The sequence below is a fragment of the Dermacentor variabilis genome, chromosome 11 (assembly GCF_050947875.1).
Source record: "Dermacentor variabilis isolate Ectoservices chromosome 11, ASM5094787v1, whole genome shotgun sequence".
NCBI lineage: Eukaryota > Metazoa > Arthropoda > Arachnida > Ixodida > Ixodidae > Dermacentor > Dermacentor variabilis.
In genome coordinates, this window is record NC_134578.1 from 79,592,572 (window position 1) to 80,080,158 (window position 487,587).

The following is a 487,587-nucleotide window of genomic DNA, read 5'->3' on the forward strand; positions in this document are numbered from 1 at the left end:
ATATTAAAGAATGGTGTCGAAACTGAAGGTTTCTTGGAAATTGGAATGCCCCAGAACCACCAGACGTATTCGTCATGACTAATGCTAAGAACAACATATTGACGCAGCGTTGAAAGCGCCGCGAAATTGGTGTTTTCGTAATATATTCGCAATTAATAAAATCAGGTCGTAGCACCTGTGAACAATTGCGTTTCTATAGTGTACGCGCATTGCTTCTTCTTCTTCAACAATATTTTCCCACATTTTGGGACATATACTGCAAGCATCAGTAAAAGTTATTTCAATTTAGGAATAGCGCACCAACAACGTCACTCGAGACTGTTCTTTTTTTTTTCATTTTACAATGATCGCAAAAAAGTAAGCAAGGATAAGGAGGGGGATAATTAGGCCACAATCCCAACTGACATTGTCATCTTTATGCAAACAGGGTCACTTGCTGTGTATTCTAACGCTACGAGATGTATTAGCATTTTCAACCCTTAACATACATGAGGATGGAAACTGCACTCCCGTAAGTAGGAACAATTTTTTTCTGTCACACAAAGATTGCTGCTTTTCAGAAGGTTTATAGGATAGCTCGACAATTTGACTGAATATTTGTAACAGAGTCTCAATTCGCCAGCAAATAGGGAACAGAGCGATCACACGATTCTGGACTGTTCCTTGCTGACGCAGTAGGAATGACATTCTTTACTGCATCCAGGCATTATTCAGCGGCCGTATTAACTGCCACGGGTATGCAAATAGTCATCTCTAAAACCGTGTCAAACACGACTACAATGTCGACAATGTCGATTAGAATTTGATTAACCTCTGCTTGAATCATTAGGAACAACAACACAACACGAGGACGCTGCGTACTGAGATATAATTGCATGCAGAATTGACTGCAGAGTAGTCGAGGTGCTAATTCATTAATATGCACTGAAATAAATTTCCATGTAGCAGTGACTATAGTATCAAGGCTGTAAGTTTGTCCCAATCTCTTAGAAATTCGGCAAGCATTAACGCACATATGTCTAGTGTCCTACGCGTATTGCACGTTTCATTTACCGTTGTCTCACATGTCGTATAGACTATAGATTATAGAATATAGATTATAGACTTACAGATTATACTATAGACTGCATAGATATATCCCTTACCTGTATAGATTCAGAGTCTGCATATATAAGGTAATATCATTATTTTACGTACAATTTGGCAATTGTACGTGGGTGGGCAGATTGTTCTAGAGAAACTGGCCACCCTGTATACGCAATGCCTCGCGACCTCGAGCGTACCGGAATCTTGGAAGAACGCTAACATAATCCTAATCCATAAGAAAGGGGACGCCAAAGACTTGAAAAATTATAGACCAATCAGCTTACTGTCAGTTGCCTACAAACTATTTGCTATGGTAATCGCAAATAGAATCAGGAACACCTTAAGCTTCTCTCAAGCAAAGGACCAGGCAGGATTCCGTAAAGGCTACTCAACAATAGACCATATTCACACTATCAATCAGGTGATAGAGAAATGTGCGGAATACAACTAACCCTTATATATAGCTTTCATTGATTACGAGAACGCGTTTGATTCTGTCGAAACGTCAGCAGTCATGGAGGCATTAAGTAATCAGGGTGTAGACGAGTCGTATTTCAATATACAGAAAGATATCTGCAGCAGCTCCACAGCCACCGTAGTCCTCCATAAAGAAAGCAAAGAAATTCCAATAAAGACAGGCATCAGGCCGGGACATACGATCTCTCCAATGCTATTCACAGCGTGTTTACAGAAGGTATTGAGACCTGGATTGGGAAGAATTGGGGATAAATGTTAATGCAGAATACATTAGTAACTTGCGATTCGCTGATGATATTGCCTGCTTAGTAACTCAGCAGACCAATTGCAATGTATGCTCACTGACCTGGAGAGTCAAAGCAGAAGAGTGGGCCTAAAAATTAATCTACAGAAAACTAAAGTAATGTTTATCAGTCTCCGAAGAGAACAGCAATTTACAATAGGTAGCGAAGCACTGGGAGTGGTAAGGGAATACATGTACTTAGGGCAGGTAGTGACCGCGGATCCGGATCATGAGGCGGAAATAATCAGAAGAATAAGAATGGGCTGGGGTGCGCTTGGCAGGCATTCTCAGATCATTAGCAGCAGGTTGCCATTATCCCTCAAGAGAAAAGTGTATAATAGCTATGTCTTACCAGTACTCACCGACGGGGCAGAAACCTGGAGGCTTACGAAAAGGGTTCTACTTAAACTGAGGATGACGCAACGAGCTATGGAAAGAAGAATGATGGTTGTCACGTTAAGGTATAAGAAAAGAGCAGATTGGGTGAGGGAACAAACGGGATGTAATGACATCTTAGTTGAAATAAACAAAAAGAAATGGGCATGGCGAAGACATGTAATGAAGAGGGAAGATAACCGATGGTCATTAAGGGTTACGGACTGGATTCCAAGGGAAGGGAAGCGTAGCAGGGGGCGGCAGAAAGTTAGGTGGGCGGATGAGATTAAGAAGTTTGCAGGGACGACGCGGCCATAATTAGTGCATGACCGGGTTGTTGGAGAAGTATGGGAGAGTCTTCTGCCCTGATGTATAACCAGGCTGATGATTATGATGATGATGATCATGGCACAAGGACGTTTTGGTGTAAAACGATAGCTGCAACAACATGAAAATTCTGATTTTGAGAAGGGCGCCATCCAAGGGCAGAAATAATTTACCAAGATTCATTCAAATGCAATTCATTCTTGCCATGAATATGATTACGGGATCATGCAGAAATGCTTATGCGACAGAATACTTGTGTACTGAATTGCAAACTTCGTCAATTACAAAGCATGGAAAATGAGCGTCCTCTACGCAGGACTTTAGGCAGATTGTGTGCTGCTTCAAGGTCCTATCAAAAAGAGACTAACGTATTCACGAATTCGTGTCCATCACGCAACTTAATTTGTTAGTTGTTGTTGGAAAGGAAGATACTGCTTGACCAGGCTTTGGGAAGCACAGCTCCATAAAAGCTGTTGATATTGGTAGTCACGAGCCCTCAGTAAAAATTATCCTATGATTGCAACTGATGAGAAAAGCAGCCATGAAAAGCCCACGGGCAACAACTAATTGTTGGATAGCATTTTTCTGCTTGAATCAGCAGATAAAACTTAGCTATGCAGCAATGATGACAAAGCCGTCTCCGACTTCACAATAAAATGTTTAAAAGATCACAAAGGGAACGCATGCGTGATATGAACGTGGTTTCCTAGCGCCTTGTCCTGTCAGGTCACTTATTGAATAGGCAAGCCTGACTGACATAGATATAATAAAAAAAAGTTTCCTATATGGACTGGTCACTTCACCTGTACCTAACGCCAACTCAAGGCAGACCAGAATAATCGATGTTTCGGCAGTAGATAAAATAAGATGCAGAGCTTTCAGGCACTCTCGCTTCTTTTCTAGGCATCCCTAGGCTGATGCTTTATTAGAGAAACTTTTTGCTGAAGTAATTTTCAAAGTATGGGCGACAAACATTTCATTACCAATTTGATTGTGATTCTGATGTAATCGTATATCCTTACAAACGCTGCAGTAGAGATGCAGTCGCGTCTAACGCTCTGGGTGGTGAACCTAAGCATTTCGAAATGATATACCGGATAGAAAAGAATTGACATGTCAACTTGATGACCTGAAGCGGTTTATAGTCACCCGATATAAACTGAAGAAGATGGAGGCAAGAGGCCACTAGACCATCGCAATATACTACACTGCTGTGTCAGCATTAGGAGATGTTGTTCGCAACTTACCTACCTGCTTGATGCGCTGGAATGTGTTCTACCACTACAGGGTAGAATTAAATAAAGGTGGCCTTCTCACATTACAAAGGCCTATAGCAGTCGTCTAGGAAAAAGCGTATATCTATAAGGTATTTCATGCAAAGAGCCAACAGTATTTCTCGAAAACACGAAATTGGATCAGGCTTATTAGGCTCTAGTGTGATTCTGTAGGACAAAGAATTTGTTCTCACTTGCATTTGAACACTACCATGCGTTGTGAGAAATGTGAAATGAGAGTTCAAATGAAATATTAAAAATTCAATCACAATCTCTTTTCACGGGTGCATTTGGCTAGGGCCCTAAATGGAAGATTACTCAAAATCGGCAGTTAATAAATTATCAGTAATTAGCTGATGCAACATTCTGAAGCTACTGAATATCTTTTTATCCAATACTATTTTCAAACTTTTAACTTGACGAAGTTTAGGCATATATGGGTTTAAACTAAACAAAACGTTTAGCTCAAAGACCGCTTCAAAAGAAAAGCCGATGTACCAGTGTACTAAAAAATTCGATTAATAAACGAAACATTTTACTAAAATACCGGATTGGCGGCATAGGAATCACGCTAATAATTAGCATTAGCATCACCTCGACATAAATGCTGAGCCCGCAGCAGTGTAAAAGCTTCGGCTACGTGTTCCACGCTTGTAGGCCAAGAATAGAAACTTAATCTTCTCTTCGAAAATCTTGGCATCTTCGAGATATTTATGGCCGTTGCTGCGCGAAAACTATCCCGTATACATTTGGTGTTCCTAATACTATTTTATTTGGGCATTAATCTGAACGAAATTTGTTTAAATCGTTACTCGAAATTGCTAGACATTCCCGCACCTCCGTTCGCTGGACCAAGAAAGCGTGCAGGAGCAGCATACCCTGAGTTTGTTTCTGTTGGAACCTCTAAAAGAAAACTACCAAAGAATAGCTAACGACGACGTGACACTAGTGTGTCTCTTACAGGAGCCCTTACCTTTGTTAGCAGAGAGCCTTGTTGATTAATTTTACTAAGACTTGGTTTCCGTGGGTGGAGACGGGCATGACGCTGCATATTTTGCGAAAAGTACCAGTCAATAAGGCCAAACAGGCTAAATTTCCGGAAATGCAGAAAGCAGTCTTTCCGACAAAAGTGGGGCCGTGTGACGTCCAGAGCAAATTGCTTTGGCCTTTGGCAAGATTCAGCTGTTCAGCTTTTATCGATATATTTAGTCAGCTCATTATTATCTCCAATGGCCCTAGACAGAATGGGTAACATTGAATGGTTTTCTGATAGATGGATTCTGCTTGCTGACTAGGCCTATAAAGCGTATTTTGTTTTTTTTAAGTTTTATAAACACTGTAATGTTGACAGCCTCATCCTAAATATTACTACACACATCAGAAACAAACATGAACGAGCCCAATAGCATTTTCACAAATCTCACTTGTTTACATCGCTATTAAAAGTGTCCGTTCTCGTCACTCTTTATTTGTACGCGCAAATTGTACGAAAATACCTATGGCGATATGTGTAAAATGTTAATATAACCTTAACCGCTGATAGAAAACATCAGGTCACGTCATTAGTAATTCTAATGGGTGACAATAAAATTTTTGCGAGAAGCTGCCAGAAAGGTAGGCGCCACCTCCAATCTTTTCCCACTGGAGTTTGGCAGTTGTCGAGTATGCGAGACTTGTGGCATACTTAAAGCGCTCAAAAAGGATGCGATGAGATCATAGAGTGCGCAGGACACGACGCTAGAAGGACTCAAAACTACCGTCATCTCTTAGGTTCTCCTTGATTTTGTCCACCATGCTCCTGGGCTATTCAATTATGTCTCAAGCAATAATTTTCCCTTGAGGAACTGAAAAATGCCGAAAATGCGTCCTTTTGGACAAGATACCATTGACGTTACGGTCACTGGTAGAAAAATATGAGGACATGCTCATAGAAAAATTATAAAAACGTTATATGAGCCAGGGTGTCATTACGTTTTATGTAAAAAATGTCAGTATTGGCAGCTTTTTAAAATTATTAGCGGCAGCCGTATGTAACCTATAACTCGCCAACTTACCACCAAAGCACAAAGCACTTGCAGAATGCAGTGAAAGCAAAAATAAAAACGAGTTTGGTATTAAACGTGTGAAATGAATTTCTGAGCATATAATGGACATCGAAGAACAGAAATGCACACTAGCAAGTTAAGTAAATTATACTACAAACAGGTGGTGACGCAGCAGGACAACTACACTTTTTCAACTAAATGTGTTTCTCTATGTCTCTCTACTTTTCATTTCTGCTCATGCCTTTTGTGCTGCTTGGCTCTGCCTCGCTGCCACAGCTTCCGGCTTTCTCAGTGTAAGAGCTGACCGGCTAAAGTGAAGAAAAGTGTTGTAGAAAGAATGTCTTAATCTGGAGGGAACGGTTCGAGAAGGACTGAACTTTTAAGTACTTAGCAGTAAAGCCGACAACACATCAACTTTACGCTGAAGGAGACCCTCGGTAGAATTTCAGAAATATTCGCGATCGGATGAACGGTACAGTTCACCAGACGTTTAAGAGCGTAAGCGAATCACACTGTAACTTTGTCGAGCTATACAAAAACAATTTCATTTTTGTATAGCAAAAACATGCGATGCAAAAAATCCACATGTCCAGCTACATATCCATTTTCAGATAGAACATTTCTCCCGACAATAAAAATACCAAACACTTGTCCCTTCCGATATTATTGTTTGTTACGTTAGGCAATGCAGTGTACAATATTCAAGGTCGTCGAATGCGCAATCGCAGTCATTGTTCTCTTGCGTGCAAAAGAAACCGGGCAGACGGGCCACTCACTTATACACTGCGCACATCTTTGCAGCGCCAACGCAATCACGCGCAACATGACGTATAGCATATGAATTTCATTGCCTAAACTTGGTTAAAACAATGCTATTGTTGTTTGTCCTATCTGGATGTGTTATTACTATCGCAGCGCAAACATTTTCTTTGTATGCGCAAAATGGCTCCAAGACAAGCAAGATAGATGGATGGCAAGTCAGTAAGAAAGTTCGTAAATTATTTCATGTTTATTTTTTGAGTTTTGACAATGTCATTTGCTATGCGGAACGTGCTGCACTTGCTTATCTTGTTTATTTAAAGTATCACCCGTATGACATGTTTTCAAATGTCAAAGTTTCATTCAAAAACCAAATAATTTTTTTTTACACAGCTATACTAAACATTAAACATTCAGCAGCTTCGGGAAGTGAATGTGCATAAGGAAGTGCTGCATGAATGGCTAGTGTTATAGGCGCCCTCAATAAAGCAGTACTGTTTATCAATGGCTACAACATATTTGCGGCAAAATTCTTCTACACATTTGTTTCTTTTTCCTCGCGTACAGATCAATGCTCTGATACACGCAGACGTTTCTTAAGGCAAAGTGCGCGGGAAATCAGGCTCCATGAGTGTTTAATCGTGCAATATTTCAACAGTTCATTCAGTTGTTTAGTATAGGGAGGATAGGTGGGGTCAGTCTTAAATTTAGCTTGCTGTGATATCAGTAGTACCCAAGAGAGCTCCCAAATTTATTGTCATATAGCAATTGATCAATGATCTATGATCTTATTAAGTGCTAGCTAAGAAATAAACAAAGAGAATGTGAGAGGGCTCTGGAGTTCTTTAAATAGGTTTCTGAAAAGTTGACAGTCTCCCGTAAGCTTAATCCTGCTAATGGCGGTATGTGGGCTATTTAATGGCATGCGCGGTAATTACTGTGAAACGTACTACGCAGTAAGGTTGAAGCAGTGTGCATGTAATCTAGAGAGTACAGGTAATAATTGCGGGAAGCCTAAACTGTACAGCGGGAGCGGCTTCCCTCCACCCCATGGACGAATTCAAGGTGCAGAGTGCCCTCTCCGCCCTCCTTCATGCTGTAATTGACACATATTGCATTAGGTGATCACATTTTACATAAGAAGTAGTGGAAGGCATTGCACGTTTTGCTATTACAACGTTCAGTCGAGACCGGTTATTTCGTTTTGCTATGCTTACACTCGCGTTTTTCTAACTGCAGACACCAAGATAATTTGTTAGTTTCTTGTGGCAAGAATCGCTAGGCAGGTTGGCTTTTGGTGGCATAGTTGATGGTGCCTGATGCATTTATCGTCGTATTGCATGCGCATAAAGAAAGCAAACTAACGCGTGTTAACACGGAGAGAAAGTCCGCGATGCCTTACCCTCTGGTCTAGAACAGTACGTAAGGTGGGGTGCGTTATGCGCATAAATAAATATTAGTTTCCTAATACCGCTGCCTGATATTCATCTGAGTATCGGGGGAATTTGGGCGTCATAGGTGTATACCGGTTGCGATGCTTAGTATGACAATGCTGCCTCGATCATATCCCTCCCATAGCGTAGCATTAAGAGCCGAGAATCTTTTACCGACGCGTTTGCGTTCACCGAATTCTTTATGCTAATACGCCAACTCTAGAAGAGCGGTAGATGATAAGCAGCTCCATTTGTTCACGTTTGCTGGAGAAAGAGTTGGAGAAAGAGAAAACACGCTTTATAAAATGTCACTCTAGTTCACGAGAATGCTCAGAGGTATCAGAGGTGAGATGTTTATGCTTCCACAATCTTCCTTTTGCAAACAAGCATACAGCGCCTCATCAAACATTTATTAAGACGGATCGCCTTCTTATGAAGTCTGTAAACATGTGGATTAGTCATATTTTGATTAAAAGGGAACCACGTGTGTTTCCATTCTCTGTCTTTATTGCCAACGTTCCACTTCTCTCAACTTTTGACATTAAACGTTGGTACAGATGACTCGTAGGCTGAACGTGGCAGTCGAAAAGCCGTGTACTGCCGTATATGCGTAAAGCAAACAGACTGAAGTAGTATGCTTATATTATTCTTATATGTTGACATTGTCGCCATCGCTAGAGTGACATCAGCTCCAAGACCTGAAGAATGTATGTGCGGATCAAATCGAATGGATGGATGGAAGGTGCGTATGAAGCGATATTCTTTAAAAAATATGTAATTTTACAGCAATAGCACAAAGAACCGCTGTATTTCAAATATTGGGCTTGTAGCATGCACTTAGCGGCATGTTGAGAGGCTGCTCGCGCATGCACTAACACTGATTTATTCATAGCATTTCGCAGCATTTTGTATTGAAATATAGCACATATGTCGCCACTAACACGTTCCCACAATGCCAAGCTGCGTGAACGAATAAGTTTGCTTTTTCCGTGGCAATCTCAACTTCTCATATAGAAGACAGGCGAATGTGTGCTTCAGTGCCATCACTTTGGTTGCGCACAGAAAAAAGAAATGTCTATAATGAATCAATCATGACATATTGACGGCGTCAAAACGGTTAATCCTAGTTATTCATCAGGAAACATTTAGAAGGTAGGCACCGTTTCTCTCGCATATATCAAATCTAGATCAATATTTAGTGCTGACAGACATTGCAGGCAAAGAACTGGAGATATAATACTTAATCACAAACTAATTTCAAAGAACGTCTCAATCTTTCAGAAGAAATTATATGCGTAGAATCACGCGCCGTCAAAAATTTTCACGGGCAAATAATCATATTCGTCGGGTTATTAGATTAACGCAGATATCGTAACAGGCGCGGCATCAATTTTTTCAGATCGCGGAAAGTAGAAAATATTCATACAATGAGGTAAACTGCGTATGCACATTTGGGAGAAAAGACATCCACAATTTTTGCGTAACAGAATGATACTCCTATAGTTCGTTCTTGCTTAAGGTCCTGAAAATTTCCTTCCAGAATGCTTTATAAGAATTTTTACAAAATGTATCGCAGATGACTTAATCTAAGCCAATAGCTTGAAAGGACTGCAAAAATAAATGGACAGAGCGGCAATAATTCAGGACTATAATGCTGACGTGGATAATCGTGCTTTAGGCGCCAGCAAAAGTCGTCGCTGACATATTCCGGTAGTGGCTGTGACAGCGTCACCACAGCAGTTGCACCTGTACGATGATGGTTTTGTGATGATGATGGAATAACGACTATGAGGATAATAAAGATATGGCGACTTCAGAGGCATGATAAAAACTTTAATAGCAAAAACGAAGTCACGGCAGAGTACCGATGATGCAGGCGCGACGGTTGCACGACGAAGATTGGATAACAACGACTGCGCACCTGCGCTTTTTCTACTCTTGTTTGCTGCAAGAAACTAGAAGGCACCCTTCACACTTCAATTTAAATTTAAGCTGATCGCATGCTTTCTAGCAATAGGTTTAAGTGAAACTGTGATGAGCCGCCAACAAGAAAGGGTGATTTGAACGGAGGCACTCAGCGCACTTCGCCAACATCAGTTCATTCTGTGAAAACACAAAAAGCCGCCACAAGCCACCAAATATTCCAAATATTAAGACGCCATGAAAGTTTCAAGAGAAAAGATATGCGCCTTAAAATTCTAGTTATAGTCCCATGAGTGTGCCCCGGCACTCATTTTCTCGAGGACAGGCAGGCTTTGCTTCGGTGCATTTCACTCGGTCGAAAAATCCACCCAGCGATCTCGGACGCCTGCCGATGAACCAGAGAAATTCATTTGTTTTCAATCTCCCTGTAAACCAAAAGGGCACCGAAAGAGGCTCTCAGACGTCATGTTGCCTGTGGCATTTAAAGAATCCTTTCAATTTTTATGAAACTCTACAGAGATAGCCGCGTCTTGTGACAGAAAAAAAAATACGGCATAACTCATCTCACGAAGTCTGTCTTCGGCAATGTGATTATCAAGCGACCTACGTAGTGAAAAGCCATATTTAGCCTGAGTACTAGTAATTAAAGGCGGTATGACAACGACAGCATGACAACAACGATGTGCTAATTATTAAATGATGGCGAAGGTACAATGGAGGCAGCGTAACGATGATGACTTGAGGAAAACGAAATGACAGTGATTGCATGATACGGTGACGGCGACTGTATGACGACAAATAGATGACGAAGCTGGAAGGAAGGTGATGAAATAAATTCAACGACAGGACTACTACGCTATGACAACGCCAGCATAATCGGGATACAACGACGACAGCTTGATTACGATAACATGACGAATGCAGATTGACGTTGATGATTAGAAGTCAGTAGGACGATGATGGCAAGACGATATACGATGGCGTTACTAAAGTGATGATGATGAGAAAACCATAGCGTGAATAAAACAACATGGTGACGCTGGTGTGACGTCAGCTATGACAAGACGACATAGGATGGTGTTACTAAAGTGTTGATGACGAGAAAACGACAGCGTGAAGACTACAGCATTATGACAATGGTGTGACGTCGACTATGTGACGATGATGGTACGACGAAAATTAAAGGTTGGAGTTGGAATTAAAACAACAGAACGCCTGCAACGCCATCGCGACGAACGTAAGACAACGGCAGCATGATCACGCATTTCATGATGAGTGAATGACAAAGACAGTACGACGACGACGCAACGTTGACGCTGGTATGACCTCGGTACGAGTCATACAACATACAACATCATCAACAACATCATACAACATCATCAATCATCATACAACAAATGTATGATGATAATTGTGTGACGGCTGTATCACGAATACTACATGACGACGATGGTGTGACGGCGACAGCATAACGAGAGCTCGATCACGTAGATATGACGACGATGGAACAAGCGTGACGGCATCATAAGGGTGGTGTGGCAACGCATGCGTGATGCTGATGGTGAGTTGACACCGGCAACACGAGAGTCGGCTGGCAAAGCTAGAATGACGTGGTTGAATGAACCCAAGGACATCATGACCATGAGAAAATACCCAATGTTACAAGATATTAGCCAACTTGGGCAATTTGGTCTGCGTACGAGGCGCGACCACGATGGAATGACAAGAGTTCAAACACGGAACTGCAATAATGACGATGATGGATGGATGGATGGAAGGGTGCATGGATGGGCGGACGAATGGATGGATGGATGGATAGATATCTTTATTGAACGTAAGGATGACTTCATTTGCAAGAGTGGTTCCTTCATCATGCGAATCCATGCACCGTCTTGGCTGAGGCCAGCCACCCTCTCAACCAACATGATCTGTTCCGAGAGGAGCGAGCTGGAGAACAGCGTCTCCCACTGATCTTGGCGGTGGAGTAGGCGGTGGAGGAAGGAAGTCATTAGGCAAGAAAGGTGAGGCGTGCAGACAGGACCCAAGAGAAGAGAAGTGGACAACACGAACGCCGACTATCAACTGAAGGGAGCACTGAGGCGACAAAAAGAACGAAGACACAAAAGACATCTGCGCAAGCTTTGGAATAGTATCACCACGCGTCAGTTGGGTACATGTGCCGGTCTATGTGAGAGATAGCTGTTAAGGCACTTAATCAGTTCCTTATGTAAAGTAATCGAAGGCTGACTCATGCACACACTTCCACCATTATAGATGTGCCATGCATCTACCATAGGACGCATATCTTGATTCTTGTACCTGTACAGAATCGTGCATTCATCTATTTCTTGCGTGCAGTTACAATCTTGGCAATGTAGGGAAAGAGTAGAAGGCCATCCACCGGTTAAAGGCCTTTTATGTTCCATTAACTTCCCATTTATAAACCGCCCCGTATGCCCTACCTAGAACTGGCCACAGCTAAAGGGAACTTTATAAACCACACCTATACGACAGTCAGTAAAACTGTTGTTCTTATTGTGCTTCACTGGACAAATATCTGTTCTTTTTCTGCTATTTACCTGCTCCTTTTTCCTCTGCACAGCAGTGCATATTTTACCTAGCTTATTGGTAGCAGTGAAAGCAACATTAACATCATATCTACTTGCAACTTTTTTGAGTCTGTGCGATATTGACGGAATGTACGGAATAGCCACTACTCTTATTGCTATTATTGCTTTCTGTAATCACGTCCGTTCCCCTCGAAACTGACTTCTTTAGAAACCGACGTCACATCAGGGAAGGGCATTGTGCCGATCCTCACTCTCTTGCATGCGTAATCATGCGAAAGACAATTCAGCTTTGGAGTCGGATATCTCGGAGCACAGATACGTTAGAACAATTCCTCCAACTGATACAGTGTAGAAACAAGGCTGTCTCTAAATTTTCAATACAAACATACTCACTTAGTGCAGTCAACAAAAAATTAATTATTCGATTTTAGGTAATGGGGCTACAGACAGCGACAATTACCATCTCACTTTGTGTCCTCCTTTTCACATACCTTCTTAGATGGTCTTAGATGGCACGGATGGTCTTCGCGTGCCTCCCAGTGCCTAATTTTAAGGAAACCATCAAACTTAATTTTGAACAGCCGGTATAACACGTTGCCATACGTGGCCGCTTTTGGCCAATAGATGACATGATACAAGAAGGGTGTTTGGATCAGCGCGCTGCTTGCTAATGTTATTATGCAAACTTCTTGATGCAGTTTAATAAACTGGATGAAGTATGCGAAAATTCACTTTCGAATTTATATCATAATTACTTCCGGAAGAAACCGGCTATCGTCTGCTCACGCGCGGTTGCGGCCGCCCGCGTAGAGAAGATTCATTGACCACCCTACTTATCTTTGTCGTGCGTGTATTGTCTCGCTAATGTCAACTATAGTCTTAAGCACCCAACTAGGGTCGAGCCGCGCGAAACTTAAGGTCGGACCCCACACACGCTTGCCCGCGCGCTCTGACTCTTAGAAGCTCCTGGTTAGACGCGTTGGCAGCCTTCGCTTCGTATGGAGATATCGGTAGAGCTTCAAAATGCGAGAGATAGATGTAGCTACTTCCCGCCGGTCACGTCGGTGCAGGACGAAACCGGTCCACACCGCGTAGCAGGGTCAAATGGAAGCATATTAACTTAAGCACGCACTCTAACCAGGTCGTACACGAAGCAAACGCTGTGCATACGCACTACAGTTGCACGTAGCTGCGGTCGGAACCGACGCGACGGGGCCGCTCGCGGAGCGCACAGCGGCTGGCTGAGAAGAACCGCCTTTGGTGCGTCGTAGGCGCCAAAATCGGAAGTAGTGGCTGCATCGGGAACATGGAAAATCAAATTTGAACTCCGTGTAATGGGGGCGTTCAGTGGGCGGAGCTTGATGGTTACGCCCCGCTCCGCCGTAGCCTTCGCAGCGCAAGGCATTAAAGAAGGTGCGGAAAACACTGCGAACGGGATGTTTGATTGTCAAATAACTACGCTTCGCTGAACGCATTGAAGTACATATTGCGCCGGAATATTTCTGGAATAGGCTATTTTAACTTGAAAGTAATCTCTCGACTTAGATTAATTGCTTTAGGTCCCTTGAAGGGCTGGCTTGGGCTTACGCATCAGGGTCAAGTGATTTGATAAAAATAGCCGATAATATAGTGCGGAGACGTTTATACTTCTCTTAAGACCGGAAAGTCAAGGTGTTTAGATCCCGCATTTGTACAAGCCCTCTAAACGAACAAGTGTTTCTACAAAGGAAATTGCGTAGAGTTTCTATTCTTCGATGTAATGATAATGATCCGCAAAACTACTTTGGGAATCTCCAGTGCCCCTACCTGATTGCAAGAAATTGCGGAGGACGGTTTCTTTCCCACACACTATGCATTGACAAGGCGTTCCCAATAGCGCAATGCAGTTTGCCGTCCAAGACATATACTTCTACATCTAGACCATTGCGGTTTGAACAGCTGACATTTCAAGCGAATCTAAACTTGATAGGCGCCCACCATTTCCGTCACTACATACAATACCTGAAGAATACCTGAAGAGAGCGTGATTTTTGAGTTTTAACAGTTGGTAAACGAAACCGACGCACCATGGGACTTATTAGAAATATTCTTATTAATTTCTTAAGAAAAATATTACGAAACGAGAACTTCTAATGACCCTATTTCTGCAAGAGAATAGTTAACGCGCATGCCTTGAGAGGGCGAGTTTACTTAGCCACGGCAGATGACCCGTCTGCGTGACGTCGTCTCTGGATGTCTATGGAAAGGAACCAAAATGTGCAATACTTTATTTTACATGTACCCGAAGATGTGTGAGCGTTTTACGCCGGCATGAAGGTGACGGATGTACTGTAGATGTGAAATAATACAGAGAGCAGTACATTGTAGCGCTAAATCGGTTCCTTCATTTCCTTATGGCGTTGTTTCTTTTACGGCGAGATAACCTAGAATCTCCAAAAAAGATGCCATTATCCGTAATATAATTGCGCAATTATTAACACTTATCTTTCTTATATCACGACAGTTTTTCTCACGACGATTGATATACATGTTGAAGAGAACTTACCCAGGACCAGGAGGGTTTCTACAATCACTCTGTGTTCAAGCTCCATTCTCACCTTCTCTTGATGCGTCCGAACACTCGTTAAACAGGACTTTTACTTACCGTAATATAAGCTCCACATACAAACTCAAAATCAAGGGCAGCCTTACGGATGCATCTTACTGGTAAGGCACTCCATAAATCCTTTTTCCAAGCGTACTCGATACACAAAACAGATATTCTCTCGCATGTGTGTTTCCTTTTATTCAACCATACAGACACTCGACACGCATTGCTGCAGTCGTCGCTGGCGTGATGTTCGGCATAAAGTCAAAGGGCGGTAACAACGTCGCGGCTCGTCTCATGCTGCATGTGCGATTGAAAGCGTGCGTGGGGGAGCCGACAAAATAGAGAGTTTTAGCTCAGCGGGTTTACGTTTCGCTCCGCTCGCGGTCTCCACCATTGCGCCAGCGGAGCGGCTCGCGAAAAAAGAATTTTCGCCCGGCGGATCACTCACCCGCTCGAGCGGAGAGAGCGGGGCGCTCTGCTTCCCCACCTAGTGGTCGGAATAGGAGTTACTGAGAAATGAATTTGAATGACGCTTGCTTTTATAATGCAAGAAATGTTGAATAAAGATATATTACGTGTTCTCAGTACATTATTTGTTAATAATATACTGAGTACTAATGTACGGGTCAGCGCCGCAGTCGCCGTCATCGATGCAGAACTGCCGGCGTTCATGTTCGCGGCTGCCATCTTCCATTTCCCGTACACGCCCGCGCGCGCTTACGCACGCTCGCGCGCTGCGTATACCCTCCGCTGCGGAGTGCTTTCCAGCGGGCGTAAACGCTGCTCCGTAAAACCGCTGGCCGCCTCAGCGTTGTGCGCATGCGCAGTCGTGTCTCCGCTCGCCCGCTCCGCTCCGCTGGCCGTAAACCCGCTGGGCTAAAACTCTAATGCTGGCTTAATATCCTCGCGCACACGAGACAGGAAAGAGGGAAGACAGCGTACCGTCTACTATCGCACGCAAGGCACTAGAAGAGAAGGGGGGAGGGGAACGGGTGCGTTTTACTCCGGTGGCTGCGGCGTATGGTGCTGCCGCTTACCGTCGCCTGGGCTCTTATCTTGAAAGCGATCTGCTAGGGGGACAGGGTGCTGACAGCTTCGTGTGCGCTGTGTTTTCACCGCTTAGCTCGCTTTGAAGCGAGCGCCAGTTACTGCGGTCATCGAGTAAGATGCGCTTATGCTTGATTGTGCAAGCATGACACCATGCTTGTTAATTTAGTTAGCAATTATAAGTGAGCACTGCCGATAAAACTACTATTCTTAATTCGTGTAGCTGTCCACTAATTTGCTCTACAAATTGTTGGTTCGCCTTCCGGAGAAAGGTGCGACTTTTTTTTCACTTCATCTTTGTCTCTCACAAAACCGCACTCCCTTACAGCCGCCATCGGACACCCCGTTTGTCTCAAACAAAAATGGCGCAATCGAACTAAAATAATCCTTACAAAATCCAGTCCCGTGCTTTTAGTCGAATAGTCGAACTTAACGAAATTCTGGATTGCGTAAAAAGTATGAGGTTGCGATATTCAGGTATCGCAGAGAGTACGTGAAAAATTTAACCTTTTAAATACGATCGGAAGTTTCACGAAAACCTCACAAAAATAGCCCCCCATTTTGCACTTTAGCTTTTAAAAAGAAGAGCACGGTTACCGCTCGCCGAAAGTGACGTATGACATAGAACTCGCTGCTCCAGGGAATGGCATGGGAAAAAGAAAGTGATATCATATACTCAGCGGTTTTCATTACACTGACACGTCCCCAAAGAGCCGCTTCCACCATGATGCGCAATTAGGGTAACGGCAATCTGTGGCCTGGCTTCCCCTTGTTTACATATCACCACGCATAAATGCTTCTCGCTGCACAGATCATGATCATAGTGTGGCGCGCCTTCGTCCGCATAGTGCTAGCACGGGGACAACAAGGCTTACCCATAAAACACAATGTGTAAATTCAATATTCGTGTAACTTGGCACTCAGATTTATTCTTGAGCTCTGTGATATAAATCTCCAGTATAAGTGTATCGTTCAGTTTAGAAATACACCTATGACACCAATGTAGGGACTGTAATAGTCCAACCCTTGTTCATAAATTCACGATACGGCGAAGTGTACAAAAGAAAATTTTCCCCTGAACTGTAATAAATTTCCTAGGCTATTTTCAAGATAAATGTACTGCGCATACGCAGTCGACCTACGGAGAAGTTCTGGAGCATTAACTAAGGTGAATAAAATTTCCGGCTATAGTGGCTCTGTGAAATGTCAATGAATAAAATGTATCTTAAATTCATTATGCTTAAGTGCAACATTTATATATAAAGAAGTGCAGTAGCGTAAATTTTTCCAGGAAATTCTCCAAATTTCAGCCCTGATATAACATCAATGGCACGCTTATCGACATACAGTCGGAATACAAGTATGAAGGAGTCTATTTCACCGAATCACTCACTTTAGCTAAAATGATTGACACTGTCATAGCAAAAGCTAGTAGGATGTTACATTTTATTCGCAGAGATTTTAAACAGGCAACACACGAAGTTTAAGAAACTTTGTACTTCTCACATGTGAGATCAATACTTGATTAAGCTTGTGTTATATGGAATCCCTATCAGGAACCTCATTAATAGATTGGAAAAACTACAGAACCAAGTAGTAAGGTTTGTTTGTAATAATTACAGCCCGCACTCTAGCGTTTCCGAAATGAAGGCCACATTAGGATGGGATCTGTTACATATGCGTAGGCAGAAGTTAAGGCTCAAACTATTGCACCAAATATGTAACAGTCAGACAGGTATTAATCGCTGTAACTATATTATGGAACCAGATTACATATCTACTTGCTGTGATAACAACAAAAAGATTTCAGCCTTTAACTGCAGAACAAACACTTTTTACGACTTTTTTTCCAAATAAATTTGACAACGAAACAGTTTATCAAATGATTTAGTAAATGTGTCAAATAACGAACTATTCTATTCGGTGCTGTGACGGCGCTCTTGAGAAACAATTGTATGTGTTATATAACTGGAAACCTGTTTGTTTCACACTACTTGTATGCCTTTCTCTAAATGCTACTCTAGTGCTTCTGTTTGTGAGTATATCTGTCCAAGAGCTTTTCTGTATTACTGGTTATATTTTGTTCCCCCCTACGTAATATCTCTATGGCGATGTAGGTACTCTGTAAATAAGTAAGTAAGTTTGACGCTGAGGCAGGAGTATAATTGCAAAGCTGTTCGGCTCACTTTGTTCATAACGATGAAGAGGAAGCTACAGAAATTATAAGATGCTTAGTTGGCTTTTTTTTATTTTCCAGGGCAATTGCAAAGTTTCATTTGAGGTTTTACGCCAATCACGAAGTGGGCGCCTCTTCACGGAAGAAACAGTCGCTCATTTATGTAAATTCGAACCGGTTGTGGAGTAAGTGCAAATATTGTCATTGTTGAAATCTTTTTCTCCAACTTCAATTGTTGTATTGAATTCGTGCAATATATACACCGCTTTTTTATATATCCGATCTGCGCTTTTACTCACAACCTACTGATGTGTCTAGTCAATTTTTATATCTTAGTCTTTTCATACTGAGCGCGCTCGCTCCACTGAAGACACCTCAGCTTTCTTGACGACACAGGCCTCACAATTTCTTGGTAAACCGTGGAGTATATTGACAGTGCACAAAACAACGAATTTAGGCGCATGTGGTTTGTCTTCTTGGTGGTTAGTACAATGCGGAACTCAAATTAAACCCCCTTTATGCATATGTGTAGTTTCTTTCTGCTTGCTTGCCTGCAATATTTTACTCTGCCTCCTAGTGTATATGTTGCGCTAATAGCAGTTGTAAGAATACCGCGGAACAGACTTTTCATTATATTAGCGCGTGTATTTTGCTCGATAACAGACAACGTTCTTTTTTTTTCATGGGAACAAGGTCAGTATATTAAACTGAATGCCCGCTATTATGAGTAGCTTGGACGTTAGGGCACCCTACGTCCGTGCTATGTTTCGGTAGACCACGTGTACGAACCACATCCGGCGTGAGCTCAGTTAAGACACAATATTTTCAACTAAACTCGCTTTACATTTAGGATGAATATTATTAGTACTCAGGGGAGAAATACATCTAAGTGTAAGAGTGTTTTCCACGAAGCATCCTAGCATATGTCTTTTTAAAGCCGATTTTCATCATTATATATTATCAGATACCTAAGATTTGTGTAAACAATAACCAGGATGTTGTCGCAGAAAGGTTAGATAACCGGTGGAGGATTATGGTTAGAGAATGCGTGCCAAGAAAAGGGAAGCGCAGTCGAGAACTGCAGAAGACTAGGTGGGGAGATGAAATTAGGATATTTGCAGCCGCTAGTTGGAATCGGTTGGCGCGCTATAGGGGTAACTGGAGATTGCAAGGAGCGGTCTTCGTCCTGCTGTGAACATAAAATAGGATGATGATGATGGTTTTGTCGCATAAAGTGCTGTGAAGACGTGTGGTAGTTCGGAGAGACAATCAAAAATAAGGTATAACGAATAGCGTAAATGTACTCAAAAAGAGTATAAAGTAAATATTCCTATTTTACAGAAAAAACGAAACATTACCAAAAAAATATGGGGTTTTACGTGCCAAAATCACTTTCTAATTATGAGGCACGCCGTAGTGGGGGACTCCGGAAATTCGGACCACCTGGGGTTCTTTAACGTGCACCTATACCTACGAACACGGGTGTTCTCGCATTTCGCACCCATCGGAACGCTGCCACCATGGCCGGGATTCAATCCCGCGACCTCGTGCTTAGCAGCCCAACACCATAGGCATTAGGCAACCACGGCAAGTAAAAAAAAAGTAGACATTAAAAACGCCCTTGGCATCGCAGCTCCATAAATATGGCGCGAACCCTGAAGACCGCAGTCTTATATCGAAGTATAGGAGGGTGTTTACCTTTGCGCTTGTATGTTCAATAGCATGACAAAATAAGGCTGACAAGATTACTCCTACCTGGTGTCATACCTTAGGTGCATACGGATATACTTTGATGGCACCGCACTGGAAATTTCTCTACTGTGATCGACACTGTGCTATTGTACGAGTTCTCCCCCAAACATCCGATATGAATGGTAAGAGCACCATCTTTGTCATTCCTACTCTCAGCTCACAGGGCTCCCTTACGGTGCATTAAGTAAATCCTACAAAAACCTTGTACCATTTTCTGTCGCCTCAATATCTGAATGACTCTATTGATGATGTTTGGTTTTTTTCATCGTTGGAAATATTTATTGAGTTGCCAGCTTTGGCGATATATTGACATATGTCGCGTTTTGCTTGGTTATGTGTTATAGTTGGCGTTCAACGGAGACTAACACTACAAGTGTTTGCGTAAAAAGTATGAACACCAGATGCCTAATTAACCCACAGCGCAGTTTACTCTTCATCCAAAACAATAATTCATCTATAAAGCAGGGTCCCTTGGAGTGAGGGTCACGCGGAGTTTTGCGCATGCTGTTGCGTTTTGACAAACAAACAAACATACAATAAATGAGAGAGCACCAGAGACTATATTTAACCATGTTATTGCCTCTGTTTCTGTTCATGTTCGCTCTGTATTCTTTTTTCTTAAAAGCGAACCTTTGTTTTCCTCTTCGTTCAGCTTTTCTACTGCTGCTTCTGCTGATGCTACTGTCGCTACTGTTACGCAGTTCAAAGAGTACGTATACGTGGCAGTAGCGCCGCAGAGAGGAAAGATAGCGTGAGAAACTCCGCTGGACCTTTCCGTCGCGGTGCATGTGCACAATACCCTCTGGAGATTCCTAGATGTCGCCAGAAACCCTCCTAAGTGATGTCCTATTCGTCCTCCCCCGATAAAGCATTGCAGCAACTGCAGTGATTACCTTTCGACTAACGAGCAACAGTCCAGAAGGAACGTAGAAGAAATAGTAGAGCGTACGTAGGGAGAGAAGGCAGAGAAGGGGTGGAACCGACGCTGTCACGAAACCATTGAATGATAGCCTTGCTACTATTTGCTCACAATTCCCACACTGGGGAAAAAGGCGACGTGAAAAGGCCAAGAAACGCTTCGAGGGCACTCTGTTTCGGGATTCACGTGCAACAGAACCAAGTTTACGCGACCAGCAAACGTAGATTCTTGCGTAGGGAGATGTAGGGCCACATTTCGAAGCCTGTTGGATGATTAAATTGTCTTCGCAAGTCGTCTTGCGGTAGGTGTTTGTTTGTGAGGTTCTCTGCAGGTTACAGGGCGGTTTATAGTGATTTTGTTTCGTCCTTAAATAAAATATTTATTGAGGCTCTATGATACTCAAAAAAAGAGTCCTCCGGTTGTGCGAAAGAAAATGTGGTTAGAAGAAAGAAATTGATGCAACGCTACCACAGAGCCGTCTATTTTCATTTCAAGAATACATACAATTATTGATTTCATAATGGCTAATCTCATACATGTAGACGGCACAGGGACAACACTGCGGAGGACTTCCTCTAGGGCAGCTCTTCGCCCTTCTCGAGAATGGCGCTGCCCGCAAACTTCCTCGTGTTGTACTGTAACCACCATACTTGTGTAGTATCGGTCCAAGATGCTCTTTCACGCGACAGGAACTAACGACCATGGTAAGCAAGTAACCTACCATCGAAAGTTGATAAGGCAGACACGTGAAAGAAACGTCGCAGGCTCGCGGCTATGCGATCAGCACAAAGCTATCCAAAGTCCCCACACAATACGGGCCAAAACCCGATCCAGCTTGGTCTAATAAAAGCACCCGTTACCCAAAGCTCTTCAGGCTCACTGCTCTAGAACTGCCACAGTTATCCAAGTAGGAAGATACCGGCAACGCCCCGAAAGAAGACCCGGGGCCCATCGCTTGGCGCTGGTAGCGTTGACAACTAAATGGTCCGCTTCCCACTCCACCGAGTAAGTAAAGAATTCAATAGAGTAGTGGTATTTCACTGGTGGCACGAGGACCCCGCCGAAGCCAGGCCGTAGCCCGTGATCTCCCACTTATGCTACACTTCTCGTGTCTCTTCACAAAGTCAGACTAGAGTCAACCTCAACAGGGTCTTTCCCCGCTGATTTTGCCAAGTGCATTCGCTTGGCAGCGGTTTCAGTAGATAGTAGGTGGGGACGGTGGGAATCTTGTTAATCCATTCATGCGCGTCACTAACTAGAATGCGAGGAACTTGGCTATTACCTTTCTTTCCGCCTCTGATGGTCGAGGTGTGCTAGCCGGGCTCTGAGGGTGACTTTTCATTTTCAGGATGAACCTGAAAGAAGTTCGGCTCGAGGTTTCTCGGCTTCAACGCACAGAATACACCAAGTGTCTACGCACTGGTAGAGACCTAGCTTTTAACATGTCGCTGTCTGTCAGCCCCTCGTCAACTCCAGTGCAGTGTTCACCAATTTCAAGCGTCTGCATTCAGGTGTTGGTTGGGCTGCATAGACCGCAGGGATGCCCCCCAGGTGAGACATGGGTCCTACGTCATGCAGCGCCGTTTCCCATGGGTGAAGCTGACCCTGTTGCTCGGGCGCAGCCACAGCCACCATGCAACCTTCCCAAACTCCTCTCGCAGCAGCACCATCACAGTACTACCACTCGCAATTTCGCCCCCCCCCCCCCCACTGAACATTCCGCAATGTAGAGTCCTCCATTTCTCTGACAGACAAACCCAGTTCTGCGTACCATGGCACGTCCCCGGCACCGGGGAAAGCATGAGGGGGTAAGCGACCCGCGCAGTTTTACCGAGCGCCCTTTCACGTAAGATCCAGCATACCTTTCGCCCTCCTGCACCTGCAGCCCCCCGATTCCAAGGCCAAAGCTCCCCACATAGCGGTGCGAGCATCGCGAGTGACCCGCACGTTGCCCGTGACGCACCCCTTGGAGGTGGGAGAGCTCTCTCAATTACCACAAAAGTGCCACAGTTACTCCTTTTCTTTATCCGTGCATTTCTGAACTTCTTCACGTTCACATTCAGAACACTGGACAGAAATCACATTGCACCAGCACCGTCAACGGCCCTCGCGATGCTTTGTTTTAATTGGACAGTCGGATTCCCCGGTCCGTGCCAGTTCTGAGTTGGCTGTTTTTCGCGGGCTGAAGCAAAAACCTCAGGCGCGAAGCGCAGGGAAAATACACAGACGTGGTTTTCACAGGAAGATGCTGAAGCTAATCCGGGCTCGGCCGCACCGCTTTTTACGGCGGCGAACCTCGCCAAGTCCCGGTGCAGCGCCGTTGCTGCTTCTGGACCCCAGCCCGACCAGCTCAGCACTCAGAGCCAATCCTTTTCCCTAGTTTGCAGATCCGTTTTGCCGACTTCTCTTACCTACATTGGTATATCGACTAGAGGCTGTTTACCTTGGAGACCTGCCGCGGATGTGGGTACGGTCCTGCAAGAATATCACACTCCCTCACTCGGATTTTCAAGCGCCGACAGGAGCGTACCGGACAGCGCAAGAGCCTCCCTGCTCTACGGAACTACCGTCCCTATCTAGAGGTGAAACCATTCTAGGGACTCGATCTCGTTACAGAGCAAAGAAAACTCTTCCCGGGGCTACCATCAGTGTCTCCGAGCTGGTTTGCGTTGCCGCACTGGGTCCCGAAGGACCGATCTCCGTAGCCGGGTTCGGGACTGTTAACCCGATTCCCTGTTGGTTGCAGCGGGGCCCTGGAGATGCTTGGAATAGAGCGGAATGAGTACAGCAAACGTGCACGTATTTTCATTATGAAAAAGGCTTCACATACGAATGTCAGCAAACGCTCTCTGTATAAGTGTACCTTACAAGAGGGGTGAAACGATGGCAACACGATCCCATGCGCCAAGCTGGCGGAGTTTGCTTTATAAACCCTCTACTTATGCCTTATCTGCAACCCTCCTTCTCCTATGTATCTCGAAGTATCTTAAATATGCACGCCTTGTTGGTGCCGGAGCGATTATAGAACGAATTTTCTACCGCTGCCATCCCAACAGCTCATCTGACTGCAAGGTCGCAGCCTTCCTAGATGCTACCACTGCATGCGTGGCAGCGTTCGCCGCCAGCACACAGGAGGACATGGAAAAGCACCTTTATTATGTGTTAGCCTTCCCCCTGGTGGTCGAGAAGTTTGTAGCTTCCCCAGTGCTGCACGGAAGTACTGAAACAGAGTATAGACTCAACAGTGGTTGCGGACAAACTTGATATATTCAGCATAACGGTACGGTGCGATATGTTTCTTCTACTTCTCAAAAAATTAAACGCACGCAAATTTGTCAGGCGGACAACTGACGCACGGCGTGGAGACACAAATCAACAATAAAGCACCGTAACACCTACACGACACTGCGAAGGCTGGCGCACTTTAAATAAACACTTGAGTGCCCGACTGCGCGCGCGGCCGTGTAAAGTGCGCAGTTGTTGGCGGAATCCCTTTAGCCCCTCCCCCCCCCCCCAACCTCCCACACTCCACGCGAGGTTGAGCACCGAACATCAGTTCCCCTTGCGACCCGTAGCGAAATGCGCAGATGCTGCCGAGACACAACGCCGACCCCCCCCCCCTCTCTCTCTCTCTCTTGGCCTTTGAGCGACGGAAGAGGTCTATTCTCCGCTTTCTGCCTTCGCGCGTGATGGATGGAGCCGCGACCGCTGGCTCTCTCTATGTGCATTCACTCGCAAATACAGCATATGACACGTGCCGATGGTGTTATCGCCCCTGCACTTTACACGCAACATCACGGAGATGGCGACGCCGGCGGAAAAAATTCGTCTGTGTGTCCATATATTTGTTATCACCATAAAAGTGGCAGCTGCAAACGATTACTGCAAATGTGTCTGTGAAAATGGCTGCACCAAGATTTACTTCCCCTTTTGCGTGAGCTAGCCTCTTACACCTTGAATAGTTAAAAAGAAATAAGGCGCAGCGTACTATTAGGCAGTGATACCAACTCCAACACTCAGTATTTTTGATGCAATGGCGACGCACAGAAATCAACTTCTGATTGCAAATCAACAAGCGTGTGCTGTTCAATTATATCAGGAGTAAAAGGATGGGAGAATTTAGTTTCTGTGCAAGTAAATGAAAGATTTTGATGGTTTATCAGAAGCTGGCGTTCAGTACATTACCTAGCCAACCGTAGGCTTAAGAAGGATGTTGATTTTTGTAAGATGATGTTGGACAAACTCAAATTCTATTTTTAAAGCTTAAATCAGTTTAAAGTGATAGTCTTTAAATGAAATAATAATAGGAGTACTTATAGAGGAATAAAGTAACCTAATATATTTCACTGCGCATCTCTGAGCTACTCAGCTGCTTACAAAAAGAACTTGTGAACAACCATCTCAGGTACCTGAATGCTCTACTTAGTACGAAAACCAAAAGGAAAAAAGATTGCTGGAACTATTCGGATAACTACAGCTAGAAAAAAGGTAGTATTGATTCGCAAGCATATGAAGCCATATGATTCTTTCTCATCAATTTCTCACTCAGCGGCAGCTTTAACAGCAGCCCCAGCCTATGCTTTTATGTCCAATAAAAATGAAGGCCTCTTCCGACAATCGTCAAATATATCTGCCTTGCATTTCCTGGCGTCTGCTTTGACGGCAGGTTTCTGGTCTGTTCACACCACCAGGTTTTCTCCTATACTCGACTACACATTTGTTCTATTTCCATCCATTCTGTTGGTACCGAAAAGCCTATGATGTGATGTGGTGGCCCAATATGGCTATGCAATACATGGCCTATCCCATTACTTTGTCCTTTCGAATATCAACTTAATTATCGGCTGTCCCCGCTTTCCGTGGAACACACGCATTTGTATTCTTCTCCTTTAGTGCTAAGTTGGTCAATTTTCTTATATCGTCCGTAACCTAGTTCTTCTTTTCAAGTTCCTTTAATAGCCTTCATGTTTCTACCCCTTATGAGAGTGCCGGTAGAGTACAATGATTTTAGATTTTTCTGCAGTGGAGGTAATCCCTCTACTAAGGACATGACAATGACTGCCATTTACGCTCCTATCAATTTTTTGCTTCTGTAAGCTTTATTTCATAATCAGAATCCTCTCTGACACGTTGTCCTAGCTAAATGTACTAGCGCACATATTTTACATGCTGACTCTCAATAATGAATTCTTGAGACATGGCCGCTATATTGAACAGCACCTCATCGTCCTGATTATTAATGTTCAACGCTAGTCCTAGCCCTGTCGGCTGAGGTCCTCACTCATTTGTGAGAAGTCATATGAACAGTTGCTGAACAGGTCGTTAGTACCTGCAACACAGCGGAGTGGTGACATATTCGTCGTTAAAGCTCAGTCATATTCCTTAAATCTCAATCAATCAGGTTTAATACTTGTTCATATGCTTTCAATGGCATAGAAGACGTGCTCATTTTTTATGGGTATTTTCGCGTTCATTTTGGAGAATGAGGGCATGTCTAAGTCTTCGTAAAGATTTCTAAGATCTTTGATGCACTCTTCCTGTACTCCTTGACTACACAGTCCTTGGAAAACGGCTGTCATTTTTAATTAGGGAATGCCTTTCCTTTATAAATGAAAGGCAAAAATGGCAATAAAATTTTACTGCGCCAAATTCGCACTCGATTCCTAATACTGATGTGCTCCACTCTTCAATAATGCTTCTTGAAATCAACCTGTTTCCTTAGCCGCCTGAAGTCATGTTTTGCCCTTATAGGGAGGCGTGGGACAGTGGGAGTGGTAGAGCATCGGGACTAGATGCTTTTCCTGTTGAGGTGGAATCCTCGTCCAATGCATCATAGTCTGAGGCTTAAACTTCTGCCTCAAACCGGAAAATATTACTGAATTGTCGAGATCAAGTGTGGCTACGTTCGCGCAGGGGCAACGCAATGGGAAGCCCCACTGACTTTCACTTACCCTGTCGCCGAAACAGGAATTGCCCTCCCCTTCCTCCTTCCGGTGCGATATCTCGCAGCTGCATCTCGCACAACATGCCAGATAAAAATGACGTCTCAATGTCATCAGGTAGACCTTTCGGCTTTAGCGTAGGGAACAAAGCGATCCAAAGAAAATAAAATCATCGTTAATCGAATTTGTAATCAGTTATTCGTTTCGGAAAACATCAGACATTTTTTTCATTTATATTCCTTCATCAAACGTGTCCCTACTCCTGTTTGTACCAAGTTTTTCCTATATATGTAAGGCCGCTCGACTTCTACTACAGAAATCTTTTTCCTGTAAGCAGTCTGGTACCACGGAACGACTGTCAAGTTCATAAGTGCCTTTCTATCGCGCACTACTACGAGTTGACCAGAAATTACTACCAAAAATAGCATTAATTCGTTGTATACGCGAGTCACTGATACTCTTCCTCCGAAAAGTTTTTTTAATGCTTGTCTAGTTCACATGCGAGATTTTTCGGCTATCACAATTTCCTTAAATTATATTATAAGATTATAATATAATAAATCATATGTCTTTTTTAAAACATGATGCTTGAATGTAATGCTTGAATCATAGATGCTAAGTTGTCTATCGTTACCCATGGTTAAACAAGTATTAGGATCTTTTAGTATAAACACGCATGGAGCATGTTATTCTACTTACTCTTCAAACACCTACACTTCTCTCTCATGCTATAGACTGCGTCACAGAGGAAGATAATAAATACCAGCCATTTGAATTTAGCGCCTCTGCCTAAGCTTCCTTCACAACAGACAGCATTGAACTCTGAGCGTGCTGATGACAACTCCATAACTGAGTTACTCGCATGCTCTTTTGATGAGTTCTTGAATTGCGCAAACCATCTCTCTCCTAACGTGTTAGTGGACCGTTTTTGTTCAATTGTCAATCAATGTGTAACTGGTTACATTCCAACCAAGTGTGTAAAACGCAATGCCAAGCACCCTTGGTACACACGTGAAATTATAGACCTAATTCGTCGCATCAGGCGTCACCGCAAACAACCCTATGCAAACAATCCAATGAAAGCTTCAGTATTCTCCACACTTAAAAAGAACTTAAAATCTGCTATGTGAAATGCGAAAAGTTTCTATTTTATTAGCACTTTGTCATACTTCATTAAAAACAAGCCATCAAAGTTCTGGTGAACCATCAGTCCACAAGTCAGAGCCCTCCTTCTTTCATTATGGCGAATCAACCATGCTCAGATAATCTTAGCATTACTGACACCTTTAATATTTACTTTAAATCAGTGTTCACCTGTGATGATGGACGCACCCCCACCGTTTGCACTGTTGTTTCGTCATCACATTTTCCTAGTATGGTCATCACTTCAGCTGGTGTACATAATCTTATACTCAAGATCGATACCATGAAAAGTACTGGGCCAGACAATATACCAGATATGTTTTACGGTGATATTCTGAATGGAGCTCTTGGCACTTTTCCCTAATATTTCAAAATCTGTAGAATCATTTACTGTTCCAATACTCTGGAAATGTGCTAAGGTTGTTCCCATTCACAAAGACAGTAATAAGCATGAAATGTCTAACTACAGACCGATTTCTTTAATATCAACATCTTGCAAACTATTGGAACACATTATTCATAAATATATCATTGAGTACTTATCTGAACTTAATGTTCTTTCGCATGCTCAACATGGCTTTCGTTCTGAATTCTCGACGGTAACACAAATTCTTGAATTATCTCAAGATATTGCATCTCCGCTTAACCTTAGAGGACAGCTTGATGCCATTTTCATTGATTAGAGTAAAGCTTTTGACATAGTGTGTCGTAAAAAGCTTCTCATTAAACTCAAGGCAATAATGGCTGATTATAAACTACTAGGTTGGATACAGGAGTACCTAAGTACTAGAACCCAGTTGGTTGCATTTAACCATGCTCAAACATCTCCTGTCCATTTTGCATCCGGTGTACCACAGGGGTCTGTCTTAGGTCCTTTGCTGTTTGTTGTCTATGTAAATCACGTCATTGAAGCAATTGCGGGAACTTCTGTCAAAATAACACTATATGCTGATTACTGCATCTTTTATTCTACTATAAGTAGTAATCATGATCAGTTGGAGCTGAACGAATTCTTCGATCGTTTTTCCGAATGGAGCAGAACATGGCAAATGTCACTTAATTTTAGGAAAACCGCATCAATTACCTTTTCGAAAAAAAAAACAAACATTACAATTTACATATTTTTATGAAGCGCACAAGCTTTCAATGGTCCACATGTTCAAATACATTGGTGTTATTTTCGCCCCTGATATGAAATGGCATGCTCATATTAACTCTATAACCAACAAGGCGTTGAGAAAATTGGGTTTTCTTAAAAGAAACTTACGAGATGCAACTAAAGAATGCAAATTAACGGCATACAGATCACTAATACGGCGTCTACTTGAATACACGTAGGTAGTGTGGTCGCCACATCTTTCCAAAGACATAGACATGATTGAGCCTATACAGAAAAAGGCCATAAGGTTGACATATAATCGTTATGACCGCCTTTTCTCACCGACATCATATGCTAATAAGCTGCTAGTAATGCCTCTGGCCCATAGACGTATTTGTGACCGTGTTGTTCTCCTACATAAAATTGCTCGTGGAAAAACTGACGTGCATGCACCTCTTGTTTTCACTAACCCTTCATCTCGGCCCACCATAAGAAGTCATCGTCTTAACATTGTTTCTTTGAATGCATCGATTGATTGAGTGGTTTTCCTTTTTTCTACATACAACGGTGATGTGGAATGGCCTTGAGGGGTCCTTGCGCGCGTTATCGAGTGATGAATTTGCCAACCTATTACCTAATTATTTTCAATAATGAACTAGCTCTTCCTAATATTGTTTTTATATTGTTTCTTTCCTTTTTACCACTAAAGTGTATTCTTCAATAGATTGACATATGTATGCACTCACTCCTGCAATTTCTTGCTATGCAAGATGGCAGTATACGTAAATAAAGAAATAATAAATTATGATAAAGATTCATAAAAACTGCTATTCCGGAAATACCGTCGATCAACAACATAGGGCATGCGATTGAAGCAGGCAGCCACTAATAATGTCTCATGAGTCATGAACTGAGGCCAACTGTGTTTAAAAGAACATCCTTCAAAAACACCAGTAAAAGAGCTACGTAAAATTATACAACGAATGTTTATGTTCTTGCCTGTACCCTGGCTAGTATTTTTGAAGTCTTCAAGTACTCCCCAACTGCTTCGCGCCCCCAGTACATTACCTAATGAATCCCTGTATTTTGTACAATTTTTTCTTTGCTAGAGCGCAGTAGACACTCAGCGGTGTCTCTGCTTAAGAAATCTTTCGCCGTACTTGCCGGTGATATTCTTGTAATGGGTGATGTATCAAGAAATTAGGAGAAACTCAGAACAGCGTGTGGCCTCTCTCCTATTTATCCTCTTCCCTTGAACAAGCACTTTTCGTTGAAATGGCACATGAACTCAGAGTAGGAACCATGGTTGTTAAGCTAGATTTAACTTTCCATGGTAGAGCACCACACGCACGAAAAACTAAAATCTCTAAATGTGGGGACAAACCAAACAGACCGTTGGACAAGCGAGCCGTTTCGAAAGGCAATCGGGAAAGAATGCTAGTGGTTTCATGCGCAGGGTACGTCGCCGCAAACTCCCCTCCGCCTTCAATTGGCGGTGTGCGCCGCTACAGAATGTACCAAGAAATAATAAATGAAGCAACTGATAAATTGACAGGCCTATCACTCACACGTGACTAACAAAAAGATTGCCGGGAAACGCTTGGCATTTCGTGTCAAGCAAGTGTCAAAACAGAGCAAAGGTTTACTTGCTCTGTTTTGACAAAGGTTCACTTGCTTTGTTACGATAGACAGAAGCGCCGTACTTCGGTCTCTCGTCCCTTTTCGTACGCTAAAAACGTAAATGTTGCGGAATACCAACCTGCCTAAACCTACACTCTTTCAAGAGCAAAGGTTAGCCTGTGAATGCAAATTATGAGAAACCTGAGGTGGCCAACGGGCGGCGTGGTTGAATAGTACCCCTTTTCATGACGCCATTGGGGCAGCCTCATCTTTATTGAACATCACCCATGTACACACATCCACCTATTCAGTAGGTATACATAAAATGCCCAAGTGAGCACGTAAACTGCATTACTTCGTCAGAAGGTGCATACGCTCTACAACTTGTATTTCAATGTTGGCCTGAACTGTGTACAAGGACAGTGCTCTTACTATTTAAGGGGTATGACAAATAGAAGAACACACAACACGCAGAACAGAAATCCACATGTACCTTTCGTGCCAGATTTTATTACCTCTATCTAATTCCTCTGCATACCGCCTCCTCACCGCCTCCTCGCCCCCTCCCCCCAAAAGAAAACAAACAAGAAAGCCTTCCCACGAGAGACACGGGCTCAGCCTCGAGTGTGACCTCTCCCTCCTCCACAAGCTCCGTATTGTGAACAAATTTTTTCTGAAAAGCATACGGACTCGGATAATGGTCACCGTTGATGTAGAGTGGCCACATGAAGGAGGATACCACATGACCCAACTGCGTGGAAAGGCAAAACACACCAATTTGTACATTTTGTGATTGACTTCTCCAGACACAGGACCCATTTGGGAGCGCTTAAAGTTAGCAGCGACCGACATGCTTAGTTCAGCAAGTGGAGCCAAGATTGACGGTCAATACAGAGTCCTACACGACTTCCTGATGTAAAGATTATTATTTGCTTCTTCAACTGTGCTTAACTGAAGGCAGCCCTTCTAGGAAGTATAAAAAGATTCTGTTACTCTTTATGGACACTTGCTCAGTTCTTGATTTGTCACGTTAACGCTAATAATACGTTAATGCTCAAACAACTGCCGATTGAATAAGTAATGTTTTTCTCAATGACGACTAATCTTCTTTTCTCTTGGTTTTCGTGTGCAGCAGCGTTATACAAGGATGGCCGCCAGCAAAAGCCGCACTGCGAAATGTGGGCACGTGTGGGAAAGCGTAGGACTAAAAAGGACATTGCGGATTCGCAGAAACTGAACTCCTGCGAATCATTTTTCATGAAGAACTGTAACGTTAGAACGGTATATATCGTCTACACAGCAAAAATGTGCAACCAAGTAAAATGTTGATCTGATATCATTAGTCAACTGTCGAAATGTATGTGTTTTGATGTACATTTGACGCATACTTGAATATATGATACAAGTATAGATTGCTTACCCACAATTTAACAGGTAGGGCGCCATTTCATCTGCACCAAAACTATGTTCAGACTGAATATTCAAGAGATATATTATTTCTGCATAGGTCAGCATCTGTGAAATGGCATATTAGACTAGACCAAGCCTATATATGGATAATTTCATCAGAGACAGCCAGAACCTCCTAGCTGTACTGTGGCGTGAGAGTACAAAGGCACTCCGGGCAGCGTCTGCAACGCTTTCATCCGGGGATTCACGCGTAAGTACCATATCCCAAGGGCATTATCGAGACACGCAGGTCTTTGCCTGCCGAAAGAACTGAAAGAACTATAGCGGCTGTTTCGCTTATCTCGAGCCAACATTTAAATATGCATTACGATATTGCAACCACCTCAGCAGTCTTCGCGGTCCTCTTGAGCAACAAAGTGAGTTTCGTATTAGGGTAATGTATTATTACCGAGAATATTATTCTTTAACGAAAAAGTTGTACAGCCTTTTCAGAAATATCCAAATAAAGTATTTCCACGTTGACAGCTACTGCGGTGTTACACTTCGGAGGCTACGAAGAAAGCGCGTGAGATTTGAAAAAGGCCCACGCGACTTGGCGTTTACGTGCAGTAAAATTAGCGCCCTCAAATAAGTTACAAAGGAATGGTCGATGCGACGCGCCGACCGAAGCCATGCACAGGCCTTGAGAAAGCGATGTAGATAGCATGCAAATGTCTTCGTTTTCAAGTTTGAAGAAGTATCTAGTCTGCATAAGTAATGAAGTAAGTGGAGTCATGGGATGTTACACAAATTACGCTTTGCAATTCCCGAAGATCTGTCAGCGCCTTTGTTTCTTACAGGCAAAGTAAAAAGGCAGGGGTTTTCGGCTGCACTTGGTGGGAATCGCATGCATATTTATTTATGCTTTGCTCAAGTTAGGTGAAAAATCCTGCACATACGTCGCCTCAAGGGTCATGCTGATGTTAAGGCTTATCAACTTGAAATTAGAAGCATATGAAATAAACGCAAGGGGTGGCAAGCTATGTTGAGAGGGGGCGCATACGGTTCTTCAGTAAGTGTTCATGTCGGCATAGGTTATCAATCTACAAGAAACAGCCACCGTAACCTGTACACGAATATCAAATATGTGCTATCGCCATTTATCACCAGTAACGTTTCCTCCTATCCTGAAGACACTCCCCAATATTTGGAATGCCGCAACTCGTTCCTACCCTTCAGCAATATTTTTTGTTAACTTTGCCTTTCCTTAGGTACAGTTGTATGCAATTTCGCGGCAAAAATGTGCACTGAGTGCAATTGAACCCACATAGAACGAATATCACTGATAACACCCATGGTTTCCCAGCGTGTTATCGCCTTTTATTGTTTTTTTGGTTTCCTGTAACAACATCTTGCCATATTTTATCTGAGTAGAAATACAAAATAAAACAATGAACGGTAAGGTAAATACTACAGCATTTTATTTAGAGTCTCGTACCACGAAAGCATGGCGTTAACTGCTAGGTGCTGTTTTTTTCCCCGAGCAAAAAATAAAGTGACAGCATGCATAAAGTCAGCTGGTGTTTCACTACAACGTTTTTTGGAAGTCTCCCGGAGGCGGCTGTCTAAAAATAAGACGACACCATTCTCGGAACCTAAGTTCATGGCACCGTTGTCGCAGACCTTTAGTATTGACATGTACACAAAAGCCCCAATGTTCTTTCCGAAGGCAACTGGATTAGAATAGTGCTTGTGAGTGAATGTTTGTCGTGGTTGAACAATCATCTGAGGACACGCGCTCAATGACCCTGCTTCTCACGTTCTTCCTGCTTAATTTTTTTATTTCCCACTATCGCAGCGTCTATACGTATCGAGTAGCGAACCGGGCAAGACCTTTAGTTATTTTTAACTGGTGAACGCGATCAAACTAATCTGCCGAGGATGTCGATGCCGTCCTTGACGAAGATAAGTTCTCCTATACAAACGTTGACCAGCCTTTCTGAGAAGCCTTATCCCTGTTTACAACGCTTACCCCATCCTTGTGACTTCCTTTTGTGCGTGCTAGCCTACGTCTACTTTGTACGTGTTATGTTTTACGCCAGAGCCTTACACACGGTATACATGGGCCACCAGGACTAGCGTAAAACCCTGGAGCAGCATTACGGATTGTCCGGTCCAGCTGCGTCGCCTACGCTAGCATGGGGGGCCGCACGATCTGAGGAGCATTGACGGACTCCCTGATTGCGTCTAATGCTTCGTGAATGTCACTGAACGTCACCCTCATACGGGCCGCCACTTATTCTGTAATTTGTTACACCCATACACAAATGAATAAAAGTTCACTTAAAGCCTGCACGGAACACAGTGTGCTTATATTTTATTCCTTTATTGAGCATGAAATGATCAAAATCAAAACAAAAGAACATAAAACTGAATACTTTGCAACAATTTTCCTGATGGTTATGGCTTTGACCATCAGAAGATCTCACAAGAAGTACACGAACTTTGAAAAAGGAATGACGCATTCAAACACGCGAAGCTTACTTGAGAAATCTTACACTTTTTCTCTAGAATGCCAAACGTCGGCGAGAAATTACATTTGCATTATCGTTCCGCATCATTGTCGCCTTCGTCTTCTATTGCACAATTAATACAAAAGGCTGGCCTAAAAAGCTTACTAGCCACGTTACTAGACAAAACGATAAATTTGAAAGTGGTTTTTTATCACAACCAGTGAAACAACTGGAGAAACGCGAAAAGAAACACCAACCAGAACTGAAAATTTAATGATGTTTCGGCTCCCCATACGGCAGCCTTGCTGACATTCGAAACGTCATTAAATTTTCAATTCTATGATCGGTGTATCTTTTCAGCTTTCTTCAATGTATTTGCCCTGCCAGAGGGCTTGCACGTCCCACTTTGGATTTCACCACTAAAACTATGCAACACCATTGCCCGAATATGCATGTAAAGGCTACCTACTCTAATGCCAGACTGCATGCAAAAATGCGAAAGCAATAATAGTTTTCACAGATTCCGGTGTTATATGAACTATGAACGCCGACATTTCAAAAGAATTGGCATGCTTTGTAACGGTTGCATATTATCTATTGTGATAAGAAGTTTCTTCGTTTTAGTTCAGATTCATGCTATAAGTAAGTCTAAAATATCTTAATTTACTGATATATACTGATTACAGATGTTGGTAATAAACTTCGTTCATCGAGCTTCATCTCCACTTTGCGACGAAAAACAGTAGTTGCGATGTTCCAACTTAAAAACGAAGCAAATCGTTGCATGAACTATATTTTTTTGCGCACTACCAGCAGGACAGCTACAAGAAAACACTTCGTAGTATTGTTTGGGGTTCTGGTGAATGACAAGCGTCTTTTTTGTATTCCATACTCTACACACTTTTGCTTCCGTCAATCTAAGAACCACATATGATATTTCCGTCGCCTGCTGTCGTATCCCGATTGGCTTAAATTCAAGAAAAGTCGGCATTCCTATCAGCCAATGTTTCTTTTTTAGATGTTGACTGTCCGTCGCTTCATAGGCAGAACAAATTTCTCCTTCCCATTCGTCGTGTGCATCGTCAAGCCAACAACATATCACGCTCATGTATTCTCTTGCGGCTATTTTTCGATAGCCATCTTTTCTTGTTTCAAACTAATTCAAATTCTTTCCAGAAATTAAATCACCGTTACAAAAGACATTGAAAATGAGCCCTCTCTTTATTGAACGTGAGCGTCTTTAAACTTTACGTGTTTTCTCTAAGGCGACATTTTAAAAGGGCACTTTGCTCGCTAACATTTCATAAATGCCTTCGAATGTCATCATTACATGCTCTGTTTTGCAAGGTCTTTGTAAACATCAACAGCTTTAGAGCTGCGACTTCAAAAGCAAATAAAGCATTTTGTGGCCTTTAACCTTTTATTATCGAAAGTTGCCTACAGGGAACATACCATGAAACATCTGCTTGCTGAGTTTCGGTGTTGAGTGCGAAATTTCTTTCTATATGCCTTCGTCCAACCGCTAACTGGCAGCTAGCGTCACTTGTTGTTTGGTTTATAGCAGGAACGCTGGAAGAGGAGAAAGAAGTTTGGCAAGAGGCTAGCTTTATATTGAAAGCGCGCACTCAAAAGGCAGATCGATGCAAGATCTCCTGATTCAGTGGTATCACACGCATGATATAAAGCAAGCAAAATGTTGGCCTACAGTTCCGATGTGACGGCTGAAGTATACGATAATCGAAAACGAAGTGACACGTTGCTTGAGCTATAGGCCACTTCAAGTTTTCTTTCTGTTGTTTTCCTACACATCCTGAATAAACTTCCGGAAAACATTTCTTTTTGTTTTCGTTCATTATGCTTTTTTGTGTATTTCGCACATTTGGAAAAAAATAGGCATTCTTTAGCGTAAATATATGGGCCGTTATTAAAGGGTTCACCCTGAATGGAAGTAGCATGTGTAGTCTATTTGACGACGCTTACCTCAATACGACTGTTAAATAAAATGATAGCACATAGCTTATTATACTTTCTTTGCCTATATGCCACCCCATAGTTTAGCTCAGGCTAGTCAATCACTCGCTTGTCGGGTTCTCGACGAACAGATTCCGCCTCATTTTAAGAAATAAAAAGGGCAACCAGGGCTGAGATTTAAACCTCGCACTGCGGGTGCGGAATATTGTTGATCTAATAATTAGACCACAAACACTTCTCTTTCCGTTTATTTCCAAGTTTCTGTAAGACATGAAGTGAATGACATATCGTAAAATCAATACAGTGAAGATTATATAATAGGCAACACATACGGGTACTGCCTAATCGCGACCTGTATCGGTCAGCAATAGCCAAGGAAAACACTGCAGGTTATTACGTCTGCACACAATGATCACTTGAAAATACACACGAGCTGGTATTCTACAAGGACTGCAGTAGAAGCCCGCCATACGAGAGTTGTACATAAAGTAAAGGCCAGTGTTCATTATAGGGTCAAATGCTGTTCTATCTTGATTATCTATTGCAAAATACGTGCTACGCTGAGGATTACAAGGCCTTTCTTTTGTGCGATGTAATACTTCCGAGAAATGAACCCCTTATCCTCAATGCAGAGAAACGGGATTTACTGCTTCTCGTCGTTTACGAATGAAGCATTGAGAACCCCGTGTCATAAAACAGCACCGTCCTTCTAAGAAAGTGGACACACGAAGCGTTCCTGCGTGCCATTTGAAGAAGAAAGTGGTGATACCTGACGGCACCTGCATTCTTTTTATCTGTTTTAGCACGTGCCGCTCAGGGATAGGGAGTACATTATATATTACGTCGTTATATGGCTTTTTTTCGCAGCCACAGATAGGTATACGGACGAAAATATTGCGCTCAAGAAAGCACCACTTCACACCATTCATTAGCTAGCAAATAGTCTTTCTTGCCAAAATTATGACAATTTCTTAAAATCAGTGCGTCAAGTAGGTCTTGGGCAATTGTTACCAGAATTTATTGTTTGCACACAGAGTATGCCTGGGGCGATTTGACATTAGGCAACCGGAGCACAAGGCTTCTCTCGTATAAACGCCAACTAAATTTTTGACAAGGTGACCACGTGCTGCTGATGATGGTGATGTCCATACTGCGGGCGCATACCCACGGCTGGCGATTGTCGAAAAATGGGGTGGTGTGTGTCGCGCCATCACCTAACTCCTAGGAATCACCGCCACCTCTTTACAATTATTATGCTTTCCTACAATGGCACATTGATACAATGATAGACTGATCATGAATTGTGTATTGGTGTTTTGAATGATGGAGATGATTTGCATGCAGCAACATATAACTCAGAAGCAGGTCGTACAAATGATAATTAGCTTATTTAGCTTATGACCGTACTTTGATGACTATGATTTCCATGCTCTGGCGCGAACCCACGACGAAAGCAATGCAGGATCGACAAGGAACCATGTCCGCCGGGTAATTGTGATGCTGATGTCAGTAATATGGCATATACCCAAAACAGAGGATCGGTCAAGAAAGGTGCCTGCGTGTTCGTAGTGATGATGATTTCTATACTATGGCACGCACCGACAGCGGTGGATGGTCTTTGAAGTGGGCTCTTCGCCGCGTGTTGATTATGTTTATCATTTTTATAATCTGGCACGTATTCAAGAATAAGAATGGGCTGGAGTGCGTTTGGCAGGCAGTCCCAAATCATGAACAGCAGGTTGCCGTTATCCCTCAAGAGAAAAGTATATAATAGCTGTGTCTTACCAGTACTCACCTACGGGGCAGAAACCTGGAGGCTTACGAAAAGGGTTCTACTCAAATTGAGGGCGACACAACGAGCTATGGAAAGAAGAATGATAGGTGTAACGTTAAGGGATAAGAAAAGAGCAGATTGGGTGAGGGAACAAACGCGAGTTAATGACATCTTAGTTGAAATCAAGAAAAAGAAATGGGCATGGGCAGGACATGTAATGAGGAGGGAAGATAACCGATGGTCATTAAGGCTTACGGACTGGATCCCAAGGGAAGGGAAGCGTAGCAGGGGGCGGCAGAAAGTTAGGTGGGCGGATGAGATTAAGAAGTTTGCAGGGACGGCATGGCCACAATTAGTACATGACCGGGGTTGTTGGAGAAGTATGGGAGAGGCCTTTGCCCTGCAGTGGGCATAACCAGGCTGATGATGATGATGATGATGACGTATTCACTGCGGAAGATAGGGCATGAACCGCCTCCGCGCGCTCATAATGATGGGGATGACTTCCATACATAGTCAATACCAACAACGGGCGTTTGGTCAACAAACAGTTTGGCCCATTTAAAATAAGTACGAAGAAATGAGGACATATGAGCTAACATATGATTCGACAAATTGCGTAGCACGAGGGAGAGAGAGTGCATCCGGGCTCTCCCCAACTTTCTTTAATGACAAAGGCGAACGAGCTAAAGAAGCCAACTCATGGCATCTTATCAAACACTTCACGAAAGCTTCATAGATCCAAAGATCTGCACTGAATCTGCCTATTTTTTAACCTTTACCGTATGTTGTGACAAATAATGACTCTCGAACAGGGAGTTGCTACCTAAACACAGCTGTTTGATCACCATGTGAGCCCTCTCAGGTTTTCATGTGGGAGCTTTAAAGTCCTCTTAACAATCTGAAACTCAATGACACTTCAAGGCTGAGCGTGCGGCCACACAGAAGCAGAATTAGTAGATGCTTTCACCTGTACAATATTGAGCTCGGCTACCGTTGCATTTTCTTCGCACCATTTATTTGGTGACTGGAAGCAGGTTTAGACTAATGAAATAGGGTAAACATGCAAGACAATGACAAATTTTTTGAATATCATGGACATCGTGTACTATCAATGCACAGTAACTATGGAAACTAGGGACTAAGAAAAAATACGCCCACAGTGATTAGCTATGCACTACCATGGGGAGGTATGACAAAAATGTTTAGTGCTTTGTGTACGTTTCAATTTTCCTTTTCTCATATATGGCGTAGCATATATTCTGACTGAATATTTCACATCGAAACCGTACAAAGCACCGTGACATGCCCAAAAACGAGGTGCCGCACTATGAAACTCAGGAAATGACGCATTCATCGATGAGCGAAACATTAGGCTAGTATGGCCTAAACTCTAATAAAATACAATTTCACCATATTTCACATCATTTCCTTCCGCACTTAACTTCCCTCCAGAAGAGCCCATATTCCTGATCGTATGAAACTTTCGATTGAAATGGTCTTTGGATTCTCCTACAGATATCTATTAAGCCTAATGCGTTAAAAACTGTTGAATATTTGTCTGTAAAAAGCAAGTTGTATACAGCTCTTTATGTTGAAAATGAACTTAAATTTTTGTATAATTGGTACAATAACAGCGTGGTGATGCTGGATGGTACGAATGGCTTTCTTACAGACTAACTGAAATGTGTACTGACTTCTCAATGCAGTCTTAGTATGCCAATTTTTTTTTCGCAGCAGTTAACGGACACAACGAAAGAAGTATTTATTGCTATTGAGTAACCGTTTTGCTAGGCTCTAAAAGGTTTTAGGTATTTTGGAATAAACGAACATTTCATATAACGATGTATAAATCAGGTGTTATTGACTTCTTTGAATTGGAATTCACTGCAAATAACACGTTCCTTTTACCCACGAGTGTGATTCGCGTTTTGATAAAGCGTTTTTTCACATGCTAAGTAAACGAGTAGAGAGGCTAATATCGGCAATGTTGCACTTTATTTGGTGACTATGGTATAAAATCAGCATTTTTTGACATCTTCTGTGTCGCCTTAGAGCGCTATATCTACCAGCTGAAAATAGACTCTGGATTTTGTAGCACTTTTCTATTATAGAATTTGATGCAATTGGCTCCCGAATGTCTTTATGATAAGCAAGAATGTCTCAAAGCATTTGCTGTATTGTTAGTCCTCTAAACTGCAAGTTTCGCATGCTATTCGGAACGAATTATGAGCAGTAAAAATTATCACCACTCAAAAGGGATTACGAGTCCACCATCTACGTTCAATAACCTACAGATATTGAATGATGGCAACTGTGCATTGAAAAACAATTCGGTCCCATAGAGACTGTGCCAGTCTTGGGGCGTATCTTTGCGATCGATGGTACAACTATACCATGCATTACTTATGGGTGTCCTTAAATACCGCCTGCCTGTGATGTGTAGCACCAGTAAAGCGAACCTTCGCACACTGCAGAGTATACAAGCTCCAGCTTCTACAGACGCGGTCCGGGCTCCCTAAGTGTGCATCCATAGCAGCCAGAATCACCATACCGGGCGAGCACACTATAGCAACGTACGCTGCAGTCGACTCTCTAAGAGCGCATATTCTACATCTCGCAAGGACACCCTATCACCATCTTGCTTGCCTGCCAACAACTATGCCGGAAACAAGTTTTAACCATCTCCTGGCTACTCACGGCGCATTGCCACGATCGAATTACATCCCAACAGCGTGGCCTTCGTTGCCACTGTGCTCTCTGTATCCACCTCGTGTATGTCTTAGCATTGCAAGCATCAAGAAGGCATAAATATCGTCAACATCAATAAAGCATTCAGCAATATTGCTACTACATGAAGTCTAAAGTGACAGATTACATATTTGCACCGATCGGTTGGTAAGGCACTCCTGTTCAGCAGCTACAGTGTGTCCCTTTAAAATCTACAGTGATAACATTCAGAATATCGCACTTGACATCGATGATGGCCGTCGAACTTGCAGCTGCCGAACTTGCAGATCAAGCAGGAAACGCTCCTGAAATTGTCCATCTCCTGGGACTCGAAGGCCGCATTTTCGAGTTTGCTGTCTGCATTACGCCGAGGACCTCACGAACGACTTGTCACGGACCCGCTAGAAAATTGCCATCGCGTCGTTGGAAGACGACGTGACATTGTATTTCTATGATTGGGAAGCCACTGTGGTATCCTTGGAAACGAGCAAGCCGCTCAGACGCTCGATCTTCACATAACAGTGGCGGTTGCGTCGCTATGGCGATGTCAAGAATGGACGCAGTGTGAAAGCTTCATGCGCTTGCTCGTGAGCTTATGGTGGCCCAATGGAATTCGGCAGACTCTAAAAACCAGTGACTTTGTTACCGGGATTATCATCTGAACGTCCACCTTTCACAAGGCTAAATACGCTGTGAGGTACCTCTCATTTGTCGTCTGTGGCTTGGCGAAGGCTTTACTAATGCGTACTTCTACCTCATCGCCATGGCCAGCCAAAAGTCCAGAATGTGAACTTTGCGGTTGAAAAGAGAAGACAGCGCACCGTCTGTGTGTATGTTGCAAAAAGAGATTACAAAAAGTAATCTCTCAGTACACCGCTCGACAAGACTGACAACCATCCCCTTATGGAAGCCAGAATTCTTGAAACCTGGTCTCAGCCGACGTCGGCCCGAATGTCTTTAGTAGTGCAAGTGTGTTTTTTGAAAGAGACGGGACTCTTGAAAAACTACAGAATGTGCGAACCGCTGCAGTCCTTTTTCAATCATTTCTTTTCATATCATTTTTGCCCCTTGCTCTGTCCCCCTGTGCAGAGTAGCCAACCGGACACTTCATCTCGTTAACGACTGTACCTTTCACCTCTTGTCTTCTCTCGCTTCTCCAGCTACTTGCGATGATGGAAACAGATCACCTTGTCTAAATATTATTGCTCAAATGACATTCTTTTTTCTTACCACAGTGTCACGATCCACCCGGGTTCGTGAACAAGGGCGGGCTGGAGGCACCCTCCGATAGACGGACGCTCCGCAGCGCGGTGGTGCTGAAAGATGACTGACCGCAGAGCAGCCGTGCTCGTCGGTGTTTATTGCGGTGCGGTGACCAAGGTTGCCTGCCTAGCTTAGCAGGCCATCGAGCCTGGCGGCGAACGAACATTATGCCTGAGGGAGCGTCACATGCTTGCCACATCCCCTTACCCCCAGTTTCTTGATAAATGAAAAAACAAACGTCCATGTACAAAATACGAGGCTCTGCGTCCACCCTAGCTGGGTCGACGATGCCTGCTATCCAGGCGAGTAACGGTCCGGTGGCCTCCAACGTCAAGTAATCCACCTGGGCACCGGTGTTGACGGGTCGGGTGTGGCAACGCCGGGTGCTGCCTGAGCCAGCCTCTTCCATCCGGAGGGTCCGTAGTGGTCGGCCTTGTGAGTCGTGGCGGGCTCGACACCGGTCCAACGGGTGCCGCACCACTGGCTACGGTTGCCGCATCCGACGTGGGTGGTGCTCCGCTGGAAGCGACTGGTGCTGACGCTAGTCCTCCTGCGGGCTGGAACTCAGAAGTGGCAGTCGAGGATGCTGGCCAGGTCCCGAGGCGAGGCCTGACGTGGTCGGCGTGTCTGTGCCACATGGCCCCATCTGGCATGCGGACGAGCAGCGATGAGGCGCTGGCAGGAAACACCACCTGTCCAGCAGACCAGGGTCAGGCAGGGCGGAAGTTCCTGGCCAAAACTAGAGCTCCCGACTCTGGCAAAGGCCGGGGACGGCATCCTTGGTCAGCAGCCAGCTTCTGCTTCAGCTGCTTCAAGAGCACTGTGGATCGGAGGTCCGGATGCAAGACATCCAAGGGTGTCTTGACCATCCGACCCAGCAGGAGCTCACAGGGGGCACGGCCAGTGACATCGTAAGGCGTGGTCCGGTACTGAAATAGTATCCGGGAAATCTGCGTCCGGAGACCCCAAGTCTGGCTCTTCTTGAGCTTGTTTTTGATGGTTTGCACCACCCACTCTGCTGCCACATTTGAAGCAGGGCGGTATGGCGGAACCATCATCGGGCGGATTCCGTTTTTTGTCAGCCAGGCCAGGTACTCTGTGCTAGCCAAGGCAGGACCATTGTCGGACACGATGACATCCGGCAACCCCTGGACGGCGAAGATCTGTCGTAGCGCTGCAATGGTAGCGCCTACTGATGGAGTGGTAACAGGTAGAACCTCCACCCACTTCGAAAAGGCGTCCACCACCACCAGGAAGTAATGGCCCTTGAAGGGTCCCCCAAGATCCACATGCAGGCGGGACCAGGGTCTCTGTGGGAATGGCCAGGGGGTGATTTCGACACGACGCGAGGCTCGCTCATGCTCCTGGCAGATTTGCCGGCTCTGCACCAAGTGAGCGATGTCCTGGTCCAGGCCAGGCCACCGAACATGGGACCGGGCCACCATCTTGGTCTTTTCTACGCCAGGATAACCCGCGTGCAGCAACTTCAGGACGCTGGATCAGAGACTTTGTAGGATCACCACCCTGGAGCCCCACAGTAGGCAGCCCTGCTGCAAGCTCAGCTCAGCGGTTTTGTGGTTATAGGCCTGCTGCACCAATTCCTCGCCACGGGACACCGCCTTCACGACCTGAGACAAGACTGGGTCCCGGCTGGTCGCTAGAGATACCGCAGATCTGGAGAGCACCTCCAGGTACGCCTGTTCCAGCATGAACACTTCAGCAGGTTCTGGCACAGTATCAGGCACCTCTGGCAGGGGCTGGGGGCTCAGGGCATCAGCAGGTCCCAGGTCCTTTCCTGGACGGTAAACCAGCTGGTAACTGTAAGCTGCCAGCCTCAAGACCCAGCGTACCACTCGAGGTGATGCCTGCACAGGAATTGCCTTGTCCGGCCCCAGCAGCCCCAACAGCGGCTTGTGGTCTGTGACCGCCTCTAACTTACGGCCCCACAGATACTGATGAAAGCGTTCGACACCGCACATGAGGGCCAAACCGTCCTTGTCCAGCTGGCTGTAACGTTGCTCTGCAGCATGGACCCGTCAAGAAGCAAGCGACACAGGACGTTCCTGGCCATCTTTGTCCCGGTGTGCCAGGACGGCTACCACACCGTACGGCGACGCATCTACAGTAAGGACAACAGGCTTGGCAGGATCGAAACGCACCAGCACTGGAGCCTTGGTGATTAGCCCCTTGCTGCGCTGGAAGGACCGGCCCTGCTCCGTCTTCCAGAGCCATTGTTGACCATCTCGAAGTAGAAGATGGAGCGGCTGTTGATGCTGTGACAGATTCGGCAGAAAACTCCTGTAGAAGTTTATGAGGCCAGGTACCTCTGAAGCTCCTTCTTGTTCTGGGTCTTAGATGCCTTGAGCACAGCATCAACTTTGCGCGGAGCCGGGGCTAGGCCTGCCTGGGAAATGACATGTCCCAAGTACTCAACGCTCGCGGCTAGGAAAACACACTTTTCCAGCTTGAGCTTGTGCCGGCGTTCTGTAGCCGTGCCAGGACATTGTGCATGTTCTGCAGTTGGTCCCCGTCGTCACTGCCAGTAACCACGAAGTCGTCCAAGTACACCGCCACGTGTCTCATGCCCCTGAAGAGGTTGTCCATCTCCCTCTGGAATATGGCTGGGGCCGAGGCCACGCCAAACGGTAAGCGCGTGTACTGAAAGAGTCCTAAAGTTGTCGATATTGTGAAATACTTCCGGTAGGCATCCTGGAGCACCAGCTGCTGGTAAGCATCTCTGAGCTCGAGCTTGGTCACCTTCTGTCCACCGGACAATGCTGACCAGAGATCTTCAATCCGGAGCGGCGGGTACCTCTTGACGGTAGCGACGGGGTTGATGGTAACCTTGAAATACCCGCAGATCCTGACACTGCCGTCTCGCTTTGGGACTGGTACGATGGGAGCCGCCCATTCAGATGTCTTGACAAGTACCAGGATGCCATCTCGCTGTAACCGTTGCTGCTCATGGGTGACCCCGTCCTTCAGGGCGAGCGGCAGTGGGCGAGGCTTGAAGAAACGTGGCCGAGCTCCCTCAGGTACATAGGTGCCAGCCATCGTGCCGGCGAATGTGCCCTCCCCTGGCTGGAACAGGGACATAAACTCGGTCAGTAGGCTGGGGACGTCTTGCACCACATGCAGGCTGCCTTCCGGGTACTCTGGCAGACGAACGCCCAGTGCATGAATCCAGTTTCGGCCCAGCAGCGTCTGCGACGACCCCTTCGTTAAGTAAATGGGAAGGGTTGCCTCCCTGTCGCCAAAACGAACGCTGACCTGTGCCTGACCCTGGACCTGGGAGAGTTGCCCGGAGTAGCTGCGCAGCATCACGCCGAAGCCTCGACGGAAACGCCGGGGAAAGTATGCTTGAAGAGTTTCCCCGCCATTACTGACACGCTGGCCCCTGTGTCCATCTCCATGGAAATGGCATGCCCGCAGATTTCGACGGTCAGCATGTACGGCGGTACAGACGACGGTACAAAGCCTGTGTGCAACATGTCAAAAATCGGCGGGTTCTCGGCAACGACGTGGAGCCTGACCGCGAACGAACTTGAGCCTGCTGCCGCACGTCCCCGCCGCATACCCTTGCGACGGCTACCCTGGCCGCGGGCTTTTGTGGTACGTAGGTTTCAATCAGGCTGCTGTCTGCTGTTCGTCCTCCCCCTTCGGCTATACCCGTGCGAGGTGCCCAGTTTTCCCGCACTTAAAGCATTGTGCTTGAGAGAACGGGCACTGTGAGGGGGAGTGGGCACTACCACAGCGACGTGGAGTCGTTGTGGTGCTGCCCTTTGTCGCCAACTCGGTGACCACCGCTTCTGCCGACGGTGAGCTAGTCGCACGGGAAATCTCGCAGGCGTCCTTGGCAGCAGCATACATTGCCAGCGCTGCCTTCACGGCGTCGTACAGCTAGGGGACGGGAAGCTCCAGGAGTCACGTTTACATGGCGGGGTTGTTGAGGCCGCAGACGAAACAGTCTCGGAGCAGCGAGTCCAGCTGGTCCCCAAAAACGCAGGCACTCGCTAACTCTCGTAGCGCAGCCACGAACTACCCAAGTGTATCTCCTTCCCAGCGGCTCCGGTTGTTGAAGCGGAAACGCTCCATTAATGTGGACGGTGCTGGGTTAAAATGCGTGCGCACTATGGCGAGCAGCTCACCCAGCGTCTTAACGTGCGGCGTGGCTGGCTTGAGAAGGTCGAACAAGAGGCTGAAGATGCGGGTCCCGCAGCTGGCCAGGAAAATGTCCCAGTGTTTGGCCTCGGGTGTGTCGTTTGCCCGGAAGAACACGTGGACTTGCTCCTCGTAAATTTGCCATGCGGACCTATCTCCCTCGAACGGCTCGAGCCTTCCGTACAGCGGCATGGCAGCAGCAACGAGGGGCGGTGTTTCGCCGCTCGCGGCAACGTGGGACGATCCGTGGGTACTCGTTCCACCCTCGTCGCCAGTGTCACGATCCACCCGGGTTCGTGAACAAGGGAGGGCTCGAGGCACCCTCCGATAGACGGACGCTCCGAAGCGCGGTGGTGCTGAACGATGACTGACCGCCGAGCAGTCGTGCTCGGCATTGTTTATTGCGGTGCGATGACCAATGTTGCCTCCCGACCTTAGCAGGCCACCGAGCCTGGCGGCGAACGAACATTATACCTGAGGGGGCATCACATGCTTGCTACACACAGTTGTTTACATATATATCAATATCATTTATTCATCTGGTAAATATTTGTGCTAAACGTAATTGACATTTTCCAAGAACATTTTCTATGACTTCATCGCTAAAGTGACTTTACCCCGGCCCGACTAATGCACAATGTTCAATTGAAGTTTTACTGTTATTTCGGCTTTTACTCTTTTGCAATATTCGACGTCTTGTGGGTAGAGGTGAAGGGGACATAAGAAAACTTGCTACGTCTTGTGAGTCGTCTTTAATTAGGGCTCTCTGTGCGTCACCACAGTGCTCGTCGATGACTGCACTTACGCGTGAGTACCCAATAAAAGCATTGCAAAAGCTGCAGCCACTACCGTTTTAAATGCGCAATACAGTCCAGAGAGGAGATAGTGGAACCTGAGAGAGAAGGTGGAAAAGGGAGACATAGAATGTGTAGAGCCCCCGCAGTCATGAAACAACTGAAAACTAGTGACTAATTGCTCTTTGGACATCGCACACATGTAGGCAACAATGAAAGATGCAAGCAAAAAGCATGCTTAGTTTGCACATGCTTCAATGAAGAAAATGACTCTACTAGACATGGGTACATTTGCGGACAAATTTGAAAGAACTGAATTCAAAGGGCGGTACGCTACGTTTACACCCATGCAGAGAATGTAGAGAATTGCAAGGACATTGACGTCGCACGTGAGGCTGCAAAGTCTCATTAATGTCCCGCATCGTCACGACGGCACTACGTAAGCAGTGGTCCACTCAGTCAACACTTCTGTGAAGAATCAGAGCTCGATGTAAGGCGATGAGAGCGCTAGACTTCCCGCAGGCTACAAAAAATGACGCCCATAACACACATTAAACAGACATTTCTTTTGTGTTCTCTGTACGACGATGGAAACACTATCGGTGGACACAAGGTGGCATTAAAGATCACCTGAGGGCAACAATCCCAGCCAACTGCCGTCAATCACCGCAAGCAACACAAATAGATTCGCCTACATCCATTCCCACAGTGCGCGGAATCATCGTAGTTTGCAGGGGATTTACAGATAACACATGGTTATTACAGCAACGTAGCACATCACTGCCCCCAATCTTCCCAAGTTCTGTGGAGTGGCTAGTAGGCTGAACAGTGTCAGCATATTGGGCCAAATTAGCTACAGAATATGCAGCTATTATATTAAACGATCCCAATATAAAGCTTCTGGAAGTGTACTATACAATATATATTTCAGCAATTTTAGAGGCCCACTAACTTAACTAAACTATTCCAGAAAAGCGCATCGCTGTACAGGCGTGTGCACGTCCTGCGAGTTCGAATATCTCTTTGATGACAGTTTCGGTTGCTTAAACTAGCAGTGTAAAATATGATTGAACAGGAAACGTGACTCTTGTGAAGTATTTACGTTTTTTCCCATACCAAATAGCACATATTGAAAAACAGGTCGTAAACGAAACGTGCCTTTCAAAGTGCTATAAGAGATAAAAAGCACGAAAAGTGGCCAACCACTAATACAAGACATTTATTTTTAAGATGTGCAACTTCCCGAATTCATTAGTTACCTGCCAGACGTATTTCTTCAAAACTGTTCGCCACACTTACTTAATGAATGAATTATGTGGTGTTAGGTGCTAAAACCATGATTTCATTATGAGGCTCGCCGTAGTGGGGGACACCGGAGTAATTTTTACTACCAGTGGATCAATAACGTGCCCCCAATGAACGGGAAATTGACAAATTTGCATTTGCACCCCCGCGAAATACGGCCGACGGGGCCAGGGTTTGATCCCGCGACGTCGCGCTTATCAGCACAGCACCCCAGTCGCTAAGCCAATGCAGTGGGTGCGTTTACTTCTTATGCCATATGTACAACTCTTACCAAAGTTCTTTTCAATGCCCTCACTGCAGTTCAAATCGCTCATAAAATGCAAGATGCATTCTTTAAATACTTAGATTGTCTCTACATGAAAAGAGTCAGAGACCAGTAATCTTGCTGGTGGAACTGGTATGTGACATAGAAATTGAGTAATTGAGGCTGGTTAACTTTCGTGAGCATGAATATTGTTTCGTATAAATATATATTGGGAAAAGTCGTGTATTTACAGGATGTGCACCCAGACGCAAAGTAGAGGGCCACCACAACAAAGGTGGCGGAAGGACAAACATCGCCTTGTTATCATTTTGGTCTACGGGTGGGCGCAAAAATGGCCTGAACTCACTGTCCTCTGGGTGGTATATGTGCCTAAAACGAGATGACGAACGGCGATGATAACGACATTGCCTTGTATTGTAGACTATTCTGTTGAAGTGAAACGGATTGGATTGTCTCCACGCGCGCGTCATAAATTGGATCGCACTATCCGGAAATTGTCCACTGAGGGCAGGAATGCAGAACAAAACTGCTGACCATCAGCGACTTACAAAACAGTCTGGATGGATGCCAGCGTTCACCATGTCGCTGCATCAGACGGCTAATAATCGATACTGCCAGACAAGAATTTTCCTAAGGCACACATGCACTAGCGGCTTTGGTTACTGGCTGCAGAAGACGCAGTAGGTTTTTGGTGCTGCCATTCCCCTGGTCTTCGCAAGACAACGTGTGGGTGGCATTGGGCAGCCGCTTGAACTGCTGCGTGACAGGATGGCTTTTCAAGTTTTGAAAGCGTCATCATTCTTTTCATTCATACCAAAGGTGAAGCTGTCATTAAAGATCAGAGATTTAGAGGTGTCAATATCGACGCATTAAAAGTATGGTTGACTTTCTCTGCTTGCGAAAATTTATCCTGAACCCGCTGACACAAGTTTAATACATCTTGAATACACGTGACCTCCGGTTTAGTAGACTGTTATGCCCGGCCCCAAAGCTCTCTGTCTCTCTCTCTCTCTCTTCGAACCGCTGGCGCCCAAAGGGTTATTTGAATTGCTACTGGAGGTTTTGCCGGCAGGTGGTCAAGCAGGCTAATTCCTAACCGCGTCTGAAACGAAATACGTGTGGTTACCTTGAAATGTGAAATTACGTCAGCGAGCTGATTTGTCCGATTTGTCTGGTACATCGTATTTCCTCGCTCGTAATCTACCAGCCATTCATGGACGCCTATAGTGTCGGGGTTAAAGGAGTGCCAGTTATCTCAGAGCTTGACCGACACAAGCGGCGTTATAGTCATCATCATCATCAGCCTGGTCACGCCCATTGCAGAGCAAAGGCCTCTCCAATACTTCTCCAAAAACCCCGGTCATGTACTAATTGTGGCCATGTCATCCCTGCAAACTTCTAAATCTCATCCGCCCACCTAACTTTCTGCCACCCCAAGCTACGCTTCCCTTCCCTTGGCATCCAGTCCATAACCCTTAATGACCATCGGTTATCTTCCCTCCTCATTACATGTCCTGCCCATGCCCATTTCTTTTTCTTCATTTCAACTAAGATGTCATTAACTCGCGATTGTTCCCTCACCCAATCTTCTCTTTTCTTATTCCTTAACGTTACACCCATGATTATTCTTGCCATAGCTCGTTGCGTCGTCCTCAATTTAAGTAGAACCCTTTTCGTAAGCCTCCAGGTTGCTGCCCCGTAGGTGAGTACTGGTAAGACACAGCTATTATACACTTTTCTCTTGAGGGATAATGGCAACCTGCTGTTCATTATCGGAGAATGTCTGACAAACGCACCCCAGCCCATTCTTATTCTTCTGAATATTTCCGTCTCATGATCCGGATCCGCCGTCACTACCTGCCCTAAGTAGATGTATTCCCTTACCACTTCCAGTGCCACGCTACCTATTGTAAATTGCTGTTCTCTTCCGAGACTGTGAAACATTGCTTTAGTTTTCTGCAGATTAACCTTTAAACCCACTCTTCTGCTTTGCCTCTCCAGGTCAGTGAGCATGCACTGCAATTGGTCCCCTGAGTTACTAAGCAAGGCAATATCATTAGCGAATCGCAAGTTACTAAGGTATTCTCCATTAACTTTTATCCCCTATTCTTCCCAATCCAGGTCTCTAAATACCTCCTGTAAACACGCTGTGAATAGCATTGGAGAGATCGTATCTCCCTGCCTGACGCCTTTCTGTATTGGGATTTTGTTGCTTTCTTTATGGAGGACTACGGCAGCTGTGGAGGCGCTATATATATATTTCAATATTTTTACATACGGCTCGTCTACACCCTGATTCCGTAATGCCTCCATGACTGCTGAGGTTTCGACAGAATCGAACGCTTTCTGGTAATCAATGAAAGCTATATATAAGGGTTGGTTATATTCCGCATATTTCCTTATCACCTGATTGATAGTGTGAATATGGTCTATTGTTGAGTAGCCTTTACGGAATCCTGCCTCGTCCTTTGCTTGACGGAAGTCTAACGTGTTCCTGATTCTACTGGCGATTAACTTAGTAAATAGTTTGTAGGCAACTGACAGCAAGCTGATCGGTCTATAATTTTTCAAGTTTTTGGCATCCCCTTTCATATGGATTAGGATTATGTTAGCGTTCTTCCAAGATTCCGGTACGCTCGAGGTCGTGAGGCATTGCGTATACAGGGTGGCCAGTTTCTCTAGAACAATCTGCCCACCATCCTTCAACAAATCTGCTGTTACCTGATCCTCCCCAGCTGCCTTCCCCCTTTGCATAGCTCATAGCGTTATAGTACCCGAGGCTGAAGCAATCGGTCTTTCAGTGAATTCCGCTGCAATGTATCGCGCTGTACCATGCATAACCATCAATTTGATACTGGAAGTGCGCCAACACGCAGTCTATTTACAAAGAGGCAGCAAGCCGGCCATAACAAAAAGGTGGCGGACTGATAGAGGTTGCCTCGTCCTCTTTGTTAGTCACTGTACATTACAACGAGATGTTACACACCTCCAGATTATCTGGCTCATAAAAATATAAACGTACAACAACTACCGCAATATTGCTTTGTCAATTAGTGTAAGCAAGATCAGTGTGCTATCATGGACAGGAAGTTACTCGCAGGTTTGAATCTTCAAAATTTACTGTAAAATACTGTAGGATAGGATAGGAAAAAGTTAGGACCAAAAGTTTGCCGATAGTTACGATACGCCCCAATGCGAAATTGGAGCCTAGCCCTGTAGTGTTTTCATTTCGCGATATATTGTCTAGCGCTGACAGTCTGTCTCGTAAGGTACATTGCGAGCGGATCCAAGTGTGGCGCGACTTCCTCGCTAATCGGAATATCGCGAGAGGCAGCCAGTGTGTGACACGTGAGCACGACTCACAGCAGCCCCCACAGACAGACCTCCGCTCATGCGACGATTTGTCCTCATATATAGTATCAGTGGTGGGACTCGCCGCATGCCATCGGTCATCACTGCAGAGCCCATTTTACTTGGCACTACGCTCTTATTCTTACACCTTCGCCATACCCTCCTCCTCCGCTTTCCTCCTCGCGCTCTCTTCGCTACTGCGATCTTTCATCACCCGCTACACTGGGCGTTCGCTCTTCCTTCGCTGTGCTCGTTCGCTCGTTTACGCTGAGGCACGACGTCGACGTGAAACGCAGGAACGGGCGCCTAAGAGTTGCGCGCTAAAGTTACCACCTCAAAATGTTGAGATGGTCATTTAACATTTGGTCAGTCTAAGCTTGTTCTTTCAAGTTAAAATCCTTCAAATGTTGCTTTACATTGCTCTGAAGGCGAGTGTAGCCATGTGTGTATGTACTATGGTATCTTCCCTTCTCGTTTAGGTTATATCCATTGTTATATTCCGCTGTTGGCGGAATAAAACTTTAATATCTGGCCTTCACTTCTTTACCCTGCCAAACTTTTAAAACAACCACACTACTTGTGAAGATTGACTACATATTAAAGGCCGACTGCGATAAAGCTTTCGGTGGCGTAAAAAGGCACCGTTTCACATAATTTAGCTCGGCGGTAGCCGTTGTGCAATATCTCACGCTTGAAATACTAGGGGTTGCGTCACAAAACGCTCTCATATATCGATGTTTTGCAGGCCAAAATTTTAAAAAATAAGGCCGCCGTTGGCATTCCCCGAAATCGACGTAGCGCTTGCACCGTAGAAAACTATCACCAGTGTTGGTACTATTCCCGTGTATCAGCACATAGACCTTGCACGTCCGCTGGCAAAAGTTATTTTACCGCTAGCTGGTTCGTGTGCTGCGTCCACGCCGTTGCGCGTCAGCAATGCTCTTTTATGCAAAACATTCTTCAGCGAGTCAAGCCGGTTTTATGAATCTGGCTGTCTCCGTTCAACGAGCAGAGACTCGATGCGTTCTGTCTCCGCTCGGAGACGAGGAGCACATTGAGGTTACCAAACTCAGGAACCTTAGCTGACTTAAAGAGAGCGAATAGCTACCACCTTCTTTAGTAAAGAATGACAAGTAGCTTAGGGTAGGAGCAAAGTGTGCCTGCTTTAGCCATTCTGCTGCGGCGACACTGCCTTCCGGCATCGTTTGACCAACAGATATCGCACGGGTCAGTGAAAATGCTCTCGAAATGCAGCCTGTGCGGCTTCATCAACTGCAGTCAATATGCTTTGTCCACGTTGGCTGGTCTGCGTCGCGCATGCCTCGTGTGGCGTGTTGCACGCTTGCGTCCTGAAAGATGAGAAAGGAAAGATGCGTTCTGCGTTCTTCGCAGCGTTGTGTACTGCACAGCCATCGCTCGGGTTCGAATGCGTGTTCTAGCACCCGACGGCAATCACAAGCGCCAGCATTCTTGTGAAAGTTCAAATCACATGTGAGACAACGACAAAGCTCGTCGAGAGAGACATCCATCAACCAGCAAATGTTGAGCGTGTGGTAAGCTAGGGCCTAGATATCTAGGCGCAACTGAGAGATTACCGGTCACGTACGATTATGGAATATTTGCCACATCTGAATCACTACTGCTACAATGTACAGTACGCCGTACTACTGCTTACCACCAGGTGCCGGCGTCGTCCCCTTAAGCGCTATTTAAAGCCTGCTAATGAGAAAATATAACGGAAATCTACCCTGCAGGTTTGTCAAGATTGCTTTGATATTATATGTTATGCATTTGTAGCTCATTTATCCCGAGTGAAAGTTCATCGCAGTTAGCATTCAAATAAACTGGCAGTCCTTTATAGCCAATGGCATGGGAGGTCTTGTCTTACATTGTGAAACGCTGATGAATACTTGCACAGAGAACTAGCATGACACACACACAGGCAACTAGCCATACTTCAAGAAGGCAATGCTGTTGCATGTTTAATGGTTCATGTGAATTTCGCGAGTTCTAATAAAGCGCTAAAGTGGAGCTTTGACAAAGATAAATAAGGTCATTCAAATATTTCGTTTGGCAACCCTAGTTCTTTTCCTTTCCTGTTTTTTTTTTTTTGCCGTCTGGATTGTAATGTCACGAAAGGGTAGGAGACCACAATGAAAGTGAGACGGTGATATTTCCCATCGTCACGAATTGTTTGCACCTGTGACATACAAGCTTGGCGTCGGCCGCGTACGTTGGTTTTCAGAATCACAATTGCCTGGATCATAAAGCTTCTACTTGCCGCCTCATCGTCGAAGTTGGTTTTAGTGGCAAGAAGATATATTTGTGTGTACGATAAACGATGCTACTTGTAATGGTGATCCTTATTGATAGGCTCTTTAATAAGGTAACGGTAGCATCGAAATTAGAGAACGAAAATCTCTGCTTTCAGGGAAAAATGGATGGATTCTCGGTGAGTAGTCTACCACTAATTATACATTTCAGACATTTGCTACACGGTATTCGTCTAGGTAAGGGCCTCATAAGTAATTGCAGCTGTATGAACTGATCAGTGTGTAAACATTTGGCTTCTGTTTTTTTTCTCAGTTTTCTTTTTCAGTGACTAAAATTCCCACGCAGAAAAGAGATTAAAGATGTGGTTACAGTGTTAAAGTTTCTTTTCAAAACCCACACGCGCAGCGCTGCTTCACAAATTTATTCTATTAATTAAGCAAATACGGCTGGGATAATTGCTCATGGAAGCAGCATCTGTTAAACGACTAAGTAAATGTTCTTAGATGAATTAGTAGAGTTTATGGCAGTAAAAGTTAGTCGAAGGGCAACACGACAAAATTATGGCTGAGCAAAGTGTGGTGTCTGGTTCCGGATAGTAAAACCTAGGCTAGTCGTTCATTACAGCTTTACCTCAAGTTTGCGCAATAAACTCTGGCTGTCAACAGTCGTACCACCGGCAAAAGTTACCGCAACACATCACGCAGGCGCATCAATTTTTGCTAATTTAATCAGGAATAATGGTTCAAGATCTCATAATAATACCACAGCCCCTGTGTACACCTAAAAATAACTACAAAACAATGGTTAGCAGGGCGTTTTCCGAATTGATCAAATGCCCCCTTTCTCAAAATTAGCCTCTTTTGCACCGTCAACTTCCCCTAATGCATTTATCTGCAAAATGTTTCACCGCGAAATTCCACTGCAGCTGTAGACGATCCCTGTTGCCTTTTATACAAAGTCCAGGATAGATTGGTTGGTTTCTTCGCGTAACATCGTAAGGCAATATCCAAGCATTTTATTTATCACCAACGTAGACCATAGTATTGGGCTAAAACTACAATAGTGGCCTCGCAGTCTGGGGGTATACTAAGAATGTAATGGGGGGCCACTGAGAACGTATTTGTGCTTTTTGGCATTTTTTAAGAGGCCGCTCTGCCATGTTCGGACTTACTGCTTCAGCATAAAGGTGTCTGCACAAGGCTGAAAAGTTCCGCGATGCCTCGATGGACCGCAGCCGTCGTGGCGCTACACACAAGCATTTGAGATTTAGCGCCGCTGAAACATGCCCACCATGCACCGAAACGTTGGTTGCTCTCACACCACTGGCCACTGGTCGGTGGTAAAGATTTACAGAGTATGGGTGACGAAGACCCATCCTAAACATTGAGAGAGATTCATTGAAAATGCTGGCCAATGTATACCACACATCACCAGGAGGCGCAATAAAAGCGCCGTCATAGTAATATCTGTATACCTGCAGGAATGTCATAAAAAAGAGAGCATTACGCAGCCATTAGTGCGACTTGACAAAAAAGGATCAATGCTTGCGAAAATTCTATCCAAAGCAAAGTGTGCGTTTTTTGCACGCGTGTGTTGCACGGCGCCCGAAGGAAAGATATGAAACTAGGATTGCCATTTCTTGAATAGTTTTTCTCGGTGTTTGGGTTAGCATCATGCTTGATATATGACGATATGAAGACATGCTGCATGTAGAGTGCAGCAGTAATTTCCCGCAGGAAGCAATACGATCTTTTTCTTTCCTCTTCCAGTTCTTTTCAGAAAACTTGACATATGTTATGTTAAACAGAACCTACGATGTCCCCGGAGGGCTGAATACCTCTATGTGTGTAATGGCTCCTTTTCCACCAGTGAAAGATGACGACCTACACAAAATGAGAAAGACTTTTACTTACCGAAATCTCAGCACCACGCACAAACTTGAGTTCGAAGAACCACAGAAGGATATTTTTTTATGGTGAGTCTATCATTGCAGCCCGCAAACTCTCCCCGATACGCTGTTCATTTAGTTTTCACATCTCCCCTCTTTATCAATGTGTCTTCCTGATTGTGTGCCACTCGTTGTACGTAAGCTGCTTTTCCAACCAAGAGCCGCCAAACTGGAAACAAAAAGGAGAACAATTTTCCCTTCCGCATCATGAGTGTCCGGCTCTGTTTTCGGCTTAATGGCGAGTCCATTAAGACATGGTGGGCTAGTTGGTTAATCATGATAAAATATGGCAGCGAGCTTTGAAACAGGGCCGGAACACAGGCAGACAACCCAGAGTGAAAGCAGTACCTTTTACATCGCTCGTGTTTGTTCCCTGTGCGCTACGTGCTTGCTTCCAAGTGCGCTGCCATATTCCTTCATGAATCTAAAATTATCCGCAGATACAGAGCGTGTCTTAGCTTTCCCGCTACAATCTTTGATAGAGGCTAGTCAAGTGCAAACCAAGTGTAGGCCTACTTTAAGGAGCCTCAGGCCATTTTCCTATTGCACCATATTAAATATATCGTCGTGAGGGCACATTCTCATTCTTAAATGTTTGTGCTCCTATAAAGACAAACTGAAAACTGCATAACTACTACACCTTCAACTTTTGTTTCTGCAGCGATGTACATGTTGTAGCCAGACGCCGCAAAAAGTGAATATAAAAAAATCGGCGCTTAGCAACGAGAACATGCTTTTGGCGGCAGTCATTTTATTCGACGTATTTGAAGCACGCTGGCGTCGTTACGTACCTGAGCTGCAGTTGACGGGTCGAAATGGCGCCGAATAGGTGGAAACGCGAGAGCATGACGCAGCGTAGCAAACACGGAGTCACTTGCAAGGGACCAGGAGGAGAGGTCAGCGTCACCGCGTAGAAGCTGTGTCAATGACGCCATGATCGATGCGAAACTCCAAACAAAGCACCGAAAATATGAGCATAGGCCCCACAAAGCTTCGACGTTCTTTTATGGTCTTAGGCTTCGGAAAATCAGTGACTGCTCGAAGTTTTGCCGGATCGGGTAAAACGCCGGGCTTGGACACAACGTGGCCTAAGATGGTCAGCTCTCGCGCAGCGAAGCGACACTTTTTGAGGTTGAGTTGGATGTCCGAGTTCGCTAGACAGGTCAAAACATGTCTGAGACTAAGCAGGTGAGTCGGAAAAGAAGGCGAGAAAACCACGACATCGTCGAGGTAATAGACACATAGATCACTTGAGACCACGCAGCGTGTTCTCCATGAGTCGTCCAAACGTGGCAGGGTCGTTACAAAGCCCGAAAGGATTCACGCTAGATTCATATAAGCCATCAGGCGTAAGAAATGCGGTAAGAAATGCGGCACTTGCCAGTACTTTGAACGCAAGTCGAGAGACGAGAATAATTCTGCTCCCTGAAGACTGTCGAGGGCATCGCCGATGCCCGGCAAATGATATGTGTATATGCGTGTTACCTTAATAAACCGACCGTAGTCGGCGCAAAAGCGAACAGACCAGTCCTTCTTGCGAACGACAACGACAGGAGATGGCCAGGGATTGTGTGCTGGTTGAATAACGCCCCGCCGCAGCGTATCGTCGACTTGGGCGTTAATGACAAGACGCTTTTCGGCAGAGACGCGGTATGGTCGTTGACATAACGGCTGATGTGAACCGGTGTCAATCTAGTGCTGCATTTCCGATGTGCCGCCCAGTTGAGGTTGCGGACCGTCAAATGAGCTTCTAAAGTGGTGCAGCATATCAAGAAGATCGGCGCGTTCGGCAGCTGTGAGGGCATCGGCTATGGCACTCAAGAATATGTCCCTCGATGGCTCCTCAAGTGCCGAAATCGCAGATGGTTAGTTGGCCGCAGTCGACGTCAAGAGAGTGTTCAGAGATATTAACCAAAGCCGAAGAGTCGAGGTGTTCCACGAAGCCAAGCCATTCACCGATGAGCGACGTAATAGGCGCACAGAGGGGATTGTAGAAGTATATACTGCTGCAGCTGCCGGCGATGTCAGGTGTTGCGAACCGTAGTGGTAGAGCTTTGGGACTCATGAAGACGTCGGACGGCGTGAAGAGGACCGCTACATAAGCGATGACATCGCAGGATACGGGTACGAGGGAGACGGAGCCAAGCGAACATCTGTGTCCCCGCTCACGCCAAATTAGGGCGATCACGATCTTCGTGCAGTGCTGCATCACAACGAGGGAAAAATTCAACTTCGACACATGTGCACTCGATAAGAAGTCCCGTCCGAGGATGACATCATGCGAGCAGGCGGGAAGAACAATGTGCACAATGATATGATGTGAATAAGCACACGTGCATGCAGGTGGCGTGTCGAGTGACGTGCTGCGCGCTTGCCGTACGAAGTGACAGTCCAGAAAGCGGAGTGGTCACCATGCGAAGTGAGCGGCACTGTTTGGCGGCTATCACAGAAATGACTACACCGGTATCCATAACAGCGAATGCAGGAGCACCTTATGCAGAAATTTCGACCACGTTAGCAGGACAGGCGCGAGACCGCGAGTTCATGACTTGGCGATAAACAGTTAACAAGCGTGTGTAATTCGAGATGCATGCCTCTAAATTCAATCAGCACCCAATTTGAAAGTCAATCTTGAATTTACTTGGCAGATTGTCTTCAAGCAACAAGCACAAGACAAAATGCCTCAAATGTCATCAATTTTTTAGGCGTAATGAAAACAAGGCACATGAAAAACACTGCTGGAAACCCAAGGAAAAATATTTACAGGCTCGTTTTAAGGAAACAAAACGAAGGCATCTCTAGCATAAAACAATGCCTATTCAAATGTTTTCGGACTGAAAAAACGTCGGAGTCGGCCAGCGAGCCATAATCGCATTTTATGGGAGTTCGTAAAACAGTTGGTATTGCCGAAATGGCGACTACAATGTGTGTCCTTGAATAAATGCGGGTGTACAAGTTTCTTCGAGTGCTCGCCCTCGTCAGATGTACCACAGGGAAGGCGCTTTTCTCTGATCACATATGACGACACGATGACACGTTTTTACTAAATGACCAGCCGTGACGTCAAAATGAAGGTTCTTCTGGCTGAAGCGTTCCTTCTCAACTTTTGAATTTCGATTCGGTATCTCGCGAAATCGCAACAGGCTAGAAGCCCTCAAGTAATACAAGAGGGAAAATACGTTCAAAACTGATCTGAAATATCTTCCTTCAGTATGCAGCCATGTGATGTAACTATTAATCAAGCATAAACAATTTAGCTGTTCGTTGTGTTCATCGATGAATGTAGGGAAAAAACATCTCTACGTGAGACATTTAGACTATAGGCCATCTACATCGGAGCCAATGCTTATATATTTTTGCACACGAATGCGTTTTATTATACACACGAGAGCTTTGACAGCTAATCCCTTCAATCCTACCGCACCTTAGAAAATTGCGCGTTTTTTAAACTCTACGTTTCTATTTTGCTTTCTGATCAGCGCCATAATAAGACGTTTCTGGTCATTGGCTTGGGAGAAAATGGCTTTGGTCTGAAGTATCAAAGAAGAAGAAACTTCTTTTTTTAACTCTATCCGCTGAGTATTACCTCAAGTAGGTGCATGAAAGACAGTTTAACATCAAACTTTTAAATTGAAGTCACGAATGCCTAATTCAAAAGTGATCCGCGGTTTATTCTTGATCGTTCTATGTGCAAAATAATATGTATGCTATAATTTTCGTCTTTTTAAGCGCTGGTAATATGAATGATGCAAATGAAATTGATACTTTGTTTTTCAGGCCAGTCGCCAAGTTTGATATGCAGTTTTATAATGCTTCTGCTTCGTTCGATTTGCAAAAAAGTTTGGACACAGATGAGCGCTTCAACTACGTGAATTCGACTTTAGCATACCGTAAGTATATTTTGAGCCTACTATAGTTGGATGTCAGGAGAGGTTGGAAGGTTTCATCGTGGTCATGTCGCAATGCTCTCTGAAAGGTGGGTGTTCGTATCATCCAACTTCCTCCTGCCTGAGATGTTGAAGCGTACCGAAGGGATGATAACTCTCGATGACGGATGAATAACTTGATCTTATTCTACATTTTTGCAGCAATTAGTGCATAAAGTAAAAAGTAGGAAAAAAATTAATCGCGCTCGAGGGAGCTACTGCAGCGAAACGGGCTCTCGGTCCCGAAAAGCCTCAGGAATGCCTTCCTCACACAACCACACTTTGAAGCTCCTTTTCGCTGTTGGAGTGAAAACCGGCTTTTCTTGTTCTCGAGCCACGCGCCAATGAACGCGAAAACGATTTCTCGTGAAAATGCAGTAATCTTGACTCCTCAAAGTTTACGGGCATTGTGTTATAAGAAAAACTTCAAACAGAGGTAAACTGACAAAAATACGCGTTGCAATAGGCTTCCGACGAATAGCTGACGAATGTCGGCTGCATGTTCAGGGCTGTCTTCGACGTCCCATCGAACAGTTCGGCCGGATCAATTTCTTTGCCTCCTACAGCGTACTCGATGCCTGGGCTCGAGGAAGCTCGGTGAGGTAGGCAAGCGACCCGCAACAAGGAAGCGCCGTCGTCGAGACGCACTCCTTGCCCTTATGTTAGCGCGGAATCCCGGTTCGGTCAAAATAAGAGGGCTTACTATCGCGAAACTTTTGCTCGCGGGGGTTTGCCGCTGCTAAAAATCGTGTACCGGATGAGTTAGGGGAGTTCCTCAGCAAGTTTGGTGGCCACGGGTGGTCCGGTTGCGGTGAAAGCGTCGAAAAGGTGCGGAGCCATTGTGAGGTGCGATCGCCCTCCTCGGCAGCCCAAACCGGACTTCCTGTGAAGCATAAGCTACAAAGCCCAACGTCAGGGTGTACGACATCCTGCTCGTTCTCAAAACGGCGGCACCGGATTTGCCGATGCGGTGAGCTCTTGCCGTGGTGGCTACTTCTTTTTGAGGTCTCCACAGTATGGTGGCTCAGCGACTGAGGCGTGAAACGCATCGTGGTGTGGCTGTGGTTGCACAACACTTGCTGGTGGGCATTCCGCTTGCAGAAAAGCGGGAGGTTGCAACTGCAAAAACATAGATGGTGCGAAGAATATATACATATTGTACAGAGCATGATGGACGTACGGATGTTGAAGATCTTTGTTGAAACTTGTGGCACAACTCAAATTTCATTGATGAAGTTCACTTCTGTAGTTCCCGCAAAGCGAATAGAGCAGGAAACCAGTGCGCTTTTGATCAACAGAACGAGTACTAAAGGAGGAAGGAGGCATCTCAGGTGAAAAGCTGCCTTCAAAATGAGGATTAGTGTACACAGAGTCAGATAATTAATCTGAAGTGAAGGCGCTAAAATGACGGAGGACAAAGACGAAACACACATACACACAGGGCGCCTATGGGCGCCTGCATAGGGTCGTGTGTAGCTCCAATCCCGAGTGACTAATTTTTAGCTCGTGCTGGCAGAACCATTTCTAGCAGTCTCGAGGGTAGTAGCGTAGTCAAAGTTTTTAGATTTCTTGACGACTTCCTAATTTTGGTAGATAAAAATTGCAGCGACGCCGACTTGGTCGTTAGTCAAACATTGACAACCTTCAGGCAGACTTTATCCCCCATTGAAGTGACCCACGAACTTTCGGTAGATTCTTGCATCAGGTTTTTAGATCTGAGATTGTTTTTAGCAAGTAACCACGTCTGTTGGCAGTATGAACCTCGGCCTACTAAACCTCTGCTACATTTTAGTTCCTCTCACTCTAAGCTAGTAATACGCAGCATTGCTAACATGTGCCTGCTGAATGTTTTTAAGAAGTCCTGTCCACATCGAGCTGCGGGGAGTTTTCTTAAGCAGATTGACCGCCTGGAAGAGGCAGGCTACCCGCAACCAGTTTTAGTGTCCGTAGCGAAAACAATCCTGATGAAGTCGCGAAACCGCCAACCGGACCACGAGTCACCCCGCGGAAAAGAAAAAGTTGCTGTCATACCTTACATACACCGCATGTCGCATAATTTGAAAAAGATTGCAAAGCGAGCTAACGTAAATGTCGAGTTTTCTGCCCCGTGCAAGCTCTCTAAGCTCTGTAGGATGACAAACCCTTATTCCCGCAAGGCACCGGCCTGTGCTACTAAACACGATAACAAATACGTAGAATGTCAGGCAGGAGTTGTTTATGAGATTCCTTTAGATTGTGGTAGAAAGTACGTGGGCCAAACAGAGCAGTGCCTGAATTACAGGCTGAGGCAACACAATAACAAAGTGAACAAAGGGAGGGAGGGCCACCTGGCAATTCATTGTAGAAATTGCAAATGTAAGCCAGAGTTCCACGCCTGCGCTGTGGTTGCCAGAAGCGATAACAAATGGGTTACATTATTAATTGAGGCCAAAAGGATCATTGAAGCAGCTGATAACTGCGTAAGTGTTGCATCCATATCACTGTCATGGAAATAACTGCTTTACCTGAACGGGAATGCGCCCTGAGAAACTGTGATAGCGCTCGTAGTATAAATCAGTGGCGTTTTTTTCCTAATTAAACATTGTTGGAAAAGGTGCCCTGTGTGTATGTGTGTTTCTTCTTTGTCCTCAGTCACTTTAGCGCCTTCACTTCAGATCATGCTTAACCAACACGCCCAACTATCCATCCTAACGTCAGATAATTAAGTTCCGTATACTTCGTATACTTAGCAGCAAAAAACGTTTGTGCAATTTACGCGGTACTGAATGTTCACGAGAAATTGTTGACCCGCATTTATTAAACACACCCAAAATAAATATGTGAGCTATATTTACGTTACATTGCACCATACTGAGATCAATTTTTTGCGACGATGACAGGTAAGCGCGTCCGCATTAAATCGAGATTTCAATTCGTCCAGCTTCCTGTTCGGCGCTGACAGGTTGTTCATTGGGCATGCATATGTAAAGCGGCTCATATTTAGGTCCCTGTATACATGACGCCTATTTTGAGAAGCGTCTTCGTGTTTTTGAATTGAACAATGGATTCCAAGCTGTATTTCTTTTTAACTTTAATATGCTATCTTGTTTGCTTGTGTTTTGCTTGAACCGCCATATCGTTGCTATGTGCTATACAAAAAGCAAAGGCTTCGGCACGGGTTTAAACTTGGAATGCCAAGCTGACCCACTTCCGTCAGTGCATCGAAAGAAATGCGATCCACTGGCACCTCATGAAGGTATACGGCAATGGCAGCCCATGGTATAGCGCTAGAAAAGGAATGCTGGTCCACTCGCCGAGACCAGCCAAAACGTTATTTTTTATATTTGTTATGCAATACTTACCCAAAAAATAACAATCCTTCGAGAACTATTATAACAAGGAGAAACTACTCGGCCGCCTTGCCTGCATGCAAAATCACCTCATCAACCATTAACTTAAAAATGGTGTTTCTTCTTGGGTGGAGGTCTTTCCCTCGGCGTTGTGCTTCGCATGTCGCTCGATTGAATGCTCTAACCAAGCCCGTCGCGCGATGATTCATTCGGGCGAGACAAATTCCACCTTCCGTTGTCGGGGTTAAACATGTGTATAGAGATAGGGCGGTGCATTTTTTGGCAAATATAAACATGCATCAAACATTACCACTATGTGCACCACTCAGGTCTATACTTAACAATTCGGGAAAGTTGGAGGGTGAACCAAAGTTTCATTGATACAGTCCAATGCATTTCACAGTAGGGGGTAGATTGCAGCTACACTTGATACCTGCATCAGGGACGAATTATTAATCACAATCAAACTTCCGTTCTTCAATGGCTTGCGCATGTGCATTCTTCCAGACAAATAATGTGTGACGACTTTGCGTCGCGTACTTCTATAGCTTCAGACGGGCCAATTCTCCCAGGCTTAAAAGCTCATTTGCTTTTTCGCGTAAGCGGTGTTGCTCTTGATTAAAAACACAATGCTCTTTTTTAAAAGCAGAAAGGCGTGGCCACAATGACCGGCACATTACAAGTTAAGAAACCACTATGTTATTTCACTCCCAAAAACACGTCTCTTTCTCGGAAGACGGCGGCAGCACACTGCGCTTCATCCGATGTAGGCATGGCCCTACGCGGTCAGGAAGTGAACGACGTAGGCAATAATCAAACACAGTGTCGCTTTAGTTGCCGGGGTTCGGCCGTCTTCACGGAACAGATGAACTAAGGCGTTGCGCATAAATACGTATATGGCAAAAGAAAAAGCAATTGAACCTCAGCATGGCTGTTAAACGGCAAAAAATTTACCAAAGTTAAACAGGGGGAAGGCAGGTTCGCCTATCATTTCTAATCTGTATGTTTAGTGCCGTGAGTTCTGGGATTATTAAAGATCCCCGTACATTAACCTTTTTGTCCGCAAAATAGTTTGTTGCATTCTCATTGTCCTCATACTAAATAGCTCGTTTTTTATCGCATCGTTTATGCCACAACGACAGAACAGCTGTTCGGACATCACAAATATCCGCCTGCTTCACCCCGAATGATTTTCTTGTTGCTGATGTGTCATTTGATTGTATAACCTAGGAAGAGTATTGTTCACGAATTATGCTCGTTGCATTTTGTTAAAACATATGTACAGGACTCTTCTATAAATCCTACCTTTATTACATGTGTTGCTCTATGAAATCGCTCTTACAACCATACCATGGTGCAATTTTCATCACGTTTCACATCTGCACTGATGATTTGTCACCGGTCCAAGCTCCTTACCGCAAAAATCTTAATGAACAACTACACACGTGACACTTTCTTTGCCAGTAGGCTAAGCAGGCCTCAGCACAACAGAAAAGTTATTCATCCAGGCCCCCTAACCCACAGAAGACAAAGATTTCAGGTTTATGCCCACACCCAACATAGGTTTCAGAATCAACAAAGTCGTTGTAGCAGAGAAATCCTGCCTGGTATACCCAATACGAAAGAGCAAAATACAGAACCGTTTATTAGACTCCTGGCAGAGCCCTATTGAGAGATAGTCTCCTACAAGTATCGAATCTGCAAGCTTTTAAACACAGTAAGAAATAAATTATTAGGTACCTTAACCACTCGGGAAATTTTGGCTACCGTGCTGCCATTAAACACTGCTTCCGGCCATAACGGCCTTTCAGCTAAAAGGCTACGACATTTACCAGCCATTGTTCTCCTCGTAGTCTTGAATGTGTTCATGTGCCTCAAGCCTCCCAGTTATCCTGAGCAGTGCCAGAACAATTTTTTTAATTCATGAGAGCGGAAGCCTCCAAACCAGGGGAGTCTTGTCCAATAAGCAATCTTCCAATTCTGCTAAAACTCCTACATAAATATGCGCCAACCCAAGCCTACGAGCCTACGAGAATTTTACTACTGCCAAAGAGCATTCATCCCGGTGATCGGCTGTGCAGAGGATATAGTTCTTTTGTCAACCGTAATAGATGAATCAATACGTACACAGCAGCCTCTGTATATGGCATCAGTCGATGTGGCTATGACATTCGATTCAGTTTCTTTCGAGGCTACCAGACATCTCTTGTATTAAAGGGCTTCTCTTGCGACTTCATAACCGACATCAGAGATTCCCATAAGATGGCGACGACCGCTCTCCATTTTGAAGAGCAATCCTGATTAGCTCATCCGGACAGTGATATTCACCAAGGTTGCCCGCTTTTCACCCTCATTTTTAACGCGGGCATCGACAAGTGGCTGCAGAGGTCCACTTGTTGAACTGAATTCTAAAGTTACGATTTAGTTCCAGACTTCATGGCCTTCGCCAATGACCTCATCATAATGACCTCAACCCCCCAGGCTCTCCAAGTATGTCTATACAGGGTAGAAGACTTTCTCTCTAGTAAGGTTCTGACCATAAATACAAAGAAAAGCTTTTTGCTTAGTTCGGAGACTTCCAGCAGAGATAAGACAAACAAAATTCTAGCCCGCAAACGTTCCATATCGGCGCCAATGAAATCCCAGCCTCTACATACACATCGACCCGGAGATACTTAGGGGCTCCCTTCAAGAACACAGGACGATTTGCTGTCCCAGTTCATAAAGAAGTTAATGAAATACTACAGCGCGTACCTAAAGCAGCTTGAAAATAGAAGCAAAGATTATTTATCTTGAGACAATACCATTTCCAAGCCTTTATCACCACCTGGTGATGGGTCCAATCACCGCGAAATTTCTAAAAATGAATTCTTCTGTTTGTGCAGCCACATGTGGGTGGTTAGCCCTTCTTCATAATGGGGCACTTGGTCGGCTTTATACAGAGATATACCAATGCGGATTGGGCATCCCATGCTTAAGAGCAATGATCTCAGGTTTACGACTTTCGATGGAGGCGAAATGCGAAAACACCCGTGTACTTAGATTTAGGTGCACGTTAAAGATCCCCAGATGGTCGAAATTTCCGGAGTCCTCCACTACGGCGCGCCTCATAATCAGAAAGTGGTTTTGGCACATAAAAACCCATAATTTAATTTTTTAATTTTTTTCAGGTTTACGACACCGTCGATATTGTGCTTTGGCAGATTCTTCCATCGATTCGTGCAGGGATGCCTCCAGAATGAAGCTAACTAGGGCTTCTATAGCACATGCTAAATGACTTTGTGAATAAAAGAACGTGCCGATAATAACATGTAAACAAAACAAGAGATTCTGGTACGCAAGCTACTACAACAATGCTGACGGGCATGCTGCGGAGTGTGTGGCGACGCTTCTGGTTCATGTGATTGGATCCGTGAGGGTACTACCTTCCTCAGGGGTAAGGAGTTTATTGATTTGCTAACGGTTCGCTTGAATTCATTTGCCAACCTCAGAAAATCTAAACGATGCCGTGAAGTTGACATACAGCGCCGGACACGGTATAACACCTCCAAAAGCCACGGCCACATACTTCGTGGCTGCCACAGAGCAAACCACGGACGAATAACGCGACATGATATTATAGTTCTATTTGCAAGCAAAAGATTGGAGGAAGCTGGTTGGAAGGTAAATGTAGAACCCCGTTACAAAACGGACTTGGGCACTAGGGTCTCGGACCTGGCTCTTTAAAGGGAGAGCAGATCCGTGATTCTGGATGCCCAGGTTGTAGGCACACGGATCTCGCTTTCTGATAAACATGCAGCCAAGTACTCCTTATACAATCACCCCTACTTAATTCAATATCTGCAGCGCAAGAATGGCCTCATTTGCTAGCTTCTATTACGCTAAATTTTAGTATTGTATGGGCTAAAGGAAGTTTTAGATCCCTCATTGACTTAGGTCTCAACAGGAATGACACTAAAATAATAACGATACGTTGCCTTGAGGGGGGATTCCAGTGCTTCCGTGCGCGCCACCTTGTGACGACTGTCATTTGATGGGTGAATAAAGCGCTCGTGCTTTGTCGCCTCTACTCCTCTAGGCTGCCATACAGCATTGGGTAGCACTTCCCTTCATCGGTTCTCATTTCTTGAGGGGGTTCCTGTTAGTTGGAAGGTGCCCCGTTTCCAATCACTGGATCCCTCCTACCAGGGCTGGCCTTGCTTCTTACCGACAAGCCACCTTATCGACCGGCCTTAACGGCCTTACCTACGGCCTTACCGAGAAGCTACCAAAAGTAAAAATATAGCCAAAGGTAACGTCATCTAATTTGCGCAGTTTAGGGGGCAGTCATCAGTTACGTTTAAACATTTCTAAGTATAGGCCCAAGGTGGTTATAATAAAAGAGTATTTTGAAGCGCTTCCTCGAATTTATGCAGCTAAGCGAAGAAACGTTGAATAAAGAAGCTCCTCTTTTTCAAAACAGCTTGTTCCTGGACAATTTGGGGTTTATGTTTACCATAAACGTTGTTATTGGCCCAAAGTACGAAGCATAATGTATGACAACAGGACGCCGCGAAGCGCTGACAATCGACTATCCCTTGACAATAGGGGCACTTTGTTTTCAAGACGAAAGCCGTAAGTAGCTCATACGCCCGATCACCTTGGAAGCTCGACGCGTGGTGCAGAAAGTCATGTGAGCTCGCTTCGCGTAGACACGGGCTCGTGCCACGCTCGTGCGCTCGTCCTCGTGTTCTACAGCTGGCTCCGATGCCACTTATCATGCAAAAAAGGCAAAATTATTAGGATAGAGTTAATTCATGCCGTCGAACCCACGACGTTCGGTGGGAGTCGATCCTTTGAGCATTTGTTTAAGTTGAACCCACGACAATTGGTGTTAAGGAGAAGTTAATGGAGCCACTGTAAACAATACAGAGTTAACTAAGGCACTCGAAGCCACGACATTTGATGGGAGGAAACAAGTAATAAGAATTACCAACGCATTAGAATGAAACTGTCAAGTAATTTATTTGATGTCTCTTGAGCCCGCAGCCTTTCGCCTTCACCTTTTTTGGCATACGCTCAAGTGACTGTCAATTTTTTCCCTATTGCCTTGCTTCACGGTTCATAATTAGAGTCAATAACTTGCATAGGAACGTTCCTGTAAGGGGGCATACGTCACATTCTAACGCTCTTTGAAAGGGAAGCTGACACCGAAAACGACTGCCAATGACGTCAGTATTCTCACCCTGCATTTCGTCCCGCTAACCCAGTCAAGAGTAGCTCGGCTCCATAAGGCGGTGCTTTGGGTGGCATCACAATGTGTAGAAGACTGTGGTACGCCAATCCGGACACCAGAACTGTCATTGCGATATTAATAATATGGACAGTCCCGGCGCATTACTGCCGTCGCCGTTGGCGTCGCCGTCGTTGTGCGGTTCCGTATGAGATAAAGCGTGTGTGCGCGAGCCGGCGAACACGGTTCAATCTGGCGTGCGCGAGCGAGAACTGCGGCCCCCTGATGCGACGCGCGAGGCAGGGGGAGAGTTGTGAGAGCAATGGCGTTCTTCTCCGGCCGCTGCTATGGTGCTTAGATGTCCTCCTCGGCCGACGCTCCTTGCAGAGTGGAGACAACAGCATGTCTACTACGGCGTTTGCCACGCGAATCACGGAGGCCGTAGTAGACGCATTGGTGGACGCCGTAGGAATGCGTTGCCGGCGCTCGTGTACCTTGAACGCGGTCTGCGACGTGGCCAAAGTGCGCGCTCGCGCGGGCCTCATCTTCAAAGCCATATCCGATGTTTCCACATCACGTGTAGTGCCGGTAGCTTCGTATGCGCTCTGCTTTCGACGTTTTGTACGCATTGAAGCGACAGACGCATGGAAGTCAATTGGCTCACGGCGGTTGCCGCGGTTCCTAACTCCAGTGCTTTGACAGACAGTTTCCGCTGTCATCGAGCAATGTGTGTTCATTCTTACCTGCGCGTCCGTGACACCATGCTGGTTGATTTAGTTAAAGAACGTTGACAGGCTTGTTGATTTGAATCCATGATAGATTATGTAAGCGCCACTGAACAAGGATGTAGAAAGAAGAAGACACACAAACACAGCGCTGTCTCTGTGTGTCTGTATCTTTGTATGTCCTCGTTGAGTCATATTCCATCATCGTTCTTTTAGTTAGTTAGCGAATGTTTACAAGTTCATTCGACCTATAAAACTGCTATCTTTACTTCATACAGCTATCTACTAATTTGTTATCGCAATCGGTGCTCCGCGTTTCCGGTGTAGCTGCGATTTTTTTTTATTTCCCCTCCATTTAATGTCCCTTGTGCAGTTCTGAACTTGAGGAGCTCACTTACAAACAATGTCTCTAAATATTGTATCATGCATATATGTAGAGTTTCCCATAATTTAGCCTTTCTTTAGGATATATCTTTCCGCAATTTGAAGGATGCTGTATTCTTATCACCTCGTGTGTTGGTTCTAGGTACGATGTGATCAAAGCGAAAGCATCGGGAATACTGCGAAGCTAGGCGAGTTAGGCAACTAGGGCTCTATTTTCGGACGGTTGTTAGCCTAATTTTTAATGCAATTAGCACTTTTTTGCTTACTTTAGGCACTATGAGCCTATCTATTCTTGTCTATCTATTTTACTTCTTACGTGGTCCCAGTGGAACCAATTGTCTGCTAACTAATGCCAATAGCTATTTGCTCATGGTTTTGATGACGTCGTGGTATTTCTAGTGTCCACATTCTAGCTTCGTCAACCGACTTTTGCGATGCCATCGCCGTCCCACCTGTTACGCAGTCTAATAGGCCCAAGTTGTATAGTAGTTTGGCTAAAAGCGTCATGCCATCGTCGCCACTCCATCTTCCTCATACAGTAGCCATGCAGTGGTCGTCGTTGCGGCGCCATCGTGGTCGTTCTATTGCCGTCATTCTAGCTTCGTCGTTGTATCCCCGACATGCCAACGTCGTCAAAACGTCGTCGTGACAACATTGTCATTATACCGTTGTCCTCAGCCCCTCGTCTCGCTAGTATCGCCTTGGTGCCGTTGTATTGCCATAGTCGTCACAGCGTCATCGTCACATGGTAGTCGTCACATATTGGTTGTCATAACATCGTCATGGTGGCCGTGGTCGTTTTGCCATTGCAACTCTAACTTCGTTATCCGACTGTCGGCATCGTTATTGTGTCAGCTTCGATAACTTCGTTATCGTGATGTCGGCTTCCCGCCATATTCGTCACACAGCCGTCGTTATCACGCTGTAGTGTTACAATAATCATCACTTCAGGACCCTTATTTCATTGCCGCCGAAGACGTCGTGTCCATTCTTTGTTCCACTGATATCACTCCTCTTTCGTTGTTCTACCGTAATAATGCTGTCAATATTCATTCGTGATTATGCCTTCCACAATCAATCGTGATGACAGTCGTAGTCTTGTATGCGCTGTCATAACGTCGTCTTCGCGCCATTATTGCCGTTCTAGTGTCATTTATTACGGTTGCTGTACTGGCTGTCGTCCTATCGTTGTTCTCGCACCATCACCGTCATAGACTTTGTGACACAGCTGCCATCTCGTCATCGTCGTCATGCACTCGGCGACATACACTTATCCTCAAGCTATCGTCGGCACGCTGTGGTTCCTATGCTATCGCCATCATTTCAGAACTATAATTTCGTTGATGTCACGCCATGGTAATCAGGTTGCATTTGTTGTTCAATGCGTGGCATTTCTTCGTATTCCTTCGTCAACACAGCGTCTTCGTCATACATTCCTCCTCATGTTGGCATGTATACAGCCGGCCTTACAAGCGAGTTTCATAGCAAAGTTGGACGGCACTGGAAGCAGTGTATGTTGCATACAGCCAAAGCCATGAAAGTCCCAGAATGGCTACAGCACATTCACAATAAACTTGTCTTCAGCAATACTCTGTATTACTGCATCGCTTGAATGCTAATAGAATTACCGTTGGCGGTCATAGGGAAATGTGTTCTGCCTGAATAAATTGAATGCCTCATTACAAACTTGGTGTGACCCGCGCATACACAATAGTTAAATTGTTGACTCTCGTACGTAACCTTCTTTGTCGCTCCCAACAACGCTTTTGATAGCCTTCATAGTTGCCACAGAATGAAGCCTTACGATTGGGTAATAAAGAAAAAAAGATGTCGATAAAACATTTACCAAATCAATAAATATATGCCAAGTTCAGCGAGAAGGGAAATATAAACTGGGAATAAGCTAACATCAGACCGATGCATAGTGTCTGTAGAAACAACACCGTATGCCAGTCTACGACCAGAAAATCTCACGCATGTGGGGCGCAAGACTAGTGGTGTTGTCTCGTCGTACTCAGATTCGTCGCTGTCCTGACAGATTAGGTACGCTGCTAAGAACGGGTGGTGTCTTTCAGGCTGATATACTGCACTTTAAACTAAAACATTTTTTTTCATATTTATAGTGTATCAAATCCTCTGTGTCGGCGAGGTCGTTTCATTTCGGAAAATGTATTGATTTATTCGTAATAGCTCACAGGTCCACTAAAGGGTATTGAGTAAGGCCGGTTACAGTGTGTACAGAAAAGAAAAAAAAATTTGCATCACAAACAAGAAAAAAGTTACAAGAGAAAGGTTACAAGTAGTATAATAGAACATCATTATACAGTGTTATCAAAGAGTCTATTCAGGTTATCACGAATAGTTTGGCGGTTAGATATGAATGCGACGTGGTTCGCAAGACTGTTTCAATGTGAAATAGCGCGAGCCCGTGATGATGAGTGAAATGCCTGAGTTTTATCGTGTATGTGCATGAAACTGAGCGTTTTGTGAAGCCGCCATCACGTGCGCACAGGTGCATCAATTGGCAGACTGTGAGATGTATTGACATAAATCTACCTGTGAAATAGACAGAGGAGAGGTATCATGCGGCGAGTTTCTAACGACTGAAGTTAAATTTCTTTTTTTTTACCAAAGTGATGCTAGACAGTTAGTCACACTCACGGGAGATCAATCTGGCTACTCTATTCTCAACAGATTGCAACATGCTGATAAGGTACTCCTGATATGGTGACCATATGAATGAAGCAGATTTTAGTTGTGGATGAACCTACGTTAAATATGCTTATTTTCGTATATTAGAAGGTGTGTTGCGCAAATTTATACGCAGGTAACCGAGGGCTTTAGGAGCTTTAGAACACATTACTGATATGTGTGTGCTCTGGAAAGAAAATCTGTAAGGCGGACGTCAAGATAGTTATATGATGTGGGATTACAAATTATAGCATGATTAATTAAATAGTGAAACGCCATTAGTGTTAGTGCATTGGGGACTAAACAAAGTTACCTTCCATTTAGAGGTGTTAAGGGACATCTGCCCTGTCTTGCAGGAGCTATAAATGAGATCAAAGTTTTTTTGGAGAGTAGAATATTCATTGAAACATCTAATGGTGCGATAGATGATGCTGTCGTCAGCAAACAAGCTAATTGAAAATGATAGATTGTAGGGTAAGTAAATAATGTATATTAAGAAAAGTAATGTATTGAGGACGCTAACTAGAGGGGCACTAGACATGGCGTAGCAAAGGTTAGATGAAAAGTTATTCACTACTGTAAATTGCTGACGCATAGACAGGAATTCTCAAACCAAGATAGTGGTAATGAATCTAAACAAAGGGCAGAAAACGTTAAAATGAAACTGCAATGAGGTACAGTATCGTAAGCTTTACAAAAATCTTGAAAGAGGCAGTCAATCTGGTCATTTGTGTTCATGTTAAAGTAAAGGAATGTCGTTCATTCAAATACCTCTGAGTCGCATGCTTAGCGTTTGCTGTAACTATGCTGATTAAATAAGAAAAACGTTGCTTGATTCAAGGTTAGAGTATATATATAGAAAGCCATAACCTCCTCAAGTAGTTTGCAGCATATGCATGTGAGTGAAAAAAGGTCAATAATTATCAGGTGAATACCTCTCACCAGATACAAAAGGGGAATGACATTAGCTATCTTCCTGTCCTTAGGTAGTGCACCAAGTGATAACGAATGGGTGAAAATGAGACAGAGAATTCGACTAGAAATATCTTTAATAATCTTTAGTATTTGCCTGTGTACGAAACCTATGTATGCGTTTGTATTGCAGCTCAGCCCTTGAGTTACCACTGTTTCTATAGAAAGTGCATCTACTCAAAGCAAAAAGGAATTTCATGTGTCATTCTCTCTTTAGGGAAAGCTTCGCTTATCCATCTTCGACATGCCTCAAGAGAAATTTATGTTAATGTGTGCATAATATGTCTATTCTGTATTAATTCATCTATACAGAGGCATTTGGATATGATCTCGAGCCCCCCGATTGGATGTTTTGGTACTGTGACCAAAATTGCGCCGTTGTAAAAGTCATGTCTGAGTCCTCCAGTGAAGCTGGTAAGTTCCAAATTAGGCCGCATTTTTTCGTTGTATGCTGTGGTAAGGTTCCTAGAATTTGGGCAATAACAAACGAATAGTTTTTGTGTAGCCATTTGTCACATCTAAGAGGTAATAATTACTGCTAAATTATCAATCGTAGTGGCACTTGAAAATCTTGACGGCAAATATCTACTTATGCTTGCAAATCATAAGGTGTTAACACGTGAAGCTTCTGAAGCAATTAAACTTGATAATTGATTTTGCACTTCGAAACAAGTAAACTGTTATTTAAATATGCACGTTACCAGCACACCTCACTGCTCTCAATAGCAGATGCAGACCGTACACAACTTCGATACAGCAGCAATGAGGAACGTATCGGAAGGCAATATTTTAATTTAACAATGGGCGCTTTGTCGCAGGGTTGTACCATTCTGACCGTATTTCAATCTTCTGAATTTAAAATAACGTAACCACTAGTGGCAGCATCAGCTCTAACCTTCTACATTGTTTCCAAAGCCCCATTCAAACTCTCCATGCGATCACACGAAGTAACTTTGGCTTAGTGAAAAAGTGAAAAGCATTGTCTGCTGTGGCAGGTTTTACAGCGAAGTTGTCTATGGCTATGATAACGGGATTTCTTCGCGGCTTAACGTCGATAGAAAACTATCACCACGTGTGGCTCATACCCCCAAAAGCAATGGCTCGTACCCCCGTAAGGCAGAGGCTACAAGCGTAGATAGATAGATAGATAGATAAACGTTATTAAAATAATAATAAAAAAACAGCTAATGGTCGGGGCCCTTAGTCCAGGGCTCCGCTGGCTCTTTCCATCTTCTCAGCTCTCTTTATCAGCTTGAGCTGGTCGTCGAGGGGCGAGCTGGAACGCAGTGCCTCCCATTGCTCCCTCGTGGTGTTCGTGTCTGGGTGTTCTATGTTGTGTAGTGCGCACTCCCACGTAATGTGGTATAGGGTTGGTGTGGCCCCACACCATGGGCATTCGTCCCTGTAGGCTGTGGGGTGTATCCTATGTAATATGTGTAAGTTCGTGTAAGTGACTGTCTGGAGCCTACGCCAGGCAGCGGCATCTGCTGTGTTTAGATTTCGATGGGGGGTGGATATCGCAAGCGACGCCCTCTGTGGTAGTTCACGATGGCTGAATACTCGAGGGCGACAGGGTCCAGGTCTTCTGCAGCTGGCGTGTTGAGTGCTCGGTTATGTACGAATCCTCGAGCTGCTCTGTCGGCCTGCAGGTTGCCCGTGATGCCAGTGTGGCCCGGTATCCAGATGACGCTTTGTGTGGTGAAGTCCTCAGGGTCCTCCTTGAGTATTCCGGCTAGGACTTGTGCAGCAGGCCTTCCAATTCTTCCCTGTAGGAAGTTGCGGCAGGCCTGCTGGGAATCCGTGAGGATCGTCAGTGGTTGGTTTGCGTGTAGGCCCTCGCGGATGGCTAACGCGATGGCCAGCTCTTCGGCTTCCGTAATCGTGCAGGGGCGGCTCGATGTAGCGGAGGTAACGTGGCCTCGGTAGTCGCATGCCACTGCAACTGCGCCCTTGTTAGTCGTGCCATACATGGCAGCGTCCGTAAAACGGGCCGTGGTATTGAATCTGAACGCTTTCTCCATGTACTGGGCCCTTCCTCTCCTCCTGCCGGAGTGTAGGTTAGGGTCCATGTTCCGTGGTATCGGGGCAACGTGAAACCTGTCCTGGACGTGACGAGGTATGGAACAGGGTTCTTGGGTTCCTGTTGTTATTGCTGGGAACCCCAAGGTTTGTAGGACCTGCCGGTCCGTGCGAGTCCGCGCACATCTCTGTTGTTGCAAGACGTAATGGGCTTCTGCCAGTTCGCTGAGGGTGTTGTGCAACCCTAGCGCCAATAATTTTTCAGTCGATGTACCCATCGGCAGGCGGAGAGCGGTCTTCAATGCCATCCTTAAAAGTGTGTCGGCCTGCTTCGTCTCGGACTGTGTGAGGTGGTAGTAAGGCAGGCTGTATGTGATTCTGCTCACCACCAGGCTACTGACCAGTCGCAGGGTGTCGCTTTCCTTCATGCCTCTGTTCTTCGATGTTACGCGGGAGATCATGCGTGGTATCGCCTTCACACTGGTTTTGAGGAGTGTAAGGGTGTGTGTGGCCCGCTGGTTGGGCTGCAGCCACATGCCCAGCACCCTCAGCAATGGCTTCTCTGGTATGAGGCCCCGTTGAAGCGTACCTCGAGTCTTCTTGTTGGGTCTGTGGGGACTGTGTGGTTACCCCGGCCTCACCAGACTCGTAGGAGCTCAGATTTCTCGGGGGAGCATTGTAGTCCCCGTTGGCTCACGTATTCCTGGATGATATTTGCTGCAGTTTGCAGCCGTTCTTCTTTTTCAACGAGGGACCCTGTTCTGGTCCAGAGTGTTATATCATCTGCGTAGATTGCGTGCCGAAGACCTGCTACGTCCTGCAGTTTGCTTGCGAGACCGATCATGGCGACGCTGAACAGCGTGGGAGAGATGACAGCACCTTGTGGTGTGCCCTTGTTGGGAGGATGGTACACTGGAGTCTGGATCTCTCCCATCTTCAGCTCCGCCGTGTGGTGGCTCAGGAAGCTCTGAACATACTTGTACGTTCGCTCGCCGCAGTTGGTGTTGGCCAGCCCTTCTAGGATTCCTTGGTGGCTGACGTTGTCGAAAGCCCCTTTGATGTCGGTTGCTAGGAGGACGTGTTCGCCGCTGCGGGAAACGTTACTGAGGACTTCTTCCTTGATTTGGAGTAGCACATCTTGTGTGGACAGGCCTGCGCGGAAACCGAACATGGTGTCCGGCAGGTGTTTGTTATCTTCCAAGTGTCTCTGTAGTCTCGCGTTTATAACTTTTTCGTACACCTTGCCAACGCAGGACGTGAGCGATATGGGCCTAAGGTTTTCAATTGCCAATTTCTTGCCCGGTTTGGGGATCATGATCTTTCGTGCGTGTTTCCACATCGTCGGCACCGTACCTTGTTCCCAGTGTTGGTTGACAAAGGCCGTGAGCGCGGAGATAGACTTGTCGCTCAGGTTTCTGTTCATCGAATTTGTGATCTGGTCCGTGCCCGCCGCTGTGTTACCGGTGGTGGCTGCGATGACCGCTCCCATTTCGTTTTCGGTGATAGGTTCGTCCATTAGCGGGTTGGGTTGTCCTGTGTAGGGTGTTCTACATGCTTGTGTGGGAGTGGGATCTCCATAGCACTTGGTCTTGATGGCATCGATGAGGTCTTGTTGGCTACCTGGGTAGGTGTGTAGTAACCGTTACAGAGCCCTGTGTCCTTCTCCTTTGGTTTGGTGGGGTCCAGGATGGCTTTGAGGATGTGCCACGTCTTGGCCGTGTCCAGCGTGCCACCGAAGGAGTCACAGAATCTATACCAGTTCGCGGAGGCGAGTTGCATGGCATATTCTTCTACTTCCGCTGTTATTTGTGCTATGCGCGTCTTCAGTTTCCTGTTATATGTCTGTTTTTTCCAGCGGCGGGTAAGGCCCCGTTTGGCATCCCACAGGTGTAGTAAGTGGGGATCCACCTCTGGGGTCTCTTCCGTTCTGGCGATTTCCTTTGTGTGGTGTTGTTTATGTCGACGGAGGTTGTCGCACCAGTCTTCCAGGTTCGTGATTGTGTCGGCGTCCTGTTCTTGGGCTTCCCTGATTTTTCGCCAGTCAGTGAGTTTAGCTGTGCCGATCTGCCTGCGTAGGCGTCCAGTCTGTAGTGTTATGTTTACTATGTAGTGATCGCTGCCTAGGTTTTCGAGTGTGTTGAGCCATTCGGCTCGCGTGGTTTGAGTGATGAAGGCGAGGTCGGGAGTAGTGTCGCGTGTTACGCTGTTCCCTTCCCTCGTCGGTATGTTCGGGTCTGGGATGAGTGTGAGGTGACACTGTTCAATTAGTGTTTGTAGCTGGAGACCTTTCCAATCCTGCCTCTGGTATCCCCACAGCGTGTTCTGAGCGTTGAAGTCGCCTATGATTTCCAGTGGACTGTCTTTAGCGACGCGGAGGCTGTCCCCAAAGAGTTTACCTATGTTTTCCCGCATTTGGCTGGGGGGGGGGGCAATAAATGTTGAGAACGAAGGCGCTGTTTCTGGTTGCCTTTGTATATTATTTCGAGAAGTACATGTAGTACTTCGACGTCGTCTATGGGTTTGTGTTGTATGGTTGTGATGTTTCTGTCTACTAGTGTGGCTACCTTCCACTTGTCTTGACTTGTGTGGTATTCTTCGTAGCCATGTAGTGTTGGTCGGGTACCGGGCTCTTGTAGGGCTGTGACCCCAGGTGGCTTCGAGGAATGAGCGATAAATTGTGTCAGCAGCCCTTTCTTCCTCCGGTACCCACGGCAGTTCCATTGCCAAATTTATAAGTTTTCTTTGACTTGCCTGTATGGCCTAGGCATTGTTGGACGTTGTGGTCGGTGATGTTACAATTTGGTTCGGTGCTGCTACAGGTGTGGCCTTGTAAAGGTTCTGTCGTAGCGTCTTACGTAGTTTTATGGAGTGAAGCTGGTTCCTAAGCTTGCTGTCTACAGTGGCTTCCATGTGTTTTATTGCTGCATCTGTGCGTTGTATTGCAGTCTGTGTGATTTGTTCCAATTGGGTGCATGTAGCGTCCGTGAAGGCTTGCATCTGGGTGCGGATGGCATCGACACGGGTTTGTAGGTCAATGACGTCCTTGTGTGGAGCCATCTCTTGTGGTATTTGTGTGAGCTGTAACACTTGTTGTTTGAGTTGTCTGTTTTCTTGTGTGAGTGTTTGTATCTGTGCGCGCATGGCCGCGAGTTCCTGTTCCAAGTTTACAGATGGTGGCGTCTGTGGTTTTTTATACGAAGGGGAGGCTACTGATGCCCAGCTTACCTCGTGTTCTTTGGTGGTAGTCCGCTTGAGCGAGGCCTCCTTGGTCTTTCGGTTGTGTTGCTGGGGCCCCTTGCCTTTGAGTGCCGCGGTCGCTGGTGCTGCCTGCTGTCCTTGTTTGGGCATCGACCGGGATGGCCGTCTGGGCGACCGAAAGTGAGACCGGGGGCGAGAGCAGGAGCGGGACCTGGACCTCGGGTTGGAACCCTACCGGGATCCGTAGATGCTCGGAGACTCCGAGTAGTCGAAGTCGGAGTCTTCCCGCTCGGAGCTGAACCATCGCGGGCAAAGGTCAGCCGCCTTGGTCGACTGAGTGACCGGGCGGGGCTGTCGTTGGGTTTTGGGTGTAGTGGTGGAGGCAGGCTTCCAACTGGGTGGAATGCGCTTGAGCTTGTTGTTTCACCCTGTTGCGGCCGTGAGATGGGCCCCTCCGCACAGGGCGCACTTCGGAACACAAGTGTGTTCAGCGTCTGGGTTAATGTTGTTGCAAACGTTGCACGCACAAACCGTTGGGTTGGGACAGACGTCTGGTCGGTGTCCGGTGATTCTACAGATGGAGCAGAACTGCCTTGTCGGCTGGTAGTCTCGGCAAGGCATCTCCCCTCCGTAATAGTACAAAAATCTAGGCACCTGGGGTCCCTCGAAGTGGAGTAGGGCTGTCTGGGATTGTCCGAGCATGCGGGCCCCCACGATGCGGACTCCGTGTGTGCGGACCCGAAGATTCGCCATAAGCTCTTTTTCGCCGGTGCCTGCGTCGATGCCGTGTACGACACCTTTAAGCAGGCCCTCGGGTGTTGATAGATACACCTTCACAGGATGTGATCGTCCGTGAAAGGTGAGGCTTATAATTTTCATGAGGGCGACCGCCGTGGCCTCGTGAGGGGTACTCACGATGATGATGTTCGAGCCGTGTCGCAGGCGGACGATGAAGTCATCCCCCTTGCAGGTCGGCGCACCTCCGGTGGCTTGTACGATCGCCTTGGCCACTTGGTGGGTCTGTAGTTTTCGAACGATAAGGCCCGGGGTCGGTCGTATAATGATTTTCATGTCAGTGCGCGGTAGTGGAGGTGCGCGTCGGCGAGGCCTGCTCCTTGCAGCCGCGTCTTCAGAAATAGGTGTTCCGGCACCGCGCTCTTCGCAGGTAGCTTGCGACGTGGCTTTCGCGGCGGCAGCTTGCGCCTGGGTTAGAGCTAGCCCTAACGGTGTAGTTTTCGATGGCGGGGTTTGCCCGACTGGGTCTTGCTCACCAGTGGATTGTTGTTTTTGTAGACGGCGTTTCCGATGGAGGGAAACGACCGTTTGCCACTGGGATTCTTGATTGTGGAGCTGCTCCGAGAGGACGGGAGACGGCCCGGGCAAGGCCTCGTCAGGCAGGGGTCTCGGGTGACTCTCGGATACAACTTGCATGGTTTGGGTTTCGGTGGGTTGGTGGGCAATGGTGCCTGGGTTTCCCACGATCGTAGCGTTCCATGCTGGGTCGCCCCCACAGCTCACTGTAGACACGGTGGCTGCTTGCGGGTCTCCGAGCTCCCGCGCGCCAGCGTTCGGCGTTAGGGCTAACCCTACCGTCGGCGTGGCCGAACGAATAGGGATCTCGTTGGTCTTAAAACTGCGGCTCACCGAAGTTCGGCTCCGTTGAATCCCCTTGATGTTTACAAATATTCCGCTGATACCGGTGGTACCAGGAGGTTTTGGGCGCTTGGCAAATTTGAAATCACAGAGCCGATGCAAAGCACGTCTGCACGCTTCGAGCTTCTTCCAGGCTACAAGCACTAAGCAAAGTTAAGCAAACAGTGCATACATTGTTTGTAATCACGCATACCACAAACAGAGCATCACACATTTCAATGAAGAACAAGCCGAAAACAAGCATCCGAACCACATAACTGACAATAAGGCACTCCTGCGCCTGCATGCAATGCGAAGCACCAAGCATTCATCGCATAGTTTTTCCGCTGTACATTACTGTTGCACAGGCTGCCACGGCGACGGCAGCTTGATTGCAGCATACGACGCAGGGAGTGACCTAATGCACTTTCGTAGTTAAAAGAAGAACGCGCCTACAAACTGATTTGTGTTGTAACAGTGCTATGGGAAGGTCACGTATAGCAAGGACTCCTTAAGAGCAGCGTGCATAAGAGGCGCGGCGAATTTATCTTCTGTCTGATTCATTCTTTGTAGGTGCGCGAAGTAGCGGCGCAAGCAAGGTCACAGGCTGCCAAAACGTCTTAGGCTAATCATGAGGTAGCGTACCCGTGAATGAGACCTCTTGAATAATTTCAACCTACGTCACAATGGGTAATCCTTCTAGTATCGTTCACAGCTTCGCTGTCCAAGCAAATGCACAGGGTGTATTGGAGACCTTTTTTTATTAACTAGATGGCTGTCCTGAGGCGACGAGCTCGCAAGACAGAGTAGGATTTTGTATGGGCGCGTTTGCGCAATGAAAGTGTAGAAGTGGCGGAGAAGACTGCATACGGCGTTTGGCATTGGTCCGACTCCCATGGCTTAGCTGGCGGTGACTGGTCGACGATTGAAGGCATCGTAGAATGGGGTGTTAAAAACCCACGAATACGAATCATCTAAGAAAATTTGGCAGAAATATGTGATATACCTCTTGAAAGGGGAGCTTGCAAACAGTCAACGCAAAACTTTAATTGCACAAAAAAGTCAATTATCGTTGTCAGCTCAGACTACACAGCACCGGAGCGATTAGTGGACAGGATACTTCTATTATAGAATGCGGCATTCTACGGCCATTGATAATAAAAAGTGCACGTTTGTTCGGCATTTTTAGTGCGCGAATGTCAATTTTACGTGTCCCTCTTCTAGGTTTTTATGAGGACACGTGACAGAAAGGTATAAAGGTGGTGCGCCGAAACCATTTTTGTCAATTCCCAAGGTTGATAGGAACAAAGGTGTGGAATCTCAAATAATATTTTCCCGTTGTCCCGCATAATCATTAAAAAATTACTGCGCGCACATTAACTTGTCTGAGGTTTATTTAGCGGATTTCGTGACGTCTAATGATAGACAGATGATGTGGCCGCGGCTCCACAAATGTATCACTTATCGCGGAGAGCTAGCGAAGGAAATAGTATAGAAAGATAGTGGAATAGATTTACGTTATTGCGCCCGTCGTCTACCAGCAAGGGCCGGTTATGCCGGTGATATTGCGACTGTGTTTCGCAGATAATAATTCATACTTTCACTTGATCACAAAAAGATGTACTTTAGACCAACGTTGAGGCTTCTATATTATATTAGGTTAAATTTATCTAGAATTTACAGGGCAAGCTAATTCGTGGACGCAACCACAGCCGGTCACGTGAAACGTCAGTCGCAAGATGCTCAGTCTGTGTGGGCACGAGAGCACAGAAACAACGTAATCAAATACAAAAGTGGCATCTTTTCATTCACCAACAAGTTTACATGTCTAACATAGTGGCGGTCCCGTGGTGTAATTTTGTAATTATGCTCGCTCTCTAAGCATAATGTACCCGCCGTAGGCGAAGGTTGTGGGCTCTGATTGGCATTCCTCTTTCTCTCTGCACGGATTCTGCAGGCCATTTCATAATCCTTACGTGCGGAATGTGGTTGTGCCATAGCAGAGAGACCGTCAAATTTCTGCAAACGATTGCCCACTTCTAAGCTTTATAAATCTTGATAAACACAGGTCCTAGTTTGATGAATGCGCCTATTATGACAAAGTAATGACCTAACCACAACGACGATTGACAGCAGACGCGCGGCCAAGTTGGTAGCAATGCGACCAGGCGCGATAGTTGCTCCAAAAGCGACCATATCGGTTCAGTCGCTCGCTGCTTCATTCTTCAATCGCGTGGCCGCAGTTCCAAGACTGCTGAACCAATCAAACGCACGAGAACAGGATGTCTGTATACGGTGATACTTAATTTAAATGGTGACGCAATTGTGAGAGGATGCCGACTGGCCGGTCGCACACGCCGGCGTGAACATCGGTCGCCTTCAGTCGCGTTTTGGTCTCAAGTCGCAAATGCTCACGCAACCTCCTCAGTTCCCTGAGCGATTATGTGTAGGCTGCCTTATGCGCGACCTATTGCGCTCAGATCGACAAATATACTGCCCAGATATGCCTCTCTAAACACTCAACGAGAGGCTAATTTTAACTGTGATTGCGTCATGCGTTAGTGGCACCGATGCACTCTGTGCACCCAAAACCTTAATGGTGGCGTAATGAGTTATTTCCTCCACACATCGATACTAATAAAAATTGCATGGGCAGTACGGTTTCCCAGATATAAGCAGTAGTTGTACTGCGAGTTTCTTTACATGTCATGAGAAGCCAACAATGGCGCCAAGAAAAACATAAGGAAAATTCCTTGTACTTACTAAGTGAATTAAAGAAATGATAAACTAATGGCAGTGAAAGTCCATGAAAAAACAACTTGCGGAAGTCGGGAACGATCCCACGCCTTGGCATTACGCGTCCGATGCCCGTGTAATGCGATATCGAGCGGTGATTGCTTAAGTCAATCACCACTCGATATCCATGCACGCTCCCCGAGAGGGTACACCAAGACACCAGGAAGGGGCCTCTCCAAAGAAATGGTTCGCAGAAACACACGGCAACGATCCGTCTAAGAACCAGGTGGGCCAGAACGTCGACGCCGTATCCAAGCACCCAGATGGTGGCACTGGCGCGTTCTATTGACCCGATACGTGCACGTGGGCTGTCTTATCCTTCACCGTCTCTGGAGGCGATATGCGTGCCGCTGTAAATGCCTTCTGTTGTCCTTCTACCCTGATGTTACGCGCTGATGATTATTTCAACGCCGACTAAACATCCTTTTGAAACATTTAGGATATGCACCGACAATAACCTCCGCCTCTTTCAGTGTACCGACGACGCTTTCATAACAGATGTAGTTTAATTTCAACACATATTCACGGGATCAATGGTGGCGTCTTTCAGATGCTACTCGAAAAGTCCTAGCACTGTGTTAAGGTGAAGACGAATTGCAGAAGCAAAGCGTTTTGACCCGCCCGCATTAGAAAGAAGCTTTAGCTCGATGGTATTTGTCAACATTGTTCCATCCGTTGTCCGGAAGTTCTAATTTCTTCAATATACGATGACACCAAGATTTTCATGTATCCGCAGTTTTGATGACTGTCAAATTTCTTAGTCCGCCTTGTTATCGTTTGCACAATGGTGCAATGAAGATGGCCGCAGCCTGAACGCTTTCAAGACCAAAACCTAGTACTTTTACTCGAATTACCAAAAGCGCTATCTTTTCTCGTGATTTCGATTATTGTTCGCTGAGTAGGGTTGTTGAAGTAAATTTTGGTCTACTACAATTGACCCGTCAAGCCTTTCATCTCATACTGAACATAATGCTAGGCGTGGTCTGCGCTCTCTTTTGCTTGCAGTCTCTCACCCGAAATAATATTACTGACTCATTTCTTAGTTCTGTATCCGTCGATATGTCTTCCCGAACTTGAATATGAATCGGTGGTGGAGAATGATGCAATAGCGATGCCACGGTGATAAAATTGAAAGAGTTCACAAAACGGCCGCAGCAATTTGCTGCCATTGTTATGGCTCTGGCATTGGATAACCTTGTAGCTGCTTCAACTTTATTCTCACTACTGTCTTTCACCTGCCGGGGTATTGGCACAGCTTTTTTTCTTTTTGCATAAGCTTCTGCAAGGAAACACGATTTGATCTCTGCTACTTAATTATGTCGCGCTTTGCACAGCGCCGAAAGTCATAAGCGCGCAGCGACCATTCTCCATTCCGGCTTGTTGGAGCAAATATCCTACTGTGTGTAAAATTCAAAAACTCTACAATAAGTATTTCGCTGATCTTGGTACATTTCGTCAGTTGCTCTCGTAGTTATTTCCACAGCTTCGCATTGTCGTCCGCATTGTTTCAACTTGCCTTGCCATATGTCAAATGTTTTAGCTGCTTTGTTTTCTCCTCGTACACTTATATATCTTGGTATATCGCAAATAACATGTATTTTACGGAAAAGCCATCCTATCTTTTTTTTTCAATTTCCCTTACACTTGTATCCTTAGCACTTCAGTTTTCTTTATTGCACATGCTCACTAATTTTCTATTGACACTCGGTTTACCTTGGGTTTATGGATGGTTGAGAATTTGTTTCAACAACTTTCTACGTCGGTGGTTGTGTGCCATGATTAAGCCCAAATGACTTTGCTTCGCATGTGTCTTTTCCTTCTTCCTTTATATATATTTTTAAGCGGTACTATGTGTTTTCGCTATATTACCTGTGCGCGAGTATGAAAAACTTGGGTTTCTTGTAGGGCGCATAATACAAAGACTGGATTGAATAACTTATTTTGACGCTCACGCATTCTTCTTGTTTTGCTTCTTCTTTCATTTGTGAATTTACCATGGCTGCTTTTTAATTTAAACTGTTCGTTTTCAGAATTGCCGTTTTTCTTTCAGATATTTTTTCCCTGGATTGCTGCGTGTATGATAAATTTTTACCTTTTACGCATGCGGCAACACTCAGCCTTTTAGGTTGTTCATGGGCAGGTTAAATCATCAATTGTTTAATTGTGTGCTATTACTTCATTAATAATAATAATAATAATAATAATATTAATAATAATAATAATAATAATAACTATTATTATTATTATTATTATTATTCATTTCTACGGTTGTGCTGCGCCATTTCTGGACAGATCAATTTAAGCAACCGCCCACCTCCCCGCGACCGCTGCGCAAAGAAAAGCGCTTCGTTGTGCCGCGCGTATATACTAGATACGGAGCAGCAAGACGCTGCGTGTATGTCCCCAAGATAATTAATAATTTGTCAGACGACTATTTTCTGTGGACTCTCGGTCTAAATTGAAAAGTCTATTGCACATGTTGTAATACAGATGTATGTACTTATTTCCTTTTGTTTGTCGCAGTTTAGTTGTGATGACTCTATGCTTTTGTTTCGATGCCTTGAAAACCTGATCTTCGTTTATCACGCTCATTTGTTTCCCTTTTTCTTTGTTGGTTTTAAATTTGTGTATGTATACTGCAACCACATCGCCTAGCTGACGATGCCGGGCCACGTCACACAAGTCACCATTGGCTTAGATGGGCCCGTTTTGCTGTACTGATTTTTTTTTGGTGCTTAATAAAGATTATTATTATTATTATTATTCATTTGTGTATATATACATTCTTTTCAATGCTCTGTATTCTTGTTCGTTAAGAGAGCGGCTTCATTTAGATGCCAAGATGTATATAAACAATCAAACATTATTTTGGTGATAAACAACCCAATATTATAATGTGTGAAGCCTAGGCTCTGTAGTAAATTACATTTCCGCCGACAATCAGTGGTGCCAGAATTACCTGTTTATGAGGATATTACTTAACTTCAGACTTACTGTCTTTTTTTTTTACTTCAGATCCAACTCACAAGGAAAACGCCGAGCGCAAGCCGCACTGTGAATTGTGGATCAGAGTACCAATGGGTGCAACTTCGCATGACATAGAGCGTTCACAAAACTGGACGAGCTGCACTGAGTTTCTCAAAAGTGAATGCAACGACGAGCAGATTTATCCAGTGTACAGTAGTGAAATGTGCAGCCGAACAAGGAAACATGCGCAATAAACAAATTTGAAACATTGCTTACTGTTTAATCCTCTACCAATGAAAGTGATAAATAAATGTACTGAAGCGGAAAACATAACACCGCACCATATAAAAAAACTATACTTTGTCACGCCGACACGTAGTCAAAGTTATTTGATTATTCGACATATAACCTCACCACAATGTATGTGACCCTGTTGCGATTAGCAGAGTACTAAACAGGACCATGACGCACAAAACCGTATAGGCCACCGATCGAAGGAAACGCAAATGGAAGCAAATAAGTCCCTGCCTCAGAAATCCCGTTTTATGCTTGATGAGATTTCTTATGTCACGATATTTCTGCGTAACGCGATAGTAGTGCTGGATACGCTGCCAGTTGTACCAACTGAGCAACGACACCCGTGAAATCGTTGATTGAGACTAGCGTAAGGTGACCGAGTGCAAGGCGCGTTGCCGTTATGCTTCATCGACAAAAAGTTGGTTATCTAATACAAGGCTCCAGAACGCTACACTCCAGTGTCACAGTGCCACCAGCTAGACGGCCAGCATTCGGCGCACTTTGGCGCGATTGGCATGGGAATAAAACGTGCTCTGTCTCACACCAGAACCGCTTACGCATAGTGCCTCGCTCCCTGCTTGGACGGCCGAAAGCATGAGGGCTACGGTGCAGCTGCAGTTACATGAAGAAAACTGAGTCTGCACCTTAGCTAAAAAAGCGCTCGATTGCAGTGTGGCTCTGTGTGTTGACGTTCAGTCTTTCACGGTAATACCTTTTTTTAGCCAGTGGCTCGCGCTCTTCCGTATTGTGTCGATACTCCGATACTCGATGCCACAGACCGCCTGACCAGTTGGGAAATTGTGTCACCGAGAGACATTTTTGTCAAACTAAGACGACACCAAGTTGTCGCAGTGTGGCAGGCAATCGTGCCAATGACACTGACATGAGTCTGCCAGCAATAATAAAATTAGTGTCGCACCTCCACGCGCTTAATGCTGCAATTGTCCTTCTATTTATTTTTTTTTCTATATAAAACTGCATCGAAACGTACTTCGCAAGTTTAAACGCACCGTTTCTGGAACAATCTGGAAAATAACGATAATAAGGAATAAATGATCAGAATGAGTACAACGAACAACTGCAGTTTTCCGTTTTGCCACATCTTGCAAATTGAGCAAGCTAGTCGTCATACCGCCTTCGTCGTTCCACCGACGTAAATTTTTCTTCGTCATTGTATTTTAATCGCACTGTCGTTCTTCAACCGGGATTATGCCGCCAATCTCGCGCCTCATAGTCAGACAGTCGTTACCAGGCCTCAATTGTCAGGCCATCGTCGTCCTAATGCTGTCGTAGTCGCGCCATCATCGTCACTCCAGCTTCATCATCCGGCTCCCGTCAGGCCGTCATCGTCACGGCATCGTTGTCATACAGGTTTCGTGAAGCAGTCGTTGTCACGCAATCGTCATCATACCCATGTCGCTTTTCATAGCGTTGTCGGCATGCCGCCTCAGTCATTCCATTGTTATCATTGTAACTTTGACATCTGACTCGTTATGCTGTCGTCGTCGTAACGTTACCATCATGCTGTCTTTATCACTCTATTGTTTCACCATCGTTATCACGTCACTATCGTCATCCCATTGTCGTCATGCAGTAGTCGTCAAGCCACCTTCGTCAAACAATGAACGCCATTCCTTGTTCGTTATTCTGTCGTTACCAGGCTATCGCAATTCAATGACGATTAGATCGGTCTTATCCTGCCATCCTCGTCCCTCGTCACCGTCACAAAGACGCCATCAAGCGTCCGTTGTCATGTCTTTGTCGGCATGCTATCTTGGTCGAGTCATCGTCATCATTTTAGAGTCTTCATCCAGCTGCCATCATACAGCCGTCGTTGTCACGTTGTCGTTGTTATAACATCGCCATAATTAAGGAATCGACATCTCATTGACGTGGTGCTGTCGCCGTTATATGCCTCCGTGATTCGATCGATATCGTTCCTTCTTCATCATTCTATCCTCACCGCATGGGCGTCATGCAGTCGTCATAACGCCGCCGAGCTCGTGGGCGACCTTGGCAAGCTTATCCCACATCGAAGTAGGACGATATCAGAGTACGTTGCACTTAGCCTAAGGTACGCAAGCGTGAATTAGCATCACCCGTGATAAATGAAGGTCAGTTTAGGAATGTGGTCTGTCATTACATTGCTCGATGGCGATTCGTATTAGTGTCGACATTCACCGTGAGATGGCTATCGTAATATTTTTGTCGTAGCATTTTGGGTAATGACTCATCACCTACACCGCCTTTGTTTTCTCACTGACGCCCTTGCCATACAGTGGCTTCAGGGCTTCTACTCTGGACGCGTACCCGGACGTCAGTATCTTGTTCCACTGCCACAGCTGTATAAACCCGTACCTCAGGTACAACGTGCATCCCTCAAAACAAAAAAATACGGATTACTGGTTGAAATGCAGCAAAAGGTAGCTGCTATCTTTTGAACTTATATTATCTCTTTGTTTAAATTTATTACTAATTTTATTTCAACAATTCGCAACTGCGTTCAATGTCGCGTTGCCTGCTGTTTATTAATATTTGGCACCGAGCACGCCACTGTACGCCGTCGCTGAGAGAAAACTGTTCTGAAAGTTTTCTTCAAGCCCGCCACGATGAAGGGCTTAACTTCTGAGCCAAATAACAAATTTTGTTGAACTTTTCTGTCATCATGAACACAATAAATTTTAAACTTCATCACGTTAGCCAAAAGAAACAACAACAGTTGTCGTCATATTGAACAGCTCAGGTTTTGCAACTTTGTCGGCCACGCGGATTGACTCGTCAGGGAACAACTTAAATGTGCCCCATGGGGTTGGGCGTCTCAACCGTTCGTAGGACACGCCGTACTCTGAAGCATATGTCGTGCGATCTTGGCCGAAGGGCTCTGTGCGTGCACAAGGCCGCTGAAACGCCAGTGCGCTTCCGAAGGCAAGGCTCCCGTAAGAACGCTCGTGAAATGATTTGCTCTCGTTCCCTAGTTAAATGGCACAACAACAAGAACAAATCATTCCACGAGCATTCTTACGGCAGCATTTGCCTTTGATCTGTGGGTGCGCGCACAAGGACTGTCCGTGTCGTCTTTTGTTTTTCTCCCCGTTTGCTTCCACACGCGTGAAGTCGCTGACGCACTGCCACCGTGACTAAACTACCTGTCTTTCGTTCGTTGTCTTTCTCGATCCCTTCACAAGGTAAGACGCGCGAAAGCCAAATGCTTGCGTTTGTATCGTCATCCCCCTAACGAATTCCTTACTGATCGCGTGAAATGCCTTTCCATTGAATAAGACAAGCAAGATAGGCACGCATTCTATCGAATTACACATTTTCCCGAGGCGTCCGCTATTGGCGTTAGCCACAGTGGTGCATGCCATTTGGTGAGAAATTTCGTTTTGCTTCAAAAGTTATTGATGAGCTTATTCGACATTACCCCTTGATTTTGATATTTTTTTATAATCCCGCAAGAATTAGAGATCTTATTTCACCTGCCTTCAAGTAATCATGTATATTTATTTTTTTTACCTTTTAATTCTTTCTTTTCCTCTATATAGTAGACCGACTGCAAAAACTGTGTTCTCTACTTTCAGTTTTTTCTACTTTTAACTAAATATTGATAATAAATAATGGGAACTATCAATCGTTTCCGTCTGGATATTCTTATACCGCGCGCTCTTCGCCAATCTCGCACTGTGGGTATGTGTCATTCCAGGATGTCATCATCATCCTCTCACTCAACCAAGCCGTTTACCTACGAGCGCAGGCGTTCACCAATCCCGCGCTTATCCTAGCTGGCTGTTCGACTTCCTGGCCTAGACCCACCCGCCCAGCCGACGTCCCCAAAGTAGCCGCTCGGTAAATACCTGAGTGAGTACTCGATTAACGCCTTTATCGCCGGCTATCCTCGCGAAAATGCACGCAGGTCGTACGACCCTGCGTTGTCCGTTGCCTGCATTTGCATAGCGTTCACGCGGCCGTACCTTCACTTCACCAATCTGTTTCAGCAGCCACTTGAACGTCACAGCTCACAGTGCATACAGGAGCCAATCCTCAGCCCCGTAATAATTTGTTGACGTTAGCGCACTTTTGCTGGCTTAACGACTTCTTTTTAGTAAGAAGGTTGTGGATAAAATTACGTCCGCGATAGCCCCTGAAGTTTGGTACTGCAACGCTAGACAAGACTCGACAGTTCTCCAAGGCTGTAACCGATTCGCTAGAGCTATAAGCACAAAACCGACTATGTTGCGTCTGTGGCTGGTTGAATTAGTTGCCAGCACGATTCAGTATAACTCACAACTTATGTAAAAAAAGAAAGCGTTTGCTATCTGCAACCTCCAACGCGCTACCCTTCACAACCGAAAGTATCGTCATCGCCTCTTAGTGTCACGCGCAGCCGTGGCAGGATAACGGCGTCACGCAGAGCCTTTGCACATTTCTTGCTTTGTGGCTCATGCAGGTACCTTTCTACGCATTCCCCTTTTTCATGCGAAAGTGCACACACCCGTCACGTGGAGAAAACTTATGGATCGCTTGATCGATTGAAAATATCTTTATTTGCTGAAAATACGTAGAACTAGTGGGTGGACCGCCTAGTCCGGTAGTCCACTGGTCATTGCTGCTGCGCTGGCGCTCCGCACCAGCCAGTGCTGACGGTCAGGATCATCGCTGACGAGACGGCGTCATGCAGGAATTACTAGAATAATTAAAACCTTAACGGACCTAGTGCTCAATGGATATCGTGTTGCGTCGCCGTTGCTCAAGGTCATGCGTTCACTTTCGGACCCGGCGTTCGCACTGGGAGGAGTGTGGAATGCAAACGCACTCCTGTGTTTATGTTTGGCGGTACGTTTTAAAACACCAGGTGGTTAAAATCGTGCCGGATTATCTCGCTGTGCACGGTGCGCAACTCATAATGAGACGGCGGCGCTCGCACGTAGAATCCCGGTATTTTTTCATGAGCTTCGCGAAATCCAGTCAAATCTCGGCATTTAGCGTCCCCAAGCAACGTGTCGGGTATGAGTGATGAAGCTGCTCGATCGCTACAGATTCACTTTGACCAACCGAGATTCTTTAACATGCAACTTAATATAAGCATTACTAGCATATTCAAATTCATCCTCTACGGAAGCGTAGGCGTAGCGTCCGAGAATCGAAACAGTTACGCTGTACAAGGACAGCTGGGTTCGTATGAAAGTTTCCTCTCGTCAGTACTTGCCGGACATTCACAACGAATAATCCAAGGTAGTAGCGCAACTTCTGGCTGTTAGCGACATGTAAATTTGCATGTATGGGTTAGCAAAAGCATTTTGTTTGCGGAACTGAAGCATTCGATTCCCTGGAAAGCGTTTTCTAGTCGCGACGCCGATGAACAGATGAGGTAAATTTGGACCTGCAGGCTCCTGGCAGCCTTTTTCAGAGCGCGAGCGCTTGGCGCTGCGTAACCGAGTTCGGAAAGTTGAGTCTCCCAGAAAATAGTTGCTACCAGTTAGGCCTTTACAGGTGTATGAAAACGACACACTCAAAGAGATTTTCTAGAAATTTCAGCGACGTGGTTTCACAACCATAAATTATTGGATGATTCTGGAGTCACAATTTCTCGGATACTGAAATTACCAGTCTGTCTACAAAACTCGAGTATTGTACAGTCAGCCACAATAATTTACGGAACTTAAGATCTAGGAAAAAGCAGAATATAAGCGCAGCCTCGGAACGCAGCCAAGTATACCCATTTACAGCCTCTACCAGTATATGTGAACATTGTGATGTTCGGTTTACTGACTACTGTTACAGAGTGCTCAGAAATCAAACATTTTCTGAGATGCCATGGCCCATAACCTTTTACGGTTGATTGAATCACGGAACTGGAAGAGGCCGAAATCATCATAAATAAGTATTTTGATAGTAATAATAAAATCGTCAGCGTTACATATGTTTATCCGAAGAGACGTGATTTATTGAACTCCGATGCCCACTTAGTCACAGCGCCAGTATGTTTACAAATGAGAAAGGGCCCTATGTTCTTCACGTTCCTCATGTCCTTCTTATCTGGTCATGAGCACCAGAACCACATTGCCACACAACCACAAAGGCGAGTGAGAATTTTCTCGCAATTGCAAGTTAGAAATCAGCCATAAATGGGAGGCCTCGCTGCAGTCGCGATACTTCAGCTGTTGGCAGGCTGCCGTAGGTTAAGGCCCAAAAGCAATGCCCGGCACCTACAGATCATTTCTGGCGTGTTGAGTTCATCGAGCAAACTTTGAAAGAATTCACGTTCTAGGTTTGCGGTACGTACATCGAGATTGTATTCCCTACGCGGGCATACGTACTCTTTAAGATAGGATTTCCAGGCCAAGGATCTCAGGCGCAAGACTCAAATTTCGGCACTGGGTGCGCTATCCTCATTATGTGAGCGTCCGTCCACACTAGTCGTAAAAGCGCGCGCGGAACGGCCGAGGTGGAAAAACATGCCATTCATTTGAATGTTTGCATTTGCACGCGTGTTTGCCGCAGCGGCATACGATATACCGCGTGTCTCAGCGACGACTCTCACGATTTTTTTTTAAATTGCCTGTGGCAGACAGCATAATCCCAGTCCTTGAGCTAGCCTACTTCAAAAAGGCGTACATCACTTGCCGAATAAAGCGAAGTGCGTAATCTACTAATTACCATAAATTCACAAATTCAGTTTCTTGTTAATTACCTTACGGCACGTATTGCAATTTACAAATTCCAGCACGTGAGACTACAAGGCATATCCAGTAAAAATAATTGTGCGGATCGCACAATTTACGAGATATGCGCCGCCAGACCTGCGGTAAGATGTATCGTTGTTAGAATGAATTTCTTAGCAAAATGTCTTTTTATGAGTTGAACCACGAAAGTAACCGGACCGCCAATGTATTTTCTCACAAAGTTCGGGAATTCATATATCGAGTCGGGTGTGCTTATGAGAAGTCGTTTCAAGTGAATCCACCCTGCGACCTGGCCGGCTAGAATTTGTCCATTGCGATATGTGCCATAAGGTAACTAGTTAAACACTTAACTAGCAAATTTCTTGCTAATTAGTCGATTTTGCATGCAAATATTATTCGAATATATACACGCGCTTTATTAAGTATATTACTGCTCAACAACAAGATGGTACGCTGCGCGGAAGTAGCCATGTACAACTTGTCTCACCCTTCTTTTTGCTTGATAATTTTAAGGAGGTATTTCATGAATTAGCCATGAAATAAACAAGGCGGGCATGTTGTTGCCTCGAAACATCGTAGCGAACTTCTAAGATGTGTCTACAAATATTAGCGGTAAAGGTCTACGTATATTTTATCGCGTCAACTTTTATAGGTTCATTCCAATAGGCGTTTCCAATAGGTGTTTTTAGCGATGTTGTTCGTCGCCACCGATGTCCGTCGCAGCTATAGCAAGAAACGAATTTTTAAAAAATACCCAGGTCACGAGGGCATCAAACCTGGGCCCACTTGGCGGGGAAAAGCCACTCCACCACTAAGCCACGCCAGCGCTTGCTAGCTTGCACCTGAAACACACGCTATCAACGCATCCTAGTGGGCGAGGAGACAGGCGATGTGACCTGTGCGCCCCATAGCATCGACACATGCAAACATTGCATTACAGTTGCGTTGTAATTCACCAGGTGTCCCGACATGTAGCAGTTGCATGCAGCAGTTCCTTCCTGCGTGTAAGCTGGACTTGGGTAACGCAAGCAGGCAAGGGGACAATTTGTCACCGCACTGGTTGCCAATGAGCCAACATCATTGCCATCAACAGCGTCGTATCGCGCCACGGGTGAACGGATGTTACGTGTGCGCCGCGTAGTCTGTGTTCACTCTTCGGTACACGTTATGTCGCCCCTTCTCAAGGTACGAGCCGCTGCTGAAGAAGCGAACCGTAGAGCTACGTGCCCGGCTGCAACCAGGCAGCGTAGGGCTCAGAATACCGCTGTGCAGAGGGTGGGACAAGCCGCAGCTCGGTATTGACGCCGGTCCTACAGTTAAAGTCATTCTTTTGAAAACGATGCGAAGTGACTACGCCTCGAAGACGCGCTGCCGAAAATGGTGCTTCAATGGAGCCGCTCCTTCAACTTACGCTGTGACTGTGCTACATGCGCCGGGAAGGCCTGCGACTTTTTTTTTCACATGCGCGATAAGAAAAGAAATAGGAAAAGAAACACGGAATGGCTTGCGTCTTCCACGAAAGCCGCAAAATGGGTCAGGCGTCTCTAAGATACTATAGTCAGGCGTCAGGCCTCAAGGACACGTCTTGCCACGGAGGTGCTTGTTTCATGCGCGACATATGTATATGTATTTCAGCGACATGCCAAGTAGGGTGAGTTGCGTACTAATTATCTTACCATGTGGGGGAAGCAGCGCACAGAACAAGACAAATCCGAGAGAACACAAGCAAGTGAGTGTTGTGTTTCTTTGTGTACTCTCCTATTTGTTCTGTTCAATGGTGTTCTATGCGCCGCTTCACCCGCACGATATGATGTTATACATGTATTCTGATTTGAAAATACCGTCGAAGTCGTTACGGATGACACCTCCGTGTTAGAAGCGGGACTGTATGAACGCCCATGTTCCAGTGTAGCACAGCTCACTGGGAGAGAGAATCTTGAGGCCTACCCTTGACAGCTACAGCGAGCGAATTCATGCGTCGCGCTCAGGGTTTGTTTTACACACTTGAGTGGTTTGCGTTATAGTTCAGTAATATATACTTTCTTGGGCTGTGTAGCGAAAAAACTGGACCGCACTGTAACTGAATAAACTAAGCGGCAGCTTATATCTCGCGCCTCTTGCGAGTGAGGGTGCGGTTGAATAATGGTGCACTGAAAGATACGGATATCCAAATTTTTTTCCTGTGGTGTTGGCAAAAGAAATGAGCAATAATCTCAAAACAAAGAATGCAACACACGATCTCATCTATTTCTTACTCTCTCTCTTTAAAAGTACCTCTAATTAATGGCGTCTATGTGGAATACCACAAAAGTTTGTTTGTTAATACATCGTAGAGTAGCGGAGCGGCTGAGCTTTTGGCAATTCCATTCACTGGAACACCAACGCTACACACTTCAAACTCCTCTGTCAGTTGGTAAAGCCAAATACTTCTCTACAGCTTCGACTACTAGCAAACATCATTGTACTCCTAACGTTCCGTCTGCCATTTAACGAAACAGTTCTTTCTGCCAAGATTCCGTCAACGTTGTCATTCACAGATGCTTGCCGTTGTCGCTAATAATGATTTGAGCTTCCGTTATTCAGCCATTTCTACTCGGAGTCACTGTAACTTTGCAGCTTTTTTTTTTTTCTTCACATGGAATCAACAGCGAAGGTCCTGATCGTCGTGAGAGCGGCGCTTCTTCGGCACTGGTGTCGGCTAGTTCTGACCTGCCTCTGTAGTCCAGTTTTCGTCTCTTCCCAAGGACTCGAGCCTCAACCTAAGAACCGCAAACATGAGTAAGTGTGGCTTGCATCCGAGCCATATGATTGGAATGAATGAATCAATCAAATGATAAATGAATTTCATTGACAGCTCAGATGTGGTGGAGCATCAGGACAGAGAGCTCTCTTTGACAAAGCCGGACGGCCTTCGAAGCCCCAAGTTTAACGACAGAAAATACACCAACACAGTAGAGGTAGACCAAGTGCACAGAAGGATACACCAACCTCAGTAAACAAATGGAAATGCTACTGTGTACAAGACTACAGAAACAGAAATAAAGTACGCATTGTAGCACGGGTATAACAAACTGAGAAACGTGGCTAAATTTGACCTCATCGAGGATGATGAATATTTACGACTGCTCTAAATATAATATAAAGAAGTGGGAGATGCTGACGCAGCATTTCGTTGTCATTGTTGGGTACGCGGTGCATGACAATGCACAAAATATATAGGTTTTCGTACGGCAAGCAATTGCCGCTCTTTCCTGAAGAGCGTCAAATAGTGTATTACTTCTGATTTATGCTGCATGGCTTCTCAAACAATGTGCAGCAAAAGCACCTGCGATGACTCAGCAAACCGATTTTTGCCGAGCAGCTGATTTTATATTTCAGTGCTCAAACATATAGAAATACATAGGCTGGGAACTAAGGGAATTACTGTCCGAAGGAAGCCCTGAATAACGATGTTTTATTATTTATTTTTGTTCAACGTGCCTGTCAACAGGTATCGCCATTCTACCCCCAGAAAAGAAGATAAGTAGTACTGTGTACGGAAAGAACATGTGGTTAATTATTAAGAAGACAGTTAAATTTCATTCAAGAGTTGTAAACCTGAAGAAAGAGTTGAGGCGCTCGTCAGCGCTTCTTCAAATACGCAAAGCTATCGTGACATGTGGAGCTCACTGATTGGAAGACTGGCCCGAATAAAGCAATCTCTTACTTTCAGAGCTACGTCACCGCCGAGCAAAATGCTTTCTGCACATTGCAACATTTGTTTTTGTCATGTCATGAACGTAATTACATAAGCCATGGCCATAAGCTGTGTAGATCTGTGACAAAAGTGCTTCACTCTTTGCTGGTTCAGAACTTGTCATTATACTAGGTCAAATACCTTCCACTGCCTTTATGCTGAAGGTATTAACAAGCCAAAGCTAAAATAAAAATAAGACATCGGCATTGAACTCTGGCTCAGTATATAAGGCTGAAGAGATGTGTGGCCGACTGCACATATCCTAAATACTAGACCTCTTCCCTTGCCCCGTTCCCAGGAAGTTGATAAAACAAATATGCAAAAGATCTGTACAGATGCCACAGAAGAACGTGGCGATATCTGGGCTGCTGTCCTGTCACAAAAAATCGCAATCATAGCTTCGTACTGTCAAAATTCGTGTATGCGTACCGGCTCCTCCTCTTGTCACTTAAGCTCGTCAGATTTCTTTTTCCGATGACCTGCGCACCTTTCTCTATATCTTTCAACCAATATCATGCAACCGCAGGTAGGCATGTTAATTTTTCTCGCCTTCTATAATCGGCGGCACACTAAGGTCAAATAGTTCCAGCTTCACTCGGAAAGTTCAAAATTCAAATAAATAGAAACAAATGCCGTATTTTATCCTTCGTTTCTTTTTCCAGCTGAGATGTCGCAGGTGTCGGGTAAGTACAGTTGATTTTCAGGACTCATTCTGTCACATAATTCTAGAAAAAAATTACGCTCTCCCAAAATATTCACTTAAAAGTTCTGAGCGCAAATGAAAATAAAGAAAGATTAACGAGAAGAGCTACGATTCGTTAAACACTGTTCTCAACAAATTTAATTTACCAAGTTACATAGTAGCGTAACCAAAGTATGTCTCGCAGGGCGCGCACTCCAGCACGTTTCAACCGTCCAAGAAAACTCAGATCATTCGTCCGTGGCGAATTTAGATTTATTTCCGAAGTTCTCGTGTGCAAAACTTCGGTGCATGTTACTTGAGTCAGCGCTATACTTTCCTGTGTTGCTCATTGTTCATCAAAAAAAAATGTGTACTTTCTGTACTATTCATGCCTAACGACCGTTTTTGTGTGAACCGCCTCGGTGGAGGAAGCAATGTTCGTGCACGAACTATGGTGCAAATTCGTCGCCCTCCGACAGTAGGGGGAAGCGTATCACCCACTGTCGCTTGAGCAAGGTACCGCTTCGCATAGTCAGTCGTCAGAGAACATCGTATATACTATATTCTAACGCACATTATTATGCGGGAAGGAAATCGCTGCAAGATGACGTTCGCCGTATAAACAAATAAGAAACTAAAACTGTCGTAAGTGTCGCGCAGACCCCTACGTCAGGGATTTCGCCTGCGGGGTAGTGCAGTGCGACCAAACACGGACATGGCACTTTGTCACAACATTCAAAGACGACGAAGAGAAGGTGAATAACGGTTTCTTTCGCGCCATTTAGGCAGCTGTAGCACCTGTAGCTTTGATATTCTGCGCTGTAAAAATGCCTACACTCTTAAGCGTGTGTTCTTGTCACACTGACAACACCCTTACCGCTAGGGCCTTAAGTATTTTTAAAAGCTGAAAACACAGCTCTAATGAGACGTGCGATTACGAAAGACGCCGCGGAAAACTATGTGACCATTCTTACAGCCCTGGGCGCACCAAAATGTATGACAAGAAAATTCCGCAAGGAGAGTTATGAAACTCTCCTGTCGGACATCTCTGTACGCCTAAGACTGTCAGAATGAGTACATAGTTTTCAACTATGCCTTTTGTCGTCGCACGTCTAGTTAGAGTTCCGTTATCGCCCTCTATATATTTTTGTAAAGCCCTAACGCTAAGCGTGTAAACATTTGTACAGTTTCACGCAAATAGTTTTAAACTAGCGTCCATTTTCAAAAAATATCTTAGTTGTACGCCGCTTCAGTCGCCGCCAATCTCCACACACGCGCGCACACACACACATACACAAGCATATATATATATATATATATATATATATATATATATATATATATATATATATATATATATATATATATATATATATATATATATATATATAGCATTTTTCTATAGCATAGGTGTAACGCAACACGTTTAGAGTGTAGTTCGTATTCAAGAAAAAAGTCGATTGTGCTTTGCATTTGTGCTTTCTCATTGATTTGTCCCCAGAAATGTCCGTGGCGACAGAAAGTCCGAAAGAAAGTAAGCATTTATCTTTCACCACTACGTGAACTCCCCTTCGTTTTATACGCAATCGAGATAAGGTGTCGTAACACATGGTGTATTGAAAACAGCTGCGATGTCGTCATGACTTCCTGTGTTGGAAAGAACGCTAAACGATGGCTGTATTAGAAAACAAGCTGCAGGATACCTTTGAAACGAGGTGAACGCCTAATTTTAGAGAGCTTAGATATAAACCAACCTATGTTCAGAATTCGACGTTTTAAGTACGAGCGCGCGCGTAACAAAACACCCGCAAAAAAAACGAAACGACAAAGAAAGACTGCAAACATGTATCAGATTGCATATTAACATCCCAGTTTCCGACTTTGCTGTTTCCTAAAAACAGGTGTTGAAAAACTTCATTTGCATGGAACTGAACAGACAACAAAGCGTTCCCGGCACATGACACACCCGTTTGAAACATTACTCGCATGTGACGCTTTGATCGACTTGACGATGGTTTCAGAGTGCATCTCTAAAGCTGGAACCGCATCGTGCGTGTTTTCGCCCGCGGAAACGCGACGCTCGGCGTACGCCCTCGCCACCGTTGACGCGTCCGCACCCGTATGCCCTCGGCGGGTACGCGAGGGCCTTGCCGCGTTCGCCGGTTGTACCGCTGAGCTGTTCTGTCAAGATGCGCGTAGAGCAACGCCATCTGCTGGTGTTAAGGCAACTAATGCATGACCTATAGCTCGTCTTGGGCTCGCGCTACGCCATGGCTACGCTGTCGTTAGATTTAGCACTGCGCCATGACGATACGTACGCCGCACGCGAGCTCTTTGTGGAACGTAGCAGCGCTTGTCACGCCAAAGCGTGGAGTACTAGGAAATGTCTACGTACGTAAGCGGGCGAGCGTCGTTAGGCGCTGGGCGCGTCGGCCGCGTCCGCCGGTGAGGTGGTGAGGGATCTAGTTTTCTGGCGAGGTTTTTTGGTGAAACTTGGTGAGGGATCTAGTTATTTTGGGGGGGACGCTATGGAAACATACGCTTAAGGTTTGTGAGCGCTTCTGGTCTGAGATTGACGCTGGAAAAATAAAAAAAATATGAGGTTTTACGTGCCACAACCTCTTTCCGATTATGAGGCACGCCGTAGTGGGGGACTCCGGTAATTTGGACCACCTGGGGTTCTTTAACGCGCACCTAAATCTAAGTACACGGGTGTTTTCGCATTTCGCCCCCATTGAAATGCGGCAGCCGTGGCCGGGATTCGATCCCACCACCTCGTGCTCAGCAGCTCAACACCATAGCCACTGAGCAACCACGGCGGGTGCTGGAAAATAACTCCTCTAATAACGCCCACCGAAATTTTCACACTAGCCAGAGCGTTGAGTACCATTGTGGCTCCCAGTAGGATCTGCGCGGTTAGGTGAGTGCCTGCACCACATTAAATAATCTCGGAGGTGACGTACCGGCACCTTGCACCCAGCCTCACAGCTAACCACATGTGTCCGCGTCGTCCGCAAATGTGCAATGTGATATCTGAAAGCCTCGGCAGTAACATATGGGGCAAAATTAAAGAGTTTACTAGGGAAGGTTGGGAAGAAGGTAACTGCGCAATTATTGATGGAGCGAAAACTCCAAGGCGTAAGGCTAACAAACAAGACGATAGTGGCTTCGATTAGCAAGAAAACTGGAATAGCCAACAGATAGTTGATATTACGAGAGAAAATGGAGGTGGACTGGTTATGTAATGCGTAATCTAGATAACCGACGGTGCATCAGAGTTACAATATAGGCTCCAAAGGAAGTAAATTGCCGTCTACGACGGTCGTAAATTAGGTAGGATGATAACATTATGAAATTTGCCGGCACAACTTGTAACGAGCTAGAGCAAGGAGGTGGAGGTTGGAGAATGCCGGAAAAGGCCTTTGTCCTGAACGCTACATAAATGTAGGCTGGTGATAATGAAGATGACGATAAGAAAGTTACACAATTTTCACCCATTAATCTGCGCGTAGAGTGATTCAATAACGTATACTATTCGTTTAAAACCAATTTACATGAGGCGGAACTTTGTGTGCGGTTGGCCTTTAAATATCAGCGATGTGCCGACAAAGCACGCAAGGAAGCTGTTTTGGTCGGTGCCATCTATCATGTGTCCCAGTTAACTTCAGCGAAGCTGTTAAACAAAAAGAACAATTTAAAAGATTTGGTGCTAGATGCAATTATAAGATTACAGTGCTTGGTCAGCCGAAGACTTACGACGAAATAAGGTAGGTCTTAAAATCTTATCTTGCAGTGTGTTTCTTTATCTTTGTTTTTCATTGAACAGCTTCGCTAAAGTTACCTGATCATTTTCAAGATTTACGGAATCTTAATTTATCACCTGTGGTAGACAGCATAAGTCTTGTCCTTGTGCTTGATTATTCGAACAGGCGACCATTGTTAGCACGAGAAATTGAAACGCACATTTCACTAATTAACGCAAATTCAGTACATAACTTCGTAATAAATTACTTTTTGGCACACATTGGAAGTTACGGATTGCAGCCGGTGAACGAACAAAGCGTTTTCAGTTTAACTTCCAGGATGGCACCATTTCCAATACATTATTTCTCAAAATTGTCGGACGTAATACTAGGGTGTTCGAGCTGCTCTTTTGCTTCCATGCATAAAAGATCGTTTCCTTGAAAAAGTGGAACAACAGTGCATTATTACGACAATTTTGACGGCGCATATTTTCTGACTGGTGACCTTCTGAATATTCATTAGACGTGGTTACGCCTTGCAATCTCACGGGCTCAAATTCGTAAATTGTCATATGTACCATGAAGTAATTAGGGAGGTATTAGGGAATTCGTGCTCGTTAGTTATATATGAGTTTCGATTTCACGTGCAAGTAAGTTCCACCTCTCTGAATAACCCCACTCAGGGACTACATTTATTTGTTGTTCTTTTCAACGTGGCGTAGAACAAAAAAGAAATTGATCACCCACTGTATGTATATTGCTGCTATTCCATAGAAGTCACATTTTCGCAATATGTCAGCACATCGTAACATACGCTGCGCAATGGCACCTCCATAAGAGGTACTAATACCACGCGGAACCATAAATATCGTTCCCGAAGTACTTCCCCTGGTTTCTGTGAAGTGTTTCGAAGGCTATATGCCAAAATTTTACAAAGCAGCAGCTCCCCTAAAGAACACAACGTGAAAAGGTGGGTGACATCAGTCCTGTGCTAGGATGCCCTACGTCGTATCACATCTTTTGTGATATACCGTGTTTCAGAAAATGCGTTCGAAACTCTCTTTGTGTGTGGCTGCTAACAAAAGTAGCGTTTTGGAAGAAAAGTTAATGCTCTGTCTCACGGGTCTCCATAGCAAGGGCTTCGAATTCAGCAGCTTCGGAGCCCTCAGGTAGCAAGTGCGGGCTTATTGACCAGTTGCCTTCAAAGAAAAGTTTTACATACCACGTAACGCATGTGGTAAATAGGACGTTCGGCATCCACTGCCACAGTCGTGAGAGGTGGCGCTGGCTAACACTCCCACGGTTAGTTCTAGTACACAGATATAAATACCCTATAAAGTGGATAGGACAGCAAAACCGCGGTAGTTCAATTGAGGAGAGCAACGCACGCGTAAATACGAAAACGTGGGTTCGTATCCCACTTGCGGGCAGTCGTTGTTCTATTTATTTATCATTTATTTATTGCAACTAACAACTACAAGTAATCGAACCTACGCTGCGCTTTGTGTCCTTGTTTGTTGTTGGCCTTATAAATATATATAAACGAATGATGGCTGTAAGGTTAAGGGATAAGAAGAGAGCAGATTGGCTAAGGGAACAAGCGCGATGTAATAACATCTTAGGTGACATCAAAAAAAAAAAGAAATGGTCATGGGCAGGGCATGTAATGAGGAGGGAAGATAACCGATGGTCATTAAGGGTTACGGACTGGATTCCAAGGGAAGGGACGCGTATCCTGGGGGCGGATGAGATTAAGAAGTTTGCAGGGACAACATGGCCGCAATTAGCACATGACCGGGGTAGTTGGAGAAGTAGGGCACAGGCCTTTGCCCTGCAGTGGGCGTAGCCAGGCTGATATATATATATATATATATATATATATATATATATATATATATATATATATATATATATATATATATATACTACTTCTCCAACTACCCCAGTCATGTGCTAATTGCGGCCATGTTGTCCCTGCAAACTTCTTAATCTCATCCGCCCCCCGGAGACGCTTCCCTTCCCTTGGAATCCAGTCCGTAACCCTTAATGACCATCGGTTATCTTCCCTCCCCATTACATGCCCTGCCCATGACCATTTCTTTATTTTTGATGTCACCTAAGATGTTAATATATATATATATATATATATTATCTCTTCATTTCTTGCAGCATTCGCTTTGCTCTTACAACGGTTGATTTTGTGACTACTCCTTTCTATGTTCTTTTTTGCAGGCGAGAAGTAAGTAACGAATTTTTGTTTGCTTGCATAACAATTGTTGGGGTCAATACGATTCAGGCGCGCCGCAATAGAGAACTCTAGGCTAACTTTGACCGCCAGGGGATCTTTAACCTGCCCCCTGTGCTCGGGACGTGGGCATTTGCGTTCTTATTTATTTTTATTTCGCCTACCACCCAAAGGCGGCCGCCGCAGCAGGTACGTGGTCACGTGACCTCGTGCTTTGAAGCGCCACCCCATAGCCGCTAGGCCACTGCGGTGCATCTATAACAGATGTTCTGTGCGCCCATTTAAACGCGCTGGATACGGCGCGTGTTCCAAGTATGGCGTGTGCGCTGCGTCATATGTTTTAGTGACATTGCGCAAAAAACTATAACAAAGAGTTTATAGCCGAGTTCTTGCTAAGAGCACAAGTAACGCGACAAGAGCATGAGTGGTGCACGTATACACTACTTGAGCAGGACGGCGATCCTCTGCCAAAGACAACTTTCTCTGTTTTTTGCACAAAAGTCTGTCTGAGCTCTCGACGTCTGTGACGTAGACGTAGCGCAATGCAGCGAAGTGCGGGAAGCAAGTAGCATGGCTATTAGAGAGAAACGCTACAATGAAACGCGCAGTCTACCAGCCCGATTTTATTGATTTAGGAACGGCACGTGCACGCACACACGCATATATATATATATATATATATATATATATATATATATATATGCACGTGCCGTTCTTAATTCAATAAAGTCCGGCTGGTAGACTGCGCGTTTCATTGTAGCGTTTCTCTCTAATAGCCATGCTACTTGCTTCCCGCATTTCACTGCATTGCACTGCGTCTACGTCACAGACGTCGGCCAACATTCCCCTATCACTATTCCGATGCAGGATACATGATATCACCAGTGCACTGCACCGATGCGGTGATGCAGTCTCTATTTTGTGATAACGCCTTTCTGTCGCTTCCGTTCAACTTCAAATCATCCTTTCTTTTTGAGGGAGAGCAAGACCTTCTACATCGTCAGCGTTATCCTGATCCTTCTGCTCCTGGGTGGCATCGTCTATCATCTTGCAGGTCGATGTGAGTTTCGCCTTTAACGTTTCTGTATTGTGTGGTTGCATGCGCCTAATTTCCGCGAAAGTAAATGCAGGGAGTGAAAATCCTTTGGCAGGAAATGCTCAGAAGCTTTATCGCTGCGAGGGTGAAAGCAATGAAAAATCGAGGCGATGGTTAAACTGGGTATACTGCACTTTGCGCGCGCGAGATGTCAACCGTCGTGTGAGTAAAATAAAGGCTGAAGTTGTTTAACAAAACCATTCAATAAGAATCGCCGTTTTTATGTAACTGCTTCAAATTAGTGATGTAACTTGGAAGCGCTCCCACTTGGGCCTCTTGGTACGGATCGATTTCCCAAAGTAAGAACACCACCGACCCTTACAAAAAAAAAAATATCTTATCTCCAGTAATTCCAGTTTTGTGTTGGTTTTGGTGTTTTTTGCCAACTTTCATCCATACTGTTACTTCAGCTTCTTTTTCAATACGCATTATTTCGAGCGAGCATTAGTTACAAGTTGGCGTTTGTGGTGCCTGCTCTACTGGGTGGTTGCTTAATGTGCTACTTTTATTTCACCATGAATTTGCATCTCACAGTTACTTTCTTCCCTTGAGCGGTACTGCAAATAATTTCTGCTTTCTTTCGGGCAGCCAAATCTGCTAAAACTAAATGTTCTTTTTGAAGGCATCCCAATGCTAGGTTACGAAAGACTGCGTAGTTGCTTGCGAGAGGAAAGGGGGTTAACTGAGGGGCCCGATTTTTATTAGTCATATCATAGGAAGGCAACAAACACTGACACCAAGGAGAATATAGGGGAAATCACTTGTGCTTAATGAATGAAATAAAAAAAACGGTAAATTAACGGAAGTGAAAGTGGATGAAAAAACAAGTTGCCGCATGTGGGGAACGATCCTAAAACCATCGCATCCCACAACGCTGCGAAGGTTCTGGGATCATTCCTCACCCGCGGCAAGTTGTTTCTTAATCCACTTTTATTTCCATTAATTTATCGTTTCTTTATTTCATTTATTAAGCACAAGTAATTTCCCCTACGCTCTCCTTGGTGCCAGTGTTTGTTGGCTTCTTAGATATGCGTAGTTACTTGTGGCAAGACAGGAGAGGAAACGATGTTCCACAAGGAAGAGGTCGACCGCGCGGTGTTATATATAATTTGCTCAAACGACAGTACAAGTACGTTTGTGTGCCTAGCCCGATCAGAATGCGGCACTTCGTCTCCGGGAGTCCAATTCGCACCCTCGTGCTGAGCAACCGAATGCATGGCGGCGGCGTCACCACTAATGGCGTTAAAGGAAAGTCAGAGACACTTACACCGTTGAAATAGCGCACGTGCTCATATCTATGTACATATGCATCGCTCGAGCAATACATTTTAGTATTCAAATCTACCATTACTCTCAATCTCCAATGAGTGACATGTTTTTTTTTTATTTCTACAGATCTCGCAGCAGGTTCGTGGCCGCCTCAATATCAATAAGTCAGTCAGTCAGTCAATCAATCAATCAATCAATCAATCAATCAATCAATCAATCATATAATCAATCAATGGATGAATAAATACATAACTAAATAAATAAATAAACTTTATTTCAAATTTGTTCCTGTTGCAAAAACGCGGCAAAATGTTTGGACAGGAACAAAAATCTACAGCGCACTAGTTTGACGAGGATGAAGGGGCCCCTACACTCATAAAAACACTTCGACAGTGTAGGTTCAGCTTTAACAGTAGTCACGTTATGGTATCGGGACGTAAATGCTTCGTCCACAATGACGGTGGACGAAGAGGGAACCCACACAGACTCACATGGCGCCACAACGGTGGACCGTCGCGTGAAGTCAAGGCGCGACCGTCATTGTCGCGCCTTCGCTTCAGATGCCCTTAACCAAGACGCCCCACTATCAATCCTAATGACAAACAGAGCAACGTTTATTTTGTTGTCGCCGTGCTTAACTTCAAGAAGACGCGCTGCTCACATAAGTATTTACTCACCGCACGAGCAAAGAATATTTTGCTAAACGATATTTTGCTACGTTAATCATGGGTCGCGCCTATACCGTGCATTGAACGATGTCATAAGAAGGGACACAAAGTTGATCGCTTGTTGAAAATGATGTAACGAAAACTTGTTATAGCACCATCAGTTGCATCTTGGCAACCTTACTATACAGGCACCTTGTTTTGATGTCGTTGTGTAGAGGAAGAAGTGGTGGCGTCCTTGCCGCACTGCTTTTAACGCAATTGGAGCACCATTTAGCCTCGCGCGAGAGGCGTAGCACGTTCAGAGAGCACGTAGCAAGGCACTACGCTTGTCCATTAGAGCAAGAATTGTCATGTTATCAAACTGCATCTCATGAGGCAATATAAGGTCGAAAAGTGTGCGATATGACGTAAATAAAAATTGACGCTGGCTCGGCTGCCGTTTCTTAATTAAAGGACGTTAGCTTGCAAATTTCGATTTCTTTTTTTTTCGACTTGGCTGCCTGAACATTTCGAATTTTCAAGTAGGCAATCTGCGCCACTTGTATAAGTGCACCTGAAAAAGCGGACGAATGCTATCTTTCACCGACAATTAAACATAATTTTCCCAGTAGTAAAAAAAAAACAATGCACTTAGTGTATTTTCAGGTGAGATGAATTTATGAAATCTGCTAGCACCAGATAGTGTCAGGTGGAATAAGAGCGGTGTAACTGAAGATTGCTAGAGAGAGCACTGCGCCCGACAGGGGCGAGATTTTGATGACGTGGTCGAGCAGTGCCCTCATCTGTACTCATATCATCACGTGAACCAGATGTTAGGTGGAAGCTGCCGCCACATAGCATAGATACGTTACCAGCGTCATGCCCTCCAACGAGTTCATATTCAATAAAGGGAAAGGCCGCAGTACATCCTGTACCAAGTGGTCTTGTTCTTTTTTTTTTTTTGCTTACCTCATTTAGCTATGCACCACAGTCTGAAGACGCACGTGTCCCACTTCGCGCAAAGTTGCGTATTCTGGCTCCTGTTTCGTCATTTCGCGCTCCTGCTATGTTCGCACGGTTGGTATCAGCTCATGTAAAGTTACCATCTCGCACTTTGTTCTAGGAAAAACCCGGCGCGGCTTCGACTCGCATTGTCCGTTTCAGAAGGCACCACTTACGCTCGGGTAGCGAAAACCTTCGATGAAAGAGCTGTTTCCAAATTAAGTATTTCGTTATACCGAATGCTTACCGTGCATTCCAGCGAGTCACGCGCAATCCGGCTCATCTGATGGCAGTGACGATGGCGAGGACTATGACAGTGGCAAGAACGGACCGTCCTCCGGCGGCGGCGTCGTCATTGTGGAAAAGACGACTGTGGCTCCGACTAAGCCTTTCCGACGCCACAAGACACCCCAGGTGATCACGACGTCGCCGCAACCGGACACAATAAGCGGTAAGCATCGCCGCCCCCACAAACTGCGTAAACTCCCTTTGCAGACGCTGTTGCTTCATTCGTGGGCGGAGTCCTAGTGTTCCTGTTTCGCGTAGCGTCGAAGCCAATCTTCCTTGAGGACTATGGGCACGAACTGCACAGCGTAAGGGGGGCGAATGTTGTAACAATGCATTAACTTTGCATTCTTTAGGCCCTCCTTTTTTGGCCCCGACGCGCCCTCATCGCCACTATCAGGTCGGTCGGTGGGATGCTTTGTGTAGGAATAGGAAAAGAAGAACGGAACATGGAATGCACTGTTAAAAAAACAGCTTCAGGATTATACTCGAATCGCGTCTCCGTGAGCTTATGTCGCATCGAGCTGAGAACAAAAAAAAACTATCGAAAAAAAAACTTGGTGCAACACTTTCACACTCTACGCGTGCGAATCTTACCGAAGCACGACTTCGGCAGGCGTCATGCAATCATTCATTTTTGCTCGATGCTATTATTTTCTTATAAATGACCTTTCGGAAACAGCCGATCTTTGAATGTAGCAAGTGTAGACTACTGGCGAAGACCGAAGTATTGTAATACAATCATCGCATTGTGCACTAACCTCCATAAAAACTTCACTTTGGCCTAGTTGGTGTTTACTACATATCACATTGACAATGGAATGCCTGCTCCTGCAAACCACGTTTGGCGGCGATGAAAATTCTAGGGAGAAGCCAGGACCACACTGCATGCGAACTGATGGAGGCATATCATAGGAAGACAGAAAGGCCAATATTGTGTTAGTGATACTTCCATCAGGCTGTTTCAATCCGGGATGAATTTTTTTGACAAGTTGTTGTCCCACTAGGCTGATGAGTGGTCTTGTCGCTGCGGTCTGCACAAGCTATTTATGTCTATACATTTTCTGGCGTTCTCACCCGTACTCTTGGAACAAAGGAACGATAACTCAGTGCAAACCATCACAAGGGCAGTTAGTGCACCTTTCATAGACTAACGCCTGCTAGCCGAGTTGCTATACACAAAACATGCCGATGGGCACGCGACAAATGGCGAAAGTCCGACTCACCGCGACCGGATAGCGAGCGAATATGTTCGTCCCATGCTGGACACCAACGCCTGGTCGTTCGCGCGTACGGTCACGCGAACGGTGGCGCGTTCGAACGAGGCCTCGCGAGAAGGTCTCGCAGAAGCATGGATTGGCGCACGCGCGGAACGTCCGCGCCACTTGCCGACTTCAAGCCAATGAGGAAGAGCCTTCTCCTCTCCGCGCCCAAGTAACCTCGCTGTTAGGCGGCGTTAGCCAAGCCACACTCGCGCCATCTCTCACAATGCGCTTCCGCCACACCGACTGCCGCGGGCACCAAGCCACGCGGCAAAGCCGAATTGCAGGAGCCGGGAGCTATGCGGTAAAAAAACATATCAGGGGACGCGTGAGAGTCACGCAATTTCCACGTGGTGCCGCGTATAAATTAGCTGAAAGTTACCGCCCGTGTCGTCGCCCTGTCCTCGTCTTTATTAGCGGTCACTATGCAACGCAGCACACTAAACTCCCCTGGCTTACTTTCGGCGCGTGAGAAGGTGTGACTGTTTTTTTTTCTTTCTTTTAATGTGGCGGTTAACTACCCAATGGGCAACTCGGCAGAATGAGGAGTCGCCTTCTTCCTTAGGGTTGGTGCAACAAAAGCTCGCGAGACTTCCGTGTGCTGACGACATAGTGCTACTAGCTGACAATGCAAGAGATTTACGGACACTCGGGAATATGTGTGGCAACGCGGCGACAAATCCAGCCCTTAAGTTTACCACGGACAAATCAAGAATTGATATCTTCAATGATTGCGCGAGTGCTGTCATTTCAATCGCAAGTCACACCCATTGCCACCAATATAAGTACTTCGGCGTATGCATAAACGAGGAAACAACTTACTCAAGCACCCCCCAAGGGGAAGCGGAATGCAGCAGAAATGAAATATAGAGCACTTCGAGGCCACAATATATAGGAGGCGGCGCGTGGAATTTGAAAAGTAGTAACGGTGTGCTCAAAATTGGATATCTTTTCGGATTGCTCGGGCCCGACTCCGATACCGCCTGTTCAAATACATGTAAAAAGCACAAATGGTTTTCTGAGACAATCACCGGGCCTATTTTAATGATATATGTTGCATTCGAGAGAGGAAGATATATTCTAGTGAATACTACAAACGATCTTTTCGTTAAGTGCCTGAATTTCTTAAAAGTAATTTTCAAAAAATTGGTCCGCTTGAAAAAAAAAGTAGAAGCACGAAGTTTAGATTGTTAAAACAGTTGCACCCCTTGAACTGCATATTTAACCGCCGTTGTTGCTTACTGGCTGTGCGGCGGCCGCATTTCCATGGGGGCGAAATGCGAAAACACCCGTGTACTTAGATTTAGGCGCACGTTAAAGAACCCCAGGTGGTCGAAATTTCCGGAGTCCTCCACTACGGCGTGCCTCATAATCAGAAAGTGGTTTTGGCACGTAAAACCCCAAATATTATTATTATTATGCTTACTGGCTGTGGTGTTGGGCTGCTAAGCACGAGGTCGCGGGATCGAATCCCGGCCACGGCGGCCGAATTTCAAACGGGGCGAAATGCGAAAACACCCATGTACTTAGATTTAGGTTGCCGTTGAAGAACCTCGGGTGGTCCGAATTTCCGGAGTACCCACTATGGCGTGCGTCGTAATCATATTGTGGTCTTAGCACGTAAAACCGAGTATTTCATGAAAAGTGTATATTTGTCCCAAATAAAAATTGTCATCTACCTTGATTGCATCTCCTTTCTTCAAAACGCTGCGCTCGCTATTTTCTCTCGGGAATGATATATGTTACGCTGATAATGCGCATGTCGTTCGTGACTTGGAAGTACCGGGCTCGAGCCGTTAAAGAAAGGATATGCAGGCAGTACAGATGACGATTACTGTTGTGGGACTAGACACGCCTCAAAGGGCGCAAACTTTTTTTAAGAGTGTACAATTTTGTAACTCTACACACAGAACAGATATCGCAGTTCTGTAAGCTGTCTCCAGGAGAGCATCTAAAGCGGAGAAATTTCACATGTCAGATTATATTTTACGGGAATGTTTTACATTGTTTGCAAGGCTTTTGCGAAATACCTGCACACAATCTAGTGGTCCTTACGAGCGCCATGTAAAATATAATAATTTTGTCCGCTTCAGATGCACAATTGTAAATGCAGAGTTGTAAACGTTAAAGTGCCATTTTCTTAAAATTTGCGATGTCAGCCTAGTTTTATGAAACATTTGACGACCTAAGTATAATATTCGAAACCAATGGTCAGTATATTTTAACTTTTACTTTTGGATGCAACAAACCTTACTAAATTTGGTGCAGTGGTTGCGGAGAAAAAAGGATTTCTCCTTTCTCATGTACTTCGTGGGAGCGCCCGAGCTAAACATTCCTCTTATGGAAATATCGGTAGGCCAGCTCACTTTGGGAGCCCACCGTAAAAGCACAAACGAGGCAGTGCAGCGTGACCTATGTCGGGCCTCGTTTGAAGTCAGAGACGCGCTGAGCAAAATTTGTTTAAAGAAAGTCTCAAGAACATGGATCAAAATACCTTCGCGGCCAAAGTGCACAAATACATGTACCAGAAAAGAGTCGACACACAATGCAGGAAGAGTTCAAGAATACTGGCAACCAAGTACAGGGTGATTGAAAGTGTAGACACGCAGGAGTCATCATAAATAAAGTGAGAGAAACGTACACAGTGGATTGGATGCCAAAAAAATGGAAACAAGAAGGATCATGGTGATATGCAAGAAAATGAATCAAGAAATTAGAAAAGAAAATCACTACGATAACACCAAGGGAAGTGCCTTGCTATTTGAGGCTCGAACTGGTTCCCTAGATGAGGCATGTGTATGCTGCAAGTAAAAACCGGAGACCACTCAGCACATCCTAATGTAATTCGAAGAGATTCACGAAGTAAGACCCGTACGTAACGCACACATTCCAGAAGCGTTTGTAATTAAAGTGGATGGAAGCATCAACCGGCCAGTAGTCGAAATAACCAAGACACATTTAGAGTATTAGCAGGAAAAAAGCAGGGAAGAGATTTATACGACCGGACAGGGGGGAAAGCAGCGGTACCAGGCAGATAGGCAAGTTTTGCGGAATATAAAAAAGGTTAGAAGGATGTATACAAAAATGTTAGAAACAAAACCATGCATAGCATATCTGAGTAACTAAATCAGGTTACGTGACTATTTATCACCTGCTGTTTCAAAGGGGATGTCAGTAAATAATCATCGTCAGTCTAACGGCTAAGAGCCGAAAGGCACTGCGATTAAGCTTCCGAGTGTTGTCATGACTGCTATGTATATACATGAAGGCACGCGTGAAGGCGTGCCTTCACGCGTCCTAGAATTATTCCTGAAGTTTCTTTGCACCATAGACACGACAGAGTGGCTCCGAGTCTGCGAACTCAAAACAACGTCCCAAAAGACAAATAGTTGTAACTTCAATGCAGTGAGAATTCACGCCAGTTTGTAATTTTCCACAAAACACAAGTAACAGCACAAGGCACCAGACAAGCCTCCTGTGTCTTGTTTGTCGTCCGTCTCCTTCTTGTATCCTGTGTATTCTGATCTAACCTGTTTATCATTCTATGCAGTTGTAACTTGATTTCGGGCGTGGCACAATACAAAGCAAATGGTGTGCAACCAGCAGTCACCCCATAGTTGTTCACTTTCTTTCCTTGAACCAAGTGCGTTTTCCAGAAACCCAAGCTCCATGCCTCACAAAATGCACCTCTAGACTAGCTGCGAACCAATGTGGAATAAACATATGCTAGCTATTTGATTGGAGCTTCGTCCAACATCCCCAAAGGACACGCACCAGCGTAAGTGGATATTAAAGCATTTCTGTTATGTATATGAGGATTGGCGACACTTTCATAACTCATGAACAGTTAACAAGAAGTTTCGGATGAGCGTTTATAATTCCTTAATCTTAAATTATTTTCCCATCGAAAGAATAACGAAGATATCGCTTAAAATGCACTGAACAATTTAGATAAAGCAAATAGATCATTCCTTTACACAACACATATGAATATTACTATTGAGGCTCGTCACCGTTGAATCGCGTGGAGGCTGCGATAAAGACACGGGAGTTCAAAACTCGACTGGGTGTACGAGGCGCGCTACAGGTGATTCAGCTGTGCTAATGGGCTGAATGCCCCGAACTACGCAGGACAATCAGAATATCTTATTACGCTTTGCATGTGAAGAACATTAATTGTTGTATGAATAAAGCATTTCTCAGCATATTCATCCTCACAATATTGCACCTTTGCATGGTACACGTCCAATTATCTTATAAAAACGCTTTCAGTTTTATATTCATACCACTCCTCCGTAGCGGTTGTCAGCAGTTTGAATCCACCTAACTGCTTCGTTTTTAATTTTCTGCATAATTAGGAATAGAAACGTTGCTATGGGCCAGATAGTGTGCAACTAACTAGATTTACTAGAGATAGATATAACTAACCCGATACATAGATAAGTAGGTATTGTAGGGTAAATTTTCAAGTTCTTTGTAGAACATTCACGAATGAAAGTCTTGCCAGAACAAGATTTGTTCATCGAAGCGTAGCGTCCTGCAAGATCAGCCATCTAGTAGGTCATTCTTTTTGTTTTTTTTTTTGTTTTTTTTCGTTTTCTTTCTTTTTTTATGCCACGAGCACTTAGAAAAAATCATCTGCAGATCTCGCAATGTGGAAATTGATGTAAGGGAAGCTTTGTATGCTGTTTGCTTTGATTATTGAAAATTAGTGGTGATTTTGGTGGCGAATGTGATACGTTTTAAGCGTTTAACCCAACACGATAGTGGTGAGTTGATGGTACGCGTTGCGTTGCGTGCACCACTGCTGTTTGTCTGCATAGCCCACAGAACACACAAGGAGACCTGTTTGGTTGAGGCGTTGTTGTGTGTTATGGTTCACAATCTCTGAGAGGGTTGAGCATTATCATTGCCCCAAATGGAATATCGCATCGTGGCAGAAGTGTACAGAAAAACATTTGCTCAACCACTGCTGTTCAGCTAGAGTACTGCTCTTGCACGTTCGGCTGCTGGAAAGGAGCTTTCGGACGTTTGAAATACGGACGCGGTATAACAGCAGGCTTAAGCACGAAGGAAGGAAGTAAAGATTTTGTGCCGCTGCGGAGATGGCCGAGCCAGAGAGCTACTCGAGGCGTACCATATTAGAAAGAAGGGACAAGACTGTGTCAGTGACACCTTAGTTTATTTACACAACAGTGAGATGAGGTTTATTGACGAGCGTAGGTAGGTCGCGCTTTGCATATACAAGGTTTTTCTTTTCTTTTACCTTTTCTTTTTTCGCGCACGCGCAGTGGTGTATGTGGGGGGTGTACGTATATGTGGTCTTTGTGGAATAAACATTAGTTGCAAGTCTGCGCCCGTCCTTGTCCCATGCTGTCCATGTGGTCCGCTGTTCGCGCAGTTAAACAATGTTCGCTAATATGTACCAACTCGCCCAACAACAAATTCTTCTAAAATGCTTAAGCACCCCGGCTACCGGCAAAGACGCCAGCTCCAAGCTTAGGGCTAACGACGACTGTAATGTTTACGCTATCACTGCCCAGCACGCGACCTACACAGCCTACCACCTGCATTATTATCGCATACGAAAGCAAGCACATGACGTGCCATACGCCCGAACTGCTAAACGCTGCCGCGGCGGCGCCGGATGGGATGCGCGGAGGTCAGCTTCATCTAAGGGTGTTGCGAAAACCCCGCTGCGTGTGCAAGCTAGACCACAACAGCAGCAGCAGCGCTCAGAAAGTCGGGAGAAGAGTCGCTTAACGTTCCCCTTGCTAGCTCTTGCACTAAGAACATTTTACCAACATATTGTGAACATCTATAGAAAACGACTGATGTCGAGTACATCAACCGGCAGAAGGTTCTTTACGATCCATATATTGGACATCACTTTTATCCGTTGCCATTGGATCTCGATGTCTTACTGGCCATACCGGATGTGTTAACTGCATAAGCTTGCTTTGTTTCTCTGTCCCAGTGGTGCAGTTAGCTTTCTTATCGAGCTATAACATGGGCGAGAATACCGATGAGCCTACTTACATTGCTTATCATTTTTCCCGTGACCCCTTTTTCATCTGGTACCCACTGTCGAAGTCGCTCCCACGTGTCTCAGGACCTTCTTGAGTGCTGACGCCGATTCCTTCTCTTGTATATGATGTCACCGAGACTTGAGCCATCAGATTGCATGCGCGGCGCGAATAATGATGTAGATTCCGTAAGATACGCGAGAAGAGGCGATTATGCTAGAATCCATGCCAAGTCAGTATCCCGCCTCGCACCGGCATCATGATTACCGTCGGCGCCGTACCAACCCGTGAAATGGATGCCATATTGCCGAAGGCGCCCAACACCTTCTTGGGGAATCGTGAATTTTTGCAAAGGAAAAGCCCAGGCAATGGTGACGATCTTCAGCCTTGCAAATAAACTACATAAGAAGGGTAGGAATATCACACATATGCAAGAAACTACAGTAGTCTACGCTGCATTTGTTGAACCCGTATTCCACCGAGACTACTACAATGGTCCGTTTTCCTAAACCAGCTGTTGGTATTAAAACTAGTCGTCGCAAGCATAGGCAACAACATCTCTATGCTGTCTTCCAGCACTCTACATTACTTCTCGTCGTCATCAAGAATTCGACTAAAACTGGTTGCTAAGCATCGTACCATAAAAGAAGAATGTCATGGATAAATCCGTGAGTGCTTCTACCACGTTTCGGCACGAGAACGTGAAACTATAAAGCAAAAATTCGATGAAAAGGCGCGCGACGAAATCCCACCGTCGGAAAGCCCCTGAACAAAATTGCGAGAAATGACGTATACACTCTTCGACGGAGAGATGGCGCCTCGGACCTGCTCTGTTATGCAAAGTATTTTTACAGGGGAGCTGCTAGAAACTCGCTATGTGTGTCTTGACGTTCGCAGCTAGCAGAGGGAGGGAGAGTGGAAAGAGTGAAAGCAGAGTATAAAAAGAGCATCGCGCAGCACAACGAGGCAGTGAGGGTGGGCGAAGCCTAGCGGGAGGAAGGAAAGGCGCGCACGCGAGCTAGGAACGCGGCCGGATGCGTGCCCTCTCCTGTTGCCCACGAGGCAGGGGGATCAGGCGAGGGAGCAGGGGACTTCTTTTCCGGTGGCTGCTAGGGTGGCTCGATGTCCTCCTCGCCCACCGCTCCACACAGAGTCGAGACAATCGCGGCGTCTACTAGGGCGTTGCCCACGCCAATCCCGGACGCTATGGTAGACGCCTTTGGCGGTCGCCGTAGGGAAGCGCTGCCGGCGCTCGTGTGTATTGTGTGCGGTTTATCACTACCTTACCAGCCTTCCCCAAGCTCCACTAGTCTCTGATGTTTGCGATAGCAGAGTCACGTATACTTTTTCTTCGATGGATCTCAAAAGTGGCTACTGGCAAAATGAAGTCGATGAGAAAGATCGAGATAAAAACACCGTAACCACTCCAGATGGGCTGTTGAAGTACAAAGTCAGGCCATTCTGACTTGACTCGGCACCTGCAATGTTCCCGCGCGATGAACTTTTCATCACCATGATCACCTTAGGTGGTTTCAGACAGCATTAGATGCAAGCAAGTCATTCGGACTCACTCTGAAACCGGAAACTTGTCGCTTAGCTTACCGAGAGCTACTGTTCCTCGACGACTTGAGCATCTAGTCTGGTGCACAGCCGGCCCTCAAAAGACAGCTGCACTCACAAAGTTCCAGAAGATCGTCGACAAAGAAGCAGTGTACCGCTGCCACAGCCTGTGTGTATAGTACAGGCGCTTTATTGAAGACTTCGCTCGTGGTTGAGTCCTTGATCCACCTCGCAATGTCAGACGTCGAGTTCAATCGGAGGAACTCCGTCACTCAAATCATTCCAAGAGCTCAAACGACGCCTACCGGCACCACTAGTTCTCGCTCACTTCGGCGTAAACGCCGTTTCTATAATTGACACTGACGCAACTAGCGTAGGACTCGGCGCGGGGCTTGTCCAGAAATAACAGGGACTTGAAAGAGTCACAACATACGCTAGGCGGTCGCTGTGGAAGCACAAAGGCATGATTCTACGAAGGAAAAAGAATGCCTTGCTATGGCATAGTGCACAGAAATTTCCAATATGCAAGTACGGTGGGCCATTCGAGGTCGGAAGCGACAACTAGCCTTGCGTTGGTTGTACTTCAGGCCGCCTGAGCAGTAATGCCTTAGAATGCCAGAGTTTGACATCACCGCGACCTGCAAGTCAGCGCAGAAGCGCACTCAGTCAGGCCGGCTTCCTCCCGCGCGCACCTAATGACTCACGGCCGCAAGAGGACCAGGACGATGACTCTTTCCCAGGGACAATAAGTACCCACCATTGCGCCGAACAGGAGCGATCTGACCGGGAGCTCAGGATCCTTGTCGAGTTTTGAGAAGGCAAGAGTGACGTTGCGCGTTTTGTTTTAATGCCCATTTTGTCTTCGTTTTCCATGGAAATCAGTATCTTCGTCAAGAACTTGTCAGCAGTCCACGCCACCTACATCCTATTTGTGCCATCAGCACTGTCGTCAGAGTTTCCGCATGCCTTGCATAGTCGTCCAACTGCATGTTACCTTGGGTTTCCCAGTAGGCGGACGATAATGCGAGAAAGTACTACCGGTGATGCCTTGCCACCGATGTCACCCATCATTCCAACACTTGCCGAGCCTGTGAGCCACGAAAGGCACTCCCAAAACGGCGGGACGACTGCTACAACCTATGAACCTCATAGCCAACCGTTCCAGCATGAATAAAGGTGTTTTGGCGCCCCTTTATGGGTTGACGTGAACTTCAGCGAAGAAGTAGATAGTCTGGGCTGCCGACTAACTTAGCCGCTATTGCCAAATGAATGCCCTGCCGACAGGTATTGCAGCGGAGCCGGCGAATTTATTCGTTTAGAACATCCTGGTGCATTACCCTTACAAAATGGTTTATAGGAAGTCTATAGACAATCTATAGACATTGTCCGTGAACTCTATAGACTGCCTATAGACATTTCTTTAGACGAGTCTATAGACAGTCTATAGACTTATTACCATACACTTTTTCTGAACTAGTCATAAAAGCCTGTGTATAGACTATCTACAGAAAGTCTATAGACAGTCTGTTGACTTATGACCATACACTTTCTATAGATTAGTCTATAAGAAGTCTAGGTCTATAGACTGTCTATAGATTAATGAAAACACCTTTGCACACAAATGTCTGCAGAATGTCTATAGACAAAAGTGTTTAGGCTTATACAGTTCTACTTTTGTCGACTGATGTAAAGAGAACGTCTATAGATAAATATATATAGACTATATGGAAAAATGTCTATAAACTGCCTATAGACAGTCTATAGACTTATGGCCATACACTTTTGATAGACTTGTCTATAAAATGTCTGAGCCTACAGACACTCTATATAGACTGTCTTTAGACTAATAAATATTCACGTTTTTGGACTGAAGTCTACGAAATGTCTATAGATGAATGTCTATAGATAGTTTTAAGACACTTTCTTCAAGACATTTTATAGACTTCAGTCTAAAAAAATAGAATGCTATAGAGCAGTTCTATTATTGTAGACCAAATTCCATTAAATGTCTGTAAGCAAATGTCTATAGACTATCTATAGACATTTGTCTATAGACATTCCATAGACTTCAGTCTACAAAAATAGAACTGTATACAGCAGTTCTACTTCTGTAGACTGAAAACTATAAGATGTCTATAGACTATCGATATACATTTGTCTATAGACATTCCATACACTTCAATCTACAAAAATAGAACTGTATAAAGCAGTTCTACTTTTGTAGACTGCAATCTATAAAATGTCTGTAGAATATAGATATTTGTCGATAGACATTCCATAGACTTCAGTCTACAAAAATAGAGCTATTTAAAGTTGTACTTTTGATGACTGAAGTCGACAAAATGTCTATCAGCAAATGTCTGTGGACTGTCTATAGATATTTGCCTATAGACATTCTATAGACTTCCGTATACAAAGGTAGAACTGTATAGTCCTGTACTTTCCTCTATAGACATTCTGCCGACATTTGTCTACAAACATGACTTTTCGTTAATCTGTAAACAGTTTATAGAGTGTCTATAGACAAACGTTTTTAGACTAGTCTAGAAAAAGTGTAAGGTCATAAGTCCATACTTTCTGTAGACAATTCCTGCAGATCAGTCTGTAGCTATTCCATAGAATTTATCCTTACATTCTTTGTTGATTATTGTCAATACAGGGTGTCGGAACTAAAATAAATTCAGTGGACCTGTTCAGCGAAGAATAATGTAAGAGAAGACGATGGGGGGGGGGGGGCAGTAAGATCCGAATTTAAGACTTAAGGTGTACAGCCGTCAGATATCTGACCTGTAGGTCTTTTTATAATAGTATATATTCCACATCTTGCGCCCTGTTCTTTGTAAATCTTGTATTTTCATCGCCCAGATTCTCTAAAATAGCCAGGATCGACACTCTATATACTAGCTATATAAACCATACATTTTGCCAAATACGTTTCAATTATATATATATACATATATATATATATATGAGTTCTCGCTGCTGTGGTAGTTAATGAGCAGTCTATTGGAAATGTCTACAAATATGTACGGCATCCAGCATGCATATGGGAGCATTTCCAGGGAACTGTACATAGAAAATCATGCATGCGGATGGAAGCAATCGAAAAATCTCAAATGCATGTAGCCGTGAATCTTTATGAGTATTTTATTTTTATGAGTATTATGAGTATTTTATCAGTACTTTTACGAATATTTATGAGTATTTATGAGCACGAGTATTTGTGCACGAGCTCATTTAGGAAATATTACAGTCGCGCGCAATGCATCCCGTTAAACTAAATCTGCTAGCTATCTGCTATATACAAGTTAGTTTACATTTCAGTTTACATATGGCGACCAAAACATGTGAATGTACATTATGTGTGTTCACGTGTTGCATCTTATCTCCGCTTATGCATTGATGTCGATAGCTTAATGCGCCTGAACCAGCTGCACTTTAATATGTAGCATAAACAAAGAAAAAAAGCAATTGCACTAGTGCAGAATCATGCAATGCAAAAAGAAAACGAGTGCATCGGCACTGAACTAACTCTTTTTATTGCGCGATATAATAATTTTCCTAATATGCGGGTCGTACGCTATGATTGAAACAGACTATTTACAGATTTACAGACAACTTCCCCTTTGCAAGAAAGGCCGCCAGGTTGGCCTTGACCTTCGTGTCATATGTTCTAAAGATGCTACAAGTGTAGGCTGCATATAAGTAGATTCAACAATATTAGGCAAAAATAAAAATTGTGTATTCTTTGTACGCTGATTAAGCACCTTCATATATTTACGCAAGCCATTTAGAACAATACTCAATGCGGTTTAAGTATGAGTAATAGCTGCTTGTGAATAGAAATTAGCACTATTATCGAACGTTTCATTTTATGGCATGATGAACAACTAAACAGTCACAACTGCTGCTGATGCTACAGCAACAGTATGTTCCTTTTAAGACAAGTTCATATACGATACATCATTGTAATTATCCCAAATGATCTCTAAATGAATTGTTGAAACAAAGTTAGCGAGTTGGATTGTTGGCGCATTTTTTGGCTGGTAATTAAATATTCCCGCCCAGAGGGATACACTCAGAAAAGTGACTGGCGTATTCACAGTATCATGCCAAAAATTGTAATTTATTTTCCTTAATACCCAAATAAATGTATTTCTCATACTCTTCACTGAATGGGTCATTGGCCATAACTTCAGCAGAAGGCAGATGGATTGTCTGTATTGATATGGTCTCTTAGTTTCTTACAGGTAATCATGCCTCTTGGGCATGCTAACATGTCTGCAAGTTAGGTATACCACAAGAGCACCCGAAATACCACGCGAGCACTTTGTGTCATGGCATGAGATATGCACCTCCTAGGTAACAAAACTGAAACTATACTTCGAATGAATTCTATCACAGTAAATTATTTAAGGTGCTCTCCGACATGAAAAACATTTGTAGGCTTTCGAGGTTCAGGACTTTAAGTTAACGCAAAAAAACTAAGAAGTGCTATGTCAGTAGGCTTGACTTCAATTTTTTTTCAATAAATGGGACCAATTTGCTTCAACTCTTTATGAGTTGAAACATGTTAAAATATATTTAACAGAAAGATTCTTTGGAAACTTTTTGTGACATATAACAAGACAGCATACCTATTTGGTCATTTTAAAATTCCACAATCTATTTCCAAGCCTTCCCTGGCTGATTTAATGAAAATTTCTTTGCAATGTCTGACACCCGCAGCTTAAGTGCAATAAAAATATTGTGGTTTAATGCTTGCCAAGCACTGCCAGTCCATAATATTTAGCCGAAACCAATAACACGTCAGTCTGTTGACATTCGGTATTAGATTCAACTGAATTAAATCCCTTGGTTAATAAAGCTGACAAGGGCTTGGGCAAGTTCGAAATTGATGGCCACACGAATACAACGCGGAAGACAAGGACACAGAGACTCACGTAAAGCAGATCCAACAATGTGAGGGAGAACTATTCAATGAATTATTTTTACGGTTCAATAGTAGTTTTCTATATAATTTGCTCTCATCGCTTATGTCTATAGTTAACATGGTTTACCTCTGACTAAAGGCTACATCGCAATATGAATCAGTACCATTAAGATGTGTCGTTATATTGCAATGTGATCAGCAGTTATACAACCGTAATGGTCGCCGGTGCTAGCAACGGTATGTTTCGCTTCAAGACAGGCTCATGTGACACATAGTGTACATATAAAAATAAAAGAAATGCGAGAATCCCAAACAATTTCTATAGTGATAATTGCTGAAACAAAGATACCCGGATGGACTGTGCACATTTTTACGTTGTTAATGCAATATCGCCGTGCCGAACGAACATGCTCAGCATATATAGTGGCTGAATTTCCTAGGTATACTTTACTAGGAAATCTAAGCACCAACTTGCCCAAGAAGAAGTCCATTTGGGATATTGGCTGAAGTTTTTAACAATCGCGTTAAGAATTGCAATTTATTTCCACTTAGAACAGTCTGAAACGTATCTTTTCTCATAATTCGAGATGAATACGTTTGCCATGTTTTCTGTAGAATACACATGAATGGGGGCGTATTGATAATCTTACTTATCAGCTAAAACATGTTACAATCTCTTAGGTGTGTTGATAGGGGTAAAACAAAAGCAATGTCTGCTAAATTATTTGAATAATCTGTGCGGTACCTACTAAGAAAAGACCACCATATGGATAATCGGGCTTTTTTTTTTCTTTTGTACAGCCCATGTAGTATACAGTCTGTCCTAGGCGACGGCACGAAATGCAACAGTAATGAAAACCGGAACACGTATTACGCATGACAAGGGCTTCAAACCATGCACGATTGGCACAATGCGAATCTGCACAAGCAGGTGCTTAGTGATTAGGAACATGTAAACTGCATAACTCCGAAGCATCGAAATGCGCTTAATGCTTTTCAAATAGCCCGAGAGATAACTTCTGCTGCTAAACTGTTTATATAACACACACAAAAAAGATCTTCCAACTACCGTTAAACGCAATGCCTTCAGTTTGAAACGTCTAAAGGTGCTTCCCCGAGCGACTAAATTATTGTTCTTTAACTTTTTCGGCTAAGTTGCGAAGTTGCGAGTGACTGAGCTTATTGAAGGTTTCCTGCTACAAAAGCTTTTGTGGTTTCATATATTTAGATTGGGGTGAATCTAGATATTTCTTCAAGTCTCGTGTTTTGCTTCTGGTAACTTACTAAAATTATTTAGACTGGTTGCCAGGAACTTTAAATATACTGCTACTTTTAAACTATACGAAAACGGCAGCGCACACTCCTGAGGCGTGCCCCGCTAACACGGCCTTTCATACGAGTACGCTGGCAGTTATTCAACTATACGTCTCTGTTTGAAAATTCTTGGTGCTAACACAATTTCGAGATAAATACGTAAACCGTGTCACGAGAATTCCACTGCACATGCGACGCAGCAGTCATCGCGGCCGGATGGAACGCCACAAATTGAAATCTACCCCACTGGCTGCTCAACACACACAATCTGCTTAGTGGCAGCTGAGTATCAAGGTAAAACATGGTGTACGTTCTTTTTTACGCACATCAACTATGACGTTAAAATCAAGAATCGTGAGCGATCGTTTGGGGTAAAACATTCCGCATAGTAGAAGCGAGAACCAGAGCGCGTTATCAAATCATGAAAACGACAAACAGATACTATGCCCGAGTCGCCTGCGCTACATGCAACCGGCTTGCGCTACGAAATGCGCTCACCGAATCATGAGCTATTGCCGGAAAACATCTTTGCTAAAACTTACCGTTCAGTGTAGTTGACGTGTGATGCCACAAAGAAGATACGCATACACAGACACTAAGGTTCAGGCAGACACGGCAGACCACAACAAGCGTTTCCGTTCCTGGCGCACTTTTTGAGAATGCAAATTGACGCGGACAGATGGCGCATTGCCATTGCGCATGCGCAGGAGCTGCGCACGCCCAGGGCGTGCGGAGCTCCTGCGCGCCTTTTCTTTTTCCAATTTTTGTATTTCTCTTCCTCTGGGCGCCGTGTGCACGGAACGGGTGGCTTTTCTTTTTTCATGGATGAAGGAAATGCGCTGGCAAGTTCTATTACAAAAGCAAGGTTTGGGTAGGGGCAAGTTAATGTCGCAGTATATATATGTTTGTTTCTGAAAATAAAAATCAGATGGAAGTCAGCGCTTGTCGCAGTCGTCCTTTTTTTGTCCCTCGTCTATGCATACGCTGTAAGTGACGATTGATACCATGTATTACAAACGCTGTGGACTATTGTGTGAAACTGGAACGCACACAGGGATGAATGCGCTGTTTCTAAAAGTCGTTACAGGGACCTTCAGGCGCTTGCATTATCGCCAGCGACGATGAGTAATACTGCGAATTTGTAGCACACCTTCCATCGTACCGCGAAATGTGATACCCGCACAGTGGGGGCAAACTCCCCGGTTTCGGTGGTAGTAGAGTCACTGGAAAAAATTTCAGAGTACCGCATTCGTTTTTCCCGCGCCGCCGATGCGTTCACTGGCCCAACCGTACCACGTGACTTTTGTGTGCCATATACCTTCCAAGCACCGGGCGGGCTGGCTGAGTTATATAGCGCAGGCAGCGCAGGTTCCCTACGTTTTTTTGTGTGTGTGTTCCCATTGTCGCGCTCGCGTTTGACTGCAAGGAAATCATGCTTATCTGCTGCGCCTTCGAATGCAGCAACCGAACTGCTGTGTCTAGAAATACTTTTTTCGAGATTCCGACAGAGAAAAATGACCGAGAGCGTTGTTCTGCATGGTTACACAGAACCGGCCGGGAGAACTTCAAGCTTACAAAAAACACGCGCAGGTGCGAGGTGAAAGTACACCATGCTTGTGCTTTTCGGCACTGTTTTAGAAGATATTTAAGCGAAGTGCAGGCGGTGTTACCGATGCTACGAAAATAGGAGTTCATTGCAGGGGTCGTTCGCGTCTTGCACGCTTGACGCGGGTACACGTGTACGCGTTTGTTGCTCAACACACACGGTTAATCCGTGCTCGTGGGACGCGAAGGCACACTTGTCGCGCGAGAATTCCGCGTCCTCACGTGCACCAGGTACTCGCATGATTTCTCCGCGCACGTGAGCGTGCTCTCGCCTCGAGTCACTCGACCCATATGGCACTTGTTTTTCGCAGATCGTGACGATCGCAGTCAATAAAAACATGGTCAATGCGAGGCCTATGATACTTCCTTTTTTTCACTCATCCTTTGCTCATTTATACATACGCATTTCGAGCTTTAAACCAACGGCCAGGTGGTATTCATAACACACGCTTCAAATTTTGAGCTTATATGCCGAGCACATGCAATTAATTACCTGAAGTCAGCATACATATTATGTTTTATGTTGAAATGCTACGGTGCATACCCAAATAATGTTGTGCTTGACGCATAACAAGAAATACAAAACAGAACACCCAGTAGCTTTAGTTTGACTCTGTCACTATGCATGCTACATAAACCGCTCTAAAAGCACAAGAATTTTTACATTGCCTATGTAACTTAGAAAAAAGAAGTGCTGCGTCACCAGCGGGCGTTCCTGCTTTTTTTGTACACAGGCAGCACATCTTGGCAGTCTAATAAAACAGTCATAAATAAGTTGAGATGTCACTGATGCAGCCGAGATATGAGGACAATGCGAAAGATATCTGAGAATCGGACTACACACAACGCGCACACCACATGCGCGACGTCGGCTCATCGCAAACTCACAATGTCCGCGTTGTTAGCCACAAACATGACGAGTGTTTGTGGTTAGGAGGTTGATGGTTGTTTGAAATTCGCTTGTAGCTAAAGTTGGCGTTCATAACATCTATTATCACTATTGAATCGGCGCTTTTCTTTCTTTATTCTACTGCCGCAAAAGTCGTGCTACGACAGCTGTGAATACGGTCTTCGGATTGTCGACAGCGACTACGTAGATCATGTAATGTGGTCAACAAAAGCGGAGGTACGCGCTGTGTATACTAAAGTCTACAAATAGGCTCTGCAACAATCTCAGCAGTATACAACTTCAGTGGCTTATAACAAACGCAGCTCCATATTATCCACTGCTACCTGCGCATGGTGATAGCGTACACGGGTTGGGCCGAGATTAACGACTTTCGTCTATTGTCAATCTATAGACGCCATGTAAACCTGAAGCAATCAGAATTTTACAGTATCGGCTGTTCTCTACTTCAGCTCACGCCTTACCACAATCGGTATACGAGCTGTTCGCACAAGTTAACAGGACCTTTGGTTACGCCCCACGCAATGGCCTTCACCGGCGGTGATTTAGGAAACCGTGGAAAATAATTCGAATTCCAGAGTATACGGGGTGTTTCGCTTAATTTGAGCCAGATTTTAAGATATGTAAATTCTACGTAGCTGCAAAGAACTGAGGTAATGTTGTTTGCCGTCGCTTCCAGATACTCATATTATCTTCTTGCGTTCCACCTGATTAGAGAATTAGTGTTAATTAATTTCTAAATTATTATAATTATATGAAAACTCTCAATGGTAATATTGAAGGGCAACATGAGAACCTCCCGATACAGATTTCTGTTGCTGAACACGTGCATTATAGAAGTGTTTTTCCGAGTGTGAAGAAGCCCGCGATTACACGCAATGTGCCTGGAGCGGCCGGTCGCGCAGCAATATATATGTATATATCATCATCATCATCCTGGTTACGCCCACTCCAGGCCAAAGGCCTCTCCCATACTTCTCCAACTCCCCCTGTCATGTACTAATCGTGGCCATGTTCTCCCTGCAAACTTCTTTATCTCATCCACCCACCTAACTTTATGCCGCCCCCTCCTGCGCTTCCCTTCCCTTGGAATTCGCTCCGTAACTCTTTATGGCCATCGGTTATCTTCCCTCCTCATTAGATGTCCTGCCCATGCCCCCATTTCTTTTTCTTGATTTCAACTAAGATGTCATTAACTCGCAATTGTTCCCTCCCCCAATCCGCTCTTTACTTATCCCTTAACGCCACACGCATCATTCTTCTTTCCATAGCTCGTTGCGTCGTCCTCAATTTAAGTAGAACGCTTTTCGTAAGCCTCCAGTTTTCTGCCCCGTACGTGAGTACTGGTAAGACAGAGCTGTTATGCATTTTCTCTTGAGGGATAACGGCAACCTGCTGTTCATGGAAACTGGTAAATTCCTTTTCTCCGGTGTAGAGTTGCAAGCCAGAGCAAGTTATAGCTCAGGCCGACCTCTCTGCCTTTCTGTAAATTTTTCTTTCTCTGCTGTTGATAAGATCATTGTAGCGTGTCAGGCGATCCTTACCGGTGGGGGCAGCCTCCCCTTCTCCCGCGCGGTTAACTAGGCCTCGCGCTAGGGAGTGAGTAACCTCGTTGAGGTTGGGGAGGTGCGGGTGGACGGTGCCTACATGAGCCGGGAACCAGACGAGGGTAACCTGATGGTCGGTTGAGCGGGGCGCTTGTTGCAAGATGCGCAAGGCTTGTGAAGTCCTTCTACTTAGAGCGTAGAACCTTCCGCGGCCCACACAACAAACTATCCCAAGCGCAGGCTACAACTCTCCGCCTGCTACAAACCAATACTTACCCCTCGTTACAACTTTATAACAAGATCTACCCAGACATTTACCCCAATCCCACGTGCCATATCTGCAAGACACAGCCAGCCACACTTCCACACATGCTTTGGGACTGTACACACCAATACCCCGACACTAACCCTACGACCCTCTCGTCGAGATGGCACGCTGCCCTGCGTAGCCCAAACCTTGACGACCAACTCTGGGCGACTCAGCAGGCCTGCGAGGCAGCGAAGAGGCAACACCTCGACGTCCCCACGTGGGAGGCCTAGGCCCAGCCACCATCTCTTGCTGGTTTCAATAAAGTTTATTCAGTCAGTCTGCTGTTCATGGTCTGAGAATTCCTTCCAAACGCACCCCAGCCCACTCTTATTCTTCTGATTATTTCAGTCTCATGATCCGGATCCAAGGTCACCACCTGCCCTAAGTAGATGTATTCCCTTACCACTTCCATGCCTCGCTACCTATCGTAAACTGCTGCTCTCTTCCCCGAGACTGTTAAACATTACTTTAGTTTTCTGGAGATTAACTTTAGACCTACTTTTCTGCTTTGCCTCTCCAGGTGATTGAGCACACACACGCACACACACACACACACACACACACATATATATATATATATGTGTGTGTGTGTGTGTGTGTGTGTGTGTGTGTGTGTGTGTGTGTGTGTGTGTGTGTGTGTGTGTGTGTGTGTGTGTGTGTGTGTGTGTGTGTGTGTGTGTGCACGTGAATGTGTGCATGTACGTGTTTTTAAAGAACTACATAGACTGGGAATAAACAAGAAATATCCATCTGATCGACACTCGTCGAGACACAGTCTCAAGGCCAAGAGTGAACAATAAATAGGGAACGCATCGACTTTTGCCTATAGGTAATCTATAAGGGGAACTAGACAAAAAAGAAGCAACCCCCTTATCGACTTCTTTTTATAGACTGCGAGTAGACAACAAGAAATAAAAACCTGATCGACTTTCCTCTACAGAAAGTCTATAGACAAATAATAGGCAAAAATAAATACAGACTGTATCGACTTTTGTCTATAGGTGTTTATAGAGGGAAGAAGATAAAAAAGAAACAAACACCATATGAACTTTTTTCTATAGACAGTCTGTAAACTGAAAATAAACAAAAAGAAATAGAAACCTTATTGACTTTTCTCTATAGAAAGTCTAAGAGAAATAAGTAGAGACTATATCGACTTTAGTCTATAGGTAGTCTATAGAGGGAAAGTAGACGAAAATGAAACAAACACTTTATCGACTTTTTCTATACCCCCTCTATAGACTGCGAATAGACAAAAAATAGAAATATTATCGACTGTCGTCCATAGAAAGGCTACAGACAAATAATGGACAAAAATCAATAGAGATTGTATTGACTTTCGTCTATAGGTAGTCTATAGAGGGGAAGTAGGCAAAAAAAAGAAAAGAACACCATATCGACTTTTTTCTATAGACTTTCTATAGACTGCGAATAAAGAAAAATAAGCACTTTATCGACTTTAGCCTATAGACAGTCTATAGACTTTTCATCGCCAAAAATTCAAATCTATAAAAAGGCAACGTCGTCTATAAGAAGTCTATAGACTTTCTATACACACTCTAAAGTCGTTTCTGTAAGGCTATGGCGCCCCGGAACTCCTTGTCACTGACAGAGGAACGACATTGTCAGTACCTAGCGTATGTCGCCGTTGCTTCGCATCTTTTCCGTGCGCTTGCTCTACTACGTGCTGGCAGCGTCAACCAATACGTCTTACCGTTTCCTCTTGCAGAAATCCCCCACCAGCCTAGACCACCCCGCCAGGCACGCGACACGTCGGTTCCCGACACTATTTTCTGCACCGTGTCCTACCGGGCCCTGTACGAGTACCAATATCCCCCCGACGGACTGTGCACGCACCTCGTCTACTCGGAACTTGTGATCTACGGCGGCCAAATTAAGAGCCGGCTCGAACCGCTGGACGTAGGCCTGAGCTCCTTCAAGTCGCACGCCCAAAGTGCGCAAAAGACCCGGCACGGCGCCTCCTTCAGTTACGAGTGAGAGATGCTCCAGTAGCTCAATTAGGAGCACTGCGAATAGCTCGCGCTCATCAGAAAGCAGTCGACACACACTGCAATATGCTGTTGCTCGCAGTAATATTGCCGCAATGTTCTACACGGTGTTCGTTAAGAGGAAGCTTTAGCTCGAGTGCTCCTATCTAAATACATGTAAAAGGAGAATTCGTTTTTCTCGGCACCCACTGCACCAAATTTGACGAGGTTTGTTGCATTTAAAAGACAAACTTAAAATCTAGTGACTGTTGGTTTCGAATTTTTTAGTTATGTCGTCAATTTTTTATTAAAAATTGGCAAAAATCGAACATTTTTAAAAAACGAAACTATCAAGTTTACAACTCTGTAACTCAACCACTAAAAATGATAATACAATTCTGAGAATTGCATATTATAGTACATCTAAAGCGGACAAAACTGATATGCTACACATGAATATAAAAAATTTAATCATAGGAAAATACAACTTTTGCAAAACCGTTGTAACCAACGTAACAAATTCACGTAAGATGTAAAATGACATATTGAATTTGTCCGCTTTGAATGATCTAATAGATGCCGTTTACAGAACCGCGATATCAGTTCTTGATGCAGAGCTATGAATTTGTAAACTTCGTGCTTCTATTTCTTTCAAACGGTCAAATATTTGAAAATAGTTTTAAGAAAATTCAAGCCCTAAATCGAAATTCGGCTTCCAACAGTCACTAGAATTTAACTTTCTCTTTCAAATGCAACAAATTTCATCAAAATCACTCCAGGGGTTATCTCATAAAAACGTTTTTGCGTTTTACATGTATTTGAATAGGCCGCGTCGGAGTTGAGCCCGAGCTAAAGCTTCCTCTTAAGGTTGCTGCATAAATCCTTCACTCAGACGTATAGCAACGGATGAAATTGAAAGCGCGTTGTGTGGAACGTCCAAGGAAAAAGCGACAGAACATCTAATGACTTACAATCTCGTGTAAGGTATCGTAGATATTGTACTTGGAAAGCTTGTGGTCCTTTGCAGTTAAGGTCTCACGGCTTAAGGTCCAACAGTTACATAAGAACGAAGTGAACTATAACAGCGCGATATCTCATGTTTCGAAACTCAGAACTTCGCAATATTTCTAAGGAAATAACTGGCGTTATCTAGGGAAATCTGAAAAGGAAGCCATTTTCATGTGATGTGACTCCTGTAATTGTAAACGCTTAAATAATCAATGAGAAAGAAAGGCCCCTAATAATTTTATTTACAGCGGTACATAGAAACAGAGCCACACTGCTGACTCAAGGCGCAGGTGTCTTTGAATTGGTGCTTACACGGTTTCATTCAGCTGACAAAGACAATCACTTGATCCGAGTGACTGACGTATTGCGACGATGTCAAAGGCTCATCCACGCATCTCAGTGTCCAAGTACAGACCATAATAATGGGTAAACTGCATAGAAGAATGGTCCACAGCGCGACCCAAAACACATTGTGAAAGCATAGTCAGCCAGAAAAAAATTCTAAACGCTAGTCTCTATCTTGTCGAACATTTTGGCGACCGTTGGTGGTCATCGTAAGTCATTTATGCAGGAATAAGTGCTTTAGCTCGTCAATTTAGCTCGCCAGAAATGTCTTGCGTAGCGATGTTACGGACATGCGTGACGGTGCGCAGGGCACTATAACACTTCCATACGCCGCAATCGCCCGTTGTGCGCGCATACTGCTCTGCAAAGCTTTTAATTTGCGAGTGGTCAATGCAGACTCGCGGGGTGGCAAGCTGCTTGCAGAGAGAAGGGCTTGGATTACTTCCGCGAAGGAGACAATTCAGTAATTAAGTATTGGCTAAGAGGTGAAAACAGGAGAAGGCCACATTATTAAAAGAATCTAAAAGATAGCTTATAGAGTCTGAAGTACGAACCAAGCCTTAATCTCAAAAAGTAAACGATTCGTCTCTGGCTTAGCCTTCAGACGGCATGTTGACGAATGACGCCACGTTGGGATGAACAGCGAAAAACCTCGTTGCTCTAGAAAAAGTCCCAGGACGTGCACACTTAATTTCATACTTCGGCTCACGTCTGCACTTAGCACAGTGAATAGCCATAATTTTGCCTTTCTTTTTCTCTCGCAGCGCGTTGGTATGATCCCGTAGTGGGCATTTGACACAAAGCCCCGTTTGCTCGATGTAAGACTTCCCCCATCAAAATGGCACCTCCTACACCACTCTTGTATTCTTAGAAATAAGTCACCGTGAATTGCCCTTGAGGAATGTCGATTTCAGCCTAAAGGCGAACTATCGATTGCGATAGCACATTAGCACACCGCCATAGGAAGTCGGCGTAGTGCTTTTAGTATCAACGTGTAAACATTCACTTGCTAACTACATTAACGAGCGTGGTGTCAGCACGCACAGCAAACGTGAATACGTCACACTCGATAACCGCGGACGCTCGCTGTCAGAACACTAGCGGGAGGAAGTACGGTAGCAGCAGCGAGTGAACTGACATTCGTGCAGTCTATCGCTTCAACGCCAACCCAGCACCAAGGATGCACATCACGCACACAGCTACTAGCCATCGACGCACCTGGACTCTGCCCTCAACACACTTCACTTTCAAGATATGGCCTCACGACCACCCGCATCCGCCGCATTCGCAGTTGTAGCTGGAGTAGAACGCCACCCCTCCTCCCTCCCTCTCCTCCCCACGGTGTCTCGCAAAGTTGGCTGCCTCGCGCACTGCGAAGCACGGGCCGCCGCTTCCTCCCCCCTTTCCTCCCTTTCGCGTAAGCAAGATTGGGCCGCGATTGTCGGCTCCCCTCGCGCTCTTTCACGCGCACATACAGCGTAGGGCGCGTGGCGACCACGTTGTCGCCCTTCGACTTTTTGCCGAACATCGCGGTGGCGGCGACACTGACGGCAGAAATGCGCCTGGAGTGTTCATATAATCGCTCTTTGAACAAAACGTCCTGTCACATGATCTTCAGTTTTGTTTTAGGGCAAAGCTGTTAAAGGCTAGCTCCCCCTAAAGCAGCTTGATAATTTGAAAGCAGCGACACTCTCCTGCCCGCTGCGCTTTCCTCAATTCTCCTCACCCGCCGGCCGCGTAAGCTGCGCTCGACCAGTGGGTGCACACGTACGCTTCACGCACGCTTTATCTCCTAGGCTCCCGTGGACGGGCCGCAGCAGTCTATCGAGGTGCGTTATTTTGGGCCAGTTCCGTGCCCTTGTGGTGTTGAAAATTTGGAGACATGCTGATAAAAGCATCGATAATGCTGAAGGCAAAGTTTGTGAGGAGGTAGGTAATTCTTTAAAGCCATGTGAACGGGTTATACTGGTGTAAAAGCAGCTCTGAGGCAAGTTCTCCACTCCAGACAATTTTTCTGCCCCTTCATGAGATGCTTTACTTTGTGCATGTGATCCAGATTGCTTTTGGCCCATCCCTCTGCGTGTAGCTTGTTAAGCGACAGCCTTATATCTCTGTTTCAAGGTCGCGTTGCGAGGTATAGAAAATATGACGTGACTCAAGGATGGCCGGAAGCGAACCAAACCATGTCGAGCCGTGTATCACAGATGATTACTGTTTAGCAAAGTTAATTAATGCTTGATTAGATATGATATTGTTACGTGTAGATAGACACAGACGGAAGAGTCTATTTACAGGCTATTTACACTGGACTGAAGCCAGAGCACCAGGCCGACATTCGCTCGCGCAAAGGGCCCAGACCCACTTCGTCATAGTTCTCGCGGCGGCTCGTCTCTTGAGTATCTCCCGATAATATCGTAATAATATTACCATAGATTAGGGTATTAAGGAGGATCAAGGTGTATCAAATTGGATTAAGGTCGATGACCTTGAATTAGTGTTGATGTAGGTGGAATAAACTGCTTTAAGAACGATTAGAGTGGATTAAGGGATTGAAGGAGAATTATGGTGGATTAAGCAGGTTTAAGGTCGATAACGGAGGATGAAGGTGGATTAGTCTGAAATACGTTGCAATGCTAAAGATCATTTCTTCCTGAATATTATCTGCATTACTACGTCATGACCACAATCATGATTGATTGCTCAACCTTCGTATTCAAAGCGTATTGATGCAATGATTTTGGGTCGTGCTAAATGAAAGGAAAAGTTTTCTCACAGAACAAGACAGCAGAAACGTGGTTTTAAAACATTCCCTATTAAAGCGAAGGTTCCCGGCTTTCGTCTAGATGTTGATATCAACAGCAAGCGTGCGCAATCATAACACCCTCTACTCATTGCCTGTATCCGTGAAAAACCAAATAAGGATCGTCACCCAATCGTGCGTGCGTGGAAGTGCAGTTCAAGGCAAATTTCAAAAATCCAAGGTGTCCATAGTTATCGCCTAAGAGACGCGAATGCGAAAGCCATGTAACACCTACTGTAATTCACCTTAATCCTACCTAATTCACTCTTATCAACCTTAATCCTCCTTCATGAACCCTAATGGACCTTAAACCCCCTTAATCCACCTTAATCCGCCTGAATTGACTTTAATTCAGCCTAATGCTCCCCCACACACCATAATCCTCCTTAATCCGCCCTATATCCTTGTTCATGCACCTTAATCCTCCTTTATACACCTTACTCCACCTTAGTCCTCCTAACCCACCCTACTCTGTCTTAAGCAAGCTTCATTAAAGCAAACTCACCTTAATCAGCTCTAATCCACCCTAACCTTTTATAATCCACTCTAATCTTCCTTAATACAGCTTAACCTACCTTAATTCTCCTTTATACTACCTAACCTACCTTCATACAGCCTAATCAACCTTCATCTTTCCTAATCTTCCTTATTTCAATTACTAATATATCATTAATTAACATGGCTAATCATTCTTCTATAATACACGGCTGGACATGCTTTGCATCGCTTCTGGCCTTCCTGGGTCACAATATATTTTGTGTTCATAACGCGACTTTGAAAACAGATCTAAAGGTTTTTTCAATGAAACTAGAAAAACTCCCTGTGGATTAGCTAGCGTCATAGAGTTTCTAAATAAATACCCTAGAGGGAAATGTGGCGGTAGTGTCTACGGGGATTCTCGTGAGCGTTGCCTCAACCAACGTGGTAATGATGGGAAGTATAGACTTCGGATTGACTTCGATCTTTAGACTAGTGGCGTTTGCTTGCGGTGCAGTAAACGAAGCTATACTCAAATATTGTCGCGTAAAATCTAATTCTATTTCGGCAGTATGTTATATAATATATGTTATATAACTACATGAACTTTTTATGACTTTGAGATGAAAGCCAGGTTTACTATGGTTTATCACCAGAGCATACCAGGGTATGCATACGTGTGCGATTCTGTTCCCGATTTAACGCCAGAGAATAATTATTTATTTATTTTTGCTACAGAAATAACAACCGTTCGTGTACTTTTTTAAAATACTCATGAAGTATTTATGGAAATAAGAATGTTCTATTGTAAGAAAGTGTTGCGCCCTTGAGCGGAATGCTACAAGTGTCGTATGCTACGACGCCTGCTCGCTTCAAACGCGAGACTTTTCTCGCAGATGACAGGCACTTGCGATCTCACTCGCTCTTTCGAAAGACTGCGTTGGCTGTCTCGATTGCTGAACCTATTCAATTACTTTTAAGCACATGTGCTGCATTGCTAGCTAGGACGCTAGTGGTATCCTACGAGTATGTTTCATTATATTTTATATTGACGTACCGCTTTCGAAGTGTTATGGTGAGGCTTTGCACTTACCCATTTTGCGACACTAGACTACAGCCAGGAAGCAGCAACCTTTCCTAACTCAAGTAAGTTTGTGTTCTCAAAGTCCTAAAGCACGCATTTCAATGAGCACATAAACGAGCAGGGCAAAATCAAGCCCTCAATAAAATATGATTGTCAAGACACTAGAAGTACAACTGTCTATGTCTTGTATCAGAAGTGCCTTCTTTTTCCTATTCTGAAGTTTCATAAAGCACGTAACGCTACAGCCCCAAGCGAACACACTTAACAAACCAAGGTCCAAATGGTCAAAACATGTTCTTTCATCGTTTACCATGCCATTGCTTTCCTGTCAGGGCTTCGACACCACACCGCGACACAAACGTCTTCCCAGCCGCTGGCCCAGCGCGCTATCGCCACTTCGAGCAACATAAGAAAGACAGACAGCTTTGCGTTGCACTGTGCCACTGCAGGTTATCGCAACTGTGCTTGAAGCGAAACCAAAACTGCCGAAAAATTACTTGTAGACTAGTTCACCAGTCAACAGAATGCCAATCCGAAGCCTGTACTTCCTATAATTCTCATGGTGGTTAAACGAACGCAGCGTCAGATTTCCCTCTAGTTATACTAACATGAAACTCTATGGCTCGCGTTCTATACCTGCAATACCACGAGTATACATGTCACTAATTTTTTTGAGGGCCTGCGTTAATTGTATGACTGACGCACTCATCGACGTAAGCTGAAAATAATAGCTCCTCTGCAAGCCCCAATTTCAATTTTCAGTAAAACAGGCAACGTATCCTAACAATCGCGAAGAGTGCTATCGAGAGGCTGTATCTTCGCACATAAATGTTCACAGTGGAAAGCAGAATCTATAGTGCTGCATTTCCAACTGAATAACAGCAGTTGGCGACGTGCGAGGGGATGGAGTCCTATCAGGCTATTAAGTGTACTGAGGAAAGCTCAATTTTTATGCAACCCACAAACAGCCACCGCAGAAACGTACGTGAGCAGGCCGGAAAAAAAATTTAAAATGCAGCATTGGGGTTCCTTTGATACGCGCACTAAGAAAGATGCCTCACCTCGCAAACAACACTGTTCGTGGTCGGAGCAAAGTTCTTTCAGCCAATGTTATGCAGCCACTGCTTCCTTAACAAGACGTCAAGCTTTCCTTTTGGTATCGTAAAAACTGAACACCTGTCTTCAGGCTTCTTGCGGTGGTTACATGCGCAACAGCATGGCATAACGCTTGCACAGAGAGCAAGAAATACAGCGTACAACGTTCCCTACGCCGAGCTAACGCACCGAGCCAGTGGAGCTGAGGAGGAAATGGCGTGGACGAGAAAGAAAACCACGAGCGGAGGTGTTCCACTTTGTTTCTCATGAGCACAAGTACCTCAACTATACGCTTCTTGGTCATAATGGTGCGCCCTCTGCCCTCTATGGCTTACCGAAGATTCACAAACTGGATGTCCCTTTGCGACCCAGAGGCCTGTAGTTGCCTCCCTGTTGAGCCGTGCGAGCCGCACTGGCACAAAACCTCAAGACCTAAATTCCGACCTGCGGACAATTCGGAAAGGTCTTTCAAGGAGAGGCTAACCCCCCCCCCCCCCCCCCCCCGCGTTTATGAAGGCTGTGGAACAGCGCTTGTTCAACCATTTTCAAGCTGGCAGTGCCCGTCCGAAGAAACCCGCTTCCATTCCTTACGTGCCCGCGAAAGCGATACCTTATCACGCGTGCAGCGTAAATATTACGTTGAGGTGGCTCACGTTCCTGTGTGCCAACTGAAGCAAGGATTCGTTAGTGGGAAGGACAAGCTGCTGGAGGAAGCGTTTTCTTGCGTTGTTTACAAGATCCTCTGTGCGGACTGCGATTGCGTCTACATAGGGGAGACGAGCAACTACAAACAGCGGCGGCGCCAACATCAAAACGATGTGGATAAGAGAAGAGCGGCCTCAGATTCCTTGGCATAGCACGCAGCAACGACCACGCACAATAATGACTGCATGTAATTGAATCTAATCGGTCAGGAAATAAACTGCAAGTCGCGTCTGTACCTAGAGTTTCTCGCGACACAGCCAACAGAACACACGCTCAATCGAAACGAAGGAACGCTCCCCCTGTCTTAGGCGCGGGGCTTGCGCCACATGCTAAAACCTATTTGAACAGGCGCACCAAACTTTTTCGCCACATTGTGAACAAGGCTGCCGTATGGAAGCCGAAACGCCTTGTCTTTGAATAAGTTTTACTTCGTAGGTGTACGTCTTTGTCATGTCTCATCCTGACCAGACAGGCTTCCGTCGAACTCTCGGTTACTTGAAAAGATAGATCTTCGTATTTCCAAGGACACCATCTGCGCTCATTCCGCCGAGTACGCGCCGTGATTGTTGCGGCCCTATTGAATAAAACGTCATTACATGGGCCGATCCCATAGATAGTGCGATACCGGTTCGACCCGTGACATAGGGGCAGCATGCGTTAAACACTCCTCATACATGTCCGATGCCGAAGATAGTGCAATGCCGGGCCGACCCATGGCGGAGGTGCAGTTCGCCATTAAAAGGCCACATACACAGCTTCACCGGGCATCCTTCTTCCCAGAGGGGATGGGCACTGACTTTTTTTGTTCTTCTTTTCTTTCCTTCGTTTTTTGTCGGAGTCTTAGCTACCAGGAATTCTGGTATTTAGGAGGAAGGTTAATGGCAAGCTTCTCGCTAAAGTGGCGGGCTCGATGGGATCCTCCTATCGCGGCAGCCAATGGGCATAATAGTATTGTGCTTTCACGTACCGAACACGGCAAGGTTTTTGACAACTGCCGCAAGAGCGACTCAGCATCTAGTGATCACCAGCTGAAATACGCGACTGCCCTTGAGTTTCAGCATGCATCAGCATGTGTTTGATCGTTTTAATATCTCGAAACTGGTGTCATCTTCGGAACGTGTTTTAAATTGATACGTATTTCATGCTCACTATGATCGTAGATAAGAATATATACGGTGAAGTAATCACTTCGAAATGGTTTTCAATGCGAAAGCATTGTATTCCCCATTAAGCGAAAATCCATCGGCGTATTCGGTGCGACCGAAACGTGGCACCCAAATTGCCGACGGCGCAAACAGTAAAAACGCGTCACAAAATTCTCGGATTGGCGTCAAATTTTCTAATGGAGTGTCCTGTAAACAAAGTAAATTTACGTCTTCGAAAAGAAAATTTGGCAAATTTGGGTGTGGGTTAGGAATCGAACCCGGGCCTGCGGGTTGTGAGACCAGCACACCTCCGGCAGCTCCGAGGTTCTCGTTGGCTAAAGGTGGGTCTGGTGCATGCACCATTGCACACTCGACGGCGAAGCCAGCCTGCAAGAGGCGGCGCTACGTCATGAGCATACAAAATGGACATATAATATGAGTGTATATGATAAAAAGCATTAATGTAGAATTGAACAGCACTGAGCGGTCCATCGAGTCATGAACTCCACGCGGACATGCGGGCATCTTGAGACGCTTGGCGTGTTTTCATTGGGACACACCGAGGCGCACTTAGAAGGCAGGCGAAAGCTTTATGAGACAAAGAACGCGCGGCAAAAATATTTCGCCAAAGGACTACAATGATTTCCGGTTTCCACACGTGGGCAGTCTTAAGTGCATCTGCCGAATTTATAGAGCCAGTATGTTATTTGTTTAAGCATTTTGTTTTCTAGGAGAAGCCACGACCACCTCATCGAGTACTTTTGATCAAAAGTTAGACTTGTGCGGACTGCCAGAGCCAATTTTATTAAATTCTGGTACGCCTACGAAAAACACGCTGCATGATGCGAAAAGCATGGTGAACCACATAAAAAAAGCCAAGCATTGATGATGAAGCAGGGCCGGTGATCATACGGCAAGGGAGAGCCCGAAAATGCGTTGCTTTGTTGATAATGTCTATGCCATCGATCAAATCTTTCAGAAGTCTGCAGACTGCGTGTTTGCACTTCCTTCTTTTGTTCGCTAAAAGTGACTCGTCTAACTAAGCACGTTTGCAGTTCTGACAACAATAACCATCCAAAAGCTAGAGAAATCAAGTGCCAAAACTCCCAGTTCACAGAGTTTACACCATGAAAGGACAAATTTACATCCACCAGTATGCAGCACAAAACTATAAAGCAAACCCACACGGGTTTTTTAGTAAAAATAGCTTCGTACTCAAAGTTCTCCCTCGTCCGGGGTTTCGAACCCGGGACCGACGCCTTTTGCGGGCGGTCGCTCTACCATCTGAACTAACCAGGAGGCTAGCGGGCAGCTGTGCGAGGGCCTTTGTAGCTTCGTGCTACATAAGTATGTATGTAAGTTTTTACTTTCGTGAACCCCCGTCCACCTTGCGGAATTCCCCAGAACTCTTTGGCAGAGTTTTTACCGCTACCACATAAAGATAAATGACGAAAAGTGCCCGTTAAGACGAATGTCAGGTGATTAGCAAGACATAATATTGCCAGTAATGTTAGCTTGAGCTCAAAAAGAATGGTCCAGGCACAAGACGGTGAGCATGCGACCAATGTCCAACATATAATTATTGATTTCAAGACCCCTGCGTTGGGTCCCGCAGCCCTGTATGCGAGTATGTCAAAAGAAACTAGAAGAAAGGGGTTAACCGAGGGGCCCGATTTTTATTTTGTCATATGATAAGGAGCCAACAAATACTGACACCAAGGAAAACATCGCGGAAATTACTTGCGCTTAAGAAATGAAATAAAGAAATGATAAATTAATCGAAGTGAAAGTGGATGAAAAAACAACTTGTCGCAGTTGGGGAATGATCCCAAAACCTTTACATTCGTTTCGCATCCACTTTCATTTCCTTTAATTTACCGTTCTTTTATTTCATTTATTAAGCACAAGTAATTTTCCCCTACGTTGTGCTTGGTGTCAGTGTTTGTTGGCTTCTTATGATGTGTCAAAAAAGTCATTTAGGAAATATGTGGGTGTAAACAATCAATTGAGATACTAGAGGTATTTTTCATTATCCTATCTAAAAGGGCTGCAATTCGGGTATATAATTTCAAGTTATGTTTACTTTGGTTATGTATAATACTAGTCCACATTCATCACTACCAAATCTGCGCACAATTTAATATGTCTCTGGTTGCGTACCCCTAATACAAATATTAATATACCCTGTACCCGAAGCCCTTGTCTTTTCCTGCATACATAATATGTCAACGAACATGAGCATAGTGCAAGGCGCTTATGGTTTTACAGTAGGGGTGGGTATGCACTGCGGTATAATGGAGGCAAGATTAGATCGCCAGAAAATTAATGCAAGGCACTGTGTCAACGACATGTTGTGTATTTTTTTCTATTCTAAATATATTTTGCCGTCCCAGCTTATTGCCACGCCTAATAATGCAATTTTACAACTTGGTCATCCTTGACGAATATGCAGTATTCTACTTCGTAATGAGAACCGATAGTAGTTCAAGGTAATGAAAGGCAGGTGTGCTAGCAAGGATGCAAAAAGGAACAAACCTTCAATGCAAAGACCTGCTGTCAAGGTCTCAGTGGCGTAAAGGAGAAAGTTGCAAAACATGTCTGCGCATGCTTACGGATAGCCGGCGTCAAAGTTTGAATCCGAAGTCTTCCTTTGGACATTGCAGAAGAATCTGTTGCCACTGTCTGGCCTTTCCTGTTAATGTTGGCATATGCACTGTCTCGCTCGTTCCTTTTTGCATTAGTGTTTGGAGCAAGCCTCTGACGAACATGAATCCGTAAAAAGTTGCTCACCATTATGACGCATAGGCGTTAGTAGTTAACAAGGTCACATGATGCGTATAGGAGCAAAGCGTAGTTCATGAGAGTTTTCAGATCAAATTCATAGGAAACAAAACTGCAGCCAAAGAAAGCAAAGGATTAGGCAGTGTGACTGGTTCAGAAAAATTTTGGGTGCGTTGTAGAGTCAGCTAACATAATACAAGAAAACGAAGAACAATGGGAGAGCTTCATCCTGTGGTTGAGAAAAAAATAGCTCAAAGAGATAAGAATTGCGTGTACTGCCGCTGCAAGTCGAAGTCATATTGCAGCTTTAAAGTTCTAAATCGATGATAGAGACACACCCACTCAAAAAATCGTTTCAATGTTGTGTACGGGGTGCAGCTACGCTGACGATACCGCCAGCATCATGAGGGGCTCTTCGTCCCCGATCACCAGTACGCTGTGGAACTCGAAGGTGCGCGACTACGGCATCCTGCTTGCGCACGACTTCTCTTCTGCCCTGCAAGAGGCCAGCAATAAGAGGTTGGCACTGCTCAAAGTAAGTGCACCCGTAAACGAATCTCTTGGCTGCGTGGAATTCGTAGTCCCTCAGGGCTTTAGGAGCCGCCATTATCCACAGTGCCTGAACAAGCAAGCTTTCTGCTAAACGCACCCCCCCCCCCCCCGCACGCACGCAACAGGTCAGAAGGAAATAGAACACTGATGAAACAAGCCTATGTACATGTACTTGTTAACGTTTCGCCCGTGCAGCCGTCAGTTTTCTATGGTCACACACCTACGGAAAATCACATTACTGTATATATATTTATATATATATATATATATATATATATATATATATATATATATATATATATATATATATATATATATATATATATATATATATATATATATATATATATGTAAACGAAAAGATAGAGGGTTAACCGAGCGGCACGATTTTTATTGGTCACATAGACGAAGCCAACAAACACTGACACCACAAATTAATGAAAATTAAAGTGGAATTAAAAACAACTTGCGGCAGGTGAGGAACGATCCCACAACCTTCGCATTCCGCTTGCGATGATCTACCAATTGAGTTACAGCGGTGCCGTTTCCCCATCCACTTTCTTAGGTATTAATGTTTGATATTAGAACCGGGAGGGGGGTGGGGGGGTGTTAGCGAGCGCTACCGCTCACAGACCTTGGCGGCGGACGTGGAACGTCCTGTATGCCTAACACCTAAGAAAGTGGATGGGGAAACGGCGCCGCGGTAGCTCAATTGGTGGAGCATTGCACGCGAAATGCGAAGGTCGTGGGATCGCTCCCCACCCCCGGCAAGTTGTTTTTTCATCCCCTTTCGTTTTCAGTAATTGTCGTTTCTTTATTTCATTTATTATTCACAAGAAATTTCCCCTATGTTTCCTTGGTCTCAGTGTTTGTTGGCTTCTTATGATATGAGTAATAAAAATCGGGTCCCTGGCTTAACCCTCTTTCTTCTCGTTTATTACATAACGAGGATCTCGAATTCAGCAGCATTAATTCCTTCAGGTAGCATGTGTGGGTTTATTGAGCAGTTTCCTTCGCCCAAAAAGATCACGTTCTCCTGTCGCCTGCGGCAGAAAGGACGTTGCACGTATGCCGCCAAGGTCTGTGAGTGATGGCGCCGACGAACACCCGCAGTGTCCTACTATCAAACATAAATACCCAAGAAAGTGCATGGGGAAACTCCGCCGCGGTAGCTCAATTGGTTGAGCATCGCACGCGAAATGCGAAGGTCGTGGGATCGTTCCCCACCTGCAGCAAGTTGTTTTTTCATCCACTTTAATTGTCATTAATTTGTCGTTTCTTTATTTCTTTTATTAATCACAAGCAATTTCCCCTATGTTGTCTTTGGTGTCAGTGTTTGTTGGCTTCTTATGATATGACTACATATATATGTATATATATATATGTATGTATGTGTATGTGTGTGTGTGTGTGTGTGTGTGTGTGTGTGTCTGTCTGTCTGTCTGTCTTTATATGCGCATCGTTTGTGTAAACCGAGATAGCTGCGCAAAGACAATTTGTTACGCAGTATTCCAAGCATCCATGCAGGGCCGCCGGTTCTGGGTGGACCTTGTGTCCCGAATCGTCGCATGCGGCAAGTCGGACTTCGAAGCGTCGGACGACGGATCGTACGGCGGATCGCAAGCAACATTGCGTCTTGTTCTTCGTGCTAGACGCAGAGGCCCCGCGACGAGCTCTTGTTGGCTGGTAGAGTTTCAGCGACTTGCTGTTTGGTCACTCGCTGCAACGTCGGAGCCAGAGAGGATGCAGGCAACTGCTGATGCGACCGGTGCTCTTGCTGATGTGAAAAGGACAGCAAAAACAATTGTCATGCTAACTCTACCCACACGAATGCTTTAATCATAGTGAACAGAAATGGACTGAACCGATGCGACAGCGAGTCCGGAAAGCGGCTCGTCGAGCAAATAAGTGCGTCTACTCAAAGCACGTTGCTGTCGGAGCTCATCGTTGCCGTGACACAGATGTACTGTTCATATACTGTTCCGAGGCTCTTGCAAAGAAGCATGGGGAAAACGTCTTCGTCGACGCCCTTAATGATTTGTTGGACTTTGTCCAACTCTAGCTTTGGCGTGTTGACTCGTTTGCAAAAGTCTATAACGTCATCTATGTAGCTCGTCAGTGTGTCCACTATTTGCATGTTCCCGCTCGTGCAAACGTGGTTGGCCTCGTAAATCGCGCGCAGCGCGACGAGCACAGACATCAATGAAAGTACTATTAAACACTGGCCGTGTGGGATGTGGGCCTCGTGATGCTGAAACCACAAGTTTAACCAACATCCGCGAGACAGAAAGGTCCGTCGCTCAGCTTCGTGGCGTCGCCTCACTAGTTTGCAAACTCAAGTTCTAGTACGAAGAGAGCCACTCTTCGACGTCACTCGAAGAGCTCCTCGAAGAGTGACCTAGTGACCGAGTGCCAGAGATGACGACGGGTTGCGGCAATGACGCCTGCTGGACGACGCTGGGCATGGTAGCTCGCAGCGTCTGAAAGAGGAGTTCCATGACCGTAGTTGTCAAGGCTACCCAGCGCCTCCTCCGAATACAATGTAGTAGTGTATTACAACATGTGGGTAGCCTCTGGCAAGGGCCTAACAACAGCACAGAATCCAAGCGTGAGCTTTTGCTCTTGAACCAAGTGTTCGCGATGCCGCTGGCTCCACTGCTCTTCTTCTTACAGTTCTCTTGTATTTCATACAGTCAGTCATGGTTACGTTTGAACTGCGTCATCACGTCGTGAGGCAGACTGTGGTTCTACGGAAGCGGGATATTGCGTCTTTTTTAAGACGCGCTTAGGCTCATTCGGTCAGCTGCTTTGCTGCTGTTCGAAGCGTGTCTGATGTGTTAGCGTAGCAAACAACTGAGCTAGCCGAAGCGTGTGTCTTCGTGATGTCCTGCTTCCACGTGACCCTAATGCGTCACCATGTCACGACTCTGTCGAGACAAAACCAACACTGTCCCCAGAAAAACTATTGTACTTAATTATGTAGGGCACCATCACGCTTGTCATTCACACTTCATTAGTCTTGACTTCCAGGACCTTCTTTAATGCAGGAAAGTAACATTCAGGAATATAATGTCTGAACTCTTTCATGCTCCCTTCTATATATAGCCAGGACATTACGGCATGACGCATTTCATGTACATATCCGCGTAACAACGATCGCTGCATAAAGAATTTACAAGTGAGCCAGGAGTCCTTAGTGTGAGCAGCCGAAGCAGTGTGTGATATGAGTTGGCAAAAACAGGACATGCTGAATCGATGCCAACAGCTTCCTTGGAAATGTCAGACCAGTATAGTTTTCGGCTATCTGACTGCCTAGCTATCTAGCTATCCCACCGAAAGACTGGCCGGTCCTCCGCACAGTGCGTTAGTTGTGGGGTGGCTTAAGCTTTGTGGATTTCAATATTGCTGGTGCTTGTGAAGGTCACGCTTTGTCCATGACAGGTCCTCTTGAAAGGCGCTTTTGAGATTCCTCCTTTAAACAGCTATTGTCCCCTCTGATTTTGGAGTGCTCGTCGGCTTCGAATACATTGGGACAGCTGTATGTGGTGTCACAACAGAATGATGATTCTCGGAACCGTGATTGTTATAGCGACGACACCCTCATGATGACATTATGAGGACAGGAGTGGGATGAGGATGGCCTGTCAACGATTGTAAGTCGTTGATGGCGTGATGACGACTCTGTGACGAAAATTCAATAACCAAGTCGAAAAGACGACGACCGAGTGACCACGACAGCATTACGACTTGGTACGGCGACCAATGCATGACGACGACTGTGTGATGACGGCGCATTGACAAGTTGGAGTTATTGATAATGATTTAACGATCACAGTGTGACAACAGCATGGGAACCACTGGGTGACGACGAGCGCACGACTGCAATAGTGTGACGACGACTGTATGACAGCAACTATACTTAACGATGGCGTGACAAGGACGTGACGACTATGGCATGACGACAACGGCATGACAGGAGGCGCGGTAAGAAACTTGAATTACGACTATATTACGACGATGGCATGAGATGGCCTGACACCGACTGAATGACGGACATTGCATTACGACGAATTCACGACGACCGCCCAACGAGGACAGCATCACGAAAATCAGATAACAAAGCTGCAATGGCAGCTATGACATAATAACGGCGTGACAATCACATTTCATTTATTACAGGCTAATTACGATGAAACGTAGAAACTATGTCGCCGGTGGAACGCTGACCGGTCCAATCAATTGTTGCCACCCAAGACGCGCGGTGTGCAGCTTTGTCTGGATGTGTTCCCGGAGAGCAGGGCGTTGCTTCGCTATAAATGATTTTTTCTCGGTTAAGGTTTTCGTCGCGCTCTCTTTCGGAAGGGCGCCAAAGGTGCGAAACTGAGCCACGACCAACGAATCGCTGACGGAAACAAAATTAAGGGTACAGCACACGAACACTAACGAATAATATGCGAACTTGAACATCATTACTTTCTCCGTGGTTCTTTTTTTCCGTGCCTTTGCTTTCACATTTTATGTTTATACATAGCGCAAAGAGAAAATATGAACAGCCACCGACCAGGCCATTAGGTTGCCATTTTTTTGTAGCGAACGCTTCAAAGTTTGGGCCGATCTCGAATGAGGGCCACTAGGCTCCTACCGGTTTCCAAAGAACTTCTTTGATGCCTATTTGCGTAAGTACCGTTGTGGACACTAGGCATGCAACAGTGGATGTGAATCGCTTCTGAATGAACATTTTCGGGCGCCAACTCTTGGATGGGTGTGTATGTGCCGCCGGGCATGCGCGGATGCGACAGGGCCACCGCCTGTAGGCGCATCATGTCTACAAGCGCAAAAGACGGGAATGCCGCTGTAGTGCTCGCCTCGATATTGGCCAGTTACGGCTATCCTTAACTGGATAGTAGGCGTAGATGAGTCCTGCGTACCTGCTGTGGTTGCTCATTGGCTGTGCCGTTGGGCTTCTGAGCACGCGGTCGCGGGATCGAATCCCGGCCATGGCGGCCGCATGTCCACGGGGGCGAAAACACCCGTGTACTTAGGTGCACGTTAAAGAACCGCAGGTGGTCAAAATTCGGTACCGGAGTCCTCCATTACGATGCGCTTCATAAACAGAAAGTGGTTTTGGCACGTGAAACCCCATTATTTTTGAGCCCATCGTGGTTTATTTTTTCCTGTAGCGCACATATTGTCTTGCGTGCCCCTTCTTTGTCTGTGCCTGTTCCGCAAAGCCCCGCCTACGCCTACAACTTGAACGGACAAGCCCTAACGAAACCTTTGTTTAGTACGTTCGTGGTCATCTATGGCGTCGAACACTGATTTCAGGGACAAACACTGTAACAATAAATATGGTTTCGGTATACCTACAGGAACGCTGCAAAGCGTTCATCATTTTCGGATTTCGTTTATACCGATACTAAAACTTACGCAATACTGTTGAGTCAACCGCAAGAAATATTAGGCATTGACACGAATAGTCCATGGTCTTATGGCATGTTCCACTGGTTATGTGCGGCTTCTTAATGAGCCTCTTCAAAGCTAAGTGAGGTCGCTGGGTATGCGCAGCTCTTGAAAGACAAAAGTGCAATTTTGCGCGGCGCGGAATCAAGAGCACGTTATATGATTCACACAATCCCGTCTAAATATTTCGTGTGTATCGTTGATTAGGTGCATGGCAAAAAAAACCAAGTGACCGAAATTAATCTAAAATCCCCCATTAGTGCGTTCCTCCCACACAAATCATGGTTTGGACGCATAATGCACTGGAATGCAGTAGTTTTTACTTACTAGTCCATACATTCACCGAGCGCAGACTTTATGGCGGAGCCACTAGAAGGCAGAGAGTGTCTCTGAAATGAAGTGCGCTAAGTTATCCCGGCTGCCTACTATTGTGCCTCATGGTAGCGTTTAGATCAGGAATCCTCCAAGCGCAGGGATGAGAACGTCCGGGAGAAGGAGCGAAATAAAAAGGGTTATTTTTGCATATTTACACTGGCTTCAGATATAGGAGCCTGCTACACATATGTCTACACTTCAAATGTCTGAGCACACCACATGTCTTAGCTCACGTCAGGACACGTCACAACACACTTTACTGCTTAGGTGTCTGAACTAGGGAATATAATGAATATGTCTCGGCCAGTTGCAGTCGTAGAACCGCTTACAAAATCCCGCCTATCACTTTACATCGTTCCGCTGCACTCCGTCTCCAATGTAGCTCGATCACCTCTGCATACGAGGCAAGCAGGTGGTGAAATCGGGAATCTGAATTCGGCGAAGTTTCCACGGAAGACATCGACGTAAGCAGCTTGCATCAATTAATGGGTTCTGTTTGACGGTAAGCTTGTCAAGGTCTTCGCGGCCGTTACCGCTTTCAAGGAGAGCGGTGGGTGTTGTCGCCTAGTGTCGCCTCGAAGTGCGTGTCACAGTCGGTGTCGGGCCCCATCGCGGTCTGGGCGGGCGCTGATGAAATGGCTACCTCGTGGGAATAACCTAAGGACTACCCATTGCCGATTTGAGACGTAACACTACGCGTCTCACACATTACGCATTTCGATGGGGGCAACGCTGTTTGTAGCGGAACTGTATTGCACTGCGAATTGTATTTACGTCGACACACAATGAGAGTCGGATTCTAACTGACTTTATGTTCACTTAATCCCAGAGCCACTGGGCTGATTAGGTTCTCTATCGACTGTTCGATTCATCTCTTCTTTTCACTATTTCGCAGGCTCTGAGGTCGGAACAGCAGAAGCAGACACCAACCGACCCCAAGCCTGATCTCTTTGTAGGAGTTCTCAATAGAGTTTATGGAAACGCAAAGCCAATGCCGATATTACGGGACGTGGCAGAGTGAGTGCCTATCACGACGCCTTTTTCTGAGATGGGGAGAGATATACTGGTCGAGTCAGCTTTGTCTATGTCATTTAGGGTGCTTGCGTGAAATCGACAAAAGCGGGTGAAGTTCGCATGCCTGAATGAAGTTTACCTGTCGCACTCATGCAAGTGCTAGCCGGTCACACTAAGAAAGCGTCGAGTCAGGCGGTGCCAATCCGACCACATGGGATAGGCTGACCCAGTGCATATGTAAAACCAAACAGGTCGGATCGTTCGCACCTGTCAGCGTTTGAGAGTACGCGCTTTTTTCACTGGCCTCAACGCAGGCTGTCGCAAGAACCTCGACTCATGCCTCTCGAGTGGTCCCATGTCGACGTCTGAATCGACGCTATTTCGTCGCGTCCAGGTAAACGTAAACGTTGACACTCGAGACACAACTGCTTAAATTTCTAGTAGAGAAGCTGCAGTCAGAGCGCCTTTACAGGGAGTTCAAAATTGTTTTTGCACACAATTCACTCAGAGTAGGTTCTTTCAAAAAAAGTTTGCATTTATTGTGGAGTGAAATTTGGCACTGGTTCGGGGACATAGTACTTAACACTTTCGATCCAAAGGCACAGAGGGCGGTGATGAAAAGGTTAGGGCGTTATGCTGTTCGACACATTTTTTTAGAATGCTCGCAGTATATTTGCAAAGAAAGAAAGTTTCTGAAAGTTATCTCGTTTACTCCTTGTTTATTTTTCTCAATGCACCTCAACGTTTCTTTGTCTGTTGGTATTCAACTAAACTCCAGTATGCGCTGTAAAAGTTGGACACCAAGAGAAGGTGGTGCGAAAATTTGAACTTGACGTGAGGACATCGTCGAAAATGAATGCGAAGTGGACTAGGATGTACGAAAAAACTGAGGACGCGTTCAGCTCTAAGCCTCTGTGAGCTTTGTCCTCGCCTATTTTCATCTACTCTTTACTGATTGAGTTGTGTATGAACTTGTATGTGTGTTATGGGGTATTCAAGTGGCCTTACCTTCGAAACAAGCTTTATAATATCATGCGCAACATATATGCAGACGCATTCCACCTTCTTGGCACATATCTTCTCGTACGCTAGCGGTTTATTAACAACCCTAAGACTTTCAACGCATTCATTTCCGCCAAAGTCCTTATCAAAACTTGATTGCGCAAACGCTTTTTAAGAGAAATTCATTGTCAAATCCACAAACGTGCTTAACTTCTTGAGCTGTCGGACACTAGAGCTCATCAAGAACGATAACTAGAAAGGCCTCGCTTAGCCCCTTTCGAGCCGCATTAAAGATAATCCTCCTGTGAATTGTGCAACGCAAGTCAGAACTCGGTCAGCGAGAGGCTAGGAGTTTAGTTTCTCTTATTCTGATGACTTATTACACTTGCAGAGATGGAGAGGAACGCTATAGTGGGCCATCCTCCCCAGCGCTTCCTAATTTGTCAATCATTCCAGCGCTCTTGCGCGGGGACCGCCGCTTGTGCTGAGAGTCCATGCCCTGCTCGGATGGTCGGCCGGCCCAAACGGTGGTGACTAATAAACATCTTTAGAAGTGACGGAGGGTGCTTCGGCCTACAACGTCACTCCTGAATCTTCTATCCCGTACCGAACGCCCAACAGCGCCTAGATACGCATCCCCCAAAATACCTTATAGCGACGTCATGGCTAGGCTCCGAATGCAGCCCGCCCTATCAGCAGCCGCCCCGTACTTCGCGTCCTGCGACATGGATGGGACCTGCCCCACGGATACGGTGGCATACTCCCGACAACCGGCCCACATGCTTTGCATGCAGCTACGCCGGTCACGCCGCATGTTTCTGTAACCGTGTACAGACGCCTAGCACTTCGCCACCCATGACCAGCATGCCCAACCGTCCATATTTCGAAACCCCGTAGGCCATGTCAACAAAATTGAGCCCGACGCCAACTACCTGCCGTTCAGTAGAAGGATCGACATTTGGGCGAGTTGGTACTGGTTCAACATCTTGAAGGGGCAGCGCGAAAAAACGACGACAGAAGGCAGGAACACACAGGACAGCGCTGAACTCACAACTAACTTTATTCGAAGGCATACATACACTTAAGTACACAACCCATAGCCACGTGCTCTCCCATCCATGGCGTCATATCAGTGCGCAGGCAAAAAACAAAAAACACGCGAAACCATTTAATCTAATACTACGTTATGGAGCTGCTTAAAAATTCAAATTCACTATCATGCAAATTTATCGATGGCATGCTTACACAGCGCGACCCTATTTTCTGATATAGAAGGCCTCAATAATCTCCCTCGTAATCTGATTTTTGTGCGTGAAAAGTATTGTGGTGTCTTTATATATTGGAGTGCACCCATGCTCTGAGCAATGCCGCGCGACATGCGAGTAGGCATTACCCGTTAGTGAGCGCCTATGTTCAGACAATCTAATATTAAGGCAACGACCTGTTTGACCGATATATGCGTGACCGCAGGAAAATGGAAGTTCGTACACAACTCCCATTCTACAGCGCACAAACGGGGACAAATGCTTAACAGTACAGCCTTTCCCAGCATGAGTGGAGGCAGCCTGGGCCAATTTCCTATCGATCTTACCACAAATTTTGATCAACTTGTTAGGGGCAGAAAAAACAACCTTTATATCAAATCTGCCTGCTACATTCCTGAGATTATGGGATAGTTTATGCACATATGGAATTACAACCAGTTTTTTCCTCTTGTCAGCAGGCTCTGGATTATTTATTCTTGAGGGGGCTCCTAATTTCACACGTTTAACCAGTTTCTGTACTGTCATGCGGATAGCATCCTCTCGAAAACCTGCCGCTCTCAAACGCTCCAGTTGTGTTAAGAAACTTTTAGACGTCTTGTGAAAACACGATTTCGAAAGTGCGGAAAATAAAACCGAAAACGCAATGCCGTTTTTTACAACCTTGGAATGTGCGGAGTGAAAATTTAAAATTGGTTTTTCTGACCTTGGGCAATACATCCAGCACACATGCGTATCAGTTAAGTTGAGCCTCGTATCTAAAAATTGTAATTCGTTCTTATCCGGCACTTCATGTGTGAAAACTAGTCCTGAGCCACATTTGTGGAATATTTGAAGTACATTATGAATCATTTGTTGGAGATTAGTACTCTTCACAAAGATGAGAAAATCATCAACATATCTTAACACTTTCAATGTTCGGTCATCTAGGTTACTTTCTATATTTCTGTCTACGCTACCTAGGAAAATGTTAGTTAGTACCGGTGCAACCTTGGAGCCAATGCAAATGCCAGATTTTTGTCGGTATAAATTTCCTTTCCATTCAACAACGGTTGAAGCTAAATAAAAAGAGAGAATCTCGAGAAAACTGCTGACAGATACACCACAGCTGCTAGAAAATTTAAGCTCGTCATTGTCCTCGGTGATACAAAGTTTAACGCTTATCATTAGTATTAGATTAAATGGTTTCGCGTGTTTTTTGTTTTTTGCCTGCGCACTGATATGACGCCATGGATGGGAGAGCACGTGGCTATGGGTTGTGTACTTAAGTGTATGTATGCCTTCGAATAAAGTTAGTTGTGAGTTCAGCGCTGTCCTGTGTGTTCCTGCCTTCTGTCGTCGTTTTTTCGCGCTGCCCCTTCAAGATGTTGTACCTGCCGTTCGCTGTCTCCTTGCCGTTGCTCTCTGTCGCCGATGCGACCTCACCCTGTAATTCGGGACGAAGGAAACTAATTGTTGCAGTCGAAGAGGCAAGGGCTCCGACACCTTCGAAATGTGAAAGTCCTAAACGGAATCCCTCAAACGTAATCGAACTGTGTGTTTACGCTGTTCGCGCATCTGCATTCGTGGACACAGGAGCCGCCGTATGTGTTATGGATGCTAAGCTTTGCCGCGTCTTCTGAAAAATCGCATGCTCCTTTCCGTTTTGTTCCTCCGTACACCCAATGCTCGGCATATTCACCCCTTTGTGGCTTGCACTCCTCGTATTGTCATCGGCGACGTTCTATAGGCCATATAATTTATCATCCTTTCCTCGTGCTTTGATAACGTTATCCTCAAATGGAATTTTATCTCACGCCACAATGCCGCTATCCATTGCGCACGGGCCAAAATGGAACTCTCGCATCTGTTAGATTTGCCACTCACCGACATTTCTTCGCTTTCGTGGAAACTACTCGTCCTGTGTTGGCAATGTACAAGCGATCGAAGACGTGCAAGTTATGGGCATGCCCGATGGCAATTACTGTACTAGTTCCACTGCGTTCAGTCCTGTTTCTGCCTGCGACCTATCGCCCAGTTATGTGCTTGTTTCTTCTGTTGCCGATTACCTTACACCGGCTACACAAGGTGCTGTGCCTATTAGAAGAATTTCCTTCTTTCGATGTAGGGCAACTTCCCTTGGACCAGACGTCAACTTCTAAGCATCGCATCGACGTTGGCTCGAAACCGCCATTACGGTACCGTCCGTATCGTGCATCTCCTGCAGAAGGTCGTGTAATCCACGAACAAGCCGACAACATGCATCTCCGCGCGCTGATACAGCTTTCCAGTAGACCATGGGCATCCCCTGTCGTCCTTGGTTTGAAGAAAGCTGCTTCTGCGCGGTTCTTTGTGTACTAAAGGCGCCTTAATGAGGTTGCTCTAAAGGACCTCTACCATCTCCCGCGCATAGACAGCGCGATTGACATTCTACAAGGCGCCGATTGCTTTTCATCTTTAGATTGGCGCTTGGCGTATCGGCAAGTACCCATAGCACACGCCGGCCAGTCTAAGACAGCTTTTATCACATACGACGGCTTGTACGAATTTGACGTAATGCTTTTTGGACTTTATATTGCGACTGCAACTTTAGAGCGCGTGATGGATGCTGTTTTTCGCGTCTTGAAGTGGCACATGCGCTTATGCTATCCTGACGACGCTGTAGTTTTTGCTCCTAATTTCAAAATGCACGCACTTTCAGCGGCTCCGGTGGGTTGTGACGTTTTTACCAAGCGCAGGTCTACAATTGAAGCTAAATAAGGGCCGACTTTCCGCTCGGCAGCTAACAATTCTACGTTACGTTGTACCCAAGGATTCAATCCTCCCCGATCTAGCCAAACTTCTTGCCGTCACTGAATTCCCTAAGCCAATTCCCACCGAAAAATCGCGCAGTTTCATAGGTCTCTGCTCTTTCTTCAGGCGTTTCATTCTCAATTTCGCTCATCATAGGCCCTCCACGAGGCTACTTTGAAGCAACGGGCTCCTTACTTCGTGGTCGTCTGAGTGAGACAAGGTCTTCACAACGCTCAGTTGTTTACTTACATTTCCGCCAATTTTCTGCCCCGTTACGACCCGACAGGCCCACCAGAGGGGCACACATATGCCAGCGGTGTTGGCCTCGGTGCTGTTCTTGCCCTGCGCAAACAAGGGTTTCCTGAATGTTCCGTGGCTTACAAGTCGTACTCTTACGAAAGCTGATACCAATTACGCTGTGACAGAAAAATGATGTTTGGCCATCATCTGTGCTCTTAGAAAGTTAAAGCCTCATTTGAGTGGTTGTCCAGTTGTGGTAATCATGGACCACCATGATATAGGCTAGCTGTCGTCCTTCAAAGATCACTCAGGCCATATTGCCCGATGGGCACTTCGCCCACAGGACTACGATATCTCTGTGTCGTACCGCAGCGGGCGGCAGCGTTCTGATGGCGATTCCCTCTTGCGCTCTCCCTTACCTGACGACAATGCCTGCTGCTCATTATCCCAGCTGCGGTTTCTTTGTTTCTTCACGCCTTCGGCAGCGGTACTGCTGGCGAGCGGCGCACATCTCCAGAAGTTTCTTTGCTCTGGCCCCGATTGTCAGCGCCAGAAATCTTCACCCCTCTCTCGCCAGCCATTTTGCAATCTTTACCTTGCCTTATTCGGCCGTTTGGACGCGTCAGCATCGATTTGTATGAGCCCCTTCCCCTGACATCAGTTGGAAGCCGCGGGGCCATTGTGGCAGCCAACCACCTCACGCGACACGCCGACACTTCCGCCCTTCCGGTAGCTACAGCGTGCGATGTTGCTTTCTTCCTGCTTCGGCGAGTCATCCTGCGTCACGGGTCACCTCAGGAACTGCTCAGTCATCGCGAGCGTGTCTTCCGGTCTGAAGTAGTTGATGCCATTTCCAAAGAGTGCCACCTCGTTCATCGGACAACTGCGGCGTACCATCCTCAAACCAATGGCCTTACAAAACGCTTCAATCGTAAGTTTGGGGACATGCTTCCCATGTACGTCGCCTCCTACCACGGAAATTGGGACATCATTCTGCCCTTCGTAACGTACGCGCACAACACCGTGGGTCAAAGCACCACCGGCTTTTCGACTTTTTTGTTACTGTACGGTTGGCACCCGTCACACACCATCGACACAATTCTACCCTACAGCCAGATACATCTGAATTTGCGCCAATTTCTGCGACGGCAACACAGGCTGACGAGGGCCGCAATCTCGCTCGGGCCTTTACCTCCAATGACCAAGAGCGCCAGAAGAGCACTCGCGGTGACACCACTTATGTGCCCGCCTTTCTTTCTGGAGCGCTTCTGTGGCTCTTGATGCCTTCCGCTGCATCTGGTCTCTCTTCACAACTACTGTCCAAGTATGAAGGACCCTACCGTATGCCCGATCGCGAACGCCCCGTCAATTACGTGACTGAACCAGCTGAACCGGACATGCGCCATCGTGGCGGAGACATTCTCAACGTCGAGCGCCTCAAGCCGTACTGAGGAGCTGTTAGGTCGCCATACGGCTCCTTCTTCGTGCCCGGCGGTAATTGTAGCAAAGAGGAACGCTATAGTGGCCTGTCCTCTCCAGCGCTTTCTATTCGGTCAGTCTCTCCAGCCCATTTGTTCGGGGAAAGCCGCTCCTGCTGAGAATCCGTGCCCGGCTCTGACGGTTGGTCGATACGCTGGTGACTAACACTTTGAAACCCTAAAAAATTCTCCTTCGCCTAAGCTAGCGAAACTTCCCAAATGATCTGTTTCCCCGCGTATGCTAAGCCATAAGTTCATAACGCCAGTCGTTCCATACTTTCCTAAGTTTCGCATGCAAGGTATTTCGAGCCACAGCTTCAAACTGCCGTGTACACTAACATTGTGTTTATCAAACCCTCTGTGGCCTATCTAGCGCATTTATTCCGATGTAACAGCTTCCAATTTAACAGTGAAAGTGTATTAGTCAGCTGTTCAACTCACCTTGCACGGCGAACACACTGACTTCATATCTACCTTGCGAATGGTGCAAGATCCCCAATTTATCGGGTGAGAAAACAATTAGTAACCAGTTGTCATAGGTGACTAGCTGACGCTGAGGGTATCACAAGAGAATTGAGGCGGTTGAGCTAGAGAAGTGTGGGCCATCATAGTGAAGCTCCCGGAAACGTCAATTATGGTCGTAGAAAAGGAGCTTAAGGCACCATAATCTACAGCGTAGCGTTTTGTGCATTGTTTTTTAGTGGCCACTTCTAGGTAATAGTTATTTGCTCCAAAACGCCTGCGCTAATGGCAAAAAGGCGTCAAATCAGAAATAATTCTTTTGCTTTTGTTCCGTCTATTCATGTACAGTAATTGGGTAAACGTAATACCAGATAGTGAATTATCGCGATTTTGGTGACGTAGTGTGATAGATAATCGAAAAGGCACTGGCGGAAAAGTCTTTTTGGCAATCGTGGAGTTTTGATTGCGGAACTGGAATAGAAAAGTTTGGAACAGCTTAACATTATTCCACCGCATATGCGTATTTTTGGATTTTAACCTCGATAGTGTACGAAATGTGAAACTTTTGTGGAAGAAACAGCTTCGAGCGCTTTTACTAGTGGCCGTTACATGCAGAATTGCTATTGCAATAAAATATTGCGTAGCTAGCAAGCTTCTTTGCTCTTCAGAGACGGCGATGATTGTAGCTTTTGTGCCCTATGACCAATCCGGGCACAAACTACTGAAAGGTATTAGAGCAATTTACCTTTATTGTTCCAGCAATTACCCGATAACCATCCTCATATTCATCACGCACTTTTTCATGGACATCGAAACAGGACCTCGACCACCTACTTCACTGTCAGGCGCTGGATTACCCGTTAAATTGGTGAGTTCGGAAGCACCTTCTGCGCGAAACGTTCTCTGCTATGCGTGAGTTTACCGCGCTGAAGCTCACGGGACGGCGCCGTTCGCGCAGTGTTGCAATGTTACACTTACAACGCGAAACGACTTCTGATAGCTCAAGTTCAAAAGTGTCCTACAGAAAAAATCTTCAGTGCAAATGCAAAGTTCTGTTCACTCGGATGGTTTGATTGATCATGAAATGTGTTTTCAAAATTTCTTATGTGGAAAATTCTCAACTTTTCTAACGAGTTTTAACTATGCCATTAGTCTTTCGTTTACGTGTGTTTCCTAATAATAGTCAGTGGAGAGTCAGTGCTTGTCCCGTGTACATTGCTTGCCTTTCGTTCATCTGTGACTGCTGCAAGAACTTCATTTTAAAGATCGTGTCACAGTGCAAGGGTCAGGAAATTCCTCTCAATGCATCACGACATGAATATGTTGAGAATCTCGAATCGTTCACCTTTATAGTGTGCACTATTCTGTGTTTGCACTTTCTTTTTGTGTGCACGAGAACGTGATTACATAGTGTGGCAGGAAGCAAACGCCCCATGTGGTTTATCGGCCCCTGATGTAACATCCGACACGCCCGTTCGTGCGTACAGGTGAACGTCGTGTCCTCGGCGTGGCGCTATGTAATGTTTATGGTTTATTGTTGTAGAATGAAGTCCGTCGATAGAGGCGTCTCAGCGGCACAGTCAAGTGATTTTGGAAAATCAATCCAAGTACACGTGCCTCTTGGCTATGTGCGGGGGGGCAGTGAAAATGGAATAATGTCGGGAAAAACTTTTAAATTTTTTTCTGTTCAGCACCTGAAGAAGCATAGCAAATTCCAGCCCAAAGAAGTTACTGCGCTTCTACTTAAAGGAAACCAATAGATCCGCCTTCTACAGAAGAAGGCTAAAAGCCAAAGCAACCGTTCCTTCAAAGAATAGGTAGCGCGCTGTATTTTCGTTATAACTTTTGCGATTCCAAACATATATTGTTTATATATATTTAAAGATGAGGTCACGGTGGCAGCGGCAAATCCGCCTCATTTTTATTTATGCAGATAAGCAAGTTAAATGTATAACAGGCTGTACATTTTTTTCAAGCAGGGCAGCGCGCAGATGCGCGGCTTGTTTAGTTTATTACAGACCCGAGGGTGAGCGTTCGAGTGTGAGCCGACGATGACGGCTCAAGCTCGCGCGTGGAAGCAAGGAAAGCGGAGAGGAAGAGCAGTTTTCCACCGCGCGCGACGCACCGGGTACGGCGGAGGAAGGCAGGCGTTTTACTCCGGCGACTGCAGTGCATGGCACGGCCTCGTGGGCCTTGCTTTGAAAACGATCTGCTATGGGGATGGACTCTAGGTGCCCCGACGCATCATGGCTGCGCTGGCGCTGTGCTCTCGCCGCTCAGTTCATGTTGAAGTGGTAGGCAGCACGAAGGTCACTTCGCTCGGGGCTGCTGCCTCTCTTCCTCACGCTAGCGTTTTGACAGCGTGTTTCCGCGGTCATCGAGTGTTACGCGTTCATGTCTGCCGGTGCACTCATGACACCATGTTTGTAAGTAAGCACGCTAGCATTGATTGTATAAAAGTTCATACGGCAGAGAAAAACTATCCTTACTTCGCACAGCTGCCTGCTAATTTGCTATCGCATTCAATGCTTTGCCAATCGGGCAAAATTGCGAGTTTTTCTTTTTCTCATGCCGTGTTTACCTTACGGGTATCCTGGAGAGGCAGGTGAAACCATACAGTGTGTATTTTCCCTCTGGTTGCAGTCGGGAATTAGCACCAACTTTTCATCGGCCGGCATCAAAAAGAACGTCACCCTACTAACATCCTTTACGTTGGCCGTCAACAAGTACCGCATGGAACCCTACTGGTCCGGAGGCAACACAGGAACAGCGGTATCTTTCGCTCCGATCCGCTATTATGACGTAAGCTCACCCGCTTCGCTCCTCCGTCAGAGGAGGCTTTATATCTAGCCAGTTCCGTGCTTACGTGTTTGTATACCTTGGACCACTATTTTGGATCCATTGTATTCGCTGCACCACTTTTTCTACTGAAATATTCCGCGTCCGGTAAAGTAGTTTAGTTGTTTCTCGTAAGCTTCTCGTATACTAATCACGCAATATATGTCGATTGCATATATAGTGAGTTTAATCCCTGTCATCTTTCTGCAGGAAATCATATGGAATTATTTTACTACATACGCAACGTTTCAGTTGACTACAGAATGCGCGAAGACTGCACAGTAACACACAGCAGGAGTAGCACAGAGAATACGAAAGGGGTGTTTATACAGTGAGTGAAGAAAAATGTGCGAGTATTAGCACCGAACATTGATATTCTCAGGTAGATGGAGGCAAAGTCGGTAGGACGCGTCGAACAATTGCTACCCTAGGCAGATGCCAACGTTTCTGCTAAGGGTCTTCTTTCGCCAAGGCCCTGTCGAAGAAAACAGAAACGTTGGTTGCAGCCAGGAGCATCTTTTTTGAAACTACTGCTGATTACTTTTTGGGAGAGGCTGTGACGTCGCAAACTTTGCTAGCTAAATAAGCCTCATTTTTGAAAACAGAAGTAGAAAGGGGGAAAGAAACTTTAATAGAGTTATGACTTTTTATTTACGACACCCTATAGCTTTACTCAAACGTCGCATGCCTCGAATACCTAATAGCGCGAACTAGACGGGGCACGACATGTGCAAGCGGATTAGAAGAGGCACAAGTTGCAGCCTAATTTAGATGAAATCGTCAAATCTCCCCAATTCATTTGTATGTATGCAGCAACAAATTGCAGGGCTCCAAATTACAGTGGAATCCTGAGGACCGACGTGTTCTGTGCGAAGGCGGAGTCTACTTTGGAAATTTGTGTTTTCTTTTTTGGATGAGACTGAAAGACGATAACAACTCTGCGACGATTGGCCAATCAGTTTCTTGTGAAGGTATTGCTTCATTAATTAAACATGCAGTAAGAATAATGTTTAATGTGAATGGCTTCTTGTCGTCGCACCTGTGCACGAACAGAGAAAAGCACTTGAAAGCTAGAAACTCGGTTTACTTTTAACGTTCGTCGTATCAGTTACGCCGACATTGTCATCAACTTGGTATTTTACAGCGACGATGTATATGTGTAGCCGATTCGTCCGTCCGTCCGTCTGTGCTCTGTCGCCTGTACGCCGTAAACTCCTTCGGCGCAACCATGTGCATATGCGCGAAAAAAAAAGAGAAAGAGAGGCTAAAAGAGAAAGAGAGGCCACATTAATACTGGCTGCGCAGTATTAACGCGGTTCCTCCTTCGCAGCCGAACGCTGGCGCAGAATTTTTTCTCAGGCTCCGAAATAGGTAGGCGACGCGTCATATTGTCACGTGGTGGTGACGTTGAAGAACACAGTAGTAATACAGTGAACGACAAAACTAACTTCTATTGGGCGAACTTGTGCCCACAAAAGAGGCTACACTTATAGCACAACGACAGCGGCGAACACGGTCGGCGATCGTCTAAAATCTGATCAGTGGGTCAAGCGCGTCGGCTTTTATACAGCAGTCGTCGAATCGTCGAAGCAGACTAATCGTTGGGACCCGCGTGCCTTCCAGAAAGTTCTACACCATTCGCGTCCGGCGATGAAATCAGATAACACAAGCTTCGGCGACAACAGACAGCGGATAGAAGCATCGATAACTTTCCAGAAACTTCGGATACATGTAGGCGCGTCCCGCGCTGTGCGATATTTGTTAGGCGGCGAAACGTGGTCGCCCGATAAAGATAAGTACACGTGTCAAATACCCCCCTCTTAAGAATGCATCGACCCGATGCTGCAAACAAACGAAAGTAATACAGAAAAGGACTCGTAGCAAAGAAAACAACAAAATAAGGAAGTTCGTCAGCATCCGAAAAAGGGTTTAAGACGCACCATGTGGACCACCTCAGATCATGCGTTGTGCCGCTGAGAATGCGCGAAATGCCGTCTGGCACGACCTCATAGTCCAGCGCGCCAATACGTCGGATGACCTTGTAGGGTCCGAAATAGCGTCGCAATAGTTTCTCACTGAGTCCTCATCGGCGTATCTGGGTCAATACCCAAACACTGTCTCCGAGTGGTACTCGACGAAGCGTAGTCGGAGGTTGTAGTGTCGTCTGTCGGTCGTCTGCTGGCTCTTGATCCGCAGGCATTCGAGCTGTCGGGCTTCTTCGGCGCGCTGTAGATAGGTAGCGACGTCAAGATTCTCCTTGTCAGGGACGTGCGGCAGCATGGCGTCGAGCGTCGTTGTCGGGTTCCTGCGGTAAACCAACTTGAATGCGTTATCTGTGTTATTTCTTGCACCGCCGTGTTGTAAGCGAATGTTACGTACGGAAGGACCGCATCCCAGGTCTTGTGCTCGACGTCGACGTACACCGTTGGCATCTCGGCGAGGGTCTTGTTCAGGCGCTCCGTGAGACCATTCGTCTGCGGATGGTAGGCAGTTGTCCTCCTGTGACTTGTCTGGCTGTATTGCAGAATGGCTTGCGTGAGATCTGCTGTAAAAGCCGTTCCTCTGTCGGTGATGAAGACTTCTGGAGCACCATGTCGCAGCAGGATGTTCTCGACGAAAAATTTCCCCACTTCGGCTGCGCTGCCTTTCGGTACAGCTTTAGTTTCAGCAAAGCGGGTGAGATAGTCCGTCGCCACGACGATCCACTTATTTCCGGATGTTCACATCGGAAACGGCGCCAACAAATCCATCCCAATGTGCTGGAATGGTCGACAAGGAGGGTTGATCGGCTGTAGTAATCCTGCTGGCCTTGCCGGTGGTGTCTTGCGTCGCTGACAGTCTCGGCATGTCTTGATGTAACGGGCGACGTCGGCGGTCAGACGCGGCCAGTAATACCTTTCCTGTATCCTCGACAGCGTCTGGGAGAATCCGAGGTGCCCACCGTTGGGATCATCGTGTAGGGCGTGCAGTAATTCTGGACGCAGCGCTGACGGTACCACAAGAAGGTAGCTGGCGCGGACAGGTGAGAAGTTCTTCTACACGAGCAGGTTGTTTTGTACTGAGAAAGAAGACAACCCGCGCTTAAATGCCCTAGGGACAACGTCGGTGTTCCCTTCCAAATACTCGACGAGGCCTTTTAGCTCCGGGTCTGCTCGCTGCTGTTTAGTGAAGTCTTCCGCGGGTATTATTCCAAGGAAGGTGCCGTCGTCCTCGTCGTCTTGCGGCGGGCGAGCGATGGGGGTGCGTGATAAGCAGGCGGCGTCAGAGTGCTTTCTTCCGCAATTGTATATGAGGGCGTCGTCATATTCTTGCAGTCTGAGGCTCCACCGGCCAGCCGTCCTGAAGGGTTCTTTAAAGGGACGCTAAAGCGAAACAATAAATCAGTTGAGGATAATGAAGCATTATTTGACAACCCTGCAGGTAGTCATTTAAAAAGATTGTTTGATTATTAGATGAGAAAATTAAGGTCTAAGTATCAGTACTTGAATTTCGCGCCGAAACCCCAGCGCCGGTACGTCAGCGTGACGTCAGGCATTCCAAAGTATGTTTTTGCATTTGGGCCGTGTTGGCTGAATAAAGGTTCCCGAAACTTCCCATGTTTAATATTTGGTTTCTTCAGAACACAATGTAGTCAATCTGTACCACCATATATAATTAGCAGGCCCTAGGAGATGCCATCAAAATCCAAGACGTCACAGCCCCCAGGTGCGGGAACTTAAGTAGGCGTCGCCACCCGTATTACGTTCTTGCGCTTTTTCTGGCTTACCAAACGTCTTATCGTTGTAAGAGTGGTGTTTTTGGTTTTGTAGAACTGTGGTTTACCGATGCAGAAGGAATAATTTTTCACTTTAGTGTCCCTTTAAAGGGAAGCTGAAAGGTTTTCCAGAAAAAATGAGTGAACATCTGTAAATAATGGTTTTCAACCCTCCGAATTCGAATATCGTATCGAAATTGAGCGAAAGAAAGCGCAAATATATTTTATTTCGACGAAAAGTGCAGCAGCGGACACGCCCAGCTCGCGCGTCTCGTTTCCGCCTGTGATTGGTCGGGCGCCTCGTGAAGTCAACTCTAGTGACCGACCGCTGCCGCTACACATGAAGCGCGGTGCCACGTAGTTTGGTGCTGTTTTTCGGAGACGGTAATGGAAAATTTAGAGAGGCTGCGTTTTTCTGAGGAGTTCGGCGTTACTCCCTACATGTACGAGCCGATTGCGAAGGGCCGGCCTCTCGAAGAAGCAAACAATGCTGGTGCGAGCAGTGCTTTCGACGCGAACGAAAGCAAAGTCTTGGGATCTCCTCGTGTTGGAAATTATCTTTGGTGAGTATGTTTTTTGCAAAGCGATCTAGTGATCTCGCCGATCTTTCGCCGATCTAGTGAGCTCGTTTCCGGTCAAACAACTGTAGTGTTGTGTTCCTGCATGCCTCCTCGTGGAACGTAAGCGGGGATGCGATCGTCGGTATTTGTGCGCTGTCCAAAGCTGTCGGCAATCTACAAAGACGGTTTAAACGCGTGAAAAGCTTCCCGGTTCATGCAGTACGTGTAGTGACCTTCATCTGTTGACTACCACTCACGTTGACTACCACTCACGTTAATTACCACTCACGTTGACTACCTCGCACGTTGACTACCACTCTACATACACGCAGACGCACCAACAAAGGAATGCAGGGTCGATCGAAGCAGATTACGATGCCACGCACGCAGAAACAAGCGCGGTCAGGCACGGTCGCGGACGCTGCGAAGGAACGAAGCAGAGTTGACGTCACAACACCGCGGTTTCCGGTCTCCGCTCCGCTCGCTCACTCAAAGGGGGGCGGAACTACAGCGCAATTTCAACCGACGATTACGTCGCTCCTAATTGAAAAAAACAACCCAAATTTTACCTACATGGTTTATAAGGTTCCCGCATCCGTATATGAGCGTCTCATTGAATTCGACAGACTCTTCAGCTTCCCTTTAAGTTAGCTAGCCAACACAACGCGTGATGGTCGCTGACGACTTTGAATGGCCTGCCATAGAGGTAAGGGCGGAATTTTGCTGTAGCCCAAATGATGGCGAGGCATTCCTTTTCAGTCGTAGAATAATTCCCTTCCGCTTTTGACAGCGACCGGCTCGCATATCACCTGTTCAAGTTCGTCTTTCCTCTGGACTAGGACGGCACCGAGGCCTAGGCTACTGGCGTCAGTGTGAATTTCAGTATCGGCGTCCTCGTCGAAGTGTGCAAGTACCGGCGGCGACTGCATGCGCCATTTGAGTTCTTGAAATGCGTCGGCCTGCGGCGTTTCCCACTTGAACTCGACATCACATTTCGTTAGATGTGTTAATTGCTTCGCGATGCGTGAAAAGTCCTTGACAAAGCGCCTATAGTAGGCACACATACCAAGGAATCTGCGCACTGCCTTCTTGTCGATTAGCTGCGGGAACTTTGCGATGGCAGATGTCTTCTGCGGGTCGGACCGTACTCCAGATTTACCGATGACGTGGCCTAGGAATAGAAGCTCATCGTAAGCGAAGCGACACTTTTCCGGCTTCAGAGTGAGCCCTGATGACTTGATGGTCTCTAATACTGTCGCAAGCCACTTAAGGTGATGGTCGAAATTTCTGGCGAAGACGACGACGTCGTCCAAGTAAACAAGACAGGTCTGCCACTTCAATCCTGCTGAAACTGTGTCGATCACGGGCTGGAACATTGCAGGCGCCGAGCACAGTTCAAATGACATAACCTTGAACTAAGACGCCGTCTGGCGTGATGAAGGCGGTCTTTTCGCGATCCCTTTCGTCGACTTCTATTTGCCAGTAGCCAGACTTGAGGGCCATCAATGAGAAGTATTTAGCGTTGCAGAGCCTATCCAATGTGTCGTGTATCCGTGGGAGGGGGTGTACGTCTTTCTTCGTGATTTTGTTCAGTCGACGATAATCGACTCAGAAACGTAGGGTTCCATCCTTTTTCTTCACTAAAACAACTGGAGACGCCCACGGGCTTTTCGACGGCGGGATGATGTCGCCGCGGAGCATTTCGTCGACTTGTTGCCTAATAGCGTCACGTTCTCGCGTCGAAAGTCGGTAAGGGCTCTGGCAGAGTGGTCGAGCGCAGTCTTTGATTATTATGCTATGCTTTGCGTCTTTGTATCGTTGAAGCAGACTTCTGAGCTGTTGCTGCTTAATCACGGGGAGACTTGGATTTATGTCGAAGTGTGGCTCGGGAACTAAGGTCGTCAGGGTAGATGCGACAGAATCCGAGAGGGCAAACGCATTGCTGGTTTCCAGAATTTCTCCAATATATGCGATCGTCGTGGCTATGTTGATGTGCTTGAACTCCTGGCTGAAGTTTGTCAGCAACACTTTCGTGTTTCCTCCGTGCAGTCGAGCGATCCCTCTTGCGACGCAAGTTTCACGGTCGAGCAGTAGACGTTGGTCGCCTTCGATGACGCCTTCTACGTCAGCGGGCGTTTTGGTGCCGACCGAAATAACAAAGCTGGAGCGAGGCGGGATGCTCACTTGATCTTCGGGCACACTCAAGGCGTGGTGACTACAAGGGCTCTCCAGCGGTATCGCTTGATCTTCCGACAGCGTTATTGACTTCGACTTCAGGTCGATGAATGCGCCGTGTTGGTTCAGGAAGTCCATGCCGAGAATGACATTGAAGCTTTCATAGGAGCGACACATCATGGAAATACCACAAGTCGCCTAAGTTTGCCAAGCCGGAAACTGTATGGAGCTTCAACTTATGACTAGCGACAGCCAAAGTTTCCCAGCAACTGAAGCCTTTGTTGAAAGTGGAACATCTGGGACTGTTTAACAAAGAGACGTTTTCAAGCGATCACGAGTACGTCTTCAAGAACTTCGTGGAATGAAACGTTCAAAAGAGTGTCCGATAATAAGCTGAACTGCATCGACGCATCAATTTTTCCCAGCGTAAAGGCAACGGGGATGTCGCTTTAAAGAGGTTGGACTTTCTGCAGAGAAGGCTATACGGAGAAGCAGAGTTGCAGAAGGAAGAGGGCACTGCGATTAGGAGCTACTACAACAAAAACTTCACTGAGAAGGTCGCAATGGACAGTATAAGCGAACATATTACGCTGTTAATTACACACCAAGCTGTAGTGAAACGCGGCAGAACTATGACAAAAGTACGGTTCGTATTTAACGCTTCTTCTCATCCTTCGGATTCACCTTCATTTGAGGGTGTCTTAAGACAAGGCTGAATTTGAAGCCCAACATTCTTGAAACACTGCTCAACAAATTAGTGGAAGGCTTTGAACAGTCCCCATGACCGTAACTTAGAAATCGAATGTATGCGCCTGCGGCAATGCGCTGCTGGAAGCCGAGCACAAAAAACCACAGCGCTGTCACGCAACCATTAAATCTACAGTTAATAAATACCCCTTATAAACTACCCTAGTTTTCTACTCTTGTGCTGTCAAGATGCCCAACAATGCTACATTAGCACGAGCTAAAATAAGCCAAATGATATGCACATCACGTTATAAATAAAGATATCTTGTTGAAGCCAAAAACTATTGTACGCTAATATTGTTGCAAGAGCTGGTCAACCTCGCGGTAATATAAGACTGCCCCTAAGATTTCCTGTTCCGCTCAACTTGTGACAACAATGCAATTTTTGATCGACAACTTTACCTAGTGCCCTATGATATCCTTACTGATATCCTTTCACTTCACCTAGTGCCCTTATGATATCTTTGCTATTCGCATGTTCGTTCTTTCCCCAGGCCTGCTACCTAAAAAACTACATGGTCAAAGTCAGTCAGGATTATGCCTACATTGCGATGAAGGATCGGCAGATGCTGCTCACGTACGATACGTCGGAGAACCTCATCTACAAGGTATGTGTCGTCCGTAAGTGCTGGCATTGCGAGAGTTGAAAAAAAAACTTAAAATAGTCTATCAGTACTACAACAAACGGTGTCTTTAGGGCGGAGACCATCTGCTTGCATAAAACTCAGAAAGTTACCGTGTCTGATGCTTGCATAAAAATTTCCTGCACAGGCTACACCGCGCGTGGTTGCTTTCGCGTGGTCAGCGCAAAGCAATCAGATCGGAGGAAAGAAGTTGGGGGCAGTACCGTGTATCACATGGTTTGTTGCTGAAAGTCACCCAGACCACACTAAATACGTCTAGTGGCCACAGCAAATCGCAGTACCCATACGGTTAAACAAGGTTATATTCTAGGAAGAAGAAATGAACCCCTTTCTGTAAAGGGCGCCTAATCAGAATACCGATAGCGATGGCACTCTGACAATCCCGCACCAGGTCCCTGGCACGTCATGAATTTCAACATCACCTTTTCGGGTTTGAGCAGGTTATACGGTAGTTTCAAGCTGAGAGACTTTCATTTTCTGACATTATAATTGATGCACTCTTTACGAATTAAACGCTAACAGAATTTTCAAGGAACACTATAGCAGTATAAATTGCAGCAACTTAAAGCTCATTTTCTGATGGCTTCAGATTGCAGCAGCTTCTCCTTGTAGCAGTTCTTCAAGGCTTCACTTGCGAGTATTTTCATACTTAGTTGGCAACATTGGTTCAAGAACATGTTTCGCACGGTTCTTGTAGATAAACCTCGTGAGAGTGCGCGACGACGTCAAATAAGGTTTGTAAAAGCACACTGTTTCTTGCTCTTGAAAAATATCTAAATTACGCGCGGTTTTAATCTTCGGCAACAAATTTCCAAAGCACCTGGTGTTGGTAGTTAGTATTTCGTTTATTTATTTACTGATTTATTTATTTTGCAATGAAGGAGAGCACATGGACAAGGCCAGCCAGATTGTCTATTCGATGCCAGCAGTGCAACCACTGAGCCAGCCGGATCGCCGGTGCTTGGCACGAATGAGAACAACTCGCCCATCCGGCTGTTCCTGCTCTGCGTCACCAGAATTCTCGGTTACGCTTGACACTACCAGTTGAACCCCTTTATAATATTTTATTACCCACAGCGTCAAAAAGGCATTGCAGTGGAGTGGTTACGAACACTATGATACGTACACGAAAAACTCCACATCAACTCGTAACGTGTAGGGAAGAAGAAAATTCTCAATTGTTATAGAATTGTTAAATCATACAAATTCTACCCAGGCACAAGGCAATATATAGGGAGTTTTATGGGGAGTACGCGACCGCCGTTTTTTGGGGAGTACGCCACCGCGTCGGCGACGTTCCACAATATGGTGTCAGAAAGCAAGAACGTTCGTTCACTTTATATTTCAAAAAGACCAAGTAGTGAAAATTAATCCGGAGGCCCTCACGGTGGTATCTGTCATAGTCCTGGATACTTTGGGAAGTCTAATCCATGATTTCATTTTGGTTCTGCTAAGTGCGATGTGCAGTGCGCCGCTTTACAGGTGACCTTCTGGCGATACGCTGTGACACTGCCCGACACGGCAAGAACACTGAATTTCATGCCGGACCCGAAAGTGAAGCCGCTACTGCCATAAACGTAATTTTAAGGCGCTGTGCCAATACCTGAAACATGTATTCGTTAGGAGGCAAACATATACAAAGGGACTTGTAATATTGCATATAGGCTAACCTGGAAGATAATGCGCTGTCCGACCCAGCATTACGGGGCTACTTTCTTTTCCCTGGTTTCTAACTGGTTAGTTTTTTGCTTATAGGGACTCGTCTTATGCGTGCATGTCACAGGGCTACTTTCTTGGAGCTTTCACGGTCAAGAATGCAATATATGAGAACTATTATTATTATTATTATTATTATTATTATTATTATTATTATTATTATTGCATGTACATCCTTTCTATCTTAGAATATTTGTATACATTTCTTTCTTTCTCTCTTTCTTTTTGCGTCTTCATCAAAACTTCTCTATCTACCTGGCACCGCTATTCATGCATGCGACAGATCTGGTCGTATCAATCTCCTGCTTTTATTCCCAATACTCAAACATTTGTTGCATATCTCGGCTGCTGACTGGTTGATGGTTCCGTCCCGTTTAAGATCAAGCGCTTCTGGAAGCTGTACGTTACCTATACGCGTCTCACTGGGTAAATTCCTTCGCATTGCATCAGGATGTGCTTAGTGGTCTCCGGATTGTTGTTGCAACATACACAGGCCTCATCTTGTTGCAAATATTTACTCCGGTGTGTTTGCTCCTTAGGCGACCAGCTCGAGCCCCAAATAGCAAGGCACTTCCTTTCCTGTTATTTATTTATTTTATTAACTTGCGCAATACTGCGGGCAGCAATGCTGCCCAAGCAGGAGAGGGTTTACAAAAGATGCTTTTTCAACATATTTTTACATGAAACAGAGGATGCGCATTTTATAACACATTCCGTTAAATAATTCCATTCTTCACACGTAAGTGGAAAAAATTATTTCTGAAAGATTTTAGTGCGAGCAAAGTATGACTGGACTACTTTAGAATGAAAAATACGCGACGACCTTTGTGGAGCATGGGTAACATATGTGGCATTTGCTAAACCTGTTTGATTATGAAACAAGTAAAAAAAATTCAACCTGGTGATTTTACGGCGCTCGTGGAGCGGATCCAGTCCGAGTTGGCCTAACATGCCAGAAAGTGATGATGATGTTTTGCAATCGGAGCAAATAAACCATGCAGCCCGGTGCTGAATTCGTTGAAGTTTATCAATTTGCTTATTAATGAACGGATCCCGCACTATGGAAGCATACTCTAGGACTCGGCGTACGAAGGAACGATAAGCTTGCAGCTTGACAGATGAAGCTGAATTCTTTAGCTTTCTGCGTAGAAAGCAAAGCTTTTTGAAGGCTTTGTTGCATATGTTGTTAATATGGTGTCCCATTTGATGTTACTGCTAATTGTAATGCCTATGTCTTTCACAGCGGTAATAGATTCAAGGTTCCGATTGTGAATGTGGTAAGCTTAAAGTAGTGGTTTTCGTTTCAGTGTTATTGTCATTGACACTGTTTCGGAAAAGTTTTTTTTTTGCATTCCTTTGTCGTTGCACTAGTCCGGGAGTTTACCAAGACTATTGTTAAGTGTATCCTGGCATGAAGAACTCCTGATAGCAGAATAAATGACAAAATCATCAGCAAACAATTTCACCGTGACATCAGGATCCAGATTTTTAGCAATAGTATTTATATAGGTAAGAAACAGCAGGAGTCCCAACACTAACACCTGTGGTACACAGCATTAGACAGGCAGGCTGTTAGATTGCACACCATCGATTCCCACAAACTGAACACTATTCGCTAAATGGGCTTGAAACCAATGCACTATATTTTCTGGCAGTCCAAGTAATTTAGGATTTGAATTAGATTTGCATGTGGCACACGGTCAAATGCATTTGACAAGTCTAGAAATATTGCGTCTATCTTCAGGCGTTCTTCTATGGCACTGGCAAAGTCGTGTACAATAGCTAACAACTGAGTTGAGGTTGAAAAGTTCCTACGAAAACCATGCTGAACATCAGCAAAAAATTAATTCGCTTCCAAGTGGTTAGATATGTGCTTAGCGATAATATGCTCCAAGAGGTTACAACATGTGCTTAGGAGGGATATAGTTCTGCAATTGTTAGGAATAAGTTTATCACCTCATTTAAACGCCGCTGTTACCTTGGCCATCAGCCAGTCCTTTGGTACTGAGCTCTGTTTAAGGGATGCATTAAAAATAATGTATAGGAATTCAAAAGTTAGTTCAGAGTATCGTCGAAGGAAGTTGTTAGGCAAGCCGTCGGCTCCAGGCTTTTTTTTTTACGTACGGATTTTCCATTCTAATTTCTGTCTTTTCATTGTCGTAAATCTCCAGGGTCCTTTTTTTCCAGTATTTTTCCATCACATTATTTTAGATTACTCCTGGCAGGCTATACACTTTCAATTATGCTGTACTTAGCTGCCAACTTTCTTGACCTCTTCCTCCGTTCGGTGTCAACACCTTGTAGAAACACATAGCTATGCATTTTGCCGCCCATTTATATTAATCTATGGTCCTGAGGCTGCTTTTGCTCTGCTCTTCCCTCGCATCACGAGACACCTAGTGCCCTCTCTTTTTTAATGTCTGCTCTACACTGCTCATATGAATGAGAGCAACACAGTTATAGAACAAATATCCCCAAAAAACGTACTAATCAATCAATGGGGTGCTACCACGATTCTCCAGTTATGTTGTTTATTCTTACTCTTGGGTAATACAAAGCGTTTGGGGGACGGTTATAGCGGCAAGCATGTGCACGATCGTGTCCTAATTTAGTATAAAACTATTTCCATCGCACGCTTTCCCTTGTCACGATTTCCGCCAATACGGATGGATAACCTTTTCGTGACGTCACTTGCGAGTACACGACGTCTCGGAATTCACGTGAATTGACAAAGCGCTTGCGACTACGAAGTGACCCGTCGTCTGCTCAATTTTGCACGTTCGCCCACGTTCGTCGACGCCTCAGCTAGGTGGAAACCCACACTTGCGTCTCCCGGCGGTGTTTCGGCAAACGCCGGTGCAACCGCACGGAAAACGCGTCGCCAACGTTGTTTTCAACGCCACACCATTTCGCTCTCACCAATGATCTTTTCGTGATGGCTATCGCGACGAGTGCGGAGAAGGGAACAACGTTTCAATTGTAGCCTTTAAAATTGAAAAAAACAAAAAAATACCTCTTACACGCCTGCTGTCAATTGTACTTCGTGAAAGCATTCTTTGTAAGCATTCAAAGCTGATCTGTTGTCAAGTTACCTTCTAAAGTTATTGTCTACACTCCTTCAAGGTTTGATATAAACAGAAAAATATTTGGGAACGTTGTGCGAAAGCTTAGGCTGTGTGGTATTTTTGGTTACTTAGTAGTTTTGTTTACATCAACACCGTGCTATTCAGATAAACGAATCTTCTTATGAACCTATATTTTTATTACAAGTTAGCTCCAATTTTAGGAAAGTGTTCCCAATTGAGTGTGTTACATATATCAATGAAAGCCCAATGGATACATGGATTTCTCGGAGAGACTTCATATTTAATCTTCACTGCTGGTTATCTTATGCAATGTCCAGCATGACGCCCACCGGGAGAGGAAATGAAATGCCTCGCGCGTTTCAGGTTTCGCACTTCCGAGGGTGTCCACCTATTTGTTAATAAACTTCCAAAACGGTAGCCTAAATGCTGCAATCCATTTATTCTTTATTCTTTATTCAGACATATCCCCGCTTAGCCCGAAAGCGTTGCAGCAGGGGGGGTTACAAGCACGAAAAGAATACATCTTGATTCTCACTGCACACCTGTTCACATGACAGTCTATTCCACTGAGCGATAGTTTTTACAAAACAAGAATTGGCATATAGGCCCGTCCTAGCCCGGTATTCTCTAATTTTGCACTGGTGGTCAGTGCGTGCCGATATATAGTTTGGTGGTTTTATGTACATTTCCCTATCAATTCCAGTTTTGTTGTGATAGCTTTAGCCGCAGCTTCTTTCGGCGAGACGACAGGGACTCCCACTTGAGCTCTGTTTTCATTGCTGTGAAACTGTACTTCCGCCCGTACCTACCCGAGACGAACCTGGCTGCTCTGTTTTGTATTTTTTTCTAGTTTGTTTATAAGACATATCTGTGACGGGTCCCATAGGGTACAAGCATATTCCAAAATAGGTCGTATACAAGTTAGGTACGCCGTGCTTCTAAGGTTAGAATTTGCGCATTTCAAATTTCTTTTAATGTAATTCAAAGCAACTGCCACTTTGCCAACTACATAGTCCACGTGTGCCCGCCAAGAGCAGTCGCCCGACAGCATCCCGCCCAAATATTTAGTCTTGGATTTATTACTTAATATATTATTCATTAGACTGTAGCTGGCATCGATTACTTTTTTCTTCTTAGTAAACCGCACATGGACGCACTTTCCGGTATTCAAATTCATTTTCCGCTTTGAGCACCATTCGCAAGTACGATCTAGGTCGGCCTACAGTTTGGGAACATCATCTTCATTATCGATTTTTGTATAGACGATGCAGTAATCTGCGAAGAGCCGCATGTTAGGGTCAATACCTAAGTTAATATCATTAATATATATAACAAAAAGAAGAGGCCCCAGAACAGATCCTTGCGGGACGCCTGATGTAACCTCAAGATAATCTGAATTAGTGCCATTTAGGACCACACGTTGACGGCGACTTGACAAATAGTTGTTTATCCAGCTAAAAACACTTGAATATATACTTAACATTCGAAGTTTATGCGGCACTTTTGCGTCACATGATGAAATTCACTACTTGGCTCCCCACAATTTCAAGGAAAACCACCACCCCACTGGTATCGGGCTGTTGTTAGTTGCAAAACTGACGAAAGACAGCTTATATTTCTTAAAACCTTTACTGCATTGCCAGCGCCTTTGCTCGGATAATTTCTCCGACGCCTCTGTCGCAAATTTTGGCGCTGCATTGATGCAAGTTGCAAGTTGCACATGAAACAAGTAAGTACGAATGTCACAATAATACTGCATACCATAACACTAATCATGCAGGAGAACCGCCTGACCATGGTAGTCATGGTTACGAACATTCGGCGCAAACACAAGGGACAAAGAAGGAAAAATGCACTACACAGCGCACGTGTCATGCATTTCGTTCTTTGGTCCTTGTGTTTGTGCTACATATTCCGAACCATGGATCCAGCATTCCAACTAGTCCAATCATCACGTGTACGCATGTGCATATGCACAGAAAAGAACAGTTATAACTACAAAGTTTTCGTTGATATTTTTACGTATGTTACGGCGATGTTAGCGAAGGCAGACAGGGAGAAAATGCCGTTGGCGCTAGTACTGTCGGCGTCGTCAGGCTCGTCGACCGGGTAGCGAGACAGGCAGTCAGCGTCCATGTGTAGTCGGCCAGATTTGTAGGTAACAGAGTACTAATTTTCCTGGAGGCGTAAGGCCTAGCGACGAAATCTTGCTGTAGGATCTTACAGTGAGCATAACCAGCAAAGCGCTAGATGGTGTGTGACAACGCAAAAGGGTCGGCCAAATAAGTATGGGCGGAACTTCGCAACCGCCCAAGCTAGGGCCAGACACTCACGCTCAGTGATAACACGGTCGTGGCCACGCTGGCGTTGTGCGAGTACTGCGCCAATTCGGTGATCGCTGGCATCAGTACGAACTTCGGTAGGCGCAGAAGGATCGAAATGGGTCAGTACGGCAGGCGTTCTAAGAAGGTCGATTAGAAGCGAGAATGCAGAGACCTCGTGATGGCCCCACTGGAAAGGGGCATCTTTTTTTTCAAAAGTATAGTTAGTGATAGTGCTATGGCCGCGAAATTTTTCACGAAACTGCGGAAGTACGAGCAAAGGCCGATGAAGCGGCGCATATCCTTCACACACTTTGGAAGAGGGAAGTGCGTAACAGCATGGATCTTGCCTGGGTCCGGTTGCACTCCGTTCGCGTCAACGAGATGGCCAAGGAGGGTAATCTGGCGGCGGCCGAATTGGCACTTCGATGCGTTGAGTTGTAGACCGGCTCGACGAGAAACGTCCAGAATTGCTGAGAGGCACTCGAGCTGCGTAGCGATCGTTGGGGAGAATACTATAACGTCGTCCAAGTAGCACAGGCACGTGGACCATTTGAAACCGTGAAGAAGGGAGTCCATAATGCTTTCAAAAGTGGCAGAAGCGTTACATAGATCGAACGGCATCACTATGAATTGATAAAGACCGTCGGGTGTTACAAAGGCAGTCTTCTCGCAGTCGAGATCGTCCACGGCATTCTGCCAGTAGCCGGAGCGAAGGTCAATAGAGGAGAAATAGCGAGCACCGTGGAGGCAGTCAAGGGCGTCATCAATCCGGGGTAGGGGATACACGTCCTTTTTGGTAACCCTATTAAGGGGCTGCTGATAATCCACGCAAAAGCGTCATGAGCCATCCTTCTTTTTCACCAGTACAACAGGTGACGCCCATGGACTACATCACGGTTCAATAATGTGCTTCGCAAGCATTCTGCGAACTTCGGCGTGAATAACTTGACGCTTAGCCGGCGATACTCTATGTGGGCGGCGATGAATAGGAGGGACATCGCCGGTATTAATGCGATGTTCAACAGCTGTAGACTGCGCCATAGGACGATTGTTAAAGTCAAAAATATCGTGGCAGGAAAAGAGAACGCGATAGAGCTCATGAACGTGCTGGGACGGCATGTCGGACGCAATAATTTTCTGTAAGTCGGCGATGGTACAAGTGGTCGACTGCGATGGTAGAGGAGGATCGGATGAATTGTCGTCTACTGCAATAGATGCTACTGAGTGATCCTCGAATGAGCAAAGCTGGGCCAGAGACATCCCGCGTGGCAGCACTTGTGTCGTCAAGCCAATTTGACCACTGGCAGGCAGACGCAATTCGCCGTAATAGGTAAAACTGTATGAGGTACTGTGATCCCGTGTGTAAGGAGGACGGCTTGCATTGGAGCCGCGATGTAGTGACCATCGGTCACTGCTGGGGATGACACGAAGTCAACGTAGGTCAGTGCCGAAGGTGGCAAGCGAACCTTAGTCGACGGAACTGAGGAGACTGGGGTGTGGTGCAGCGGGATCCAGAACAGGCAGGTCAATGCGGAGTGTACTGGCGGAACAATCGATGAGAGCAGAATGTGCGGAGAGGATGTCTAAGCCGAGGATGATGTCGTGGGGACAGTGGGCGATGACTGTGAATAGCACGATAGTGGAGCGATCGGCGATGGAGACGCGGGCGGAACACATACCAATTACAGGGCCTGTTCCGCCATCGGCAACACGGACAAGAGGCGTCGTGGCGGGCGTTATTATTTTCCTCAGCCGGTTAAGAAGGTCAGCGTTCATTACCGTCAAATGCGCCCTAGTGTCTATGAGAGCAGATACAGAAATACCGTCGACTTGCACGTCAAGAAGGTTCAGAAGAGTGGGCAACGTCAGTAGAGGATTAGGCGGCGTAGGGAGCAATGCAGCGTCACCTCGAGGCGCTGCATCGTCTAGTTTTCCGGCTGGGAGCGGCGTCAGAAGGGAGTCGGCGAGTAGGAGCAACAGGGCGGGGGGGGGGGGGGGAGCGAGAATGTCGTCATTGGGGCGAGCGAGAACGAGAATGGGGGCGGTTCGGCGCAGGAGAATCTGTGGCGGCATTGTCGGAGCGGGCAGGATAGGGACGAGAAGGGCCACCTGAGGGGCTAGAGTAGGCAGTATAAGTAGGCCAATTCGGGGAACTCCAGCGACTGCGGCAGTGCCGAGAAATGTGCTCGATTCGATGGCAGTGAAAACAAATGGGTTTGTCGTCAGCAGTGCGCCATTCAGACGGGTTGCGGAAACATGCAGGGACGGGGCGGAATCGAAGAAGCCGGGTGGGTATCAGGGCGATGGGCCGAGCAGATGGTGTGAAGACCCATGTTTGCGAACTCCTGGCGGACAACTGCCTGGATCAGGGAAACCGTGACTGCAGGTGCGTTGGGGGGGCTGGAGTCGAAGGCAGCCGGATAGGCGGCCTCGATCTCACGCCGGACGATTCTGGTAACACCGCCAGTGTTGCTGGGACGAGGAGTGTCGGCACAGGAAGATGTCACTGGGGTGTTGGGCAGACGGGCGAACTGCTGGTCGATACGTCGGCTTTTAGCAGGTTCCAGGCGGCGGCACTCTTCTATAACTGCATCCACCGTCGCCACGTTGTTAAAAACGAGCAAGTTGAAGGCGTCATCGGCAATGTCTTTCAGGATGTGCAAGACCTTGTCAGACTCAGTCATGTGTGCGTCAACTTTGCGGCACAGAGCCAAGACGTCCTGAATGTACGTGACGTAGGGCTCGGTTGACGTCTGCACACAGCCGGCAAGCGCCTTCTGCGGGGCAAGTTGGTGACCGTAGGGGTTGCCGAACAAGTCTCGGAGCTTTTGCTTAAGCGAATCCCAACTGGTGAGCTCATCATCGTGCATCCGAAACCAAACTTGAGGTGTACCACCGAGGTAAAAGACTACGTTAGCGAGCATGATAGTAGGATCCCACCGGTTATTGCGGCTGACGTGTTCGTACAGGCTGATCCAGTCCTCGACGTCTTCCCCATCTTTGCCCGAGTATACGCCAGGATCACGGGGAGCGGGGAGAGTGATGTAGGTTGTCGAAGTGGCAGCAGTTGTCGTAGCCGGCGAGGTCGAGTCATCGTCGCCGGGAGCCATGAAGGAAGGGAAGGCTCAACGTACCGTCCACTGTGAAACTCCGTGACGAGGTACAGGGAACGTCCACCTCCTCCATATATGTTACGTAGGGAGACGCCATCGAAAAGCTATTACAAGTGTACTTACGAGGCAATGCGCCACACTTGGGCAAGAGGCAACAGCCCGCGCTAGCCTCTAATCGTCTTCGTCGTCTTCACCCTGCTCGCCTCTTTGTCATCGCAAATACTGTTCTGTAGCAATATTGAGTCTGACCGTGACGACGAGGTGCGAGTCAGTCAAACGTGACACAAGCCGCGCCCCTTGCTCTTGTCACATGACGTAGGCGTAGGTGCCCGTGACGCTTCACGGGGCTGCTGTTTTATTCTGGTAGAGGACGTTGCCGGTAGAGCTCTGGTTTCTGACATTACCAGGCGGTTGCATTCGCCGCAATGGATGGTGGCAAGTGACGAGTACACAAAAGCCGTGGAGCACTGCCTTAGCAGCGTAACTGAGGCTGAGGAGGTAGTGCTGTTGCCGGCCATCTCTCAGACGTCCCCGCTACGGCCAGGCCCACCAATGCTTCCTATCAGGTCTCCAGTGCATAGCTGTTGATGCGACTGCACCAGTCCATGCCCTACGTCAGCAGTGCCAGCTCAATAGCTTTTCTCCTCCATTTTCCTATCTCCTCTTTCCTCGAGCTCCACCAAGCTTTAATCCAGAGGACTCGGTTTTTCTCACTGTCTTCATTTCTCTTTTGAGTTCATACCTTTATTTTGCCGATTGGAGTCGTCATCTTGTTCGTACCACACGCGCATGCTTTGCCTGTCATTTGTGAGAGCCTCAGAGCGTAAGGCCTGGGCGTATGCTCTATGGTGACCTCTGAATGCGCCTGAACAAGCGTCCATACATGAAGACGGCTTCGCGCGTAGCTTAAGAGTGCAATGGAAAATGTGAAATCGGACGCTCAAACTGGCGCTGAAGACACTGAAGACACTGAAAACATAAGACATAAAATAAAGTGTTCTGTTCGACGAATTGCTTCACAGGAAGGTTACTTTGTCCAATGTCTCGTGCGACGCTAAAATCCATACATCATAAGTTATCTTGCTGTCAGTGGACTATACGTCATTGTTTGGGGTTCCTCGAAGCGTTACCAGGTTGACCAATGTGTTTCTGTAAACCAGTATTTGTGTGTGTTTGGGTGACGCAACTACAGTGAACTAGAATTGACGCGAACGCGTGCGTGTGACGGCATTAGAAATACGGTGGCGACGGCAAGACGATTGCATGACTTCTACAACCTATCGAATCGATGTAGGCGAGTGACATGGAGGTGCGAGATGGTTAAGAAACGCACAAGCTAAAGGCCCACACTGACGGCAGCACGGGGTATTACAGCACACCGAAGGCTGACGTGGCGGCAATACAGTAGCACAATCTGAAGCCCGTATGATTTCATAGCCATTCAGAAGGGTGGCATGGTGTAGCTACTCGCCTTCGTTGAGCCCTGACGATGCTGCCAAAGTCGAGTTTGATGCCGCGATGTCGCACTGCGACATTACGCACACCTGCAAAAAGCGCGCGTCGATGTCTGGTTAAGTGGCCCGGTAATGACGAGAATGCCTTTGAAAGTGCGGTATCAATCAATCAATCAATAAAATGTTTTATTTCCAACAAACTTGTTGGGGGTCCTCTAGGCGAAAAGCTGCGACATACAGCTTGAATGTGCCTGAAGGCCCTCACATGGCAGCAGTAAGAACAATGGAAACACTGATCTATTAGGGTATAGAAATACAATGGGTCACATTTACAATAATTACAAAGATCCCATTTGAAAAATATATTTACAAAAATACGCTCTAATCTGTTTTCGAGTCAAAATATTTACGATAACATTTTCTTTCCCAAATTTATTTAACAGTGAAGGTAGCGTGTGTCTTAGCGACTGCATGAGGTAATTTGTAAACCTCTATGGTACTAACCACCTGTCTTTGCTGCGGGTACGCGCATCACTTCTGTCATATTGAAGTCGTGACGTGGTATGACGTTTAGGAGGGTGGAGGAGCGGCACGTTGCTGTCCGGCGCTCGGAAATCAATGCTCGTTAGAACCTTGCTTTTCAGTGGTTGTTTGAATGGGTGCGACCACCACCCCCAGTTTTATTCTGCCGAGAGGCCAGGATCCCATTACGCGTGCCCAGCTCCAGCCCATATTGCACGCTGCAATCAGAGAAATTCGAATAACAAACTTGGGATGACGATACAACGACAATAACGCCTTCACACACACACACGCACACAGATTATATATATATATATATATATATACTAGAGCTTTTTTTAGTTGCACCCGATTTTTTTTAAATTGCGTTTGGCACATAGCACTAATCTAAATACTCGATCTAAATTACTAGATCAGGCGCCCCGTACTTTTATGGGAAATCATAATAGTTCATTAAATAATTACAATAATTACGTTAATGATTTTTTTTTCATTATTAACATTACTGGCACTGTTTCAATCTATGAATTATAGCCGGTGACTTCGCAAGGCGTATTCACTTGGAACAAATTCTCATTTCTGGAATGGTTTCGACATATTAATTTTCCAAGTGTCTGACGAAATGCGTTAGTGTCCCAGTTACTTCTGTGCTTCAATGAATAAAACAGTGGTTTATGAGAACAAGTAACTGGAACGTCTTTCCGCCTTTCTTACGGCACAGACATCTGCACAGTCGGTGGTATCGTCCGGTTGCGAGTCAAGGGTATATGGTTGTACACCCGTAAGTAAAAGTATACGGACCACGGGGTCGCCGAAAAAAATAAAAACAGAATTTCTTCGTAATTAACACGCATAAACGGAAACTGCCGAGTGCACTAGAAAACTTGCAATGCCAAGTTTCGACTGCAGCTTTTAATTCCAAGTTGCATTTACTGACCGAGAAGAAAATTAGTTTTATCGCGCATTCCCTGGTCCGTATACTTTTGCTCCCGGGTGTACATACATTTCGTCCTTTAGGTATATGGCAGCGCGTCGTATTCGTCAGTCCATGTGCTGTTCACAAAAATTGCAGTCTATCAATACGTTTCAAGTGATGCATTTTGATTTATCTTATTTATTTATTATTATTATTTATTATTATTATTATTACTGGGGGGCGGAGGACTTGAAGCCTCCTTCACCTCGGCTGCTGTTTGGCCCGGTATTGCACCATCTCCGGCATCGACTCACGCTCCCATTTTTTTAAATTTTTTAATGGAACCCTAGACAGATACAGCTTCTCTCTAAGGAGGTCGTAGTAGTTACTGCCTAGAGCCACATCATTTGCTGACTTAGTGTAACGGCTCTTGGTAATGATACAGTTAGTAACATAACTGACTCATAGCCAACTGTTACTAATGGGTCTCAGCTGCCAATTCAAAACTCAGTTAGCATCGCCTAATACAAATATTTTCACCTCTGCTGCATATAATGACCAGCTGTGGCGTATTGTACACTGGGTGCGATATCTCTTATAGAAGAGAAATTTTGCGTCCTACTGGAAACACTGATCGACTGGAATAATTTGCCTGAATCATCAGTAAGCATCAGTCGCCCCACTGGTGGTAATTAACATGAAATGTTGTATAGTACCAAACGCTATAATTACATACTTATTCGTGGACATTGCCTGTTTGGAAAGGTGGACTCTTTGTGCATTTAATTGCTTCGTATTACGTGAGTGTTCTTTTTTGGTTGTTATGTAAATATTACTACATTTTTTATACCTTCTTTTGTTCCCTGCACTTTGAATTCTTAGAAATAATGTTGTATTTTTTTTACTCTCGCATTGTATTCTCGCCTCTCCCCTCTGCAATGTAATTCTATGCACTCTAAGGGTCTCGCAAACAAATCCGCATCCTCAACCAAAACGCGTTGAAAGACACCAATGACGCTGGGGTGCTGGGGAGTAATAACGCTACCGGGATTCTGCAAAACGTCACCTCGAACCCGAACGTTAGCGTTCTCGTTTAGACGTTTACTATATTGACCATCTGTGCACAAACCATCATTCTTTGGTTGCTTCGTTCTTTTAGCCCGGAAAACATCGCTGACTTAAACAGTAAGATAAGCAACAGTGGCGACTTCCAACAAAATTTTGTTGCTGGGAACATGCTGAATTCCGGCACCTTAACTGCACCCTCACCACTTTGTTATACTACGCAGTTCTCGTCTTTCATTCGTAATGCCTTCATTGGGTTTGTGACAAGGTTTCTACGTAAGGACATCGTGCTTTAAGCGATAAAATTTAGTTGAAAATGTGCGTTTGCTCTGCCCCTTCAGTGTTTGTGGTTTTCGCGCGTTCAAGCGTTTGGTCAGGTGAGCAATGATAATTTAGTTGAAAATGTTGCGAAAGGTGACTGCTAAACCACGTTGAGATAGTGTTCATAGAAAGATTGACAAAAATCACAAATGCGTCGGTGTCTCTCTCTTAACTGCCACAACTTTACCCCCCCCCTCACTCACTACCCTTCACAGCAGCTAACCTTCACAGCAACTGGGAGCAAATATGTGCCGCTGGAAAACGCGAGCTTGGATGCATTTACACTTTACACCTGCTGTTATCGACCACACCTCTGTGTGCCCCTTTATAAGATTTTTAGATCTCCTCGTGCTGCTATTCGGTGTGCGAGATTTTTCCTTCGTGAGGTTTATTTCGATTTCTATTTCTTTTTGTGCCAATTCATGGCTAGCCTTCATCATCTTTCCACTTTTTGGGAGTTCCAGCTCCAGATTTCGACGGGCTTCCACGTGTCTTCCCGTGATTTCATGGGAATTCTGTTTTTTCTCTGCACGACTAACTTGGCTAAGCAATTTATGCTCCTCTCAGTGCACGATGTGAGCAACACCTCTCGGGGTATTTTATCTAAACATTTCCCCCAACTTACAGCTTATTTTTTGTTCTCACAGATGTCCCAGGTCTTCACAACATACGCACACCCCAAGCACGGCGTGGCCATCTACGATGTCGATTACGACCAGTACAACGACACTTGCGGGACTCCTAACTTCTACAGGCTGCGGCAGCTTCGCCGCTACTTGCTCATGTAGAAACACAGATGGCTTGCGCACTGTGTGATGACTCATTTTTGTGTTGCGGGACGTTTTTTTTTTCTCTTACCCTCTTTGCGCAGATGTCCAAGCATCCTCAAGGGGCACGTTAAGGAGCAGCTTGGCCAGACCTCAGAACCGCTAACTCTGCTACTATGCGATGGCGCGCTTAATGTGATGATCGCATCGTCCTACCTTCCGCGTCAGCCCATGTTTTTAAGCGCAAGCGTAACTGGCCAGCTTATGAAATCGGCGAATGTATGTTTGAAGGCGCGGAGGAGGAAGGCGCCTGGAGGTGAAGAGGCACGCGCGCTGGGGAATGTACTATGGAGCGCGCTGAGGGCGCGGCAAAGAAACACCAGCTAGGGGAAAGTATAGGTAAAGTTCAGCGAAGCGCCGATGGAGAAACAAGGCGAAGCGTCGAGGAGGAGGACGGTTGACGGAAGCGCGCTCGGTTGACCACTTCTAGCAGTAGCTACGAGTTGTGAGAACTCAGTGGATGTAGCGGGTTCGTCTCGTGATCGGGTGTACGAGCGCCGAGCGACAGAAGAACGACAGCCGTGGCAGGGAGACCACGAGTCGACAGTCTCCGAAGTCGTCGCCAAGCGCCCGCCAGGCGCAAGCTGAACAAGCCCGGCAAAAGGTGCACGCTTGGGGCGCCCAGCATACTCCCGAGGAACGTGCTGTGCGGCTTGCGGCAATGCAGGTGTATCGGGCAAGAAGCCGTAGCTTAAACACTCGAAGCCCGTTCAAAGTCCCGTGCAGTGTATTGCGCGAAGTCTCGGAACGTAACACCGAACAGAATGTAGACAGCTATGTAGACTAAGTTTTATAGGCCCTGTGAACTTCCAGACATTCGCTTACTGACTAAATTCACAAGCACGGTGTCGGCGCGCACAGGCAAACTTGAACCCGGCACACTCGATGACTGCTTACACTCGCCCTCAAAACGCTGCCGATAAGAGGAGGAGGAGGAGGAGTAAAAAAAACATTAAGGCCAGCACTAAGGCCCAGTAAAGAATACTTGCTCCGCTAAAATCCGTTGTTGATCCGCTGAGTCCGAGTGAAGCCAAACACTACAAGAAGGAGGGCAAGGGTTTGGGAAATAAGGAACGGTAATGAAAGTGTTACATGACCATAGAGTAATGTAGGGCGTTATAACGTAAAACTATTCTAAACTTTTCTATTCCATTTCTGCAATCAGCCCTCCCTGATTGGTCAAACTTTCTTGGCCCACTCCCACTTCACCTGCCTGTCAGGCGACGTCACGAAAACCGCGGTAACTCCCTATCTGATATGATGTGTACACACTGATTATGCATGATTTGACAGAAAAAAGAAAAACAGTTATTTCTGATTCGACCGCTTTTCGCCATTAGCCCTCGGCTATTGGTAAAAAGTTTTCGGGCTGCACCCGCTTCACCTGCCTGTCACGCGACGTCAGAAAACCGCAAAATCTTACCGCGTCAAAGTAACGTGTACGCGATAAAGATGCATTAATATGCCGAATAAAACTGAATTTTCTTCGGAATAGCCACAGGCTGCCCCGTTCCGAAAGGAATAAAAGATGGCTGCCGCCGATCGCTGAGACACTGGCTACTCGCACTTGCCGGAGAGCATGGGTGTATTTGCGTATAACAAAACTTCTTGCGTGGCCGTGTAACGTTTTCGAGCACTTTCGGCACGTTTGCCCCCTCATTCTGCCAACCCTTTTTTGCTGAGGGTCAGTTTTAGCGTCATTCTTAAGCTTCCGTTGCATGCCGCCGCGATTTTCGACCAGCCTCCACAAGGTAACTAAGGGAAAGCCGACCAATCGCAGGCGCCGGCACCACCCTCTTCTTCCGGTTATCCATTTTCAGTGCACTGGCTCTGCCCCAGCGGATCCCTCTCCACTTGAGCGTTCTCCTTGCCTCTTCTCAGCCAATTAGATACGACAAGCCGCTCAGTGTAGGCAATGTTATTCGTTTTTAAAGCAAACGAATGTGACCTCCTACGAACGAGGAAAGTGTTTGATTAGTCTTTACAGACAACCCTGTAGGTAACCGCCCGGTGCTTGCGTCGGTGGTTACGCAAATTTGACGTCAGGAGATTGGAATAGAAACATATTGGAATAGTTTTACGTTATAGGGCCCATAGTATACGTAAAGAGTGGGCACTCCAGTAGGTGCCCGAGGCCGACTCTGGCTCTCGGCGCTCCTAGCAGGATGGGTGAAACACGCCAGTCTCCAAGATTGCCGCCGCACGCAGCGAATCTCTGAGGCCATGGTTTCTGTTTCGTTTCTTTAATTTTTTTCTTTTTTATGCCCAATAACGTTGCATTAATCGAGTGAAGTCACGCAGGATCTTGTGGCGCTGTTTATACGTTGCGATTACGAGGGCACAAGAATGTTCCACTTTGTTAGTTTTATTTAAATTATTATTTGTTATGTTTCGAGCTGTAACCTTGAACAACGATCATGTCATCTGTTAGTGTGGAAGTAGACCTTTATCGCTTGTGATATTACAGTTCTAATAACTGGCACCAAAAGGAGCATTGTAAATAAATGTGCCACGTTCCTTCAATATAAGTCAGCTCGCTGGACAACCAAGAACACCAAAATAGCAGACAACAATTGATTGGAGCAAGATTTTGAGAATAGTAGCATACACATGATAACGAGAAGAAACCGCGAAATGTAAGTAATGGAGAATAGTCGGAAGTAAATGGTGTGATGGGAATAACTTTACACAAGCATAACAACACACACAATGCGTGTTGCTACTATCCAGAAAATAAATATAACTACACACCCACAACAACAATTAATTTACTCGAAATGTGATTGTTTTAGAAGAAATAAATGTTGTGTTTTTTCTCGTACTTCTGCGAAGGGGGGGGGGCTGAATTAAGGTAGCAGAATTATGTGAATGATCGCGTGCCAAACAAAATAGCTACAAAAATAATTGTGCATGCTCGAACGTCCCCATCCAGTATTCGTAATCCAGTGTGTCCCTCATTGAAGAGTTTAACGATATTGACATCTCAGTCAATTAAGCACTTAGGCAGTGTTCAGGTTCTTCACCTCTGTCTTCGAGGCCTTACAATCGTACTCTGAGATTTCGAAATTAGCCCTTGAATATGCGTAATGTACGTAGAATGACTGGGAGAAGGTAAGCAATACTCCAAGCTTTTCAAGGGAGGTGCTACGTTCCTTCGTGTAATGCATATTTTTTGCTTCGAAGACCAAGGAACCACTGTTATAAATGCTACGAAACAAGAAACTTTCAGCGGTAAGGAGCCCATACACATAAAAACATGAAAACATGTATCTTCCGCCCAATTCGAAACAGCTAGCAACGCTCCAGCGCACATAGCCTGCTAGAGAGGTTTAGAGAGCGCGCATTATTGCCATGGTGCGAATATGGCACGTGCACGCCTTCAGAAATAGCCACATTTCTTTTGAAAAAGTGGCACACCATATTTTTCAGAAGCCGCTGCGCGTAACATAAAACTCTCTGTATCGAACGGCATATGTTTATAGGCCGCACGTCTTAACGAACCGTTTTATTTTCTAACTTCGTCATTGTTTCGAACGTGCCTCGCAGCTCGGACGCGACCGCATCGCCGTTGTCGCTGGCATTGCCACTCATTGCTGCGCATGGTAAATAAAGAAAGAATGCAAAATCAAATTCAATGTCGCAAATGGGCCGCAGTTTGTGGCTTCAAGGGGCCATGACGCGTTCCGTGACTCGTTCCGTGACACGTTCATGCGACTGGCAGTGACATAACGAAATACGAAGAGAATAAGTCTGTAACAACGTGCAAAAGAACTTCGTGTGGCCTTACCATGAAACGGCGACGAAGCAGTAGTGTCAAACGCTGGCAGAAGAACCGAGCAATGATCACCGGGCGCATTTAACACAACGGCGACGCCGCGAGCTTGGCGACGAGGCCTGACTGGCCTTGGCACGTGCTGGGTCGTGTCATCCGTCAAGCTGCTAGCCACGACCGCAGCAGCAGCCACATTTTTCTTGATGTGCTGTGCCACCTAGAAGAATCGGCGAATCTCCATAGCTCCGCGCGAAACGGCTCGAGTGTCCGCTGCTGTAGTTTACCACGTTAATCTATAACATGAGCACATAATGTGTTCCGGAAGCGCGGCAGCAGAGATGAGCGAAGTTTGCTCGTGCTGTTTATCGTTTCAACGCTAACTTAGCGGCGAGACGCAGCGCCCATGCAGCTAGTAGCCGTCGGCGCGGTCGGTACATCTACAATCTGAACATCGGTTTCGAGATAACGCGCGCGCGGCAGCGGGATACACAATTGCTGGCAGAGTGCACCGCCGGCCTTCCCTGGGACCATGAGCCGGCCTCTTAAACTCGGCCGCTCCGGTGGCAGTAAGCACCTTAAACTTCGTAAAGTAGCGCCACGCTTTGAAGAATGCCGCCTCCTCTACCCGCACTCTGGCCGTAGCCGACACCGCGCCGCTATTGGCCTAATAGCATCACGTGAGCCCTCGCGCCGTGCATCAGCGCCATTTTTGCTCCAGCAGCGTCTACGGAGTGGCGAGGAGCGCATGTTGGCGCCGTTGCTATGCTCGAGCAGTGTCGGCGGCGCCGCGGTGGAGGAGGGAGCGTGAAAGAGAGGAGAAAGGAGGAGGAGGGAACGCTGAGGAGGAGAGTGTCACTACTTTACGAAGTTTAAGGGGTTTTAGGTGGCAGAGGTAATTGGCGCCATCCACCAGGAGGGCGGTAAAGCAAATCCGTTCCCTTGTACGACCTCCGAGATCAAGCGCGCCGATCGTGGAGGTCACGGTTTCCTGAAAGGGCACGGCTTCCTGAATTGGCGCGCGCGTCAGAAAGCCGTGTTCTTTCGCCCTTCCTCTCCCCTTGCCCTCTCTCTCAGCTACCTCACCTTCGAATGTCTCCGCACGCACCCGCCGACCCGGCGCGAGCTTAGACCAATCCATGATGCTTCATGTTTCGTTATCTGCTGTTATCGGGAAGCGCGCGCTGCTGTGCGTTGACCGGCTTGGGCAGTTTTGTGGTCCCCGATAGCTGTGTGCTTGTGGTCCATGATGTTTCTCCCGTTTCACGAATCGCACCGCCCGTCTATTGTGCAGTGGTGCACGAACACCACAAAAACAAGCGCTGCAAGCTTGTTCTGGGTGCCTAAAAACAAGTGCGTGCGCAGACCCAAGGACATAAGAAGACGAATGTACACGAACACGGCCCTCTGCATGTGTGTGTTCCATGAGTCTCCGGACATCGTTGCGCCTTGACTGTGCTACACGTCCCTCGTACAAGTAGAGAACGCTGTCAAATAAATGTTCCTCCTCATTGTCAACGGGTCTATGACTTGTGTTTTTCTGTGCCAAGTCTCATTCTGCAAATTCACTAACTCGCCCAACTTTCCATTCCGCCCTCAGTGCTTTTTCTCTGTGTCGCGTTCTACAAACGTACTAACAGCTTAAAATTACTGTTCGTGTTTGTATATTATCTCAGTAATCGCGATGAGAAACCCGCGCGAACAACCTTCCTGTGAAGGCATCATACGCTTTTTTTCCTTCTGGAAAGCATGAACATAACAAGTGTCCTAAATGCAGATTTTCGCCGTACTGTTCACTACATAAGAGCGCCCAGTAGGTACAACTTAGTGCCTTAAGGTACGTAATTTTACTGATAAGCATGGCAGTCGGGGTGAAAGAAAAACTTGTTTTGTTGGCTTATCTTGTCTTTGATTGAGGAGTAGACCTTTGTAGGAATGTTTTCTATGGGCTGCTACAAAAGCTGACTACTTTCTGTTCCCCTTGCCACCGTTACTCAAGTTGTGTCCAAGTGCAAAATAATCTGACAATGTGCATTTTCGTTTTTAGTACAAGGTTACTTTTGTTCTGTCATGTCTTTTCCATTTTGTTCAGTTGTAATGAACATGTCACGCATTCCATATACTTTTGTGGAGGTTTATAAGTAAACTCTTTTTTTTTGTATAGATCTCAACCAAACAATGTTACCATTTTGTTCTACTTTTTAGTTATTTTGAGTGTTATTGTTTTTCCATTACCCGTGAATTATTCCTTTCATTAGTTGCCATGACTATGTCATATGTTTCGTCGAGTTTTGTGGAATATCTCAGTAAGTATATCAGAAGCGCTTCTGCATTTTGGTCTTTAGGGCATTATATAAAAATATTTCATATGTGTGTACATGAAAAGGCCTTCGCGTGTCCGTGAACTTTTATGTTGTTTAGTAGTCATGTACATGTCATGCCTTCTTTACCTTTTATTTATTTCCTGAGCGTGTATGAAACCAAGTTCTGCAAAAATATTTGTTTTCGAAAACGGAAGTCAATAAAACGAGGCCAGTGATCTGTTGGGTTTGAAATGAAATTTATACGCGGTCTGGCATATGCTGGCATGCTCAAGGTATGGACGAGACTGCGTGCGTGCTAACGTCCAAAGAACCCACGGCGCACCACTCGCCATTTCACAAACAATGCCTGGGGTAGCGCACACGCGCGATAACGAAAATAAGAATACGCGCCGCGGAAAGGCGAAAACAAAGCAAAAGTAAAGGCGCGCGGGGCGTGGTAAAGGGTTAAGAGGGGGCGAGCGGGTCTACATAATAAAAACAAAGAAACAAAACGCTAGGGGGAGGAAGCGCCTCGCGGCTGCTGTTTCCATTGGTATGACAACGTAAGCAATCCTGTGCGCCACCATTTTGCTAAAGCATCGCCCTCCTGTTAGGGCCGTAACTGAAGGGGACCTTGGCGCTAGCGTCGAAAGAGCGTCTGCTTCAAAACAGTCAATGGCAGCCATGCAGAGATTCACCCTTAGGTCATGAGCGCGACGGAAGACAGCGTGCTACCTCCCCGGTTTTTGCGCACGAGAAATTCAGCCGCGATCTTCGGCTCACCGTCGCCCACTTTCATTCGCACATACTGCCTACGCCGCGGGGGGGTGGTACTATCGCCCTTGGGCTTCATACAGAACAACGAGGCGACGACGGTGGCAGAAATGCGCTTGGAGTGTCCATAAAATTGCTTTCGCAATTAATAGGAATGGCACCCATGCGCGTGAGCGCAACCCGCGTTCACGATTATGTGAAACGTCACTGCAATTTATGTTCGACTGCCACCTACAGACTGTGCCATGTCTCTTTTAATTGTCTATCGCATAAAAGAACGTTGGAGTAAATTAGTAAATTACACATCCACAATGCTAAAGAAAACACTTCTAGAGTCAGAGGGCAGTAGTACGCCAGAGTAGATGCAATAACGAAAGGCGGGCGGTGACGGTGACTTTGTCGTTCCGCACCAGCTCGGCCTGAAGTCATAGAAATTGCGGTGTCTGCTCGGTACTTCTTTTTTTTTTCCTTGGTCGGTAAAGATTGCATATTTTCACAAGTTTTGATGAGCGGAAAGCGCCCAAATACAGAAACTATTATGACAGCATTCAGATGCACCGGTGGTAGGCTTTCCCGCTAAATTCCAAGATTGCGATTCATTCGTGTTCTATCAATCAAGGTATTGCCGAAGAATGTACCCGAATTGCAGCTTTGACAATACTGTAGCAGTTCAAAGTTGTATAGTGTTTCCCTTTCGTGTCTGTATAACAGCACAGGTGCGTTACCGGTGAAGTTTCACTCACTACTTCAAGGCAAATACAAAAGCTTACGCAAGAAGCCGTAACTTGTTACGGCTTCGGCCGAAGGCTACGGTAAAAGTTTACCCTCTTGCTACGAAGTAGAAATCGTGGAAGACGCCGCTGCGCCGGTCTCAACAAAACCCTGTCCTAGATTTATTTCTAACGGCACAGCAGCTATAGCCGCATAACAAAACCCAACCGCTACTTCGGCTAGCATTCGCTAAAACCACTGGGTAGACAATTGTCGACAGCTCTTCGAAAAACGGCGATCTCGTCACTCCGTCCACATCCCAGGTGCTGATGCCTTTTTCTTAGGGAGCAAACCAACCGGCCACATACAACTAGCAGCGCATGGTCTAGTCGTAGCCTCCCAGTGCTGCTCGGAATAATGTGCACTTTCGATCACGTCCCTAGTGGCTGTGCTTTGTGTCCCAGGGTTTATGTGCAGCTTGAAAGAGTACACAGGCGGCATATTCCACTTGTGGTTTCACCCATTCAATGAAGGTCAAACGAATTAACATTAGCGAAAAGAAACACTGCCATCATCAAGATTCTAACGGAGTACGCCTTAAAATTGATTCAAAATTCAAGGTCATTCAAGATATGCATCCAAGATGGTAATCTTTTTGTGCGGTAAAAAAAGCATTATATAAACGCGACCTTACTCAAATCAAATTTTCACTTCTTGACTCTCTGTTAAAATTATGGCAGACCCAACCCACAATGACTCTCGACGGTAATGCGTTCAGGAGGGAATCAATATGACGGCGCAACGCATTGTCACCTTCGAAACTAGATGCATACATGGCGTCTACTCAATCGGGACTACTCTATTCCACTTCAATATTACACACGGCGCTATCTCGCGCCGGCATCGTGAACCGGCACATGGCCTCCGAAATGTGTGGCATGCCGATGCGTGCGAACACTGCGAAACGTGCCACGCGACCAGCGTGCTCGTGAATCGCGCTTGTTTCAAGACACGCCGCGCTACTTAGCGGCGCTACCGAGAGGCCTGCGCCTGGCCTCCGAGACCACAAACGTGTTTCGCTGGTAAATGTGAGCACTGATAATTATTCTCGCGGTTGTACACACCAGTGGCACATACGCAGTCACCCAAGATGGCGCGAATCCTATTGCGCAGCGACACAAACCCACGGCATTCATGATGCTCTGGCTCAATCATTGGCCCAAAACGCGTTCATTAAAAAGCAGCACCTACCCACTTTATTTGTCGAGCAGCCGGCTAATCCATCAAGTTTCTGTCTCGTGTGACGTGGGTTAAATTTAGACCATCATAGGATAACTTTAGGGCACCTTATCTGTCATTCTAGAGCGGCAAACACATACTAGCACCTACGCAGTGGCACAATCTGGCAGCAAAGAGGTTCAATGAACACCAGCAAAGACGATTGGCACATGCCCAGTGCCGCGTCTACAAAGACCCATGTCGTTGAAAAATTTATTTGAAGAGTTACACGTATCTACACGTAAACACGCACTCAGCGACTGAAGTTTGTCCAATGGTTTGTTGTTACAGTCAGAAAGCAACCCGCATACATACTATTGGCACTCTGTTAGGTCTGAAAACGGCGATGAGAATTCCTTGAACGTTTCCCACGAGGCCATCCTTTCATTAGCGCGCGCCTAGAGGCGACGAGGCACGACATAGAATGCGACACGAAAACAAAGGAACTCACTTCGAGGCGACAACTGCCATGCTCCGTAAAGGAGGTGATTACCGCGAAGACTCTTCTATCAGAACCTGATCCTGACAAACTGAACTAATTGATGAAAGAGGTCAACGTCGCAGGCTACTGTGGAAATAGCGTTGACCTTGGTTTCCCATATTGCCAAGCAGTTACGTCATATGCGGGGGCCAATGTGAAACATAGGAGGCGGAACAATGCGATGCCATTGGCGGGATTTTGCGACCGATTCGACGATTGTGATTCACCGAGATACAGTAATCAGATTCCCTAGTCTAGTCTCCTAGGGACAACGACGGTTTTAAAAGCGCAGACCTTTGGTGCAGTTGGAAGGTGGCTGAGAGAAGTGCTGACATGTCCAGATATGAACTTGGATGCGTAATGTGCTCCTACATGGTGCGCGCTTCCATACCTGGAGCTAGAGGAAATAATATAAAATAAACCCCTTTTCCTCCATTCTTACTACAGGACCTACTCACCCCTGCACCGGGTGGATTGCTGGCGTAAACGCTACCACGAGTCGTAACAAACTGGTTCGCAGCAGTGAGCTCAAGAAGGTGGTCCTCACAATCTGGGATCGGCGGACCTGGGAAGGTGGCTCCGGGGCACACGACTTTCGAAACCTCGACGTAAACTGCGGACGGAAGAGCGACTTGGGTGGAACCGGTGTCAGCAGAGCTTCCCATTCATGAATCAGGGAGGCGCAACCATCGCACTAACGGCATGAGTGCTGGAACATTCTGGAACTTTCGCAATAAATACGTGTAAATGACGTACATGGAACTTTGGAACGATTTCTGTTCCACGAACCCAAAGTTTAGCCTAAATATGCCCAGCATTTACAGTTAATTGTATGCTAAAGAAACACCCCATAGAAACGACATATATCTACGCATATTCAACGTTTCATTTGAGAATTCGTTTTATCCTCATTGTACTAAAAAGACGTGATAGCTACTTTTCAATGCCTTTTACGAGCGCAGGTTCAAAAAACATCATACCTTTTATTAGACAACGAGTTTTAACGACATCACCACTAATAAATTGAAGACGAGTGTTGCTTTAGGTCGCATTTTCGACATGTTTAAAATGCGATGGAACAAGTTTACGCGCATTATATCCGCCGCGCGCCAAATATTAAAAAAGTAAGAAGGAAAACCGATCTTAGCTACGATTCCACACATAATTTACCATATTGAAGACAACCATTCTTCCTCGAAACCTCGGGGAAGTATATACAGCTCTTTGCGAATTTGCCACAGATAGCTTAAGTGGCGGACGTCTCGGAGGCCCATACTAGCATCGGTTTTACTTGCGCCTGGTTCCCCAGATGTCGCTGCGCTACTGAAGCTACAGGTTGGGCGGTCATAAAGAATGGTATTCAACCTGTAGCTCAACGCTTCAATTGTGGTGTCATACAAATTTTACAACTATACGGGACAATCACATTGTCGCACTGGCTATGGAGTGCCTCTGTTTTGGAATATATACATTTATTTGTCATTCTTTGCTCACAGTCTCACCTGTTTTTCCAGAATTTCGCATCCGTACTTTTGCTCCCACTCTTACCACTTCAGGAATCAACAAAATTGGAGTACGTAGCCTGGTGAAGATGTGATATTAATCCGCAGCCATCTAAAACCAGTGATACTTGTACACACCTATAAGTGCGCAGTAATATTTACTGCTGCTTCCATTTTACGGAACGAACCATGCGAGCTGTGTTCGAGAATTTCCAGGTATATTATCAGGTGACGACTTTAAGCAGTTTATGAAGAATTTTTTTAGATACAGGGAGTTCAAATGGTGAATCGTAAATAACGAACACTTCTTAACGCGAAGCATTCATTGCGAACTTCAGGCTTTTTGAGAGTATCCATCTAGCCACGAACTGTCACGAACAGACTTTATTGCCTTTAGCCCTTGCAGCTGCAGTGAGTTTGTAAATTGCTTACTGTAAAGTTATTGCTTACTTCCTAACCTCCTTGGTCGTGATGCCGTCGTGGTCGTTTATTCAATTGAATAGATATCAGAATGTACATGTAGCGGCACTACATGCATTCGTGCATAACACGAATGTTACGAAATTAATGGCCTGACATTTTTGATGACATGTGTGTTATGACAATAATGGTATGAATGACGCGCTGAGAACTTAGTCGTTTAATTCAATATGTATCAGCATATGAATGAAATGCTTGCGTGACCTCACATGGATAAATGTCATGACATGAATGACAAGACATACAAGCGCGTGTCATGAAATGACAGCAATGACATCAAATGCTTGTCATGGCATGTATTTCATGACATAAATTGTACGAATGACGACAATGCCCTGGTCGTTTCTTGAACTCGATATGTTTATTGGATATGAATGACACGACATACGGGCATGACCTAATCTTGAAAGACATGACATAAATACCTTCCAAGTCGATATTCCCATATCATGCACTCATGTCTCGTCATGCATATCTCGATACTTATCTAGAGAAAGAAATTAACTCGGCGCCGTTGCGACATGTCAATTACGTCATTCAGGACAATCACGTCGTGACATGCAAGCTCTGTCATTCATGCGATGCATGTTAAGTTTCTTCATCATGTTACAGGCATAGTGATGTATAACGTGTTAGAAAATCGATGCGACATAAATGTTACTCATCTCATGACATTAGTGCAATAAATAAAACGTCTATAAGAGATTGAATGGCATGCATGGTGTTGTAATCGCGCCGCTGGAACGAGTTGTTGGGAACTCGGCGCTGACGCCCGTTGTTGCACCTGGGTCGCAAGCCCCAAGGGTAGCGTTGGCCTGGCGGCCTGGGGTACAACTGGAAGCATCCGAAGGTCCCGGCAAAGCATGAGTCGACTGGTAACAACAAAACAACTTGTTTATTCTAACATCGCAAAGAGTTGGCGGTCAGGTTGACCGAAGTAGAGAGACGGGAGTGCACTTTACTCAACAGAAGAAATCGGAGCCCTCTTTGGCGTCCGGGGCAGCTGCTTTTATACTCTCGCAGTTGAGGGCAAGAAGGAACCCCTCTATAGACGAGCACGTGACTGTACCGCTCGGGCACAATGGGATAAGGTGGCGCAGCGTCGTGTCGGCGCCACTCGGGCACAATGGGAAGAGAAGGTGGAGCAGCCGTCGTGTCGGCGCCTGTCAGACCCTCTCGCTTCACAGTTGTTGGGAGCTCCTCTCCCCGGCTGCCGCGCTTCGACAAGCGTGGGCACCAACATGCACATACACACACACACGCACATGAAGACACGTGGCATTGGAACATGCCTGGACGCGCTTGGCGGGGAGGCGTAGCGGCGGCGCCGAACAGGCCAAAATGTCTGCCGCTTTGTTGCAGCCGCGCCGGCTAAACCGCGCGTCGTAGGCGAAACGTAACAGACCGCCCCGCCTGGGGAAGGAGATCCCGATGGTCAGGGGACTGCATCCGCTGTCCGGAGGGATGTCGCTCGATGATGCTCATAACCTAAGTCGGGCGTCCCTCGACGTTTCTTGAGCGCAGCGCACAGAGAAGGCCTCGTTCTCTCGTTCAGGTTCGCACAGGACACTGCAAAGTGACTTCGGGAGAGTTCACATTTTTGGTTCTCGTTCCCGGCAAGCGTTAGAACTACGCTGAAACTCAACCGCTCAGTCAGCAAGCACGGCACAACCCTCACTAAGCCCTGCCAGGCTCTTTCCCCTTTTATACCCCTACCTAGTTCCTTACAGTAGTCTAGCAGCACTCAGAACGCGTCCACAAATTGGAAAATTGCACTAGAAAGCATGTTATCACTTTGAAACACTAAACAAAAGCAATATGTTAAAAATCCTGCCTCAGGAAGAAAAACATCAGTAACAAACAATTTTGAGGCTGATTCCTACGTTAGGGGCTTCGACTTAAGCCATCGGCGTTACCGTTGAGACTCCCCTTTTTGTAACGCACCTCAAAGGAATATTGTTGCAAAGCGAGGCTCCAGCGCAGGAGGCGGCCATTTTTGGGAGAGACGGTCTGCAGCCATTGGAGAGGGCAGTGATCCGTCTCAATGATAAACCTCGAGCCGGCAAGATAGCATGACAATTTCTGAACGGCCCACACGAGACACGCACACTCTTTCTCGGTGGCGCTGTACGCCTGCTCACGACTGGTCAGCTTACGACTAGCATACAGGACGGGGTGTTCTACTTCTCCATTTTCCCGTTGGCACAGTACAACGCCCATGCCTCGCTCACTAGCATCGCACTGAACAACGAACCCTTTTGTATAGTCTGGCGATCGTAGCACAGGCTGGCTTGTTAGGGCACTCTTTAGGGCGCTAAAAGCTCTTTCCTTTGTCTCGTCCCATACGACTGTTTGGGGCTCTGTCTTTCTTAGAGCATCCGTCAGGGGAGCCGCGATATCAGAGTACCTGGGGATGTACCTCTGATAGTAGCCGGCGACACCTAAGAACGACCGAATATCGGTCTTCGTGCGCGGTTACGGGAAGTCTCGCACAGCGGCCACCTTTATTTCAGAGGGGCGGCGACGACCCTGACCAATCACGTGGCCGAGGTATACAACCTCGGCCTGTGCTAACTGGCACTTGGGAGCCTTGACTGTCAAGCCCGCATCGCGCAGGCGGGTTAGCACTGCCCGCAAGTGTGCCATATGCTCAGACCAGGATGCGGAGAATATCGCTACGTCGTCTAAATACGGCAAAGCGAATTCTTGCTGTCCCCGCAACACTTTATCCATGAGGCTTGAAAAACAGTATGGCGCGTTCTTCAAACCAAAACTCAACACTTTAGGACGGAATGTTCCCATTGGTGAAATGAACGCCGCATACCTACTAGCCTCTTCTGTAAGTGGAACCTGCCAATAACCCCTGACAAGATCTAGGGTGGAAATAAACTGAGCGCTACTAACTTTCTCAAGGCGCTCCTCGATGTTAGGGATCGGATAAATTTGATCCTTAGTGATGGAATTAAGCCTGCGGTAGTCGACGCAAGGACGAGGTTCCTTGCCCGGTACCTCAACTAAAATCAAAGGGGAGGTATAATCACTCTCACCTGCCTCAATAACACCGAGCTGTAGCATTTTCTTTACCTCAGCCTCCATAATATCGCTCTGGCGGGGTGACACCCGGTACGCCTTGGATTGTACTGGCTCTGGGGAGGTAAGTTCTATGTCATGAGTAAGGACAGAAGTCCTACCAGGCCTATCAGAGAACAGACCTTGAAACTCTTGTAAGAGCTGGTGTAGTTCGGTTTTCTGCTCAGGCGACAGCGGTGCTTTACTGATAAGGTCACTAATGACTTGACCGGTGTCTTCCCTGTTCGTCACTGAGCCTAGTCCCGGAAGCTCGACCGGAAGCTCTTCGGGAACGTTTACCATCATGCACACCACTGCTTCCCTTTGTCTATAAGGTTTGAGCAGATTACAGTGGTAAACTTGCTGTGCTTTCCGCTTTCCTGGCAGACTCACCACGTAGTTAACGTCCGACAGTTTCTGAACAATTCGTGCTGGGCCCTCCCACTGCACGTCTAGTTTGTTGTTTAGCGATGTGCGCAATATCATGACCTCATCGCCCACCTCAAAACGACGGGCCCTGGCGGAACGATCATAATAAACCTTGGCCCTCTGCTGGGCCTTTGCCATTGCTTCACCTGACAACTCCTGTGCCCTTCTTAAGCGTTCGAGGAGCTTAAGCACGTACTCCACCACGACTGGGTCGTCGCCCCTGCCTTCCCACGATTCTCGAAGCATGCGAAGCGGGGACCGAAGCGAGCGACCGTACACCAGCTCAGCTGGCGAAAACCCCGTAGCTGCATGCGGCGCGGTCCGTAATGCAAACATCACCCCAGGCAGACACAGCTCCCAGTCAGTTTGATGTTCAAAACACAATGCTCTCAACACGCGCTTCATGACGGAGTGGAGCTTCTCAACGGAATTCGACTGTGGGTGGTACACTGAGCTGTGTAACAGCTTTACCCCACACCTTTCGAGAAAAGTTGTCGTCAAAGCGCTGGTAAACACTGTGCCCTGATCTGATTGGATTTCCGCAGGAAAACCAACCCGCGCAAATATGGACAGTAGTGCATTGACTATCTCAACTGAGCTGAGTTCTTTAAGCGGCACTGCTTCAGGGAACTTTGTCGCTGGGCAGATCACAGTCAAAATGTGTCTGTACCCCGTGGCTGTTACCGGCAGAGGTCCCACTGTATCAATAACGAGCCGTCTAAAAGGCTCCGTAATGATAGGTACCAATCTCAACGGCGCCCTCGATTTGTCCCCTGGTTTGCCCACCCGCTGACAGGTGTCACATGTCCTCACGAAATGGTCTGCGTCCCGAAAACACCCTGGCCAATACTACTCTTGCAAGAGACGGTCCTTAGTTTTCTTAACTCCTAGGTGTCCGGACCACGAACCCCCATGCGACAAGCGCAACAGATCCTGACGATAGCATTGAGGAACGATCAGCTGATCGAACTCCACTCCTCTGCGGTCTAGATACTTCCGGTACAGGACTCCACCTCTTTCCACCAAACGAGCATTTTTTTTGGCGATACCTTCCTTGACAATGCAGCGTACGTTTTCTAGGCTGCCATCCTTTTTTTGCTCGGCTATCAAAGCCGACCGGCTGACTTTTAGCAACCTATTAAGTCCGTCTGACGTAGGCGCGATGAGCAAATCTGCAGATAGCTCTTCTAACTTTCCCGCATCGGGATTTTCCTCTCCAGTATCTGGTGCCTTTAACGTTACAGACTCAATTTTATTCAGTTCGGGCGTGCTCTGAATATCGGCTTGCTGCGCCTCTGACCCTTTATCATTGTTCGCCAACGTCGGCCCCGCAACTACCGCCTTTGCAGCGAGCTCCCGAACCTTCGATCTGGTTAAGGCCTGAACGCTAGCCTCACCAAACAAAAGCCCCTTCTCGCGCAGAAGGTGATCGGACCTGTTTGAAAATAGGTACGGGTACTGGGGGGGCAGCATAGATGACACTGCCGCCTCCGTCTCAAGCGCTCCGAAACGTCCTTCAATAAGCACTTTTGCTACCGGCAGACACACACTATGAGCTTCCACGGCTTGCTTGATCCATGCGCACTCGCCTGTGAACATATCGGGTTCTACGTAGGAGGGGTGAACTACATCCATCGTAGCTGCGGAATCGCGAAGCACTCGGCACTCTTTCCCGTTCACGAGGAGGTCTCGCATGTAAGGCTCGAGAAGCTTCATGTTCTCGTCAGTGCTGCATATTGACAAAAACACAACTTTTGGTTTTGTTTCCGGACACTGCGCCGAAAAGTGACCCGGCTTCTGGCACGTATAACAAACGCGCGCTTGCCTCGTCTCGAGCCGCTTTCTGCGTTCGGCTTCGGTTGCCGCCGTCTCCTTTCGTTCGTTTTGCCGCCGTCTCCGCCGTCTCCTTTCATCCGCACTACGCGTGTCGCCCCTTTCTCTCATGGGCGTGAACTTCGGCCTCTCAAACTTGGAGCCAAATTCACCCTTTTGACCGTCCTTAGCTCCGCGAGCCCGACGCGTCACAAACTCCTCGGCTAGCTCAGCGGCTTTAGCCACCGTACAAACGTCTGGCCTATCCAAGACCCAGTACCGCACGTTCTCAGGTAACCGACTATAAAACTGTTCCAGCCCGAAGCACTGCAGAACTTTATCGTGGTCACCAAACGCTTTCTCTTCTTTGAGCCACTCCTGCATGTTTGACATAAGCCTGTACGCAAACTCTGTATATGACTCACTGTTGCCTTTCTCATTTTCCCGAAACTTCCGACGGAACGCCTCCGCAGACAGCCGGTACTTTTTTAGAAGACTCGACTTCACTGTGTCGAAATCCTCTGCCTCCTCTCTATCCAAGCGAGCGACTACGTCGGCCGCCTCGCCGGGTAACAAAGTGAGCAAGCGCTGTGGCCACGTTTCCCGAGAGAACCCCTGCTTCTCGCACGTTCGCTCAAAGTTAACCAGGAACAAACCAATGTCCTCTCCAAGCTTAAAGGCCGCATCAGGTCAGTCATTTTGAACAATACGCGTTCTCCTGCACCGTGTGCCTGACTTCCATTACGAGCGCGTTCGATCTCTATCTCGAGACGCTTCATTTCCAAAGCGTGTTGACGGTCGCGCTCTTGTTGCTCTCGCTCTTTCTGTTCTTTACGTTCACGTTCTTCTTTTTCTTTCTGTTCTTTTCGTTCACGCTCCTGTCTTTTTGACCTCTCCTCAACAGTCTCAAGGCATTCCGACAGCTCGTCATCCTCAGCCTCTAACTCAAGAATAGCCTTTAGCAGTTCTGGTTTTCTGAGTTTGTCTGAGACATCCAGACCCAACTCTCTTGCAAGCTCCAGCAATTTCGGTTTGCGCAACGACTTCAAATCCATGGCTGCTCTGAATGCTGCTTTCTCTACTGCCTAATATTGTCTTGCCGCAAACTAACCCGGCAGCAACGACAACCACAATTACCAGCTCTGTTTCTGACACTAACAAAAGCCTGGCAAAGCTCAGAAGAAGAAAGTCCCGCACTCACCAAACCTCGCAGCCAAGAATTCAGCGCAGTCGTTCCGCTGCAGGCAACCAGTCATCACACAGGGCTCGTTGCACTGCTCCCGGATCGTTGTTGAGCTGCTCAGCATACAGTCAACCGCATATCTTCGCTGCTGGCCTCCGTTGTCGCGATCTCACCGCTGGCAGACAGTTGTTGGAATCGCGCCGCTGGCACGAGTTGTTGGGAACTCGGCGCTGACGCCCGTTGTTGCACCTGGGTCGCAAGCCCCAAGGGTAGCGTTGGCCTGGCGGCCTGGGGTACAACTGGAAGCATCCGAAGGTCCCGGCAAAGCATGAGTCGACTGGTAACAACAAAACAACTTGTTTATTCTAACATCGCAAAGAGTTGGCGGTCAGGTTGACCGAAGTAGAGAGACGCGAGTGCACTTTACTCAACAGAAGAAATCGGAGCCCTCTTTGGCGTCCGGGGCAGCTGCTTTTATACTCTCGCAGTTGAGGGCAAGAAGGAACCCCTTTATAGACGAGCACGTGACTGTACCGCTCGGGCACAATGGGATAAGGTGGCGCAGCGTCGTGTCGGCGCCACTCGGGCACAATGGGAAGAGAAGGTGGAGCAGCCGTCGTGTCGGCGCCTGTCAGACCCTCTCGCTTCACAGTTGTTGGGAGCTCCTCTCCCCGGCTGCCGCACTTCGACAAGCGTGGGCACCAACATGCACATACACACACACACGCACATGAAGACACGTGGCATTGGAACATGCCTGGACGCGCTTGGCGGGGAGGCGTAGCGGCGGCGCCGAACAGGCCAAAATGTCTGCCGCTTTGTTGCAGCCGCGCCGGCTAAACCGCGCGTCGTAGGCGAAACGTAACAATGGTGTGACCATTGGCATATCGCAAAATGATTGGCAAGATGCCATGGTATGCATGTGAAGTCATTGTGTAATTCTTGTGAATGACATGGCATGCCTACATGCGTGCACGGCATGACATTACCGTAACAAGAAATTAGGCGGTCCTTGTTGACCAACTTGTCTACTAACATGGGCCAATGACTATATAGATATGCTCATGTTCCTGATGGCGTCATTGTCGTTGGATTGTTATCCAGCTCGAAATCCGACTCTCTCCTCTGGTTGTAGCCTGCAATATGCGCTCTAGCCGGTTGGCATGCGTAAGAAAATCCCGGCATTTCGGGAACAGAATTCCGGGTGGTGGCAACGACTGCATTTGGGCGAGTTGGTTCATCTTGAATAAAGCTTAAAGCAGCGCGAAGAAGAGAAACAAACGGAAACAAGCGCAGCAGGACGAGCGCTGTACTGCCAACTGGAAAATTCATTGAACGACAAGAAATAAATAAATTATTTAGGAATAATATACATAAATTATGATAACAATAATAAAAATAAGGTAACTTATTATAAATTTTCCAGTTGGCAATACAGCGCTCGTCCTGCTGCGTATGTTTTCGATTGTTTGTCTTCGTCTTCTTCGCGCTACTTCAAGAAGGTCCTTCAAGTTGGTACTACTGGTCGCTGCATCCGTTGAAACAGCACTTGGAACGCAACGTCGTAACGAGCACTGATTTCCAAGCGTCGGACAGCAACACGCCGTCTCCTCGTTCCTTCTAAACTCGTACCAGATTTACACGACTTTTCTCGTCCTTGGCAGACAGCGTAATCATGCATCGAGGCGTGCTCTTTCCTACTGCGCATAGGGTCCGAGTACGACGACTCTGCATTGAATACCCCCATAGCAGCGGCATCACGACTCGGACAAAACGAGCAGCTGCAGCACCGCACTCGTCCAAATGGCTATAAAACGACATGGGTCTCAGGTTGAGCTACAGTATCGCTGTGAAGTCATCGGTTTGCGTACTGCAAGTGATATCTCATGTTGCCGCCAGTGAGTGTTCCCTTTATTCGTTTTTTGCCCATCTGGCACCTCCATGCCATTTGCTCAGATGTATTCTATCGTTCATAGAAATGACGCAGTCATGGTTGCTACCGACGTCACCTTGCTGCTGTCGTCACACGCCGGCACTCGCTTTTAATTCTTGTTCGCTGTCCTCGCGTGACACAAACAAATACTGCATTTACACCAACACAATATTCAACCTAGTAACGCCTTGCGGAACTAGGTTGAATATTGCTGTAATAAACCATGCTGCACAGCAAGCGCCTGGAAAATGCTTCGCATGACATCGATTTCCACGGTGCGTGCGATCTGCACGCGTTCAATACCTTAAGGTGAATGGAAGCAAGAATCAACGGTCTCAACTTTCTGAAGTGAATTGATTGCTAGTTGACTCTTTATATCACTGCAATTTGAGAGGTGGTGTAGAATTTCAATAGCAAAGTAGGTGTTACAAATTTCACTTTATCTTGATAATACATGATGCTTCATTTGAATCTGAGCAAGCGCTAGGGTTTCAATTATATGAAGTTATATAAGTTAACTTTATTTCCACGCAACTAGCTCAGGCTACTTCGAGCCCTGTGCAGTGTTTTGTATCCATCTGACCAGTCAGAAAGTGGACGAAAGTAGTCGAAAGTGGACGTGGAGGAGGACGAATGGTGAGACTAGAAATGAAATCGACTTCATACTCTGCGCGAACCCTGGCATCATACAAGATGTAGACGTACTCGGCAAGGTACGCTGCAGTGACCATAGGATGGTAAGAACTCGAATTAGCCTAGACTTGAGGAGGGAACGGAAGAAACTGGTACACAAGAAGCCAATCAATGAGTTAGCGGTAAGAGGGAAACTAGAGGAATTCCGGATCAAGCTACAGAACAGGTATTAGGCTTTAACTCAGGAGGAGGACCTTAGTGTTGAAGCAATGAACGACTATCTCATGGGAACTGTTAAGGAGTGCGCAATAGAAGTCGGTGGTAACTCCGTTAGACAGGAAACCAGTAAGCCATCGCAGGAGACGAAAGATCTAATCAAGAAACGCCAATGTATGAAAGCCTCTAACCCTACAGCTAGAATAGAACTGGCAGAACTTTCTAAGTTAATCAACAAGCGTAAGACAGCGGACATCAGGAACTATAATATGGATAGAATGGAACAGGCTCTCAGGAACGGAGAAAGCCTAAAAACAGTGAAGAAGAAACTAGGAATAGGCAACAATCAGATGTGTGCGTTAAGAGACAAAGCCGCCAATATCGTTACTAATATGGATGAGATAGTTCAAGTGGCTGAGGAGTTCTATAGAGATTTATACAGTACCAGTGGCACCCACGACGATAGTGGAAGAGAGAATAGCCTAGAGGAATTCGAAATCCCACAGGTAACGCCAGAAGAAGTAAAGAAAGCCTTAGGAGCTATGCAAAGGGGGAAGACAGCTGGGGAGGATCAGGTAACAGCAGATTTGTTGAAGGATGGTGGTCAGATTGTTCTAGAGAAACTGGCCACCCTGTATACGCAATGCCTCATAACCTCGAGCGTACCGGAATCTTGGAAGAACGCTAACATAATCCTAATCCATAAGAAAGGGGACGCCAAAGACTTGAAAAATTATAGACTGATCAGCTTACTGTCCGTTGCCTACAAAGTATTTACTAAGGTAATCGCAAATAGAATCAGGAACACCTTAGACTTCTGTCAACCAAAGGACCAGGCAGGATTCCGTAAAGCCTACTCAACAATAGACCATATTCACACTATCAATCAAGTGATAGAGAAATGTGCAGAATATAACCAACCGTTATATATAGCTTTCATTGATTACGAGAAAGCGTTTGATTCAGTCGAAACCTCAGCAGTCATGGAGGCATTACGGAATCAGGGTGTAGATGAGCCATATGTAAAGATACTGGAAGATATATATAGCGGCTCCACAGCCGCCGTAGTCCTCCACAAAGAAAGCAACAAAATCCCTATAAAGAAAGGCGTCAGACAGGGAGATACGATATCTCCAATGCTATTCACAGCATGTTTACAGGAGGTATTCAGAGGCCTGGAGTGGGAAGAATTGGGGATAAAAGTTGATGGAGAATACCTTAGCAACTTGCGATTCGCTGATGATATTGCCTTGCTTAGTAACTCAGGAGACCAATTGCAATGCATGCTCACTGACCTGGAGAGGCAAAGCAGAAGGGTGGGTCTGAAAATTAATCTGCAGAAAACTAAAGTAATGTTTAACAGGCTCGGAAGAGAACAGCAGTTTACGATAGGTAGCGAAGCACTGGAAGGGGTAAGGGACTACATCTACTTAGGGCAGGTAGTGACCACGGATCCGGATCATGAGACTGAAATAACCAGAAGAATAAGAATGGGCTGGGGTGCGTTTGGCAGGCATTCTGAAATCATGAACAGCAGGTTGGCACTATCCCTCAAAAGGAAAGTGTATAACAGCTGTGTGTTACCAGTACTCACATATGGGGCAGAAACCTGGAGACTTACGAAAAGGGTTCTGCTGAAATTGAGGACGACGCAACGAGCTATGGAAAGAAGAATGATGGGTGTGACGTTAAGGGATAAGAAAAGAGCAGATTGGGTGAGGCAACAGGTGCGGGTAAACGACATCTTAGTTGAAATCAAGAAAAAGAAATGGGCATGGGCCGGCCATGTAATGAGGAGGGAAGATAACCGATGGTCACTAAGGGTTACGGACTGGATCCCAAGGGAAGGGATGCGTAGCAGGGGGCGGCAGAAAGTTAGGTGGGCGGATGACATTAAGACGTTTGCAGAGACAACATGGCCACAATTAGTACATGACCGGGGTAGTTGGAGAAGTATGGGAGAGGCCTTTGCCCTGCAGTGGGCGTAACTAGGCTGATGATGATGATGATGATGATGATGATGACCAAAGTCTTGGCTCTGCATGGCTTCAGCTGCCTTCATGTGAGTCATGATTGTTGGCTGAGCTGCCTTTAGGCACGCGGCCTCTAGACATGTCAGACATTCAATATGCATCTAGCTGTAGCAAACACAGCACTGAGCAGTTACAGAAAACAAGTGAATGTAATTAAGCCAAACTTATGCATAGCAAATTATAATGTCATTACGACAGAATGTCATTAAGAACGTCAATAAGCTTGAAATCTTGTAATGTAAATGACGCTCTTAATGACGTTATTGAACAACGTCGGAAATGAGTCATCTTTTGCCACTCTAATCGTTGTAATAAGGGGTGCATATTAAATTGAAGCTCATGCTTGACTTCAAGATGCCTGGTGTCAGAGCGTCCAAGAAGCTCATTGGGTTTTCTTCAGTGCGTTAACGACACGCCTTAGTTAAATGAAATGAAGCATGCACTTTAAGCTAAGACGCATTTCTGATAAAGGGGGTCAGTCAGCAGTTCCGAGTCTGTATTGTTTCCTATATCACAGGCCTCATGAGCAGTTGCTATGTAACTTAAGAAAGGAACACCGTCAAGCTTTCAATAAAGGCCGTGAAATTGTATTTCATTGGTTGCTTGGATATATCCGCTTTGCGTGTAATGATCTCGCCCACAATCCGCGCTGTCCACTGTTGTAGGAGCCCGACCATTTCCCGTTCCCTTATCCAGAAGCGACGCTCCATGAAAACTTGGTGTAGTGGTTAAAGGTATGATATACGAATATTGGGCTTCTGCCAACCTCTCGAAGTGCCATCTTCGTGCATTTGATCCTTTCGTAATGCTGCAAGTGCCATCAATATTTTCCAGCTCTCAGGGACATTTTTATGCCGCCTCTGGTTCGGTGTAGCATATACAAAGGACTGCTGCTTCGGCACCGCAATTTGGGATAGGTCCTTGTGCGGGTCTTGTGGAACAAAAGAAACTATTGAACACAATTTGTGTCTCCGTTCCCAGTGTGTTGTCTACCGTGAACCTATTCGGAAAGCGTAGAACAGGCTGCACCGTCGACCATTTTCAGGAATTAAGATCCTAGACCATGGCTGTGCACGTCAGTCACTCAGAATGCTCAAAATGTCACTAAAGTGTTAAGGTGGTATCTCAAGTCAACACGTCTTGGGAACACTTCTAGTCTTGATGCGCACTATCAAACTTGCGCGAAAATGTGCTCTCTAACTCAACACTCTATCGATGCATCACTATATACCCTTTCACCAGTGCAGGCTAGTAAACCGGGCGTGCGTTAGTTTAATCTCCCAACCTTCCTGCCTGTGTGTTTCCTCGTCTCTCTCTTTTCTGAAAATTCCGCAGCGCTTCGCACGATTCTTTTGAGGGACGTGTGAAATTACTCGGTGATATCCGCTTTTATGTTTTGATACGGCAGACGATGTCTCATGAAGTTAGGTTAGAAGCACCGCTGGCGTGATCGGCGCATTTCTGTCACGGTTCTATATGACAACGTATTCATGCTGTCCGTCCGCGGTCTCCCGCACTTCACGCGGCGTTTGTCATGACGTCAAACATTTCTTACCACACAATCGTCTCTCAGACAAAGGAAGGAAGGTACCAAGTACGATGACTTCAGACATGTGCTGCCACATTCTACAACTGCAGATGTTGCTTCCGATAGCTGTGCATATCCACGCGCGTGCTTTCAGACCCGTTTGTCCCCACCAGTACCGTATTGCTAGAATTGGTATTCGTTTATTCGTTACTCACAGGGTAAATGGGCGTTTGCTGTCACCATGGCAATCTTATTGACGCAAGCACTTTCGAAAGGTACTAAACTGAAAGAGCCATGGCTGCAACTAGGATTGCAGATAAATTCGAAAGCTCACCGTGCACAAAGCTTCCCTCGAAAACACGTACCGCTTTCGTGCTGAAGTTGCAGTGCAAATTAATGAAGTTCGTTACGGCAGTCTCACTTGGACGGACGGTTTAAGCAGGTGAAGTTAAATATGGCACGTTGATTGTCCCCGTGTTTGTCGAGGGAAGGGACGAGATGGGGGTCACGCAGCGCTGGGCAGATGACGCGATCCAAAGATAGAAGCAGGTTGAATGGAGAGTAGAAAGGTCGGAGCGACCAGTCATTGTTCCCGATAGGGTTGGGCAAAGCGCGTTATACCTGAATAGACTGTTGTCCGGGGCACCGCATCGGTGATGCCATATTAGGAAAACGGACGGGGCGAACGTGGCTGGTGCCGCTCCTTTCTCCATCTCGTCGTGGGCTCTGAAAGTAGGAAGCATAGCTGTGTTGCCGGCATGTCATATTGCTATAAGTTTATAAGCGTAGACAGTAGGCACGACGGCGTCTTGTCTTTGACAAACATGCGGCTGCTTCGCTTCTGGGCTATCGGCCGCGTAACATAGTGATCGCTCCTGCTCTCCTGTAATCACTAACGTTAAGCTGCGTTGCGTATTCCATGCTTGGAACTGAGGGCAACTGTTTGTGAAATGTGAGTGCTAACGACGCCTCATGTGCAGCGCAATACTTCACACTTTTTTGTCTTCAGCGAAACAGTTGGTGTGCACAGAAGAAAACAAAACTACTGCCTTCCCCATTATTTTTCGGAAGAGGTAGTATGTGTTCTATGATCGCCACTTAATCCTGTATTCAATTCTGGCGTCTTACGTGCCAAAACAACGATTTGCTTGTGAGGCACGCCGTAGGGGTGGAATCCGGATTCATTTTGACCACAAGGGGATTTTTAACGGCCCCTTAATGCACGGGATGCGAACGTTTTTGCGTCTCTCCCCACCCACCACCATCCAGCAAAACACGGCCGCCTTGGTCGGGACTTGGTCCCGCAACATTGTGCTTAGCAGCGCACCATAGCTGCTAAGCCACCGCGGTGGGTTATGATCGCCACTCTTCGCTCATTCTGATCTAGGTTAAATACCAGAACGCCTGCGCACTCCAAATCGGTAGAAAGCCTAAAATACTGAGAAAACAGAGATTCTCAATAGCCACATGCTCAGTTGATGCAACACAAAGCTCCCTACAAAAACAGAAATGCAGAGTAATGTCAAATGCCGCATTCGCGCACTAATTCTGCAATGTAAGTGTTGTGCTCTAGGCTACCATGGTAAAAATAATCATATTCCTAAAGAAGTTTATGCTCACTTGTTTTCCTTCTCATCAATATTTTTTTGGTTTTTCGTTTCCGTGAAATATATAGTGCGTGATATTATCAAATATATTTTGCGCCACCAAATTTGCTGATATTATTTGGCGCCACCTAGAAATGTTTCTAACTACGCGGCACTAGTAAGAAATTTGTATCCTTCTTTGGTTTAAAGAGGACGACAAATGAACGTTATAGAGATCCACACCCTAGAGGTGCCCGAAGATGACTTATTGTACATAAAAATCTAAAGTTGCCAGACTTAAGGCTGGCCTTGCGCAATTGAGTTAATAACTGGAGTGTGTCAAGCGCAAAAAAAAATGTCCCGTAAAGGCGAGCAGCACAAAGATGTTTGTGAATTTAAAATACGACAACCCGGAGCTAATGTTGCTTCTAAACATACACCCACGAGTGTGCTCACTCTGAATCCCACGCGATAGCTTGTTGAGGCGTTGGCTTTAGTTGAGGGACATAAAAAAGCCATAGCGGCATGCAACACGGCGCCATACCTCGAAGCAACAGCAGTCCCTCTCTGGACAAGTACACCAGATTTCTCGCACGATGTGCTTCTCAATAGCAATCCCAACAACCTTGAGCGTGTGCACGGCCACATTTGGTTACCAGCACGTCGGTGAAGGATACACGTAGGTGGGGGCGTAGGACCCGCGTATAGAAACTGAACGTTGTGTACTTAGTCTCATCAAGTTTAGTGCGGTGTTCTGACATTTATAGGATGTTCGCCACATAGCACGGCCCTGCTAAACTCCTCGAACGAAGTTGGTTGGAAAAAATTTAGCATCCTTTCGTGCCGGCGCCGCAAACGCGACGCTCGCATAAACGGTGATAAAGGGCGAACGGTGACGGGGAGAGGTTTTGAGTGCCGGAGTTGCAACTTATTTGTGACATCGTGCGTCATACGAAATTTCAGCAGCGCAAACTACAAGAAAAAAGGGAGACGTAATCAGAGAGCCACGGCGTGCTCCGATATCATTTTTACTATTTTTAGAAAGACTAACGAACTCCCGTGCGCACTCGGACGGACTATGCCGAAATAATACCCCGAGATCTTATAAAAGCAGCGACAACTGCTGCCAGCGCCATGTGGCTTGTGAAAATTGTAAAAAAAAAATGAATGGTAAGCGTGCCACGTTACGATAAGCTGCTTTGGATATTAGGGTGAAAGTCCGCTCGTTCGGCGTCTCTTACAAAGGCGTTTGCTCCTGACTTTTCCTTTCCCTTTAAGTGACTGAGCGGAGGCTGGTAAACACGTGCCGATCTATGCGCATTTGGAATTGTGAAATCTATGAATGGACGTATGGTGATTTTCTGTGAACGGAGAACAATGAACTTCTCCCGGCCTACGTTCCGTCGAGTCGGTCACGTAACTTTCTGTACACACGTGAGTGTTCGGTGGCAAAACAGAAAGAAAAAAAAAACGCGGCACGCAAATTGCTACGATTTGAAAGCTTTCTGCATGCTAGTGTTTTTATTTCCCTTTTCTGCACGTTTTGTGCGCACCCGGTGAACCTGTTCATCATGCCGCCGAGTTGTTACGTGGTTAGATGCTTAAATCACACGAACAACTGCAGTGCGATCGACTTCCTTTTTCTTTCCTAAGAGACGAAAAGCGTGGGGGCTCGAAAATCCATCGCGACAAGGGTAGCCGTCTGATGCCGACAGATTCTGCGAAGTTGACTTGCGCTTTCTTCAAAATCTCAATCTAAGCGGCTTCCGCCTTGGCAGTATCCTGGAGCTTTCATCGTGGGGATGGTATTTTGAGCACGAACACAGGACACAAACGCTCGAACAAACGCGTTTTCGCCACCTAAACGCGTTCTTAACACGTAACATATCGTATCGGAATAGTGTTACCTAAGTGAACAGTTGTTTGCTACTGCGCAGCTAGCAAACATTTAAACATCCTACCACATCGATTGACGATGTTGTAGGATGTGGGCAATTTGATGATGAGGCCAATTTCGAGTGCGGCCGTATCAGGTCCGTATAAAGGGCTGCTGCGTGGGCATTTGCGCTCGTGACATTGCTGGATCCATATCAATTTATTCCTGATCGAGCTTCTTGATCACGATCGTAGATGTCAACCGCCTGCGCCACCAATGCTCAGTGAGCTCAACAGATTGTCTGCAGATGTCCCTCCGTGGCAAGGTCGCATTCCTTAATAAGCGTTATCTTACCTACCAAAACAGCAATCTGATTACAGGCACGTCGTAGTATTAATTTTGAGCACATGAAATTCTTTACCGTGCACCGAGTGCATGGTTAACGAGGGTTTTAGCGTTTTGTTCTCATCAAAACACTCCCCTCGCGGCCGGGGTTCCAGACGGCGAGCGACCTCGTGCTTAGCATCACAGTGCCATAGCCATTTAGCCACCATGGAGAATAGGTCCAGGTGCCTTCACGAAGTAAACGTATGTCACCGAATTGGATATTCGGCCAACACTTAAGATTACATTAGAGCGCAGAACCCGTTCCTTCGTTTAGCGTCGGCGTGCCACGGCGTCGTCCTTCGGCGTAGCCGAGAGAACGAGCTCAGCGAAGAATGAAGGAGCGAACGTGGAGCGCAGCGGTGGATGAAAGACTGCGGTAGTGAAGTGCGCGAGGAGGAAAGCGGAGGAGGAGGGTGCAGCGGAATCATGAGGCGGAAAGCGGAGGAGGACGGCATAGCGAAAGCAGAAGAAGAAAAGAGCAGTCCCATGCAAGATGGGCTCTGCGGGGACGACCGTTACGAGATGGCGCCAAAGTAGCGTACCGACGTTTGTTCAGCGATGGCATGCGCCTGGCGTGCCACCGATATCATATACGGAAACGAAGCACTGCATGAGTGGAAGTCTGTCTGCGGCGGCTGTCGTGAATCGCGTCCACGCGTCACCCACGCGCTCCCTCTCGCGATCTCCCGATTAGCGAGGCAGTACGACACACTATTTCTTTCTTTGTTTATTTATTCAAAAAAACCTTACAGGCTCTATGGCAGGGCATAAAGTAAGGGGGGGCATATTAACAGTAAAGGCATAAAATTACAAATTTCCAACAGGAACAGTGCTATAAAAAGAGTAGCGTGTTACACAATATTGCTCCGTTTGAAATACATTGCTCCGTGATGTATTACGGAGTGATGTGCTCGGAAAATGTCATCGTAGTAGAATATCAGATAGCCATGGCTCAAGGCGCCAGCTATTTGCACACGTGCTGTTTACGAAAGGGAGACGTCCAATGCGTGTGTGGCGTGCGTAGCCTGCGAACTGCTCCTGGACCACATCAGGGGGTGCGCTAAAGTTGTCGTCCAATCGCGTTGCCCGGCGGCGAGATCAAAGCCTTTCGCTAGGTTTCGAAGTTAGCGGAGTTCTATGTCGACCTTTATCAGGCCATGAAGACATAGCTTTTAACTCTGCCCACTGCGAGCTAACTGGTTCTAGCAGATGCATGTGATCCTATTGGTCATCAGTTTCTATTGTCTGATAGGAAAAAAGAGAAAGCTACGTCATTTATTACTTGAACCATGGAATGAAGTGACTTGAGCAGAAATTCCAAAAATGGTTTCTTTTTATTCGGCCGTTTAGCCGGCGTGCTATCGACGACATAGGTTTCTTATCCACAAACATAACACTTGCCTACCCATCGAGATATTTCATTCTCGGTTTCGCGCGAGCCTCCCCCACCTGCCAATGACCTCTGGGTTTCTATATTACGCGGGAAAATATCGGAGCGTCAGCTGCAATGGAAAAAGTCGCTTCTCGCAGGCAGCGGTAGCTCATGCAGAATTTGTCCTGCATTAGGACAGAGCGGGCCGAACGTCCTGAAAAGACATGTGCGCGAGCAATATAAGACGTCGTGATTCCACACCAGACGAGCTCACACGACGAACTCACCAGACGAGCTCACGGAGGGAGATGGCGTGGGGACGGTAGTTCGCTAGTCTGATCACGCGCTCACTGGAGTCCGCTACAATTGTTCATGAAAGTACTAGCGAACCCTCGCCGTCATATAGCACCGCCAAAGTGTGGTCTCGCAAACCCCAGTGTCCACCCCTACGAACCGGGGAGCTAGTGACATTCGTCATTTCGCGGCACCCCGTCTTTGGCTGAAGAAGCGTGACTGCTGTCACTTCTCACGGCTATAGTGGAGTGACGCAGCGCCTACAATGGTGCTGTAGCTCATGATGGTAACAAAAGGGACAACAAGCCACCTGTGCGCTGAACACATTTCTTTGTCGATGCTCACTTACCGGTAAATATGGTGATGATGATTTACTGGCATCCGCTCCCAAACTGTCAGATCACAGATAGTCATCCAGCCTGTTTTTGTCAGTATAGCATTTCGCCTTAAGAGCATTAACCATTTCGCTACTCTTAAAACATCTCTACCTACATCAACATTTACGGCTGAATGATTGGCACGCCACAGAGCAGCGGAGTTCGCGGCTGAAAATGGCTCACTGAGCACCGTACCTCATGTCGCGTAATTATAAGTGTTGCGTAAGAATTGTCCACGAAGACACAGTGCTTACAAAGAGGCACTTTGCTCTAAAGCAGCATGTCAAATTTAAGTAAAAGGTCGCTGGACAAACAGTATAAAACATACAATCAGGCGGCATGGCAGGTGACCAGCTGCATGACTATGTAGCCGATAGCTGGTGGTCCTTCTATTTGTACGTTTCTTTTGGAAAAACAGTGGGGAAAAATAATTGTGTCTGGTTTCAACACAAGACCGCCACAACAGGTTTTGGTGACATTCGGAGTCGTCTTTTTGAAGTCGGAAGGCACGCTGCTCTTGACCCGCATTTTTACATTGTCGCACTGAAGGTAATGTAATTATTTGTAATACTCTAGAGAAATTAAGAGTTTATAGCTACTACTGGGTCGACCATTATATAATAAAGCCTTAAGAAGCAGGCAAAAGTTTTCTGTCTGTGCTCCTCTAAAGAGGAAGTTTTGGTTTTCCCACGACCCCCACCCGACGCCTCCGTTTTGCTATCTGTCCAACAGCAGTTTTCTTACCGTGTGAATTCAGCCGTTCACAGAGATAGCATATTAGTAAAAGAGGTACTTCCCTTAGTGACTCTGGTCAAAACTTAGACAATCAAGAATACAGCGCAACATTAACCTTGACCGATCCTTAAGAGAGCGTAATGAAGAGTGGTAACACCGTGGGGCCTGATTATTCCATTAGTGCGCACGGCGTGCTTTCAATTCGAATTAGGTATTTTCTTGCGCAAGGCAATCCCAGAGGTAGTGCAGTGTTCATAATCTTAATAGTGCTTTTGAAACACCGCCGTTGTTTGTGTAGCACTGGAAGCGTGACTGCGACTCCGCTCCTGAGCACAAGGCAAAAAGCTGAATTCATGGCGCCGGCAGTCGCATTCTGTGGGGGCGTTAAAGAAACTGATGCCGTCATAATTATTCAGGTACACTCCACTAGAGAAACATATAGGCTTATTGTTACCCTGATAGTATAAACACCATGGATAAATAAATCACTCATATTATGAGTGTATTGTACATATCACTTAATAAAGGGCTTCCCCTGCACAATTGTGCTGAATCGTCCAAAGACCGTGATGTTGGTTATTATGTGGCGTAAAGTTGATAGCATGTGAATTAAAACGTAACAGTGGAAATATGGACTAGTCTGCTATAACAAGGACACTGTAAGTTCTGACATACAGTTGGCCTTAATGAAGAACTGCTCGCATAAACGCTAAGCCCTTGAGAACCCATTCTTAATAGGCTGGAAGATTAGCTTGTTCACTATAAAAACAAAGAGAGTTCTGGGAACGCCCTCTCAGGGAGTGTCTGCTTGTACCATATTTCTCTCCCTTTTCAAGAGTATATCGACCTCTTTTGAGAGAGAGCGGAATAGCTCTCCCCGACAGAGGTTTATTACTCCACCGCAAGGGAGTGGTACTACACTTCCGCCGAGTGCAAATACTCTCGCCACAAGGATAATATTACTCCCCCAAACCGAGTTCTTGTACTCCTTTAGACCAAGTACTTTTACTCCTTCAAACCAGGTGTTTCTACTCCCCCAATAAAAGTGCTTGTATGACTCCTAACAAAGATTGTACTCCTTCAGAACAGAGTGATAGTACTCTTTCCAATATTGTGAAACACTCACACTATGCCGTGGTCATGTTAGAAGGCATTCCGAATATTCGCCGAGTTACTCAAATAGAAAACTTTTTTTCTCTTAAAAGGTCAAAATTTTATTGATCAGTGACAACGCAAAATGAATAATATATCCAGGCACTGTTGCGACGCCTCTTTCTCGAACCTCGCCCGGCGTTACTATTGGGTAGCGTGGCGTTGTCGAAGGGCTGCAGGCGTCCGGGTTGACCATGGCGACCAGGCAAGGACGAGGCGCTTTCTAGTGCGAAACTTGCACTGTTTATTCAATGGTTGATGAAGGATAAGAAGAAGAGAATTAATGAATTTAAAAAGCACATTGCGGAGCCCCTTAAATAGGCCCACGAAAATTGTAGGCGGGATCTTGCTCACGTCAACATCACGTGACATGCACTGTGTCTGGTCGGGGATAGGCGGCGGATCCCTTCTCCCAGGTGAGTTTGCACGGGCTTCCCTCCTCTGACGGCAACCCGCGGGTCCTGTTTGGTTCGCGGAAAGCGTTCTCCCCTAGAGTTGAACAGGTAGTGGAAACGGTTCTCTCCTTGGTCCCACACACAAAGGGGCCTGTCATTACTGCGAGGCGCCTTCCAGGCCGGCAACCATACGAGGCAACCATAGCAAATTAGGGATCCACCCTCCGTTTCAGTTGAGCAGGGTCTTTGAGCACCCTTTTTGTCCGGGTGTTACACGTCAACCGTAACAGCACGTACTGCCACCCACATAAAGTTAGATTACCATGATGCCCATCAATTTTTCATCTTGTAATAAAACATAAGTATGTTCTCTAAAGTTTCATCAGTATTACAGTGTAGGAATATCCTTTATTGCCAATTGGCAATATCTTTTCGAATATAAAGTATACAATGGAATGTTAAACACAAAACAAACGTTCGAAAACTCACAATGTACTCACCCTCCGATGTAAGATACATATGCGCAATATTACTGGCCAGCAAACGCATTTCCAGCATAAAAACCATGCACGTATATGGCAGAGGTTACCAGATGGGGCTGGTAACTTAGGCAAATTGTGCTAGAATCTTTTTGTGTCATATGCTACGACAGCAGCTCATTTGATAACCTCTGGTATAACGTCTGGATGTTCCAGACTAAGAGTGCAGTGCATTTATAAATCTGTCGTATATTCTCATGTGAGATCGCAAGTCTAGCTTTGATTATAAATATTTTATATAAAGTGATTCATGTATGGGCTGCAGTCCACTGTTTCTAAGCGTGTTTTGTAGTTCTGCAGCAATATCCTGCCCGGTCTCAAGGTGGCACAGAGGCGTATCATATTTTCTATTTGGTGGGTGTCCTCAAGAAAGTAGTTTTCTCATACTGTTGGGATTGATCCGTTGCATTTTCTCACAAATAAATAAAATGAAATTTACAGTATTATCTAGCGTGTAGCAAATGAGTATAGAACTGCAAGGAGCATTGGCATTAAAATATTGCGCTTCAAATTTCCTGTCATATATGGTAGCTTTTGATTGCGCATTACGGTACGAACGCTACACTCCTGAGGAGAAACTTGCGCAGTTACATGAGCAATTATTGGGACTAGTTGAAAATGCAATCTAACTAAAGTATAGCACGGCTTCAGATGCGAACCAAAAATCAGATGTAGTAAATATTACTCATCAAAGGCGACGTAAGAATATGTACAGGCAGGGCAGTGCACGAAAAAGACAAAGAAGCAAATCACAAATTTGGAAAGGCACCATCCTGTTTTACATATACCTTCCATACCCGTGGATGTCACATCCGGCTATGCATGTACTTGCGCAGTGATCCAACTTCCCGAAACGAAAGCATTTTTCCCTACTGAAGTGGTTAACGTACACTAAAGTAAGAAAAATTCTCGCGCTGCACAGGATCGTGGCTTGGTTTGAAAACAAGTATGTATGTGTCTGGGGAGACTAGTACAGTGCCTCACTGTGCACTCTATCTTAAGTCCAGAAATTTATTATGTGCAAAAGATGCTTTAATGTTATTTTGTCCTACAAAGTTATGCGTGCAGAAGCCATCACTCTGAGGAGCTTTTCTTGATTAACACTGTATGTTCATACGCACCAATTGATGAACAAGTGTTCCACGCAGATGCTCTCACAGTTCTTTGCATTGAACACATCCCTGCCTCCACTAGCATACTTCGCTGGCAAGTAGATCGAGTCACAATAATCAAAATCTCAAATACCTGCCAGAAGCAGACATATGACTGTTTCAAAGGAGAAACTATAATTTTACCTGTGCCAAAATAATTTTTCAATTGCAAGCGACTCTGTGGCTTCTAATTAAGACGTAAGGTGCGCAGCACAGTGTAGGCAGTTAAGAGCCTTGCTCCTTGCTGTGGCACAAGTGGTTCTAATGAACCGTTTCTATGAGTATGTATGTAAACGATGACTGCTGAAACCTGGGGTGCTTTGGCCCCCAATGCTTCTCCTTTCTGGAAACTAGGAAGAAGCCATATTTTTAAAATTAGGTGTAGAAAATAGATAAAAAGAAGACACAGAAATCTGTCTGCTTCATGTCAGCGTTTAAAATACACAATCACAGAGGTTTGTATTTGCACGCTTGCATTTACGTGCTGTTAAATTACGTCAGTAATAGCCAAGTGTGAGCTGTTGCTTTCTATAGTCAACGCAGGCACCGTGGTCATGGCAAGTATGTACTATGTTAGTAAGCAAAACGGTAGTGTTAGTGTACCGCAGTTTTTTTTTTGTCACATAGATGCATCTGCTGAGAGGCAAGATAGAAAGTGGTCACTTCTCACAAAACTATTCAGCTTTTCTTTAAAACACATTTCTAATATATCAATGATACTTGCTTCTATGTGCTTCTCTCCAGAGAGCATATTTAATCTTGACTTTCCCATCAGAGACATTACAATAAATACGATGTCAATATGACTGCCTAGAGCATGTGAGAAGTTTCATCTTGGTGTGGCATACTGTCTTTCGAAAGTTTGGGTGACATTTGAGCTAAATGGTACACCGAATATACCCACATCCTAGTTTTCTTGTCCAAATAGCGTCACAACGTATTTTGATTCTGTGGAATGCGCTCCTCTGCACCACGTGGAGTCGCGTTGGGCTGGCTCTTTGACATATTTGTGTCCTTGCAGCTGCCTTGTTGCGTTACATAAAACGGGTGCCTGAAAAATATCGTGTCGGAAGTCAACACGAGGACATGGTGTAAAACAACATCAGGACAGTCAAGAAATGAGGTGATTGCACTGAAAAAAATCTTATCCCTTAGTCTTCCTACAGAAATGCATGCGAAACCTCTAAATGACAGCCATAGTCAACTGTTAAAGTAACTTCATTATTTAGATTTAAAGAAAGAAATTACCGACAGTTCATTCTTGTTCAGCACCAACGTTGCAATACTCCTACTAAATAGAATAATGGACATTGTCAGATGTCATGAGTCTGTCATTAGTATGATGCACAACGAACACCATTTATGACACATCCTAAACACGTGTCCAGTGTGCCCCCAGCACCATCTCTGCTTGTGCCACTGCTCAAGCCATAAATTGAGGATTATATCTCCAAACGCGATGCTCAGTAGGGATGAAAATATGGTCCTCCAGTTCATTGGATATTACTGGGTGTGCCTACAAGAATGGCACCAAGGCTTGTTATGGCAAACTTACCTACAGTTCAAGACTAACAAGACACTGTTCACTGTGGCCTACATCTAAGCTTACTAAAACGCATGAACTTATTTTCATTTATCAGGTACGCAATGGAGTTCATTTTTCACACACTCGACTATTGCTGCAGTTTGAAATCTAACATTTTACATTCTTGCAGGCATGTAAAAGTTGCCGTCAGGCCATAGTTATTAGTTTATTAGATCAACAATTTCTTTTGTATATGACCGACGTGTGGTGACAAAGAATAAAGCTAAGGTTTTATTTTGATACTTTATTTCTCCACTAAAAATGTTAAAGCGATAAACACATATTGATCTGCCATGCAATAGCAAAATGCACATTACACTTGTAACCTCCAAAGGAAAGGTGATTTGACTGTTCATATGACATCATCCTGAAGCGCCAACTCATATTAGCAAATGCACAGGCATGTCAAAAACAGTAAGCGTATGAAAAACGCCCCTGCCACTATAATTCCGCACAGTAGCCGTTATATTAGATGCCGATAGATAACTCGCCGCTTGACAATTCACCGAGTCCGTACACATAAGCACCCTTTCACATTCCCACCATGCTTGAAAACCGCAACACGACAGATAAAATCAAGCATATGATCACACCATTTCAATGTATGAGAATAAAGAGCTCAGTCTTATTCAGCCTAAAATATTAATTACTCATGGGCTTTCAGTAAGTTCAAGATTACGCGCCAACTGACGTCTCGCAGCATGCAGCTGAATGCCTGTGGCAAAGTTTCTAACTAGCAAAGGCGCTGCACTTTACTTCAGCGGTCTGAGACTGCCCATGGGCGAAAGACACCGCGAAGTGTGCTACTTACTATAACGAAAGCATGCCCCCAGTAAAATGACACCTTCTGTTGTGTGACTCCTTATTTCAGCAGCGTTCCGTACACAGTAGACTGCCAAACTTAAGAAATTCAAACACACAAAACGCATGCTAAGTGCGCTCCGCATAGGCTCGGAATCATGGGCTGGTAAACAAGCCATTTGATGCGTCCCCTCACCTCAGGTTTTATTGAACATACCATAGTTATGGCTGCGTTTGCGATTTTCAAAGCTCTTACGGATAGCAGCAAGTGATAACCTGACATGCAGTTGTCGCGACGACTGGACTTTTCGATTGTCACCGAGAGACAGAGCGCGCTTGCCTTGTCCGTTGTCAACCGTGTCGGCTAAACGTCGCGACGACTTAATGGCGATAGCAGGTCATATACGCAGAATGTGCACGTACGTTAGAATTCACTTACTGTGGGAATTTTTGTTATATCCAACGAGTGACGAATGGCTGTCCCGTTTTCGCGGCGGCAGACGACAGCTGACACATGAACTCCCGTCGATGACCTTCGTTCCTGCCCGCTGGACGAATCACCTTTCTCCGGTGCTGTGCTGTTCCGCGATGTTGAGCGCGCGCGCGGTGGGGCAACTCCAAGTGAAAAATTAGAGCGTTGGCTCCGCGCTCCTTTGAACTGTGGCTGCCTGTTCTCCTAGAGCAAAACGCTGTGGTCTTTGCTCAGCATGCGTGAATGATACATCACCATATTCACGACCAGCTTCCCTCAGTTGAAGGAGGAATATAGGTTACGTTTTGTTCTCTATTGCCTCAAGAGTTAAACGGGCATTCTGCTATCCACCAGAAGGGCAGAGTGAAAAGAACATTTCACTCTCTCCTTGGTGATGGAGAGAACAATGAATTTCACACCACTCGATATTTTGCGAAAGTAAAACAATGATTTGAAGAGCAAATTGGCCCCTTTACTCCTGCGATACTCTTCCTAGTTCTTAGAGTATACAAAAATCACTGCTGCAGCGCGATTGGAAATGAATGTGAGCCGCATCGGAATTTGTTTACCTACCGAATAGCTGATTCCTTGGCTAATACGCTCAGCAATACAGCATGACCAAGATTGTATTGCGTGAGCTTTATTCGATGCAACCGGACATTCTACGCTATACTGTTACGCCGAATCTATACGCCAAGTACTGTGTAAGAGATACACGAAGCCCCCTACAAAGCCAAAGGCTGCGGTATACTGCACGGAAAGCGCACCAAAACTGCGTGGTTTGGAAAGGTATAATGGTCTTTTTCATAAACAATTTCCTAAGCGACCACTCCGCACAATAACGCGTTTTTTATTGGACATGTCTTTGTATGCTATCTATCCTAAAGAAAGAAATCGGAGAGCAGTATTCACTCCAGTGCGTTTGCTTCCTATACATTGCAAGTTTTTGTGCAACAACACCAGCGCCAAATAGCACGACTGCACGCACGTGGTTCCCAGCACTTCTCCGGTGTGCACGCTTCTGTTTTTTGACGCTTAGGATATGCCAGAGGAAATTGAACCTGTCACCACAACTTGTCCAAACAGAAGCAATCTTACGCTAGCTCTGAAGTTTCATTTATTTTATCATGTCATATGCATCGTAAGCTCATAACAAGTCCACTGCAGGACGAAGGACTTCACACGTCAATCTCTAATTACACCTGTGGTGCGTCATCTGGCTTCCTCCCGGCATATTTGGTAATCTGCTCACATTAACCTTAACCTGATTACCAGTGCAAATCTTCGACAAGTGCTCTCTTCAGAACGTTAGCTTCGTCAACATCCCTCGCTCCATCACTCTGACTTACTTCAGTCCCCGATGTTCCTGCGAGCCAGTTTCTTGTTTTCGATTTTAACCCTAACCTGTGACTAAAGCTGGAGTTGGGGCTAGTTCACTTCGTATTCGTTTTGCGTGTCTCGCAAACAACTGCAGCACTGTCTCCTTTTGTGCTCAACCTGCTGCCCCTCCAGCTGCGTTTTCTTTTCCTTTCATTCCTAAACTCATGATATATAAAAGACCACTGGTTATTTGTTCGGCGCATTAGATGACCTGCCCTGCTGCACTGACCGTCGTGTCCATTGTTCTCGCCAGTAAATGAAATCAGCGCTGACTGACCTTGCAGTGAGGTTATCGTGATATCTTATATGTGGTTCGGATCCTCTGGAACAACAATAGCAATCGGCGCCGGGCTCTACTCCGGTTTTGGAGCAGAAGCACGTCGCCTGCTCTTCATTTCCGGTTCCTTCCTTGGTCTTCCTGTGCAAGCATTCGTCACCTACGCGTGCACCACTTCTATAAGAACATCTTACGTTTACTTGAACGGCGCGCCGAAATGAAAATAAAGAAGCGTATTACTCGGTGGGACATCGCTTCGGAGATCGACTTCCGGGCTTCGCTCGAAGAATTTAATTTCATCAATTCTATTTGCTCAACTTTATTTTTTTCTTCCTGTGTTGCAGGCGCGTGTCGCTTCTTTTATATCACTTTTGTGCACTAATGGACACGACTGTATAAGCTTAAAAAACGTCTGCGAGCCTTTCGGAAAGATAGTCACGTCCATGAAAGCCTATGTCTATGTTCTGATTTTACTATAAAGGGCCGAAGTGGGCTATATTTTGCTCGTGGAATAAATGGCCAACGAAATAAAAACCGCTAATAGTTTTGCTCATAATTTGAAATAGTGGCTTATGTTCAGAAGTTCTTCTCATAGACATTTTCGGACATTCTTGTCGTCCTTGTGCATTGTTTCGATAGTACTTCAAAATATTGTGAAACCCGCAGAATAATAAGGAACTGGTTCATGATATTACAAGTTTATGTGCACTTTCTTTACGCGCTTCATCTAGTGACCTAGTGTAGTTGTTTACTTGCGTCATATTTATTTTCTCATAGCAAGCGTTGCTGCATTGCCAGCCCGTAGTGGGACAAATTTTCAAAGTCAGAAAACGGCCGGCACATTTGTTTACAATATATATATATAACGTGCGTGTGCGTGCGTGTGTGTGTGTGTGTGTGTGTGTGTAAGGAAGAAAGGAAGATGCACATGCACGTAAGAACTTAGGGCTGAAACGAAGCCTTAATTTTTGCTGAATAACCCTAGAGCTTTTGTTGCTCACGACTAGCAGTTATCTCAATCAGCTTGATCTTGACAAAGTGTGATAAGTGAAAACAACTGGCAACGAGAAATACGCGAGCACACCACCAGTATTGGTCAGTTTTACTGCGAAAAGCGATGTTGTCCTGAAAAAAGCACGCTTGATTGTTGCACTCCACAGCAATCCTCAAAGGGCGCACCTAGTTCTCACAAACAAGGTAAACTAAAATGGTCACCCTTTCGCCCAAAAGGTAAGACATAAACTGCGATAGCAAATTATCAGCAGCTCTACAAACTAAGGTTAGTCGTCCTATCAGCTTCTTAAACTGCTGAATATATTCGCTTACTATCACTGTAAGAAATTTGCGTCAAATAACAGGTACTTTTACGGAAATTTTCTGTTCTCATGCAGAAAATACTTGTTTTACGCTCTTTTTAAACAGAAAGGCGTTCAAGAAAAAAAATACAGTAGTTTTCTCTTTTTTGAGCCGCCAGCCCCAAACCATCGAACGGTTGGTCACGTGGGCATTTTTGCTACGAAAAAAAAAGTTATTTGAAAAGCAGTTGCCGCTTTTTATCATTCACTTCGCATATTTTAAGTGCCAAAATTGTTATTGTGCGTAATATTAGCCAAAATAATAAGAAACAGCATACATTCTGCAGTCCTGACTTTTCTGCAGTCGTGCATTTATGCATTGCGGTATGAACGGGACCGGCGGCAATACCCGTGTGCTGCGTCTGTGATTTTCACTGGTCAGGCAAATCCCACACAACGTGGGCGGTGTACATCCTTATCGGTACGAATGACACATTTTATGTTGTCTTTCGTAATTATCGTTGCGGGCTTCCAGTGCTATCTAAAGGGCAGCGAAAATGAATCTGTGAGTTATCTTGCAGAATCTTGAGTGGACGGATTGCTATAGTTTCCACGAGAGACCTTAAGACTAGGACTTTCCCCAACTTGCTTGTAGCATCGTAATGCGATTGCAGAGAATGAAAGGCACGCCTGCGTTTGCGTTAGGAGCGGATGCTGTTCTGTCGAAATAGCGTTCGCACGACAGCCACCGATTCGTCACTTCCGTTTCACTGCGTCTGATAAAGAATACATAGCGTACAGAAGAGAGAGAATGCAAGTGAGGAACACGGAAGATCACTATAGTCTGCTGGAAAAAAAACGAAAGGTGCAGAAATTTTGCTTTGTTAGCAGGTATCCCAACCACAAATCTGAGTGAATAAACGTGGGAAGATTTTAGGCTTGAGGAGTACGTTGATGGTTGCCTTTATTTATTATTTATTTATTAGTTACCTGCATCGCCCCGTAGGGCATTGCAGCATGGAGGTTACAAATTTGAATGAATACATCAACAAATTTTTTCAACGCGTGGAAAAAAGCATCACTTTCTGTGATGTATACAATGCTCGATGGCAAACTCTTCCAATCTCGAACAGTTCAAACAAAAACGGAATAACTGAAGACGTCACCCCTACAAGAAAATTCCCTGACCTTCAAACAGTGGTCAAGTCGCTTAGATATAGAGTGTGGTGCCTGGATATATTGTTCGCGGCTGGAGTATGTCAAAAAGCGCGGGGTTTTAGAACTCTTGTCTCGCGGAACATAATGTTCACAAGGATATGTTATCTTTATTGACTTTTTATTCATGCAGAAAATAGCAAAATCATGCACGCGAGTTGCCTCGAGCGGCTCGTCGCGCGGCAATCTTGCGTGTATTTTCGGGCTTCTTTCACGCTAGGAAACAACACTTATGTAGCACAGATCGAGCAACAGGAAGTTATGTCAAGAGTTATTCATGTTGTTCTAAAATTTCCTCATTGACACTTTTGATCTAATTATAACGTTTGAGAAGATTAATTAAACAAGACTCATCTAATTAGGTGGAATGAAAAAAAACTTATCTGAGTATCTCCAAGCAACGGCAAACATTACCTTGGTCCGATACAGCTTCGTGGCTTCGTAGTTTCGACGGCCTGCGACTAGACTTGCGCCGCTCCTTCGTTCACCTACGAAGAATGGACCAGAGAGAAGAGAAATTCGCCGCGCCTCGTATGCACGCTGCTCTTCGGCAGTCGTCAGTGTACGTGGCTTTCCCATAGCACTGTCACAGCACAAATCAGTTGCTGGGCGGGTTCTTCTTTAACGTACGAGAGTGTAGTTGCTTCACTCCCTGCTTTGTATGCTACAGTCAAGCTGCCGTCGCCGCTGCAGCTTCCGCAGCAGCAATCTTTACCGGGAAACGTATGCGGAGAGCGCTGCGCTCTTCGCATTGCACGTAGGCGCAGGAGAGCCTGGTCATGAATTATGCGGTTCGGATGCTTGTTTTGAGCTTGCTCTTTATTGAAATGTATGCTGTTCTGTAAGTTGTATCCGTGGTTCCAAAGAATGTATGAACTATTTCGCATCACTTTGCTGAGTGCTTGTAGCCTCTGCCTTACGAGGACATGAGTCATTGCATTTGGCGGTATGAGCCATAGATGCCTATAGATTTCAGTCGACGTTGCGCCACAAGAAAATCCCGGGATGAAAGCGGCTTGTCGAAAACGAGGGAAGCATTAGGACGTGCCTCCAATAGTCTCCATCTAAGCAACAGTACTCGAATCCAGTAACTGTCGCGCCCTAAAAACATAATTCTTTGTCTCCTCACGAGGTCATTAGTTCATCCCCCTGATGTGGGCAATTCATAATATATTGCATATCGGCATCTAGAAAAAAACCACACATTCGCTAATTTGTCTAGAAATTAGTACTATTTACTATAAAAACAATCTTGCAAAAATGTAGGACTGTTACCTGTATTATTCTCGTATTACGAGCTTTGAAATAGCACCTTAACTACGATGCAAGCGCCTGGTGCCATAAAAACCTAATACCTCCGAAATTATTAGGCCATCAACAGGTACAGCGCAGTCTGAGATCTAGCTGACAAAGCACACTGTAGATTTCAACGTTGAGGATTCAGCACCATTTCCGGTGAGCAGTAAGGTCGGTATTTCTATTAGCGGTCAGTAAAGGTACGTCTGACGTCTCCCTCTGACTTTCTTTACAGGTACGTTAGAAGGATTGAGCAGTGTTCTAATGGAAGTATGTCCGACATTTCTCGTTGCTTTTCCAATGTTTCAAGTTTCATTACGTCTGGCTTAAGCACGTTGAACAGCTGAACACATGTTTCGCTCGCATCTACGCTTATTTTGTGCGTGTTGTGGTGCAGCGTGCCTTTTTCTTCGCAGCTCGTGCAGATCAGCGTGCTCATCATTGCTGTAACAGCTGCCGCATCTGCTTCAACAGCGTTGGAGTACGCGTTCACAGCGCGAAGAATGCATTCCATTCTGTGCCCCTCGACTACATGGTGCGCTTACCGCGAATGCAGCAATGTTGCAATTACGTTTTGCTACCGATCCACTAAGTGATTAGTCGAAATCCGCTCGCGTTGCATATGGAGTCCTCACTGTTACGAAGTTACGAAGGCGCCGAAGTCTAAACTGCAATACAAAAATTAAGAGAATCGTTTGCTGACAGAAACAGAGAAGCGCAAATCTTCTCCGAACGGTTAACTCTGCTGACTTCAAGTTGCCATTGGTTTTAAGGCGGAATGCGTTAAGCATTCTGTGTCGCAGAAAATCCGGTGTTGGGCGTCCAGCGTCGGCGCCGGTAGTCCTGTGAACGAAAAATGTTTCACACGGCACCTAACTTGCTCATACCTTTTCTTACATTATTTACAAAGTTATTCCTCGTAATGCTGAGTATGACAGCTCAAAAATAAATGTCATGAAACAAAACAACGACGGCGCATGCCTTCTATGTTAAATCTGCTCAGACTGAAATATTGAAAGTGCGAAATAATACGATCGGCTCACGCAAGAGGCCTTGTTCCTACAAGAAAGCTCATCTTCGTGCATAGCGTTCGTGGCCAGCGTTTCCCGGTAAACATTACAATTACATAAGCTGCAGTTGCCGGGAAGCGCCAGGGATGAGTCAGGGAACTTTGAATGTTTTCTCGCTCCGCTATTAAAGGCGAAGCTTAAGCGTCCTCCAATTTTCGATCGCGAACAGGCACTAGTTGCCCGTGTCGTACCGTTTCCATTTTCTATCAAAGCAGTTCTTTCGTGAAGCTTCTTCTGGGGACTTCTCTAATCATAAGCTATAGGCAAACCACTAAGAAAAACTCGAAAATTTGTAGTAGCAATTACACCATCCTATTAGACGTTGTCGTTCTGCATACGTTTAAAAGCACTTTTGGCTGTGTAAGTAGAATATGCGCACTCCTGCTTTGGTTATGCCTTGTGTACTTGAAATAGGTAATGCTGTATAGATAGGATTCTGTGCATACGGGACCGAGAAAGCACGTACAGTAGCTCACTTTGTAGGTAATGAGCGCCGACACGGCTGATGGCTCGTTTTCTAATGAAACACGCACTGGCTGTTTGTGTTTAATGATTTATAAATTAAATGTGACATTAGAACGTACGTAAAGCCCACAAAAAATCATAATTAGAAACCTCTACTAAAAGGAAATGACGCGCCAGACACCAGGACGATTTGTACTCAGTGGCTATCACTGTGAGCACACAAAATATCCTGTCGGCCATTTTGCTAGCATTGCAGTTTAATCTCTGATTACTATGCAGGGCACATTGATTAGATACCAATTCACGAATTCTATCGTTCTTTTGATGCTCTTTTGTTTTTATCTGTGTCAGTTTGCCTGAAGTGCAGAAAGCCTTTTCGCTAGTAGACATCTCACAATATAAAACGTCATCGTTGCTGCCGGACTGCCACACACACTTCAGACCGCCGGGTGACGCGTTCCAGTAGTTTTGTTGGAAGTTCTTAGATACGCTACAGAGAAGATGTAAGCAGAACAGAATGAACGTGTAGTATAAGTAGAGCAATAAACGTACTTATTCACATGTCCCGATGGTGCGTTACATCTGACGGTCGAGCAGCCGTAAGGGCAGGATGTTTGCGGTCGTTTGCGATTATCATATCTAAGCGACGAAAATGTTTCTGTCAAGTCAGAAGCACTGCCGAAAAAACAACAAAGAGAGCAAAGAAAAATGAAAAACAAAATTGTCATGCGCAAAAAGAAATACCTTGCGATAGGGAACTGAACCCGGGGCCGTACGGTGTCTAGCAGAGACGTTACCTAAAGGTAATCACTGAAACGTGCCGAGATAATTTTCTGTTAGTCCTATTAAGCATTGCCATAAATCTGGTAAAATAATCGCCGTATTACTCTTGCACGCATTGCGTAGGTTCTTGTTAATAAAATATACTGCATTTCTCAATGACGTACTTAACGCCGATAGAAAAGCTCCTAAACGCCTGTTTTAGTGCAATAGCGAGCCGTCCTCTACGCCGGCACTGACTGCCGCTGACATGCGGTGCTCTTGCGTCAAGTTTGTCCGAGTTCCTTGCTCAGCCATGTTATGGTGGGAATGTTAGCGTGTAGCATAAGCACCTGTGTACGTAATCTAACCGCTGTGCTCTGAAGCAAGAACGAAGCTTCGCGGTGTGCTGCTGCCTAACAGCGTTCTCCGTATTGATCCGCCTTTGTGCTGTATATTTAAGGCGATAAACTGCGTAGTTCGCGCGTACATCTGACGTAGCTTTAGACACTTGCTAATAAGTTGCGTTAACATTTCTAAGTAATTTCTCACGCTTTCTGTCATCTATCTATCTATCTATCTATCTATCTATCTATCTATCTATCTATCTATCTATCTATCTATCTATCTATCTATCTATCTATCTATCAGTCGATCGATCAACCCATCAATCCACATTGATCTATCTATCTATCTATCTATCTATCTATCTATCTATCTATCTGTCGATCGATCAACCCATCAATCCATTGATCTATCTATCTATCTATCTATCTATCTATCTATCTATCTATCTATCTATCTATCTATCTATCTATCTATCTATCTATCTATCTATCTATCTATCTATCTATGTTCGATCACTTTGTTTTCCCGCCTATCTGGGTCACTGTTGAGTCCGTGGTACAATCGCTGCTTGATTTTGTGCTTGAAAACATTAAAAGACGTTTTGCTAAGAAATTAACTGGAACAGCAATGCATTTCTCCGCAAAGTTCAGGAATTCATATCTCGAAGCTGGTGTCATCCTGAGGATTCGTTCCAAATGGATCCGCCTTGCAAAGTCGAAGGCTAGAGTTTGTAAATTACAATACGGGACATAGGGTAATTAGTTAAAGTTAATTGCGGAAGTTTTGTTAATTAGTCGATTATGCATTTCAATTTTTTAAGCAAGTGGTGTCCGCCGCTTCGAGTAGACCTGCTCATGAGATAGAATTGTGCTGTCTCTCGCAGACAACCCTTAAAATAGTTCGCTGAAGCAGCGGTATTGTACTTTTTTGGGTAACTAGGTCAGAGCAGAAAGCCCATCGCGTCGTCACCATACTGTACTGAGCATCAAAACGGCTTGTTTCGTGAATTGTGGATAAAGTTAAACCTTTTTTTAAAGAAGCAGTATATAAGAAAATAATGAATATAACGAAGTAAGTGAAATTATCTTCGAAATCCCCAAAGCGATTCTTACTTATTGCCATTGATGCGCTAAAAAAATAATGAAGTAATGGATATAACGAAGTAATTCTGGCTTCCCCTTAACTTCGTTACAACGACCTCTTACATTATATATTTACTTCATTTCTCATACCTTAATATCCAACGTACACTTCACAGCGAAAGTCCATACGTTTAGGACTTTCACATCTACTTTGCTGCTTTCCAGCAGAGCCTCTGTTCTCCACGAATGAGAAATTATTTGCACTTCGAATGTTCAAGTTGCTGTTGCCAGCATTTAGCATGATACTGCACCCACTGCAAACAAAATGCGGTTGTTTAAGATAGACATGTACGGGTCGGTTATCAGGCGGAAAGGCAGGAATCGCGTTGTTCCTGCATGCAACTCCATTTCATTTCCATATAATACAAGCGTGTGTAGCGCAGATAGTACTAGAACTGGGGCGGGAAAAAAGTAAATAAGGCAAAAGAATGAATAGTAAATTATGAAACAGCTCCACGAGGCCTTTTCGAAGAAATGTAACAAATTTAGCACCACCTTCGTTGCCAGCACGGCTATACAGCGCACGCTTATGTAATGGTATTTCTAAAGCAAAGCCTTTTTGTATTATTCAGAAAAAAGTTTCTGTATGCCTTTTTTTTTTCAAATAACCTCTACCGGGAAGCACACCTGGTGTTTCTTACATTCATGGAGGCCGATAATTCTTTTTTCCAAGAAACTTTCAAGAGGATTTTCTTTCTGCTGTAAACATGTGCGTCAGTATTCCATGTGTTTCAGAATTTTCTATTTCTTGTCAGCGTGAGAAAAGAAGGCACGAAGTGTGAAAGCCAATTAGGTGTATGCAGCAGCTCGTAATATTATTTTCCATATCGTTTGCAGCAGCGCTAGAGAGAAGGTCACCGTGTTCCGGGCCAATCCGTTCAACGCGCGTCGGATTCATTTCTAGGCAAGCAGCGCTCGGTGGCGACTGTCCGCATAAATAAATTTGTTCCACAATTTGTCACTCTGTTGTTCTTGATGCAAGCAAACAAGTTGAGATAACGGTTTCAACGTCGTTTTCTTGTTAGGTGCGCGTAGCGGACAAATGTCAGTGGTGTGAAAACGCACCTATTCACGCGAACCGGATATACACTGCGATCGAACCTAATGATCGCGATCGCAGGTGGACGTCTGCTGTGTAGTAACCTTACTGCAAAGTTCGCACATTTGGTAAATGTTTGGCACTCGACTGACGAGCCCCGATACGCTGATGCAAACTCAATTTGGATAGTGTTGGACCGTGTAGTAGCGCTCATGGCAATCAGAAGCTCACCTGTCACACCAGTACTACTAAAACCGTTTGTGCCGGGCCTCCTCATAAAAAGAAGCCGTCTGCAGAACTTGTAGAAGAATATTTTAGTTTGCCACACCGGCTTAAAGAACATTTTTTACACCACAATATGCAGACCAAACAAATAAAACGACAGTGGACTTACCTCATTAGAAACTCACTAGCCTGTGTAGACCACCAACCAATATTGGTTGCAGTGTTGAGCGTATCCAGGCGGCGTTCGTTTACCCAAATAGCACAACTGCTTCGATGCCGCTTTGTGCAGAGTATTGCAGACGAAGTGAAATACATTAGGCACAAACACGCCCTCACTACGAGAACGAACAATGGCGGTAATCCACCGTACGGACGAGTACACAAGTGCGCACCGATCGCCCTCAAGGAACAATGCAGGAGCCGAGTCTTGGCCGAGCTGTGTAACAATCATTCGCTTCTGTGCTTCGCTCACGATGCATCAGCACGTTTCACGGAGGGCCTTGTTCCACTCTCAAAATCAAATCACGAGATATTTACGCCACACTGATGGCAATTATGGCAATGAACAATAAAAGCAGGATGGACATTCAGGAATTGTGATGGTGTCAGAATGGCGCCATTAGAGAACCTAGATCGGCATTCAGGATTTGTATTGACATTTGAAGCGTGCCCACATGATTTCCTGAATGGCTGTCAAGAATCCTGAAGGTCCTGAAAGTCACTGAAGCATTTTTTGACGGCGACATATGCCAACGTCTTCACTACACTTTGGTGCAGCGATGACTTCACTGCTTCGAAGGTCCATGAAACTGCTCCACTAGCCGGTAGTCTTTTCTGATGTAACACAAGGTCTTGTAGTCCAACGTATAGTATATAGTCTTGGCAGCGGTTGTCGGTTGTCAAAAGTGAAACTGTATGGATTTTCTTTCTGTGTGTATCGCTCCTCAAATATTTTACAATGTTCAGTCAGTAGTAGCCTGTACGAAATTCCAAGCTTTTTGTCTTCACTTAGGTTAGGGTCCTCACCATATGCAGCAAAATATGGACTCCACTCAAGGCTACTTGTGTGCTTCCGGCTGTTGTGAGTCGCAGTCGCTTCCAGACAGCATTTCTAGCCGTTGTTAAAACTTGGATACATCAACATGAATTTTTTTAAAGTCACCCATCACTCTCTCCGCCATTCCATTTGCCGGCGGGTTATAGGGCGCACAATGCCGCATTGTAGAGCCATGGCTCTTTGTCCACTCGTTAACCCTTCTGCTAAGGAATGCGAGCCCGTTTTCAGATCCTTCCACCTTGAAATCGTGGAATATTCCTCTCTCAAAAACGGCTATGACACTGTTTGCGCCTTTCCTGCCGGGCCATGCCTCCACTATTCTGGTACGTTGATCTATTGTCATTCAATAATGACTTAGTTTGCGTACACTTGCATTTTCAGCTCGATGAAGCCTACATGTGTGACTTCAAAAGATTTGTTCTAGTGTTCAGGCAACACAAGCTCAGCTGGTCCGGGCCAGAACTTGGATTTGTTTATATGGTATACGTGGCACAAAAATTAAATTATGGTGTTTACGTGCCAAAACAACTTTCTCATTATGAAGCACGCCGTAGTGGAGGACTCCGGAAATTTCGACCACCCGGGGATCTTTAACGTGCACCTACGTGTAAGTACACGGGTGTTTTCGCCCTCATCGAAATGCGGCTGCCGTGGCCGGCATTCGATCCCGCGACCTCGTGCTCAGCAGCCCAACACCATAGCCACTGAGCAACCAAGGCGGGTTCATACGTGGCACGGCCTTACGCAGTTTTCAATGACAGTTTTTATGTGTTTCCATATAAACCTCTGAAAAATCTTATTGTACGTGCGCCAGAAGCCATCTTGGCCGCCGTACTCGAGTGACATTTTACAGGTGAAGTAATTTACGCACAAGCGTAACTAGCCACCTAGTGAAATCACCGAACGTCTGTTTGAAGCCGTGAAGCAAGCGAACGAAGTAGGCTCCTATATGTGGGAAGAATCGCATTCGAAGTGACCTTCGTGCTGTTTATTGCTTCAACGCAAACTCAACGCGACAACACAGCGCCCATGCAGCTATGAGCTGTCCGCGCCATCGGTACACCTGTACTCTGCAGATCACTCTACGGATAATGAGCTCGCGGGTGAGGAATACGCACTTGCTGGCGGAGTACAACGTGATCGTTGACTCACCATCGCATGCTTTCACTCGCGCATACGGCATACGACACGTGGGGACGATGTTATCGCTTCTGGACATTGCACAGAACATCGAGACGACGACGACGCAGAAATGCGCCTGGAGAGTGCATGCAATTGCTATCGCAATTATACAGAAATGACACGAAGACGCGTGCGCGTAACCGGCGTTTACGAAGTGAAACGTCACTGGCATTTTTTTGAAAGAAGTGTCTCGGGTACCATTCCCTTTTCGAAATAGAGATCTTTCATCGTTCGCAAGATTTGGTCCTGTTAATCATCTCATGTAGGAGTGTAATTTCCCACCGAGACAACGCATCCGCGTCGCTCAGGTGGCGGCCTGAACCAGGGAAAGTTCGGAAGACATATATTCTTATATTTCATTTATCCAATGTGCAAGCTTTCCTTTTGGTTCCGACATGTTCAGGAGGTCAGCCAAGGCTCAATGGTTTGCGTGTAATTAAAACGTTATCTTATCATTATTTGAGCGATAATAGCTCATCGCGATTAAAACAAGCAGGGCTTCTTTCTTGGTCATAGTAGGAATAACTTAGAGATGGAAGTATGAAAAAAGTAGACTATGACTTGTAGCTGCTGACACGGGGAAGGTCGTGTGCCTCTTTGATATAACACTAACCCAGCACAGAAGTTAGATACGTCAGTACTCTTCTCAAAGGGCTTGTATGAATTGCGCCTAGCGTAAGCAGTGGGTCAGACGATGTTTGATGTGCGAGTTCCTGGTAGGCTGCCTCTTATTCTTCAGTCTGGAGTGAAAGAACACCATTTTTGGTATGTTCAGTCAAGCATTATATTGTTTTAGCCATATCTTTGATAAATGCTCTGAAGGGGCAAGCAAACACAGCAAAATCTAATAGTTAATGTAAACGATGTAGCTTTTTAAGTTTCGGTACTTATTTCACCTACTCTCGAGATCTTTGTAGAACCATCAAACACTCTACAAAGAACTACCCGAGACTTGAAGTAGTCACTTTTCTTTTCATTTACCTTCAGATCTACATCACTTAGCGCTTGCAGACCAGAGGCAAAGTACCCAGAGTGTTCGGTTTGTGGCTTCGTGTAGACTATAATAACATCAATGTACACATTGAATGGTGTGACTCTAACACATCATTCATCATGTTCTAAAACCAAGCACGCGGATTCTTCCAACCAAAAGACAGTATATTATAGTCATATATGTCGAAAGGTGTTACAAATGCTGAAAAAGTTTCCGTCCACGCTTCAAGAGACACTTTCCAAAGGCCCTTACAAAGATACTAGCGGGAGAAAACGCTGTAGACACAAGTTTCGTTGAAATTTATGTCGATGCGTGACATTGGGAATGGGAACACGTCAGCTTAGTGAAGAACAAGCAGACAAGATTAATTAGGCACAGTTAATTAACGTAGCGTCAATTAAGGTATGGAACTCGTGCATTTATTTCCTTTTTATTAACACATACTGCTGTTTTAGTGCGAGACATAGTTGGGTGGGTCAGTAGACTAGCTTGTGGATGCATGAACACATATACAGATTGCAGTGCGATCCAAAAATAAGTAAAATAACAGACAACATGGATAAAAATACTGACAAAAGACTTCAACAATTCCTGAGAAAACTGATCCGTGGGCACGTTTATCCAGAGATACATCAATATTTGTCCACACATCAATTTCTGATGGAAAGGATGCAAACTTAAAACATTGCTGTAGCGACATGGTGAGCATAATATAGCTAATAACATAATATAATAACATAGTGTATTATCGCCCTGAGGTGGTGGCAAAAATATAGGCATAGGTGTACAATCCCATGAGGCATGACAAGGCCTTCAGTTGTGTCTGTCTGATCAGTGGCTGGAGAGATAATGCCTGCGACACTTTTAGTTAGAATATACTTTCCTTGTTCAATATTTCAGTGTGCGTTTTAGTTAGCCTCACTTTTTCAAATCCCGTTGAGTAGAGCAACCAGTTAGGCTGGTTGGTTCAACATAGTAAAAGGCTACAGCGAGGGAACCGACGGAGACAAAGGAGGCACACGAAACACACAGACGCAGCGCTGCCTTCGAACAAAAATTCGCTGCGGCTTAGCACATCTAGCCCTGGATAAGCAACGCGAAAGATTGGTTTAACCTTGTTCAGTCTTTGTTTCGCTTCGTTAACCTTTGACTCAGCTGAAATTGTTATAGTTAGGCATACAATATTCGTTAAGCCAGGTATGACGAATGTGCCTAGGTCGGTGGCTAGACATGACTGTGATTAGTCTTGGCTAGACACGCATCGTTCGACGCCGGTGCGACACCTGTTGCGCGACAGGGAAAGCGCAAGTGCTATACATGCAAATAGGCGCCGCGAACACGCCTCGAACACGCGCAGCGTCGAAGCACGAGCGGAGAGGCCGCGAACGCGGTCGCTACATTAATCTCGACGGTGCGACGCCTGCTGCATTTCGGATCCTCTCCAGTGAAGCGGCTCGCCGGGTGATATACGCGGGGTGGTCAGACGCCACTTGGCGACGACGGCTCAAAGCCTGCCGCTCCCGCGAAACGCTCAGAGAAGGCGGCCCGACCCCGCTTTCATTCATGGTCAAGCTCGCACTGAATAGCAGTGTTGCCACGACACATAAAAAAATAGTAGATTTTTTCGCGAGAAATTCGTAAAAATCAGTAATAATAATAATATTTGGGGTTTAACGTGCCAAAACCACTTTCTGATTATGAGGCACGCCGTAGTGGAGGACTCCGGAAATTTTGACCACCTGGGGTTCTTTAACGTGCACCTAAATCTAAGGACACGGGTGTTTTCGCATTTCGCCCCCATATATATAAAAAAAAAATCAGTAGATTTCTAATTTAAATTTTTGCACTCCCTTTATGAGCCCACGAATTCAGTGCTTATACTAGTACTCTGTTGTAGTATTGTAGCTTCTAAGAAATAGTACAAAAATTGACCTCGAGATTCTTGGCGATACTTTTGAAAAACCCGGATTTTCAGAGAGCCATTGTCAAGCCCGAATCTAAAAACAGTGAAGCGCTCCGATGGCATATTCAAAGGCGTCAGATGGTAGTTAGTACCTGAAAGCTTTAGAGCATAGTATCCTCCAGACTTGGAGACTTGGAGACTTGGAGACTTGGAGAATTGGAGATCGCTGGGAGAGGCCTCTGTGCTGCAGTGGACATAAAAATAGGATGATCATGGTGATGATGATCCAGGCATAAGAAAACATGAGTCCCTAATTGCTTACGCAAATAAACTTTATTGCGCGTGAATAGGCAACGTCAAAATGGCCATGTATATGACTAGATATGCTGCGGAATTCCACAAGCGCCTGTGCTAGCAAAGCCGCATTAAATGCACTCATGCTTATCCTTGCGTCAGTCGTCCATTCTCCTTACCAGTGGCCTGTCCATGACTGAAAATTTCATTTCTGGCAGTAGCCTCCACAGCCGCGATTCGCTCTCCTCGCCTGTCACAACCTTTGTTATCACTGATGTTTTTGTTCTGCTGCAGGCAATCTGCTTTGTAATATTGGAGTCCGGGCAAATTTTTTTTTTCATGAGCTTTGGCAGTGGTCCACGACTGCAAAGGGCAAGTTGTGCTCGGCGACAAACATAGCCATTCTTACTTCAGCTTCTTTTACCTGTGAAGAGATAGCAATGCTAGGCATTGCTTGCGTCAGCGTTGGCTGGGACATAAGCTTTCTTGTATTTTCTTCATGTTTCGCAGATTCCATGTGCCGTTCGAACAGTTTCTTACCGGCAGATAGGTTCATATCGCATGTTTTGCAGTACGCATAGCGGTTTCCTTTCTTGCTTGGTTGCAGTCAACATTGAAACGCTTTCTCATGCTCCCAAGCTTGCTTGTACTTTTGCTGGTATTTTCTTTTTTTCGGTTTTGGATTGCTCTGCTTTCGGTCTGAAGACTCTGAACCAGAGTCACTGCGACTTGTCATTATGCTGAAGCTTCCAATACACCTGTAATGCAAGTACCAATGCTCTTAATGAGGAGCACATAAATGACATAAATATGACTGCCTACTGCCGGCAACAACCAATGTCACCACGCGCTGTCGCGTATCTGTGATGGTATGAAAGCAGTCGGACAGGTTGCCCAACTTGAACAATAAACTGTAAGCAATTTAACTTGTGCTAGGAAGAAAAAGTGAAGAGAACTCGGCGGCACAGCAAGCGCGATCTTTGAATTCATTCACGGGCTGCGCCATTCCGCTATGTCTACTGGCGTCACCGCACTTCATAGAAACTAAAACAACGTCGGCCGAGTAAGCAACACAATTTCTTATTCTTAAATATATATGCATTCTTTACGGTTGAAGCGTGATAATTGAAAGCGTAGCACGTCATTCATCAGCAATACGCAGGCAGTGCCAGTCCTCTGCAGATGGTCGACGCTTATAATGCGTGCCGCCTTGTTTTCCGCGCCGGCCCAAAATCAGGCACCGAGATAACCTGGTAATAAAGCACTACAGTAACAATTCTGAAGTTTTGCATGTCCAAACCACGATATGTTTATAAGGCATGCCGTAGTGGGGGACGCCGGGTTAATTTCGACCACCTGCGGTTCTTTAACGCGCACCAAATGCACGCTACACAAGCTATTTTGCATTTCTCCCTCATCGAAATGCGGCCGCCGCGGCCGGGATGTGGTTTCGAAATCACGCACTTTGCAGCGCAACGCCAAATGCACTTGGTAGCCACGACGGCTGAATCACTAAATTATTAGTACTAATCCAGAACTCAAGACATACAGATATTACTTACCTGGTGAGCTCGTTATGAAGCGCGCACGCTGAACTTGATGCTACGCAAAGGGTGACCTAATCTGCCACATGCGGTATGTACTGCAGTACACAAACAGCAACCGACCACTTGACTGCACTGTTCAGAACTAGTAAGTAACTGGGGTCCTATTCTCCTGTAGAACAGAGTAGGCACTCGAAGCGCCGCATGAAAAGAGTCATTGGTTCTGATTCGATAGTTTTGGTTTCATTGTAGTGATTTTACAGTTCCAGTGTACAGTAGTGCACCGACTTTCACAAATTCACCGCCTCACCTTTTCCCCACTTTGCTCAAAGACAGAGGTGGCGCCACGTCTGAGAGTCGGGAAGCGCAAGAATGTGTGTTAACCTCAGAGCCAACCGCGTTTTTTTTTCCGCTCGCTAGGTGGCATAACATTATTATAAACTCTGTACTGAAAAAGTAGCAGCTTTTGTTTTCGTTTCAGTAGAAAAGCAACAAAATTAGTAGATTCAAGCGCTTTATCACTGAATCAGCAGAAAATTTCTAAAATTAGTCAATCTACTGATAAATCGGCAGCCGTCGCATCACTGCTGCTAGGCGAGCGCGGCGCTGCTCTTAGCCAGGCGCGTGACGAGTCACGTGGTCAGGCGGCAGTGCAGCTGCGCAGAGCGCATGCGCCAAGCCGGCGCCTGCGGACGCGGCTAGCGCATGCGGCGGCGGCGGAGCTCGGTGCGGCGAGTGACGTGATGCGTTGCCAAGGCTACAGCACAGCTGCGGTAAAATGAAGGTCAAATTGCTGACGATGGCGAAACTCGGGTCGAAGCGGTTAGTAAAGCTTCCGCTCCAAAATGTTTATTTTGCCGGTGCGCAGCTAGTTTTACAGTTGACACTCGGCAAAAAAATAAAGAACATCACACATGCGCACTGAGCCTGCTCATAACGCTATTGCACGCTGGCATTTGAATCTAGGTGGGTCAGCTCTTTGTCACACAAGGCTAACCATGGACAATTGACAGTTATTTACAACGCCTGAAGTTGGGCGAGGCTCGATAATTTCTCTAGTGCGGCTTAATTTGCTGCTAGATACAATGTTGCATTTAGTGAAGACAGGTTTGCACCTACAGTCACTGCAGTGAAAGCCTAGAAGATGGCCTTGAATAGTCGCTGCAGTGCAAGCCTAGATGGCCTTGAATAGAGCTGTTAGCATTGTCGTGGTGTTCCCTAAGCCCGTCTGCTTGATGTAGACTTTACCACATGAGATAGGTATCTCGTATACGACACACTGGGCACATTGTGTGCAGCGCTGTCTGGTGTTATGTCATTAATAAGAAAGTAAGGCGTGAATTAAAATGCGACTTCTTGCAACTTTACCGTGTAAGCAACTGCCTCTAAATTTGCAGTAAAATAGCTACCGCAATTTTGTGCTAATTACTTTTCTCATACATAATTTATTAGCAGAAAAGTATGTTCGCCTCGCGAAATAAATCATCTGCGAAATCGGTGCATTAGCAACATCCATAGCCTCCTCATGAAAAATTTGTATGATTTCAAAAAAAGAAAAAAAAAACACTCAGCACCTATCGCATTTCATAGCATTTTAAACAAGACACTTATATTTATGGGGACTAAATGCAATAGCACCCGTGTTCCTTGCACAGGGTTGAATTTAATGATCCCCTGGTGGTCAAAACTAATTTGGAGTGCCCCAATACGACATGCCTCATAAACAAATCTTTGTTTTGGCACGTAGCACCACAAAATTCATGCAATCATTCAAAAAAGGCAGAAGTTCAAAGGAAGATGGAAATTTGAAATGGCGAAAGGTAGTTGAACAAGGAATGTCGCTTTAAAGGTACTGACGACTGAAGGGTATGAAATGACCATCATTTAGGGCGATGGCAGTCCAGCGCGCTGTTCACGATTTAAGTAGGAAGTATAATACTCAAATGGGGGGGGGGGGGCAAAGAAGTTCTCAAAAACGAGCAACTGCGGGGATTGACGGTGAAATCTTGGTACTCCGAATGCAGTATGTGAGATTACAGTACTTAAGTCCGCTGTTATTATGTACAGCGTACTTACTGCTTGAAGTTGCAGTTCTTGCATTATTAGGAGCTTGTAGCCTTATTCGATGATTATTATGAAATAAAAAAAGTCCACGCTAAGGAGCGACACACGAGTCCCACAATGCACGGCGACGCACAAGCTGTTGTTATACGCGCGTGAGTCTGCGATTTAGTACCCAGAGATGTGTGTTCTCCCTGTGGGATACAAAATACCACCGCCTAGTTGAGCCCAAGATGGGTCACAGCACTACAACGCTATCACAAGCGTGGCTATGGCAACATGCTGGACTGCGTATCGCGTGTAAAAAGTACCGTTTCACTTCCGAGAACTTGGCTTGACTAAAAAAAAACCACTCTTGACTGGCGAATGACCAAATCAGTTGGACGGGAAGTCGCAAAACAACGTAGCTATTACTCTAGAAATAATTTAACGCTTCAGAAAACATGAATCGCAGGAGAATCGGCTCGATAGGCAAAATATTACTTCCTCCCAGCTACACCCGAGCTCGTCGTCTGCCTTCCGCCGATTGTCCGCGTAGTATCGCTATCGCGCTCCCGTATCAGTGTTTTCAGCACGCTTCCAGCGAACGACTACATCCTCACTGCCGACGAAAAAATTTTGATATAGAACGTTCCGCATCGTTGTCCTCATTACCACTTCTTGATTAGACACCATGAGCGGCAAGCCTTACATTTCACTAAAAAAATGGGTGCCATGAAAAGTGCTTGTCTCTCCCTATAAGCCAACATTTCGACAAAGCGACCAGTCTTCATTAGAGCTTAAACAAGTGTTGGAAGTCCTGGACTGGTGGACGCAAGTCCCTTTGTATACTGTATCATTTGTATGCCATTGCAGTACATTTAAAGCGTTTCTACTACAGTACGTTGTGCTCACCGACACTGCATTAAAAAACACTTACAAGGATATTCCTATTCTGGGTCTGATTCTGGGTCTGCCTTTTGACCAAGGGCTCGAGTTGTGATCATGTAGATACTGAATGCGAATTATTGCAAGTGTTATTCTTGTGACTAGATAATAAACATGTTTTTTTTCGCGTTTGTGTGCAAAGAGAGAATTAAATGCGCACAACATGATAATTAGGTGGGTGGTACTCCATATCATTAGCATATTGCATTATTAATAGCCTAAGGTGCGTGAAACGAAAACCAGACGTCAGAGATATTTCGCATTAAAAAGAGTCCGCTTCCGCAAACCCCCAAGCTTTTTACAAACTGTCAAGCACAAGAAAAAAGAACACCACCCCTTCCAGTACGTGAAGATGGTCGAACAGCGAAGTTGTGTTAGTTACAAAGAGTATTACACCATGCTAGTCAAACTTCGCAAGCATTCTATATTGTAAATGTTTTGTTTCATCATTCTTTCTTGGCTTGGATTTGAAGAAGGCTTTTGACAACATATCGCACGTTTTTATTCTCAAGATCCTGACAGAGTTTCACGTCGGCAAGCGGGCGCACAATTTCGTGTGCTCAATTCTTCCCTCGAGGTCCACTAGACTCAAGATTGACGAGTTTGTGACCCACGAAATTCATTATGGGTCAAAGGGAACACCTCAGGGGGCGGTGATTTCCCCGACGCTGTTCAACATCTCCATGATCAACCTGTCGCGGGCCTTGAACAAGATCCTGAACATTATCAACACGATCTACGCGGACGTCATCATCATCTGTTGCCCCAGCGGATGTGAGGGTCAGTTCGAGGGTGCTTTGCAAGAGGCCATCGATGTGACGGTGCGGTATCTCATCTTCACCGGGCTAAGGTGCTCACCCTCTTAATCCCAGCTCTTACTCTGCAAGAAGAGGTCCAGAGGGGTTTGTCACCGGTCCTGCAAGCCAGCAACGGAGAGCCACATTACGTTATTCACCAGTAACAACTCCCCAGATCCGCGAGGGGACACTATCAGGGTCCTAGGAATGTTTATCGAGGCTGACGGGGCCAATGGAGCCGCCCTCAAACGCATTTGTTCCAAGACCGAAAGCACTCTCGGTCTGATCCGAAGAATCGCCAACAGGTACCGTGGAATCAGGGAGGACAATTTGATCGGATTATGCACACATTCATGCTATGTCACCTCGCTTATTCGGCGGCTATGCACAACTGGCTCGTGTCGGAGCGCAACAAGATCAATGCCCTAATCAGAAAAATCTCCAGGCTTGCCCTCGGCCTTCCTGTCCGAACGCACACAGAAGACCTCCTCAAGTTGGGAATCAACAACACGTACGAAGAAATTGCTGAAGCCCAAGAGTTTCCTCAGTTTGTCAGACTCTCTGGTACCCCAGCGGGCCGAACCGTACTTGGCATGCTGGGACGTAAGCATAGGGTCGTCGTTCCCGATGCTGCGATGCTGCCCACCGACGTAAGATCCAAGATTTCCATACACCAGATTGCACGCAATATGCATCCGACCTACAACGAAGGACGAAGACGACTTAGGGGTAAAGCTCTGCTCGCCAGTGCCCGCTTGGGCAAGGATCGAACATGCTTCGTAAGCGCTGCTTCGTACGCTCAAGAAGAAGCCTTCTCCTCAGTGGTCATCGACTGTGATTCCAAAGTCCTCAGCTGCGCTACTATCTGCACTTCTAGTTCCAGCGTTGCAAGGCAGCTTGCAATTGCTATTGCATTGACGGCGGTGTACGACACAATTTATTCAAACTACAAGGCCGCTATCAGGGCCTTTCATATGGGAATGATCCCAGGCCCTACGTATCACCCAAAATGCTAAAGACCTCAAACATCACTCATTGGCCTGGTTCCTTACGCACCTTGGTACCATTGAGGGTGCCTCGCTCAACCCCAATGAGGAGGCGCACTAGGCTGCACTCGGTTTGACTGACCGTGCGCCGGGTAACGCGTCCCCTCCTGGGCGGCCCGAGCCTCTCTGCTCGTAGAGCGAGATCTGCAAGCATAATAATCTCTCAAGAAGACTCCGGCCTTTGTGGCACTCCTCGCTGAGCAGGGCGCTGGCAGTCACTCTCAGACTTCTACAAACAAGCAGTCACCCGAGCCCTGCGGCACTGCACACAATGTGCACCGAACGGTTCCCAAGCCCGGACTGCCCCCTGTGGGGGGGTTATGCGGACTTTGAGCAGGTCCTGTGGGGCTGCGCCGTTGCAGGTCCCCTTTCAGTCAAGAGGTAATGATGAAGCTTATTAAGGCCCAGGGCCAGACCTCTCAAATCCTGGCAGTCCAGAAGGCCCGTGAGACAGCCCTCAGGTTTGATCTCATGGTCCCCGGGTAGGCCCTAGCCAGGTAACGTTGAGTTTACACGCGTCTATTGTGGGCCGAATAAAGTTATCTCACTCACTCACTCACTCACTCACTCACTCACTCACTCACTCACTCACTCACTCACTCACTCACTCACTCACTCACTCACTCACTCACTCAGCATTCTTTAACCTCATTTTCGCTTTTGGGTGCTTCGCGTGGTGAGCATGCTTTAGGAGTGCTTTTTTGCGATTCTCCGAGTGGTGTTCTTGTTATTTTGGGGGGGGGGGGGCGATCTGCATCGATAAACTCGATGTCGATCTGGCTCGAGCGCCGAAAATGCACCGTGTGACAGCCGCATAAGATTCACGTATAGCATTCTTACAGGGGAAAATGGTTACTCTAACCCCCTTCCCGCTGTTGAGCTGTTCTTTTCCTCTTTCGCCAGGACACGTGGCTCCTGGTTTAGCGAAGTCCAACAACGACGGCACAGGGCGCGCATAAACAGCATCGCTTTAAAAACAGTTGCGAATGTCTCGTTCCATCGCGCGCATGCTGCCACTGTTTGAAATTCCCTCTTCGCCAGGTTCACCGGAAAATCGTCGCGCCTTTCTAACGCGGCAGGCGCCGCCAGGCCGCGCACCCGTCATGGGGGCGCACAGGCGCTTCCGTTTCCCGACTTCGAGCTCGTTCTCCTCCCTCACCTCGGCGTCCGGCGTCGGCGTCTGCTACGGAAGGGAGTTCGAGCTCTACCCTCGCGGCACCAGCAGGCAGCGGCCGTAGCAACGGTGACGCAGAGAGCGAGCGGTTCGCGCAGAGCTCGCAGCTGAGCGAGTACGTTCGGCGGACTGCGATGACAACGATCGCGGCCGCCGTTAAGTTCATCTCGTAATACGCCACGCAACGTGAGACCGTCGGTGCCGGCCTGAAGATCGTCGTCCGCTTCGTGGTTAAATCTCGCCATCGAGCCGTGCTCCTGGCTTAGGCCTCCTTTTCTCAGCCGTCTACTCCTGGATATCTTCGAGCCGCTCGCCGGAAGACGACGACAAAAGAACCCACATCGCCAATCGCCAGCGCAGCACTGTCCGTCGTCGACTGTGTTTTAATGCCTTCCCGCCGCCGCTTGGCACGTCGGGCGCCCGACGCCGAGGCCGCACAGTCCGAGGAACCGCGACCCACCCACCGAAGTCGCTCAGAATGTGACGTCGGCGGAACCTAGGAGTCGTCGCCCGTCGAGCAACAACACGCGCCCGCGGCAGCGATTCCAACGCAGCAGCGGCGGCGCGGGGAGTCGGCGTTGCTTCAACAGGTGAGGCCTTCTAGAGCGCAGCTGCCGCTGGCGGGCCGGCTGTGCGCGTCTTCTCTCGGTATTTCTGCGCTGAGTTGGCAAGCATACAAGCGACGCCGTGGCGGTGGGTCCCGCCCCTGCCTTGTCATAACGCTCTTGCTTTCGGTTACGTTGCTCTGCTGATGACTCGTTGAGAAAGTGGTTGCCAGTATCAAAACAAGCGGTAAGCGCATGACACGAGCATTGGCCAAAACAATGGCAGCGAAGGATGCTGTCCTCCTCTTCTGTACATGCTCTACCAGGAAACGCTGGTGCTAAAAAACAGGCCCTCTTACGTAGTTTCAGCTTTATAGCGAAGTTGCTTAGAACGAATGTAACCCTGTAATTGGAAACTACTTACAGGGTAAACAAAGAAATTAGAAGACAAAGTACGCACGATAACACAAAGGGCAGTGCCTTGCTACTAGAGACTCGAGTTGGTTGCCTGAGCGCAAAAAAAAAAGCATACTGGAGCAAATATTCGTAAAAACATGAGGCATGCGGCTGCTGCAGCCAAATATCCGTAGACCACTCAGTACATCCTAACAGAAAGCGAAGCTATTCACTCAGTGAAACCCGCAGGTAAATTACAGCTTCCAGAAGCCCTTGGATATAGAATACACGGGAACATCAACCGTTTAAAACTTTAGATAAGCAGTGAGCGCTTAGAATATTGGTGGGGTCAATACGACCGAATCCGTTACAGGCGTAGGTAGCGATACAAGGTAGATAGAAAAAATTGGAAGCAGAGATAAAACAAGGTTAAATAGCTGTATACAAAGATGATAGAATAAAAATCATGTATAGCATACCTGAGTAACTCAAGCAGCCTAGGCGACTATTTGTCACCGGTTCGTTTCAGAGGGGGATGTCAATCAATCAATCATCGTGATCACGATCAATGTCGAAACACATTTCCTCGTTAAGAATAATGAGAACGGTTTCTTCAACTCTATTTCTTGCTATGCCTAGTACACTGGTACGAAAAAAAAGTATTTGTTAAACACCTTATTGGTATTGCAGTTAGTTATTTACTAATACAGTTACTGAAATATTCGTAACTCAAAACTCGCTCGGACACGTCGAAATTGCCGCTGTACGCTACGCGTTATGTTTCCCATGCTTGAATAAGAATTTTCAGGTAACGTACTCAACGTAGCAAACATGCTACCTTCGGCATTACGTGGCGTCACACTGTAGCGTTGTGGGTTCCTGAGAAATAATTTCGCTCTGCTTCGCGTTGTTATTTCACTTTATTCATGTGTGGGTGTGCGTGTGTGTGTCTGTTTGCGTGTTTTTGTGTGTTTTACTTCCGGTGCTTTGTTTGCTCACCTCCACGCACGGCCTGACGGACATGTCATTACAAGGACTCCCGCGTGACCTCGCTGCTTCTATTTTTACGTAATTGTGATTGCAGCGCTTCAGATGGACGAATATACCGTGGCTCTGTTCCGCTATATCCTGCGATACAGGAAACAAAAATCCACTTTTGGCTACCGCTAGAAAAAAAAAATTAAGTGTTCCAGCTTTAGCTGAATATTCCGTTCAGTATTTGTTCTATGTCTGTATTCGGATAATGTTCGTACGTGTCTAATCTGTGCATGTGAGATAGTATGTCCTGTGTCGAAATAATAACAGCTATAACGTCTGTAGCGGAAGAGGTTTTCGTAGACGAAGTTGGTGCTTCAATAAACGGTCATCATTGTGCTTTGTAAACAGAAAAGAGAGCGTTCAACGGAACATCTGTAACACAGCAATGCAATTTATGTGAACTCACAAGCGTTGAACTATTTCTCTCCGTTGGCAATAACATCTATGGTGTCAGTGCCAATGCGAGCAGGAATAATTAGAACGTAGAGGTAAAATCAATTATATTCAAAGTTCCATGGCACACGGCTTAACCAGTGCAATGGATGAAATATATTTACTTGAGATAGTTTCACTACCTCCCGATTCCAACGTATTAACAGTAATTGCCTCTATGTTGTTTGCGTTATTAGCGAACGACATGACTTTTTCGACGAAGTGACCAAAACGTAAATGTTTCTTTTTATTGCGATAGTAACTATATGGACATTCTCTACGAATTCTCGCCGTCGGGGTCGCCATTACGGTCCTAATGTATATATATATATATATATATATATATATATATTGTCACGTTCTGACAATGGAGATAACAGTCGCAAAATTGTGAATGACGACAGTGACTTTTTCTTGGGCGAACCTGTGCCCACAAAAGACACAACGAAAGCGGCGAACACAGAGGCCCATCGTCGAAATATGATCTGCGGGGCAAGCGCGTCCGCTTTTCTGCATGCATCATCGAGGGCTCCAGAATGACCGTTGGTGCCCGCCTCTCTTCCAGAAAGTACTACCCAATTCGCGTCGCGCACAGAATCAGATTACGCAAGGTTCGGTGAGAACAGACAACGGATAGAACCATCGATAACACTCGAGAAACTGCGATAGATGCAGGCGGCGTCTTGCGCTGATGGATAACTTTTAACCTTTCTTAGCTGGTGAAAGAGGGGTCACCCGGGAAAGATAAACAGGCACACGTGCCAATATCCCCCTCTTGAAAAGCATCCTTCCGATGCTCTAAACACAAGAGCCACGCATAATAAAGAAAGAAAAGCATCGATAACAATGAAACTGAGTCCATAACTTCGTCAGCGGGCTAGAAAGGCGTAAGACGCGCGAAGTGGATGACTTTTGGTCGTGCGCGTCGCCGCTGCGATTGCGAAATGCCATCTGGCAGGACATCGTAGTCCGGGGCGCCAATACGTCGGATGATCTTTTAGGATCCGAAAGGACGTCGTAAAAGCTTGTTGCTAAGTCCTCGTCGGCGTATCGGAGTCCAGACAGTCTCCGAGCTGGTTATCGACGCAGCGTCCTCGAGGATTGTAGTGTCGGCTGTCAGTCCTCTGCTGGTTCTTGATGTGTAGGCGGGCGAGCTATTGGGCTTCGTCGGCATGCTGGGGATTGGTGGCGACGTGGACATTCTCTTCATTGGTGATGTGTGGCAGCATGGCATTGAGAGTGGTCGTAAGTTTTCTGCCGTAGACCAGCTTGAACGGCGTGATCTGCTTTTTCTTGCACCGCCGTGTCGTAAGCAAAGGTTACGTACGGCAGGATGGCATCTCACGTCTTGTGTTTGTTTGCAAGCAGGTCGGCGAGGGTATTGTTCAAGCGCTACGTAAGACTAGTTGTCCGCCAGTGATAGGCAGTTGCGGTTGTGTGGCTTATCCGGCTGTATTGCAAAATGGTTTGGGTGAGCTCTCCAGTGAAAGCTGTTACTCTGTCGGTGATGAGGACTTCTGGGGTCACATGTCGCAGCAGGATGTTCTCGACGAAGACTTTAACGACTTCGGCAGCACAGCCTTTAGGCAGAGTTTTTCTTTCAACTTGGCGAGTAAGGTGGTCGGTAGCCACGACTATCCACAGATCCATACCGGTCTACTGAAACGGTCGGCAAGGAGGCTCGATCGGCTCTAGTAATGCCGCCTGCCTTGTCAGTGCTATCTTGCGTCACCGGCACTCTTCACATGTAGTGACGTAACGGGTGACTTCGGCGGTCAGGCGCGGCCAATAGTATTGTATTCCTGCGAGCATACAGGAAAACACAAGGTGCTAGGCTATCTTATCAACGTGCACGGCGTGCAGTACTTCTGGCCGGGCTCTTACGTGCACAACGAGAAGGTAGTTTGCGCGGCCTGGGGAAAGATATTCACCACGACGTCGTTTCGTAACAAAAACGAAGGCAATCCGCACCTAAATACCCTCTGGTCAAAGTTGGTCCTGCTTTGCAACTATTCAGCAACGCTTCTGAGCTCCGGGTCCGCTCGCTGCTGCTCGGCAAAGTCATCTGCACTTATTCTACATAAAAAGGCATCCTTGTCTTGGTCAACTTGTGGTGGAGGGTCCACGGAAGTGCGAAACAGGCAGCCTGCATCAGAGTGTTTTCATCCTGACTTGTAGGTTACAGTGATGTCATATTCTTGAAGTCTGAGGCTCCACAGCGCCAGGAGTCCTGAAGGGTCCTTAAATTCGCTAACCAACACAACGCATGATGGTCGCTGACGACATTGAACGGCCTGCCATAAAAGGCGGAGTTTTGCTGTAACCCAAATGATGGCGAGGCATTCCTTTTCGTTCATAGAATAACTGACTTCAGCTTTTGACAGCGACCGACCAGCATAAGCTATTACCCGTTCAAGTCGGCCTTTCCTGTAGACTAGGACGGCCCGAGGCCTAGGCTTCTGGCATCAGTGTGGATCTCTATATCGGCGTCCTCGTCTTAGTGCACAAGTATCTGTGGCGACTGTATTCAATGTTTGAGTTCTTGACATGCGTCGGCCTACGGCGTTTCCCACTTGAATTCCAGGACATCACATTTAGTTAGATGTGTCAGCGGCTTGGCGATGCGTGAAAAGTCCTGGACAAAGTGCTTGTGGTAGGCACACATGCTTAGGAATCTACGCACTGCTTTCTTGTCCGTGGGCTGCTGGTACTTTGCGATGGCAGCTGTCTGCTGCGGATTGGGGCGGACTCCAGATTTGCTGATGAAGTGGCCCAGTAACAGAAGCTCATTGTGAGCGAAGCGGCACTTTCTCGGCTTCAGATGACTTGATGGGTGATGAATGTTGATTTGATGGCCTCTAGTACTTGCACAAACCACCGAAATTTCCGGTGAAGATGACGCCGTCCAAGTAAACAAGACAGGTCTGCCACTACAATCCTGCTAACACTTTGTCCATCACGTACTGGAGCACTTCAGTTGCTGAGCAGCACACTCTCGCGTGATGAAGGCGGTCTCTTCGCGATCCCGCTCGTTGGCTTCTATTTGCCAGTAGCGAGTTGTGAGACCCATCGACGAGAAGTATTAAGCGTTGCGTTGCCGATCGAATGCGTCGTCTATGCGTGGGAGGGGCATTACATCATTCTTGGTGATCTTGTTTAGTCGACTATAATCGACGCATAAACGTAGGATTTCGTCATTTTTTCTGCACCAAGGCTACAGGAGATTCCCGCGGGCTTTTCGACGGTTATATGATGTCGTCGTGCAGCATTTCGTCGACTTTTTTCCTCATAGCTTCACGTTCTCGCGTCGAAACACGGTAAAGGCTCTGGCGGAGTGGTCGAGCACATGCTTCAGTTATTATGCAATGCCTTGCAACTGGTGTTTGTCGAATGCTCGATGACATCGAAAAGCAGTCTTTGTATCGTCGGAGAACACTTCTGAGCTGTTGCTGCATACTCAAGGTGAGACTTGTATTTATGGCGAAGTCTGGTTCGGGAACTATGGTCGTCGGAGTAGACGCGGCAGAATCCAAGAGGACAAACGCATTGCTGGCTTAAACAATTTCCTCGATGTATACGATCGTTGCGCCCTTGTTGATGTGCGTGGACTCCTTAATGAAGTTTACCTCAATGTCGTGCCCGCTGTGCTATCTATCTATCTATCTATCTATCTATCTATCTATCTATCTATCTATCTATCTATCTATCTATCTATCTGTCTGTCTGTCTGTCTGTCTGTCTGTCTGTCTGTCTGTCTGTCTGTCTGTCTGTCTGTCTGTCTGTCTGTCTGTCTGTCTGTCTGTCTGTCTATCTATCTATCTATCTATCTATCTATCTATCTATCTATCTATCTATCTATCTATCTATCTGTCTGTCTGTCTGTCTGTCTGTCTGTCTGTCTGTCTGTCTGTCTGTCTGTCTGTCTGTCTGTCTGTCTGTCTGTCTGTCTGTCTGTCTGTCTGTCTGTCTGTCTGTCTGTCTGTCTGTCTGTCTATCTATCTATCTATCTATCTCTGTGCGTGTGTGTGTGTGTGTGTGTGTGTGTGTACGTGTGTGTGTGTTTGTCTTGCGGCTAATGAACAATACAAAAATTTTTCTGTGCTCGGATTGCAACAAGGGACCGCCGGCACAGCTGAAGCGTCTTACTTAACCATTAGGCCAGGGACGCTTGCCTCAGCAGGCGCAATCGAACACCCTTAAGAACAGCCCGCGTTTCATAGACGTTTCGTGGATGTATCGTATACCAGCTAGTAGCGCTGTTACTTCTACCCCGCAAGAGACGCCTGGCATGCTGCCTCGCACCAACATGTCTTGCCAGTGCACACTATGAACGCCATCAGAGGCGTCGTCGTTGGCGTTGTCGTCCATGGAACTCGTGCCTTATACCACTACAGGGGTTGGCCAATGGATGGGTGCATTATTCCGAGTTACAACAAAACAAAAATAATAATAATAAGCGAACAAACTTTCCGGACCTACCGAGTAAGTTCTTTCAAAGGCTATGTTGTATGCTAAAATGGATGCAGTATTACTATCTAGAATCAATAATCATTACTAGGAAAGCACACATAAGAAAGAAAGTATACAAATTTCACAGAGCCTCAAGTTGCAAGACTAATGAAATTGCAGGTCTGCAGAGCGCACATCCACGTGGCTGAATCCCAGAGCAGAGGTCCCGAACGAGTTTCCCAAGTGAAACGTTAAACGTTGCAATTGTTGTCAATGCTTGGCCATTTGGACGAAACTGCCACTTCTTTTAGACAAATGGCCAGTTAACATTTTTCCAAGCGAAGCAAGTAACTGTAATAAAAACCTTTCAAAGCAATCGCTTTTATTGCGGTGCTTCCCCGTGTACTCGACTGCGTGAAGATATAAAATATCGGACTTAAGTCCTGAAATTTAACTTGATGGTTCGTTAATGTATGCAACTCCTGTCTTTAACCCTTTAACTGGCAGCTGAACAATACTGTTGACCTTACAAAAGTGACTGCAATAATGGTACAAAACGAAATATTAGTCTGTGCCTTTTGAATTATCTTCATTTATGTACCTTCTCATGTGGTAATCACATAAATGTCGACCGTGAGCAGGAGCACATGTTTTGGTTAGGAAACTCAAAGACCTCGTCGGTATCGCCTTAGCGAGCGTGGTGGTCGTGTTATCGCTAAGGCGAATTTTTTTCCTTTGTTTAAGAAAGCTATTATTCTTTCTCCTTTGAGGTGGATCCCCAGAACACACATTTGCTTTGTCAAAGCAAGTACCAAACACAAGTTTTGGTGCACACATTGGTCGCTAATCAGCTGGTCAACAATATTTTGGACCCGCTGTATGTCACCTAGCTTTGAGAAAAGCCCTTTCATACTTCATCTGGGATGTATTTCAACAGTATGAAGAAGGAATAAAGCCATACAAACATTCTAGGTCAGGTCTTTCTTATCTTGCCAGTTTAAGGGTTAATAAGACCGTTCGCCTCGGAATGAATTTTTTTGAAGGCTCAGTTTAATTATGTCCTCAAATTTAAATGGCACTGACATGTCTTCGGATCGAGTCACTTCAGCCACTCTTCGTGGTACAAAATTCCGCCATGGCAAAGACGCGAGTACAATAATTATTATTTCTTTCCATGGTAGGTGACAAGGCTTGTTTTATTTGTATGAATGCGTGCCATCTCTTTCTCGCAAACAAGCGCTCTGCGTTTTCAGCTAATGCTTGCCGTCTGTTCTGACTGCGTATACGGAGAAATACCGTACGTCAAATGAAGCTAAGAGATGCCGTGAGGATAATTGCACTTAGTTATAAAGGACAAGCAGTTGGTTCTGCATGATAGCTTTACAAAGGGCACCTATGGAATAGATTGATCGTGTCGCCGATCCTTGTGCCATGATTCCTTCGGTTTAATAGTATTACTTACCTTCATTTGCCATATAACTTTCGAAAAGTATATGTCCGCTGTAGCATGTGGTGCCTAGACCGCTTTGAACTCAATCTATCGCGTCGCCCATTTCCATCCTACACAATTTGAGGCAGTCTAAATCGGCCATGGATGGGAAGTTATTCTACATATTTTGCGTGGTTGTGCCTTCTTCTAATTTGTGTTCTAGAACTATTCAACGCAACCTGACATGCAAGATCAAGAAACAACTAGCGTACACGGAAGTGTCTATTGGGTTTTCGAAGTAAATTGGTCCTCGGTTTCTATCATAACTATCATAGCTGTCTCACACACAAAAAAACTTCATCCGTATTTACAGGAGTAAGGGCATAATTGTCTATGCATTATTCTTTCGAAGGTTTGCGAACCAGTTGACTTTAGAAGATTACATCTGTCTTGTCTGAGAACGCAGTATTTCAGCGCTTGTTTGCGCGGTTCAGGGATAGATGCAAGTTAATAATTTTGCACCATCCAAACTATTGCGCTGATCCCAGACATGGACAGGCTAACTCTAGCTTCGTTTCCATGAAATCGAGGTGCGCGAAATCTGTCAATAGATTTCGGTCCCACAAGCCGACTGTTCCCGACCTAATCGGGTTCTCCTAAACGTAGCTCCTTTTCCGTTTGTTTGTTGTGAGAAACTTTTGCGAACAGGTAGACTCAGCCAGATAATTCTTTCTGACAGTATCAAAAGACAAGATGAAAGTTGTGGATACCTAGGTGGGCATTGGCAATGAAGGACACACGGCTGATCAAGTTGGTAGGCATTCGTGTAACGGAGTGGCGGCACACAGAACACGGACAGAAGAGCAAGTACGTGTTGTCGTTCTCGTTCTGGTGTCCGCGCTGCGTACGCCTTGCTCTTCTTAAGTTCTACATAGACTCCTGAACACAGAACGATAGTCTTTTGCATGCTGCTATAGTTATTGCTTTCGTACCAGTCTCGTTATTTATGTAAGCACGTAACATCTGTTACGGCAGTTGTTTGGGTCTGCCTGGCACATTGTGGCTTTTGAAAACGTGCTGCTTTGCATTCTCGATTTTGATGTATCGCTATGAGTCGAGTGTGTAACTGTCGGTAGTGTCTTATCGTTTAGCTCTGTATTAATTGTTTGAAAAATTTTCGAACAGATCTATGAATTAAAGAACGAGTTGTAGACAGCGACGCCTCTTTCTTGATGCATGATAAAAATAGGGATAAGAGTAAAATTCGTAAAATAATTACAAGTGCGTAAAACTTGTAATCATCACTATTATGATGGTTATAGCATGTGGCAAATAACGGAAGACGATATAGTTAGGTGTATGCATGTATCCCGGCGCCACATTTTTTCCTCCCTCTCGAGCATCTTGTCGGACAGTTCTTGCAAAAGCTTCTATGCCGTACACGTAACATATGACGCAGGCACTTTGCATACTTAGGCCCAATTCAAGAAACTCAGCGTTGGTAAGAAGTGTAACCCATAGGCATCTGGCCACTTTCGTGAAAGTGGCCACTATGGTATCAATTTTCGGTACCAGTATTCAGACTATAATTAAACGCACCATCCATATTTCTGCCGCTGAACAATGCTACTTTCTTCGGAAAACCATTAATTTATCTAGTACTACAGGGTGGCACTTTTTGTATTCGGTGGTATATTTGAACGAAATAGGTAATTAGTGATTGCTGCAAACATTTGCGCAATCTATATTAGTCAACCTGACGATTATTGTCCGCGAAATTTCGTGTCCACGGTACTTAACGGCAGTATAAAAATATCACTATTGAAAGGCCCCTTGTCTGCGGTTTTTTTCACCTTGTGCGTTATTCTTACTGAGTCCGTTATCGTTGATGACGCATAAAGCACCGCAAATTTAAAGGCAATCTAATTGGAAGGAGCGAAATTTTCGCTTGTATTTTTTTCTTCTCTTCTTGTTTCGTCAGTTGTTCAAGCAAGTGTTTAAAACGTCGTTGGTGTTGTCGTGTACGCTTCCGAAATTCGCGCGTTTCCTTCTTTTTTTTTTTCGGGGACGACGCACCCATGCGGCACGATACGCAGAACTGTGGTGCGCTTGGCTAATAAAATGGACAAATGATGGTAGCCATATTATATGGACCATTAACCAATCATCTTTGCTCAGTGGGCACAAAAACGCGACCGGGGAGGGGAAGAGGGGGACTGGGAGTTAAACTATTAGCTTGACACTTTTAGGCATTCTTGGTTCGTACAAGAAAAAAAAAACGAAACTGCACTCCGCAACAAAGTCGTGCTTAATCACGCACGAAGTGTTCCGATTTCCCAACTTTGTGCACGCTTGCAAGTGAAACATCACAGCCTGCCGATTTTCTTCGGGAGCTGCGCACTAAGCGAACACCGGCAAGATAGTTATGTATAGTCGGTGAATGTTTTCCTCACAACCAGGCAGGCTGGTGTCGGAACTGCGAATTAGTACTTTTTGAGTGTCTATTTGTTTCGCCCTATAGACGTCATGTCCAAAGGGTGTACGTGTGTGCGGGTGTGGATGTGAGTTCGGGTGTGTGCAAATAAATATGCATTTTTTACCTTTCTGAACTTTGCAGCTCTGCTCAGGTAAGAGTAGCGTAAAAAACGGCAAGATAGTTATGTATAGCCGGTGAATGTTTTCCTCACAACCAGGCAGGCTGGGGTCAGAACTGCGAATAAATATATTTTTTATTGTCTATTTGTTTCGTCCTATACACGTGATGTGCTAGTGGTGTACGTAAGTGCGGGTGTGGATGTGAGTTCGGGTGTGTGCAAATGAATATGTATTTTTTTTACCTATCTTAACGTTGCGACTCTGCTCAGGTAAGAGTAGCGTAAAAAACGCCAAGAAGAAATGTTCTGCACATTTGGGTAGGCTTTATTTGAACTTTGGCTCCCAACAAGTGACACGCCGGTTCAGAGCCAAGTCTACGACTAGAAACTGCCTGAATACCGCGGCGCGCTGTTTCAGAGACTGCCGAATTCCCCCACTTTCGAGTTTCGAGTAAAAAAGGGAAAAAGAAGGGTGAAGCCGGCCGAACTCGTAACAGCGCCCTCCATGATTCTATCTGAGATGATAATGTGGCAGAACGTGGTAGCCCCCAGCAGAGCACCTCCTGGGCGGCGTCGCTTAGCCTTATGTTCGCTCAGCCTAATTTCGCCAGCAACACGGCTTGTCCTTTAATGTGAAGCTTTTCTTTTTTTTTTTTTGCGAGTCCGGCCGCACTATACTGACCGTGGCGGCGGGGTGTTGCTGCTGTCTTCACGAATAGCCAATACCTAAAAAAAAAAAAAAAACGGAACTCCGTGCACGATGGTTGGACTGCATTTCAACCCCCCAACACAACGGTCGGATGTTGTAACCATTAGGCTGTGCAATTGCAAGTATACTTTTATGCCAACGTCTCGACTAGTTCTTTGAGATGTTTCGCATTACATACCGCGGGTTCCCGAGTGCACGTACGCGAAGACACAACCGGATTCGAAGGGGCCGAGTTTGGACAGCGTGTCACGTGACTGATATGGCTTGGTCGAGGACCTTCTGTAAGACTCTTTGCGCATTGCAATAACACAAAGAATAACACAGGTTTCAGCACCTCTTTTTACTTTTAAAGAACGCTTTGGGCAAGGTGTGCGTTGGAATATTTTATTGGTCAATGATTATGACTGAGTGTATAATGTTGCAAAAATGAATATGTTCTTTTACAATCATCACTTTGGTTGTGATAACTATATTTACGCGCCCTTCTCGGCAGGAGGGCTTAGAAGGCTGCACAGGCATGTAGCAAAGGAAGGCGGAAAGGCGGGAAACGAAACCAACTAAATAATGTTTATTCTAGAGACAAGCACTGGGGATTGTGGATGCAGATTTAGGACCATCTATCTGATAACTTTTGCTTTGCAAGAGCCTGATAAGCCTTGTTTTCTTACTTCCAGGCCAAATACTTCAAATCGCGAATACCTTTTTATGTACATTTCTGCCACTGTCTTAGCAACCCAGAACACCAAGAATAATATCTTTCCCATGGCTAGGGGACAGAAAAGGAAGCCTAAATTGTGAGAGCCGTTTAGGCCACTGAATGATTTTTGTTCTGTGACATATTATTGCCTAATATTAACTGAGAAATAGGGTGCGTAAAGAAAGAGCGAATCCACCAAAGAAAAAAAAAACCATCATATCCTGCAAATAAAGTTCAGGCGCAGTATAAATAATGATGAGTTGTTTCCACGTTTTATTGATGCAATTATTCTCACTCGAGTAGCTCATATCAGACAAGGTGGTCAATATAGCTAAACATACAACATGGCTGGCGTGCCTAGAGTGCAAAACCTGGGCTATGGAAGTAGACCTTTGACGAGAGCAGTAACCTCTGAGCCATTGAATGGTTCAGATGGGATGGCAGTAACGTAACAATAACAAACCCACAGTTCCTTTTTTTTTTCTAGTGATAATTCAAAGTTTGCTCTTTCAGCCATTGAGCTGTGCGGATGTGATGGCATCAATAGAAGCATAACAACCCCACTGTTCTTTCTTTTTTCTAGTAATAATTCAAAGTTTGCTCTTTGACGCGCACAATTTAAGCGGTGGCGGTCAACAGTATTTGGTTCCGCGCTCGCACTTATCAGCGACAAAGGTCAATCTATAAGCATATGTAGGCTTTTTTTTTCTTTCACGAAGAGCGCGTTTTTCTCTAGCATCGAAGAGTATCCCAGATCCACGTGGAACGGCTTGAGAAGAGTGCTCCCCATTTTAACCTGCCTGGAGAGTAGGTTGTTGGATGTTGACCTCGCCATTGTGAGAGTCGTTGCGCCACGCAGGTTGTTATTCGGCTCATCTTTCAACACGGCGGGGCACATGGGACTATTGACGATCCAAGAAGATACATTTATCGATGCCCACGGAGTGCTTCGCGTGGTGGAGAGGCATTGCAGCAATAAGGGCGCTGAGTGGACAGCGCGAACTGAACGTCAGTAAACGATGTATGGGAATAAAAACGGAACTTAGACTCATTCTCTGTTCAGTTTCAGCATACTGCGGTGCGAACGCCTCGTAAATGGGGTTTGCAGTCCGTTGGGACAGACCGCGCTGAACGCCTCTGTCAAAGCCATTTTTATAACAAAACGTTCTCTCAGTTAGGAAATGAAGGTATAGAGGTGAACGCGCGCAGCTCAAGACCGTCGGGAGGCTTCAAAGCTTTCGGAAATGAGGCTTGGGTACTATTGCAGACTGGGCGGTGGATATGTAGCAGCACACGCATACTTTCGCATGGTTTAACCGAGCAAAGCGAAAGAAGCATTCGGCCTACATTTAACAGAGATTTCCTTCTGCTACTGAGAAAAGGAGGTATATCACAATGCAAACATTTACTCTCAAGGCTGTGCAGGTTAGCCACGAAACAAATGTAAATCATTTGACGGTTCTTTGCACACCCTTAATGGCGCTGGTGTCTGTACCATCGTTAACATCTTCATGCTTAAGGGTGCAAACGTTTTTCCTCTATTAGGAGAAATGTATTCTAGATGAGTTGATTGTTGGGATAGTTGGTTTTCCATAAATGAACTAGTAACTTAGCGCGATAGAATCCATAGATACAAGAAAGGTGGACAAAGACTAGCGCTTATCTTTGTCCACCTTTCTTGTCTCTGTGGTATTTATCGCGCTAACTTACCACTTCAATTGAGGAGAAATCGAAAGTGATTATTGGGACAGAGAGTCGAGGAAAACAAACGGCATAAATAGTACGGTGAAGCCCGTTAGAATGCCACCCTCTTATTATTTATTCGTCGTCACCTTCACGCTGAATGATTTGCGAATCGAGTATCTAATCCCACTCCCCTCTCGACACGCCGCACCCGCCCCCCAAGCAGTGCTAAAGAATCCTACCTGGAACAGCATTTTCTATAAAAAAAAAACATGTGCTACAACTGGCAGTACACGTATTTGAATATGGCCGAAGAATGTCGGGAGATTGTTCCAGCAAGCTGTCCGATGATGTAAAAGTGCTTGTGCGTGAATCCGTCTGTGTCACTCACACCGGAACCTGACACTGATGGCGTAATAGTTCGCGTCCGCGCAGTCAGTGTGAACCTGTGATGCACTCTGCGGGAATATCGGATACAACAGGTCGCCGCGAGGGCAGCGCACGGGCAACGCTCCCCCTCTGAGCTGAGGTGAATGACGTTTATGTGGAGTCGATCGATAGCACCTTGGGTCGGGTCAGGTCACCGGGACTCGCCCGAGAGTTCGCTCGAGCGCGAACGCTCGCCGTACGCAGTAAGAAGCAGTTGATGATGTTGGCGCGCTTTGAAGTTCTTTTGTATTCTAGTGTGAGTTGTCGACTTCAAGTGACCCTCCTTTCCACAGCCCCAATTTATCATAGGGCTTTCGTGGAAGCGAAACGCGAATGGATTCAATTTTCTGATGATTCTTGGAAGAACTGAAGCAGTATTCGGAGGAGTTCGCGAAAAAAAAGGTGCGTGTCTGACCATGAATATCTTGTAACACCACAGGAATGAACGACCGAAATGCTGTTTGGATTTTTGCTAGGCTGAGTACAAAAATAGTGACGTGATTAATGCTCCAAGGAACAAAATTTGCGCGGCTAGTAGTAAGCTCGGACTGCCTTCGTCACACGAACGTCTGGCTCCCGTTCCACCCACGGAATTGTGGGTAATATAGCATAATAGATGGCACGGGGAGTTCGTGTAAATGCAAACTTTACAATGGGGAAAGAAAACGCCATGGCTCAAAAAGAAGAGGATATGCACACTTCAAAATTAGAGTTTATTGTGGAAACAATATTCACCTTTTCGCAATGTAATTTTTTCATAATCGACCAGTATGCAAACAGGAATGATAACAAGCGTGAGCAACTTCGAAGAGAAAAGATATTGTCGAATCGAGAACTGGCTTATGAAAACAAATATCTAAAGTTACTTTTGTACGGTGATAAGGAAGCCTGCACTAATGTACATACACCGATATACCGGACACGTCAGGGCACCTATAGGATAATAATGTTATCACCTCCTTAAGCTCAGAGATAGTTACGCGAATGTAGGTCTGGTTCGCTCCTCTGCGTCTGCTTTTGCCTTCACCTACTAGCGGGGTTAAAGCTTGGTTTGGCGAATACCAGACAAGGTGTTCGGCAGTGCTTTTCTTTTTGAAGAGCGACAAAACGCAAGGGTTGTTACAGGAGCTCCGGTGCGGTACGCGGCTATATAGCGTGCTATTTCTGAAGACACTTCAAAGAACTCTTTTATCGGGCGCGGGAGTAGCTGGTTACATTTTTCGAAATTGATACGTCCTAATCTGTCCCCTGTCACTGAGCTTTTCCGTTGTTTTTCGGTGGCAGTACAGCTGCAGGGGATGCATGTTTGCAGTCCCATAGGAGCTTCCTAATAAAAAAGAGAAAGCATTGCGCTCTTGCTACCTCAAGACGTGGGCATCGATTTAGCCAGCACCTTCCCAGAATTACGTCTCCGCCGTAGCCGTCTGTCAGGCCATGGCGGCTCTCGGAACCCTTTGCCTCTGCCTGTGCTCGTTGGGCCTCATTCAATAACCGTTTGGTCTCCAAACCGATTTGGTATTGGCCTGTTGCTTTACCTAATAATGTGTATGCTTCCGAGAGCGACCGGTACCTGCTATTAACCACGTAAGCTTACGATCTCGTTAAGTGCAGGAGAGTGTTGAGGATTTATAGACAAGGAATGTTGAGATCGCAACGAGGGCACTTTGGCGCATTACATGGAGTCCTTCACTCGCCAAGGGGTGGCTGTAATAAAAGGAGCAGGCTCGTGACTGGAGGGCTCACTTTACTTTGTTCTTTCCATATAGCTTTATACATTTGCTCCCCTGAGCCTGCTTCACTTCCCCGTTCTGCCAGGGGCACTTTTATGGCACAGCCGACCGTAATACCGGGGACACATCGTGAAGACCGTTTATTGCTTCAGCGTCACTAAATGTGTGCACTGCTAGTTCCGGAACAACAGAAGCAACCACGGAAAACACAAACAGTTTGGTCAGCGAGCTGAAGGAAAGGAAGAACGAAAGAAAGAGAAAAAGAAGGAAAGAAAAAAGAAAGAAGGAAGAAAGGAAGAAAGAAGGCAAGAAACGCGACATTGCCTAATGTGCTAAACTAATGCAATGTAAATGAGCAAAAGAAAAGTACGGTCAGGCAGAAGTGTTTCTCGACGATTTGTCTACAGCGAAAAAAAATTGAAAAGCAGCCTGAAGTGTAAAGCGCGTGCATAGCAATGTCTACAATAAACTCACTTTCGCCTGCGTCTCAATTTAAGGAAATTGAATGAACTGCAAACACGTTTTTTTCATCTGCGTCTCAATTTAAGGAAATTGATACGCAGATGAAAAAACGTGTTTGCAGTTACCTTCCCACAGAAAAAAAAAACGCAGCTTAATAGTTAGGAAAAAGGAATGGCTGCTCGAAATGCGCATCGGTTACTGCGCAGAGTAAGCGCAAATATGCTTACTGCCTACCGCTTCCACATGCGGGAAGTAGGGCTGCAGACACGTAGCGTTCACCGCAAATTTCGGGACGGTGGTGGTATGCTCGATAAAATGCGGCACACGCACCCGTAATCAGAGCAGGCTCAACGCTGCTCGAGCATTCACGTGCTGTGCGAGGAAGTTCCCGCTAATGGGCGCGCCGTCTGTCTCCGGTCCTGGCGTGGGCGATCGGTGATTGGTTGATGCGGTTGGGATGGGAGCCTATGGTTGGCGTTCGCTTGCTTCCCTAACCGGGAACGATCTCCCGAGGGAATAATCGCTTCCGACAGAATCCGTGTGCCTACGGAGCATTTTGCTTAGCTTTCTTGCTTCTTGCAGTCTTCCGACGAGGTCGGATGGTGTTTACGCTACTGTCCGAGCTGTTTTCTGGGTCATTGGGTCGGAATTCTTTTTGCTTTTATATACTTCGAGGCAGTAGAAAAAGTGCTGGTCGTATTTTTTGCTCCTTTGGTGAACGAACTTAGCCGACAAATAGAGTCAAATGCGAATGCAACGTACCCGGAGGACACGAAGTACTCTCAACGTCAAACACATAAATCATAATGGTCAAGACCCATCTATAGTATAATGAACCCGGATAATACGAACTACTCGCAATGTCGAACACATAACTTTTAATCGCCAAGATTCACGTATAATAACTACTCATAACGAAGCGCACATTCCTAATGTATCAAACTCTCAGCATCAATAGCCAGTGCCCTATATCTGCTTGCATGACGGGGATGTAGCACTCAAAAGAGTCACTTTTTCCTTTTTCCTTTTTTTGATTAGGCTTTCTTTGTGGTAGTGCCGCGGCGGTACTGTGTTAACATACAAGAGCTTAGACTAGAGTGGGTCAGCAATACTTTGCGCATCGACAATGCGATGCTTATTGACGCAGGCGAAGAGCCCAAGGCACCCGAAAAAATAGTGCATAGTGCCCGCATTTTTCTTTTCAATAAATTGTTTCCTTCCTTGCGCCTTTTCTACGCTGGAGGCAGAAAATCCGTATGCCATAACTAAGGTGTCACAACAGTTCGTTTAGGTTCGTTACGCACGGGCACGGATTGGTCGAAAAACCATATATCTCGAACTATTCTTAGTGCGTAAGACTGCTCATTATAAATAAGTTCATTAGTATATGGTCGCAGCGCATTTCGCATGAGGAAGCGACGGCAAGAGTTAAAATCAATCACGCAAGTTCTTCGTCGAGTGAACGGGATAAAATCTTGGCAATATGTTCTTGAGAGAGAAACACAGAGAGAACCGAAAGCAACCACAGAAATGCCACATGAGCGTCCGGTTTGCCACCCCTTGCGAGGGGTAAGGGCAAGAAGCAGTAGAGACCTAAATAAATCTCAGGGACGTAACTGCTCTTCAAGCCTCTTCTAAATATTTACCCGTACGTTGACAAGATAATAAAAAAACTTAATTTAAATACCGCTGTTGGATACTGGAAGCCACGTCTCCGTGTTTCTCAGGAAAGTAACAATTTCATCGAGTTCGTTGCTTGAAAAATATGCAAATGCCACGTTTCTCTACAGTTCTTCATGGACGCTTCTTTATCTGATTATAATATTTTAGAAGTTGATAATGAATTAGGAGAAATTATCTAAGTAGGTGGAATGAAAAAAAATAATCTAAGTATCTCTAAGCGACGGCCAACAACATTACCTTGCTTTTGTGCAGCTACGTGGCATTTGCGCATCTTTAATGTTTGCCTCAAGTTACCTGAGACAACCTGTATATACGCACGTAGAAGTGTTTTTCATGGCCTTTCTAACTTTTGACGTCACAGTATATGATGCAAGTTGCGGGGAAAATAAAAAAAAAGAATGTGCTTGAAAAGTTCGAGCGATTTTCCGGATGAGGAATGTTCTAAGGGCTGGTACAGTTAGGCAATAATAACTTTAAGTATGTCATCAACTACATCGCGCGCGTCCCAGTTGTAGCGGTCAGAAACGCTGATCCTGCATTCTGGGCCAACGGGCAAGTGGGCGGGCACGTGATTATTCTGCCACCAAAAAAAAAAAAAAAAGAGACATGAGGCTTGAGGGGAACCCTCTTGCTCTATATCCCTTTTTTATTATTTCCATTTTCTTGCTTTTGCTTCCCTATTTCTTCCATACGTCGCAATATAACGAGCACTTCTTCTTTCGCCACAACTGCGACGTTCGTTTTAAGCTTACACTCCGCCGTAGAATCGAATTGCCTTTAAAAGTTGGGGTGAGCTCCTCAAATCCTTTTGTCGAGCGGGTTTCATGGCGCGTAATCGTGCTTTCTAAAGCCAGCGTGAATTTAGTACTCCTCCCCCCCCCCCCTCCCCCCAATTTTTGTTCCTCTTCGCCTATGCCCGTGCAAAAGGGCCTCCTCAAGCCCCCTGCTGCTATCGAAACGGGCGCTATTGGCAAGAAAGCTTGGCGTGAAATGGGGAAAAGAATTTTTTCTTGGGAACTTGGAAACAGCCGCGGTTCACGAGGAGAAAAGAAGACACTTTCTTTTGCACTATTTCACGCATTTTCGCAACTCGAGCACGCGTGCGGGATTGTGGGTTTACGCCATTGGCGCATTGCGGCAACCCTTAAAGTTTCGGGAAGATTTATATTTCGGTCTCCGAAACCAATGCAGAGGTGGTGGCTCCAGAAAGAAAGACGCCAGAACGGGAGTTAGTCTCTCCAAATTTATGCGACTTGTGTGGGAGTTCATTTAGAAAAGAGTTTGGTTTTGGCCTAAGCAACAACAAACCTATATACCTAATGAGTGCAGAGCTCCCGTCGTTGAGCACTTGTGGCTGGATGGTTGTGGGTGGTGAAACGAGCACATTGCGTGGGGGGAAATGTATTTTTGCACCGTTAGGGCTGCCGGTTTGTCTGCTGCAAGAAAATGAAATTTTCCTTCATCGTCAACCTATCTTTATGCCCACTGCTGGACGAAGCCCTCTTCCTGGGACCTCCACTTACCCCTGTCCTACGCCAACTGATTCCAATATTGGCAACTTTTTTTTTGTGGCCGTTGAATATGACGATAGCTGCTGCCTGGGACACGAGAACTGCATGAAATGAATTTTAACAGCTATTGCGGCGGGTATTTTGTTGCGCATAAGGTGATCGCCATTGTGACCCTGTAATGCTTCTTTCATCGGAGCTGCAGTTTCGAACGAGTTGTCGCGTGCGGCAGTGCTTTTTATGGCCTTAAAGGTTAGGGCGTTAGACGTAGGACAAATTGACGCATTGAAGGATATAACTTTTTTTTATGTGCGCTATTTGGACTCATGCATATTCAGGCGAAAGCCTTATACGCCCCTTCAAGGAGAAAATCCGGTGAGCGTCCGGCTTTAACATCGGATTTCGAGAAAACCTGCGTGCCCAAGTGATGACGTCATGTTCCTGGTTCCTAACCTCCGGCAGCGCTCACTGCGGAATGCCACGGTGAGCAACGACGGCGTCAGACGCAGGCCGCGGCCCGGTCGCAATATTGGGTTAAGGTGGATTACAATGGATAAAGGGGGATTAAGGTGCAATAATGTGGATTAAGGTAGTTTTAGATTGTTACAACTTAGCTCAAGGTGGATTAAGATTCGTACGAATTGGAGCAATGTGGATTAATATGACATAAAGTGAAATAAGGTGTGTTTGGTGCAAATGAGAGCAGAGTGGATTAGGGTGGACTGCCGCGGCGCTTTAATTTATGGTGATAAATTAGACAAATGCTAGCGCCTTAGCAATCAAGTCACGTAAGGATACTTAGGTGACTGCCAATATTTCTTCATTTCTTTACTTTTATATGTATTTTGAATGTTCTTATGGTCTCTGTCACTTGGCGAACAATAGTGATTATCGTCACTTCAAAAGAGCTGCAAATTGTCCTTTCATAGCGTTATATACGTACCATAAAAAATATTTCCCTGTCTGCTTTCGGATGGTGCAAGAACATCTTTCCTATGTTTGGTATCAAATATTTAGCAAACATTGTTCATACAACTTGCTAGTACATGATGATTTTAAGCAAAATATTCACCTCAACCGGTGGTGATTGCTATGCGCAAGATTCAAGTAATGGGCGATAGCATGGGGTGGGTCAAGAACAAGAATTCGTGTTCGGTAGACAGCTTCCAAAAGCTGTACATAAGTACATGCGTCCTACGCGAAGTAGTAAAAAAACACATTGATACGATCAATAAGAATCTTGTGCATTAATGAATATATCCCAGTGGGAAAGCTTTCTTTATTACCGAATACGTGACATTACAGCCTACAAGAAATTTTAACAAGATATGTACAAGAGTTTCGCAAAAGTTATACAAAACCAAAATAATGGAGGATATTTCAAGTTGGCGTACAAATAAATAAACTGTTATGCGCGCTCTAGATATCCTTACAGTTCAGTTTCTTTATTTCCGAATTACAGATTTGTGAACTTGATACTTCAGCTTTGATCAATTTTGCGATTAGGATGAATTTTTGTAAAGATAAGAGAAAAACTTCATAAATCAAAGCTCTGGTGGATAAAATCGGTAGCCATTTCCGTTTTCTTCAAATTCCGACTAACCGCATCAAAATTCGGTACCGTCAAAGCCAAGCAAGATGATGTCTCTAGTCCCAATTATTTTGATAACTTCCGAGCTAAAGATCCCTCTTAGATTGAAAGGTGTACGACCGTCGCACTGTACGCGTTCTAACCTATGAGGGCGAATCCCGAAGGATAATTAACAAAGAAGCTTTAGAAGAAAGTAAAGACCACGCAACGAGTGATTGATCTAAAAATGATAGGCGTAAGCGTAACAGAATACATGACAGCAATGTGAAAGAAAGAAATCAGATATGCCTATAATATTCGATCCTATGAAGAGCAACATTCTAAGTGATAATATGAGGAATATATGTGGTTTGTCAGGCCATGCAAAGCGTAGAGAAGATGAACACTTTTGAGTTAGAGTAACTGGCCGTCAGAACAAAGGGATACTGGGTAATTCCGCACGCAAAAAAATCTGTATTTTTCTTTTAATCACAACAGGTACAGAGAAAAACATTGCTTAAACCACACAATGGGATCTGTCATGTCTTCCTAACGTTTTTGAGCGGCACATTGAGTATTATCACGTTGTAGTGACCCTTAGGAATCCCACACCGCGACAACTCAGTTAATTACCAGGACCCGCGCATTCACTAAAGCGTCTTACGCTAGAATCCTTTGTACGACAACATTTCAGCCAATTCTGATGATGGACATATCGTTAGCGAAGACGACTGTCTAACGGCAGAAACACACTTGCAAACGGGAAGCTTTGTTATCTCGGCCCACAGCTCTTAAGTTAGTGAGTCCTTGCGAAGACAGACAAGTGACACGCAAGCCACAGCGATATCGGCGAACGCCGTCATCGGTCGTCCAATCTGAACTCACGAGCCATGTACAGTGAGCCGCAAAACTTTGCGGGACGCAGGATCTGCCAAGCAGCTGAATTCACGCGAAGCGTGGTCGCACAGCCTCGAATTAAATGCTCCAGCGTGCAGTAGCCTTCGCCACCTACACAGCGAGTCATTAAATACGAACTGCCATGCCTTAACAGTCTCACAGCTTCTAGAGGCGATCGTCTAAACCAGCCTCACTTAAAAAAGTTCAAATGTGATTTTATAGCACGTTGGGCACAGTCAACACTCCTCCACGCGCCCAAAGGTGAAGGAATTCACATTTGAAAGGGAAACCGCATCCCGTAAAATTTTGCTGTTGACGGTACGTTAGCTACTTAGAAATAACCATTCGCATATTCCTGAGTAGTCACCTGGGTTCAGTTGACCTCAAGCGGGCAAGTTAAGTGCACTGATGGAGAGTGTTACTCTGTTTAAGTGCACTTTGTGAAATCTAGACGTCGCAAGTGGTAGTGTGACTTGCAGAAGCGTACACTTCCGTCGCAGGGCGGTCACGGAACGCACTTTGCCGGCCGAGTGCGTAGCCGCGCTGCCAGCGGTTTAAATGGCACAAAATGTATAATGCACGAAAAAAAAAAGGGCACATAAGTTCGCTTCAGTTGTTGAACGGCTTTTAACAAAATAGTCAGAACAGAACCCGCTGTCGTTCGGCTCCAGCAGCGTCAAATGCCGCTTCGCCGCACGCCACCGTGTTGTTCTGGATTGGCTAGGCATTTGTCTTGGCCTGCAATGACTTGCAACACTCCTGTAACAAACATATTGTCGTTTTTTTTTTTTTTTGGGGTTGCGAAAATATATGTTGTTTGTTTTTATTTGTCGTACAGCGTAAAAGAACCACTTTTTTGAAGTTCTTTTTCTCTTAATCTACATCTTCAACAAACGCGGTCTTAGTCCGTCGCCAATTGTCTCTTTTTCTTTTTTCTTTTCAACTGCGAGTGTGTACTGTTGTCCCGTTTAGCGCCGCGCAGCTTAGATGGTCACTCAAGGTCCCGTTAGTGCACTCACCGTAAGTACACATAACCGGCCTGCTTGACGGGGGCATTACATTCGAAAATATACAACATTATTCCCAACGCGCGCAAAATGTCAAATATTCGCCTTTGGTTGCAGAATTGGCGACTACGCTCAAGAAATATCGAACACTGCCTTGTGCCGCGTGAGAAATCGATAAGCGTAATCATTCGGAATCACAAACGGAAACAGTAAAAAAAAAATAACAGAAGTACGTAATTATATTTTTATATAGTATATAAAAAATAAGTGATTATATAACCATGCAAAATTCTCACCGGCCGTCCGTGTCAGCGTCACTCTGATGTTCCCAATGTATTGATTCGTAAGCATATTATATTCTTACGTATTCCGCATATTCAACGTACATGCTGCACATTGAAACAAACGAAATTGCTGAAATCTTAACTAAAATATTCCGAAGAATATTTTGATTAATTGCGGCGCACAAGGACAAGTCACTAAACTTTTCATTCATAGCGCATGGATATCATTCTAAGCTTTCGGACTAATTAAATGAAGAAGGTTGGGGGGGATATGCTAGTGCTCTGGATCTGAAAAGGATAGAATGGAAGGCCGCTCATTACGGGCCGCGCAGCGGCGTCTATGCGAAGCCAGTACATGCCCTGCGAGGCAGGTTCCGACATTTAAAAGGTTCCAGAAATTTTGGCACTCCCGGGTATACCGCATCTGCGCGTAGTCCAATCGGATCACACTTCGAACACCGGCTGAAGGGGTCGTTCGCAACGCCGAACCTTGGTATCGCTGTCGGTGCGTCGCCCTTTGGGCGGAAATGCTATTTTCTTTTCTTTTCTGTTTTTTTTTTACTTGAAATGTTTTAAGAAGAACTGCGATACACTGGCTTTCGCCATTTTTGCTGATTGCCTACGCGGCTAGGCATACGTATTAACTGGAAGCACGGAGTTCATCGACACATTCACTAATAACTAAAACAATATGACGTTTTCATTACTACCGCTAGGTCGCATGTTGTAACAGTGAAAGTCAAGGCAAGGAGCAGTGTATATAGTCATGACTTCTCGGCAGAGATCGTAAGACTATCACCATTCTCAAGACATCCGTCCGAAACATCTGCTCAATATGCCTCGGTATTCCAGTTAAGATCGTCCTGAACTGTTAGAGGCGCGGCTCTAGAAAACTGCAAACTGGAGGGCCAACGTATTTCCTAGCACGTTTGAAGGCCGCGTATCTCGAAAGTGGGGCTTGTCTCGGCGAACTTATGGTTGGAAATTTTTCGTGCTGCTACAATCCTGCTTGTCCGTAGCCTACCAGCAAACACTGCACGGGCGAAGGTATGACACTTTTCTTTGTTGTTCTGCATGAAAAGAAACAGCTGCTATGTATGCCTGAAGCATTTCCGTGCTCTTGGAGAGAAAGTTGTTATGAAAATTCGCGCGCGCACATTTTTGTTTTTAGTCATATGTAGCTGCAACCCGGGCAGAAAAACGCCGAACAATGCCTGACGGCGCCTTTGTATTTTCCACAGTCGCTGGCAGTATAAGTTAGTGATCAAAAACATATGACTTTGTTCGCCAATGTCGCAAAACACGGCCTGCTAGAATAACTCGCTCTTAGTAATATTGCTCGCAGTCATGCAGAAAGATGCAGCAAAAAAAAAAAAAAAGAGGACTATATAAAACATGTGTTGATTCACCTGCAAAAATGTGTGAATCAATTTAACAGAAGGAAAAAAAAGGTAAAAGAAAAACAAGGATCATAACGCGCAGGTGTCAACAACGCAACTTAACATAGGGGACAGAGGGAGAAATGCATTGACTCACCAACGCGCGCATTCATCATAGCGTAGCAAGATCATCGCGAACAGCCATCATCACATGGTACATTGACATGAGCGGGGGAAGAATAAGCGTACAAGCTTGAAGGAACAAAACTGCTGTGCTCCACGAAACGAACGAACGCGCGAAACTAAGAACACATAAATCTGAAATGACAGGTTGAAAGGGAGCGCGAAGTAGCCAGCCTCGCCATCAAGCCTTCCATACTTGTGTACGGAATAACAAGCCTGCTATTTCTGTCCCCGCGACTGCCGTGCGTTCAGTCTAGCTGATCGTTCTCCAATCCGATTCCCGATGCTCGCAGCGCGCGCACTTAGCCTCGGTAAACACAGCTTTCCGGGGTTATTTCCCCCGTCGTGTGGAACCCGACCGACAACTTCCTTAACGTCCTCGCGCTTAGCGAAGACACACACACAAAAAAAGCAATATGTCGGTGTAGAAGGCCTCGCGGCTGAACGTTGAGATCGACAAACTGCCATCCTGTCTAGTGTCGCCATACTGTCTCCCCCCCCCCCCCCACCTCCCTCTCACAGCGTTATTCGTTCCTTTCACCAACGTTGCCCCCGTGACAGCGGACGTTCGCCAGGCTCGATGTCGCTATCACGTTTCCCGCGCGCGAACTGCGTCGACCCGGCACTTGGGCCCGTCGGTAGTAGGAGGCGGTCCTTTTGTATCGTCCTTGCAGTGTCGTTTCCTTCGACAATTTGATGGGGAGCTGCCCGCGGCTTTCTTTCGAAGCGAAAGCGCAACGAGGGAAACGCGAACTTGCCGCTCCTTGTATTGTTTTGCGCAACCGTGCGCGGTGACAGTAAAGCGGTAGTCGGCGACGCCTTCCTCGTTTCCCGGTGCGGCGTCTGCGATCTGTCTCGTTCTTGATGAGCCGTCAACTGGAGGTTTCAAACTACTGCGCAAACGTATGGCACTAACAAGAAGAGCTCGTAATAAAAAAAAAAGCGAGGGTTTATAGCTAAAAACGACGCATTCTGCCGGGCCGACAGAGAACGGCAGGTACCTTGGCACTTTGACTGCTGACAGACAAAAAAAAACAAAAAAAAAACACAGAGAATAATGGTAAGGTTGTAGGGTTCGGTTCCCACCTGCGGCAAGTTGTTTTTTCACCCTCTTTAATTTGCATTAACTTACCGTTTCTACATTCCATTTATTAAGCACAAGTAATTTCCCGTATGTTGTCCTTGGTGTCAGTGTTTGTTGGCTTCTCATGATATGACTAATAAAAATCGGGCCCCTCGGTTAACCCCTTTCTTCTCGTTTACAGAGAATAAATGGTGACTCCTGGTCAGAAATAATGTGACAATTCTATACCAGAGCTGCTCCTTTCCGGTGCTCTGCCCACGTTGTCAGCGACATTGGCCTGTCGTGAACGTTTGACGATGAGGAAGAAATAGAATGGAGATAAAGAAATTCGTATCACATACCGACTCTTAGAGCGTTCTTCTTGTATTTTCTAGCGTAAGAGGTAGCCACTTTTGACTGTGATAGCTCGTACAGAGGACGGACTCCTTTCGGAATTCAACGTCTTTGGAATGTCCGATTCCCTTAGAAGCGTGAAAGGTAGAGTCGAAACTAGGCTTTGTGTGAAACTACGGAATGTAACGGAGGCGACGCTATATCTTTCAAGGACGTGACATATCAATGCCCCCCAAAATGTTAATTTTCTATCCAAATGTACAAAGCACATCGAGAACAAGCACTATCAGCAAAAAGGAACGAATGTATTGCAGACACACACACACACACACACACACACACACACACACACACACACACACACACACACACACACACATATATATATATATATATATATATATATATATATATATATATATATATATATATATATATATTCATGTATACCCCAGTACACCACCATGCGACAAAATATATTGCATGTAAAAGATTAACTACAAAACAATTCTTCCTGCATAACTCCATCGCTAACATCTTTTATGCTAGTTTCACACAAAGAAATAATAGCCACCAGTAGATTAGAAGGTGTGTTGAACTTTCGCAAGAGTTATCAGGGAGAAAAGATGGCGACGCTCTGCGGTGACTCTGCGGTAAACATTGCGTACTGCGGAGTGGTGGCGCGAGTGATACTTCCACGCGATATCATTGTGCTTAGTCTAGGGACCTACACCATTACACCTGTCTCTGTTATATTCAGCCCCTTGTCAAGACTTCCTTCTTCACGCAGACTCAAATCGTGACGCCTAACCTTCGCGGTCCTACTGTTTTGCTCAGGTTTGAAGTTGGAAATCTGTTGGAAATGTGTTGAATTGTTCGAAATGTGCAGAAGTTGCGGATTACGAATGGCTGATTAAGGCTTGCGATAAATGCTTATGTATATATATATATATATATATATATATATATATATATATATATATATATATATATATACCCGTTTACATGGTGGTCTCTTGCTTGCAGTGTTCTGTGCTGTCGAGTTTCAAAGGGATTTCAAAACCATTCGGCACATCTGAAAAAAAAAATGCGTACAAGAGACGGAATGCTCCTAAAGAAGCCCCACAGATCAGGAAGATGGACGATGCCCTTGCCAACAAAACAAAACAGGCTGGGTAGAGACACTCAAGACTGTTTACGTGTGGGAAAGCGAATGGATTGTAGTCGCAGTGGGGAAAGGTTCTCGCTTAGGTATTCATCCGTATGTCGTCGTTCACCTTGTAAGCTTGCACCGCATTCCTTTTTGTGTTCCCGTGCTTCGTGTTCTGCGGCGTGCTTCCGTGGGTGACCACGTTTCACAGATGCCGCTGTGGTAGACGCTTCCGAGTCGATCCCAGTAGACACAATACCGATATATACCAAAGATCAACTGACGCGTGGCAGGCAGCGAGGTGACGTGGGCAATAAGCATGCACTAGGCACCTTGCAACACTAGGATTACTGCGCCAAGACACACGGACAACAGAAGTAGAAAACGAGAGGACGCGTTGTCCGTGTGTCTTAGCGCAGTAACCCCAGTATTACAAGATGAACTTCCACCAACTAGCCCAACTTAGCGCTCTACTGCAATAGGCCCACTTAATATTATACAATGATGATTTGGAGTCGACAGTGTATCGCAGTAGCCACATCACCGATGAAATCCGGAGAGCAAGTGACACGGGGGAGGCTTTGACGTGACTTGTGCAATGACGCACGCACTAGGCACAACCTTAGTCAACCGTCACCGTGAAACCACCGCGGCATCGGGGAAGCATGCTCGACTCGCACCTCGAAGGCCCGTGTTCGATTCCCACCCAGACCGAAGTTTTCCTTATTTTCGCCTCAAAGCATTGGTTTACTTCCTTTACAGAAACGTGCCTGACAAACTTGTCCATCCAAGCATTTTGGATGTGTTTTGAATCTTCGCGTCGTCGGCCATTTCGGTACCATCCTTCGGTCACGCCGTCGGCAACGACGCCGGATTTTCGTGTAGTGTAGTAGTAATATTACTAGGAGTACAAAAAATTCACCGACGGTTACCATACTCACTTACGCGAATTGTGAGCGCAGCTGTTTTGGTGTCTGTAATTTGCGATGCATTGTGCGAAATATTGTAATTACTAACGACAGGATCCTCTCGGCAGCGGCCCCGAGCCTCTTCTCGGGCAACTCTAGTTTAGCAGCTGCGGCAGACGAAGCACTGTCCACTGGTTGCGTCGCTAATTATTCAGAAAGAACTGGCTGACAATATTGTATCATGATTATATTGCCACGTGGCAGTGAGAGCTACACATTTAAGAGGAAGGTTTAGCTCGGGCCCAACTCCGACGCAGCCTATTCAAATACATGTAAAACGCAAAAAGGTTTTTATGAGATAACCCCTGGACCGATTTTAATGAAATTTGTTGCATTTGAAAGAAAAAGTTGAATTCTAGTGACTGTTGGAAGTAGAATTTCTATTTAGGGCTTGAATTTTCTTAAAACAATTTTCAAATATTTGACCGTTTGAAAAAAATAGAAGCACGAAGTTTACAAATTCATAGCTCTGCATCAAGAACCGATATCGCGGTTCTGGAAAGGGCATCCATTAGATCATTCAAAGCGGACAAATTCAGTATGTCATTTTACATCTTACGTGAATTTGTTACGTTGGTTACAATGGTTTTGCAAAAGTATTATTTCCCTATTACTAAATTTTTTTTATATTCATGTGTAACGTATCAATTTTGTCCGCTTTAGATGTACTATTAGATGGAATTCACAGAATTGTATTATCATTTTTAGTTGTTGAGTTACAGAGTTATAAACTTCATATTTCCGTTTTTTGAAAATTTTCAATTTTTGCCAATTTTTAATAAAAAATTGACGTTTTAACTTAAAAATTCGAGACCAACAGTCACTAGATTTTAAGTTTTTCTTTTAAATTCAACAAACCTCGTGAAATTTAGTGCAGTGGTTGCCAAGAAAAACGAATTTTCCTTTTACATGTATTTGGATAGGAGCACCCGAGCTAAAGCTTCCTCTTAAGTCTTTATTGGGCGAAAGTTTCCCCAGAAAAACAAGTAACACTCAAGTACTGCGATAGCGGCTAGCACAGTCGCCGATCGTCGGAAATCTTATCTGCGGTTGAAGCGCGTAGGGTTTTATACATGACTCGTCGAAGGACGCAGGGTAATTGCTGGAGCCCGCGTGGTTTTTCAGAAAGTACTGAAGAGTTTTCGTCGCGCATACAATGAGAGTGTGAAATCGCAAAGAATGATAATCCAAACAAGCGTGAACGATACCAAACCATGCGAGCGAGAGCTCACGGGAGCAGATGATAGTGCGAAACGAGAGGTCGGACAGGTCCGGATGACACCCGTTTCCCGTGCGCACGTCACCGAAGGAGTCGCTCTTATTGGTCTCTGCCGTCCGCGGCCCGCGTCTTTCATATCCCGCTCCGCGTTCGCTCTTTCATTTTTCGCTGTAATCGTTCTCTCGGTTACGCCGCTGGCGCCGACGCTCGCCACAGGCATGAGCGCCTTAGTACTGCGCTCTAAAACCAAGATAAGTGGAGTGTAAAACACGATGATAGTAAAGCTAGAGACAAATGCCTTCGCCCGTGGCTGGACTTGACATTGGGGCGACACCCTTAGATTGCAAGTATATGTCCGAACCGCGATGCCTGTATTGCTGCACGACGCATCGTTGTTGTTAAGAGGATTTCTGTTTCGAGATTGACACTTTCCGTTGCTAAAAGCGTTACTTAAAAGGAACATGACGCACGTCGTGGCTTTTTGTCAACACTATATCACTAGAACAGGGAGTGAGAGAATGAGTTCACTTCTTTAAGACTACATCTAAACTAGTAATGTTAACATGCCGATTTGTCAGTACTATGCCAGGACATTCTATGCCCTTGTAGACCGTATAATAACGCACATGTGTTTCCTGAGCGAATACGAACAACGAATATTCGTTGGTTGCAGAAATTGACTCTACCATCTGGAACACAGAACAATGGCTCTGCAGATTTTTTACCGAAGAGGAAAATGCATTGCAAGAGATAGTTGTGTGCATCAAACAAAAGTGCTACGGTTGAACACTAGCCAGAAATTTCACATTGCATCGAAGTACCTGTGTTTGAATACAGGAGTAGTTGTGTAGCTGTTCTACGGCCTCGAAAGAAATGTCATGCAAAGGTAGCCGTGGTGACGTCATCGCAAGTTGTGCATGCTATCTAGTTGCTTGCTGAGAGTTGTTGGTAACTGACTCAGAAAGGCAAAGTAACGATATCTTTAGTACGTCTGGTTCGCTATGCGCTTTGTTGTACCTGTTTAGTTCATTTCTTTCAATCAACACTGATCACACGTATGCTTTGTCTTTCTGTAGTTTACAATGGCTTCAATTACTTGTGTGAAAAATATTTGCACGGTTATAACACCTGTCGGCATACCATGGCGGTTTTCAGTATTACGCCTTCATTTACGTTTTCTTCGCAATAATATTGTATTTGCGCAGGTCTCCTGTTTCTGTATATTAAATTGCGAATGGAGAAGCTGCCTGCTCCCTCCTTAGCTATAGCCTCTCAGTTACCCTTAGTTACAGCCTCTTAGTCAACTAACATTTCATTTTATGTTAGCGCGCTCCAGCAACCGCAGTTGTTTTTGCTGCATTGCGCTTTTGTGGCTACATATGAAAACGCGTCTGGTTGGCAGAGAACAAGGCTACAGCTTCAAAAAAAAAAATTCTGCGAACGGTTATTCGAACGTGCTTTTCTCCGTGAAGATATTTAGCTTTTTGATACCCTAGGAGTTAACCTGCACCAGAAACTGGGACTTAAGAAACGATAAATATTTGGCTTGACATATTTCTTTTACTGCCATGTATCTTTTAAACTAACTCTTAATTGCAAACTCTCAAATAACTAAATACCTCTCAGAATTCTTCATCACTTAACAATTTACATGTGTAAAAAACCCGGCAACATATTGTACTTGTTGCCAACATTTACAATTCCTAATGAAGCAACCAACCAATCAATCAACCCATATTTATTCACGTGAGCGGGTAGAAAAATTTCGAGTGCAAAGCAGCTATTTAACAACGCACGTAAAAATACTGAGCTTCAGGTGTCTTTTTTTTGTAAGGGAACCATGTTGATTTATTCTAAGTCATGCTCAAGTGGTAAATACGAGCAAAATACTCTCATCAGCTCACAAAATAACGTATTGAAAAACGTATAGACGGTCACTGTTAATATCAATATATAAACAAATTCATAATCAAACTAGCGTATACTGACCCCTTATACTGTATGTAAACTCGCACATGCTCCTTTTCTAGATTTTGTTGATCATATTAAATTCCGAGCGGTGAACATGTGAACAAGGCGATATATTCCCCTTCCGTTTATGTTGGGGGCCATTTAATTAACAATAGAGCCGCTTGCGGCAGCAGCAAACGGCGTTATTATTAATTTTGTCACGCACAGTAATAACGCTCTTGCGCACACATAAACAGTGGCGGGATGATATTTATTACTTGCGAGTTGCACATTCATCCCATTTCCGGACTTCCGTCTCGACGAAATGTGTAAGGTATCTCTTTCTGGAGTCCCACCTGAATTTCAGTCGTCACGCCGAAATAAATCGGCGTCTTCAGCTGTGTTTCATTTTTGACGTGTGTTGGCTTCGAAGAACTGTCATCAGTACCCGTTCCAACGGGTGCCGCCAACGACGAACGTAACCTTGCCTCGTGTGTTCTACAATCAACAAGTAGCCTTATCTTTCCGTAGTTTAACCTCTTAGTATGTCTCCATGTCCTTCTACAGTCGCTTGCTCGGGCCTGACAACTGAAGTACAATGGGTAACCAATGATTGCGGAGGTCTTGAGATCGGCTTGCATCACTTCTTGAATGGTTACGTACACAGGAGTGAAAATAATAAGTGCAGTTATCTAAACAGGTGCTGCTACCTCCCACGCGGACGCCTAATCGCAGCTGAGGTATACGTCTCTTCTCAATGCCTTATCTTATTATCTCCATGGGCGCTGCCGCAATTGCGTGAGAAACTTCGTCTTCTGGCATCCGTCGCAGATAAGAACACAGGAAGGCCGTGTTTAGACGTTTCCTTGGGTGAAGCTGAGTAGAACTAATCAGGTGAGTTGTAAGTATTACGATTTATTTATTTATTTATTTATTTATTTTATCGTCCAGCAGCGCCAATGGTGCCAGGGGAGAAACCGTAGTGCAGACAACCGATTTAATTTTGACCAGCTAGACTTCGTCAAAGTGAACCGAAAAATAAGTATTGGAGCTTTCTTGCAATTCGCTCCCATCTAAAGCGCGAGACACATGGTGCGATTTTCCGTGCGATCTGTCGTACGGCGCGTCGTGTGCGACTTGCCGCATGCGGCTATTCGGCACACATGGTACGAATGAGCGAGCGGCGGATAGCTCCGCCCAGCATCGGCGCCCCAGCGTGGAAGTTCGGAATGCTGCATAACTTCGAACAGAAAGGGAAAGCAACCGTATTTTCACAGCTATCTTATTTGAAACAAACGATGACGATATAAGCACGTCTATGCTAGCACTGTATACGTGTTTCCGCAAGGCCGCGTTTGCAGTATCGGCGCCGTTGACAGCCGCCGATGGCCAGGAGCCGGCAGGCATAGCTCGCTGGGCCATCGAATCCGACGCCGGTTGCGCTTGTGACACGATCGCTTGCAGCTCGTATAACGAAGCGCCTATGTTAGTCGACTCAACGTGTACACAGTTATGTCATGCTTAAATTGCAGCACATTTGATTTCATTGGCGTCGACGGAAGCGAACGAGCATGCCAGGCGAGCTTGCGATCGCTGGGAGACGGTGTAGGCCTAGCTCGCCGGCCGTCTATCCGGGGCCGAGGGTCCCTGCGATGCCTCCGCAGCTCGTAATAAAGCGCATAATTTCGTCAACACCATCAATACCTGACCATTTATGTTTCTCTTAAGTGAAAATACGGTTACTTTACCCGGTGCCGTTAGGAGCGATGAGTAAACACGCGTCAGGCGAGCCGCTTCGTATACGGACGATTGCTGGCGAGTCTGCGCTGACCGCGTCCGAGTAGAAATGACACCAACGATATACTATTTCGCACAACGTTTTATAACTCGCACTCTTTCGAGGTCACTTTATTCTAGAAGTTATTTCGTGTCGGAAACAAATTGTAGCCGATTTATGTGCCGCCGTCAGCGGTGAAAGTGTCCCACGTTTCGACCAGGGAGATAAAAAATACAAAACAGACACTCTAATAAAGTTCTTGTCACTGTCAGACATGATCGGAGCGGTGAGGCGCCCGCTCCACGGCCCCACCCCGCCAGGTCTACCACGTGGCCATGACGTTCATGCTACCGTCGCTGTCATTGGCTGCGGTCGTCCGACTGATGCGGCTAGTCGCACGACAATATTCAGCAAGTTGGTCGCATGCGCGGCGTGAGATTTGGCGCCGCGTGCGGCGGATTTGGTTGAGAACCTGTTGAGTGCGGCTGCCGATGCGAATGATCGTACGACCGATCGCACCCAAAATCGCACCATGTGTCTCGCGCTTAAATGCTGCTGCTGCGCAGAGAAGTCGAACCCGTGACCTCGTGGTGAGTAGCGCTATACTATAGCGGTTGCGTTATGGTGGCAGATGCATTGAATTCGTGCAACCTCTCTCTATATTTACGTTTGCCTTCGTCAGCACATAGATGAGGTACTTCATATTGAAATTGAGCATCCTTCTGCACCTTTTTTTTAAATATGCTTCACCTTGGAGACGGCACTTCAATGGAGGCGAAATGCAAATAAGCTCTTGTACTTAGTCTGAGGGGCGCGTTAAGGAGCCCCAGGTGGTCAAAATTAATCCCAGTCCCCCACTACGGTGTCCCTCACGACGCGGGCTTCTGGCGTCCAAAATCCCCAATGTAATTTTTACCTAGGTCTTATACGGAAGCGACTAGGGCCGCGAGTTCTACATAAACATCATGCTCGGGCGTCGGCAGCCTGTCCTATGGTTGTTAACGTGACTTATTATTTTTGTGACAAAAGAAACTGTTCTAATGTCAAAGACCTAAGGGCAACTATAACATAGCACACGAAATCAGATTAGCTGAGCTGTTTGAGATGTTTTCACATTTGGAATTATTTCAGCGGTTGTCGAAATCGACCGAAAGAGCAAACAATCTCTTCTTGTGAGGTCGACGAACGCGCCTGCGTCGGCGTCGTGCTCTGTTTCCAGGCGAGAAGCGTATGTTGCCGCTGACGTCTGACGCTTTGACGAAGGTCTGTCGTCGAGTGTATATAACGTTGACGTCAGTATTTCGGCTGCGACATTTAGGCATTTGGCTCGTTCGTCATGGTGAGTTCTTTGTACGGATAGATTTTTGATTCTCCGAAGCGATCGTAATTACGCCGGAATGCTCGCGACATCGCTGTACAATCTACGAACTTGATGAAGTTTTTTTTTTTTTTTATGCGGTAAGCGTTTATGCCGCTGAAGAAGCAGAATAAGACTGTTTTACTCCGCATGAAAGAGAGCTCGGTCGAATTACTCCAATCATCGATCTAGTATGGACAATAAGCTACTGGAAGCACCAATGAATTTATTTACTTGTCTGATAGTTTGAATCGCGGGTGTGTTTAACCAAAGAAAGGCTCTTTTATTCCTCCCATAGTATTTTTTTTTTTCTGATTGGTCGGAGAAGAAAGTTCGGTATTCGCAACGCTGTCTTGATGTTTCAAAGCGCTTCCGAAATGCATATCTTCGTATCGAGCTACACCGGAATTTGTAACTACTTCTTTATTGTTAATTTTTTTTTCATTTGCGTGGCACCAGTGAGAGCATTTAAACGGTGCGTCACACGAGGACAAAACGCCGGAGCCAAATTCGCGGATGTATATTATAGACAACCAGATATAAAAGAAAAAATCAAATTAAATTCCCAGGTTTCAGGTGCCAAAACCGCGACGCGATTATGACGCACCCCCTATTCGGCAGACTCTTGATTTGCAGCGACCGTCCGTGACTTCGTTGTCACCACCGTGGGGGACATTACACCCTGCTCGAACCGAAGCGGCTGTCCGTCTGAAGCACCACCTACTGCCACTTGGCAGAAAAGACGGAGGGGCGCCGCCTTCTCCGTCTCTACACGAATGCAGTTTCTCTCGTTCTCTACACGTTTCGCGAATGCAGTTTCTCCGTCTCTACACGTTTCTCTCGTTTACGTGCAGAGGAACCCGGTAGATCTTGGATGTTTTTCTTGATGCTGCTGTTCTCGTCGTTGTCAATAACTGCAGACGGCATCTCGGGCGTTCTCTGGGCGAATAATTCGGTTGTTAATTAACAATTAAGACCACGGGTTATGCGCTTTTTCCGGAGACCATTTATTTCATCATCGAAAAAAAAAAAAAAAACGCTTCGGCGCGAACGAGTACTCCTTATCGATCGCGAGACTTCGTCCACCGAAGTTAAGCACTTCAGAAGCCTTATACCTTTTCTCGGAATTGAGCGGGGCATACGAAGTATTGATTGATAAAACGTGGGCCTTTCTTTCGGCTTTTCAGATTGCTTAAGGGCGCGAAACCTTAGCGTGGGTGGTGGTTGCGATATCTTTATTGAATATCGTGGCATGTCGCGTGAGAAAAGCGAATTTTGAACCCTCCTTATATTACCGCCTCTTAGCCGAACCGTGCTATAAAGCCTTAATCGAATCAAAACGCGTGGGTATGCGCCGCGTATTACGTTCAAGCAAGAGTCAGCGATGAATGATTTCCGAAATTACTTGAAGCGAGGAAGAAACGTGTTAAGGGCGGAGTGAGTTACGTTAGGAGTGGAATGACCAGCATGATATATATATATTCTCTCTCAATATAAGCGAACTACCAGAAAAATATCTGAAAAAGTCAGCAATCTCGTGGCACGCGATTAAGAACTTCTGCGAATGGCAAGGAGGAACAATATGCTAGACATCTATGCATTCTATGAAATCTCATTCTAAGCAATATATGAATCTATGAAGTGTGAATTCAACAGTATGGCAGTGGGCGTTAAAATTATAAGCATCGATATTGGAAGCGCGATGTATGTGACAGCCAATGATGGCGTGCAACGCAAGCGCGAAATATCTAGCCATAATTTTAATATTCGACGAGCTTTCACATTTCCTTCGTTCACATGGCTAAGAAAAATGTGACGTACGAACGTGGCGTTCTCCCCCCTACAGGGCAGTTACGTCGATGAATTGTTTCTTTGGACATGAGCGCCCCCCTTCACGTCTTCGAATGAGGCTGGAAAGCGCGGGCGTGCGAAATAAGTCGAGAGTTCTAGAAATGGGGTCTCAAGGGCCTTGGGGCCCCCCAACAAGATAGCGGGCCACAACTGAGTAAGGGCAGAACGCAAGGGAGCCTTGGCTCTTTGCGTTAGGCTCAACCTAAAGGTGCTAAAACTCGAAAAAAATAGCTTCGGTCCCCAAGCCACCGTGGGTGGCCCGCGCGGATGACGAGCAGTCACGTACAAGCCGAGAGATGCATACGAGCCGCAGCCATCCAGAGCTCGGATCGCTCAGTCGTGTTCTGGCACCAAGCATGGATAGCCACAAAGCATCGTATGCGCGGTCACGTTTCAGTGCAACTCAAATCGGCATACAACAGTTAGTTGCAGAGCGAACTTGCCGTGTTCTGGGTAATTTTGTGGATATTCGGAGGCAAGAGACGCAGCGCAGCGCGAGAAGACGCTTGCAGAGGTCGGCTCGGCGTCCTTCGACGTGAACTTCAAACCCCCACCCCAGCCCAATCCCCCTGGCTCAGAAAGGGCTGCAGCGAGTCGTACAAAGAATAACATAGTCATAATTTTTATTGCAAAGTTAATTTCAATGTTTTCATCTAGGTTTCGCCTGTAAAGACACTCTTATTTTTCCACTTTCAAGCGTCTTCTTATTTTCACCGCTGTGGCGTCCCGGGCGCGCAACCCAACGCTCGCTGCTCGTGTCCCGGTTCTAAAGCTATCATGCTCCTACGAACCCAAGGGCAACCAACGTAATGTGGCTTAGTGGCCCGAAGTCATGGAGCGCCCAATACTAAATCTCCCTATTAAACTGCGAGGTTGAAGGTTCACAACTTACCCAGTGAACGCTACGAAGGGCGTCGTATAGTAGACGGAGCCGAGTTAGCATGAACCACCGGGAGTTCCCTAGGGTGAACTGAATGCGCGGTACACTAGCGTTTTTGCATATAACCCCCATCGGTATGCTGGCCGCCATGGCTGGAAACGAACCCGCGCCCTCTTGATCTGTAGCGCTACGTCATATCGTGCAAGCTATTGAGGCGAATCGTGTGCATATGAGACAGGCGTTTACCAGGATTTGTTCTGCGACTTTCCCTCTATATCTTCCTCCAGTGCGCAATTTGTCAGCTGTGTACGGTAAGAAATCGTTCGAGCACATCTCATAATCGTCGCTGTCATCTCATATCTATATACGTCACGTCTGCGCTAGGACGAATGCCTGTCCGAACGATCAATTAGAAACCGTTTTGCGCCAGATGGCCCCATCTTCTGCCTGCAAATTTTCTGATGTCATCGCAACGCGTAGTTGTCTGCCGTTCTCAAACGGCTTTCCTTCCCTTTGCATTCATTCTCTGTGTGTAATACATCATCTTTTGTCTGCCCTATAAACGCATGTAATTGCCATCCCAACTTCCGTCTCAGCTCAACTGCCTAATGAACTAAATCATCTGATTCCCCCCCCCCCCCCCCCGCATTCGATCCCTCTTATTCATACCGCTGACTGCTTCTCGACAATCTCACCCCCCCCCCCCCCTCTTTCAGTAAGATCCAAGAAAGTTTTGTACTAAAACACAATGAGTAAATGGTAAACAAACAAAAGTGACACGAATGTAAATAATACAGAAAGCGCATCCGCGTGTTGCCTCGCCTGCACTCTTTAGGTCGGACAGTTCTTTGATATTGCAAAAGATGAATTGAGCATGAGTAGCACTTCTTCCCGCGTCACCTGAGGAGCGTCAATAATAGTAGGTCTGAGATAGCTGATCTGCATGCCCATGACGATAGTTGTTTTCGCGGTGACGTCAGCAGTACGATCCCAGCATTCTACCGACCTAGTCATTTGTTTTTTAGTGACGCATCATATCCTACAAACAGTCACGCAGGCAACGCTCAGACATCACGGCAAATTGTAACACAAAACACGGTAGCGGACAGAAAAACAGACGACAGACAAGCGTCTGTTTCTTTCTGTGATGTTTACGTTTCTGCACACAGCAATTAAAAATTCCGAACGCTGAAACACCTGCCCGCCGCCTCATTCACGTAGCGCTTCAATTCGTTAACTCTTTCCGCGTCAAACTTAAAAGAAATAAAACGAAACGACGCCGTAGCTTCAAGCAAACACGTTGTCATTGTTGCAGGGCTGTGAATCCCAATAACCTTCATGAAAAGGTCCGTATATGCAGTCTATTATTTGCACATAGTTGTTTTGCAGTACTTTCGAGAAAAAGAAAATGAAATTTGTTACAGATTCTTTAAGAATTACAAAAAGCGTAAAGAAAGTATATGAAATAATTGGACTGCATACGAAACATTTCAGGAGGCTAACGACAACCGCGAAGCGTATACTTGAGAAATGGCACACAGCAAAACAACGTTTCCCTAGGAAAAAGAAATATTTAACACAGTCATCACGGCACTCGACGTATACCCAATGCACGATTTCCTTCGCAGGCGCATGTTAATAGTTTTCGCCTGAGGGTTTTTCCACGGATCAAAGTTGTTGCGCACTGATTGGCTGCGACCCACGCTTAGGCTCTGGCAACCCGTGCAAGGAATTCGATTAGCGGGGCTGCAGCGAACACTTTGGAAACAGCGAAACCCACAACACGCCACGGTAACGGCAGCTGAGTTGATCAGCAAACACGAAATGCGCGTGCATTTGCCACGATGGTGAAACACCGCGAGCGCTGTCGTCTTCGCGTGGTAATGCAGCGCTGTTCGGAGCTTCGTTAATGTTTTGCTTTGCATGCTAATTATAAGTTTGTTCAAATCGGTCGTTCATTCCGCCGCAGGTACTTCAGCCTGCGTTACATATAGGAGATTTTACAACCTAAGAAGGAAGGTACTCCAACGCTGTATTCCTAAAGAAAGGGCAGCTAGGGTAACGAGCCGGGCTCGCTGGTTACGATTGAAAGGATGCACTCTTCAAGCGGAACAAATACACAAAGCGTAACGAACAGAAAACACGAAGCAACTGCTAGGCTATGAACTAATGGTTCTCTTTCAGATAATACAAAGTATATGTATAGAGTGCAGAGTGATACAAACGCGTTAATCGGCGAGCAAGGCTGTTGGCGCTTTCTGGGCAACCGGTACCACCGCTCGGCTCTGGGTGATCACGGTGAACGCTGGGTAAACGTGGTCGCAAGGTGTAACAAAGGTCCCTTGCTTTCGTCTTGTACCACACTGCGTAAAGTCGGCGTCCGCAGCGCCCACTGGTGGAGCGAAAAGCGCCCCCTTTAAATCGCTTGAGCGCGAATGCATCGAAACATCAAAACTACCGATAAGTGTAGCGATGGCCCTTCGCGCATTGTAGGCCGGTTCGAAACACGCTACCAAAAATGTTATTCTTGCCGCCAGTACATAGATGGCATTCTCAGACAGCTGTGGCGTTCTCGTGCTACGTGATACGCCTGATAAACTTATAGTCCAATCGCTCGCGGGTGTTAACGAAAAGCGCTCCTTGCTGCAAAGTCGGATGTGCACTCGCATATTCAGCAATGATTAGCAGATTGACGATTTCCTACCAGCTACGCTTTTACAGCGCTTTTATCTGTAGTTTTCAAGTGCGTACGCGCACGCTCTTTCTTTTCTATTGTGCTAGGTACACCTCTCGTTAATAGCCAAGTGGTAGTTTTACTCTTTGTGTGAACGTGTTCGTGACTATTGCTTCCGGTGGAAGTCCATCCTTCGAACCACTCTTTACAAGCCGCCAGACTTCACAGAGAACGAGACAGCCGAGACCGAGTGTACGTCGCTTCAGGCCATTCCTACGGGATTGCACACAATCCCTGATGAAAGCGACGTGGCCATGCTGATAAGGTCGCTGTTTTGTATACAGGGTGTTTCCACGAACACAAAAAAAATTTAAAGGTTGCCTGTGGCAGATATCACAATTTTAGTCCATGAGCTGGTCTATACTCGAAAAGGTGAACATTACTTGCACAAAAACAATGAAAAGCATAATTCACTCATTAATAGAAACTCACTAATTAAGTTTTTAACTTATTACCTTATGGACAAATTCTAGACGGGGAGTTCACAAGTTGAATTCACCTGGAACGATTTCTCGGCATGGCACCAGTTCTGAGATATTAATTCCCGTACTTTGCGGAGAAGAGTGTTGGAGTTCCACCTATTAACAAAACTTCCATTGAAATCGAAAGTACAAGCAAAAATTTGGAGGACGCTTGAGCTTCGCCTCGAAGAGTGAAACGCGATAGGATTCAAACATCCCTGACAGGCTTCCCGGCAGCTGCATCTTGTGTAACCGTAATTTGGCGAACGCTATGCACGAAGGCGAGCCTTCTGGTAGAAACGCGGCCTCTTCCGCGGCCCACGATGTGGCGGCCTCGAGGGCCATCAGGAGTTGTTGCAATGAACCGAGCGCGCACCTTTATGGGCTTTTGAGGCTTGCGCGCCCAAACCTTGGAGACCATCGCCGCTCTAAGAATGGTAGAAACGCTGAAAAAGGGCTTTGTGTTCCTTTTTTTAGTTCATGTGTAACAGAATTATATCTTCTCGTACATTCAAATTATACTCCGACGCTATCATGCCTGTAGGTTGTGTGTAAGTCGTACTTTACGTATTTTATAAGTATTTTAGCCTGAAAAATTCAATTAGTTCAATAACTTCATTGCCCCCACGTGGAGGGCCCGCGTATGCGTGGTTCGAAATTCCTCCTGCCGAAACGACGTCCGACGCCGGGCGTGGGACGTCGACGCCGGAATTTGTGCGGCATGAGGCCTTTAACGCTATCGCGTTATTATGCAATATGCACATGTAAGTGAATAGGCATACCAGAACACAAAATATACAAAAAGAAATTGGCTTGTTTTGCTTTGTCCAGTGCATGTACCGACCGTGTGCGATAATTTATCGCCCAGTGTAGTCACGCCGTCTGCCATAGGTCAGGCAGGCGGCCCACTTGCTGGCTCTGGACCTTTCCCGGTCCGGTATTGAGCAAACGCTTGCACGGCAAACCGGAGTAAAGCGGCGGCGCTAATTTACGGTTGCCCTTTAGCTACGTCGGGGCCACCTTTAGTTGTACGCAAGCAGCGCGCCTACGCGTTTCGTGCGAAATCTATTAACTCGGTCTGGACCATTTCTGTGTGCGCCCTGCTTTCCGTCTCATCACTGTTTGTGATGGTTGCTGAAGAATCGCGACGCTCGCCAGCGCTCCTCTAACGAGATTTGCCTCTGTATACTCAGAACATGTGCTTGCATGCACTCAGACGCAAAAATTATGTTTACGCACGAGACCACTCGTGGGGGGCTTGAGTACTCGCATCGGCCGGGTAAATATACGGATGTTCACAATCATGTTGCGCCGTTTCCCGCCTGCTTGAAGGAAAAGTACAATAAAAACAGCCTTCATCGGATGAACTTCTGCTTCTCAGCAGAATTTCGCTAATGGGTATGCACGTTACGATGCAAAAACTCAAGCATCATGTGAACAACTATGCACATATTACTTAGGCATTCAAATGACGCGCTTTATCGCATAACGTTTGGGCCATTATCGTGGACACTTGGATATTCCGAGTAAATGGACATGTAGTTTTGCTTCAAAGTCTTGCGACGTCTGTGAAGGCGGAGCATGATTATGAAGAAAAAGTAAGAAGAAGCGGTGGTGACATTGTGAAATTTATCACAGACTACGTTTCATAGATCATTCGTGCTAGGAAAAGCCGCCTCTGTGCTGCCATGGTGTTATTTGAAAGGGCAGGCGCTGCCTGGCTGTGCACACTTGTGAAAGAACAGCCGGAGACGCTTAAAAGGAATCAACAGAAGGAAGCATAAAATGCCCCAGAGAGTGCTGCCACTGCGATGGCGAAGCTGGAGGAGATGGGGAAGTTTCTTCTTGCCTGCTCTGGTCGCACACACTCTTAATTTTATTTACCGAAATCACAGATGCGCGAAAGAAAGTAAGTAATAAGTAAGGGATTCTTCCTTAATAAAATCAACTGTCGTTGGTGCTACAGACAGCCAGAAAATAGTGTTTTGTCAGTGTAGATTGGCACTGGCTGCAATCATTCGTTCAAATGATATAAAAATGTCCGGCTTCATATCTGGTTTCATATCCGATATAATTCTTTTACGTAAACACTGCCCAGGTAATCTTGAAAGGTAATCTTTCGTGATTACCAGGTAATCTTTCGAGGGCAATGTATAATATGTGGAATATCTTGTACAAAGGATCTTAGTAGTATATATATTTGGCCCTTCAATATAGAGCACAATGCATTGTCGCTTCGCTCCAAAGCCTGTAAAATTCAAGCAGTTACAGTTTATCGTAATGATTGGCCTTGCGTGCAATATATCTGATCCGCGTTAGCGAAAAATGTTATTGGGAGGAAACTCTTTGTAACGCCGGATAAAGGGCAATCGAGAAAGAAGAACCTGATTAAGACGGCCCCTGACCCACAGTGATCACACGCATCCAGTAATGTAATGGTCGGAGAGTTATGGTACATTTTCGAATTGGTGCTGTCGTCTCTGTTACACTGTTACACTGGCGTAGCTAGATTAACAACGTACTTCCACTTGTCTTCGCCACTTCGCCATCAACTTTGCTTCTAACTGGCACTTCCGACTTTCTCTTCGTTGCGTTTGCAAAGATAGAAGAAAGAAATATACCTTTGCTGAGCCCTATTTTACGTCCTGTGCATGTATCAGCTATGGGTATAGCTGCCTTTGAGATAAGCTCTTAGTTTTTCCAGTGTAAAAGGTAATTATTAATGGCACCGTTACTGCGAAAGCAGAATGACTTCTTCACATAATGGGTGCTCTAGTTTGTACCGAATACACCGGCGTTTGCAATGCGGGACGCTCTACTAAAACCTCCTCGAGAGCATGCGTTGAGAGGTAGGCCTTAGCAATTGTGCGTGCATGGATCTTTACAACAGAAGGCCTGCACTAATTCTTAGCAACATATGTAGGGAAAACATGCTTTTCTCAACATCATCCGAGATTTGATATGACGCCATCCTCTTGCTTATAAAATCTGATGGGCCGAGGGGATGGAATAAGGGAATTGGGCATTAAGGGCAGGCTGCTGTTTCACATGTACTACCCCATTTTCTCGCCGAATACGAAGCCGAGAAGGGTGTGTATTATTGTTTTGTAATCATCGAAGGAATTTCGTTGGAAGGATACATTCCACACAGGTTTTCGGGCGCAACAATGCATGGTAGTCGCGTCGCCAAAGCGGGTTGCCTGCGCGTCGTGCGGTTTTCCCACTCCTATCACAAGTATTTTCTACTACATAGATTTGTCAAAACAATTCGGGAAGAACATTAATCTGCATCTTATCGTATTTTCTTAAGGAGTATCTCTAGCTTCTGTAAGTCCCAGAGTTTCTGTAAAACAGATATATATTCATTCCTTCCCAGCTTCCAATCTGCATGTGCGAAATTGCCCGCGCGTAAACAGCTACTCTATATTTGGTCTCGTTTTGTTGTTCAATAAGGGAATAATGTGATTTTGCTTTCCAGTAATAATCTTACCTCGGTGAGATACAACTGCTAAGCAGTAGTTCAACCTCCAACTCACGGTAAGGCAATACGTGTAGTCGAAAACTAAAGAAAAGACAAACAAATCGCATAAAGCTCCTGACATTACTACATGTTAGCCACCATGTAGAGAGTCGCTGTGATATTCAAGGCCTGTTCACTATAGGGTAACATTTCCGATGCGTACCCTGTAGGAACGGATAGGCTGCTATGTCACGCAAGAGAAATATATAAGTGAATGAACGTTAGCCTTCGAACGGCCCTTATGTAGCTCTTATTCGACAGAGCTAGCACGCGCTGATCACATGGCTGCATTGTATGTATTCGAAGACGTATAAGAGGTCTGCATCATTGTTATACCGACTCTTCATTTGAAACTCGATCATTTACGCAGCTTAGGCGTTGCGGCTAATAGCTTCACCGTGAAAGGGCAACAGTGTGCCTCTGCATGGAGAGGCGTCACAAGTTCACCGTGTGGATGCCAGTGGCAGCATTCCCACCGATCTCCCGGTGCTCCAACGCCTTAGATAAGTGTTGTCTCGACATGTGTCGTCTTTACAACTTGTTTAAACATCGGGTGGCATTATTCTCAGGACTTCAGTTGCGCAAGAGGGATGCTTCCTAACGTGGTGGTTTTGCGGTGAAAGCCACAGAAGCTGGCGATCGCCTTCTTATCCACATCGTCGCGAATGTGGCGTCAAGGACTTCCATATTCAGAAAACGTGTCTTGTAAGCAAACGTCATCTGCGAATATTCACAAGCACTGCAAAGTAAGATAAATGGAGGCTGCCTGAACGCATCTGCATTCCGGAACGCTGTAATACCCAATGAGAAGTTTGTGAATATAAGACGCTGGGGGGGGGGCAGCTTTTGGCTAAGCAGTGCGCTTGCATTTGTAGACGTTCACTTTTTCCACGCTTCGAGGTTCATTACCGCTTCTAAATTTTCGCCAGTCGACTGGGGCGGGGTAGAACATGCTATGAGCACGTGCGACAGCTCAGTGCAAACGGCAGTTGCAACATGATTACCTGTTTTATTCTTGAAGCAGATAGGCCAAATTTGTGAGGCTCCTCTCGTTGGGTGCCTATATCCTTGAGAGATGTCTAGTAAGTTTTGAGTGTATACTGCGTTCAGTCGGTTTCAATGATAATTTGAAGGTTATTTCGCAAAATAGTGATCCCAAAATTGTCGCGCGACTGGCCACTCGAGGCACTTTACGTGTAGTCGCGGGCTGCTTTCACGCTCGGAAAAACACTTACGTAGCACGCATTGAGCAACAGAAAGCTGTATCGGGAATTTTTGACGTTCGTCTACAATTTTCTCATTCACACTTCTATTCTAATTATAATATTTGAGAAGTTCATTAACTAATTAGGACCAATTACGCAGTGAGGCAGAATGCAAAAAAGAATAATCTTAGTGTCTCTAAAAACTTCCGGTTTCAATAAAAATTTGTTCCTCCTTCTTAGTAGGAAGCGACGGCAAACAACGTTGTCTTGGTTCTATCCAGCTACGTGTCATTTGCATATTTAGAAAAAATCTTGGTGCACATTTGGGACATCCCTGTATATTCACCAGCCCGTGACGCACGAACTTCGCGGCGGCGCTCCTAGATGGCGCAGAACTTCCAGAGGAAAGGCGAGAGGAGGCTGGCTGCAGTACACACCTCACACCTGACGCGTCTCTGCGGTGGCAATACGGTTTGCCGCTACGCTGCTTCGATGCTGATTGCATTAACGTCGAGATTCATCGTGAGATGGGTTCTGCCGGAATTTTCCACACTCCTTTAACCGGCCACGGCGCAGATTACGCGGCGCCCCTAAGTTTACGACTTTTCATTGTAAACCTGCACCCGTTGTGGCCTAAAAGCCTCGAACAGGTTGGTAGAAAAAGAAACTGTAAATGGGACATGCAGCTGGAGAAAGATGCATAAACATAGAAAAAATGCATAAGAAGAAATGCTGGTAAACATATGCACAGCACCACGTACAAGCGATGCAGAAGTATTGCTGAGCGGAATTTGCCTACCGGTTATTCGAGTAAAGCGACGAGGTCGGGGATCGAATCCCGTCCACGGCGGCCGCATTTCGACGGGGGCGAAGTGCGAAAACACCCGTGTACTTAGATTTAGGTGCACGTTAAAGAACCCCAGGTGGTCGAAATTTCCGGAGTCCTCCACTACGGCGTGCCGCATAATCAGAAAGTGGTTCGGCACGTAAAACCCCACAATTTAAAAAAAAGTAAGGCGTTAGCTACGTTGGCGCATTCAAAGAACGAACAACTTGCAGAACAAGTGAAAGTATTTTTCACGAACTGTGAGACACACCCAACCTTGCGGATTGCCAGAGATGTGGGCAGCTGTCTGAAAAATTCTTGTCAAGTTCGAGATCAAATAAAGAAAAAATACTGTAATAAAAGAAGCTGTGCTTTAAAATATAAAGTAAGAAGGTCTACCTGGTATTAGGGTAGAACATGCTCAAATTTTGTGTTTGGTGTACCAGTGAATCACGAGCGACCGTGTTTCGACGTTGTTACTTTCAGTTTTCGCTGAACCTATTTATGAATTTGTCACGTTGAACTGACTAACCAAAGCCCCTGCAGCGGTGATGGCAGGATTGTGTGAGGCCTGGCGCTATGCCCAAGACGACAGATCACCCAGAACTGACTAAGAGAGAGAAAAAACGCGTAGGCTCGTTGCAGAAGCCGTTAATGTCACGCCATGGAGTCTAAGAGCCCTCAAACGGAAAGCTCAACCGCAAATGCCCCTTCTGCTTCTGCTTTTTCGGCCGTGATCTAGCTTCTGCGCGTTCCCATAGGCCAGCGACTAGGTGAGTTGGTCACTTCGTTTTCTTCCCCGCAGAGCTGACGTTTTGCTAGCGTCTTTCAGCGACTTTTCCACCGCGCGGCTCGCTCCTAACGCGCAACGGAAATCTTTACAATAGGCTCCGAGCTGAGCAGAATGTCAACGCCGCACAAAAGGCCTGTCTGTCGTTACGACGGGTTTTCGCTGCAGATCGTCAAGGATCACGCAATATTGCGACCGGATCTTTCGTATACGCTTTCTCGATAGAGAAGCAAACATTATTCAAAGGCCTTTGGCATACAAGGTTGTCAAGTTGATGGTATGTTCAACAACAACAAAAAGGATGGTGCAAGAAGCAGTTCTGGTCATATGCCCTTTTCTTTCGTTTCTCTGAAAGAGCATATATATATATATATATATATATATATATATATATATATATATATATATATATATATCTGTGCTGATATTTCAGAATCAGGCCAATGGTCTGATAGTGCGACTAGGATGGGGACAACCGAAGTGCTGTTCAACTTCTTTCATGAACCGATGCTAGATGAATGGCTCTAGCAGGGCCGCCGTCTTATGCACATCAGCACTCTCCACTTCTCTCTTCTATCGCCATGCCTCCTAATGTTTCCGCTTGTTTTACATCTTACCATTTGCAAAGTAGCAGCCGTATGTATATTTTTACATTCCGCAACCCTTTTAGGGCTATGTCAGGAATGGGGCCTTATACAGTTGCATATCGCACAAAAATGTGCAAGGTAAGCAGCATGAGCGACAGAAAACAAAGCGAGACCTAGATCAATAACGTTCAGGTCTAAGCAAGAAATCGTCCAACGGAAGAGAACGAATGGCAGGCAACGAGTTCCATTATTCAATGGTCAAGGGGAACAGACTCTCTCTCTCTTTCTCCATATATATATATATATATATATATATATATATATATATATATATATATATATATATATATATATATATATATGCCGCGAATTCTTTATTCAGCTTTCTTTCATAAGAGAAAATAATTTTCAGTTGACGAGAAATATGTTGGCGTAATGTAAATCTTAAATAAAGCTGCTCAACGTATTTCACGGCCAGTTACTCCTCCCAAACTATTAATTGATGGCCTCAGATCTACTCTTATCGCGTCATCTTTTTCTGGATAAGCTCCGGCGCCGCCACGAAAAGTGAGAGGAGGCAATGCAATGGTCGAACACGACCACGAGATCTTTACTGGTCAATTATGGGCGGGGCATCGAGATCATACAAGAAAAAAAGTACTTTTGTGCGACACGCCTCCTATTCCAACCTATGTCTTTGAGTTTTTTTTTTATTGCCTGTTTTCATGTCGCCTTTAAGGCGAGTTAACCTGCCCTTGGGATGGGGGTGCGGACAATGGCGGTTCGGCCTCCCTGTCAACACTACTGGTTTCTGCTTGTTTAACCTTACCGATACATTGTCCATTGTCAGTGAGAGTTCCGCGAATCTTGACTAAACTTCACAGTTTCTTATTCAGTGCCATGCTTTAACGTTTGTGTGTGTGTGTGTGTGTGTGTGTGTGTGTGTGTGTGTGTGTGTGTGTGTGTGTGTGTGTGTGTGTGTGTGTGTGTGTGTGTGTGTGTGTGTGTGTGTGTTTGCTTTGCGAGCCTGGCGTCGCGTGTGTCCGTTACTTCTTGCTGAGGGTCGGGAAGATCATGTTTATGTCAAGCCCTTGGTGAAATCAACCATTTACTGGTTTGGGAATTCCACACAGAACGTAAAGAAACAGACAAACTGGAGCGCTTTGTTGCGCTTGCACACAAGGCCAAGCGACAATTTGTTCCCTCGAGGACGCGGAGCGTCCATGAGAGACAAGTGCGTCAGCGCCTCCTATATTTCATCCGTGATACAGCGCCAGAGCGTGAATCTTAAAGGGACACTAAAGGTTACCAGAAACTCAAGTTAAAGTGGTAGAGCAATGTTCTAGAACCTCTAAAGCGTCAATATAATCGCGAACAGAACTTTAGTAACCGAGAAATTGAAGTAAATGCATGACACGATTTCAGACCCCCCAGCGACATTCCGGTAATATAGCCCGATGACGAAAGCACTCCTCATAATTTGTGTTACTAATACTCAACTACTCGTATTAAAAATATCATTTCATTCGATTATAAGACGGAAAAAATGCTACTTGTCTACGCCTATTCGATTCTAAGGAAAATAACATTTTGACGTTACGTTTCGTTTTCGCTCGACTCCGCGCGCTCGACTATGCGCCGCGCACGCTTTGGAGTTTCAGTAGTTTCGTTATCGCGTCGTGCTGTGAGGGTTCTGCTGGGTCGCCAAACTTTCATTTGGAACAAGCAGCGAGAATGCCACGTCCATGTGATGTCGTGGGAAGCCCTCGTTGCTTTCCCGCTCCGAAGAGCCGGTGTCGAGACCGCCGTCGTAGTACGCAACGACGCCGGCAGCGCGAGCCCTCAGCAGCATGTCGCGCTCGTCAGTGCTCAAATCGCTGAGGTTGAGCCCACCATCGCGAGCCAATCTGTCTTTGTCAGGGTCCATTGCGACGAGCGTCGAAGTTTGCGTCATAGATTGAAGTACCAGTTTATGGTCGCGCGTTTCTCCTTCCGCTAGCCACCATACTCCCGCTTTCGCTCTGCTGTCGGCTCTGTCTTGGCTCTGTTTCTGGCCGCGCGTTTGCGTTTTGCGCAGAAAAGCCGTAGCGCCGTCTGCGGACGCCGTTCTACTCACCGATGGCGCAACGTCACTATGAGACCAGGATGTCAGTACTCCTCGATCGGAGGGCGGGCGATTTGAAATGCGCTAGAGGTACGCGGACGCTTCAGAACGCATTTTCTCTTAAAATAAGTCTCTCCTTGGCACGAAACAAGCGTTTCGAGGTTTCTGGGATGGTATTTCAACAGTCCACGTTGACTTAATACTAACCTTTAGTGTCCCTTTAAGCCGTGTGGGTCGACTTGGCGTGTATCGAGCGCCGCCTGTTGTGCTCCGGCTAAATTTATTCCATCCTCGCCAGTAATCTTTCCTTGTATTACCACGTGCTGTCTGTTACCATACGTAATACGACGTGCTTCGGACCCCACCGCACTTTCATTGTGCTGCTCAGGCGGAACACTTTCCGGCAGCTTGTGCAACTTTAGGCCCGCCTGCGGCGAGCAACACTCCTCCCCTTCCTCCTCGATGGACGCGTCGTGCTCTCATTAGATTAAAAACAGGAACAGCGCAACACAGGATGAACGAGTCAAGAGCACAGTTCGTCCTGTGTTGCGCTGTTCCTGTTTTTATTCTAAAGATGAACCAACCAGCCCCATTGAACACACTGCTGCTCTCGTTAGAAGACTGAGCTGTGCTCGACGTCAGGCATCCCGAAACCTGCGCTTTCGTCTGGGTGGCATTTCGTATCTTTCGCATCGTCATTGCCGTAATCGTCATAGTGATTGTCTTCATCTTCTTTGCTGGAACCTCCCAAAGGCCTCTCCCATCTTTCTTCAAAAAGCATTCAACCGTGTTTTTGTGCCAGCTAAACGGATCTTGTGCCTGCAACTTGTCAGGCTTCATCACACCACCCACTTCTCTGCTATCCTCTACTGTGGTTCCCTTCTCTTGGCAACCATTATGTGACCCTACTAAACTACCGGTAGTTCCGGCCTACGCGTTGTACGGCCTGTCCAACTCTATTTCTTCCTTTTTACGGCAAATATAATTGCATATAAACGCCTAAGGCTCTGTACGCGAGTTAGTTTGTTGAATCTTAACCAGGAAGCGGAGAGAGGGTGCTACAAAATAGTGCAAGGTACTTGAAAGAGTGCAACGCTTTTGAGCAACACCGTAAATGCGGCGCCATCTTTGCAAGCGGTTAAACCTGTAGACAGCTGAGCTTACGATTGAGCATTCGTGGTGTTACTTGAGCAAACGTTCTCAAAATCTTCAAATAACGACGTTTTACGTTGCAAGGCCCTAAGATGGCTATTGTAGACGTCGCAATTTCTACAGACATGTGTTCAGACATTGTTCAGGCACAATGTCCGAGACATTGCAGGTGCTACCGCAGGAAGCGGCGCAGTCAAGTAATTTTAGCAGCTTGGTACTCAATATCTAGCACGCAAAGCCCGGGACGCAAGGGAATAGGGATGTAATGAGTAGCCCGTCGCAAATGTTGCAGCGAGACCTTCTTTTCGTAATGCTGTGTGCGTTACATACCGTTTACACAATGCTGTGTGTTAGGTAAAACAATATTTATTCAGTGATCCTTTGATGTCACAGTTAGAGAAGCACATTTTTGATATCTCGTCACAGAAAGACAACATATAACACAAGTAAAACGATTCTATGTGCATGTTATATACGGTATGTGCGTTAATGTAACGTCATAACAGGTCAGTTCATCACATGCTATGACAATCTGGAGATTTCTCGTTCCCTGGTATTTTCTGCTTCCGGCGTGATTGTTTTCCGCGCGCAGCACCCTGTAAACATTAGTTGTATGCCGGCGCTTCGTCGCTTGTTTTCTTACTCGTTCCAAGCTTCGCGCTGTTTAAACTTCGATATGTACCAGCTATAGCCCAAGTCGATGTGCTAATTTTCGCTCAGTTTACACTCACATATATTTTAAGTAAAACACTTTTCGGGGATTATAACGTATTCTACTGCATTTTTTGTCAGTGTGGGTAGTACATGCTTGATATTTTGTTACTTGCGCATTTGTTACAGGGCCGACGTCTTCTAACAATCGTGTATGAAACACAAATGAAAGACAAGTACAAACAGAAACCTCACGGCACCAGTGGCTCTAAGAAGTTAAGAACGTATACAGATCAAATTGGTGAAAGTAGATAAAAAATATCAAGATGATTTTGATAAATAATATTACCTCTATTTATCTTACTCTTTGCTCCGATGGACATTTCAGTCGCTTTAGCGGAGTCCCAATCCAATCCTACCTACGTACCTCGGAGAAAACGTGAAATCCCTTGCTCGCACAATTCTATTCGGAAAGAATATGTTTTATAACCCCGTAGAACAAGTATGCTGCGTTCTGGGGGTTTCATCAGACTAAAAAAAAAAATCCCGTTTCACTGCAGGCTGCTGCCATGCGCTGCGTTTTTCTGACAAACGTGGCGGATGGATTATTACGACAGATGTTCATGTTGTGTAAGCCATATGAGGCGCAGTATTGGGAAGATCAAGTTTCCCGTAATTACTTTTCTACCGAGAGGCTGTAAACAATGTTCCATGGTACGTGTGTCCGGTAACGCCTGCAGCACAACAACGCAATTTTCTCTTATTTCACGGTAGCTTACGTAAGTGCCCTCGGAATCTATGGGAACTGCAAAAGCCACTAGGCTTCCCTGTGGTCAATGTGCACATGCATGGTGCGCTGTGTTGATACCTTTCGCGGGCAGAAAGCAACACCTCGGCCTTGTTCAAGCAAGGCCTCCGAGATCGAAAGGCGCGCGTTCTCGTGCGCCGCCGAATGCCGGAGGTGAAGCTTCTAGCGTAAAGTTTTCTATAAAAATTGCCAGGGGGAAAAACTGGTGTAGCGACTGTTCTGCTGACACTGTAACGGTTTAGAATGCAACAATTTATCCATATTACGTGCTTGTGGTTCCGGGCGATCTTGTGGTGCGTGACTGGCTGCGCTCCGTCTTCCTTGTCTTGCAGATATATTTTCTAAACAGGTGATCGCGATATTTATGGAGCGCACATGCGTAAGTATTTCGAATAGCTGCTTATGTTTTAGTTTTATGTTGAGATTGATCAACGTACAAAGTCGCAGGCTCTTTTGCATCTGAATGAAAGCTTTTGTGCAAATTGACATGATTAATGTCATCAATAACCATGCTTGCAGAGCCCGTATACATTAGCGGCTGAATTCCCTCTAGCCACCTTTACAAGAAAATATTATGCATTGAAGCAGCTGTAACGTGGGTTGTCATTTATTTTCTTCAAGTTATAGACTTTGCGAGATATTGTCTTACGGGCTTCTTCACAAACAATAAATTTCACTGCTAAAATGATGGCACTCTGAAACGTCATGAAAAGATACAGTTTGGCAATGAAGTAAATTTTACAAATGTCAAAATAATATTTATATATAACCAAATCTACCCGTTCTACAGCTTTTGCAATTTAACACGAGTTAATTTACTCGATCCAATAAAGCAAATGCATTGACAAAGCACACACATATAAGTAGATGCTAAGTATTAATACATAGATAGATACAATATCGCTTTCATTAAAAAAATGATTTAAGGCTTCTGTCGATGAGATTGCTTTAATGCCGCGTTACTGCACGGTGCAACAACTTTATTACACTGGAAGAAAGGAAAACCAACGTCACAGAAATAAGGTACAAATTTTATGCCAGTCGGTGCAATATGAACGAAAAATTTACTTCAGAAATTCTGAAAATTGTCGTCCCTGACTTCGTTTTTGCTTAGTACAGCTTACTTGCTTTTCCTAGCTTATGCACGTCTACCGACGCCCCTTCCAGTGGCAAAGAATGATTTAGCCCTTAGTAGACAATTCACGGAGTTTTCTCGCCGCATCCAACACCTTCAATGCAATTGTGCCGATTGGGCCGGAACGCCAGGCACAAGCGCGCCTCGACGGAGCAGACCGATCGAAAGGGAACACCAGCTGTCACAGTAGCGCGTGAGCCGTTGCGTGAGAGGTAGGTGCATCGCCGCGATGCCACGTCGCCCTCGCTGTCGCTCGCGCAAGCGTGTGTTATGTGCGCGTTCCTTGTCCACGCAAGCTCTCGCCTGTAGTTCCACGCAAGCTCTCGCCTCGGTAAGCCACAATGGAAACGCGCCAAGCGTCTGAACCCGCTCGCTTGCCCGCGAGGTGTTCATAACTCGAAGGACGCTCAGCGGCGTTCAATTGAACATTGGGCCGCCCTAAGTTTTCGAGTAGGGCCACCCCAAAGTTTTCGTGTCATGGCTCGCGCTTTCGTAGTCGTCGTCTTGCACAGCTGGCTGGCTCTACCTCGAATACAGTTGCACGTTGGGCTTGTCGGTATATCATGATGGAGGCAAAGGGCGTAGCGCGTCAGAAAAAGTACAAAGAAGAACGCAGACGACACGCACGTTTGGCGCCAAGCGTGTCTGTCGTCTGTGTTGTTCTTTTGTCCTGTTTCTGATGTGCTACGCCTTTCGCTACCATGAAAGCGGTCGTCTTACGCGAGGGGAGGATGGACGAACAGTTTTCTCGTTGGGTTACCATAGAAATGGTTACGCATTTGAAGAAACGAATAACAACCCAGGATCGATTAGCGGCGGGAGGAGATGAACTGCACCTCGTCCGTCTTCTTCTTACGTCCTGTGCCCTTCGCTCTTACTCGTTTGTTATACAAGGTGGTAGGCTGTTGACGTCAAAGCACAACTTTCTGTTCCCGTCCAGACCATGGCTATGTTGCATGAACACTCATCGAATTTAGTACACATCTATACGCACGTCTGAACGCACTAGAGGATGTATGCTTATTCGTGAAAGCCAGCACATAGTTTCGAAGCAAACTTACAGCGCCATAGCTCGGGGCGAACACTAATGTAAGAAGACAGGCGCTAACGGCGTTCAAAAACAATGTGCGGCGGCTGGATGTTAATGGCGTGGGAATTGCGAGCAGCAGTCTGCGAGGTGCTAGCTTCCCATCTTTCTTTCTCTTACTGGAAATAAGTTGCTCGTAAACCTGAGTTAGGCTGCCCGTGGTTTCCTTTCGTAGGACCGTAATCGACGGGAGCACATAGCTAAGCACCGTTTCGAATGAGAGAACTCAATTCAGTTTCCACTACAGTGTGGCCTTCCACGTTCTCTTAAGTGTTTTTCACCGTTTCATCCGACGAAGTCTTTGTGCAAATAAGGCGGAATGTCAGCCTGTCCTCATAAACGTATGCGATAGGCACTCATGAATGGATTTGTCTAGCCACGCCAGTAATTTTGATGGCAGCTTTTTAAATCTTGTACACATTCGGAGCCAATTTGTGCTTTCGCTACTGGGGTCCACGTTAGTGTCATATATTATGTTGTCTTAGGAAGAATAACTACATGACGTGGAGGCTTAGAAGCTGTGGCGTTGAGGTGCTGAAAAGGTCGGTTGTGCGGTTCCCGGCCTCGGCGGGCGCATTTTGCTGGGGCCTAAATGCAAAAAAAGAAAGGAAGCGTTCATGTACCGTGCGTTTCGCCGCGCGTTCGATAACTCCGGGGGTTAAAAATTATTAAGCAGGGGCCCTATAACCTAAAACTATTCCAATATTCTTTTATTCCGATCTCCTTCCTTCATTTTTGCTTAACCGCCGACGCAAGCATCAGGCGGTCACACGCAGGTTTGTCTGAACAGACCAATCAAATGCTCTCCTCGTTCATAGGACGCCACTTTTGTTTGCTTCAAAAACGAAAAATATTGCCTACACTGAGCGGGCTGTCTTTCCTAGTTGGCTGATGACAAGAGGCGAGGAGACCGCTCAAGTGGAGAGGGATTCGATGGAGCCGAGCCACTCCACTGAAAATCGACAACCGGATGAAGAGGCTGGTGCCGGCGTCTGCGATAAGCCTGCTTTCCCGTACTTAGCTTGCAGTGGCTGGTCGAAAATCGAGGCGGCATGCAACGAAAGCTTAAGAATGACGCTAAAACGGATTCTCAGTGAAGAAGAGTTGGCAGAACGAGGTCTTAAACGTGCCCAAAGGGCTCGAAAACGTTACACTGGCAGGCAAAAAGCTTTATTATACGCAAAATATACTCATGCTCTCCGGCAGGCGCGAGTAGTCAGTGACTGAGCGATCGACGGTAGCCATCTTTTATTCCTTTCGGAACGGGGCAGCCTGCGGCTATTCAGAAGAATATTCAGTTTTGTTCGGCGTATTAATGCATCTTTGAAGCGTACACGTCACATTCACGCGGTGAGTTTTTACGGTTTTGTGACGTCGCGTGACAGGTAGGTGAAGTGGGTCCAGCCCGAAAACATTTGACCAATAGCTGAGGGCTAATGGCGAAAAGGCGTCGAATCAGAAATAACCATTTTTCTTTTGTTGGGCCATATCATCCATAATAGTGTGTACACGTTATATCAAATGGGGACGTATTGCGGCTTTCGTGACGTCGCGTGACAGACAGGTCAAGTGGGCGCGGTCAAAAAAAAGTTTTTGACCAATCACGAACGGCTGATTGCAGAATCGGAATAGAAACGCTTGGATTAGTTTTACGTTATAGCGCCCCAGTTATTCCACTTGAGCGTCTCTTCGAATCCAGCGCGTAGTTTGGAGGCGTTAGATTTCCCTTTTTTTAATTTAGAAAGGATAAATGCTTTCCTTAGTTGACCTCTTTCCTTAGCACAGGCGGTAACTACAACCATCGCCTCCTTTATTACTTCTTTTTTGCAAAACGAGAGGAGGCGATGCTGCAACTCGTGTCTGGGGAAATAATTTAGCGCTAATAATCTTGCCATTATCTTGAAAACCCAACCTAAGAGCACTGAACTTCTAAGCACGTCAGTAATTTTTTCTTTGTTTGCGTATCGCAGTTTGACGCGCCTCGTTATGCATCTCATTTTTCATTGACACCGACCATAGCTAATCATATGGATGTCAAATAATATTAGACACACTTGTGCGTACGAAAGAATAAATACTATAAAAAACAATGTTTTAGGAGATTAAGTATAGCTGTTGCGTAGGCCTTCTTTCCTATTAGTTGACGTCTAAATACATCTTCCGCGGGAGCCACCATGATCGCGGTGGCGCTTCTGCGTGGATTAGTGCGGAATCAAGGGCCGTAATCCCCTCGGAAAGCCGTGCAATTCCATAGAAAGAGATATCACAAATAGAAGTTCGCAAAAAAAGAAGGCAAAGTTGCAGTCTGACGTTGCACCCTTGGCAGCATTACGCTAACCGCTTCATTGTCTTTTGGTGTCCACGATTGTTCGTTCGCCTTGGCCGTACGTATCCAAGTGCAAAGTGCTTTCTTTCTTTTGGGTCATAAATCCTTCTTTACAGAGCCTCTGACAGCTTGCTAAGCCTACAACAGGGGATGTTTTCTTCGCCCGACAGTAAATGCCGATCGATAGTACCGCAGAGCGGGCGAATATAAAACTCCAGCGAAGCCATTTGATATCGAAATGGAGCGATTACGAAAATGCAAGATCGCGACGGCGAGAGTGCCAGATGAACTTTTGTTTCGCGTATACACTTATTGCCATAAATATTAACTGTAGTTCGTCTCGCAGCTAGCACTGCTGCAACGTTATTAAATAGTTCGCGCTCACTTACTACGCAAGCTTTAAATGCAAGAACACGCTCGCTCTGGGCTATTTACTTCGTTGGTTCCTTTTGTTTTTCTTCTTAGTACTTCTTTCTCAAGTAATAATATTTTGAGCCCAGAACAGAGACACCGTACCAGCTTTGGAGCTACATTAAGCTGTACATGATTAGGTTCTCTATTTTGCATCCCCACAACAAGCCAAGCAATCAACTAATGAATTGTTCCCGTTAACGAACCGGCGCATGCAATGTGCTTTATTGGAACGCTTTCTTTTGGGTGACAATGCAGGGCGGAGGGGGGGGGGGAAGGGGCGCGGTCGCATGCATATATCTATGTAACGTGCACCTGGCGAACTAAATTGCCCCTATTTATGAGATTGCGACCACTTATAGACAGAGAGTTTCCAAAAAGTGCTGCGCCTTGTCTTGTCGCGTCGGAAATCTTGTGTACCTCTTCTCGATGAACAGATTGAAATGCTATAAAGAGGGGCCATTTGTATTAGTTAGTTAGTACCTTAGTCCGTAGGCGCCGACAACGGGGGGGGGGGGGCACCGGGGCCCTAGCCCCTCCCCCTCGGCGATATCGAAGCGTATTCTAGCCACCCCCCACCCCTAAAGTGTCATTACCAGTGTTCTGTGCCACACAACATTTCAGGGGCGCTATAATATAGAACTATTCCAACCTTTTCTATTCCATTTCTGCAATCAGCCCTCCGCGATTGGTCAAAAACTGTTTTAGACCACCCCCACTTCAACTGTTTATCACGCGACGACACGAAAACCGCGATCGCTCCCCATCTGATATGATGTGTACACGCTGATTATGCATGATTTGACCGAACAAAAGAAAAATAATTATTTCTGATTCGACGCCTTTTCGTCATTAGTCCTCGGCTATTGGTAAAATATTTTCGGGTTGCACCCACTTCACCTGCCTGTCACGCGACGTCACAAAACCGCAAAAGCTTACCGCGTCAAGGTGACGTGTACGCGTTAAAGATGCATTATTATGCCAAAGAAAACTTAATTTTCTTCTGAATCGCGGCAGGTTGCCCCATTCCGAAAGGAATAAAAGATGGCTGCCGCCGATCGCTCAGGCACTGGCTACTCGCACCTGCTGGAGAGCATGAGTTTGTTTTCGTACAATAAATCTTTTTGCGTGACCGTGTAACGTTTTGGAGCACTTTCGGCACGTTTACAACCTCGCTCTGCCAACTCTTCTTTGCTGAGGATCCGTTTTAGCGGCATTCTTAACCTTTCGTTGCATGCCGCCGCGATTTTCCACTAGCCGCCTCAAGCTAAGTAAGGGAAAGCGGACCAATCGCAGACGCCGGCACCACCCTCTTCATCCGGTTATCGAATTTCAGCGAAGTGGCTCGGCCCCATCGAATCCCTCTCCAGTTGAGCGTGCTCCTCGCCTCTCGTCAGCCAATAAGATAAGACAAGCCGTTCAGTGTCGGTAATGTTATTCGTTTGTCAAGCAAACAAAAGTGACCTCCTATGATCGAGGAGAGCGTTTGATTCGTCTGTTCAGACAACCCTGCGGATGACCGCCCGATCTTTGCGTCGGCGGTTACGCAAATTTGACGTCAGCAGATTGGAATAAATACCTAGTGGAATAGTTTTACGTTATAGGGCCCCAGGTTTCTTTTGAGTTGCCTCTATCTTTTCACTTCAATTTTATTTTATTTTATTCTGGCTAAAAGCTTACTGAATGATTGTTGGCGCGGATGTGCGGGGCAGTAATTCGTACGTTCGCTGTATTTCTGCAAGTCTTGACAACAGGAGGACAAGCGCATTAGAAGTACCAGCGGCGGCTACCTCATCCGTATTTCATGACTTCAACATTATTATTGTATTCTACTGTAAACACCATGCACAGACACATTATGTTTAGGTGTATATACAAAAGGCAATGTTTATTATCTTTTTTAACGAGAAGGAGATAGCGAACTAACAATTATTTCTAATGATGGAGAGGGCCTATGCCTAGAGAATGAATATGATGCGGTATGTTCACCTCGCTTCAAATTGATTTGCGTGTTTCTTTTTGCTCCACCCCCCCCCCCTCACCAAAAAAACAAAAAAACTAGAAGAGCTGCAGATTTCAGTGACCCCTTCGTCAATGAATTTTATCAAGGGCGTGTGAAATGCGAGTGAATGATTTGTGTCTCAGTATTGCTTCTCTTTCCAGTAAGCAATGGTAACGACTCGTAAAATAAGAAAACTCTTCGAATAATTTACATTTACTAGGGATGGTAACATCGCCACTTGCATGCAGAGGCCGTAACATCACCACTTGCATGCAGAATCCGTAACATCGCCACTTGCATGCAGAGACCATAAATATATGTAATTCACTCAGTTACCGAAATGAGGCCAAGCCGGGTTCACTCGAAATCAGCATCAAGAGCAGCCATGCGCAGCAGGGCTTATCCTCGTACTCACAGTAAAATAAAAAGAAGAGAAAAAAAGTGAAGCTGTAGTTTTGCCGGAAAGGCGAAGCAGTATTATTGACAGTATTAGTGACAATTCAGCGTGATCAACGTCCTGGGACACATAGGCTTGCACTTGCAGTGAGGCAGAACGTGGGGCGAGGTGCCCTGGGTGTCTGTACATGACGCTTCATCGCTTCATGCAAGTGCAAGCCCAAATTTAACAGCACGGTGATTCTGCTGAAACGTAGAAAAAGAAAGACGTTGTTGAAGCCTGCAACATCAAGATGGCCCCGCACGGCTCATGTCTCACCGCGCCGTCTATATCCCTCAGCAAGAAAAAAAAAAGAAAAAAAGGGAAATAAGAAACAGATTAGCTTATAATTACTGACAATAGAGGGCCTAGGTAGACGGGAAGACCATCTATGCGCAAGCGAGTAGGCTGTATGTGTGCCTCGTTTTCTGGAAAATGAAGCAGTTGATAGTCCGCGCTCACGTGTTGCGTGTTGTTTTTCTAGCACTGCCCCTTCGTCGCTTTGCGCAAAAAAGTTTTAATTATGCGGAACCAACTAGGCCACTGCGGAATTTTCCCCAATTAAGTTACCCCACCGAGAGGCGCCAGAGTCACGGCGGTGCGACAGGACACAGGCTGTGAAATTGAACTATATTTTACTGTGAGGCCTTACAAGTACTCATATAAGGCCGTCACTTCGCTTAAGAATCCTTCGACGTCACGCGAAGCTACTTCAGATGCAACTGTTCTTAAAGGTAGTACACAGTGTCTTCCAACTATCATGTACCAAGGTATTAAAATATGTACGTGCCACGTAGCTGGACAGAACCATGGTAATGTGGTTTGCCGTCGCTTGGAGATACTCCGACTATTTCTTGCATTTTTCCAAATTACATGATTAGCCGTGATTATTTAAGCAACTTCTCAAATATTAGCATTACATGAAAAGTGTCAACGAGAAAATTGTAGAGAGACATGGAAAACTCCCAATACAGCTTTCTGTTGCTCAATACGTGTTACATAAAAAGCTTTCTGAGCGTGAAAGAAGCCCGGGAATATACGCAACATTACCACGTGACTGGCCGCTCGAGGCACTTTGCGTGTGTCTTCGCGGGCTTCTTTCAGGCTCAGAAAAGCACTTTGGAAAAACGCTATGCACGAAGGCGAGCTTTCTGGTAGAAACGGGGCCTCTCGCAGGAGCCGATCCTGGTGATAGTGCGAGCTCGCGCCCTAAAAGTTACATTATTTTCAGGTTTCTGTTGTTGTTTCGCAATTTTAATAGTTCATTGTGCGAATATTTAACATAAAAGGCATGCACTGTCGTTTTTTTTTGTTTCATGACGTTTGTTTGTGGGCGGTCATTCTTGAAATTCCGAGGAATAACTTCGTCAGAAATGTCAATCAAGGTATGAGCAACTTTAGCGGTAGAATGGTGTGGCAATATAGCCCGCATATACCGCACGTCATGTACTAAGGCGTGGCATGTACATATACCCAAATATGTACGGCAATTTTCGCTCACAGGTCGCCAAAGCCGGCTAGGACGCTGACACTGGATTTTCTGCGACACCACACACTTAACGCTAAATCAATAAGAAGCGCGACTACGTTTTCTTGCACGCGGGCGACCCTTCTGGTCGGGTTGCCAGTCGTACTGCCCGGTCGCCATCTTGTCTGGACAGCAAAGCCGTCTGCAGCGCTGTTGACTTCGTCGCTGTCTACCCGAAGCTCTCTCTCTCTCTCTCTCTCTTGCCGTTTTCTTCAGAATTCAAATCAGACAAAACGGCCGCACTTCGCATAGCTCTGTGTGTGGCTGCCTACGGCGAATATTCAAGCACCGCAGCCACATACCGCGCACCTCTCGCCATCTGGTATCGCTGCCTTCTCTCTTTATTTCCTCCTCGTCCTTCTCGAAATTCGGCATGCTCGTCTCTCAGTCGCGGCGCCAGCTGGTGCTATTGCGCGCGCCGGCACCGCGTGTTTGGTTGTGCAACCCACCGCAAATGGCGAGCCATTCGGTGTCACGGGCACTGTCACGTGGAAACCGCGCGCAGCTGCGCACTTACCCACAAAAAACCAGGTCATCGCTTGCGACCGTGTGCTCGCAGCTGGCGCTTCGTGCTGGTCTACCGACCTGCTTCTCGCCCCCTGGATTCGTGAAGTTTGGCTGGGCCGCTATACAGTATTCCTATATGTACCGCGTCTCGGAGCTTAAGAGCACGTCGTCGAATGGCTCGCGTGAGGAACGAGTTGCCGACGAAGATGCCCACAAGATACCGCGAAGACGTTTGCGTGCGCAATCGACGCACCCGGCGACCGTATAGATATCCAAGATGGTTTGGTGTCGCAGCGACAATGCTATCCCGACCAAGTTAAAGGTTCGCGTCTTCGCTTTGAAAAACAAAAAGAAAACAAAAATATGGCAAGCGTGTTCAGAAGGTAGGACAGTTTCATGAGCGTCTTCGCTCGTGCGTTTCCACGGAAAGTGATACAATCAATCAAGCAGTCCTTCAGTCAGAATTGGTTGCGGATCGAAGGATAGAAAATTCGCACACGCGCATATTGAGACGAGGGTCTCCCACTGTCAGTGACTGTACTGGGACCGTCGATGCTGCTCGACGTAAAGTAATGCAAGAAAACAGTGACATTAGACTGCCGCACGGTACCAGCAAAATCAATGCGCACGGATGTTGTAAACAGCAAATCAGGGACACCGGAAGTGCAGTCTAGCCTCTAAAACCAAACCGGTGACGTGGTATATTATAGTGTTACCGTGCCCGCACGCAGGTTAGCGCGTCGTTTACTCAGAAGCGTACGTAATTTGAACACACCGATTGCAAACAATGACGAAATAAAACAGGGACGATGTGGCATTTCTGTAGCGCGAATGTGGAGCGGTAGTGCGAGAAAGCACTCGTTGAAATTCTTATGAGAATTACAACTATTTCATAAGAAAATAAAGTCATCGCTCTAATAGGTCAGGAATACACGAGTGTCAAGTGAATGACGTGTTCGCACGTAGTACTATACTGAATGTGCAAAGGACACTCTGTGTGTATCAACGAGAACAAAGGGGGTTAACCGAGAGGCCCGATTTTTATTATTCATATCATAAGAAGCCAACAAACACTGACACCAAGGACAACATAGGAGAATTTACTTGTGCTTAATAAATGAAATAAAGAAACGATAAATTAATGGAAATTAAAGTGGATGAAAAACAACTTGCCGTAGGTGGGAACCGAACCCACAACCTTTGCATTTCGCGTGCGATGCTCTACCAATTGAGCTACCGCGGCGTCGCTTTCCCATCCACTTTTTGGGGTATTTATGTGTCCTAGTAGAACCCTGGGAGTGTTAGCCAGCGCCACCACTCAGAGACCTTGGCGGCGGACGTGGAACTTCCTTTTTGCCACAGGCGTCACGATAACGTGACCTTTTTGGGTGAAGGCAACTGGTCAATAAACCCACATATGCTACCTCAAGGCATATATGCGAAGGTTGTTGGTTCGGTTACCACCTGCGGCAAGTTGTTTTTCTTCCACTTTATTTTCCATTAATTTATCGTTTCTTTATTTCATTTATTAAGCACAACTGATTTGCCCTATGTTGTCCTTGGTGTCAGTGTTTGTTGGCTTCTTATGATATGAATACTAAAAATCGGGCCCCTCGGTTAACCCCCTTTCTTCTCGTTGATTACATAACGAGGGTCTCGAATCCGGCAACATTGATGCCTTGAGGTAGCATATGTGGGTTTATTGACCAGTTGCCTTCACCCAAAAAGATCACGTTATCGTGACGCCTGCGGTAAAAAGGACGTTGCACGTCCGCCGCCAAGGTCTTTGAGTGGTGGCGCTGGCTAACACTCCCAGGGTTCTACTAGGGTACATAAATACCCCAGAAAGTGGGTGGGAAAACGACGCCGCGGTAGCTCAATTGGCAGAGCATAGCACGTGAAATGCGAAGGTTGTGGGTTCGGTTCCCACCTGCGGCAAGTTGTCTTTCATCCACCTTATTTCCATTAATTTATCGTTTCTTTATTCATTTATTAAGCACAAGTAATTTCCCCTATTTTGTCCACCGGTGTCAGTGTTTGTTGGATTCTTATGACTCTGTGTGTATGCAGCATAAAGATATTTCTTCTCTCCTATGGAGGTATTTCCATGCCAATACATACGGATTCAATTTACGCTGGCGAAAATTTCTAAAATCCTTTGAATGATGGATTCACGTTTCTTTTTTAATCAAGAGCAGTCGTGCGATATCGCGTGGCAGTCACTAAATATATAATCGTTTCTTTGAAATTTAGTATGCTTTATCTTTGAGCCTGTAATTTCACGGAACTAAACTCAGTCGCTACTCAAGCTTAACTGTCCGCTGAACATTAATAAATCAGCTTCAAGACCTACCTTAGCCACGATACACGACAGGGGTGCGAGTTTCGACAGAATTCACGCAAAATATGCCATGGACAAGTTATTAACTGTTCAACCCAACGCGGATAATGTAGCGGGTATATACTTTATGGGAGGTGACTGTATATTGCAGCGTAACTAGTATAAACAAATGGCCTCAAACGTGGCCTTTAGGTCTCACTGGTTGTTCGCTGTATGCAGCAATGCTAAACCAGTTAAAAATTTCTGTTACCTGATGATGTTATAGCATGACACATCGTTCGCAATCCAACGCAAACGCCCGCCTTGTCCATGCTCACACGCGCAAAGATACACAATACAGAACCAAACTTCGTAGAGGAGCAAATATTCCAAAGATGCCAAACTTTACCCAAGCCTCTTCAATCGCATTCTTCAATTGATGTAGTTATAGAGAGAGGAGGGCGTGAGAAGAGCGCAGTCATACAGCGCTGAATTGTATATTTTAGCGTAAAGTTTAGAACAGGACAGCTGTGTGGCTGGCAGCAATACGTGTCGTATTTAGCTTTGCCGTTCTGGACAGATCAAGCATACGAACCTGAAACTACAGAAGCCTGCTTACCGTACGTTTCTCGCATTGGGGAATGATTTGTGAAGGAAGTAGCTGATGTACTGGAGTGCAGAAGCAGGTATTATTTCTACTGTATTTATTATATGTACTGTAATGATTTATTAGTACATTACAAGTGCCTCGCGACTTTCATTTCTTTCAAAGATGTCGTCTTCGTAGTCTGCAAAAGCGTTTTTCTGCAGTTGAACTTACGAAAAGCAACAACACCTAGCTGAAGTTCTTGCTTACATGTTTCGAGGCCAGTAATCGACACATAATCAAAGCCGCTACCTCCATCCTACTAAGCACTGCAGCATCATTGTCATTGAGCTATTGCGGCTGCTTCGGCCTAATTTGGCTTCTCCATAATGACGACTTCCGTTTCTTCTGGCGCATTGTAAAGTTAAGCAGTAACGTTGGCGCGACCTCTCATGTTATGCTGAATTATTCAGACGTGGAAGAACCATAATTTCGCTGCACGTAAGTTACACTCGTTGGAAAATTCTTACAAGTACGTTTCAATTACTGGAACCTATTCGAAATGAAATTATTACAGATTTGCGCATTGGCCCCTGATATCATCCCGCATAACCTTCACCATGTAAATGGCAAATCTTAATCTCGCTGCGCTCACGTTCCACGAACGAAGTGCAACGTATTTGAAGAAATGTTCCGCTTAGTTACGTGAAATTATGCGAAGCGAAATTATATGACTGTACAGCAACCCCGTTACGTAACCAACCGCACGCGCTCGTCGCAGATCTGTCCCCTTGCTCCAACAGGCATAAGCGAACGAGTAACGGGCCGCACAAATTTGTGTCAGGGTCTGTGGGCCGATCGGAGCAACCTGCGCGCAAACGCCGACGTTCGGCGTTTCGGAAACGCACATTTGCGGCGCCAGCTGCTGCTGTGCCGCTTCCTGTTGAGTGCGGGTTTCAGATCCGCTGTTGCGGTCTTACCATTTTATCAACCGCGTGGTGTATTTTTTTTTCTTTTTTTTTGTCGTTATGTTCATACAAACGACACCTGTTGCACTTCCTTACGCTGATAGTGGGTTACGAGACGCCCCAGAGACAGCGCGCGCCCACCCGCAGCTGTTTTGTGTGTCCTTAACTATCGTCGCCTCCGTATAGCTTTCGTGCGTAGCTCTACCTTAGTTCTTCGTCTCTAAATTATTGCATGGTATTCCTCTTCGTCGCCTTCTTTTATTTACTAAGTGGTCCTGTTCTTAAACATTGTGCGCCCTGTCTTTCTTTCTCGCTCTTTTTTCTGCCACTTGTCTCACGTGTTTCTTTTTTTTGTCATTCACACGCTAAAGTGTACCTCGCGTTTCCGTAACGTTTCTGTAACCTCGTTTTTGCAACTCACTGTCGTTGGCGTCTCTAATGAAATAAATACTTTGACATAAAGGCAACGCCACCGGGTTCACTCAGGTGCGAAAAGCACTACCCTGTAGTATTCTAGACTTATACACATTTTAGCCGGCGACATCCGATAGGCAGCGCAGGTCGAGAGAAGAGAATGACAGGCTCAGACAGTACTTAACTTGTCATTCTTTTTTTTCCCCGTTGGTGGCTACAGACTGTCAGCGTCATCTGTTTTAATGAAAAAATATAGAATGAATAAATAAATCAAGGAATGAAACTTTCACTGCAATCTGTTTCATACAGAGAAAGAATGAGTAAATGTACGAATGAATCAACATGAGTTTCAGTTCGAAAGAGTCCGGGGCATTGAGAGAAAAGGAAACAGTCGGTTGATCATTGTCGCACTGCCTTTCCGCTGCATAATAATGAAGGATCGATTTTTCATACCCGTCTTACCCCTTTACAGAGGTGCCGTTGACCTTTGCAGATAAATATTTCAGCCACTGTGGTGCTTTAACACATATTAGCTTTCAAGCCTCTTCGGGATCATCTCGTGGATAATGCCTTTACAAGTTCCTCGTCAGCAGTACTTTATATTCATATAAAGCTATTTCTATGTTTCCATGAGGTGTTCGTGATTCGGCTGTTTTGTACTCTTAATGCAACATTTTTTTCTATATACTTTCATATTTCATTGATGGACTTGCTCGATTGGCGATTAGTTGTTTTATTACAGTCTTTCGATGGTGTTTTGTAATTTCATTATATTTTTTCACGTTATTTTTGCTCCCCGAGTCACTAAGATGGACAGCCCTTCCTGTGGCCAAACTTTCCTTGTTTCGCATCTAATTATTAAAGAGGAAGGTGAATGATCGCAGGTGTCATTTAGCCTTAGGAATATTCATGTCGGTTCATTGTGCACCCCAATTGAAACGTCTGCGGGTATCTTAACCAGAAAAAAAGAACACACCAGTTATACGTCGTAAAACCTCACTATGATAATAAGGCCCGCCTCAGACAGGGAACTCCGGATTAATTTCTACCGCTGCATCCAATGCCAGGTACGTGGGCGTTCATTGCATTTCGACCCCGTCTCGATGTGACGACCGTGGTCGGGGGTTCGAACGCGCAACCTCATGCTTAGCATCGCATCGTCCTAGCCACTAAGCTGCCACGGCGGTTCGTCTCAATTGCCCGTGAAGCTTGGCGATGCGAAAAAAAAAATATGATTTCTAGTCCACATGTGATGAACCGCTTATCGTATTTTTTTTTCTTTTTTGTCTGACGAACGCACGGGGACCTTGCGGGTTCTCCCAGCCCCACGACGTGGGCGATTTTTGTGAGACTGGGTGACGTTTTTCCAGCGTGAGTTTGACATCATGACGTCAGTGTCGCTACGTAAACCGAGTGCGTCGTCAGTTGCCCGTCTGCCTCGTGGTGCTTTTTTTATTCTGTTTTCCTTTTTTTTTTCCCTCCCGAGGCAAAACAGCTGCAATTTTTCGCTGCCGTCTGTCTGGGCGTTCCTCGTTGCGCGGAAACGAAAACGCACACACGTATGCAAAACAGCTCGGAGTTTTTGATCGGTTCCGCGCACGCATGCGAAATAGCTGCGGCTGGCCATGTGTGCGTGTCCCACGCAGCGTCTTTTAATAGATATTTCCGCGTCGTCCAAACGGCTAAATTTTCCGGTGGCTCTCTCGTATACCAAAAGCCAAAGCATACATTCTTCGACTCAGTGACGTCTCTCTTTAGGCCTAGCAGAATCAAGGGAGAGAACCCTGTTTGGAGTTTATTTGTTCTTCCACGTAAACCCTCTTCTCTACGTAAACGCACCGCGTGGTGCCACATGCCCCATGCCACTTTTTAAGGAAAACTAATGTCTCAAACTAAAAAAAAGCATAAATATTACACAAATCCAACTCGCTCGTGGGAACCTATGCGAAGCCAAGCTTTCATGAGAACGTTTCCTCCTTTTTTTTTTCGTCATGCCCCCGCACTCTCGCACCCACGTGCTCTCTCACGCACGTGCTACGCGACGCATGCTCCAATCGTCTCAGACAGTTGCTTTGCGTCGGTGCCATGCGTGTAAGGATGCGTGCGTTTGCAACCCTAACGCTTTGAGCTCGCTAGAAGGAACGGGCTGTCGTACTGGACGAACTATATGTTGTATCCCATCCATCGGAGTAGCAAAGTTTTTTTTTCTCCTTCTTTTTTCTTTCTTTCTTCTTTTTTGCGCGTGTCCTCTGCGAGGAGGTGGAGGGGGCTATTTGGGTAGACGACAGCAACAACACCCAGCAGCCACAGTCGCTTGAATCCGCGAGGGTGCGCTTGCATAAGCTTCGCTATCGATAGAGACGAGGCTTATTGCGATGCCGTAGGGCGCGCACCACCACCGCCTTCTCGCTTCGCTGCTCTGCGGGTCGCGCAGAAATAAGCGAGGCGGAGTGAAGTATAAGCGCCAAGTCACAGGCACGAGTCGCTCGCTGGGCACCAGCACGTTTGTCCCGCGCAAAGCTGCATAAGCTCCCTTGAAGCTAGTCGGCGCTGATCGGCTTATGGCTGGTTCTCCCCTAAGTGCCGCCTAGAGAATTGAGAGCTAGTCCGCCGACCCCCGCCGCTATCCGTAGGTGAATGTGTCTGTGTTTCTTATTTACTTTTTTTTTCTTTCATTGCGGGTCGTTACTCACTCCTTTCCGAGGAAATGCAGCGTGCTGTTGCTTTTCTTCTTTTTTGCTCCCGTAACGATTTCGTTCGTGTCTTATTTAACAGGCCGAGGTGTTGCCTCGGTTTCTGAAACGAACAAAGCCAGCTGCAACTCAAGACGCGCGAACAGCACACTTTATCAAACGGAAATCAAATCAGTGGCAAACAGCGTTATGACAGTGAGTCCACAAAATCCCCAACATATTGACAAGAAGGGGATCACAGCGTTGAAGTGCAACCAGAGGGCATGCAAGAAATCGCACAAAGTCAAAATATAAACTCGTGGCTTAACGCCCAGCCCTGGAAAATGCACAAAGCTAACCAAAGAGCCCGAGTTCATCTCATCAAAACTGTGGAAAAGAAAGTTCACCGGCTGTTTCTTTATGCTGACTAGAATGCCGGACCGCGTAGGCAGCAGCGGGACGATTGCAGACGCTCGAGAACGGCCGAGCCGTGCAGCTGTCGAAACGTCGCCCCGTATCCGCAACACCGGGAGAGAGGCCACAGTTCCTCACGAAGCCACAGAGTGTCTGGGTGAACGCCATTGCGAGCCCGAGTCCAGGAGCCCGTCAAGCCCGGGCCTCCGCACCCCAGTAGCTTTCTTCGAACGGACCCTGCATACGTTCTACCCGGTCGACACCAGGCCATCGGGCAAGCTTCGAGGCGGCTGGCTGAAGGACTTGTACGCTGGGGTCCTTGTGGCCCCACGAGCGTGAACCTCCCCCCCACCCCAGGTCGTCTTCCGCCGAATCCCATCTGCCGACGTGTCTCTCTCGTTCTCCTCCCTCCCCTTCCTCTCTAGTCAGCCGTGGACTTCTGTTATTGGGTATTTACTTTCTATTTTATTATTTTTTTGCTTGCAGCTCTCTGCGTGCTCGCGCCGAAGGCTCATTGCACGTCGTTGCTGTGGTGTTCATCGTGCAGCACGGTGAACTTGCACGTCTTTGATGATGTGTGCATGGCAACTTGGCGCACATCATGACAGTGCCCAAGACGCCCAAGATATTCTATAGTCACATGACAATTCTAAATTTACGCTTTACTACACAAAACAGATTCCTATTTTAAAGCCTCCTCGGTTAGCTTATATCACTTCACTCACCTCACAGAAGCTAGAAATCGAGTTTCTTTGTAAATTTTATTACTTAGCTACTGCATGTAATCTCGTTATTATTGGACGTTATAAACAATATTACATATAATTTGGGATTATAGCGTGGTTCTGCTGGATTCACAAGCGGAAATCTGGTCTTTTAAGGTTAAATAAAAAGAAAAAAAAACTTTGGTTAAAGCTCCCTGTATACATGCGACGCAATAATCATTTTGGAAACGTTAACTTTAATAATGAGGTTTCAAGAACCACTTGCATGCATGTAAGTGGTCTCTTTTTTTCGGAATATTTCACAGAAATTGTGAACGCGTTCCGCTAAAGACTACGTGACAGAAAAGCTCTGTAGGACAACCACATTGTGAACGTGGCGTACTTAAGTTTCACCACATATTAAAAATTTTCTCAAATGCTTCTGCTCAGAAGGCTTAAATGGTGTTGCGCATGAAATCGCAAAATACATGGAACTGCGCTCCGTATATTTACCAATGTGCGATGCCTTTCTCAGTCACTTCACTGAAGAATGAGCACAAGCATTTACCGCCTGTGGATGGAAAATGGCTGGAACAACATTTAGTGTTAGAGTTCGGACTATAGTTGGCATTCGACGCTTGTGCGTGTCCTTTCCCTTCTCTCTCGTCCGTTATCCCGCGCTACCAAGTTGCGACAATATTCAGAATGGTAACGCCTACTTATCTTTGAACATAGCTTCTGAAATCAGTCTCTGCGCCTAAGCATGCTCTTTAATGAGACCACGCGAACAGACCGCCGGTAAAGCAAATGAAAAAGAGAAAGCGCACTGTACTGGACACCGAACCGACATATTTAGCGGTAATTTATATGCCCCCACAAGGGCAGCACTCGTTTGTTAAACACACACACACAACACACACACACACACACACACACAAAATAGTATCAGGAAATTATGCTGTATTAGGAAGCAGTAAAGGAAATGTATCTTGCGAACGAAAAGCGCCTCGAGCTCCGTCGTTTAATTGAGCGTCAGAAGGCCTGTGATTCGTTGGTTGATCGGCGTACTCGTGGCAGCTATTCGTGTCCTCTTTGTCTTTCCTAAAGAAGCGCGGATCTCTCGAATCAGCGCAAACACAGAGACGGGGCCTAATGCAATTCGCAAGTCTTCAGCTTAGCTGAAGATAAACTTGAAACTCTGTTTGGCAGACACGTGGGGATGAAATGGACAGCTCATTGGCACAACTCCAAGGCTGAAGATTGGCTCTCAAAAGGGAGAGATACCTTGGGAATCGAATTGGGGCAAGGACGACTAGGTGACGGCTATCTCAATTTCTCTAAGTAGGGAAGCGGGGTGCCTTCACGTTTACATTTCGCCCGGAAGGAAACGCGGCTTAGGGTTTCACACTCTCAGCCGGGCTGCGCAAACAGGAACACGGGTGTTTACTGTCTTCAGCTCAGAGAGGCCCGTTTCCCTCTTGTGCCGTAAAAACGCGTATAAAACGTCGGGGCGTAGATGATCGGCTCATTAGCCTCATCAAATGCCGTAACACATTCGAGCTATTGCTCGTAGTTTTACGACATATACTTTTCTACATATATCTTTTATTGCGTGGTCTCGTGCTTGCAGTGAAGGATAATATCTTACACAGTGTAACCGGAATTTCCTACAACAAAGCGCGTTTCCGCAACCAAGGGCGGAATGATTAGAAAAGGAAAACTAGAGCTTCGTATAATGCAGTTTCGACCTATTCGGCTTCCCTAAACGCTCAGAAGAACCGCGAATACCGTCAACAAGAGCGGACCTATACAAAGTGTTTCTTGTGCGAGTTGTTCCCTTCAGCCTCACACCTAGCGATTCTACTTTCTGTAAGTGTATTTCGGGAGCATGGAGACTTACATGGGTCTGTACTACTGGGCACGCGTCAGCTTTGTGTATGAGTGACACATAATAAAGAAGCATTTACCGAGTGCGTGCAGACACGGGGAGCACGCGTAGCAAGTTGGTATGATAGGAGCCTCTCTAGCAACACTGGCATCTTATATGCGGAAAGATATCCCGCTTTATGCCGAGAAAATAGATGCAAGACCTTTTTGTGACGTTTATGTCACTGCAGAGTCCTGCGCCGTCCTTCGGGGGTATTCTTTCGGGATGGCCTCATCCACACATTTCGATACGGGACTACTTGCGCTGTGCGAAATTTGTTCCGCGTCGTGCGGCCTTGCCTGAATGTTCTGATAGCGTGTATTGTACGGGTTCTAGTCGGGCATACAAAAATCTGGCAGTGGGCCCATGCCGTCGTCCAATTCATCCACGCTTGTGAAGCGGTTGAAGGGAGGAACTTGCTCTCATTGAGAACTAGGAGTACGTGATTTATTTACAATATCTACATGAAGACAGGAGAACGTCACATTTCATCAGTCTAGCATGACAGAAAATGAAGCATGAAGTACCCAGAGCAGCCGAAAACAGCTGCTTAGGAACATTTTGTCCTCCCTAGATCCCTAGGCGAGGGCAAAACTGTCGTCCAAGCTTAGTCCAATCGGACCTTCCAAAAGTCGTCGTAGTCGTAGTCGACCCGCCTTTGAAGGGGGAGTATTCACAAACTCACGTCCGCACTTTTGTTTCACTGAACACACCGAGCGGAGAGGCTCCTCGTAGACAGGGGTTGTCACGCTTGACCTAAACTGGCGCCACTTCATTCCAGAGCTGACTCCGCAGTTAGCCGCCGCGTCTTTGTCAAACGACTGTGCCGATTACTGGGGCCCGTGAGGAAGCGACGTAAAACACCCTTTTCCAGGAGTTCTCTCGCTCCAATTTGACCGTGAAGGCGACAGCGAACCAACTAACAATAACCGGTCCGCCAAGCATGGCTAGCCTTGCTGGCAACGTCGGGCTCTCCGAAGGAGGCGCATTGTTGACTTTACAAAGCGACTCGTCGCAGGGGGCTGGGAGAGGTTCGAAGGCCACTACCCCTGCAGGCCGATAGTAACAGCATGCGTATGAAGTTTATTTAGTTTTTTCGTGCTCGCGTTCAAGTGCTGATCGAGTCATCGAGCACTTGTTTGCTGTAATGGTTTTCGATGTTACTCACCACATCATTATTTTTAAATTGTCAGTACTTATAAACCTTTTGTGTGTAAGCGCCCAAATGAAGTACTAAAAGAACATTTTATGTATGTATGTATGTATGTATGTATGTATGTATGTATGTATGTATGTATGTATGTATGTATGTATGTATGTATGTATGTATGTATGTATGTATGTATGTGTGCGTATGTAGATAAAGATAGAGCTGTTACAGTTCTCTGAAAAACGAGATACCTTGTATCCGGGGGATCTCCTGGCGCCGAGCTCGTGCAGCCAGGCGCACGTTTTGATCAGCAGAGGGCGCCGTTCACGCCAACGCGACGCATTGCCTTGCGTCCATTCGGCGTGGCACGCGGAAGTAATATCGCGTTGCGACCACAGCTATCCACTTTGCTCGCTCCCTTCTGAGCTGTTGCTCATCGTCCGACGTGCCTGCTGTCACGATCGCACACGAGACGGGAGAATCGGCGTCTGGCGTCGGTGGGCACCGCGACGCTGGCCTAATTAAACAGCGCGGCTGGCAGTGCAGATTCGCAGGCCCTCGCAGCATGTCTGTTTACCGCTTTGTTTCCCTCTCACGGGACCGCACGATCGGCTCGCAGCGCTCACCGTCTGACTGCACCAGATGCCGTAATGCATGCGTGATTTGTGTCGCCAATTCGCGCGCGTCGATGCTTAGCCCTTTCTGGTCCAGTGAATGCTGCAGTAATCGACAAGGATTTGCGAGAAGTGCCCTCCAAGGGGAAAAAACAAAAAAATCAAGACTGTTCCTAGAAATTCGAGCGTTAGTAACTGCAATCGCGTGACTTGTGAGTTTCGTGCCGCTGGAAAACGTGATATTTCGCAAATGACAACTCGTTGAATCACTCTGAGCTTAAGTTTCCGTTCGGTATCAAGTGAGCATACTGTCTGAGACGTTAAATTTACCTCTGAGTTCCACAAAAGTGTCGTGAAATATTTTGGCGGCCGAGAGTAGTATCATTGTGAAGTATAGAAGTTTGGAGCACCGTATGCGCTGCATCCAACCTCATGGATTGTATTCAATTTGAGAGAAAATCATTTTATTTGATGTAAAAAAAAAACTGAACTGAGAATTCGTTTTCTTAATATTTAACGGTCCTTTGTCATTCAGACACCCGATATGAATTAACATGAAGCGATTAAAAAGAAACAAGTTAAGAGATAGTCGAAGCACATCACATGCACATAGATTCCGCCTCATGTGGTACCCAAACATCTGTTTCACCGCATCAAAAAGGAACAATTTTTGAATAGCTTTCTTTCTGGGCACTCATGCATGTCTGGTATGCACCACGTGACCCAAGTGTTTAGTATGATTTGTCGACCAATAGAATTTTAGTTGTCAGTGCTCGTGTCATCCATTCCTTGTTCCTCGTCTCTGTCGCGCTGCATACTTACGTAAAAATGAATTTCCCACTTCAAGAACCTAATTAGGACTAGAATCTTTTAAAATTGAGGTTACAAGCAAATGTCAATAAGGCTGCGCCTGGAATCAATTTTTTAATGTTCTACACTTTTTTTTGTTGGACAGTCGTCCTTCGGTGAATATGGCCCCAAAAGCGCTCGGTCCATAAGTTGTTGCAATGCCAAAATATTTTCTTGGGTATAAATCCGGTATGTAGATTTCTTACCGAGGAAGTTCAAAATTCTTGTCATGGCCAGCTTCCTAAATTAGCGACGTTACTGAAGTGGTTAGCTTATGAATGTGCAACTTCCAAAGCGCCGCAAGACAACGGCAAGGATGTTAGGCGGAAAATGCCCAACGCGTCAATTCAAAGTTGCCAACACCTCTCATACGCTTTTACTTCATGGTACTGGAGAGAAAACATCTGCTCTTTGTAAAAAAACAAAAATGTGTAGGCCTAATCAAGGGTGTAAATTCCTTTGTTTCGTTGGGGTAGTTAGGATCTAGGACGTATTTAGCAGAAGAGAACTACCCATTTCATGTATGCATTATGATGGACTGCCTATGTCAAACCTACATAATTTTTTTCCAGTGAATCCTACACTCTATTTTAACAGCTACAATGTGACAGCACCCGCCGTGGTGGCTTATCGGCTATGGTGTTGCGCTGCTAAGCGCGAGGTCGCAGGATCAATACCGCAGGGAATACCGGGTGGGGCGGCCGCATTTCGATGTGGGCGAAGCGCAAGAAACGCCCGTGTACCGTGCGTTGGGGGCTCGCTAAAGGTCCCCAGGTGGTCAAAATTAATCTCGAGTCCCCCACTACGGCGTGCCTCATAATCCAATAGTTGTTTTGGCACCCAAGACCACAGAAATCAGAACGATGTGATAGGATGGTGCGTTGTGTATTTATAAAGAGTCAATATATTTAAAGAGTAATTCAATATATATTTATTTTACGGTAACGCTGCGTTCTTGCATGAAAAGTGATTGAATCACAGGCCTAAAGCACATTCTCAATTTTATTATTGGCTGCAAGTGTTACGACAAAAGAAAAAAATAATTCCTTTGGCATTGCTGGGGCCTTCCGCAAGGTGGTCGCATGTGGCAATACGCAGCACATTACGGTAGCGTTTAAGCGCACTCAGCATACAGGGAGTACAGTTCGCCTGAAGTTGAATTTACGTTGCGTTTGCCTAGCCAACATGCAGCAGAACTACCGAAAACAAAGCGCGTTCACAAGTATCGACACCGCTCATCGAGGGGGGCTTTATCCAAACCTTACCGCCCACACCGCACCGCACCCTGTCGTGAAACCCGAGTCGCGTACAAGCGTACGCAGTAATGGCACATTCACACCGAAAGCGGAGCCTCTAAGCGGACAAGCGGATTTTCACAGCGGCGAGGCGTGAGCACGCGCGCCTGTTCAGACCAGCCGCGTTGTCTGGCTGTCCGCGCCGCCGGGAAGGCGGGGCATCTCGCGATATCTTTAGCAATTTCAGGGACGTGCCACCATCTCGCGGCACTTTGGGTTTGTACGCGCACTTTCAATATTTTTTTTTTCGTCGTGGATTGGCGCGCTCCCGTCAGCTATCTACTTCTGCGAAATTATGAGCTCAGACGATGAATTCGAGATCGTTGGCATTTTACTTGCCACTTGTATAGTCGCTTTTCAAGATTTGTTACAGCGCAACACAAGAAAAGAACAAAAGAAGGCATAAAGCGACGACACGGCGCCGTGTCGTCGTTTTATACCTTGTTCTGTTCTTGTTTTGTGTTGCGCTGTAGCAAACCTTGCTATGAATCCCAACTAACTGGCCCAACTTGCCGTTTTGACGTTTTTCAAGAACAGAAGCGAAAAGCCCACAGAAAGACATTCGTTTGCATTCCTTCACCAGCGCTTCTGCCGTGTCAGGTTCTGATTGGCTGCGGCCAAAGCGGCCAACTTGTCCGCGCGGAAAAAATCGGTCCGTGCGCGATCCGGCCAAGCGGCCGCGTATTTTCCGCAAAGCGGAAAATCCGCGGCCGCTTCGGTGTGAACGTGCCTTTCACGCGTTCTTGCGGATCGGCGTATGACGGGGTGTTCAGCCCCCCACCAAAGCAACGCACACGGCCGCTGGAAGAGACGCCGGAGCCAACTGCTCCTGAATAATCTAATCGGCGCGAGCTCCTTGTACGTTTGTTGTTCGAAAACGAAGGCATTTCTATTCCGACCACAGCCGAATATATCTGCCTCTGAGGGGAATCGAAGCGGCGGCGTCTTGCCATGTAGAGGAGCGTCGTGGGCGCCGAATCAGCGTGGCCAACATTGCAAAAAACATAATTGGTACCTGTAGCATAAACACTTAGGTCACTTCGAATGAGTGTGAAATAACCTTTAGATGTAATTAGGAAGGATTAATATTGTTGAGGGAATTTTGATGCAAGAAGGGACACAAGTAAGGACGAGAGATACAGAGAACCTGGTCAGATGGCTCGTCAATTCTGGTGTTGCAGCCCTTAAATTACCTGTGTTGTGAGATCGGGACGACGACGAATGCCTTCTTAGAACGCTTCTATCTGTGTTCTCTGGTTTCTGACGAGATCTTCGAAATTTCCTGGTGCCTCTGCTCCCGGTCTTGTGGCCATGGACGCGGAGCCTTCCAGAGGCCATCATGGCCATAGGTCATCAAGGCCGTCCCTCACGAGGAAGAGAGGAAGCGTGCTCAGTGACACCGAGGACACTGAGCTATTCTCGATGTCGGATGAAGACTCATCCGATGATAGCTTCATCACTGTCCGCAGAAAGAGGGCCAAAAGGAGGACTGTCAACGCGACCTCATCAACACAGGCGAGCACGGCGACTCTGAAGTTAAGGCCTGAACGCTGGCCTCAAGCCACGGTGTTGGTACCCGAGGAGCCCTCAAACAACGTCCGACTGCTAAACAGGCAAGAACTATCTGTTGTTGTTTTTTTTGGAAGGGGTCGTGCCGAATGGAATTAAGGACATTCGGATAAGTACACGCAAAAATGTCCTCCCAATCGATGTTACCAACGGGAGTGCGCTCGAAAAACTGAAGCAAATCTCGGAGCTAGGGCGCATCAAAGTGCGTTCATATATTCCGATGGATGATGCATTCACAGCAGGTGTCATTCATGACATCGATGTCGCCATTCCCAACGCGGACTTGCCCATCCTCGTCAAACCAGCAAGTGAGGGTGTTGTCATCACGCGTGTGAGCCGCCTTGGAACAACGCGCTGCGTCAAACTGATTTTCAAAGAAGATTGCCTACCAACACACGTCAAAGTCGGTCACTTCCGACACCCTGTACGGCCCTTCGTACAGGGTGCTAGGTACAGGGTACAGAAGCCTCTTCAATGCCATCAGTGCTTTAGGCTTGGACATTTCAAGGGTGTCTGCCCAAACTCGATACTGTGTCCCCGTTATGCTGAACCTCACGCGGAGGAGACTTGTGGGGCTACTGTCCTAAAGTGCGGCAAGTGTAATGGTTCCCATGCGGCCTCGTCTAGGGACTGCCCTCGCATCAAGAAAGAGGTCGCTGTTCTCAAGCAAATGGTTCGGGACAATTCGACACACGGGGAGGCTGCTGCAAGGATCCGGCGTCGGCGTCACCGAACCTCCTCAAAAAAGGCAGAGCCGCGAAAGGAGAGGGCCCCTTCCATTGTAGCACCCACATTCTCCAATCAGGCCAAAAAGGGGTTCAACAGCACAAGAAAGCCGGCTGAAAGGAATTTGTCTCAAGGAGAATGGCCTGCGCTTCCGAGCCAGCAATCTCCCACAGAACTACAGATTGTCAAGCCCGCTCGGGAGCCTACTCCTGGCGGTGGTGACACGCCCAAAGCAGATCGTTGTCATTTCAATGCTGCGTCCCCTCATAGATACCACTCGAGTGATTTTGTCGTACCTTGGAACTACGTCTGCTCGAAGTGCATTGAAAGTACTGGACGCCTTAATTCCAGTGCTTGAGTCTCTCGAATAGAGACATGACCAACCATCGCCCATCGTTTCGAGAAGTCAAGGCAGCGTAAATCGTACAGTGTAACGCAAGAGGACTAAAATCACGCCTTTCGGGCTTTCGTCAGTATATGTATACTAATTTGTTCCCAATCATTGTCATATGTGAGCCTAATGTGTCAAAACCAGTCAGATTATAGGGATACGAAGCTGTTATATCCGCAACAACTGATGCATGCAGGAAAGTCATCGTTTTTATTCGTCGAGAACTGACTTAGGTTCGCCAGCCGATTCCGCCTCATAATAAGAATCAATACGTTTGCCTAACAATTAAAAAGAGCAAACTTATGTTTACACTTGTAGGCGTTTATATATCACCTTCAAGTATTTTTGATCCCGAACGATTAACGAACATCTTGTCTGTGTGCCCTGCTCCATATTTCAACATCGGAGATTTTAATGCGCAGCATATAGCATGGGGAAGCATAAGGACAAATGCAAGAGGGCAAAGAATTGCAAACTTCGCCTGCAACCACGGCATTTCACTCCTGAATGACGGCAGCCCAACGTTTATACGAAGCGTGAATTATGGCAGCTGTCTTGACCTAGCTTTCGACTCGAGCTCTTTCAGAAGATATGTTAAATGGTTTTCGGATATCGAGACACACGGGAGTGATCACATTCCCACGTACGTTGTCATCAAAGGGATTTCCAGGCCCATCCCACGGAACACCATTCGATTAATTGATTGCACCAATTTTACTTCCACCATGGAAGATGCTTGTCGAGAGGGCTTGTCCTCTGGATTAGAGGAAACAATCAAGTCAGCAATGCTGCACGCCGCGCGCACGGTCGGTTTCGTCGAAGCACACGGAATTGGATAAGAGTTGGAGCGACTTCGTGCACTCCGTCGTCGTGCGGAGCGGCGTTACCGACGTACAAAATCCATCGAAGACCTTAGGACAGCCAGACGACTACAAAAGAAACTTCAACGTCGCATGGATAGATTGGCATCTCCACGTTGGACAAGGTTTTGCCAGTCACTAGACCCCCGAAAGCCACTTTCCCACATCTGGAGAACCATACGTGCTCTACGTTCCCTCCCTGAACAACGCTTCCCATTCAAAGCGCTGGTGCTCTTCCAGGGGCGGCTAGAGGCTGATGATGCAGAAGACTTTTGTGCAAGCATCGCTGGCCAAGCAATCGGTCCAGGCTTTCCAGCCCCCAGTCGCGTCCCTGTTTCACGTGACGGTCGCATGGATCTTCCTTTCATAATGGAGGAACTAGAATCTGCTCTTGCTCTATGCAGGCGTTCTTCATCCGCGGGACCAGATGGAATACCCTACCGCGCCTTGAAAAACCTTAGTGATGGTGCACGGAGAGAACTGTTACATCTCTACAACTTATCTTGGCAGGATGGCGTGGTCCCCGAAGAATGGAAGATAATCCGCTTGGTCCCTCTCCTGAAGCAAGGCAAGTCCCCTCTTGAACTCACCTCATACCGCCCAATAGCGCGAGCCAGCTGTGTGGGAAAGATAATGGAAAAGATGGGGGGGGGGATCCTTGCCCGCTTTGAGTGCTACCTGGAACACTACATGTTACCAAATTGCATGGCTGGTTTTCGTCGAGATCGCTCTTCAGTAGACAGTGTTGTTGATCTCGCTACGTACGTCCAGCTTCAAAAGTCGCTCAAAAGATTATCTGCAGCTTTGTTCTTGGATGTCAAGGGGGCATACGATAACGTATCTCACGAGGCTATCCTCGATGCTCTTGAGATGGCTGGCCTAGGTGGTCGAGTTTTCCAATGAATTTCTTATTACCTTTTTATGAGATCGTCCTTTGTCTGCACAATGCGTCGGCGGGCTAGTTGGTGCAAATGCATGAATACTTTACCGTACCGGTGGATACTGTACCGGTGATGAATACTGTACCGGTGATGGTAAAACCGCACGACACTACACGTACCGAGGTGTTCCTCAAGGCAGTGTACTAAGCCCTACCCTATTCAACCTCACGCTCATTGGTCTCGTTGACCATCTGCCAACAGCGATCAAGATATCAATGTACGCCGACGATCTATGTATATAGACCTCAGGTGTGACACGTCACCAGATACGTGCAAGACTTCAAAAAGCTGCTACTCTAATAGCTATATACCTCCGCAACCAAGGTCTTGAAATCTCGTCAGACAAATGTGCACTGATGGCGTTCACTCGCAAGCCAATGACACCCTACGCCATCTCAATAAATGGCCAGATAATTTCTTGTGAGAAGACTAACAAATTTCTTGGCATAATCATTGATAGAGATCTCTCATGGAGCCCGCACGTGACCTACTTGAAACAGCGTCTCACAGCAATCTCCCAACTTTTCAAGTTTCTGTGAGGAAAGACTTGGGGAATGTCAGTGCATGTAACGTTGGAATTGCGCAGGGCTCTTTTTCTGCGCTTCTTGAGATACAGTTTGCCCGTACTGACCAACACCTGCCAGACAAATCTTCGTGCGCTACAGGCTATTCAAGCTCGGGCTCTCAGGGTTTGTCTTGGTTTGCCGAAATGCACATCGACAGCAGCGACTATTGCGATTGCCCGGGACCAACCTATACAAACACACGTTGCGGTCGAAGTGTTGAGAGTGCACATTAGGCACGTTGCCCGTGCCCGTTCCCTCCATCTGGCAACACTATGGTCAGAAAGGCCGCATGCATCATTTTGTACTACGATTTCGGAGTACTACACCTGCCTTCCTTCAGGCTTCACCCCCGCAACTAAGCCATCGTTTCCTCCATGGTGTTTCGCTCGACCTGCAGTGCACCTCACCGCACCAGGAATCAGGAAAAAATATCACCTGCTCTTAAACAACTAACTCTGCTCCTTTTGCACGAGGGGTATGCCGAACACGTACATATTTATACTGATGGTTCGGCAACTCTCCAGTATTCCTCTGGAGCCGTGGTCTTCCCAACGAAAGCCACCACCATCAGTTTCAAGACATGTCACCCAATGACGCCGATGGCTGCGGAACTTGCAGCTCTTCGCGCTGCACTTCGTCTCGTCAGCCATGAACAACCTCGAAGATGGTCAATATTCAGTGACTCGAAGGCAGCACTGCAATCTTTGCTATCAGCCCTGCGGCGCGGACCACACGAACAACTGGTATGTGAGATTAGAGAACTAATCCATACCTTAACTGAGAACGGACACTTCGTAACATTTCAGTGGCTTTCAAGTCACTGCGGAGTCATAGGGAACGAACACGCCGATAACGCTGCTCGGTCGACCTCTCACAGAGGAACTGATTTTAAAATGCCGCCAGCAGAGGGCGACGAGGGCACTGTTGCGGTTTTGAGGTCAACAGAATTGGACAAGCGGCTGTAGCCTGAACAGATGTTGATAGTCCTGCAAATGTTACTGTGCTGTGCGGTGACAGTATGCGGTGGCAGTGACCGATTGTGATTGTGTGTCTATGCTCCTTTCTTTCTTCATCTCATTGTTACCACTTTAGCTACCCCTCCCTCTCTCTCCCCAGCGTAGTGTAGCAAACCGGATCTTTTTATCTGGTTAACCTCCCTGCCTTTCCCCTTTCCTCTGTCTCTCTCTCTGTGTTGCGAGATATTCTCAGTACTAAAGTGACATGACGTTGTTTGCGGCTAGCAGAGGGCTACGTTTACATTTGTTCAAGATTGTTTCGTTCTGGCCACTAGTCGGAGCATCCAACAGTATGTCGTCCCTCAGTATAGAGACACTCTGACAAAAAGATTTATAACTTACTCCATCTTCAGCGAATGTCTGTAAAGGGAATTCACAATCAACGGGGTAGATCTCTATTACTTTCTATGACTGCTACCGATCATATTTACCATGCCGACAACTGAAAGAAAGTTAACCCGAACGTCGCGTGAATAGTGCATTTTGCGGATACAGTTTATCAAGGCAAGATGTAATTGCCAGGCATTTCTTGCTTCCTTGAACGGTATACTACTACTTCCACTTTTCAGCTTTGTTCGACCTCCAGCGTAGATTGCAGCGTTGGAAAATAGCCCGAAGGCTGGCTAAAAAAAAGTAAAGAAAGAACAGGAAGCCCAAATTATTATTCCTAATGGGAATCACGATGGCTTCATTTGTCGAAGGAACAATACTCACACTAGCAAAATTGTCGTTATTTTATTAGAAGTCGTCACACTACGAAGCGCAATAAGCCTTCTGCCCGTGCGCACCACCTACACAAACTGTATTTCATCTGTCAGAAGTATGCTACATCGAGAAGTTATTTCTGTACAGGTCATCTTGTTTAGTTTATCGCAGTCTGAGCCATCCCGACGTGAGTGTTTCAGCGTACTATCTGTCGTGATTAAATTCCAAGCTTGGGACGGGTAATTAGGCGGCAATCCTGCTGTCGGCAGCAGTGGTTGTTCTGATTGGCTGCGCGACATTTGCAGATGTCTCGAATGGTACACGACAGACGTCGCGCATTGATTTATGCGGAGACTAATGAGACGAGCTAAGCTTTATCTCTCGAAGGCCACTGATTGCAGCCGCCGTCAGAAGCTGGCGTGTCGCAACCCAACGGCATGTCATCATGCACACCCAGCCTTCCAGTGCAGGCAAATTATATGAGAGGATAGTAACAAAAAGACTACAACGTTGCATGGAGGACAACGAGCTATACCCCCATAGTATGTTCGGTTTCCGATCCAACCTTTCGACACAGGATGTCCTTCTCCAAATTAAACATGAGGTTCTCTGCAACATTCCATACAACGGAGAACACGTTTTAATGGCACTAGACATAAAAGGAGCTTTTGACAATGTCAGCCACGCGGCAATCCTGGAAGGCCTTAACAGTGAAGACTGCGGGAAGAAAGTACACGGATACGTCAAAGCCTTCCTCTCCAATAGAACAGCAACAATAGGTTTGGGAGAGATCCGATCGCAAAAATTCCCCACACCAAACAAGAGGACACCGGAAGGTTCAGTAATTTCCCCGATGCTCTTTAACATCGCAATGATTGGCCTAGGGCATAAACTAAGCAAAATCGAAGGCATACAACACGCCATGTATGCAGATGACATCACCATCTGGGCCGCTAAAGGCTCGCTGTGCCAAAAAGAAAGCTATCTGCAAGAAGCAGCCACTTGCGTGGAAGAATACGTCGGGGAAAGAGGCCTTGAGTGCTCAACGGAGAAATCCGAGCTTCTGAGAATTACACGGGGCAAGAAAAGCAAAGAAAGCCTTAACATACGGCTAAAGGGGCAGCCGATACCGGAAAGCCAACAAATCAGGATCCTTGGAATGTGGGTGCAATCCAACCAGCGCTGCACCCACACGCTGAAAACACTCAAGCAGTCAACAACCCAAATAGCACGCATGATCACGCCGGTGTCACAAAAGAGATCTGGGATGAACGAAGGAGACACACTTAAGCTGGTTAGCAACCTGGAGGTCCGCAGGGTCGCATACTCACTCCCGTACTTCAACTGCACCAAACAGGAAATACAAGAAGCGGACACAATTTTACGCAAAGTGTACAAAACAGCACTTCACCTGCCGAACAATACATCGACAGAGAAACTAATGGCACTTGGCTTAAGCAACACCTTCGAAGAACTAAAAGAAGCCCAAAGTATCGCACAGCTCATGAGACTCCAGCAGACCAAAACGGGAAGGGAACTGCTAATAAGGCTATGCTTCGCGGAATCAATCAAAGAAACTCAAAGAACGAAGGGGATTCCTGATAAATATCGGAAAACATACACTGTTAGCCCCCTACCCAAAAACATGGACCTAAACCTCCACACGGCACGAAGGGACGCAAGGGCGAAATACGTCGAAAAGTACGTGGCCACAAAAAACACAACAGTATACACAGATGCTGCAGTATACGCCAAGCAAAGAGGCACAAGCATAGTAAAGACAGCTGCGATAGTAATAAGCCAGTACTACAAAGAGATCAGCAGCGCGTCAATGAAGGACTGCTCGGTAACGGAAGCTGAGGAAATAGCCGTAGCTCTAGCGGCAGTGGAGGGCTACCGATCCGAAAGGTCTTTAACAATACTCACCGACTCGCAAACTACGTGTCGGAATTACATGAACGGCAGAATAGGACGCAGAGCGCTTCACATCCTCCGCTCCTGCAGGGCTAACAACAAAGTCAGGCATACAATTTTCTGGGTACCGGGACACACTGGAATAGAAGGGAACCTAAGGGCGGACAAGGCAGCTCGAGAGCACACAAACCGAGCGGCCACAAGCACCGACCCTGAGGAACCCATACCAGTCAACCCAAGCTACTCAGACATTCTGAATTACTATAAGAGGGTCCGAATCAAGTACCCTCCACCCCACAACAGCCTAAATCAGCATGAAGCAACCTCTTGGAGGAGGCTGCAAACAGCAACATACCCAAATCTGAACACACTAAGCAAGAGGTTTCCCACCCAGTATAGGGACATTTGCCCCTGGTGCGGCGCCAAGCCCACTTTATATCACATTACATGGGAATGCGTCCAGAATCAACAATTCCTTCAAATCAAAGACCCGAGTGCGGAGCAATGGGAGAGGGTGCTCTCCAGCAGCGACCTGAAAGTCCAGCATGGACTAGTAAGGCACGCTCACCGAGTAGCTACCCTCAGTGGTGCCCTGGAATAGGAGCGTCGACCCTGCGCAGATGGGGAAGAAGACCGTGAAGACGGCCGACCACATCTGCCATCGCTAATTTCTAACCAATTAGAGCAAATGAAGTTTTTCCTCCTTCTGCAGTGCAGCGTTGATGCTTTTTTTTAAACGTGATCTGTAAGTGTCTCCCGTGAAACAATGAGTTCTAACTATATTCTACGTGCAGCTTACCCCAAGCTTCCTCACGGTCCCACTGCAGCCACATGCAGCTCGAGAGTGGCCGCTTGTATTTAACTCGTTGGCTGCCATGGCCGCCTTGTGTAACATAGTTATTCGTGAATTTGCCGTGTATTTGCCGTTTACTGTGCCCTAAAGAATCAACAACATCGCCTAAAGAACTTGTGGAATTAGCCTTGATGCATACGCTATTGTGAAGATCGAGTTTATTTTATTTGTAATAAAAGCACGAAAACTGCATTCCATGGATGTGTACTTTGATCTGTAGTTATGTCACGTTCATGAACGAACGCTTGAGCTTTGTTCGAGTTTGTGATAAATTAGTTCGTGCTCACTCGAAGCCCACCCTAACAAGTTTCAGTTATTTATTCGTTTAGGACACAACCACTTGGAAATAAATTACATACAAAGGAAAGATACCAATATGAGAGTCTCTGCCATGATTTTTGGATAGGAACAAGGCACGGTGATTATGAACCTTTGTTTTTATTGTCTGACGAAGGCTCGCAATTTCCACACTCTGTAGCAATATTTCGTCAACTCAATAAAGGACTACGATCGGATTAGTTGGTACATGGCCATCTATAGCTTTAGTCACACCACAATTACTTTACAAATTACACACAATTACAAATTCGTCCCGGACGAGGACGAATATTTCTTCAACTATGAGGCTTTTCTTTCGAGGAACCCGTATGGGTTTCCTTTGTAGCAATTGCTGCGAACGAGTGGAAGTCTGATTTTCCCTTTATTCATTACTTCTCTCCACCTTGCGGGTTTCCGCAGAACTACTACGTCAAACACAATTACTACCTTGGCGTATTTAATTTTTTAATGAACAGTTTTGTAATAGCGTTTGTAGCCTTACGTACCTTAAACGTAAGCACCTCTGCGGGATGTTACAGTGCGTGTACTTTCAAGTCCTTTAGTTTACCTTACTGAAACATAAACGTAAAGAAAAGGTTATAAACAGGGTGCCGTCTGGTGCCTCGTGCCAAACGTATCCAAGCCAAAACGATCCATAAGCAACCATCCTGTTGTTGCTGTGTGGACTCATCTAGTTGGGCGCCAGAATCGCCGATCGATCTCAGAAAATCTATGCGCTATGCGCCCATAACTAACCTTTCAGGTGAGTTTAGAGAAAGCGAAAGCTCATTACAATAGTTACTGGCGATCAACACGAGTGAGAGCGTAACCATTACGAGAATTCACGCTGAAGCGGGAGCCATGGTTGCCGCCATCTTTGACAACGCTATTTCTTAGCGTCCGTAAACATTACGTACGTTAAACTCGCCAAATGACGTACATTATCATAGCGCACGTAAACCGCTGGAAGGCAATACCATTCCGATCATGCGCAGTGAGGACCACGCTATTTCGTTACGTACGTAATGCTTTTACGTTCGGTTGCAAACGCTAAACTAAAGCTGTCTATTATCTGATGGCAACGTTAGCCGTATGTTCTCCCTAAGATTATTCCGAGAGCATAAGAAACTGCGCAACAGAACACGCGCTCAATCGCAGAGGAATATAAATTTTTTATCCGAAATAACGGCCTAATAAGATTAGACTAGCAAGGTAAACATGACACTCGGACTCTTTCATAAGATTTGCATTTATCTTAGGCTTTTTATGTTACGCTTGCCCTATTTTCAAGCTACTGTGTATGCGCCGCTGGCTTTGTGTCGCCTTATAGCACAAGGGGCGTAAGAGGGGCAAGCATAATTGTATGTGTGTCGCAGTTCTTTCTTCTTGCACCTCTTCTCACAATTCTTTCCTCGACAAATTTCGAAAAAAAATCATCTTTGTTCTCGTGACATCTCTGCATCGACATCTCATACTGTGCGCACGAGTGAACTCCCGATTGCATTTCGCCATAGCTTCTGAACGATACATGGACATGGACATAATAAAGTTGGTGTTTGCACTTCATAAGCGAAATATTTCGCGAAATTACATGTTACATTAGAATGAAAAAGGAAAAAAAAAATGTGCGTCGAAATAAACTATATATAGAGTTAACGGTTTGCACGAACGCTTTGCTTCACATCAATTCTCACATGGACTTTAGATGTGGTTACCTTATTTACTTGAACCAAATACATCAAATATCAGCTCTGATCATGTGTTTCACCTAGATTGAAGTGAAACTATACACCGCGCCTACAGCTAACTTTTCTTGCCTGTGTTTCGATCACTTATTTTATATTTCTTTGGCGTTGGAGGAGGCTCCAACTTGTGGCCCCCTAGGGTCACGCTTCTTCTTCTTGTCTGTGCCGAATACCGCGGCCACGTTTAACGCTTTCTTCACGCACCAAATTTGATGGTGTGTCCCTTCGCAGTGTCCACTGTGGTCAGCAGCCGCGCGCTTGTCCGCGGGTTTGAAAGAAACAAGCACGCACGTACAGTCTTGCAAACGGTGACCGTGCCGCACGTGGTAGCACTCGGAAGGGAGACACCGTAACACTGTTTCACCGGGTCTAAAGTCGCTAGATATTTTCCGTGTAGAGTGGAAAACCTAGGGACTTCCAGTCGAAGCAAGAGGCGCGTAGCAACAGTGGCCAGCTAGAAGCAGTTGGTACGCTGCCGCAGACAAATACGCTTGTCGGAACCAATGACACTATTTCACCGGGGCTAAAGTCGCTAGATATTTTCCGTGTAAAGTAGAAAACCTAGGGACTTTCAGTCGAAGCAAGAGGCGCGTAGCAATAGTGGCCAGCTAGAAGCAGTTGGTACGCTGCCGCAGACAAATACCCTTGTCGGAACCAATGACACTATTTCACCGGGGCTAAAGTCGCTAGATATTTTCCGTGTAAAGTAGAAAACCTAGGGACTTTCAGTCGAAGCAAGAGGCGCGTAGCAATAGTGGCCAGCTAGAAGCAGTTGGTACGCTGCCGCAGACAAATACCCTTGTCGGAACCAATGACACTATTTCACCGGGGCTAAAGTCGCTAGATATTTTCCGTGTAGAGTGGAAAACCTAGGGACTTCCAGTCGAAGCAAGAGGCGCGTAGCAACAGCGGCCAGCGAGAAGCAGTTGGTACGCTGCCGCAGAAAAATACCCTTGTCGTAACCAATGAGGTTTTCGACGAAGAGTTGGAACGCTGGCTCCGGCGACATTGCGCCTAGCACTGTTACCAATTTGACGACTCCATCTCACCGCTAATCTCTATCTAAATATGGTGGATGAACATTTCTGCCTGCGATGGTCCTTTGGTTCTTCCAGCGCTTTACTGAAACGGGTGTTTGGCCGGGACAGTACACGTGCGTTTTCGACGAGCGTGCGCTCGGCTGCAACCCTATGGATCACCATTCTCGTCTGTGTGACCGCGTGCGCCCATTGCAGGCGCTGTGGTAAACGTGTGTGAGCGCACTCTTATTGCTGTAGGCAGCGTGTCTCCCCGAAATCGAAAGCCATCTGCGAAAAATGTTTGAACGCAGGCAATTCATTCTCGGCGGGTGGCATTTTCGGCTGTGCTGCGCGTGAAAACTTCCCGGGGCCTCTAAAAGTCCTTTTCGCGAAGCCTGTGCAGCGTGTTTGTGTTATAATAGCTGGGTGGAAACAGGAACATTTTTCTTTTTCGTGCGTCTCTCGCGCGCGAAGTAACAGCAAGAACATTAAGAATGACGTTTTCACTGAGAATATATGCTAGCGTCATCACATATGGTTACGGCTGCGGTTTCCTGCACACAACGTCACAAAGTCGAACGTCACAAAGTGAAGGCTCTTATTTTAGGCGTTCCCGCTTGCAACGGGCAATCAAATGCCCGATGTAGTAAGAAAGAAAATAAGAATGTAAAAATGTAAATGTCACAAGTCACCGGCAAGACCTGTATGATAATGGGGAAAAGACAAAGACGCAGGTCGACGAAACGGAGAAGGGAGCCGCAGGTGAGAAGCACGTGAAGCACGAGAGAAAAGAAGGAATCAAGAAAAGGGCGATGCAGGCGCAGATGAGCAGGCATTGCTTACGTAGTCGAGAAGCAAGACAGTGGCATCTCCGGCTGCGCTCCGGAGATGGGAGACAGTAGCTTCGGGGACCACGGACCGGTTAGTTTCTGAGTTGGCTAGCGACAACTTCAACTCCTGAACCTCGACTGCGTCGCCGTGGCTGTGTACCGCGACCCCGGTCCGACCCCACGCTCCCGTCACCAGTTGCAGTCCCGTGCCGCGAAGGCAATCGCCTGGCCACGTCAGCGGCGCAACGGCTGACTGGCCCAGACCGCGTCCGGTGCCACGCGGGTCTCTGCGGAAGACCACAACCTCATCGCTCTCGTAGGAGGTCGACGGCCACGCTGCGTCGGAGCCACGCTGCCCAACGACCTTTGCCACGCTGGGCCGGAGTCCGACACGACTGGGTACGGCCAGATCGTTCGTTTGCTCGTGACGTCGCGTTGGTTAGTCAAGCGGAGGAACGATTTGTAGTTGAGGGCTTGTTTGTTTTTGTGTGCATAGCTAGTTTTTGGAGCGTCTCGTGTGTGCATAGTGTTTATATTGCGTCAGGGTAGTCTGCTGTTTCTTCTTTCGTTACGTGTTTTTAGGTAAATGTTATTTAACATATTTGAATTGTGTTTCTGTCCATTGATGGAGCCCTGAAATTCGTGACAGTAAATATGGCGCAAAATTAAAGTTGTTCATGAGCATTGCAAATAACGCCATACTTGTCGCTTGCTACGTCGCGAAAATTTCTCCGTTCTTTCTTTCTTTTCTTTTTTTAAAGTAATGAGATGCTATGTTTGTATGTACTCGGCGTGTATAATCAAACTCTTCGTGGTCGTCTTCGTTATCTAGTTGTCCTCCCCTAATCGCCATCATACTGTCTCAGTTCTTGTTATGGACGACGTCTTCAAGTCGTGGCATACAACAGGACTGCAGGAGGTTTCCGCAAAGCCATGGTGCTTGGATTTTAAGGGGTACCTTCGTTGGCATAGTTGAGAGACGGAAGGGTAACTTATGTCTGCCGCACATTTGGTTTCTTTTGTTACGTCAATTTATTTATTTATTTATTTATTTATTTATTTATTTATTTATTTTACATCTTGTTAATCCATCATGGGATTATAATAGGAAGGGCAAGTACAAATGGTACTATTTGCCAAGAAAGAATATAAATATAGTATATAACCACGAGTGTGTTAGTGCAAACATTTTTGCTTCGCTCAACAAAAGAATTAAGTACTTCATCACAGATGCAATATATGGGTACAATTTACTATAACCTAGAAGTATCTGAGAAAGGAGGAAACCAAAGAAAAAGAAACACCTTTAAAGACATGTGATATAAAACCTGTAATGAATATGATGAACACGATGCAGTCATACACTCACTGCATCATAAAAAAAAGAACGGTTATAGATTCAAGTGTTAGCGTTTGAAGATCCGTAACAAAGCAGAGTAAGTAAATCAAAGCTGTATGGCGAGGAGATATTTTGTCACTGAGCTAACACATACATAACGAGGTACTGTTAATAATGGATTCACTCAGTCTATTCCACTCACTTGTCGCTAAAGCAGAGAACGAATTCTCGAAGCAGTCGGCTCGAAAAGAATACTCATTGAATGTTTGTGTGTGTTTTTGTCGCGTTGGCCGTGTTTTATTTGTGTTCCATTATGCACACACTTGAGGTTCGTTCCCCGTCGCCGACGAGGACACCGCCGCGCATTCCCTGGTGCGACGAAACACGAGAGGCCGCGAGCTGTTTGCTGAAGATCACGTGATCCGCTGGTCACGTGATCTTCGTCACGTCCCCCGCTGCCGCGACTTTTCTGTCGCCTTTGCGACCGCGAACATTTACGGTCACCGATTTAACTTTCCACGACGCGGAATCAGCAGCACGGCAAAGCGGAGCATAGAAAGAGAGGACCTGAGCTCTGTTTGTGTCTCGTGTATTTCAGTTCGTTCTCACGCCTCATGTCTCGGGGTGCACGTTGATATTTTGGGGTACCTGGCACTACTGTGTCTATTTTCACCGAGACAACGTTTGCTGAAATTCGTATTACCCGCGAATCTACGACCCTGAATTGGTGCAATATCGTATGGCATTGGTATTGCACTCAATGTTTCGACCTTTTTGTTTTTAGTTCTCCATAACAGCCCAATAACTATTGGGTACCATTCAGCAGCCTTTTCGATGCGTTTCTGTGTTTTTTTTTATAATCTACAGAGCCAATACATGACACCATGTTCTCTTTTTTCGGGGGGGGCGGAGGAGGGGGAATTTAAACCATCTGGTGTACTTTACGCATACGTAAGCTGCTCGCTCGACGCAATAAATAGACGAAAAAGTCTATGCACTGCTCGCGTTTGACACTTGGCCCTGTCGTGCGGCACGCCAACGAAATGTAAACAGGAAGCAAGCATGTGAAAGTCCAAGAACGTAAAAATGTGAATGTTTCTTCCGGGGACAGTGATACAGCTGCATGAACGAAAAGGAAGTGTATACGAGCCGACACGGCAGCGAAGGGAGGGAAAATACGCCAACGGGCCCAGCGACTACAGGCGTTTCCGCCGCATGTGCAGGTGTCATGTGACAGAAACGTGACGCGCTGGTTTATGATGATTCATGCTCATCCCATCAGCTAAACTCCCTTAGAAATATACAGATTCTGCAAGAAAAGAAAAAAAAACCACATTTTCTTATTTTCTTTAATGTCAGCTTATACGCATGCCAAGTTTGTCTATAAAGCTCTTTTTGCACTGCAGACACCATCTGTCTCAGCGCATGAGGAAGCGTGACGTTACTCAGTGGTACCGACTCGTAGCGTCAGCAACTAGTTTGCATCGCTGACTGTAGCCGCGTGATTCGTTGTGCGTCAAACACGTGACGCTCCTTCGCACACTCAATCAGCGATTCGGCCGGTCGTGTGATTACAGCTTAAAAAAAAAAAAGGTTTCGCAAGCGCACTGGCGACAGTGTTTGTTCTGCATTGCAGAAGACATTCGAAGCGGATGTCTCTGAGCGTTGTATTCGGCTGTAATTAAAACAGTCGTTTGTTGGCGACATGTTTCGTTATTAATAAAAGTCCTAGTGGTACGCGTATAATTCAAGGGTTTATTCTGCAATTAACGACGAACGAAGCGCTCACGACTGGGATTGTATCAATTCCACAGCTGATTTCACCGATTCAGTGCCTCACTAATATGGCAGCCGGAGTTGAAGTTTCTCAAAGAATGAATGACGACTACAATACGATATCTCCTGCTTTTCGAGTGACGCCCTCCTCGGTAGGCTCTTTTCTTGTCATGTTCCATCATCACACAAAACCAATAACAGCCACATAATAATAACCAACAGCCATAATAATAAATCAATAATAAAGAATACGTTTCTAAGAGTTACGTCAAAGATGAACTTCTGCCTTCTTACCATACTTGCAGTACTCTCTTATATTAGTTTTCATTACTTTCATATTGTTCCTTCCTCCATTTCCCGAATAGTGCTTGGTACTTTGGGGTAGCCGGTCCTAAAGAGGCATTTTATAGTCACCTTACAAGAACGAAATACTTATCTGTTAAAACAAAAAAAAAAACGCCGACGATTACGATACTTCCTAATGCGAACTTTGAGCGCGGTTGCATACGCGTTTTCAATTCTCGATATATTCAGGCAAAGAATTTGAAGCCGGAACCACCGCACGTATACTGTCAGTGTGCCAGCGCCATCAGCGTCTTCGCATACCTATGCTGACATTACCAACTTCTACAAGGAGACGAGACGCGTGTACACACCTCCCCACCCCGACCTCGAACGAGCGCAAGCCACCATGCTTCGCAGACTGCAGACCGATTCATTTCTCAGTCATTCAGGCTTTATTTAATCACTGGAGGGGATTACGACCCCGTCTGTACTAAGTGCGACCATGGAGTGTTCGCCACTCGGGCACATATTCTCTGGGGATGCGAGGGTAACCCTCCCCCACAATCATTACTGCCAGCTCCCTCCGAGAAGGGTTGGAACGAGCTGCTGATAAGAGCAGACAAGAAAACGCAACTCGCACTCTTCTCGTGGGCCCAAGACGTCACCCCCACCTGGGAGCCACACTAGGCCTACCGGCCCTAACTTCCTACCCAGCAGTGGCAAATAAAGTTGTTTCTCTCTCTCTCTCTCTCTCATAGGAAGGGGCAGCACGGGCACGCTGGCATGATGAGCGGCATCGGAGCCAGCCAGCTAGCCTTGGAAGACGACCACAACGAACGCGCGAGCAGGAGCACGAGCGCGTCAGCGCGGTTACGCCGAGGGACGGCGACGCTCAACACAGGAACGGGCACCTAACAGCTGCGCTTTAAGAGCAGATTTTAAAGCGAAGCTTTCTTTCCCTCTTCCTTCGACTTTCCCACTGCTGCGGCTGTTGCTGTGCGGCACGGCGCTAACGCTGGCCACTTCGGGACGTGGTCGAGACGTGGCCATGTCATAAAAACATAAATGGCATGCGCTGTCAGTGTTTTGTTCCGTGACATTTATGAGCTGTCATTGTGAAAACTCCGAGGAATAACTCTGTGAAGAATGTAGGACAAGGTATGCGCCACGTGGAGGGCTTGCGCGGTTGTGGTTCAGAATGATCATTCGCCAAGCGACGCCCGCGGCGTCGACACCGGACACCGCGGGGGCCCTTAACGCTATCGCGTTAGTACATGACAGGAGTGTGGCTCAAAGGAAAGACGACCAGAGAAGCTCGTGTCAAGGTTGACGCCGCGTCGCATCTGCACAATGCCCTCTGAACGCCTAACTAGGCGCGACCCCTCATAAATGCTTTGCAGGAGCTGGCGCGTTTGTCTCCGTGCTCATCCGCAACAGCAACGACAGTATAGGCAGGAGGTGGGGAGAATGTTAGCGAGGGAATAGAGAGAGAGAGAGAGAGAGAGGAGGCAATTTTGTGAGCTACAACGCTACAACCCAGAATGGCGTCGAAGTGCCCACTTAGTGCCGACGAGACGAAGGCTCGCAGAAATCGTCGAGCGGAGCAAGAACAAACGCAAGCGGACCAGGCAAGGTGACATTTCACATCCCGTCCCGACTTTCGTATGTCGTCAATATATCACCGCCAAATAACTTCGGTGAACGCGAACAGCAGACAAAGCTTCATTTACATCGATTCTCAGAGTTGCAGATTTTTTTCCTACCGTCAGCAATCCAACGTGGCTTGGCTCGAATCACATGACACTAATTTACAATGGGTGAACATATGCGCCTCCATAAAGCAGTAGTACGTCAGCCACGTGACGTACCACTGCTTTTGACTCTGAATCGATGGCGCGATTGTCTATCGGGCGAGCAGGAGCAGCTTTTCGGTGCACTGAGCTTCGCTGAGAGCGCTCGGCGGCAGTTGCAGCTGCACCTGCGTCAAGGTCGGAACGCGAGCCCAGTGGCGCCTTTTGACGGCTGTGACTCTGGTAAAGGTCAAACGCGGCCTGCCATCTACATTATCGCTTACAGCGCACACAAATCAAACACGGACAACGGAGAGAGATACTTAACACGGATGTTGACGTAACGTAACGCAACGCGAACGCTGGCGTAACACGAGTCAGCGTTCGTGTTAGGCCTCTCTTCTTCGCCCGTGCTTGATTTGCTCGTGCTCCAAGTAATAATGCACATCTACGGACTCGCCCAGCTAGCAACTGTACCTGTTGTCTAAGCACAGGGTGGGCGCGCGCGATCCGCCTATGGACGCGAAATTTCGCAGGCATGACCTGCGTCATGGGACGTGATCCACGATATGCTGTCGTAATGGCAGGACTTTGGCCAATGCTTGAGCGCCGGAAATTATTTCCCGTCGAGATGGCGCTTTTTCTTGTTTTTGCCACTGTAGAGAGAAAAAGAAAGTACAAAGAAGCAGGGTGGTTAACTGGAGGATTATGGATTAACTGGATTATGGTTGGCTATTCTGCATTGTGGGAAGATGTAGGCACAGAGATAAACAAGATAACGAAAAACTAAGCGCAGAGAACGAGATAGGAGCGTGAACAAAGGGACCTAAGGAAATTGAGCTGCGCAAACGTAATCATCTGCGCGGAGTTCATGATTAATCATCTGTCGCTTTGTCGATGATTATGTTATATTAGCGACGCGTTTATGGAAAACCGGGTGTTCTCTCATTAGGCAAAGAAGGCAGTTCTGTCCTAGCATAACGTTGTGTGGCTGACTGACAGGCTAGAGGGATGAGGAGAAGACAGACCACACCCTCTGAGTTTATGGTACCATCTTTGCTGTTGGCAATCTTGTGTGTGTGCGTGCGTGCGTGTTTGTGTGTGTGTGTGTGTGTGTGTGAGAGAGAGAGAGAGAGAGAGTGAGAGAGAGAGAGCCACGAGCAACGAAACAATGTAAGCGAAACCCAGAGAACTATATGGTCTTGCATGAGAGAGTTGTACGCCCTGTTTGTCGTGTATGTTGTAAACAAAATGTGTTTTAGCAATTACTGTACATACACTAATATAACGCGAGTTTTTTTGTAATCTTTTTCGTAAACCATAATTTTTGTTTGTTGTGCATTGCTACCCCCTCGACAATGACTGCCTTTAAAAGCCGCGAGCTCGTTTTAGGATAGTTATACCCTTTCTTTTTTTTTCTTTGTCTGATGAGTGCAAACTACCCCTCGCGTTATTTTCGAAGTCGCCTTATACTCGTGTAAATGGTGCATGTTAGTTCTGTTCGTATCACCAGCAGCGAATCAGTATTTAGTTCTTGCCCCAGCGATGCTTTTTTTTCCTTTTCTAAGTGAATAAAGTGCGCAAAAAAGGTTCATTTGATTTAATTCGATCCCTTAACATCAGCGATGGCTAGACAATGTTACACCCCGAATGCAACCTATGCACGACTGGAAAGCCAGACGCGAAAGAAAGAATTTCGCAATAGGTTGCTTCTTTTTCTCCGTTTTGCTTCTTTTTTTTCATTCATGGGTCAAGACAAAGGCTAAGCACCTACGTATACTATATTTCATATCCCTTGAGTGAACCGACATCGCTCTACTTGTTGAACATATCGATAAAGAAACTCTCATTGTAAGTTGGCTACTCACTTCGATGCGAAGCAGATGAGTTGCTCAACACAGACCCCTACTCTACGCACATCCCATGCCCCCGAAAGCAAATAAAACAGTCGCGCTTTTTGAAAGTGGCACCTCGGTCTCGCCTTAGCACTGAGCTCAGAAATTTACTGTCTAAGCATTTAGTCGTTATTAAGGCGGTAGCGATTTCCGCTGAAGATCATGGCCGCATCTCAACGTTCGGCAGTGAGCAGGCGATTGCGTTCTGTTTAACGACGTCTATGCAAAGGTCCTCCCTGAAACCTTAAATTTTGCGCAATATAAGAATGGGAACAAAGGCGCGAGGCAATCACATGAACCTCACCTCTCGGCAACGGTTTTCGAGCTTGCACGATGCGCGCTTTCAACGGCGCAGCAAAACCTCCATTTTTATCCAGTCATCCGCAGCACCTACAACGTAGCATTGAAAAGAGCGCATCGCGTTTAGTGCACACTGGGGGGAGCAAAAGGAATACCGCAAAGCCAATCGCTTTCGCATGGTGTTTACCGCAGCACTTCACTCCACATGTGAGGTTGTAGAACGTAAATAGGTTGCTGGCAGACACCACAAGCTCCGCAAAGACACTGTATTCTTGTATTTAGAAGAACATAAAAGAGCGATGCAAGCGATACATGTACATTACCTCCCTTCCTTTATTTGTTGCTGTTGTTTTGCCTCAAAACGTGGCCCCTACTTTATTTATTCCTGAGTTTTAAGGGCGTTTTCTTAAGTCGAACCTTCTGCCGTGGTGTTCGGCCGGTCTGTACTTCCTGCAGTAAAGACGGCTCTCTACTTCATTCACTGTTGCGCGCTTGTGTTCTTATCTCTTGCCGTGACGTAGGGGGACAGTCAAAAGGCTGCTCAGCCTACGGAAACTCGCTAGCTTTGAAGAACCCGCTGCGGTTGCTTAGTGGATATGGTGTTGGTCGGCTACGCACGAGGTCGCGGGATCGAATCCCGGCCACGGCGGCCGAATTTCGATGGGAGCGAAATGCGAAAACACCCGTATACTTAGATATAGGTGCACGTTAAAAAACCCTTGCCGGTCCAAATTTCTGGCGTCCCCCACTACTGCGTGTCTCATGATCAGATCGTGGTTTTGGCAAATAAAACTCTGCAATTTTTTATAACTTGAAGACGCGGGTCGGGTAGCGGTAGACCACTCTAAGAAACCAGGCTGATTGGTTGTGAACTTCTTCACAGCTTCTGGGTGTATTGCTTGAAACCTGCCAGCGCTCCCCATACTCTACCGTCTTCCAAAAGAAAGGACGCTGGTCCTCGTTGCTCGACAATCCTCTTGGAGCCCGAAATGGTGAAGAAATTTTGCCGCGTGGTGTAGATTTTCTGACGCGGATGTAGTCGCCGACGGCAAACTGTCTCGCTTGAGCTCCGCGACGTCCATCTTGGTGAAGCTTTGAAGTAGCTTGTTTTTTGTTTGACGCGCTCACGCAGTATTTCCATTGCCGGTGCTGGATTTTGATAAAACAATTTATCCGACAGGCCAACGATGTTTAATTGCGTTCGTGGGAGTAGTCCATGCAACAAAACGGCGGGGCGAACTGTCGTTGTGGCGTGAGGCGTGAAGCGATAGACGCCCGACCAATCTGTGATGCCGACGCGAATATCATGCCGCTCATATACTGCCATCTGCGCAACAGACTTCAAAACTCTGTTGAACCTCTCGACAGGACCGTTTGCTTGGGGATGGCAGACAGACGAGAAACAATGTCGTATACCACGTTCCTGAAGCAGCTCTTCAAATTCAGCCGAGGCTAACTGCGGTCCGTGGTCGTAAACTATATCATTGGGGTAGCCTTCAAGAGCAAACACTTGTACTGGAAAACTCTTGACCATCGCTGTAGAAACATGTCTTAAAAATGTGCTTCCCGCCATTTGCTGTGACAATCAATAAGTGTCAATGCATAACGACAATCGATTGGAGCTTGTTCAAAGGGTCCCAATAATATCAATACCAATGTTCTCCCTTGGTTGTCACAGAAAGCTACTGGATGCGTAGGTGCTGCAGCTGGCAGCGCGGACTTCTCGCAAGACTCGCAGACAACAAAGGTTCTAAGCAGTAGTTCAACGTGTTCATCCATTCGAGGCCACCAGTACAACTGTCGCAGTCGAATTTGCGTACGACTGATTCCTGGATGGGATTTGTGTGCAAATTCCATCAAACGACGAGTAAGGAAACTCGGAACCACTATCCTGTCACGACGGTAAAGTCGTGTGCAATCGACAGTTCTGTACGCAGGTAGAAATGTGTCATTAGCTCCGCTTCTAGATCTTTCTTATTGTGCCAGGAGAACGAGGTAAAAACCATAACTTTTGCAATAGTATACTGCCAGATGCACTCGCTGCTTGGAGTCTGTGATCGTTATCATCGGAGAAAGAAGGCAAACAAACTCATCTTTAACAGCAATCTCATTAGGTTCCCCTCGCAAACATAGTCGAGAGAGCGCATCAGCCACCACATTGTCACTTCCCTTGTGGTGCTGTATGGTGCAGGTGTAAGAAAGAAGGCGCGCTGATCAACGTGAAATACTCATAGGCCCATGTCCAGTACCTTCTGCTGATAAGGTGACGAGAGCACTATGGTCACTTCGCAAGACAAAAGGACGACCCCCAAAATAGACGTGCCAATGTTCACAAGCCCAAACGCATGCTAAGGCTTCACGTTAGCCTGCAGAATATCTTTGTTCTTGTGGGCCTAATGTGTGGGAGGCAACGGCAACTGCCTGTAGAGTTCCCTTGTCTTGTTGCTGCACCGCACCCAGTGCGTACCCAGTGACATCAGTCGTGACGATGAGAGGAAAGATCGGATCAAATAAACGTATGACGTTGCAAGTTGTGAGTAGCGATATTATGTGGACGAAACTCTGTTCAGCAACTAGAGTCCAAGGAAATGGTTCGATGCCTGGAAGCAGTGCCCGTAAAGGTTCCGCAACACTTCAACTTTACAGGCCTAAGATTGGATGGCGTAAGACTCGGGATTCACGATTTCTGGAGTTCCGTGTCCCAAAGTGACCCTTGGCTTATGAAAGAAGCCGTAGTGGGGTGTATTCGGAATAGCTTTGACCACCCGGGGTTCTTCATACCGCGTGCCAAAATCTGAAGCACACACTCCTCTTTGCATTTTGGCGCTGTCAAAATGTGGTCACCGCGGAATCGGACTTGCCGACTCACTCTCAGCCGCTGAATGTCAGCCAAGAAGCCACCAGTGGCGGTTCCATTACATTATTTACTAGTTGCCTTTACAGATAGACGGCGCCGCCTCTCCTTCTGTAAACTGCACAATATCTGTCATGCCGCGAAAGAAAGCGTCCAATCTGATGTTTCAGAGAGATCCACGATTTCTAGCTTCTTATTTTATTAAATAAAGTGTATTCATTGTTATCTCTCTCTTTATCCTTGAAAAGCATCAAGGGCTAGAGCTATGGAACACAACAATAAGTTTACAGACTCAAGGAAACACTACACCCCTTCTCATCTAATTCTCTTTGTTCCGTCGGTATTCTTCTCGTTCGGAGTGGTCGAGGTCACAAAGCGGAGCGAATCGCAAACATAAAGAGAGAAAAAAAAAGACGGAATCGTCGCTGATCATCGCCATACACGGACAATGCCCTCCTTGTTCGAAGCACGCTGCACAATCACCACGCTGTTGCTTTTCGAAATATGTCCTCAGTTGTAAACTACATTTCCTGCCCTATGGCTCAGCAAAGGACGTCGGAGACGTCAGCCTGCTGCAGAGGGACAATGCATCACGACTCGCGCTATCCATTTCTCGCCAACCCGGCACCGTAAAATGCAGGGTTCACTGTGGACAGGGTGTTTCTCTGTGAACGGAGCCGTGTATTCTTTGCCGCACAATAGTGTAGGACCGAGCTGCGCGAAGAGGAACGTAATTATCTTTGGGGCTGTCTGGTCTTTGTGGACTGTGGGTTCGCTGGGGGAGGAGTGTTTCTCGTTGGACGGAGCCGCGTGATATTCGCTGCACAGTAGTGTGCAAGGAGGAACATAATTATCCGTGGTCTTGTGTGCTCTTCGTGCGCTGCCGCCTACCTCCATATCCCGGTGTGGCAGTGCAGTCATTCGAAGAAGGACTGGGACCTTCGTGAATTCCCGTGTGGCTTGGATACTGTAGCTTGTACATCTTGTAAGCGTTCAGTGTGCGTAACTGAACTGAATGTGAGCTGACGTGCTTGGAACACGTACGTGCAGCGCTGTGCAAGGCACAGTTAGAATTTTCGGTGATTTGTGCGTAAGCGCTTCCGCAACTTTATATGCGTTGTTATTTATCTTAAAAGTTTATCTTTGAGTCAGTGTGTCTTTCATAGGTATTGTATGACTACGCGAAACGGAGCAGTTATCATCATCACCCATATTACCATCTCCCAAGCACAGACCATTATACAATATATATATATATATATATATATATATATATATATATATATATATATATATATATATATATATATATATATATATATATATAAAGCACTCGTTCGAGAGGCGAATAACCCAGAAAAAAAAAGAGGCGGATGCACTCATACTGTAAAAAAAAAGCCATTTGCCAAGTAAAGCGCTGTAATGCAGATTTATGCAGATATTGCAAACAAATGCCGTTTTGTTTTGAGGAGTCACATATCAAATGGTGTGATGGAAGCTCACTCCGTGAAAGAAGTGTTCATCTGCCTATTTACACCTTTGCTCGGCAATTGTCACACTCCTGTAACCAGTAGTTTAAGTCTAGTTTCTCTGAGCACACGTCATCGTAGTTCATAAGGTCCTTTTGAGATGATTTTATAGGAAATATGGTATACGAATTTACACCCAGAAAAAAAGGTTTCAGTGCTACTTTTTTTCTACAAAAAACCAATTTTCAAGGAATGCTGACCTCTAAATTAGGCTCCGAACTCTTTTCTCTAGCATAGTCTTAACGCATAGCAAAAGACGATGCAAGAATTTTTTGTTGAATGGAAGTATCTCTATAGCCATAAGAAGTGGCCTGGAATTGTATTGTTAACCCGTCAGCCTACTTCGAATAAGCCACTCTGGGTGGGGCTCCATGTTGGTCGTTGCTATTTCCGTGTGGCTCCATGTATACGACTTCCTGAGTCTCGAAGACAGCTTAGAAATATAAACCCTTTTCAAGTCCGTCTTTCTTACTCACAGCTGCGTGGTCAACGTGAGCTTCCTCCTCGCACAAACATTTGTGTGTGTGTGTGTGTGTGTGTGTGTGTGTGTGTGTGTGTGTGTGTGTGTGTGTGTGTGTGTGTGTGTGTGTGTGTGTGTGTGTGTGTGTGTGTGTGTGTGTGTGTGTGTGTGTGTGTGCGGGCGAGCTTATACTATGGTTAGGTAAGACAGTTTGCCTGTAGGAGGTAATTGTGTCGTGAAGTGCACTGCCATAAGAACTTCTGGCTAAACTCAGATATAAAGACCTACCATTCCTTTGGTAGGTTGACATGTTCAAACTGCATACTGAATTTTCACGTCAACTCGCTGTATTGGAACGGCACTTCGCGAGTACCTTGCATCACCTGCGTCTAAGCAACAGTCTACTCCACACTAGTGCCAATTTTCACAAGAACTAGCGGCCGAAATATGAATGAACCACTTCTATACACTTTCGCATGCACCAGGCATTACATCAGGGATGAATATCTCACCTATTTGCTTCGGAGATAATTTCGGAAAAGCATAAAGGCAAAGTGTCAAATTTGGTGCTAGGCGACCGAGAAGGTTATGACACATTTCGTTACATTTTTCTGCCAGCGTCGAACTTTTAGCAATTAAACAAAAAACACGTTGCTGCAAAAAGATGGGTAGTTTTCTGCACAGGTGCGCCAAACGCTGCCTTCATTGCCTAGCCGCATGATGACTAAATTTCGCATCATGTCCTATGCTAGTACTAAATAATAATTTGTATTCTTACCTATTATCCGCCGAGAACTCTCACGCAAAGACTTGGTAGTTACGAAAAACAAATTTCCAACGACCTTTCAACATGATTGCCAAATTAATCGAGTAACTTCAGGAGACCGTAGAAATCCTACATATGCGCTGGCAATACTTCCGAAGCTTGCTGCTTACATCGATGACAGCGTGCGATCATGGCGGCACAATTTATAGCTGACATGTTTGGCAGACGGCATGGCATCCTGAGGACAACGACTACGCGACCACGATGACGAGGGCGTGACTACGGTGAAACGACGACGACGGATACTATCGCAGCGCGACTACGCGGCAGCAGCGTGGACTAGACGGCGTGATGACAAAGGAATCAAGCAGCGTTACGACGGCACGACGGGGATGGCACGACATTGACTTTGCATCTGCGCTTCTTTTTTGCACTCGCGTACTCGACGGATGCACTTACCGCTCCGACCATTCTCTTCAACATTACGCAGACTCCATGCAACGTGGCAGCTGACCTTAGCGAAGCTGTGGTGAGCTGGCAAGACGAAACGGCACAACTCGACAAAGAACAGTAAACGGGCGACGAACACGACCCGCGAACGTCAGCACCAGCCGCTGAGACCGCCGCCACCAGTCACAGCATCTGAGGCCTCGGATGCAAGAAAGCACTCTCCCGAGAGCACGAGCATATTAGTGGTATTTGGGGGTTTCGCGAAGTATGCGCCCGAAACTCGGTTAGCTCCTGCGCGAGACTAACCCCCGTATTCAGGAACTGATCTTAACTGGAAACCCACGCTTGACTTGATTTTAATGGCGCCTGTCGCGAACGCACCAAAAGCAAACGTAATGAGCGTCTTGGGCGCGTAAGCTCCAGGCGTGATTTATGTAAAGTCAAGTTGACTTCAAGTTGAGGTGCATTTCTGAATACAGGGGTAAGTGCCCCTTTTTTCTTAGGGGAGATGCCGGCCCGCCAGACCACGGCAATCTTTGAACAGTAGCCAACGAATTCTATTAACTTTAAGGGTGAACCCGTATTTCAACAAATTGGATTCGAATTGCAGTCACAAAATATGTAGATTTTCTCCTAAGCTCAAGGTCGGAGCATGAATGATGTTCATATCTGCCGATTTACGTTCATTTTCGTACCTTCTCTCGCATATCTGGAACGTTCAACAAGAAATGATTTTTTTCGCACGGTGAAGCAGGGCCAGTGTTGAGAATACAACTGCCTACTTAATTACTGCACGTAAGAATTGTAGCCTGCAGATCATCTGCCTAAAATAATAAGTCATAGCTCTGAACCGTCACATGCAATCCAACCCCGTCAATGTAAGCATAGATTTCCCTTCCCTGGATATCGCTCGCACATGATTCGCAGCCCTGCGGAACTAGCTACGGTTATGCATAGGGCACGTCCTGGAACATAATCAACGAAATCATCCATTGTGCTTTTCTGACACTTTCTTGTGAGGAATTGTGGAGCAGTATATAACCCACTGCTATATTTGCTTGTCGCAAAGAACAAAAGAAAATGTGCTAACCAAAGCACATATGTTTCACCCTCTGTAAAGTGATTTGTAAATTATCGTTTTGGGGGCTGTAGGCTTTTACACCACTGCCTTGAATACGCCTCCGTAAAGTGCGTATAAATACGGGAAACCATGAAACAACCTGACAAGCCATAAAACTTGGTCGATATGAAAAATTCTGCACCAGACTCTAATCATTGCAAAACTCTGCAGCAGAAGTGTCGCGACCGCAGAACGCTGTACTTCAAGCAAATACGAATAGAACAAAGTTATCAAGATATGCGGCCTCTACGAACGGTGTCGCGTCAATCAGATTAGGTTCGAGCTTGTCAGAAAAAAAAAAAAGAAACCAGCTCGTCATATTGTGCAAGATTCTTTCATTACACTTCGAATGTGGTAGATCCCGAGTCGGAGAAGGGTAGCGAGACTGAGCAACGTCAGCCGCTGGCTCCCTCCCTTGATGGGGGGAGGGAGGGGGGTATACATGCTGGGAAAGCACAAGTTGCCCAGGCCGGCCGGTGGTTACAGTGAAGCGGTCCCTTGCTTGCCTTCTTGGCCGCATGCTCTACGCTTTGCTTTGATTCCTTTTTTTTTCTCCTACAAGCTTCTGTTGTTTCTTCTTTTCTTTCTTCGTGCATGCGGCTGCGGCAAAACGGTGCAGCTACGCGCTTTATTTTCCTGCTCAGCTTCTGCGTTTCGTTTTCTTCCGCGTCTCGATCAGTGGAATGAACACGCGCCTGCGCATTTCGCAATGGCCGCGTGTGTGATGCCAGTGGATGCAAGTGCTGCGACCTTTGCGCTATGGAGCTTCTCGGAACCAAGCTTGATGTGCGTCGTGACCAGGTTCGTTTCCTAGCGCATGCGCCCTAATTAATATCGACCGGCGTGCGGCACTTGCAGTGCAGGCCGGCAGCAAGGGTGTGTGTGTGTCTGTGTGTGAGGCAGATCAGTCCTGCCGTGTCCGTTTCCACGCGCTTAATTTCCTGGCGCAACAGGCTTAACGGTGCTTCGCCCACCTGCTTATGCGGCCGATGAGCCCGTCAGGGTGCTTAGAGGGCTGTTCGCGTTAGTTCCAGGTGGTCGCGCCCCAGGCGCGTGGGTCTCATATCAGGAATAGAGGTTGGATGCGTGTACGGAGTAATGGAACGGAGAATGGATTGGGGGGGGGGGGGTGAATAAACGTATGTATGTATGTATGTATGTATGTATGTATGTATGTATGTATGTATGTATGTATGTATGTATGTATGTATGTATGTATGTATGTATGTATGTATGTATGTATAATAATAATATTTGGGGTTTTACGTGCCAAAACCACTTTCTGATTATGAGGCACGCCGTAGTGGAGGACTCAGGAAATTTTGACCACCTGGGGTTCATATGTATGTATGTATGTATGTATGTATGTATGTATGTATGTATGTATGTATGTATGTATGTATGTATGTATGTATGTATGTATGTATGTATGTATGTATGTATGTATGTATGTATGTATGTATGTATGTATGTATGTTGAGCGCAGACTTGGGCGTAACGCATTATAAGGAAATAATTACCCATGATGAATTCCGTTTCTTCGTAATCTTGAATTTAACAACTGTTTTCTTTACGCGGGAACGGTCCCTGTAACTCAATTACTTTTGAAGTACCCAATTGCTCTTTTGACAAAATAAGCTACAACAGGTGACACCCCCCCCCCTTCCTAAGAGGGGAACCTTGTTCAGTGCCGTCAATGACTTTTCTCACATAGAATGATATTTTTGCAATTAAACGCGTAAGTTTTTGTTTGATACGTGACTCATACGTCCATTCTAGCACCTGTAACAAGGGACGGTATCTTTGGCGCTGAATAATTAGTAGTTTTTTTTAAACTGCCCTACATGTATGGCCAACTTTTCGAGGAGCGTGTATGTTTTCAAGCGTCCGTTACAATTATTTGTTTTCGTTTAAATGGCTAGTGAGTGAAGGACGGCGGTAGGAGGCTCACCAAATTTTGGCCGACCTACTGAAACGGCGCTCTTATGGCTCGATAGCCTTGGCCACTTCCGACGTAGATGTCAGGTAATCACTTATGAAGAATTTTTCAATTTTCCGCTCTCATCCCGGCCACGGCGGCCGCATTTCGATGGGGGCGAAATGCGAAAACACCCGTGTACTTAGATTTAGGTGCACGTTAAAGAACCCCAGGTGGTCGAAATTTGCGGAGTCCTCCACTACAGCGTGCCTCATAATCAGGAAGTGGTTTTGGCGCGTAAAACCCCATAATCTAATCTAATTTTCCGCTCTCCTTATCGGGAGCGTCTTCCCCTAGCGTCAGCTATAGGGAAGCACTGCGCTTCCATAGAGGTCAAATACCTGAGCACTACGGCACTGAGCAGTCACAATCTTCTTAGCAAGGTGTTTATACTGACATGTGTACTTGTTTATCTTTATCGGGTAACCGCGTTTCCTCATCATCATGATCAGCCTGGTTACCGCCCACTGCAGGGCAAAGGCCTCTCCCATACTTCTCCAACTGCCCCGGTCATGTACTAATTGTGGCCATGTTGTCTCTGCACACTTCTTAATCTCATCCGCCCACCTAACTTTCTGCCGCCCTCTGCTACGCTTCACTTCCCTTGGAATCCAGTCCGTAACCGTAACCGCGTTTCACTGTTTAACAAATGTTTTCGCGTTTGTATGTATCGTAAGTTCGTCGAATGTTATCGATGGCTCTATGCGCTGTTCGTTGTCACTGATCTTTGTCTAATCCGATTGCACGTATGCGTGACGCGCATTGTGTTGTACTCTCTGGAAGACACACTGGCACTTTGCGATTACTCTGGAGCCTTCGACGACTCATCTATAAAAGCCGACGCGCTTCACCAGCTGATCGGATTTTTCGACCACGGCCGACTGTGCTCGCCGCTATCGTTGTTCATTGAGTGTAGCTCGTTTTAGAGGGCTCAGGTTCGCTCATCAAGACACAAGTTTCGCCATTGACAGTTTTGCTGCTTTCTTCACCGACACAACTACGTGAGAATGCGTTACTACACAGCCCTTCTCTGAAGTGCGTATGTCGAGAAAGTTTTCAATTCCACTGCAGATGTCTTCAAAAGAAAATAAGGGAAGGTTACCGAATATAATTTTCGACAGCTGTTATTGGGGAATACAAACAACGTCTCAAGTGCTGCAGAGGACGTGTCGAAAGATCAGGCCGCGGCTCATTCTATTTACTGTATTTGTGGGATGCGTGGTTAAAAGGGGGAACTAGCGTTAAATCTATTGGTTACTTTGTGGTAATTCCGGAATTTAGTTTCGTGGCGCAGTATTTGGTAAATATAAACTATTATATTTTTGAAAAAATTGTAATTGCAATCAGTAGGTTTATTTTTCTGTAACGTGTGCAAGTCTCTCTGAGTGATAGGCAGTTGAATAGAGGGCTGGCCAATGACATAAATTTAAGCATGTCGGCAGAGATCCAGGATGCGCCTGGCTTACCCACTATGTGTGGCTTTGTCGGCGGTTTAAGTGAGTGAGTAAATGTAAGGGAGCGCGTGACTGCTTCACGCAGTTAACGGGTATCAGCGCATGAATAGTGGACAGTCGAAGAATAGTTCTTTGTGTGATTGGAACTAGGAATGAGCGTACATGCCTTATTTAAGGCATGTGTGAGTGAAATACATGTTTGGTTGATAAGTCAGCGGACGTGCTTGTTTGTTAATGGCTAGGCTGTCGCACATATACGAGTATTCAAAAATATGTGCAAGGATGGACACTTCCCAGAGGTATAGCCCCCTCCTCTCGCCAAAAAAAATAATTCTTATCTTCATAACAATCATCCGCATTATCAATATGTCAGCGGCTGAAACAAGGCCCACTGATGCCACCTCCATTTCCCCAGTCGAATGTCATCCAACAATTCCCTATGCTAAAGCGCGCCCACTGAACATCAAATACTTCCTACTGATATCAGTCCAAGACGCAGAGACAGAAGGCGGACATTTAGCCAGCTATACATAACTGCACTGTCAAGTAATTCCCGGCAGTGTGCTGAAAAACTATTCGTTCTTTTCTTTGCAGTGCTACTCTACAAACAAGACCCATTCACGTCCAGACAAGCCTCCGAGAGACAAATTGATGCACTTGTTCAGACAGGGTAAGAAAGTTTCTTTTGGCATTAAGAGTTATAACTCGATTTTTTTTCCACGCAAAAGAAACAGAGAGACAACTTTTCTGAAAATTTGCAGCAAACTACCTGCAATAGAGAGGAAAAAAGACTAATGTGGAACGACATACTTCGAAACAGTGTTGTACGAAAGCAATAATGGGACGCGAAAGCTATTTCAATCTCTTTCTAATCCATTTCTTTCGCTAGCCCACCGCGATTCGTCGATGTGTTGGGGGGGGGGGGGGGCACGCCCAATTGTCCTGCTTAAGACGAGACGACACAAAAAACGTAGTGATCACAACCAAAGCACTTGTGCAACCCCCTTCTTAAATCTAAGACACAAAGGCATCTGTCATTTTTTGTGCAAAAAAACAAGCAACTTCGGAATTTGAAAGCAGAATAGACAGCTGGCTGACACAGCCATCCACCCCATTCTTAATGCGATTACCTTCAATGATCTCTCTTACAGCGGTTGCGATTGAAGGCACTCGTGCCTTGACATCTCGTGTTGCATTCTGATTTTCAACGTTAGTGCCTTCCTGTTGACGTACATTCGTTCTCGATATGAGGACTCATTTCCTAAGTAAGGTTTCCAGTTGCTTGTAGCGCTTGGCACTTTGTTCTTCCCAAGTCTCCGATTTCGCAGCGCTTGTCCCTCATGAACGTTTACGAACACGCCCATCATTATCATCATCAGCAGCAGCAGCAGCAACCTATTTTATGTCCACTGCAAGACGAAGGCCTCTCTCAGCGATCTCTAATTACCCCTGTCCTGCATCAACAGGTTCCCACTAGCGTGCGCGAATTTTGTAATTTCATCGCTCCACCTAGACTTCTGCCGCCCTCGACTGCGCCTCCCTTCTTTTGGCACCGAGACTTTAACCCTATTGGTTCACCGGTTATATAACCTAAGCATTGCATGACCTCCCAACGCTATTTTTTTTTCGTAATGTCGATTAAAATATCAGCTATACCCGTTGCTCTCTGATTCAAACAGCTCTCTGTCTGTCTCTTAACGTTATGCCTAACATTCTTCGTTCCATCGCTCTTTGCCGAGTCCTTAACTTGTTCTCAAGCTTCTTTATCAGTCTCTTAGTTCCTGCCACATATGTCAGCACCGGCAAAATGCACTGATTTTACTGATTGTCTTCTCAATAATAATGGTAAGCTTCCAGTCAGAAGCGGACAATGCCTGCCATATGCGCTACAACTCATTTTTATTCACTAAATGTCCTTCTCATGAACAGGGCTCCCTCTGAGCACTTGACCTGCATGGGTAAACTTACTCCTTTACGTACTCTATAGGCTCACTGGCGATCCTGAACTCTTGTTCCCTTGCCAGGCTAATCATCATAATCATCATCATCTTTGTCTTCTGCATATTAGTCTCCAATACCACACTTGCACTCGCTATTTTTAGGTCCTTAATTATTCGTTTTAACTCGTCTCCAGCGTTGCTGAACACGGTAATTTCATCTGCAAACCGAAGGTTGCTGAGATATTACTCCTAAGCCTTCCCAGTTTTATAGCTTAAGTACTTCTTCCGCTCACGCAGTGAATTGCATTGGAGAGATAGTGTCTCTTTATTTGATCCCCTTTTTATAGGTATATTCCTGCTTTTCTTGTGTACAATTAAACTAGCTGTGGAATCTCTGCAGATATCTACAATATTTACGTGGGTGGCGTGCACTCCTTCATTACGTAATGTCTCTATGATTGCTGGTATCTCTAGTAATTCAAATGCCTTTTCGTAATCTATGAAAGCAATATGTAGAGGCTGATTGTACTCTGCGGATTTCTCCATTATCTGATTAATGACATGGATGTGATCCATTGTTGAGTATCCCTTCCTGAAACCAGCCTATAGCCTTGGTTGATTAAAGTCCAGTGTTGCCCTTATTCTATTGGAAATTACCTTGGTAATATTTTATACAATAGTGGGAGTAAGCTAATGGCCCTATAATTTTTCAATTGAATGTCTCCCTTTTTGTGGATTAGTATAACGTTTGCATTCTTCCAGTTTTCCGGGACCCTTGAAGTCAATAGACACTTCGTATAGGGAGCTGCCAGTTTTTCAAGCATTATGTCTCATCCATCCTTGAATAAATGGACTTCTATTCCATGTTTCCCTGCCACGCTTCCCCGTTTTATGTCTTGCAAGGCCATTCTAGCCTCATCGCTAGATATAGGAGGAGTCTCTGCAACCTGTTTATTACTGCTTCTAATGGTGGTATCGTGCCCAACTGACTGCTATTCTAAGTGCAACCTTTTCGAGCCCTTTCCGCACTTATCTGACATCGCGCTACCAAATTATCTCTACCGAGCATGCGTCCTGACGTCATTCTCACCGTGCCGTTGCACGTCACCGCGATCGTCGTCAAGGCACCGCCAGGTATATCCAAGGGGAAGTGGACCAATTAGAGACGCGGATACCACTGTCCTCACCCAGTGACGTTCTTTCACTGCGCTGGCTCGGTCTCACCAAGACCCTCTCCTTTTCCGCTCGCTCCACGCCAGTCGTTAGTCGGTTCGATATGGAAAACCTGTCGCGGTAGGCAATGCCATTGCTTTACAAGCAAATAAATGCGACCGCCTATAAACGAGGCGAGTCTTTGTTTGGACTGTTGATATAACCTTGCGGGTGACCACTCGCGCTTGAGCCGACGGTCTCGTAAACTTGACACCAGGAGATCAATAATTCAGAATGAAATAACTTTGCGTTGGAGCACCATTTCTGTGTCCAGCTGCGTGAAGAAACCAACAACGATGCCGGAGAGTGTTCTGCTTAAAAATGAAAGCTCAGGCAACGCTGCATTCTCCCGCGACCATTTCGCTATATGTTCTATGAAACCAGGTTGCGTTGCTCGAACAATGCGTTAGCTCTCAAATCCCCTTGCATTGTTCATTGCCCTCAATGAATCTCAAAGCACCACTAGTTGCGTTGACGATAGTAACGCACCTTTAAAAAAAATGCAGTCTCTGGAGGCCACATTATCTCACCTTGAGGTAGAGTGTTACTATTTTGATAGCTTAAAAGGAGCTTCGACATTAAATATTGACACTTCATAAGTAACTACAACAGATAACATCATTGTTACTGATCAGGAAAATGAAAATTTCGCTAAATGCCTGCAAGCCATACAATGGCCCTTTCAGATCATGAAAACCGTCCGTTCAATTTATTAGATATGTTCCTTAATCAGTGTGCAGATGAGGCAAATGTCAATAATGTGTGTATTTTGTTGATTCCAATTTCGCAACTACCTGATTTCCTTACGAAAAATGTGAAGAAAATATAATGTAATAAATGTGCCGCGCAAGCAGACCCAACTTATCCGCGTGCACTCAGTGTGTGCTTGCACTGACTATTCAAATTGCAAGACTGGCAAGGCATAAGCGTAAGTGTAAGCGGGGAACATCGTTCCTACAATCCGATTTGCAGGCAATGACCTGTTCAGCAGCACAGCCGACTTGCGAGAGCTGATTGACGACGTGACCCACCAGTGTCTAGGAGAGCGCTTGACGACAGGAGGAGTCATTTTTCGCACTAGTGGACTTCAAATATTTTCTAACTGAGGCCTCCACAGCGGGTAGGGTTATCGCTAAGCATAGCTAGTAATATAGGGATGAATATTTCGAAACCCACGCTTCTATGCGAAAGTACGTCAGGCAGAGTATTGTCTCCTGCGAAGAATGCAATTTGCGCCTGTTCGCACGCTTCATCGCGTGTGTCGTCAGTTCGACTATCCGAGAACCTTAGAGAGTGGAAACAACGAAACAGTACAATTTAGATAAAGAAATAAAAAAACTGCATTGGAAAAATGGCATGCATAATTTAGAGGGACAGATGAAAGCAATGGTTACAACAGTACGAGAACAACAGTGCGCACAAGCACGTGCAGCACACGTGCGAAGTGCATCCCACGTCAATCGGCGTTCTATCGCATAGGCCGATGACATACGCAGCAGCGACGGGTGGTGTTTAGATTCCGAAGAAGCCGACAGTTTAACGACACGGGGCGTGACGTTGAAGGGCTCTCGCAAGCAATGCCTTTCAATCACAGCCTCCGATGTTCTGACTGCGAACGGTGTCGCAAGAAGACACCAGCGCGTATTGTGGGATTAAAGTGCCACCTCGACTCACGTAGCGGCCGTTTACTCCAGCCAAAATCATCAGAAAACGTTTACCGCAATAGTAGCGCGCTTATGTGTGGCACTCCTATGGTCATTACCTTGTAAAATGTTTCTTATAGTTTTAGCAAGCTTTTCGTAAAAAGCGATTTCGGTGATCATGATGGATCCCTCACATAATTTGTGGCAAAATTCGCTCCTTTCTATTTGATAAGCGTTTCGGTCAAATGATTTCCAGCGCCAGTGGCAAAGCGTCAATCGTAGCAAGCTGGAGTCGCCACTTACTACCGAAACCAGATTAGCGTAATAGAATGGTGCATCTTTAATTTCAAGCTCAGCGTCCATTTCTATACATGTAACAATTTTCATGTGTTCGGAGCGCTTGGTAAATCCAGATGCTCTGAAAAAGCTTAAATGCTCCGTCAAATGCACTAAAATCTGCCCCAAGAAAGGGGACAATTCATTACCCGTATCCTTATTCAATATCAGTTAAATCAAGCGGTTAAATTGTAGTACTCGAGGCGAAGAAACAATTCCTTGAAATAGAAACGTTGCTTATAAAAATTTTATCGCAAGACAGAATAATGGATGGTAGGAAATGGCTGTATGTAATACAGCCAATTCACTAGTGCCAACGGAACCGCACAAAACGCTGCTCCTGAAAGGTCGTTGCTTAACTCCACAGTAAACCTTAAAGCAAAAGCCATGTAACCGCAAAACTGCTTCCAACCACTTTCTGAAGGAATGCATTCGACGTAATTTCCTTCTACTCCCGTGGAATTTATCTATTGCAGGAAGCGAGCGGACGTTCCACACAGCGTCATACCATTGTTCCTACGACAGCTGTTTTGTTCGGCTTTCTAGGTTTCAATGTTCACTTTAAGAGATACATTTTTCTCACTTAACAGTTATTGTGGGCTCTTAACTCATAACATTGTGGGTTTTTCACTGATAACTTACTGCCTTCTTAACTCGACATGGGTTCAAAGCATACAGCAACCCTATTGCGAACTCTTATCAGTGAATTGACATAGCTTGCAAGTTTGGCTCCTCAACGCTGATCCAGTGTCATTGGGCTTAGCTACCATGACAGTGCACCTTATAAATATGCAGCTTGGCTACTGCACGACTTTGCCATTTAAAGTTGCCGGCAAGCTTTGACGACAGTGCGTGAATTGTGCTGGGAGCGTTCTGCATTGGAACTGTTGACTGCCATGTGACGTCGTCCTACGACGCCGTTTGGCTGACTACAACTCTACACCTATTGCTAGAATGTTTGTGATGAAGAGACGGTTTAACGTGTGTCAACTCGAAGGACTAATCAACGTCGTCTTCGTTTTTCACACAGCAATGTATGTAGCGCAGCATTGCTATAGTAAACAGAATCATTGAACGGGGATTTGAACTGATTGCTGTTTAACAGGTGTGGCCTATTACATTTTTTTTTGCGTTCGTGTTCAGACAGGAATCTCTGAAACGAGTGAATCACCAGCGGGAAACGCACCGGAAACGGTAACAGCGCTCTGTGTCGCATAGATACAGCCATGGAGGAAGGGAAAATATAATAGAGAGCATTTCATCATGCAACCAGCCTTGGCAAGCGAACGCTCCGTGAAGCGAGAGTGCCGGCCCAACACGTGACCACTTGCGTCGGGGTCACCGAGCAACAACCAAAATTTGCTGAGACGTTTGGTTCCCAGCAACTATGCCACTATTCCAGTAGTTTTTATTCGTTGTGCGTTTGCTCGGCTTCCCTGCCGTGGCTCTGCTTGCAGAGCGGGAACACGAAAACCAACCGCGCACTTTGACGTGCGATCAAAGATTGTCCTCAATCGCGTTGCACTCCCTGCTGTCTTTTTCGTTCCTCCATGGTTACAGCTATTCTGATGGCGAGACAGTTCGACTTCCTTGTACTTTTACGGGTCACCTTGCGCCAACGATTCTTCATAGTGCTAGGTCTCTTCTATTATTTGATCTGAAAAAAAAGAAACGTTGAGAATTCGAAGCTACATAAGCGAACAAATTTCCTCTCCCGTATTTTCTATGCTTCTTGCTGCTGATGTGTGCTATCTTTCAATATGAGCCGTGTTCCGCCTTCTACAAAATTAATTTTTTTTTTTGCTTTTGCTATGATGCATAAAAAATAGTTAGGGCATGCCCAGTGTGTACGCGAAATCGTCGATAGCGCTATGCCCTCGTACACTTCAATGGTTGTTGTTCAGTTGTATAGTGTCTGCAATATCTTATGCCGCGCACATTCCTCCATCGCACTCGCGTTGCGTGGATCCGCCGGATTTCATTTCGGGCTTCATCTTCGGCGGTGACATCAGAGCGGCCTTCCGGTGTTGCCTCGCTTCCGGTTAGGTCCCGACCTCGTGCGCTTTTCATTTCCGTTTTCTCTGCCGCCGTCTGCCGCCTCGCTTCGAACTCCAGCGTTCCTTCGCTTGCGTCTTCCGGGTTATAGTTGCCCCGGCGACCTTGTAAGCCTTTATAGGCGGGTGTGGCGCCAAAATTTTATTAATTTCGCATAATTCTTTTTTCAAACGTCTGGCCTTTAGTTTCTCATGGCTTTCTACATGCGCCGTTTCCTTTTGGATCTTGCACATAAAAAAGACGTGTTTATTTTCAGGCATCACCAAGTGTGTTATTCTTTGCGGTACCATGATGTAATAGTATAGGAGAGCAAATAGAAAAGAAACATAAATGAATTGGACACAAAATGTTTTAAACTGCCGAGCCATTAGGCTAGTGAAAGATCACCAACACAGATGCAACTTTCAAAGGATTTCTGCAGCGATTCGATGGACTTTTAAAAAGCAGCATTTGCAGATCACAACAGGTGCCGCATGTCCACAGTTGCGAATCCTCGCGAATCACAGCGGCGTGGTGCCTGCATTTATGGGAAATCGGTTCTACGGAACCCTGCCAGCTGGATGGAATTTGATAAAGCGTAAAACTGACATACACAGTACTGAAGAAGCAGGAAGCTACATAGGAAACCATATATGGTTTCTCAGAAAGAAAGGTTCATAGTTGTAGAATACCTGTTCCTGCATAAGCTTTTCCTTGTTACTTCGTGCCTGAGTCGGGCGAGTGGCAAATTTCCCTTTCAAGTCTAAATTTAAGAAGATACAATATAACGTAATACGAGCACCACATGTTTTCAATGTGCTTTTGCAAAGCTTGCGGCTTCCCTGAAACTAGCGCTGCAGAAATTCTTGCTCCATCACAGGCCACGTGTGTTTTCGGAAGGGTATTTGGCGACGTGTATATATATATATATATATATATATATATATTAGCCGAACCTTGATCTTTCATGCATGTCGATATATCCGTGCGCTCCTCAGGAACTCTATCACTCTGTGCACAAACACAGAATCTGCCTTCAAGTGCGCGGCTCGGTCTCTGTAGTTAAAATGTTCTGTACACGTGCCAACGTCAAGTGCACTGATAAAGGCCGGCAATGAAATAGGTCGAAGAATTCGTAAAAGCGAGCTTGCTTCGACGGAAACAACGGTTAGTGTGCCCTGTGAAGAATGCGAGTGCATACAAACACGTAGAGATTAAGTTCATGGAGAAGCGGGCAGAGTACCCCTCTGCCCGCCTTAAGTATACTCTTCTTTGGCCAACCACTGTTTATTCTGTAGAGGGAAAGGAACAGGAAAATGCTGCTTGACGATCAAGAGAGAGGGAAGAGGGAAGGCGGGAGATGAGCGGGTGTTCTCCAAGAGAACGGCACGTGTAGAAGCTGGCGTCTGGCAAGTTAATGACCTCGAGCGAGCGCACTTGTTCATACTTGTGAGTTCAGCACAGCTCCTATGTTCAGGACGCATGTTAGAATAAGTGAAAGACTGACGTCGCTAACCATGTCGCTCTTTCACTCAGGCGGGCTGACGCTAAATTCTCATGATTGTCTTCATGTGTGTAGGTATTGCCTTATTTGCCCTCGCCTTTGTGTCCTTTCTGTATATCGATTAGAAACTCAAATATCTTCAGAAAGCCGGCGACGTAATTTGCCAACGTTTCGCGCAACCTTGAATGAATACAAGGATAATTATTACATGATCTTTTGCAAGCCCGAAAGGATCCGTATTCTCAAGGTACCGGATATTGTGTACAGGCTTTTTTTAAAAATCTGCGCAGCACGTGACGCATGGGCATCACGTGACAATAAACTAAGGGCATCAGCAGTGATGCGAAAAGAAACGTCCATCGTTGTCATGTTGTTCTTCTGTGCAGGTAATTGGCACGTTGTCCCAGTTGGTGACGTGCCTAGTTGATGACGTCCACATGCTCAGAGCCTCCTGTGATCAAATGGTAGAAAGGCCGCATGTTTGAACACAAGCATAACAACTTAGTCCAAAACTTATGTGGCGTCAGTTTCAGAAACGAAGGCCAGCGAGATAAAAGTTGCGGTGCAAAAAAAAAGTTTTTATATAAGGCAAACAACTCAGTTATGGTTATTCAAGCTAACCACTATATACCTTCAGGAAAAGAGCATGCGCCTAAATGACTTGCGCTCAGCCTTCTATATCTAATTTATATACTGAGTTTAGTTAGGCTAACAGCTGCTAAACACTGCAAAGGTTCAGGCTGTTCTGATAACTCGTTCTTGTATTATGCGGCAACAAAAATAGCTCAGGCATCTTGACAACTTTTGTGTGAATCAACCGCGTGGAGAACGAGAGAAAAAGTCCTCATATTTGCAGACGCTCTTACTGCATGCAAAGAAAACATTTTTTAAATGTTTCTGCAGATTTAGCAGTTGTGGTAACATCAACAGCTCTTTTGTCTTTAGTGGATACGTCGGCAGCGCACAACATATATCTATAACAGCATGATCGGGCGTGCTATCTGACATACGAGTAACAGATAATGAGCTGAACTCGCATATTCCCTTTAGTTTCTTTTTATTTGTAAATATAGATTTCCCTTGTTGAAGTACCCAAGAAAACTTTGGCAAACGTGGTGACGCAAAATATACTTGTGGGCGTTATCGAGCAATTTACACCTTCGTAAATTGCAAAGATATGACATAATGTGTGCACGACTAAACATAGCCTAGGCATGCTAGGCAGCCTTATGCGCGAAACATTTCTTTCTTTTTTATTTCAGAACTACGTGCTACTCTCACGCAGGTTGCGGTCTTCACTTTTTCTTTCCCTTGTGTATTGTTTGTTCTCTCGACTCAAGCGAATTAAGTAAGGAACGCCTACAGTAATCTGGCGATGTTGACGCGCGGGATTGTTGGGGAATCCTCGACAAGTTGCAAAACAAAGCACATAACTTGCGTTGTGTTCTACAAGTAATAAACGAATTGTAAAAATACAAAACACGGTGCTGATCGGCACGAACAGATACTTCAGTGCATTTCGCCTCACATTTTAAGAGCACGTTTCAAGGAACTGGGTGAAGCGCAGCATTTCCGATGAATGAATAATAGTAGTTGATCAGCAAGTGAAGCCTGAAGTGGCTTTGGCAGGTCTTTATTCGTTTCTACACTTTGGTCGTGTAGTACGCTATTATTATTGGTGCAGTTACTGCTCGCCTTGCATTCCATAAGTTAGACATGTGCTCCAGAATTATCACTTAATATACTAATATAATATAATATAATAAGAAGAATAATAAGAATAATAATAAGAATAAGAATATAATAAGAATTAATATAATAAGAAGTTTGCAGGCACGGCATGGCCACAATTAGTACATGACCGGGGTTGTTGGAGAAGTATGGGAGAGGCCTTTGCCCTGCAGTGGGCGTAACCAGGCTGATGATGATGATACTGTATAATGTTGCTGTTTAGCTAACGTGTCCCAGCAATTTATCCCGCAAGCATTGACTGTCTTTTCAAGTACCCAGTTGACGTGATACTACTGTAATATTTACCAAAATTGATCTTTATTTAGTGTATTGCCGTGAAAATAAAACCGGTGTTGCATAAACGGGGAGCAAATGCGGTATTTTCGAAAGGGTACCTGTACACTGTCAGCGCGTTTGTTTTGCTTCTAGATCCTTTCGTGGCGTACTAGACCCGTGTTGCCCATGATATTTGTACATAGTCACACATCTGCTATTAAGCATAATTGATTAGCTTAGTCTGGCGATCCGTCTGGGACTCTCATGCGCGCCAGAATGGCACAGGGCTGAGATCAACATATTCTGCGAGCTGCATAGTTAAAGTAGATAGATTGCTTTGTTCAATTCGCCATTTCTGTGAACTCACTGCCAGCTCCCGATATTACTTGATGTATTGTCTATTGTGTGTGTGTGTGTGTGTGTGTGTGTGTGTGTGTGTGTGTGTGTGTGTGTGTGTGTGTGTGTGTGTGTGTGTGTGTGTGTGTGTGTGTGTGTGTGTGTGTGTGTGTGTGTGTGTGTGTGTGTGTGTGTGTGTGTGTGTGTGTGTGTGTGTGTGTGTGTGTGTGTGTGTGTGTGTGTGTGTGTGTGTGTGTGTGTGTGTGTGTGTGTCGTTTCTTTTAACCCAGACCAATTTCTTTAAAAATAGGCCATATTAAAGAAGAGCCACGTGCCGTTTTTTGCTATTACCTGCGTGACAAATCGCAGTGTCGCGATAGCTAATGAGTACAGTTGACTAATTATCTTTTATAATTTTATTGCAGCTAACCAGCAGTGCAACTTTCTCGGCTTAGCATATGTGCGGACATTAGCACGACATTCAGGAGATCTGTTTTTTCCATAATTGTGCTAAATATGCTGGGGTGTGTGAAAATACTTTCTTTGCCAGCTGCAGGGAGGCTTTTGAGAAACTGTCGACTGGAGTAATAATGTATTTCTGAGCAAAGTTCAAGGACAAATAACTCGACCGAAAGGACCGGCGTTCTTACGATATCGCAAAGCAAGTGTGCTTTTTATTTTGCTCGGCTTCGATTTTACAGTTTTGATGTGCGTTCCAAAGCGGACATACAAAAATCTCAGATGGAAACATCTTTCCCGCGGTACATTGGTATTGCTTATTACCATTTGTGTTTCCTGCTTCCTCAAAAAATCCACCAAACCCGCCGTGGTTGCTCAGTGGCTATGGTGTTGGGCTGCTGAGCACGAGGTCGCGGGATCGAATCCCGGCCACGGCGGCCGCATTTCGATGGGGGCGAAATGCGAAGACACCCGTGTGCTTAGATTTAGGTGCACGTTAAAGAACCCCAGGTGGTCAAAATTTCCGAAGTCGTCCACTACGGCGTGCCTCATAATCAGAAAGTGGTTTTGGCACGTAAAACCCCAAATATTATTATTATTAAGAAATCCACCAAAATATGTGAAGCGGCGCTGTATATCCTGTACGATTTCTTAAAAAAAAGATACTGTTCGAAAGTGATGAAAACAACATGATTTACTTTTCGTGTTCAATAATTCTGGAGGTAAAATATTTTCTTGTGTGTGTGTGCGTTTGTGTTAGAGCAGCAAGAAGGAAAATACTCGGTTTAAAAAGTAATGTCATGTTGCTTTTTGATCAGAGCAACATGTATGTCGGGCACGTCTGCCACTAACGAAATTGAAGAACAAGGGCTCTACTATATTACCTAGTCTAATTTAGTATATTAGTTGCCTAATTTAGAAAAAAAGCAGAACACATGACTGCTTTAACTATGATTTAGCTGAATAAACAGCGAAGCTTTACTCAAAGGAGCGTTCGAAACGATAGCAAAGTTGTTCTCATTCTCGTAGTCACAAGTCATGGTCTCATATCGTTTACGAACTCCGACCTCCACCCGGGCTTCACCGACGTGAGGCATCGCTTAATTAGGCGTCGGCTGTCGTTGCGAGGAACCTTCGCGAAGTCTTACGCTATATTTACTGGAAAGACTTAGGGTACTGCGTGTGACGTGTGACGCAGTTCCAAAGACAAACACATCTCTCTTGCATTGGGATGACTGGAAAAGATTTGCCGTTGTCCGTGCAGACGCTGCTCGAGCAGCGTTCCCATCGCTCTTTGAGCCGCAAATCTGTGAGGGCAGTTTTCTGTTTCCTGAGTTCAACTGGCCCGATTGACAGCCATCGACTTAGTTGTGCACTCCGCGACCGGACGCCAGCTCACCGCGTCTTCCCTCCGCCTCTCTTCCTCTCCCTCTCTCTATTATCGCTTTGTCCTCTTCTGCTCGTCTGCCCACTTAGGATAGCTAACCAGACGCTCTTCTGGTTAACAACCTTGCCTCGTCCTTTTTCTTTTCTCCTCCGTGTCAATCCTATCTTTCTTTCTTTCTTTTTTCAGTTTTGTGTTCACTTGTCTTTCACATTGTATATCTATTTCAGCCCGGCAGTGTGCCGTAATTCTTGTCCCTAAGTGTTAGCCGCATGCCTCTGCCACTGTTCCTTATACGACATCAATTTCATCGCAAAGGCGGCTCTCTCTCTTCCCCTCCCAAAGTGGCTGTGAGCATCTAACGGGCTGTAACGAAAGTGGAAAGTTTTCTTCGCGGAAAGCCAGACGTGGCTACGCGTGATGAGTCACAATTAAAGTTTATTTTACGACCGCGAGCTGTAGCGTCCAGGACCGTTCGACATTTCAATCTCATCCTTATTCCCCGTGTAAATTAGCTTCGTTCGCCGTGACCAGTTCGTGCTGCCTATCGCCCGGCTGCACTCATTAGGGCGAATTTGCATAGGGCGAAATTTCAGCATACGTTTGCCGCATGTTTCGGCAGCCCAGTTGAGAAGAGGCTTAAGTTGAGCGAACTCCTCTTCAAGCCTCAGCGTGGGCGACGTCAGGTGGCGAAACGCGTCGCTGTGAAGTGGTGCTGCACTTGGTGCGTTTTCTTTTTTTTTTTATTTCTTCCTCTATCGTATACCAACACATATTTCTTTCTATCCAGCTCTCTGTCGCAGAAGTTCATGAGTCGCCCAGTTCTCGTCCATAGCTGTGAAGCAATCGGTCACAAATGCGCGCGGGTTGTGCTCGCATTTACTGTTCGTCTTACTGTCCGGTCTTTGCCGTACTTTCTCCATAAATGCTAGTGTGGCGCTTACAAACAAAGGACACGAGAAGACGCGAGGAGGGTGCATTGTGGTGTTCTCGCATGTATACGATGACATTCGTTTCCCAACACGCCATATCAACAAGTCCGCATAGCAACACTAGTTTTCTCCATTGTTTCCCTTTCACTCCATATGGTGGGTGGGGAACGTCTCGTATTTACGGATAACCCTTTGCTGTCTGTCGCTTTGTTCAGCTAAGTATGTGCAAGAAATGTCAGGTTTGAATAAAATGTCGTCTAACGCCCTGTAGAGTTAACGATGCCGCTAGGGTTAATCTGAAACGGAGTTTAGTGCTGATAAGTTTTTGCTGCTTTGTTTTGGGGGGGGAGGTACGGGGAGGCGACACGCTCCAGATAACAGCCGGTTTATTATACTAAGAATTAGTTTCTTGTCATCCACCGTTCACGAGGGGTGGACGAACGGTGGATCCTTGTGCAAACGTTGTGGGATCGCCGCCCGGACCGCTGACAAACCGCTATGGTTTGCTACAGCTGCTCCGTCAATCAAATCGGCAGCCCAGCAATGACTGCGCCGACGGCTGTTGACTGGGTGTAGGGTTAAGTGCACCTTGTCTAAATAGGCGACCTAGAGTTAAATGCAATGGTCTGTAGTGCTGAACAAATAAAATGAAAAAAAACAACCTCGCTCTTTCAATGACACATACTAATTTTGGCCGTTAGCTCCGATATTAGCGACCCGAAGAATAGGTCAAAACACACACACTTCAATGATTTCTCTAAAATCTGGGTGATAATTTTTGGATTGGTAGGTAATTTTTTGCACATTCGGCAAGCACGGCGTTGGCGTTCTTCTACGAAAGCATGTTCACATTACCTGGACAACGACGTATTAAGAACAAGCAACCAGAAACGCATTAAGGAATATATAGCGCAGGCCTACCGTCTCTCTATGTTATCGAAATCCCAAGCAGTGCTATATTTCAACGTGCGCGTGACGGGTTCAGAATTTCTAGAGCGCAGATTGTAGGCGCCCGCTCCTGCGTCGAGGGTCGGTGTTCCCGGTGTAACCGAGTGAAAGAGCGCAGTGGATGAGAGAGCGAACGCACGGCGCAGCGCGGAATGAAAAAAGAAAGCGGCGAGAGCGAAGATAGCGCGAGGGGCAAAGCGGAGGAGAAGGGAGCAGCAGAAGCACGAGGCGGAAAGCCGGGGAGGAGGGCATGGCGAAAGCCTGAGAAGAAAACCATAATGCCGCGCGAGCGGGGCGACGGCCGCTACACGATGGCGCCAGAGTAGCGCGCCGTCATATGTTCACCGATAACTTCTTTGCCTTTCTTCTGTCATTGCTTTTCACCGAATAAGAAATGTTAAATGTTATTCCTCAACGCGCAACGCGTCTCGTTGCGTCAGAAGTTTCTCGAATGTTGTCGATAGTTGTATCCGTTGGCTGCTGTCACCAAAGCTTTTATTAATCTGAATGTATGCGCGGCGCGAATTATGTAGTGCACATTCTTGACCGCACGCTGGCAGATGTGATCACACTGGAAGCTTCGACAAGTGATTATGAAAGCCGACGCGCTTGACCCGCAGATTAAATTTTCGACGATCGCCGACTGAAATGAAAAGACGTATAGAGCTGCACTCAAATTTAGCAATAGGGAGTACCGTAATCATATGTAACTTTTATGCGAAGCATATTACTAGAGCTCAACCCAGCTCCTCAGGCGCGGTGGTGTCGCCTTCAAGGCTGACCACGTGACACCGTGACGTCACGACAGAGGAGAAACGGGGCTCCAACTCGCGCCGTCGCTCGCGGCGTCGCGGCGGTATATAAGCAGCTGCGCTTGTTTCTAGGTGGCTTTGGCTCAACTCTTGCAAGATGGGCTGGGTGGGAATCGAACCAGGGTCTCCGGAGTATGAGACGGAGACGCTACCACTGAGCCACGAGTACGATGCTTCAAAGCGGTACAAAAGCGCCTCTAGTGAATGCGGTGTTGCCTTAGAAACGAGCTGTTTCTAAGGCTCAGGCGTGCGTCGCTTGCTCAGGCGCACATTTCGTTACCGCGCCGAACGCTGCGTTGCTCGACGCTCGCCGCGTCCAATGCGGGGCGCGTAGTCGCTGCCCCGTAGCCCATTGTCTTACACCCCTTGGCGGGTCGACGGGAACGCTGTCGCGTTCCACTCTTGAAGGCGAAGCGGAATAACGCATGAGTTGTTTCTTCGTCTAGCCGAACCAAATATAGCCAAGCAACAGCAGTTCACCAGGCTAAACAGTGGTTCAACAACTAAAATAAAGGCTACTATGCTTCGCATCCTGGGCTTAACCTTAGCTAAGCCACAGCCATTTTTTAAAATTATTTTTATCGAACGCCTCTGGCAGCTCGGCGTGACTTTTAAGGCTGTTTACAGTTCACTGAACCAGTGCGGATGCTTGAAAGACCGCCGTTGCTTTTAGTTTCTGCGAGTGGCAGGCCTTTGCAACGTAGGCGCCTGCTAAATCACCTTTTTACTCCGTCCTCTTCAGTTACACGGAAAGGCAGGAATTTTGTTTCCGGAATTATAAAAAGAAAACAAGGAAATCAGGCAAGACAAAACAACCGAAGAGAAAGAAAGGCATAAAGCACGGTGAGGCGAAAGCTCTGCGCTCGGGGTGGCTTCCTCGGAGACGCAAGCTGAAAGTTTCAAAGGTGGGACACAATTGACCGCGGGCGGAGCGACATGCCGTAAACAACCGACCGCTGCCCGTCTTGCTTTATACAGCGAGTCCCTTGCAGGCATGCCACGCCTCCGCTTTTCAGGCCTCTTTCTCCCTCCTTCTTCCTCGTTGTCTCTAACCGTTACACGCACGCACGGACTCACGCACATTTTGCAATGTGTGGTTTGCAGCCCCCATCCCAACACTGCGGAGTCTGCTTGGGAGGCAACGGCAGCACCCGCTCTCTCTCTCCAATGGCCGGCTTTACTTCGTTGGCTCTCTCTCTCTCTCGTCATTGCGGGGGCAGCGGCAGCAGCGCTCTAGCCGTACCCACAGCTGCGCGGCCATTTTCGTGCCGCGGCTCGCCGTCGGCTAGCGGCAGCTGTCCGCATCACAAAAGACGTACTGGCGCGGCGCAGTGAAATCCCTGCTGCCTGCCTGCCGGCCTTTTTTGTCGCTGCGACCGCAGCACGTGGGTGGAAGTATAACGGAGCCCGAGCAGGTAGACAGACATCCAGCTGTGGGTGTGTGCGAGTGAGCGTGCGCACATCAGTGCGTGTGCGTGCCTGCTAAGATGTCCCGGAGGGGCGATGGCGGAGGGGCGCGTGCAAATGAAAGGGACGAGTAAATGGGCTGGACAAAAGCGTTGGATCGTCGCGTGTCACGGTCCAGCATTGTCATCCGAGATATCGCGTTCGCGCACTGGCTCGAACGTAGCTGCGTGCCCCTGATTGCGACGTTTCTGTACGTCAGCACTAAAGTTGAGTCGTTGAATTTAGCACCTTGTCGCTTTCCTCGTTTCATTAGATCCTTAGTGCCGTTTCACCGTCAAGTATACGTACACGCCGGCTCTCTCAACTGCCTCTTATTCTTTTAAATGGGCAAGTGAGGGCGCGTACAACTTGTGGCCGTGATTTGAGAATAGGGACTGGCCTCTGCACCTTCTCAGGACACACATCGGTGCGTTATGCGTTCCCTGTAACGTTTCACTTAGAGAAAGTATTACCAGTTCCGCTTTCCATGTTCAACTAGCCCAGCTCTCATGATCAAGTCCACATTCCGGACACCGCCTTACGTTCATGTTATTTTTGTTGTTGGTTCAGTCTAGCCCCTTCAATCACGGCGTACACGTTTGTGGACGCGTCTTATTTTTGTCATTACTGTGCAGTGATTGGAAGGAAAAAGACTAGGAACATTATGCTTTCAATAAATTGAACATTCTGCTTTCTTCGCGTACAGCCATTTCAGTTCCGAGGACAATGTGTTGCTTCAGACGACCCCTTTGGTGAAGACGCTACCTTGTTTGAGGGGACGTTTGAAGTGGGGCGTTCCGGTAGTAATTGCAAAAGGTATTTCTTTCCCTTGTTGCAATGCATGCACCCACTTGTACATGTAATTATGGCGGCTGATTTAATGTTTGTATGAAGAAACGTAGCCTGACCGACTGTGCAACGAGTAAGTATTTAATTACTACGTGATTATGATGTGTCACTTTAATATGCAGAGAGTCATTCTCATCCCCCCTGAGCTTGCTACGATGGAGTATCCAGCGCCTTGTCATAAATTTATGCAAATTTAACTCAGTTATCGACAGTCGATCGTAATTCGTGACTGAAGGAGCTAGGGAATGTTTTACGTTTGCCACTTGGGCACGGAATAAATAGACAGCTGCGGGAATCTCGTCCTCGGCTTTCTGCAGTTTGCGTTCTGTAGGATAGTGGTTTCCCGTTAAATATAGCCCATCATGTACGATTCCTACCTTATGCCAAAATATGATATTTTTACTGTACACTGTAGCTTTAACTCTAGTGTCGCGCCCTTCAGTCAGGTGTGCGTGTTCATCGGTTAATTTACTATAGGATGGCAGAGCGGCTGGTGTGTTGGAGTCGAACGGGTAGGCCTTGTATGCAAAGCTTTATGCGTTTTGAACCAGTTAATAGATAAGGCTTATTTCAGAACGAGGACAACGTAAGCGAAATAGACAATCAATGTTGTTTTCATTGCATATCCGCCTAACGCAAAGAAATTGCGAACAGTGTGTGAAGGAAGGACTACGAAAGCTGCTAAGTTCATACAGTTCATACAGTTCATAAGTGTAGTTCATACAGCCTCGATCTTATTTTTCTGGAAAATATGGTTGCGCTGGGCATACAATAAATCACGTCCACAAAAGTTGTTCAATTAAGCATAAAACGCTCGCTCAATGCAGTTGCGCCATAAAAGCGCCACATAGGTGGCGTTTCATTTGTCAAACAGAACTACTTACGTGCTATTTGCGACTGCTTATAAAAATGTTACAAGAGCGTCACACTCGTATGTTAGTTGTATAGAATCACGTGACGTAGACTTTCACTACACAAGCCTTTCTTCCAGTGTTTTATTTAGGTGGCGCAATAAACGTTTTCTTAATTCATTAAAGTATATATATATATGTGTGTGTGTGTGTGTGTGTGTGTGTGTGTGTGTGTGTGTGTGTGTGTGTGTGTGTGTGTGTGTGTGTGTGTGTGTGTGTGTGTGTGTGTATGTATATATATATGTATATCACCTTACATTTTCTTTCGTACCTTAAACTGAAGTTTTATGAGGCTGTCACGTGTCGCGGTAAACGGGCATTTGAACATTTATTTAGCCCATTTCAACTATGGTCTGCTATATTGCTTTATCTGTATTCAGACGTCGTACAGCTTCTACAAGGTCGTCCTTCATCAGACTAGCTAGAAGCGCTTCTTCTTCTTCCTAATTATGTCTGAAAAATGACAAGTCTGGCAACGGTGAGAGCCGGCCATTCTAGTATCCTAGCAAGAAAGAAAAAAAGAACAGGTCAGCCCGCTAACCTTTAAATGAAAGCCCGAAGCTCAGCACTTTCACGGAACTTAAATTGAAGAATGCGGAAGTGTCATGTGTCGATCTGAGAAACGAGAGTAACACTAAGTAAAATCGATAGCAATCAGCCAACGGAGTCCTTCTCTTTTTTTTTTTTCGTAAACGTCACAACGTCAGAAAGTGAAATCCGCATCAGGGGGTGAGAACACAAGCGTGGAAAATATCCAATGATATGTGTCGCAGGAACATCGGTCCTACAGTTTGGAATTTCATTTTTAGACATCGGTGGGCTATGTGTTCTCGATTGATTGAGCATATTAGACACAGCGCCTAATGACGTAAAAAGCAAACAGGGTAAGAAGCAGCGAACGAAAAGCAGACGTTGTATCAAAGCCACCATTCGCAGTTTACACGTAGAAAATCTTATCAACTTATGCTTGCTCATAAACACAGCAAAATTTTGCAGATATATCCGTCGCCTTGGCCTGCATTTGCGCGAACCATGTCTTGTAGAAAAAATATGGTTCACTCAGAGCGTTTAGGACAACGGTTCTTCTTCTTCCTCTTCTGCTTAAATTTATTAATATTATCATTAATATTATTCTTGCTCTCATATATATATGTATATATATATATATATATATATATATATATATATATATATATCCTGTAGACACTTGTTATATTGTTGATTCATACCTCATATGTTATGAACTGCTTGTTCTTTCTTTATTTCGGTGGGTAACGTTTTTGCTGCATTTACGTACTTCGATGATAAGCCTTATATACCTTGCACTTGTGTCTGTTTTTGCTTGCCGTGTGCAATACTTTTCCTTTCCGTTGTGGCAATCTATATTTTGCACTTCCTTGTAATATGCTTGTTCGTCTCTCTTACTCATTTCCCTATGGGCCTTGCATAGTATACTGAATAAATAAATAAATAAATTGAGATTTTCATGACAAATCCTTCGTAAAGTAGGCAGAAAACATCGCGATCATTTAAACCAGAGGCTGCTTGCACGAACATTTAACATCCAAAATAATAACGAATGTAAGAACCCATTCTTGCTTGGACTGGGCGTTGTCAATGGTACATTTAAGAACGCGTTCTTAAGTTTCTTATTATTTTCGTTATTAATTGTTCTTGCAATCCGCCCAGGACGTTAACAGCAATGAATAAAAATCCGCTGAGTGTAACAGTACCTATATGTTTTTTTTTAATATTTTGAGTGATGTATATACAGCATCATATTCGCTGCACATTTCCGTGCATTTTCCAAGTGTCTGAAGACAAATACCTACAGCCAGTCGGTGGGTAATTTAAGTAAGGACAGTGTGAAAAGGTGTCAAGTTGTCTACGCGGTGCGTGCTGGCGCCGCTCTCAGATTAGCTGCTCTTTGGTTTGTCCCCCGAAACCTCTAACGCGCAGCTTTGTTTCTTTCTAATGTAAAGCGATGTCTCGCAGAAAGCAACTAAACGTCTAAAACCCGGCAGCGAGGAGCGCGCGTGCTCGTCCCCCCCCCCCCCCCCGCCCAGAAAAAAAAAACAACGTTCCGTGCTGCCGCTCCATTCGCCACTTCAATTGTACCTCGTCACCTAAACCGAGCAAATGGCGTGACCTCCGACACGCGGCGGGGAAGACAGCGCGCTTCTAGGCACCAGCGCTCCCTAGAAGCCCTCGCGCGCTGGCGGTGGCAGCCTCGGGAGCCCGCGTGAGCTCCATAACACTGAGTGATGTCCGTGCGGTCGTGCGGAAAAGCTGGACGAGAAGTTGCAAACGATAAAGGCGCAGCCATGTTGCGCAATGTGTAAAGTTAATAATTCCGTATGTTTCTGAGAAAATTCCTAGAGCAATGTTAAAATTTCATGTGAAAATTAGCTGCGCCTGAAATTAGAGGCCTGAAAGCCTGCTCTTGTAGGCGCCCGAACCAGATGGCGCCACCATAGCGATGAAGGCTGGGGATTCGCGTTTGACTGCGAATCTCGTCTCAATCGCCTGCCTTCGTCTGCGCCGGCGTGCCTGCACAGCGAACTAACATGGCGGCACCCTTGCGGTCGCCGATTGCAATGCATGGGTGCTGCGGGGAGCTTTTCCTTATAGAGTCTATCGCATTAACTCTGTGGCGCGGAGCGGGCTCGGCGTGCTCAGCTGCCTCGGCATCGCATGCCGCACGGGCGCCGTCGCACCTGCTAAAGCAGGACGGTGCCGACGGCAGCGGCGACGACTTTGAGTTACCGTATGAAACACGCGAGTCTTGTTGCTACAGGGCGGAGTAGCGCTCGAAAAGGTCACGAATCGCTGAACTGCGAGATAGGACAACACTCTTTCGATCTGCTGCAACGTCATACTAAGTTAACGACACTTGTATTTCTTATTTCTTTTTTCTTTGGCGGCGTTTTTTTTTCTTTCTTTTCAAGGCTAGCTGCCGTGCTCCGACGTAGGAGACGTCGTAAGATCGAAACTTGCGACATCATAACCTTTCAAAAGAAATAAAGAAAAAGATAATAATGACGTCTGTTACATATATATATATATATATATATATATATATATATATATATATATATATATATATATATATATATATATATATGACGTCTGATTACACCTGCGAAGCTGCTACAAAACCTGATAGCAACGCTTGATGCGACTGCGACTCATGAATCAGTAACGTGCATTTAAATTAGCTCTGTATTCCAGTCTGTACGTAGCTTCGGACTCCTCAGGCCGGGGTGCCTCTGCTACATTCTTTGCGACGCGTTGGTGGGAAATTTTGTTACTGCGGCTCTGTTTTTTCCAGATAACTCTGTGGTACAAGAAAAAAATTGCAGTTTCGCCCGAAAGGCGAAGCACCGATTGCTGTACCAAATTAGTAGATGGCTATGCTAAGTAAGGATTATAGTTTTATTGGCCGAATAAACTTGTAAAGGTTCGCTTACTGCCTAAATTAGTAATGGTATAATGCGTAAGCCTGACTGAGCGGGAACGTAGGATGAAACAGACTCACAGAGACAGCACTGTCTCTGTGTGTCTGCTTTCTTCTACGTCCTCTTGAAGTCGCACTTACACATTATATCATAGATTAAAACCAACTAGCCTGCCAACGTGTTTTAACTAAATTAACAAGCACGGTGTCACACATCTCACTCGATAAGCGCGGAAACCCGGTGTCAAAATGCTGGAGTGAGTAATCGCAGAAGCAGCCGCAATCTATTTGACAGTCGCGCATCTCTCGCTTCAGCACGAACGAAACGTCGAAAGCACAGCGCACACGAAGCTACCGGCACTACGCGCACTCTGCGAACATCCCATATCGCTTTGAAGTTGAGGCCCTCAAGGACATTAGCCCTCGTCAACATCAGCTTCAAGGTACGCTGCCCGCACCGTCGCGCCGTAAGCAGCAGCCACAGGAGGAAAACGCCCCTCTCCCTCGCTTCGTCCCCGTGCCTTATTCGCGACAGGAGAGGGCGCGCTTCCGGCCCCCCTTCCTAGCTCGCACACGCGAGATTGACCCGCGTTCTGCGACTCACCCTCGCACGTTTTCACTCGTACATACAGCATACAGCTTGCGGCGACGGTTTTATCGGCCTTTACTTAATACGAAACCTCACGGCGACGCCGGCACCGGCTGCAAGAATGCGCCTAGAGTGTCCATACAGCTGCTATCGCAATAATATTTTTCCGTCTTCGGTTGCGGTATTACTAGGGCTGATTCAGTCAGTGTGATATACTTTATATTGGTTTACTTGACAAAAAAAAAAAAACTACGGACAGAAGCAGCCCCAAGTGCGTTAAGCATTAGAGCCGTGTTTGTATGCCTTCCACGTGTAAGTCCTCGTGGTTGTTCCTGTCTTCGGCGTAGTTCCCAAGTCGACAGTGGCCTGGTCCATCTTCATCGTTAACGAATTCAGCAAGCTTCGCTACCAGACGGGAAACACCTTCATGATTGATGTGGAGAGGTCGAACCCAATCATCCAGTGTGGTTGGCTGGATACGTTGAGGTAATTTCGTTCACGATGCGCTTGCGGATTTTGTCTCATTGCTTGCATGTTGTGCACATCCCTTCGTTTGGTTCGTCGCCAAAGAAGGGATGAGTTTCGCTTTGTGAAATCATTGCATTGGCTGTCAGCATTCTCACAGAGGTACTTGGGTTCCTCGTGAGGTCTTTCTTTACGTCACTGGGAAAGGCGCGTCGCATTGCGATTCCCTCTCCTTTCTTCCTCTTCGGCAAGCTCAAATATTAATGCCGTGCCACGCTCCAATGTTTCAACAGGGCACTCGAATTTCGCTCCAGGGTCGTTCCACACGAAACGCACCAGCCGATAACTGCATCCTCTGTGGTTCATTTTTTAGTGTGTGTGTGTGTGTGTGTGTGTGTGTGTGCGTGTGCGTGTGCGTGTGCGTGTGCGTGTGCGTGTGCGTGTGTGTGTGTGTGTGTGTGTGTGTGTGTGTGTGTGTGTGTGTGTGTGTGAAATTGTTTGTGTTTAATAGCGCTTGAGGTCTTCAGTTGCGTCCGTGTTCATTCTTGTGCCCTTTTAATTCTATTGTATACCATGAACGTACTAGCCCAGCGGCAGGCCTTGTGAGGCATGTATTAGGCCTAAAGAAATGCCTTCGCAAGATATCTTCTGCGAAAAGAAACCTGGTTTACCTGAACGCCATTTGATTGCATCCTTTTGAGCAAATCATGGTGTTTGTAAGAAAAAACATCGTAGAACATGAATCCTATATAAATAAAACCAGGAATCTTATTCTAATACCATAAAAAGATTGTGCCTTACTACAGGAATTGTTACGTAATCCCCGATTTTATATTATTTCCTTATACGCGCAAAAACGCCATGTTGCTGTCTTTCCGACACGTAAAAAAATATTTTTATTAATACGTATTCATTTGGTTAACTATTGCTGGCTGCCTTGTATCCACATAATTGCGCGATATATTTTTGCATCCAACAACTCTCAAATAATGCAGAAATATGATCGCAAATTTACATCGCGCATTCAGACGATTTGCATCACGTATTCAGCTCTATTTTGCGCATTATGGTGTTCCACCAAAAGTCATGCAAAAGTCGCGTATTTCATAGGACACCTACCAGTTTCTTTGAGGAAGGTAATTTAGAGTAAGTTTTCTTGCCAAATGTGCAAAAGCCGCCAGGTCTCACGCCCTGTGGGAATGAATGTTATGAGAATCATTGTGCTGGGAGCCTACCGTTGACCACGAGAGCACCAAGGTGTAGGCGGCTGTTTCATGACCCACATGACATTCATGCCATGACCTATCATTTATGTTCGTCATAGGCTGTTGTCATACTATGCGAATTTTCATACATACCAAGTTAAGGAAACGACCATGAGGGCACGAAGACGTAGGCGGCTGTTTCATGACCCACATGACACGCATATCATGACTGATCATTTATGTCCGTCATACGCTCTTCTCATACTAAGCTAATTTTGATACATACCAAGTTAGCGAAACGACCATGAGAACACCAAGACGTATGCGGATGTTTCATGACCTACATGACACAGATGTAATGACATTCATGTCATGACTGATCATTTATGTTGTTCATACGCCCTTGTCATACTATGCCAATTTTGATACATACCAAGTTAAGGAAACGACCATGAGAGCACCAAGAAGTAGGCGGCTGTTTCATGAGCCACGTGACACGCATGTCATTACATTAATGTGATGACTCATCATTTATGTCCATCATACACGGTTCTCATACTATGCCAATTTCGATACATACCAAGTTAAGGAAACGTCCATGCGAGCACCAAGGCGTAGACGGCTATTTCATGACCGACATGACACTCATGTCATGACTTACCATTTATGCTCGTCATATGCTGTTGTCAAGCTATGCCAATTTTGATACATACCAAGTTAGCGAGACGACTATGAGAGCACCAAGACGTAAGTGGCTGTTTCATGACCCACATGTCATGACATTCATATCATGGCTGATCATTCATGTTCGTCATACGCTCTTGTCATGCTATGTCAATTTTGTTCATACCAAGTTAGCGAAACGACCATGAGGGCACCAAGACGTACACGGCTGTTTCATGACCCACATGAGACGCATGTCATGACGTCATGTCATGACTTATCATTTATGTTCGTCATACGCTGTTTTCTACTATGCCAATTTTGATACGTACCAACTTGAGGAAACGACCATGAGAACACCAAGACGTAGGCGGCTGTTTCATGACCCGCATGACACGCATGTCATGACTGATCGTTTATGTTCGTCATACGCTCTTGTCATACTATGCCAATTTTGATACATTCCAAGTTAAGGAAACGACCATGAGAACACCAAGACGTAGGTGGCTAGATAAATACTGTTAAAGTGGCATATGCTCGCCATGTAATGCGTCGTACTTAAACTATCTTTGATTTCTATTTCATACGGCGCGCCGATCAGCGGTGCAACACATGCATCGGCGTTGTGGGAAACGTGCTGTACTGATCACGTTCTTCGCTGGAGGGAGTTACAGAAGCGCATGAGGCTGCCGTGCCCTTCATGGGTTAGCCACATCCGACTCCAAAGTTGATACGAAGAGACCAGAAAAACAGTTGCAGGTGCTGGCTCAAAAACTATGTGTTCTACGCACTACTGTTTGATTTTTGACATAAGGCATTCACATCGTCGTTTAAGCAAAGACACTTACTGCGGGATTAGGTGCTGAAAAAAAAAAAGAAATCTAGTTGTGGTCAGATCAGCATTTCTAGGCCCCCACTCCTGTTTAAATAGATGTAACACGAGTTAAAGCTGAAGTACAGAAGAAAAAGGAATCTCGACCTCTGCTTTTCAAACGATAACACGGAGGGTGCTTATCGAGGCACAGCCACACTTAATCAAGCAATTTCCGGCAAAACACGCGAGATTGTCCGGGGAACTGGCGTAATTGAACCACGCGACTGCCACGTCTGCGCAACGGGCCCCGCCACATGGCATCGCGTATCTCGTTCTCTCGGTAGTCTCGCCTCTCATCTCGCGTTCTTTTCCACGTGACCCGTCGCATTGTGCAAGTCACTGCTCGTGGCTCATTTCCCGAGAGACATGTGGTCGCAGCGGGGTACCTGGAAAATGTGTGACGACTACTGTCACTATCGGCGATAGGGTGTCAACCCCCCTACCCTCGTGCTCCCTCTCTACAAACACGTTCCTTTTCTTCTCTCTTTTGCTGGTCACAACTCGCTGCTGTCGTTAGGGTCTGTAGGTTTTAATTGAGAATGAAAAAAAAAGAGCTTTCGCTCTAAAAGTACACAGCTGGCGAAGAATGCAGCACCGATAGAGCGGCCGTCTCCACGGCGAGGTTGCGCTAGCGCAAATGTGCTCGCCGTATTGGACGCCCGCAGCTTTGAAACACTACGATTTGCATTGCGTGAGTCGGGTTCTTGTCCAGCTCTGCAAAAAAAAATAGCTACAGTGTTGACTTCATTCGAGGCGCTGCGTGTGCGTTTTTCTTGGGCCCCTCCGATTATCAGAAATTTTATTTTTCATACGTTATTGTGTGTTGCTTTTCTGAACTGATGCTTCTTGTTTAAGAGCGAGAAAGAGAGACAGAAGCTTTAATTTTCAACGACGCTGAGCCCAAGTTGTCGCCTTGGCAGTCAAGCAAGGTACCCAACCTCGGTGGTGAGTCCTTTTGTCTGAACTCACTGACACGTTTTATTTGTGGCACCGGCAGTGTATCATTACTGTGGCTCAGCTCTTGCGGTCGAGCGGTCTAGTTCACCAGGATGTAGGGCAGGGAGTGCTTGGAAGCTTGAGAGAGAGAGAGAGAGAAAGACAAAGCGATACTACGAGTTTTGAAACGATTAACGAAAAACAAACGTCAAACTCCCGCCAAAGCACAATCTTGTCACTGAAGAGGACAAAGCAGTTGCGTGTTACAGTGAAAGCAACGCATAAGTGACAAGCCGTAACGACCTCAAATGTGATTCTAGGGAAACGCTGAAGTGAAGAAAGGAGACTCCTACTAGCAGGCATTGTAGGGATGCAATGACTACTGCCATGTTGATGGTGATAGTAATTGCATTGTTGTTGTTGATGATGAGGACGATAAAGCATCATCTTTGAAACTGGGCTTTGTCTGCCCCCACCTCCTTACCATGAAGCTCCCTCTTCAAAATTGTCCGGTGCCTTTAACTCTCTAAATATTTTTATACACTAAGGTTTCCAATGTTCGGTTGCGGTATTAATGTGCTTACGTTAGTGCTTTTATCTAACTAAGCATTGATTTAAGTTTTTGCTTTCTATTTCTCTTTTCTTTTTATTATTCACCAACCTTCCAGCACCAGCGCCTGCAGCCAGTTTGTTTTATAGAAAACATAGTGGTGGGTGCTACGTCTTCGTTGCCTTCTTGTGTCCTCGTGTTCTTTTTCTTTTGCGCTTTGCCTCAAGTTATGCAGTTTGTTTTATGTGTTCCCTATTGCCCTTCAATATCGCCGTCTCCGTATCGCTCCACATTTATCGGTGGATGAGCGCTGGAGGAACGTTCAATATTTCTAACATGGTGTAACGATTGGTTAATGGCAACCAATGGTAAAAAATATAAGGTTATGTCAGTCACTCGTAGGAGTAATCCCCTGGTATTTTCTTACCAAATCGGAAACATGCCTCTCGAATTAGTCGAGTCATATAACTACCTAGGTTCCACTGTGTGCAATGATCTGTGCTAGAATAAGCATATTTATAACAGTGTATCCTCTGCTAATAAGACACTAGGCTTTTTAAAGGGTAATCTCCGTCAGGCTCCACGAACTGTAAAATTGCTTGCATGCAAACCCCTTGTTCGAGTAAAACTGGAATGTGCCTCTGCAATCTGGCGACCACATCAAGCATGTCTTTTCAGCTCACTTGAATCGGTTCAGAACCGTGCTACTAGGTTCATTCAATCACAATATTCATCCGATGTCAGAATTTATGCTCTTAAAGCGGAATCCGGATTAACACTACTGTCTAATCGCCGAAGCATTGCATGTCTTGAGCTCTATCACAAGTTCTTTTTCGGCACCCTTCATCATGCGTCATACATCGTTACCGCAGCACGCACCTCCCACCGCGCCAGTCAGACGCAGCAATTCGCACGCCCTCGTGCCCGAACCGCTCAGTTTTCCGCCTCGTTCATTCCTCGAGCAGCTAAAGACTGGAACGGCCTTCCTGCTGGCAGTGTTGACATCGCTTACCCGCCTTTGTTCCAATAGCGTCTGATTGATCACTTTCAACAGAGCCAATGATGCATACGTAACGTGGAACTTATGTAAAGCACACACTTTATGTCATACCCCCCCCCCCCCCCCCCTCCTCGTGGGTCTTTAAGGACAATAAACTGAACTGAACCGAGTTTCCGCAACATCTCCGCGCGAAATGCATGTTCTGCGCTTGGAAGCCTCTTAACATAGTGAATTCTTACGACTGCCTAGGGCACTTACTGGGGAACATTTCGGAGTTTCGTCTATTTTTCAGCTGTTCAGAGAAAGACTGTGTCGCTGCTTTCATGGGAGTTTTTCGCTGTCAAATTGCAAAACAAAAGGAGAACCGTCTGGGAGCCTGTCATACCTCCCGTACATTTCAATATCTTAGTGGCGCACTGAGACACCCACCACGTGTGGCACGTATGTACATTTGGATCTCGATATGTTTCCGGCGATGCGGCATTATTTGCCGTAATTAGTGCCACACAATCTTTGTGTCAATCTTGGCCGGCATATGTTTACTCTTGAAGCATGGCTCGGTGTCCTCGCATGTGTGCGCTGATGCCAGCTAATGTCCTGACTTTCCAATCTTTCTTTTCTTCATTCTAGATGACACTAATATATGATGAAAAGCAATTGTTCGCTTTGAGCTTGTTGTCTAATCGAAAAACGTAATGATTGACATCTTGATTGGTTCTCTCACATAGCCGACAATGCGAAAAACTGGAGCACGTGCCAAAGCATTAGTACGTGGAATGGCTTTCTGGCGCCATACTGCGCGAAGGCATGCGCTTCTCAAGATGTGCCTTTTGTATACGTTCGAGGATTCTTGGAGTTTGATTGTGTTCCTTTTCCGTACAGCGAACTGCACAATAAACCGCGCTCTCCTCCCCACATGTCCTTGATACTGTAGAAGAACACTTAATTAGTTTAGTGCAGATAAAGTGTTCTTCCAAAGCATCACTTTCAAGAATATTCCGCTAATCGGTTGATTATTACAAGAAACGGTTAAGATGAAGGTTCCAACTTTTGAAATTTGGGTTCAAACCGCAGTTACGGTGCCCCCAGCGTGACGTCAGAAAGCTCGAGTATCTTTGCTTGTATTTCCGCCGCTCTAGCTCAGTAAAAGTTCTTTAAGCTTGCTGCGCTAGATCTTTGAATCACTTAAATTGAATTGTGTTTCATTTTTAGCAAACCAAACAGTTACTTAGGCCTAAACACTGCCCAGGAGGACGGGGATGAAGAAATCTAGTTACAAACACATGAGCTGTTACTCTTAGAGGCATGACCTCGAGAAGTTAAAAAAATAAATATAAGTAGGAAGCTTATGCGCTCATGTTTGCTTCATTATGCAAAAAGGGGAGGCGTGCAGACAGCACACAAGAGAAGTGGACAACACGATCTTTGCTTTGTTTGCTTCACTGGTTTCATACTACGTTTCACCACGTGACACCATTAGTTTATTGCAGCACTCAGCGCGGTATTTGAAGAGCAAGTTTGACGATGAGCAGCCGGGCCCCTTTGATCCAGTGTGTGGAGGGATCGCCCTGATTGGCAGTCAGCCTCTACCATCAGCGCGAACGCATGTTTAACTAAGCTAATTGCTCACAGGGAACCGGGATCATGAGAAGGAAATTTAAATAATAACAAAAGCATTGTCGCGGATACGGCGGGCGTTGCCAAGTAGTGACCGGCAGCTTGTACCTCTATCTTTAAAAAGAGAAGTTTAAAGTAATTTCTTTTTATCGGTACGAATTTATGGGGCCAACGTTGAAGATTGACAGAGAAGACAGTACTAAAAAGAGTGCATAGAAAAGCAGGCAGGTTAACCAATGGTAGCTGTGGTTGACTACCCTGCACGAGGAGAAGAGGCACGAGGACGAAAAGAGAAAAAGATCCGAAAGAGAGAAAGAAAAAAATATATAGAGAAGAAGCTGAAAACTTTGTGACGAGTGATGGATAAAAAAAAAAACATGCAGACAGGACTCTACGATGAAATTTCAATTAGGCGAAGGTTGTTTTCGTTGGCGAAGTACGAGTTAGGGAATCAAACGAGTATAGCAGCATCAGTTGTAGCTGTTAGCCGTAACTGTCACTACTACTAAGGCGGTCTGTGATGCTCGCCTAGCGAGGAACCGTTCTGAGAGGAGTACTGCGCACTGGGCGGTAGCAGCTGCATCTAAAAATGAGGCAGATCCAACGCACATGTTTGACTTTACATGAAGCGAAGTGTTAGGGAAGCTTTTCTTTAAGTTCTATGCAACCAACAGGGATACGCACAGTAGCGTTTCTTTTAATCCAACGCAGCATGTAACCTCATTCGATGTTTCTTTTGTTATCGAAATGAATAATAGGAGAGATAGGCGCCTCTATGGCGGCACCAGCTACTGCTTGTAGCTCAGCAAATGAACCAAATATGCGCAAAAAGGGAGGAGAAAGACAAAATATGACACTCAGTAGAATACCATATGAATAAAAACTATGCAGTCAAACAATACAGGAATCCCAAAGTTTTGTGCACGAGTGCAGTACACATACGCATATATAAAGTCAAATATTCACAATAGATAGAACACAGAACACGAGTAATTGCACATAACGTAAAAATTGCAATAACTGGATAAATCAATTTTGAACCTGGAACAAGTTTTTATATCACTCATTTAGCTTATTAGATAAATTGAAACTTAATATTTCCCCAAAATGTTGGTGCCCTCGAAGAGCTGTTTCAAAGCAAGAACTGCGTTTTATGAAGTCGTGCAGTTGACCACCGACCAAGAATCTTTTTTTAGAGTGAAGGATATTTAGTGCAAAAGCAACAAATTTGCTTTCGACATCCTTCGTGATGAATCGTATTTAGCGCACTCGAGGAGCAGAGGATGCACATCTTCATCTGGATGGCCACAAGAACACTGCGGACCAGAGAAAATTTTATGCTGTATAAAAAGTGTCTCGTGAATGCAGTACCAAGCCTCAGGCAATGCAGTAATGTTTCAAATTTTCGGTTTTCTCTCAGATTTCACAGAATTGATAGGTTTTTACATGGCTCTGTAAAGTATACCTCGGAGTTCTTACATTGCTGATCAAACCAAGTAGTTATGCTGAGACTACAGGAGATCCGCCTCAGGAGCAGACGGACTCCACTACGCAAAAGGGGAAGATTGATTGTTTCTGCGATATTGTGCGCCTGGTTCGCAGCTGCGTCCGCTGAAGTATTACCAGGAATATACAAGGTGTCCCACATAACTTGATCCAAGAATTTGAAAATGAAAGGCGCCTCGGAAGCGAATTGAACCGAACGCATACTATTCTCAATAGCCTATAATAACTCAGGCATTTTTTTCCACATAACTCAAGAATTAATTAGGTTTAATTACCCAAATTATGTATTATGGCTGAGGACCCCAAGTATGATACGCAGATTTTTTGAGCACTTTCAGAAACCACCGATCCAGCTGTTCCCTTTACGATACGTCTCACGTAGTCCCTTTTTCCGTGTTCAAAAGAAAGCCCGCGAAATATGAAGAAAAGCCACGTGACAGAGCGTTTGCGCAGTGGCATTGTGCTGCTCTCAAGCGTTCGTTCGGTGAACAAGGTCGGCTCCATCATTACTGACCACGAGAAAGCGGCAGGGCGTTCTTTAGCTCATCGGCAGCACTCGGCCAGCAGCATGCATTTTCGGCGTCATCCAACGCGAGCCGACCTTGTTCACACAACCCGCGCTTGAGAGCAGCACGATACCACAGCGGAGGGGCTCCGTCTCGTGGCTTTTTTCATATTTCGCGGGCTTCCTTTACAACCCGGAACAAAGGACTACGTGAGGCTATATTAAAGGGAACAACTCTATCGGTGGCTTTTGAACGTGCTCTACAAATCTACGTATTATACTCGGGGTCCTCAGCCAATAATTTAAAAGTTAAGTAATTAAACCTAATTAATTAGTGGGGTTTAGGGAAAACAAAAAAATTGTCTGAGTTCCTATATGCTATTGTCAATAGTACGCGTTTGGTTGAATTCGCTTCCGACGCGCCTTTCATATTTAAATTCTTGGCTCAATTTATGCGGGACCCCCTGTATATTGCAGTGCCCGGGTATCCACTGAAATGCAATTACGTGATTCACTGTGCTTGCTTTTGTCTGTTCTTTGGCAGTCTCATACAATAACAAATTATTAAAATAACTTTTGTTATTGCTTTGCAGCAATATGAGAGCGGCTTGCGAATCGCTAAAAATAACCCAATTTTGTGCATTTCTTTTTCTGATGTTACGAATGATAAAGCACCCAGGACTGCAAACAGTTCTACAGTAGTGGAAAATGTCTCTCGCGATAATTTAAATGTTTGCTTTACCACCATACGTGTAATGACGAATGCTGAAGCCGAGGAATTTTTATGACACGAACCGTCTGTATACACGTGGATGTACTGGGGATAAAATGAGTAAATTTGGAAAAGTACTAGTCGCTGTGCGGCTTCCATGAACATGTCTCGCTTGGATATAATCCCCCCGACTGATAATTCTACTTTAGAAGAACGTTAAAATTCAAGGACGGTAGCTAACATCCGCTTTTCATAATTCAAGTCTTGGCAATGATGCTTTATGTTCTTGAACAACATCATAAATTTTGCTTTTGTTTGGTTTGGTAAGCGCGATCTTTAACAGATGCTTCTCGTGTTGAGTTAAGATTTGATAAGTACGTCGGCATGTTTCAACCTTTCGTATGACTGGAAATGGTGGGTGACGAGCCTAGCATTTATTGAGAACTTGAACTTGCGGAACCCCAAGGCTCACAGCCCCCTTGCTCACAGCCCTCTTGCCACTAAACGTTGAAAACCTTACTCATAATGTTGCGATAAACCATGTAGAATAGGTGCCGAGTAAGCAATTTTGTTTTGTTTTATGAGGGAACTATGAACTCCCAGTAGTGAAGAAACTGATCCGCCGGACGTTGTGCCTGCGAGTCGCCGAAGTATGTTTCTTACAGTATTGGTCCCTGTTTCAATTGCGCGGATGTGTGATGCCCATGACAACTGGCGGTCGAGAATAACAGCAGCAAATTTATGCTCTCATACATCAAAGTTTGTCCCTGCAAGAGTAAGTTCCAAATTACTCAGCTGTCTGGCGAAAGAAAGCACGGCTGTCTTTGGGTATGAGAGACTCGTGCCTCTTTCTTTTCAAAAGCTGTCTATACTATCATGACCCCCTTGCAGCGTTGTTTGAATGCCTTGCACATTATATTCAGAGGCCCATATGCAGATGTCATCTGTGTACAGAGAATGCTGTAGCCCAGACAGTAGTTTTTGTGGTAAGGATGCTATGACACAGTTGAATAAAAACGGATTGAGAACACTGCCCTCCGGAATGCCCTGCGTGATGATGTGACAGTTACTCTCTCCTTCAGTTGTTTCCATAAATATTTTTCTTTCGCTGAAGAAATTTGATATCCGACGCAGTGTTCGGCCGTGTAGGCCAATCTCTAACATAACAGCAAGGACGTGTATGTGACTTACAGTGTCGACTGCTCCTTGAATGTCTAAATGCACTGCTATTGTCACAGTTCCACACATTTGTTCGTGTTCGACGCATGTGACAATGTCTAATACTGCATCCATTGTAGACCGCTTATGTCGAATACCGGTCGTGTAGTTGCAAAACACATATGAGTGTTCACACCACCGTTTCAATCGACTGTCTACCACTTTCTCCATTAGCTTAAAAAAACAGCTTGTGACACTGTCGGGCCGATATAGTCATTCAACGTTTGTGTCTATCAGCACAAAAAGTTGCAGCGTTAATACCACGAATTTTTTTTTTTACGTTTGGGAAGTACGCCGCCCACAAGCTACGTTGAAATGGAAACCACCAAATCGGAAGGATGCACATATGTGAGACGTCGAAGCAGCAATGTCACGAGGGCGACGGGCAATGCATGATTCTCGTTTATGGAAGAATGCGACGATTGGCGTATGGAGAAATAATTACGATGGGTTTTGTAGGTACAATAAAGGATTCTGAGCTCTAGTGCCACAGTGGGGGCTTACCTATCCTGGACAAATCGCCAAGAATGAGCAAACACCCAGTGGCACTTACCAAATAGCTTAATCAAATAAAATAACATAAAGAAAAAAAAGAAGCTGCTGATTGCAATGTACCACTAAGAGTCCGCAGTAAGAGTTCGGTGTCTTTAAATATGCCTAAGAGAAAACATTATGTGACGAGATATTTCGCATGAGTGTTATTATTATTATTATTATTATTATTATTATTATTATTATTATTATTATTATTATTATTATTATTATTATTATTATTATTATTATTATTATTATTATTATTATTATTATTACGAAGAACTGTGGAGTGCTTCATGGCACTAACTTGTTGGTTAGCATACAGGGTTTAGGTAAATCTGTTTGCTGGTGCTTCCATGCAGGGGAAATGTAAACGTGAAAGACATATCCAAAAATATATCGGCCGAGATACCGCCCAAGCCCGCCTCAGCAGAAGCAGTAGACGCGGCTATGCCAAACGGAAGAAGGCACGTAAAGAATGTTTCAAAGCTGATTCACTCTTAAAATGATAGAATTGATAGATAGATAGAAATGATAGAATGAATTTGAGAGACACGAAGATGACGCTGTGGATTAGAAAGCAAACAAATTTAGCCAATATTTTGCTTAAGACTCTGAGAAAGAAACAGAGTTGGGTAGACCGTGTCACGCATGCAGCGAAAACCGTTCTTAGAGTTAGAAAATGGATGGCAAAGGAATGGAAGTTCACTCGAGAATAGAGGAAAATTAGGTGGTGTAATAAGATTACGGGAGGTTCCATGTGTAACTAGGAGTTATCTGTAACAAGGCAAGGGTAATTTGATATTTCTGGAAAGCAACCTTCCTCCTGCAGTGGACGAAGCCTGTTTTGCAGGGTACAAAAGAAGCCGACAACGATTACGATGATGTGAGGCATTTATTCGCGTTTTGTACGTTTGTTGTTTATTCTTGGAAGAAAGAGCCTTGCTATGGTATACCGGCCAGCACTCGCTTTTTGCACGAAAAAGAAAAATTGTAAACGAGGAAGCATTACTTACGTTTATATTACCACTTCCCTATACCTGTATCGCTTTTGTACACTTCATTGACATATCCTTACAACTTATACTTATGTACCCACACCTTGTGTAATACCCGGTTTATTAGGGATATTTGATGTAATAAAATGAAATTGTAAAGGAGTTTATTAGCCACCCGTTTTTGGGACGCTGGAGAGGATCCTTTTCTACAATTGCTCCCGGGAACGAAAAGGGAGCCACCCGGCAACCTGACAGCTTGTCACTATGATTGGGTCGTATTAAGTCTTGAGGCGGTCGACGTTGACAACGTCTCCTCCACGACGGCGCACGTCCGAAGACGGTTCAACGTAGTTGACCGGAGATGTGCGTTCGACCACGCGGTATAGGGGCCTTCGTACTTGGGCAGTAGTTTTGACAAGAACCCAGGTGCAGTGGAAGGGAATGAAGTATCAGCAAGGAAACACCGAAAAATGGAAAAGCGCGAGAATCGCTGTGATTTGTTAAATTTTTTGAAGGAGGAAGGCTTCCCGATCTTACGACAGCAAAAGAAGCTCTTTATGAAGGAAGGCTCCTCTGGGCCACCCAGCAACGCCTTAACAGCCACCTACGCCTTTTCTGATGTTGTAGTTCTCTTATACTTCTTACGCTAGCGCTAACACTCCTGCTAGAGCAGCCAAGCGAAGGGGCTCAAAAAATACAAAGTATAATGGGTACGGCCTGATTTAGCCCGATTCCGCGAAGCCCAGTTTGTAAAAGCTGTTTGCTATGTGCGCTTACAGTCTTTATTATTCTTTCTCGGTTCCGCCTGAGACGCCAGCGTTTTAAGTTCCTGTCATGACTGCTTATGCAAATGGACATTGGTGGACACAGTAGAGCCTGTTTTTTCTAAGAACATCGGGGTCTGTGTAGGTTTGCTGTTCGTGCACTTTTGCGTCATTTCCGCAATTTCGCAGCTTTTTTTAAGCAGCTCGCAGAAGCTTGCCAGTCAGGGGCACTAGTTTTCCGAACACGCGAAAGAGACTGAAGCATATTCGAGCTTCATGCCTCTTCAAGTTTTCGCAACCCACACAGCGAAAGTTTCAGCGCGGGCAATGTGGTAAGAAATGCGCAAGAACAGGAAGCTTGCCCATGGTCGCGGATGAAGCAAGCGAGTGGAAATTGCTGTAGTCGTTACCACTTACGTTCCTTCAACTACTATGTTTTTATGCAAATGGCGTTTTGCTATTTCCTTTGTATTTCCTGGAAATAAGGGGTAGTTTGCACGAAAAAGAGTTTCGCGGATTACGTTTTCGGACATTTTCTTTTTCTTTTGAGGCCCTCGTGTTATGCGACGAAAAGCAACTGGACGAAAGGAAATTGTGTCCTTCTTCAACAGCTTAGGGCTGTTCGTTTCTTTTTTCTTTAAACTGGAACTCTCTTTGAATGGTCGCTTTTCTCGAATATGCATGCATATGGCGCCTATTTGTTAACTTCGTCGACTTTCCAGCCCATTTACACTGGAGGAAACGCATGAACTAAAGCTGCTGCTGATTGTTCTGTACATCCATACATGATTTGCCATTCGCTGCTGGCATTTTCGAGTGTTGCTTCCTTCCTTGCGAGAAGTACTTATTTTAATCTTTGCTATCTAGGGAAATAAAAAGGAATGGTCTTGGTGTTCTGCCAAAACCATGATCTTATTTAAGGCGCGCCGCAGTGGCCACGGGACAGCGGAGAAAACTTGAACACACCTTGGGTCCTCTAACGTGCGCAATGTTCTCAGCAGATGAGCGATTTTTCACTTCGGCCCCGTCGAAACGCGGTTGCTGCGGTCGGGATCGAACCCACGACCTCAGCAGCGCAATATCATAGCCACTGAGCTACAGCCGCAGGGGCGGAGCCTGTCATCGGTACCCGACTTTTTCTTTTCTTCCGAGTGCACTCCCCCTTCAATCGACCAATCAGAATTTGTCTATGTGTATAAGGATCTCCGAACATCACCGCAATAGTGCCATCTTAGGGTTGCAATAGCCGTTTGCTGCGTTAACTGCCCCAGATTATACTTAAATAGAAAAGTGACGCCTTGCCTTAAAATTTTGAGAATAAAGCAAGCCGATACGTTACGTGATAGCATTGGCAGTCACTGATTGCCCCTGCTCTTTCTATAGCAATCTTTTACGGAATATTTCATCTTCGGCATTGAACAGGAAAGGTAAATAAAATTAATTGTAAAGCGAATCGCTTCATTTGGTTATTTCAGTCGTCCTCGCGGTGACCGGCGGCCAGCCTTGCTCCGCAGGTGAAATGGCGCCGATGCAAAGGGTGCTTGCTTGTAATGCCTGTACCTGGAGTTAACGTTCTGTGCAAGCGCAGCCGAACTAAGCTACGGGCAACGAACCGGATATTTTTTTCCCCTTTTACTGCGCATCTGCATGTAGTCCGCGATTGTAAGCAACTGGAAGCTACGTAGCGTAAAACGAACCCCATTGTTCTTATTTTTTTACAGCGAAGCTCTATACTTTTACCTCCAAGGCATTTGTCGTGTCCGTCGGCAAAAATTCGACCAATCACAGCGGGAGGCGCGCGCCACGTTTGGTGAAGTTTTCCTCGCAATACGACCACATGGTGCTCGCCTCCTCGCATCCGCGGCAGATGGCACCGGACGTGCGGGGAAAGACAAAAAAAAAAAAAGAAACAACGAGAAATTTGTCCTTGCGCACGTGGTTTGCCACAAGCGTTTCCCGGTAAAGGTTAGGGTTGCATAAGCTGCACTTGCCGGGAAGCGGCAACTGTAGCTCACGAAGCAGGAGTGACGTAATTACACTTGCACGTGGAAAAAGAAGAACCCGCCTAGCAACTGATTTCATTTGTGTTCTGATAGCGCTGTGGAAAGGCCACTCATAGTCAGGATTCCTTAGAGCGGCGCGAACACGATGAGAGGCGACCGAAACAGCAACGGCAATGGGCACAACGGCGTCGTGCTCACGCTAGGCAGGACGTAGTGGTTCCTGCCCAAAGCAAACCACGCACAGTTAGGGGGCCTGAAGAGCAGCGCGAATACGACGAGCGACAAAAGGAAACAGTAACATCAATAGCACAACGGCGTCGTTCTCCGGCTCGGCAGGACGCAGTTGAAGGCTATATCACATGGTCTATCGGATCAAGTGATACCACAGCTTCGCTGGCAAACACCTTCACGGCGTGGATTGGAGCCCATATTTTTTTTTAATTTGTTCCCGATTTATTTCATAATAAGTAAAAGCTTGCTTAAGAAAATGATCTCAGTTTCTTGCTGTTCCTAGTTTTCTGGTGTCCTTGTCTTAGTTTCGTAGTCCGTAAACCGCCAACAAAACGTCGGCACTACTTGGCCTAGTAGCAGAAGCGCCGCACGCGCGAGTGCGTGCGCATAGCTTTGAATTTTCTGCCACAGAAAGTTGCCGTCGGATATAGAAATATGCATGCTCTCGCGCAACCGAGTTGCAGGGCGCAATGCGTCGCCAAACCCCTACTACATAGCTCTCCTGAGGTGCTTGCCCTGTTTCGCGGGAGGTTTGTGGCGTCTGACAGTTTACCTGCTGCGGCATGGGTGGTGGCGCTGTGTCGCGTTTCTCCAGCAGAATCATGAAGGAAGGATAATATTTGGAGAACGCTTAAGCTTCGCCTTTCAAAGTGGAACGCGATAGCATGCAAAGATACTTGTGTGTTTCTCACGCATCGCGGCAACTTCAGCTTATGTAACAGCAACGTTTACCGGGAAACGCTAGCATCGAACGCTATGCACGAAGGCGAGCTTCCTGGTAGAGACGTGACCTCTTGCTTGGGCCGCGATGCGGCGGAGGCGAGCGCCATCTAGATGTATTTCAAGGAACCGGGTGCGCCGCTCCGTGGCCTCCGAGATTTCCTCGCGCCAGCGCGCGCAAATCTCGGACAGCGTGGCTGGTCTATGACCGGTACAAACGCCGAAAAGGGGTTTGTGTTTGAATTTCCGCGTAACAGAATTATGTTTTCTCATATATTCAAACCAAAATCCGAGGCTATCATGTCTGTATGTTGTATGTACGTCGTACTTTAAGATTTTTCTGATGTATTTTACTTTGAGAAATTAAGTTCGTTCCGTAACTTTGACCTACAAGGACGGACTGAATGGTTGAGCATGCTTGGTTCGGAATGATTCCTTACCAAAACGATGGTCGACGCTGAAGGTGGCACGCCGACGCCGGATTTTCTGCGATAGGCAGCCTTTGACGCTATCGCGTTAAAAGATAGCAGAGAGCATTACGTCACGCAGCCAGACTTGGCAAGCGAACGCTCCGTGAATCCAGTCCCTTTGCTCAGTGCATTGCTCAGCGTTAGCCCAACACGTGACCTTTTGCGTCGAGATCACGGAGCAAGAATCGAGATTTGCCGAGACGTTTCGTGCCCGGTAGTTGGTTCTTTGTTCTACGGGTAGTCTCCTTTAATCGATGCGCGCTCGACCGGCAGCTGCTGCTCCGCTGCTCTGCCTATATCTCTGGTCACATGTTGGCCCGACACTCTTGGCTTCAAACGCGTTGCGCGATGCGCCCTCCTGTCTTTTTCCTTCCTCCACGAGCAGCGCTATTTCCCAGCCAATACACAGGACGGTTGCGGTTTGCGTCGGCCGCCGCCGCGCGTCTCACTTGTCCACATACGCCCTCTCGATTTGCCAGCGCAGCTCAGCTTCGCTTAGACAGATCGCCGCAGTGCGCGCTAAAGAAAAAAAAAATTACCGACGATTACGTTACTTCCTAATGCGAAATGTGAGCGCAGCAAATAAGCTGTTTCACCTTTTGGATAGATTGAGGCAAAGAAATCGAGCAACACATGTATGCGCTATCACATAATTTTTTTTTTATTTTTCACACGTATTCCTTTAACAAAGACTCCACTAACAGTTCTTGACAGTCATGAAGGAAGCTTTGTGGTCGGAGAAATAGACTGATATATGTTCGACTTGGTACACCAATGCTTGATTCTCAAAGACGAGATCTATACAAGTGCCTCGCGAGGTTGTCACAGCCGTGGGGGAAGCAGAGGCTAAGCGCCGCCGCCGAGAAGACCCTGCCGTTCGCGCCGCCGAAGCGGAGGCTCATCGCCGCCGTCGAGAGCAACCAGCAGTAAGCGAGGCTGAAGCAGAAGCTCATCGCCGCCGCCGAGAAGACCCTGCAGTTCGCGCCGCCGAAGCGGAGGCTCATCGCCGCCGTCGAGAGCAACCAGCAGTAAGCGGAAGCGGAGGGGGGCGGCGTGTACACCCAGCGGCAAACGATGAGGGCAGAAGCGCGCGCAGCAAGCGGACAACACGATAAAGGGAGGAGGGAAGAGATAGCAGCGACTGACTGATGCCGCTGACGGCGATAGTGAGTCAACCCCAGCTATCCGCCACACAAGAACAGGGGGGGGGGGACCCTTTCCTCCTCTTTCTGCATGGCGGCGACGGTGTTCTATGCAGTCACGTTATCTTGACTCTCTAGCGGCGTCAGCGGCATCCAGCGGTATCAGTCGGTCGCTGCTAGCGCTGGGGGGATGAAAGGGGGGCGGAGCTGGTTACGAGGCCGACGACGACGCCGACGACGACGCGAAACCCAGGAACGGACGCCAAAGAGCTGCGCTCTAAAAAAGAAACGCGCATCTTGAGCAGCTAGCGTCTCGCAGTGATCGAGCGGAGGAGGAAGCACAGGAGCGGAGCGCCTGTCATGCCAGCGTCGTCGCGATTGCGTCGTCGCACCGCTGCAGTCCTTGCGCCGTCGTCACACTGTCGCGACTCTGCTGTCGTAACGCCTTCTTGATCATGCTGTCGTCGTCGTCGTCGCGGCGGCGTCACAGTCTCCGCGTCTTCGCACCGTCGTCGTTGAGCCGCTGCTGCCGTCGTCTTCACGGTGTGCGCGCCCTCTACCGAGAGACGTGGATGACAATTTGTGTCGCCATCCGTAAACATCCCTTATCGACGAGTGCAATACACCTCGGAAGTATTCCTGGCGCGTTCATTGGATTTCTGCGGTTCGTATAAGATATTCGCTTACTTTGACTATATTCAAGGGTGTTAGCCTGAGCCTGGAACCGCTCGGGCCGACCTCTCTGCCCTTTCCCGTAAATGAAATCCCTCTCACTCTTGACAGCATTATTGGACTGTTTCGGTAACGTCTTTTGTTTTTTTAGGAATGTCGCCATATCAGTTTGTTAAAAACGCTGCCGTCTCTCGTTGCAACATGAGAGTGGCTTCGCAAGACTCCGTTGCCTTTCGAAGCACTTCGTGACATTTGTGCCTTGTCGGTGCATTCGCAGATGGCTTCTGGAAAGTTCCTCTATTGCATCGTTCTTTTTTTTTTTTTTCGTTTCAATTCACAATGCAGTAACGCGGTCCGGGGCGATAGTCATACGGATTTTTGTTTTTTACTGTTTTATTTCCCCGCAAGTGAAGTTCTCGGTAGCTCTACTTCTCGCGAATCTTGCCCGCAAGCTCGTTTCTCCGGCGTGTCGAGATGTACGAGCACGTGTCGTTGATCTGGGGGCTCCGTCGAGTTGTGCCGCTCTTCGCGGCCGCGCTGCTGTCGTCTGCCGATCGCGACCCAACCCCACAACACAATGCGGGCACCGCGAGACCCCGAGCAGATGCGTCGCTTACGTATGCGAGCATGGCAGCAGTACACACTCTCTCTCTCTCTCTCTCTCTCGTTCCGTGTGCGCGCTTGGAATGTCACGCGCGTGGCTAGTGTTGGGTGTGCTCTCTGAGCGTCGAGATGTCGTGAGCTTTCGTGGGTGGCCTGCATGTGTACTTGCCCGCAACATCGGTGATGCTCGCCGCAGGTGCGTATGTAATGCGCTGCTCTATAGGCGCATTGTTCCTCGCCGCGTGATGTTATTGTTGTACGAGCGCGCCTGTCCGGCCGCGTCGCATCGCTTACCTGAGCGCCACTTTTGCCGGCCTTTCCGTCCGTCTTTTCCCTCCCCTCCCTCTCCCTCCCCCGCGCACCTTTGCCTTGGGTTTGTTGTAGTGCCTCTCACGGAGACTTCAGGTCGTGCAACAACCTTCATCATGTTTTTCATCTCAAACGTTTTCATCTTAAAGGAATAGTGGTCAGCGGACAACAATATATTTGTCGGCTCTTCGAGCCCATTTGCATATTGCTCTGAATGTTATGTTGCAGTGCATAGTTCAGAGGATGAGTCATGGCGTAGTCGATCGTTCTTGGCCACATTGTTCTTTTACATTTGTGATAAAAGAAAAGTTTAGGAATCTTAAATATCGTGTATTTTTCGGAGCAGCGAACTGCTGGGCTAGTTGGTTATGCGACGTGATAACCGAGTTTTGCGCCAAGACCACGCACACAAGCTTACTTCAACAGTTAAAGTAAGCGCCCGTGTTGTCTCCTTTCTTGTGTGTGTATGTGTGTGTGTGTGTGTGTGTGTGTGTGTGTGTGTGTGTGTGTGTGTGTGGTCTTGGCACAAAACTCGGCTACTATGTATTTTTCGACGATCCAGCGAAGTGCAACTTCGATTACAGCCTGCGCGCAAACGCATGCCACATATTTGCGTTACAGGAGTAAGTTGAAGCAGCTGTTTAAATCAGCGTCACTTATCGTATGAATGCAATCCCGAGGCGAGGAACCGATTAAAGGCCATGTGTCATATTTTCACCGCTCTGAAACGACTACCACTGTTCAAGAGATGCTAAAACTAGGAATGAGTATTACAATGGGATGCACAATTGCTGACCAGCTCTAGCGGCAGGTTAATGTAAACCGCCAATGTAAATACGTTGTATTAGTGTTTGCCCGTTCCTGTGTTTGTATTTAAACGCAAATGACTCGAAAGCATATCACCTACTGATTCAGTTTAACTACACAAAGCATAAGTGTTAGGTAAAAGCTTGAATGAACGATATAGTCAACATTTAAATGTGCTTTGACTGCAAACAAGGTGAAAATATTTACTGAAGCAAATCTCAAACGCAGTGGCGTATCGAACATAAACCACGCGCCTACGCTTCATGACAAAGGTCACTTTTGAAAGACTACAGAAGTGAAAGCTACTAGATTTATGTTGTATCCGTGCAACTGCATAGTATACTTGTTTCATCGTCTAGGCGAACCTGCAGTAAAGGCGCCAGTCTTTTTTTTTTAGAAAATTTATTTGCTAATTCCTGTTTCCTATGCTGCATGCTTTGAAGCAATGCTTTTCCATGTGCGCTCTCATACCAAGATCTCACAAGAGAACTTACATTTCTTTGCGTAGAATGACGTTCGCGTATATTGATATTATTTGGCTCCGATAAAGAGGCAGTCATTGCCAGCGAACCCAAATTGTATTGTACAGTTACATGTGTTCAAAGACTAATGCTACCCGCCGTGGTTGCTCAGTGGTTATGGTGTTGGGCTTCTGAGCACGAGGTAGCGGAATCCAATCCCGACCACGGCGGCCGCATTTCGATGGGGGCGAAATGCGGAAACACCCGTGCTACTTAGATTTAGGTGCAAGTTAAAGAACTCCAGGTGGTTGAAATTTCCGGAGTCCTCCACTACGGCGTGCCTCATAATCAGAAAATGGTTTTGGCACGTAAAACCCAGTAATTTTTTATAAAGACTAATGCTAATGCTTAAGAATTCCATGGGTATTGCCCAAAGAAGCGTAGCGAAATGCGGTGCATACAGCTTTTTTTAACTTCACCTTTAGAGTCATTTCTCATTTTTTTTATCGAAACCGACGCTATCTACATGAGTTTGTTACCTACAATCAATGTTTTTCCTTCTCGATCATGTTCCACTCTGTAGGGCGTATTGTTTGTTGCACAAGTACTCGCATTTTCGTTGGTTAGAGGCGTACCTCACGTCTGCGTAATGTGAATAATTATCGGCTGATTATGTTAATGACTGTATGGTAAGGTCTCGCGACGACCGCCGTGAATCCTGTAGTACACATAATAAATAGTAACGTATGCAAGCCTAGTTTTACTTATTTCTTTTTCGAGCTTTTCGTTTCGCCTAATGAAGGCTACCGAACGAAAATAAGGAATGTTCTATCTGTACACTACGAAGAAGCTAACACCACTCGTTACGGGTATTGTTACCAGTACCTTTCAAAAGATAATAGCATAAGTCACATAGCCACTGTTCCTAAAGGCCACATGAAGGTCTCCTTTGGAGAGGCCTTCAATGCAACCACATACAGTGATATTCGTTTAAATGATCTGTACTGAAGGAAACTGGTAATGGTCCGTGAAATTCAAACCTTAAACCGAATGACTGCGATAAGGCATGACACGGTGGGAAATTCCCACTGTCCCCTCCTATGTATTTCTTGGCGCTAGAGAGCGCTCTATCTATTGTTTGCAAATTGATAAGTTTTTCCTCGCAACTGTACGTCTTTGCGACGAGTTCTGCGACAGAGACATCATCAATGGCGTCACGCATCATTAATTGACGCCTCTCTTAGGTAAGCCCAAGATGCACCTCTCGAACACACCGCTGCGAGAGAGTTCTGGCTCGTTGGTTTGGCATTACTAAGAAAAATGTTTCTCTAGAGCAAGTACATTGGGGGAAAAGAAAGTATGCACAAGTAACGAGGGCTAAATTCCAACGGCATTTCTTTCCTGGATAGGTCGATTCCGCAGTAACACGTGACGTACGCGCTTGCACCTCATTCAAAGAAATTCAACCTCGTTATCTCGAAACAACACAGAATTTGCGCTCAAACAATCTGAGACTGAAAGGCAAACACTTCGCAGATATGTGCGTGGTTGGGGAAAACTGAATATAAGAGAAGGAAAACTCCAGCCAAAATTTCCCTAGAGAAGGAGCCGGTCGGCTTCCAGAACATCGGGTTCTCAGAATAAATATTGGTTCGGAGTTTTCCTTCTCTTCAATTCAATCTGACACTGACCTGACACAGGTTATTTTTGTTTCACCCTGACCTATAGGCTGGCTCGTGTTATCTGCCTTGTGGTAACAAAGGTGTGCTCCACTTTCACTCGGTGAAATATGAGCTCGTTATGACACGGATTGTTAGTAAGCTATTTGTGCAACGCACTTGAAAAGTCTTGTAAACACAAGATGGAAATTAGCCTAGAAGAGCATATTATAGGTTGTGTGGTGCCGATTGTCCGATAAACGTTGAAACGCAGTTGAAGAATCAGTGCTTAGGTCAATGCGTTTTCCAATAAAATTCGGCCCAGCCCCACTCAGACAAGCGGAATAGGAATGCAGCAGTTATGCCTTATGTATACATAGTTTCCATCAATCTGAAGCTATGTACTGAGCGATTGAAAGCTAATGTTATTTTACTTGTGCGTTGTAACCGTGGTAAGCTTTATGTTTTCAGTAGCCTTGGTAGTACAAAAATATTGTGTGCCAAAAAGCATAGCGTGCGATTCCTCGGCTGTACTTGTAATGTCGTGTGCAGGATGTCTCTATCGTGTGGGAAGCAGCACATAGCTCAGACGTGCGCCTAATTCAGCGAAGGCTTCAGAGAATGTGCAAATAATGTTAAAAGCGCAAGTGATGGTTGGTTCGTGCACCATTGCAAAAGCTGTTGTTGTAAGCGGTCATTATTGTGTGTATTTTGTTTGAAGTAAGGATCGTTAGAAGAATAAGCGCGAAGTTTAGGAAGCCAATATGATATTGAATTTGGCTCAGATTGTCTGCGAAGCCTTTCTTTGTCTTTGAGTATTAAATAAGAGGTTTACCTTCTTAGAATGGGGACATGCAAACATGAACGTTGTCTGTTGCCGCTGAATTGTATAAATCGTTGTTCTAAGGAATAAAATGCTGTTCTAAAGTTATTGCTCCGTCTTGTGTATTATTTCTTTTTATTTCCATGTACTAGGGCAAAGCAAAATTTTTCTTAATACTGCAAATGCAATAAGATAGCTAAATAATAGCGAAATATATTTGTGCGGCCCTTTAGCATATTCGACTGCTCTGCTGATTGATTTCTGACGAAAGTTCCTCAGTTTTGAAAAGAAAAAAAGACCAACAAACAGGCTGAAATAAAGGTTCCAGTGCGTTATAAAAGCATAGCAGCTTTAGAGCCTGCCTTTCTATCTCAAGAAACCTCTTTTCCAGGAACGCGTCATCTTTCCCATCGCCATTTTGTGCAAGTGGTCAGTCGCATCAAAAGAGCTGCCCGAAATAGAAGCCTGCCGCTGTGGACTCCGAGAGGGCAATGAAGCGCTGCAAAATTTATTACAAAATACAGCGCTCGCGTACAAAAAGACAAAAGAAAACACGAGTTGAAGCAAATGAACAATGTGCCTTTGGCAACTTCCAGAGTCGTGCGCGACGATAGTAAAATGAACAAATGTAAGGGGAAAAGGGGTAAAAAATTAAAATAAAGAGAGAGAGCGCAGACCTGTGAATCTTGCTTTACTTTTTCTTTCCTTTTCTTTGCATTCTACGTAAAGGGGTCTGATCAGCTGTCGTTTGTAGGAGGACAAACGTTTCCACCTACGCCCGCGGCACAGACCGCTATCGCGACGGGGGAGCGTAGCAGTAGCGCCTGACTCACGCCATCTGTTGCCTATTGCAACCACAGGCTTTTACTTACTGCTGACTCGTCGTGCAGCCTCGCGTCTGTTGAGGGGCTTCGCCGACTTTCTACAGTAGTTGGCAGATAATAGACACATTTCTTTACACCGCAGGCATAAAGGTCTTCTGTGCTACGGAGAGAGCGCCACGGACGTCAGAGACAAGCCGCCTGTGATTCTCGTCGCGACGCTTACGTAGAACTTGCCGCGCAAAAGTATTTCTGCGCCAGGAAAGCTTTTGTGAATTTTCAAAAGAAACTGAACTCGTCGCTGAGCTCCCCATGCAAGGCTTCAACAGATCGCCATGTTTTCTCTATTTGCCTTCGATTTACGAAGTAGGCCTTGACGTCTTGATGGTTACGTAAATATGAACGCGCAATGTCGAGGTACCCTGTTTCTTTTGCACAAGGTCGAATCGGGCGGCAAAAATTTGCTTTTCAACTGAATGTACGGGCTAGTGGATCGGTTTTGGGGGGCGTCGGAGGAGGCTTAGCCAGCCCGAGAAAAAGGGACAAGAATTGACCCGCTCGGCCCGTTTAGCATTATGCAGGTGTCTGAGTAAGGCTTGGTCGTCGGGATAGCTGACTAAATACTGTCGCATCTAGCGTATGTGCAATGCCTATTTTACCGCACGCTTGCCGCATCGCTTGTTGTCCCTTTGGAGTGGAGGTTCGAGTAGTTCTTGCTAGTTCAGGGTAGTCGTGAAGGGATGGCGCTCGAAGCCGACAGTATTTCCAATATCAGCGGTAGTGGTGGCTACGAGGCCGGTATGGGCTCGGCCAACGGCTCGGCGAAAGTCGCCAGGCCCTCTCGCCGGAATTGCAGTGTAGGTCGCTGAAATCTCGGAAGCATGGGCACGTGACTTCCGTTAGGAGCGCCCACAACGACCATCGGTGTAGTCTCGGAGGCAGAGGCACGTGATTTCCGTTGTGAGCAGCTGCAACGACCATCGCTGTAATCTCGGAGGCAGAGGCACGTGATTTCCGTTGTGAGCGCTCGCAACGACCATCGCTGTAATCTCGGAGGCAGATGCACGTGATTTCCGTTGTGAGCGCACGCAACGACCATCGCTGTAATCTCGGAGGCAGAGGCACGTGATTTCCGTTGTGAGCGCTCGCAACGACCAGCGCTCGCAACCGACAGTGTCAGGGCGGAGAAAAGAGCAGAATGGTGCGAACCAGGTTCTCGGCTTACGCGGCAGACGGCTCCGTGTCGCAGAAAATCCGGCGTCGGCGTCCCACGTCGTCGTCCGTCCTCCGACTTCGGATGTTGTCTCGGTAAAAATATTTCCGAACCACCCATACCCAGGTTCTCCATGTGGAACAAGGAGGTTACTGAACTGATTGTATTTCTCAAGCTAAAACATGTATGAAATCATAAAGTACGACTTACACGCAACGCAAACACACCATAACGTCGGATTGTAATTTTAATATACGAGAAAACATAATTCTGTTACACCAAAACTAAAAAAAACCTTTTTCCACCGTTTCTACCATACATAGACCAGCCACGGCGTCCACCACTTGCACGTGCCGCCGCACGAATATCTCGGAGTCGATGGAGCGGCGCGCCAGTTTCCTTAAAACACCCCCAGATGGCGCTCGCCTCCGCCCCATCTTGGCCGCGTTTCTGCCATGAAGCCCACCTTCGTGCATAGCATTCGCTGTGGGCGTTTCGCGGTAACCATTACGGTTGCATACGCTGCAGTTTTCGGGAAGTGTGAGAAGCAGTCAGGGATGTTTGAATGCTGTCGCGTTCCACTCTTAGAGGCGAAGCTTAAGCATCCTCCAAATTTTTTGGTTTATGTAAACGAAAGATGTAGTTCAATACATGTTTCTGATATATATATATATATATATATATATATATATATATATATATATATTATATATATATATATATATATATATTATATATATATATATATATATATATATATATATATATATATATATATATATATATATATATATTGAAAATATGATGATATGGCTAGAACATCTTATTTTTGGTCCAAATTCACGTACTTCTATCCGCAGCATCATTTGTTTACCGTACTGTTTCCTTTGTTCTACAAAAATTATTTTTTAGTCAACGTAATTTCCTTATTTCCAAATGAATAATATAGGGGCAAGGTAGAAAAATGGGGCTTCATATGGTATTTCTGAGGTTGACTGTACATACCTATTACTTTCTCAACTTTAATTCCGAAATCATCAGTTTTGCTCACCATTAGGTTCGCTGCTAAGTGAAAAAGTTCGAGCATGGTTTCATTTCGTGTGTTTTTATGTGTGAATTCAAGGAACGTTCAGATGCGACTGTTAATACTGCTGGCACATTTTGCAACTGTGGAGGTAATAAATACAAAACGATAAACGAAACTATTATAAATAAATGTAACTTGTATTCAAGTCATGCCCTTCTGTGCAACGGCGCTACTACTTGCCAAAAGACAATGACCACCTCGCCTTCCTGCGATGAAGTCGTTGTCCCCCTTCTTATGTTTCTTTCGGCGAAGCAAAGACGCTTACTGCGAAAATGTGCAGTGATTTTTCATTGCACTGTCGTGTAGCTGTGTTTCGCTTGTTTATCGCAAGAAGCAAAAAAACCTCAGTGACCTCTCGATTAAACTAACACACAGCAAGGGCATGAGGGGTAGCTGGCACATTGTATGTCGATTCCAACCAACTTACTAGGCATATTTCGGTAACACTTATGAAGTCCGCGTTTGTCAAGCTCTCCAATTTACATATAATTAAAACCGCCGCACAATCGTGATATTTTCTTCTTGAATGAGATAATAAGCAGTTTTAACAATCATTCTGAGCGTGATGTATGCATAGGCCGTGAAACAGATGTCGCAATCGCGATGACTAATTAAAATGCTGACTACAGCTGGGGATCAACGACTGCTCTTTGCCTATGGGTCCTTACACCGCCCTTTAGATTTCACGTGAACCCCGAAGAAATGCTTATTTTACCGTAGCAAGTGCCACAACTGTAATTTGTAATTTTGTGAGAACTACGATGTAATCGTTGCTTTATATATATATATATATATATATATATATATATATATATATATATATATATATATATAATGCAATATCGACTAAGTAACAAGAATTCACTAATTAACATTCTAGCTAATTATCTTATCTTTCCTTATCTTATCTATCTTATCTTTTTTATTTTTTATATTGCAATTTACAAATTCTTGCCGTGGACTTCGCAAGGCGGATCCACTTGGAACGAATTCTCAGGACGACGCCAGTTTCGAGATATAAATTCTCGAACTTTGCGGAGAAATGCATTGGTGTTCGAGTTACTTGTGTGCTTCAGTGCATGCAACGACGTTTTGTTAACAAATTAACTGGAACGCCAATGCATTTCTCCGCAAAGATGGGGAATTTATATCTCGAAACTGGTGTCATCTTGAAAATTCGTTCCATGTGGATCTGCCTTGCGAATTCTACGGCTAGAATTTGTAAATTGCATGATTGCAATTGTAAATTGCATTGCGTGCCATGATGTATTTAGCTAAAAATTTAATTGGTGATTTTTTTATTAGTTAGCCTATCTTACACCTCAATTTTTTGTGCAAGTGTTGTCCGCCGCCTCGAGTAGACCAGCTCACGAAATAGAATTGTGATATCTGCCACAGGCAACTTTTAAAGATTTTTGCAATTCTTCGCTGAAACACCCTGTATATTTAGTTTTCGTGTTCAGCGACGAACATGCGGCTCAACTTGAGCCCGCCCCTTTTGTAACAGGGCTTTTGGTTTGGCGGAGGCAGCGCGGCCAGCGGCGACCAAACAAAGACAAAGAAAAGTCGGCGAAAGAGCTAGTGAAAGCCGTAGGGCTTAAGAATACCCGTGACGCACATTCCCCGTAGGAACAAATGATCGAAGTTTTGAGAAGGAAAGTCAGAATCTCGTTGGTGTGCTGGCGTATATGTCGATATAGGTCAAATTATTTATGCCGTGCATCTACGCATGCGGCCTGTGGTAGTCAAGTGCGTGTGCCTCGGAGCTCACCGTTGACGTGCGCGGTTTCACAAGAGCAGAAATCAGCCAATTCCTTCAGGGCCGCGTTTGCAGCTTCTTCAGCTCGTCGATCACTAGCAACGCCAGTACGCTTAGAAGTTGAGCTCTTTTTTGTTTACTGTTGTTTTATCCGGTGCGTGTGAAACTATAAACCGCTTCATACACAACAGCTGACGTTAGGAAGGCTGGAGAGACATTTCTCCGAGCTGGCATTCTAGACCACAAAATAGTGCGCCACAAAGGAAAGAAAGAAATCCGAGGACACCTAAGCACTTCTGATGAGTTCTGAATGCGAAAGCATTAATGTCCAATTGAACGCCGCTGAGCAATCCGTCGAGTTTTGCGGTGCGAGTAATGTACCATAGCGGTACGTATGGCCCGAGCCAGTAAGCCGCGGCAGCCAGCAGGGCGAACGCCCGTTATGCCGACGAGAGAGCGAGGAAAGAGCAGTGGCCACTAAGGCTGGCAGGCGTGCGCAGAAGCTACGCACAGTGGGGGCGAGAAAGAGAGACGGAGAGATACCGACCACGCGCCTTCTTCCGACAGCGAAAGCAAGGGTGACGTAGCTTCGCGGCGATGCCCTCTTCTCACGTACTAAATGAAATATACTACGTTGTATACGCGAAGCCAAAGATCCACAAACAAAAAGTGATTTTACGGAACCGCATGTTAAAAAGCTGTAGTTGTAAAATGTGAACTATTGCTTCCGTAGAAGTTGTCGCTTTCAAAAAGGACTGCGAAGTCTGCTGAAGGAGTAGCCGATGGCCGCACCAGTTGTGAAGAGAAAGAGAGAGGGAGTAGGAAAGGCATGAAAGTTAACCGGAAGAGATTAGGGTTTGCTACCCTGCACTGAAGGAAAGGTAAGGGGAAATGAAACACGGAAGGACTGGACGAAAGATAAGGTAAAGGCACGGAAAAGAAACAGAGGAGGTGTTGAACGTCCGTGAGAGCTACAGTTTCTCCAAGAGGCCACGCGAAATAAAAACAAAAATTGGCAGTGGCTTAGCTCGGCTATGCCAGGATATACGTAGCGAAAGCTAAGGCATAGCAAGGTTAGCCTTGGTTAAGCTTGATTGCAAGTCCAGGTTGGTCTGGTTGTCTAGCTACGTTGCGGCGTTTAGCCAGTCGTTCGGCGCGCTGTTCGTCTGTTTCCTGGGCGATTCGTTTCCTCTTCATCTCGTTCCGATGTCGATTCCAGGCATCCTCCTCCTTATCAGAATTGCCGCCGCCCACACTGCCGCCTCAACTATGGTTGCGGCGCACGCGAGCTCTCCTTTTCAATCCCCCGTCATGTTATCAGGCATGCGACGCAGCTGGCGGAGCAAGCGGAGGCGAGTGCAACGACGAGGAACGCGGTGTGACGTCATACCAAACGGCAGCGGCGGAAAAGCGCGGCGCTGCGCAGCGGCGGAACACCTGTGGCTCGGCGCTACTAGTGGTGCATGCGCAGTAGTGACTAGGGAGCGAGAGAGAGAGAAAGATTCGCGGCGAGGTGCGCGTTGTGACGTCATGTGCCTCCTCGGAGCACCGCCACGGCGAAATCGCAAGTTAGCGGCCAGTACAGCTTTCGCTTTAAAAATTTCAAGAGTGCCTAGACCGACTTGTGGTTTCACGACTACATGTGGGCCGGCGTTCCACGGCTGTCTGCTTGGAATGCGGCCGTTCTTCAAGACGCGCCAGCTTGGTTGCGAGGGGTTGCCTGTGTTCACTATACCGCGAACAACGGCAAAGAACGTGTTCAATAGTTTCCTCGCGGCCGACACTCGCTTTGAAGCTTCCGTAGCGCTGTTTACCAAGAATTAAACGGAGTATGGCACCGAATTCCTGCTCTGTGTGAGGTACTTTTAATCACGTCGACAATTTTTTGGTTTCTGCTACGTGCCGGAATATTTGCGGAAAGAATGAATGCCATTGAAGAAGCTGCTGTCATAGGAGCGCACGTGTCGGGAGACCTGTCGCTCTCAGGATCGTCTGACGGGTTGTCAGAATTCGTTATGGACTCGTCACTTGCGCCATGCCGGAGCATTCCGGTGTATGGGATATTTTCAAGCAGCCTACATATTGCGTCCCCGTATCCTAGCGGCGCATATCATAGTCATTCGTCGCTGAAACTTTTTTTACGGGAGGATGTCGCAATCGAAATGTCCCTCACGCACCGTGCAACCACTGCGCATTGTGAAAGAAATTCCTAGCGCCAGCTGTACCATTTTGTAATATCAACGATCGTCATAGAAGAAGAGCTATGTACGGTTTCAGTTGGCGCTGCGAGGAGAGTAGAGTGCTGTATCGTCCCCTGCAAGTATTCATGCTTCTGTCTATATATATATATATATATATATATATATATATATATATATATATAATGTTGTGGGAATTTATAAGCTATTCTTTGTCATCTGTACATGATCATCATCATGTGGGGTTCTTATGGGGTCCTTCTTCATCATCGCTTGTGGGGCTGGCTCTCGAGTGTGCTCCGTGCTGTGGGCGTGGTCGGTTCGCCCAATCGTTGACGCGGAATAAACGTCGTGATAACTGCTGCGGCACTATATATATATATAATTTCTAGTAAACGGATTTAGCCAAGAGTCGCTTACGCACTGCTCAGCTGACATTCTGCGCGCTCTACAACATCTGCAAAGGGCGTATATTGGGCTGACCTTGCCCTGGCGCTATCGTATTATCATTTAGAGGGCGTAGATTTTGCATTCTTCATGAGGGTCTCTTTCCAGACGCGAGAGATGTGCTATCAACTCGGCTGCGAAACGACAAAGATGGCGAGTGGACGCACCGCCACGCTCCGTTCGATCTGATTTATAGCGGAGCGAAATAAAATCGTTGTAGTACGTTCGGCTGCCGGCATCTGGGCTTTGCGCACGCGCCGTAGTTCTCTGGCTAAGAGGTAGTGAGCTCATTGCTGGTATAACGAGCTTTTAGGAAGACTTATTTACTGAACGTTTTCGGCTGGTGGACCAGCCTTCGTCAGACCAGCGTGGTTGCTTAGTGGCTTTGGTGTTTCCCTGCTATAAGCACGAGGTCGCGGGATCAAGTCCCGGCCACGGCGGCCGCATTTCCTTCGGGGCTAAATGCGAAAACACCCGTGGTGCACCGAAATTTAGGTGCACGTTAAAGAACCCCTTGTGGTCAAAATGAATCCTGGTTTTCACGCGGGAGCAGCACATCGTGACGTTTTCACAGTGCTACACGATTTCTATTTGGTGTGCTGTTGAGGCAAATGGGGCAGTGCTACTAGAAGCATTGCTATAACAAACATCCACCTGCCCTTTGGCTCAGTCGTCATAGCTTTGTGCAGATAAGAACGAGGCCACCGGTTCGTATCCGATTCGTGGTGTACACTCTGTTTGTCCAGGGGCTGAATGAAAAAATGAACGTGAACAGAGTTTTGAAATTAGAGTCAAATGGTACTGTTCCGGAATGGCCCCTCACCCCCCTCCCGCCGACATTGCCATTGATTTCGAAGGTTCATTTGTACCAATGAATCATGGCATAGAGTAAGAGTTGATCCCCATTGCATGATATAGTTTGTGGTTTTGAAAAGAGAAACTTTCCTGGAAAATCGGTATCAGTTTCAATGTTGAAGCTGGGGTCAAGCGCGTCTTCTTATATTAAAAAGTGACGTTAAAACGTTCTTTATTCGTCTTGGTTTTCGGAGGCTGTCGAATACGTCTGAGCTGTTGGCAGTGCCAAACTCGAGCATAGACATGATCTCGAACCAGAACATACTTAGTGTTCAAATTGTTTTGCTTGTTGACTTGCATGAAGCGGAACATTTTCCTCGTGAGTAGTTGTCTTTTTACTGCGTTCCGCGGCTGCCGTGAAACTCAAGCGACTAGAGGCCCCTAGTAACAAGTAAGTCATATTGTCCAAGAATGCCCCGGATACGACCAACAAAGCGTTTCTCATTCTCTTTCTCGGCGTAGAAAGAGACAAAACTTCGGCAGCCTGAATTAATGGCTGTTGTTTGGGGCAGTATGTTATGTGGTTTCTTTATATAGAGTCAGAAATGAAAAAAGACACGCAAGAAGAAAATAACCACGTTTCTCGTGAAAGGGGAAGATATAAGTGAACCGTAGAAGAAGGTATGGAGGCTACTTGCGCAGCGTAAGCAGGGTGGGTGTTCGCGCCTGTGCGATGACATTATTCGGCCGAAATCTTCCCCACACTGTAAATGGCAGCGGAAATAGAGAACCAAAGAAAGAAAATAAAGGAACCTTCCTGGCTTTAAAAGAATGCCTCGATATCCGGGATTGCCCTGCCGTTGAACGGCGTGGAAGTAAGCGATCGCAATCATTTTGGACGGGCTTACTCAGTTCAAAACAAGTGCCGGGTTTCAAAATCTATTGTTGCTTCGGCGAGCTGGGACATTTCAGCAAAAATATATTTTTTTATTACCAGCGCTAGTACCTTTCTTCTTTTTCAAAAAAAATATTTATGTCTAAAACATGGAATCTCCCAATTTCTTTCAACGATTCTCTCTGAACAGAACGCCCACGTTGGAAAGAAGTTCATCGACAAACGCTTTAAGTATGTGCGCCTTCTCGCGTGTCGCGACTGGGTTCAAGGGAAATCCTTTGTCATCCTTTATGATCTATCTCCTCGGTTTTAAACGCCAGCATCTGAGAATGCAGAACCTACACGAAAAGAAGATGAGTGAGGCGACTTTCCGAATTCCCGATAATTTGGACGGCTTCGCGGCATCGCCACGTACCCCATAGAGTCAACGTATCAGAACGTGTGAAACTTCGGACGCAAGAACTGGTCTCCGTCCGATTTTCCGGACGTTTTTCCGTGACCGCAGGTCCGAAACGGCAATAATCGAAGGCACCACCGCTGCCGTTTTGATTACTTCGCCACCTCGAACCAGATCTCGCACGCAGATCCGCTGGCAGCCGTTGCCACCACTGCGGCAACGCTAGGCCTAGCTGCTTCGGCGTTCGCTATGAAGCTTCTTGCCGTTGGGTGCCGAGGTTTTTATTCAAAGAATTAGCTGCTGTCAGCAATGGCACGGGCTCCGCCTTTGTGGTCCTCGCGATTGTCTGAGAAACTTAGTTAGAAAACATGGTGCGTTGCATAATGCCGGTTCCCGAAAGTCAGCTTCGCCTCTGTACAGATATGTTACACGATGAAGCATACGCAAAAGTAATACAGTGAAGCATAACAAGCGTGGCAAGGGGCTATTGCCACGGAACACAGTATGTATTCCTTGATTATGCACCCGTGCACCCGGTATTTCCTGTCACAGTACGAGCGCCGATATGCCTAATATGTGTACCGACAGGTCTTCAGAGCGTTTTCGAACGTGCCTGTGGCGGTTTGAGCCCCTAAGGGCAATAAATGACACGCGTTTTTTTTTTCCTAGTCGCCGATTTCTCGAACGTTTTCGCGACCCCTGGGGAGTTCTAAAAATCGGTCGTGGACTGCAACTGACAAAGATGCTTCAAATGGTCCTTGGGCCGAACGAGTGGCAGAAGGAGGACAAGAACAGAAATGATGTACGCATTGAGGAATTAACGGGAAAGGAAGCTTGCTGCCGCCGTTTTGAAGGAGCTTGAGCTCAAAAAACAAAGTTTTGGCTGATGCGCCGAGATGCAGGTGTCCCTCATCCAAACCAAAATAAAATCTTTAAAGCAGTCAAACACAACACTCAGGCGTCGTGTGCGGGCTGAGAGTATGTCTGGACAGTTGAGGTTGACTTACGAGCGGTTGAGAGAGAATCCCATTGTGACAGAGTTCGGGCCTCATACCACTGAGCTTGCTATCAGCTGATAGAAATAGCTCATATTCGAATACATTTGCTTCTATGTGCATCTCCTTTTTATTCGTATTTGTGTATGTCCGACTTCATTTGCAATTTTTTTCGAAGACACTTTATTTGCTGTGCATTTTACTAACCCCTGCCTTCTATTCTCTTTTTGAATAACATAAACACTACTCCTTTGTATTGAAACTGCAGATTAAGTCGCTTCTTTATTTTTTTCATGTGCTTACTAGAGAGTGACAACATCAGGCGATATGGTTTCAGCCCGTCTTGACATAAAACATAGTTCTGCATCACTCAGGGAAATGTGCAAAGGCACTCGGGGAAAACCTGGAGAACTCAGGTAATTTGGAAATGTCAACTTGCTAGACACCCTGATATAACAAAAAAAAATGCGAATGCAAATAGACGGAATGACAACTTGAACTGTTGGAAATCGAATCCGCACTTACCCCGTGGTGCGTCGGCTGCGTTGCCAATTAGGCTACCGCGGCGGCCATCCTCGCGGCCACTTTCTTGGGCATTTGCATATTCACGTACGAAAAACATATGTTGGAGTGTTAGCCAGCGCCCTCTTCAAACTTATCTGTCCCACGTTTTCTCTGGTGTCGTGGTCAGCTTTCTTCTTGCGACGCCGCGTCGTTCACATATATGAGCAATATTTCCTCCATTAGCTCTGCACGAAACCGTTGCTTAATCGGGAAGAAAATTCTCCTGCTACTAGATAAATAACGAGAAGAATTAACGATTGAGAAAGCTGCCGGGTATATGGAAATCTCTTCAATTTTGTAGTTATCACATTTGTTTTCTTTCTCTTACTTTGCGTGTCTGTTTCACAGGCATTTCTCACGTGCGAGGTGAAGTTGCTCTGCTGCCGCACGGGATGCGCTCAACGCAGGCGTTTTAATGTAACAGACCGCACGCGTGCGCAACTGGGACGTCATAAGTATTAGCAGAAAATATTGCGTGTACATGTATTTTAGAGACCATTCGAAAACGCGGCTATGTGATCAGCTGTGCCAACCCACGGGCAATGAAACAAGGCCAGTGATTGTAAAATTAGGCTCTCCGAATACGATAAGAGAAGGACAAATTTGTTTATTTGAGATTGGCATATCTGGGAATTTGTTACAGAGTGGAGATCAGTTCATTAAAACTTTTTTCTGGGCGAGTTGATGCATACTTGACATAAAAATTGTAACAGCGCAAACACATGCAACCGCAAAGTAACCAGGACGAGGCACAAGCGCTGACTGTCAATAAAATTTATAAAATTTTGTTGACAGCAATTCAGTTGACAACAATAAAATTTATTTTATTGTCGTCCTGGTTACTTTGTGGTTGCATCTGTTTGCGCTGTTAGAATTTTTATGTCAAGTGGAGATCAGGTCCCGAAATAAATAACACAGCCCTGGGCACAAAATGCGGCATGCAGTTTTCAGTGGGGAATACTCGTCCACATACGCGCAATATCTCGTTAGCAGACAACACTGGTGCAGTGCTAACCGCAGGAACACAAGAAGTGGGTCGATGCGGTCTGTCCGACGCCCGCAGCCACAGTCCACGCACGTCGCAAGACCCAGATCGCCCGCATAATCCCCAGGGACCTTTGTCTATTCAAATGAGAAGCAGATTGGCTCCCCGTGACGAAACAGAAAAAAAGAAATGTGCGCACGTTGCGAGTACAGAGATTCGCCTCCCCTGCCATCGCCAACAAGGAGGGTTTCAGCGCCGTGGCGGGTGTGGGTGGGCTCGAAGATTGGATCTTACGTAACGAATAAGTTTCGTCGCCTTAGTGCGACGAAAACCACCGCTTGTTGCTTTATGCAACGGCGCGCCGAATCCCCCGTCCCCTGCTCGCCTCTTCTCTACACACCGACACCGTTCTCAGGTTCCCGAGCTTATCTCGGTTCTAACCCTGGAGATGCCGTTGTTATGGAAACGAGCAGGCTTGCTGCTAGGCTGGGGAAGGCCTGTCTTTGAGCCCAGTGGGGACAGGTACGGTCGTTTGGACTGTGCATCTTTTTTTCTTTTTTTTTGCCGACTGTGACCTTTTTGAGCCGGAGCTTCGCAGTCTGGGGCGGAGGGATTCACTTGAAAAATTCGAAGCTAGTCATGCACAAGATGCTTTCGGGGTGCAGCAAAGTTTTTATTACTATGGCTTGCGTATTTTGATATGCACTGAATGCGATAATAAACGAGGTTCACGCATATGAGCCTGCCTAACTTTGAAAACGCAGCTGGTTGGTTTCGGTCGCGCTTTTGCTTTTCAACCGACAACTACACTTAAACATATCTGTAGTTGAACGTCATCCCATGGTATAACACCTTTTTGTTTGTTCTTTTTATTGCATCTAGACTTGGTCTGGGTAAGAGGAAATACATGTTTAATTTTTATTAGCGGCAGAACACTATGTGATATAATAGTTTGTGACAGTACATAAGCTGTCGACCTGCAACACTATAACCGTCACATCGTTCTGCACAATTATCTTTCGTTTAGGCACCTTTAAGCAAAGCAGTCAGGCACAACGAATCATAATAAGTCGCTCTGGTCGACTTGTTCAGTTAGAAGTGGCCTAAAAGCCAAAGGTTATCGCAAATATTACAGCTTCTCCTTCGCTGCCTAGCACGTGTAATAGATAGGGAAGCCGAAAATGCAGTCACCGTAAATGCGGCCACATTTGGAGGTCTCGAGCCACTTGCTGCATTAGTAATGTTTCGTTTTTTTGTGATATGTTTGAGTTGTTCTAACTGTCAAGTCTTTATGTCGTTGTGTGCACAGTAAGTGCAAAATGTTCGCATTTTTATGCACAAAATATGTGTAAAAACAGAAGTGCACATGTGTGTATCATCTCCCGTTTCCGAGTCAACAGGTATTCGTTGCTGTATTCTCGCGCGATATTTTTATTTTTTTTGTTGCCATTGAATATAGCCCACCGTTTCCTGTGCAGTAAAGTCTACACATGCGCGCTTAGCAACTTTGGGCAACAGACTACTTTAGCCTGAATAAAAGTTCGTCGTAGAGAGACGAGGGAGGGAAAAGGCAGGCTGGTTAAGGAGAACAGGACATTCCGGTTCGCCACCCTACAGTGGGAGACGGGACAAGTAGAAAGAAAAAAGAAAGTAGAGAAATGCAGAGAACAAGGGTACACGATCACAGCCGGTCAAAATCGATGTACACTGCCTCAACGCTGGATCACGTGGAGTACAACGAAAGCGAATTAAGGCTTCAGCCCCTTGTGTTGTTCTGTTGGTCATAAAGCCTTTACGCGTGTTTTGGTGGCCCTCTGCTCCGAAGACCTATGAGATAAGTATTCCGAAATAATTTGCTCTGCTAATGGCTTACGATCAAAGCAAGCTAGCACGGTTGCGAGGGATCCGCGCCTGTTTCGTGTTTGCATGTTAGTGTCCTTGTGTGGACCACGTACCTCAGCAGCGCACCCAGGCACCGTACAGCCATTTGGTACCAACTGGCTTTTGTCGAGACACTTCTCAACGTCTCCGCACAATGTAGCCAAGGAAGTCGAACGGAATGCGTGTGGTATCCTGGCCACCCCAGTCATCACACCTAGCGTTTTCGTCCATTTCGAGGCGAAAGTAAAGGCTTCCTTACGTATATGCGTATGTATATATGCATATAGCCACGCTCATGTCGTTTCTAGGCTTGTCTTGTTAAACATTAAATATGTATGGGTATGCTTCAAAAGAAAACTGTGGCTTAAAGCCTTGTTCTTTGCAAGTGCTAATTTGGACCGTTCCGAAACCTTTACAGCGCAAGTTAAGCTTTGCGCCTTCCACACGGCAACTTAATCGGACCAAACGATGTACGTACCCTCTATGTAGAGTTTCTGCGGAGCCCCCGGGATGAACCAAGTAGAAGCTAACTGCTAACTGTGTTTCTTTTACGAGATAAAGTGGTTTGTCGTTAACCAATCGTCACATGTTTATTTCGCGTAATGTGAACGCGTTGGAAATGCCTCGACATGTTATTGTACACGTCTGAGGAAAAAAACAAAAGCAGGTAACTTCGTTTTTCACACGACTCGAGCAAGGCTGAAGCCCGGCAATACAATTTACTACAGTTGAATTCTAACTGGCTGCAGCCACCCGCTCGTAGGGTGGGAGCGCTTGTTATCCTTGGGATGCTAGCGCAGATTTCTTCTCAGTTAAATTCCAACAGCGCGCGCGTCACCAACGTGGCGTGTACATAATATGGGCTGTCTCAGATACAGGGCAGTGTGATCAGGGGCATGTGAACGAAACGCAGATGAAAGAAAATTGACATTTGAACAGTAACTGGTCTACTGTGCGCGTGCCAAAGGACGTGTGTTATGGAAACTATCTTCGCTTGCAAGCGACAACTCTATAAGATGTCTTCTCGAGTAACGAATGGTTAGCCACATTGGCGTATGTGTTTTTTTTTCAGTCAGCGTTTTCTCAAATGCTCTGGGTGGGCACCACAGCGGAAAATAAATGCTTATGCAACTTCAATTATAATGTTGATGCCTTTTCTTGCCGGTTCCCTTGTGTAAAAATGTATTATTTTCAGCCGCTAGTTGTTGAACAAGTGTCCGCTATTTCCCCCTAGAATGCTGGCGATCCTCCTCTGAAAGCAAGGTGTTCTGGTTGCTTATTGCTTGCGGTTGCGGGTAATCGATTAATTGTTGCTTGTAACTCAGATGTAGGAATACTAGGGCGAAGAGAAACGCGAGTGAGCGTAATAATAAGTGGCCGCAGGTGTGAGTTGAATACACATTTTACGAACTGCTCATTGGGTGTTTTCCATAATAAGCTACCGAGGCACTGTCTTCTCGTTCACTTTCCTGGGTATTTGTGCATGTATCCAAGATTCACCTTTGGAGTATTAGCCATCGGTGCTCATGGCTCAGGCGGTGGATACCCAGCATCCTTAATTGCAATACAGGCGTCATGTAGTTTGGGAGCTGAGGAGAACGCAACCGACCAATAAGCTCTCGTATGATACCTCACTGCTCTATAGGGCCGCTGTAATACGCCAGAGTACATATTTTTCTTGTACCGATCGAGAGAAAGATATGGCTGTGCCCTTGAGACCCCCATAGTCAGACATTTACTATAACTGCAAGCTGTAGCATTATGTGCACTAACGCGTCGCATGAAGTTTCACAGTCTGGACTGAGGGCGTGGCTTGCATGACCGGCTATATTCACAGATGTTTCTTGCTGCTGCAGTCTCGAACAAGCAAACACAATCGCGTTGCGTATCGTGTTCTTACTCCAAGGGTCGTTCATCAGCAGACATGAAGGCTGGATGACCGCTGATGGAGGCGTTTATTGTGGCAATGTGGTTGCAGCCCTGATTTGTGTTGGTAAGGAAGGAACCAGAGTGGATCTTCGTCCTGCAGCATCGTAGGGAAACACTCCTGCAGTGTGGTGTGTGGTGAAATGTACGGTTGTTGCTCGTGCAATCTGACGCGAACATCCTAGCCGATTATTAAGTGCGTAGAAGAGCGTACGTTAGATCGCAAAAAAGAACAACACGAATGCTTTGCTCAAAGATAGAACAAGGCTGCACTCGTCCCGTATTTGCGTGTTTTGGGCAATTATGACGTAAACTCAGCCCAAATATTGTGATGTATGAGCACTGTGCTGAGTGGCGTGCCATCTTTCTACATGACATCCCGTTGTCTTCGTGTTTCTGTTTAGTAATGTTGTCTTTAATGTAGAAAGCAAGCCCTGTGTGCTTGTGTACGTACAACTGGAAACCGTATTCTCACGTGTACCTTCTATGAAGGGGAGCAAGACGATGGACCAAACTTAGCCTTTTTACCCTTTCGCCATTCCGGCTTCCCGACTTCAGATTACGTTGCTAAGGAAATATTTTGCTACATTTCAGAGTCTGCATGTGTAGAGTCGACATTTCTTGCATGTATTTTCTTGTTTCTCAAATACGTTAAATGTGTGCATTAGTTGTATTTTCGACGCAAATTTTTGGTATCGATACCGTATCTGGGACTCATGCTCACCCTACCGAAATCTGAAAACCGGGATTGTAGTATTCCTAATGTAATTAATTAATTAATTTAATTATTAATTAATAATTACCTAAATATTTACAAAACAGGCTAGTTGCTTGTGTATAAAAGTTTTAAGTGTGCTTTGATCTGCCTCTTCAATGTCCGCATCAGGAGAAAACGGCTCATCACCCTCAAAAGATGTTTCATTGGAAGTTCAGATGATCCGAACCAATTTCTTGTGGGCCCTGGCTGTATCCAGTCAACGAACATAAATTATGATTTTCTTTCGCGTCCATCGCGGCAGCCACATATGGTGCGTGCGCGATAATCAATTCTGTGGTCCGACGGGACAAACGCATTTCGCGCTGCGCTTCCCAGTTGTCCAGCGTTACAGCGGGAGTCGCGCCAGAATCTGATGAAGACAAAGCGAGGCCCCATGAAGCACTATGTGCGTGTGTGTGTGTGATCTTCGTTTACTAGGCTGATAACTCCCTGTCTAGCCACACTGCTTCCTTTAGTAGATCGAGAAAGTGATCGAGAAAGCGAAAGAGATCAGGGAAAGTGACAGCCGAAAATTGTATAACCGAGCCTTTGTTACACAACGCAACCGGCTCGTCTAGTTGCGTAACGAATGACGTTATGAGAGCCCCACAAGCTAGCTTTGATGCCTTAGAGCGTGTAAGCCAACGTGCCACTGACGTAACCAGGGCAAATGGATTTTTCGAAGAACGGACCTCCACCGTCTTGGCAGCATCGTGTTGCAGTTATCATACATTGAAGCCGACACCCTCGTGCTCCCGTAAGATGTTGGTGCCCCAAAAAGATCAATAGCGGGGACAGGCAAAGGCAGGGATTTGCGTGTACACCAAGAGAATCTGAAAAGAACTGCATTCGCTCCCCAGGACTCCGTTTTGTGTGTGTGTGTGTGTTTTGCTGAAAAGATAAGCCGCCTACGCGTAGAGAACATTCATGTATTACTTGCGAATGTTGAATGTTGACTCGAAACTGAATAAAACAACGGTAGTTTCTAGTCTGCTTCGTCTGTTCTGCTGCCATGGCAACTACGTCCCTCGCTTAAGCGTTCCCATGATTCGCTGGCACTAACGGATGCATGCAGAAAAGAACATCGTGGCTGGAATACGTACTCGGTGTGTCCTTGTGCCAGCGCAGTTTGCTTGTCGCTTTGTGCCTATGTATTCAACGATGCTGTGACAATGCCCGCAACGACGTAACTTGCGTGTCTCAGAACAAGACCGGGTGGTTTTGCCAAGTTTGCGCGTCGTCACCGAGTTTCGTCCATCAGGCGACGCTGACGGTACGTACCGATTATGCGCGATATACACTAATGTAGGGCATATACCGTTCTTTACAGGCGGCAAGTTGACCTTATTCCCAGGCGTCATTTTGTTGCGATAGAAATTATAAGGGCACCCCCAGCGAACCTCCGCCGTCGTCTTCCCGGTCGCTGTGATGTTCCATATAAACCTCAAGTGCGATAAGATCCAATCGGGGTAGGGGCGCCGAATGCTGTAAGTTTGAGTCAAAGTGTTCGAGAGTAAGCCGAGAACGATGGTGGCTTGGTGCGCGACCTCCTCCCTTTGGGCCAGTATAGCGCGGTAAAAACGGGGAGGGGGGATGTCAACGCGCTAAGCCTATCTCGGGCCGTTGGTGGGCGTGGCTCATTCGAGCGCGGCCGCCAGCGCCCTATGATGACGGTATACCTACTGCGGGTATACAGTGATTAGGCTACCCGAAAAGACTGGTCGCTCCGTGTGGGCTGTGTTTTCGCCCATCTAATGTTGAAGCTTGGGTAATTTGAAGTTTCAGAGACGCGCTGAAGCCAGCGGTAGCACGAAGTTTGCGCTCGCCGCTGCTGACGCTCTTGATGACGCCAGCGTTGTAGTAGCGAGTGTCAGCGCTCATCGAGTCGAATCTGTTGATGTTCGCCTTCGCGCTCGTGACGTCATGTGTGTGATTATAATTAGTAGGCGAACGCTTACTGCAAATTATATAGTCAATAAAACTACTGTGGCCTTAATTTCTGTAGCTCTCTAATAATTTGCAATCGCAATCAATGCTTCGCCTTTGTGGCAAAACTGCGATTTTTCCCTTGGGCTTTAATAGGTTCATAATTACCCGAAATACTGTCCTCGCTCATGGGAAACTCTACATTTGAATACAGAAAGAGTTACGTTCCGCTTTGCTGTCCTTCGCTTTGTTCTCTATTCGGTAAACACTGAGCCCCTTGTTCGCCTACATTCCTGTAAGGTATTGGAAAGCGAGGGTTTCCACTGCAACTGCCTTGGTGATCTGGAGGCAGCATGCGAGGACGTATTGGCCAATTGCTTTCGAAGATCACGTTCCACGTGATGTCTGCAGATAAAAGAATCTTCCTCATCCGACACCGTGGCCGTGAGCGGCGCTTGCTAACACCCCCAACGCTAGGTTTCGTACATATGCCTAAACAACGAAGTAAGTTGACGAGGTCATAGTCGACACCCTTGCCCACTCGGTACAGTAACATACGGGTCTTTCAAAAATATATTGCTGGGCTCCCGCAGTGAGCAAATTGGCTTTTCTTTCACTTACGTTCCCCTTGTGTTTCATTAGTACATAAAGCCCATGGTTAATATAACTCTCGCTTGAGTTATTGTACTTTTTATAGGAATTTATTCGGTGCTTTCCCTCGCCTTGGTAATGTGTTCGCTGTGTGCGCCTATTACTCCAAATGCGGCACCTTCATTTTCCCTAATTGATCTCGCGCATAAGATGGATTCCCCCGAGGCTCACGAGCATGACGTAGTGCTTCGGTTTGCTGGTGCCCCTCAAACGTAGCAGCGGACGCCGGTGTGCTGCATGTTGTTTCGGCGCGTTATATTCTTTTCCTATTTGTTTCTCCCGTGGGGCATGTTATTTGCAGACCACATGTTCCTACGGCATACGTGCTAGGGCTTGCAGCGGAGACATCACTCGTCTAGGACACTGTAGCTGCCACGTAGTGTCCTCCAATACCACAGTGTCGATGTGGGCACGTTGGTACTCCGTAAGAACGACCAACGAAGCGCGAAGAGGACACAGTCGAATGAAGGCATACATAAAGCGTCTGTGTGTGCGTGTGTGTGTACATGGGTGCACTCAACGCCCACGCATCTGACACTGGGTGTGCACTAAAGAACTCGAGGTGGTCACAAATAATCCGGAGTCCCCAGACTACGGTGTGCCTTATAATTAGATCGTGGTTATGACACCTAAGACTCCAGAATTTACTTTATGTTAGTCTACGGACGCGGGCAATTGTATTCTTAGATTAGCGCGTTTCCTTTGGCATTTCCCTCAAGACTCTGACGGTCAGGTACCCGTTTGAGCATAACGATTACTGTGATGAAAATCACGTGGTCATTGATGATGGTTGTAATATGTACCGGTAGCGTGTTGTTTGCGAGGTTGCGTATGGCCTCTTAATTACCAGAAAGTGCGTCGGTGCTGTAAGGGCCGTCATGGTGTGTTATTGCGTAGGCGATTCTCTGTCTTTTGAGCGGTGCGGCTTCTGGGACATGACATGACAAGAACTTTATTTGAGTCCTGAGGGACTAAGATCTTGGGGAGCTAAAACCGAAGGCTCTCGAAGATCAAGTCGGTGGCGCCACCCACGATGGGACCGGAAGATGAAGTTCCGCCCAAATGTCGTGGGCCCTCTGGACAGCCTGGAGTTGCATGTGGAGATTGCTGCTCTTGAGAGATTCCTGCCATTGTTCTTTCGTGATGGGTGGAGAGGCGTTAAGGGCTGGGCACAGCCAGAGCGTCTGTTCAAAAGAGAATGAGTCACGACCGCATTTGGGGCACGACTGTGAGTGGGCAGGATCTATCCTGTTAAGAGACCGAGGAGTGGGATGCGAACGGGTTTGCAGAAGCCTGAGTGTGCTAGCCTGAGGTTTGTTCAATTTAGGGTGAGGGGGTGGAAATGTCCTCCTGCCCAGTCGACAATGGGAAACAATTTCGTGGTACATAATCGATCTTTGTGGATGTTGACCTCGTTACAAGCCTGGCTACCCGCGACAGCGCGGTACGTGAAATCGCGCGCTCTCCGGTGGGCCTGCTCGTTAGCATTACATCCAAGCGGGTTAATTGAGCTATGTAGGGAGGTTGTAGTATTTATGCCCAAGTTTAAAATTTGGACCCTTCACCGCTCTTTGACCTGTTTTCGTAGCTTTTTTCAAGATATCATACATATATCTGTGGCGGTGATACACGTCCGTGGTCTTCTCTTCTGGCGTTCTGTAACTTGAGATTGATGTTATTAAATTTTGGCAGCGTAGGTATTCTGGGACGGGCAGCCCTTGGAGGCGGAAGTTAAGGTATTGGCGGGAGAGGCCACGTTCAATAGCTGAATGACTAAATAAAACTTGCTTTTATGTACGGATATTCGGAGCCGCTGCTGTTCAATTTTTGTGACGGTTGTTCGACGATATTAACATTCTGCTTTTGTGTGAGTGTACTCTCAGGGGAAGCGTACATTAAAAGAGGTGTTATGACTTCTGCTGTTGTTTTTTCCGACTTTCTGCTCCTTCACTGCTCGTAATTTTTCTTTCTACTTAGTCGACTACTCACGTGAATTATTTGACAAATTGATGCGAGGCGCTTTGCAAGCCAGCGGTTTGCTTTGGCCTGCATGATCTTAATAAAGCTTTAAACCTTGATGAATGGCTTCCTAGGTTAGGGGTTGTTAGTAAAGCTTAATTGAAGCGGATTTCTAGGAAGACGCACCTGTATTTCGCGTCCAGTGTTCCAGCAGCGGCATTCTATCCGAAGATCGATGACAGTGTTCACGCTTCAACGGCGTCATACTTTTACGATTGTGCGCTGAGTTTCTCGAAATAAACGCATTACGTAAGCCTTTACCACCTAATTCATCGGCGTGAGCCCGCCACATGACTGATCAGAGCTGAACAATGGACTTTGTATTTGCGCGTTGGCAGCTTTGGGCCTTGCCACAGAATGTTCCTTATAATTTGCCCGAACTCTGCCTCGCGAAGCTATACAATCGATTTGTCTTTGCTATGTTGCCATGGAAATTCAGAGCCGCTGTTGGCGGCTTTCCAGACCACGTGACCAGAGGAGTGAGAAGCACAGCGGCTCTCACCATTAGTTAAGCAGGCAGCAATTATGTAAGCAACACATTGTTTTCATCTTTTTAACACTAAATTAGAAGGCTTAGCCCTCTGAAAAAAATGAGTCAGGAGGTCGAAGTACGCTGCGATGGCCTTTATTTAGGCTGAGCGCAAATACACTCTTCTTAAGTGCGCTCTTGTTCCACTACTGGTTGCGGGAATACTTGATTCATGCCTGTTTTGAGAGAGGATGCCCTAAACCCTGCGAAAATAGGAGACCGGACTGGAAGGAAAGTCACTCGCAGCTGTAGAGTTGTTTCTTCCCGTGTTTCCCTTTTTTTCATCATTGGACTTGTTTTCTGAGTTTACCGCGCAAACAGCGCTCGTGCCGTTCCTGACATGCAAATTAGCCGGCACGCAGTCTGCATGGTGGGCTTATTGCCGGCGGTGTCCCCCTACAGAGTGGCTGGCGACGCGCGCTCCTGACGCGTTGTCCTTTTGTTTTCGGTCTTTGCTGCTGCAGGTTGATCTGCGCCGTTGCACGCCTTCCGGGGAGAACTGAAACCGGAAGAATGCTAGAGCTCACCGACGAGGATCGACTGATCCTGGTGGCGTCGTGCGCGGGACTCGTCACCGCCACCATCCTGGTCACGGTGTGCGTGGTGACGCCCCACTGCTGGCTCTACCGGTGCATCTGGGGCCGAGAGGAAGAGAAAGGTGAGCGCAGCGGACACGGGCGTCACCGCGCTCGGGCGAGTCTCGTGACGAAATTGGCAAATTCGTAGCATTTGAGTACCCGCTTCGCGAGAGCTATAAGTCGTTTAACGCACGTTCCACGATGTGCGCTGGATCTGCATAATCTTCATTTTCGCGTGCCCGGCCTTTTGTTTCAAACTGCTCACTAAACGTGTTTGTCGTGGTGCGAACGCAACAGGCTCCTTACCATAGTTGTCCTTCAGCCTGGTAGGGATTATGCTACTACCAGCGTGCTTTGAAGGCACTTGCAACATAGTGAAACTTGCCGTAAGAGCACCCCGCATGCGGTGAGGTACAAGGGGTGTAGCCTTTAAACTTGTCTCAGAACGCCCCTGCTAGAAAAAATTTAGGTCTGATTTCAACTTTTTTTTAGGAACAATGCATGCTCAGTTAACATCACATGTAAGTTCCTACCCTTTACGAAGCGGGCCTGCAATGCATTTTCTTTTCACTGGATGATTCGGCAGCTGGCGCCTATTATGAGACAAGGTTGTGAAGAGAATCGGATATCCCCGAATCTTATAGGAACGTTCTTCTTTTTATTTTATTATACCCTACATTGTGTGGGAGACGGAAGAAGTATGCCTTTGTTAAAATCGCGGCATGGGTTATGACGTCATCTCCAGACGTTGTGTGTGTGTGTGTGTGTGCGCGCGCGCAGACATGCATATGTTGATTTAATTAATTTATTTTTTGTGCTACGTGAGATGCAAGTTTCAATTTCCCTCAGTTTTCTGCTATGTGGTGCTTAGCGTCCCTTATTACTTAACTGGCGAACATGTTCCATAAAGTGACATCTATTTTATCGAACTCACGCGTCCTGAACTTCTTAGCCGCCTCTGCGTACTTTAAGAACGCAGTTGACGGAATACGTATTGTGCACGAGTGTAATAGCTTCCCTTAGAGGTATTCTGTCGCGGTTGAGCGGAGGTCATAGCAATGAGTTCACTTAATGTGCGGCAACATAAGCACCTTTTTTGCTGCATTAATTAGGTCTAATCGAAGTGAAGGAAGCATAGCACCTGAAACGGGGGTTACAATAAAGTGTTCCATAGGTAACGACTGAATGCTTACGTTAGTGCTTTAGGTATTACAAGCGCGAGTGCTTGCTTATCTAGCCGACGGAATTAATTTTTTTTTTATGCTGGACTGGACATTGTCCAACTTGACTTGCTAAAACGCTTCCGATTTTTTCCCATATATTGATGTAAGATTACTGTGCTTTGGATCTATGCATATACGGGGCGTATGTTTGATGTCACGTCCTTTTGTTGTCATATAGTTTTGTAAATATACTAAACATGGTGTTATTATGTTTGCCTAAACTCACAACTTTTAATTGAAGTTCATGTAAGCCCTGTAAGCTTTGTAAGTTGACGGATTTGCGTTGCGTTCTGGCTGGTTCGCCTGTTGTATTCCAGGGTCTGCTGTCCCTTACATCAGTCTGACTGAATCTTGCCGTGCTTTCACACAGCGCTTCGTTTATCCCTTCGCTGAGATGCAGTACTGGTGCTTCTTGAGCGTTTGCTAAGGAGTTGAGAAATGAAGCTATCGGCAGGTGGAGCAACGCGTAGTACAATAACCGGCGGTCTCTTACAATGGCACAATGGCCTGCGTATCACAACTTGAATACGAGCCGCTGTTGCGCCAAGTTTTGTCACGGGTACAATGACGAAGTACCCGTATGCTCAGGCTTAGGCAGCTGCTGAACGCTGTCAAGGTGCAACTGGAAGCAGTCTTTCTTTCTTTCTTTTTGTTGCGCAGGGGTAGCTTTGCGACGAACAAAAATGGTCCAACCAGAGCCTATCTTGTTGCGAAGCCAGTGGGGGAAAGAAGCAACTTCCACTATACTGCCTAGAAATTAGGCACAGGCAACTAAACCTGACCGAGTGTGTCCGGCACCCAGTTACGAAACAGCATTACAAAGGAAAGCTGAAACTATTACGTTGTGCCGTAGAGAGAATAGCCACAATTTTTTTTTAGTGTGCTGTGTCGTAATCACGTACTGGCGTTTTTTGCGCCTGTGTCATAATGGAGACAAAAAAAAGAAAAAGATTATGCACTTTGTGCAGATGGCAGCCTCGCTACATTGCCGGCAGTGAAAAGAACTGGGATCAACTTTTGCGCTAGCAATGACGTCAGAGCTCCGACCAATAGGGTTGATTCCGCGTCTAAAGGGGAGCAAGCGCCTTGGCACCTGATACATTAGCAAAAGAAAAGAAGACAAAAAGAAAAAATGATTGCAGGGCCGAAAGAGCTCAGCGTAGGTGACAGGCGTTGGACGCGTGCCAGGGCTTCAATTAACGCCACGGCGATTTCTGGTGTCTAGGCAGCTGGTAATTGACCAGTTGCGTTCCTAAGAGGAATCGTGCAGTCCACGGTGGCCGTTACATTAGGGCCGACGCTGTCGCTGGGTCCATTAGGAGGATGTACACGTGTTCAACGTTGGTGCCGCCTTCACCTTATTGGTATGCTAGTGGAAATGCCCGTGGTTTGTTAATAAGTCATTAATTATGGGCCTTCCTTAAGTGCCTCTCTAATGAAAAAAAGAAGAAAATCTGTAATGCATTTTAAACACAGGTCACATTTTGAAATGAGTGGGCTGTTTCTGTCTTAGCACATCACATTGGCGTTCTCGTAAGCTTTGTTTTCTATTTTATGTAGAATATCTTGCACGACCTTTTTATAAAACGAGTAAAGGGGGATCACAAGAAGGTACACAAATGCATTCTAAGAAGTTAACTTTCCATATGCCTAAGAGTAAGACGGAACGGAACCCATCAAATCATGTTGGAAGCAAGCGGGCACAATATGAGGCATCGTGTACGCATATCGATGACGGGCATCCAGAATAATTATGAAGGACGTGGGAACACAACTCATTACACAATAACATGATAGTAGGACGACGAAAAGAAACATATTGTAACACATAAATCAGTAAACTGCCAATAGCGACGCGGAATATGAACCCGTATTTTGTGGAGAAATCGGATATTCACATGCAAGAGGAAAAGTAAAATAGCCGCGACGTTACTGCCCTCGCGATATATATCGGTGTAGTATCGAGTGCCAGTGCAACAACAGCAAAAACATATCCGGTCACTTGCACCGTTGCCCAGAAGGAATACGAGTAGCGTTGTCCAGGGTGCAAGAAAATTACACGGACGGAGTGCCAACACGAGAAGAAATGTAAGGAATATGGGCTCGCATTCACACACATACAAAAATTTCTTACGCTAAGAATTCCTAGTACGCATTTCGATGGGTGCGAAATGCGAAAACACCCGTGTGCTTAGATTTAGGTGCACGTTAAAGAACCTCAGGTGGTCAAAATTTCCGGAGTCCTCCACTACGGCGTGCCTCATAATCAGAAAGTGGTTTTGGCACGTAAAACCCCAAATATTATTATTAAGAATTCCTAGTAAGAGCAAATCCCACCCGATACTAGTGCTGGACCTGCGTGCGATTGATGAATCCAGCTGGCCAATGTGGAAGAACACGTACGAAGGAAAAGCTTGGTGAATTTGGCCCCTGGTTTACTTAAATAGATACTTCCGTGTTTCGTCGGCGTGTGCGATATTGTCCCATTTGTTGATGTGTAGACGAGTCTAGCTCACTTCATCTTATCAGCATCTTTCATACTGAATAAGCTCTCATTTTTTAATTAAGGTATGGTAAAGTGTTAATAAGTGCATCATTACCTCACATCCATTCAGCCTGTTCTTCCACCATCGCATAACTTTCGCGGACGGTCCACTACCGCCATGCATTTCACTAGGCGTGCTCCGACTAAATATGAAGTTCAGGATGCTTGGGATTTGACGTGATTTAGGCAGCCAGGCTAATTTCTTTGTTTCGGGCAAATCGACAACTAAGTAATAAAATTCTAGGCGGAAGCTTCAGCTTAGTATATAGTGGAATTTTCTTTTTCAGTTAGCAGTCCTGTCTAGTACACAGTACCGCCAGCTAGCATTAGGGTCATTCTACAAAACACCCTTTCCCTTGAGGGACAAACACTCTTCGCACGATACGCCATCGAGAACGTACACGCCGACCGGGTCACCAGTTCTCTGAGCATCTTTCTTGTGTACTTTAATTCGGCAGTCCTGCCTCGAAGAGTGTTGACAACAATACGTGAAAACTGGATGCCCTAAATCAAGCTGCCGGAACAAAGTTACACGCAATCTTTCTTTTTTTGTTATAGCTATGTCTAATCTTTCTTTCCTGCTTCCTTTCTTTTAAACGTTGTAAACACCCAATAGCTGCCAATATCGCCTTTTGTACAGCTGCAGTGCGCCAACCTCCCTCGTGCGACCTAGATGTCTGACGAAGAACGCATCAAAGCCATTGTCATATTATTATAAAGGCGATAAAGCTCACCTGGGTTGGTCTTTCCTTTCTGTACCAAGCGCAAAAGCTGCCCTGTCGTATCGCGCCCGCAGTAAGGAAAGGTCACCTTGAGGTCATTCGCCGTGGTTGCTTAGTGGCTGTGGTGCCGGGCTGCTAAGCGCGAGGTCGCCGGATCGAATCCCGGCCACGGCGGCCACATTTCGACGGGGGTGAAATGCGAAATCACCCGTGTACTTAGATTTAGGCGCTGGTCAATTTACCCCAGAGGGTCAAAATTTCCGGAGTCCCCCACTACGGCGTGCCTCATAATCAGATCGTGGTTTTGGCACGTAAAACCCCACAATTTAATTTTAATTAATTTAGCATTGAGATGACGATGGCGATAGAAGGTTCTGTGAAAATGGGAATGAAGCAAGGCTCTTCGACAGGTATACAGGCTGCAACTTTACCCCTGAGCATTGAGGCCCTAGCCAAATGTCGGCTACCACAGATTCCACGCCACAGCGTTGAGGGCCCCGGGTCGCATACAATCCGACGTCCAGCGTCGGACGTCGTGTCGGCAAAAAAATTTCGACCTACGCATCCCCAATCACGAATGCCTTTCTTGTGGTACAAGGTAGTTACATTGAACTAAATGAATTTCTTAGGGTAAAACACGTAGAAAAATCGCACAGTAAGACCTACGCACAACCTACAGCGACGATTGCGTCGGATTGTAATTTGTATATAAGAGAAAACATAATTCTGTTACGCGAAAACTAAAAAAACACGAATCCTTTTCCAGCGTTTCTACTAATTCGTGGAGCGGCCATGACCTCCCAGGTTAGCACGCGCAAATTATAAAGGCCGTGAAGCGGCGCGCCCGGTTTGTTGCGACACCTCCAGACGGCGCTCGCCTCCACCACATCGCAGCCCACGCAAGAGGCCGCGTTTCTACCAGAAGGCTCGCCTTCGTGCATAGCGCTCGCCGCCAGCGTTTCCCGGTAAACGTGGTTACATAACCTGCAGTTACCGGGAAGCGTGAAAAGCAGCCAGGAATCTTTGAAATCTATAGGCTGCCTCTCTTAAAGGCGAAGCTTAATTGTCCTCCAATTTCTTTCACGCTTTCTTTGATGCGCAATTTAACGGTCCCCGGCAATAATGAAAAGCGAGCGTGCTACAAGTAAGTGAGGCTCACGCTCCACGGTATGTGTTTCGCACCGTGGCTCACGTGTCAGTTTTGCCATCTATACAGCTAATGCGAGCCAAGCTGTTTAAACATAAGTGGCCAGTATAGACACGACTACAGGACCAACGGAGTTGTTTTTGAAGATTGCCTTGTGCGCACTGGCGAAATCTTCTCCCAAAGTTGATTAACTAGCTGGCCAAAACTATTTGCCTAATTTTATAAACACTCGCATGAGTGCGTTACCCTGAATGTCAAATTACGCATCGCCTTTGAAAACATCGCATTCAACAGTTTCCAGCTGGGCACATTCTGCCTGGTTATTTTTCCGCGTATGAAAGTTCTGACACAAAACGCGAAAAAAAAATTTATTGCAGCAATGAATGGGGCTAGTTGGTGGACGTTCATGGTTATACTGCGCTTAGTTTTGCACTGACGAACGTAAAGGACAAGACGTGGACGTACGTAGCGCAATTGCGCTACGTACGTGCGCAAATACGTACGCACTTCCGCTTGTAACACTAACCGCAATATAATCGGGAGCCCAAAAAAGAAGCGAAGTCTAGAGCGGCTACGCGCGTCTGGCCCGCACGAAAGCAGCGCCCCCAAAAGGAGTTTCATAGTATCAACGCTACTCAACGGCTGACTTGGTGACCGCGAAAAAGTGACAAGGCGATAACGTAGCTGTTGGCTGCAGCTGGCCATGGCTGCTGCTGTAGCAGCCCGAAACGGTTGACGAAGAGCAACATACGATCAAAGCAAAATGAAAAAAAAGGTAATATCAGTTGCCTGTTATTAGCAGCGGCCGTCTGCTACGCCATCGCGGTGTCATTTTTTTTCGCAGTCGTCGAGTCAGCCGTTCAGTAGCTTTGACTCTTGGAAACCCCTTTTGAGAGCACTGCAGTGGTGCGTGCGAAACAGGCGTGCCCGCCTTAAATTCGCATTCTCCATTCGCGTTTTGCGCCACAGCTTTAAACGCGGGAAGTAAATAACGCGGGAAAAGGTAGCGAATTGGAAACTTTTCAATACGATGATGTTCTCCAATGCGATTCCCAATCGGACGTTCGAACTTACGCAAATATTCATGCATATGTAAAGTTAGGCAGTTATTACCAATTAGCTAATCAGTGATAGCAGAACGATTTGCAAGTGCGCAGAAGGTGATTGCTAACAGAACACCGTCGTTCCCACCATCGTATCTTGTAGTTATTCCTTTATAACCAACTTTGTCCGTGTTCTCTGGAAGACATGGTATACCAGCGAACGAAGTGAAGGAAATTAAGCAGCGTTGGCAATAGTCTACACTGCATTTCCGTACGCTTCGCCTACCTGCTTTGTTCACTGCCATGTTTAGTGCTCTGAAGTGAAACGTTAACGTAATCTAAGAGGATGCTTCATATCAGGAGTTTTTATCGGAATGCATGGGAATGGGGAAGTACTCTTGCTCGGTAGCCGCTAAATTAATTGTGGTGAGGTGTTGCATTTATAAATAAAATTTAAAAAGTCTAGTGAGTACATCTGTTTAAGAACTTTCATGAATACCGTTAAAGTTGAACAACAATTACAGAGGTGGCAAGTGCGTAGTTAATCGTAAGACGAAATATCGCAATTTTGTAAACTAAACTTACTGAGAGTTCTAAACCACAGAAAAAAATGATGTAATATAACAAATTCTTTTCAATATACGACTTATTTTTGAGCAGTACTTTTGCAAGGACCTCATAAGCGTTGGAAACATTGCACGCGAACTAGAAGTTTAGATGTCATGTTTTTCCGGTCCAGGTTCTGTTACAGATGCAGTTTACGAGTGTGAAATTTACGCCATGCTAGTCAGTTACAGACTGACTAGCATGGCGCTAAAGGTTTTGTTGGGCTTCCCATTTATTGGCAATTCTTGAAAAAAGAAAACCGTTGTACGTTCAGTAGGCGATTCCTCCATCTCCTCAATTCGCGACCTTTCGGTGATTCTCCCACATTTATTTTATGTGCTCTATGTGACAAAGTGTGCTTGTTCCCAATACACTGGCGCTTTACTGCTGGCTCTTGCCTTTACATTGCCTAATTAGTTTGCATGTTCTGCACCCTATCTCAGCTCTCCGACGTAGGCCAGACATTGGGATGAAATTCTTCCTGATAATAATTCCACCACACTTTTATCTCTCTCACCATGCAGTAGGGCAAACTTTTTGCGTAATGCATTGCACCAATATGGCAGGAAATAAGTATTTCGTCTCGAATAGGGAAGTGCTGAAAACTTTCCGAATGCAGTTTTGACTTCCATACCGTCGTTCAGAAGTTCCCTACCACGTGGACAACGTAACGTATATTGTTTTTTTTTTGTTCCGACGTCTGCGTAGTCTGAATATTCATGTTTTCATGTGTTAATGTTGCCTACGTACAACGTAGTCCACTGATGCAATACAACACATGTTGTGACCGTGTACCCCTGTGCTTAGATTTAGGGGCACGTTGAAGAACTTCAGGTGGTCAAAGTTAATCCAGAGTCCCCCACCACGCCATGCCTCACAGTCAGATCGTCGTTATCGCTTTTTTGTTTTTGTACCATACCTGGATAAATAGAGGAAACGTTATACAGAAATAAAGCGATTCTTTTCGAGCATCTGTTTCCCAAGAAAATTCTGGGACCAACTTTGTTGTAGCGAAATGTCTGGAAGCTAACAGTGGTAATGCAGATGAGTCATTCCAGTCAGACGCCTCGTATGCTCGGTCACATGGCGAAAACTTTCGGACTTAACGCGAGAAAACCTGAACCATACGAGAAGATGAGAAATGCGTTTATAGAGGTATGATATACGGCCCTTTTCCAACACCTAAACTGAACAACAAATTGCAAGTTTAAATATGTTAAATTCCGCGTTTATTACACTATATATTTTTGGACAACAACCCTACGGTCTTCCGCACTTCGAGCTGACAACGCTCTGAAACGGAAACAGAATCGAGCTTAGTGGCACATGAAACACGTGACGCACCAACTTCAAGTGGGGCTCCCCAGAGCTGTTCAATCGGGAACGCGGGCAACATCAAAGAACGTGACAGTCCGATTGAAATTGGTTGTCGCTGAATAGTAGCTTTCTTTTCACCACTTATTTCGACCGACGTGATTTTCATGCGCTTATCACCTAAGTTATTACAATTTCTTTTTTCCCGTATATTTATTGAAACTATTGAGTGAGACCGCAATTACTTTCTCCTTATAGAAAAATATTCGCTCATTATTTTGTTGAATCACCAACTGCGCTTTGCGTACTCACGCAGTATTGCAAAAGGGGCTTTGACTCGTTCATTTACGCTGCGAAATAGGCTCGCCTGCTGCAGTAAATAGCGTGTTTAATTATTAATTCCATTTGCTTTGTCGTTCTCGTGTTGCGTCGATCATTGTCGTGACGCAATGTCTCCTGTCCAAAGGAATTCTTGGGGAACGTGGCCTTACTGAAAGCTACTCTCACTCGTCCGTTACACTAACTACATCTCTCCTTGACACACTTTACTCTACCAGGCGCACTTGAATCCGTAATTAAGTGCGCAGACCAAATGACCTTTCTAGGAGTGAAAGACGGCCTCTGAATACTACCACTGTCCGCAGTAAAGTTCGATGCCACATTCCTGCTCTTTCGACCGGTGTAACGAACGCCTTGCTCTCAAGTGGTTTTGTTGCGTTGCAAACCTGTCTACCCGCCAGTCGCCCTAGGGAACATTTGTTTCACGGCTGAGGGGCGCACAGAACTGAAGCCACGCAATTGCTTCTCGCTGCATGAACAGCAAAATGCCGGATGAGAGAAAAGAAAAAAAAAGTGTTTTTGGTTGTTTGTTAGACCTCCCGGGAAACACGGTATTGCATCATCGAGGTAATAAGATTTCTTCAAATGCTGAGCTGTTGGTGCTTAGACCCAGCAGATGGTGCACTCCGTTCAGTGTCTACTGACACTGAACGTTTAATACCACGCAGTGTTTGCAGAACTCTGTTTTCACGTCGATATTTAATGGGCTCACTACAAGATCACATAATGTCTTGCTTCGGATTGACTAAATTAGTCTATCGTGCCGAAGAAGGACCTCGCGCGTGCAAGCTCTTTGCTATAGAAAAAGAAACTTAACTTTGGGGGCGCAGAACTCTGTTTTCACGTCGATATTTAATGGGCTCACTACAAGATCACATAATGTTTTGCTTCGGATTGACTAAATTAGTCTATCGTGCCGAAGAAGGACCTCGCGCGTGCAAGCTCTTTGCTATAGAAAAAGAAACTTGACTTTGGGGGCAAGAAGGAGGGCGGTACAAGGTTCTCCCACTGTTCACCATGAAATAGCTAAACAAACAGCAATTTTTTTTTTCGGGCATCAAATTAAATACGAAGGGTCTCCCAGACCCAATAGGTACAGTATTTATTTAGAAAGGAAATTGCCACATGGTAATTATGAAGGGTGTCAGGCACTGAGAATTAGAATGTCTGATGTTATTCATGACATGCTTGCAATGAGTGTTCTGAGATAATGGGAAGAATCAAGTGCAACATTCAACATGTAACTACTCATCAGCTTATGGTTTACAATCCAAATTGTCCCGTCAGGCAACACAAGAGGTGACTTGTGTAGTTAGCAGTCAAGGCGTATGCAGGCGAAGCCAAATAAATCTCCAGGCGAATAAAGTTGCGTCGGGTGGCCCACTCCGCCCATTCTCAAGCCGGAAACGGCCGCTCCTCAACATCTCTGAAAGATCTCAGAGAATTCGCAATACCTATAAAAAAATCCCTGTTCTCGATTATACATGGACTTCTACAGGGATTACAGGGAATTAACTGAGCAGTTCATTTTTCTACTGCTACCCAATCTTCCGAAACTTGGAGGGTGAACTTGCCGCAAGCAAAATGGTAATGAAACCTAAATTCTCGTGCTTGACCTGCCAAAACAACGATCTAACTTTGATGCGCGTCGTAACAATAGGCTCCGCATTAAGTTTGACCATCTGGGCTTCTTTATCGTGCACCTAATGCAGCGTACATGGTCGTTCTTGTATTTGGCCCCCATCGAAATGCGGCTGCGTTGGCCAGTATGTGATCCCGAGCACTCGGGCTTAGGAGCGCTCAGCCGAAGACACTGTAGCGCATCAAGGCGAGTAAACTAAATGGTATGTGTAACGTTAAGAAGCAAGAAGAGAGTCGTATCGACTAGTGAGCCAACGCTCCTACCTCCTGTTCTGACTCGGATTAGGAAGGTTAAGCAGAGTTATGTTATCAGTGTAATAAATAGAGATGATTGCAGCATGTCAACGAGAATTATCAATAGGGGCAAGAAATAGGGAGGCTAAGTCAAGGACGTCCGAGGATGAAATCGTGTAATCATGTTAGGAAACGCGCAGGTATTGCAGGGAGTGGAGCTAAACAGGGGTAATAGATGGGCATAGACGGCAACTTCTTACGGCAGTGGATATCATATAAGTATATCATGACGATTAAACGAAAAAATGCCGCCTTTCTAGCTTGAGATAATACCTCCCAGCGCTTTGAAGCTACAGTAATCCCGATAATCATTACCACCGGAGAAATTCGTCGATCGATACCTTGGTGCAAGTTGGCTAGTTGCAATGCACACTGCAATTTCTTCGCAGTACGTCTACACAGGAACTATGTCTACAACTGTTGCTGGAATAATCAGGGAGGCTAAATGAATTTACATATAATTTTACGTAATGGGAATGCAGGACTTTTCTCTCTATGTAGCTAGCCATGCATCGCGAGGATAGCAATAATTTGCACACTAAACTTGTGTTTTCAAAATAGTTCATTCTCCAGCAGAAATATAGATGAGGTATCATGAGTGGAATTAGAGAGGGAGAGAAGGAAGGAAGGAAAGGCAGGGAGGTTGAGAAGACTGAGTCCAGTTTGCAACTGTACACGTTGGGAGGGGTGTGGGAGAGTGAAAGAGAGTGAGAAAGAACTTGAGTCTATATCGAATTTTCGCATGCATGAAGTTAGGTGCAGGATGTCTACAGTCGGGCACTCAAGTCTGTTGCCTTCAGGCAGTGAAGAAGTGCACCGATTGCTATCTGGGCTAATGAACTGTGAGGCCAGGCTCCCAAGATTTTTGCTTCTGTGAGTCGCCTATTCTCCAGTATGAGTGAAATTAGAGGTTCCTATGGAAGATACGCAGGTGCCGAAATACTGCCACTTTCCTCCTTTGGTCCAGATCGCAAATATAGCGGTTAACGATGGTAATACAAGTTTCCATATCACTTTATTTGGAAATGCGCGAGGTGTATCCTGTATCACCTAAAGTCACCACCCACTCCATTACACCCTGTCATTAGAAACAAAAACAAACGAATTGCAAGAGTCTGCAAATATAGAGGATCATACAGCTGGCACCAGTTTGTCTAGATGGTAAAAAAAAAGTTTTTGTAAATAAATTTTGCTGTTAAATGCTCACGACAGATACATACATTAGCTTGAGGCTTTCGGCGTGTAATATTTCAGTACTTCAATGGAATGTACTGATATTCGACTAGGGGACTGAATGCTTTCGTTTTCCGTGGCAAATATGGGTGCCAAAAGCGCACGCGATACTAAGATTTCTGGATCACGTGCTTCTAGTGCTGGATGAAATGGTCTACAGAAGCAAGAAAGCAAGATTTCCGATAAATATACGTACTTATTGTATACTTATTTTATCTTTGTCAGTCGGGATTTAGAGTATCTATTCAAGCAATCAGTTCACTATCTCATTTCCATGTCGTTGTCACAGTGTTTTAATTCCGCGTAAATTAAGTGTAATATAGTGTTCAGTCTCAAATATTTCATGCCGACTTGACCTGCCGCTTCTCTTGATTCACTCTAACGATGCCACATCTTGACAAGGCTCGTGTAGATGACAAATCATTCAAGCGAACGAGAAACAAAAACAAAAACAGGAGGTTCGCCAACTCACAGTAGCAGGAAGTGTATAGGTTCGGTTAGAACTGCATCACGGCAGAAAGCTGACTACACGGTAATCCGCTTGCTAACGCACGGCTGTATGACCCGGTCGCTCACGGAAGAAATGCGTTTGTCACGCCCACGGGGCGAGTCTCCACAGACGCCTAGTAACAAGTGTCGCCGACTCGGTCTCCCAGTATACTCGCCTAGCAACAAGGAAATCTGGCAGTGCTATACGTGCCGGAATCTACAGCAACATTTACCGGTGTTTCTTTCCTTACTGCTTTCGTGAACGGGAAGAAGAACGATCGCACGAGCTGAGTAATGTATGATCGGCGCTGCCCGAAAATAACGAGCTGATATAAATGAGCCTTTCGTGAGAGAACGCGGGACAGAGCAGAGAGCTGCGGCGAAGGGAATGCAACACTTATAGCCTTCGAAGCCCAGCTGATGCTGCTTTGAATAAGCGGGGAATGCCTGGTGACGTGCCCTTAAACGGCAGCGTCTGGAAGCCGGAATATTGGGAGCGCCGAAGGAGCATTGACGTAGACTCAGTTTTTTGAGGAGCGAAGTGTTGAGTAAGCGTAAGAGGCGTGCGCCTGGTCAAATGAAGAATGTCCTCGGCCTTATCGAGCTTCGCTTATTCAGTCCACTGGCAGCGGTCACGGTTCAGTGGGCTTATTGGCCCTTCACGTAATGGAAGTCGCCTTAGCTGCGTTGGCGGGCTCTCGTCTTCGCAGGGCTATTCTTGGAAGAGTGCGTACATCGGCACGGGTTTGCAATAGACTTCTGAAAAATGGCGCCTCGTGTATTGCAGTGCAGCGCCAGCCGTAGACGCAAAGAAAATAATAGTAAATCCTACAATATTAAACAAAGAAGACTTGGCGTCTCGTTAGCGGGAAGAGAAAAAAATATTCTAGGGCCGCGTTTCTAGTCTAAGAACCCTGACCAGCTTGCGCCTCCGTATGCGAGCACTTATGCACACGTTGAACGTTTTTATTTCCTGTTCATTTTATTTATTATTTCTGCGGCGGTAATGAGCTTTTTTTTTTCTCTTGGTGGCTCAGAGGTTCATTGCAGTGAGAGTTAGGCGCACAGACAAAAGCAAGGGAGAGTTAATCCATTGGCCGTGCTGATTCAGATCTAAGAAAAATATAAGTGACGTAATACGAGGTACCTTTATGATATTTTAAAGGCAAGCACGACTGGCCATGTAATGATTGGTTATTTCTGCAGCAATAACTGCCGTGCGCTTCTTACTCTTGTATTTTGGATGGTCTTTGGTTTCATCCCTAGAATCCCGCAATGCTTTGCGAGAAAATTACAGAAGATAAATGAAATGTATAATCCTGCTGGGAGGATTCGCTCCAAACAATAGATAGTCCAAGATTCCACCTCTCAGCCACTCATTCGTTATTCCACTCCACAACATTTATTGTATCGAGTGTAAAGATTGATGCCAGACGTGCAGAAACACTAGCCAACACTTCGGACATCGCGGCATGAACTCTCAGCCACTATGCCACAGCTTTAGCGACAGCAGAGTCTCTCAGCCATTTTGCTGATGATACTGCACTGTGGAATACGGATACTGGGCAGCGCGATCGCGCCAGCAGCTGCCACGATTGACGAACATCCGCTCAACATCTGGGCACTAGACTGAGCTGCGGAGTCTGCGCCTTCTTCCTGTTCGTCCCAAATTACGTTTTCATTTTCTGCCTGTAATGACAAGCATTTAGCGCGCCAGTTTCCTCTTTATCAGTCATCCTTTCTCTAGCGCTCGGCTTCTTGTAACGTTTACTGAAGGGCGCTGTAGTCTTGTTTTCTTCAAGGACAGCGTGTGACCTCATTTATCACGCATCCTGGCTTTCCGCCGCAAACAAATATAACCCAATCTTATTTTAGTTCTCGAAAGGAGATCGCTTGCTCGCACCTGCAACGCATCGCACGAAATACTAGTCTTAATACTTACAGCATACGACATTTCCTGTTACGGGCAAAACTATATTTTTTTATTTTTTTTTACGAAGGCGTCAACGTATAAAGCGGTAGCAAAGGTGAGCGCCACTTGTCGTCTTTTCTAGCCAGCGATGGCAACCGCAGTGACCGAGGGTATTCGCGTTATCGTTCTTTCTAAGCCGCACTTCGAATCGCCGGGCTATATATACCATGGTGAAGTGTTTCTCCGAAAGCGGGTCCAGGGCGCGGTCCCTACGGGGGCCGTGCAGGAACTCATAATGGGCGCCGCCCCCGTCGTAATGATCGCCTCGTTCGTGCGTCCCGTGGGGGACGTCTGAATGCGCCTTCTCTTCGACGGGCAGGTCCTTGCGGATGTCCTAAAGCACGCTATCCTTCCTGAACGCCCCTCCTGGACATTGCGCGAGGCCTCGGCGAGAGTGCGTGTTACTCTCCTTTATATTTGCCCTCCTCCCCGAATCTTCTTTCCTGTCTCGTCTGCGTCGCGGCGCAGCAGACGTTCCGTATGAGCCCGTGGTCCACTCAGAAATTACCGTTGCCTAGGTGCGTCATTGCCCCTGCTTTATGTATTAGTCCCCGAGGGTGGTTCTGGCTGCGACACTCGGGCTGTCGCTCGTTCCTCGAAGCGCTCACTGCGTTGGAATGACGCCTGTCGGTGGAATCTTTTAGTTTCCCGCGAATATCGCTGGCCGTGTTGGGAGTTGCCGTACTATAGCGAGCGACACGAGCCACCGTTAATGTAGCCAAAACTTGCGATGTACTGTAGACTAAAAGAACCTCCTTGTTTCGCTCAAAAAGAAAGCAAAAGCTATGCAGTGAGAACGTTTATTAAGCGAAAGGTAGAGGAGTCGTCTCTTGGATTGCTACTCCCAGCGGGAAAGACCGCATAAGACAGAAAACTCATTCGCCTGTGAGAAGTTACATTATAACCGGGACAGAAATAGCGATATAGGATCAGTTGAGTTATGCAGGTTACTCTAGTTTGCAGTAAAGGAGTGCTCCAAGGAGGTTTCGAAAACCCACGCTGCATCGCTCTTTCTTGGAGTGCTAAGTTACGATACTCTAATATGACGCGGCGCAAAGAAAAAAAAAAAATGGAGTCACTCGGTGCGTATGCCTTCTTAGCGAAGGCATAACATAGAGGCATCGATAGATTTATGGGAAGTGTAGGGAGAGAATCAAAATAATCTGCGGGGTTCAGGACGTTTGCTGAAACGATGCCAGAGTCCAAATTTTGCGTGCTCTTTGCGCAAGTGCAGGTGGTGTGCATGAGTGCATCCGTCGTCACCCTCGACATGCATCACCATGACATTCAACCCCTTGTAAGGTGCCTCTGATTTCTGTTCATCATTGCCAGTTTCTAAATTCAGATTCAACCGCGATGCCATCGGCATGCCTCTGTTTTGCAGTATGTACAGATGCATGTGAAAAAAGACATCGTACAAATTCGCTGCGTTCCTTCGGGAACACCTGCAGTGATCTATTTAGAGTTCGTTCAGCAATTAGCTTAGCGACAATATGTTTACATGGAACGTCGAGAGCGAATGTGGAAGAGGGAATACAATCTGAGTGACATGTAGACCAAAAAGTAAATCAACTAGAAATGAGAGGAAGAATGCCTGTCATGGGGAGTGCTGCATCAGTTAGCCTAGTCGCACGCCAGGATTTCTATTTACGCACGCTAGAGTGAAAAACGTAAATGGAAAAAAGAAAAACATTTCACGATTGCCCAGTGCAAGCCGGGTAATAAAAAATAGATATCTGGGCGCGTATTCACTAACAACTCCTTCGCCAAAATTGTTATAGGGGCAAACTCTAGGCAATCCGATTACGGAACATAATGTTACGGAACTAGGTCGATCCAAAGGCAAAAATCACTTGCGAACAAAATGTGTCTCGATTCGGACCTTGTTATACCTTTATTTATTTCATTTTATACCAGTGTTCTTGTTGCCTACAAGCGTTATACCAGTCGCATACGATTATTTCAATAGTATATTTGCCTTTCTAAAAGGAAAGCGCAAAGGCTGTGTTCGGGAAAGGGGAGATGAACAGTACTTTTCCCTTTTCTTGGTTTCACCGTTCTCTTGTAAGATGCAATGCCAGAGGGCGAACAGCGCTGAGTTTCATGCAGCTTTACATGTTTTCCCTCTGCTAAACAAATTCATATCAAGCGTGACATTGACATGGATGCCTTTGAACTGCTACATAAGTGCGGTCGTTCTCTTCATTTGTCGCTGCTGCAAATCCAAGTCGTCGACGCGCTGCGACAATATACACAAAGAAACACGAAGCAGCCATAGTTTCAGTTACCTTTGCGTGAGCTATTCTGTGCTCACACAGCTAGTGTGTGTAAGGTACCCACCAGTCTGTGGAACTGGACGCTTTATTGATGCGCCTGGAGACCTCGCCTAGCTCGCTTTCGAGCTGGCAGACAGGCGTCCTAAGTCGACTCTTGTTATTCTGCTGACAACCCCGGTAGGCAAGGGGTATTTCCTTTCAACGGGAACTCCGTGCGCCATTTGTTTCCCGACTTGCATTATGCATCAGCAGCCGGTCGGAGGGAGTCGTAACAGCGTTACGGGAGGCATCTGTATTCCATCGCGTATACACCGACGCTTCGCGAATTGCATGATCGCGTGGGCGGAGCGAAGGCTTCCGTTATCTGTAATTTAGATCAGGTGGAGAACAACCTCCGCTGCCTGGTTTCCAAGAAGAGATTTTACATTTTGTTAAGGAATTGGGTGTCTCGAATTGGCGTTCTTGGGGCGTAGATCTGTCCGGGTTAGGTATCTGGAAATGGAACAGGAAATAGCTTCACAATGCTCGTTCAATTTGGGTAAGATATTTATCAGGACTGCCGTATAACCGTTGAAACGAGCTGAAGCATGATTAATTTGTAAGTGTAATTCCCTAGAGTATAAATAGATTGATTTCTATCCCTCTGAAAAAATAGACGCCACTGCATGGCCAATGAATGTGAAGTGTATTGGGCTTGTTGACGAGAATGCTAAAATCCAGTGTGGCATTCTTTCACATGTAAAAACTATAATTAGATTACGTTACAGTTTTGATGCCGTTTCAAACCGGTATGAAGGCTCAACCTTTATTGTGTATGCCAAAGGAACATGAATAAACCAAATGAACATACAATGTAGATGAATAGCACCAATATATATATATATATATGGCAACTTAGTCGTCGTCGCCATCCCATCGACAATACCCGTCGTATGTGCAGTCCGGCGACACGCTGCTCACCAGGTGAGACCGCCCGCCAGAATTCAAATTCACTTTGATGTAAAGTTGTCAATGGAGTATACTGACGCACTCCGCGCCGTGTCGTTTAATGAAACAAAATTGCCTCGGCTATCTCACGTGCAGTCGTATCACGACCGTTTCTTTTTTCGATACTCCATGTCGGTATTCAAAATGCCACGTGTACGTCTTGATACGTTTGAAGAAATTCGTGGCGCAGACTTGCCGTCACGCGACGACATTGACTGAGAGAGTCCGTGCTTCACGTTCGGCCCTGCGTTTATCTCGCAGGCGGTACACGCGAACGTTGTAGTCTCACACTCAAAACACAGACGAACCGAGCCTAAGCCGCCATTTTTTCTGCCGTCCGTGTCCTGCCAGTCGGAGATGAGCACTTCGCGCCGCGACCCGTCTAAACTTTTAAAATTCCTCACGGCCCACGCATCGCTGGGAGGATCGATTTTGAACGGTGCTCTCGGTCATTGGCCAGTCTCGTCGTCGCATCTGCTGCGATTGCGCAACTGTGCTGGAACCAAGTTTGCTGGGAAGCCGGTCATTGCCTCATCTTCGAGTGCCGGAGATGAGGTGCATGCGGCGACACACTGCAGGAAGTGTCCTCGAGCTAGCGAGGCGACTAGAGGCCTCGCGATTGTTTTGAAATCGCTGGGTAGCTTGTCATGCTGGCACGTGTGCCTGTTTATCTTTCATGCGTTTCACCGTCTAACAAATCTTATCGCAGAACCCGCGAGCACGTATCGGAAGTTCCTGGAATGTTATCGATGGTTCGGTCCGCTGTCTTAGTGTCACCGAACCTTGTGCAATTTGATTTGCGTGTATGCGCGACGCGAATCGTGTAGTACTTTCTGGAAGACACGCCGTAAACAAGCGATTTCTCCGGAACCTTCGGTGAGTCATGGTACGAAAGCCGAAGCGCGGAACCAGGTGAACACGTTTCCGACGATCGCCGACTGTGTCCGCCGCTTTGGTTGCGGTTTCATTGTCGCCTATTCTTGTGGGGGCGCAAGTTCGCCCATTAAAAGTTAGTTTCGCCATTCGCAGTTTTCCTGCCGCGTTCTTGACGGTCACTACGATGTGCCAATATGAGTCGAACTTTGGCTAGGACGTCGGGTGAACGGCGCAGTTTAGAGCCTTCCTTTTGGCAAATTTCCTTGGCACAATTTCCAACACCGCATTCTCCGAGCAACATTTTTATCTGTTATTCCCAATTTCCTTACTAATCATCTGTAACGCCAGCCCGCGTACCGCACCTCATCAGTAAGTGCTGTGAATCGAACTATATATATATATATATATATATATATATATAGAGAGAGAGAGAGAGAGAGAGAGAGAGAGAGCGAGAGACTCGCCATTCCCACACTACCAAACACGTAAAAGACAACAGGCGTTGTATCGTTGTTAAAGTTTAGGTTGTATTATATAGACTGGTTTATAGAAGCGTTGCTGTGGCCGCTATCAATGTATGTAATAACGGAGGATCTAGCAGGACATAGTAAAAAATAGTAGTAGGGTTTATTTATACGCTCGTGCAAGGCTTCTACATACCCTTTATATGTTTCACGTGGGCATTGTCTTGGGTTAGCTGACAGCCCTGCTTAAGAAACTAAGAGTGCATGTGCTTGTTACAGTCACCGATGTGGGCGCCCGTTATGCAAAAATGAGATCGCCTACGCGAGCAACGTGTTTTCGTGAACGCTATTTTTAAAAATATTGCTCAATAAGAATATATTAGTTTGATATTGTTTTTTATTTCTGTCTGCATCTTCTCCGTTTCTGCAGTGTGTGATCAATCAGCGAATAAGTAAAAAGAAAATAGATGAACTCCTGCCTTGTTAACTTTCGTAAGTACCTATGAGAAAATTGTTTTTCACTGCCGTTACCTCTCGTTTCGGTACTTTCGGAGGGAACAGGGAGGCTTGAGAAATATTGAGCGTGGGCTGTTTAATTTTGTCTCCGGTGAGCGTACTGCATACTGTTATTGTCAATTTTCAAAGTATACTGTTTGCATTTTAGAACAACTGAACGAGAAGAATGCTATCAAAAAAACAAACAATCCAGAAGAAGACAACGAGACATTGTCATCGGTGTTTATTCTTTGATCGCAGGCACAAGCCTGAAATTTTTTGTCAGAGAAGACGGTATCGAAAATTCCAGAGTGCCCGCGAAGGCAAATAAACCAATATGATCCAGAAGTTAGTCGTAGGAATGGTGGATAAAGAAGCAGCTTAACTAATCACATTGCGCGATGAGGTACATGAGAAATGCCTGCCGTGGTGAGGTAGCTGCTTTGGCGTTGCGCTTCAGCCCGAGGGCACAGGATCAAATTTGGGCAGCGGTCGCCGCATATCGAGGGGGGGGGGGGGGGGAGTCGAAATGCAAGAAACGCTCGGTTACCGTGCTGTGGGTGAACGTTAAGTAAGCCCGGGTGGGTGGCCGAAATTGTTCCAGGGTCGTCCGTTACGGCGTGCCAATTAAATATAGCGTCGTTTTCGGCAGGTTAAATAGCGAAAGTTATTTTTCTTTTTCACATGAGACACAGGCGGCAGCGTTTGCACGTGAGATGTAGAGCATGTTAGACGACCTCCCGAAAGTATTCTAAGTATAGCGCATGATGAAACCACTTTACCACGGATGTTTGTCTTAAGAGATTCAGATTGTTGGGACAGTTGGCGAACGATAAAAAGAAACGCTTCCCATGATAGCACAAAATAGTTTCAACACGTGTTGACTCAGCCATTACTTTGGTTGGAGATTTAAAAGAAAGAATTATGGGACACGCGCTAATTATACCCGAGCGCTTATCACGAATACGCGGTATCGCTTCAGCGCGTACAAACGATCACTTTGGTGCAATTCCTGCAATATTTGTTCTTCAATTTCCTTTCTGTCTTTTTTTTTTAGAGTTAAGCTTCCCGCTGCACACTCAATCACATAGGAGCCAGGAAAATGAGAAGGAACCGCAGCTCCATTTTCTTCGATGTGACTCATCAACAAATAAAATTGCTTCGTTCGCTTTCATATTTCTTGTCTTCACGCCTGTCGCCTAATCGTAGTGTCAATGCTAATTCGACGTGAAGATCCGCAGACTGTACAATACTTGCCTTCCAGCCATCGGCGCTAAGCAGATGAGACGTCCTGTGCTATGAAGAAGTTTATGAGAGTCAGCAACCGTGCGTGTCCTTAATGCCCGGTATTTTGTTCGGCCTGCTATTTCGAGAAGTATAGCTGTCGAGGCCGTTCACTGGGAGGAACGAGCTGGAGGCTGTCTAGCTGTGTCGAAATACGCGTGGGTAGATGGCTGTATTTCCTTTCTTGTCGCGTTTACACATATGCGACAAACATGAGCATTTGCCCCCTCTCCTGTTTGCGACGCTTTCTTTTATGTTTTTTGGACCAGAGGACGTGCACGTGTGTTCATAATCTCGTGGAAACTCTCGTGCAAATCGGTCATTTATTTTTCAGAATACCCCTGTAAGGACGCTCATGGAAGGGCATTGTATATGGGATGGGGGTGGGGGTTCATAAACTGAACAAACTGTTCAATAAGTACGCAAAAGTAACAAGGTAAAGCGACATGATTACAGTCTAGAAGGGTTACATTAAAACACAGAAGTGACAAGGTAAAATTTTGTCTAGATATAATTAAATAATATTTAACATTGGTCGAGAGCAATATAGCAACGTAAATACACAAACCTACAATTACTACCGGAATATACATGCAGAATGTGAGCTGGGGCCCTGCGTAAAACTATTCCTTTCTGTTTTTGTTCCTATCTTCTTCTGTCAAATTTACATAACCGCCGACGCAAGCATCGGACGATAAACCGCCGCGTTGTCTGAACAGCCCAATTAAACGCTGTGTTCGTTTATATGCCGTCACCGTTGTTTGATTTCAAAACGAATAAAATTGCCTACATCGAGCGGTTTTTCTTATCTTATTGGCTGACAAGAGGCAAGAAGCACGCTCAAGTAGAGAAGGCTTCGATGGGGCTGTGCCAGCGCTGTGAAAATGGATAACCGGATGAGAAGAGTGGTGCCGGCGTGTGCGATTGGTCCGCTTCCCCTTAATCAGCTTGCTGTCGCTGGTCGAAAATTGCGGCGGCGTGCAACTGAAAGTTAGGACTGCCATTAAAACGGATCCTCAACAAGAAGAGTTGGCTGAAAGATATCGTATACGTATCGAAAGGTTTCTGTAACGTTAAAGTGGCAAGCAAAAAGTTTATTATAAGCAAATGAATCCATGCTCTCCGCCAGGTGCAGAATAGCCAGTGCCTGTCCGATCGGCGGGCAGCCATCTTGTATTCCTTTTGGAACAAGGCCGCCTCCATCTATTGGGAAAAAGAAATCAGTTTTGATCGGGATATTAATGCATGTTTTACGTGTACACGTCACTTTGACGCGGTTAGTTTACGCGGTTTCGTGACGCCGCGCGACATACAGGCGAAATGGGCGCAGCCCGAACACTTCTGACCAATAGCAGAGGGCTAACGGCGAGAAAGTGCCAAATCAGAAATAATTACTTCTCTGTTGTCCGGTTCATTCGTGCATAATGAGTGTCCACACGTCATACCAGACGTTCAGCTATCGCAGTGTTCTTTACGTCGCGTAACAGACATGCCGAGTGGGGGTGGCCCAACAATTTTTTGACCAATCGTGGAGGGATGATTCCAGAATGAGGATGAGAAAGTTTGGAACAGCTTTACGTTATAGCGCCCCTGAACTTGAATACTACACCGCATGAGTGCGGAACAATTCTTGGCATTTAGCAAAGTCACGTTCAGTTGAAATGTGCGGTGATCGATTATTTTCGTTAACTATAGTTTGAGGTAGGAATGAAAGGATGAAACACGACGAGCCAAAAGTGCGTCGTTCGAGTTTACATTTCACGGCGCTGGTCACGGCGGTTTTTATGTAAATTCCAACTCGTCACGCTCTTGTAAAGGTAGTTTAAGGAAATTTAAGGTAGTTTAAGGTAGTTACTAAGGAACGCAAATAATCTGAAAATAATAAAGATTTTTACATTGTCCATAATGACCAGAAGATTGGCGATGAGTAGTTCCCATTTTTCTTCAAAGGACATTAAAGCTGACAATGCACTTGTTGAGTTGGGTAACCCACCCTTTCAAGCTATGTGCTTATTTTTGGTAAAAAGAAACGTTTTATATTAGAACGCCATGCTTCCTAATAATAATGTAATTTAATGTTATTGTAATAATACTGTAAGGAAGATTACATAATTTATTTCTCTATTGTTCTCTCATTTCATGCGCCACGAAAATTTGATGATTGCCTAGCTTCTGTGGGCAACTCGCTTTTGAGTTGCCTCGTTGTGTAATTACGATTAAGCAGTTTGATTCAAGTTGAATGAAACCACGTGTGTACCGGGTGCTCCTGTGGAGCCTTAGTTAGGAATTACCTGAGTTCAAGGCCGAGATCACGTTCTACCGGATTGCACACATATGTTTGTGGCTATCTTATGTTCCCTGATGAATAATTACGCGCTCTTTGTACATGTATAATGCCCGGTGCCATAAATATGCTGTTCAGTCAGTAACTGCTATAAAATTATTTCTCGTCTTTCTGAATACTCTTTGTCTCGTGCTGTTAAGTTGATGTGACGCCTCGCAGCATTATTTTATGCACGTGTAGGCATCGATTTCACTCCGGTCTTACACATTAAAGCTAGACACATTCAGCAAGCCAGCGTCGATACCACGTGCTATATGTGCCTCTAGTTTGGGCGACACCTCCGGTGAAAGTGGTCCAAAGCTTCGCTCGCTCTCCGTAATTGGCAATAATCTTTTCCCAGGAGAAAAAAATGCGATATCTGCTAACCTTACCTCGAATAACTATCAAAGTGATATGATGGTAATGATGATGATAATGATTTCTTTTTTGCAGTTTTTTTTCTACACGATGGTGCTTCCAGCTTTCACTTACTTGGATTACTATCCGTCGGCGCCCCTTCGAAAAATTAATGCAAATAAATCGTCGTCATCATCATGATTGCCAACTTTCAGCCTGCTGACACTCGCCGCTTCATTAAACGATGAAACAGGGCTGATGACGACTGCAATGAGAACAATATTATTATTAAACAGAAACAGCGAAATGGGGCGCTGTCTCTCAACTAAAGTTTATAGAAATAAAGAGCATCTACATGATCATGATGATTACGCTTTACATTGTCCTCCCCCTCTGAAACGTGGTGCAGACAGATAGTCATCCAGCCTGCTTGATTCATTTGCTACATCTGTAACCCTCTAGCTTTTTGCCTAACTGATCTCGATATTAACTTCCGCATTCACAGTAAGCCATCCACTTTCGCCGAAATAAAATATAATGTTGTTTCTTCTCCTTGTGTACGTCTTGAACCTTCATTCGTCATGTTACCAAGTGTGCTTGTATAACCGTGCTCAAATTTGCTTCTTTCCGCGTTGAATCTCGTTGACATGTGTTCCGTCAATAGTTTTGACGCGCATCAGCCTCATACGAATCGCCCTGGAGGCCACTTATATATACAGTGTGGTGGTGCGTGTCAGCGACGAGAGAGAGAATAATTATTTTCGAGACAAAGGCGCCGTATATTCTGTACTATATTGTGGAGCACGGCTCAACGCTGTATTGCAGCAGGGAGCTTTCCATGCATTGCCTTCAAAGGTGCACGCGGGTAATCATATGCATCGTAATGCTCGTCACCCAAGGCTATCAGCGCCGCGTCGAACGACATGTGAAGCGTTGTTACAAAACACACGCAAACGCCGCAGGACTGCCTCATGGTGCGGAAAACATGAAAATGCCGGAAACCTAAATCTGCTTTCAGAAGCGATGAGAGCCGCAATGTGTCAGGAATCGACCCCTTAAGTGCATGTTACAAAACCTGCGTGGTTTCGTAAATTGTTACGCAACAGGAAATTACACGAAAGGTGGTGTGCGAAACAACGTGCAGTTATGGGTAAGAAGAACGAATAAAAATGCCGTTCTCCTTAGGTGTGTCGTCGTCACAGTTTCACGAGTCAATGGAAGAGCAAGCAGAACACCTGAAATTGCGACATGGAGCCAATCGCCTGCGTATGTGTGCGCTACGCTTAAATACAGAGGTGTGATTTTGCTCACGTTTTCATCACATGAATTTGTTAGGAAAACAACAACGACAACAACAAGCTACACGTTTTTTGCCAATGTACCAGTCCGCCTTGGTAAGAGGCAGAAGGTTGGGAAAATGGGATAGGCGGAAGTGGGAACGCGAGGCACAACGTGTGCCAGAACGCTCGAGACAGCGTCGGCTAGTAATGGTGGATCAGGCGGGATTAACCGCTCATGGAGCGGTTGACGTCGACAAGAACGCGGAGTTCACTTGTAAAGCGAACACAGACGGAAGTGGTGTGTTCAGTTGCGTGCAGTACTTAGTCCCCATTTTGTAATGCGTGCTGTTCCGCTGAGTGTCGGGCTTGCTTACTGTATCGCGTTGTGATCTAGCACTGTACGCGTTGCGCAGTTCGCTCGGAGGCTGCACCGCGCTTCGCAGGCACAAATACCACGTAGTGATTTCATGCGTGTTCGGCGTTAAGTGCGCTTAGATACACTTGTAGACCGCACATTCGAGGGCTGCAGGGCCTCGTGGGTCTGGGCACGCCATTTCGAGGCTCCCCACATCATTATATGCGTGCTTGAGAGAAGTCATTACAAGTACGGGTTTGTCGACGCATGGCTTGTTGCAAACGTATTCATTGCTTCCCCTCATGTGCACGTCATTTTGCTTCGCTACGCTATTTAGCATTTGCTTCGCTACGATGACATTTCATTCGCTACGCAAAGTCCATGTGGTAGACAATCCGGTGACGTTCGACTCTTCCCTTCAGATTTGTTTGCCAGATCGACATTCACTGTCAGATGAAATTCAAGCTCACCTGTTGGCCTTTATTTATTAGTCAGATCTCCCACTATGTTTCTCGGAACAACGTGCTGCTAAAAAAAAAAAGAAAAAATAACAGCGAAACTTGATAATGTAGTCATTGACTCTACTTCGAAGCCAAAATTTCTACCAAATATCAAAGAAAGGAAGGAGGCCACCTCGCTGTTCCCTCGCAGGTATTTTTAACTATTCACCTTCATTCAAGCGCCCATTTTTCGTTTCTGAGATTGCGCAGAGCTAATGCTCAGATTCGTACGGTTCTGCTGCGCGCCAAACATTTAGATGTAAATTGCAGCACGCCTTTGCCGAGACGGAGTCGCTGAGCAATAACTCGGCCACCAGAAGAAGCCGCACCAGATGGCCGGATAGTTACTTAGGCTGCAGATGTAAGCACATCTCACAGTGACAAACAAGCTTAAAACATGTAACGTAGTATGGTAACATGGTAACATAGTAATGATCGCGTTCTGCTGCCGAGTTTACGGTCACGGGCTCGACCTCGATCGCGGCGGCCGCGTTTCGATGAGGTCAAAGTGCAAAAACCCAGGTGTGGTTCGATTAAGCTACATGTTAAAGAACTGTAGGTGGTTCACATTAATCCGGAGAGTCTAATAATCACATCATGAGTGAGGCACATAAATGCTCAGAATCAGGTTTCCTTAACTCGAAGCACTTTTATATATATTTTTTTGTTTCCTTACATCCCAAAGCAAACAAACTCGCGACGATCCAGAAAAAAAACGAACGTAAGAATATACAGTCAAATGCCGATAATTGCAAGGTTCCTAGTTTAGATTTACGGATACTACGAACTCCTCTTTTGGTATCGGCAATATCTCATGTATTGCAATAGAAAGCAACAACAAGAAGCAGAAAGAAAGATACAAACTCCGGCGCTTTCGAACTCCAAGAAGCCGTGCAATAGTTATGTCAAACAGGATTTCTCACTTCCGTGGACCGCGTTGTGGATAAGCCCGAGCCAAAGGCAAAGGTTCGGTGCCTCACTAGCTATCGTAATATGCCGTGCCACAAAAGGGACGAGAAAAGACGCGTGGTTGAGCCGACACGAAACCAAGAAGCAGGGAGAGCGGCACACGTCGTCAGGCGCTGATGGAGGTAAAAATAAGACGTTTTTTAATGCGAACCCAGTTATGGTGTTGGTATTGCGCGCTGAACGGCACAATGGATGGCGTGCTATATTGATAGGGCCTTTTCTTAGCTGCAACATAGCTAAGTGCAGATCGACATTCACTGTCAGATGAAATTCAAGCTCACCTGTTGGGGTTTATTTATTAGTCATATCTCCCACTATGTTTCTCGGAACAACGTGCTGCTCAAAAAAAAAAAGAATGGTTATTTCAAACAGGATTTCTCTCTTTCTTATTTTAATAAGTTTTCGGTCCACCTTGTAGTTTGAATTAACTAGATTCTACGGTAGGGAAATTTTAAAAAAAAGTGGAGGACGCTTAAGCTTCGCCTTCAAGAGTGGAACGCGATAGCATTCAAACATCCCTGAGTGTTTCTCACGCTTCCCGGCAACTGGACCGTATGTAACCGTTATTTTTAACTGGAAACGTTTGCCGCGAACGCTATGCCCGACGGCGATCTTTGTGGTGGAGCGTGGGCCGCGATGCGGCGGAGGCGAGCGCCAGCTGGAGTTGATGCAAGGAACCGGACGCGCCGCTCCGCGGCCCCCAAGACACCCATCGCACCGTGGCGCGCAAAATGGCGCACGCCGCAGCCGGACTGGGTGTGCGAAGCGGTTTCTCTGAATTTTCGCGTAACAGAGTTATGGTTTCTCGCATAGTCAGATTACAGTTCAAGAGATAATGTGTGTGTAGGTTGTGTGGATGTCGTAACTTACGATTTTTCTCCGTATTTTAGCTTGTGAAATTCAATTACTTCAGTTAATTTCTTGCATCATACAAAAGGCCTGGGTATCGGAAAAATCATTTTACTGCTGCGGCGTCCGACGGCGGACGCGGGACGCCGCATTTCCTACGACACGGGCTCCGTCACGCTATCGCGTTAAAATTGCCCGAAGTGTTGCTGGGAGTCTTCCTTCCAAAGAGAACAGTCTGTCATAGTGCGATCACATCGCATTGCATTGGACGTGACAGAGCATTTATTAACGCGACAGCATTAAGGAGCTCATGTCGCAGAAAAGCCGGTGTCGTCGGCGTCGGTGTCGGCATCGGCGGCGTTGGCCGTGAGCGATAAATCCCGGCAGGCAATTATGAATAAAAAGCAACTTGCAAGATGGGCTGGGTGAGAATCGAACCAGGGTCTCCGGAGTGTGAGACGGAGACGCTACCACTCAGCTACGAGTTTTTTTTTATTACCGGCTTGGCAAAAGAAAATACAATGTATTACATGGCCATAAATAACAACTAGTCAATGCCGGATCAGTGTGGTGTGATAAGAACGATGTAGGCTAGTCACTTTGTCCAAAGCACTTAGCCAATCAGGAGGATCACTCTGTGCACAGAAAAATTCGCGTATATATAACACACTTTCAATGAAATATTCATGTGCTGGGGCCTGAACAATGCGCTCATGTCTAATATCCATACGCGTTCGCCACACACTGTGCATGCACAGAAGCATTAACAGATCGACAGGCACTCCCTCTGGTTCCGCGCATGGCAGGAAGCGTATTCCGAAAGCACTTAACGGCAATTCCTTTTTAAGGCTACGTTTTAGAATATCCCCCAAAAACACTCAGCCACGAGTTCGATGCTTCAAAGCGGCACAAAAGCGCCTCTAGTGAATGCGGTGTTGCCTTAGAAACGCGCTGTTTCTAAGGCTCAGGCGTGCGCCGCTTGCTCAGGCGCACGTTTCGTTGCCGCGCCGAACGCTGCGTTGCTCGACGCTCACCGCGTCCGATGCGTGGCGCCTCGTAAGTGATCGCTGCGCCGTAGCCCATTTTCTTACACCCCTTGACCGGTCGACGGGAACGCTGTCGCGTTCCACTCTTGAAGGCGAAGCTTAAGCGTCCTCCAATTTTTTTGTCATATTTGAAGATTTGAATCATCTCCTCGTATCAAAGGTTTTCATTCTGACCCTAGTACTGCGCCACGTTTGCGGTTGTGGTATTCTCGCGTGGAGTTTTGTTTTTGGAAGCAATCTTATTGGAAGCGTGATGTTATTACACATCAATGGAACCTAAGTCGCGAATGTTTATAACAAATACACTATTTGTGTGCCTAGTTGGCTAATTTTAGATCCGTATGCCTTCAACTGCGAAAAACCTTGCAGGGACGACACGCGCAGCGCGTGTGGGCGCGAAAATATGCGTGCATGATTTTTCCTAATTCACTTCGTAGACAGTGCCACATTTCTATTTTCCTTTCTTTGTCTGCGTAGTTTTTTTTTTTACAGTTTCAATATTAAGGGTCGAATGGCAACTCGCACTGCATTCCATTTATCAGTTCTTTTTTATTTCCAGTTTACTCGAAGGCTTATACTGAATAAAACTAAATTAAATAGGAGCTTCTGTGTATCGCGCCGGAAGTACAGTGATGTCCCTACTTACTGTCAGTCACTCAGCTGGTGTAGTTTTCAGGTACATCTGACTTCAGTTCAGCTTTTATTAAGATGCTACTAGTACGCATGGAGGAAGTAGAAAGCTACTTCTTTTACTACGAATACTTGTCATTTTAGGGCTATTCTTTGTAGCAAGGTATGAACGAATAAAAGGAAGGCGCTGCAAAGTTCGACAGCGGCTTTTTCAAGTATTTAAACAAAACAAAAAGCGCCATAAAAGCACTTTCCGCAAATATAAGAGCCTTGCTCGCATTTTACCCTTATGTTTTTCATGACTCCCACCGTAATTCCACGCGGCAACATCTAAACTTCCTACTTACTATTGAAAGAACCACGAATCGTTCCAGAGGTAAGCTTTTGTTCCGAAACAAGTGCACGAAAAAAAAAGTAAACGCAAAATTTGGGGCCTGAACTAACCTGACCAAGCGTTCCTGTTAGTGCCCTGGAGCTGTTTCCGGTTTGTCTCAAGGCCAACAGGCAAAATATCGAGATGTATACATAGGGTCATAGAGAAAAAAATTTAATAAATGTAAGAAAAGCAAGCTGTGCATAGTCATAGACGCGGTCCCTGTATGTCCGCGTTCGAAATCCGCTTCAAAACACAGGCTTTATGAAAGCTATCTACCGTCCTGCTAGTAGGGTTAATTAGGCTCTGCTTTAACCTACCTCTTTTAGGGGAATCTTTATTTGGGAGGGGGGGGGGGAGTAATGCACTCCACAAAATTCATTAGCGGTGCTGTCTGGCGAGTAGATTAGCTGGCACAATAATTTCATATTTTCCAAGACTCATCAACGATACATGCCGGAAGGCGCCCACGCTTTGAGCCACTGCGGTTTTTCTTTGTATCGCCTCTTTTTCGGTAGCTTTCGTTGTTTCCTAGGTTACACGTGGGGGCGCGCTGTCCCTGCTGAATTTGTTTTCAGGCTTTCTAGTCAGAGGCTTTCCTAACGAGGTACCCTGTGCTTCCCCTTACAAAAATTTTTATAGAAAGTCCATAGACAGTCTATAGACATTTGTCTATGAAGTCTATAGACTGTCTATAGACATTTCTTTAGACTAGTCTATAGACAGTCTATAGATTTATGGCCATACACTTTTTATAGACTAGTCTATAAAAAGTCTGAGTCTATAGACTGTCTATAGACATTTCTTTAGACTAGTCTATAGACAGTCTATAGACTTATGGCCATACACTTTTTATAGACTAGTCTATAAAAAGTCTGAGTCTATAGACTGTCTATACACAGTCTATAGACAGTCTATAGAGTTATGGCCATACTTTTTATAGACTAGTCTATAAAAAGTCTGAGTCTATAGATTGTCTATAGACTTATGGCCATACACTTTTTATAGACTAGTCTATAAGAAGTCTGAGTCTATAGACTGTCTATAGACGGTCTATAGACTTATGGCCATACACTTTTTATAGACTAGTCTATAAAAAGTCTGAGTCTATAGACTGTCTATACACTGCCTATAGACAGTCTAGAGACTTATGGCCATACTCTTTTTATAGACTAGTCTATAAGAAGTCTGAGTCTATAGACTGTCTATAGACTGTCTATGGACAAGTGTATAGGCTTACAGTTCTACTTTTGTAGACTGAAGTCTATAGAATGTCTACAGATGAGATTTGTCCGTAGACATTTTATACACTTCAGTCTACAAAAGTAGAACTATATATACAGTTCTACTTTTGTAGACTGAAGTCTATGGAATGTCTATATACAAATGTATATAGATAGTCTATAGACATTCTATAGACTTCAGTCTACAAAAACAGAACTTTATAGTCCGATACACTTTTTTTCTATGACATTCTGCAGACATTTGTTAACAAATATGAATTTTCTTTAATCTATAGGCACTCTATATACACAGACATCTTATAGACAAGTCTACAAAGAGTGTATAAGGCCATAACTCCATAGCGGCTATCTACAAGTTAGTTTACATTTTTGTTTACATGCGGTAGCAAAAAGTTTTGAATGTATTTATGCATGTGCACCTGTTCCTTTTCATCTGCACTTATGCATTACCGTTAGTAGATTAATAATGCTTCTGAACCAGCTGTACTTTCATATATGTTGCACAAACAGAAAGAATTTATATAGTGCTGAATCATGCAGTGCGAAAAATAAAACAAATGCGCCAGCAATGCATTCACCGTTTTTATTGCTCGATATAATAGATGAATTCCTTAAATTCATGTCGTATGCTATTATGGAAACAGATTAAATATTTACACTACTCCTTGGCAAGCATGGTCGCCAGGCTGGCCTTGACCTTTGTGTCATTAGTCCCAAAGGTGCTGCAGGTGTATGCTGCAAATAAGTAGATGCAGCAATATGAGGCAAAAATAACAAGTGTATATTCTTTGTGTGTTCATTAAGCAGCTTAATATATTTGCTCAAACCATCGAAGTCAATACTTAATGCGGTTTAACTATGACTAATGGCTGCTTGTCAATACAAATCAGCACCTTTATAGAATGTTTTATTGCATGGTATGGTGAACAATTAAACAGTCACAACTGCTGCTCGTGCCAGCAACAGTATGTTCCCTTTTATGACACGTTCATATATGATGCATTATTGTACTTATCCCAAATGGTCTCTATATTTATTGCTGAAACGTTACCCAGTTGGGCTGTCTGTACATTTTTTTTTTTTGGCTGGTAGTTAAGTATGCCCGTGCAGAGGGATATTTTCAGAAGACGTGACTGGAATATTCACAGTATCATGCCTAAGATTGTAATTTATTTTGCTTAATACACATTTAAATGTCTTTCTCATACTTTTAAATGAATGGGTGATTGGCCATAACTTCAACGGAAGGCAGATGGGCTGATTGTATCGATATGGTCACTTAATTTGTTACAGGTAATGAGGCCTCTTGGGCGTGCTAACAGGTTTCCAAGTTAGGTATACCACATGAGCACCCGAAATACCACACGAGCACTTTGTGTCATGGCACGACAGATATGCACCTCCTAGGAAACAGAACTGATAGTATAGTTCGAATGAATTCTATTACAGTAAATTATTTAAGGTGCTTTGAAAGATGACAATTTTTTCTAGGCTATCGAGGTTCAGGACGCTTAGTTAACGCAAAAAAAAACACATATTGAGTAAGAAATGCCTTGTCAGTAAGCTTGACTTTCTTTTATTTTTCAATAAATGGAACCAATTTCCTTCAATTTTTATCAGGTGAAACGTTTTAAAAATATATTTAACTCAGAGATTCTCTGGAAACTTTGTATGACATATAACAAGACAGCATACCTATGTGGCCATTTTAAAATTTCCCGATCTTTTTCCAAGCCTTCCCTGACTGTTCTCATGAAAATTTTCTGGCAATCTATGACGCCTGCAGCTTAAGTGCAATAAAAAAAATATTGTGGTTTAATGCTTGCCAAGTACTGCCAGTCCATAATATTTAGATAGAACGAATAACACGTCAGTCACTTGACATGCAGTGTTAGATTCAACTGACTTGAATCCCTTGATTAATAAAGCTGACAAGGGCTTCGGCAAGTTAGTAATTGATGGCCACACGAGTACAGCACGGAAGACAGAGACACACGTAAAGCAAAGGCAACAATGTGAGGAAAAACTATACAATGAGTTATACAATTAGTTATTTTTACGCTTCAGTAGTAGTTTTCAATATAATTTGCTCTCATCACTTATGCCTCTAGTTAACTTTGTTTACCTCTGACTAAAGACTACATGGGAATATTAATCAGTACCATTATGATGTTTCGTTATACTACAGTATGATAAGCAGTTAGACAACCGTAATGGTCGCCGGTGCCAGCAACGGTACGTTTCGTTTTAGGACAGGTTCATGTGACACACAGTGTACTTATAAAAATAAAAGAAATGCGAGAATCCCAAACGATTCCTATAATAATACTTGTTGAAACAAAGATACCCGGCTGGACTGTGCACATTTTTCAGGTGTTAATATAATATGCCCGTGCCGAACGAACATGCTCAGCATACTGACTGCAGTTTTGAACAATCACGTTAAGATTTGCAATTTACTTCCGCTTAGAACAGTCTGCAATGTCTCTTTTCTCATACTTCGAGATGAATACATTTGCCACACTTTCAGTAGAATGCACATGAATGGGGGCGTACTGATCAGGTTACTTATCAACTAAAACATGTTACGATCTCTTAGGTGTGTTTATAAGGGTAGAACAAATGCAATGCCCACTGAATTATTTGAATAATCTGTGCGTTATCTACTTAGAAAAGACCACCAAATTGATAATCTGGCTCTTTTTTTCTTTTGTACAGCGCATATTGTATGCAGTCTGTCCAAGACGACGGCGCTACATGCAACAGTAATGAAAACCGGAACACTTATTACGCACGACAATGGCTTCATACCATGCACGATTAGCACAATGCGAATCTGCGCCAGCAGCTGCCTTGTGATTAAGAGCACGTAAACTACAGAACGCCGAAGCATCGGAAGCCGCTTAACGCTTTTCATATAGCTCGAAAGATAACTTCTGCTGCTAAATTGTTTAAAAAAGAGACAAAAAACAAATCTTCCAACTACCGTCAAACGCAATGCCTTCAGTTTGAAACGTGTAAAGGTGTTCCCGGAGCGACTAATTTATTGTTCTCTAATTTTTTCGGCTAAGTTGCGGAGCTGCAAGTGACTAAGCTTATCGCAGGTTTCATGCTCCAAAAGAGTTTGTGGTTGTATATAAATAGATTGGGTGAATCTAGAGATTTCTACTAGATATTTCTTCAAGTCTCGTGTTTTGCTTGCTGTAACTTCCCAAAATTATTTAGATTGGTTGCCAGGAACCTTAAAAATACTGCTACTTTTAAACTATGCGAAAACGGCAGCGCACACACTGCTGATGCATGCCCCGCAAACACGGCCTTTCATCCTAGTACGCTAGCAGTTATTCAACTATGCCTGTCTGTTTGAAAATTCTTGATGCTAACACAATTTCGAGATATATGCGTAAAGCGTGTCACGAGAATTTCGCTACACATACGGTGCAGCATTCATCGCGGCCGGATCAAGCGCCACTAAATGAGATCTACCACACTGGCTGCCCAACACACACAATCCGCTTAGTGGTAGCTCAGTATCAAGTTAAAACATGGTGTACTTCCTTTTTTACGCACCTAAGCTATAATGATAAAATCAACAAGCACGAGCGATCGCTCGCCGTAAAACATTCCGTATAGTAGAAGCGAGAACAGGAGCGCGTTATCAAACCATGTCAACGACAAACCGACACTATACCCGAGTCGCCTGCGCTACGTGCAGCCGGTTCGCGCTACGAAATGCGCTCACATAATCATGAGGTATTGACGCAAAACGTCTTTGATAAAGCTTACCATTCAATGTAGTTGACTTGTGATGCCACAAAGAAGACACGCATACACAGACACCAACGTTCAGGGAGACACCGCACACCGGCACAACCGTTTACGTGCCTGGCGCGCTCGTTGAGACGGCACACCGCCGCGCATGCGCAAGAACTCCGAGCATGCGCAGGAGCTCCGCGCGGAGGGCGTGCGCGCTCGGAGGAGTGTGAGCGCCTTTTCCTCCTTCATTTTTTTCTTTGTCTCTTTCTCTCTCTCTGATGCGCCATGCGCGCCGGAACGGGTGGCTTTTCTTTTCCGTTATGCATTTTTTTCGTGGACGAAGGATATGCGCTGGCAGGTTGTAAGACAAACGCTGTGGGCTATCGTATCAGACTGGAACGCTAACATGAATGCGCTGTTTGTAAAAGCCGTTACGGTGCCCTTCAGACGTTTTAGACGCATTATTGTCAGCGTCGATGAGTAATACAGCGTATTTGTAGCATATCTTCCAGCGTACCGCTAAATGTGATGCCCGCACGTATGTTAGTGCTAATTTTCTGTTCCGATGATAGGTCAAAGCAATCAGTACAGCATTGAGGTACTCATATGCGTGGCTGCGCAGGCATACCGCCGGCGAAATACTGGGTGGGCTCAGAGAATTTGGCACCTATTTTAAGTGAATGAGAAACGTTGATGAGTTTATAGTGCAGGATATTAGGCAACAAAAGTCGCCCGATGTTAGTGACGCAGCCGAGATATGAAGACAATGTGAAAAGTATCCGAGAATCGGACGACACACAGCGCGAACACCACATGCGCGACATCGGTTCATGGCACATTCACAAAGTCCTCGTTGTCAGCTACAAACATCACGAGTGTCTTTGCTGTTAGCTTGATGCCTGTTTCGAATCCACTTGTATCTGAAGCTGGCGTTCATAACATATATTTTAACAACAGGATCGGCGTTTTGCTTCCGTTATTCTACTGCCGCAAAAGTGATGCGACAACTGTGAAGACTGTCTTGGGATTGCCGAGAGTGACTACGTAGATCATATGTGGTCAACAAATGCGGAGGTATACACTATGTGTATACTAAAGTCTACAAATAGGCTCTACAGCAATCTCAGCAGTATACAACTTTAGTGGCTTATATCAAATGCAGCTATGTATTATCCACCGGTACCTGCGCTTGGTTACAGCGTACACGGGTTGGGCCCAGATTAACGATGTTTGTCTATTGTTAATCTATAGACATGCAAGACCACGACAACTCAGAGGTGGTGAATTCACCACCTGGTCTGCGGGCTTTCGCCACTTATTCACCCCCTTTGCCATATCTTCACCATCTGACCTTCACCACCTGGTGTTCGCGAAGTGTACGTCCGGGAAGCAGCCAGGTTTAGGGCCTTCGGGTGCCTGGAAGACCTTGGTGACTCGGACGGTGCCTGCTCCGCCGCGATCCTCGTTCGGTGCAGCTGCACCGAACGCAGACTAGCAGTCTGCACGGTTTGCCCGCCACGCCAGGGTTGCGGTGCCGTCGTGCATGAACCAGTGCCATATCATCGCGTTCGCAGAGGGCGGGGGGTATGGGAACTCGGAATTACATATTATCGACTTTCTTCTATAGACATTCAATACACCAGGAGTAGAGAAAAAAATAGAAACCTTGTCGACTATTGTCCATAATATAGAGAGTCAACAGACAAAGTATGGACAAAAATAAATAGAAACTGTATCGGCTTTCGTCTACAGGTAGCCCATATAGAGGGGAAGTAGACAAAGAAGAAACAAACTCCCTATCGAATTTTTTCTATAGACCGTCTATAGACTGCGAGTAGACAAAAAGAAATAGAAATCTTATCGACTTTCGTCTACAGAAAGTCTATATACAAAGTATCTGGATAAAAATAAATAGACACTGTATCGACGTTCGTCTAAAAGTAGTCCATAGAGGGGAAATAGACAAAAAGAAACACTTTATCGACTTTTTCTATAGACCGTCTATAGACAGCGAGTAGACAAAAAGAAATAGAAACCTTATCGACTTTCGTCTATAGAAAGTCTATAGACAAAGTATGGACAAAAATAGATAGAGACTGTATCCACTTTCGTCTATAGGTAGTCCATAAAGGGGAAGTAGGCAAGAAAGACACAAACACCTTATCGACTTTTTTCTATAGACCGTCTATAGACTGAGAGTAGACAAAAAGAAATAGAAACCCTATCGACTTTCGTCTATAGAAAGTCTATAGACAAAGTATGGACAAAAATAGATAGAGACTGTATCCACTTTCGTCTGTAGGTATTCTATAGAGGGGAAGCAGATAAAAAGGAAACAAACACCTTATCGACTTTTTTCTATAGACCGTCTATAGACTGCGAATAGACAAAAATAAATAGAAACCCTATCGACTTTCGTCTATAGAAAGTCTATAGACAATGTATGGACAAAGATAGATAGAGACTGTGTCTACTTTCGTCTGTAGGTATTCTATAGAGGGGAAGCAGACAAAAAAGAAACAAACACCTTATCGACTTTTTTCTATAGACCGTCTATAGACTGCGAGTAGACAAAAAGAAATAGAAACCCTATCGACTTTCGTCTATAGAAAGTCTATAGACAAAGTATGGACAAACATAGATAGAGACTGTATCCACTTTCGTCTGTAGGTATTCTATAGAGGGGAAGCAGATAAAAACGAAACAAACACCTTATCGACTTTTTTCTATAGCCTGTCTATAGACTGCGAATAGACAAAAAGAAATAGAAACCCTATCGACTTTCGTCTATAGAAAGTCTAAAGACAAAGTATGGACAAAAATAGATAGAGACTGTGTCGACTTTCGTCTGTAGGCATTCTATAGAGGGGAAGCAGACAAAAAGGAAACAAACACCTTATCGACTTTTTTCTATAGACCGTCTATAGACTGCGAATAGACAAAAAGAAATAGAAACCCTATCGACTTTCGTCTATAGAAAGTCTAAAGACAAAGTATGGACAAAAATAGATAGAGACTTTGTCGACTTTCGTCTGTAGGCATTCTATAGAGGGGAAGCAGACAAAAAGGAAACAAACACCTTATCGACTTTTTTCTATAGACCGTCTATAGACTGCGAATAGACAAAAAGAAATAGAAACTTTATCGACTTTCGTCTATAGACAGTCTATAGACTTTATATCAACAAAAGTCCAAATCTATAGAAAGGAAAGGTCGTCTATGAAAAGTCTATAGACTTTCTATAGACAGTCTAAAGTCATTTTTGTAAGGGTCACCACCCATAAGCTTCATGCTATCGCGAAATTCCCATGCTCACCGAGCTTCCGGTATCTTGTGGTGGCTGTACGTGATTGTGTGGACTGTGCTTTGTCTCTTTTTCGAGAGAACGCAATCATTGTACTGCTGCTCTGAATCAAAGGAAAGACTGTAGAATCATTCATGTGTGGGCGCCATAGCAGGGCACTGTAACATACCTAGCCTATGTGTAAATGTATATTATATATATATATATATATATATATATATATATATATATATATATATATATATATACACACACACACCAGAAAGCAAGCACTTCTGGGTCCGGGTAAATATTCACAGTGAAGTAGACGCGCGTATGAAGCGGTTTATTGACGTTCCGGCCGGGGTTATGTTCACTGTTAATATATATATATATATATATATATATATATATATATATATATATATATATATATATATATATATATATATATTCCAATTCGGGGGGAGAGTAGGGAGGGCGGGGCCGTTCTACCTCGGACAGCCTGGGCGGTCGCGCGCGCCCAGGTGGGCCGCTGTATCTTCAAACTCGCGACGGGTGCAGAGTCCGCACGGCGCTGTGTTTTCAAAGCGTAGTTCGTGTTGATGCGTGTTGCTGCACCAATGTCAATTTGGTCGTTCTCTGGTGCCGCATTTCTTCAGTGCAACGTTTTGACAGCGGGTTTCCGTGGTCATAGATTGAGATGTGTTCACGTTTGCTTCTACCCGTGTGACACCATGCTTCTTTAATTGAGTTAGTGTGCCTGTGTTTACAAGTTTATACGGCCTATGAAACTGGCATCCTTACTTCGTATAGCTATCGACTAATTTGCTATCGCAATGTATGCTTCGCCTTTCAGGCGAAACTGGAACTTTTTTCCCCATATTCTTTTCTTGTGGCATTGCGCCTTCCACATTGAATGATTAATGATTGTCAGTAAAGAAACACGCATGGCGAAGAGGCATTTCCCAAATATGGAGCCCGCTTCCCTAATAGAGAGGAAGGCGCGCGGCGTTTGGTTTGAACCGTTAGCTTTTTTTTTTTCAAGAGGGAGGGGACTGCAGCGCCCGTAATGCTTTGCAGACACAATCGTCAGCGCGTCATGCATGCGCCATGCTTGTTTCCTTAAAATTGCCATGCCTCGAGAGGGGTCCCTTAGGGACCCATAGTTACACTCACGTGATATAGTTACTATCTGGACTAGAAGACACCATCCCATAAAAAAACTGGGCGGCCTCCGTCAATCCCTTTCCCAGGCTCTGCACCCAACTGTGGAGACACATCGCGTGGCGCGCAATAAACGACACACATCGCTACTCTCGGGAAATGAGCTGTTCGCCGAGCGGCAACAAGTTTGAAATCGATATTCTCCGACGCTCGGGTTGCTCTAAAGGATTGACTGCGTGGCGGGGAAAATTTCTTTCCTTAGGTCTGTGCTGCAGGAGCTCTTGACATTAAAGGTTCCTTAACTTGCTGGATTGCTGCGTTTTGCAATTCAACTATTCGAAGTCGATCCCAGTCGATCAGTATTTCTTGGGTAACAGACGTTCTTAGTCTTAGCCCTCTGTATTTTTTTTTGGCAACGCTTTACATTCAGGCATAAAAATGGGTGTCGCCGTTTAATAATTGAGTACCGTAATCATCGTCGTCTGGGGAGCCGAAGATTGATGAAGAATTAGTTCGATCGTGACAGTTTAGCTGGTGAATTTAGTGTGTGGAAGCAATGCTTCGGACATTAAGTGCACTGGTCCGCACCTAGAATCCCTGGCGCAAAATTGCATTCTGCTTTTCTTTTACCAGCGCTTCCTGTACACTGGATACAAAAAGGACTAAAACGCTGCTAGTTCACATTTTTCTCATTTCACGTGAGGCGTTCAAAAAACGTTGTTTATGCAACAGGTGATTGCTAGCTCATTAGCACAATTGGATGTTTATTCTTTATTAGAGCTACCCACCGTGGTTGCTTAATGTCTATGGCATTAGACTGCTAAGCACGAGGTCGCGGGATCGAATGCCGGCCATGCATGGCGGTCACATTTCAATGGGGGCGAAATGCGAAAACGCCCTTGCACTTATACTTAGGTGCACGTTAAAGAATTCCAAGTGGTCCAAAATTTTGGAGTCCCTCACTCCGATGTGCCTCATAACCAGGTCTTTGTTTTACCGCGTAAAACCCCAGAATTTAATTTTTTTTTGGTAAGATCTACCTGTACAAAGCACCCCTGATAGTAATTCATGTAGGGCTAAACTATGGTGCATCGTAATTCGGTATCGTGATGTGTGGTGCGGACCCACACAACATCAGTCCACCTGGTCACCCTAGTTTGGTCGACAAGTGTTTGATGACTGTTATCGACGAAGCTCCTGTACCGATGTCCCACAATTTGCGTCGTCGTAGGCAGCTTACTCAATAATTACTGTAGTTTAGAAGACGACATGGCTAAGGAAAGTGCTCTTCTTGACTATTTCTCTGCAGCTTCCGGCATGCTTGGAAAAGATCTTGTTATTATTTGGGCGCTTCCACTTTAGCGTGTTTCGTTTTCGATTCACAGTTGTTCGAGAATGCCAACCGCCAGCTTTTTCTGTATCGAATTCCCAGTTCTTTCTTTAACCACTCGTACTTTATCTTATATTTCAAGACGAAGGGGGTGGGGGGGGGGCTCTTTATCGGGAGGCAATAGTGACGGTATCTTTATCAGGATAATGTTATCGTCATCGGCTGATATGATACAAACGTCTTTCTTCTAAGAACCTTCAGCGCCCAACTCATTGTCGTAGCCTGTGCGTACATATGTTACAAATATAAAACGACAGCGGCCGAAACTTTCTCTCTTTAATTTCAACAATCTGTTGTCGACCTATGAGAAAACTAATGAAAGAATATTAGGCCAATTTTGTATATTAGGCCAATTTAATTCCCTGCACTCTGCATAAACTGTGCCTAGTCCTTCAAATGGCTTCTGAAGTGCCGTCTACAACGGAACCCTCCATCCATTACGCAACTTGAGTGGCTTGGCGTGAAATATGTATTGGTTATTACGCTGGCGAATACGCGCTTCGTATTTATTTGACACCAGCAAGAGATCTAGTGAAATGTCGGAGATGCCCTCTAGACCATCCATCTCTTGCTCTCGAATTTCAAAACGGGATCACCGCCGAATCTCGAATCAATCATCGCTCGCCTTTCTTCGCTGTTCCTGGCCTTTGCAAAAAAGAAAGAAGAAACCGCAGCGCCATCTCGTGTCTCTATAGCGTGACCTAGTTTCTGGCACACCGCTCGCATAACCTCCTTACCCCGCGAAGTCACTCGCCGTCTCGGCAGGTGCGCTGGCGCGTGCGATGTCGACAGGGGGCGCAGCAGGCGCGGTGCTCCCGCCATCCCCACGAGGGAGCCCGTGTCTCAGACGCGTGTCCGCGTCGGAAGAAAGTGTAAGCAGACAGAGCGAAAAAAAAAGGAGACTCCCGATTCGAGGGAACCGGGGATTGCTTCGCTGACCCGGAACTTGCTCCCCCTGACGACCGCTGCAGTAGCGAGCCGATTGGTTGCGCGAGCGGGTCAACAGCCACGTGTTCTTGTGTCCGAGCTCCCGATCCTGCTCGCTACTCCTCTCCGTCCTCACGCTTCCTTTTTTTTTTCAACATTTCTTGGCCTAGTTTTTTCTTTTTTTGCCGTGTTTCTCGAAAGGTATTTGCGTACGTAGTCGTTTATGCACTTCCGCTTAGAGTTTCTTCAGTTGTCTTTGGATTTCAAATGGCGTGAGGTGTTTGTTGAGAATTGTCTAGCAGCCGGGGTGGCGCAGTAGATACGGCGTTGGGCTTCATAGCAAGAAGTCACGGGTTCGATTTCCAACGGCGGTTGTCACATTCTGATAGACACGTAATGTAAAAATACACGTGTATCGTGGTACCGTTGCGCCTTACAGCGCCCCAGACGGTCAAAATGAATCCGCAGCTCCCCACTATGGCCTCTCTCGTAATCAACTGTTGCTATTAGCGACGGAAAACCCAATAGATATTTGTTTTCTAAAGAAGCCGTTGTTAGTCCTATATGGACAGCGTCACTTTAACGTGACGGGCTCAGACCGGCAGTTCGATAACTTAGAAATTTAAGGATAGGAGCCTTTCAGCGCATAACATCTCCGCAGAGAAGTAGTGCGCGTGCTCGTAAATGTATTCATCGCACGCCAATCAACAGAGATTAAACATTCTTCGAGGCTTCGCAACTTAGCCGGTAATTCCGTTGTTGAATGGGGTAATGACACACAGAAATATGTGCTGGACATTGGAAAACTCGGAAGTTTGTAAGCTACGAAACAATTTTTTTTCTTGGATACCGTGATCAGGAAAGTTTCAACGTCGGCGACGTACAAGTCTGCAGCGGTAGCGGGGACGCTGACAGCAGTCGGTGGTCCCAAGATGAGGAAGCACAGCTCCGAACGGTCCGGTATTTATTTGTGTGCCAGCGCGCGTTCTCAGGAGTCGGTGATCCTCACCTCGATTAGAGACAATATTATTCTAGTCTCGACCTTCGTGACAGTCCGATTAGGCGCGCCTGTCTTGCTATCCAGGTGGCGAACAGGTTGATAAGGGAGCAATGCCGTAGCAAACAGTTAGGGAGCCGGCAAAATATAATATAACCAATGCGCGGCCAATGACAAATGTTTCAAGCCAAATAGTGGCCCTTGCACTCATCTAAATGCTTCCTGCTCGATCTGCTCCTGTAGCATAGAAAACATCTCCTCGGGGAGTTGGAAGACGACGAAGTGTCTTCTTGGCAGAACACTTGTTTCTGTGCTCTGTGAATTTTTGGTAAAATCTTCGGCTTTCGAGGTGCCTCGCCTCCCCGTCTTGCAGCCATGGACGCGGAGCATGCTAGAGGCCCGCCTGGCCAGACGTCATCACTGCCGTCAACCGCAAGGAAGCGAGTTGGCTCCCCCAGTGACACCGAAGACACCGAGCTGTACTCCATGTCGGACGACCATACCCGTCCGGAGTAAGAGGGCGAGAAGAAAAATCGTCAACACAGCGCCGTCAACTCCTGCGAGCACAACGACTATGAAGTCAAGGCCTGCGCGCTGGCCACACGTCATCATTTATATGCCGGAAGAGCCATCAAGCAACCTACGATTGCTGAACAGGCAAGCCCTATCCATTTTTCTGGAACGTGCGGTGCCGGATCAAATTAAAGATATAAGAATAAATCCACGCAAGAATATACTCGCCATAGACGTATACAACGCGAGCGCGCTTGGAAAACTTCAAGCGATCACGGAGCTCGGCGGAATCAAAATGCGCCCCTTTATCCCGATCGACGACACATCCATAGCCGGTGTGATTTACGACATCGACATAGCCATTCCTAATGATGACTTACCTAGCCTCATCAAGCCGGCATACGAAGGCACGATCATTACGCAAGTGCGCCGCCTTGGGAATACGCGCTGCGTAAAAGTAATATTCAAGGGGGATTGTATCCCATCCCACGTTAAAGTCGGACATTTTCGACATCCGGTCCGACCATTCATCCAGAAGCCGCTTCAATGCCATCAGTGTTTCAGGCTAGGACACGTCAAGGGCGTGTGTCCCAACTCGCTACTGTGTCCCCGTTGCGCTGAACCTCATGCAGAACAGACCTGCGGTGCCACGGTCCTGAAGTGTGCTAACTGTAGCGGCCCTCACGCGGCCTCGTCGAAAGACTGTCCCCGCATCAAGAGGGAACGCGCGGTTCTCAAGCAAATGGCCAGAGACAATTCGGCCCACAGGGAGGCAGCCAAAGTAGTCCGGCGTCGGCGTCGACGTCGGCACCATCGTACGTCTTCGAAGAAGACGCATGCGCGAAGTGACAGTACCCACTCCTCTGCGGTGCCAGTTAGCCGCGCCGCGAAAGGGCCCACCACTTCCACGAAGGAAACAGAAAAGACTCTATCTTTAGAGGAATGGCCTACGCTACCGAGCCGCTCCCTTGCGACAGAACCTCAGAAGGTCGGGGCCCCACCTGATCCTTCTCCGGCCATGGATGATTCACCTAAAACAGACCGTCAAGTCATCTCGGTGCTACGTTCTCTCATGGAGGCCATTCGAACGCTTTTAGTGGACATGAGGACACCATCTGCTCGAAGCGCACTTAAAGTGTTGGACGCCTTAAGCCCAGTGCTTGCATCCCTCAACTAGACAGATGGCTACTCCTACCCCATCCTTCCGGAAAGAAGTCAAAGCAGCGTCCGTCATCCAGTGGAACGCCAGAGGGCTAAAATCACGAATTTCAGATTTTCGTCAGTTTGTCTACACCAATGGGTTTCCACTCATCGTCATTTGTGAGCCCAACTTGTCGAAACCAATAAGACTGTCAGGATACGAGTTTATCATCTCATCAACAAACGGTGCATGCAGCAAAATCGTCGTTTTTGTTCGTCGTGAACTCACCTATGTTTTGCAACCAATTGCGCCCCACGACGACAATCAATATCTATGCATCACAGTTAAAAAGAACAAACTCTTGTTTACTCTCATAGGCGTGTATATATCGCCTTCCAGCAATTTCGATACCAAAAGATTTGCGGATATCTTGAGTGTTTGTCCCGCCCCATGGGTCATCATAGGAGATTTCAATGCACACCATCCAGCATGGGGAAGTACAAGGACAAATGCAAGAGGACGAATATTAGCAAGTATCGCCCACAACTATGGCCTTACTCTCCTGAACGATGGTAGCCCCACCTTTCTTCGAGGCGTGACATACGGCAGCTGCCTCGACCTTGCTTTCGTCTCCAACTCTCTCGCCAGATGTGTGAAGTGGTTTCCAGACATTGAGACACATGGGAGCGACCACATTCCCACCTATCTGAACATCAAAGGCATGTCGTCTACATCAGGCTCACGGAATACCATTCGGACGATTCAATGGGCCAACTTCAAATCTGAGATGGAAGATGCCTGCCGCGAGGGCCTACCCTCTGGGTTAGAGCAAACGATTAAAATGACGATGCAAAACGCCACTCGCATGATGACGATCTCTTCCACGCGAAATGACTTCGACATAGAATTAGAGCGACTTCGAGCGCTTCGTCGCCGGGCGGAACGTCGATATCGACGTACAAAATCAATCCATGACCTTAGGGCAGCCAGGAGGATGCAAAAGAAGATTCAGCGTCGTATGGATAGATTAGCGTCGGAACGGTGGGCAACGTTTTGCCAGACACTCGACCCCCGCAAGCCACTGTCTCACATTTGGAAAACGGTGCAAGGTCTGCGTTGCCTTCCGGAACGGCGTTTTCCATTCAAGGCGCTAGCGCTTTTCCAAGGGCGGCAAGACATCGATGTCGCAGAAGACTTTTGTGCGCGGATCGCAGACCAAGCGGCTCGTCCAGATCCTCCAGCCCGAGCTGACGTCCCCCATTCCCGTGATTGCCGCATGGACCTTCCTTTTACAATGGAGGAGCTCGAAGCGGCACTAGCGCTCTGCAGGCGCTCATCATCTCCGGGTCCAGATGGTATATCATACCGGGCCTTGTGCTATCTCGGAGAGTCCGCTCGGATAGAATTGTTGAGCCTTTACAACTCCTCATGGCAGGAGGGAAATGTTCCTGACGAATGGAAAGTAAGCCGCCTGGTGCCACTCTTAAAGCAGGGCAAATCCCCATTAGAACTCACCTCTTACCGCCCAATAGCACTGGCCAGCTGTGTCGGAAAGATAATGGAACGGATGATCCTTGGCCGCCTGGAATGGTACCTTGAATTTTACAAGATTTATCCGCTTTCCATGGCTGGTTTCCGACGTGACCGCTCTTCCATCGACAGTGTAGTTGATCTCGTTTCATATGTCCAGCACGAAAGGTCCCGTAAGCGTTTATCTGCAGCTTTATTCTTAGATGTGAAAGGGGCATACGATAACGTATTACATGAGGCCATTCTCGACGCTCTTGCGACGGTTGGCCTAGGTGGTCGAGTTTTTTTGTGGATTGCAAGTTATCTGTCTGCAAGATCATTCTATGTGTTAACTGACGATGGCCCAACTACGCGACGCTATACCAGCAGGGGCGTTCCTCAAGGCGGTGCTCTCAGTCCGACGCTATTCAACCTCGCTCTTGTTGGACTTGCTGAATGCTTGCCAACTACCATCAAGATTTCAACATACGCTGACGACATCTGTGTCTGGACTTCGGCAGTCACACGTCCTCAGATACGTGCGCGACTTCAAAGAGCGGCCACTTTGACAGCGAACTACTTGTGTAAACAGGGTCTCAGCATTTCACCTGAAAAATGCGCACTAGTCGCATTTACTCGGAAACCGATGACGCCTTATATCATCTCAATCAATGGGCGGACCATTTCCTATGTCCGAAACCACAGATTCCTTGGCGTCATTATTGACCGAGACCTCTGTTGGAGCCCACACGTGGCCTACATGAAACGGCGCCTGACAGCTACTTCCCAGTTGTTCAAATACTTGACAGGGAAGACGTGGGGGATGTCAGTAGACGCAATGCTTAAACTCTACAGAGCTCTCTTTCTCGGTTTTTTAAGATACAGTCTACCTGTACTGAACAACACCTGCAAGACAAATATTCGTGTTCTGCAGGCAGTACAAGCTCCAGCACTCAGAGTCTGCCTTGGTTTGCCCAGATGTACGTCAACAGAGGCGACTCTTGCGATTGCTCGGGACCATCCAATGCGAACTCACATTACGGTGGAAGCCCTGAGAACGCACATCAGACATTTTGCACGTGCTCCCTATCACCACCTTGCAGCACTACCTTCAGACAGGCACCAATCATCATTCTCTAAAACTATCAACAAGTACAACGACAAACTTCCCTCGGGCTTCACCGCTGCATCTAAACCATCGATACCCCCTTGGTGTCTTATCAGCCCCACAGTACATCTCAGTGTACCAGGAATCGGAAAAAAGTCTGAACTGTCGTCGCCTGTCCTCAAACAACTGTCTCTGCTTCTTCTGCACGAGAGGTACGCGGACAGTGAACACATTTATACTGATGGTTCCACAAACATCCAGTGTTCGTCCGGTGCTGTGGTTGTCCCAGCAAAAGCTATTACCATCAGCTTTAGGACTGACCACCCGACAACATCGACATCTGCTGAACTAGCTGCTCTTCGCGCTGCACTCCGTTTCGTCAGTCGGGAGCCACCTCGACAATGGTCCATCTTCAGCGACTCAAAGGCAGCCCTACAATCTGTACTATCAGCTCTGCGTCGCGGGCCGTTCGAACAGCTCGTATTCGATATTAGATGCCTACTCCATACATTACAGGAGAAAGGACACCACGTGACGTTTCAGTGGCTGCCAAGTCACTGCGGCGTCACTGGAAACGAAGACGCCGATAATGCAGCTCGGGCAGCTCTTGAAGACGCACAAGAAGAGGCCATACCGCTTTCACGATCCGACGCAGCTAGCAGACTTCGAGTGCTTGCACAGGAGATGACGCTCTCTTCATGGTGCACACCAAACAGCCAGACCAACCAGAGCAACCGTCAATACCACCTGCCCTCTTTGATGCATCTCTATATGCCAACTGGACTCCGCCGAAGCGAGGCGACTCTGCTTTATCGCTTATGGTTAGGGGTGGCTTTCACGAAATCTTACTCATTCCGCATTGGAATGGCCGACAACGCTCCCTGCAATGCCTGTCTTTGCGAGGAGACGCTGCAACACATTCTGTGCGACTGTCCTGAATATAATGTTCAGCGACAGTCCCTGGCATCCGTTCTCGCGCACCTTGACACTAGACCATTGTCCCTCGACACGATTTTCACATGCCGCCGACAGAAGACATCGCAGGTGAAGGCGACGAAGGGAGTACTTCAGTTTTTGAAAGAGACGGGATTGGACAAGCGGCTCTGACAGTGTTATCACGTACAATGCCAGATTGATAGACTCTACCGGACGATGTTTGTGTGCTGTACTGTGTGCTCTCTCTCTCTCTCCCCCTTCCCCATATTTCATCGCACCCATCCCTCTCCCATGTGTAGGGTAGCAAACCGGTTACGCTAAACTGGTTAACCTCCCTGCCTTTCCTTCTCTACTTTTTCCTTCCTTCCTTCCTTCCTTCCTCGGGGAGTTCTTGGTATGCTTATCTATTTTGATCTACGCCATTATGCTGACACCCGCACATAGTGGTGAGTGCTAATGGTGTCTGCCGTTATATTTAATTGATGCAGTAGCGTCATTCGCCCGTGGTTTTAAAATAACGATAGGCTCAAACATTTCATGGCGCGTTTCGTTGGCAGAACAAGAGCCGAGGCAAAGAGCGCAGAGGAGTCGAGCAGTAGTGAAGCAAGAGTGCGACTGCTTGCTCCCACGTTGAAACGGTCCATGCGCTCCAAGTTCAGATTTCAGGGCGAATTGTGCATCGATTGACCACATCCTTTACCTTACCGCGGTGATCATCACGTTAACTTTGCGTCTCAGCCGCCATTGTTGCCGCATGTTGAACCACAACGAGGGAAACACAACCAAAAGTAAATGATTAAACGCATTTGTCCCACGTGGCTTATTTTCACACTCCGCTTTTCAGGCAGGTGCAGGTCGCACTGCTCTGGACTGCTGCCTGACTCCATCTGCTCTGCCACTGGATCACAGCATTTATGCTCCTGTTCGCCGATTGGAACCCAACTAGTCTCGAGAATGCACTTTGGGGACGCGTTTTAGTGCTCCTGTTTGTTCAATGGAATCAGTTAAGAGCGATATAAATAGTCAGTTAAGTCGGAAACCTAATAACTTAAGAGAGATATGTTACCGAAACTATATTTTTGTCATTTTTTGTGGAAATTAGTTGATTACAGAATAGGAAACGAAGCCTAAGCTTCTCTTTCTAGAATTTCGTGCCGACACCCCAGCGTCGCTACGTCGGCTTGATGACGCGGAGTTGAAAGTATTTAGCGGTATTTATTCTACGCCAAAAAGAAAAGGCCTTGAAACTCGCTATGTCAAATCTTCTGTCGCATCATGGTCTGTCGAAGCCCTATGTTACAGGCAAAAATTCAGCTAGACCCGAGTGGACGCTGGTGAATTCAATGGCGTCGTAGTGAACTGGTGCGGAGACATTTAGTGTAAATCGAAACTTCAGAGCGAATTTTTGATATGGAATTGAACGAAAAATGTGTGCATAAATCGGGCTAGCAACGTCCTCTCTTGGCATATCTGAGAAGAGCAATAAGTGACCGTTTCTCAGCTTGTGTCAGATCGCACGATTATGATGTAGCGGTACTGCTGTAGCTGTTGTCTTTGGTCTTGGTCTCATATTACTAGTATGTGTCTACGTGCGGCATCGGAACAAATTTAACTCTTTCCCGCTGCAAATGGGCGGCCAATAACACAGACACTGCATAAAGGATCAGTTCAGTAGCGAAGCGTAATTGCTTTCCGTTCTGCCCTTGCCGATTTCCGTCGTAATGACGCACTGTTAACGCAAGCCATGGCAGCTTCGTGACATTCTCACGTACGTACACTAAAGTCGATTACGTACTCCTCCTTGCAGTTGCTACCAAAGCTATAGCTGTGGCTACATGGTTTCCATTCTCATTCCTACTATTCAGAGAAGCGCAAGAAACTCTACTACGGCACCGACGTCATCCCGCTGCCGGCATGTCCCGTGTCCACCAAGTCCGTACCGGCCAGTGGCGAGGCAAAAGGCGCCGAAGGTGGCGGACTGGTGGGTGCTGGCGGTGTGGGTGGCTCCCTGGTCCTGCTGCCCTTCGTGCGCAGCCGGGCTGCCCGCGATTCTACCTACAGCAGCATGTCCACCGCCAGCAGTCGCGGAGAAGCGTCCGTATACGTAAGTGCTCCCGAGGCGAACGCCATATCTCTTATCATCCGGTAGAGGGTGACTCTGCAGGGCCTGATTCACGAAGCTTTTTTTGTTTTTTGTTCGTAAGCTGTCTTCTGCTATTGGGCGGTCGCCTTCGCTTGCAATATGTGCGGCACCATATTTGGCTAGAAGGTACCCTTACGAATCAGTAAAACGGTTTTTGATGAACAGGTGCGCGGGTGCTTGTGTACGTTGGCCTATTGCTTGACAAGCCCACCGAAGGCACAGATCAACACGAAACACGACACACCTCATTTGTTCCTTTATGTCAGTCGTCTGTGCGCTGTTCGAGCGATGCATCAATCGTTGCTAACTAGCCCAGCGATCGGCATTTATTAACTTTCTTTCCGTTTCCTGAGGCACGGTTTCCTTCTGTCTAGATGGTGCGCACTGCGAACGATGATGGCACTTTCCAGTTCTGCTTTGGAACATGTTGTCGTCGTGTGTGTGACGGGTCCTATTACGCGCTATTCGCAGAAAATGTGTTGGTAAAACGCATACAGTCACAATTAAAAGCGACATGGTTGTGTAGCCTCAAAGTATGGTAGCTGCTGTATTGGGGGGGGGGGGAGGTTTTTACTTGTTTTGACAACAACTCGTACGCATAGGAGAAACGTGGCATGTAGCAATTTCGGCAGGAGGCTGCCATAACATATCTATAGCATGGATGGTCGGCCGGCGTCACTGTTGGCTGTAGATGGCTCACCACTTAATGTCCACTAGCAATTGTCATTACAGATGACAAAACCTATTGGGTTAATAATCATAATTTCATAAAAGCTCCAGTCAGGCAATACTGAGCCAATGTAACTGTATCAGGACATGACGCTAGAAATGGAGCATATTGCAAACTAAAGTGTAACTTTGTTAGTTAATTACTGTTACTTCCCTTTACATATAAAACTGATATTTATTGTGCACTTACTTCCACCTCGTACAATATGCCTTGCTTGTCTAAATGGTACTATCTGCCAGAGAGCCTAAAAACTCTGTTCGTTGAATAATAGCACATAGAATATGGAGGGTTTATCGTTATTGTGTCGAATGTATCGAACTTTATTTCAATATTTTTTCGGTAGCTGTCCCTTCGTTCCTTGCCATTGGTGCAGTTAAGTATATTCTGTGCTATAAATACGTGAGCTCCGGCGTGACATACTTTTCCTAGTATCGACATTGTCCAGGAGAGCCGTTTTGTATTCCCCACTACAGCTTATGATTATAGTGAGAGACTGGACATAAAAGAATTTCTGTGCAGCCCGCGTCGACTAATAAGAACTGATATATCCTTAGTCAAGTTGATGCCTTGGTGAGAGTTGCTGATGCACTCGAGCAGTTTGAGGTGCCTGGCTTTTCCAGGCAGATTACACGTGGAGTTTATTATAAGTCCATTATTTCGTAGAAACATTTCAACAAAATGCAATAGAAATAACATGAGGCGAGGAATGAGTGCGCGGATTTGTCATCATGTTAGGAAAAAAAGAAAAAAAAGATGAAACACCCTAAGTATGCTCTTATTGTCCTAGCTCTACTTTTATTCTGCTTATGTGTTCATGACAGGCCCGTTTTCGTTACTAAGTTGTCATTAAAAAAATAATTATGGGGTTTAACGTGCCAAAACCACTTTGTGATTATGAGGCACGCCGTAATGGAGGACTTCGGAAATTTCGACCACCTGGGGATCTTTAACGTGCACCTAATTACACGGGTGTTTTCGCATTTAGCCCCCATCGAAATACGACTAATTTGACATAAAGCTGGCTTCTCTGGAAGCTTACAAATTGTTTCCGCATGTTCCCTGGGATTGTCTAGATGCAGCTACATCACTTTCTAAGTCTGTAGCAAAATGCGTCGTTTCGCGATGTCTTTTGTCGCTGGCACTGAGCTCCTGCCTGCGCGCAGACAATAGCAGCTGTGCGCGAAGGCCATGCCTCGGAAACTGCGCATGCGCAGGCCTCGAGGAGCGTGCGCGTGACTGCCGCCTTAGGAGGCAACACGTGAGTCGCGAGGAGTGGGCTGCAAGAGCCCTGAAAAAGAACGCAGAGAACAGCAAAAATTCAGCATAGAGTACAGCGACTTTATGTGGTGACGTTCTTTTTTTTTTCCTAGCGTCAGCGCAAGCCAGCTTTTTCAATTACGACTATTAATTAGGCACATCAGTCAAGTTCGCAGTATGTGCATAACACTTCCCTATTAACAACACAGACACGACACTTATTAACGTGACGGACAGACACACCGCTCGCGTATCATACCCCTCCTTATCGTGAGCTTCTACGCTGCAGGCTTCAATACATGCTATCCTATACAGAACAGCAAATGCTGCAAGCGTTGGGAGAGTGAGCACACGGAATTTTACGACGTTTTTGCATCGTTGGGACGTGGCAACGTTTTCACGGCGTTTTTGCATCAAAGTTCAGATTAGTCAGCATTTCTGTAATTTCTCTCACTAGGATAAGCTATAGCAAGGTGGAAAAGTGGGTTGTGTGGTTAAAATTCAGCACAGAAACGTTTTAAATCACAACTAAATGAATCGAATTGAATGAAATTTTGAGATTTTACGTGCCAGAACCACGATTTGATTATGAGGCATGACCTAGTGGTGAACTCCGGATTAATTTTGACAACCAGGCGATCTTTAACTTTTCCCCCGATACAGGGGACGCGAGCGTTTTTGCATGCCCCCTCCTTCCCCATCGAAATGCGGCCGCCAGGTCCGGCATTTCATCCCGCGACCTCTTGCTGAGCAGCGCAAGCCATAAGGAACCACGGTGGGTTGCGAGCGAAAAAAACTGAAAGAAGAAGAACGACAGGCCAAAGGGCGCGCTTGTCATTTGGCTCTTGTGTCCCGTGTTTTCCTCGCGTAATAGTCGTTCGCGTGACGATTGTGTCCGTAAACGTCATATGCGACGGTCTTGCGGCCGTCTCACTTCAGACATTCTTATAAAAAATAAGTGTTATCAGTTACGGAAATAAGCAGATGTACGTGCAAAAAAAAAAAGGAAAAAAATTCACTGAGCAGCAACAGCTTGTTACAGCGGCAACAGCGTACCGGGTTTCGCGCATGCAACGGATGTTCGCAGAGCGACAACTCGGCTGACGTGGCTGGCAGCGTGGAAGGCCAGGACGACGCTCCACCGATGCTGGGCAAGGTGACGATACTACTCCGGTTCCAGGCCGCCTCGCCCACGGTCTCGACGACGCAGGGATTCCCGCCTGGGAAGCTGTTCGTCACCATACGGGTACGTCGGCTTCCGGAGAGGCGTCCAGACCCATCTTTTGTATTGTGAATGAGAGGGGTTCTTACCATGCGTAGTCTGCATTCGCGCATAGATAATAAAATGCCACAGCATACCCTCGTAGCTCGGAACTTGTGAATTCACAGCTCACACACACCCTCGCGGTACGCGAGGGGGTTGTTGGGTAGTAAACGCGTTTGCTCAGCGCATTGCGTTAAGTTTGATTTGGTTTGATTTGTTTCTCACGAGCAATTGATGGGAAAAGGAAAGCAGAACAACAAAAACAAGAATTGCGTCCAGACGCAGCTTGACAAGTCCTGCCTTCTTTAGCGAATTTGGCAGAACAGTCGGCGTGCAATTGAGTAGATTTTTTAACTCACACGAGATTGATCAGCGTCAATGGTGCACAGAAAATACGTGGAAACGCATGGTCACATATCTTCAGCTACCACTGGATGCTAGAATCCGCCTCTTCAGCGTGCAGTTTTGGCCCTGTCATCTGCGCACTTGAATTGGCGTTCAGTGGGGGCTAAAATATGCGAAGTTGTCGAGAGTATAGTCGGTGGCTTGTGGCCTTCGAAAGGGCGCCCGACGTTTGCCTAACCATACGAAAAGGTGGACGGACTACCGCCTTCGATTGTCTGTAACTGTCGATGATACTATTTTTTATATTAAAACTGTTCCGAACTACACTTTACAGGTGCGTGGGTGAATAATTGCAATAAATTCTACGGTATTACGTGTCTACATCGCGATGTTATTGCGAGGCACTCCCTAATCGAGGAATGCGGCGTAATTTTGACTACCTTGGTTTTTTTACCGTGCACCGAAAGCAAGCTTCGCGAGAGATTTGACATTCCGCCGTTATTGCAATGCACCTTCGTATTTAGCAGCGCAACGTCATAACCGCTGAGTTACCTTCGAAGAGGTTCAAGGAATTCTCCCGCATGTACTCTAAATCCGATAGTCACTGCTGTAATCATGTTTCTTTCGATCGCGCGCGCGCGTGCGTGTGTGTGTGTGTGTGTGTGTGTGTGTGTGCTACTTTTGTAGCGTTTTTCCTGGCCTTTATTTTTCCTACACTGCGCAAAAGAGAAAAGTTGCAATTGAGCGCCCGTGTCGCCTGTTTTCTTATTATTTTTTCCTATTGTCGTGCTGGCTTGCCATATTAGCTAGTAACTAGCAAGGACGACGCAGTATCATGATGGCCGGTACAAGAACACTTGCTTCATTCTAATATTCCACATATAGGCGCGCAAGAGCGGTTCCATAGTGACTGCACGTATGTCAGATGCACAGTTAGGCGACAGTTGCCTTGCCGGATACAAAAGTTGCGGGCGTATTCTAGCGTTTTTCGTAGGTCACATTGGTAGGAAATAGAACACAATGGGGAACAGCGTTTATGACACGACGAAAAAAAATCGAGCACATGCACTGGATTCCGTCTTTTGTACTCGGGCACTCGCCTTCGCCTGTCATGGTTGATTGATTCATTCAATCGCTGTCCCTGAAAGTGTTCATAAGAGCAGCCGTGGAGTTGGGATTGGGAAAAAAACAAGCCTAGTAACGAACCAACTAGCCCGATTTCGTATTATCGAGAAGGAACATAGTTTATGCGTTATCGCGTTTCAGAGTCAGCAAATCTTCGGCCCTTTATAAAATCGATGGTTCTTTTTTTTATCGTGCCACAGGAGGCACAGAACCTTCCCCCAAAACCTCACGGCGTCGTGTGCGACCCCTACATCAGCTGCAAGGTAATCAAAGGGCGCATCAAGAAGCCGCGCCGCGGAAGCACTGGCCTCCGGCGACCCAGCTGCATCGGCCTCGGCAGCTCGGGCCACTGCCTGGGCCAGTACCAAACGCAGACCAAGCGCAAGACGCAGAGCCCACTCTACAACGAGACCTTCTCGCTGGACCTGGCCAGGGGAGAGTTGAAGGACTCCTCCCTTTACTTGGCCCTATTCGACATGGACAAGGTGAGGATCGAAGCAGGTGACGTCAAGGCCTCCTGTTGTGCATTCCACTGAGAGCCTAATGCTGCTGAGGGTCACGATCGCGCTTCATGTCGGTTCTTATCAAAAGCTGCAGCGTTACGAACACGAAAAATCAATTTTCCTGAATCGCCAATGTCCGAACTCGGAAGCGGCATATCCATGTGCATGGACAAACTGGGAGCGTCTTCTCACGTTTCAGCACAGCTAAAACAGTTTTTTTTTACAAATATGCAAATAAACATTCGACACGCACTCGGTTGCCATGTTGACGCTGTATCTTGGATTTTCGTGTAATTTCCGGGTATTCAAAATGTCCCTTTCATCTTCGACGACACCACCGCATACCTGAAATTAGTGTTACTTTATATATGTCCAATGTTTCTGGGAAGAATATGCCTGAACCACTTTGATACAGTCCCGCGTATACCTGATATCATATCTGCCGTGAATATATGGCGTTATCATTTCCTGGTAAATTTTCACACGGATTGAATGTATTGCGCAACACAATGCGCGAGTGCATCAGGAGGATATACCAGAAGACTATAAAATTCGATATACCAGAAGACTATAAAATTCGATGTAGGCCCATCACTTTTTTTTGCACCAGCCTCCCCAAGACAGCTCGTATATCAGGTTTCTTATCCTAACAATTTTTTATAAAACAGCTTCAGCCAAATAACATGGTTCTAATCGAAGTGCATTATTTCTACAAGAAGCATACATTATTTACAAAAGAAATTGAAATGCGCGTTAAAAGTAATACCGTTTGACTGTTCAACGTTTGAACTAATTAGTTTAGGGCACATATTGAATATTACGATTTGGGGGTGGTGAGTTCACAATGGAAATAAAATAATTCTGAAACTAGCACTACTTTTTTATAAAATAAGCGCCATGAGAATTTGAGCAAAATGTACTGTCGCACTCAATTTTCTTGACAAAATACGTTTTTCTGCATTGCAGAGCTATTTACATGAACCCGCAATGTATCTAATTAAACAATTTAGGAGCTTTATCCAAGTATTGATGTGTCTTCGGATCATACGAGCTTCGCTGCTATGATTGCAGCTTAGCAAACTGTGCCATTGCTAAAGAAATTTGACTTGTGGACCATCTTTCACAGTGCTCCAATGACACCGAAGTAGGAGAGGTGATCGTTCCTCTAAAAGAAGTCGACAAGCTGGTTGAAGATCCCTCGGAGCACATGCTAGAATTGGAACTGAAGGAGCCTAAGCAGGTGAGCTTCATGCCACCCCCACCCTCACTAGTTATTCACTAGCACAAAGCATAAACAAAAATCAAGGAACATTATTTTCCCCCACACTGACTAAAGACCTCGTGAACAGTTTCCTTCCAGCTTTGGTTTTGACCTTGATGGAAAGCTATTTTGGTATTGTTGATTCACGACGGCTATATCTTTAGCGCAAGTCACTAGTAACTTGTTACATTAGATTTAACGTATAAATACCTGCCAAGGCTGCGGATAATGCCGCGCAATATGCAGAATTGGACCATTTGGTGCGATCGTACAGCTGGCGAATAGATTGTGAAACAAAAATTTACCATACTTGTACTCAGTCCTTCATTGTTCTGGCCAGAATTAAATTGAGGCAGTTGGTGTTGCTGTTGAGTTTTGGCTTCGTGCGGTATATACAGCCATCTGTCTACAGTGACCTTAAGGAAGAGTACGGATCTATTTGCACTCAATTCAATGTTGGAGTTTCGCATGTAATGCTGCCTTCATAGGCGCATGTCGACACCATATTCTTTTGAATATGCTGAATACAATATACATCTATAATTAAACACATAAGACTACCTCTGTGTCCAGTGTGCAATCTATGGAAATATACAAGCAACCTAATCTCATCTTAAAGCCTGTTCAGATAAGAAACAGCAAGAATATAGTCCGCATTCAACATGCATGAATGACTATGATGCTTTCAGCTGCGACACGTACATGGTCGGAACTAGTGTTATCTTTGCTTCTCGCACAATCACAAGCACAAAATATGCAACCCTCCACGGGAAATAAAATTGGGCTTAACAGACTCCTTTATTTCGTTTGTATGTTGCATATTGTGGTGTGTTTTGTGTATATATTGTACGTCTGCGACACGCACTGTTTGCATAGTTCAATTTTTCGCCACTCCCACCTGGTGTAGTATGCAAATCGATTGCCATGGCAAACCTGTGTAATTTTCATTGACGATAAGGTCGGTAACTTACCGGGCTTTCATAAACTGAGTAGACAACGTTATCATGGAGTCATGTTTCAATTCTAGCGTCGCTATTTCAGCCACACAGCTGGAAGATTTCGAGCATGCCGTGCGGCAACTAGCGATTGGTTCGTGGGCCGTGGAAAACGGAATGGGTCTAGGCAGCAGGCCAATAACATGGCCCCTAAGATCATTGGAGCGACTTAGTTTTTTATGATCTGCTGATAATCATGGACGCTATGTCTAATGCCGCGTTTATCCGCTTTTCTCTGAAAACGCATCTGCTGGCGTTGTGGCACCCTAATCAGAACCCTAATTAGGGGTCTTCTCGCGTTTCGCGTTTGCTCAATGACACACAGAATATTGCAATCCGACATAGTATGGTGCAAAGTAAAAAAAATTACCGACGATTACGTTACTTCCTAATGCGAAATTTGAGCGCAGCAAATAAGCTGTTTCACCTTTTGGATAGATTGAGGCAAAGAAATCGAGCAACACATGTATGCGCTATCACAGAATTTTTTTTTATTCTTCACACGTATTCCTTTAACAAAGACTCCACTAACAGTTCTTGACAGTCATGAAGGAAGCTTTGTGGTCGGAGAAATAGACTGATATATGTTCGACTTGGTACACCAATGCTTGATTCTCAAAGACGAGATCTATACAAGTGCCTCGCGAGGTTGTCACAGCCGTGGGGGAAGCAGAGGCTAAGCGCCGCCGCCGAGAAGACCCTGCCGTTCGCGCCGCCGAAGCGGAGGCTCATCGCCGCCGTCGAGAGCAACCAGCAGTAAGCGAGGCTGAAGCAGAAGCTCATCGCCGCCGCCGAGAAGACCCTGCAGTTCGCGCCGCCGAAGCGGAGGCTCATCGCCGCCGTCGAGAGCAACCAGCAGTAAGCGGAAGCGGAGGGGGGCGGCGTGTACACCCAGCGGCAAACGATGGGGGCAGAAGCGCGCGCAGCAAGCGGACAACACGATAAAGGGAGGAGGGAAGAGATAGCAGCGACTGACTGATGCCGCTGACCCCGATAGTGAGTCAACCCCAGCTGCGGAGTTGGTTTCAGGGACAACGCCGCCGATGCCGACACAAACAATATGATACCCTCGCTTCCGCAGCGCTAAGAACCAGGTCTAGCCGTGGGAAGGTGGTCACGTATTCGTCGACGTGCCGGGGCCTACGTGAAATAACCGGCGCGTCGGCAACTGAAGAGCACCCTATCCGCCACACAAGAACAGGGGGGGGGGACCCTTTCCTCCTCTTTCTGCATGGCGGCGACGGTGTTCTATGCAGTCACGTTATCTTGACTCTCTAGCGGCGTCAGCGGCATCCAGCGGTATCAGTCGGTCGCTGCTAGCGCTGGGGGGATGAAAGGGGGGCGGAGCTGGTTACGAGGCCGACGACATTGCCGACGACGACGCGAAACCCAGGAACGGACGCCAAAGAGCTGCGCTCTAAAAGAAAGAAACAATGGTGAAGAACAGGAGAGAGAAAGAACGCCACTACGGACCAGAACGCGCAACAACTTACTCGGTGAATTTCGCGGCAACACTACTTCAGGATCACCATTATGAGGACATCAGCCTTTCTACTGTTTAATCATTTAAAATGCTTGATGTTTTGCAGTATTTGTGTTGATAGAACTCAGGAAAGCTTCTGTAAGTAGCATTCTCCAAGTTATCTTTCGTGTATGCAAAAGAAAGCTTCTGCACACCACTTTCTCGTGAACCACTCGTTTCCTTTACAGTGAGCTTTTTTGTTCACGCTAAGTTGAGTGACACGAATTTTTTTTTTTTGTGTTGTCTGTTTGCAAAGGTTTACGCTGGGTTGTTGTCGCGGTGTTTCTGACTGCAGCAACGGGCTGCGTTCCTGAAATTTTTGGAGAGTGAGGGTCGCGTGCGTGTAGTAAGTGGGGAATTTTATTTGTGCATTCAGTTTAAATAGCGCAATTCGATTATTATAGGGCGTAGTAAACGGCACAATTAGAAATGCCTTGGAAATATTTGGTTCCACTCATTCTTCTGCAATGAAACATTCCTTCAGAGTCGGCGCAATATTTTGTGCGGGATGAAGTTATGTCTTTAAGAAGGGTATTCCAAAGACTGGCTGCAATACTTCTAAAGAAAAATGTGCCATAATTTGTGCGTGTACGTGAAACTGTTAACAACGGTAATAATGAGGATGTTGTTGTTGGATAGTGTATTACGGGTTGATGAAATTGAACTGATGGACCTTGTATGATATCTTTCTTTAGAAATTTGTGCGCAAGAACTGCAATGCGGAAACGATTGCGACTATGCAACGCTAAAATATTTATTGGAGGATAAGCAAATGATTAGACTCAGTACGTTGGGTAAAAGTGACTATTTGTAGAACTTCATTTCCAGCTACCGCAATTCTCTGTAATGTTGTCGGATACGTATGTTCATTAACTGAAATATAGTACGACACATATGATTCGACAAAACTACGGTAAATGATTAGAAAGGTTCGTAGTGGAAATAAATACCGCAGGTCATAAAATATCGGTATATATTTGCAAATCTTCATACTTACCTCATGTGCATGATTGTGCCATGTCAGATGCTTGTCTATCACTAATCCTAAGAATCTTGTATGACCAACATTTTGGAGAGCAACTTCCTTAAAGAGCCAATGGCAATCCTCACTGAGCGGCGTGTTTTCAGCAGAAAAAAGAACTATAAACTTACTTTTATTAATATTTGGAATCAATTCATTTCTGTTTGACCAGTAAGACAGCCAGTTGAGATACGATTAGCCTTTCGGTGTAAATCTTTCTCATTCTCAGCTGCTATGAGCACATTTGCGTCATCTGCGTATAGGACACATTCTTCTAGTATGTATAATAGGCGATCATTTATGAATACAATGAACAGAAAACGACTAATATTGACCCCTGTGGGACTCCTGTATTAAATTTTTTTGTCAGATCTTCGTCAATTGATGCAAGCGTACTGTTTCGTATTCGTCAGATGGCTTTCTATTACCATGTTAAAAGTGCCACGAATACCGTAGTGCTCTAAGTTATACAGCATTTGCCAGAGATTGATAACGTCGGATGCTTTTGACGTCAATAGATATCCCCATTGTAAGGAGCCTATTTTAAATATTCTGCGTAATTTTTTTTCAGTCAGGGTCAGCGAGGTTAGTTCAGTACCTTTCGCTTTCGTGTCGCCATATGGTGCGCTTGGCAAAGTTTTGTTGTTTTCGAAATAAAGTCTAATTCCTTTAAAAAGCCGTTTCTGGATTATCTTGGACAGAGGCAAAAGCAACATGATGGGCCGGTAATTTTCGAGTAGTATTTTGCTCTTTCTAGATACCGGTATTATTTTGTCAAGTTTCAAAGCTGTCGGAAGGACGCCAGATGAGAACGCTGTATTTGTTATGTCTGCTAAAGATTCCGCATTAATATTCACTGACTGTTTCAACAGGGCTACAGGTAAGTCATCATGAACAGAATGTGTTGCTTAACATAGGCACAGCACTAAAGAACCTCAGCGGGATCAGCAGGAGCCAGATAAAAGGAGCTGCAGTGATGGTTTATTATAGGTAAATCATGAGTGTGCTCAAAGTTTGCAGTTTGTTGTTTTGACGTCAGATCTACAGCAACTTCTGCAAAGTAACTGTTAAATCTCCGTGCCAGTGCATATGCTTCATATATGCTATAATTCTGTCAGTAGTAGCTACAGCTTTAGTTTGGTGCGTTACGTTATTCATTGCGCAGTTGCGCACTATGCGTGCCTGAGATACGTGCTAATTCTGACGTCGCCTAACGATGGTTGTTTCGCATTGCCAACTTTCCCCTTGAACCAAAGACCAATCGAAAATATTTCGGTGTCACTACGTAACAAAATAATAAATAACGTTTCGGTTACGTTTTCGTTCCGGTCAAAAATATCGTGTTTTCTTGTGCATGTCATTTTTTGTTATAGTACCGTTCCGACACACTGACTTTCTGTGATGTGCTGCATGCATTTCTACAGGAACAGATAATGTGGCTATATCTTCTACATTTCCTGAGGCATAACCTTAATATGGAGCCTAAAAAGATAATTTTCCTTTCAATCATGCTTATAGGGTCTCCACAGAGCAGTGAGACGTGTGCGTAAATAGTGTTGAACCAGAATAAAGGCCCCGATTTTAGTGTTTCAAAAGTTAGGCGCTCAAATTAGATACCTGGCTGACCTGTAGATAATGATGAGTGCTCCAGGGCGTAAGGACGTCTGCGGCGTGAACTTTGGCGGCAGGAATTCCGCTACGAAGTTAGTCAAAACTTTGTCGTTTGCCTGTTCAACCTCGTTTTTGTGAAAGCAGTCACAACATTTGTGGGTTGCGCAGCATGATACCTGTCGTAGAGAAAGCGCTTATCTGTGCATTGCTCAAATGCGCTGACGAGGTCGACGGATCTGCTTAGCGCGCAGATCGCTAATTGATTACATTTTTGTTGTTATTTCGCATACCTAACAGTTACAGGGTGCGGGGCTGGGAGATAAACTCTCTTGAAGAAGTCACACCGCAAGTAGATTATGAAGAACCCTTATCTAATCATTCTTTTGTATATTTGTAAATTGTTTTGTTGTTTACTACGTCCTTTCTTCTATGCTTTCTCCCTCTCCTTTTCTCCCCTATGCCTATCCCTCGACTGCCTACTGTCATTAACATATGTGCATACTGCACCGCTAGACAGTTACAGTGGGGTGTAGCTTCCCTTCCTTTCTTTGTTGCCTTATTTAGTTATCTATTTTACCTCTCCTTAATATTTGATCAATAAAGAAGCAATTACTACCACCAATACTAATACTACGATTATTTCGCAAAATATATTGTTCAAGACAACTAACACTAATACTGTTTGGTTTAAATAAAGAAAACCATCGTAATACCGTATGCGCACGTAAGTTGTTTTATTGCTGCCGTACCATTTTTGCCGTCTTATACTCATTGCATCAATTCTATTCTTTTTTTCATGTTGCGTGTGCAGTACAAGGGGGAAATACTCTTTGGCCTGAGCTACCTGCCAACAGCTGAAAGGCTTACCTTTACCATTATGAAGGCCAGCAATCTGACGTCGCCCATGAACAACCTTGAGTCGTTCTGTGAGTTCTTATACATTTCTCGTCTGTCGTTCACGAATTTGCTGTAGTTATGCAGAAAGGGAAAAATTTTCATTTACCCAAATGTAGCACGAAGCTACAAAGGAAACCCATACTGGCTTCTAAGGAATAAGGCTTTGTCGTTGAGGAAAAATCCCGGACCAGGACGAATTTTTCCTTAACACCAAAGCGTTGTTTGTGAGAAGCCCATATGGATTTCCTTCTTAGCTTCGTGCTACATTCAGGGTGTTGGCAATTTTTTCCCTTTCATGATAGTTTCTACACCTTGCTGGATTCACCACAACTGATTTAGCATGGTGTAATTATGTTTGTTACTCCTCCGAACACGTGTTTGTACCTACTTCGCATCTTTTGTATTTTCCATATGTTGGTAACGCGGTAGAGGTAATTATTGACTAAGATCCTCATATTTCGAGCAGAGTTCTGCAAGTTAGGTAAAAAAAATGGCACGCTAAAGAAATTTCACGCTCCTGTTATGGGCGCCGTTTGCTTCAGTTAAATATAGCTATACTATAAGAAACGCGGTTAACATAGGAATATATGTTTGTGTCATTTCTGCATTGAAACCTGTATTTTTGCCAGTGAGGGAAACAAAGCACCGCTCCCCTTTCTCTTACCATCTGATAGCAATGATTGTATGTTGAAAACGGACCATCGTTAATATCAAAAAATTAATTACTACAATAATAAGGGCGCAATTACATGCAGTGCAAAGTTTTGTTTTCAGCACTGTAGTGTTTCTGAGGTCACATGACTATTAAATTGGTTCAGTAACGCGGACAGCAGTGACAATAAATTTTCAGGAATTCACAGCTCTGTAATGGAACTGACAGCACTTTTCATTGAAACAGTAGTTTTACCTCGTCGAGGCTATTATCCTAGGAATGTTTTGTCTGTATCTGCGTTAATGTGAAAGGGGGCACATGTAAATCTGCTCATATAGAAGCACCCATTAAGGATGACGGCGAAATTTAACATCTAAATCTCGATACTATTACCGTAGGCAGGAGGGTTTTAGATTTAGAACCACAAATAGGTCAATCAACAGTATGTGAGAGTTATCGCTACAGTATCACCATGTAAAGTCATATATATGACCGCCGCGTTTTTAATGATGTGGTACAAAATGTATGTCGCTGCCACCGCATGGAGGTATAAATTCAAGCTTTTTTCAGGTAAAGCATGCCTCGCGATAAATAAGTGTTGCGTGTTACCAATGTGACAGCGTGTACGTTTCTACACGCTCAGTAAGAACAGTCTTGTGTGCCGACATAATGTTCATATTGGCTGAAAGGGGTTTTCATTATTTTCATAACAAGCAACAGGGCCGTTTCCACCTGCCAAATACTTCTGTCATGGTTTAGCCCCAACTTTATAGGTGCTCCCTTGAGACGAACTCGAAGGGACCATGAAAATTTGTTCGCCTTATTGGAAGTTTGTATTATCAGCAGAAAAATTGGCAACATGAGCAGGTGCATACAAATATCGTACTTCAAAACGTTAAGTAAAGTAGACTTGCAAATGAGGAAAAATGTCATCAAAAGCATTTATTTAGGTAAACATAATAGAAAACTCAATAGCAAAAGGAGAAACTAGGCGGAGCGCCGCGGAGGAGGAAAGTAGGCGGAGGCGCGCTGGGTTGACCTCCTCTAGCAGTTTCCACACGTTTTGTTTGCGATACGGACGTCCCGGCTTCGTCTCGTGATAGCATCTTCCTCGCGCGCCGTACGCTGTATGCCACTGAAAGTGTGCGACGGTGAGGCGACGAAAGCGCTTGAATGTCGCATGCGCAAGGAAGGGAAGGAGAAAAAGCGCGCCCTCTTCCGTCGCGAAGAACGGAGGCGAGGAGGGGACGTTGTAGTTCGGCGGCTTGCGGTCGCGTGGGCTATATCTTCAAAGCAATCTGCTGAGGGGGCACAGTCTAGGTGGACCGATGGCTCGTAGCTTTCCGTGCGCTGTGTTCTCGCTGCTCAGTTTGCGTTTAAGCTATGGACAGCACGAAGGTGACTTCGGTCGCTACTGCTGCCGCGATTGCGCTCGCCAGCTTTTTTACAGCGAGCGTCCGCGGTCATCGAGTGTGGTGGGTTCATGTTTGCCTGTGCGCGCTGATACCATGCTTGCTAATTTAGTTCGTAATCTAATGTTTACAAGAGGGCGTTCTAGGCCGGCGGCTGCTGCGTATGCCTCGGCCACGCGAGCCGTGTCTTGAATACGATGTGCGATGCGGACAGTGCAGGCGTCTAGCTGCACCGAGGACTGACGGCTTCGTGTGTGTTATAAGCTTGCGCCCCACCCGCCTTCACGAAGCGAAACGTCACTGTAACTGATTTAGTTACCCCTCATGTTTTCCCACGGGCCATGTGCGCCGCAGGCATCCAGTTGGGTGTCTCGATGCGCGCGCTCCTGGGCACGGCGCATCGGGACACTTTAGCCTCCGCATTCGTAGCGCTGTCGGTCACTCCGAATGTTCGTTTTAATCGAAGAGTACCTCTAGGGCGGTTCACCCTAAGCGGATTTGTATTTGCATTGAGTCTTTGGAAAAGCAAGCAAACGTTCCCAAGTTGTCCGTTATATAGGAAAATTCGACTTAACCGAGTTCGTCTGAACCAGAGTTCACTGTACTTGCATGTTTATTTTGCATAATTTGGTTCAAATCAGTGACAAAGTTGCCTTCTTTTCACGTGCTCCCGTGCGCTTTTAATTCCACAGATCCCTGCGTCCGCGTGCTCCTGTTCCACAGCGGGAAGCTGCGCAAGAAAAAGAAGACCGCGTCCCAGCACGCCACTCTTTGTCCCGTGTACAACGAGTCGCTGACGTTCGACGTGCCACAGGCCGAGCTTGACAACGTCGTCTTCCTGGTGGTGGTCAGCCACCGGGACCCCGCGCAGACCGTCTCGTCTCCGGACTCGCCCACCACTCCCGTGGCCGGAGCGCCGCAGCAGCATGTCGGCAAGGTGGTCGTCGGAGCCTGCGGTCGTGGCAGCGTACTCCACCACTGGAACGCCATGAAGCAGAGCCCACGCAAGCAGGTCACCCAGTGGCACACACTTCGGTGAAGGGAAACAGCTCCGCGGGAAGCGCAGGGCGCTGTACACATGGACTCCGGAGTTACTGGTGTGGACATTGGAAAAAAAGGCAGCGCGCACGCCGGAATAGTCAAATAGTTATTCCGTCGCGCAAACACCAAAGTCATCTATGGGCGGTGGTACTCCGTTTCAGTGCTTCGAAGTTGCTAAGCGGGAGCAATTGTGTTTCGAATGGAAGGAGTGACCATTAGAAAAACAGAAGTCGCTGGATCAAGTTTTGTTTTCTGTTGTCACACCTTTTGAGCTTGAGATGTCAGGGGTGTTTTAGGGGCACTTCCGAGAGAGAAGAAAAAAAAAAGAAAATACCGGAAAATCTCCTGATGCACGAGAACATCATTTGCGGCTTTGAGGGGAAATGAAAGTATTGGTGCAACTTACGTTGATATTTGCGGTTTCCCATCAATATCCAGCCACGGTGGTAACTTGAGAAAACATCCGCATGTCCCTGTGGCTTTTCTACCCTCAGGCTCTGAAAACAGGTCCGTGCACAGTGGTTTGCAGTTGGGCAGTGGCCAACGCGAAAATGGTGCAACAGCGCTCGGTTTGCAGGTCTGAATGTTATCGCTCTTTCCACTGATGATAACCCAGTGTCCCGACGCTAGTCACGTGTTTTGTTGCATTTATGTGGTAGTTGCAGCGAAATGTTTTGGTTGCTGCGCTGCGTTGCTTTCCAATACGCGTCCATTCAGTCTGGAGAAGTGTATTTTGACCAGCTTGCGTTTATTGTTTTAAGAGATCACTTACGATCATTGGCAGCCTTGAAGAAAAACAAATCCACTTAGTTATTTTTTATAAATTCAGAAGCGGCTGGATTTCGCGAAAGCGTAAGAGTAACAAGTGCGGGAAAGTTGCGAAGACTGCGTCTAGCTGTTCCTATGCTATGCGCGAAGGAATCCCTGTGGGCAAATTTCCACCATAGGTGGTTATGAACGTCGCTTTCTGCCTTCGGTCCAAGTTCGTGAAGCTGTCATAATTTGGAAGGAAATGGTTCTTTCTTCACAAAGAGTACTGTTGCGCATCCCATGACAGGCAGCCGTTTGAATCGTATCATGGTGGGTCATAATTTAGGGCATACTGGTGCTGCGACGCTATTTTAATATACGAATGTCACTAACGACTTCTTCGTTTGGTTTCTGGTGTGGTAATTAAACGTTTCCTTTTGGAATACAATTTCCTGGAGCGTCGCATTTCTTTCTTCGCAAATTAAAGTACTGAAAAATTTACAAAGAAGAAAACGCTGCTTGATCTTTTATGTGCCCCATCAAAATTCTTTCAGAAATAGCTAGATTTTATTTAAAGGGAGCGAGAACCTCGTACAATGCGTGCCTGAGATTGAGGCGGGTCATTACATGGCCACGGTTACGGGGAATTCTCTGAGAATACTGTAACACTTTGTGGTAAGGAGCGTTTGCGAAAAGCGAGTTATCGGCGGCACCATGTCTACATTAATTGTCTGATTACAGTTGCCGACGCACCGCAGTTATGGGTTAACTTTGGCTTCCTTTAATGTAAGACATTTTTTTTTTTTTTTGCTCCAGGATGAAGTTTCAAGAGAACGAATTAATGGTTGCGGAAGGGTCAGGGGTGATGCGTTGTCTTGTGCACGATATTTTTTACTGTGAATGACGTGGCAAAACCTTCACGTTCTCCACAACAAGAACTACATTGTCAGTGAAGTTATGTCGACTTGTGCTGCGATCCAGGAGGCTGAACAGTTTGCCTTGATCCTTAAATATAGCGAGGAGCAGTTTGCTAAAAAACATATTCCTTTTGTGCAGATAGAATTTTTAAGCGCATTTGGAAGGAAACCATAATGACCAATTAGGGAAGTATTTAGGCAGTGCTGCACTTTTTAAGATCTTATTGATATTACACGAGTATATGCGCTCTGCTATCAAGAGCAGTAGCTCGCTAACGCGTTTTTTACGTCGATTTCGTATAGTCTTCTTGCTTAACCAAACACGTCCTGCTAACTCCTTTTTGTTTGGCTGTAGCGGTGCCTTGCTTGCACTAGCGAGGTGGAAAAATAAAGTTGCCTTGGCAACGCAACAAAGGCTCAGTGAGAATCAAGACGAAGAATGCTGGAATCTATCCTATCATGGCGTTCTTGCTTGCAACTAGTACTCGCTCTCAGAGATCAACTTTGAGCTTGCCGGTTCACTTTGTATTTCTTGCTTTACAACTAGTTCGCGCATCTGGCATTGACACTAGCCATTACGTCGTAAATGAACGTTCCCCTTCTCTGTGATTAGCTCCATCTTTCATCAATATGTCACTTTAGGCTAGTCCTTATGTCCTCATAACTGTTTGTCAATGTTACCACAGCACAACTGCACGATACATAAAGGTCAACTGTGTACTCAGTTATTTAATTCTGAGAATAGCTGTGTGTTTGGTTGTTCGCGAAATCTTTTAATGAAGTCGCCAAGTGTAGCTTAGCCGTCGTCAGCGCATTGACGAATTGTTAATGCTCGAAGTGCGAAATACAATTTTTTAAGGTAAGAAATGTCACGACGAAAATCTTTGTTGTTGCTGCGTGCGTCTTTAGGCTCCTGTATGTGTGTTTGTTGTAAATGTATAAAGTCAAGCGTCTTGGGTTCATAATTTCCACAAAGGAAGCCGTTATTTGTTGTTCCCGTTCAACTGCATATGATCGAAAATGCTTGTAGTTCGCATGAGAACCGAAGGAAAAGCCACAGAGTTCTAAAAAATTTCTGTTTTACCGAGCGAGTATGTTTTACCGAATATCGTTTTTGTTTGTTTAGTCTCGGCTTTCTACGTTTGACAGGCGATATTGGGTATGCGGGCTGACAACAATGCATGAAAGATACGAGTTAATCATATTATAGATGTTTAGGAAAGTAAACATGTTCGAAGAGGGATGTATGGAAATATCTGGTATATACTGAAATATTTATATGACTGCTCTCAGCCCTTTTTCGATATATAAAAAAAAACTGACCTTGCCTTAGAGGCCTTGTATTTTGCTGATCGGTGGGCGTAAGGTAACCATTAGCTGCAAAACGGTACAGTGATTGTGGCCTTCATGTTATGAGATAATGCCCATTCTTGGGCTTGTCAATCGCCAAAGTCACTCGAGAGTGGTATAGACTTTTGTTTAGTGCCAGGTCCGTATTTGTCTTCGATTAGCTTTCGACGTGATTGTGCGAAACGAAGGATAGAATTTTCTAAAATATTTTTTTCTGTGCCACCTGCATCTAACTGCGGAAGTTTTGTTTCCTGCAAACAGAAGGGGAGCGGGGGTTGTATTTCCATAGCTATTCTCTCACTTGTTGAATTTTGCACTGTAGACAAAGAGGTATAGAGTAGCCAAGCGGTACCGACGAACACCAACTTTATGGCTAGAGCGCGAGCGCGCAATTCTGAACTCGATGATGGAGACCGCGGTTTATGAAAAAACTTGTGTGAACGTCAGGAAACATTAATGAGCAGGTGAATCGAAGCTGTGCTCGGGGATTTGAGCTGAATAGATGTGAACGCCATGCCTATATTAGTTATATTTTCGATAAAAATAAACAATGTACCCTGGGCTTCTCACTTTGTTACTTAAGTGACTTTAAGTAGCATGTGTGGACAAACTCGTTTTTCATGCGGAATACGTACCTGAGGATGTTTATATATCATTGCTGCCGACCAACATTGCTTGCTTCAGCATTTCAAAATATTGTTTGGTTTCTCACTAATTTGATAACAGTTGTTGGTGCTGATGATAAATTCTTTTTCTTAGGTGACCGTTCATGTAGAGCAATACCATCATAGATATATTTTTATTTGATCTGCCATTTTAAAATGTTGAATCACTATATGTGATGGGCTAGCCAAGTTGGCACATGTTAAGTTCTAGAAAATTTTATCCTTCCTAAAATATAATAGATACCTTAGCCAGACATGAAAGTTTCTACACAGGTATGTTAGGTGTTTAGACAGCTACATCAGAAGGTGCTATCTATCCACGAAGTGTTCATGCAGGTTTGGCAGTGTAAATATAAAAACAGCGTTTCGGTAATTGATCTGCCACTTTAAAATGTTGAATCACTATAAATGATGGGCTAGTCAAGTTGACACGTGTTAAGTTCTAGAAAATTTCATCCTTCCAAAAAGATAATAGATACCTTAGCCAGACATGAAAGTTTCTACACAGGTGTTTCTCTCTGA

The 487,587-nt window shown here is 45.8% G+C and overlaps 2 protein-coding genes and 1 non-coding gene across 7 annotated transcripts; all 3 read left to right on the plus strand.

Annotated features, from left to right (window-relative positions):
• Window positions 1-54,561: 54,561 nt before the first annotated feature.
• LOC142564606 (uncharacterized) lies at window positions 54,562-86,698 on the plus strand. Its single transcript, XM_075675663.1, has 5 exons — window positions 54,562-54,808; window positions 56,400-56,605; window positions 60,356-60,468; window positions 74,130-74,231; window positions 86,478-86,698. The coding sequence occupies exons 1-5, from the start codon at window positions 54,698-54,700 to the stop codon at window positions 86,681-86,683; spliced, it is 738 nt and encodes a 245-aa protein (XP_075531778.1). The 5' UTR covers window positions 54,562-54,697; the 3' UTR covers window positions 86,684-86,698.
• A 155,286-nt stretch (window positions 86,699-241,984) lies between these two features.
• LOC142563698 (synaptotagmin-1-like) lies at window positions 241,985-486,267 on the plus strand. 5 transcript variants are annotated; one of them, XM_075674296.1, is made up of 9 exons: window positions 241,985-242,618; window positions 349,928-350,003; window positions 417,888-418,081; window positions 467,470-467,708; window positions 470,777-470,980; window positions 472,669-472,953; window positions 474,098-474,211; window positions 480,193-480,307; window positions 483,035-486,267. In XM_075674296.1, exons 3-9 carry the CDS (start codon window positions 417,937-417,939, stop codon window positions 483,379-483,381), a joined length of 1,449 nt encoding a protein of 482 aa, XP_075530411.1. In that variant the 5' UTR covers window positions 241,985-242,618; window positions 349,928-350,003; window positions 417,888-417,936; the 3' UTR covers window positions 483,382-486,267. The 5 variants fall into 5 exon arrangements, with proteins under 5 accessions (XP_075530411.1, XP_075530412.1, XP_075530409.1 ...); XM_075674297.1 differs by lacking the exon at window positions 241,985-242,618 and adding an exon at window positions 331,348-331,736; XM_075674294.1 differs by lacking the exons at window positions 241,985-242,618; window positions 349,928-350,003 and adding an exon at window positions 384,353-384,384.
• Window positions 305,837-305,909, plus strand: TRNAS-UGA (transfer RNA serine (anticodon UGA)). Its single transcript has one exon. It is a non-coding gene; the product is annotated as a tRNA-Ser (tRNA).
• Window positions 486,268-487,587: the final 1,320 nt, after the last annotated feature.

What these genes read in the sequence shown, in the direction of transcription:
- LOC142564606 (XM_075675663.1), top strand. Translation starts at nt 54,698, where the DNA reads ATGCTACTTGTAATGGTGATCCTTATTGATAGGCTCTTTAATAAGGTA. An exon ending in GAAAAATGGATGGATTCTCG is followed by an intron (nt 54,809 to 56,399) that starts GTGAGTAGTCTA and finishes TTCCTCTTCCAG; the next exon opens with TTCTTTTCAGAAAACTTGAC. An exon ending in CAGAAGGATATTTTTTTATG is followed by an intron (nt 56,606 to 60,355) that starts GTGAGTCTATCA and finishes TTTGTTTTTCAG; the next exon opens with GCCAGTCGCCAAGTTTGATA.
- LOC142563698 (XM_075674292.1), top strand. Translation starts at nt 391,604, where the DNA reads ATGTCACGCGCGTGGCTAGTGTTGGGTGTGCTCTCTGAGCGTCGAGAT. An exon ending in AGCTGTTCGTCACCATACGG is followed by an intron (nt 470,981 to 472,668) that starts GTACGTCGGCTT and finishes ATCGTGCCACAG; the next exon opens with GAGGCACAGAACCTTCCCCC. An exon ending in AACTGAAGGAGCCTAAGCAG is followed by an intron (nt 474,212 to 480,192) that starts GTGAGCTTCATG and finishes TTGCGTGTGCAG; the next exon opens with TACAAGGGGGAAATACTCTT.